Source organism: Phaenicophaeus curvirostris, chromosome 7 (genome assembly GCF_032191515.1).
Source record: "Phaenicophaeus curvirostris isolate KB17595 chromosome 7, BPBGC_Pcur_1.0, whole genome shotgun sequence".
NCBI lineage: Eukaryota > Metazoa > Chordata > Aves > Cuculiformes > Cuculidae > Phaenicophaeus > Phaenicophaeus curvirostris.
In genome coordinates this window covers 30,338,692-30,812,703 of record NC_091398.1, presented here as the reverse complement: position 1 = coordinate 30,812,703, position 474,012 = coordinate 30,338,692, and the positions used below count along the sequence as shown (strand labels likewise).

At 41.9% G+C, this 474,012-nt stretch overlaps 3 protein-coding genes across 5 annotated transcripts; 1 reads left to right on the top strand and 2 right to left on the bottom strand.

Annotated features, from left to right (window-relative positions):
* Positions 1 to 9,872: 9,872 nt before the first annotated feature.
* On the top strand, positions 9,873 to 223,344 carry ADCY5 (adenylate cyclase 5). Its single transcript, XM_069861431.1, has 21 exons — positions 9,873 to 10,906; positions 132,251 to 132,400; positions 137,449 to 137,570; positions 164,678 to 164,789; positions 164,960 to 165,087; positions 168,676 to 168,834; positions 169,839 to 169,980; positions 179,508 to 179,648; positions 192,215 to 192,237; positions 196,606 to 196,750; positions 198,342 to 198,439; positions 201,147 to 201,234; positions 207,648 to 207,764; positions 209,046 to 209,210; positions 211,299 to 211,474; positions 215,370 to 215,396; positions 216,231 to 216,363; positions 218,190 to 218,453; positions 218,774 to 218,978; positions 219,984 to 220,108; positions 221,563 to 223,344. Exons 1-21 carry the CDS (start codon positions 9,908 to 9,910, stop codon positions 221,689 to 221,691), a joined length of 3,648 nt encoding a protein of 1,215 aa, XP_069717532.1. The 5' UTR covers positions 9,873 to 9,907; the 3' UTR covers positions 221,692 to 223,344.
* Positions 223,345 to 230,398: 7,054 nt separating this feature from the next.
* Positions 230,399 to 251,328, bottom strand: SEC22A (SEC22 homolog A, vesicle trafficking protein). Its single transcript, XM_069861428.1, has 8 exons — positions 251,295 to 251,328; positions 247,861 to 248,088; positions 245,504 to 245,707; positions 243,304 to 243,467; positions 241,845 to 242,039; positions 237,569 to 237,687; positions 234,770 to 234,835; positions 230,399 to 231,588 (listed from the first exon to the last, which is right to left on the bottom strand). The coding sequence occupies exons 3-8, from the start codon at positions 245,683 to 245,685 to the stop codon at positions 231,388 to 231,390; spliced, it is 927 nt and encodes a 308-aa protein (XP_069717529.1). The 5' UTR covers positions 245,686 to 245,707; positions 247,861 to 248,088; positions 251,295 to 251,328; the 3' UTR covers positions 230,399 to 231,387.
* A 17,677-nt stretch (positions 251,329 to 269,005) lies between these two features.
* Positions 269,006 to 371,538, bottom strand: PDIA5 (protein disulfide isomerase family A member 5). 3 transcript variants are annotated; one of them, XM_069861425.1, is made up of 17 exons: positions 371,518 to 371,538; positions 358,812 to 358,938; positions 354,979 to 355,066; positions 341,440 to 341,523; positions 340,656 to 340,701; positions 334,593 to 334,685; positions 333,216 to 333,276; positions 329,407 to 329,474; positions 324,446 to 324,537; positions 324,270 to 324,341; positions 319,704 to 319,840; positions 302,760 to 302,830; positions 301,533 to 301,696; positions 298,832 to 298,962; positions 282,186 to 282,256; positions 273,252 to 273,386; positions 269,006 to 270,243 (listed from the first exon to the last, which is right to left on the bottom strand). In XM_069861425.1, exons 1-17 carry the CDS (start codon positions 371,521 to 371,523, stop codon positions 270,163 to 270,165), a joined length of 1,527 nt encoding a protein of 508 aa, XP_069717526.1. In that variant the 5' UTR covers positions 371,524 to 371,538; the 3' UTR covers positions 269,006 to 270,162. The 3 variants fall into 3 exon arrangements, with proteins under 3 accessions (XP_069717526.1, XP_069717527.1, XP_069717528.1); XM_069861426.1 differs by lacking the exon at positions 371,518 to 371,538 and adding an exon at positions 363,248 to 363,289; XM_069861427.1 differs by lacking the exon at positions 371,518 to 371,538 and adding an exon at positions 359,323 to 359,355.
* Between the last annotated feature and the right edge of the window lie 102,474 nt (positions 371,539 to 474,012).

The following is a 474,012-nucleotide window of genomic DNA, read 5'->3' as shown; positions in this document are numbered from 1 at the left end:
CAACTTAGAGCTTCCTGAAGGATCCTCAGTAGAATGCGAGCTCTTTGTTCTCCTGTTATCTGTACTCTAGATGGTGATGGTTTTCTATGAAAACAAAATTGAGTAGTGTAAATATAGTGGAATGTTTAACTAACATAAGAGAATACTTCATTTACTAAATATAATTTGTCTGCTACCATGGCGATGTTCTTAGCATTTTTAACACTTCCTGAGAGAGAGATTTAAGTACTGTGTCTAGATGCCATTATACTCATAAATAACAAGTTGCAATCCTCCAACAGGAACTGAGGAGTAGTTGCAGAGTGAGTGCTATTATTCTAGGCATGTGCTCGTCATAAGATTGCATAACTACAGTGAATTTTTTGTTTGATTGCAGAAGGGATAAAATAACGTCATGCCCAGCATCAGCACATGTCCTACGCCTGATAGCTGTGACTTGGCATGACTGTGTAATTAAAAACTTCTCTTTGAAATGTTACACCGAAAAGAGTGGTGCTGAACTCCATATGTGCCTTAGAATAACTATTACTGGACGTTTGTGTTTCCTTTTTTACATATGGAAAACAGTGGAAGAAATTTTAGTTACCTAGGGTAACATCAAAAAGCCTGAAAAGCCTAAGGATTCTGTAATTCTGGATTGCTTGTAAGCAAATTCATTTCATGATAGTATTTAAGGGTCATCTTAAATACAGCATGTGCAGTTCTTGATATAAGACTTGAAGGAATTATATGTGCTGGTATGCTGAGTGTAAAATAAAAAAGTGTGAATATCTGTGTGATTCGGTTTTATTTGGTGTGGACTGACCATTTCTGGAGTTGGGATTGATTGATTCAAGCCACCCAATATTAAGTGGCTTTTAAACTCCGGTTCCTGTCTCCTAAACAAATACTCTTCCACACTTTTCGGAAGACTTCTAATATTGTAGTGAGAGAATAAGATTCTTTAGTGGTTTCTGAAGGCTGCCTCAAAGCCGCTGGAATATTAAATGTGGAGGAAAGATTAAAAATCTTTTGAAAATGTTGACTGCTGATTTCCAAAATAATACTTGCCTTGCAGATGTGAACGATCCTAAAGCCCTTTCTTCACCAATTACCTAGGCATTAGTATTGTCAGATGTGCTTTGATGTGCTGGCATTGATAATGTGCTAATACTAGAGAAAGAGATGCTACTGTCAATATTATGTCTTGGTATTTTTAGTGTTTTAAGTACTTGCATATTATTTCAGTCTTCCACTACAAAAGCATAATTCAGTGTTTAGAAACACTTTCAGATCTGGTTATATTTACAAAAACTGTGTGTCACAGTAAACTGTCTCTTTATACATCAAATTCACTCCTCATAGTTTGTATGTAGAAATTTTACGTTACCTGGTGCTACATGAGGATGATGTTATTGGGAAATTCATTAGTGAAAGTTTTTTTTTTTTTGCAGAGCTTATTCAGCTGAAATGTGAACACTGAATTGCATTTTGTCCTGTCTTTTTTACTCCTCCTTCAGACAGTCTGCACAGTCTTCTGCAAACCATCTGTACCTATCATTTAGGCACTGTTAAATTTTATAGTCACCCTACATAAATATCAGTTAGAAGTAGTGTACATTAAAAACTTTAATACTGACATTTTCTAGGGTGGACATTTGAAGCCGCAGTATCAAATTGCCGTCCTCGTTAGTATAGTGGTGACTATCCCCACCTGTCACGTGGGAGACCGGGCTCAGTTCCCTGACTGGGAGGTTCTATATGTTGGAGGTTGTAAAGAGGAGAGAGCTGGCCTCTTCTCCCAAGTGACACGGGACAGGACGAGAGGGAATGGCCTCAAGCTCCCACAGGAGAGGTTCAGGCTGGACATCAGAAAAAAATTTTTCACAGAAAGGGTCATTGGGCACTGGCAGAGGCTGCTCAAGGAGGTGGTTGAGTCACCTTCCCTGGAGGTGTTTAAAAGACGGGTGGATGAGGTGCTGAGGGGCATGGTTTAGTGGTTGATAGGAATGGTTTGGCTCGATGATCCTGGGGGTCTTTTCCAACCTAGTGATTCTGTATTTGCTGTGTAATCTGCATTCAGCCACTTGGGCACTACAGTGGGTTACTCTCACTCTAAACTGAGTGGGTGATAATATGAAGAATATATGTGTATGTAGGCATTTCGGGTATCTCTTTTAAAATCAGTTTTAAGTTGATGTCTGTATAAAGGTCGCTCTTTTGCATCTGGAATATTTAAGCTTTGGAGAGGGATATGGGAAGTGGAGGGCCTTCCAGTCAGCGTAACACTAGGTTGCTTTTATGAAATCCACTTGCCTTTTAGTTAAAGGTTTCTTCAGGTAAAATACAACCTTCTTCACTTACTGGATAAGAAAAAGGATACTGAGTGCTGGTCTTCTGTATTAAATGACAGTCAATGAAAAGATGAGATGAATACATCTGAAGGATACAGGGCTACCATTGTGCTTCCCAATGAACGTTTGATAAAATGTGAAACTTCCTTTTTCCCTTTGGTATCCAGTAATTGTTTGGGGTAGAAAGAATGTGTGATTGGTTGGGTTTTGGTTTTGGTTTTTTTGGTGGTGGTGGTGGTTGGTTTTGGGGAGGGGGGAGGTGTTTTGTGGGTTGGTGTTGTTTTTTAAGGCAGAATAAAAGCGCTTAATGGAAATGTTGCAATGTTCTGTCTGGTGTGCTGATGACATGAAGCCCTTTTCATTCTCCACTAGATGCTTGCATGGTTAAGGGGGACTGGATGCACTGGCTTAGGTGCTCTGTTTTAGTTCTCTGTTCCTGTGTATAAACGATTTCTGGGAAGGTTACTGGTTTGAGTCTTAACTGTGTTTCCTTACTCAGCTTTTTGGTGGAACTTAAGTAAACAAAGCACTTTTAACGATTACAAAGTTAGCAAACTGGAACAGTAGAAAAAGTTTTCTTGCATCAGCAAGAAAATAGATGCAAAACTGAAAGTAAGGTACTGCTGGTTAGTTTACTTAGTGAGACTGGAAATTAATGGTTAATGTTCTCAAAGTCCTGCCAGAAGTAAACTGCTCTCTGAAGGCAATTGAATTATTCTTCAAAAAGTATTGTAAGATCGAGGGATGTGCAGAAACCTGCTCAGGTGCATACAAACATGGGACAGACATAAGTATTCATGGGCCAGTGTGCTCCAGGATCCCCGTGGTTACATGGCTGCAGGTCAGACCATAGCTTGCCAGATGTTGAAGAAATAAATAATTGGTGGAAAGATCATATGATTTAGTTATGCTCACCTACATGTTTTAAACTCATACTTGTTTGCATAATAAACTATCACTGAAGTTCTATTATGAATTCCTAAGAATAAGTGCACTGTACAATGTATTGTTGCCTGTCCATTGAAGTTGTGTAACTCAATAACTTTTCAATTAAAAAAAAATGTCTGTTTTTGTATACTTTTATTCAAGCCTGGCTTTCTCATGAAAACATGGTAGGAAATATCTTTTTTTCCTGGTCTGTTTTCCTTGTTCCTGACTGGGGCTACAAGAACTAAAAAGCCAGACTTGAAAGAGGGCTAGGAAGTCGCTGAGAAATTCCTACAACTTGTCTGTGCTTTGCTTCTGAGCGTCTATGGCATGTGTTAATCTCATGTCAGTGTAAATAAGGAGGGTGATGGACATAGAAAATAAGATGTAAACATTTGAGACTAGATTTTGCCAGTCTTAGGTACAGAATAACACTTTTCCACAGACCCACTGTGGTTCCTTACATAATTATGACAGTATCGGTCTGGTTTTTTCAGCGTAAATTTGATGGTCAAAACCACCTAACCTGGCCTAGTTCTCAGGTTTCCTGGTAGTGGAAGTTGATTTGGTGCTGGAATGACAAGGCTTATCGCACATTGCTATTCTAGGCACGTGTGACCTTAGCTATCAGTGCCCCTTCATTATTTGTGCCTGTACTGCAGGTAAGTAAAGTCCTTTGGTAAGTGCAACTGAAGATTGAGCCTCACTACAGCTTGGGTAAAGGTATTTGATAAGCTACCTTGGAACTGTATAGCTTATGTGCCGAAAGCATAATTGTTCTGCTCTGAGCTTCACAAAAACTGCAGGAGTCCGCTCAGGACAAATGTTACAGTCATGCTAACGAAGCTTTGATGTTATCCATAGGTGAGCTAGCAAGGCTGAATACTGAGTGGGTTACCGTTAGCTAATGAGCTGCTGTGTTCCCAGGCTCTGTAAAGAGCTGGAATCCTTGGTTCTTTTTTCTTTAATGTCAGGATTATGTGAAATCCCTGTAAATGACTGCATGAATTATTTACATTATGGTGATTTTCAATGCAATCTTCTTGTATTCCATATGTTCATGTGTTGCATATCTGCACCCAAGCTCTAGCTTGTCCTGAACAGCATAGGAATGGAAATATTTTTAGTTTTCCCTTTGGGATGTAACATTGTGGATGCTGCTATGAAAAAGCTGATAAACCTAATTCAATAAGCACCTTGTCTTGTTAGGCTTCTGTGTACCCCAGACAAAATCTACGAGTCAGTGATGAGTCGTGTTGGGTTGGGGTTTTTTCTGTATTTTTTTTAAGTGGCTGTGGTTTTGTGTTTTCACAGTTTTCTACTCACTTTTGATTCTATTCCTTGTGAATCATCATGTGGGGGGTGGGAAGGTGGGGAGGAGAATATTTAAAAGTATGTTCAGTTGCAGCATTTCATGCCCCCAAGTTGGATTCTCTTATTAGCTCTGGGTTTTAGAGGTCTGCTTTGGACTATGTAAAGGTAGCTGACAAAAGGACAAAGAACTTGTTTCATAAATGCTTCTCTAAGTTAGGGAGCACAGATATTTTAGTGTTTGGGAAGTAATGCTTGCATGAATCTTGTAGTGCCTGAAGGCCATGAATAGTGAAATGTGTGATGTGTTCTGAGGTCACTATCTAGATGTTATTCCCCAATTTAAGTAAATAATGCAAAGAAACAATGCTAATGTTTGTTTACTGCACCTGTTGTAATAGTAAAGTGAAAATGTTTTGATATAGATTTATGAGGCTACATCTGAAATCATAATTTGTGTGAACTGTTTGTGTTGAAGAACTTTAGATCTGTGCTTCACTTAGCTCACTGACCATACTCGTTTGTTTTCTCTTGGCTTCCTGAAGGATCTGGTGCAGTTGGTATTATTCTGTAATTCTGTGCTAGTGTTCTCTAAATCTTCCATGTCTCCTTCCATTCAGGTAGTATTTTAACTAGAGAAACACACTTTGAAGAAGAGGCAGGGTACCTAGTGGAAGTTGGAATTTCCAGAAAGAAGGAATAGCTTCTATAATTTGGTGAATAGAATTTGAGAAGGCAAGGTCAGGATGGGAAGTGGAAGATTCACCTTTCTAGATAAGGAATAGTAAATATCTCTGTTTGGCATTACATAGTCATGTGATAACTTGTGTTTGTTGATCTCTGTGAGCAGAGCAAATACCTATTCTCATTTTATAGATTAGAATGTAAAGAGTCCTTCTGTTGACTAAGGTCTTACTTTGTAAATAGCCAAGTTGGGACTTGGCTCCTCACTTCTATAGTCATTCTTCAGAAACTGACTGGACTAAGTAATTAGAGGAGGAGGTAACTATTACCTTATTAACAGAGAATAACTGCCTGAATGTTCTTATAATAAATGTTGAACATTTTTAAATTACTTTACAGCCACCCAGGATATGTTGATTTGCTGTGGCACTCAGGTCTTTAGGGTGAGACATACATAGTTCCTTATTTGCAGTTTATAATCAGGTTCCTGAGTTAAAAACAAGAAGCAAGTGCTTGAAGAAACTGCATGTTAGAAAGCAAGCTGTATGTGAGTATTATAATCTATATCCTTAATATTACAATATCCTACTGGTTACCTTTCTTCTGCAGTTCTGAGATATGAGATCCAGTAATATGACTGCCTAATATCCACGTGGAATATTGCTTCATCTTCGTCATAGCCCGGTATGTCCTTATTGCGTGAAGTGCCTGATTACTTGGCGTTGCTCTTAGCTTCTAAGCCGGCATCCTTATTGTTTTCACAAGTTACAGATTTCTTGAAAAATCCCTTCTAATTGCTCCTTTACTTTCTTTAAACTGGCCACCTCATATTTATATACCTGTTTCTAAAGTTACAGACTTTTGGTTGAAGACTTTTTTTTTTTTCCTCTTTAGCAAGGACCAAGCGCTTTTTCCCCTCTGGCCAAGGAAATTTTTTTTAAAAAAGCAACTTTGATATATTCAGCTCTAGCATCAATTATTGTAACACTAGGAAAAAAGCAAAACTATGCATAGGTCAAAAAAAAATGACAGTGAAACATGAATGATGCTGTAGAACTGAAACTACCAATTTCTGGTACCTGTAAGTGTAACCTTTCTGGAGAAGGGGCTATAGCTTAATGGACAGTGGAATCCTGCTTTGAATTCAGGCTTCCAGAGCCTATTATGATGCAAAAGGTAAATAATCCCTGACTTAGTCCCATTGGTGAAACACAGGAACCTTAGAATTATTTGTCCCATTGACTGAGCAATTCTTTGTTGTTATCCAGAACTGAATGTAGTAAGATGTTGATGTTGGATCTGGAACGCGCCTGGTTTTTACACACATCTACTTAGTCATTTTCTGTCAAGTGGAATTAATTTTAAATACTGAGTTGTTGTGGGTCATCTTTCTCCCTTTACTTGGTTTTGCAGTTGCACGTTTTTGTGAAAAACAGGGATCTTTTTTCTGCTGGCTTTGAGAGAAGAACTCCAAAATGGGACTTTGTGTACAAAACAAAAAGACCAATCCAAATTTAGGACTTGCTGAGGAATCATTTCACTGTCTTTTTATCCCTGGAGTTCAGGCACTGTGCAGCTAGAGTAACCAACCACAGAAGTCTTGGGTTTTGTTCTACTCTAGTGTATGGACAGTGACATTGGTGTGTAATATCCCAAGAAAACATAAAATCCACCTGAGATACAGTAGTGTATATAAATAAAAATGTGTCGTCATGGAAAAGGAACTGTGAAGCCAGTCTTGATCAGCTGCAGTCTGTAGCATCTGGCAGGAAGATGCCGCATAAATGAGCACTACAGTAATAGTTGTGTGCAATTTTTTTCATAGTGAAAACCTTTAACTGTGTGTTCCTGGTAAGTAAAGATGCGCTGTGGAAGCAGCTGCTGCAAATGCAGCATATGATTTTACAGCCCTTCACTGAAATGCAGAAAGGCCTAAACTGCTGTAATTTGTAGGGTTAACTTGCAGGTGCAAAGGATCTGTGAAGGGCTTGTGGCTGGAAGGTTGTCAGTTGTTTTTCCAGCTGTATTCACCAGTGGTACCTCTACAAACCTTGCCTGACTGCTGTTCCTGGATACCCACAGCTTCAGAGCCCCTACTGCTAAGGGGTACTTGTGAGCAGGGACTGTGGTCAGCTCTGGAGTCCTCAGCACAGGAAGGCCATGGATCTGTTGGAGCATGTCCAGAAGAGAGCCATGAACATGATCTGAGGGCTGGAGCACCTTCCATGTGAGGACAGGCTGAGAGAGTTGGGATTGCTCAGCCTAGAGAAGAGAAGGCTCCAGGGAGACCTTATGGAGACCTTCCAGTACCTGAAGGAGGATACAGGGGAGATGGGGAGGGGCTTTTTATCAGTGAGTGCAATGACAGAATGAGGGGTGATAGTTTTAAGCTGAAAGAGAGTAGATTTAGATGAGATATTAGGGAGAATTTTTTTTTCCTGTGAGAGTGGTGAAGCACTGGCACGGGTTGCCCAGAGAAGTTGTGAATGCTCCATCGCTGGAGGTGTTCACGGCCAGGTTGGACAAGGCTTTGAGCAGCCTTATCCAGTGGAAGGTGTCCCTGCCCATGGCTGAGGGGTTGTAACTGGATAATCTTCAGGGTCACTTTGAACCCAAATGAGGATTCTATGATTTTCTATGTTTGGACAAACAACTGGACAATTATCAGTTTCAGCTGCTTAGGCCAAGCAGTTAGCTAATTTGAGAGTTTGTTTTTAATAAGACGTGATATAGAATATCGAGCGATAATAGCGTTCTGTGTACTTACAGTGCTTACCTTCAAAACACCATAAATCATTAACTGGCTAAGTTGCATCTGCAGGAGCGTGGAGCATCTAAGAAAACACTGGAGAAGAGTCTGGGGTTTGGAACACGGTGGGAACCGGTATCGTCCCCGTGCCCTGTGACCCGCTGGAGAATAATATACCCTCTAGTGAGACCGAGTCGGATGGAACCGCGGGCTGGGCTTGAGGCGGTGGGAGCTGCCGGGAGCGACACCAGTGAAGAAGGGCGATGGGACACAGCAAAGACACTCCCTCCTCCCTGCAGGCTGGCGAAGGGACCGAAGCCGAAAGAGCCGCTATTTGTATTTCAGCCTTAAATCGCTGCGTTAGCAACAGATCCAGCGAGGGGGGTGGGAGCGGATTCCCCGGGGCTTCGCTCTCCCCCGCTCTACGACGTGTGGGTGCTGGGTGTCGATGCTCCCGTCACCCCGCGCAGGAGGCAGCTCCCCTCCTCCCTCTCCCGGGACAGAGGGGAAGCCTCGCCGGGGAGGCACGACTCGCCCTCCACGGCGAAGGGGAAGAAATGGGGAAGGTGGGCTGGGGGGCAGCGGGGGCGCCCCGCGCCGCGGCGCCGAAGGAGTTAAAGCTTCGCCCCGCGGGGCCCGCCCCCCGCGCGCGCTGACTGGCCGGCGCGCGGCCCCGGCGGCCAATGGGGGCGCGCGGCGGCGGGGGCCGCGCCAATGGGGGCCGGCGGGGGCCGGCGCGGCCGGCGCCCGGTTGAATGGGGAGTACAAAGAGGCGCGGGGCCGGCGCCGCTCCGCTCCCCGGCAGCGCGGGGGAGGCAGCGCCCGCCGCGGCTCTGGGTCTCCTCCTCCTTCTCCTCCTCCCCCCGCGCCGGTCCCCTCCAGACCCGCTCGGTCCTCCCTTCCCCCGGCGGGGCGCTCCCGCGGGAGCGGCGCGGCGCGGGCAGCCCGGGGATGCTGCTCCCGTCCCGGCGCGCCTGAGCCTCGGCGGGCGCGGGGCCGGCGATGCGGGGCCCCCCGCGGCTCGGCTGAGGGCGCTGCCCCGCGGGCCCGGGGCGATGCCCCCCGCGCTGCCCTAGGGACCCGGGGCTCGGCGGGTTTTCCTCCCTGGTTGGGTTTTTTTTTTTTTCCTCCTTTTTTTTTTTCCCCTCTTTTTTCCCCCCTTCTTTTTTCCTCCTTTTTGGTTTTTTTCCTTCTTTTTTTCCCCTTTCCCCCCCTTCTCCTCTTTTTTTATTCCCTTCTCCTCCTCTTTTTTTCATTCCCTTCTCCTCTTTTTTTCATTCCCTTCTCCTCCTCTTTTTTCATTCCCTTCTCCTCCTCTTTTTTTATTCCCTTCTCCTTCTCTTTTTTTATTCCCTTCTCCTTCTCTTTTTTTTATTCCCTTCTCCTTCTCTTTTTTTTATTCCCTTCTCTTTTTTTTAATTCCCTTCTCTTTTTTTATTCCCTTCTCTTTTTTTTATTCCCTTCTCTTTTTTTTATTCCCTTCTCTTTTTTTTATTCCCTTCTCTTTTTTTATTCCCTTCTCTTTTTTTTATTCCCTTCTCTTTTTTTTATTCCCTTCTCTTTTTTTTATTCCCTTCTCTTTTTTTTATTCCCTTCTCCTTTTTTTTCTCCCTCTCCTCCTTTTTTTCTCCCTCTCCTCCTTTTTTCTTTCCTCCTCTTCTTTTTTCTTTTCCCCTCTCCCTTTTCCCTCCCCCTCCTCCTTTTTTTTTCTTCCCCCTCTCCTCCTTTTTTTTCTTCCCCCTCTCCTCCTTTTTTTTTCTTCCCCCTCTCCTCCTTTTTTTTTCTTCCCCCTCTCCTCCTTTTTTTTTCTTCCCCCTCTCCTCCTTTTTTTTTTCCTTCCCCCCCCTCCTCCTTCCCCCCCTCCTCCTTTCCCCCCCCCCTCCGCGCTGCCCCCCCGCAGGGCATGTCCCGCTCCAACAGCGTGAGCCCTCCGGGGTTCGGCGGCCCCGCGCCCTGGGCGGCCCCCGACCCGCACCGCTCGGCGTGGGGCGAGGCGGAGGCGCGGGCCAATGGCTACTCCTACCCGCCGCCCCCCGGCGGCTCCTCGGCCAAGAAGGGCTCCCGCATGTCGGGCAGGTGGAGGAGCAGCGAGGACGACTACGAGCCGCGGCGCCGCGGGGAGAGCGGCTGCAGGATGATGCTGAGCTCGAGGTCCAAAGCCGCTTGGCAGGAGCGCGGTGACGACGCTCGACGTCACCGGTCCCGCCACCCCCGAGGCGGCGATTGCCCCGCTGCCCCCAATAATGCCAGCCCCGGGGAGCGAGGGGAGGTTCGGCCCCGCTCCGTGGAGCTGGGGCTGGAGGACAAGCGTGTCGAAGCCAAGATCGAGGAGCTGGAGGACGAGGACGAGGACGAGGGGGACTCCGAAGCCGCCTTCTCCATGGGTGGCTGTTGCAACAGCGTGCTGCAAATCTTCAGGTCCAAGAAGTTCCAGTCGGAGAAACTGGAGCGCCTCTACCAGCGCTACTTCTTCCGACTCAACCAGAGCAGCCTCACCATGCTCATGGCCGTGCTGGTCTTGGTCTGCGTGGTCATGCTCATCTTCCATGCCGTGCACGGCCGCTACGAGGTATCCTACGTCGCGGTGCTCTCCCTGGCCATCCTGCTGATGGTCGTGCTGTGCATGGTGTGCAACCGCAACGACTTCCACCAGGACCACATGTGGTTGGCGTGCTACTCCGTCATCCTGGTGATCCTGGCGGTGCAAGTGGTAGGGGTTCTGCTGGTGTGGCCCAGGAGCGCGTCGGAGGGCATCTGGTGGACCATCTTCTTTATCTACAGCATCTACACGCTGCTGCCGGTGCGGATGAGGGCCGCGGTCATCAGCGGGGTGGTGCTCTCTGCCATCCACCTGGCGGTCTCCCTCAAGATCAACGCGGAGGATAAGTTCCTCCTGAAGCAGGTAGGTGAACCCCAAGAGGTTTGGGTGTGCGCTTGGCAGCCCTCACCTGCTCGCTGCGTCGAAGGACGAGGGAAGCGGGCTTGTCCGACTTCCAGCCTGGTGCTGGAGAGCTGACGGGGCTTTCTGTTGAACCCCTAGGTTACCTGTTATGGTGAGGTGCTGTACAATGTGGTAGGTAGCCTGTAATCTTGCTTTTTTTTTTTTTTTTTGTAGCTGTGGTGTTTCCTCATTGCTGCTTGCTGTTAGGACTCTAAACACCTAAGAAATGTGCCTTACTGGTTTCCCAGTGATTGCTGCTCCAGCGCTGTTGGCCAGCGCAGCTAATGCCCTTCAGTTGTATTTAATGTAAACAGCTCTGCACTAGGCGCACCTGTGGAATGGGGTCCACGTGTGCTGCTGCGTTACTGAGAAATGCGTGGAAAGTCTTGCTGTTTTCATCACCTGGAGGTTATCCTTGTGTGTCACTTCTGAGGCTGGGATTGGTGTCAGCGTGATGCTTCCTTAGGCGTTGGAGAGCGTCCTCCACGGGAATGTGTGGGGTATGCTTTTGGTTTAGCACGAAGGTGTTTGGCTCAAAATGTGCTGGAAATGTTTACAGTGAGGAAGCCCAGAGTTCATACGCAGCCAGAAAAAAAAAGGTTTTAAAAAAGTATAAATGGGGATTATTATTTAGCTGTGATATCGCCTTTAACTGGAGCAGTTCAGTTCACGGGAACAATAAGACTATTATTGAATACATTACAGTGCAATTTTAAATTACCATATCTGTATAAACAGTGGCAATAAAAGGCATCACTCTTCTTTTCAAGTGAAGCAAGCAGCCTTGGGGCTCGTGTTTTAATAAGCTTACCAGACACCTTGGCAGTGGGGAAACCGTTGACTTAAAACCTTGTAGCTATGTGGTAATCACCATCCTTCCCGTGAGCAGGACTCAGAGCAAGGATAAGCCTGTCACAGAGTCAGCCCTGAAGCTTCTATGTAACCAGGGATTGTTTATTAAAATCAGGTGTTTGGTTATTGTCACATAATAAAAAATAAAGCCTTGGGCTTACAGTGCCTGCCTTGAGTCTTACTTCTAAATTGTTTTGAGTTCCACCTATTACAGTGTCAGGAAAAGTCATTGGGCTTAAATAAAACTTCAGTAGAATGGGGCTGTTCATGTTCTGCTCTACAAAGTAGCCCATGAAATTACTATTTCTTCCCTCTCTATTCTTTCCCTCCTGTCCAGTTAAGCCTGCTTGTACAGTTTCTGGCTTTGTTCTTGGTTTGTTGCAGATATTTTTATAAACTGTACATGGCATATTTTTGTTACGTTTTATATAAATGGCTTTTTGTGCATTTCCAGCACAGCATGCGCTGTTAGCAGGACAGTTGCTGTTTTTCTGCTCGACTTGGAAAAGTTAGCTAGTGGCCTCAGGTCGTCCTTGCTGGTCCTACAAAGCCTCCTGCATGCTCTTGACTTTATAAAACTGAGACTTGTTCTGTATTCGGTATGTTTGGAGACCGTAATCTTGCATATGAAGGCAAAGCTCATCATGGTTCTGGCCAGAAGACTTAGTAGTCTGTTAACAAGTGAAGCTGAGTATGGAGGATTTTAACAAGTGTATAAAATATCCCTGTGCTGAAAAGTGTTGGTAACTGTTTTAATGGGAAGGAGCCCAAATCACAAAGACCCAAATGCCTGATGCCTTCAGCAGACAGTTTGGGATAATGACAGCTCTCTCCCTTTCCAAACGCAGCGGGGTTGTTTGTAAGAGGTTGGGCTTGTGTATAAATGGGCCCTCGTCAAAGGTAAAAGCGTGGGCAGTGGGTGATGGCAGAGTATGCAGGAATCTGTGCATCACGCAGTTGCTTTCCCTTTCATACTAGTGCTGGGTTATCCTGCAGTTTGCCTATAATTGTGCAGTTAACGAGGAATATCTCAGGAGTACTCTTACTTTGTTTTCAAAGGCAGCGTCACTCCATACTGCGTATTTATTTTTCCTCCTATCACCAAATGCTGGTCTCTATCTTGCTGTGCTCTAAGTTGGTGTAGCTCTGGCTAAATTCAGTGGGGTTGTACAAGGCCAAGAACCAGATTCCTTGCCCGTTTGCGTATGAACATGAGCTGCTATCTCTGGCTGGCTGACAGAAAGATCTGTTCCTGCCGAGCACATCGCCTCACAGCTATTAACAGGCCTTCCTCGCTGGGGCTGTATCTCGTTGCCATGGAAATCCGTTGTGTTCAGCTCTGCCCCACTGATGCGTGCAAGCCCTGTTTTCCCCCTTCAAGCTAACACGGGGCGAAGGTAGATGACGACTAGATACGTTGAGAAGAGGGGGTTAAGTTGTTTTCAGTGGCTTCACGCTGGCAGTCGCATCAGCCCGGGTTTTGTGGAGCTGGAGTGGATGTGAATGCATTTGTGACAACGTGACCAGATGGTTCTTTATCCACGGCAGTCACAGAAGGAAGGCCAGTTAGGATGAATATCCCTTTTCCTCTCATTTTAAACCATCATACTTAAGCAAGTTCTTCTTTGTGGGGGCTTTTTTCTTTTAATCTTCTCCCAGTTGCTTCCAAACCAGGAAAAATCAAACATTCTTGTCATGATCCACTAGCATTCAAAGCTGGGTGACTCTTGTGTAGACTCATGAGCACTTTTATGAGGAAGCTATTAAAAACTTTGCTGCTCCTCTCTCTCAAGAGAGTGACGTTCTTGGCTGCAGGTCCCTTTTGGGAGAAAGGCAACTTGTTGGATTCCATTGCTGAGGATGCAAAATTTTATTGTCAGAATTACCTTTTCTGAGCAGTACAAGTTTTCTCTGTCACTAAACTCTCTGGTCTGAGGCTCTGCTAGTCAAGCTTCATGAAAGTGTTAGGGCAGTCTGCTATTTCTGAATCAGTAAGGTGACAGGAGTTGTGACTGTTCAGTCTTAACTGAGCTGCTTTTTCAGTAATTCTTCTGGGGTTACTGGACTCTGAAAGTAGTCTCTGACTTCTTTTTATTACCTGGAGGAGTGTGGGGTCTGTCTGTCAGAAGGGCACCCTGAGCATCCCTAGCACAAACAGCAGGTACGCTTGGTACCTCTCACTGGGTAGATGCAATCATCTTGGATTCTTGAATTGATATTTGATTGGAACAAAAAAATGCTAATTAGTAGAAATTATTGTGTTATATACAGAAGTTACTCAGTGCTGAGGGAGGGGAGAAACGTGTGTTTGAGAATTTACTTGCATGTGAAGACTAGTGCTGGAAGCAGAGCACATTAAATGTATGGCGCTCCGCCAGCCACAAATCTTGGTTGCTTAACTTTTGGTTTTGTGTTTTTTTTTGTCTACCTATGATCAATTAATTCTAGAGGCACTGCTTTGGGATTTATTGGGGAGAGAATAACTGCATTTTTCTTCTTGTTTGTGTCTTTGTTTCCTGTCGTAGGACAGTTTGGATTATAAATGTGTTTCAATGTGCCTAAGGCTACCTTCCTCTCCATATATGTTGTATCTCTTTTTTTTAGATCAGCCTTTTCCATGCATTGGTTATGATGCAGTTTTGGGCTCTGAAAACACACTCGACTCCAGGATTAGAGAAGTACTTTACATGCAAATGAGACTATGTAATGCTTAACTGAGAAGGAAATATACTATTTATCAATAAACTGTCTTGCATTCACAACAAGGATGATGTTGAGATTTATTCTGTGTTCCAGTAGAAACAAACTACCTAGCTGAACCACAGACTTGTGCAGACACATGGGAAGAACTTAGAGTGTACGGGTTGCAGATGCTTAACTGAAGTCATGTGAGTCGCCCAGCTGCCCTCAGTGCAGATAGTCTTGAGTAAGCACTGGCATTTTTGTAAGACTAGGGGCTAAGGGACAGGGAGTTTCACAACAGAGCTTATTGTGCTCTGAATCAGACTTAAAAAGGGGTGGGGATTTGTGCAGGAGTGGGTGTGGGATCAGGGGTAAGGGATAAGAATGCCATACACAAACATCAAACAAACCTGTGGACTGAGGTTAGATGTACTCCAGCTTTCCCATCCAAACCTGCTTTATTGTAACTTTCTGAGGTTCCTGGTTCGAGGATACAGTTAAGCCTTTGTAGTTTATTAACTCAGTGTTAGTGGGGGACTGCTAAGGTACCATAAAAACAGAAGGTTGGGAAAGATAAATACTTTTTTGGTTTGCTTTTTTTGTCTTATGTCAGTAACCTCATTGAAAGAGAAACTGAAATGCTGTGATCTCTTTCCTTACCAGATACTATGGCAAACCTTCTGTGAAGGATCTCTGATAGCATGGCTCTGAACAGCTGCCCCAGCACATGGCTCTTGTTTATGGTGCGCTGATTCAAGGCTCCTGATGTTCAGCTCCTTCCTGCTCAGCCTCTTTCCACATGCCTCCATGACAGCAACATTACACTAGTCCTCCTCATCCTTCACTTCTGAGAATCCTGCACGTATTGGCCTTTCTTTCTGTCAGTCTGTGTTAATGGTTCATGATTGATCCACAGCCGCATGGTGCCTCTCTTGAAAGTGTAGCATCCCAGTTTAACCATATCTTGGAAGATGTTGGGATGAAAACATCTACAGTCTTCCTTTTTCCTTTCCTTAAATAAGCTGTCACTTCAGCTGTAATAGGATATCAGCTTAAGTGTTGTGGTTATCTTCTAGCATCTTGTAAAGATGCTTTTTAGATGCAGTTTAAATGGCATTCGATGAGAGGCTAGTCACATACCTGAAAAATAGTACTTTGTTCCTCCTTAACTTCAGTGTGCTTAAGATATGTAGGTGATGACTGATTTTGAGACTAACAGATTCTCAGAAGTGTGCTACTCAAATCACTGCATTGCACGTCCATTGTCTTTGAGTGGCCTTTATTCATAAAGAAGGAGTGATGAGCTACCTGAAACACAGATAGATCTGTGAGCCACATTTCTTATGGTTGTTTGCTGCCTGTTTTACTTTAGTCCACCTGAAAAATAAATTTGAATAACTTATTTAGGGTGTGATTTTCAGGGCACTCAACCACGTGTAGCCAGATACCACGTGCCTCACACAGCACTAAGTGTCCTGTTCTGCATAAACACTGATATCAGTAGAGCTGCTCATATGGTTAAGTGTGCCCCAGTACCACTAACAACTGAAGAACCAGCCTGAGTAGCAGTTTGACTGAAGTTAGTGAAAACTGGTGATTTACAGTCTTTTGTTCAGGGAAAAAATGGCAACTCTAAATATTCCATAACTGTTACACTGACAGGTGACTTCCATAGTGTAATTCTGTAACAGAGGTAATTAATTAAATCCCTGAGGTATTATATATCAATTACTCCTTATTAGGAATATTGTTTGTATCTCTCGGGAGTGCATGTGTTGCTTGGGTTTACAAAGGCCAATCTGTTTTTCTTATCTCCTACATTACCCTATGATCCTGCCACCTCTTAATCTTCCCCTTCCTTACTTTTTCCTCCTTCCCACCACCTTGCATTTGTTTGATGTTTCACTGTAACATTCACTAGTACCAATAACAGTGTAATAGTGTGCGAGTGCTGCGTGTCTAATTTCTTCTTGTTCCTGGGTTCTTAACAGGTTCCTTGTCTCAGTAAACTGAGCTGGTTGACTCATTTCTTCCAGCCTTGCGGTAGCAATTGCAGGCTTATAGCTGGCTTGGATTTCAGTGGATTGAAGATGAAACCTGGTGGGGATGACTTAGATGTGTTGCTCTGCCAGATGCACTGATTCTAGCAAAAGGCTTGTCCTTCTAGGCATTTTTAGGACACGCTTGAAAAAGTGGGGTGTGATAGTTAGGTTTATTTCTGAAGAGGTGAAGCTATTTTGATGAAATGTTTGGATTCATCGAGATGCATAAGGCAGAGGGATAGCTTTCCATGCCCTAATCTTATAAAGCAGTCATTGACTTGTCTTTCAGTGTCCTGGGCTTGATGGCTTGGTCCTACGCCAATGTGAGCCCTGTACTCTGTCAGAGACCTGTCTGAGGCAGGACGTCTTATTTACATTTTTTTTTGTGATTAACTGCATTCAGACAACTTATAAACCTGAATGTCAGTAGAAACAAAATGATGATTATCATGATGCTAAAGGCTTGCTAGAACTGTTTGTGCCCTTTCAGAGTCTGAATCAGCTCCAGTGCTTCGTAAATTCACTTCTGCTCTGAGTTTTCTGTGCTTGGGCAGCACTGCTGAGGTCTAGAGTGGAAGAGTAATGGGACTCTGCCCAACTGGAATGTGAACTTTGGGCACCAGACTGTTCTCAAAATGCATTCAATTTGTGTTTGATTAGCTAATCTTTCAGTCATTCACCATAGTTCTCTGTCTTTTAAGAAAATTGGAACAATTGCTAACTTTTTTGGCCATTGCAGCAGTTGGAATAGTTACAGTCTTTTGGGAATAGCTGGTTTTGTCTTCGTATTTTGATATTCTCATCTTCTAATTGATCTGAAAGAACCTTCCTTCTGTCCTTATAGAAGTTGCAAAGAAAAATCTCCAGCAGCAGCTGAAACATTAAAAGATAAAAATTGAAATTATTTTGACAGCAGCTTCCATGCGTGTGGTAAAGTGGTCCACCCTGTAGCTGGCAGTGGCTTCTGAGAACCTGTGCTTTTAAAAGTTCCTGTCCTCCTCTTCTTTGTCTTTTTTTTTGTTTCCTTCCCTGTACAGGTAGGTGCAGTTCAGAGGAAATACCTGCTTTTGTTTGGGGAGGTAGAAGACAGGACTCTGAGTTTTGCTAGCCTTGGGCAAGCTGTATCTTCTGGACTGCTTTATATTGCTGGATTACATGGCAGTTTGCACATACGTAGTGTGGGGAAAGCCAAAGTGCGGAGTCTCCTCTGAGCCTTCCAGCTGCTAGGTGATTTCGTGATGTTTGGTTTTTTTCACAGCCCAGAGGACAGTGACAATGTGTATGTAAGGAATGTGAAGATTCACAGCTTCTGGGAAGTGGGTGGGGTTTCTGTATAACTGCTGTGTGACTTTTTTCATCTCCTGTGAGTTCTCCTGTGTTTTGATGTGGGATGTACTTGGTATTAGTTCCTTCCCGCCTTCTGAAGTCTAACCTAGCGATCTGAACTTGTGATATCTTGCATCCAAGGGATGCTCTTTCTTCTTTTTGTTTTGGGTTTGATTATACCTTTTTCTTTGTCTTTGCCTGAGATGTGTCCTGCTGCTGCCAGAAGTTTAATTTGACTCATTATTATGAAGTCCTCGAGCTAGGTAAAAACCCAAGGGGAAATCTCATGTGAATGAAAAAACACAACCCCAAAGTTATTAAAAAAGATAATCTAGTTGTGAGGGGGTGTGAGAAACAGACAAGAATTTTAACATTTGTCTCCTGAACTCCAAAATGTTCTCATCTTACCGTAGGAAAGCTTGAAGCTTCTAGCACTTAATAAGATCATACATAAAATGTTTGTCAGGCCAAGACAGGAGTCAAAATGTTTTTTAGCACCTGCAGCTGGACCAGTCCCAAGGAAAACTGTGCTTGATGTTTTACAGTAGTGGTAAGTCTTGCCAGCCTCATCACTGGCAGGTACAGGAATGGCATAATTGAATAGATCTGCAGTAGAACTTAGCATGAGATAGTCTTGTTCTGTCACTCAGAAACGGGCTGAACACAATTTAAAGCTCTGCCTTTAACTTCTGCTCTCAACCTTGCATTTGAACATTTGGGAAGCCCTTCTCCCGTCGGAAGCCTGGCACTTAGGCAAGCTTGTGAATTGCTTCAGCCAGGTACTGTCAGTTTTGTACCACAAAGGTAAAGTATTTACAAGTGGAAGAGACCCCACAGTTGAAGAATTCATGTACAGGGTTGACATGACCAACAGGATTGCTTCTAGTGCCAGGCTGTCCTCAGTGATGCTGAGTAGGATTTTTGCTGCAGTATTCACTATAGAAGGTTTCATTGTATTGTCAAGCTTTGTTCTGCAAATAAAATATCTTTATATACTTTTTTTTTCATGTTTATGAGTCCCTAATGCAGTTGTGATTTTCCTTACTCTCTTCCCCAGACATCAAGAACACAAATCATGTTTATGTGCTTAAGATGTTATCTGGACTGTCTGTAGTAATAGCATCAAGCTGACAGTGTGCACTGTATGGTCATCATTTGTGGCTTCTCCTACTTCATAGCAGCAGAAGTACCAGAAAGGAAGTATATTTCAAAGCATCCTCAATCCTGTCCCAATTTTTTTTTAATCCCTCTAGCTAAAGTGCTGCTTTTGCAGCTTGAGGGATAAGTTTTCAAATGAAATATTAAACTTCCTTTTCTTTTCATTAGAAGTTTTGCACATCCATGCAACACCCATAAAAAGTTTACTGTGAATTGGGCATTTGTGGTACTGCAGTGCTTGGCTATCATCCTCACTTTTCCTGGGAAACTTTGCTTTTGGGAGGTTGAGTTGGAGATTAAAGCTGCTCTGCAAATTTAACACGCACGTTCCACTAGTATCAGCGTGAATCTTAGCAGACAGGAAGCAAAGGACTCTTCTAATGCAACAGAGGGAGAATGTAAATGAAGAAGGGTTTGCTTTCTTTTTTTCTTTCCCCCCCAGACATTAGAAAATGATCCTCAAACCAGCAACTTACGCAGACTGTTTATTCCTTAAACATGTTTGCAGTTTGTATAAGACATTCTGTCTCACTTTGTAGTCAAAAGAAAAGGCTATGACACTGCAAGAATCTGTCATAAAACATTGCTAGTGCAGACAGTTCCCTGGCTGCATTTTCCCCTCCAGAAAAGGCCATGGCTCCTTCTCTTTTGTCCTTGCTGTAGACTAAGTGTTTGAAGCACTAATCTCTGCATCCGTCAGACTCTGAAAACTGAGTTCTTAGAGCTAGCAATGTGGTAAGGGAGTACTCAAATCAGTATTTCTAAAAACAGTAGTTTGCTCGTCAGCCCACAGATGACAGCTACTCAGACATGCTCGACGAGTGATGAACTCTTTCCGTTTGCTGGGAGCTACCCAACAGCAGCTTTGTGAGTATCCTTGCTTAATGTCTGGGTGTTTGTGCACAAATGGGTGGACCAAGGGCTACGTTACTCATGAAGATGTTTCCAGCTGAATGGGATATTTTTTTTCAGGCGGGTGGTTACTAGTAATCTCGGAAAGGAAAGGAAGTAATGCTCTGTGGTACCTAGGAAAGAAAGATATTCTGTGGTGGGAGACTCTGTAATTAAAATGTCAGTCTCACTCATTCTAAAAGCTTACTGCAGTCTTTAAAACTGTTAAACATGAAGTAGGTTACTAGTGTGGGAACTGCTGTTGTGTGGTGAACTCTGGATTTTACGGCCAGGAAGGACTATTGGACTTGTTTAAAGCTGCTCACTGAAGAATTCTTCTTTTACACGTTATGATTTCTTCAGTTTGGATAGTTTGGAGGGGAAAAAAAGGAGTTTAAATGCTGAATTGCATGGTATTTTTCAGTTGAAAAAGCAATCTGCAGTGTTCTCTGAACTGAAGGTGAACTCAACCAGTACTTTTTTTACCTCTTTTCTCTAAGACAGGATTAAAACACCCCGTGGTGGAACTATTGGGGTATTTCCCTGCTTAGGGTGGCATCTTCTACTTAAAACATAACACAGATGGTCACGTTAGTTTGTGAAGGAGCTCTGACATCATGGCCAGATTTCATACTGGGTGATTATGTTCTTGCCTTCTTAACTGAAGTTGAATATGGCATTTTTCTTTGCTCCATTTCTGTTCCGGGCTCTTTAGCAGTACACCACCAAATAGCTGCTGTGAATAGGTGGTTTTTACTATGGTATCTCAGAAATCTGCAAAGCTGACAGGCCAGAAAAATGAGGGAATAGAGCTCAGGCTTGTATTTTAGTCATGATCGTGTGCTGCAGCACGCATTGTTCCCCTGGTACGACAGATGCACTGATAACTTTTGAAAGCTATAAAACCAGAGATTGTATGATTGAAGGATGCTTCCAGAGCTCAGCTATGCCATCACACTGCACCAAGACACGAGCAAGTCAGCCTAAACTGTTTGTGGCAGGTACTAATCACACGTCCATCTGAAAAAAACCCTCCTTTGTATATGTGCTTTTTGGAGTCACAAAAGTACAGATGTGCTTTCTAGTTGGTTTGTTTTGTTGGGTGTTTTTGAAGCAAATAAGCAAGGACAGCCCTGGGTGGAAGCAGATAGTAAAGAAGAAATGTCCGTGACTGGAGCTCTCTGGCTGCTCTTAGCTGAAACTGGCTCTTAAATTCATTGTTTCACCTGTATTTAGTTCCCACCTCACCTGAAGCCTGAGGTCCTCCGTCACAAACAGTACATTTGTATGACATCTTGCACAGCTGGGGCTCAGTCCTGAATGAGGCCTTCTTGAAAGAACTGCAGTACAAGCAATAAGCTTGAAGGTTAAGTGTCCTTTCACAAGTGACTTCCCTTTCAGTGCCTAGTCCTCAGCTGCTAGGATGGGTGCCTGGTGAACTTGGTAGCACTCCAGGGCTGCTTCAGGGGCTTTTAAAGGTAGATGCATTTTGCAGCCACGGTCAAATTGACTGTGAACAAATACTTAAGGAAGCATTTCCTGAAAATATTTTCATCTCTCATCAGAGAAAGTTAGGAGACTACGGATTTTTTTTGTTAGTTTTCCTTCTTCCTTAGTGTAGGTAATGAGTTATCTGGCTGTAGTCATGACACTAAAGGTTTGTCCAAGTAATGATGCCTAGGAAAGGTAACCCCAGGGTGGATTAGTTAAGCTGCAATATATAGCCCACTACACAGAGGCTGTAGACCACTGCTGAAATCACCTTACTCTTCTTTTAGATGCAAATGGACCTAGTTAATTTAATTCACCTCTAGAGGGAATTCAAACTAAATAAGTCGTACTTGTTAAAAGGAGTATTCACACAGGTTTAAATAATTTTCTTCAATTTATTTTGATGAACTATTCTGAACATACCAATCTTTACTGTAATATCTCCAGGGTAAGACCATAGCACATATAAGTAAGAAGTACTTTATATTATTAACTTAATGCATTGCCCATACATGTAGTTTTCTGTTAGATGAGATGATGTCACCCTCTGTGCTACATGCTTACCCCCTTGGCAAGGGCTGGGGCAGGTTGTGATAGTGACAAAGTCAGGAGGGGAGCTGATGTGTCACATTTAGCCAGCCCTTAGCCCTGTTACCAAAGCCTCATCACAAATGTCTCCTCCATACGACTGCTTCTCTGCTAGGGGCTGCTATGACTGCGCATGACTCATCCTTCACAGCGAAACGATCTGCTTTCAGAGCTCGGCCTCTTGCTTTCGGCTGAGAGCAAACCTTTGCACTGCCAATTCCTTAGCAGCTATGACCAGAACAACATACTGTAATAAGGTATAGGTAGAATCACAGGAGCATTTATGTTGTAAAACACCTTTAAAATCATCAAGTCCAGCACTTAACCTAGAATTGCCGGTCTAGGATCCCAGGTCATTAAATGCTGCAGTGGCAGGTGACGTTATTGTATGTCTTTGCCAGGAGAAGCTCCTTTGGTTTCCATCAGCTCTTTCTCTGTTTAAACCATTTGCTTAAGCCACGTGCTGTTCAGCCAGTGCCTTGCTGCAATGTGAGCAAATCCACTGCAGGTAAAACTTCATGGAGAGAAATGCTGACAGCTCCCTGCCTGCCAAGCCTTCTGCTGGAGATTACTGGAGAATGTTGTGCTCCGTTCAAATGGGTGGCACTGTAACATTGGCTTGCAGATGGAAACTTAGTGTTTGGGTTTGGGCAGAGTGGGAGAAAGTGTTGATTTCCTTTCTGTAATAAAAGACCAGAAAAGTGTCTTCTGCACAACCAGTGGCCTTAGGCAGGGCTGCAATTTTCTGGACTGAGTTAAACAACTTCTGAATCGTAATAGCCAGGGTAACTCCTTCTCCCTCTGCTATTCTGTGTCCCAAGCAGATCTAATGAGAATCTTGCCTCTGTTCAAACCATACCCTAAATCCTTATTGCCTAGTCTACATTTTATTTAGCACCACGAGAAATGAGTTGGAATCTAAATGTGTTCTGCCTATCACCAAAAATACCTTTTTCCCTCTGGCTGCTTGCGAAGTGCCTCCAACTCTCCTGAGGCTTTTCTGTATGAAGGGACATCTGGTGTAGAACAATACTGACTGATTTACATTGATCAATCCTCACATTACACAAGGCATCTGCCTTGTGCTAGCCACGCTGCAGTGCACATTTTTCAGAGAGACGCTGGTAGAAGATGTGTCTGTGGTGTCTTCTGTCTCTCTCCTCTGTAGGTCAACCACATTGGCCAGTTCCCTCAGGGCTCTGGGATGCATCTCATCAGGTCCCATGGACTTATATATATTCAGGTTCCTCAGGTGATCACGAACCTGATCCTCCTCTACAGTGGGAGGGGGTACACCCCCCCGGTCACTACCTTGTTGTCCCATGACCCAGGAAGGGTGAGGACTGCAGCTGTCAGTGAAGACTGAGGCAAAAAAGTTAAGTACCTCAGCCTTCTCCTCATCTGCTGATACAAGGTCACCATTTTCAACCATCAGTGGGGGTACATTCTCTCTAACCTTCCTCTTCTGATTGACGTACCTGTAGAATCCCTTCTTGCTGGTCTTTACTTCCCTTGCCAAGTTCAGCTCCAGCTGCACTTTGGTCTTCCTGACCTCATCCTTACACAACCAGGCAGCGAACTTACACTCTTCCCAGGTTCCCTGTCCCTGCTTGCGCTGCCTGTGCAGTTCCCTCTTGTTCTTGAATTTGACCAGCGAGACTCAACGCGGCCATGCTGGTTTCTTCCCTTTCCTGCCTGATTTCCTGTGTTTCTTGAATGTTTCTTGAATGTGACTGAAAGTTTTCTCTTTGGTCTCTGAATAAACTGCAGTGGATAACTTTATTACAAAAGGACTCTGCCGCAGTTCCTTCCATTTTGCTTTGGTAAGAGTGGGGGGTGTGGTGAGAGCGTGATCCAACAAGCATTACTGTGGAAGCCTCATCTACTGCATGGGATTAAGGTGCCCGCTCTCCTGCACTTCATGTGAGGGCAATTAGAGCACGTGCATGGCAATTAGTGCTGCAAATGAAGTCTACATGGTTGTATTCTGCTTCTTTAATGGCTTGCTTTCCTCTTCTGCCAAGAGAGCAACCAAGCAGTCTCAAAGGAACCTGCTGCCTTCTGATAGTTAATTTGCTTCAGGCTGACTTTGGCGTTCTGCCTCTTTCTTCTGCTGCCCAGCCTGGCCCACCTGCCTGTTCCTGCTACCAGCACTGCAGAGGAAACAATACCTATTTCTAGCAAATCAGGTCATGACTTGCCCAATGTGTTGCTGTTGGGCCTCGCAGACTTCCAGCACCATTTCTCCCTGACGTGTTTTGTCACTCTCAATTTCTGACCTCTTTTCAGCAAAACATTGGGCTGGTTTCTGATGAACTGCACTGCAAGTGGCATCGCGTGGCAAAGGAGCGTGCTGGTGGGATATGGCAGAGCAATTCTTCCATTAACCATCTTCCAGATTTAGGTACTGCATTAACAGGCATCTTAAAATATCCATGATAGCCAGTGTTTATTTCTGACCAACGGTGACTCTCTGGAGCATGTATATGCTGGAGTATAGATGGCATGTGTATAAACTCCATAGATGTGGATTTATATGATGTGATTCTTAACCAGAATATGAGCTGTTCCAATAGAGCTTTAAAATGAGACTGGATAGGAAAGATCTGATAAAACAAACTTGCAGTTCAATATTCAGTAATTATAGGAAAAGTACGGAGTTACAATACTAGAAGAGACCTTACAAGTAACTGCCAGTAAGAGAAGGACATGGAAGTGTAGGTGGGTCATGTTAATTTGATCATGAAGTTTTCATGCAGGCCCCCTTGTGTGGCCTCCCTGTTGCAGCAGAGCACCTTGCTCTATGGACCATCCATCTAGGTTTGGTTTTAAACACCTGACACATCGTATTTTTACAGTGTCTCCTAATAGGTCTCTTAATAGGAAGCTTATAGTTGAAATACATTTTTTTAGGTGGATGCTTGTTTTTTCATGGGGCAGGACTGCTCCGGACAGGTAGCTGCCTTCAAAGCCAGCTCCAAAATTCATAAAAAGCAGCTGTCACAGAGATGCTTGGCAAATTTTGGGAGAAGCAAGGACAGACAGACAGTATCTGTGTGTATATGGGGCTGTTTATCCCTGCTCAGGAAGCAATGAACATATGGAACAGACCATCGCTTTGGAAGTCTTGGAGAGTGGGATATTAACTGTCGTGAAAACAGCCCCAGAGGAGTACATGCATCCATGTTGGCACTTTGCACGTGTGTCATCATGGAATTTCCAAAGAGGACCCTAAACAAAAGAGCCTTATGGAAGAACAAAACAGCATTGTCAGCAGTGGCTGAGGACACTGCGCCAGCACCTCTTTCTATAACCATGCTCTGAACTGCTTCTTGTTCACAGAACAGCTATATGTTAGCATCTGCCTTGAAGGAATTTATGAAACTGTGGTATAGCAAATGGTGTCTGGGCTTCGTTTGAACTTAGCAACTTTTTCTAAAACCAACATTTTTTTTCATACCAGAATAACTTGTCCTAAGGGAAAAGCATGGAACGGTGAGATTTTTTGTGTTCATAAGTGTTCTCTTGCTTTGAGTCTGGAAGACTGTATTCTAGTTCTCTGCAGTGATCATGTTTCTTACCCAAGGTTTTGTTCTTTTGATCAGTCCCTTGAGCTGGCAGAAACCCCCTCCATGCCAGGGTGTTGATGAGCAACGTGAGGAGAACAGCAATTTGATCCTCCTGCATGAGTGTGCACAAAGAGTGTCTGTCTTGATCATGGTGGGAACGTGGTGCTGCACAAATGTGGGTTTTGGTTCGTTGTGGGGCATCCAATACTCGTCACAGTGAACCTATGGGGCAGCCCATCTGACTCATCTACCTTGTGGCACAAGGGGAGTGTATGTGGCTTCTGGAGGTCCTTGGCTTTCTAGCCACAACAACAAGGGAGGTGAGGTCAGAGGAACGCATAAAACCTTCCTTTTTCATCATCTTAGGTTGGTTAACCTGTAAAACAAAGTTTTCAAAGCCACCCTTCCCTGTAGTGCCTAGGCACTCAACATGGGATGCCTCAGGCATCTAAAAGCTCCCAAGTGGGTCTTTGAATTTAGGCATTTAAAATCTTCCTAAAGAGCATTTTTCATTGACTAAACAGTGTGACTGCCTCCTCTTGCCTCTAGTCACTTCACAGAATAAATAATAAGCTTGTGGGCTTCTGTATTTCCTACTGTTCAGTCAAGCTTCTGGATGTAGCTGCACTTGAATAGGCATGAGCTGCCTGACCAATCTTGCGTGTGGCAGCGTGCTGATTACTTCTGTGATCAGCAGTGGAAATTGGTGCAGTAGAGCAGAAAAGAGTCTCACAGCACCTAAACCTAAACTCTGAACAGCAGACTTCTGCTAGAAACGCAAGAAAATACAGTAGACTCTGAGGCTAGGTGTCTGTTGGATTTTCATTAAAACATATTCAGTTGGAATACAGCTTTGAACACTGGGAGAGCAAAAAGGGACAGGTTGCTGTTGAAAGTGGTCCACGTGTGGCCTGAAGGGGCAAGTACTTGAGGATGCTAATGGTTGGGCATCCTTGGTGAATTCTCTGCTTGCAGTCCTATCTTCCTGTTCTGTTCTCCACCCCCTTCTGTGCCATCCATGGCAAGAGAAGGTAGTGGCAGCTCACTGTTAAGTGGGGTGCTATGTGGGATGGTGGAGTTAGGTCTGTGGGACCCTGGGGAGGGTCAAACTGAAAATAGGCTGTGAAGTAGAGAGCGTGTGTGAGGAGATGGAGGAGGCTTGTGGGCCTGCATGGAGGTGGTGGGGCAGCAGACTGGAAGAGAAACCAGGAAGATCAGTAGGATGGTGCATGGAGCTGAGGAGAGGCAGCTGTGAGACAACATTTGGGGTTGTTATTTTTCAGAGTAAACTTGTTTCTGTATTTTGAAAGCAAAGATTGCTTTAGATCTGGACCAGTATTATAATATAGACCATATCAACAAATTTAATTTTCTTCTCTCCCTTGAACAGAGCAAAACATTACAAAGAAGTTGCAATTAAAATGAATTGTGAAGTGTTATCTGCTGCCTGCTGAGCAAAATGTCATGAGCTAGCTGAATTAGCAATCTGATAGTGTGCTGTGTAGGATGCAGTGAAGCACAGAGCCTTGGCTGTGGCAAAGAGATGGGACAGTAAGTATTCCTGAACCCTGCTGCTGCTTTGGAAGGAAACAGTGGATATGCAGCAACAGGCTGAGTGGGTAATGATTGCTCAAAATTGTCTGAAGGGGGCTTCAAAGAAGAGAGTGTTGGGAGGAGAGAACAAGTGGCTGGGAGGAGCGAAGGCAGACTGATACTCTGAAAATGAGATCCAGAATGGATCTTATGTTGGGAATAACACTTCTTTAAGTTTCCTGCCATACACGTATTTGTCCTCTCTTTCATGTGTGACTTCTGCATAGCAAACGTGTTTCAGCTGGGACTGACAATGGAAAAATTGTAGGAAACTTTCACCAAACAACTCAGAGGTAGGGCTACCTCCTGTTTTGTTCTGGAGCTTTTCTGTTTTAAAGGAACCATCTGCTGTGTAACTGTAAACACAGCAGACCGCTAGCAAGTTTTATCATCCAAGCGTCAGCATCCCTCTAATGCAAACTGCCGGCAGGCTCCTGTGCCCTGTCTTTGTGTTCCTGCCACCACCTCTTCTTCCAGGCTCTGACCCTCTGGAATTGGGCAGAGTTAACTTTGCAGATCACAAGCTTGGTAACGGTGCCCTCCTGCACATGCAAAATTGCTGGAAGCAGACAGGCCATGAACATACAGAGCTGGTGTGTCACTTCAGCTGCACCCACGCTGGATGTTAGTGTGGCTCTGCAAGCAAGTCAGGCTCACAGCTGCGCGGATGCCTTTCAGTTTCTCTTTGCAGGATGTTGGAGCTCTGAGGGGGTTTGTTGGAGGAAGCGCTGATAGGGGATGTGCTATACCAGGTGCAATTTCTTCTCAGCGGTAGAAAAATCTCTGGCCTGATTTAATACATGCTACAAACCTGCACAGCCTGGCCAAGCCACCAAAAGAAGTGTTTGCTGTGGTAGCTCAGGTATTTTTGTGGCACGTGGAGACCCAAATCTGGGAACTGGCTGGAGCTGAAATTACCTGGGGTAGGGGGAGGAGAACAGTTGTAGATGGTCTAGGGGAAGACGCATAACATGCTTGTCAGCGCTTGCATGGGTAGAATTGTGTACAGGTTCAGTATGGGTGAAACTGGCCAGAACACAGCTTTTGAGGTGGTTATTTCTGGTTTAATGTATCTAACAACTGGGCTCTGACCTGAACCGCATCAGAATAGAAGAGGAGAAAGCATGTAACGCTTCCACTTTTAACAGGCAGGCCAGATCATAGGGCCTAAGTCCTGATGCATGTCTTTAAATTAATCTCTGGTCTCCGACAACTCATTTTTATTTATCAGTCTCATCTACGTTAAACTGATGAGGAAATGAATGAATGTTTATAGAGACCACACCACAAGTGATATGAGGAGCAACTAGTTAATGTTTAGCAAAGTTCTGAAGATGAAGATTGGTATACAAGTGTAGTTCTGACAGTATCAAGATTAGTCTTGAAAGAAAAATGCTATTTGAAAGAATATTTTTGTCCCCTTAGTCATTGCCCTTGCAATTGAGCTTAAAATATAGCCATACATTCAGCCATTGCCCAGCGAATGGCATACATAATTACAAAAGCAGAAGCGTATATCCCTGCAATTTAGAGAGAGATGTATGTCAAGTGCATGAAGCCAGGAGAAAGCCGAACTAAAAAGCACGCAGAGCAAAGTGACTCAGATGGCAGAATGCCCCAAAGGAAACTTTCAACAAGGGTGATTCATTAGTAGTCAAACAGTCCATTTTCTTTTCCTGCCCTGCTATATTTACATTTTGAAATGTGTGCACATCTCATGGAAATGACCTTCCTAGCTTAAGTATTCTTATCAATGGGAGAACGAAAGATTTTGTGCTTTGTGTTTGATAGGCTGTGAGGTTTGGACTAGAAATAAAACTTCTTTTAGTGAACAACTTTGCCTGTAAGGTGTTGCTAAAATCTTGTACTGAGTATCCCGGTGGTTTGGGCTGTGATTTTGGCCCACCTAAGGAGATATCCAAATGCCAGGCCTGGATCAGTACTAAAAGGAGAGACCTTAAATTTGTCAGGTAATCCACACACATCCTGGCTTTTTCAGAGTGTGCTGAAGCATCATTACACCTGCGAATCCTTTTGCATCCAGAAATCCCACTGAAACCAAGGGAAATGTCCGACCAAGGGGATATGCAGAGTTGTCTGAGCCACGTGAACTACTGAGATCTGTGCTCTGGTCCTGGAAAGAATGGCTGTCCAGTAGCATCAAAAGCGAATCTCCGATTTCTGTGTGGTGCTGCCAGCAGTCTGCTGTGTCATGCTTGCAAGGCTCATGCTTTTAATGTGCAGATACAATAAGGTTTCACATATCAGTGTTGTGCTAGCAACAGCCACCAGCTCCTGATTCAGTGAGATCCAGGCATGATGAGGGCAGCCTGGAAGCTGTGATTTACAGGGCTCTGTTGGAATAGAAAGCCTGTTGTCTATCAACACATTGTCCAAGCAGCACAATAGGGCAAGGTAAGCACTGGAAAAGCAAGGTCAAAGAGCTGACAATACCATATTGTATTGTGTGACCCTGGATGAGTGGTTTACATGCCTTGCTTCTGCTATTCTGAGTGCAACCAGAATAGTGCTTGCCTTTAGAAAAAGTGCTTTATAGGCTGTGGTTGGAAAGCATTTGTCTGAGTGTGAAGTATTTCTGTTGTAGAAGGAATTAGCCTCACTTGCCATAATTTCCCATTCCCAGACCTGGATTTTGGGGAGATCAGATGCACTGGTGCCTTTTGAAGATGGGAATCTCTTCGTAGGTGATCTGTATTTCATTCATCGCAATCCATCTGGAAATGCCTCTTGGAACAATCCATTTTGTTTGTGGCTTTGGCTGGATTTGCATTCTCCAAATAGCAGAGTGTGGTTTGGGCTTTATAATGGGATATACGGCCTCTTTGGTTTGGTTCCAGCACAGGTTGGGAAGGACTGAAAGGAATTCTCCTTAGGCCTCTAAGGCACTAGCAAAACACTAGTTATCTAGTAGCAGGAGCTGGACTGAGTACTTAGTTACAAGCAGCCTGTGTGGTATAATTTGGTGGTCTCAAACAGCAGGCAAAACAGATTCAGATGGCTCCTTAGAAGTGGTCTCTCCTGCTCAGTTCTGGTACAGTGGATTGACACCTTTCATGGCATCATTTTCTTGCTCTTGCTAGTCCATGACCTTTCCCCAAATTAAGAAGCTGTTGCCGAGTCTGCCAGTCTGTATGGAAACAGCATGTGTACCTGCCAGGTGAGCCGGCACCTTCTCTTTCTAGGCAACGTGGTGCCTAGAGGAATTGCAAGAATTTAAGCCTGTTAAGCCACAAACTACCTTAGAAGTTTTTTTTTTGCTCTACAGTGGGACAGGACCAGATATTATAATTAACCTCTCCCCGTACCTCCCAGCTAGCTTTCTGTTGAGCGTCTGCATTTTTAGATTCCGTCTGTCTGCGGTCCAGCCAGAAGATAGTTAAATTTAATAAATAAATAATGATAAAAATAGTCTCTGAGGACTTGGCAGGCAGCAGGCCAGGGAATCTGGGCAAGTTGCCAGCAGCTCTTCCACTTGAAATCTAAAGTTTACTCAGGCTGTGGTGCTCACATTGGTCTGTTCAGATTCTTTCGCTGAAAAGTGCCTTTCCCTTCCCCACCTCAGCTGGTAGCCTGTGCCTGCTATCCTTAGGCATGGGCTCCACGACTTCGGTGTGAACGCAAGGACTCTAACCCCGGGAATAGAGGGGAGCACCTGGTCAGAGGCAAAAGGCTGTGGTCTCGATGCTCCCCTGAACAAAGGCTAGGGCATCAACTCAGGCAAGACATTTGTAAGTACCAAAACCACGGAAACGCTTCAGCTGTAGCAAGTGGGTCCACCGCAAGACACAAGGGTGGAGGAAACAAACCTCTGTGAGTTTTGGCATTTGCAGTGCTGACGTCTCAGTCTGTTCAGCCTGCTCTGATTTTTTTTTACTGATGCTACATGGGCTCTGTTTTAATCCCCAGAGTGACTTGATCATTGTGTGATGTCCCGTTCCAGTCTCCAAGTTATATCGCAGAAACTGTCACACTGTATGCCTCTATATTCCTGTTTCCTTGCTAGGAAACATATATATATATATATTGCCATATATTCACAGCATATGGTTCCAGGAGCTGAAAGAAATCCATCTGAATCCTAGGTGGGCGGTTACCACTATCAAGAATATCTGGGAAATGATGTGTTCAAGAAAATTCACGTCCTCTGGTTAGAAACAGCCTGCCAGCAGGTGGGAAGGTTTCGAGTAAAAGTTGAGATTTCCCCTTTAAGGAGAAGCGACAGACCCAGAAGAGTGAAGCTGCCTGGACTTATCTGCACACAAGGATCAGCAGGGCTCCTGCAGCACTGCACCTACAACAGAGGAGTGGAAAGTGGAGACGCAAAGCTGTGCCTTCTCACCCAGCCTTGCCAGAAACACTCCCCAAACAAGGCCTGCTTCACTCAAGCTGGTTGGTAGCTATTTTAAACCTTCCAAAAAGTTCAGACTTGCTCTTCTCTAGACGTGTATCTGAAAGAGTGTTCACAGTAGGAACTGCTGGAAACAGAGTTTAACTGTAGCTCCCACGGGCTTTAAAAATCCATAGTGTGGGATAATCAAACATCCCCAGACTGCCAGACACCTGCTGCACTGGTACAGGCATGGAAATTCCAGTAAAAGCTAGTTTGGGGCATGATATCTTTGTTTCCCTGGCAAGGCTGGGCATGGTATCTTTTTTTTCTTTCCTTAGCTTTATAATCTGTGTTAATAATGTGTGGCCCAGAGGACTGGCAACGTAGCAAAGATAAATGATACTTCTCAGATTTTCTGTTGTGCAAGCCAGTCCCTGGGGATACGTCTGCAGTCTCACCTGGAGTTGGGAGTGTAAAATAAGCTGTTCACAATAGAGGGGAAGCTGGCCAGCAGGCTGATGAATAGCAGGTACCTAAAGTACTTCTGGCCCCAGCACCAGGGACAGTCTCAGGTGATACGGGGTAACTAGGGAGAGGAAATCGCTTTGCAAGCTTTGTCCACTCCTTTTTGGGCCATCTGGGTTGCACATTTTTTTCTGAAGGAGGCAGGGTGGTGAATTGGGGAGCTGCTGCCACACCAACCCACCTGTTCAGGTCTCTGGCTGCAGGACGGGTGGACGAGGTGCTAAGGGGCATGGTTTAGTGTTTGATAGGCGCGGTTGGACTCGATGATCCGGTGGGTCTCTTCCAACCTGGTTATTCTATGATTCTATGATTCTATGAATTCACATTTTAGGCTTTCACGGCTATGTTGGACCAAAGGACCATTGGAGGAGCAGCACTGAGAAAATCCAAGGAAGATCTGTGATTCAGCATGGACCAGAATTATGGTTTTCTTTATTTGTAGCTTGCCCCCCCCCCTAGCCAAGCATTTAGAAGCCCACCATGCCAACTCTCATTGATCTGTCCACTGTTTTCATAAAAGCCTGTCAATCCATGGAGGAACATAAGCAAACTCTGGGTGAAACTTTGGTGCTTGACCTTTCCAAGGCAAAGTACTTAAACTAAAGCAGCCTTAAAAATCAACAGTCTAAGATGTTTGTTGGGCGAGGCTGATAAGCAAAGGGCTTGCGAGGTAGCCATGTTGTCAGCTACCAAATTTAGGAAGGGAATTTAGTCTGGCAGGAGCAAACCAGCAACACAAATAGGGAGAAAATCAGTGGCTTTAGTTGCATCCTTGGAGTACTTGGTAATTCCATACCCCTTTGTGGGGTGACAAAAAACAAGTGTTAATTTTGAACACTTTGTAAATGCTCTTCGAGAGGGGACAGCCCTTGGTTTCCATTACAAAGCCTAAGTGGCAGCACAGGACACTCTCTTTTGCCTTGGCAACAGATGCACATACATCAGTGGAAAAGTGAGACCTCCTTCAGAACTTCAGTGTAGTATTGATGGGGTGAGTAAATGGCAAAGGCTGCTTCCTAGCTGGAACTAGTCCATGTACAGAAGGCTCCAAGTGGGTCTCATCTCAGGGAGAGTCTTTGTTCTCCTTGGCCTGTAGCATTGGACTGATTTGTCACGGAAATACGTTAAGTTGTGTAACTCTGGTCACAACTCATGACCCCACATAACCTGGAAGGTGATGAGTTCCTTCGGTTCAGCAGCCATTGTAGGTATTTAAATACAAATTCTCGGAAGACTAAAGTACTTTTTTGTAAGAGGTTCTTACTTTCTGTGCTGCACCAGCTCACCTGGTATTAATGTGTACATAGGGCAACCCTTCATTCCTTTCAGTTAGTTAATAGTTGAGGACTTGGGTCCTGCTGCAGTGACTGCTTAACCTGCTAGTTTGTTGACTTCATAAGGTCTGAGATAACACTGACAATATGTACTTACAGCTTCTGTTCCCTGCATGGCTGGAAAGAAATCTTTTGTGCAGGTGTGGGAAGGAGGGCTGGGTAGACTTTTATACCCAAATATAAGGCACTTACAGAAGTAGGAATCATAGGAGTAGTTTTGCTGATTCAGTGAAGTCTGTCTAGACTATAAGGGCTTTAAATAAAAATACCCCTATGCCAGGAAAGGATGGAGAGGAGCTCCTGCCAGGTCAGTATGCAGGATGGTAGCTGCGAGATCAGCAGGCTGTCAAGCAGGAGACAAAACAGGCAAACTAATTACATCTTGGCAGAAAAGTGTAATTAGGAAAGAAAGGCTGTTGCTTAGCTGGCTGAGCACCCTTCCCCCTGCCCTGTGTCCTAGCCCTCTTGGATGGTGCTCCTTGGAGATTCCCACAGAGCAGGCCCCGCTTGAGTTATCTTTTTACTAGGAAGTTTGCAAGTAGAAAGAAAGGGAACAGCTTGTTCTGCCTTCAGCTCCTCATGCCTGAGGGAGGCACTGCCCGCAGCTCACTACAGTGATGAATGGCTGGTTAATCCCTGGGAAAACCCCATCAAAATCAGTGCCACTTTGTGGGATGTCTTGCTGCCATCTTCACCAAGCTGGGTCATCACTGCAAAGAAACAAACTTTGTAGCCTTTGGCAAAGGCTTTTCAACTGAAACCAAGAAGGACTGTTTGCATGTCTACTGACAGATTCTGTGTTGCTTTCTTGATGGGATTGCCACCACTTCCAGCTGATTTAGTTACCTTTTTGTCTTATCTCTCTGCTTTTTTTACCACCTCTCCATCTAAGAGACTGGTCGGTTCTTTCAGCTTCTCTTTCTTTGCCAACCTATTCCCGCATACAGGGAGAAGTGAGTGTTTTTGCTGTGTCCCATCACCATTTTTCATTATTGTTTTTGCTTCCAGTAGCTCTGACTCCTTCCCTAGAACCAAATGTTTTTGTTTAGTGGCCATGACCTCCTCTACTTTCATTGTCAATTTTCCCTAGTTCTGCCCCTCCTGTTCTGGTTTGTCTTCCTGATACCTCTAGCCACCATCTTTTTTGCATAATTGGATTTGCCTTTCTTGACAATTAGAAGGTAGGTAGAGTCCATAGGAGTAGGGTAGACACTGGAGGTTTTATTTAAATAGTTGCAGTTTACAGATCTGGAAGAAAAAACTGTGGCTTGCAGTGGACGGGGACGTGGGATGATACCGTGGCGCTTGTGCTGACGGTCTCTGAGTCACTGATTTACATTGAGTGCATCCTTGTTCAGGGAACACTATCTATAAAATGAAGAAATTCATAAAACCTTTTTCCTACTAATACTGAGTACTGCTGTGCTTGGGAAGAGTCCATTTTATCTTAGGTATGCTGGCAGTGATGGCAATGGTCCCATTCAGCTTAGAAAAGGATGAACTTTGAAGGATTTCAAACATTTGCATCTTGTAAAAGGCAGCTAGGCTGCTGCAGCAGCTGATGTTAGATACTATCACACCTATTCTTCAGTTAATGGCATTGTTACTAGTGAAATAAAATCGCAGTCGATGAAAGTCTCTGAACATGTGCTTGAAAACTGCAATTAAAGCTGTTTATCTTTCATTAACTTGTTTAGCTTTTACAAATCATGTGAAACATGAAAGCGTGTGTCTGGAGAGCAGTACTTTTAATATGGACTGATATTTGAATGTTTAAAAAATAAAATAGCTTTTAAAAATATATATGTTGAGGGAAATAAAAAGTGTTCTTGTAATCTGTTGCTGCTTTCTGTGTGTCAATTTTGCTTTTGTTTTTCCTTTGACCTGGCTACTTTTACTCCCAAATTTTTTTTCATTTTGGCACTCTGTTAAATATTTCCTCTTTCAATTTGTCTTCCCTTTGTGAAAGAAATTGTGAAGTCCACTTTTGGAAGGAGCATGCTGTACAATGTTACCATCTCAAGCCAGTGCTCTTAATTTTATATTGAGGTAGTGTCGACTAAATTTTTGTTGGTGGCATTTCACCACTGTCAGCCTATTGCCTGTGTCAAAAATGAAATTTTGAATTGTATTTATTAGCATTGTTGTGTGGCTCAGTGATCTTTGTTATAGGAAATACATAAAGACTAAGTCTGATCAGCCACAAAAAAAAAATTTGATGGGAATCCCTGGTACTAGTATAGTTTCTGGTATATTGAATAGAAGGGTTAGACCCCAGAAGAAATCTCTTCTATGTGTATGAAGTCTTATCTGAATATCTTTGTACAGGGAGTAGGCAGATGCAAGCCTACTTATTGAAGTTATTTGAAACTGGTAAATTTTCAGAAAGCCATCCACAGACAAGGCAGGTGCAGATGCCGAGCATCAGCTTTCGCTCTCTTAAGCTGGTGTGCATTTTGCATGGGCTGAGGAAGTAAACATCCGTGGAGTTATTTCAGACTTACATGGATGCATTATGCAAATGTGATCTAGTTCCCTCTCGAAACCATTAAGAATCTTTCCATTGCCTTTGTAGGAAGTTGGACTAGCCTGCAAAGCAGAATAGTTCCTGTTGACAGTTCCCACCCTTTACTATTTCTGAGGTTCATTAGTTTTCCCAAAGGAGTGATGCCCTGGAATGGAGATGGAAATTTGGAACTCTGCTGAGTATACCATAGGTGCCATTTCCCAATTTAGAGCTCCTGGTTTTCACTCTGTCTCTTGATGGTTACACGTGGCTATGAGTCTACCTTAACTTTCTATAATAGTCTCTGCCGAAGTAAGTTGACCTTTGGGACCTTAATCTAAAACTACCTGTTCAATAAGGGCTTTTTCAGAAGAATGGAGTAACCTCTATCAGGAGCAAAGGACTGTCTATATGACTGAATTTACGGGCTTTGGATAGTGTCTAGTGTATTTTATTGCCTTCATGGTATAACTGACAAATGCTGTTGTTGTGGATTGTGACGTTTTAATTACTAAAGTTCCTAGGACCATGAATAGGAATATTTTAAACCCAGAGTATATAAAAGTAATGAGGAAATATTGGAATAATAAAAGTACTCTTTATGGAACTATCTCAATTTAACATCAGAATCTGTCTTAAGAGCAAGGTATTTTAATATAGTTGCATTCTTTCAGGAAAAAGAATGATGCAAAGGTGAAACTTTTGATGCCTGAAAATCTGATGCCTCAAGATTAAATTGGATGAAAGTTTTGGGCACTTACGTGTTTGCTTCCCAAAATGGAAACAGAAGCTACATGTCAGCATCACGGGCTCCTTGTACAAGAAAAGTTGCAGGATTATGCAAATGATCAATAACATGCTGACAAGAAGGCTTGTTCTATTTAAGTACTTAATTTAAGGCACTTGCCCCAGAGCACAGAAACCTTCCTGAATCAGATACATATATGCACTCTAATGCAGAGTCAGGAAGGAGGTAATAATTTAATATTGTGGGGCAGTAGCCATCCATTTATTTTTCCAGGGCTTGGGGAAAAGTTCTTGCTTCCAAGGGAACTGCAGAGGGTTTTAAGCCTACTCACAGTAGGCTTGCGTTTCCTACTTGTGTTTTCCATAGCTCATCAAGGCAAGGCTGTCTAAGACCCAGAGCAACATCAGATTCCTTACAATACCAAAGTCTCCTTTTCAATGACTTTTTGCAAGTCTTTCAAAATACCTTCTTGTTTGTGTAAATGGTTTTGTACTAGGCACTTTCCCTCAAACTTCAGTTGTTCGTTTAGGTATCTCTAGTTACCAGGGAAACCAGATAGGTTGCTGTCAACCTAGGGTGTTTCAGATGAGCACAAGATAATTCATGTACAAAACAGTTCATATTTTCATTTTCTCCTAATTCTACCCCCTAGGACAAACTCCCAAATGGATGTACAGGACTTCATGAACTCTTTCAGATAAATATTTTCAAACTTCCTCTGCTGGAGGAGGAGGAGTTCCTAAATATTATAGTTGGCAAATTGCTGTTTTTTTGACAGCAAGATTAGGTGTGAATTTTCATCAAGTACCTCCCTGCAATCAGTTTGAAAAGTTTTACTTTGTTCTTTTATAGATATGAAATTGGACACAGAACTTATATATCCATTTTAAATGGAAGTGTTAAGTGTCACAGTTTAAGAAAAAGCAATCCACCTAAACAAATAATTTAAATGTTGCTTTTGACTGTGAGGCATGTTAGGGTTGGCTTAGAACTGGGATTTCTATCAGCCAAGTATTTATTTTAAAGTATGATCATGGCTTATATCAACATGGCTTTTAGCTTGTATTCAGTTGTGTGACAGCATGCAGTACCTTTTACAGAGGCTTGTGGTTTTGTACATAAATAAAATGTTTTAAGTGTACTCCTAATAACGTAGTTCCATCCACACTAGGGAAGTTGCGCTGCTTTTCTTAACAGTGGTAGAGCTGGATGCACCACTTCAGGATGTTCATAAGGCTTTTATTCGAGGCTATTGGATTTTCAGAGATTTTGTTTCAGGAGCAAGTACATAGCCCTGTGTTACATTAAAACCTTTGGTGACCCTCTCATGTGGTGGGAGAAGAGATGATGAAACTGGCAGAACACTGTCATGCCCTCGGGTTGACAACCTGTGCACCAGGCATCGGAGCGTGGTTGCTCCTCTCAGTCTCAGGAGTCATTTTCTTAGAAGTCCCATTTGCTGTCAGGAAAAGGCCTGCTAGGACACTCAGGGAAATGGCTGAAACCCCCTCGTTACTGTACTGGTTATATTTGAGAGGTTGTTGAGGTAATGAAGAATGGAAAGTCTCACACATAATGCCTGCCTTTAAAAAGGGGAGGCAGGGAGAAGTGTTGGGGAACTGTAGATCCATCAAGCTTCACTTCAGTTCCTGGAAAAATCTGAAAGAAATAATAGCACAGTGTGCAAACAGCTGGTACATAACACAGAGATGAATAACAGCCCAAGTGGCTTTGCTGAGAACAAAGAGCATCCAACCAGTCACATTTCCTTCTGCAACCTCAGTAAGAAAAATTATAATAACAGTAATAATAATAACAACATCCTGCATCTTATATGTTGGCTTTTGACTCTGTCTCGTACAACAATCTCAGAAGCAAATGGCATCCAGAGTGTGTTTTCCTAATATGGGGTCAAGCTGGAGAGGCAAAGATGATTGTAAATCCTAGTGCAGCTGTAAAGGGTTTGCTGTCAGATGAAGGATGCATAGAGTGAGATTTTGTAAGTATGTTTTTTCCCTGGGTCTACTTCTATTCCGTGTTCAGCAGAGGAGAGGTATCTATCACATGTGTAGATGACAAAACCCCAGGAAGAACTGTGAGCCTGTCAGTACCAATGCTGATACAGCAAGCCTCTCCTTGAACCTGAGCTGTCGCAGGAATGAACGTTTCCTCTGGCTTCTATCTGTAAGGCTAAAAATAAAATACTAACTGTTTGCAGTCACTGGCAGATATCTGTTGATCTTGTCTCAGACTACGAGTAGAGATTCAAAGTTGAGGTTAGCAAGACCTGCTTTCCTTTGGGAAGTGAGGTGACCTGGAGGTTACAGAGCCCTTCAGTTACCCTGTTCATTCCCCATGTCACCCCACCAGGCGAATGTCTCACTGACCCAGCAGACTTTGCATCTCCTAAGAGAGGACACATCAAACCAGCTGTCCCAATAGACAGAGAAATAAAACTGTAATAAACACTTCAGGCACAGATTTGGTCCGTAGCTGTTGGATTTTTTTTTTTTTTTAAAGTTCTAAGTTGTTTGGTTTTATTAAACAGTTGGGGGTTTTCTTTCAGTGCACAGCTGGTCTGGACACCAGGCCTTAGTTAAAGTGATAAAAGCATCATCACATGGGCTGTTGGAAGCAATCACAATTTACAGTCAGTGACAGTAACCCTTTCTGACAGTTTGATCCTTAAAGCCATAAATTCAGTAGGGAGAAGAGAAACCAGTCAAATACCATATATTTCTTCACACCTTATATGACAGGCTAGAAATAGCTCCTTGAAATGCTGACTTCGTACTTGTCAATTTTGTTCAGCATTTCGAGAAAGCTTGAACAACAAATATAGATGGGGAAATTAATTTTATTCTAATTGCTTCCTCTCTAATTAGCATATTTGAAAGAAGATGCTGAAAGAAATGTGACCCAACATGGATTTCTAGGGCATTTTTAAAGGATGCTCTTGGGATTCAGGAGACCAGCTTACAGAGCTGGCGGTGCACTAAAGTGTAAAATGTTAGTATGAATAGTTTTGTACTACTTTTGGCCTAGTGCCAAAGAAAATCAGGCTCAAACAATATTTTACTCTTCCGTCCTTCCTCACCATAAGTTTCAAATGTGTTATTTTCAACCAAATATGAGAGATACAGTATCAATTTCAGATACAGTCTCATGAGCTTAGGCAGGTAGAGGACAAGATGCCTCATACATCAGTACCCATTCAGACAGATGATGACACTGAAAGGCTGACCTCTGCCATTTCTGGAGAACCCCGAGAGAAGATGGAGGTGTTATAAATACCCCAATTGCAAAAAAATCGTGAATCGACAACTTCATTAAATCTCAGAGAATTAAACCATAAATCTATAGGAAACCACATTTACTTTCAATCTTCATAGAGCAGCTGATTAATTTCTATCAAGAGCTGACATGTACCGAGGCTCCCCTTTCAGCATCTGCAGGGCTGGTACCTGAGAACCAGAAACTGGAGCAGCTCTGCGCGTGTGACCGAGCTCCTGGCAGGCCATTTCCTGGCTTCAGAGGATTTGCATAAAACCATTGTCTGAAATGTGTTTTAGCACCTGGTATTGCCCCTTTTTAGCTGAATGGAAGAAAAGAGCAGGAAAGCAAACTCCATCTGCGATGCTGAACTGTGTGTTCAGTTGTTTTGAACTTTTGTGCTGTCCCCAGTGAAGAATGCTTAAACAATAGTTAAATTTCTCAGTGGTTCTAGTCATGCATCGGTTGTTTCTCCTGGATTTAGTGGTGAAAATTCAGCAGGTCAGGAGCAGCTCAACTTCTGTGTTAAAAATTATATTTAGTCTCATTTCTTTGTGTCTCAAATAGTGTCCAGTATGGTACCTCCATAAACTCCGTGTAGGCTCCCAGTCTTGCTGTTAGCTTGCATTGGTGTCTCTAGAGACACTGTCTGTTAATAAGGTCTATGCTTTAGTGATAAAGTTACTTTTGAAAAAGCTTCTATGAAGATATTGGAGGGATTTCTGTGCGGATCACTTGTTCCCCCAGTGCGGGTAGCTGTTGTTTTTTTTGGTCCAGAGTATAAAAATTTGAGGACAAGCTGCTGTAGGTAATTTAAAGGTATTTCTTGGAGCTCTTAACGTACAATACAATGCTGTTGTGTTAAAATCGTTACCATTTTTTCTTTTTGTAAAAGGGAAATGTGGTATTCCTTCTGTCCTATAGCTTCGTCTGCACCTCAAAAATGAGTTATATTGGAAACACCTGTAATACATTTAAGTAGGACACTGCTAATCAGTATTGAGTGCCAGTGTAAACTGTTTCAGCTTGGCAGAAGTAGGCTACAGCTGACAGCAATTAAACCTAATATAACGTACCTTTGCTGCTTCTGCTAGGCTGACCCTCACTGAGCTTAAAGTGGCTCTTCAAGTAGCCTAAAGGTACCCAGCAGTTGCCAACAAAGCCAAGAACTTTGTGTCTGTGTTCACCCAGGTCAAAGTCTGGCACAGGTCACATCTTGGAGCATGAGTCTTAGGTTTTCTGTGCTGGGGGTCTCTGTTTCAAAACCCATGAAGCTTTCCTGCCTGAGCTGGAAGATTTGGTTTGCCTGGTTTTACCACTGGACAGGGGCAGAAGGACACAGCAGGTATGCAATATCTCTTCTTCTTCCTTGGTAGCTGGCCAAAGGAACTTCTACAATTTATTTTGCTTGTGCACCATAATTGCAAGCTGTCTTCCCTTCTCACAGAGAAAGGCTGGGGTGAACTCTGTGAAGGAGGAAAGGAACCGGTATTAGGAGATTTTGCCTTTCTTTACTCTGTGCAATTTTAGGTGATTGAATGTGTTGCAATTACCTAGAAATAAGCTTTCAACTTTGCCATCCATAGTTAGCTGCAGCTGGAAGTTTCATTTTCTCTAATGGCTGCTTGTGGGTTTATACAACTTATTAGCAGAAAATAATTCATACTATTGGTGGTAATGAAGCTAAATTGCTGATACTGAGATCCATTGCTCATATTGAGGTCCTAAAAGCTGTGGACCATGACTTTAAGAGACAGAGGGAGAAAGCAGAGCATTGGTGAAGTGTGTGGAAGAACATACTAGGATGGTGACTGAAACAGAGGTGAGTTTGAAACAAAGCTGTGTTTGTATATTAGGAAGGTGGTGACTGAGTGAGGTAGAGAAGAAAATTAATTTTATCCCTATTCCCCCAAATTTTGCTATATTGTTTCCTTAGCTATTTAAAGTAGTATTTTGGGATATGTTTCATTTGAACATAACTAGATATTTGCAGGGGCTTGAATATGAATTTTCTTTTAATCCTGGGTGTGGTGAATTCATGCACCAACTTGGTAATGCAAACTGAGACAATGCATGTTGTAAAATATAAATTCTCTTTATGAGGCGGGGAAAAACTGATGCTGCTTTCTGGGGACAAGTAGGAAGATGGGCTAGTGTTGTTCCTACTAATCTACAAAGAGTTTTTGCGTGTGTATTATAGCAGGAAAAATGGATAACATGTATTGATGCTGTCTTAGTGATGCTGCTTTGGCACTCGGACTTATTCATGCTTCCAGTCAGTGGCAGAGCTGGAATAGTACATCATTTCTGGATTCAGTTGTGTATTGCAGCTATTAGTGGCTGCTAGCTCCTCTTATTAAGATTTCTAAAATACATTGGCTTAGTGGCATCTGGATAAAGCATCCCTGAGTTCTAGCCACAGCAGGTAAGCTAGAGATTTTTTTTCTATTTACTTGAACGTGTTTTTCTGAATGTTTCTCTCTTCATCTGAAATCACCAAGACACCCTCTTTTGCAGGCAAATTTGGGCTACTCAAAGAGAGTGTAAGGTTACTCTGCTAGACAAGCAGCCAGGCTTTAATAGAGGATGAGTTTCCATTGCTTAGAATTTTACTTTGGAAATTAATTTAGTCAACAAATGTTGCTTCTTTCAGGACTCTGGATTCCCACTTGCATTTCAGTCTTACTTTTCTCTGGATTGGGAACCAGGACCTTTTTATAGGGATCCCTTAAACAACTTTGATAGAAATAAGGATTCAGCCTTCATGTCTGAGGGGGTCACAATTAAGGTTCAGGTCCGTGTAAAACTTTTGTGAAGCAGAAGCTTTGTTCCTTTAGCAGGAGATGGCTTTCCGCTGGGAGTGTAAATCCCACCTGGTGAAAAGGGCTGTTTCTGGATGATAACTCAGTGCCAGGGTTGAATTTCTTTAGGTGTGTCGGTGAGACCCCTGTCTTTAAAGGACACATGTGCTTTGTTTTTGAGGGTTCATTTACTGGGAAATTCATTATTTCTCCCTGTCTTGCATCCAAAATTAAGTAATGTGAGGGGGAAACAATGTAGCTGAAAATACCTTAATGAGGACCTATATCCCCTCACTTTTCAGGGTATGAACAGCAGGGAAATAGCACTTTGCTAAACAGTACTGATTCTGACTAATCTTATCCAAGGCATTTTGACTTGCAAAACTGAGGCTGTTGAAGAATGCATGAGTTAGGCAAGCTGGAAAAAAAAAACAGCCTTCACTTTTGAAATAGGTCTGATCATAAGATTTAATTAGAGCAGGTCATTTCTTTGGCTTTCTTAATTTCAGTGTATGATTGGATTTTATTTCCTAATAATCTGTCATTTTGTAAGGATGAGAAATGCAACAGATGGAACCTCTGAGCTGCCAGCTTAGACAAAAGACCTTTTTCCATGCTGTGGTATGGCTCTCACATGCACAGGTACTTAGACTTCCCTTTGAAATCCAGAAAAAGCACCAGCTCCAGTCCTTGCTGCAAGGTCAATGAGAGCATAAGTGATGAATGTTGTTATCCTTAAGTACACCCGGCTTTTCCATTTGTTTTTAACTTTGGTGGTAGCTTCAGCAGACTCTGCCTATATAATGACTCTTGTTGTATAAGCAGATGAAGGATGTGTCTGGCACTCTTATGTGCCAGACAATTGCTGCAATAGTGGCAGTCTTCAAGTTATAAGCCACACAAATGCATATAGGGTTTGATGTTTTGTTCTTTTGCAGACTGAAGTGTCACTGTAATTTGCACTCGCTTTGGTTGAAATTTGTAGAATTAGATTTGTAACACGACACTTCAGCCCAAGGCCCTTCCTTGCTCTTTTTTGGATTATCAGTTATTATGCTTATTCTTAGGAATTCCTTGCTGTACTTCGAGAATTAAGAGTTCCACCGAACACTTCAGATGAGGACAGAACAATCTCCACCAGCCAGCTAAGCTGCGCTATTTTTCCAAGGTCCCTTCTAATATCCTCCTGATAAGAGCACTTTCTCTTTGTGAGGAAAAGGTCACAGTGGTGCAAACAGTGTGTGTTTGTTCTCTTGTTTCTAAGCTGTGCTATTCTTTCCTTGTTTTTGCTTGACAAGATGGTTGCCAAGCCACTTTGTCATCACTCCTGCATCTTGACAGTACACAGGAGCTGTCCCAGATAACAGGAGAGTGTGTCCTTCCAGCAAAACCTGAGTGACTTTATCCAATCCTGGATTTAAACAGACCTGACGTGTTCTGGCCCTGTTTACAACCAGGATACTTCAACAGGACTCTGCCACAGAAACAGCTGAGCTTCCCTTGCTAGAAAACAGATGTTTCATTTTGGAAAAAACAGAGCTCAATGCTGATGGCATAATCGGTAATGAATCTTTGTAATGAGCCCATGCTGTTTATCGCTATCTGTCTTAAGCCTCTGATATTGCATTGTGTTGCATGTTGAAAGACAACATGCTAAACAGAAACTGTCTGCTGGGACTAGTAGACTAAATTCAGTCGATATAATTTTGCATTGCATTATGTGTATAGTTGCTCTAATTGCAGGAGTAGAAAGAAGAACAATATGTGAATAAAACAAACTACTGCCATCATTATCTTCTGTCCACGTCCCTGTGCTACAGCCAACTACATTAATGCAAATGGTAGAGGCCTTCTTTGATGCTCTTATCAGTCTGCCTGCAGCTCCTATGCCCTCACAACTCCCAGCAGTCCATCGAAAGGCACACTGCGTGCGTAGCTTATCATTTGGTGAAGTCACGATATCCTTTGCAGTTTCCTTCCTTCATGCGCATGCATTAGTAAAATATATCCTTTTAACTTACATGTGGATTCTGGGATTTGTCTGCTTGGGTTTGGGTAACTTAATGCTCAGTGAAAATGGCATTTCATAAAATTCCCTTCTCAACCGGGGTAACACAACTGAGATGCTGCTTCCATGCTAAACAGTCACACAGCACTATTGATGCTCTACCAGATGCTGTAGATGATTTTGTGGTTTTTTTAATCTCTCAACCATGCTGCTTATGTACAGGTGCCAGTCTCAGAGCTATAAGATGCTTTTAATGCCACACTTGGTCTTAGAGATTCATTTCACCAGCAACTATGGCAAGATGTGGTACAAATCTCAGTATTGCTTATCATGTGATACAAAACATAAGGCTTACACCAAGCCTTATTTGTCCTTTTGCTTCTGCTTCTGCTAACAAAAGAGCAGCTGTCTCTTGACATAAGACAGACGTGCTAAAAAATCTGGGTTGCGTTCTACGGACCAGATCTTCGTATCATAGAGTGGTTTGGGTTGGAAGGGAGCTTAAAGATCATCAATTCCAACCCCCCTGCCATGGACTGGGATGCCTGCTCAAGGCCCCATCCAACCTGGCCTTCATAGCCCTCCTCTGGACTTGCTCGAACAGGTCTGTGTCCTTCTTATGTTGGGGACTCCAGAGCTGGATGCAGGACTCTGGGTAGGTTGTCGCAGTAGCACGACAAAGGAGGATAATCACCTTTGTTGACCTGCTGGTCACGCTTCTTTTATTGCAGCCCAAGATGCAGTTGGCTTTCTGGGCTGTAAGTGCACATATTCAAAATCAGAGTATTTGAGACAACCATTGTGGATCGCTTGTTAAGCATAACTCTTTCTCTCAAAAGCTTGTCAAAATTCAACATCCAGTTGACTCAGGTTTCTAAAATTGCTTCAGAAGGTTTTAGAGAGATTATCAAATAAGAAGATTTGCACTGGCAAAATGATGAGACAAATATAAATTTAAGCAGGGGTGAGAGGAGAAAATAGTATTCAGTAATGCTTTTGGAGTGTTTTTCATCTTGGCATCTCGTTAAAGTAATGTAAAGATCCATAGAACTACAGAAGTGTGCAGAGAGCTGATTTAAAATATGAAGACTCATCACATGCTGCTTTATTGCCATCATTCATCGGAATTGCATGCTTCAGTCCTGATCTTCCAGCAGCCTGTGCTTTTACAATAACCACATCCCTAGAGAGGAGAGCTGGGTGAACCGAAATGTAGTTCCAGGCACTTCAGATGTTTTCTATTTCTAGGAATGAGACCTCACACCTAGGTCTCCTGCCTTCATGAGAGTGTTTTAACCACGGGACTGTGGTGTCATGTTCTCCTGCTCCCATGGTGTTTGCTTTTCAACTACACTTCGAGAGTGCCTTTGTCCACATTAGTCTGATAGTGCATTCTTTAAAGGAGTAGGGTAGCTTTCATTTTCCTGGCTGAACTCTAAACTGTTAATTAAACCTGAGCAGGGACAGCATGACCTCTTCCTCTATTGACACACACCCCAAGGAAGTCTTGAGGGTGAACCCTGCTCAGTCAGGCATCTCTTTGACTAGGGCCTCATGTTTTATGTCCAGCTAACATGAAGATATCCAATGGTCAGCACCCATTCCAACACCTGTATGCTAGAGAGAAGTGGAGACTTAGAGATGTTCATGTACAAAACTCCTTCTGTTAGTGGGATGTAGGTGGATTCCTGTTATGGCATGGGAGTCTAGAGTGCCCCTGTTCTGAGATATCTGATTCCCCTGAGTGACTGTGCCAGGAACCTGAACGTTTGGTTCTCTTTTCTGAGTAGCCTGAGTTGGTGCTAAAGGCTTATGAAATAAACCGGTTTCCTTTAATGTCAAAGAACAGATAAAAGAAATCCTAGCTGGTGATTACTTACTTGACTTCGTTGCTTCACAGAGGCCTCTTGAGGGAATTGGAAGTGGTCTGAAATAATCTAGTGCTTGACATTACATGGGGAGGATCAGAAGCAGCAAAGGCTGATGTAGCATTTGGGGAAGTTTGGGCTTCCAGGTGTGACTTTGTGTGTAAGCAAAAGCAGGTGGACGGTGAGCACTCCTGAGCAGACTGGCAGCATGCAGCCTGAATGGAGGTTTTGTCAATTCTCTCCTTCTGAATGTTTTAGCCCCTTGGCTTACTTGCACCTGTGCTTGGGGAAAACCTGCTCCCTGGCTGAGCTAAGAGTCCTCTCTAGCAGTGACAGGTAGGGTGAACTAGTGAGCAAGTGTCACCATGGAAAGAAGAAACCTTCCTGTTGGATGACATGAAAACTCAGGTTTCGTGTTTCAGAATGGGCTCTAGCTATGGACCTTTTTTGTCTCAAAATCACCCAGGGGAAAAGGAGGCTACATTTGTTACAATAAATGTAGTTTAGAATGGACGCTTGCTTTTCTTTTACATCCAGATATTTTAAATGGACAACTACTCTACTCTTCTCCTGGGATCTCCTCACTCTGAATTATCAGTTCTTAGTGGCTGTGATGAAGAGATTGGCTTTGGCCTACAGATGATTTGGCTGTTACCAGATGAGTTAGTGGCTTGCTCTTAAAACCTGTGTTATGCTAGGCAGAGAAATGAGGTTTATGCAGGTCTTTGTTTTGTCTGACTAGATAGAAACTTACTGGCTGAAAAAGCTACACAACTCCTTGATAAAATTATAGGATAATTTAGGAATAGCCTAAGGTCTGTGCATTTGATAATGTGACTGGCTGAGAAAAAGCTTAATCTTTAGATAGAATTGGGTGAATAAGTGAACTACTATTTCTATTGGAAAATAACACCATGTGTAGTTAATTGGCAGTTTTTATGTGTCAGAATGGTGTCCTTTAATTTTCCAAGGGGGATAATGAGACAGTATCTTCAATAACTATTGATTGGTGGGTAGGTAGGTATCTCTCTCTGGCATACAGCATAATCTCTAATGAGAAAGAATCTGAAATTGCAAACAAGAAACAATAAGAAACGTTTCTTTTGGCCAGTGACTGGAAGATTGGTGACTGCTTGCTCATGAAGTCCTTAATGAAGAGGTAGGAGTAATTTTAGAAATGTGATGGCAGACTTGACTGTAGGGAAGTGTCACAATGGTTTGCAGTGGAAAATGTTACGCTTGCAACTCAATGGTGTTTGGTGAAGCTTGGAGGACAGAAAGACGATGTGGCATTGCCTAGTAGCTGGCTGAATGGAAGTTATGGTTTCCTTCCCAGCATTGCCAAAGAACATGCTTTCTTTTCATATGCTGGGAATTGTGTGCTGAGAACCAATACTGCATGATCCTCTTTCAGAGGATGTTACAACCCTGTTGGAGCACTGAAAGGCTGTTGCTCTTGGACAAGATTTCCTTGCGACAAAGCAATTCCACACCAGCTGAAGGTGTTTTTAGCTCTCTAGTGGCAGGTCCCAGCGTCCAGTCTCTGCTAGTGTAAAGAAGCCACCAGCAAAGCTGTCTTGTGTTTGACCCCAGGGAAATGGGCAGTAGGGAGCAGTCTTTATCCTGAGTAGGTGAGCAGGGAAATAGTAGATCTGCAAAAGGCAGTTGCTGAGCTGGTGAGTAACTTGAGTATAAGTAGACTGAGGGTCTTCTAAATACTTTCTGTCTTCTGCTGTTGATTTCACCTGACAGAGGGGTTTTTTTTTAACTAGCGTACAAGATGATGCTTGAGCTTTTGGTGTTTCGCTTAGCTGTCTGCCTGGTGAAGTTACTGTCTTTCTGCATGTGGGTAATGTGGATGGCTTCTTGTGGGTGCCGAAGAAGTGAAATTAAGTTATTCTGCAAAGCTGCCTTCCTAAAAGTAACTTATGTGTATTGGATGATTCAGAGCTTTACATGACACTTAAGAGCAAGTGACTCAGGAGGCGCTTGGAAAGCAATTCCTTTCTTCTGGGTTAGAATGTGTCCAGCTGACTAAAAATGATACTGGTTCATCTTGACACTAAAAGAGGTATCACTCTGCAGGGAAGAGAGTTGATGTTTAGAAATGCGAAGGCATTTTGAACCTTTCCTGTTTTTCAGTAGTTTCAAGAACTGTACATGAAAGCAAATGGCAACACTTGGCCAGCTTAAATATACAGAACTCAATATAGTTTCTTCTCACTCTCTCTTTTTTTGTACTATGCATTATTTATATATGGCAACCACATCAGTGAAGAGCAAGCTGTATGACTTCTCTGTATAACAATAAAAATATCTAGACCATCCAGTTAGACATCGTTAATTTATCTGGCTCTTTAGCTGCAATTCAGTGTTGGGATATCTCTATGCTATTGGTCTGTTCAAAATCTACTGACATCTGCTCATCCTCCTTTCTCCTGTCCCCATTGCACTGCCATAAAGCAATACAACAAGAAAAAGGGATCAGTGCAGTTGTTGAAGGAGACACACTTTCTGCTGCTTGAGGTTTCTTTGTCATCTTATGCTCTGAAACAGAACTGGCACTAGACTGAGTGTTCATTTTGTAATGTGTTGGGTTTAGCCTTGTTTCCATAGGAAACAAGCATACGAGATGAAGCTGGTTCTGCATATATATGCCTTCATTCTTTTTTTTCCCCCCCTCCCTTTTTTAACCCATTGACCAATCGCAGCCTAATCTTAGACAGGTACGAATCTCAAGGGTAATTATATTGCTACAGATGAGCTTCTTCCTAGGGAAACCAGAGCATCTACCCAGGGCAGAGCCCTGCAACACTGTCCTGGCTGTGGGAAAAGCTTGTGGTGTGAGATGTCACTGAGCCCGAGATGCAGATTGGCAGGGAATCACTTCCTTAATTCCAGTACTTGGAGGATTACATGTTTTTTTATTGATAGGTAGCAATGTGCTTCTAGCTGTGCCTCGCATTGGGATATTTATATGCAGTACTCCATAGGGAGGGGGGTCTACTGTTGGAGGCTAGACTGGAAGCCACTTAACCCCAAGGCTGGGGTCTCAGAAGAACCTCTGGGACTGTTTGTGCTGTCTCTGTCTTACTCAAGCAAACAAATAAATCCTCCTTCAGTTGTTCTAACTGTTGACAATCTCTAATTCTTGTTGTGACATCTTTATTCTTTGGAAACAAGAAATACAGCTGAATGATTTTTCAGCGCAGAAACAATACTGGTTACACTCTTGGGCTTTACAGTCCCATCTCCATGATGCATAGTCCCCAAATGATGTTTTTTGGTCTGTTTCTCCCCCACCTCTCTTTTGGCATTTTAAATAGTTCTGTGATAGTGCAATTATCAGCCAGCTTCATTGCCTTCAATTGCAAGGCATTTGCCTGAAAAAGCAAACCTTGCAGTTAAAGTAGAAAAAAGCTGTAGGATATTCTCTTTGGCTTTTTCATGTAGTTTGTCTACTGAATTATAAGTGCTTGGAGAGATGTTTTCACTGTACTGTGCTTCTGGCTTAAAATGCTAAATAAAACTAAGACTGTGAGAAAAAAAAATGGTTTCAGTTAGTGTTGGGTGAGGTTTCCATTTTAACAGCATTGATAACTCACTGGGATGCTGGCATGAGCAGATCTGTAAGCCAGTGTTTAGTGTCTACCAAATACAGTGGAGTGGGGGCTTTAACTAAAGGTGCTGTTCGTATTTACTACAACTCAACTTTATTTCTTTAGCCTTCCTTCCTTGTGTTTGTTTTGCTGTCATCACTGTGACAACTGAAATTCATACAGATCTAAGCCTATCCTAGAGTGGATCACCGACCACCTGAAAAAGTCATCGCTTCTGAACTTGTAAGGAGAAAGCAGCATCTTCCTTCAGTTCATGAACTTTCCATTCTCCTCTTAGATTTTGATCTCCACTTACAGTTGCTTCATCCTCAGTCCCCGTCCAGCATTTTCAGCTGTTTTTCCATACTGACCACAGTTTCCTTGTGTACCAGTTATGTGACCCATATGGCTGCCTTGGGATGCTCTGGCTGTGACAGGATTAAACAGTCTCTGTAAGAATGTTCCTTGGTAATAGGAATATAAATTTTTAAAGAAAAAAATAGGGTATCAGAATTGTCTTAAATTTGAGGCTAGCAAAAGTCTGGCATGTACTGGGATTGCTCAGCAGGGAGGTTATTCATAGCCTGCTGCACTGTTGCTAAGACGCACCCTTAATTTTTACCTTCCCTATCAAGAGAAGGAAGGTTAAGAAAAGCTCTCAGAATATCAGTGACAATTGGTTTAATGCTTTGTTTCTGTTGATTTATCTCCCTCCCCAGCCTTGATAACTGTATTGAAGACAGGCAATTAATTCCCTCATTAGTTTAATTGAGATGAAACATCATTTTGTTACTCAGCTCAAGATAGGTGAAATTCCCTGAGCCTCACATTTTAAGAAGTCATCCCTGCACAGCGGTGAATGGGAGACCAGATTCTGCATAACCTAAACAGCCTTCCTTCTTCTCTCTGCATCAGTGCTGTCAGCCCTGAACAGCCTTATCCACAGCTTCCTCTATTTTGTAAGATTGTGCTGATCTTCGCTGATGTGGAATCACAGAGTTTCAGATGAGTCATGTGGTGATGCTTTGGTCTTAGTCATAAGAGAAGGACAGATGGATTTCTCCCTTTGGCCTTCCTAGTAAGCTTCCCAACAAAATTCAGTCTCACTTTCTTTCTGTCCACTGGTTATATTCTGAAATAACAGAGAAAGAACTGTTGTTTCTGCCCAAGCACGTATGTTGTAACTGTGCTTGCACACTTTCAACAAGCTGCCTAAGTTGCTATTCCTTGCATGACCGGCCCAAGCACGTGTCATTTCTGTTCCACAAGAGAAAAAAGGTTCTTGAGGTGCTTTTTACTCTCACTTCCATTTGCAAGAAGTTGGGGCTTGGAGAAATTCTGTGACTTATTTGTGGTTTTGTTACTGAACAGCAGCAGAAGAAAGGCTATGACTTCTTACGCACAGTTTCTCTGTTTGTTTGTTTAGAGGTGAGTTTTGCTGCATGTTGTTAAGTTTCATGCCCTCAATGGAAGTTTCATCTTGATAACGCCTAGAGAACAGCCCTGTATTAGGACCTACATGCGATAGTCTGTCACACCCACTGACTGCCTGTCTGCTTCTTCCTAACCTCTATCCTCTCCTAGTTTACATGGAGACATTTATTTGCTCTATGGCTCTGTGTCATTCTTCAGCTGTTACAAGCATACGCCTCAGAAAACAGTGCATAGTGTAGTGAGGGGGAACCCATGCTTTTCTACTAAGCATGAAAAATATTCTAATGCAATGTTCTTGTACTGAATGAGCTGGATGGTTTTTTTTTCTCAAAAGTTTTTAATGACTATATCTCTTGAAGTTTTAATGGGCGGCCTCTTCTATATAACAATTATATTGAAGTTTTGAGAGAGAGAGGTCATGGTTTACTTAAAATGTCAAAATCTAAAATACGCTGACATTTTGCTTTAGTTTTTGATGAGTTATCACTCTGTGTTTCAGCTTTCAGGGATCTTTTAATTTCAGTGTCACTGTGGCTGGCTGTCAGCCAGCTTTTGCAATTTGAAAGGAGTTAAGAGCATCATGAAGATAATAAAATTTGAAATATACCACATTAGTATTAATTTATTTGAAGCTTTTGTTGCCGAAAATTTGAGTAGTGCATTATTTGCCAGCAGCAAAGTCACTTTAGTGTGCCATATTCTGAATATCTGCTAATCAAACTGTAGCTTATAGCTACAGTTTATCCAGTATTTAGAAGTTAGCATCTTTTAGTGATGCTACATTTTTTGTCATCACTTCTTGAGCAAGCTAGATTGCCCTAGTTCTATCTTCTTGCTATAAGAAATCAGCTGTACAACATAAGCAAAAATACAAATCTTGTTCTAAAGCCCAAAAGACTTAAAATCTGGGCTTTCTGTTGATATGAAGCCGACATATACTATTTTTGCATCCAGGTGTAAATTTTATACATTGTTCTGACTACCAGTTGTTGAGAGTATAGAGGCTGTAGACTTCATCTTCAAAAGCAAGAGACCTCTCTATTTGACCTTCTTACTAGATGCAATCGCCACACTTAGTCAGTGATTTTTTTAATCTATAAAATGGGGAATGTCTAGAAACCCCCATTACTTTGCGTTAATATAATCAAGTTGAGTGTTTATGGGTGCTACTGAAGGGAAAGAGAACTGTGTGTTGCTGTGGGGATGGTACTGAAGGAGAAATAAGACCTCTGTGTGAGAGGAACTGTGAGTCCAGTTCCACCACCTCACCTCATCTCAAGGCAGTATGAGCAGGTTTCCCTGCATGTGCCAGAATCCAGCCTGGCTCAGCAGCCATCCCTTCCACAACGAAGGGAATGCCCCTGAGGATGAGAATAGCTTTTCTGCATATCCATACGAAGTTACTTGAATTGATTTGCTTCATACTCCCAGCTGGAAAAGCCCTACAAAGATTAATTCATAATTTGTTATTGTTATGTTCAGGCTTATGGATTTATCTCAGATGTGACACGTTGTGTGACGAATTCTTGCTTTAAGCTGGGCCGTGTACTGATGACTTACAGGATCTTAATGAAAAATATTCAGTCTTGATTAAAGTGGGTACTAAATGACAGTTAATTACTGTTGTTCTCTGTAAGCCATCACAATAAGGAATTACCTGTGTGGTAAAAAGGTGCCTTTTGTTTCCAGCCTGAATACCTTGTTTCTCAAATTCTGATCACTGGAATCTTTCAATGGAAAACATTCTGATTGTGTTCTGCCTTTATCTGCATGACTAAGACCTCTGTGGCATCAGTTCTCTTTTCTGCATATGAATAATTGCATCCCCATATTGCTTTTGTTAAGCTGAGTAAATGAGCTCCTATGAACTATTCTCAAGATCAGATCATTCTAGTGACTTTTCCTTGAAACTATTTCAGATTTTCAGTCTGTTTTTGTGCAGGCCAGGCTTTAGAGTAGGATGGGGTCTACTAGTATAAAAGGCATGCCAGGACTGTCCTTCCAGGATGGCAAGGCAGCCAGGGGTCATTGGGCTGGTCACAAGACCTAGATTAACCCCAAATTTAGAGTTCATTACATAATGCCCATAGGACACTCATCATCGGTGCAAAGCGGGGAATGCTGCATTTCCAGGAAAGTCCAGATGCGTTTGTGTGATGTTCATTTTTTTAAAAAATAAGTTTTATTGCACCTTTTGCACACCACTTGGGGAAGGTGTCATTTGCCTTATCAATAGGCAATTATAGGAATGGTTGAACATGATGATCTGGTGGTTTTTTTCCAGCCTGGTGATTCTATGATTCTATGGTTTTCAGACTGTACACATTTCTCAGTATGATAAAAAATTGACCCTGTGAACTGTTGCAGTTTGGAGAAGATGCTTGATTTACTAAGCAGCATTATCTCCACATCTTTTTCATGCAAAGTGTTGACTCACAGATCAAAATCTTGCTTTATACAGCTCTTAAAAGACAACACTGATCTTGGTGAATTTGTGGAACTGTTTCATAGTAGGTCTATGTGAATTTATGAGCCTTACTTGAGAGGCAAGAGAAAAATTCTTATGAAAAACCTACATGTCCATATACCAGAAGGTTTATTGAGAAATAAAAAGCAGTTTAATGTTGGTTTCAAGCATATTGTCACAATTATACAGTTTAGAAAAAGCTATGTTAGATTTTTTTATTCTGTATATTTTACCTCACTGCTGGCAGGTGGTCATTTGCCCTTTGGTCTTTATCAAGTATGGAAATGTGTGGGTGACTACATTTTCAAATGGATTCAGAAGAGAACTTCCACCCACTCAGCAATGACAATCAAATAGTTTTATTAGCCTTTGAGTTGTATGAACTTTCAACCTTCGTGGCTTAGAGAATTGCTCTTTGAAACATAAGAAAAGGCATTAGGATATTTGACTAACTAAGTGATTTGAGCAATTGAAGGTGTTTTTGTGCTTCTCCTCCCCCTCTCCATCCTGTCCTTAAATAAAGGCGCTACTTATCCCACAACTATATTCTAGGCTTTTAAAAAATCTCTGTGGGGTAATAAGAGCCAGTGCTGCCTTTATGTGTGAAAATAACGCAGCAAACAATTGATTCTAAATTAAAGTTTAGAAGAATGAGTCAAATCCCTGTAGAAAAATAACATGTAGCTGAAAATGCTTCTTTTGTAACAAGGTGATGTCAGAATTCAGAGTCAAGGAAATAGTCATCAAGTCAACAAAAAAGTGCCAGACAATTGTGTAGCTTTACTGCTTTCTTGCTTTGATTTCATTGGAGATACATTTTTCAAAGCAAAGTATCACCTCTCTCCCTGATGCCTGTATTTCTCCTAAATTAAGTTTATATTCCATTCCAAGCAACTTGCCAGGCCAGCTAATTGGAATTAATTTCCTAAATTGATAATATAATTTTTAAAGATGATAATTTTTAGAGGCAGGAAAAATCTTTGCCAACTCTTGCAACTCTGCTGCTTATTCAGAGAACTAGGAGAAAGGTGTTTTATGTCAAGACAAGGTAAGTAAGATGTTGAACAGATGGTAAATGGCAATTTTTTTTTAACAGTTCTGCAAAGGAAAGCAGCGACTCAGGCTTGTGATGTGCTGAAGACAAGTAAAACCTTTCATTTGCAACGCTTTTGTAAAGCAGTTCCTTCCAGGTTGAGTGCTCACCTTAGGGCAGTGGGAAGGATGTGCAAACTGCATATTGTTTCATGCCTTGGTATTTATGATATTGTACAAATCAATGCCAGTCCCTGCATTTTGACTGCACACAAAATACAAGCAGTCATGGTAGTATACAGGTAGCTCCTGGTGCATTTCTCTCCCGCCCGTTATGCTGTTCCTTCAGATGAAAATGTGACACTGAAAAAGGGACCAGTGACTTGAAGTGCAGACAGCTCTATGGGAGAAAGCAGGTGCAGGATTGGACCTTAATATGAGGCTTACAGAGATGTCAAGGACACTCTAATGCCCTTTCGTGAGTTTATTAAAGTATTTGCTTTTCCAAAGTTCAAGCAGCTGAAATAAAAACAAATTGTATGAAAGGAGTAGGCTGTATCCTGATGAATAATAAAAGTGTTCTTCTACATCTGTTTTCTTTGAATTAAGTATTCCACTGCTTGCAATGGCTAACTAGCAAAGTTATTCCAAATTACAATGGGAAGGACAGCAATAAAGATAAAATTATTGGCTGTGTTTGTGCAACACATCACTGCTTCTTTGTGATTATATTTGGTGTTCATTTCTCTCAGGTGATGGCAGGACTTAAATTATGCAAATAACTAGTATCCTTAAGCTATAAAGCATGTGTTGCTGGTAATTCTGCTTATCAGCAGAGGACAGTTATGACTTGATTTATTACTTCAGCTCAAGTTGTTTGGCAGCAATGCTAAAAGATACTGTACACACTTGACAAGGCCCCCTAAATTATGGGTATCATAAAAACAAATCTTTTCAGTTACTGAGACAAATAATTGGGAAGTGAAAAGGTCAGATTTTTGGTATGAAAAACTGTGAATGTATTTTAACAGTTTTCGTGTGCTTTGGCGAACAAGCCATTGTGGTATTTGCTCATAAGCCATAAAACAGGTCTGGTCCTGCTTGGGAAATAATTTACTGCAGTCATTTTGAGAGTTGCTGGTGTATCTCAGACTTCTTATATGGTAAAGCTTTAAAAATATCCAGTGTTGGTTATGGTACTGGGAACATATGTTTCACTGTAATTGGGAATATAGAGATGGCAGAAGGATGGGTAGGGAGAAAAAACACCCTCTGTTATCAGTGAATATGGAATTACGTGTCTGATTCTCTAGGTTTTGCCAGAACATGTATATCTTGGTTAGGAGTTGTGTTGTCTCATCACGCGCTGCTCTCTTCTACGAATTCTGCAGTGTGGCCTTAGAAAGGAATAGCTTGTAAAGAACAAATCTGCTAAGGTGCAGTTAGCTCCTATTGCTTCTTTTCAAAAGATTACAAATACTGGATGCTTTTGCAAGAAAGCCTAGATGGTACTGCATTGGTTGTGATCCAAGGCTGTGAAATGGAATTTCTGGCATACAGTAGAGGAGTTATTTCCACAGGATGACTCCCAGGTGAGTGGAGCAGTACTGCTGACTTTCCTGTGCTGACCAGGAACATATTCTACTGGAAGTTTTACTTTTTAGGAAAGAGGCTTAGAAGATCAAACCTTTAACTGCAGTGGCAGAGAGGGTGTCTGAGTGCTCCTCTTACCAGTGATGTTGAAGTCAAAGTCAAGTGGACTGGCTTGAAAGTGACTTAAGATTCAGTTGCTATTGTACAGACCATCAACAGCCTCAAAATGCCAGCTATTCTTGTTACTGACCCAATGCTGTAGATAATGTATCAATTGTTTTGGTTTGGTAAACTGTAGTTGTGGACCATTGGGAGTGTGTGTGCATGCAGCAGTACAGTGATACAATTAGGAAACGTGATGCGGAGAACTGTCACACACACTCTGTGAAGATCTCTGGTTCATTCTGCTACTTGTTTTGTATGTTATTTTTCCATGTATTTTCCCATCTCCATCAGGTTTATCACTGTTGAAGGCTGTTTCTAGAGAAGTGAGGCAAAATGCATGTGTTCTTTGTCATCTCTCTTTCAGTAAAGGCACCATCTTCTGTGCATGGTCAGTCTTAGCTGTTAACTTCTTTTAGGAACAAAACAAGCCAGTTGGATGGAAGGGACTGATGTGATGAAGAGTAGAAGGGAGTAATTTTTTATCTTAGCTGCTCTTTTACCTGAAAAAGCAGATAACTAGCTCCTATGACTGTCTTAATGATGCTTGAGGCGTTGAGTTTCATATTAATCTCCTCTCCATATGGCTGTAAGCTTGAACGTGTGTGTGTTCCAAGTGCTGACAGAGAATCTGAAAGGACTGAATAACTCCTAAGAGCCTCCTTGGACCAGTTAGTCACTATGTGTAAACAAATGCCAGCATGTAAAGTTGTATTGGGCTATTTTTATCACAGTGGGACAGGGAACTTGTTATCAGAGAGATCAGAACATTTAATGATTAAACTTTGGCAGGTGAAGATGCAAAGGAATACACTGCTCCACGAGACAGATTGTTTGTACTTGGTGGCCTTTATGTTGCTATGATAGAGACACATGCCTAGCATCTGCATGATAAGAGATAGAAATAGATTTACATGTCTTGTTCCATTTAAATACGTAAGATGTAAGATTCGGAAGATCAAGAATAAGTGTTCAGCTTTCTCTGCTGGTATTTTTTTCAATTCACCTCATCTAGAGAAGTCAGAGTAATGTACTGATACACAAAAAGTGGACTCCTCTGTCTCACTTGACGATTTAATCAATGCAGCAAGATTTTATTTTTTTTTTTAGTCCCTATTTTGTCTTAGGGTTTTGGGTTTTTTTCCCAATGTCTCACTGGGTTTATATCAGCCACTTTTTACCTGAGGAAACTTTCTCAAAAGCCATTTCTAACACCATGTTTACAAAGGCTCCCTTGGAGGCACAAGAATGTTGGCAGCGGAAAACAAGCCAGAAACACGGCTGTATCTGGAAACGCACTAAACCTGAGAGTCTGCCAGCACACAAACCCACTGGATTTATTGCTTGAGAAAGGAATATCCTGAACAAGAACAAGCATCTGAGGAATGGACTGGCACGTTGTTGCAGGGGAAGGCACAACATCTCTTGGGTATAAATTCAGTAGATTTATGTTCTTAACTGCAGTACTGGGCTTGATGATTAAATTCTGTCCTCTTTTGCAACTCTATCCTTTGAAGACTTTGGATGGAAAGAACTGTGTCCCTGTAAACTTATTTTCTTGCTGCCATTTCTTCATTGGGAGCCTGTCTTGTTTGCACCACCAAAGAAGCTGAGTGGATTTTTTTCTTGTTTACTTCCTTGTGCGGTGTTATCTCTGCCCATACTTTTGGGAGTGTAGCTGAGCTTAATTGAGCCTGCGTGGGTGAAACAGAGCATCGAAGAATCCTATTCAGAGCTGTCATCTATATAAATAGTCCTGGCTGCCCCAGCTTGAAGTCTTTATACCTTGCGGGGAGTGTCTGTGTAGAGAAGAGTGGGTTCCACAAGCTTTTCTCAGATTGCTTTTCTGCCTCGGTGCCCAAACTCCTTTCTGAAACAAGCTTTCCTAGTTTTCACCAGGAAAAAGTGTGAAGTTGTTAATGTTTTTATCAGTGCAGAGAGTATGAAGATGCTGATGGAGGTAGAACAGAGCAGGGCTGAGTACGGTTCTCCAGGGCTGGAGAAATCAGTGATAGTAGTTCTGCCATGGATGCTTTCTTCTATTTTGGACAATTTGCTTGAAAATCTTTAGGTTTTTTTGCTTTTGCTAATTAGATAGTGAATTCCCTAGATGACTCATTTTGCTGATACATTAGACAGGAAAAGTTCCTGATGTTGGTTCTGTCTCTTGGTGCAAACATAGGATCGATCCACAGGTGACTGCAAGAGAGTGACATTAAAGAGGCCAGGTCTGTGTTCATGGAAATGTTTTTCAGAAATGCTCGTTTTTGACTCTGCTTTGCTCCCACTTGAAGCCAATTGGAGCTTTGCCTTTTACCTAAGTAGGAACAGGATTGTGCTCAACGGGAGTGAATTTTCAAATATTGCCTTCTGCAAGATAGAAAGAGTCCTGATGGTTCACCTTGTGCCTGCAAGACACCTCTGTAGTGATCTACTGATGTGATGGCATCCTTTCTATCCACCCCTTAATTTATATCTTTTTATGCCTCACTCATCTAACTTGAACTTGGAGGAATATTCACTAGGTAACTAAAAATGTGGTTTTACAGAAGAAGCACTTGACAATGCTAATTACACCCCTCCCCAAATAGTAGTTGCATTAAGAATATAACTTCTACAAAAAGCATCTCTCCTGTCAGTTTTAAATGTTCTTGTACTGGTGGCAAGCAATAGACTGCTTAAATTTATTCATTTGATTGCAATATCTAGTTATAATCTTTATCTTTTATGTTGAAAACTTATTATCTTATTTATGGTAGATGGAAGTACAAGTACAGTACGTCGCAGCATGCATCTTGTGTCTGGTGGGTGTGATACAAGAACAGAAAATCCTTGGTATTCCTGAATGTGTGTGTATGTTTAAATATGACAGAGATTATTAGGAAGAAGTATGTGTTTCTTTGGAAACTGCAATTTCTTCACACTGTTAAAAATGAGGTGGAACGGGATACTTCTTTTGGGGTGTGTGTGATAATCTAGTTTCTGATACAGTTTTGACAGCATTGCACAATTATCAGCTACAGCTATGCAAAGCTTTTTCCAGTACTTGGCAGCTGTGACTGTAATTTATATTAATGACTTTTTCCTAATCTTTGTGACATGTAGTGGACCGACCCCTCCGGCAAGTGAAGTGTAACTCTATTTACACAGCATGAACAGTGCAGACAGGAACAAAGGGACCGTCTCCAGGTGCCTGTGACACAATGTGCGCTCACCTTGACCTGGAATGACGAGCCCTGCAGCTTCAATTTCCACACCCACACGCACCTTGGCCAGCCTTACTAGTAAGAATGCCAGGGAGAAATAGGCCAGCAGACCAGTGTCAGAGATCAGCTGTCTGAGCTGTCCTGCAGCTTGTCTGTGCACAGGAATTGCACTAGGCAATTGTGCTGAATGAGGCAGCCCTAAATCACTTGCTGGGATCCGGTATCCTTTTTCCATGTCATCTTTTTCATAGGAAAACATCGGATAAACAAACTTGAAGGGAAGTGTGAGACATTGTTTGTGTTAAGTGCGTTGCCAGCAGTAATACAAGCCTATCCATTTCTCTTGACAAAGTGCAGTCACACATGAATTTAGTGCATTTGAAGAACATATTGTGCTGTGCTTCACTGTATTAAAGGTTTCCATGGAAATATCAAAATGCAAAAGACATTTGCTACTTTTTAAAAAGCTTTCTTGATGACCTTTGGCTATGAAATTTCAAGATTTCAAGGGAAAAATGCTAGAATCTGAGAATATAGGAGCTCCTGTAGCTCTGAGTTGTTGATTTGCAAGTGTGTGCTGGAAATAACTGTTCACAACATTCAACCATTTACTTATTTAATAGAGCTCTGCTCGTGTCAGTAGAGTTCAGCCAAACTCATCCTTTGTATGTTTTTTGTTAATCTCTGCTAAAAGCATCCTTTTCTGTGGCCTGCACTGAGGCTGTCAGCCAGTGCCCTGCTGTGCTATTTCGTCCACTACTTGAATGAGTTATTGATCCACGAAAAGGTGTTATGTGCTGTAATTGTCCTCAGCAACTTGACTCAGCCATTATAATATGAACTGGTCACCCAATGTTAAGAGCATGGGAAGCCCCAGCGTAGTCTCAGAAATGCTGATTCAAATCTAGTACGCAAAAGGTACCCAGCTATTAATAGCAGGTAGGCTGGACTTCACATGAAGCTTTTAGGCTGCTGTGACGAGCTGGGAAACACACAGTGAGGCTGGTCTCTGCAGAATTCATCCTTTGCTTCCCCGCATTTCTCTGCCTTCACTGTCCTTCATGTCCTTCATTCACCTGGCAAATACTTCACTGAAACTTCATTCCTGTACGGTGTTAGGATGGTGCAGGGTGGCGACAGTGAGGTGGGATGGGGAGACAGCTCGTAGGACCCGCATCCAAGGCGAGCAAGCTCTCTGCGCTTTGCCGCGTGAATCTTCAAAATGCAGTACTTTGAAATTAGAAACAATCTAGTGAGCTTTAACTTTAGCAAGCACTGAAGCATCCTGTCATTACTTTGTTCCTTCTTGCCCTCTTACTTCTCGTCTGTTAGTCGTATAGCCATATATTAAGCTACAAATTACTCCAGTAGATATTGCTGTTATTTTATCATCCTGCAACATACGGTAAGATCCTGGCCTGGCTGATGGCTTCACTGCAAAACATTGATTCACATTTCACTTGTGTGTGGTATTAAGGATCCTTGAAAATAGGAATGGTTGGACTCGATGATCCTGTGGATCTCTTCCAACCTGGTTATTCTATAATTCTATGATTCAGATATGGTCTAGCATATTATAAGACCTATCTCTTACTCTCTTAGCCTAACTTATGTCTGGATGCTTTATCATCTAATTTTTGCAGAAGTGTTTCTAATGGAAAGTTTGTGTGGGCTGTGTGATGGGTAGATCTCTGCTGACGGCAGGAGGGAAGGCAATCAAATGTATTGCAGATTGCGCAGTAACAGCAGATGATAATACGCCCATCGTAAAAACTGACCAGCTGTTTGCATCAGCAGTGGCATAACACCACCTCAGGAAGATAAAGCGTGGGAACAAACAGTCCACTGCCATGAAAAATGCCGGAGGGATGAGGAGTAATTATTGCTGGGTTTCATCTGTGGGGCAGTGGAAATGAATATGGTGACAAAGCAGATAGTTCTGCCTGGGAAGCTACCAACGTAGCGAACCCAGCAGGAGCAGGAGAAGTTCAGCCTTGCTGTACAGATGTTTCATGTGCCATGTGATAAAGAAACCGCACAAAACGGGGACGGTGCTTTGTCAGAAGAAACGAACACTAGGTCTGCTTCGAACTGATGAGCTATTGCAAACTTCTTTAGCAGAGACTCTTTTCTGAGTGCATGTTTAACCTCACACAAGAGAGCTACCAGGAAATACATTTACAGGCAGGAAAAAATGCTCCTCACAATAACGCTTTACTATTTTTACCCAATGATGAGTTCCAGAAAATGCTTAGGGAAAAATGAACTTTGTCAAGCTTAAGGAGCCCAGCGTAGAACGATTAGCCTCAAAGAATGATAGGAGCTTAACCCAGCCTTGTTCATAGCCACCTTTAAGAGTGATGCTTAGTGGTTAACTGTGACTATTACAATTTTAAAGTGAGGATGGTGAAAGTGGAGGTAAAACACATTACTATTCCATCCTTGCCAAGACAGTTGATTAGAATCTATTCGCAACATTTTACATTGCCCACTGTCCAAAACACCATCCATATAGTAATATATTGATATTGTGGTTTTCAGCTCCTGCAAGGTTCTCAGGTTGTAGCAGCTGTTCAGTCAGCTGTGCTTCTGAAGCCATGAAGAGATCTTATGCACTGGTACTGCTGGCTCAGGAAGGTGAAAAAATAAGAGGAGGAGGTTATAGGGAATAGGGAACCAATTGATAAAGGACGTTTGAAGATGGTGTAATCAGAAAGTAAGCTCAGTGCAGAGAAATAGGGAAACTAGGGCAAAAAGTAATCTGAGCACCAGGTGAAGAGAAGGATCTTACTACTGGGTGTAGCTAGTACAAATCTTGAATCGTGCTGTTCTTTATTCAAATTCATAAAACAGAGTAGTGCCTTTTAAGATTCTTTTTTGGTGCATTCAGGAAAGTATTTCCTAAATAAATAAAAGAATAATTGACACATCTCCTTTAAAACCTCAAACCAGCAAACAGGACTTCAACACTGCAGTTCCCATTTTACCAAAAGATACACACTGCATGAAAATGAACAGACCAGTCCAAGTTTCACAGCTCTTTAGAAAGCCTACCATGTATTTCAGCACAGATTAACCTTAACTTTGATCTCTAATAGCTTGATGCCATTTTTTACCTCTACAAAAACAATACCAATCCTATTTTGGTGGCCTACAGATTTGGCTGGAATGAGACCTCTAAAGGAATGAATATATTTTAGGTTTGCATTGCTTGTTGTATTGAGTTGCATCATTTATTTAGGGAGAACTACTTAACAGTGATTTTCTGGCGAGTTAATTTTTTAGATACCGAAACAACTTGGATGTCATGAGTTTGGAAAACTTTCAAGTTCTCAAAAATAAATGTTGTTCAGAAAAATTTATTGAAGCCTTATTGCTTTTATACCTTGGTCAGTTTGCACATTGGTTCATATCTTGAAACATTCAGATATTAGGAATATTGTAGCTGCTTATCAGCTCAAATGAGGATGCAAACTTACCACCTTCTGGATGTCTAATAGAAAAGACCCACAGCTGAAAATTCTTAGTTTTTCATGGTCCAATGTTTTTAAAAGGGACCTTCAAAATGCTTTCATTTTCAGATTGATCCACACTGCTAAGGTCAAGAATAATCGATAAGTTTCAATATCAAAAGAACTTTTGAACACTTAAACTCCTTTATCTCTCATAAATGTCTGTTTTTCTCTCTCCAGTGATGTTTGTGACTTTTAGAGATGAAAGATATGTTTAGAAAATGCTGTTTGATATCTTTGAGAAATTTGTATGACTTTCAACAAGTAGCTGCTCTAGTAATGTACTTAACCATATTGATACGAGACCGTGGGAAAAAACACTTATTATATGTTGCATGCAAATGAATGTTTTTCCTTTAGCTAGAGAAGTGAAATTGTTTGACAATCAAGTAAAACTGGCATTTGAAGTTTTAATAAATAAATTTTGGGTTGACTATATGACCTGTACATAAGAAAAACTAATGTTAAAAATAATCTATTTCATTTAGAAAAGATTTAACCACATTTGGATTAGAGTCTGGGATATTTTCTAATCTGAATTAAATCCTTAATGCCAAACTCCTTAATCTTGAGCCATTCAGCTGGTTAAGGTAACAAAGATTCATTGATAACAGTCTGTTGTGTATATGAAGCTTGCATATATGTTGTCAGATTTGCCTAGGCAGGTGTGACTTTATTCCCTGATGCAGAGTTATAATATTTTTTAATTGCAAATTCATGTTGTTCTTCGAGTGGCAGACTGAATGAACCTGAGTATTTTGCAATGTGTTTAAGTGCCATTTTGCTGGCTCTCTTGGATGGAATCCTTGCCCTTTGACACTCCTCCAATCTCAAACTGCTGCTGAGAGCTGTAAATGCCCTAATTCCTTTTGTGGTTGCAGCAGTATTCCTCCAGCATAAAAGCTTCAGAGAGCAGTGTTTTGTAGGCATGGCTGATGTGGTTAGGCACATCTACAACCATAATGCAGTAGGGAGTCTATACAGTGGTGTGGCCCATAGGACATCCTCACAAAATTACCAGAATTTGGAAGGACCTGAAGGTTGAAGCAGCCAAATGAGAGCACAAGCAGGAGTGCCAACAGGTGACTCAAAATCCCTTTTAGTCCTGTTCTTAGGCTCTGAAGACTAACTGCTCCTTTTTATGGATGGGAAGTGAAATCTTGCTCTTATTTCATTCCCAGGATAATGCGTAACACTAAAAAAATTACATAAATTTTCTGTCAAAAACTGTTGCAAAAGCCTTATCTGTGAGAGCAGCTAGAGAGCACAAATTTAAAAAATTTGTCCTGTGCACAGAAAAGGCAAAGCTCATCTTGTTTTATGAGTTTTAAAAAGACTTGTATGACTTCTTACTATTTAATTAATTTAGTATTTATGTGCATGTGAGAAATCAAATTTTCTCTGACACAGGGTTTTTTTTTTCTTCTCTTAAGAGCTGAAATATTATTGATGTGATAAGCTGTAACAAATCTGTAATGAGAAAGATGAATATAGACCAGTTCATTAGTTTCCTTTAAAAGCACTGATGCTGTAGATATTTGTTAATTTAGACTGAGAAATGATTCTTGAGCTGAGACTGAGTCTTGTGCCTTTGTGTAGGGCATTCCTTTCAAAAGCAGCAGAGCGCAGGATCCAGCTATTTTGTGTCCAAAGCTGTATTTTTCCTTTTTCTCAGGTGTCAGTTGCACCTCCTGGAAGCGTCTGTGTTCAGTGCACGTGCTGAATGTACACTGTGCTGCTTCTCAAAAAAGCCATTATAGTTTTTAATGAAAACAATCCTTTCACGTGCAACCGGTGATCACATTGGGTATCGGGGACAAGTTAAAAGCCTGCATTCTGTAAGACTTCAAATCTAAACAATAAATTGGGAATCTTGGAAGGTTTTTTCCGCCCGTGCAAGGCTGTGACAATGCCATTCAGTAATAATTAAAGGATAATGTTAGAGACCCATAGATAATCTTGATAAGATGGTATTATTTTATTTCACGCTCTGTGAGCAATTTGAATGCCATTCCTTTCTCCTCATCATAAATTATTTTTATTAACATTTTCAAAATATACATTATAGGAGACTGTAAACATTACAGGATACTGATCTAGCTGTGATTTGATATAAACTAAAATTACCATCATCAGCAGTAAGTAGAGAGACCTTAAAAGGGAAATGAAGCAGTGCTGCATATTTGTGTAGGGGCAAGGGCAAACGGGAGAGTGTCCCAGCCTCTCTGCTGAGGAGGAGGAGGTGACTGAAAGAGTTGAGGCACTGGGATTTCATCAGGCTCCGGTGAATGTTTGGAGGGAAATAAAATTTAAAAAGGCAAACTCCTAGCTCTGTTTAGAAGGAAACATAATGCAGGTGGGACAACGAGTTGGTGTGTTATGTCAGGAAAGGTAAACTGATTGGTAAAGGGGGCAGCATGACTTAATATACAGGGGAAAGGGCTGTGGGAAGCAGAAAAACTTTGCCCTGGGTCATGTTTGTTTTTGCATTCAGTGGCTTGATAACCTGGGCAGGCCTTTTAGTGCCGCTTCGTATGGTGGGATGCGGGCAGTGTGCTTGTGGTGAGAAGTAGCTTGGGTTAACACCCAACGGCACTGCCTGTGCCCGTATTGCTGCAGCAGCCTGGGAAGGGCTGGAGTGCATTGACAGCATGTGCCTGCCCATGCGGTTCGTCTGCTTTGGGACTAGGGACCGCATCATCAGCAAAGGCACAGCTCAAACCCCTGAATCTCTCAAGAGTGGGAAGTTAGCGGTCCTCAAGCTGACCTATGTATGCTGCTAGTCACATACAAGCTGTTTAAAGGCAATATGCAGGACTTTTCCAGCCCATGTGCTGTGCCACTTTGCTGCATAGGGTATGGAGGACACCTGTGTGGGCTTTGTGTCCCTCTGTGCAAGGGAAAAGGGGGTGCCTGCTGCTACTGTGTTGCTCCCACAGGCTTTTCTCTGATACCTAGGAAGCGACAAGTGGCGGTGGATGGTGACACTTCTCATTGCAACAAGCAGATTCTAAAAGTTGATGCCTCTCCATAGCCGAAGGTTTGACACACTTAAATTTGTGCTAGGGTTTAAAGAATTCTGTTCTGGTTTGGGACGGGGGAGATGCTTTCTTTCATCTTGTTCTTTCCTGTAGAACCACAGCATTTTTTTTCTGCAAGGAGAAGCCGACCCAAGTAGTTGTTGCAAAAGAAACTACTTTGCAAGAGTAATTTTGTTATTTTGTATTCTGAAATGGGTATTGCACTTTGAAACTATGCTTCATTCCAGAATAAAGGCTTTCTATAGATAAACCTTCTGAGGGAGAATAACCCTGGAAATACTCAAATTGCAGTTACCAGAAAGGACACGAGGGAAAGCTGGGAAAGCAAATGAAACAGACAGAGACAACCTTCCCTGGCAAGAGAAGCCTAATGCATGGTGGACTGTATTCTACTGTTTGTGGTCATACTGGTTTGTACTACAGAGCCTCTCAAGCACCTTGTAATCTGAAGATGAGAGAGAACCATAACAGTCAATAATGTGATTATGTCTCAGCCTGTGATAGGTAACTCATCTTATACTGCAATTTCATCTTTGTGAACAGATGTGCTCACAGATCGCGCTACATTGAGCCCTGTGGGTGTAATACCAATGCCATCTCTTGGATTTCCACTCTGTTTATTTGCTCACTGGATAGCCTAATGGTCTTGGGATACTGGGTTTAACCTTGTCTTTTTCTGAATATAGGATAAGAAAAATGTTGACAGAGGTGTATGTAAAATGGAACACAAGGGATGTTTCCAGGTCATCTGTTTACAGCTGATTGATTGCCACTGCTCTTGAGAAACAGGTCTACCTGAAAACCTTTTTTATTTATGGACAACCTCATCACTGCTTAGTTTGTGGCTTTATTTTACTGCACCTGTCACCCATCCACCCACACCTCCTCCCCCATGCAATCATAGATACAAAATGGTCCTGTTACACAGACCCAGATTGCATTGCAACCAGATACACTAAAATTACAGTTCAGCATGGTGCAGAGGCTGTGTAGCTAGAGTGCTGTGGTCTATCATTTCAAGGTACTGTAAGTGTGTGTGGCTGGACGGGATTTTAATTAGGGAGCAGTTAGGCACCTCTTTACTGCCAGTGGTGCTGTGTGCATGCTGAGGTCTGTAACCCAAAGGAAGGATGGTCCTGGACTCCAGATGCCTGCTCTCATGACTTTCTAGCATCACAGCCAGAGCGTGAGTGAGCAAATTGGTACCCAAGCAATTACACATGAACATAACTCACCTTTTAGAGTCAGAACCCCATTGCCAGTCCCCACAAACATTGTTGCTTATCTGCAGTGGAGAGCCACGGATGCTAGGAAATAGGTTGGAAAATGCACAGCAGCCAATCTGGTTTTGTGTGGCGTGTTCAGGTGGGAGAATCGAATACAAAGATTCATTACAGAGAGATTAGAGGCTGAGCTTTCCACTCACACAGGTCTTCCATGTTCCTGATGGGTTTCCAAGGTCAACAGATTAACAACATATTTTCCCAAGACCTGGAAGAAATTACGTGTTTAAAATGTGTTCACTGTCAGTTGCAAGGTTGAGCTAGCCTAGAAGAGACTTTAAAACTGTCACTGCTAGTGATGGACAAGGGAACTTTATTTTGTAGAGCTGTCAGGATCTTAATGTTAATTTGTTCTATCACACACAATGCCAACAAAAGATAGGAAGCAGAACTTTGAGAATATTTTAAAATATATGCATATTCAGGGGCCTGGGGAAGGTGGTTGTTGATTCAGTCTGTTTTTTTCAATTGTTTCAATTGTTTTTCTAGGTTAAATCTGGTTCTTCTGTGCTTGAGTTCTGTGCTATAGTAATAACATACTAACTCTACTGACAGTGAAGACAGGTGATTGATGCTGCCAACTTCTGTTGGATGTCTTGTAGAGATCTGCACAAGGCTCGTGTCGTTGATGGTTTGCTAATGTGAATAGATTTTCTTTAAACACTGTAAAACCTTCTAATTAGCTTGTAAATAGAGCACTACAATTTGAATAAGGGAAACATTAAATAAACCATAATATTTAAAGCAGATTTTATTTCTGGCAATTACCCAGACTCCAAAGATAAATTCTCTTTTATTAAATTACTGTGAGGGCCTATTGTTGCCAGCTTTTGTGTAAACGTCTATATAGCTATAGTCAAAGAAAGATGGGCATGAGAGAACAAGAGAAGGGTGAGGTGACATGTTGAAGGAGACAGGGCAGATAGGGGACTGTTCTGAAAGAGAAGAGTTTCACTTCAATTACCGTAGTCCTTGAAGGCTGTTTGCACTGCTGCTTTGCACTGAATTGACTGCACGTTATCAGTCAGCTTTTGGAAGAATTAATTCCCTTTCTCTGTAGATGAAAGTGGCTTTGGAAACAGAATAGCTCAGATAATCCTAATTCTTCCAGACCAGTCTGGCAGCTGCAGTGCGTTGGCTCCAGGTTTGTATCTGCTTCTCTCTCAAAGGAAGCTGGTGCGCAACCAGGATTTCTAATAGAGAGATGGTGGTACCTCTGCTCCCTACAAATCCATGTAGAGCCTGGCTGTACTGAAAATATTGGATTGTTAAATGCAAAAGATGGGATAAGATGTAAACTATATAGGTGGCCCCACTGCATGCTTGGAATACCTCTGTTCTCTACTGTGGAGGAAGACTCTTCTCTTAGCAGTCAGAAATACTTGAATTAGGAAAAGAAATCTAAGCGCATATGGCAGAGACACTTTGGAGAAGATCTTCATTTCCTCCCTAAAGAAGATGAACTGTAAGAATTTAAGGGACATGGAATTTTTTACAGTCGTATCACATACAAAGCGTCAAGTGGAGTTAAGAAAGGAAAGCCTTTGTGCAATAGTGTCATTCTCCTTTTGCAGTTCTGATTTCTGAGAAGCAAGGTCCTGTCCTGCCTCTCCATGCTTGTGCAGACCCATGTAGGTGCACACGTCTGGAGGTGTAAGTGTGGGGAAGAGGACCTGGCACTTTTCAGGCTCATTAGAATCTAAATAATGCCTTTAGAAGAACCTGTAGTTTCATCAGAGGTTTTGAGGAAGAAAAGGTTGCCCTTGAAAGTAATTTCCAAACATCTTTCAAAGACATTGTATATCTGGAGGTAGCATTGTTACCTGCTTTGTGTAGACTTACGTCATCTCAGTTCATTGCATTTAAAAATAGTCTAGCCCTTAAATATACCATGAACAGCAAGATAAAGTACTAGAAGGACTGAATAGGGCAGCTGCGAGAAAAACATAAATAAAATCTTTCTCTGTTAGAAAGTTGTGTTTTAGAACTGGGTGACTATGGGAGAAAAAAAATATTTATTTATTTCTTGTATCGTGGAACTTTCACTGAAATCAATTAAAAAGTTGATTTAAAGTTGCCTTGTCAGAAATGCAGACTAGCTGACTTTACCAGTGTTTCTGCAACTAGAAAACGACTACTTCCCTCCCTCATTTCTTCCACAAAGAAATGTAAAATTTGGAGAGGTTTGGGTTTTCCTTCATGGACAGTCTAGTGACTATGAAGTGACCAGCAGCATGGATGCTGAGACTGAGATTTGATGAGATGAAAGATCTTTTTCCCTGTAAACTACCCAACCGTTATCCTGCAGAGTGATAAAGGCTGGAGTTTCTTCATACTATCCATCATTTTCTATTACATATGTGGAAGTACCTGCCAACTACTCCACGACTAGTTTTCGTTTAAATAAATTAATTTAAAGAGGATGTAGCAAAGCGTGTACTTATGTGGGCTGAGCCAATGCTTTTTCAGCTGAGCAAAATCTAGCACATTCACAGCTCAGCACTTCTCACTCTTGTAGGTAACACTTGACACAGACTTATGTGTCTAAACAGATGCCTAGTTTTCCAGTGGAGTAAATACAAACTTAATCTCTGTTTCAGACAGCTCTTGCTTACTGTAATACCGAATAATTTAGGGTTAATATTGCTTGCTTGATTTGAAAATGAAACAGTTGTTCAAGTTAGGGTGAAATAATTCATTTTTCAGAGTTCTTCTAAAGGATGGATGTTAATATTGTGAAGCTGCAGCTGATGTTACAAAAGCCGTTCATGTTAAGAGAACTAATTGCTACTTGGCATGCTGAAAAATTAACCCAGTTTACAGCATGGATGAAGATGAACTCTCTCTGGTGAAAGCTATATTTAAACCACCAATGAGATAATTGTATCTTGGCCTTCCAACACATCCTTATGTAGCACAGATGTGACTGCTTTTGCTTCCTAAATGAATACAGCTCTAAGAACTTATAAAAAAATTATTTGTGCTTGGTTTTCTAGATTTGATAAATTTCTGTCTGGAAATTTTAAAAATAAATAAGATGTGCATACGTAATATGTAATGCAAGGATTTGATCACAAGACAGGCAAAGCAAAGCCAGTGCATGCTGTTTATACCTGAATAAAACTTTGGGAGAATTAGTGCGAGTCCTGTTTCCAAGCAGCACAAGTATCTGCTATGGGTGCAGCTGCTTATGAACGGTTAGTGACTGTGCAAATTAATCTAAAGGGTAGCCTCATCTTTTAATTTTCCTTATGTTACATGGAAAAATCAGGTAGTTGCTCAGGCAAACTACAGTAACTTCTCTGTGATGTTAAAAACAAGGCATATGATCTTTTTGTCTTGACTGATATAATTTTGATTGTGGTTTTTTATATGTATCTGTTTAAACCAGCTGCGGGACCTCACAGCAATCGCTACTGGTGCAACTGAGCTGAGCTTTTCTGAGCAAATTGTCCACCAAAACAATGTCTTTGTGTTTCTAATAGAACTGGAACAAACACATCTCTTTTGTTCCCTTGTTTGTTCATGATCTGTGTAAAAGATGACAGTGCAGAGCTGGAATGGCTTTCATCTACTAAAGTCCCTCCATCCACCAGGCTACAGGAAGGTCCCAGAAGCGTCCACCACCCTGCATATCATTTTGGCTCCCTGCTGCCCTGCCTTTCTCTAGGTAGGACAGTTCAAGTTTGGTGTCTTGTGCCAGGTGAGAGCAGCAGGAATGCATTTGGACCCCATGACATGGTGTCACCAGGGTAGAGCTGTCCTGCGCAACTCAGCTGAGCTGTCGCTGATGGTGACAGGATGAAAAAAGAGCGAGGAGGAACAGGGCAGAGTGGGGCATCCCCAAGGGAACTGGCATTTTCTTACTGTCATGGGTTTTCCTTCACTATTCTTTCCTCAGCTCTCTGGTCTCAGCTGTTCTTCTATGGGTGTTGGTAAGCTTGATGGCTTCCAGAACCTCCTGAGCTGCTGTTTTTCACCAAGAAGGGCTGTTATGTCTGTATAAAGATTGTGTTCAAGCCTTGCCCCTTTATGAGACTTCCCTCTTTGGCAGAAACTCACTGGTATTTAGACCATAGATTTATACACTTATGAAGGAGAAAATATGTTATAATACATGCTCACTTGCAGAATTTAAGCAAGTTAAATAAGCGTATTATCTTCCCATGTGAAGTATAGCGTTATTGGCTTAAGGAACATGGGATGAAATTGCAAAGAAGAAAAAAGATGCTCTATTCTTATAAGACTATCCAGTCCTCCCTCCAACTGTCAAAGAGCACATTCTGTATACCTGCAAATGTGCCTGAGATCCTGTTGTTTAGAGTGTGCTTGCAGGCGGTGTTTGTGGAAGGGATTTTGTGGCACATCATGTATTTGTACGTCTAAGGACTTTTGGAAAAGCTTTGGGTAGCTGTGGTGCATTAAGATATTCTTAAGCTCCACATGGTGCAACTATATAGTAGCTCTTAAGCCACATGCACCTAATTAAATGCTGATTTGTTTTCTATGTGAGTAGATGGGTAAAATTGGGCAGAAACTTTTAGTGAACTTAAGCTCAAAAGGATGATGAAAATGCAGCTTTTGAATTGGAGCTGTTGGACTCATCCAAAGACTTATTGAGGTTGTTGAAAAACAGCGTGAGAGAAGATGTAAATTGCATTTTCTGTTTTGTTTTGAAGTGGTGTCTTTTACCTCTAAATTGATCTGAATCTTAAAAAGGAATATGGATTTCTGAAACTAATCATAATAATAATAATGAGCAGTCACTTTCTGAACCTCAAGAAAATAACAAAAAAAAAAAAAAGAATATCTTTGGGTGATGTTTTTGGTTGTTTGATTACAGATTTTTAAAAAAAACCCAAAAAAATAAGTCTTTGATTCATGCTGCTGCGTATATAACTGAGTGGCTCAGGAATCTCCCAAACTGAAAAGCAAAGGAGGCTGAATTTGGAAAAAGAGTTGTTCTCTCAATTTTTATTAAAGGAGGAACAAACACAAGGGCAAAGCATTATATGAAAGGTTGTGCTACAAGTTGGTGACACAACTGAAAATGTCATATATTTAAGTGTCTTGATCTCTGGTCGCTCTTGCCTCTGCATGAAGGGAAACACCTGTCTGTAGCTAATAGACTGAGCTGAACTTGTCTTTGTATCTATGCCACGCTTTAGGAGAAGGGTTGTATTAAGGCTCATTTCTCATGCTATGGTTACTCCCTCACCTCCTCTCAGCCATGGTGCATTGGAAGTCATTTGGGCAAAACAGTTTTGTAGCAGCGTTGGCTGCTTATAGTCTTTTAATGCTATTTAGTGGCTGTGGATTAGGAAGTGAATGAAAATGCTGTGGCTATCTGTATGGTGTTAGGTGTTCTCCATTAAATGATGATATTGACTGCAGTTGTGGGAAAATAAAATTTCTAAGGCTTCAAATGCTAGTTCTGAGACTTGCCATTCAGTGGAGTATCGGTGTAGATTTACACTATGGTGAATGCTTTGCAGTTCCCAGCCATCTACCAGTGGGAAATACCAGATCCTCTAAACTTGTCAGATGGTCCACCCAAGCATGGATAATGGAGTGAGTTGCTGAACAGATCTGGTGTCTGGGTACCGGAACCCTTCTGTAACCTTGAGAATCCCATTTAACTGCTCTGTGCCCATGAAGTAAGTGTAATTGTTCTGTGTCCATAAAATGGGTATCAGAGCTATATCACAAGGCTAACGGTAAAGTGCTGTGAGGCCCAGAGATATAAAGAGCCATAGACTATTGGTGCTAAATACTGATATCTGTTTATTGATAAAGTAATTTCCCTCAGTCATTGTACTCCTGTCTTACTGGCTAGGATCAGGCTGTTTCTTGCTTAATAATTTGTGGGTTTGGAGAGAGATAGCTCATCAGCTATATATCACTACAATTAACGATATTGAATAATCATTTTCTGTAAGAATTCCCTGAAACTGCTTATTTTTCAGTTTTAATTATCCATGTGCTTAATTGTAATTTGGCACAATGAGCAAGTTTCAATGTGATGAACAATTGGAAAGATGGGCCAGATGGGCCATCTCTTGTCATCAACTGGTTTAGTCAAATGTGTGATGTAAAGTCTTAAATGATCTGGACTCAGTGTGTGATGGATAACCACTCCCTCCCACCCCTAACATTCCAAGCTTCCAGGTGAACCATGCTTCTTTCCAAATAGGATTTGGTGTGTGTTTAAAGCAGAAGGTTGTATGGATTTAAACACCTCACTGACTCTTGGGCTAATAGGTGATGATCTGAGGGCAGCTGCTATTCCCAAACTATGTAAATATGCTCTAGTTGTCTAGAGATTCAAAAAATGATTCATATTCTTAGGATGATGGTCAGCTGGGAAAGGTTCAGGCTCCTTTGCAAGAATAAGGCTGAAATGTGCAAAAAGGCCTATCAAGCTGCATTTCCTTAACTAGCATTTTAACCTCCTTGATCTCCTTTGGAGAAGTTGTGGTTGTGGTGTCCTTAAGCTGAAGTCAGATGGTTAAAATGGAAACCATTTTCTCCGATCTTTTCCCTTGCTTGGTCTGTAGCTCTGGCTCTGTTGTACTTGTGCATCCTGGCCAGCAGCAGCAGCAATCTGGTAGTCCAATGTGCTGCTCATTTTCCATGGCTGTCTTCATCAGCGCTGTCAGGTCTCTGTGTGCATCATTCCTGGCTCTCTGCCCATGCTGCTTTGGGGGGAGGCCCTCGGGCTCAGGATCTGGAGACAGATGTGTCAGTGGTGCCAAAACAAGCAAAAAAAACGTAGGTCCCCAAAACCCACAAACCCCAAATGTTGCGGTAATTTATGTATCAGGATGATGGGCTCTGGCAGCTTTTATGTGTGGCCAGGAGATGCAATGCTTCCTTCCATCTCCCTTGGAAGGAAAAATCACTGGGTTTGTGTTCTGCACAGCTGATTCTGAAGTGACTCACCTGAAAGGAAGCATCAGGCAAAATAAGGATTCAGCCTCAGCTATTCCAAAGATCAGCTCGGGATCAAACTAATAAAAATCCTTGTTCTATCTTCATCAGTCAAAAATCTGAGAAAGATTCAAGCCTGAGAAAGCTGAAGTGGAAGAAGGAAGCCGTTTACGCACCCCTGGCTTAGGGGAGAAGCAGGAGAGTCAGTCTGTTCTCAGCCTGTGCCGGTGAGGGCATTCAAGCTTCTGTGTGCCCTTTCCAGGAGGAGAGGGTGACTGTTCAAAGCAGTCGTTGTTTCAAGATGTTGAATGCATTTATCATGGTAGCTGAGAGATTATGGTACTGTGGGAAGGTGTGTTCCCATGGTAACTGAAAGCTGGTTCACCCAGAGCCAGAGTGGAAGCTGAAGGTGTATGTACCTTTCCTATGGTCCCTCACTACAACCTTTTCATCCAACATTAAGGGCTCATTATGGTTGAATCACATTGATCTGTCTGCAGGGATTTTTCAACATGAAGAGGAGGAGGAAGGGTAGCCTGGTTGCTCTTAGCTTTGAAGGTGCTGATGGAAACCACATGATGCTTTATAGAACTTGTGAATTTTAGCAAGAGAACTGTATTTACAGTGCAGCTATGGGGCACACACCTTATGTGTTTCTGATCATTTGCTTAGAATATGAAGCAACAACTCAACCAATGTCTTGTTTGAGCTTGAGAGGTTTGCACCATGACCTTTATCTACTTTAGCACTGTGTTTTCGATATTTTCCCAAGTAAAGTAATCAGTGATGCTGGCCAACAGTTGCCATAATTTTTTTGGCAGCATGTGCACCTAGTGTTTCAGAACATCAGTCTGCAGAGGAATTAAGACTTAGATACAAAGCTTCCAGTCTCCCCTGCATGTAACTTTGGGAAGTAAGGCCCCTGAGAATGGGCTCTACGCCATTGTCATTCTGAGTATGGGACATGTGCCTCTTACCTGAAGGGAAGCTGTGGCTAGTGTTGTGTCTGAGTTCCTCTGGATGTTTGGAACTGGGTGCCTGCACACTCCTCCTTCCATCCAAGGTCTGAAGCTTAGAGTCCTCTTGAAGGAGTGGTGTGTGCAACATCTCTTCATACACCTTAAACTCAAGGTGGAAGAATCAGAGAAGGTGGAGTTGGGCTTAAGTAGCACCTTTTATTTCAAGAACCTACCAACAGAGCAATTAGTTAAGTTGCATGAAGTGGCTTTCTCAGCCACAGTGGAGTTGAAGTTGTCTTTAAGCAGGAAACAAGGTGTTAAGAAATGCATTTCTGGTGGAGCATGTCACTTTGCAGAAAAGAGAATGAGATAAGGAGTGAGCAAAGGAGAGTTATTCTTTCTTGAAATGTTGAGGGGACTCACCTGGCCTAAGAAAACATGGGATTCTCAACCTTTTTGTTAGGATTGTTTTCAGTTAACATGGCTGTTCATTTCTAGCACATGCTTATCATCCTCCCTCTCACTGGAGGCAACATGCTGATTACACACCCCAAAATCATTTCTTTCCCAACACCAAACCCCTGGGCTGTGTATGGTGGGATCTGTCAGTTACTTAGGAGTACTACACTGCATTTTGCTGTGCAGTAATTTAGGATGGGGAATAAAGATTAATACCCTCTCTGGTTAAAGCTGTAGGAGGATGGAATGAGGTCAATGAGAAGAGAATGCCTGGAATGCAACCTCAGTCAAGAACACCTGCTTTACAAGGACTCCTCTGGCATCTTAGCCAATGAAGATGTTATATGTTCATTATAGCATCCGTTTCCTTCCTACCCTCATCTCCATCACTTTGCTGTGAGACCACCTAAATGTTCTGAGAACTTTCAGTGTTGAATTGGTCAAGATGAATTTTAATTAAGCTGTCTCATCTGTTACAGCTCATTTTAGGGACTTGCTTCAGAAACCAAGTATGTTAATTCTTTTGAACATGAATCCTGAATTTAAGAGCAATACTTTCCCAGTGATGTTGCAGTTTGTTTGTATGTATTTTTTCCTCACAACTGCTTTGTGGAATACATCAGAACAGAGCTCTCTTCAACCTCTCTTGGAAGGGGTGTCTGAAAGAAGTGGAGTGGATGCTTTTCGAAAACTGAAAACTCTTAAAAAGTTGTAAAACGTTTAGTGCAAAATGCTCTTGTTTCAAATCTGTCCACCTACCTGAATCTCATCTTTCTTGTTTTTTGAAAACGCAGAGGAGTAACAGATCTCACTTTGATGAAATTGCTTCATCTTGTTCCTTAACCAGCTGAATAACTCATTATGCTAAAACTATAGTAAGGAAATATTAAAGCAGAAACAGAAGAACTCACATTGACAGTGATTTGCGCAGCCTCGTGCATATGCTTTTCTGCATAGCCTTGAATTATTGATTAGTTATTATTTCAGTAATTTATTTTTCTGCAACTGCCCTTAGAGAAACCTGCAAGAATGAAAATGTTAATTTGTATTGTTGAAAGAATCTAGTATGGCTTTAATGGCTTTTATGAAGTGATCCTGCCCTTCTATGGCACTGCTGATCTGTGGAAATGCAGTGCAGTTGATTTAGTTTATGCTGATATATGTGAGGGAAGATGGGGCTTTTCATTGCTTTTATACACTTATTTCCCTCCAAGCAACAACCGTTGTGCATTTAACAAGATATTTTTCCATGTGCCTTTAAATGCAGAAGCCTTATGGTAGTGTCATGTAAATCTTTTGTCATGGACACAAAATCCAGCAGCAGTAGGTTTGGCTGAGCGGCTTTTAAGTCATGTAGCAATTCCCACATTAAAGTCAGCCCAAAAGTATCAAGTATAGGTAATTACATTACTTTATATAATTGCTTTTTTGTAATATTTCTGGTAATTTCTGGTCACCCTTTCTTATTATAAGGGTGGAATTAGAGTTGGATGTTAATAAGCATCAGATTCTCAAAGACAGATTAGTCCATTTTAGAAGAGCATCAGAACAGCTATACTGGGCCAGAGAAAAGACCAAACCAATCCAACATCCTGACTCAGACCATAGCTCAGTCCTGCAGTCTCTTTTCCCAAAGCATCTGCTATTGGCTGGTGTAGAGCAGCAACAGCCGTATTCCTTCCTGGCTTCTGGCAGTCAGCCGTTTGGTTACTACTTGAGCCAGAGGTTGTATCTGCATCATTGTATTTAATAGCCCATGATGGACCTTTCTGCCATGAATTTCTCTAATTGCTTTTCTTTTAATCCACTTATGCTTTTGGCTTTCAAAACATCCTGTGGCAATAAGTTCCACAACTTAATTAGGTAGTATATAATAAAAAAAAATAAAATTGCCCCCCTCCCTCCCCATTTTAAGGTAACTGTCTGATCATTTCATTTGGTGCCCTCTATTTCTTGAATCATAAGAACAGGTGTTCCCACTCACTATCTCTATGCTATTCATGATATTTAAACCATAATCATATTCTTCTCCACAATCATCTCTCTGAAGTCCTCCTCTGGATAATCTTTTATTGTTAAGAAGCTGTTTTGTACTGAAGCTGCTATTTATGTCTGCCTTCTCCTAGTCTTTTTCTAATTATCCCAAGTCCATTTTAGAACTGTGCGTAGTATTGAAGATGTGGGCAAAACTTCAGTTTATATGCAGAGAAATGATCTGTTTCTTTTGTAATCATCCCTGATGTTGTTTTTCCCTTTTACCAAACCCGAACATTCGACTTTATGCTTTCAGAGAGCTCTGTATTATGACTCCAAGATCTCTTTCCTGAGTAAAAATGGATAATTTGGATCATGTACCTGTGTATGCACAAATTCAGTGGGTTTTATCTATGTGCAGCCTGTTGCATTTACTGACACTGCGTTGCCCAGCATCCCAAATCAGCTTTCTCCCTTTTGGCTGTTTATAACATTTATCCTTGCATAATGAGGGGAACTGAGCAAGCAATTGCTCTGAAGGATTTTTGCCTTAGTTGTTGCCTGCTTCAAGTAAATCACAATTCCTTCGAATTCAGGTTTTGCTGTACAAAGTAATGCCAAATGGAAGGATAGTGAGACATTTGCTCAAGCTCACAAGCACACTGATCTATTTGTACTTTTACTGGTATGTAAGCTAGCTCAGGACTTCTTACAAAGCCCTGCACTGTGCTAGCACATCTGTACCTGTACAGAAACGAGTCAGAGAGGAAAACTCTTAGAAACACTTGCCCACTTCAGTGATAAAGATTACAGTAAGAAATAGATTTTAAAAAAGAATAATTGAAGCTTATGTAGCACACACAGGGTCATAGTATGGCGATGTAAATTCCTTAAATAAACAGATGAAAAGTGGATGGATGTTTCGTTGTGCTGTCCCTCACAAAAGCAAAGCAGGAAATGCCACCAGGGCAAGACAAGCTGAGTGTAAGCAGGACAAAGGGTGCAGCAAGGGACCCTTCTTTCCTTCAGCTTCTTCCTTATCTCCGGGTGTGCAGGCAGGATCCTGCTCTGCGTTGTTCTTCACTCTCTTTCCCTCTCCAGTTTCTATGTCAGTGCTAAACCAATGCAAAACTAAATGTGAAGGTGAAAATCTATTTTACTGGCATGCGAAGTGCTGAAAGCATGGTATTTCTGAAAATGGAAAACTTGTGTGCTGTGACTGAGTGTTTGATGGAAAATGTAAAGGCTGAGTAGCTGGGTAAGAAATCCAAATAATCCATTTTCTCTAAAGCTCTGGATTTTTTAGTAGTAAAGCAGTAACCAAATTTGGTTCCTCAGAGGCTTGCATGGCCATTAGCTATTTAGTATTGAGTAAATATTAGCTTTCATGGTCTGGTGGATTTGTGGTACTGTGATTATCATTTTTTATTAAGAGGTATCTTTAAACATCTGTGTGATAAATAACTGCAGTGTTACGTCAACTTGTATCTGTCATGTGAGCTCAGACACAATCAGAAGGCAATCTTTCTTCCATGGCAATCGCACATGGTTTTGATGTTTCTTTCTTCCCCAGAGAAACAAGCAGACTCTTGTGCTCTGCAGCTCTCTGTTTATTGTCCTTCAGTTTCTTTACACTAGGGGATGAAAGTGGAGGGAGTGTTGCTGCAAATTATTGTTGCTGTCTGTTAATTTATTTTTTCACCTGCCTCCATTATTATCCACAAATAAAAGTTATGACTTCTTGGGTAGGAGTAGAGGGTACAAGAGAGCCATTAAATGCTGTTGATATGAGGCGACAGCGACTGCAGCTGGGCTTGCTCTGTAACCAAACTTTAAACCGATGAATGCATAACTAAACCTGAGACAAGCCACCAAGGAAAGCAGGGAAAAAGTCAGTTAATAAATATAGAAGAGGAAATATCCGGCAGAGAGCCGTCCTTTTTACCTACCCATCATTGTTCCCAGAGCATCTGCTGAAGATAAATTTAGAATCTCTGAATCTATTTATTGTATGATTTGTGTGTGTGTGAAAGTTGATATTGGGAAAAAATAGGAATGCTTTCACTTCCAGATTTTGGATTGTGAAAGGAGGAAAGGAAGGGCATGCTTAGGCATAACTGCACGTGAGAACCAGAACAGTTTGCTGAACTCAAGAGCCTTTCAGTAGCCTGTGAGCCAGCTAATCCCTTGTGGATATAACTTGTATTGATCTCGGTAATGGACCTTTAACAATGCAACTTCCTAGATGCAAATGGTTTAGAGACAAGTGGAGAATACACAGAAGAGGTTTACCTTGCTGACTGTATTCCATTATATTCTGATTTATTACTATATAGATGAATTTTTTAAAATCCTGTAACTCTTGAACAACTAAATGAGACTTGTCAAACTGATACAGGAAATTATTTGTCTAGGAATGCTCTTGTAAGATTATTTCTGAATCATGAAAATTTTACTGTAAAGATAAGGAACTTTTAAAGTCTACGTTTGTGAGGGATGGCACAGTTGACTTGTATTTCAGTTTGATAAATATTCAACATACCCTTTCAGAATCATAATAATGTAAAATGGAAAAGTTGAGAACAACTGCAAGGGAAAAATCAGCATCATTTTGTACTTCAACAGGTCTATATATATAAGATGAATCATTTCACCCACTTGTGAAAGAGAATGTGGCCACTTACTAGAAACATATTGCAGCACTGTGCAATAGTTCAGGGCAGGTAATGATATGTATATTCCAGGCCACAGCTACAAATCACTGTCAAAGAGGAGTCCTCCTGGTCCGTGCCTGCTCTCACAAAGAAAGTTTGCCCTCTGCAAACAGAGCATTAGCTGCAAATGTCATGCAGAGGTTTCCTTTCCATTGCACTGCAAGATCAAAAGCTTCCCAATCTAAAACTCGGAGTAGACAGGCATTTCTTAAAACAAAAAAACAGAAGATGAAAGAAATTCTTCAACTTTTCTTGACTGCTTTGTCTCTGATTGCTAAGCCAAGGTTTAGTTTTGCATGCTGTGCTGGCCGTCACGAATTTCCTCTGGATCAAAGTAAGTTAGAAAGTAGAGAAAAATGCTACTCTTGCAAAACGCAAGATTAAATATGCACCTGGTCTTGCTAATGGAAGCACTGAACATGCTTTAATATGTGTGCTTTTCTAGTTTAGGAGAGATTCGCAACTCTTCATCATTTTCCTCACATTAGGAAGAAGACTCTGATAACATCAGAGTTAAGAAGTGGATTTGCTCCCTTGAATATGGTACAGGAGAGGGTCCTTAAAAGAGGCTTCAGAAAATCCTTCAGCTGTGAAGGAGGTTGCATTGGATCCAAAGATGATTAGCTGCTGCTCTGGGTATGCCTACTTACACGTGTTCCTGTGTATTAATGTAACTCAATGCATAGAAAAGTGTCACCAGGGCAGGACTGTTGGGCACTGCAGGTGGAAGTTAATGGGATGAAATCTGACTGCGTTACAGTGTGAGAGTGAGTAACGGTTGATTACTTCAATGCTAGCCACAAATTTGTAGGGAAGATTTCTGCCCCAGTGAATTAAGTGAAATTATTCACAAAGCTGACAGTTATTAGTAGCAAACCTAATTGGAACATCATGGGAAGATTAGACATTTTTTGCAAAAGAGGCTGAGTGGTTTTGTCAGTTGTATGCCAATAAAACACTTACAGTTCAGGGATCGGAGATTCAATACACTTAAACAGCAAATGAGGCCCTGCTAGCATAGCTGTATTTGTGTAAATAGTCTGTGAATCCTTGGAGCTTCACCCTGTGTTACTTTTGAGGCTTCTTTAGTACATTTGCGTACTCTCAGAAACAAATCACCGTTGTGCCTTGAACATAGTCCTGTCTGGAGCACGGGTGCAGCCGGTGCTGGTGGTTGGGTCTCACCTTCTTCTTACCTTTTTCTGCCAAGAGTGGACACGTGGGAGGAGGATGCAGCCCTGCAGTGGGTAACCTTGGAGGGCTGGGAACAGCGAAACTGAAAAGCCCCTCTGCTCCTGCTGGATCTGAGGAACTACTGGGTTGTATTGTGAATTTTTTACTTTTGCAAAAGTGAAGGAAAATGTTTTGGTTTTTTTTCTATACGGAGGCAAAAAACAACCCAGACACATTGTATTTTGGGTGATTCTGAAGAAATGTAAGTGGTTTTGCACCACACGGGGTGACTGGTCTGCTCACTTTGTCTAATGTGCAGAGTCTCCTCTGGGACTCAGTCCCCTCTGTTTTGGGGCCAGCCAAGTGGGGCACATCCCCTGTGTTGCTGGTGCGGGGGAGATGCGCTCACATGTGGGACAGGGGGAGGAACCAGGGCAGCTCCTGGAGCTCCTCCTCGCACCCCACGCTCTCCTTGAAGTAGATCTTAGAAACCAGCAAAAACTTTAACAAGCACCTCTATTTATATTCAGGATTTTCAGCTTGGTTTTCCAAGGAAATGAGGCTGTGTGATTGCACTGTCTGTGGATGCACCCTGTTCCCTCACCAGGATAGATTTAAACTGGCTCACTGGTTTTCTACCGCATTTGAGAACAGAATTTGAGAATTTGAAGAATTGGAGGTCTTAAAGGTTATGAGGCTCCAAGAAGTTGTGTAAAACAGCATCTGGGGTAGAGGAAGGTGACCCAAATCATTCTCTGCTGAGGGGAAGGTAGATAAACCTTGAATAGAAGCAGGAGTTGGCTGCCCAGTCTGAAGGCGGGTGGTGGTCCAGTGGCCATTGCTGTAAGCCAGGTCTAGCATGTCCTCCCTTTCCAGCAGGCAGGGGAATGGGGATGACAGAGTAAAAGAAGGAGGCAGGGATTATGTGTAAGTGCATAAATCAACCTCTCCTTGTGTACAGAAGTTGGTTCTTTCCCTTCCCTCTTCAGATGCCACGGTAAGTGTCTGTGCTCATGTTTGCTTTGCTTTTAAAGTCCTGAGTTTACTGAAAATCGGGCTTTAGTGCTTACTTCACATGAGGAATGGCCTTTTGAGGGAAGGAGATAGTGAGAAGCAGGATTTGGGGTCCTGCTCAGCCACCTCAGAATCTCCCACTGAGCACCACTCCAGCTGCAGTTTAATTCACGTAGCCAGAGCCTTTGAGGCAGGAAATGCCTTACAGTGATCAAAAATACCACAATCTCAGCCAGCCTCTAACCAACCCCTGTGTTCACAAGATAAAAATCCTGGCTGGTGCAATGAGGTCCCTGTGTCCCCTCGCTACCTAGTTACTTGCTGGCAATTGGGTGAGGGTATCGCAGTAACCCAGGTACACGAGGCTTCTTTGCAGCTAACGGTCTGCTGATCATTGGAATAACACCGTGGACTCCTTACTTTTAACCTGTTCCCATGACATTTGCTAGAAGGTAAAGTATTTTTTTCCTGGGACATGAGACAGTCACATTAAAGCTCTGTGTCCAGCACAATTTGCAGCAGAGCAATCATGAACCTTCCCTCACCCATTCCTGGAAAGCTGAAAGCAAAGTTATCATTTGTTGTGCTGCCTGTGGCTCCCTTGGTACTGTGAGAGTTTGTCCCTGTTGTTCTACATGCAGATGCATCCTCTCAGGGAAAGGCAGATGTGTCCTGAATATGCCGTGGTGGCACAGAAGCAGGATAAGGTTATGAGGTGGGACTGCAGTTTTACCCCAGGGCTGTAAGTGGCTTGCTCTGAGTATTGCAAAGCTGCTTTGATGCAGCTCTTTCTCCAGCAGTAATTCTCCCTTGTTCTGCATGAGGGACTTCTCAGCCAAGTGGCATCATGGGGCAACACCCTGCTAGCCTGAGGAGGGGTGGTGTAGCTTCCAGAAGAAGTTGCAATAGGGGGAAGCCAAGTTTGTAGAAGGTTTTTTTTCTAACTGCCCATTTCAGAAACATTTTGCAGCTCTTTTCCACCAACTTCTCTCCAAATTGCGAAGACCTGGCAATTGTCTGATACCAAAGTGATGAAAGGTCATCTGTGAACAGCGTTGGTGGGGAAATCAACTTTTTTAAACTTAAGGGAAGAGAATACTCTGCTAATGCATTGCCGTGTACTGCATTAGCAAGAAGAAGGTCTCTTCTTCATCTTACTTAGGTTTTTTTGCAAAAATGTGTCTTGTGAGTGAAGCACGTATCTTCATCTAGACTTTGTTTGCAGTATTACTGCTAATTTTTTTCCTCATCTCGGGGAATGCATGAAAGCTTTCAGAAAAAAATCATTTATTCTGGAAGCACAAAGTTAAACAACTATTACCACTGAAGCTTTACAACTAGTGAGCATCCGTATCTCCCAGTGGCATGACTAGAAATGTTAAATTACCACACTAAAAGCTGAATTATTTGGACGAACGATGTTGAATTCTTCACTGGGGTAAGCTTTTATATAGAGAGCTGTAAATAGGTATTATATTGACCTAAACTTTTTAGGATTTCTTTGAGCTTAGATGTGTGTAAACTTCTTGCAAGTAATTTGATGACAGAAAGGATTTATGAAAGTTTTGTTATAAATTCAACTTTTTCAGATTGGGATTGATTCTGGAGTAAATCTTGCTTTAAGTCACCTGGTACGTGTATGCTCTAGTATCAAAACCAGCACGGGCAATGCTGATACTGTGTATGCGCTGTGTGCTGCCTGTTGAAGGAAAGAGGATGTGGACTCATTTTGTACTGGCAACCTTTCTGTATTAACTATTGGTGGATGGCCTCTGTGGATCCTTCAATGACTTTTATGGAGCTCTAGCCTAAGGTGTAGGAAAGCATTTATCAACTTCTCCTGAGGGATATTTAGCACAGATTTGAGAATATGAAGGAGCCTGAAGGTGTTACTTGCAGGGATCATTCCTCAGCGAATTGAATTACATTTCACAAGCAGGGCTTCTTTCCTTAATGCCTTCTGTCCCCCCAGAATATCTGCAGTTGGGTTTTGTCCATTGTGTGAAAATCTGCTTGTTCAAGAAACTATCGTGTGAACTCAATTCTCAGTAGGCACTTATTCAAAATAATACAATAGTACAGATAAAATAGTGGCATGGGTGGGTAGGAGCCTCTGTAATGCCTATTGTGGGAACTGAGTTCCTTGCAGGGTTTTGGTTCTCTGCTTTGACAGAGATACTGAGTTTGCTGTGTGGATTAGTTTAACGTTTCTGTTACCCTGTTTTGTAAGGTATGTGCTTATAATTCCCATTTTTCCTTTTAGCCAAACGCATACTGGGGAGCTTCCTCAGGAAGCTTTTCCAAGCGTTTGTGTTTCAGTACAACTATAAGAATATGCAGAGCCACTGATGGTAGTAGAAGCGTACTAGGCATCTGTTGTATTTGTAAAAGCTGTAGAGTAGCATAGTAAAAACCCAGGGATGCAGCTTAAGTGCTCCAAAATGAGTTAGAGATCTCAAGTCAGTCTATAATTCATTTTTTCTTTCAATTCACTGCGCTTCACAATAAGAATAGTTAGAAGTGGAACACAAAGCAGATTTACTTGATGTTGTATCTGCATACAAACCAAACATGTTAAAGTTGGCACATGGTTTGTATTCACTACACTGTGTAGGCTTCATAGAAGAGTATTTACAATACATGCTTAGCATTAAATTTACCAAAGCCTCAGTCATCTGGAATGTGTTCTTCTTTCCACATTAACAGTCCTGAAGTTAAATTTCCCATAAGATTTTTGTTTCTATGCCTTATTAATTTAATGAGCAGCAAACTAGCTATTGGGGGACTGCTTTCAATTGCTCACTCAAAAATACCTTTTTATCAGCCTCGCAATCTTGCAGCAATACTTGCTGAGCCAGTTTTACTGTATCACTAGATCAGTTTCTCCAGCATTTAAAAGTATATAACTAGTATAAACATCATAGCAGCCAAAGACTTTCTATTATTAGAAACGTTTACTAGTCCTGGGCCGGGCAAAGATGACCTCTGACTCCAGCTGGTGGTGCGAGTAGGAGCTGATGGTGTAAGCAGCATTGCTCTTTACTCAGATACAAGAAACCTTACTTGTTGCGGATAATTTTAGTGTAACAGGATAAGGTACAATTTTTTGCATAGATGTGCCTCCTCCTGTTACAGGAACCTGCCTTGCGAAAACATTTGTCTTTATTTATTATACAAAAAGCAAGAGAAAAATATTTCTTCACTGTGGTGATGTTCTTTTTTTGGGGAAGGGGGAAAAATACAAGGTTCACTGCAGAGTCCATCCCCCAAAGAGTATGTCAGTAAATTCTGCTGTCCAGCTGATAATAATAAGCAGCACATCTCTGTCCAGATAGCTTTTCCTGTTTCGTTGAATCATCTGCCTCCTCTGGGAATGTCATATTGCTAAAAGGACATTAGTTCCTCAACAATATTCCTACTAAATTTTAAGAGCGGAATTTAAGTATAGGATTTTCTGATTTCCTAGCTGTATTTCTGTAGGCGGGTGCAAGTTTACCTCAAGGCAAGGGTATAGTGACAGGCCTGTAGAAACTCCAGATAACATGACAAGCAAGCTTATGGATACCTATGTACAGTACATTATTCCTGCAGGTTAAGTTGTTGCATGCAGACACTGTAGCTGTTTGTCTTGAGTTCTATCTCACTTGTCCCTAGTTATATCCAAACAAGCGAAGTGTCCATGTTCCTCTCTTCCTTTTTAATAAAAATCTCTATCAATTGAGTCATTTTGTGGCAAGTCACTGTGTTTTAGCACTGCACTTCACAATCTGCATGGTTAATTTTGCCTGTCTCTGCCCTTACGGTGCAACTATTACAAGACAGTCCTTGCTTCCATGGCTATCAACTACAAGAGTGGTTCTGCAAGTGGACGGTGGACTATGAGAATCCTTGATAGACAAGGCATGCAGTGAATGCTCAAAGGCTATCTTGGAGTATATTTTGTAAGCCATTCCTCTTGGTGGCAAAATGAGTTTCTGTTCGGTTTTTCTGAAGGCCACCCTGGCTGTGGCACAGAAGCTGCTGGTAGCAATCGCTGTGCAGTTTTTCTTCTTCACACCAGTGTGTGTTGCTTCAGTGATGCTCAGGCAAATGAAACCTTTCCCCAGCTCCAGTAGTTGATTAAATGCAAGGGTCTGTAAGCAGCTGACAGCTTAGAGAAAGAGAACTGGTTTCCTGATGCAGTCTATGACTCATATGGGTCAAATATATTATCCTGCATTGCAAGCAGGATTTTTCTTGTTTTTCAAGTGAAGTAGTTAACATTGTTCTAAAATGTGTCCTTGTTATCAAGAGCCTAGTATTCAGGAGGGTTGACTTAGCTGTGAAGGCTGTTTTCTCAGCCTAATGAGCCAAGTGGGAGGCTTTTCTGGGGGCAATTCAGAGCACCTACAGCGCAGCTTCAGAGTTGAATCACTGTCCAAAAAAAGCACATTCTTCTGAATCCTTTTGCAAAGTCATTTCAGCTTTTCTGAAAGAACCAGAAGTTGAGAGACTAGCAGCAGCCTGGAGGCGGGCTTTGCTTTTTGCTAGTTTATTCCTTATTTTTATTTCCACAATTCACGTTATCACCTCGGGTTTTTTCCTGAAGCTGTAGAAATGTAATGTGCCGCTGAAAGGGGCTTCAAGAAATTACATAGCTTCATCTCCCATGGCTCCTTCCTTTTCTTTGTGGCACAACTGAATATCCCAAGGCATTCCCGATAGATATTTTCTTATTCCACAAGTGTCCCTGAGATATGTTCCCATCCATTACTGTCCATACTGATGGAAAAATTCCCTAGGATCTGACCTAAATAAACCTCCTCTTCTGCAAATGCAGCTAACTACTTGTCTTTTACTCTGCAAATGTGACAAACATTTAATTGCTGTCTTCTTTAAATACCTCTCACATATATTGAGAGCTAATACACTTCACTAATTTTCCTTTTGCCTAAGCTAAACTAATGCAGATCTTTCACTCTCTACTTCTAGTAATGATTACCCAGTGCCTTCCTTTTCTAGAGAGAATTGCAACATTTTACTTTCCCACTTTGCTGAGCCTTTAGTGTTCACAGAAGATTCTTGAAGATGATTGGCAGTAGTTCAAAGGTTTGTGTTTTTTTGATTGAATTCAGTACTGAATTTCACCAGAACTGTGTGCGTGACTACATTTAACCTGTCTTGCATTTTTTAGCTGCTTCTTTCCTTATTCTAGTGTGAGGTTTTGACTCATTTTTAGAACAGTAGTGCTAACCCTTCCTGCGAAGACATGGAGCAATGAATGCGTGGATTACTTTAGTCTCTTCTCAGTCATGAATTACTTTCTTTCCTTCCTTATTAAGCAATAGGGCTGTACCTTCCTTCTGGTATATTTATAGAATATTCTCTTTTCGTCTTTTATGTCCCTCAGTACTTGCAATGCTCTTCTGGTGACGTAGGTTCCGATTTTGTCGCAGAAGAGCTTTGCTGTTATTTTACATTTATTCTTAGACATAAGAAGTTGTTTCTGTGTTGGATTTTCAAAACTTCTGGTTTTTAAACCTTCTTATGTACTGCTCTACTTCCAATCTTTCTCTCTGATAGCATTTCAGTGTTGACACACTGAATTTTCTGTTGTAGGAGCCCAGCCAGCTGGTTCCTTGAACTTACAGGAGCCTTTTTAAGTCTGTCTTTCTCATTCTGTTGCTTTTATTCTCCCTCCCAACTCAGAGGATAGCATTAGTATCATCACCTTCCCCTCCTGAACTCTCAGAGGGTTCTTCTCTGTAAATCAGAATTACATCTTAAAACAGTCACCGCTATTGTAATTTCCTGCAGTTTTGAAACTAAAGTAAATCCCACTGTAAGCGAGTTTAAGATTAATTTTATTTAAATGTAGATAGTGAAAACTGTAGCTACATAGAGTCTTGAGCAAAGCTTCTCTGTGATCATCTAGTAAATGGGAAGAAACAGGTACTAGTAGAGCAATTCATCTTCTTAATAGAGGAAGAAATTTTGCTTGAGGTGGGATGGTCCAAAGACAGAGAGAGGTGAAGAATAACAGTTTGTGTGTATGAGAGCTGCTTTTTCTGTTATGTCAGATTAATAAAATATATTAATTCAATTTACAAGCCTTGCTTTGTCTTAGAGGATGGATTCATTTCATCCCACCTCTGTAGCAGCCTATATCGTTGCTTCTGGGTAGGTGATGGGGTCGGAGATGGCATGGATGTGCCCACTGACATTGTAGAGTAACCCTGCAACACGCAAGGAGAAAATTCCTCATGCACACTGTAACCTATTCCATTTGAGGAATTTTTAAAAGCAAAATAGCTGTTCATATCAACTACCAGTGTAAAAATCAGGACAAAACAGCTGCTTCTGCCACTGTCCAGACTAGGAAACTAGCCAGTGTGTACCAACTGCTTTAGCTAAAGTAGGTGCTAAGTGGTGTTTAAAACATTCACTAACACCTTTCCTAAACATGCCTCATCTGGTTTGTTTAGACAAGACTGGCCAATATCTCCTTTCATTGGAAATTACTAGTCACAACCCAGAATAACTTCTCTTAGGTCTGAGAGCATAGAGATGCAAACCTCAGCCCCAGGAAGGGATAGATGGTTCTTACAGTTACCCTCTTCAGCTTGCCATGCTAGTTGTGTGGGTTTTGCTTAAATAGAGAGTGTGTTTTCTCACCGCTGGTCTGCCTGCACCTTGATCTTATTTCAGGGCCTTTCACTGTGCATTTTAACTATTAAAGAATCTTTTCAGAAGCAACTTAAGTGTTGAGACATCTGATAGCAGGCTCAGAAAATTTTCAAGCAAGTAGGCTTCTTCATTACCTTCTACATAGCTTATGGAGAGAGTTTAGTCTTTGCCAAAGGTTTGGTTGTTTTATTTACATTTATATTACTCCATGGGCTGGAATACAGGAAAAATGAAATAAGAGGTGTTGAAACAGTGCAGAACATGGACAGACCACAGGTGCATGCAGAGACACCTGTCCCAGAGCCTCATACTTAAAAAATGCTCAGCTAAAAGTTTGGAGTTTTTCAGAATTGTTCATGCAATTAATATTTTTTTCTGAGTTGTAAACAAAGAGATAAAACTGTCTTAAAAACAATCAGGCATGAGAGCAGTGCTGTTTTTTTAATATTTCCTGATTATTTTTATGAGGTTTTGACATTTTTTGGTGTGAGAACCTAGTGACTGTCATGCACAAGGATTTGGTTTGGCTTTTTCTCAATCGGGTTTGGCACTAGCCTTTTTATAACAAGAATAATTTACTCACTTCCACTTTATCTCTGAAAAATTGGCGGTGTGACCTTGGCTGCTCACTTGAGATTTTTGTCCCCTAAGTATACAATCTCTCTATGTTGTTTGTCTTTAATTAAGCTTTAAAAATAAAAATATCATTATATCTTCTGTAAAACTGACCTGGTTTGTAAGTTGTATTATATTCCCAGACTTTTAACTAAACATTTGTCAAACGTTGGGCAGAAATGTATGTTATCAGGCAGAGTGGGCTGGATGCCTCCCTGCAGCTTTGTGCTGAAACTTTTCGTTTGGAGTAAATCAGAAACGTGGAGATGAAATTCTGGTGCAACTGTGAAGCATTGCATAGGTTGTACCCTGGTGAGTAGAGGACTAGACTGTGTAGATTTTGTGTCTGATTTTGCTGTTGGCCTGCTGTGTCACTGCAGGCAACTCTCTTCTCTGATACTCCCCCAAAATGAGCTGGAAGTGGAAACTTCATGAAGAGTGAAGTGCTCAGAAGCCTTACTTTGGGCAGGCACCCTATAAAAAAACCTCAGTTGTTTACAATGATGTTTATTTCAGTGCTGCTATCAGAAGCTGATGGTTTGTCAATTCAAAGTTTTCATGGAATGAAGAGCCTACCGTTTATCAGTGAACTCTTGCAAGACTTAAATTTCTGGTTGACAACAACAGAAATGTAAATTTTAGGACGAGCAGGGGAAGTCAAAATGTTGTTTGCCAGGCACCTACTTTTCCAGCGTACATGGATGTGTTTGTGCATCGCTGATGAGAGTGTTTTAACGATTTGATGAACATTTCAAGTCGTGCCAGGTCTGAATGCCTCTCTTTAATTTTTCCCTGCACCTGCCTCAGTGGGATTATGCTTTCTTTTCATGCATCTTTCAGCAAGTGTATTGTGCAAGAGTATGTAAATATCTGTACAGAGAGGGTAGCACAAACTGCACACATGGTACTGTTTAGGCAACTCAGACAGATGGTGGGAGTGTAGTTACAATGAAAACAATTCCTTAAACATGGGTGGGGAAACTCTTCATGTCTCTTTGCTTGTGTGGAAGCTCCAGCAGGATCTAGGCCTCTGTTCAGAGTAATCCCTCAGTTTCAGGCTCTTGCTGGCAGAAAACTGCATTATACCATTCCAGGTAATTTAAGTCCTATAAAATTTCTCACCTCAGCCTTCCTGCTTGCACTGGTGAGGTGGTTGGTGAAAACAGAAAAGTAACTAAGAAGCTTTTTTGGAAACAAGAACTGGCAGTGAAGCTCCTCAAGTCAGACTCCCCACATGCAGTGAAATGAATTGTGTTCCATCCATCCCTGCATCCATCCATCCATCCCTGCATCCATCCATCCCTGCCTTATCCCCTTGCACTGGTTTGTTGCTTCATCTTTTGGCTAAGTCACTTTTAAAATGGGGGCTTGGCAATGTGGGAACAACTGGGGCAAGAGGAAAATCAGAGAGGGCACACGCATAGCAGTAACTGCAGTACATCTGTGCTCAGCCTTTTACTTGACAACTCTCCTCGCTGTCTGTCTTCCTCTGGCAGGGTTCCTTTGCTGCTGAACGCTGCTCTGCAGATGCTCCCCCCAGCACTCCTCCAGCTTCTCTCCTCGCCTTCCTGTCTTGGCTGTGCAGGAGCACCATTTACCCAGTCCTCCCAGCTGCTTTCTTGCTGGAGCTCTTGGATGACTGCTATGCAGAAATATGCACGACAGACAAGACCTTGCTCAGTCTAGCAGCTGTTGCTAGGGAAGGATGTGACATTTGGTGCTAGTGCAGGGGGTCAATTAGATAAGAGTTCTAGGGATATTTTCTGTAATAGGAGGTTTTGCGATTTGAAGTGGGGGAGAGAGCAATAAGAATTAAGCAGCTACTACTAATCTGATCATGTTGTTGGGGTTTTTTTTAACCTTCCCTCAGAGAGCGCATGTTTTCAACCAGACAGATGTTACCACCTTCAGATATTAAAGACATGCTTAATCTCTATGGAGACATTAGCTTCACCTAATGAAATGAGCTGTAGCAATCAGTTTTATTCTGCGCCTATTGATCATGTCTGTTTTAGGGAGACAAATGCAAGACAACGTTAATTAAGAGCATCTCTCTCTCCCTTTAGCAGTGCTTTCCAGCAAGAAGCTTTCACATCTCATATTATACTTTTTGATAGAAAATCTCTCTCCTATTTGAACCTTGATTAAATTGAAATTAAAAGCTTGCATTACTATCCCCTGTGCTGATTTTAAAGGAACAAAGTGGTCTGGATTTTTAAAGTACCTAATTCAATTTACTTAGATTTATCGTCCCATGGGAATTAGAAAATCAATAACTTCAGCTCCCAGGTGCATTGTTTATTTATATATACTTTTAAGGCTGTGAATGTGGGTGGTATCTGTATTTTCTGAATCAAGTGGCTTCACTGTAAGTAAATAAAAAGCATAGGATAATTCTTTCTTTAGCATTTATCTTGAGAATATTTTCCCTTAGTTTCTTTCCTTCTCTTCCTGGCCATATCCCACATTCAGATTAGTTTGCCTTTAGCGTAGTCCTCAAAGAGTGGAGGCACAGGAAATCAAGTGGATATCATGAATGTTGGTTGAGGGGGGTCGAACTCATTCCATGTGTTAAATGAGATACTGCTGTCACTGTTGTAGAACGTGCTCCTTTTGTGTCTGACCTCTAAACGTCCATTAAAATATTGCTGAGACAGTAGGTGCCAGATACGTGTTCTAGAATGCATTTGCAGGCAAATCTTTAAATTGTTTGTGGCTGGTGCCTGGCAGTGATGCACGACGTATGGTGAGGAGCTGGCTTGTTCAGCTGACACTTTGAGCAGCTTCCACTTTTTGAAGAAAAGGGGGAAAAGATGGTAGAGTATGATGGTAGAGCAGGAATAGTGCTCTGCATCATTTCCCTGCCAAAGCGAAGCGTTCTGGAGCAGACAAATATTTTCTTTGCTCACAAGACAGCTGTGGAAAAAACACATTTAAGGAAGTATTTGCTTTTGTGAAGGCAGAAACATGAAAATAGTTAACCAATGGCATTAGATTGGTCATGATAACTAATCACAGTAGTGCATCTTAGTACTGAGCAATGAATGTACCAAAGACCCTGTCAGCAGGGGTGATTGTAGAGAGGTTTGCTAATAGCACTTACCACGTGCTGTGTTTCTCACCATCTCGAAGCATGAGATGAGGATTATTCTGTTGCATAGCATGATAAACTCACACACAGTGAAGTGTCCAAGCTGAGCATACAGCAAAATTGGAAAGAATACAAGAGGAACCTGGTCCTTCATCCTCTGCAACTCCAAGTGTGAAATAAGGAGCACTTTATAGTTTTGTCTGATAGCTTAGGATTAATAGGGCTTTCTGCTTGCCTTGTTTCAAACTGGTTGGACTGGGCATGGAAATCTGGATCTCCTCTTGCACACGGGTACAGAATATCAGTAAGGTTAATCAGTCCTGACTTTGTTAGAGGTGCTGAAGCTGCAGCAAATCCCGTTGCTCTGTGTGTTGGAATCTCTTGGATGTGGTAAGGCTCTGCGTGGGTGGTGTTAGTCCCAGAGAAGATTTGTGAGAGCAACATTTTTACCTGAGTGCTCTTAGTTGAAAACTTCTCTTCTTTGTGTCTCAGCCTGCCATACTGAGGTCCTATCATTGAGACAACATTAGGTCTCATCCTGAAATTTGCTTAGCATCTTCCACTCTTTCAGAGCTTTGCTGCAGGTACTTCCAACGTCAGGGTTGAATAGATCTTTTTTACTTCTGAGCTTGAGTTAGTAGTTTCCTTTTATGGGAAAGCTATGTCTGGCAGCTAGGGGATAACGGGAGTTTAGCTCATGGCTCTAAACAGAAGGAATAATTTAATTCTCCGTCTTTTAATCCCCACCTTTGTAATGCTGATACATCTGTTTTTAGAGAATAGTATTTGAGTGTATATATATAGAAAGCGTCTACTCAAAGCAGCAATTCAAGTGTTTTTACTTCACCGATTCTGAGAATTTTTTGTGAACAATGATATACTTGTGTAAGCTTATCTTTATTTACACAAAGTTCAATAAAATAAGCAATTTCAATCTATTGATATTTTCCTCCTCCTCCTTTCTAGGACGTAAACTTGACTTCATTTGACTTTCTTAGACATTTTTTGCCCCTATAAGGAAGTTAAGCATCTCACAGCAGTATGCTTTGCTTTGTTTTAGTTCTCAGCTGGGTCTCTGGGTGAAATTTCATGTCCTTTAGATGCTGCTCAAGATTTCAACACACCAATCTGTTTACTCATAGAAAAAGAGTTGTTGCTGGACATTTGCTGTTTGTGGTGTTTTATGCTGAAGTTAGTACTGTTGCACTTCTCACCCTGAATTAGTAATAAATACAGTTTGACCTACGTGACTTTGAGAGATGGGACCTCTCCAGGGCCTTACTGAGCGTGGTATGAAACATTATATGAAGATCTGCATTGGAGTTCTGACTCCTGCGATGATCGATATTGTGCGGCCGGCATGAGACCACTGCATTTCAGGGCTCTTACCATTCTCACTGTTATTTTTCCATTCAGACACTTCATGTTTCTCATGAAAAACAGACTTCAGTGATTCATTAATGTAATGATTCAGCCAGCCCCCATTGGTTCAGTTTAGGCTGTATAGATTAAAGTAAATCCCATTCAGTTGGTCTTGACAGACAGGCTGCAAAGAACTGAGCTCTCCAGGATTATTAGCTTGAGGGAAGGGAACTCTTTGGGGCTTTTCTAATGAACTGGGAACTCTTTTAGGGGCCTCCTGGAGTCTGTAAGGTAGAATTTTTCATCCCAAGTAACTTTTTTCCAGCCTTCATAGTGGGTAGGGTTTCTTTGTCTTAGAGTCCATTGAAATATGAGACCAATGTATTCCATAACTGACTGAAAAACGTGAGTTCCGGTGCATGTGGAATAGTCAAAGTATACTTATTTGTAAAATGGTATAATGGGAAATAGAAGACCTGGTTAAGTACCAGAGTGCATTTAACCTACCTAAATTTCCACTGGAACTTCCCTTGGGGACGATGCTGTTTGGTTCCTTCTCTCTGCTGTCCTGTGTGTGTGGTTGAGCTGCCTTTACCAACAGGTTCATGTAATGGCAGCAGGTCAAGTGTACGTGTACTGCATTTCAGAGAGCAGTAATCCCTGTACTGGTATCTCTTCAAAGCCTTTGGGATAAAGGCACTCTGCTGTTGTGAAATGTTGTCCTGGTTTTATTACTGCAGTGATAACATCTTGCATTGCTTTTTTGGTGGCAGTATTGCAGCAAGACGGCAAAGGGTTCATGCATTAGGATTATTACTAATTCACGCTATTCTTCCCTTTCTCTTTAAAGTAAGGAAATAGCATCCCTCTTTGATAAACAGATTAATTTGAGGCAGAATTAAGATATCTTTTGAAGGACAGAAAAGCTATTGCAGTAATGATTTAAGGACTCAGTCCAAAAGGTGGTCTGTCACTGTATCTGTACATTCCATCATACAAACCCCTCTTTTTAAATTAATGATGATAATTACCATAATATTTCACCTATACACAGCCTTAGGTATCAAGGGCTCACTGCTAAGTCCAGTGAGATAATGTTTACTTGTTGCGTGGAGACAACAACTTTGCCTTTCATAGACCCTTTCCATCTTGAAGTGAAGGAATCTGCTGTATGGTAGCAAGAGAGGAAAATGTCTTTTTCTCCTTCCTAGTAGAAAACAAAATCTCTCTGCAGTTCACTTGCATTACACAACACGAATCAATTTGAAATTCATGGAAGGAGTGTGTTTTGAATGCAGCTGAGTATCCCACACTGAAATAAGTGGTGAGAGTTTAATAATTTTGAGGTTAGTGGCCAAACGTGTTAGAACACCACTTCGTATGCAGTAACAAAGTAGAGTGGACTAAGTCATTTGACATGTGAGCTCTGCTTACAATGGAGATGTTTTTACAAATTCAGCTTCTTAACTTTCTGTTTAATGGTTAAATAATATGAGTAACATTTTATTATTGTAAGGTTGCATTGTTTTTAAACCACAGGTTTACTGAAAAGGTAATGATGTAATTTTCAGCCTTTTTTTTTTTTTTTTTTTTTTTTTTTAGCAGAAAGACTTTCTTCTTTGAGATGAAATACAAGTAAGTGGGCATTGTTGGGGCAACTCCATGGCACTGTTTCAGGAAACAAACCATAGGAAGCAGCACATGGTATTACATCTGCAGACTGTTTTGACAGTAGCCAGTCCCAGGTACTTCAGAGGTCATTTTACAGAATCCAGAAGCAAGCAGTTCATCTGCCCAAGGAAGTTGCTCATCTTAAAGTCAATAGCTTGGAGGTTATCGTAAACTCTGGTGTTGGACGTAACTCCTCCACAACTCACCCTTACTAAACCATTTCTAGACAGCTGTCTAAACTTCTTTTTGAGCAACTGTCCAGAGATTGGTCCAATTTTTCCTTGAATAGTGTTCAGACTTTGGCTTCAGTACCATCAGTAGCATTTTGCAGTTATGCAAGTTTTACTAAAGATCTGCTTAACTTTTGAACAACTTGTGGAACTTAATTTATGAGAGAGAATAGAAGATTCTGATATCCATTCTGTAGGTTATTTGTGACAGTTCATCTGTCAATCACCTTCTTATTTCAGGTAAGCAGTTCCAGTCTTTCCAGTCTTTTCCATGTCATATTTTGAGAAACCCTTCTCCTCCCATGCCCTTGATCATTGTCATCTGTTTTTGAATCCTTTTCAGTTCTTCAGTGTCTTTTAATGGAGGGAGTACTTTGACATGCAGCCCCCTAGATGAGGCTGAACCACTGATTTATAGAAATCTTTGCTACAACTTTATGGAAAGGGAGCATTTATCAGTTGGAAGGTACATGTTTTTCCTTATATAGCTCTGTCCTTAAACCCTGCTGCTATAAAATTCTCATTTTAGATGTCCTGTGATTAAATACGAAGATCTCGGTGAAGCAGAGTTCTATCAGAACCCAAATTGCAGGACTGAGATTGCTTTAAGCAGATAAATGACTTATGGCCTTTCAAGGCTTCAGTGTGTGAAGAGATTACATTTTAGCAGTGAACAAAAACAGTGTAGTTAGGAAGACGAGCATGTTTTTCACTGTAATGTGAAATCTGGCACATGAAAAACAGCCTGAACATTTAAACTGGTAGAGTCGTTCTTATTTTGGGTGTGTGTCTCACTGCTTCACATCCTTTATGTTTGTGTAATTGACTTTTGTAGTAACTCCATAATACAAGCAAGTTATCACCAATAAAGCAGATGGAATTAAATTCCTTTTGAATAATGTAATTAAGAAAATAAGCATATCGTAGGAAGGAGCTAGTACGTTACTCTCTCTCACAGAGCGGGAACTCATCCTTGCCAATCTGTTGGCAAAGCATGAGGATGCTTTTTCTCTTCTTAAGCAAGTGAATGTACTGTTTGTTTTCCTTTTGGTTTTGTTTCAAAGAGCCTTATATCAATGATGATCTTCATAATTACTGCTATCTCAATGAAATTGGTAAGAGTTTTAGCCTTTTGGGGAACACTGTTGAATCCCATAGTTACACAAGCAAGAGTGTATTTTCCTCTTAATTAGGAAAGAAGTGTTTCTAATAAATAAAATAATTTGAGCATTTATTCAGTCTGTCTCATTCTCCTAGCATAAACTAACTGAAATGTGTAATCCTAAGACATGTTAATTGACACAGTGTATTTATAAGAAGCTGTGTTATTTAAAAAGTCATGCTCATAAGATAATAATTAAAAAATCAAGATGGAAGGATTAAGTATTTGCTTATGTAATTTTTGACCTGTCTAAATTATTATGTCAAATCTATGGATTTTGAGATTTCCCAGCTTTCCTAGGCAGTCTATTTCATTGCTTAATTATCTTCACCTTTAGAAAGTTGTGTTTGTTCCTTAAAAAAAAGGCAAAAAACCCCCTAATGATGATGATGCTCTGCTTTTTTTGTTTTGTAATGAATTCCTTGTGCTGGCCAACAATGCCATGAAAACGAGATGATTTTCCTCACATCTTTGCACTGGCCTTTCAAATATATTGAAGACTAAATTCCTATTGTGTAATTCTTGCTTCCCTTTCCTAAATCAAGCAAGTGTAGTACTTCTTATGGGATGTGTTTTCCATTCCTGTAATCATTCTTGTTGTTCTTCTGTTGGAGCAGTGATAGAACGACAGCATTGCTGTATGTGTCATGCAGACTATATTTTGGGTTATATACCTGTATCAGTTTCTGTTGGTTTATTAATATTTGAATTCAATTCGTCTCCTTTAATGTGATGAAACAAGCGTCACCTATGTCATGTTGTTGTGCTTAAAAAAAAACGAGATTGAGATATTTGGCTTGGGTATATAAAGGGCGAATGAATATTTTCCTAATTTAAATGCTATTTCTAACATTACAATTCTGCTGTAGTTCTTATGGGGAACATTGGTAAATATTGACCTTTTCTTATTCAAATGATAGTTACTTGTGGCCTCTGACATAAATTAAAGAAACTGCTCATAACTTTGCAGATGGCTGATTTATCTTGTTGTCTTCCTTAAAAAAGCCTTTATGTGAAATATAAGGTTTAGCCAGTCTCATTCAAAGTAAATCAAATGAGGCTGGATGTAGAGTGAGAACAATGAAGCAATAAAGAGCTGGAATAGGGGAAAGCTAGTAAAAAATTTAGTAACGATGTTGTTTGTCATTTGTGCTGTGCTTTATTACTTCTGAATTTATTAATATTAATAATTATAAATGATTGTCTTACAGGGTCAGAGCATCAGATTTTTGTGATGTCCTTTAGTATTATGGCATCTCAGTATTTCTCATGTTCTTGAGATGAGTTAAACTGAAATATATAAACCCAGAAGGCGCCACAGCTTGAGCTGATTGTCTTCATTGACTTGGAGACTGACAGAAACTTAAGCTTAAGACTTTTTGCTCTTGAAGAGAGATCAACAGTAAAACTGCCTGTCAGTGCTGCCACTGAAGGCGTGAGGAAATGTCACATCTATCCTTCTGACTACTTGCATCTCTATTTGTGGCCATCTTCTGGCATTCAGCACATTCCAGTCCACAGCTAATTTAAGCAATCGTTTTCATTTTGCAGCAAGTTACAAACTGTTGGATGCTCTGTCATATGCCACTGTTCAAGCAGGAGATGTAGAAGACCTTACAGTTTGTTTCTGTTGAACAGCAGGGTGGTGGTAGTTGGAGGAACTGTCATATAGGCAAATGGTTTATTCCTTGATATAGTCTTGGGAGTTATGTAGTTGAGTTCAGGTGATGTTTAAAGGATCCAGACTTCAGAAAGGATGAGTTAATTGCTTACCATTGAGCATGTGTTCAGAGTAACTGAAAGGCCTTAAGGTAAGTTATTTTTATAACATGCCTAAGGAATATATATGGCAGTTATAGGCCTGATCTTTTTATGGTTTTATAGGTAAAGATGCTGAAGATAATTATTGGGCATCACCATTTTTGTGATGAGATTTGTTAATTCTAAATAATGGAGAAGAAAAGTCACATGGTTTGTGCAGAAAACAGGACTACAGCTGGTATGTTCTCTGCGTGTGTGGTGCCAACAAAGAGAAGAATTCCATGCCATAGCCATAAAAAGCTGAAAAATATAGAAATGTAAAGATTAACTGTTGCATGTTCTTCTAGTAAGCTATTTATGTGTCTCCACATTTTTTAAAGTGATGGTAGATGTCAGGAAGTCAGTAGGGACCAGATTTTAAGTGATACAATAGTGGTCTTCTTTCTTGGTCCTTTGGCCATGGAAGTTGAAGGAAGAGCCCCACATAGCTTTATTTCCTCATCTGTGTCTCACTATTCTGGCCCAAAGGGTATCAGCATGGAAAAGCTGAAAAATGCTGCTTTGATAGAACAATTGGACTGGTCATCAATAGATGGTTTTTTCCCTTCCTCAGGTATTGATGAGCCTTGTAACCTTGAGGAGATGCTTTCTTTCTCCACCTAACCAGTTTTTGGCTCTTAGTACAAGATGCTGTGATTCCTAATAAGAAATACATGGAAATTAGTAGAGGCTAGGAAATTATTCATCCCCCAGATTTTTCTAGCTGAAACCCAAGGCAAGAGGCATCAACTGGGCACAGGTGGGATGAGGTGTATTTGAAAAGTACAACAAATAATGAGGTGAGGGAGTGGATGAGTTGAGTGTAGATAAGGCAAGCTTGTGCGGATAGGACAGGAGAAGTCTGATATAGAAGAGAAGCTGAGGGGTTTTGTGTGCAATGTGGTGAATATGATCATTTTGCTCCATAAGTAGTAAGGGCAATTGGCTGATCTGTAGTGGTTCTCAAGCCATCAGAGAGCCCAAAATGCAATTGCTTAGCCTGACGTGAGATGAAGCTGCAAGTCCCAGGCAGTTTAGCTACATAGGTGGAACTGTTAATAACAGCCTTTACAAACACACCCAAGCATGCTCTGTCTCAACTGACCTTTCAACCTAAAGTATTAACGAACTTAGTGCAAAGAGACTTGAGCTGGCTGGTTGCAGTTGGGTTGAATGTCACTGACTAATGAACTCATTAGAATTAGCAGTAGTGCTACCTAATAAACTCACCGTATCTCAGTCTAGAGTTATTAAGACTTACGTGGCTTTGAACAATGCCGTGCCAGATGTGTTGTCTTAGCAAGCAATAACTCAGGTATTTCTGCAGTGTTGTGTTGTCACGTGAACTTGTCCACTGCCTCACAGATGTCTTAAAATGATCAACTTAGGGTTTCTATGTACTGCCATAACTAGAATAAAACTCCCATAAATGTTCTTTAAATGGCATGTCTAAAGGAGATAAATGACTGCTAGAAAGCTGTAATAAAGGAGCTCTTGGGAGAGTTTGGCAGAATTGATAATCTAATGCAATCTCCAACCTGTGACACACACTGTCTTCAGGTCACATCCATGTGCTAAGTACATTTCTGTATAGAGTATTTGCATGATTAGCACTCCGTTCTTTCACAGTTACTTATTACTCAGTTAATTATCTTCATTTGTGACTTCCTAAGCATATTCACTCTGAAAGGTGTCACACCCACAACAGTTCAGTTTCAGGTAGAAAAATTTCATAGAAAAATAGATTAAGAATAAAACAGAAAAACAAACTATAGACTTCAGATTAATAAGGCTCATGCCTCTTATCTTAACAATATTTGCAAAAACTCTTTCTGTATTAGATGTCACTGAAAATTTACCATATGCAAATCTCTCTGTTAATTCTAAAAAATGCAAGAGAAGGAAAACACAGGTAACTTTAAATGATTAATTTTTTAAATAGAGCAGACTTCAAATTTCCCATTGAGATATTCCTTTACAATTTTATTAATTCTTGTCCTATAAGAAATGCCTCTGCATGAAACTACTTTGCCTTCCCTTTTCCCTTGCCTTTCCTTTTCCCTTCTTGAAACAGGATAGATTATATGGTTATAATAGATTAATTATTAATTATAGATTTATAGCATAATTTGAACAGAATTGGACATATGTTCAAGCTTCATAGAACTGCTTAGTTTCAGAGTTATATCCAAATTATCTGTATACTGGTAAAACAGTCAAAGAAAAGGGTATTCAGATCATCTTTCATCTGAGACCAAAACACTTCTCAAGAAGAACTGATGCTCACAAAAAACAGCTGCAGGAGTGAAGGCTGTCTTGGTTTCTTAGGAGATGTAAAGCTCTGGGAATGTGTGCAGAACACACTGTGGTTAAGAGCCAGGCTCAGAAGCCAAAGTCATGTATCGTACTGTCATTTTGTAAGGAAAAGGCTTTTAGAACCCAGCAATCCAGTGTAATTTGAACTGTGTTACCACTTAAGCAGCAAAGCAAAAGCAGACAGGCACCCGCAGTCCTTATTGTTCAACCCAGCTCTGAAATGAAAATCTTCAGAATATAACTGAAGATTTATTGAGGGGGGGGAAATAATCTACTGACATGTGTGAGTTTAAAAAAGATGAGAGAAATAACATGGCTAAAAGATTTCTCATCCTCAGGAGGAATAACAGCTGTCATTCCTACTGCAATGAGAATTGTAAGGAGATATTCAGTTTCATCTCTGCTGCTCTTTAGTGGTGGTATGTGCCAAAAAAAAGTGACCAGGAGATGACTGGGTACAAATAGTGCTGCTTGCACCCACAGCCAATGTGTTAGAATGAAGGGGTAAAAGGAGTAGTCTGTGCTTCACATGTTGTCATGAAATAGCATGTAGGAAATTGTGGGTTCCCTGGTTGGGGAAACAAAGGGAAAGCTGCTCTTCAACCTATCCTAAGTTTTTGTTCCCAAGTCAGCTTAACCCCTGAGGTCAATCTCTGACAGAATTGTTGTGGAAAGTTCAACATAATTTATTTTTAAGAAATACTGCTGTGTATTTTAGGCACTCATGTAGAATCTAACCTAGTTTAGCCCCACACCAAATATATATCCACCTTAGCACCCCACTCATTGCCAACACCACCTATAGGATGGGCTTTGTCAGGGAAAAGAGGAGATCAAAGACCTATGTTTCCATTATGTTTTGGGTATCTCCAACTACCGAGAAGCTGAGAGAAGTTTTCATCACCTAATCAGCCCTGATGCCAGAGGGCTCAAAGTTTCCTTAAGTATTGGAATGCAAACATATTTATCTGAAACGAATAACTGTATAACGTGTGGGGAGTACAATGGGTCAGAAAATGCTTGTAAAATTACTACCATCACGATCCTCTTCTCTGAGTTGCTGCTGTTCCAAATAGTAGGATTACTTTGACCACCTTGCCAAGAAACAATAGTTGAAGAATACTGACTTTTGTACGAAGTAAGTGAATGGGTGGGAATTCAGTACAGTATTTCAGTTGTGATCCATAGATGCTACACGTATAACTGAGAGAAAAGGGATGACAGAGAGGTCTACAGGGAATTCTACAGGGAATTGTAGAGGCTGTAAGATTAAGGAAGACTAGGCCTAAATGAGGTGAATGGACACGATGGCACATGAAATGCATTTTTGTCACAAGCTAGGCACAGAACAAAGAGTAAAAAGACTGATTTGTCTGTATTGCAGGATTTTAAATTAACAACCATTGTTTGTGGGTGGAAAATATTTTTGGGAATAAAAATATTTATTCCCACAGCTTCCACTGTGGGAAGCTGAATGAACATATCTACTCAGTATGTCGTGGTGATCTAACAGAACATATGTCAGAATCATAAGGAAGAGGATAGTAAGTACTACTTCCCTTTATTATTAGTAGCATTTTCGGTCACTGATCCTATTATACTACTGCTGCAATGCCTAGTAGACAAGTGATGAGAAGTGAACAAAACCATCATAGAATCATAGAATGGTTTAGGTTGACCTTGAAGAGGTCATCCAGTTCCACGCCCTCATGATGGGCAGGCACACCTTCCACTGGATCAGGTTGTTCAAAGCCTCATCCAACCTGGCCTTGAACACCTCCAGGGGTGGTGCAGCCATGACTTCTCTGGACAACCTGTTCCAGTGCCTCAGCATCTTCACAGTAAAAAATTTCTTCCTAATATCTAATCTAAATCTCCCTTCTTTCATCTTAAATCCTTTACCCCTCATCCTGTCACTGCATTCCTTGATAAAGAGCTCTTCTGCATCTTTCCTGTAGCCCCCCTTAAGCACTAGAAAGCTGCTGTAAGGTCTCCTCAGAGCCTTCTCTTCTCCAGTGTGAACAATTCCACCTCTCTCAGTCTGTCCTTGTAGGGGAGATGCTCCAGCCATCTGATCATCATGGCCTCCTCTGGACTTGCTCCAGCAGATCCATGTCCTTCATGTGCTGAGGACTCCAGAACTGAACACAGTACTCTAGGTGAGGTCTCAGGAGAGCAGAGTGGAGGGACAGGATCACTTTCCTCGACTTGCTACTCACACTTATTTTGATACAGCCCAGGATACAGTTGGCCTTCTGGGCTGCAAGTGCACATTGCAAGCTCTCATTAAGTTTCTCACCCACCAGCATCCACAAGTCTTTCCTCTCAGAGCTATCCTCAATCCATTCTCCCCCAGCCTGTAATTGTGCTGGGGATTGCCCCAGTCAAGGTGTAGGACCTCACACTTGGCCTTGTTGAACTTCATGAGGTTAGCGCAGGCACACCTGTCAAGCTGGTCAAGGTCCCTCTGGATGGCAATGCCTACCCAAGGTTTGAAAAATGTTCACTGGTAGATTCCCCCTTTTGTCTTTATAGAGAAAAACTTATGTGCTTCAGACCATAAATTATGGTGAGTGGTGGAAGTTAGGAAAATGCTTCCTTCTGTACAGTTAGTCACCTAATATTACTCCAAAGAGTTTCTTGTACCTTCTGCACCTGTTGCCACCCATGGTCAGACTTGGATTGATTTTTGTTTTGGTTATATATGCTTCTATTACAAGTATTTTCATATCTGATACAACACAAAATTGAACTGCCTTTTATTGGTGATCAGTTCTGTACAGGCTTTAGCTCCCATTCTGGACAAACTTGAATACTAACGAGCACATTAAACAATGAAAAAATAAAAAATGAATGCTATTCTGCAGTCTTTCTATTCTGTATTCTATTGTATTCAGTTTTTCTATTCTATAGTCTTTAAGCAAGAGTGAAAAAAACCACATGAGGTTTGTATTCAGTGCTGCAGACTCTTTGTGGCAGTTAATGACATGTTTACATCAATGCAAATATTGAAAACTGTAACAATTTTAGAGAGAGAATCTGGGAACAAGGTCAGAATTCAATTAAAATAACTTGGTAATGACAAGACAATGTTTTTTAGAGGATTTTTTTATAGATAAATTGAAAATGTAACAGCAGAGAATGACCAGAAGAGTAGCTGATGTTGTGAAACAATCTTATCCCCACAAAATGTCAGTTTGTCTGTTAGGTGGGGACTGAGATAGCTACTAACTAGTTTCTTACATAGCTTATTTTTCTGTTACATTGTATGTGTTCAGTTAGGACCTTAATGTAGTGTGTACTGTGCAAACTCCTACCAAAAGGTCTTATCTAGCCCGTAGGAAGTTCAGAGATGATTAGTAAGCAGTGTTAATGCTTTGTTTGTTCTCATATTCTGAACGTGCCTTTGAGAGCCACTGAATTCACCTTAGTGTCAGATTTTAAGGATTTTTGTGGGAACTCACAGAACTGAGAAAAGCGCTTTCAAATGCGGAGTATGGATTACTTCCATAAAAAGTTAGCTATAAAAATAGCAACTGGCTCATGAACCTTTCAGGTTCATTTCATATCATACCACATTATACAGATTGGAACTTGGGTAAAGAGGTAAAGACTTTAGCTTTTACCCTTTTGTTTGTGCAGTGTTTAATTTAAGATCTGGGTTACCTGAAATTCCCATGGACTGCAGCTTTCCAGCAGGAACAAAACTGCCCAAGATGATTTCACATGGAAAAATAAGATTAGGTAAAAATAACATGGAGTTCCTTCCTGACATTTGTTTGCAAACTTCACTTGCTAACTCCCACTGAAATCCATCCAAGCCTGCATTGCGCAGGACAGAGCAGAACCTCTCAGAAAAGGTACTAAATCATGCAGAAATCAGCTCCATTTTTTTCCCCAGCAGTGTTAGTAGACATGGTTGCTCAAGGAAAGATGAAAAGTGGAGTCACTTAATGATCTTCGTCTGTTAGTAAAGACTTCTACCTGCCCTTTGGTCTAAAGTAACCCCTTTCTAGATGCATTTTTCCTTGAGGAGTGGTAGTTAAAAGCATGTCCAGTTTCCATTTTTATGGAAATATAGTTCGTCTTGTCATGATACTTGGCCATCTAGTTTTAATTTTTTATCCTCCGAAAGCAAGACGTTTACTTACATGCTATTAGAGCTGCTTTTCTTATATTGGCAGTAGTTTTTCTTCTTGTTCTGTGAGTTTGCACTGCACCTTTCTCTCCTGACTCTAAGGGCAATCTGCTGTCCTTTCTCCTAGGTCTTGAAGTATTCCATAACCAATGAAAGTTTTCATTTCACGTGCCTCACTGCTTGTGAAGCAACCCACTTTATTTGGGACAATTCTTTCTCTTTGATCCTCAGCTTTTTTTAATCTTCATCCATGAATTATTCGTGTTTGATTCAAATATTTGCTTCTACCTTTTTCCCAGCCTGCCTCAGTCCTGATATTTCATTAAGTTGTTGCTTCAGTTTTGGGGGATGGATTTATGTGGAATAAATATTGACAACATTTCGACAGGTTGGCATATATTTCTTGTGTAAACATGATTATAATTATCTGTGGCCTGTTTTAAACCTGTGTTTGGAGCTCAAGTCCTCTAAATGAAAGTGAGTCATGGTGGTCTATTGTATGTAAACATAATAGGAGTTTGATTGATTTCCAGGATCAGTTAGCATTACTTGATTGGAAAGAGTTGCTACAGGAGAAGGAAGGTGAAAACAAAACTGAGCAGCTTGTTTTAGAGTATGAAGGTAATCACAAGCTCTCATCACACATAGAGGAAAATCTTCAACAGGGTGTTTTTAAACCTTACCTTAATCATGCAATAATGTAAACATTTGCTGGAGTTCTGCCTCAGTGGAGCAAGAAGCAGTATTTGCTAGAGAAAAAGGAGCAAGGGGCAGGGTCAAATCAGCTGTTCCTTGGCACACCACAGCCGAGATGGCTGTCTGATGTTCCTCCCAGCTTACCAGTCCACTCCTGGTTTTCCTTTCAGATGAATGAGCTCCCAGGCAGCTAGGTTTCTGTGATCTCTCAGTGGGGCATAAGTGGCATTCACAGAATCACAGAATCACAGAATAACCAGGTTGGAAGAGACCCACCGGATCACTGAGTCCAACCGTTCCTACCAAACACTAAACCATATCCCTCAGCACCTCGTCCACCCGTGCCTTAAACACCTCCAGGGAAGGTGACTCAACCACCTCCCTGGGCAGCCTGTTCCAGTGCCCAATGACCCTTTCTGTAAAGAATTTTTTCCTAACGTCTAGCCTAAACCTCCCCTGTCGGAGCTTGAGGCCATTCCCTCTTGTCCTGTCCCCTGTCACTTGGGAGAAGAGGCCAGCACCCTCCTCTCTACAACGTCCTTTCAGGTAGTTGTAGAGAGCAATGAGGTCACCCCTCAGCCTCCTCTTCTCCAGGCTAAACAACCCCAGCTCTCTCAGCCGCTCCTCATAAGGCCTGTTCTCCAGCCCTTTCACCAGCTTAGTTGCTCTTCTCTGTACTCTCTCCAGAGCCTCAACATCCTTCTTGTGGTGAGGGGCCCAGAACTGAACACAGTATTCGAGGAGCGGTCTCACCAGTGCCGAGTACAGAGGGAGGATAACCTCCCTGGACCTGCTGGTCACGCCGTTTCTGATACAAGCCAAGATGCCATTGGCCTTCTTGGCCACCTGGGCACACTGCTGGCTCATATTCAGTCGGCTGTCAACCAACACCCCCAGGTCCCTCTCCTCCAGGCAGCTTTCTAGACAGACTTCTCCCAGTCTGTAGCACTGCATAGGGTTGTTGTGCCCCAAGTGCAGGACCCGGCATTTGGCCTTGTTAAACCTCATGCCATTGGACTCTGCCCAGCGGTCCAGCCTGTTCAGATCCCTTTGCAGAGCCTCCCGACCCTCCAGCAGATCGACACTTCCACCCAGCTTAGTGTCGTCCGCAAACTTGCTAAGGGTGCATTCGATGCCTTCATCCAGGTCATTGATAAAGACATTGAACAGGGCTGGACCCAGCACTGAGCCCTGGGGAATGTGTGAGGCTTTATGCATGCTTTGGAAAAGGCTGGCTTCACATGCTTTCTTTCTCGTTTTGTCTAAGTCCTTAGAATAGAAATGTGTGCAGTAAATATTTAATTCCAGAGACACTGCCAAAAGATTCCATGCTCTGTGATTGCTTCAAGGTTCATTAGCATGAATCAGTTATTATTATTTCTGAGATCTGACCTTACAGAAGCAGAAAAAAATGGGTCTGAGCAATCATCAGAAACACAAGGTGAACTGCCAACCAGTAATTTCTAACTGCACACAATACAAGCCCTCTACTTGTAACCTGTTATTTCCTAGAAATTATGCCATGCTTGTAGCAGATCTGTGAGCAATACCTCAACTACCTCTGGCTTAGCATTTCTGCCTCTTGGTTCTATTCTGTGCTGGGTTACAAAAGATGAGGCTCTGAAGTGTTACAAACTTTGACTTTCTTCATCACGCCGTGTCATTTAACTACTCACCTAATTGCAGCAATTCTATTCTTATTTTGCCTGCCTGAACGTATTTACAGAGATAAAAATAGAGCAAGTAAAGAACAGTATCTGCCAAGGCTGGGTTTGAGTTAAAGACCACCTAGGAATGGATTAAAGGTGAATAACTGTTTTGCCTCGGGACAATACTGCTGAACAGTAGGGGAGAGGGAGAAGGGGAGAAAAGATGAAAGAAGGATTGCTAAGAGATATGGAGAAGTGATGATGCTATTGCCATATCTAAATGTAAGCAAGTTTTAAGCATGCTTAAATGGAGGGAGGGGTGAAAATGAGCAAAGGAATCCTAAAACCAGCAAACAGCGGTACATTAAATAGTAAGGAGCTTAAATGAATGCATCATAGTGGAGGGGATGCCATAGATCTGAAGAAAAACAAATACAGGTGGATATTTGGAAAGCAAATTAATCTAAGTGAACTGTCAGGATGGTTTCCTGGGTGATTTCAGTTGTGATGTTGGTTGACAAACAGAAACCTCAGGCTTAAATCTTGTCTTGTAGTTGTCTACTCTTTCTTCTTAGAGGTAGTCTTACCAGATGATAACTGCTAAATCATGTTAGATTTAATTTCAGCTCTGCACTTAGCCTTCGTCAGTTGGAAATAATAGAAAAGGAGAAAGACAGAGTATGAGTCAGTCCAAGAATGACTAAGCTGCTGTAGTGATGGTGCCATGAAAGACAAGTACAATCCTGGGTTGCATTCAGTGAAGTGCTACCAATACAAGAGGGGATTAGTAGCTCTGTCGTACGGTGAGTGAGACCTTGCAGAGTACTGCATGCAGGTCTGGTTAGCCAGGCTTGGAAATTAATTACCTGAAGCAAGATGTTCAAGAAGTGCATCTGGGGTTAGTAAAGGAAAGGAGAGTCTCTCTCACATTGGAAAATCAAAAGAAAGTAGCTTCTCTTTATTTACAAAAAAATTGGCACTGAATATTTTAAAATATAGTTGTTTACCCTGTTTCATATATAAATGAGACAAATGAGAGAGGGAGCAGACTGTCTTAAACCAGAGAGCAGTGTTCAAACTAAAAAAACCTGTCTGTGAATAAAGTCGAGGTAAAGATTAGAGAATTGTTTCAACTTCTTCAAACAATGTTATTTTAGGATAGTCTGTGCTGGCCGTTTCCCAAATATCTGCCCTTCAGCTGCATTTGCCTGGTCTATTAGTCACAAACACAAATTTATACCAAAGTCGTCACTCAGTGGCACCCAGCTGGCCAGCAGTTAGTTGGAGGAAAATCGTCAGATATTAGATTTGTATAGAGCACACGTTATAATATGTTTCCAGCTGCTTCTTACTTGTATGCATTTGCTACACAAACAAATTCATCATCTGTCAGCATCCTGACAGGATGCTTGGCTGCACGCATACTCAGTGTATTTAGGAGTACTGCAGCTTTGGGGCTATCTTTTCAATTAGTGCAGGCAACTAATTCCAAATCTACCTTGGGACTATTTGAATATAAAGCCTTTATTCCTGTTTGCCTGTCAACATGAGCATTACACCAGCTAGTACAGGCTAGCTGTTTCTGTGCTAGTTTGACGCATAGTATTTTATGATCAGTGAGAGATCTGTGTAGTAAAGATGAAAAAAGATAATTAGATTCGAGAGTCACCTACATAAATCTGTGAAAGATTGCCTGCGACACCATGGTCCTAGTTTCTCACCATCTATTTTACATTCTTGCAATGCTTGAGTAGCAGGATGGTTGTAGCACAAGCTTATCGAGCCACTCTTAAAGGGAACACATGCTCTGTGAAAACAGTAGTATTGCATTGCCTATTGGCAGCAATTCTCTTTCCTCCTACCCATTTCCTTCAGTTATCTTCATTCTGATTTGATACGTTGATGTTCTTTTTTTTTAAAAAAAAAAACCCTCTTAGTCAATTCAAACCTAAGATGTACTGTCAGAGCAACAGCTTTTTTCTTTTTTTTTTTCCCCAGCTTTGTCTTTTTAGTGCTGTTTTAGGTCAAGTTCTGTCATTTACACCTGTCCAACCTTGTGAAAGGTCTCACTGGGGTTGTATGAGGACAAGCGTGGGTGGAACTCGGCGTTCAAAACCTTGTGTGGCTGTTGACAATGTGTGAGAAGGGAAGAACCCTCTACTTCCCAGACCCCAAATTAAGCCTGCAGGGCTGACAGCAAAGCAGTTCTTGAAATGGTACATGGAGCTTATTTGTTATGAAATCAGAGAACCAATAAATTTGGAAAAACCCTCAACCCTCATTCCAAGTTTAGAGTAGTCTAGAGGGAAATTACACTGTAAGCTCCATACTGTACTGCTGCTAACATGCTGCTTTCTAGACTTGGACAATGATAGAATATGGTAGGTTCATCCCTTTATGTTTTCCCTTCCCTGATCTGAGGAAATGCAGATTCCTCTACTACAGCTTAAAACCAAATGAATTTTTGTGGTTTGTTTCACACTGGGTTCTTGGGTGTGCTGTTCATTCACAATCTAGAGCTGCTGGTGAAGGTGAAATTGCTGTGATTTTTGAAGAAGGGAAGGCTCAGCTGGTCAGACCTTGATACTTCATGGTCCAGCTGCTCTAGATGTCCTGCTCAGGGCTAGCTGTTAACCCATAATAGTGGAAGAGCTCTCTGGCCTCCAGAGAGAACTAGGCATCTGCAAGATGTTTTGCAGGCAAGTGAGAGTCCATCCAGGCCAGCTAGCATTCATGTGGCTGCATTAACAGGTTCCTGAGCTCCATTTGAGAGGGTCACTACTATTGTTAGAGCACCCGCATAGCTTCCTATCCATCTGCTTCGTCCTTGGCACTCACTTGTTCTGCCTGTAAATACCTTGTACGTGCATTCAGCTCAGGGAGAATAGGCTATATGGGTGTCTAACTCTAAACAAAATCAGCCTCTCGTTTTGCAGGCAAAGGGTAGCGAGGAAAATTTGAGACCGCTGGTTGGGTTCAGGGCAGTAAAGGTTTTGTGTGATTTCTAAATAGTACGTACTTGCAATATTAAGGCATCTCTTATGCCAAGGTTTTTCTGTACAGGCACCAGCCAGGAAGTTCTGGTCAAATGCAGGATTTCTCCGTCTACTATTCATCAAGGCGCATGATCTTATTCAGCGCTATCATTGTTTCTGAATTCATGAGCAGAAAGAAACAGAGCTCCTGCAGATAGTGTAGGCTATGGGAAACTGCAAGTCTGCTGAGATAACATAGTTAGTACCAGTACGTCCTGCTCTCATGCTTTCCGAATTGCTTTTTTTAAAAATAAACAAATAAAACAAGAAAACTCTGCTGGCCTGGAAACCCTTAGGCATGCTTTCCTATTTTATGTTGGAAAGATTTAAAGAAAAAGGCATTGTCTGTTAGTTATTTTCAACGCTTCTTTTTTACAAATTGCTTTAAAACAAAACAGGCTTTATTCATTGTCATAGGTTAATACGTCTCTGGAGAACACAAGGCTGGCCTAGAAGGGAGAAACACTACTTCAGGTTGCTGTTTGAAGGTAGCCTTCATGGCTGCATATTGCAACTCAGCAAGTTGGTTGGAGTTTGGTGGGGTAGAGTGGATTTAACAACTTGAGGTCTTAGGTGATAAGAAACAACTGTTCTTTATGCTGCTGCAAGTGCATTGATTTATTTTCTTAAAATTGAAGGGTTTACTCTGAACAAAGTTCCACTGAAGACACTAAGGTAGCCTTTGCCGAGACAAAGGACTGCAGGGTTAAATCATGAAGAGCAATTGTGCTGTGTTTGCTATGCCTTCCACCAGCCTTTCCGTGCTGCCACTGGTGGGACATTGTGTTTGTAATAAATCATTATTAAGCTATTTTCCCCAGGGCCAGCACTGGAGCTGCATAGTAACAAACTGTAAACTGTTCTTGGAGTGGCCTGATTAAATACGAAAAGGGATATGAAACCAAAATAATCCACACCAAGCTCTGGCACATGATGATATTAAGAAAGTAGCTGTAGGTTGTGTAGTAGGTCTGCTGCAGGGGTGGAAACTGGGCTGAAAACTTCTCTGTTGTCATTATGTACTCCCCTCAAAAAAAAAAAAATTCTGTTCTTTATTATTTTTGTTCTCATTTAACTGCTCCAATGTATTCCATCAGCTCCTGTCCAAAAAATTGTGTAGATGCATGTGCAAGCATGGCTGGATTACAGCCTTGTCCGTCAAGATTGTTTGCTCTCAATCCTCTACTATCCCTATTGCCACAACTGAAAGATTTCAAGATGTGTGGATATTGTACTACCAGGAGTGGGAAGTGTCCTTGAATGTGTTTCTTTTGAAGCTAAGCTTTTTGTGATTAGCCTTTGCATTTATTTACTTTTGTATACAGACTCGTATTTGTTCTGGTTTGACCTAAAGAATAGTTTCTTGGTCATTTTAAATGGACACTTTGAAGGCATGAGTCAGCTCAACCATTTGTTCCTTGGTTTCTTTCCTCTCCCTCTGTTCCCGCCTGTTTGACAGAGAACTGGAAAGGAGGGAGTGGCTGTTGTCTGGATTGATCCATCTCTCCACAGACCCGGCAGTAGCCAAGGAGGTACAGTGTGTGGCTGCATTGTTTTTAAGTACGCAGGGACAAGAAAGCTGGAAAAGTAACTTCTGTGTTTGTCCTTCTTGTGAACACCATAATAAACTAAAGGCTCAGGAATGCCTTGTTCATGTGCAGTCTGTACCAGAACATCATCAGCATAAGCAAGGAATCAATCTTTCATCCAAGTATGTGGTAGCCACGGGGCTCAATCCCTTTTTTGGTGCGATTTTTTCCTCCCTTCCCTGTTCCCTCTAACTCTTAGTTTTCTGTAGTTGAGCGTGGGGAGCTCTTGTCATACATGTGGGCATTCAGACAGCTGTGTTGGTTTAAATCTTGAAGGTAAAGAATCAAAACAGAATTTGGGACCTCAAAATCTCTGTGACTGCAGGAGCCGTGTCTTAACGGCGGCTTTGCCTCTAGTCCTGGCACTGAGTTACTTCTGAAGCCTTTGAAGTCAGAAGGGCTGGAAGGAGAAAGTGTTGTGTTGTTTCTTTAAAAAGAAACATACTTCAGTTATATTTGCAGCTGGGGGTTTAATGGCTGAAAACTAAAGCATGTTTTATTTGGCCTTTGTTTTTAGTGCACTTTACTCCCCTTAGGGGGACTCAAACTCAAGCACAGCTTGAGATATAGTGGGCTGCAGCATGCTGAAGTAACCATTGTCAACCTCATCTGATGTTTCTCTGCAGAGCTCAGCACTCACAGTTTGTGTCCCACATGATACAAGCCTCCCGATCTTCCCGGTTTACTCACCTGGCATCTCTTTGCATGTGCGGCATCTCCGCTCACACAGCAACAAGTAGTTTGTGGCTGGCTTTGTGGCTTGGAGTGAACTGAAGTAAACTTTACGTGTTGGCCCTGGAGACCTTCATTTCTAATCAGCTCCTATTAAATTACGATGAATCTGATAAAGGGAAAGAAGCTCGGCTTAAAAAGGTGCAGATAGGCACTTAATGTGATTTAATGTATGTCTAAATAGTTTAGCAGCTTATCTGCACATCTGGCCTAAATACTTGTGCAAATCTGACCTGTACTTTTTTTCTTAACCATATTGGCATTGGAAGGAGAGGAGATAGATTGTGTAGCTAATAGGTTACAGCCTGTTCCTCCACTGAACCTAGGAGCATCAGCCTTCCTGTTGGTAGTGCTGAGTACAACAAAAGGTGCTTGGACAGCAGTGGCTAAAGGGAAGCGTGCTATGCTGCAGGTTTTTTCTGGAAGGATTTAATACCCTACCCAGCTGTGTTTCTGCAGGAAGCACTGCTTACACTAGTACAAGCATCCTGGGTAAATGTTTTGAATCAGCCTTTTTTGCTCGTCCTAACTCATGTTGAAAACTTCTGTTGCACCTGTGTCCTGTTAGGAGAGGTTTGAGAGTGCTCTGACATAAGAAAATGGAGCCGTCTTTCCAGCCATATATCCAGTAGACCCTGCGTGGTGGAGCAAACCACCTCAAACAGGTGGCACAGGCACCAACAAATACTAAGCAGCACCTTTTTTGTCCTTGTTTTGTCCTCCCTGCCTGATTATTGGTGTTGCTACATTTTGTGATTAGCAAGCCACATCAGCTGCCTCACTCAACTTGCTCAAGCAACAAGAAGAGAAAGGCTAAAATTTATTTATTTATTTATTTACTTGCGTAGGTGATAGAAAGCAGTATTTTGCAGTGAGAACTTTATGAAGTAGAAAAAGAGGGAACATAATTTTATTACTAGGGCAGATGTCCTAATAGATTTGTGCTTGTTTGGCAGATAAAGCTGACAAACATCCCAGCTCAGACTGTCTTTCTGAAGACTATTTTCAGCATTCTTTGAAAAATTAACAGAATTATACTATGTTACATGGAACACTAAATTTCCATTATTACCATACTGATCATTCTTATCCATAGGCCTTTGGATACTGACAACAAACTTCTTTATGTTTTCATTGAGGCCACAAAAAAAGAGACAGTGAGATTCTTATATGCCCCCCCTCATAATTGCAGATGGAAAACTTTATCTCATGCAGAACAGAAATGATTGTCAGTTTGGTTTTTTTTACAAAGTTGTTGTTTAGATAACAGTGGCTGAATTTCTCATTCTCTGAGACTTTTACAGCTGTCAAGTGTTTCCAGCCCTTCGTAAGTTATGGACTTGGAATCACTTTCCCTTCTCAAAGTTCATAAAGTACAGCATATGATTAGGGCAAGTTCTCTAACATTATTGACTTCATGTGACATAGCAAGAATATTTTGCTTGGTTTTTCCTGCATAGCTGTTCTCGTAGAGGCTGAGACAGAAAAGAAGCTGGTGAATGCTTTTGTTAAAGTTTTGGGCAATCTGGTGCTCGAGAAATCTGTATGCGAATCCTGGCTTTGCCTTTGTTTTCTTCTGTGACCTTGGACAAATTCTTTGCTCGATCCATATATATGAGACATGAGCGTAAAATCTTTCTCATTTTCAAGAGTGGTATAAGTATGGACCTGTAAGTACTTTAGGGGTCATGGACTCAGGAAATGTCATCAACCAAACTTAAGCCGTTTTACACTTCTATAGAGAAAGAAGCTGAAACCCAAAATATTTTTCTTATTTCTCCTGAAATTCTGATAGCTCATTATTCCTCAGCTGCTCAATACAGCACCACCATCAGCCTTCTTGTACTGGGTACCTGACTGGGATGGTGCCCTTTGGGTGGATGGGTTTAGTTTTGGTTTTGCTGGGTGTTTTAGTTATAAAGACACAGATGGGGAAACTTGCACCATTCCTTTTGTCTGAAAGTTGCCTTCTGCAACTGAACTGAACCATGCCTTCTGCATGTGTTCAGACTTTTTAGGTTTTTTTTCCTGTCTGTCATTTTTCCCTCCAAATGAGAGCAGTAGGGAGTAGTAGTACATTTCTGTTTTATAAGGTATTTCCCCTCCCTCCCCTTGCTTTCTGTGTCTGGGAAGATAGTGGCCTGCAGCAGATTCTCTTCTGTATCTGCATTATTGCATACACGTGCTCGTGACACTATAATAGTAGCTGTCAGATAACATTAATGTATTGCTGCTACAAGTATATCAAGGAGGGCTACGGGTGAAGAAGTGAGTGAATGAGAAAGGACAGTCTCGTCCGTCGCTATCAGACAAGACCACCATAAGTATTGTCTGCTCACTTGACAAGTGAAATTGTTGGCCGTATAAGGATGTGCTTCGTGGGGATGCTCAGTTCACAAACAGAAGCCCTCCTTTCCATGAATACCCAAAGGGCTTAGTTTATCAGTTATTCAGAATGGAGAGGAAGGAGGAAGCCTTCTGTGATATCCTTGAAGACCCTCTCTTTTTAAATCCTGATGACTGACCTCTTTTTGTGATGTCTAGGGTGGCATGATCTCTTGAGAAAGACACACAGTCTTTGGCATACTGAAAATATCATTGCCACGGCTGGGTCTCAAACCTCACAGTTTCTATCGGATCATTCAGTGTGATCACTGCACTAAATCCTGTGGCAGCAGAGGATATTGGTAAAAAACTCTGCAGATTATGTTGAATGGGCACGGAGTGCCCGTTCAGATGAATAGTCAGGTAGACCCTGAAACACCTGGCTGGCCTCCTGGCCCACTTTCTAGGAAAACTACAGCTGGTAGAGCTGGTCACCAAAAGAAGGAAGGAAAACCAGTTACACTGAAATTCCTACCACTTAAGGGTCTCTGTTCTGTGGCTCTCTTTACACTTCGGAGAAGTTAATTAACTTGGTAGTGTTTATATAAGGTTCTTTATCTGATTGCACAGATATTTCCAAGCTCAGGAGTGCAAACTGTGCCTGGAATACTGTCCTCCTACTGAATGTGGAGATCCTGGAATTATCTATTGCACTTGAACGCTGTATTAGAAGATGGGCCAGCAGTAGCTGCTAACAGCAGTAGCTTTCTAACAGATTAGATTGCAATACACTCTGCAGGCTCTGCAGATGCACTGAGAGTAGAAGTTTGGCATTTGAGAGCTGGCATAATGTGGCTGGAAAATTACTGTGCGAGTTCTCCCTCCTTAATGCTGGTTGGCATAGCTTTATTAGATTGTGATAGACTACAAGGAAATATAGATTATAAACTTAATGTATATCAGACCATTTCCTGTTTCCTGAAAAGCATTAAAATGTCACTTCCAGTGACTCTGTGATTCAGATGAGTTCTTTGTGAGACTGAAGGCTCAGAAAGTTTCGAGAATTAAAAAAAAGAAAAAAAACTTCTTGCAGAAGCAGTTGCTTTTACTGTGTGAAGGTGGAAAATTATTTCTTGCAGATCCAGCTGTAAAAAGTAGTATCAGTACTTTTTTTAACTTACACATGATTGTCGTGTTCTTAAAATTCTCTCCATGACAAGTCTTTTGTATTTCCTTAAACTGGTGAAGGGTTTATTATGTTGAATTTGACAGGTTAATGATCAAGTAGAAAATCATATAACACTTGCTAGTGCAGTTTCTGATGATACAAAATTAACTCTATCCTTTCTACCGCTAAAATCAGAAACTAAATCTAGAGTTTGGAGGTAGGGAAGAATTTGTAGCAGGTAAAAAACAAGATAACTGCCTAAGATCAGTGCTGTCTCCTCCCTTACTTACATGTTGCATTTCGGATAGCAAAACAAACGTTAACATTCATGCCAAAGAGTCAATACCAAGGTAATGGATTTTGGATTAATACTGTGTGGATTGTTCTAGTGATCTATTGGTCAAATGCAGGATTTCTCTGGAGTATCAGGATTGGAGTTTTGCCGTTCTAGTGGAGTTAGGAATATGCAATGGTTTGCATGCTGGTTTGACAGACAGCCTATTTGAAGTGGACTGCCACCCTTTATTTATTCAGTCATTAACTTCCTTACTGGAACCACTATGAAGGCTTTGTTTGAACGGGAACATCTGTGATATGGGCAGTCTCTGATAATATCCTGACGTGCCACTGCTAACAATAATAATACTAAAAAGCAGTAACACAGCAAGAAAAATAAAAGGCAGTCACTTTGAGCAGGACTAGTCTGGATTTGTGTTTGTAATTTTTAGAGCAAAAGACTCGCAGCTTGTTTTCAATCCTTGTGCCCTGTGTATGTATTTTAATACCTTATGATTTTCCTGTTTGAACAGGGTGAAGCCTGGAGAACAAGCTGTTCTCCTGGAATCCTGTAGTTCATTTATTCCCAGTAGATTCCAGTGGGAAATAAAATCAGCAGCCACTTCACTGCGGCACAGTGACCCTCACTGTGTTTGCTAATACTTCTCAGTCTCTGTCTCCATTGAAACTCAGCACATAATCGCTAAGCTAGAACATGCAAGGGAACAAGAGCTAAGGTTTTCTGAAAGTTAAAAAAGTACATGCATTACATATCTTTTTAGGAGCCTGAAGACTTTGCTTTGCTGTAAGAGCAGCTCATTTACTTAAACTGCTTTTAAAAATGAAACTTTTCATACAGATAGAGTTTCAGCTTCTAAAACCACATCATCAAAGCATCTTAATGAACTGATGACAGCTATACACCTGGAAATCTTTGAGTGTGTGGGCACAAATGCCAAAAATTGATTTCCCTCTGGGGCCAGGAGAAAAAAGCCATTTTTTAATCTCAAGGTTAAATATGCATTTGACTTTCCTATCACTTCTTGCTACTTAAATGGATTAGTGACTGAGTCCTGAGCACAGGACCTGGGGAATATTTCCAATATGCATACCTTGAACATGCACAAAATGGTTTTAAATCAGGGATCGCAGGGCAATTAAAAATGGGTTCTGTAATACATACGGTGAGAAAGGGAAATAATAGCCAAGTGACAGAAGGGAAGAGCCAATTTACCAAAATAAAAATGGAATGGAACCTAGTCTAATCTGGTGAATAGAAGGTACCCTAGAAGTGCTAGAATCTTCTGAATCGTAATCCCAGACTGGACTGTAACTCAGTTTTCTATATGCCAAATTGAGAAAGGCTAGAATTTTGCTCAGGTGAGCAGAAAACAGTGTAATTGGGGCCTACAGGTCAAAGCAGGCTGTGGTAGAAAGGGAAATACATGAAAAAAAAGTTATTTTCAGTAAAATAATAGTTTCTTTAAAAGATCAAAACCCCCATGATAGCTGTAAAAATAAATGGAGATAGCTTCAGTGATTAAATAAATTCTGTGCTGTGCAAATAAAATACTTGCTATGGTGTCAATATTTTATGAGTCTCACCACAAACTGCTTGACTACATGAGGAAAAAGGTAGAGAGATAATTAATAAAATATTTTTCGTTTCTCTGAAAACCCATATAGCAATCATACTGTGGGGAAAATGATAGCACATACTGGCAACACAGCTGTAAATTATGAGCTAATCAGTTGTGGAGGTTCTTCTGCTCTGTTTGGAGAAAGCCTGACATAGCAGTCATATGGTCCTGACCAGTGTCTTGAACAAGAACAGTAGGTGTCAATATCTAAATATAATAGCTACACACCCTTGCTGTCCATGCTTGAGTTGTGTAGATGCAATAAGAGCAGAATTTGGCCTTTCTCAAAAACGGTGGGGCCTTAGGATGTAATTCATGATCTGCAACAAGTCTGTTCTTGGTTCAGCAGGGGGTTCTGCAAATCGGAGCTGATCTCCGTGGGAGGAAGGGAATCCAGCCTCCCTTAGCTAAGCACTTGCAAGGATTCAAGCTTGGAGCTGGAGAATTCAGCCTTCTTCCTTGGAAAAGGAGAAAGGACTTTCCTTTAAGTTCTTCGAAGTGCCCCTTCTGGGGTAAGGAAGTTGCAACAGAGGAGCTCTGGCAAAGCCTTGCATCCTTGGGATCCCAGCCTTGCTTCAAGCAGAGACTCGAGGCAGCATTAGGTCCTTGATCAGTGGTGATGTAACCACACTGAGAAAGTTTCTGTTGCAGGTGTCAAAAAATATTATGGATGTGCCCATAGTATATATTAAGGACAGAGGTTGCCTGGGACCGCTGTCTACTTGCCTAAAATCTTTCTCATGAATAGGGTAAGTTCCCATGTTGTCCATCTTCTTGCTATGCTTCAGGTATTGTGTCCTCTATCCGTTCTTCTGAAGTTGGGCATGGTGAAACTGGAACTAGTTTAAAGGGACCAAAGTTATTTAATCACCTAACGCTTGTTGGTGATGGAGTATTGTATAAGCTGCCAAGGATCGCTGGATTACAGGAACTTACATACTTAGATGAATAGAGATGTAGACTACCTGTCATTTTAATCATCAGCCAGCATGAAGAGATGTGTGTTGGCTATTTGATACAGCTGTTACAGGGTCACTAAAAAGGGGGTTGATTTAACACCTGCTGGGTGAAATGTAACTGTAGTTACACTGAGGCAATTCTGCAGAGCTGGGGAAAAACTGAGATGCTGTGGCATAGGGTTATTCACCTCCCCTGAGGGAACTGCACCTGCTGTTAATAAGGCAATTTTCGATGTCAGGGATCTCTGCTTCCACACACTTTAGGAATCAGTTTACTTGAGCACATATTCCACCTGCATTCAGACCAAGGGCCAGCCTTTTTCTGCCTGAAGTGGAAGCTGTTACTGTCAGGTGCATCTTTTGTTCCTTTGCTGCTAGAGCTGGTGTTAGTCACTCAAAATGGGAAGCGGGAGCAGGGCTGAGAAGGCATCCTTGCAAAGAGGTATTTCATGATCAAGCAAATTTTACTTTTCAGTGTCAGCTACTTTGACGTCCACTTCTAGTAGCCTTTATAATTCTATATAGATGGTGGACACTCTGCACCAGATGATGTAGTTATCACTGCTATCTATTAAGGACCACCTGCTTTGCCTTTGAAGGGACATCTCATAATTGCTTGTGTCTGATTATCATAAAGCACTAAGAAGTGTTTGATGAGATAAGATCTTAGAGGTATAATTAATCATTTTCTCTAATTCTATCTGTCTTGAGTTGATAGAGCTAAATTGATAAGAACAGAGAACTGAATCCAATATCGTTATCCTATCAAAAACTACTTAGGAGCTCCCTATTGGATTTAGACTAACAAATGCTATCATGCTAGAGTAGCATGGCAAAGAACCAGTCTATGATTTCAAACCACAATCACAGAACTGATCACATAGTGAAAAATTTTATACTACTTTATACCATTTTGTATTATTATTCTCTCGATAATTCTTTATTTGTTTTTCTGTGGCTCTTATTTCCCAGCCATAAAGGCAAGAAGTGTACCTGGTTTTCAACAGATAGCAGAACCTCTCTCAGCTATGCTTTTCCTCTTTAAGCAGTTATTTATCAAGTTATCCTCCACGTTTGAAGTATTTTTCATAAACTCCTTTTGTTTTGAAGTATACTAATAAATTGCTACATAATACACGTTCTGATTTGTGACAGGCTTACTGGGCAAGGCCAAGTGCACAGGTACGGTATTCTTGGAAATGAAAAATCCAATGCCATGACTAAATAGTTGAGCTGCAATGCAACAGATGATGATGGCAGGGAAAGTAGCCTGAGAGCTAATTTGTTTGTGATCAATACTGCCCACTCCAGGAAAAGTAAGTGTCTCTTTGGGGCATATTAAGAGAAATACTGCGTACAATATAATAAAAGCAAGTACTGCTGTTCAGTGTCCTTTAAGCTTCAAGAAAACTGTTGTGTCAATTTTTGGATACAACAGTTTTTTAAGAGGCAAGTGGGCAATGAACTTCCATAATCTATGAGGTCTCTTAGGTCCTTTTCTGTCTTGTTGTCCTATTACAAAAAATGCCGAAAATAAGTACTCCCTCAGATTAGGTTACTTTAAATATTCATTATTCCCTCTTTTTCAAAGTCCAGTTCTGTGATGTACAGTATCCTCTTGGGGAGGTTACTATGATATTAGGTCTATTTTAAGTTCACCTCAGAAAACCTGTTCAGCTGCATAATCTCTGGTAACAATCTTTGGGAGAATAGAAGTACATGCTCAATTAGAGCATCAAAATTTTCCACTAGCTACAGAAATCTGGATTTATTTTCTCTATATCCTGCCTAATTCTCAGCAGACCCAGCTTATTTCAGTTGTCACAATTCAAAGACTCTTCTAAACTGTGTATCTCCAGTGAAGTGAGGTTGATTTGTTTGTTTCTGTTAAACATTTGAATTTTTTACAGTATTGTAATACCAATATTTTCAGTATATTCATCTTCTACATTTGACAGCAAGAAAAAGCATGTTTAAGATCCTAGCAAAAATAACCTTCGGCTATGGCATATCTTGATTCAAGAATCCAGCTTGCTTCCTGCCATTTCATAATGCTTACAGAAATTAATGATGCAGTCTTGTGGTATGGAACTTTGATAATTTCAATAAATATGCCTCAAAGGTATACCTTGAAATGTTTCCCTTCAGATACTGCAAAGCAATTAAAGCTGTGCCCTATAACATAGGCTAGGAAAAGCTGTGTAGCAGTGAAGTGACTAAATCACTGGAGCTCTTAGAAACAAATGAAATTCAGCATGGCTAAATTAAAAATATTCATTTAGCTTGATCCTGGGATTGTGAGACTGCGCATTTGTGTGGGAAAGTGGGAAAGGCAGGACTGGGGAGCTGAGAAGAAAGTCCAGGGTGGATAAAAAGTAGTTACCGTATAAAGACAGTGGAACGAAAGACACATGAAGAGTAAAGCAGTGCAGCTCCAAAGGCAGAGGGAAATGGATTGTATGTAATGGAATAAAGGCAGGCTAAATCGCGTCGTGTCATTCGTATTATAAACAGAGCTCATCGTAACCATTGTTGTTATTGTCTTACACTTGCCTATATAAAAGCAATTCTGAAGACTCTTTTATAGCTTCTCTATAAAATCTTTATTGTATTAGTGTAGACCTTTGAAATTCAGTATGACGAAGCGGAAGGCCAAGGAATATGCCTTCAAGCTGTCTGTTGTGCTCCGTTAAAATTTGGTTGGGAATTTGCCTACTGATAGTTTTTGTGTTGTTGAAACCAAATCCATTTAGAGCTTGGTGTGCTCAGCTGCTTGTGATACCATAAGATACGATAATGAATCTTGTACTTCTACAGAACATTTCTCATTCAGAAGGAAGCTTAGGTTGCTGTAATAGATGGCAAAATCACACATTCAGCTTTTAAAGGAGAGTATTTAGTTGTGAACCAGTCAGAAACCTCATAGATTGAGCTGTATATTAGTAGTGGCTGTGCACAGTCTTTGCTGTCTGCTATGAACACTGATCCCTCACCCCATCTGGTACGGGGCAGTGCTTCAGTTCAAGAATTCAAACTTAGCTGGTGGTGCTTGGTAACTTTTGTTTATTAAAATTATGTGTTGGGATAGAGATGTTAATAGGAAGGAGCATAGCTTGTGGGCAAGCTGCCCCAGCTTGATCACCAACGGAAGAAGGTCATCAAAACCAAAAAAAAAAATCAATCTGTATTCTCTTTTGTATCCGATATTACATTTCTTCCCACACAAACAAACAAAACCAACCTGAATCATAGAATCACCAGGTTGGAAGAGACCCACCGGATTATCGAGTCCAACCATTCCCACCAATCTCTAAACCACGCCCCTCACCACCTCCAAAAAGCACACATTTCAAGTGGTTGGAAAATAATGATTTTTGCATCTTACAGATGTTATTTAGGGCAATCATTTCTGCCTGCTGAGCAATTGGAGAGTGTTCTTTTTTCCTAGATAAATAAGGCTTTCATATAACTAGATAAATATTTTTGGTTTCCCGGTGACCTGGAGGTGATGTCTGTGCTTAAATGACTATGGTGGATAAGGGGTGATGTGTCTGAGTCCAGGGCTCCCAAAAAAATATTCCCAGAAACACTAAGGACCAGGGCGCATGGTGATGGGGAGGAAGCAGAAGATTGTTGATCTTCATGCTTTTGCTTATTTAGCACAGATATTTTTCCCATAGCCGTTGAAGACAGTCATGGACCTTGGAAACGTATTTCTGTGTGAAATGTGTTTGCTGGCAGTGTGTAGGCTGTTGTGAAAGGCAGAACACCCCTTGCCAGGAGGATGGAGAGGGTAGGTAGTGGCAGCCATGGAGGTGACTGTGAAGAACTACGATCCTGCTAGACGGGCTGCAGAGTTCTGTTCTGCAGAAATCACGTAGGTAAACACTGGCTGCCACACAACTTGATCCAAGCCAACATAAAAATGCAGAAAAGCAAAGTAAACAAAACCCTACTCCCATCATGGGTCAAATCACAATACGTATTTGCTTGTTGAGTTAGTTAGCATATATTAAATGGAGTTTCATGTGTGTTTCAGTGTAGTGAACTAATTTTAATAGAGCCTGATAGAAAACCTAAGCACTTGGCTTCCTTCCTTTGCATCCCTTCCACTGAATAGGGAAGGAAATAGGATATAAAAGATGAATCGAGCACATTTCTTGACCTTTCTCCTCATTTTAACAGCTTCCTTTAGCTTCAGAGGCATTGTGGAGAGCCTTTAAAGCATAACCAGACTTCTTAATCCAAGTTCTATTCAATTACAATGTTTTCTATTAACACCTTTTAAATTAACACTTATTGTATCTTCTTTTTTGAACAGCTCCTCCCGCCTTGGGAGCACAGAGGGAGGTGAGACTGGCATGAGGACAACGCGGCCTCAGATATGCTTGCAATCCTTTGCAGAACAACTGATTTTGCTTTAATATCACAGCTTTAATTTTCTTAACTAATATCATTGTCTAAATTGCTTAAGCCATCATACATCTGGGCAAATTTTATACAGTTGTTGAAATTATCTTGACATACCTTGTGTGTGAATATTTTTAGCCAATAACTGTGAGTCATGCACAGAAAGACTAGGAGCTTTCATCCACTTTCATGACCTCAAAAAGATGGACCTCATGTTTGAAGTCCTATTTGAAGAGCTTTTATTTCGGTAAGATTGTATTTGGCTGCTGAAGCCTTTGACACAAAGATACCTCTATGGATCAGAAGTAAACACACTTCCAGTGGAATGCGTTCACCCACAGTACAAATGCATTTTCACTAGAATCAGGTTAAGTGAGCTGGAGTGTTAAGCCTGTTCCATCTAACCCACTGTGCAGTACTGCTCGTGAGGGCTGTGGCGATCCCAGCTCTCCGTTTCTAGCTCCACGTAGCTCCCTCGGGAGGCTGCCACAGCAGATTTGAAACCGGCCAAACTTGCAGTTTCTGCTAAGCTCTCTGTGCTGCTGCCTACATGATAACGAGAGGCACATGGCTGGTGTGCCATCTCGTAAGATAAGAAGCCATTAGATTTGAAGGAGACAGGCTGACTGCAAAGACTTAAAAGATGGTTATTAAAATAATAAAGCAGGAGTTGAATTGTTAACAGGGGAAGGGAAAGGACAAATGTCCCTGTTTCACTGGAAAAAGCCTTCCCTTGAGTTGTTTCAGGGTCTCACTCTTGCATCTAAGAGCCCCTGGGTGTTTCCCGGCGAGTGGCAGCTTCCCACACGGCTGTCTCGCCCACTTAGCCACGAGCTGTCAGCTTGATTAATCCAACTCACCATGAAGGATCCTCGCATGAGAACCAGTGCTGATTTATAGCTCGTAAAGTATGCTAAGTGTGAAGATGCACAGAAACTTGGTTGCCACAGAGATTCAGTGAGGATAGGTGGTAGGACCCAGGAATCTCCTCCCCACCAGGCTGTGTGCCACCGTGCAGGATATCTTTTCAGGGGTCATGGCAGAGTTACGGGAAAATTTAGACACAGAAATACTTCTAGCTGGTGTTACACCAAGGTTTGACAAGGACAGTATATTCTGCTCTCCTTAGCCTTGTTGTTCAGTGACCAAAGAAAGTCAGATCTCACTGTAATCCCAGCAGAAACATTAAATAATAAAACAGTGATGGAAAAGTAGAATTTATCAGTTTAAAGTAGGGATGTTTCATCTTGAGATGCTTACTAAAAGTACGTCTGTATTGGTAATGTTTGTTCTTTAACAAAATGGGGGTTTAAAGCTTTTAGTTGTTAAAACGCACAAATAATAAATGCCATATTTTGTATGACAATAAGAATATCATGCATGGAAATAATGCATGGGAGATTTGAAATTACAGTCATCAGAAATTAATTAAAATGCTCTATAGAAAAAGGTGCAAGGCAGTAAAAGCATCATTAGATGTTTTGATGTCCCCTGAATCAAATGGAAGAATTAAAAAATATTAAAATTTTATTTTTTGCTCTGGATGGGGGATGTTGTGTATTATATCTCTACTTGCAACTACGTATTTAAAAGTTAAATTAGATAATATTTTTTTATTCAAACGAAAAATGAACTTCTGTGGGACAAAATACTTGTTTCGTTTTCCTTTTGGAAAACAGCGTTACATCAAAAAGATCAGCATATACCATGACTGGAAAGGTGAGGTGGTCACTGAAAGACACAGAATAAGCAGTTTCATGTCATGTTTTTACTGGCTGTAATTGTTGAATAGAGACATCCACAAGTGGCATTGGTGTTCTTTTAACATCTTTAGCCAAAATACCACTGCTTTGCTCTCAGCAAGAAACTTTATCCTGAATACAGAACCTAGTTGAAAGATTAAAGTAGATAGCTTTTGCTCCTTGTAGGCTTCCCAAATAAAAGGAATAAAAAGTTTCAGAAGTATTTCTGCATGGAGTTTTTTTGTTCTCAATGTCAGCTGAAGAGATTTACTGCGTATCAGGAGCATCAGTTTAACAATTTCTGGAACTTTGGGATCCTTAAGTTATACCGTGACTTAGGGAAACATTTAGATTTTCAGAGCTGTTTTCAGTAGCAACACTTGTGTGCATAGAGTGGTCTTAGAGAAGTCTGTGGAAGACTGTCTGTAGCCAGGTTTCTGTTCTGCTCAAGATCCGAGTAAGTAGGTGCTGCACAGAGGCAGCAGAACAAAGAGGGAAAACACCAAAGAGCCACTTCAGAAGATTTGTTCTTAGACTCTGGGGTATTGATGTAATCTGTTATTGTTGCAGTCATTTCAAGTATTCAGTAAAAGCACTTGTCACGTTTAAAATTAAAAAAAAAACCACCTCCCTGTAGTTTCTTCACTAGATCCTGTTCTTTACTGGTCAAACACTGGGAGAAGACCATGGGACTTTCACTGTTTGATTATCTTTCTAGCATGATCTACAAGTTTTCACTATCTTAGTACTGTACTGCAGCTCTGGGATATGAAAGATGTTGTATATACAGCACAAATACATGAGCAATTTGATCTTGGAGCCAGCTGATGTTGTCTTTCGTTTTAATTTTCATTATGCCTTTGGCTCTGTAGCTGCTCCAACTTTTTTTATTAGATAGTGTATAAAGAAACAATAGAGGGTTAGCGGCTGTTCAGGGAGAGCATCTAGAAAACAGCACCAGCTATAACTTACAACAACATTTTTTCATAATATTTGTGCTTTTTATGTTTAGAATTTATCCAGACTTCCAATTCAGGATTGTACACGTAAGTGCTGTGGAAATATCTTGGATAGTTAGAGCTTTTGTAGTCTATCATATTTTTGTTCTTACATTGTTTCAGGTAAGTATGAAGATTTCTATAATAAGTTTTCCTTATTAAGAAAAGGATCTCTCAAAAGTAAGGCTAATGTCAATGTTTGCTCAATTTGTCAATTCACTATACGACCACTATGAAATGTAGTCTAGAAACTCAGTTATGTGCTTTTATCCTAGCCATTGCACTGATAATTGATTTAACCCAAAAAAAGTTGTTAATAGATGAGTATCATGAGATCTGGAAAGCAGAAGCAGTGCAGTTATCACCCTCTGGAAAGAAGGGTTACCTGCTTTGTTTTTTGCTCTAGATTGTTTTGCATGAATCTTAATCTCCATATATATGTTTTCCTTCTCCATGCAATAATTTTACTGCCCTGCAGTAAAAGCTTAAAATATAGTTGTTTTCAAAATGGGACTTTATGAAAATATCAAGACAATGTGTTGATTTAAATGAAAAATACTTAGATAAACAAAATACTGCTTAATGTTGTTGGAAACTAATGGGAATACTCTAGTGCTATGATCTCAGAATAGAAATAACCTTGAAACTCTGCAAGAGAAGCAGACTAAGGCAGAGTAACTGAGCAAAAACTGGGAGCTGTGATTTTTATAATAAGCCATGATACTCCAAGGAATATGGCCCACCTTCTCATGACAGTGCCAGCCTTATTTGCTCTGGCAGAGGTAGGCAACTACCAAAAATTATCTCGACACTATCCCTTTTAAGTATGTTGTTGTCTCTTAATTACATATTGACTAGCATCTGGTGTTTGAAGAATAATGGAATAGAAACACAGCAGGGAGAAGCGTGACAGTACTGACACAAGCTGATACTTTTGGTGCTTATGGTGGTCTGGAGGCTGTGCCCTGGTCACTGAGCCATCCCAGTTCTTCCTTGTCCTGGCCTGAGACACCCAAAACATCAATTTTGTAACAATAATGTCAGGCTAAATTTAGCCCTCGATTTTGATTTTGTAATACCCGCTTTTCATAACTCCTAGAACACATGGAACTAAACTGTTTTGTATTTTTTTTCCTTCAGTCAACAAGGGAAAAAAGTATTGAAAAGAGTTTCCTGTGAGAGATTGAACAAAAGCATTGCAGTGCTCTGTTTGTGCAATGAAATCAAAGTGACTTGAAACTGTCTGGTCTGTTTTGTTGTCTGAGATTGAGTGGTCTATTATTTCAATGGAACTAGGAAATCATGGTGGTTTTTGAAAGCACCTCATAGTACTTAGCTTTTCCTTAGGTACTGAATTACCAATAAAGAACTCTGCTTCAGTAACGTCAGGATAATAGCATTTTTTCGGTGACGTGAAGAAGCTGTAAGAGTAAAATGTATTAAGTTATGAAATGCTCAAATATGGCAATACTGCAGGCAGGTTTAATAGCTTTTCTAGGAGTTATATGTAAGTAAAGTAGTATTTTATAAACTATTAGTTTCCAAAACCAGAAGGGTAGGAGTCGTCTTAGTCTAAATCTCCAGCTAGGCAGGGGAAGGAATTCAACTACAAAATAGGCAGCAGTATTTTCCTGTTGCCTTGAACAGCTCTTCAAGCACAGATTGTCTGGAATATTTGCCATAATATGTTTTTACTTTTCAGGCAATGAAGCTTAAGGAATCTTTTTTTTTTTAATATCTACATCATCTCTTTCCTCCTGGGACTGAAGCTGGTTACCATAGCAAAATGGCAAGGAAGCTGATAAGCAAGTAGTACCATTTGGCAACCAGGATATAAATTTATTTTATTAAGACAGAGGACTGTGAAAAAAATTAATGAGATTAGAAAGCATTTTTTCTTTTCTTTAATATATTTTAAAGCACCTATGAAGAAAATGACTGAGAATAGATATTGAACAAAGTGCTCTTGCTCATATAACAAGTGTTGCTGCGAATAGTAGTTTTAAATCTCTGCAGACCTTTGATACTTTCAGCATGTCACTGTAATTTCTCCCCTTATGTTTCAAGGTGTTGTAAAGATGCCATACTGTGAATTAAATTAGCTTCTACTTAACAGAATAAATACAGATGTCTGTCCCTTACTACTTAAAAACTACACTGCAATATAGTATTTATTCCGACTTGATGAAGCACGGTCGTCTGAGTCTGTCTTGTAAATCAGCCTGTCAAGTCCCTTGGGTTTCTGTAAAATGATGTCAGTGAGTGCTGAGAAGTTAAACTGCTTTGTGTTCTACAAAAGTTATCAATAACGTCAAGTTTGATGGTGGTTTTTTACTCCCCTTTGACAATGTTGGTCTTGATGCATCATGTGAGTTGCGTGCCTTGAGCTCTTCAGCTTGGCTTTTTAAGGCATCGTCGTGAAAAAAATATTTTCATGGGTAGCCTGGTGGGGGACTTCTTGTTGTCATTGAGATATACCTAAAAAGGTATATCTTGTTTTCAGGACTGTGGTGTTCCTCTTTTCTGCTCAGTTAACTCCTGATACATTGCCTGCCACCTAAATCATGTTATGTCCTGTACAAGAGTTGAGTCACCTTTTTGGGGAGTTTTTGGGAGGGGGTTGCAGTATTGACTGTAAGTGAAATAAGCCTCAAATTCTTGGGATTAAGAAAGTAAATTGTATATTTCTTTCAGATCTTTTGTGCTCTTAGTTTTATCTGTTTCAGATATATGATGAATGCTTACTCTGTTCTATATGCCCTGGCAAATTTTCTGCTTACTGCACAAGCAAACAGCTCCAACAGAGAGGATTTGGGAATCTCGCTGTAATCCAGCCATGCAGAAGATGCTGTTTAGTGTTAACCTTTTTGAGCCCTTTGTAACCCTGTGGAACTTCACAGGCTGTGAGTCACCACCAGCGGATCCATGGAACAGAAATCAGAGTAACTCCTAGGAAAACTCTATTCCTGTTCCCTTTTTAAGCTGTCTCTTCATTGTAATTAGCACTAGTGGGGTTTTTTTATACACTATGAGGGGATTTTTCATCCCTAAAAATTATCATTATGAGCAAAAATACTCCATCAAATGCCCACTGGATGCAGCACTGGATTAGGGTAACTGGGCAGGATCTTGGTGGAAGTTGGCTTGTGGCTGATCACCTTGTGGAAGAGATAGAGAACCTTGGATATGGCAGGATCCTGCCTGCCTTAAAAAGAGCTAAGTGAGAATATAATTGCAAAGGGAATGTGTGAGTTTAGGATCAGGGCTTGTCTCATGTTCATTTTTGACGACCTGCACCTTCGATAGCCCTGTGTCTGTGCAGTGTAGACGCTTTGATGGAGGGAGCAATCTGTAGGGGATGAGAATAGTTTCCCCCTTGGAAAACAGTTAGCACAAATATGAATAGAATCATAGAATAACCGGGTTGGAAGAGACCCACCGGATCATCGAGTCCAACCATTGGATACCTATAACCTGCAGGTTATTGCATTTGCAGTATGATACCTAAGTGTGGGAACTTGCTGCAGGGACATAGCCCAAAATGCGGCACTTTGATGGAGGAGTTTAGGAAGTTGGATTGTTGCCATCTACTGGCAGCCGTCCACAGAGAAGTCCCTCAGCTGCCTGTAGCTTAAGGTGTTCCTTTTTTTGAGGTGAAAGAGGAGACTTTTCTGCCGTTATCCTGTTTTAAGGCAGAGTTGTTAATAAAATAATTGTTGTTGCCCTTAACACATGCGTGTAATCAAAGAGTTAGGGCAATCCCAGTGGAATTTCTTGGGGCGATTGTTACTCTTTGAGATGTCGGTCTATGTTTGACATGGGGTTGGCTACTCTCCTTCACAGTGACCAAATTGATTTGGGGAATCCTGGGCACCCTCTCTCAACATAGGGCTTGAGGGGTGTCCTGCATCCCTCCTGCGCTTCATAGCCTGGCCCTGTATTTTCAGGTAATGGGCTAGTCTGGAAATTACTTCTTTTATTCTGCAGTAAAAAAAAATAATAAAGGCGAAGGCTATGTTTGGACTCTTTAGGGAATAGACCAAAGATCCTGGCTTTTAAAAATCTTGCAGGTCTGACAGTGTTTCCCCCTAGAAGAGATGAGAGGAGTTTCATGTAAGTCTGCCCTCAAAGGGAGAGCCAGCACAGCTTGTGCAACTCAGAAAGTTGTACTGTGACTGACCTCTGTCAAGGGAAATGTTGGCATGATACCAACAGAAGTGGTTTTGAACATTTTGCGTGCAGCAAATACCACCAATGGGTGTGGATTTTTTCCTTTTTTATTAAAAGATGGTTGGGAAATAAAAGATTGCAATACTGGTTTTCAGCAAAAATTATGTGACAGCTTCCTTACAAAACATGAACCATGTGGAAACAGAAGAGTGATGTAGCTTTTCCTTTTTGCTTGTCCAGTCCAAATACGCTCCAGACTTAACAACTCTTTCTGTAGTCATGTTCACAAAATGTAAAAAACTTATGTTCTTAATCTAGTAACATAAAATTTTGAGTCAGAACTAGATTAAAAAACATTTCAGTTGCTTTTAAATCTTGTGAATAGCAAAATTTTCCCTTCGGTATGTTTGACAATAATGTGTATTTAGATGGATTTATTTTTTTCCCCACAGTATTTCCAAGGTGTGGGTTACCAAAAGCAGGATTACAGTATTAATTTTACCACCTGCTACTGGAATTGTACTCTTTACTGGTGAGGTAATACACAGTATTAAGAACATTTATTTGAGTACATATATGGAAGTTTTATATGTTAAAGACTAGAGAGGTTTAAGCGTGGCTTAGATGAGGGAGTTGTAGAAGCGACGGCAGGTTTCCAAAGTATAACCAAGTATCTTTCTTTCTTTTTTTTTTTTCTTTTGTTGCAGCTGGTCTCCAATGTTCTCATCTTCTCCTGTACAAACATTGTAGGCGTGTGTACCCACTACCCAGCAGAGGTGTCCCAAAGACAGGCTTTCCAGGAGACCAGGGAATGCATACAAGCCAGGCTGCATTCTCAAAGGGAAAACCAGCAGCAGGTAAGAACAACAGTGGGAAATAAAAAATGAAGTTGCTGAAGCAGAATTTGTATGCAAATGGTTCCTGTAGGATGGGATTTGCAGGCCTCATGCTTCTTGACTAATCCAAGTGAAAATAGGCTGACAGTAGAGAGCAGGGCTTTTAAAGGTTTGAAAGAGAGCCTGGGGGAATATTTCCTCCCCAATACCCCAATGGACTTCTCCACAGACATCAACAAATCCTGTGGTCTATGCTCTGTGGATTAAAATTATCCAGTACACAACAAGTCTGTATAATTTTTTTGCGCCTATTATTCAAGACAAGTGTTGAATCCGGAGGCAACACACAAGCTTCAGATTGACCCTCTTTGTAAGGTCAAAGCGTGGTGTGTTTGTAGCAAAGCCAACACCAACAGGTAGCTGTGAGGGAGATTTCACAAGTGAAAGGTAAATATTGGCCCATAGAACACGTTGTCCCCTTGTGCCTCCAAAGAAGGTTTTCTTCCTGCTTTTCCCAAAAGTTCCTACCTGCTTGCAGACCTCTATACGCCTTACAGGCCTCAAGTGAATTGTATTTGTTCAAAAAGCAAGATCCATCACCAGCTTCGATGTTTTTTTTTTTTTAGATGAAAAGATCCATTGCTGCCAGCATACAGCCTTGTCACCAAGGGTACCGAATGTATCCACTCCCCTAATTCAGTTGTGCGCTCTCTTGCAACGAATCTTTTGTCTCCTCAGAATTAGATACAAAAGACCTTTCGGGAAACTTGAGTGTTCCCTTGGTAATACAAATCTCTACCCTGATGTACATCTCATGGTGATCTGTCCAGTCCAGTTGGAAATGAATCATGAAATGAAGCTTCAGTTCTTCCCTAGGGAGAATCTCAGAGCTTGGTTATTGGTTTGGGGAAGAGGTCAGGGGAATTAATCAACTGGAGTGTCTTTGAATTTCTGCGGCATCACAGCTTTATTTTCCTTCATGTCTCAGCACATCCACAGCTATGAATTTGTCTTTTGGCAACGTTTCATGAGGTACTTCTGTCTGACATACTCGGTGTTCAACCCTTACTGTGAAATTATGTGTACATATGCTTTATTTTGTTAGTTTATGTATGAAAACAAGGTTCCTGCTCACAGCTCCTTTTTCCTTTGTAACAAATGTAATCCTGGAAAGATGAAATGAGCAGCCGCTCCTCCTTCCACACCTTGAAATGGAGGAAAGGACTGAGCCAAGAGAGTACCGCATTTTACTTATTGATTACAGCTCTCTCCTCCCTGCTGAGAAACAGCCTTAGTGACATGGCTCAAAAGCTTGTGCTGTTCTGGATTTAGGAGCTTCTGTATCAGAAGTAGCTAATGAAAAAAGCCCTGACAAATGCCCTAGCTTTGTGCCTTTTCGTTCTCCCGCTTCCCAGAAAGTACTGTACCACGCAGAAGAAAGCCAGGACATATTAAAACATGGGTCAAAGCCAATCACTTACAAGTACCCTCCAGTACTTCCAGCAGTAACTGTGAGTCCTGACAGCTGAGGACTCCTCATAAAATCATTTGCTGCTACAGCCTGCACTGTCTCCAGGTTCAGTTCAGATGCACCCCTATGCATAATAAATCAGAGGTGACAGCAGACACAAGTAAGGGCGTCTCAGCCCGCATCTGGGAGACTCAGTCTCCAAACAGGGGTGGAGGGAAAGATGAATGCATAGCCCAACACCGTTATCGTTGTTTGCATGTTTCTGGACCTCCGATGGTGCTCCTGTGTGCTCTTCTTTATCAAAAGCAAGCAGATTATCTCTGGCAAAGGAATGTGTATTTTCCTTAAATAAAGCATCTACCAGCATCCAAAATTAAATAAAAATTAATAAAAATAAATAAATTAAAAAATAAATAAAAATCAAGAATGTCCATTGCAGAAGAGAGGCTTTTTGTGACGGCATTGTTTGAGATAGCATAGGGCAAAGCCATAAAAGGAATCACTTTTGCTCGCCCAGAATAACATACTCTTGGATGAAAAAATACATTTTCTGCACAATCTGTAGCAAGCAAATACTTACATTTGAGTAATTGAATTATTGGGACTGCAGTTTTACTTTTGGCACTACTTGTGTTTTGTCTCCAAAAAGTTGTTCTTGCCTTCTCTTTTTCATCTCCTCACCACTTAACTTGTGGTGAGTGAAAAATAAGTGTTATTAAATATGAGGACAAATGGATAGTCATAAGACATTAAATATTTGTAGTGCTTTGAGGTCATCTTGAGAGAGTATGACATAAATAGTTAAAATTTCTATGTTGCACAGAGTTTTCGTAGGGATATATGTGCCCACAGATATATATGTACATATGTGAACAGACTAGATCTATATTGTACTCTTTCATCTGTGCCTATTCTAGAGACTATCACTCCTCGGGATGCGTTTCTTTAATGTATAATTCAGTGGAACTATACTTGCATCTTATTTTGAAGTGAGAATTATATATGAGTTTTGCTCTTGTTTTTTTTATCAGGTCAGAATGGTGCCTTGTTATACTTGTAAAACAGCAGTCCCAGTCACCTTGCTGGTGCATAATGAGTGATTTTCCAGCGAGGGCTGCAGTACTTCCTAGTCATTATAGCAAAATGAAAATTGTACGCTATTGGAGACTTTAATTTCTGTGCTCCATTTGAAATAAAATGTAGGGATTTTGTTGTTTTGAAGGTTTTTTAACGTTGCTTATGCTTTACAAAGACACTTGTTACAATCTCCTATTAGCTTCTGAAGTTATTTTCAATGATCATGATGCTCCCAACAAACAGAATAAAGATAATGCCCAGCTCTATAACGTGGCTCAACTTCCTAATTAGTTGCTGCATGAAGGGATATTGTGCTACATGCATTCGTTTCACTTGATAAGCTTGTCTTATTCCTCATTGGTGATAGTTCAAAGTGGTGTTAGTTTATCTCCTGGGTTTCTCAAGTGCCTTGAAAATATTGGTGATTCAATCTGTCAAGTGCCTACAGTGTCAGGAAGTGTAGGAGTGGGGGCTCTCAAGCAAAAGCTACCCAGACATGTATGTGAAAATCTTTTGGAGTACTGGTAGAAACTTGGTCCCCTGAATGTGTCCTTATTTTGTAAGCAAGTGACAAAAACTCCTCCCTCCGCACTTGTGCGCCTACAGGGAATGTTCCAAACCTGTGGGTGCCCCTGAGCCTCCATTAAGCTCCGAGTTATTTAGAGGATGTGTAAAATCACATGTAAAATAGTAGCTTTCACACATTCGAGGATGCCTATTATAATATGCAAACGACAGCAGTGTGTACACCAGTTACTCTGGAAAGCATACAAACGTGTTGTGCTCTTGCACTCAAGGAGTACACTAATAAGCAAGAGAAGCCTGAGGACACATGTATGATTCAGGATCTTTTTTGACCAAAGGCACCTGCAGATTGCTATTGAAGGTGAGAGTACTTTAAAAAAGAGGTACCTTGTTAGGGCTGCTGTGGTTTTGAGCAGAAGAGATTGAAATCCCTCCAACACATCTTCTTCTGTGTTTTTACTGCCTCTTCAGAGACTGCAGGCAAGAATCAATCTCTTTAAGGCACACATTGAAGGGGAAAGAAAAGGAAATACTGGGCAGTGCCGCAGACTATGAAGTGTCTCAGTGTGCGCTGAACATGTTCCCAGTGAATTTACCAGCTCTGGTTTCCCCCAAAGCACCTTTCTCTCCTTAGAGGAAAAAATAAGTGAGGAACTTTCAGTTAAAACTAGGAATTAGAAACCAGAAATGTGTCTGTAACTGTAGTATGGGCAAGAGGTTTGGTGACATGAGTAATTAGTGCAGGACTGCTGACCCTTCTGAGTCAGGACTGCATTCGAGCCCTACTGTTCCCTGTGTTGCTGAGTATTAATGAGCTGTTAGATAAGGTTAGGGACCTATGTTTGTGCTGCATTGTGTCTGTGTCATCAGAAAAGAAGGTCCTTTACTTCCCTCTGCTCACTGCAAATAAAAAAAAAAAAAAATGAAGACAAGAGCAGCACAAGCTTTTGAGATTCTTCAGCTATTCCAGAGCCTACAGCTTGGACCACAGTAGAGCTGATCCCAAAGGAGATGCTCTCCACCTTCTTCAACCGTAGCATAAACTTCTTTTGAACTGTTATGGATGTGAGTGGGAATAAAACAAGGATCTGTGTAGAATTTCTCAGGTGTGATTCCTGAAATACACAAATGCATCCATGGGTGCATATAACGTGCAGATGTAACTTCTATAGCTTCTGCATGAACTCGCCACCAAATTTAGAAATAATAAGAAGCACAGGCTTTTGTGTGAGTTTTTAGGAAAATTAGCAGAAAGTCATCATTTTGTCATGTAACTGGTTTCTGCCAAGCATGCAAAACTATATACAGAACTGCTTACAAAATAGTGTTATGAAAGTCATGCTAAAGCTATTATCAGTAAATAAAAGTGCCAAGTGAATTGTTGATGACAGAGGTGGTTATTGAAAATACGCTTATAGGGGAGTGGGTGGGTTTACAAGTCTTCATGCATTTCTAAGTATCATACTGCATTGTATTGTTGGGCTAACTTTTCATGTTAGTTTTATTAAGGCTATTGACTTTTTAGCTACTAAGAACAGGTTTGTGCCTCTTGGGGGAAAGTGCTTAGATGGTTAGATAGGAAGGGAAGGAATTTTAAATGGTGCCCAAGGGTGTTGGGGTATCAGTCCTCTGGTGTTAGGTGAGGGAGGTCTTCATCGTGGTGTGGGGAGGCTGTGTGGGAGGTCGGACTGTATCACTTATCGTAGTCATTCTAAGAATAGTGCATGGGCACTTTTTGGGTTGCATGGCTCCTTCATTTGCAAGAATTGGCAACCATGAATCACAAAACCAGTACAGCTGGTATGAAAAATCATAATTTTGGGACAGAATTGCATATGACTTCTTACGGGATCAGCTGCTGGGTTTATGGGGACTGTTTTGCTTGGTTGTACTCATCTCCCACCAAACTGATGAGTCATTTCACCCCAGTAAGGAACAGTGTGTTTGTTAACTGGGCAGCAGGTGTTTTAATTGGTTCATCTGTCTGACTCCACAGGAGCGTCTCCTGCTCTCTGTACTTCCTCGACATGTTGCCATGGAGATGAAAGCTGACATTAATGCCAAACAGGAAGATATGATGTTTCATAAGATCTACATCCAGAAGCATGACAACGTCAGGTAAGCACAATAGCCCATCTCCCAGCTGCTGGGGAGGGGGGACCCTTCCAGTACTTGGCACTTAACACCCAGGGGCAAAGATGGCAGCGACACATAATCTAGAATAAAAGTAGAGACTCTAAAGTTTCATCAATTGACTTTGAAAGCTCATTTATAGAATAGGAAGGAGGATTTCCACATTCCTGCAACATCTTCCTTTGAGAAGCAGTTTTAACCAATCTCTTTCCTTAGATTTTTTTCCCCTTCCTTTACTGGGGAGAGTCTTGGTGGTTTTAAGAAGGTGGTATATTTGAGCTTAGTTATTTTTTGACAGTTACAAGCACCCTTCTGTTAAGCCATGATGAGATGCAAGTTAAAGACTGGCAACACTTTTCATAGGTTAAATTGCAGAGCCCTGCTGAAGGTAAGACCACTTGGAGTGGTCTCTGCCGGTCTGGAATTACAAGCATGTCCATTAGTGACAGCCCTTGGCACCTGCTAAGTCACCCAGCGTTGTGTTGCTCCTTGTCTGTCTGGATGAGCAGAAGAAATTGATGTCCAATCTCTGGCAAGTCAGGTCACGCAAAATCAAAACCAGTCTGTGTGCTTGGATAGTTCAGCCCTATGAGCTTCTGAACATCACCAGGTTCCCACTGTCTGCTTCCCAGGGAAGAGGCTATTAAGTGGTACTTACTTGCTTGATATCTTTATGGGCTGCAGTTACAAAGTTAAGTTTAATTTAACCTTGAAATGTTTTACCTCTGCTGTTGTACCTGACCTCTTTGGGGAGCATTTATGTCTCTGCTAAGCCAGATCCCAGAACAGTGTAACAGCTCTGTCTGTAAATGTTTCTACTGAGACAAGGGGGACTGGGGCAGAGAGCTTCCCTGCTTTCATTCCATCTCCCCTTCCAGCAAGAGGTTTCCTATGAACTACTTGTGTAGCCCTCTCTCTTACATAGCTTTAAGTATGTTGGTGAATTATATTTTCTGATACTTAGCGCTCAACAAATATAAGTGGATTTCTTATATCTCTAATATACTGAACCCTGTATAATCTGCAATAGGTGATGTGGTGAAATTCACATGACATTCTGATGCCTTTGAAGACATTCCCTGAGCATTGAGGGTAGTGGGGAGAGGTAAAGTGCAAGCAGAAAACTGAGAGGAGGTTGCTCACTGTTGAATGTAGAGTCTGATGTAAAACTCATTGAAATCAGGGCAAGTCTGTGTGTTGGCTTGGGCAGACTTCAGTTCAGCCTTTCACGTTTTTGGTTGTGACTCTGTCAGTAAACAGATACAGATCTACTGGCAATACTGAAGACAAAAACATTATCAGATATAAAAAATAATAATGGTTCACTGATGAAAAATAAACAATATATATGGTGATGAAGGTGAGGGGAAGAGGCCATTCAGAGTGCCCTCAGCAGAGTATGTGCTGCAGTGGATTAGATTAGGGTTTGTGTCTTTATATTACTTTTTCCTTAGTGGCACTGATTTTTTTCAAGGTGTATGAATTTCTTGTGATAGATCCTATCTGTGAATTGTCTTAATAGAGAAACTACTTTTTTTTTCTGGCACTGAAAGGTCAAGTTGGTATTCAAAGGGAATGGAATTCATTAGATATGACATGAGAGTAGTCAGTATGATATTATCATTTTTCCCACTGATTTCTGTATGTCATTATTTGCAGCTTTGGAAGTGTTCAGCAGTCAATTCTTAGTAAAGGTGATTATCTCTTTAGGATGATACTTATTTGAAATTTTACCCATGTAATTAAAAAACCAAAAACTAATGAGGCAATAATAAACTGTATTTACAAATGAACAATCTTTAAAAGAGAAGGGTCCAGGGTAGAGCCACTAAAAGCATCAAGGGCCTGGAAGACCTCCCTTTTGAAGAGAGGCTGAGAGAGTTGGGGTTGTTCAGCTTGGAGAAGAGAAGACTCAAGACCTAATTGCAGCTTTTCAGTACTTACATGGGGCTTATAAGAAAGATGAGAAAAAACTTTTTAGTGGGGCTTGTAGCCGTAGGACAAGGGTTAATAGTTTTAAACTAAAAGAGGAGAAGTTTAGACTAGATATTAGGAAGAATTTTTTTTACTTAGGGTAGTGAAGCACTGGAACCGATTGTCCAGAGACGTCGTTGATGCCCCATCCCTGGAAACATTCAAGGCCAGGTGAGGTGGGGCTCTGAGCAACCTGATCAAGTTGAAGATGTCCCTGCTTACGGCAAGGGTTTGGACTAGATTACCTTCATAGTACCTTCCAATCCAAACCATTCTATGATCTGACAGAATTATTATGAGTGGAAAAAAGGGCTCCAAGATAATGGTATGGAGACATGGAAATCTTGAAAGATACGCCAAAGCATGACAAATGCTGCAGAGTATAGAAAGAGAAAAGAGTTTGCTATGCTTTTCAGTTATGGCTATGAAGTAACATGAAAGGTGAACCACATAGACATAAATTGTGTATGCACCGATCCATTTCTTGACCTGTCCTGGTGGGCAGCTAACAGGAAGCTTGTGAACCTCTAATTTTCACATCTTGCATATTTATTGAATAATATGAATATTTCCATAATAGATTATCTTTTACAGCCTAAAAGTAATTTTAATGTTGTTCTCATGGTAATGAGTGTTTAAGAATCAAGCCCTTGCAGGTGCTGACTGTCTCCAGTGAAAAGGGAGGCTGAGGTCTCAAAAGATCTTGCAGGGAGGAAACAAATTATATCTTCTTCAAAGTATGGACTTTGTGGTCTGTGCCGACAAGGTCCTAAATCAAAGACCACTGAGGTCATGGGGAAGGCTGGAGAGGGAGATAAGAAATCAGAATAGAATAATATATATACTGAAAGCAAATAAAAGGTAACTTAGGAACATCTCATCTTCGTGTACTTTAGGGAAATGAATAACTAAGTATGAATATTGAAAAAAAGGAAACATGATTTGGAACAAATGACTCATTTCACTCTAGGAGTTCAGCGTGGAGCCTTTGCTTTTGCCTGGGTGCACTGAAACCACCCCTAGCGGGAATGACTGCAGATGATTTTGAAGCATTTATGTGCACACAGAAACACACTCGAGGGCAGGTAGCCTCTCGATGATGTGGATTAATGAACTGGCTGTATAAAAGTAAGCCTGCTCTTTACTTTTCATGGGAAGTGCTCAAGAGGAGGCTTTTGAGATGGGAATGCCCCAAGCAGTTTTGGTTTTGTCACTACTCAAAAATATCATAAGATCTAAGTTTTTATGAGCTAAAGGTTATTGTGTCAAGGCAATTGAGAAGTATGTGAAGTCGGTGCAAGAGTGCTGTGCCCAGCCATTGAATCGAGCTTCCTGTTGATGATTTATGAGCAGGAGCATTTCCTCTGCAGTTTGTAGCAGTGGGAAGGGCTGTGTGTCTGCAGAGATGTGGGTTTCCCTCCTCCATCGCTGTATCCAGCGATTCTCTTTTCCCACTCTCCCAGCTTAGATAGAAAGGTAGATTATAAATGTAAGTGTAATCGGTGGGAATTTTTGTTGGCTATTGATTTAAAAGTTTGTCATCATAACGCCTGGAGCCTGAGATCTTAATTTTTACTGAGTCTTCAGGGTGAGGTTGCTCACCAATTTCAAAGTCAATATAGAAATAATGAGACTTACTGACACTGGAGGTTTCCATCCAGCTGGGTTTAACTTTGGCCCTTTGAACCTGGGAGGTGCAGGACTAGAGCCACGAGCACTTAGCCTGGTTTGACACTTTGTGTGGATGAAGAGATTTACTAAATTCTGTTGCAGGCAAGATTAATTTTTTTTAATTTTCAGGAATGATTTGGTCTGGGCTTTTGGGGCCACCTCTACCACCTCTAATTTTAATTAAAAAACAAACCCAAACCACTCTGCCAGCAGAAAATATTATTCTAAAATTATGCAAAATTACTGGAGGGGGGGAGGAGTGTCCGTTTTAAAACGGGAGTCTTTTTTGTCTTTTTAAAAAGTTTGCACACTTGCTTTCTGGTTTGGGTGGGTTTTTCTTAAGAAAAAAAGAAGTAAATTTTAAACTTATGTGGAAAAGACATCTTCCTTATGTGCCAGTAACAGGTCTGCAAAACACAGTCGTGATCCTTTAATAAGGAGCACTTCTGCTTACTGTGTTACATTTCTTTTCCAGGGTGGGCTATCTCTCTGTTCAGGGGAAAGATGATGCATTTATGCAACATACAGTGGTCTTTCTGGCCTGAACGGGTAAAAGCAAATCTTTGTAGAGCCTTATCAGGACTTCCTGTGAATGAATTCATAATCTGCTAATTGTTATGGAAAGTAAAGTTCAGAGACTAATTTATCCACAATGAAAATGTAATTTCCTGACATTTTTTGGCAGCAAAATTTGCTGCAGTATTATGCTCTTCTTGAGAATTTAGGGTGATGGCAGAACTAAGATCAAGGGGTATGGGGTTAATACACTCTTTTTTTGATGCAAATGAACAGAACCTTTTAACAGAGGAAAAAAATGTTTCCCATCCTGCTATATTGAATGAGAATTAACTTCGACAAATTCAGAACCTGAGAGTGTGATTTGACCTTTCCCACATGTATGTGTGCTAAATATAAAGTCTATTGTCAAATGCAATCAGGAAAGGAGTTTCCAAGACTATGCAAGTAATTTTGTGTAAACAACAAGGTGAATTATATAACTAAATCGGTTCACATTATCATGAATGAGATTGTGTCTGATAGACAAATCCTAAAATACACATAGATAATATTGTTTATCTGTCATGTTTCCCAGGCAGAATTTTGAATGTATTACATTACTATTGCTATTTATAGTATCACACTGAGTGATAATGGCTTTAATGTTATCTAGGTTTGGCCAAATATAGTAATCTGTGCTATAATGGGAGGTTTGAAGTCCTCTGTGAAAGGATAAAGGTTGGCTTTGTCATTGAAATTCCTTTGATGAACCGTTTCAAGAAGCTTATTTTAGGGCTGACATCCAAGCATGCTGAAAGTGACAGTTTCCTCTCTTCTCTGCTTCACACAATTCTTATGAATCATTTACTCAACAACATTAACCTGGTCTCAGAGTTTTTTAAACATCTTGACAACTTGAACTAAACCATTTGCAGAACTGAAACAGTCCATTTGCTTTCAGCTTTGTAAACAGAAAGTGTTTTTAACTAGTTTTACAGGCGTTGTGATGCTTAATTAGTTGCTTATGAAGTGTGTTAAATTCTTAAATTGCAAGGTGCTGTGTGATTGTGTGCTATGAAATTTGTGACAATTTCAACTAAGTAAACATCCTTTTCCTCCCTCCTCCTACTGCCCTTGCACACAGGATATCTAGTCTTAATGTTTCTTGGCGTTAAATAACTTATCGGTATAAATAGTGATACAAAGCTGAGCTCTGACCGTGACTTATAGAAGGGTTCCTGCAAGGCTCACCAAAGCAATGTGCTCCTCAGTGGTATATTCTTCTTGGTGAATATAGGCATGAGGCTGGGTTTTTTTTCTGGCTTGCTAACAGTGTCTTTTGAAATGCTAAATGGGTTTCTAATGAGAGGTATCCTACCAAGCCTGGGTCAGACAGCAAGTTGCCTTTGGAGGTAGTTGTCCCAATGGTTTTGTTCAGGAGCTCGTCCTAGTTCTGTTGTCATGGTTTTTCATGACAGGTTATTGAAGCTAAGCAGAAAACAGTTTGATTTTACCATCTTTAATAAATAAACAGTTTTTCCATGGATGTTTTCAAAGATTCCCAAAATCTCTTGACTTAGCCAAAGTTTATGTAGCTTCAATTTCTATGGAAGGCCTCATTGCCAGGAAAGGGCAGGAGCAGTAACTGGTTTTAATATTTTCTCTATAGTCCATCTCCCTCCTTTTCTTCTTCCGTTTTTGGGGGAAAGCAGAATGAAAATTGGTGGTTTATGTTTAAGTATGAGGAAGAGCAGCATTAAACAGGAGGAAACCCAAGAGCAGGTTTTGCTTCCTGATGCTACTTTCTCTTCCAGTCCATGACCTTTAGTCTCCTCCTAAAATGTGTTTATGGGTTGGTTGCCTGTTTTTCAGCATCAAGTCTTAGAAAGAGCTCTACCTCCTTTTTTGGTTCAAGGCATGTGCCCACGAGCAGTAGAACCTTAGTTTTGCAGATAGGTTGGGGGAAACTGTGTGGGTTTTGTGTGCGTTTCATGTGGGTTGAGGGCCCCCTGAGTTTAATTGCCCTAACTTATGGTTGAGGCTGTAGGCTGAGAAAAGTGAGCAGGAGGGAAATGATTAGCCTTCCCACACCTTTCCCCAGATAACACCAGTGAATTTTACCTGTACAGGAACTCTTCTGTTTCTCTGTTAAGAGCCAGCTCTTGGGAACTTCACATGTGTCTGCATGGAGTGAATCTTGGAGTTTTAATTTTCCAGAAAATTTAGTGACATTTCTTTTAAGTTTAGCCATAATTTTAGGACGTGTAGACATAAGTCTCGCCCATGGGTGAAGGTAGATTACTCTGCTCTTACTGCCACTAATCACTTGACTCTTCCCTAGCCATTTTGGTGTTTTTCAAAGGAAAGATCAATGTTTTTTGGAGAAAGACATTCAAACTAAAATCTGTGTGCAAAGAAATGTGCTTATTTTGCAGCAATTGATATGCCTGAACTTGACATCAAAACTGTGCAGTAAGTCTGGCTATTAATTTTAAAGGCAATGTTTCAGTCCAGGATCGCTCCCTCTTTTCAATACATGGTGTTGATTGTTCAGTCTTGAAAGCTTTTAAGTTAAAGAATAGATTAAGTTTATATATTTTATCAAATCTACCTCTTTATGCATATGCAAGGCACCTTAAGAACAACAAAATACATGTTAACTTGTTTAAGCATTCATCTGACTGTCTGCAGGTCTTTCTCTTTGAACTGGGAATACATTGTGATCTCAGTCCCTGGTGGGAACTCCTGGTGTCTTCAGGGGTGTGAGAGAGCCCTGTGCTCTCTAAAGAACAAAACAGATAAATAAATGGCTGCAAGGCACCCTGCTGGATGCATTAAACACATGTGTTATAAAGAAGATAAGATCCCAAAAGTGCAGTGTGCCAGGTGACTGCAGATCAGCTGCCACTAGCAAGCCACCAGCAATTAGTGAAAGGCCTGTGATATATAATTCACACCCTGCTATTCTGAGTTTACTCAAGGGTCTGTGAAGTTCACGGGGTGATGGGTTGAAGTGTGGTGGATGTTTTAATGATGAAATACTGTGAATAGTAGTTTGGGGAGAATAACAAAGGTGCCTGCAGAAGTTTACAGAGCAGTATTTTAAGTCATCAAGGTTATGTGGATTCTCTTTTTTCTTCAATATTACTAAAAATGAATTAATTTTTTGTATATCTAAATCTGACTGCTGATTGGCCTGATAGTAAAAGCAAAATTATAGTAAAAGAAAATGTCAAATTATGTTTATTAAACTGATCCACCCCTAATCTTCTCTATTCTGCAGTAACTTTGGCAAGAAAAATTGAGTCTTCTCTGACCAAAATGTTACTTTTATAAAGAGTTGCTTGTACAGACTTGCTTTCATTTTGTAAAGACTTTGTTAGATCTCAGTTAATGAACCACTTTGTGATATAGTTAACATGCAAAGTGGTTTTAAGAACATTGAGTTTATATAACACTTTAAGAGGTTCTTGTTAAAATAATCCTAGCTTTTTTCTTCCTTCTTGGACAATAATGACTGAAAACCAAAAATCAGTTAAACTTTTTATTCTGTAATGCACTGAACTTTCCAGAACTATTTAAAGCTCTCTTACAGAAGCTGTAAAACAGGCACAGTTTTGGATGGGGATGGATTAGCTTCTCCTGTCTTAGACTATATTTTTATCCCTCAACAATTGTTGCTAATTTGTACATCTGTTCTTACTGGTTTCTATATAATTTCAACACTCCATACATGATGAGGAAGAGACAAAAGCTGAAGCCAATTAGTGGAGGAGAGCTCTCAAGTGGTCTGGTATCCTGTGGCTCAAGTTAGTGCATTCCTGACTTGAGTCTATGTCATCCAGTAGCTGAAAGTCATAGTATATTTTCTAAACTTCCACTTTTTTATTAATTGTGCTTGATACTAAGTGGTTAAAAAGTTAGAGAGAGGCTGTTACTGGCTGTGCAGAGGGAAATGGTGTTTGTTTAAGAAACCAAGCTAAGAACAGGTCCCTTCAGAAACAGAAGGAGCAGAAATGAGATGCAACAGAGAACTGCTTAAAACAGCAAAGAAGTCAAAAGACCAAAGAGATTATATTAATTTCAGTACACACACAAACTGTTGGCAAGGCACTGACCTTGCGGAGCAACAGAGGTGCTCTCTTTTTAGAAAACAGATTTTTCTGTGTTAATTTGTGTTTCTGTTAAGAAGCCCTAGAAAGATGCCCACACATTTAAATGGTGGGAATAAGGATTTCTAAGACCGTGTAAATTCTGAGGACTTGGAAGTTTGCAATGTTTTTCAGAAACTGGAAAGAAGTGCATGTGTGATACACTTTAAAAAGCAAACAAAATACAAGACTACAGGTATTATCTTCCCTGATACCATGGGCAGCAAGGATCTTTGTCTGTAGTTGCTCTCTGTGTGTTTGGCAAATACCAGACACTCTCAAAGGCACTGAGAAATTCTAAGGATGTTCTTGAACAGTAACCATGTCTGCATTTTAGTCACACTCCTAAACAACTCCCTTAAATATACAGAAGGATGATTGGGGGTTGAAATCAGCTCCTTCACCTGCAGTTCTACAGAGCTGGCCCCCAAGCCCAAAAACCTAGCGCAGTACCCACTTGTGAAATTTGGCTTTATGTGACTGTTAGCAAAATATCTTCTCCCGTTGCAGAGATCTCTCCAGTAAGTGGCATGCAGAAGGCTAAATGACCATGGCTTTGTTCAATTGTAATATCATCCATAAATGCCTGTTTGTCTCCATCAGGAGCTGTGAAGAGGAAGGCTGAATTTGTGAGGCAGTGGGGAATTTTTCCAGCAGTTATAGCTGTGGCAGTTTGTTCAACCACCATGTCAGCTCATTTGTTTGGCTTTTTTGTTGCTGGTGGTTTTGGTGGGTTTTTTTAAAAACTTTAAGTAAGATTGTTTGCAGAGTCTGATAATACACTGGCTCCATTTCCTACTTGTTGTGGGGAAGGTGTTGCTAGGACAACCCTCCTTCGTCTAGCAATTACTTAATTTCTGTTATCTCCGAGGTCTGTTAGACCCACACCTCAGTGCTGAATGCAGTAGCAATTTGGAGAGGTGCTTTATAACATCCTGGACCATAAAGGAGATATCACACCAGTGCCACAAAACTGATAGGATATTAGCGTGATAGGGATGAAGGCAAAAAAAAAGATGGAAAAGGCCAAAATAAATTGGGAAGCAAGAAGTAGAATTGGCCATTGTTAGTAATGACTAGAGGAGAGCTGGTGAGAGAGTAAAAATTAGTCATACAGTTTTAGACAGTGATGCGCCATAGGAGTTCTGGTGGACAGCCTCCTGTCTTGGGAGCATGCACACCAATACAGTGCAGCTTTCCACTGTGGCTGTTTCCAAAGAATGAGCTAATAAGAATAAATTTGTAGAAAAAGGCAAGCAAAACTTTGGCTTTTGCTTGGGAACTTGAGATGTTCTAGCTACGGATCAGGCTTCAACAGAAGCCAAATGCTGATCTATAAAAGTATAATTATTCTGTTTCATTTGGAACCTTTTGTTCTGGATTGCATTCAAAACCACTGTAAGCCCCACTGTAAGATTCTTTTTCTTTCCAGGCAGGAGAAAAAGAGGCCTTTTGATTTAATAATTCTACTTTGTTTCAATTAAAAATGAGGAAAGACCCATGTTGCCTTTCCCTTTCTTCCTTAAGAATCTTTCCTTCTGCAGAACCACGGTTTAGGATGATGTGTCTAATGTAGAGACGAACTTGTGTTACAGAATATAAATGCTAAGTGACTTTCTGTTTTTAAGATGCATTTGTAATTTTTTAGCTGCAAACCAAAACAATTTTGATATCGAAATTTAAAGTGATTACAGATTTCTTGCAAAGGCCAGAAACCTTGAAACTGCAGATCTGACTGGCCTGCTGAGCTTTTCCTGGAAGTGTGTAATGGAAGGTGTAAATTTAAAATGGCATCTTCTCTGAAAGCTTAAAAACAACTGAAAAAAAAGAGATAAAATAGTATTGGAGAGCAACTGTACAAAAGGGGGATGAGGAAAAGGCTGAGGTACTTAATGCCTTCTTTGCCTCAGTCTTTAATTGTAAAGAAACTTGTTCCGTCTGTGTACAAACCCAGGAGCTAGAGGAGCAAAATGAGGCTCCCATGATCCAAGAGGAGGTGGTCAGAGCCTTGCTAGCCCGACTAGACACCCACAAGTCTATGGGGCCGGATGGGATTCACCCTAGGGTACTGAAGGAGCTGGCGGATGTGCTGGCCAAACCCCTTTCCATCATCTTCCAACAGTCCTGGAAGACTGGGGAAGTCCCACTGGACTGGAGGCTGGCTGATGTTGTGCCCATCTACAAGAAGGGTCGCAGGGAGGACCCAGGAAACTACAGGCCTGTCAGTCTGACCTCAGTGCCAGGGAAAGTCATGGAGCAGGTGATCTTGAGTGCTATCATGAAGCACATGCAAGAGAACCGGGTGATCAGGCCCAGTCAACATGGGTTCATAAAAGGCAGGTCTTGCCAAACCAACCTGATCGCCTTCTATGACAAAGTGACTCGGCTGCTGGATGAGGGAAAGGCTGTGGATGTGTCTTCCTGGACTTTAGTAAAGCCTTTGACACAGTTTCTCACAGCATTCTGCTTGAGAAGCTGTCAGCCTCTGGGCTGGACAGGCGCACACTCTCCTGGGTGGAAAGCTGGTTGGCTGGCCGGGCCCAGGGAGTGGTGGTAAATGGTGTGAAATCCAGCTGGAGGCTAGTGACAAGTGGGGTTCCCCAGGGCTCAGTGCTGGGTCCAGCCCTGTTCAATGTCTTCATCAATGACCTGGATGAAGGCATTGAGTGCACCCTTAGCAAGTTTGCAGATGACACTAAGCTGGGTGGAAGTGTCGATCTGCTGGAGGGTAGAGAAGCTCTGCAAAGGGATCTGGACAGGCTGGACCGCTGGGCTGAGTCCAATGGCATGAGGTTTAACAAGGCCAAATGCCGGGTCCTGCACTTGGGGCACAACAACCCTATGCAGTGCTACAGACTGGGAGAAGTCTGTCTAGAAAGCTGCCTGGAGGAGAGGGACCTGGGGGTGTTGGTTGACAGCGACTGAACATGAGGCAGCAGTGGCCCAGGTGGCCAAGAAGGCCAATGGCATCTTGGCTTGTATCAGAAACGGCGTGACCAGCAGGTCCAGGGAGGTTATCCTCCCTCTGTACTCGGCACTGGTGAGACCGCTCCTCGAATCCTGTGTTCAGTTCTGGGCCCCTCACCACAAGAAGGATGTTGAGGCTCTGGAGCGAGTCCAGAGAAGAGCAACAAAGCTGGTGAAGGGGCTGGAGAACAGGCCTTATGAGGAGCGGCTGAGAGAGCTGGGGTTGTTTAGCCTGGGGAAGAGGAGGCTGAGGGGAGACCTCATTGCTCTCTACAACTACCTGAAAGGAGGTTGTAGAGAGAAGGGTGCTGGGCTCTTCTCCCAAGTGACAGGGGACAGGACCAGAGGGAATGGCCTCAAGCTCCGCCAGGGGAGATTTAGGCTGGACATTAAGAAAAAATTTTTCACAGAAAGGGTCATTGGGCACTGGCAGAGGATGCCCAGGAAGGTGGTTGATTCACCTTCCCTGGAGGTGTTTAAGGCACGGGTGGACGAGGTGCTGAGGGGCATGGTTTAGTGTTTGATAGGAATGGTTGGACTCGATGCTCCGGTGGGTCTCTTCCAACCTGGTTATTCTATGATTCTAAGATTCTATGAAAATTAAAATGGTATTTAAATACCTTTTGTGTGTTCTTCTTAGGTTATTTTTCTTGTATTTTCAAGGATCATTTCTAGTAGAGGATCTTAAACACTGTATTTTGTTGGTCTGTCATGTCCCGCAGCTTTTTATTTTTCCATTAGGTTTATCTGACATGACATTTATTATATTACTAATAACTGAACAAATTGTAAGTCATCTTGCAGAGTAATGGGCAGTGCCTAGAAACACTTCCTTGCATTTTAGTAACTTACACTCACAAACTCTTGTGTAAATATCCATTGCTATCAGTTAACAACACAGGGGAGGTTAAGGCAGGGGAATGGAGAGGCCAAGATCGGCAGTGATTTCTTTAATTTGACTTGGTAGCGAGGCCGATTAGAGCTCAGAAATGCCTGGCTCCCATTACAGAAATGTCCTAATGGCCAGGCCATGGAGGCTTCGCCCTGCCTGTGCTGCAGAGGAATTGTGCAGAAGAAACAAGCAGGGAGTTTGGACAAACACACGCTCTTTGTGCTGGGGACTTCTCGTGACTGCCGGCTGTATCTCCAGGGGGAATTAGTGCTCCATTTCGGCTGCACTGCCTCACCAAACGGGTGTCTTTCTTCTGTTCCTTACTAAAATGAAAACCCAGGGAAATGAATTAATTCAGTTGATATTCCAGGTAACAGAAACGCAGGAGTGGTGAAGATCTGAAAAGACATGAGTGATGAGACATTCCATACTCATCCAGGAGCATAGAGGCGTGACCCACATGCTAGTGTAGGTTACCCAGGTTCGATTTTCCCGTGTGCCAGGGGACATTTGAGGCCACATCTCCTAGGCGAAGCCCTGACCAAAGAAGGCACCCTCGTTCTCTCTTGTTAACTCTATTTCATTTTTTTATATAAAAGAATCAAACCCCAGAGCAGTGGCTTGAATCCCACTGTCCCGTGTCACAGAACACGCCTTAATCAGCAGGGCGGAGCGGGGAGCTTGCTGTCTGTGCACCTCATTATTCTGAATATTTTATACACAATGAGCAGCTTCAGCACGGGGTCCTGAGGGCACCCCTATTCCCTGTCCAAAATAGCCTATTGTCCAGTTCAGGCTGGATTCAATCAGAGGAAAAATCATATCCACATTTTCTCCCTTCTCAGGCAGAGGGTCTTAAGACAGTTTTCGTTGCTTGCATTTTCATTCAGTTTACTTATATAAAGCAGGCATTTGCAGAATGCTAAGGAGTGAAGGATGCAAATTTCTGTATACATTTCTGTTCCTTAAAGATGTTCCAGTCTGTTGTGATGGTCCAGTGATATTTTAGCTGGCAGAAATACAGGCGCCCAGCAAAGAATTGGGTACAGTCATGTAGCAGGCAGCATGGATGTGGTAGGGATGTTGGGTACATATCCTTTTTTCTTGCAGCTGCTTACTTAGTCTGAGCCCTGTCTGTATTTTTAAATTAAAACCAAACCAAAACAGTTAAAAATCCCAATGAAGTATTCCTGTAAGATGCTATCATGAGGCTCAAATTGAAGTGAACATTTATCTGCTGGGTTTTCTAGCCTCAGTGATCCTTGATTACCAACAACCTGCAGGATCCTGGGGATGATTTGCTTTTGCTGTTAACTTGCTGTTTACTTTTTTTTCTGTTTCTATAAGGATCCTGGTGACTGGCTGTTGTCAGCAGGACTTTTTTTCAATTGTGTAAGGACTGAGAAAACAGTATCTGTCTGACTCTTCCACAGTGAATGGCTTTCAAGTTAAGCCATGGCTGCAGTTATTGTGCTCTAGCTGTGACACTATAAATAAAGTTATTAACAGCAATATGTAAATGGGTTTCTATTTCTGTTCCCTGTATTGTTTGCAAAATCTAGGGCAGTTATTCAGTAAGAATCATCTGCTGTTTAGCAGAGAGCCTAGCAGCATTTGATGCTGTGTGGGCTGCTGCTTCCCCCCACCCCCCTTTCTTTCTTTCTTTCTTTCTCTCTTTGCACTGGCTTTTAGAATCCAGCTCCTTTGCAAGTTTGTTTATTGTGGTATATAAGAAATAGAGTAGCTGTGCTAAGCGTTTTCAGGCTTCCGGAGAGTGGCTTGGTACTTAAGAACAGAGAATCATTGCTTGGTATCTGAACTATAGGAGCATTAAAAACAGCTACACAAACATCAAATGCCACAGCTGCTAGTTGCCTTAGTGCACATCTTGCAAACTCCAGTTTCTTCAAAGATCTTTATGGTTTGTGTTTTGTTTGCGTGCTCCGTTTCCTTCCGTTCTCCTCTCCACCGCTCCGGATCTGCCTGACAGCCTCAGGCCCTGTTCATGTTGGAAACTTGTCCTGCCTTAATTCATGCAGTTACAGTGCAGCCCCCCAAGGGAGAGCACGGATATGTTGGTTTAGAAACACTTTACTACAGTCATGGCTACGCCTATCTGGAAGAGCAAATTGCTCTAATCCAAGGCATCTGTTTAGAAACCTGAATGCTTCTGTACTAGGGACAGGAGCTGTGTTGCTGTTAAAATACATATTCTATAAGACAGTTTGCTCAACCTTCTTCCTGCTCTGCAAGTGAATTTAGCTCTGGCTTCCCCAAATCCCCCACAGGGAAAGTCCTGAGCTGCTTGTCCTGTGACTCATTAGGCACAATTTTATTGCCAGCTGTGTTAGCCTTCGGATGGGCATGTGTCCTTCCATGGCACTTTAATTCCATTTCATGCGGATTGCAAAAGGCCTCTGTAACGCTGGGACGCCAACAAGCTGCGTCTCCAGTTCCGCTCCTCGCTTGAAGTAGTGGTTAGTTTTACAGAATATGTTACAGATGAATATACAGAAGCATTTGGAAGTTGTGATGCCCCCTTTTCTTATCTGAATCAAATTTATCCTTCCAAATGCCAGGCTCCTTATTCCATTTTTGTTTTGGTTTTAATCTTCAAGCCAGAAATACTGCTACTGTAGTGGCATAGAAAGTAAGCAGCAATGAGTTAGGCTGGCTTTGTATAGCTGTACAAAGGTCTGACACAGTAACTTTCCTCTCATTTTTATAATCTAAGGCACTTTACCATAATATATATTTTCAGAAGTCCCCAAGGTGTCTTACCATGCCATAGAAAAGATCTGTTCAGACTCTACTGATTTTATTGGTATTAGTTCAGTTGTAAACTAATAACTGTTTACAGGAACTTCATTTAGAGATGATATTTTGCGAGTATCAAGAGTAGCAAGCAAATGGCTTAGTGAAATATCTTAATGCATTAACACAGAAATTCAATTTTCAAATGGAAAATGCAAGAGAAAAGCCATTCCTTTATATGCAGATCTGTTAGTCTGGTGGTGGGAATTACAGTAATTCTCTTGAAATCAAGTTAAAATTATATGCCTGCTTCATTACAAGCAGAAACCACTGATTGCAAAAATCAGGGGAGATTCAGTGGAAAGTTAAAAAGACATATGCAGTGAGCAGACCTTCCTGGCTACAGTCCCTGCTCCAGCATCTCAGAAGCAGATTTTGTGTGGATGTTCCCTGGATTCATGAGGCCAGGATTCATATTCCTGCTTTGCTGTTGTTTTCCCACATGACCTAGAGCCCCTTGCTATATGGTCTTTATATGCAATGCTGTTCTCTCTGCAAAAGAGTTTGGTGTTGCTTTTCAAGCACCAGTGACATTTCAACAATTGCTTAATGCCAGTTTGAAGACTTCATAGGCTTAAGAAGTTAGGGGTGCAATGGCTCGTTTTATTTTATAAAGAAATAAATTTGGGAAGAGCCAGCTAAGTAAATGGTAACTAAGTCAAATGATGGGCTATCAAAGACTCAATGTGTCTTAATAACTAGTATCTTGACTGGTATAATAAAACAAAAGTGTATTTTTTTTCTGATAATACAGTGTATAATCTGAATGCCATAAAGTAGATTTAACACTGTTTGCTGTCTCTGAAGTAATGGGCATATGCAAAGTATATGGAATATGAGGTATATATACGGGCTGAAGAGGTGTGTAGAATTCAACATTCCCTGTTCAATGATGGTCTCTGCATGGAAATACTTATTTAGTGAGCTCATGTGTGCTGCCTTTTAAGAGGGAGTGGTTTTGCTGCTGATATTGATTGTACAAAATTTCATTATATTTACATTGTTTCTCCATGGCAGCTGGAATTTTCTGTGTCACTAAAGGGAACCAAAGATCGATATCAGCTCAAGTGCCATTGATCAATTGTGATGTGATATCACATCTTAAAAAGGGGGGAAAACCCCTTAATGTCAAATTGTAGCCCTCATAAAGCTGGGAGTACTTTACTTGTAAGCTGAGGGTATTTATTCATTACTGGTTCTTATCAGATAAGGAATATTAATGTACTGTACAATAACCAGATAACGAGTTCAATTTCCTGCAGGATTTTGTTCCTTTTCATTTACTTCTGAAATTACAGCCAATCTTCCTTCTCACTGAAAACATCATGTGTTTTATTATTAAATTTATTATCAGGTTTGTTAATTAATTAATAACAAGTTAATTCCTCGGTTAGTGAGCTGTACCATTTTCTTTGGCCAGCCATTTTACCTGTCAGAATAACTAACAAAGGATTATATCTTCGTTTTAAAGTGCTTCTCGGAAAAGTGGTCATTAGAATGTGTGTACAGTTAAGTTTTTCTGCATGCTTTGGGTTCGTTTCTCTTTACAGTTTCATCAGTATCATTTTAAAAACACAACTGCTCGATGACATTTAAAAGTATAGAAATGAGGAGGCATCGAGTTGAGTCATGTTGACGGTTCCAGAAAGGGCAGTAAGACCCATGTTCCTGTTCTTCAACAATAAGTTTTCCCATCAAATGGCTACTCCAGCATTATTCATCTCATAAGATCCCAAACCTGAATGTTACTTGTCTATACAGAACATCACATGACTTGTTCATTCTCAGCTTTTCCATGGAACAGTCTGCCGGTTTTTGTACCTGTTCTCCTTGGGAAAATGAGATAACTTATAGGAAGGGCAGAGTTGCCCCTTAATGTTTTAGATCATGACATTTGTAGACCCATGTAATTTTTTCATTATGTAGTGGCTTTGCAGAGGAAAAACCCTGACTTCCCCGAATTGCAAATAAATCACAAAGGGGCAGGACGCTAGGCAAGCTGGTGGAGAGAGTGAGGAAGAAGTAACATTAGGTCAAAATGATTACTGTAGTTTTTTTGGGGTATGGAGTAGGAAAGCATCATTCTTTCACTGAATATCCATGATACTAGGGAAGAATGCTATTTGCACAGCTATGAAGAGCTCATTCTTTCACTATCAAGGACAGACCTGACCAATATATAACAAAAAGCATCCCAAATTTGATTAGATAGAACTTACTTGATCTCTGTCCCATGTGCCCGACCCAGGATATAAATGTGGAGCTGTTAACTGTGTGTGCTGAAGTTTATTACTCTGTTGCCTTCTCTGACAACTGATTGATGACTGGTACTCAGCCATTATGCAACAAGTTTTGTTTCAATACCTACGTTTTTAGTTGCTTCTTCCCTATTGCACTGCTTCTGAGACTTCAGTCACTTCTGCAAGCCATTCCCTTGAAGGAGAGCAGGGAGAAATAGTGCCAGACTCCTGTAGCTGTGGTGGTAACAGATAGTCCATTCTTAGAGAGTACTTGTAGCTCTGTCATCCTTCTTCTTGGTTTTTGGCAGGATTTTGACATAGAGATTGCTCTAATGACGGAAAACAGACTGCAAGAATATTCATAGCAAAAAGCATGTCTGAAGTTTGAAAAACAGAAAATAACATAGCTTTTCCTTTTTGTTCTATATGTGGTGCTGGATTTCAAACTGTCTCGTTGGACAGGTGAATCCGAAATTTATTTTGATGTGCGCTAATGCAGCTCCAGTTTGGACAGACTTGCCAACTCTTTTGCCCTGGTCAGGCAGACCCAGGTGAGTCTGGGTTTGCTCAAAGTCAAAGCAAAGGCACACGGTCAGAGTCAGCAGTGTGTATGGTTCTTTTGCATATATCTGCAAAAGGCCGTGTATATCCTTCAAGTTTGCCTTCCTAAAATTTTTTGGTGTTGGAACGGATTTGGCATCTTTCTCACTTACATAGTTTTTCCCCGGACCAGAATGACTGGAAAAAAGTTCAAATTCCCATCATTTTTTTCTTAGATACACAAAAAAGCTCCAGAGTCCTTTATTCTTAATAACCAAAAATCTCATTCAGGCCTGTTGGATTTCTTTTTTATGTTTGACAGACAGTGGCACCTAATTTGGCTTGTGATGACGGAGTAATAAAATTCCTTCCATTCACCTCAAAGACATCTATAACATTCTCCACCTATAGTTTGGCTGGTAGCCACTGCATATCTATCTTTGTTTTGCCTTCCTCAAATAGTGTGTCTTCCCAAAAGGCTATTTATTCTTCCTATTTCCAATGGAGAATCATTCTAGTTAAATATAGTCTGCTGAAATAGGAAAATCTTTTAACTCAAGATGTTTAGAGGGAGAGGGTACTAAGTTTTGCATGTTTAAAATAAAGAATGAGTACTGATGCTGCTTAGCTATAACCAACTTCCAATAACTGTGGTTGCTACTCGTTCTTGTAAGCTGCAAACCTTGGAAGGTCATGGAAAAACTATTCCCTGTATGACTGGTGTGGTCTTCTCCTTCTGGTTGGTGATCTCAGGATCTTAAAGCCTTTTCATTTCCTGCATTGACAGAGAAGGGCAGACCGCAGACATAGAGAATCACTAACCATGATGGAAAGTACGGTGCCGTTTTTCTCAGCAGCCCTTGAGTGCCAGCAGGGTCAGACACTCTCAGTGGGGCATTCCCAGGAGCACATTGCTAACGCAACAGCAAATGCTGCGAGTTTGTGCTGGATATATGCATCTCCCATCTGCGTCCCTCAGACAGTTCTAACCTCTGGTGACATTCATTTGAGAGAAAACATGGGAAAATCAAGTAAAGACAGGGTTCTGCAGTTTATGTCCTTACAATGAGCCCTGTACTTGTCATGCAGTGGCTCTGTGGATGGCAGTCTGCACGCTGCCACCAGGGTCTCAGAGAGCCATCTGGTCTCTTGCTCCTTTGTCAGTTTTTACTTCGTCACCGGTTTCAGTTGGTATGATCTTGCAGAGGGTACAACTTTTCAAATACAGGTTTTGGGTTTGGTTTACATTTTTGGCTGCTTTGAAAGATGGACAGGAGGCTTGCTGCTTTTTGCTGTGAAGAAAAAGGTGAACAGGCTCACAGTTTTCTGGGATTTTAGTTTTGTGTGAATTTCCACCTATTTTGTGTTATTCTCTCTCTAAAGTATTCCTTTGCTTGTCACAGCATTTGTGTACAGATGTGCCTTCTCATCCACTTAAGCAAGTGGGAGCCAGCATGACTGACTTTAAGATTGAACACTGTCACAGTGCACAACGGAGTCTCGCTTCCCAAGGGGGAGCTGTGCCAGCTGATGTGTTTCACAAGTGCAAGGGCTCTTTTGAAACAACAGGTAATTTCCACAAGTAAATGGATCTTCTCAGAAATTACCATATAAGTTTAGGAAAGAGAGTGTATCTTTTTACTGCTGGAACTTTTTTTTTTCCCATGACTGTAGGAAAAGGAAATATTTTAGTGTCTGGTCTGTCTGATGTCCTGCTGTTCTGGAGAACATTTTTTGTATCACTGAGGCTAAGACCTTCGCCTGTTGCACAGACGTCCCTAGAGAGCAAGGCTGACGTGCTGTTGAGTCCTGAATTTGTCTGGAAGTAGCCTGTGGCCTTTGCTGGACCAGTCACTGGGCTGTCACTCAGCATGATGATCTGTGTGGGCCACTTCACCCTTCTTAGGTGTCTTTGCTACCCTTGCTCATGTTTGTGCTGTTTTACCTTCATGTGCTGCCTAACCATGGTCGCTGTGTCACTGCTATGTACTTATCCTCAGCTTCTTTTAGTTTAACCTTTTTGTTGTTGCTGCCATTGAATTCAGGAGGGGAAAAAGCGTTGGGATATGTTCTCACTCAGTGTTTCTGGAAGCTGAAATCAGTTTTGTGCATAGGGTGGATAGAATAGAGAACTCACAGAGGACCTCCTTGTCATTTCATCCCCAGATGGCTAGGAAAGAGACTCTGGGTATATCTTGATGCCATGTCTGTTCTAGGAATTTCTAGACGAATTTAAGACTATGTTTGTTTCTGGAGCTATGTTTCTGGAAGATAATTTCAGGGCTTACAGTGCTGGTGAGGAACTGGCTTTTAAACAGATGTCTGGGTGCAAAAATTGGCTCATTTACCAAATTGCTCAAGAGCTGCTCCCACCTTGGAGATACTCAAAAGACATCTGAATATAGTCTTGGTAACCAGCTCTAGAGGGCCCTGCATGACCAGGGTGGTTGAACAAGATGACCTCCAGAGGTTCCTTCCAACCTCAACCATTCTGTGATTCTGTTAAAACCTAGTTTGATGTTTAGCACTCAACTGAGAGTTTAGTTCATCCCAATCCATGCTTCTTTCATTTTCCTTGTTCACAGCATGACTTAATGGCATGCAACACCAATAGCAGTGGATGGTGCTGTAAAATAGCAATAACACCCTGAGACACTGTCTTCACCAGTTAGCCTAGTGATTTCACTGACAAGGGCAGACTACGTCTACAGCAAATGGCTTTCTCCTGCTACACCTTTGCCCATGAATTCAAATTAATGAACTTGTATTTAGTGAACAAGTATTATTTTATTATGGTACATTAACTTTTTCTTCTCTTGTAGGTAGCGTTTGTCACAGTAAAATACCATGGCTTTGATTCACGTGCAGTCAGATGCACTTTGCTGTTTTTATAAGTCATTAAAGCTCACCGAGTCTGGGGTTTTGTTCTGTTTCCCATGCAGTGCCTGTGCTGTTCGGTTTCCAGTAACACATGGTGTTTATATTCATGACTGGCATTACCGTTGTGATGGTGATAGGGTTTGTGTTTCTTGCCTTGCTTGATTTATGTTGTGGCTGGCGTGCATGGCACGCACGTGTCTTAAAATAGAACACGACTGTTTTTTTGTTTTTACGTTAGAAGCACTGATGATTTAATTTAGAGTTTTGAACAATCCTGTATTTGCAGGGAAACCTGGCTGTGTCATGTCCCTCTTTTGTTAACTCTATTAACTTCAGACATCTAAGGCTGCACTTAAAAATCATTCTCTGTAGGTGTGTGTGGTTTTAAAATGTCTCATGGGTTTCCTTCTTCCCACCTTGTCCTTCCTACTCCTTATGTCATTCTTTGCCTTCTGCAAAGATCTCTTCCTTTCCCTGCACTCCTGCTAAGAATCTTCTGCTTTGCCATCCGAAAGATCCTGTGATACCTCTTCCTCAGTGTATGTTACCAGTGCAGTCACAGCAAAGATCACCTACATTACAGGAGCTGTTTTTAAATGTCCAGCAGTGTCAGGACCCAGCAAGCAGTGAGATGGACCTGGGCACAGAAAGCAGCCCAAGCAGAGCAAGCTCACACTGCCTATCTCTTGTGATGCTGCACTGAGGTTCCTGCTGGTGCCTGAGCTGACTGTGTATCTTAACTATTCTGTGAATGCCAAAAAATGGGAAAGCTGAACTCAGCACTTGGGGAATTTTCTCCTTTGGGCTTTGCATCTTAGCTGTTCCTCTCTGTTTTTCACCTCACTCTGCCCTTGCAGCTATGGGAAGCATTCTGCAAAAAGCACCTAGATACCTTGCTTATGAGGACTCATGGTCCACAGTGGTGGTGGTGGTTTTGGTATGGGCCAAGCATTCCAGTGCTGCCCATCAGCCCTGGGCCCTTCAGATCAGCAGGAGCCAGAGCACAGGGATGCTCCAGCCCGTGCATCCACCTTTCCTGCTCCCCTGCCTGGGGCTTGGGCAAGAGCAGGCAGGTATCAGGCTGGTCCCTAAGTAGAGGGGAGGCTGGCAAGATCTGGAAGCTACCTAAGCTCTTTTTCATCTTTCTTCCCTGTCAGCATCATGAGCCACATAAAGCAACTGGCACAAAACTGAGCTTTCCTTGTACAGCTATGAAATCTTGAGCCAGTCTTTGCTGGAAATAGGAGCTGAAATAGGAGATTAGGAAAGTATTCACCTCTACCCTATAACACAGTTTGTGGTACTTTTCAACCAAAGTGAAACAGAAAGAATTAAAAAAAAAATATCCTTATAAAATGAATTATAACTCCCCTTATTCTTGTCTGTCTTTCCCAGAAATAAACCATTTGTTTGTCTTTTTTTGAGGTCGTACCCTGGTTACTGCTGGACAAAACCCAATCAGATGGTAAATCTGAAGGCAGTGATGGAGTGGAAAATATATCAAGAGCTCTGAAGCCGTTACAACATTTTAATTACATGCTAAACCGGTTTTTCCACAAAGCAGTATCATTCCAGATGAGGAACTGGGACCCAGGGCTGATAATAGTTGCCGATGCCCAGGCTGCAGATTGTGTGGTCAATCCCTTCCAGTCAGCTTCAGCTAATATTACTTCTAAACCACTGCCTTACTTATCTCATGATATTTTATAGCTATAATTATTATTTCATTTGACCTTTTGTTGACCACTGTCATTTACCCCACATTTTGGCACAAGGAAGGGCTATTACTGGCATTGTGCTCCCACCAGCAAGGAAATGCTGTGCCCTCTGAAGACTGATATATAGTTGGCTTGAGTTGTGCCCTTCATCACAATCACCCATTACCATCATCCTTTAATAAAATCTTTTCATTGCTAAGGGTAATCTGACATAAAAGACTGAAGTGTGGAATGAGGACCTAAGGGTAGGGGGAAAGCTGTGTGTTTAAGGCTTCGGCTCAGGATAAGATGCACTGGCAGGACTGGGGGATGCTCCTGTAACCTTACAGTATGTGTTGTGTGTGTAAGAAGATATAACAAGCTTTGTTGTTAAAGAAAAGCTAAGATTAAAGACAGAATGAGGGTCACATGATGTTCCCTAATGGCTATTGTAAGAGAAATCTGCTTTTTTCATAGTTGCTTCTGGGCTGTTGGGTATTTTACAGGGAAAAAGCTGAATTTAAGGTTTACTGGGAATAATAACAAAAGGAACAGAAGTAGCATGGCACAGCACCACATACACGGTGCCCCATTCGTCCCTTGCAGGTCATTAACAGGGTTGGGACCAATAAACATTTTTGTTGTCTCTGCTGCTGGAGCTGTAGTGCTATCAGGAGTATGTGGAAGGAACAGGTTACACAGGAGGAGTAAAGTGTGATTTAGTAGCTTTCAGAGCTCTCTTTTGAGAGTAGAGGACAGAGGCACTTCAAGCTGGATTCCTGTTTGCAAAGGCTGTTTTCTCTGGCAGTCATATGCTGTTCTTTCTCCAGTCTTCCGCCACAAATGTGTCTTTCCCCTCTGTGTCTTCAGTTCCCAGGTCACTGTCCTGTTGTCCACCATCTCCCACATGGTCCTTCCCATACCCTGATGAGATTTACCATTTCTTGCAGCCATGTGTCCCAAGCATTGTCTTCTGAGAGTTCGGTGGCAAAGCTGTTTGATTGCAGAGCAGGTCACACAGCTGTCTTAAGGATGTAATGGAATATGCTGAGGTGCTACAAGAGGTACCTATGTTACTTGGCTAGTTGACATGGAAGAAGGGCAAGAGGATGGACCGTGAAGTTAGATGCCTTTAGTTAGTCAGAAAGTATGTCATAACTGACTCATGCAAAAGACTTAACATGTAACCAATTCTGAGTAAGCTTTCCTATAAAGAGGGAAAGGCCAAGTGAAGCTTGACCCCGTATTGCCAAGAATTGTGTCTGTGTTTAAGAGTGAGAAGAGACTTGAAGCATCTAAAAAATACTTGCAATTCATTCATTTGCTTTAGATAAAATCAAACGTTTTTTTTCATTGACTTCCCTCTCAAAAATTATCTAACTGGCTTTGTTGAAATTGTTTCATGCATCTCTCCTCAAACAAGACACTAATTCCAAGAAGCATCTCATGTAGTAAATGTTGGCTTCCTAGCAGAGGCATCAGAGAATGTTAACTTCCCAATATTGCTATTGGCTTTTGTGCAGAATGCATTTCTGATTCCCATCATGCAAGCTCTCATAATAAACCCTTTTGTAGTGCTTATAATTGTAGTTTTCTAGAACTCAGCCAGAACACTGCATATGGAGCCACAAGCATGCTGTCCTTGGAAGTGCAGGACAGGGATCAAAATAAAGGAGATAGCTGCTGAATATGAACTAAGAGCAACTTGCTGGCCACCTGTAGAAAGTCACGGCTTTGAGAAAAATGTTGTAACCAAGTAGTTTCAATTTGAAAAGGTATAAATCTGTGCACAAGTTGGCTCAATGGGTTTCAGCTGATTGCTTTACCTGGTTGAAAATTTTGCCACTATTTAACTTCTGGGAACATCTGATCCATTTGTCTGGCATAATAGTAGAGGGGAATGGAGGGCACAGTCTTCAACCATTTATCCCTATTTATTAGGACACTATGTTAGCACTGATTTTTCTGAATCAGGCATGAGGACAAGGCTCAGGGCATCCCTGTATAGTATTTTCAGATATGTTCCTTGCTATCTGAATGTCAGAGCAAGAATTGCTTTGTATTCCTCCTGTTCTAAGACACAGTTGTTACAACATGAACATGGGCTATTCTCCCTCTGTATTCTGCACTGATGAGACCGCTCCTCAAATACTGTGTTCAGTTCTGGGCCCCTCACCACAAGAAGGATGTTGAGGCTCTGGAGCGAGTCCAGAGAAGAGCAACAAAGCTGGTGAAGGGGCTGGAGAACAGGCCTTATGAGGAGCGGCTGAGAGAGCTGGGGTTGTTTAGCCTGGAGAAGAGGAGGCTGAGGGGAGACCTCATTGCTCTTTACAACTACCTGAAAGGAGGTTGTAGAGAGGAGGGTGCTGGGCTCTTCTCCCAAGTGACAGGGGACAGGACCAGAGGGAATGGCCTCAAGCTCCGCCAGGAGATCTTTAGGCTGGACATTAGGAAAACATTTTTCACGGAAAGGGTCATTGGGCACTGGAACAGGCTGCCGAGGGAGGTGGTTGATTCACCTTCCCTGGAGGTGTTTAAGGCATGGGTGGACAAGGTGCTAAGGGGCATGGTTTAGTGTTTGATAGGAATGGTTGGACTCGATGCTCCGGTGGGTCTCTTCCAACCTGGTTATTCTATGATTCTATGGGCAAAGAGTGTGAACGTTTCCACAAGTGAAGAATTTGCAATTTGCCTCATGCTGGAAGAGGAGCATTCTCACAACAAGATACGTTTTGTTACTGCGACAAGAACTGGAGGTATTTCCTATTTCTACACACTTCAGTTGCTTAACAAGCAATAGAGGCATTGGTAAAATTTCAGTTGATTTCAAGTATATTTTTTTGGAAGGTTTACTTCTATATGTAAACATGTGAAATCTTGATTTATTTATTGTATATTTTCTCAAGTGTTTAGAAAATGGCAAATTGTATTTTGATTCAGACATCCCTGCAATCCTGGTTTGCTTTTTTCTTGCACATTTTAGCTTCAGTCTGACTAACAAAGAAATAGTCAATGCAATACATTTGGTTGATGATTTATTGGAGTAGAAATGTAGAAAGAAAATATGAAAATCATGCCAGAATTGGAATGTGTTTCAGAGTTTTTGCAAAAAACACTCGTGAAAATGTTTTTGTTGTCTTTGCTTTCTGTCTGAAGGCACTGCAGGGAATTACGACCGAAAACATACCCTCTGCAATTTGCCTAAAACATGTTGGAGGTTTAGTTTACAAAGAAAAAACAATTTCAAAGTGCTTGTTTTTAGGCTTTTAATTTCTCTTCCTAAAATTATTGATACAATATTCAACTTCAGAAAGAAATCCATCGCTTGATAAATGTTCTAATATACAAGTATAGTCTATGTATTTTATATTGTTTATGCTTACGGTTATATTTATATAAATATATGTGCACTTATACATTGTATCTTAGATCTCAATACATATAGTCTGGGCCCTCTTTTATTGAACAGTATTAAATTCAGCATTACAGCTCTGTTTTATTGCAAATCAATATTTTCAGTGCTGTAATTATCAATGCGACAGAATCCTTTTCCAGTTTTAAAAAAAAAAAATCTTTGCAGCACAACATTAAAATTGATTCATTGAAATAAAAGAATCATCATTAATACTTGTGATTCAAATAAGTGGGCTTTCAAAACAGTCCATGCTGCTTTCAGAGGGCTTTCCCAGCGCTGTTCGGTTTCCCTGTTGCATTAGCAGAGGTTTGCCTCACTTGGCAAGTGCTCTGCTTGTCGTTTGATAGAAAGTTGGGCGCCGCCTGCTTGCATCCTTACTGAGAGGAGCTCCTGAGTGCTGTAGGTGTATATTTTTATAGTGTTTCAGGGGCTAAGCCATCTGGAAGGTATGATACAGTGGGGAGGTTTCATTTCTGTAGTTATTTAGAAGCTGAGCAAAAAAAAAAATATAAGCAGTGAGTGAGAAGCATGTGCTCCTGGGAGAGGAATAGAGTAAATCAGAGAATGAAGATCATAAAAGCCTCACGGTAAGTCTTCACCGGGACAGCCAAGTGTGTTAGGGCATGGCCAGCCAGCCCTGCTGCGCCTGAGCCTTCGCCCCGGCAACACACGGTGTCATCGCACTCGGCTTTGTGCATTTATAACACTGCAAGAGTATCTCTCAGGCACACGATACAGGGCAGGGAGCTGCCAGCCATGGGGCGAGGGGTGGAAGCAGAGCACCAAAGTGGGGGTGAAAGCTGTGGTAGGCAGGTCAAGGCTGTTCCCTAGGGAGGGACTTTATTTTGTGGCTGTGCTTTGATGGTGGGGGATGCGAACGGAGGTGTGGAAGTTTTCTGCAGCAGAGTTAAGACACATGCAATGTTATTGAGCTAAGAGGTTAGGGAATGTGGATAAAATGGGTAAGTGTTGATTTTATAGCTGAACTAATCTTGCCATTCTATAGGAATGCCTTGTCGTTAGTGATGGCTGATACCATCGCCAGCTCTCAGCATACTGTAAATTTTCTGGACATGGGGCTGGTAGGGGGAGGGTGCTGGTGGTTATGAAAGGCCTTTCTAATCTCTAGAGGTAATGAGGCTGTGCCCCTCAGGACTTTACATGTGATAGAGGCTGTATCGTAAAGTGACTAATTTAAAGCTGCTCATCTCCTTGTTGCTATAGGGCTGGGATACCTCCACATGCCTCCCTATTCCTGGAGTTCTACCCCAGAACTTCAGAATTTACACAAATATCAGCAAGATATTTTGTGTCACTTCAATTTATTTTTTTTTCTCTTTTTTTTTTCCCAAGCATCCTGTTTGCAGACATTGAGGGTTTCACAAGTCTTGCCTCCCAGTGCACTGCTCAGGAGCTGGTCATGACGCTGAATGAGCTCTTTGCCAGATTTGATAAGCTAGCAGCTGTAAGTTTTCTATTATAATTCTGATATTTTTTTTCCTGTTGCAAGAATGCCATACTGTGCTTGTTCGCTAGATTTCTGTAAATATTCGCTACCCTAAAAGGCAAACTATTGCAAGCATGAACATAAGCTGAATGCTTCTCTACCCTTTATTATTGTTATTATTTTTTTAGGAGAACCACTGTTTGCGTATCAAGATCCTGGGCGACTGCTATTACTGTGTATCTGGGTTGCCAGAAGCAAGAGCTGACCATGCACATTGCTGTGTTGAAATGGGAATGGATATGATAGAGGCCATCTCGTAAGTACCGTTTTCCCCATGGAGAATTTCAGAACAAATAGCAAGTAGATTCTATTTCCTGTTAGGTCTGCCTTACATTAGTAGCAAGGTAGCCAAACCAGGGAACTGATGCCAGCAAAAAGGGAGAACAGCTGGAACAAGAAAACAAAATGCAGTAAAGGGTTGACAGCAGAGAGCTGGATGCTTGAGTCTGTTTCAGACGTGTGGAAATCAGAACTCGGTCTTCTGATGATAAAGGCAAAGCTGAGTAATTACTGGAAGTCTCATTTCCAAAGGAGGATTCCAGGGAATTACAGAAATGTGAAATCCAAGGATTGATAATAACTATATTAAATTCCAGTCACTCTTCACTTATCTATCTTTAAACTAGCTTTTTACTCACCTCACAATTCCTTTGCTAAGATCTGTCTTATCCAGTTTAACTAATCCTTCTCCATGTGCTTCTATGCCAAAAAAGGTCAAATTGAGAACTTCCTTACTTTAGTGAATTATTGAAGAAAACCATGTAGTTGGTCTAGCACAGACAAAGAGAGATCCATGTGCTTTTTCCTTTACTTCTGTTTACTTCCCCATCTTTATTTTCTTTTTTTTTAAATCTCTGAAGCTTTACCCACCCCTCAGGCCAGACTAGCAATCCTGTGTTTATCCAGACCATTCCTGTCTTTAGAGAGTAACTAATATGAGACCCATACCTAGTTATATTACTTGAAGGATTGCAGATAATGTTGAATATTGTTTGCATCAGACATGAGCTTTCCCAGGTCAATTCTTTCAGGATTCAGAGAGGAAAGATTTATTTAGTCATCCTGATTGTATGCAAGTTTAGGCATGAAGTTCAGTTAGTTTGGGATGGTAACTGAGCTGGCCTTGCTATTTAGAACCTTCCTGCTGCACAGAGACTTTGCTTCTTTTTCCATTCCCTTCTAGTTTTTTCTTTTGTGAAAGCATCTTCTAACTTATCAGTGCAACCAACAGAGAAGCAAAAGATCTCTTTGCAGTTCTCCTCTCGTTCTGTTCAGTAAATTGATGGAGTTTCCACTTTATCTTGATAAAAACTAGAGCTACTTATTTGTTTATCTTGATACGGTACATCCTTATGATTTTAATTTCTACAAGGACATGAATACACACCCACGCTTTTCAGTCGTATTTTCAGAACGCAGGCGTATAGTTTGAAAAGCAGTGTTTTCAACAAGGAGATGACATCCAGAAAGCAGTACCCAGCAGCATTCCCTGGCTATGTTTACACTGTCAGGACTTCCTACCATTACTTTCCTGCTTTTAAACTCTGTTGCTTTGCACCAGTCTCCTTTTAGCGTTTGTATGCAAAATGCAAAATAAAAGGAGTTGCAAGTAACTAATTTTCATTAGCCCTTGAAAGAATGCTATTTATTCCTCAAAAAGTACAATTAAGTGGTAGGTTACAAACTACCTCATCAAACGTGAGAAGCAGCAGTTCTTAGCCAGCAGCCCTACAAAGATACTGTGTACATTGCCCAGAAAAGTCTCGCTTTCTGCAGTCGCTGGCCAGAGACCTTGATAGGTTGCCGTGTTATCCCCCACAAGGCTAAGTAACACCAGGATGTCTAGACTTCATTGATTAACTGCAACCCACCTTACTTTGAAATAAACACGGAGCTGAAGTGCACTCAATGTTTGTTTACAAATAGCTCTTCAGCAGCCTTTAAAACTTGTTTTCCACTTGATGTGCGATGAATGCATTTAACAATCTCAGCTCTTAATAAGTCTGGAAGGTGATTCTGTTCTCACTACCCCTGCTTCCCCCTCACTTTCTCCTCCCTCAAGGATCAAGATAAGAGGTTTCACAATTAAGGTAACCAATAGCTACTGAATATTTGATTGCAAGTAACAAATAACTACAAGCATTTGATTGCAGACTTCACCAACACTGGGCCCAGCCTGTAGGCTGATTTCATCTGTGCAAAATAACAGCAGGGAGTCTTACCCCAGATCAGAAAGATAGAATTATGTTCACAGTGCTGCTGGTATAAATGAACTAAAAAATAAAGGAAGATAACAAAGAATATTTCATTTGTCTGTAAAGGATAACCAAACTCTCTTTCTGCAAAGTCTGGAGAAAGTCACCTTCTCATCGCTGACTCCAGTGGCAGGAGTTCCCTGGTTTTGTGTCAGCAACATGGCTTGGCAGAGGATGCAGTAGCACTCATCCAGCGCGTTCTTCCTCCCTCCTCAGTGTTGTACAACTGCAGCTGCTGTTGTCCTTGGTTATGGCTGCAGCTGTATTTTTATTACCCAAGTTCCTGTTGCTTTCCCAAGTGCTGTGGTTGGAACTCTTTCAGTTCATAAACCTATGGCACCTTAACCATACACAGCTTCTCTTCCCTGCTAGAGAATCTCTACTGCCTGCTCATAAAAATGATGAATGTCAGATAGGGATTGGAAAGAAAGGAACTGCTAGAGAGGAGCTATTTCATCAAGAAGTCATCCAAAACAGTCTTTTAAGGGGCATGTTACTCTGTGAGAATGAACTTCAGTCCAGAATTGGTCTATCTTTAATTACTCATTTTCATTAATAACTAAAGCATAAATATTAGATCTGTGTTGATGTTAGGAAGTTGGGAGGGCTTAGCTGTCCAGAGGATGTTATTATCTAGAAAAGACTAGATGAACCTAAAAACCAATGAGACTGAAATCTGATAGGTATGAAGCACCACTTCATGCTGCCTAACAACTCAAAGGAAAGGAGTGTTATATGTGATGTAGGTGAATTTGCCTGTGAAACATGAACATACTTGGAATTAGAAAAGTAGAGTTGTTCTTATGGCCTCATCAAGACTTTTCCCCTACCCACATTCCTAAATATGTTTTCCATGTGAACAGCTCTTGAAGCTAACTCTTGCCCTAAAAGGGCAAAACCCACAAAGTATTCTAGCTGTCATTTTTGGTAGTAAGCAGAGCATCCAAAACCTCATTAACATCAGAGATGAATATTTGTAGCTGCCTATTCAGTATGACTGCAATAGATGTGGTTCTCTGGTTTTGCTGCTCTGACTCCAACTGTAAGCCCCGTTCAAGCTTTCCATCTGCAGTGGGGTATTTCACACACATATCATATTTCATCTGTGGAAGAGCTGGTGGGGTTGGACTAGATGATCTCCAGAAGTCCCTTCCAACTTCTGCCATTCTGTGATTCTGTGCTTGGTGCCACACAGACAAATTACAATATCTGAAATAACTATTACTCTTAATAAGGCTGAGTGTGGCAGGTTGTATCCAACTTTGGTATGGAAATCAGAGACCAGCACTTTTTTCCTTTTAGTGCCCCAAAGATTTTTTGTTTCAATGACTTCTCAACTTGGCCATCTGTTCAGAGTACATGGATTTAGTCTTTCCAATTAGTATTCTGCTTGGCCAGCAAGGCCATCCAAGAGCAGTACAGCTAGTCTGGTCTTGTTTTGTTGCCCTGTTGATGTGGATGAGCAGCACTGCGTGAGTTTATGAATAATTTATAGGTCATTATGGATATTCCTGTTCTGGGTGCAAGTTTTTGCCACCAACTACAACCACGCGGTTCTTATGTCTTTTTTCCCCCGTATCTCTTTTCAGACTAGTCCGGGAGGTCACAGGAGTAAATGTCAACATGAGAGTTGGAATCCATAGTGGGAGAGTTCACTGCGGGGTCTTGGGCCTTAGGAAGTGGCAGTTTGATGTTTGGTCCAATGACGTTACGTTAGCCAACCACATGGAAGCAGGGGGAAAAGCTGGGTGAGTTGTTTCATCAAAGCTGTTGTGTTAATCCATGTGTTGTTTTGTGTCTGACCTGTCACAGTGAGGTGGGGAAATGGGGGACAGAAGTTCAGAGAGTCTGTATGTCTGCTGTAAAATGAACTGCAGGTATAGTGTTTTAAGCATGTACAGATGTTAGTAAGGTTATTCTGTTCCACATCTACATGCCTTTGGTTACAGAAAGTCTGCAAAATCCCAAGATAGGCATATCCTTCTGTGGTAAGAACTGAATTCCTTCTCTATGAACCAAAACTGATAGGTACAGCAGAAATGAGCATGTCTGTGTGAACACTAGCAGAACTGGTCGTGGTTACAGAGACATGTGACTGTATGTTAATATATTTGATGGACAGCATCCCAGCTATCAATGGACATTGTATGAAGCATAGTTTCAGACCAGCCTTTTGTTTTGAAACATTCCGATGAGAGAGAATAATCTGATGTTTCACCGCTGTATGGACCACCTGAAAACTGCTGCCAAGTAGACTTCATGTGACAGTTTTTCTACATGCCTTTCCATCTTTTCTCTACTCTGTAAGAAAGCAGAAGACTATGCTTGGGGACTTGATAGGAAACCTCTACAAGGCGCTCTTGTACAACAGTGATTAATGTGATATAACAAAAAGTATACATGATACAGCATACCTGTGTCTGCTCAGTAGATGTCCTTGTGAAGGACTTGTGTTTTAGAGCAAAGTGAATAAAAGAATGAGTGCTTTATATCTAAGGAGGTATTTATTAATGGATGCATGCGATGCTTGACGGGAACACCTCTCTTTTTAAGAAGATGTTTCCTCACCTGCTTCCTTTAAAACAGATGAAACTCCCATACAACATCTGTGAGAGTAGTGGCATGACTAAACAAATTGGGTTTTATTGCTTGTTTGTTCTGGTACGTGGAACCTGTCACTGGCAGGAACTGGCTTTTTAGGTGATAATTTTTCAGAGCATACAAAACTGGCTTTTGTTTTGTCTCATTCAAGGCGCATCCACATAACAAAAGCAACATTGAACTATCTCAATGGAGACTATGAGGTGGAGCTGGGCTTTGGAGGGGAACGCAACGCCTATCTGAAAGAGCACAGTATTGAGACCTTCTTGATTGTACGGTGCAGCCAGAAACGGGTAAGACCAAACAAATTAATGTAAGTGTATATATATTTTTAAGAACTCAGTAGTGGCCAGCACGCCAAAGTAAAATGAACACCTGTCTTTATAGAAGCATGAGTTGGCTACCTGACCTTCAGTGACAAAAATTCCTGTTTCTCTCTCCTCCTCCTGAACTTTTATGTCTGTAGCCACCTTCTGCATGAGGTTTCTGCACCAAGTTCTTTATAGTTCTGTCAAAGAAACTTCCCTATATAATATCGCAAAATTATTTTGAAGAATGTTGTTAATATAGATATGTATTTTTTCAATTAAATTTGATACTTGTACAAGTTCTTAAAGCAATATTTTAAACCACAAAGATGTTTTCTCTGTCAGATTACAGACAGAGGTGGTTTTGTCCACCTCCTCATCATGTTGCTATGAACATAAAGGTTGGAGCAGTACTTACCATTACGTTTTAGCCTCTGTTTCTGAAAATGGGAATATCTGTCCCCCCTGTAATGATGGATGTGGCACTGTGGGATGAGGTCATACCTACTGCTATGACACAGGTCAGGCTGCACAACATAAGGCTATTAGGGCATTGCTGACTCAAACTGGAGTCAAGTCAAATTCAAGTGGACTTCAACCAATATATCTTCTTTTTGTGACACTGCCAATAACAGAAAACAGGTTTATGTTATCTCTAGTTTGTAGACTAAATAGCGGTAAACTGTAATATGAGAAAATCATCTAGTTGAGCCTAGATGATAATATTTCTCTAAGTAATTTCTGCACTGTAGACACTACTTTGCTATTCAGAGTTTGAGCAAGCATATAAAGATTGGCCTGAACTGAAAACCATTTCAAGTATTTCTGTATCTGAGAGCAAATTAACCTTCCCACAGCTGTAAATATGACTACCATGAGATTAAATGAATTAGTGTTTGTGACATGTTCCAATAGCATGGTTGATTTGAATAAGTATAACACTTACACAGAAATACTTTGCTACTATTGCCTCGTTTCCAGAGAGAATGGAAGCCTCAAATCTCCTTAATGCATATTGTGTAAAAAATCTCCAAGAAAATCCCTTATCATCTGCTAAAGAGAGAAGCCAATGTTTTGGTTTCTATCTGCTCATAAGATAAATCTCATTAACAATTGTCAATCTTGAAAAGAGGATTAGAGCTTGCAGTGCAAGATTATTGTTTCCTGAGCATCGCTGCCTGTCAGTGGGCCAGCTGATGTTTATACCTAAACCACTTCGTATTTGCAAGGTAGATTTAAGAATATAAACCAAAACACCCTTATGGTCAGGCCTCATCTCCTGAGGTGGAGACTTATTAAATCATGGGCTCACCAAGTTGTCTGCATGTTCTTGTGGAGAACTGAAAGTTTCTCTGGAGAGAACAACAACATCTAAAATGAGAATTCTGCTCCTTGTTGGTGTAGACAAAAAACTCAAAACTACAGAGCATTTGGGACTTGACTTCATTTTTGAATGCAGGACTGTCTTTTGACTAAGAGACTGGACAGAGACTCACTAGTGTCAGAGACTCAGGACAGATGTGGATTCCATTTCCAGACTAGATTTTGAGGAACTTGTATCTTTGTAGCTTGGTTTTCTATGATAAAATAAAATGGGTTCCCTCCCTTCATTCTGTCACTGCTTTGTATGTATTTACTGCAGCTCTGTTACACAGTTTAGCCTTAACTGAAATCTCTAGGCACTACTATAAAGCTACTGTAATGTTCTGCATCCCAAAGTAGCTAAGAAATGGGACAGGCAGATGCCCTACGTAATTATTGTGCTGAATTGAAACATAAAGAAGCTGCTACCTAAGGTCATAGGCATTAGTGTTTAGAGTTTAAGGGTCTTCTGGTTTATCCATACTGCTGCAACTTTCTTGTTCCTATAACCATTTTCTGTCCCTTTATGAACAGCTTGAAGTTCTCTCCCTCTTTAAAAACTCATTCTTGTGTAATGTGAAGATCAGAAATGAGAAAAGCTTTCTCCCATAGTCAGTTCAGTCACTCTTGAATATTTTGCCTGATGCTAGGCAAAGTTCTGGTACTTAATTTTTTCTTCCATTTCTGCTTGATTTCCATGACTTCTGATGTATTGAGCAAGGTTTTCAGTTCAGTCTATTCCAGTAATGGTCATAAAATGTTCACCTGAACCTATTACCTTAGTAATAGGTTCCTGTGAGTTGAATCTGAGTTCCTGCTATCCTCACACACAAGGCACAGGATTTGCACTGACCTGAGAGCAGATACCTAGTTGACCCAGGTAACTGTTTGCCTGAGCTATTCCTCAGTTCACATAGGCAAACTTAAATTATTTGAATACCTGATGCATCAGTCCCACAGCCATTGAAACCCAACAAAACCAGGAGTTACGAAGAATGTATAAAGTGTAATGGGATATGCTCTATATCCTTTCTGCTTACTGTTGCCATGGAGAGCCATAACTTTGAATTTTCTGTCTTTTTTTGTTTATTTGACTTTTTCATCATGTTAATGCCATTTCTTTGGCCCAGAGTAAATGGGAGGAACTTTTATCTATTATTTTTGTTCCAGGAACTCAAACTAACTCCTTTTTTGAAAACAGGTTTTTTTCCCCTCTTAAGGATGCTTTTAACTGGAACAATTTAGTTGAGTTTCAGGGGAAAAAAGGCTAGATTCTGATCACTCAGTCTTTATATAACATCCCTAGAGCTGAAAATATAGTCCTTGTTTTCTATCCGGTACACAGAAGAGTTACTTTCAATTGGAAAATAATAAGCTGCAAATTTTTAAAATCCATTCTATTTAGATTTTTCATTCCTCATCTTTACTTCCAGGTTCATCTTCACCTTTCTGTTTGCCCTGTCCTGTGATGCTGCTGCTCTTGTGATTGAGCACTTGCCTGTGAAGGTGGCAGTGCTCAGATGCACCACAGCAGTGCAGGACTGGCTTTATTATTGCGGGGCTATGTTCCCCTAGATAAAAATTTTCATGTTTTTTATTTTAAAAGCATAGATTCAAAGTTCCAAATCTCTTTTCCTTGTGTTTAATTTCAATTCCTTAAGCTGGGAGTTTGACCATTACAATAGAAAATAGTCTTAAATGTGTGAGATACAAAGAGTGCCATGCAGTCATTGTAATGCGAACCTTTATATATACACATATACATATATATATAAAAGCGTGTGTGTAAATACATATATATACACACACACATACGTCAAAAAAGTAATTATTGTCACAAAATTAGCAGGCTCCACCATAAAGCTCCATTGAGGTTTTTTTGAGGTTTATTTGCTCCCATTAGTGCTGACAGTGGTCTGCTTTAAAACCTGTTTGCTCTGGTGCCTGGTTGCTCTGGTTGTCTGATGTCAGACAGTGATTGTATCCCCTCTTTCCCTCTCAGTCTTTTTTCTCCTAAGACAAATTCTTCTAAGGTCTTCTCACAATGAAGAAGAGACAAGCACAAGCTCTCACAGCAATCTCTCAATTCTTGTGATCATCAAAGGAAACCATTCTTTTGTGTAGTTACGTTATATTGGTGTTTGATACTTATTCTGTGATGAACTAATGTGATTCCTAATAATGAAGTAAAGTTTCTGACTGTAATCTCTAAGTGAATGAGCATACATTTTGTACTCTCAAATGTCTCAGGTCACATTTCTACTATGTCAGTCCTCAAATGTCAGCTGCTAATACTTATTTTTTCTTGTCTATCAAATACCGCCTCTGCTGCTCTCATTAGCAAAGTCTGTCATTGCTACACTGGGTGCAATATGCCATAAGAAAAATAATGTGCACCAAAACAAATCATTAGGAACCCTACCAGGAACTTTCATCCAGCCTAATACTTCCTCATTCAAAACCATCTCTTGCCTTTGCACTGGAAACTCTTCGCCCAGCTTCATATTCCCAATCTGTCTCAGCCCTTAGTCTCCAACACAACATGCTGTCAAGTGATCTATGAAAAAAACAGTGAGAGTTACTGTGTTTTTTCTATTTAGAAAAACTTGGATGCTTTCAAGACTGTTAATCCAAGCCTAGCCCTGTTGCTCTACAAGTTTTGTGTCATGATCCCTGACTAAGTAATTAAAAGTATCTGTTACCAGAACTAAAATTGCAGTTGGCAGTTTTGCACAGATCTGGGATGGAGGTTGTCCTCCAAACTTCAGCACATCACACTTGAGTTTTACTTCCAATTTAGTCATATTTTACATTTCTTACCCTATGCTTATGATTCATCTTTCCTTTTGACTCTACTGTGGCAGTAGTGATTATCTGAGGAGAAATAATCTGTCCCTTCAGTTCTTGAGTAATGTGGATTTTTAAGTTTTTGTTATCTTCACATGATATAAGGTGACTTACACAGGGTGATTTCTGTCCTTATTCAGTATTTTTCTCATTTATTTGGATATATGTTTCCAATGGATTTAATACCTTAACATGAAAGAAACACAGGACTTCTCCAAGGAGATCTTCACCTTTCCTCCATTACCGTCTTTGCAGCTTTATTCTTTTTCTGAAAAGTCTATTTCCAGATAAACAGCAAATTACCATCTAGAATTACTAATAGTATTACCCAGATCTTTACCAATTCCCAAAGTTAACCCCAAAGCAATGTAGTGAACTATGCAGCATTACTCAGTATGATATGTTTTTCCTTCTAGAGAGTACTTTTGTTTTATTCTTGCTATCCCTTTTTTTTTAAGTTTGCCTTACAGACTGTAGGGTTCCTAACACACGGCTCTGTAACTCCATCTCCGCTACTTTTTTATCTGTCCTTCTGCATTTTAGTCAAAACATCTGTCCTAGTCATTACTGCTATCCTATCACATCCCTGTTATTCTTACAGTACTCAGTGTAATAATTGTTGTGGTGTCCATTAGTCCCAGTTCTTGTGCCACCCAAGTTTCTGGAGTTTGTACAGGAGCATGTCGCTTGTTGGCAACTTTCTCCTCTTTGTTGAAATCAGGTGCAGAACTATCGCAAGTACTCTTCTTATCACTTCTAATCATTGATGAAAGGTGGAAAAGCATGTGTTTGGAGGAGTGGGAAATGGACCTTAAGGTGAATGGGATTTTAAAAGCACATTAAGTTTACAACTAGTTTCATTGTCCTCAACACTGTCAAAAAGTCTGGGGAAGCGCTTCGCTTTGAACACAGGTGGAAACAAAATGTGTCTGTTAACAGATGAGCAACGCTGGTGACTGAACACGCTGTGCTGAGTGCACAAAGTCGGCAAACTGAAAAAATGTTTATTTTTTTCTAATGTCTTTCAATTGCAGTAAACATGGGTGTTTCTTATAACAATACTAGGTACACAAGAGTTTCAGAAAGGACTGTTGGTGGCGGCCTTAAAACAGCTCAACAAAACTTTGGCAGTGACTCCTAGAAAAACAATTCTCATTCTTTTCTAAATAATGTCCTGGAACTCCATCCAGCTGAAGAAACAAAGTAGTCCTTTAAATGTTGTGCATGTGACTCTCCTAAAACATAATCAATCTAATGTGATGATCCCTCAATTTAACAAATTTAATCACAGCTCAACAGGGTTCCACTCATGTAGATTTATGAAGGCAACGGCTCGGAGCATGTAGCACTGTAAGAAATATCATTCACATGTCAATAGACAATTTAAAGAATAATAAGTAGCTGAACCTGGACTGACTGATCCATGCTCAGTTTTCACTGCTTTTTTGTGTTGATAGTGATCAATCTGCTGGAAAATCTTGTCACATACTAAAGAAGTAACAGGTGTTCTTGATGCAATTGATAAGAAAATCCCAGCTATTTCTGCAGCTGTGCTATAGCATTATTGTATCTCTCAGTGTGTGGGAACTGGTGATGGAAACACAATAAGACCTCTGGGAATAAGATTTATAGTCTCTTTGCGTGTGTAGATTTGAAAAGTTCCCACAACAGCTTTCTGGAGTTCAGCCACTTTAAATCAGAAAAACTTACTGCTATCAGAAACTTTTGTGCTTGCTCCTTTTGTTAGTGGTACCTGTAACGACTAGGACTGAAAGATATCATCTCTTCCTTTTCTTTAGTCTACTTTCCAGTCTTATTATGTACTAGGTAGCCCCATGTGGAAGTTGTCCTCATGCTGTCACTTAGCCAAGAAGAAAGAGAGGAGGGATCCCCATAATTTTCTTCAAAGGAGCGGTAATCCTTCTAATTCTTCATTTTTAGAGTTTGTTATTATCATCACCCGCTGAACAAGTGATTTTTCAGAAAATAAATTAACTCAACTTTTAAACATTTCAGGTTTAAAAAAATGTTTTTGAATAATTATTGTTGTTAACAACAAAGTCCTATTGTTCAAGATAACATAATAGCACAGTATGTAACATACAATGATTTGGGTTGGAAAGGACCTTAAAGATCATCCAGTTCCAACCCTCGCCATGGGCAGGGACACCTCCCACCGGATCAGGTTGCTCAAAGCCTCATCCAACCTGGCCTTGAACACCTTCAGGGATGAGGCAACCGATACTTCTCTGGGCTACTTGTTCCAGTGCCTCACCACCCTCTCAGTCAAAAATTTCTTCCTAATATCCAATCTAAATCTCCCCTCTTTCAGCTTAAAATCATTTCCCCTTGTCCTGTCCCTGCACTTCTTGATAAAGACCCCCTCCCCATCTTTCCTGTAGACAAATTTTCAGGAAAACAAAACAACAAGCATTTCACACAAAAGTGAAACAATGTGTGAAACCAAAAATTCACTATGCTTGTACATATGTGTTTTAGTCTGATCGGAAATATTGCTGAAACATAGTTCACAATCCAGTGGAAAACCTCTACAGCGGGTGGGGGGAAATACTGCCAGAGTTCATTTAGCCATGGGAAATTTATGGTGCTTAACCTCATGGTTAGAAACAATCTCAGAAGTATATATTTAGCCATTTGTCCTGCCCTTACCTCAACCCAGATGTGTCAGTGAACATATATTAGGTCTTTTATTCACTTCAAATTAATCAAGGGATGCTTCAGAGTCACTAGCACTAGCAGGAGGTAGAAGGATCACTCATCAGATAAAAGGGATTAGTACGTCTGCTTAGATTTTTGGTATTGAGGCTTCTCTCAAATTCTAACCAAATTTACTAGCTAATGGGATAAAACCCACTGTATACATCGTTTGTCATCTGTTGATGTAAAGGCATTTGTAATGTAACTGAATAGGTTCACCTTTATAGGTCCCCAGACTAGTTTCAGCATCTGGATTTTTTGGTATCTATTGCCCTTCACTAAGGTGTAATAAAATGGATTGACAGTGTCACTTCTGTTATTGAAAATAATATATATTTATTTGAAGATAATGAAACTGTATTTCCTACCAATTTTCTGGCATCGCATCATAGAAGAAAAAAGCATAGCTATGAAAAAGATTGCATAACTGAACAAACACAAGGAAGTGCTACAAATGGCAGACACTATAGAGCAGTAACTTTTAAAAACCAAAACCTCAGACCAACTCTAATCTGGACGCCAGCATTGCATCACATTAGTGTATTTTTAGAAACATTTAAAACACAACTCTCCTGGAGGTTATCCAGTGGCTCTGTCACGATTGCTCATGTGAAATTCAGCTGGTGCCAAGGGACGGCATTTTCAGCTCTTGCAGGTGAAATAGTGGTGGGTTCAATGTGGGGAAGATGTGACATGGGAGGCACTTGTTGTCCTGGGGGTTTGCAACGTGGGAGCATATATGGTTCTCCACAGCAGACGTTCCAGGGGCCTGACAGCTCCCTTAGGTTTGTGCCCACAGAATTTCCTTGAGATCCTACCCCTGTCATCCTGGCCGGGTGGAAAAAGATACTTGCTGGTAGCCTGGGGCTGTGGTGACCTCTGCTCTTTACTGTCACAGGGCCAGTTGGGTGTCCAGCACAGGGCTCCTGTCACAAATGGCACCATGTTCCCAGCTAGCTTAGCCATGAAGCCTTCAAGGACTACATTCCTGGGAATGTTTGGTGCCTGCATGGTCTCTTGGGAAATGTTGTCATCATAGCTGTCTCTTCTTTGCAAGAAAAGAGATGATGATTTCCCAGGCTTGTCAATGAGGCAGCTTTCGCCAGCACTGAATTTTAGCAGGCTTTTTTAAATTCCATAAAAAAAAATAATTTAAGATAGCATAACTCTTGACATTTAACTCTCTGGTTGCCATGGAAATAACATCAGGTATTTTGCAACTCTTGACAGATACAAGTTAAAGTGAATAGTGGAGAATCAAAATAAATAGGTAGGGAAAGTACTCTCCAGGCAAAAAAAAGCTGCGGATCTACCTCTGTTTTCATACAACACTCAAACAAGAATTCTGGAGTTTAAAAAAACTGATACTTTCTTTTTAAATTATTCAGTTGTCTGAACACTTTCCGAGACCTGAAAATTAACTGTTATGTTTTTCCAGTAATCTCATGGAAGCAGCAATTCTCTTGAAAAAGTTTAATCTCTCAAGTAATAAAGAGCCATGCTGTAGCTGTCTGAATTTTCAAGATCTCCAGAATTTGTCTCTTTTAAGCAAGGATGTAACAATTGCCACCCATCTGCCTTCTGAGTCAGTATGGGAAATTGCACTGAGCAGGTCCCCAGTGCAGTCCTTGCTAGAGAAGATCAAGGAATTTGATCTTGTGCTATAAACTCCCATCTTCCTACAGAACACATTCCATGTAGAAACTTGCCTGTCTTTTTAGCTAGAGAATATATTCAGAATAAGGAACTAACCAGCCTGTTGTTGTCTGTGCTCTTGTCACCGGCACTGAGCTCGAATGAAACCTTTCCAACAGATCCTGTGCAAACTTTGCAGAAAGCTCCACTTTACAACTAAGATTCAAAACCAGCACTAATACAAAACCAATAACTTTGCCCAAACATCAGGAAAGTTAGTGTCAATGATAAAATCTGCAGCTAGCAGTAGGGTAGAAGACACCATTTTGTCCCACTCTGCAACACCATTACCCTTAACAGATGCACGGTTAAGTTGTTTGTGAGATTTACATGTTCTCCTTAGCATGTCTAGGAAGATGCTTTTGTCTTGCGAGTGTGGAAAATGAGTTGCTTGTATGTGCAGAGAAAGTTGTCCTCTATTCCTATAGCTTCAAGGCTCCTGTTCTTCAACCAGATCACTCTGTGTGGCGTTTCCCTTGCACACATCACAGACATTTTTTCTTTAGGGATCCTCCACACAGTGCCTCAGCTGGGAACTGTGATTTCCTATCTGAAATTATTCATTTTGATTCAGTTTATTAAAAAAAGAAAACAGATATATCCATTTGGGAATTTTCCCTGTGTTATGGTGATTATTCAAAATGGACAAAGGAGTAAATTGTGGGCATCGCTTAAGTGCAAGTGTTCTAAGAGTTTTCACTGTTGATGTGAACAGGGGGAGAAAAATTGTGGAGTGGGACTGCACCTGATCAAAAGCCGCTTCATGAAGTTCAACACACAAAGTTTTCGTCTGGAGTGAGAGATCAGAAGTGAAAGATGCTTGGACAGTAACTGCCATGTAAATGTTTAAAATTTATTCTGCGTTTGTCTCTCATTTGTGTTTCATCCAGAAAGATGAGAAAGCCACAATTGCCAAGATGAACCGTCAGCGCGCTAATTCCATCAGCCATAACCCGCCACACTGGGGTGTCGACCGTCCCTTTTATAACCATCTTGGAGCTCACCAGGTCTCTAAGGAGATGAAGAGAATGGTAATGCCTTGCTTTATGGATATTAATTTCTTGTCTTAATAGAGCATTATATATTTCTCCCTGCTTTGTCTAAAGGTTTTTGGAACCCGGAGGGCATTTTCCAAATGAGGGTGGTAAATTCTACTTCGACTCCAGAAATAATAATAATTGGTACATCTGGAGGTGAGTGAGTGTGAGATGAGGTTCAAGGTTGTTTGAGAGGAGAAGGGAGGCTGAATGGCACAAAGAAAGCACTTTTGGCTGACATGCATTCTGAAAACTCATCCAGGCTATGGATGCTCAGTGCTCAAGCATTCAAACAGCAGCTACATACATTTGTACAAGATCATTACAGACTTCAGCACCTGCAAAGGTTTCTTGCGTGCATCATGACAGCCGGATGCCAGCCACCTACTATAAGCTGCAAGCCATGTCTACCCATGAGTCCCCAGGAATCATGCCACTGTGTTTAACTCTCAAGAATACATCCCTGAGTACATGGGTTAATTGGCCTAAAGTAGCAGACATCTTCATTTCTAGCTTACACGTTTTAGTCCTTCTCAATTTAAATGAACAAAGCTAGTTACCAGTGCAATTGGATTGAGAGCACTTTTGTGGCTTATTTTACATAAAGTTGTAGATGATATCTTTGTTTCCTGCAGTAAAGATGGTGAAAAGATAGTTTCTACTATAATGGCTATTTGTAATAATAATAAAAATATTTAGAACCTTTATAATTTCGTGCATAATCATATTGCTTATTAATGCTGTTTTGACCCTTCATGCATAGTAAAAAGTGTGCATTTTTGCCCCTATTGTTGTCCATAGGCAAAGTCCTGCTCCAGGTCACCAAAGCATTCAAGGAATTTTTTGACCAGAGATTCACTCCCACAGCTTAAAAATTTTGACATAGCTATAAGCAACCGCATGCGGTGTCTTCTAATGGGAAATGCTGGCGCATATATTAATAGTTGGTGCTAATGTTATTAAGTCATAATATTATTTTACAGTGCTAAACTGAATTTCTTAATCTCCATAGTAATCTTTCTTTCATTTCTCAGAAGTCCAAATGTGAGCTTCTGACATAAGCGCACAGATCAGTAGAACTGTGCATTTTTATGTGGGCTTTTCAATAGGGTACACTCAATAGGCATGACATTATTAGAAGAGTCTAATCACACTAACACATAATTATAATTATAAGTTTCTTTGAATAGCTTTTAAGGGGTTCTTGCAGCCTCCTGTTCAGAATCGAGGTGTAAGCATGCCAACTGGTATTATGCTTCTTGGTGTTAATTACAGTTTGCCATGTCTAGCTGGTTGTTCAGTTGGAAAAACACAATTATTTATTGAAATACCAAACTAAGTCCTAAAATCTTCACTGCCCCTTGCAGTAGGAGGAAAAGGCTTTGGGTTTTTTTTTTCCTTATCTTGAACCTTTCCTTGTAATGGTATTTACCTTCCTATAAATTCAGCGGCTCTGAATCTTTTCCACTCAGTCTGGTTCTGTACTGCCTTGTATTAAGCTCTTTTTTGGGAGGCTGATGCTGTCTTCCTTGCATGCTTCAGGCTATTTTTTTTTGAAAATCAATTTAAGCCTGATTCGGATGTATTATTTTCAGCTAGACTTTTTGTTGTTCTTGGGAATATTTTTTTAAAATCTGTTATTTACAGTATTTCCCATGGCTTTATGTTGGTGATGCATTAGTCAAAATGGAAACGTGTTGCTCTCTGTGGTCTAGAAACCATTTTAATATCTCTAGATGGACATTTTATTGATTAGATCATAGGAACAATTTCTCCATCTTATGTCTCAACTTTCTCTCTTTCTGTTAACTTCTACTTTAAATGCACATTTCTTTGTACTAGTACTGATTGCACAGTCCTAATTCGTCTCTAATTTCCAATATTGTGTTACATAGATGTTGTGAGTGCTTAAATGCATGTACAGTGCATGCTCTCTGCACACGTATGCGCACAGTCTGCAAACTGCCTGCTTAGAAATACAAAGTACAGTCAGACAGAAGGAGAGCAGAACTACAAAGGCTTTTTTTCAGTGCTCCTCTGGGATGACATGTCATTGATCTTGGTAAGCTGCATGAGCTTTCAAAGCTCCAGAAAATATGTTCTTTGTTCCACATCACCCACCTTTCCCCCAGCCATCTTGCATGTAATTATATGTAGCCTTTTTTCTTGGAGCCTGTGAACGAGCAAAGTTGGATTAGTCAAAGTCATATGCTGAAAGCAGGCAGTGCACCAGTGCCATTTTCTTTAAAACCTGGAGCTCCTTAGCCCTGTAGTTTCAAAACAGGAGTTTATTAGGGTAACTGGGATTGGCCCTTGAGCAGGGGACAGGTAATGTTGCAGTAACATGCAGTTATGTGATATTTATATGTAGACATGAATATGGTTGTGTGTAGGGAGTAATATAGATGGTTATTAAGAACACAGTTTTCTGTCACAAAATTAGAACATTTTGCATTATGAAAACTGTATTTCCAGAAGGAAAAAAAAAAGAGACTTTTTTTTGTGGTGCTACTTACAATTCCCCAAAAGAGAATAATGAAGTTCTTTGAACTGCCTTTTTTTGGGAGGAAACTGTTATATTTAATAGAAAACAGAATTATTTTGGCTAGTTTTCTTTACTTTGAATGCTGTCTCTGGTGGCTGGCTGGGTTCATAGGACATATTAGCAGTAGTCTTGGATGAGATGGATTAGTATCAAAGTTAGACATATAGTCCATTTTCCTCCGCCCCCCCTTTCTTTTGTTGTGGCATTTCAACACTCTGCAGTGTCTGGGCACAGTGGCAGCGCATCTGGCAGGGTTTGTGTGGGAGGGCAGTCAGGCCAGTGGCACAGGGAGGTCTCTGGTGTCTGCTCCTCTGCATGTTGTGGCTTGGAGCATCCCTGGGTCCACCTGACCTGTCACAATGTTTCTAGGCAAAGTTATTCCCCTGGGATACAGTTTATTCATGCACTTGCATACACATATGGATAAGATAAAATATCCTACATGTGTCCATGCAGCAGAAATCTAAAAAGTCCTGGAAAACTGGAGCTATTTTCCTCATCCTACCCTAGCTAGATGGGGCCTGAGTCAGCTGGAACTGCAACTGGTTTATCCTGTCCTGCCCAATGGCTCCTCTCTCTCCCCCATGCAATGATCTGCTTTCCAGATCATCCTTAATCCTTCTTTTTACTCTCCCATTGCTTAGTGATGGGTTTTCTTGCTGTGCAGAGCCTCCAGAGAGGCAAAAAGCAGGAGACATTGAGGTTGCCTATTGCTGACCCTGACGCCCGTTAGCCTGTGGAGCCTCTGCCTGCAGAAAGCTGGTCCTGGGGACTGTGCTGAGTTGGACCACACGAAAAAACTGATAAATTCGCAGCAGAGGAAGATCAGGTACGAATGGTGTGGGGTGGCAAGAGTCTTGCTCTGAGCTGGCAGCCTCTGCCTAAGCCTTGGCACTGGGAGCTCATGTTGTTGGACAGGGTGATGCTGCTGGCACGGAGCAAGTTGGAGGCTGCCTCAGTCACCCTGGGGAGGCAGAGAAGGCTGGACAGAATCAGCTTTGTGGATGTATACAGAATATGAAAAGAGCCAGAACGCAGCAGAAGTGCAGCACAGCTGCTTTCTATTTTTATTGCTTTTTACAGCATGTTTCCTAAACAAGAGCAGTCAGTCCAGGACCAGTGACTCTATCTCTCTGGAAATGCAAGCTTTTGTACTGCTTGTGATGTACACAGCTTTCCCCCAAGTCTCTGCACACCAGCCTTGTCTTCCCCACTGTCTCTCTGGTCCAGTTTTTAATTGCAAAAAGGTCAAAAATAAACAGACTTAAAAGCATTTGAGAGTAAAGGTATATTTATAGCTATAACAATATTTATACACCACTAAGAAATACTTTGCTTTTCCCATTATAGGTTTCAAGAGTGCTTTTATAAATATTGATGGACTTTTAGACTTCTGGAAATAATACTTATGTCTCAGTTTTCATCAACAAAGCAAAACTACTAAGAAAAAAAAATATTTGGAGGTGGTAGTTGACTGTAAACCAAAAGAGGTTTGTTGTAAACAGTGATAAAAAGGCAAATGTTGATACCTTCCAAAATCACAGAGCTGTTCTAGATGACAAATGATTGTCTTGTATCTTTTATCTGGCTCAGCATTAATGAGGTCGTAGCTGGAAAACCACGTCTAGTGTGGGATTACAATCCTTTAGGATAATATGGATGAATAGGAGGTAGCCCAGTGGAGAAGATAACAAATTAGGAGAGTTTCAGCAGTGTGACCTTTGAAGAAGTGTTGAAGTATTGGATTTGCTTAGTCTAGAAGGGAGAAGACTGATTGGAAACACAAATCTTCAAATACATGAAGGTTTGTAAGTTCAGAAAATTAAGATAAACCATTCTCCATGGCTGCAAAGGGCAAGATTAAAAATAATCATCTTAATTTGCTGCAAGGAAGATACAAGTTAAGAAAAAGCTTAGATGCAAGGAATAGACTGTCTAAGGAGCTTGTGGAATTCCTAATTTTTTCTGAAAACATTTTATTTATTTTATTCAATGCTTTTCATTCTGGAGAGGCATCACAAAATCCTTTGCAAATATAGAAAAATAACATAAAATATTCTCTATTAGGAGATTTTATATGGAATAAAGAATATAAGAATCATATGAGATAGATATAAAGATTTTATGAAGTTTCCAATCTACGCTGCATAAAACTTCAAGGCATCAATCTCCCCCCTCACAGAGGAGCCAGCTATACCCGCAACATTTCTGACAGATATTTGTCTAGCCCTTGTTTAAAGACCTCAAAGGATGGAAATCCCACAATCCTGCTGGGCATGTTCCTTTTCAACAGTTCTTTTCACTTCAATTTTACAACACAGTGCTGCGCGAGCACAGCACAGCAGATAGAGGACAGTTTAATTTTCTCCCCTTTACAGTTATCTTCTCTGTATTTGAAGACTATTACTCTGTCTCTGCTCAGTTCCAATTCCCTCATCGAGTCTGTTTCTAGCTGGTCTTCCCAAGCCCCATGGTTGTCCTTGTTCCCCTCTGAGCACTTGCTGTTTCATCGATAAAAGGCAGCACCCGCACTGAACCCATCACTCCTACTGAGGTTTTATTAGTGCTGTCCAGAGGATGTTGGTCATTTTTGAGGTCTTAAAACCAGACTTGACAGCGTAATGCTGTCTGATTTCCACAAGAGAAAAAGCATTAGTTGTGTCATGAGATCTACTCAGCTGTAGGAAGTCCTGCTGTTGGATCTTAAGGCTGCCATAAGCTATTATATTTATTTTGCAGTGGCTAGAATGACTGTGCAGCTTAGCTTGTTCCACTGATACATGCTATGGGGACAGTTTGCTTCAGAAACAGGTACCTCTGAGTCCTTATAATCAAATATGAGCAGAGTGGCTAACATGATTACTGAGCCCAGTTGCGGATGCCTGGCAGTTTTTCTTATCTTTTTTTCAGCTGCTGGAAAGGTTTAACGTTAGGAAGTTTAGGAACAAAAAGAGGAAACCCTGAAGATCCACAATACCGATTTCAGTTTGACCACACTTCTGTCATCAGTCTGAGTACAACTAACAAAGCATCTAGTCACAATGAAATTGTGTATGATGTGGAATTTAGTTACAAAGTAAAAACAAAATTAAAATCTGAGAGGGATTATACACGTGTAGGAAATACAACTGTATCCAGCTCTTCTTTCAGGTAGGCACTGCCTAATTCCTTGCAGCACTCCTCAGAGCTTTACACAGTCATCTGCATGGCATTTGTTCACTTTCTAATGAAACAACACTCATCTACAAGCCTGGTCATTCAACCAGAAAATATAAATCTTTGTCCTATTGACCCTGTCCTACATAAATCAGTTCTTTGCACGTTGCATCACAAATATAGACCATTTTCTCCCCGTATGTCTCCAAGTTGCCCTTACAATAGATTTTCTTGTTACTCAGAAATCACACTTGGGAAACAGGTGCTTCAGAGGAACAGACAGTATGGCTTGTCCTGTGCCAACTTTGCCATTTAAACATCAGAAATGATTAAAAAAAATAAAATAAAATGGTAGGGCAAGTTTTCCTTTGTCAGTAGTGCAGCCCCATCAAAGAGAAGTGGATTTGAGTCTATGAATGAGGCACTGAGGGCTCACCCTCTGTCTAGAAGTTTAATTTACCTGCAGGTCACCATTATCCTCTTTTCCAGCAACCATCTAATAAATCTGGTAATAGCAACATTGATGTCAGTGGAGCTGGACAGGGGCACCCAATGGATAAGAATTTTGAACCACTATTTTTTCGTTCCTGTTGTAGTAAGTGGAATCCCCTGAATAAAAGTCAGGAAATTGGCTGGGCTGGAGCTAAACTGTGACAGTCTGCAAACCTGACTTTTATTCTAGTTGATTAGGGCTTGCAATCATCCTTAATTAGATTCTTTAAAAGTGGGATAAAAGTCAGTGAGATGCAACAGCTGATCTGCAGCTGCTTTTGTGAAACTTAGGTACCTGAGTTTAATATTTGCTTGGAAGCCTCGCACCAATAATTTTTCCACCATTCAATACCCTTTTCTTAACTAAATCCTACTCATATAGGAAAAGGTGGCTTGGATGGTGAGGTGGTGGAGACACTACTAAAAAGTGAGACTAAATTAAGCCTACTGAAATAAAGATACCAGCTTCCCTTTATTCACAGAAACATTTCCTCTGATGTTCATGGCAGCATAACCATCAAAGGTGGAGTTATGGCAATCCATCCAGAGGTGTAGTTGAGGTGCTTACCAGAATGATTTCTAAAGCTTCCTAAAGTGGACAGTAAGCTTTAAGGACAAAACAATGCAGGTCAGCAGGTTTGGGTCTGGTCTTCAAAGAGGGTGAGCGGCTCCCACCAGTGCCAGTGGGCGATTTCAATTAAGCCTGGTTAGGCTTGGATTCAAGCTGTCTGCATCTGATTAGAAGGCTATTTGACAGTAGTTTCTGTAGAAGTTTGTTGTATTTATCATCATTTGGAATGTAGAGATGAAAGGACAGAGATTAGCGAGCCAGGAACAGATTCAGAGCACTTCTAGGGCTACCTGTTTTTATGTCTTTTTCTGTTTTGCAAGTTCTGGTAACTGTTCACAAGTGAGGTGCAGCACGTACCATTTCCTTTGAAAATGTGACATTTGAAACGAAGAAATTTGGATTCAGAGTTCGGAGAAAACTAGGAAGTGTGAGCAACTTCCCAGAGGTGTGAGTTCAGAGCCAGAAGTTAATTAAAAGTATGAGAGGAAAACCTATTTCAAAAGCAACGACTTATTTTCTGTATGTATGAATCTGATGGGCCAAATGAGTTCATGGGTTTGGCCAGGTCTGGTCTGCCAGCTGAGGGCTGTGTACAAAATTATTTTTGAGTAGAACAAAGTAAAGGGTTTCACCTTCTATGAGCAGTGCAGAGGAATGGAAGCCTATTTATCAAGTGGGGTGGGCTGCAGAAAGGGAACACTTCAGCTTTTCTTTTTGGAGCTCATTAGTCTGTGTTCCAGCTATAGCAGACACACTCATCATATAATCTGTTTCATAAACTGGTTTTCTGCCAGTTTGTTGTTCTGCACTTAGATGCTTGTTAAATATCCTTTCTACCAGGCTTAGTATTTTCTGTGCCAGTTCTTTCTGGACTCTGGTATAGAAATTGTGTTATTTCTGACTTGAGTGCTTTGAAGTCCTTCGGTTTTGTTTCTGCTTTTACACCTGACAGCATCTATCTGTAGCCGTGCCTTGTTGACCACAGGGACAAAGGCAGAATGTATAATACTGCTGAAAACAGATGTGAATAATTAGTTTTGCAGTAAGGCCATACAAGGTTTGTTTTTAACTTCATCCACTCACAGCCTGTCACTCTCCTTTTCTGTTTCCTGTGGTCACTGTCTCTGTGAAGCACCTTTGCTTTGCAAGTTGGCCTTGCCTTTTGCAAAGCTCATTTTGTTCCTGGTCTTCTTGGCTGTAAATCTAAAAGTCTTTTGATTTCCACTTTAACAACATGTAAGTCACATTTCGGCTTTGTCCTAGAGATGAAAAAAGGGTAAGAAAAACTAGTTTCTCTGTCATTTTTTGCTCTTACAATCTTTGCTGGAGTTGCCAGTTAAGTTTTTAAGGCAGAATCCATGCTTCTCTGCCACGTTACCATAAAGAAAGTTACAGAGCTCATCAGTACCTCTATTATCTTATTTTTGAGCTAAATGAAAAGTTAAAAGAAAGTAAAGTCTTTTCCACTTTTCTTTGCATACTTCCAGTATGTTAATAATTGCAGCTAATGTTCTCAAAGTTAGAATTATTATTTCTAATGGTTCTTGACTTGAAGCATTACGGTATAGCAGTCAGCTTGTCATGGCTTTGACAAACACTTTATCATTCTATTTAAGGAATCGGTTTTAATCTTCAAAGAAAAGGGCTTAGCTAATTTAGAAGTCAAGCAGAGAGATGGCAGTCATATGAGCTTTTAACACAATAGATATTCATAAAATATAACCATAAAATAGTAAGCCGTAGGGACAGCTGCAGTAATTTAACATTCTCTTTTTTTCCTCCTGCACATGTCTACTCCCACTGAGAATGGTCATTAAAAGTAAGTGCTTGTTAATTCAGAGCCACCTGACCTGCCATAAAAAATTCGGGGTTTTTTTAAAGATCTCATGTAGAAAAGAAGGAAGAGCAGGACTATTCTTTAGTAAGTATTATTGCCTTTAAGGGAGCTGATTCATCTAAGTTTGGGTTAATATTCCTGAAGTCAGAGAGTAAACTGTCTTGGTCTCAGAGCAATTATTAAATGCTATTACCTTTACATTTGCAATCTGATGGGAGAATAATGCAGCCTCCTGGGGGAAGGGGAAAAACTCCAGTATCAGGGATATTTAAAATGAGACTGAATAAAAATTGCATGTGGTCCTGTATGCAGCAGTCCATTAGTACTGCACTGTGATAAGACCTATCTCATGCCTTAAATGTTCTCTTCTAGAGTTAAGGGACTTTGCCCTTAACAAGGCTACTTCATCCTATCTTGAACTCCTATCTGTCTAATTCTTGTAGCCATCACTACTTTTGCCATTTTCATCCCTGCTGACAATTCCCAGCCTTTTCTTCATAGCACCCTGGAAAGCCATCAGCACTGCTTCAGTCTGCTGGGCACAAATCCATAAGCAGTCAAGAATGGATTTATATACTTAACTCCGGGAACTGGCCGATTCTCTTTCTATCCCCTTACTCCCCTTCTCCTGAATGATAGGCACCTCATTTTTGTGGCCTATATTTCCTGGGCATTCAGATTTCTATATATATGTGTGCAGAAATGCTAGTTTTGGTACACTCTGAGTAGCTCAAAGCCTGCTCTGTACCCGAACAGGCTGGGTACCACCCCAGTCCAGCTACCCAGCCTCCAGCAGCAAGCAGAGACAAGTGAAATCAGGACTGCAGGAAAGGGGCTTCAAAGACACGCGTGCAAGCAGCAGCACCTGCTATTTCACTTTCCTGCTAGAGCTTGGAAATTTGTCTCCTAGATCACAAGTGTATTAGTCCTTTAGGAATGAAGGCAAACACACATAGACCTTATTTCTGTGGGATTGATTGTGCTGAATGTTTATCCTGTGTGCAATTCATGCAAGCAGCCGTCTGCTGAGCCAAAATGCTTTAATTGGAGCAAAGCATCTGAGTCCTCAAGAAACGTAACTATTCGCCGGCTGCAGAGAACAAAGACGAACACGTTGTTAGAGCCCAAGCCTTGTGCACCGAGCGTTCCCACAGAGCAGGAGGAGGTGAAAACACATGAACCAAAACCCAGGGGAAATTTCCCACCCAACCCAAAAGCAGCATGACCCTGTGTGTGCGATGATCTGCTCCGCTTTAAAGACTTCTTGGGGTGTGGTTGAGACATGCAATATTTAGTGGATAGGGAATAAAATCTCTGGTCACAGACAGATGCTACAGGTATATTTGCTCTGTATCCTGGCAAAGTCTTTCAGTGCAAATAAGAAAGATCTCCTGTAATGAACAACTAGTTTTTAAGAAGCTGTGTTTGAGGTATTTTTCCTAAAATAATCCTGCAGACCTTTCTCCATAACAATTCCATTTTTGGTAATTCTGCTTGAAGAATCTTTCGTATGAAATGGGAACATTTGAAGTGAATCATTTAATTTGCTTAGCTTAAAGAGGTTCCTATTACATTTGATTTTAAGCTGATTCTCTCTAATTAAAGTTCAAGTCACTCTTAAATATTTAGCCTTATTAAATGAAGATTCAGGAAAGAAAATCTTTGCCTATTTTTGCTTTACCTGAAATATGCCTTTTTTGAGGTTTTAATTTTGAAATGCTGATTTAATTTGAGCCACCAGCATGGGTAATTCCCAGGGTTTAAAGCACAATTTAGTATTTTTAATTGAAAAGGTAGATCAATCAATTCTGTATTCTTTTAGAGACTTTCCTTATAACAGTTTTGTTGGGGGAGAGAAGCAGGGAAGAATCAAATTCCATGTAGATCAAGTGATCGCCTATATAAATGACCAGTTATACTGAAATATTGGGGAATTTTTCAAGGATATGATTGCTGAGGTGTTTTGCTAACTTGACCTGGTTGGCTTGTATCCTCAAACTTGTGCACCTAGAAGGCAGGAGCATGTGATCTGCATTTAGTTTCAGATTTTCAGTCAGATGAATGATTACACAGCTCTCTGTGAAAATCAGACCATTTTAGGGGACTCTTTCACCGCAGTCAGCCATCCAGTTCCCATGTGAACTAAGCTTGAAAATGTGAACTTGATGTCTATCTAATAAGCAAGTACTGACTGTTTTCTTATCGGTTCCCTCCCCTTATTTCTTGGCTGGTAGCTATTCATGTTCAGCTGAGTTTCTTTTTTTTGTTATTTTCCTTCAGCCTAACTGACTATGACACCAGACAAATGAGCGAGCATTTTGTCTCCATGATTAATCAGTGAGCTTTCAGTTTTGGCACTGTGTTTTAGCATTGCTTAGAGGATAAATAAATAAATCAATCAGATATTCCTGACGACTCTACAATGATTAAGCAAAGGAAAAAAAGAAAAAGTCACATAACAGAAAAGTTGACTTATCACTTCATCACTCTTTAATGTGAAATTCATGGGGTTTTTGGCTTAGCTAACTGGACACGGTATCTTTGAATCACCAATACTGTTTCTTTCTTCCTGCTGGATCTGCTGGTGGTTGTTGCATGGGATTGTGATACTTCTTTTATCTGAATTTCTGATGGGATAAATTGGAGTTGCAGTTTCTATTTTGAAGTGTGGTTTTAGTCTGAAACGTGGCATGTAAAGATGGAAATAGCACTCTCAGTCCTGGCTGTTGACCTGAATGACAAAACCCACTTTTTCTCTCTTGCAAAGCTCATGCTATTGAGGGAAACTGAATTGGCTTTACTTTTACCTCTCGCTGCGTCGCCACATTGCTAACTAGTTGAGAGGGCAAAATCTGTTCTTGTTTACTACCTGGTCAATGTTCTGTTCCTGATGGTGTTGAACAAGGTGGCTGTGGGAAGACTTTTGCCCAGAGATTTTAGCTTTTTACAGTCAGGATGGTTCTCAGTTTGCAGCCCCTAGCCTGGTAGCGGCTGCAGGTCCAGCAGCTGGAATATCCTCACATGCTCTGAGCAGTTTTTGTCTGAGGCCTCTGAGAGGAGAAAAAAAAAGCAATTCTTCCAATCTCCCAGCCACCTTTGCTTTATGTTTTGAAAAACAGGATACAAACTCTGTGCCTGAGTATTTGACCGTACTTGTCAAATATACAACTTTCCTTGACTTCACTTAAATTTAAGCCAAGATGTCAGAGGGTAGGTTTTGTCTCAGCTCATGCAAAATGACCGTTTTGATGTAATTTGTTCTATTAGATATTCTAATACTAAACACATAAAATTATGCCTCCATACGTGTTTTTCTCTGAGGCCTTCTAGCCAATTAAACTATAGATGACCCCAAAAAACATACACTTACTCAGTTCAGGTGGCCCTGGAGGAATTGTGAACATTTTGGCTGTTAGAAATATTATAAATAATTCCTGAAATCTTTTTCAAGAAAGCTTATTTTGTGTGTACATGCAGTGAGGGGAGAAGAAATGAGACCCCTTGAGGTTCCTCCTGAAGAGATGAAAACTGAAATACGTCCAGCTCCGAGCCCCAATAAAAAGAGTTGCAACCTTGTTGTACACAATTGTTGACCTATGTTAGCATTCTGAGTTTTGTTTCAAGTAGAATACATCCTCAGTTATAGTATCAGCAAGATTTCCATTGTGTCATTTGTGATGGTGACTGCAAAAAAAAAGAAAACACCTAAAATAAAACAAGCCAGCAGTCAGCTGAAGCATTTAACTTCACTTACATAAATTTATATCTGAAGGCATGTGTTTTTCTATAACTGCTCTGTCTGCTTGATGGTGTGACAGCACAAAATACTGCTATGGGTGGGTAAGGCCCTAACAAATGAATGCCCTGAAAACTCCTCTGTGAAATGCTGTTCTCAGGACACTTTGTGTTCTCAAAGTAAACCTATTTCCTAACCCTTGTGTCCTTTTCCTTTCTTTCAGGGTTTTGAGGACCCCAAGGACAAGTAAGCAAATTTACTTCTGTCTTCACTGTTATGTTTACACATTTGGGGTTTTTAAGACAAAAATTAATGCCCAGCAGCCAAGAATAATGTCTGAACTCCCAAGAGGTTTCTCCTGTAGGGACAGCCAGCTGAGGGCATGGGATTGCCTGTTGTGCATTCAGACCTGTCTCAAAACATTTATTCACTTGCGTGGTTCTAAGTCGCTTTTTATAATTAAAATGCTTTCACTGCTCTTCCCCTTGCCTCCAATATTCTTTGCTATGTGCTGCATTGAAAATAGCCCAAGAAAATGTTCCTGTAAAGTATGTCTTGAATGTCTCCAATGGGAAAAAATCGTGTACGTATTAGAATATATATAGTTTCTGAGTTTATTTGTAAATACTTTGTATTACTACCTGTTATATATTTCTTATTTCTGTATATAAAAATGAACTCAGAAATGGCAGTTTATTTGACAAAGTCAGTTCAAACTTTGATGCTCTAAAGTACAGCCAAATTAAAGCAGCATTTTCTTTTTTTTTTCATATAGAACTTTTAAAAAATGGTTAAAATAACAATTCAACAAGAATGCTATTCTGAAAATTTGCTTTTGCAGGGAAAAAAAACCCACAAACTTGTTCACTTTTTGACTTCTACAGCTGGACATAACAAAAGCATTTCCTTTATTGAAGGTGTTTGACATAATTTCCCATTCAGTCCTATGGAATAGCATTAATTGTAAGCTCCCTCAGAGCGAGATAGGTAACAGTAGAGGAGGCTGATGCCTATATATGTTGCTGTTGCTCCTTATCATGTTTCTCAGGCTGCCAGTCAGGACTAAGCAGAGCATTGTGGGCTATAGGGTGTCTAGGAGGTAGTCACTGGGGTTTCTTATTGCATCTGTGGTTGCTGGGAACTCGGTGTTAGAAATACATTGGACAGAAAAGAGCTAACAGTTTACAACAAAACCATTCTTAGGAATTCAGAAATTTTAAATATCTCTCATGAAATAGCATCTCTTCTCCTAGTTTGTGCAAGAAAATATAAATTCTGCTGCCTCAGTGTTGGTCCACAACACAGTCACCCAGCTGGTGAGGAACAGCATCTCCACTGTTGCTCCAAGAACCATAACGTCTCTTTTTCATCTTGTAGTTTGAAAAGGTTACTTAAGCTGCTACAGCTCAGAGCTGTGTATTCACAATGCTGATTCAGTGTGATGCCTTCGTGTTATACAGATTGCAGGATTTTTGCATTTCTACTCAGCACCAAAAGAAGCTACTACTCGACTCAGATTCTCTTGATCCAGAAATCTGTTTAACTCAGTAACAGTGAATTGGCCAAGAAATATCTCCAGCAGAAAATGTTACTGCTGATATTGGTTAAAATCAGATACCTAAACCACATTGAGCACTCAACCCAGTCCCTTCGTGTGCAGTAACACTGAACATCAATAATTTGATGTGTGCCAAGGAAGCCGTAGGCATCACGCATCTCTGAAAACAGGACCCAACACTTACGTGCCTAAATGCAGATTTAGTTTTTGAATTGAGGCATGAAGCATTTAGAATTATGGAATACGTGTAGTTTTGGCAGTGGGCACACTCTTCATTTGCAGAAAGTAATTTAATCAGCAGAACATTTTTTAATTTCTCTGAAGCCAGCATCTCCGGGTTAATTGCTAGTTTTCACATTTGCAAACAGAGTGCAAAAGTTTCTCCAAGCTCTGTTTGCGCTGTTCCCCTTGCAACAAACTTCTCTTGGCTGCATTTGGAGAAATCTGAGGAGAGCTTTTTAGAGTTATTTCTGGAAGTTTCATGATGGCCTGAAATCTGTAGTTTCACCGCCACCATGCTATCAATATATCAATAAATATTTCTGCATACGAATTTCATTAGTCTGTGGCAGCTCTGACTTACAGACACTGCCTCCAGGACACACCTTAGCATGAAGATGTTTTTTTATTTCAATTTAAAATTACATTTATGTAAAGGTACCCATACTTGCTGTACAGCACTTTAGTTTGGGTACAACTGGCTGCAGAAGTCACCTGGGCAGCAAGGTACGTGCAAGGTGACTAAGCTTTCCTGCAGTCTACATGAACGCAGCTGACTCACTGCAAATACCCCAGCAAGGCAAATAAAAACCTGCAGGGGTATTTCTACACAAACTGCAACCACAGAAGTTATTGTAGTATTAGAGATGCCCTTAGCAGTATTATGACCTATTACAAAGCTGGATGCATCTGAGGCCAGAGCCCAAGCAGGCAATTTCTTCTTTTCTTTGTGTCTTCCTGAGTGACACTTTTAGACTGGAACTTGAACTTGAAATTTAACTGAGGTTCACCGAGATGCTGAACCATTTCTTTTGCTCTAGGGGAAAATGTATTGCTTCTCTTGTACGTGGTATGAAATGACTAAACGTGAATGACCCAAATGTGTAAATAACTCGCAGGATCTTGGAAGACATTCTGTAAATACAAAGCCTAATGATTTCCGTGCTCATTTTTATGAGTCCAGAGGACATTGTGGGGACTGAATGAAAATAAGCAGCATCGTCTTGAATACTCAAGCAAATGTGCTTCCTCCAAGGAAGCATCTAGAAGTAAATTCAATTTCCTGTCCTTCTAGGGACAAAACCACTTTTAATTTCAATGTCAAAGATATGAAGTTCAAGGAATGACAAAGTCAAATGACAAAGCCCTAAAATAAAAAACTCTCTTCCCAAACCCCACTGAAATATTAAGATTGCCTAAAATTGAGGTAAGATCTTGAGACAAACTAGGTTTTCAATTGCCATATGGTCATCAAATGGATGCCAGTGGTGTGTTGTCTTGACCCAGTTGAGGCTTAGACACATTCAACTTGCTGGCTGGGGTAGAGGGAGTTGGAATGGAAATGAGTTAATGGACCTGATTTATTTTTCTGTTGGCAAGAGGCATGTGGTAGAGTTGGGGTACAGAAAGCTTCTTGAAATCTGGTCCAGCTTGGCAGAAAGATTTTGCAGAGCCCTTCTTTTGGAAAGAGACCTTTAAATTTTAAAACAGAGTCACGTTCTGGTTTATAAGCTGCTTTGAGCAGTCTCTGGTCTACAGCACAGTTGTGCCAGTAGTGGCCCACTGGCTGCAACAGTGTGTGTGCATTATGCACTGTTATGCAGTACAAACACAACTGAGAAAATAAAGCAGTCTGGCTTTTCATCGTGCTTGTCAGACCTTGAGTTTTTTTCTCCAGAGTGCCTAAGGTGAAGCTCACACAACATGAGCTGTAAGTTGCTGTGTCATCATGGGGTTTGCATACAGAAAAAATTACCCACTGGGATATGCCCCAGTGTGAGTAGGGGTTGTATTCCAGTAGATAACTATTACCATATCCCATGAATAACCTTGGGAATCATGCAAGCAGAGCAGAAAAACAGCACTTCAGGATTAGCTTTTAATTTCTGCCTATAGCTAGATTTGAGGCAGACCATTAAAGTGACAGCATCAAGTCATTAAAATCCTGTTAGATTTCAAAAACAACTAGAGAGTCTGGGGAGGTGCTTCACATTTCCTCATCCTCAATGCAAAATGCCTCAGGGCGATTAAGTTTTCAGTGTTGTTTTTTTCAACAATTTTGGAAAATCAGCCTCATTTTTCTGAAGCTGTAGCTAAGCATCAGAAGCAACACTGATGCTAAAGACTGTAAGCAATTTAGAAGTCTCATTTTGCATATTTAGAAAGCAGGGTCTATTTTTTTTCCCCCTTTTGCTACCTTTTTCTTTTGCAACCTTTCCTTCAGTTAAGTAAATACCTCGTGAACAGAAAATTTTGTCTGCTTTATGCTTTACACTCATAAATAACTGCCTGAAGGGGATGCAGTGAGGTGTCAGACCACATTTTTTTCCCCATGTGGCCATTCTATGAACATTTTTTTCTTAAAAATGGAGAATTGATAAACCTCAGAAATTGTCACAGAAATATTTACAGAAAATGTTATTGGGAAGCAAGAAATATGACAGGCTACATAAATCATTTTGCCAGTTCAGGCACTGGCAGCTATGACAGCCCAGCAGTGCAGGGAGGAACAAGCCTGAGGACTGTTGGAAGGAGACTACTGACCAGCTTTTGAGAAGGAAAAGACAGTAAAGAGACTGCAAGGAAAGAAAACAGATGGATGTAGTATAGAAAAATGGTAGGTAAATCAAATTTTTTTGTTGGTGGAATCAGGACAGCAATGAGCTCTAGAGCCGATATCATTTTTCTCTTAACTCATTATCAGTTTCCCAACTTGAAGCTGTCATAAAAAAAAAAAGTCACTAACCTTCAGCTTGTTATACAGTGACATGATAACGTATGATGAAGAGGGGGAAATTATCTTGTCCTCTTACGCTCCCTTTTCATGACATCTTCAGGAATACGCAGGAAAGTATGAACCCAGAAGATGAAGTGGATGAGTTTCTGGGCCGTGCCATTGATGCCAGAAGTATTGATCGGTTACGCTCTGAGCACGTGCGGAAGTTCCTCTTAACATTCAGGGAGCCTGACTTGGAGAAAAAGGTAACATTATCTAAAAATCATTTCAACTTTTCAGTCAAGCTTGTGACTTTTAGTACTCCTCCATGAAGTCAAGCTTTTGGATCTATAGGTAAAGCCTAGGTTTTAGGTGTTGGAGATGGGATTGTGATCTTAAAAAATATGTACTTCTTCATGCAAACCTTAGTATCTGTGTCCCTAGAAAGCTGCAGTCATCTGAAGGGAGCACTCGGCAGGAAAACCAAGCTGTCTCTGTCAGACACAGGAATATGCAATGAGGAGCTGTAAAGGGAATCCAGGATAAATCAGACTTTTTCATCATCTCGGACATTGAAGCATCCTAACTGAGATTGCAATCACCCTTTATTTCCATCAAATAGCTAGAGAAACCTGTTTTAGCCTGCTTGAGCTCTGAATGACCTCTGGAGGGGCTTTATTCTGCCCTCTAGGAAGCCACAGGTGCTACTAAGGTTCATTGGGATGCAATTTATACTCTGGTCATTTTGGGGAACACATTTTAAGGAACGAATATGAGAAAGAGGAGTAACAGACCTAGGGCTCCTCAATAGCTAGTTGCTTCCTGATTTCGTTCCAGATATCATTGTTGTGAGGCAAAGATAATTTCAATTTCTCTATCTGTATAAAAGAGCCAACATCAGCTATAGGTGGCTGCAAAGTTAAATTCAATTAAGTCCAGAAGAACCCAGTTGCTGTTATTAAGGATATTATATAAACTGCTATTTTTTATTGCCTGAAGAAAGTTAAAGTTATCTCTTTTCTTTTTTATAAAAGCACACATTCTTGGGATACTTGAGTGGTCTTTAGTTAAACTGACCTGGAAGAAGCTTCAGTAATTAGTTTGCATTAACTATTTCAGCATTTAATTTAAAACCACTCTTTGACAGCAGTTACAAGCTATTGCAAAAAGCTTTGGAGGATTTACAGCTCTTCAATGAATCAGTATAGGACTGGGTAAAAGCCCAAGCATGTAATTTGCCCCCACACCTCCCCTTCAATTTTATAGCTGAAAACTGCTAGGGGGATTACAGGTTTACCTGTTCTGAGCACCTTTTTTCTTGTGGTTCAAACTTTGAAACCGCCTGTACTGAAAATCATGCTTCGAGCTAAATAAAGCATCTTTGGGAATCGGATGCAACTCCCATGTGACCAGTATGTTGACAAGTAGTTGGAAAGAGTGACTGTGTGAAAACCACAGCATCCTTGCAGTATCATAAGAAAGAGCGAAGCCGTCTGCACAAAATAGAAGGTTTTCTCATTAGGCACATTCATCCCTGCTAGAGGAAACTTCCCATGGAAAAAGTTAAGGTCTGATGACAGTGACCTAGAGTCTTGGTCCTAGTTAATCCATATCTGTTCCTCTCATGCAAGGGGCAGATGGTAAATCCTTTCTCCACCCAGATGTGTGAAATTTTTTTCTGGCCCTTGGGTCTGTTCATGCCCTTACAGCTTGCCCAGGGAAAAGGGGAGTTTGTAATGTTAGTTGTTTCCTACCAGTACTGCTTTCCAAGGACCTAAATGGAAGCCAAGTTTTTGTGGGGAGAAGGCAGCCAGCCAAATTTCCCACTGACATAACCCTGTTTGCGTTTTTTTGCAGTACTCCAAGCAGGTGGATGACAGGTTCGGAGCCTACGTGGCTTGTGCCTCCCTTGTCTTCCTCTTCATCTGCTTTGTTCAAATCATAATCGTGCCACAGTGAGTATCTTTTCATCTCTTTGCTCCCATCTGCTCCCCTCCTTTATTCTGGCCTACTTCTCTTTGTTTTTATTCTTGAGAATTCAGAGCACCAAGAGGAAGAGAAAAATCCTTAAATAATTCATGCTCAAGTGATGTGTGGTGCTTATTGTTTTCTCTCATTTGTAGTGCAGATTAAAACCTCCTCACTAGCATGTGAGGATTTCTATTTTCCCAGCATGATTTCTCTTACCATTTGCCTCCATCTTAGGAAATTCAGTTCAGCACATTTATAAGCCTGTGGAAAATACATATCACTAAGTAGGAAGGGTTGCCTATTGAGGCATGGTACGTATTTGTAACATGAGGCTGGGCTGTCTCTTCTCTGAACGCAGTGGGACAGGGAGATGAAAAACCCATCATGGCCTCATTGCTAAGAGCACTGAGGTCTCGTTGTCTGCTTCACAGATGAGGCATAACCTCTCATGCATTTATTCTTCTGGACTCAAAATAGCAGTGCAAGAAGAAAGGTACAGAAGGAGTTGAGCTACACACACCTATGCTTTGGGTAATTCATTCCTGGTTTAGGGGTTGCAATAATTTCTTTCCCCAGACATGAATGTCATAAGCTCTTGAGGGGTATGGGACACAGTGCTCTTGGACCACTGCAGTGAAATGCTTTGTCTGAAAGGCACAGTGCAACCCACTGGATCTTCTCCAGCATGAGCTCTGCAGACATGGTATTTCTTCTCAAAGAGTTCATAAAAAAATCCCTTAAAATTGAAGCATATCGGTATTTCCTGTGCTCTGGTTTAGTAACAATAATATATCATCCACTGAGCACTGCTGTGTTGTAAATAAACTTGGAGTTAGTCATTTTTAATCTGAAGAACAAGTTTACAGAAGCTCTGAAAGTGCTCCAAATTCATCCTCATTACAGGAAGACAAAAAATTGTTTCAAGAGAGCTCCAATACTATTATATACCATTACAACTACTTTCTACTTCTTGTCACCCCACAGGTTTTTTTAGAGTACAGATTGGTTTGTACCGTTCCGATCAGATATTCAGAAAGTCACAGAAACAGTGCATAGTTTGATGTTTGAGGTCATTCACTCTCCCAGGCAAGAGGACATTCCCTTCTTCTCATAGAAAGATTGAATCAGCAAAATAACATTAGTACTGTGTAAACAGATGGATCCTCTTTGGGAAACTGGAAGTGAAGCTGAAAGAGGCTCAAAATTGAAAGTAGATCAATCCTAGCAATTCATGTCCAAAAATGATCTTTGAGAGTAAGGGCTTACACTTGGGATCTCTGGATATTACTGCTGGGACTTCACACTTGCAGAGGCCCTCTATTAGCCTTTGTGTTGCTCTTCAAACTCCCTAAGCAGCCACTGATCTGTCTCCATAAAACCCAGTTTAACATTTAAATGACAACTTGACAATTTCTGATTTGTGACAACCATATGGCTGACTCCTTTGTATTCCATGGGAGCCAATACCTTATGGCAGCATGGTGTAAATGTCATGCTGCTCAGTTTCCTTCCACTCCACCTATAAGGGTGATAGTTAAGTGTTTGGTAAGTTCTGAAGTGTCCTTAGGCAGCCTGGCCTGTCTGAAAGATGATTTGATTCAAGAGTAGATAAAATTTCATGTTTTCACTGCAGGTCGGCTATACTTTCCTCCACCTTTTGATTTACTTTTATTTATATTTCATTTCATATTTAGTCTTTCATTGAAGGTAACAGTTAAGCAGGAACTGAAACCACAGGTGTATATGTGTCACCATCAGAGCTTCATGAAGGACAGAACATAGAGTTTGAATCTGAAACTAGAGACAAAATGGCAGTGTAATTTATGATGATAAAGAGGAATAACTTTAATGAATTTCACAAAGGCTCAAACAGTGATTTAGCAAGTACAATTATCTTAGTCATGAGAGAACACAGAGACAAGCTGGCTTTGGTGTGGTTGGCCTCAATGTCACGTCACAAGAATAATTCATTTAAATTATGAACAAGGATAACTCCTGGGAGGAGGCCTGTCCTGTCACACTGAGACCAATCACTGGGAAATTGTTGATGAATATCTTCACGATCAAAACACATGAAAATGAGTAGTACAAAGTTCGCCCAAGGGCCCTGCTTGTACTTCAAAGTTGGGAGGAAGAGGGACCCATGAAGCTGACCAAGCTGAAGCTTTTACTATTCAGTTTTCCCTGACTGTCCTCACGCCTTGGTTGTTCCCTTCCCATGCACAAAACAAAGCTGAGAGGATGGTGCAGCACAGATGTTCCCTGTGCACAGCAAGGACAGCTAGTTATTCCTACGAGGAGTATTCCCCCTCGGCCACACTGCAGCGCTCAGCACTCTTTTCTTCCCAGGGGTCTCCTGCCCAGAGCTAGCTGGGGGCCGACCCACCGTAACAAATTGTTCTATCAGCTCATGCAGTGCATGAAATATCTCTCAGTCCCTCTGCTGTCGCCCTGGCAGGAAGGTGATTGCTATAAAACATGCAGTATTCTCTGCTCTGCAGCCTGCATGAGTAATTCAAAATAGAACAGGGTATCTGTTGGTATTCAAGGCACTTTGTATCTCCTACTGCTAGCTTAATTGGAAAGCCCATGGAGTGTGTTGTAGCTTGTACAAATGTCATGTTCTGGAGAGTGGATCTGTAGCTATTCTATATGGTGTGCATTTAAAAACAAAAATCTCGTTGATTTCAGCTCTACATTTATGCTGGGTTTTTACCTGACCTGTTTCCTGATCCTGACCACAGTGGTGTTTGTTTCAGTCATTTACTCCTGTGTAAAGGTGAGTATTGTGGTTTCTTTATAGAGTCTTTTGCCTAAGACAAATGAATCAGCAATCCGTTTCTTCAGCTAACAGAGCATGTTTTGTTGGCCACCCTTTCCACACTATGTGATAAGGGTTATAGAAAAAGCCTTTGATAAGACAGAATGAACTGCAAACAGATGTGCAGGTTGGCATCTCTCTAGCTCAGCAAGAAGTAATCACTCTGTGGATCTACACGTCTATTAAGATCCCTGCAGGCACTCTCATATTGATATAAGAACACATTTTCCAATGTGGAACAAAATGCTGACCATTCGTTTCCTCCCTGTAAACCTCCCGCAGAGTCGCCTGTATACTGGCCCCTGCTGCATATGCATGTTTGGGTAGGCAGATAATCAGAAGCAGAAGATTATCAAGGAAAAACGGCCTGGGGGGAAGTAAGAGCCATAAACATATAGTCGTTTATCAGCCTTTTTCGGATCAGTGTACAGAGCTTCCAACATTTGGTGGGCTCTTTCTTGTAGCTGGTTTTGATCAGCAAATAAATACATTGCATGAAATCTGAAAAACATATTAATTCTTCTTGTCAGTCCACAGTAAATGGACAGTCAGCACTTTGGGAAGGGTGGTGGGCTCATCTTATTTGCTCAAAGTTGTTCCTCTTAAAATGTTGATTTTAGTTGTTTGTGTTTGCAGTTTGGGGAATCCTTCCAGTATAGCAGTGTCTGAACATGGAAAAAATTCAGATTCAGTCTCCTTAGCCCAAGCTCAGCTTTGCTCCTCAGGGCCTGGAATAAAATAGCTCAGTACCATTATGTTTCCTGCAGAAGGAACAGTGGGGTAATGGATTATGTCAGGCAAATGATTTGCCTCACTTTAGTTATCTTCTCTGTGCCATTTTCAACACCTGAATGTGGGTGCTCTTGACAGACTTGCATCTTTCATATCTTTTTGATTTCTGAAAGTTAGATTTGGAGGATTAAGCTTTGCCTTCTCATTTAGTAAGAGCTACAGACTGTTCCCAGTGGCAGAGGCTTCAGGTTATATTTGAACTTAGCAACTCACTCATGGGGCTTCCCTTGGGCTTATGACGATATTAAAGGGAGCCTAGTTCATAAGCACAGCATCCCGTTGGTCGTGCTTGCTTACCAGCAATGAGAATTACAAGTCAGAAATAACACTGCTAATAGGAAGGCTTGGGTCCCTTGAGCTGGGAAACGGTACCCAAAGATGCCTGGTTATACTTGGTGTGTTCATTGTACATGACAATGCTATTGAGTGCCTTTACTTTGCAAACTGGTATCGGCGGTTAATGTGATGAGCAGTTAATTAACAAGCAATGTGGAAAGCTTTTGGTCACAGCCACAAAGGACTTAGGAACTGGGAGCAGAGTTGTGCTGGAGCCTACTTATGCTGCAGTGCTACAGGCAGGAACATCCCCGTGCACTGCCAGCCACGCAGAGCTGCACCAACACAGCAGCAATCCTGATGCTGTGCAAATATTGGAGCAAGAGATGTGGCAGGCCCAGGTCTTGGAAGTATTCGAGCTGGCTGACTTGCAACCAGATGGATTTCAAGGTGCACAGTTATTTGTCACCCACGGGCTTTATGGGCTTAGGTTGCTTCTAAATATTGACAGCAGCACTCATTTGTTCAAAGCACACATTTTGTCAAAGCTTTTGATTTGGGCTTTTTTGTTTAATATTATTACTGAACTTAATTAACAATTAGTTTAAAAGGCGCACAGGATTTTTCAGTCCCCATAACCCTAGGCAGTTGTTCAGTCTTGCTTTCTTTGCCTTGATCTTCCAAATTCCTGTAGAAGAGCTCTGTTCAGCACTGCCTGCAACTTCTTTTAGGCTGGCTTTGCCTCAGTGCACAGGCACTGCAAACGCAAAGTATCAGAGGAAATTCAAACTAACATCAGAATTTAATGGGATTTTATGAAGCTCCTGGTGTTTCCAGAAGTGAGTTTTCATCATGTTGCCCAAGACCCACAAGGTGGTTCTGTATGACATTCAGTATGGCCAGTGCCTCCTGTGCAGATGGCAGGTATTGAAATTTTTCACCTTCTAGCTCCAGCACCTTTTTAATTACCCCTTTTTCAGTGCTTCAAATTAGCCTCTGCTGACAACGTGTGATTATGAGATAGCTTGTTTAAGGGATGGGTACTTCTAGCTTGCCAGCTACCTATTTGATGGCAGCTGCTCCCAGTAGCTGCAGCCCACTTCTGTCATTAAAGATTTCGGTGTTTCAGGTGAGAGTTTTTAAGCAATGGGTTTACTCGGCCCTTGGTTAAGGGATATTATTTTATTTCTGTACTCCACATTGCTCCAGGAAGCATTTTAATACTTCTGCACAAGGAAGGTGCTTTGACAGGTCCTTGAGATGAAATTTTAAGACACAGGGATGTCAGCATTGTTTGTTTTATTTCACACTGGGGTGTGGGATAGGAGACCATGTGGTTGACATACAAGTGGTTCATTCCACGCAAGGCTGGAAGGCAGGTGTCCACCCCAGGATATCAGCATAAGCATAACTTTTGCCTGTTTACAGTGCTGTCACATGATAACTGCTTTTTTTTTCTTCCGCTTTCTTGTGAGATTTTCCTTCTCTGTTTTGGCCTCTCTATCTCTGGCTTTGACAGTGACCAGCAGACTCTGGACAGCTTGTTCATGTTTTGTTTTCTTTTGCTGTCATTATTATCTTCCACTATAAAATTCTCTATGGACTAGAATTTGACCCTGGAACTACCAATGTAGCCAGCTTGACTTTCCAAGTTTCTTCGGCTGTAATAAACAAGAGAGTTCTAGTTCTTCACTTTGATGCTCCATGAAGACTTGGCCACTGTGAGATGGTGTTCCTTCCCAACAGAGTCTAAGGTCATGGGAACCAAGGTCCCTTCACAAATAGTCCACTGACAGACATCTGTTTTGCTACTAACTTATCAAGTTTGTGTTTCATCTTAAAATCTTTAACTTCTGGTATCTACACTGCTGTGTGGAATTCAGCTTCTTGGATGTTCCTAGGAGTGTTTGTGAAAGAAATTTCATGTTATCCTTTATGGGAAAATAAGGTTTTCTGTGGCTTTACATAGGTGCAGCTTGCCTACCTCTTTCTTTACCTCCTAAAGCTGGTGTAACACTCCTAAGGTGCTTTTGTTATTCTTCTCAAGGAGGGGAAAAAATACCTCTGACAACTGTACTTTTTTAATAGACTAATAAATCACTGAGAAATGAGTTACATAAATGGACTTGGAACATCAAGTTGCCTAGAGAAGTTGTCTTTTACTCCAGAAGCATCTTTATGTACTTCAAAATGACTCAAAGGCTTGTATTATAAATTGGAAAAAAGAGAACTTAAAGACCTCATAGTCTTTTTTTTCTCACAACACAACAGCAATTATCTAAGCAGTTCTCCATGTCCACAGTATATGTTAAAAAGACAAAAAGGAGACTATTCCTCTTGTGTCTATTATTACAAAGTACAGTTTTTATTTAATGTATTTTTGTCATACAAATGACTGACAATTGTGGATTATCTTCAGTGTAATACTAGTACTTGTTGGATTGCTTTTAAAACTCAGACTTTCTCCTGTAGAACAATGTCCTACCTTCTCCTTCTATGTTCGTTGGTGCCTGCAAGCTTTCAGAACCTCTCTCTTCTGGGGGACAATGTCTTCCAGCAACATTTTTGCATTTCAGTTCATAATGAACTGGAATCAATGAGAGAATCCAATCTCTTGTTCCCCACTGTGGTTATAGTTCTTTACACTGGGATTTTTAAGCAGGCTGGTGAGTGACCTCACACTTGTCGGGCAGCCCAAGCATGAATCTCATCTGCTCAAATGGATCACATTCTTTCTTTCAGCCCCTTTTCTCAGTAATGCATGTGAGGGCTTAGAATTGCTGTTTCATCAGACCTTCCCTTGTCCTGTTCTTTGCTCAGACAACATTTGAGTCTTACTAGGAGGAGTAAATGGTGTCATACGACACAAAGCAATGGGCTGACCAGCAGCAGTGCATGGATTTTTCACTGTGCTATAATGTCCCCATCTGCTTCTTTTACTAGGACAGAAGGGATTTTTATTTTATTGGGGAATGAGATGGGAAGTAATCTTGTCTTTTTTTCTTCTTTTCTATTATACTGCTGACTGGTGGATATTTTTATGGAGGAAACATTGCTAGAGTGGAGCTGAATTGGTAGAGCTGAGACATGTCCCCCATTTCTATCACAGAAGTCCTCCAAGCTGCAAGTATTCCTGGTCTTTCCATCTGCCTCTGTGAAATGGGGAGGGCATTACTGATGTTATAGAGCCTCCGTGAATGTTGTTCACAAAGCAGAGGTTCCTCAGATGTACAGCCTGGCTGTGCTGCAGCACTCTCTATTGCAATCCTGACCTCCTACGGTTTCTGGCATTTGTTTCATCTTCTGGACTTCTTCCAGTTGCACTTGTTTACTGACTTAAAATTTTCCCTAGTTTGAAAAGTAATGAGAACCAAGATTAAGACAAAGAAAATATGTTTTCATTAGAGTTTAAGTGTCTTCCACTGATAGCTTTGCTTGGTATCTCAGGCTCAGTTCAAAGTTGGGCTTTTTTTTGGGATTGTTGGTAGCAGAGGCTTGAGCCAAGATCCACAACAAAGCACTCCCAAGTTTTATTTAGGTGCCTGATTTCCCAGAGATTTCAGAAGGAGGTTATGTCCATGCATACCTTTGTTGGAGCTTGACCTTAAGGCCTAAACAAAGGTGTGGCAGGAGAACCTGTCCTGCTCTAATCTAAAGAGAAACTTTTTTAAATGCAGCACAAGTCCTTCTGTCTCCAACTCCTGTAAAGGTTAGAGTGGATGAAAGCCCCATGGTATTTCCCACATCCCTGCACTGGTAGGGATCTGCTAGCTGGTGTCTACACGGAAGTGGCTGGACATGGTAGGGCAAGGAGGTATTTTGGTTCTTAGCTCATCAACAGAACTGAAGATTTCTGTATCAGCAAGGTTTATTCTGGGAGGTGTTTTGCTTTGTTTTACAGTGGCTGCATGAGCCTGAAGGTTTGCATAAACTTTCAGTGAATTTCAATCAATCCTCATTCTGTGCAAATAAATCATAACTTTTATTTCCCCTTTCCTCCTGTCCCCCATAGAGCCTTACCTTCTCCTCTTGCCTAGATTTAGCTGGGTTTTTGTGCACATGTATGTGCTGGAAGCAGGTGAAATCAGCTCTTTCAAAACTCTTGCTGCAACCCTCTCTTTCCCTCTGTAAAAGTCACCAGCTCATCAGTGCTTTCGCCGTTCGCATTCTTCATAATTACGTTGTAGGACTGCTGTGTGGGAAGCTATGCACTGACAAAATGTTGCATCTCTGAAGATGTAAGAGTGAAGGATAAAAGGGAAAAGCAAGACTTTTAATAGAAACATTAGTCATAGTTAAATTGCAGCGCAGTGTCACTGCTTTGCTAGCTTCTTTATGTCTCTAAAAATATGCTCTGGTGGCTTGGTTATTCAGGCAGTGTGCTGGTAGGGAAAGGAGAATTGCGTTCTGGAATAAACTTTGTCAGTCTTTATCAGAGCCCTTCTGCCCTGGCACGATGGCGTGGAGGAGAAGGGCACCGTGGGGCCGGTGCTCTCCAGCTGGAGGATATCGGTGCACAAGGATTTCCTGGCATCAATCTGGTGTTGCTCCATCCCTGACACTGGTGGCAGGTGAAGAGAAAGTGTTGGTTTCAGTGTCTTCTGGGCTTCTCTTATAGGTCATACAATGCAAGGAGGCCTCACGCGATGCTGAGGAGTGACCCTTGCTGCACAGAGTGCCTGCTTAGTCTCCACTTCAACAGAGAGACAGAATATAATGCACCACCCAAAGCCAAGCACACTGGTGGCCTGCAGTCAGAACACAATTAGAGGAAAGCTTCTAGCTCTGATAGTTGCAAATCACTGGGACAGGCTGTCTAGGGCAGCTCTGTGATTGCCCACACCAGCGGTTTATTTTTAGCGCTGTGCGTCTGTGGTGCTTGGTGCCACAGACCAGACGAGGCCAGCTGATTTCTCAAGCCTTTCATGGAGGGTCTGACAGATCACAAGACTAGCCTGGGCTTTTTAGCCGTCTGTTTCTGAAACGGCTTGTGGTTTGCTTCTCACAACATGGATGAGCACAGCCCTGCGAGCCATGCTATCTTGGCTCAGGAGCCATCATTCCCATCAGGAAGAACTAAATAGATTTGGTGAGCCAGCTTGGCCTGCTGCCGTGAGGCAGTCACGTTCCTGCTCGCCCCTGTCCTGGAGCTGCCATCCCCCATCACCGTTCTCTAACCCTTGTGCAGCATCTGCACAGACGCTGTGCTAGAAGGATGTGGGCAGCTCAAATGCAATCTGTAAGACCAACAATGATTTTACACGTTTATTTAATCTTTTTTTTTCTCTTTTTCTCACATGCAGCTTTTCCCAGCTCCACTCCAGACTCTTTCTAAGAAGATTGTACAGTCCAGGACCAATAGTACCTTAGTTGGAGTCTTTGCCATTATCCTGGTTTTTCTATCTGCCTTTGTCAACATGGTATGTCCATGATTTCCTTTTGACTGACTCGGTTCTGCGTGGTTTCCATATTAGTGCTCTGCAGCATCATAACCCTTATAACCGCTGGGTTTAATGCAATCTTGCCTAATGCTTACAGTGTATGAGCTCAGTTCCTTTTTGCTTTTCAGACACAGATAGGAAACGGGAGCCCAATAGCTGCATCCCTATAGCCCATTATATGCCTGGAAACGATGTGTGCCTGTGTTCTTTCCTGATTCTTTAAATTCTTCTGCTCCAAGTACATAAGCCAAGCCTGAACTGTACCCCCGTGAAGGGCCAGCACAGGGCCAATGCACCATTTAACTCCCACAATACTGAGTGGGACTTAAGTGTTGTGTAGGCTTTGTGCCGGTCTTCTGCCTGGTGCTGCATCCTGCTCCAAGTGCAGTAATTGCCTAACAGGGACTGTGAAGGCAGAGTTGCACTTTTGGGTCCAGGGTGGTCGAGCTTTGCATTTAAATGCTGCTGGGATGGAGAGGCTTAAAAACCTAAAAATCAGACCACTGCTTGCACTCGCCTCAGCTTCCCTACACATATAGTGGAGATTTAGGAGGAATTTTATGCTCCGTTGAGGTACCTTAGTGGGAGACGCTAGCTTAGTGGCATCGACACCCCACCGCTTTCCCCACAGTCACCCGCAAAGAGCTGGGATGGGCTGCTGAGCACCACACAGAAATCAGAGCTTTGTTTGTCTGTGTAGTGTGTGACTCTTCACATTCATGAACTGCTTAGCGCAAAAATTAGCAAGATGAACAAGTGGAAACAATCCAAATGGGTCTCTACTGCTTCCTCAGCACAACATAGCCCATCAGACTTCAAGCCTTGTGGCTAATTTTTTCCCTGTAGAAGGACCCACAGCAGAAGCTTTAGAGGTGGCAGGGGAGAGTTATCTGCTCAGAAATTCCCATCAGCAGAAATTGAGCAACTTCAGGACCTTATCACAGACAGCAAGATATATTTGTATGTGTAATATCTACAGCCTCACTGCCTGTGAACCTTCAGACATAGAGTTGTACATGAAGTTGAGCACGAAACTAGAGTGCATTTTATTAATTAATTTGGATTTTATTAATTAATATTTTGGAGGAGAAAAACCATAGCCATTGCAGATGCAGTAAAACAGAAGCCGGTGATTTCATTTTGTGTATTTTGCACATTGCTACAGCCATTTCTAAGGGGTATTTTAATTGATGCAAGCTATTTCTTTTTCTTCTACTTGTCTGTGCTGTTGAGTTGAATTTTTTTTTTTTTTTTTCTCAGTTCATGTGCAGCACTGTGGATCTTGCTAGCTGCATGGCTGCAGAATACAACATCACTCCCGACCGGGTGGACATATGCCTTATCAGCAACCTGACTTCCAACTACAGCCTGGGCACCTTGCAGGGATTCTGTGACAGCCCTTTGCCCAACTGCAACTTTCCAGAGGTATTGCTTGAAAAAAATGGGTTGCAGAGCTTGATCTGAGAAGAGGCTATGAAACCTTTGTGATAAATCTCAGTGATTCAGGGGAATGCAAAGTTGATCCTGACTGATGCTGTGGTACTGACACAGGCTAGCTATTATGCAAAACCTTAAGTGTCTGAAGTTATTATTATGAGTCCATATTAATGTTTAAGTTCCTTTGGGGCCGAATAATCAGTAGACTTTTGTAATTGTTGGATCCTGCCTGTAGCAGGAGAAATGGCCTTTCTCCATGAAGTCCTTAATGGCATGCAGAACTGCAAATAATTTCAAAGTAGTATGTGGGTGCTCAGTATGACTAGAAAATCAGTGTCTACTTACAGATTGAACCCTTCCCTCCATTGTCTTATATACTGATGAAAAGCTTTGCTTATATATTCTTTCAGTAGGCGAAGTAGGTTCTGGCCTCAGACAGGTTAGCAGCCCTGATAGTGGGCTGCTCCAATCTGCAGATGCCAATCTTACCTCTTCACCTTGTTCACATGTTTTAAAAGAAATAAAAATGCTTCTAATGGCAGAAAAAAAACCCCAAAATATATTTTTACACACCGATAGAATACTTCACCAAAAAATTATCTTTTTAGCTATTCAAGACCTTCCCCTGAGTTTTTAGGTCATGGCCATTATGATTGTTATCTACTGGAAATTGAAAAGGAAAAAAAAAATCTGTCTAGGATGGGGGTAGAATTTATGTCAAGGTCATCTGGGTTTATGGGGACCTGACAGATTTATGGCTGATCTGTTATCATCCAGATATCCAGGGTGCTACTGAAAGCCCAAGTATCGCACTGAACCTGTTTCCATTTAACCCAACAGGAATGTGGTCTCGAACTGATTCAGTGAGGTTTCTGAGACCACCATTACTGTGACTTTCAAACCTGCACAGGCTCTTAGTATGTCTGCAGAAAGACCCAGGAGCAAAATCTGGATACGATGGAGAACTAGAAACAGTCTGTGCCCATCATGAAGCTGTCAGAAATGCTAGTTCAGGACAGAGAGAGATCTTAGTCAATGAGAAACAACCATTTTGCATGCAGAGAATGCCGTGCCAGCATTGAGCCAGGCCATGCTGGTCAGTGAGTTAAGAGTCCCTCCCCTGCATTCTGCAGGGCAGATGTTGGATCCAGTGCAGGCATAATCCGTTGCTCTCAGTGTGCTCTCGGGAGATGGTGGGATCCTACCCCTCAGTCACATACACCCATTGCCCCAGGCAGCTGATACAGGGGTTTTTTTGCTAGAAATACACTTGTCTGGATAGAATGGAAGCTTAAATCTTCACAGATTTTATAGCAGGAAGGTGATGAGTGAGATAACATGCCATGGATTTTATATCTATACTAGCTTCCTTGGGAGCTATAAATGGTGCCTGCAGTCTGCACATTTGAAGGCACTGGGATGCTGAACATTCAGCTTTCAGGTTGGCAGAAGTTGCTACCCCACCACCAAGGTGTTGCAGAGGGCTCTGCTGCCACACATGCACACACTTCTGCAACTTCTGGCAGGAAAAAATATCATGGTGTTGGGCACTGGTACAAGTTTGTCCAGCCCATATCTTGCCAATGGATTCAGTCTGTCACATCATCAGGGGCAGCACTTTCCAACTGGCCTCCAGCGATATGAATTGCCAATCCCCTTTGTCCCGTGTTATGCAGATATGCGAATTTGAGAGTTTGCCCTTAAAGCACAAAGTATTCCAGCATAACTAAATGATATTTTCTGCTAATTTAGTAATTGCGTCCAGGGCAAACCTACAGAAAAACCTTGGGTATACAGCTGCGAGCCCTGTGCCTCTTGAGTGTAAAGCCAATAACACCTGATGAAGAATGCAAGAGTTTTCCTCTCCATCAGTTCAGTTCTAACATTTAAATCTCCTGTAGCATGGGAGCATCCCAAAGGCAGCCTCAGGTTTATGTGTTCAGTCAGCTCAACTATGTAACTCCCAGTCCCTTTCTATCCTTCTGTTTAGTTTCCTTTGTTTTCAGTTTTGATTTATCCAGCTGACATTCATCTCTTTTTTCTTTTTTTTTTTTTCCCCTTTTTGTCTTTATACAGTACTTTACCTACAGTGTCTTATTGAGTCTCCTGGCCTGCTCTGTGTTCCTTCAGATCAGCTGTATTGGAAAACTGATCCTTATGTTAATCATTGAGTTTATATATGTTCTCATTGTGGAAGTGCCAGGGGTCAACCTTTTTGACAATGCAGATCTCCTGGTTACAGCTAACACCTAGTAAGTGCCTTTCACTTCTGAAATCTTCACCTGATTTCTTTCACCCAATGATTTCAGTGTGGCATTAGGTGGATGAGAGCACTGAGGCTGTGGTGCAAGCAAAGGGAGTGCATGATACCAGAGAAGGCATGGCTGTAGACTGAAGGCTTTGTGAGTGCTATTCCCCACCTCTGAAGAGTAGAACACAGTTCCCTTTAAGATCTTTTTAATCTGGGACTTACCTAATGAACTATCTGTTAATAACAAAATGTAACTGGAATCAGAGTGGATCTATGTTTCTTTTTCTTCCAGAAATGGGGAGCTGTAGTTAGTCATTCTCATTTCTTCTAGTATTTCATTCCCAATATAGAAATGTCTTTTCTCAAAAAAGAAAGAAAAAACTCCAACAAACTTGAGCTGGCTCGGGGATGTGATGATGAACCACTGAGACGTTCAAACATCTGGTATGTCAAACCCAGATTTGGGTGGTAGAACAGTGGTGGTTGACATTTGACTAGTGATCTCCTGTCGATTGCTGTTGGACGCATGTCCACGTATGAAAAATCCAGCATCACAGCCTGTCTCAGCACAATTCCCACCACACTCGGCTAAGTGGAAGTAGACATTCCCTCTTTTGGTCACAAAGGTTTGTCATCACCAGGTCGCATATTAATCATGATAGCAACCTCCTTCCCCTGACATGGTTACCCCTCTCCTGAAGGTCACTTCAGGGAGGGAAACTTGGCATGTTCGCAAACCTGCCCTCCTCCACAAGTTTCACTTCTCACTGGGAATTGTGGTGTTGTGTTCACTACTTGTTTTGACAATTTCCCCTTGTAGACAACAGTTGTGCTTGCATCAAGTTGTACCTGAGCTGATAATATCATGGTGTTATCCAAAGGTGAACATGGTGCTAGGATGTATTATAAGGAGAGTTGCCTGCAAGACATGAGAAGTAGACCACTGGTCTACCCAGAAGTGGGACAGCCTAACCTGGAGTATGTTTTCCAGCTTGGGGCTAGAAAGCAGTTCAGAATAATGGAGAGTCCAGAGCAGCATAGAACAATCAGAAATCTAGAAATCACAAGTTTAGGTGAAATATTTGTCAATGATAAATGTGGTTGCTCCTGTCTCGGCCATGAGGGTGGTTGAGAAGATGCCCATGGTCCTTCCCAGTGCTATCTCGTATGTTATGAAATAGCTTGTTTAGTTGCCCTAATTGCAACTAAAATTTCTTGATGGCTATTAACCCCTTCAAGCTGGATGTGCCTGGTTACTTCTGTCCTTCACATAAATATTCCATGATTATAACATTCCTGTGTGCCCAGTAATAATTAGTGGAGATATGGCTTTTACTGCCATTGGCGGTAATGACTTAAACTATTTTGTTAACTTAGGCAAATGAAATTTTGTAGGAAACCCCACAGAGCTTTCTGTGGGGGTATAGGGAGAATGAGGTTTCCCTCCTGTTTTTGCAGATGTTTTGTATTCCAAAAGAGGAAGCTATTTAGCATTTTCTAATGCAATTAGAGAAATAAAAGCATTTTATATCCCGAACATAATTTCATTCTTGTAAGTCAAGTACTAAGTGAAATTACAGCACTTATAATTTACGTCACTTCACAATCAAAATGTCAGTAGTAAAGTGGAGAAGGTTAGCATGTTTTCCCAGAAATAGCTTTCTGTGATGCTGTATTATCTCTCACTAAATGATACTTGTTTCATCCAGAGAGCTCCATAGACAGCTATTTATTGTCCCAATGGCTGGTAGTTCATTTGTGTATTGTGAGAAATGGGAACTCAGCATGTAGCACACAGTTCAGAGTTACCTTATTGTCCAGCTGATATTAATAAAAAATCAGCCATGACCTCATACTACTTTAATTGCGTGCCCGTTGTAGCTGCATAATTACTGTCTGCTCTGCAGCCATTACGGTTCTCTGACTAATTAGAAGTGATGCAGATGTCACTTCACGCTTCTGTGTACATACCAACCCAGCATGCAAGCAACTGAAAGGCTGATTATAGCACGTTGGGAGTTGCTAGGCTTGACTGCAGTGACACACCAGTGTGGTTGCACATGAAGTGTAACTAGATGCACTATCATATTACCTTTCCTCCGTGTAAATGATAAAACTAATGCATTGGTTTTAAAGATCTGATGGGCCAATGTGATTTTCTAAGTAGTGTTCCTGCATGGTGGACTTCAAAGAGCTTTGCCCAGTGATTTGTTCGTCAAGCCCATCATTTCGTTTGAGCTGTGGTTTGTGAGCTAAGAGGACTGTCTATTCTTGGCATCATGGCTGTGAGAATAGGTGTGCTCCTGTCCTGTGGGAGCTGTCCCCGAAATCAACCACCTTTCCTTCTGAAAATGAGCAGGAGTGTGTTTAGCGAGCTTATTTCTGTGTTACCTTACAGTAATTAGACATCTGCTATGGGAAACGTCTGTCCCACAGGGAGCAACCTACCAATGCAACAGTGTTATTGCTTGCATTGGGTTTGCACAGTCTCTGCGAGGGTTTTAAGATGAGGGTAACACCCACAGTGAGCTGCAGCCCCAGTACAGAGGGTCAGATCTGCCTTGGTCCCATCATAAGACAGAGTGATAATGTGGGGCAGGCAGCTATCCTTGGCCTGGTATTGATTTTAGGGAGAAGGGGAATCATGCTGCATGTGAGAAGTGTCTGCAATTCCAACTAGATCTATCCTTTAGTGTGGGAGCTGTTGTCCCCGGGGTTCCCAAACTAGGTCCACATCCAAGCACATATATTCCATGCTGGTGCTGGCCAAGAGGTCTCACAATAGATTGTGTGCAAGACAATGGTTGTTTGCAAAATCCTTGTCAGAAGAAATTCCATGCTCAGAGCTGCAGAAAATACCTCAGAACAAGGTTAGTGAGCCACTATGCTTTTATTTTTCAATTTTATGTCCAGGAAGGCTCCCTCAGCTACTTCGATTTTGATGATCTGTGGCTCTGATTCTGTGGTGAGAGGTTCTCCTCAGGCGCAGAAAACTGAGGTTCAAAGCTCTCAGGACAGCTGTGAGATTCTCAGCATAAAAGATATATCATGTTAGTAGCCTGCAAAGCTGTAATTGCATCAATGACGCTACAGTAATTTTGCCACTGATCTCTTTCTTTTCATTTAAATAGCGTTTTAAGAGACACGTGTGCATAGTTCTCAGCCACCTAATACTCCACCCACGCTTGAGAAGGAACCCAGCAGCACTGAGCAATCAATCAGTCAGGAACTCAGCCAGCTACTATCTACTAGAAAGCTCCTTTCCATCCATTCGCTGTAAGAAAAGAACACCCTCCATCTTCAGCTCCACTTCGTACGAGTGCTTTGCAGCGTTGTGGATAGTAATAGCAATCCACATAAAGGTTTTCTTTAGTGCACTTGTGTGCAGTACCCACAGCTGGGCACAGCGCTGGAGATGACCAGCTTACAGAAGAAGGGAATAGTGCTAGAGTTAAAGGAATTAAATCCATCTCTGCATTACAATAAATTAGGAAGAGAGGAGCTATCCCTCATAAGATATTAACCAAAAGCTTCCTCCTTTAGATCCAATTTTTCATGCTGACCTAAGAAAGTAGTGATGGATGTGCAGGCATTTCCTAAATATCCCACACTGACTTTAAAATGCCAAATGATTCTCTTACTCTTAGTGCTTCTTAGATATTTTAACCACATTAACCATGTTGTGCCATCACTCTGGATTTTTGAGAGTAGTTCAGGTGACCTTTTTTCTCCTCCTCCCAATCTTTTTGTAGTTTTCTCCTTTAAAAGGGCTATAGCCCCACACTGTGTCAGAGGTGCCTCACTGCAGAGCTGCAGCTGAGTGATGCATAGAGGGACAGGTGCTGGAGGGAGCCAAACATTCTACTGACCTTCTGTTTGTGGTTTTTTATTTTCAGCGTGTCTGCAAATGCAACGTTACCATGGTGAGTCACTTTGTCATGAAATATTTTTATGGGTTTTGATAGTAGGCTTTTTCTGTTCACAAGGTGCAATATCAGCACGTCGACTCACCAATAGTGTCTGGTATTTGACTGTGCATTGTTGTGAGCTGGTGCAACACAGTGCAAATGCCCTAAGTGGATTGAACACTGTCCTTTTGCAGCTAGAGCTGCTCTCAGAGCATCCTCTTCCCTGTGGGACTTATGCCAACTTGCTTTATAGAGTGTCTGCTAATGCTTACTTATCATTACAATTCAAAGGTTTTATCAAAACAATATTTTTATACTGTGTAATCTGTAATTCAGATTTGCCTGCTTGTCAGAAGGAATGGGAATGTGTCTTAGTGTTCTTTTCAGCTTATAGAATGCTTACAAAATAAAGGCCATTAAGAAGCAACTAATTAAAGAAGTGTAGCACAGCTTCAGATATAGGAGGCTGGGGAAGCCAGTGCAGGAGACACAGAGAATACAGTCTGAAGAGCTGTGAGCAATTCAATTTTGCCAAGCATATTCGTGACTGAGCACGTGTGGCCATTCTCAAAAAAATGGCTTTTATACTGATGTTAACCCTTTTGAATAAGTTGGATTAAATTCCCAATTTTGAAGTTCTGCTTTAGAAAGCAGCACCTATGAGACAAAGTCCTCAGTTTTTTTGCAGGTATTGTTTTGCCCCTTTACCCACACGTGCTTTGAGAAAAAAGAAAAAAGCCTTCTCTTCAGAGGCTGGTTAGCTTTAAAGTGGGGACTGTGGAGCGTGGCTAAGCTGTGTTCCTCTGTGCTGAGACTAACCAGGGAATTCTGCTCTTTCACTGGCTGCAGCTCTGCAGCGATGACACGAGTCGCACTGAAGATTGTGACACCGGTCATCATTACTGTCTTTGTCCTGGCACTGTACTTGCATGCCCAGCAAGTGGAATCCACTGCAAGGCTTGATTTCCTCTGGAAACTCCAGGTTAGTAGATGTTTGCCGTGCTGGACAAATACATGTAGTCATCAGCATTAATGTAAAGCTACTGAGCTGTTCACCGTCAAATCCAGATTCAAATGTCCTGTTTCAGAATCATAGAATCACCAGGTTGGAAGAGACACACCGGATCATCTAGTCCAACCATTCCTATCAAACACTAAACCATGTCCCTCAGCACCTCGTCCACCCGTGCCTTAAACACGGTGAATCAACCACCTCCCTGGGCAGCCTGTTCCAGTGTCCAGTGACCCTTTCTGTGAAGAATTTTTTCCTAATGTCCAGCCTGAACCTCCCCTGGCGGAGCTTGAGGCCATTCCCTCTTGTCCTGTCCCCTGTCACTTGGGAGAAGAGGCCAGCACCCTCCTCTCCACAACCTCCTTTCAGGTAGTTGTAGAGAGCAATGAGGTCTCCCCTCAGCCTCCTCTTCTCCAGGCTAAACAACCCCAGCTCTCTCAACCAGCATCCACAAGCAAAGCTGTAAGTACTTTGCAATAATAACTTTGCCTTTACCAGCATGTGCTGAAGGGATGTGGGGCAGTTTTCCCTTCTCCCCTCATGAAGTGAAAGCTGGAGAGTACGGGTGAGCTGTGTCCATCCATGCCGAGGCCCAAATGTGCTAGGGAAGTCTTCCCCTTTTAAGGCTCCAGCTCTCCAGCAGTGACAAAAATTATTAAAGAGATTTGAAGCAGACCCGTTTCTAAAGGCCACACATTTTGCCTGGTGCCTGTGCAGAAGCGGAGGGTGCTGTGCCCAGGACAGTTCCTCAGGGCTCCCATAAGACAAACCACTCTGGGCGACCTCTGTCTCACCAGCACCTTCCCTAATTCTTGCCTGATCCTGGTTTTTCTTTGCTCAGAACTATTCAAAAAGGCAAAAAGTAAAACAAGGCAGGGAAATACTGCTGCTATCAGGTCATGGAGGAGAGATGATCACTACATGCCCTTCTTTACCTTTAGCTACAAATCAGAAACAACAAACTGAGGTAATGCTAGTACCGTGCAAGTCTGCAAAGAGAAATCAAATCTGGTTCTGAAATCTGATTAATCTACTGAACTCTAAATGCTTTTTTTTATCTTAGTCCCCTAGGCGTAGGTGCATCGTAGCTATGTCCCTCCTGAAGCTCTGGTTCCATCTGAACATAAACCCAAATCCACAGCCATTAGCACAGAAACAAGACAATCCATTGTCCTCCTGTTTCCCCAGTTCCACAGCAGACATGGGCTTTACAGGCTCTTGAAAAGTCCTCTCCAGAGTGTCGGACTGGCCTGTTTCAGGGGCTCTGTGGTAACTGTACTTCATGACCATCATTGCACCTCAGAAAACCTTGTTGAAAAGGAGGGTTCTTTCCTTTAGCTATGTGAGCGTTTGGGGGGAATGCAGGGAGAGGATTAAAATTCAGTGCCAGTCATGTAATCAGACTTCAGCAATGATGAGTGGTCTTTGTCCTCCTGAAACCCATTATGCTTGACTAAGAAAGCCAGATGTGTGGTTTTGTGGATGGTAGGACAGCAGTGGAGTTTCCCTTGTACAGGTTACCCAACTCAGGGCCTGGAAATATAACATTGGATTCTGGTGCTTTTCTGTGCCTGCTTTTACATACATATGTGCACACAAAGAGACAGACCATCTTCCACTGTAAAACACAAGTTCCTTCATCTCTCTGGTTCTGCTCTCTCTTTTGCAGTTCCCCCATTTCTTCTGTTTCTGTCCTCCCTGCCAGTTAATTTTACAACTTTTTTTTTTTTTTTTTTTTTTTTTACCTCCAGTTTGCAAAAGATTAAGTGCATCACTGTCTCTCCCTCCTAAACTAGGCCACTGAAGAGAAAGAAGAAATGGAGGAGCTTCAGGCCTATAACAGACGCCTCCTCCACAACATTTTGCCAAAGGATGTGGCAGCCCATTTCTTGGCTCAGGAGCGGCGAAATGATGAACTGTACTACCAGTCCTGTGAGTGCGTGGCTGTCATGTTTGCCTCCATAAGCAACTTCTCAGAGTTTTACGTGGAGCTGGAGGCCAACAACGAAGGGGTGGAATGTCTAAGGCTGCTCAACGAGATCATTGCCGATTTTGATGAAGTAAGTCACAGAAAATCAGGGCGGACAGAGTGAACTGAATCAATGAGTTTAGTTGCGCTTTGCTGAGCTCCCGAAGGAAGGTGGCTTATTGAATCCTTGTGCCATAATTAATTTCTGCTTGCTCTAGAAGTCTTTAATTATCTTTTTTTTTTCTTTTTTCCACGTTGAAATCCGTTCTACTCTCTCATCGCTCCTCCAAATACCTAATTTCCTTTCTTCCTATACTCTGAGCAGTGGAGGCTCTTGCCACGTGGCAAGGATGTTACCAGCATGTATGGGTTTGTCAAGGCTTATTTGCTTCTTTTGCCCTTGTGAAACAGATAATAAGTGAAGACCAGTTTCGGCAGCTGGAGAAGATCAAGACCATCGGCAGCACCTATATGGCTGCGTCAGGCCTCAACGATTCCACTTACGACAAGGAAGGGAAGACGCATATCAAAGCTCTGGCTGATTTTGCTATGAGGTTAATGGACCAAATGAAATACATTAATGAACATTCATTCAACAACTTCCAGATGAAGATAGGTAATGGCACTGTGCTTACAGGGTAATGTACAGAGTGGTCATTCTGAGCTGAGGATTTTATGGAGGGTAAAAAACCATAGATGGTACCTTAGTTGTACAGTGATGGTCATTGTCTTGTGCCTGGTGATCACTTTGGCCTCTCTGAAACATCAGAGCAGTTTTGTTAGGGTAGCAGCATTATTACTGAAGCTCCCTAGAGAATTAGGAGCAGTTGGACAACCAGCCTTGGCATAGAGCTCTTACCATGGCATGTGGTGGTTGTGGTAGTTGAGCTTAGGCTCATTTTGCCTGTGACATGCTCCTTCCCACCCTTCCTGTGGTCCTAGCTCCACCATTCTTGGACATTAAATTGTCTTTCAAGTCAGGGAATAAAAAGACAGAGAAGGAGAAGGACTGTGAGGATGTCAAGTGTGGTGTTTGTTCCGGAAGGCTGTCAGGCTGCTGCCTTGCGGGTGCTCAGCAGCTGTGTTCTTACTTCCAAGTAAGCAGTTTGCTTGGCAGCTGGATGGCAAATAATCCTTATCCTGTTACCTGGTACTAGAAAGTAGTTGTGAATTGAGCAGATCCAGCCTGTGCTGCCAGTCAGACAGTCATAATGGATCAAAGAAGCGAACTTTTCTTTAAAAGCTTCCTTCCTCACAGTTTGGCCATAGCTTTACATGTCAGTGTAAAGCACAGGTAAAGCCAATGAGCCTCAGGATGGTTTTTATTGTCTGAAAAATAGCTCACCTCAAAGCTTCATAGAATCATAGAATCACCAGGTTGGAAAAGACACATCGCATCATTGAGTCCAACCATTCCTATCAAACACTAAACCATGCCCCTCAGCACCTCGTCCACCCATCCCTTAAACACCTCCAGGGAAGGTGATTCAACCACCTCCCTGGGCAGCCTCTGCCAGTGCCCAATGACCCTTTCCATGTGGATTTTTTTTCCAATGTTCAGCCTTCACGTGATTCACCTGTAATGGATCTGAGTGTTGTAGGATTTCTCCTCTCTTTCCAGGCCTCAATATTGGTCCCGTCGTAGCTGGGGTGATAGGAGCACGCAAACCCCAGTATGACATATGGGGCAACACAGTGAATGTAGCCAGCAGAATGGACAGTACGGGAGTGCCTGACAGGATTCAGGTAAGGAAATCATTGGAGAACTTACAGTGCCAGCCCTGTGTCACAGGCTTTGAAATTTCATTAGAACTGGAATTTTGGTTTCATTTTATTTCATTTACTTACGCAGTATTGAAAGAAATTGCCCCAGCTGGGAGGTGCCATCAAGTTTCATATTTTAATGTTGACCAACTTTGCAACCTTTCGTAAAAAACTTGCAGTTGAGTTCTGGTGAGAAGTGTTGAGCTGAGTTTTCTTCCCTGAGTGCCTCTCTGGCACTATGAGCACAGTCCTGCTGTGATGCTTACTCACTTGTGCTGCCAGCTTTGCTGTTCAGCTCCATGCAACTGCAAGTGATTTTATTTTCCAAGGGCTTGATTCAGATATCTATTTCTGTGATTCACGTCTCTGTTCGCAACGCTGTGTATGCTGTGAGGCTAGCAAGGCATCAACAGGATGGGGATATATAACAAGAGAAAAGGGATGGTTCAAGGGGTTAATGGAAACTGTCATGTAATCAAACATCTCCTTGGCCTTCAGACAGTGCCCTTTCCAGTGATTCAATTCCACTGTCCTGCTTTCACTGAGCCAGTGTCCACAGTAACAGATTTCCATTCCTTAGGAAAGAACTGAAGGGAGGTAAAAATAGAGTAACTGATGTAAAACCCAAGAGGGGAAGCCATGCTGTTCCTAACAATTAAGCTGTCGGTTAACTGGATCAATACCTATCCAACACCCCTTAAATTTTCCTGCAAGTCAATCCATGAACAGCTCTTATTCTGGTTAAGCAAATCAGCAGAGCAATGTTACAGCCATCGGAAGGCAGAAGTGGCAATATTTAAAGCCACCTGAAAAAGGGTGAGAAAATACAGTGTAATAAATAAATAAATACCTTGGGAAATTTGGTATTTAAACTTGTTATTCTGCAGCACAAGTGATTATTTTTTAATGACATCGGCTCAAAGAATTTGGATGCTGGCTAAGGTTATTTTGTTTGTTCAGTCTTTCTCATTTCCATATTACCTTCTCTTCCATAAAACCAAATGAATGGCCAAATGACACCTTTTAAATTAAACATCCACTACAGTTTTTAAGCCATTATTTTTAGGACTTAGCATATTTTTACCCTCTTTTCCTACTACCACACCAGTGATACAGTGAATGCATCTAAGTATCTTGAACTGCCAAGTGTGTATGTCAAACTGACTCATTTCTTTTTATCCTGTGACCTCCTTTAAAGATGTGGTTCTCCTCAACTTGTGCAACTTCTGTGACATCTGTAGTGTTTCAGTTTATAAAGGTTGTGTTTGCTCTGCAAGTTGTGCCCGCCTTTTTAGTGATTGAAACGCAGAAGTTAGTTAACTTGCTTAGAAACAAAATAGTTGGGTCTACTTTAATTTTGCCTGTGGATTACTCCAAAATCAAACAACTGTGTGGAATGCATGAGAAGCATCCGCTTACTCTTGTTTATTCTGCAGGTAACTACAGACATGTACCAGGTTTTAGCAGCCAACAACTATCAGCTGGAATATCGAGGGGTCATTAAGGTCAAAGGCAAAGGAGAAATGACCACCTACTTTCTAAACGAAGGGCCTCCAATGAGTTAGCACTGATTGCAGCGTCACTCAAAGACGGAATTTGTATTGCCGAAGATTGTGAATCGGAGAAGAATCACTTTTTGGCAGTGAAGCTGAAAACGCGGTGCAGCTGGAATTTCACACCGTGACTCTAGTGCTGGTATCAGCAAACTCTTTGGCCACCGTCACGAAAGGCAATCGATAGAAACCACCTTGGAGTTGTTCCTGGCTGAGTGCTAAATCGACCAAAGATGTGTACTACAGAGTTCACAGATAAGACATGAATTTGGAATTTTTAAAAAAGGCTGCTACCACAGGATGATATAAGAAGCTATTTAAATATTTATTGACGCAACACAACACTTAATTGGTTGAAGGAATGTATGATTCACTACAAAGCATTATTTTGGAATGGATTTGCACTCCCATAATGTTTCCATCCCATACTGCCAGCTATTTGAGGTGTACCACTGTGCTTTTCTTAGCTGTTTTGAATGGGCTTTCAAAATTGACACACAGTTGCAGCACACAAAAAGGCCTTTTAGAAGGGCACTGGTAATCTTTTAGTGTGAACGGACATTACAGCCCTCGCCCCCTCTTTTCTCTTCTTCTACATGGCTAAATGACTGCTCTGCTGAGTGGGGCTGGCACATCTGATGAAGGGGAAGATTGAGATAAAGAAAGATGGCTCTACAACCATATTTATTAAAAAGTCTTCTGTGCTCTTCTTTGGTATCTATCGGTTTACATGGGAAAGACTAGATGTAAACAAGAGACACTTTGTGGGGAGAACTCCCCTGAAATTTGTTGTGGGTTTTTTTTGTATTTTTTATTTTGTAATATTGAAAACATGGAGATCTAACAGATATACCAAATTCTATATTTTGTAAATTATATATAAATTACAAGGCAGGCTGTCCACACCAAGGTGTGGTGGGAGGTGTACATAACCTGTAGACTTTTGTGTAACATTTTTTTTGTGCTCTAATACTCTAATCACAGACTTGGCAGTTTTCAGATTCTCATTATACAATCAACCAACAACAAACAGGTGAGTTTCCAAGCATTTAAAAATGAAAACCCAGAAAAATATACAACCCCAAAGAAGAGGAAAAACCAAAAGGCGGTAGTCACACAGTATGCAGCATTCAAGCAGAGGGTGGCATCTTAACAAACGGAAACAGGACCTTTGAGTTTTAGCTACTGAGACGGTATCAGTCAAACGTGTTGAAATGAGCTCTAAGCAAATCTTCTAACTAACTGTGACAGGAGCTCTTAGAAGAAGAGGAAAAAATAATCTCATTTGAACTTTTCTTTTAAAAAAATTGTTTTTCATACATGGTCTTACTAGAATCCTGCTGATATGAGAGTTGTCTTGATATTGCAACTGCTGTTTGACATTACAAGGAACTATGTACTGCAGCATCGAGTTGACTTTCCTGTAGTTGGCATTTATTTAAACTGAGTCACAGATTTTCAGTTGTCAGGAATTAGGTGATCTTCACAAAAAGGTCATGATGGCAGATGTGTATGTCAAGTGGTCGACCTATAAAATATAGTGCCATTGATATTGTGTGGGACATCTTTATCACTACTGGGGGCTATGAATAGTTCACTGTTACCATTTATGTACCTTTTTTAACTATTACAGAAAAATCCCTTGATATTTTATTAAAAGAATAATTTTAAAAAAAGCTATATTTTTTATATTCTATGAGGAGAGAGTTTTGATATTGAATTTGGCTAGCACTAAAAATTACTCCAATCTTTTGACATTTAATAAAGTTCTTTTCCAGTCTTCTCAGGGCAGAATTATTGTAGTACTAACAGCTTAATGATTGCACTATGGTGGTGGTGATTTTTTTTCTCCTACTCGACAACAAGAGTAAGTGATAATCCATGGGCCTGTCTTTAATTAATTTGCCATATTGCTAAGCATAACCCCAGCATTAAGCCATTTAAACGTGAGCTTAAATGGCATTGCCCCTTTCCTTCCCTCTTCCACTAGGAAACATCTCCAAAAAGTATAGTATATTGACTTCTGTAAAACTGCCAAGTCTGCCCTTGTACTATACTTTTGCTCCTTTACATCTTCCTGGTTTGCAAAATACTTAAGTTGCACCACAAAATACTTAAGTTGCTGTTATGCCTTTCCACCCCCTTCTCCATTCCTTTCACCCCCCTCACTGAGTTTCATTACCTTCACGCCCTCCATCCACTCGGTTTTTTGGGTTTGCTTTCTGCTTTATGAAAGCCTGCAGTCTTCTTAACTTCGATTCATCTTATGAAATTGTGTTGTCAATGAAATTTCAAGTCCCCAGTATCTCTAGCTGTGATTGTTGACAGTGAGTCATGATCATTTCAAGGGGTATTCACACACTCTTTACTCTGGATCTTGCAAAAATGGATACAGTTATGATTTCCCATGGAAATTGAAATCTATTTAAGTAATTTAACTCTATTAAACACTGTTTCACTGGTAAAGCGTCTCTGTTTTATTTTAGCTGCATCTGGCTAGTGAAGAGATCAGGCATAAGCTGTGTAGGAGAGGAGACTGATTTTGCACACAGGACCATCCCATTCTGACTAGTGACAGATGGGTGGCTGTTCGGAACACACTGGAACTGCACAACACCCCGTCACAGAGCCTTGGGCCACAGCAAACTCCCCTGGGTCCCTCTTATGCACCCACTTGCCTGGAGACATTACTCTCAAAGCCTTGTACGTTGGTGTAACTGAAGAGCTTAACAAAGTATAAGTTTTTGCTTTCCTCTTTAAGGAAAAAAAAGTTTGTATTTTAAAAAAAATACCTTTTTTTTTGCCAAAGAATTCCCAAAGTGTCTCAGTACTTGTTCTCTCAAGGACACCTGGAAGGAGGCAGCAGAGCTGGCCAATACAACATGTTCAGTCCTTATAGATAAAACTAAATGCTATGCACAACACCACCTACTTAGCCTGAAGTACACCTGAGAAACAACGACTCCTTTAGCACAGGAATCATTACACAGGCAACAAAAAACATTAATTACTTACAATCTGTAATTTGCTAGCTTGTCTGAGGCTTGTTTAGCCTAGAAAAGAGAAGGCACCAGAGAGACCTTATAGCAGCCTTCCAGTACTGAAAGGGGCTCCAGGAAAGCCGAGGAGGGGCTCTTCATCAGGGATTGCAGAGACAGGATAAGGGGGAATGGTTTTAAGCTGAAAGAGAGGAGATTTAGATGAGACATTAGGAAGAAATGTTTTCCTGTGAGGCTGATGAGGCACTGGCATAGGTTACCTAGAGAAATTGTGGCTGCTTCATCCCTGGAGGTGTTCAAGGCCAGGTTAAATGTGGCCTTGAGCAACCCAATCCAGTGGGAGGTGTCCCCACCCATGGCAGGTGTGACTTGGAACTGGGTGATCTTTAAGGTCCTTTCCAACACAAACCCTTCTATGATCAGGAGGGATTTATACATGTACTGAGACCATAGCTGTATTAAGAAAAATCCATTAAGTACTTTAAGTATCAGTCTTTAAGTGAGATAGTGAAGAACTATTCAGTGCTTTAAATGTTCTCCTACATAATCATACAAACAGCAACTCAGAACATTATCTGATGCAGGCAGATTTTGAAACTATCTGGAGAAGCCTATTCTCAAGGGGAGGAAACCCAGTAACCCCCGTGCTGTGCCTTCTCATTTAAACTGCCGTACACACTGACTGACTGAATTATTTTCCTAAATACACCTTTTTTTCCCCATCCAGAAAGCATTTTGATGAATTTTAAGGTGCTTTGCCACTTCCTCCCAACACAAAGCTGGCTACCTCAAGTACCTGCCTGCCCATACAATGATAGATTTGGGATGTGCCACTTTTCTTACTCATGCGTCCTGCGCTCCCAGTATACTTTGCTTGCTCGTCATGTGTTACACAATGTACATGGACAAACATCAGCCCAAAACCTATGCCCAGAGGCAAATATTTTGATCCTGCTAACCTTCCCAACTGCTCCTCAGGTCACCATCACTTCTAGTTTGACATTTGGTGAGGCTGATGGGAAGAGATAGCTCAGGATGCAACCTGAAAAAAGGGAATTTCAGCTGGTTTAAGCTGAAAAAACTCAATTTCTGTTCTCTTGCCCCTCTTCTGTCACAGGCTTTTCTATTGAAGAAGCCAGAACAACTTGGGCAAGACACTTGAGAACACTGAATTTCAGGCAGAGCTGGGGATGGCAGCAGTAACATTTTTCTGCTTGCTGTAAAAAGCAGGGTTATATATTTTATATAGGAATTGTAGCAGCATGATGAGAGCCCAGCACTGACAAGCTCAGCAGCAATGCTGGTGCAGCACAAAGCACCATTTGAATCAAAAGCCCCACAGAACAGCTACAGAGTGAGCTGCCCCTGCAAGCAGCAGAGATCTTTTCTTTAAACATGAGTTTCAGATGCAAATAAGTGTTGCCCTCTACTGGAAACAGACCTGCGTAGCTTTAGCCAGGCACTGTCACCACGGCTTCCCGAGGACCACACAGGATCGGGCTGGAAGAGATGTCAACACCTGCACAAAACCCCTCCCATCACAGGGAGGGGAGCACTTCACACCTGCAGGGCAGCCACCCCTTCCGAAGTCACTGATCATACACAAACTATCAAATGTGATTTAGAGATAAGAAAAATATAACCATTGCAGGTCTGTGTTATCAGCTGACACCCCCTGTCTCTGACAGCATAGCAGGCAGTGGTGAAGCAAAACAAGACCCTGCTGTACACGCTGCTGCTCCTCAGTATGAAAGCACCCTTGAAAGTCTCCAGTGAGGCCACCCCACCCCTAATGGCAAACTACTTCTTGCCTGGTCCAGCTCAAGTTCCAGAAAGAGCCATAAAATACCTGTTCTGTGACAGCCAAATCATGTAATGATGTTCCTTTGAGTCCCATCAAACCCAGGACAAAGCTGTTACCAGCAACCCTGCTCTGCCATCATGACCACAGTTTCAATCCTTCCTTTAGTGAGTGGCTAAGAGCCATGAACTTCTTGCTCCCATCATCCAGGTATGCTTGATGCTCTCCTGTCCTTCAAGTGACTGCTGCCATTTGGTCTGAAATGAAATACAGGTTAATGGACATCCTACTTCTCCTTCTCACCTGATCAGCAAGGAGTGCACTATAGCCTCCCAGCATGGGGAAAGAATAAAATAAAGGGATCCAGAGTGCCATCTTAATGACACACATCTCTTGCTGGGAAATGGGGCTCACCATAAGATGCCTGAAGAATGGATTGTGTCCTGAAAAGAGCAGGCAGAAGATATAGTATAGCTGACTCTGCCCTTTGGAATTATTTCACATCACAGTATTTAAGGTCATGTTGAAAGCAGGCATCAGGCCTCCTAAGTAAGTGCAGGAACACCCAGCTGATAATGTCCTTTTCTCTTGTCCTCCCTTCTCGTAGCACTCCTGCAGCAGAGTGAGCATGAGAGTGAGAGCACATTCTCATTTGCTTTCACGCTTTGCATGGAGCTTGACAATGAGGCCACAATCTTAAGCTCTGCTCAGTATATGGATTAGCAGACTAACCTTACACTGTCACCCCCACACCCAGGTCAGACAGAGAGAGCTCTGCACGCTGTACCAGGTACCTGTAAAGTGCCCATGCAGCTCTCATTGAGCATACCTCAAACTTTCTGAACATGTACTTATCATCTACCTGTCTCAGGAAGCTTTACCTCTGAGGAAGAAACATTACCCAGGAAAACAAAACTCCATAAATGTTCCAAGAGGACTGAACAACTTCTGGACAGCTCTGTCAAGCCAGGACAGCAAATCAAAGTCTACCGGTTAGAGAGAAGTGCTTCGTAAAGTTCATTGGCAAACAATTTGATCAATAAAACTGATGAATCACTATTATGTTAAGCAAAAGAAATGGGTACAGACACTGGGAGATCACTTGGCTTTACCAAAGTAAAAGGGTACCTAGAATATTCGACCAGCTGATTGGAACAGCACACCCAGCCGGATGCTCCAGGGTTCCTCAGACTCTTGATGAGAGATCAGCTGGACTCTTTGTCAACACAGAGCTACAACTGACATTGAAGCAGGCTCCCTGCTGCTACCCTTCTCATCAACTACCTCCAATCAGGAAAAAAATCAAGCAAGGCATCCCTTTATATTAACACCATTCAGAAAGCACAGAGTTTTGCAAGCCGAACACCTATCTAGAATGCTCTTTATTCTTACAGAAAGCTGATCCAAATAGCATGTGTTTAGTGTTTGCAAATTAAAGGGCTACTTTTTATCCAACACAAATCATGAGAGCAAAACCAATCTTATCACTGTACTTGCAGTGGAAATGGGGAATGAAAGGCAGAAGGCTGAAAAGTAATATCCTTAAACAGATGTTCCTTAGTCCTTTGCTAAAGAGACCATCAATCTACTAAAGAATCCACAATGAATTAAGCAATCATGGTGTCTGCAAGGAAACCAGTTTCCATCACCTTCTAATTCTCTGCTAGCTTTGATATAGCTAAAAATCAATCCAAGTAACACACGCAAAGACTCCATTGTTAAAGGCTGCATTCTTTGCTACACCTCTCCCCCTCTACATATATTCTTATGTATTTCATACACATGTATGTGTGTCAGACTTCCATGAAGCAGTGTGAAAGAAGAGGTGTACAATTTTTCCATGGTCTGAAAAGTTATTTCCTAGCAAAATTTGAAGATTCACAAATGAGAAGAGTTCTTACTCCAGCTATCAGCCCAGACACTGAATGAAAGAGAGCAGACCACTCTGAAAAGCCTCAGATATTAAAGAACATGCAAGGAAGAATGCATTTAATGCATCTCTAAAAGCACAAATAGGAGGCTCTGAGGTAATCAAACCTGATAGAGCATTGTATGTACACCTTGTGGAAGTGAGTCATGCTTTTGGCCACCCCTTCCTGAAAGTGAATGTAAATAGTGACACTTTATTAACAGAAAAATGTGGTATTGGGGTTGTTGGATGGACCCATTCCAACCTTAAAGAAAGCTTGCTTTATAAATACAGCATGAAGTGCACTCTGCTTCTGCTAAATCCCGCAGAAAAATCAAGTGACTATGAATGGCCTTGTGCAATTCAAACTAAAATAACACGCGCTGTTGAAGAGCGTAGTCATCTTTCCTCAGTTCATCTTCCAAAGTCTAATAAACTCAAGTATCTGGTAAAACCTGCAGGGAAGCACTTTCTGTTTCTCTGAATGCTGTGTTTGTATAAGCAAAATGGGAAATCCTGGTAATTTTCACTACATTTTCACTTCCAGCTTAGCCTGATGCATTTTGCTTCTCATCTCACACAAAATTTCAGCAAGTTCTAATACCATAGTTAAACTACACTAATATGTTTAAAACCCAGGCTTTTAGCACCTACTAATATCAAGTAATGAAGAGCAGTCACGCTCATTAACTTTTCATTGTGAAATGGGATTTTTATCAGTCCCATAAAAAAAAGCAAACAAAACCCCAACTGTCTTCTATTACACTGGTAGTTGCATTTGTTCATTATACCTGCTAATCGGCAATTAGTTTAACGCCAGCATAACAGGAATGGAATAATCACTCCAGATGCTATGACAAAGGAAGTTTTCATTCCTTAAAAATGCATATTCAGGAATAGCATGATGGGAAAGAGTCTCAGAGAAAACAAGACTCTCTGCCAACAAAAACTGAAGAAATGATGCAATAGAAAATTCTTCATGTACACAACTGCTTGAGTTAAAAACTAAGCAGTACTTCAGGCATTCATAATAGTTCCCTTACCTATCAATGGAGCTGAAGTGAAAAGACAGGTATAAGGACTCTCAAGACTTTACAGTCAAGATTAAACCTGTTTTATACTTAAAACATAAATAGCTGTATTTTTCAGTCATTGACTTGAAATGGTAAAGGACTGTTTTTCACTTTTTCTGGTGCCCAGAGTTCAGAAAAGTGCACTGAATGCTAATACAAGCTAAGTTCTCAGTGCTAAACAAAGGCTGTTTTCTGTTTTTATGGATTTGTAAAATATTTGTAGGGTAAACATTTCTTGTACACTTTAATCCAATCTTTCTCTTTATCTTTTCCCCATCTCCTGGATTCCCAAAACAAAAGCAAGCCATATTCAATAATCTCTTCTTCTCTGTCTTGAAGTGGGGAGGGAAGAGAATTAACTCTTAAAATTAAGGTCTTTATCTCAGACATCAGTCTGGGAAACACATTATGAAAACAGAATACATATTGTTCCTGTTCCCTTCAGATTACAATTTTATTCTCTAAGTTTTCTTGATTGTATTACGCATAATTTTCTTGACTAGCACCACATAAAAGAAAACACCTAGCTCCTTTCTACTTGGTCATAATCTGATACTGAATAACCTACTGAAACACGTAACATTTTGGTATGAAGTGTCCAAATAAATTTGCCTCGGGCAACACACACAAAGCAAAAGCAAAGCTCTGTCAATCCCCAAATCCAACACAGCAAGCAGCACCACAGACTCCCTGCCATTAGAGCTTGCTTTCTCCCTCCCTCACCCCCCAGCATTTCAGCAAACCCTTACATCATTCCAGGTCACATATAAAAATCTACCTATATCTATCTATTTGTACAATACGAATCATCATAAATAACTGTCATATAATTGTAAAATAACACAGTGTAACTGACAGTTACTATATGGCTGCTATTCTAGGTGTTTGGGGTTAGTTGATTCACAAACTTCAGGAGTATATAACAGTTCTCTCAAACACAGATCGAGATCAAAGAGGTTCTATACCTGCACCCACAAAGTTAGGAGAATAAACAAAATCCCTGGTCCTCTCTTGTTTCAGCTAATCAGTCTAATATATTATTTTCCAGTCACCAGTTGTTTATCTCAGGCTTGAGCTAATTACTCATCCATTTCTAAAATTATATAAAAAGAAGAACAACAGTCCAACAAGTACGAGTCACTTCATTTACTCACCAGTCCATTTTCTTTCAACCTCTGCAGAGTTTAAACAGAGGAATCGTGCAAAAATCCTGGGTTAAGCAGCAGAACTTCCTTAATAATTTCTAAAAAGAAACCCTGCCCACATAGGTTACTTTCAAAGATAATTAAAATGAAAACATAAATGAAAAAACATCAAAGTTTTTCTAGTACTAGACAGGGGTCCCAAGTGCCATAGAGTTGATCCCTAGAAACAGCGTTTCCAGGTTACATTTTAATTAAGAAAACATTCACATATGTCAACGTGAAACAAACATTCCAAATTTTAATCTTACATATCGCAAATCTAGTTTGCTAATATGCAATAGCATTATTATTACTAATATTAATAATTATTTATTTAGCCTATCCCTACTGCCTCACAAAGGCAAAATCAATTTTGGAAGTGAAAAGTTTGCATGATATGCAGAACACATACTCTTGTACATTCCTTCCATTAACATACTTTCAAATGAAGCTTTTTTATGCCACCAGTCAAATTCCCAAATCTTGGTGTCCCTACATACATTTCACTGCATGGATAGGATTCATCTTCCTCCTCCAGTCCCCTATTCTTTTGTTTCCTCCTTCTTCTTCAAAAGTTTAACTATCAAGTGAAAAATGTCCATAGACTTCTCAATATTTTATTTAAAAAAACAACCAACCAACCAGCCCCATCCAGACAGCTTCTTCCTTTGGAGAACAGCTTTACATTCCTGAGAGTGAACAACTGTTGGAACAAGACTGCCTCTAACTGTTCCACGATTTATCAGACATTGTAATCAGGGGACTTTCCCTGTGGGTGTCGCAGTCGAATTTGTAAGGTAGAAAATGCTCCCACAGTCACATGAAAGAAGAGCTGCCATAAGTTGCGCAGTTCATACAAATACATGTTACATAGGCAAATTAACCCAAAAGTCAGGAAGGATTTAGCATTCCTCCATCCCGTGTAGTAGACAAACAGGTAACACTGTCAGGAAGAAAAAAAAATAAAAAAAACCAGATTAAGATGCGGAAAGTAACTTCCACTGAAGAAACATTACCTGGTCATTGAGAAATTAAAAACCTGAAACAAGTACAACTCTAAATCAAAAACGTAAGAAAAGTGTCGGTTTAAAGCGCATTTCCACTGTAACTGTGGCTCAGACTAACATAACTACATATGATTTCTGGATATCTACATATCTTCAGAGATGTAAGTACTGGCAATATCAGTAAGATTTGTACATCCTCTCTCTAAAGCAGAGTAAAACTAGAGAAAAGTAACTTGTGTGTTTCAGAATCCAGATGGAATTCCTCTGAACCTACTTGGCCACTTTGAGCAGGGCAACTGCAGCCTACTTGGGCTGACAGTTTCACAAATCACACCTAAAACAGCAATTAGTTGGTACAAGTATCTCAGCAATAAGAAGTCAGATAATTTCCTAGAGTCGTCGCATCCACTGACAACGTATGAAGAAACGTAACTGCTTCCAAGACTAAAATAAAGAGACAGGATGTGCTTCATCAAAATGATTAATAAACATGAAGAGTTTAAAAACTAGTAACACTACAGGAGTTTAAAAATGCCACTGCAATCTGGTGTTAAATGACTATGAATTTTACTGAAGATTTGTTTTTAAGTGAATTCTGGGGTTTACTATTTCATTAGTCTAGGTCTGAGATGCTAGAAGGCACTTAGGAAACAGTGCACCAGTCAAAAGGCCACAATACTGTTTCTAACACCTTACTGTAACAACTGCTGCTATGAAATTCCTGAGGGCTTTTTTTCTTCTACTGAAGGGAAGTGTTAGCACAGCAATTACTGAGCAAACTTTTATGTAGACGACTCCTCTGCTACTTCAGAGAAGATTTTTAATTTTATTTCTTTAATAAATATTAAGAAATTACTGAAAGCTCTGCTCCTGACACTGCAGTTTGGGTACAAGTGAGACAGTTCCTACTTCTGCACATTTTCTTCTTCAGTAGAGACCAGAAACCATGGAGGAACAGTAGGCAACATCAGCTGTAGACAAACTGAAACAGGCACAGCTTGACTTCTTGGACATATCAGAGCTCCTAATCTTAGTTATGTTACCCTGTGAACATTATAGCATTGCTATTTCATCAGCATTGCAATACTCACAATTTTATAAACAAAATAGACCACAAACCAGAAATGGAATAACTTAAATAGTTTCCTTGAAAATGGCACATTCAAATGCACAAAAAAAAATTCACCCCAAACATAAAAAACCCCAAACCTTTAGTAACTAGAAGTCATAGGTCATATTTTAATGCTGCTAAAAGTGCCCTAAAGCTTTACATTTGATTTTAATATAGAAGTGAGCGTAAACACTATTATTATTTCAGTTTGATGCATACATATATGTGCCCGCAGCCTTAACTGGCCACTCAATACATCCCACGTACTACTACAAAACTTCCAAAAGTACCAGAGGATTTTCTTGGTGCTGTCTACTCTCACTTGCATCCTTGGTATTTAGAGCTAGACTGTGAAGATGCTCATCCTGGTCCAAAGAGCTTCATTTCAAATAGAAAAAGAGCTGGCATACAAACTCTTCAGTTTGTGCATTTGCTGGCTCCCAATGATGACGACCAAATTACATTCTTTATTGTTGCACACTGAATATAAATGAGCCTAAAACATCCTGTTCCATTTAAGTCCCGCTTTTTGCCTCATGTCTATTTTATAGATGTCTTCTTGGAAACTAGAAAGAGAAACACACTGCTATGTTGTTACTAACTGAACAAGAGAACACAAGATTGAGGAAACCTTATGGGTGAATGTGCTACCATGCAACACACAGAATTGACCTACCAGACTCCAAAAGTGGCAAAAGAACATCAGGACATGCCACAGAACTGCCAGCCCTTATAGTTCTGACAAATGACCAGTTACATACTGTATGAATCACACTAGAGGGTGTGGAACCAGAGTCTTGACAGATACAGTCTGAGTATTAAGAAAAAGACCACGTTCCAAAATGCATGGATTCTCTCTTTAAAATATATCTATTCAAGTCAGACAGTGGGGGAAAGACATGACCTTATGTTTCAGCACACAGACATGAATACTTTATAAAGAATAAGGTTTCTAACTTGGCAGAGGATGGAAGAATTATGTGTACTTCGTGTATTTTCACAAAAAAAAAAAAAGGCAGGGGGAATGAAGGAGCTCCACCTTATCTGATACAGGACAGATTGCTGGCATGGAAAATTAACACCAATACGAAGAATTACTTAAGGCAGAAGCTGATGAAAAGTCAAGAAGTGGTGAATAACGCAAGTTGTACTGTGACAATTTGCTAGAGATAGAAAGAATGTAGATTACAAAAGGCTGACTGATAGAAAGGCTGGTATAAAAGGAAAATCCTGAGACATCATTTTTACAGCCCAACTTTGTACTAAACATTGGCACATGGAAACAAGTAGAAACTGCATACTCCATGTGCAGAAGATTAAAAGTAAAAAGAATTGTAATAAGGACCATTGAGCACAGCAGAAATTATAGTCAAAAGCTACACATAACAGAAGCGTCACTGAACAACGAATGCCAACGGGCACCAGAACTACTTGCTACAAATTACATGGGAAAGTCAAATTCAGATACAGAAATGGAAAACCTACAAATCTGAAATATAATATGAAACATCAGTCAGGAGAAGGAAAATACAGTGGGAAGTGGCTGAAAGCTTTTAGAAAGAAGGAGATGTACAATTACGTACAAAGTGAGGAAAATTCTGGGGGACAGGGCCTAGTTATTACTGTACTTACTTCAAATCTTCCCAAAGGAAAGAAGTGGAAAGGCATTTCTTCAGTTGTTTAGGTTTATTTGAACTATGAAACTATCACATTAAGGAAATTATATAAACTCCACATGACTTTAAGAGATAAATTCTAAGCTCTAGACAGAAAAGTATACCAAACCTATTAGTCAACTAACTGAAGGAAAATGCCAGCAAACAGAAGCTCTTTGTTATCAATCTACTGCATGATTGTTTATGACTAATAAAATAAAACAGAACAAAAATTATTTTTATAATTGCCCTATTCAAGCATCTGTGACATTTAAGAAAACATGATGACATTTATGCATGACTGGGTGATGTTTCTAAACTCTAGTGAATTATGCAGGCAGAAGAACACACCTGGTACAAACAGGCTGCTGTTCCAAGGAAAAACGCAATAACATAGCTGAAATCTTCGCCTTCATTCTGTGAAAATAAAAACAAAAAGGCATGTTTTACAATGCCTCAGTGAAATATCAGATGTTTACAGTAGGAAAATTATTCATTATTGAATGTCACAATAGTCTCACACAAAAATCTGTAATAATTCCTATACAATGCTAAACCAAAGGAGTTAGCACTAATTATCACTTACTTGCAGGTTTACAAAAAAGATCCACTGTGATCTGATATCTGACCAAAATGTTTATTCACAACCAACAACTAATGCTGAGAGATTTTCCAAAGCATGAAAGGCAGTCCAGCCCTAGAACTGGACACTTACTTTCTCCAGATACCTTTGAAAATTCAAGTCTAGTTCTCTTTATACACTGGTAAAAACCTTTAATACCAACGTTGTGGAACCGTGTTTTGCAAAACAGAAACTACATTGAAGGAATAGACTCAACCTGGCCACTAGGGTGTGGTAAAATTCCACACAAAGAATAACGCAGGCAGCTCTACCTTCAGTGCACTGGGAACAAACAAAAACACATGAATTTATCAGAGAGACCACTGGAAAATTAAGTTTTCTTGAAGGAAACTATGGAAAAAATCTACTTTAAGTGATAGATATTTCTCCTATGTGCTCAAAACCTAAAGCAAAAAAAAAAAAAATCCTTCTAACTTATTGAAACGGGTTGTTAACAGTTTCCATAGTGCTGAGCAGCAAAATTACATGCACAGTGATTATTCTATCTGCATTTCCAACAGACATCTGCGACAATCAAACTTTCCCAGAAGAACAATGGGTACTCATGCAAATATTCTTCCTTGAAATCGAATTTCATCTTGAGGAGAACGTGGTCCATTCGCAACCACCACTTGTTCCTGTCCAGAGTATGTTTAGCGTGAAGCATCTGCATCTACAGTGCTGACTAAGGAGAAATTTGTATGTCTGCAAATAAAACTTGCCTAAACAATGCCAAGCCCCAAACCGTATGTAAATCTTTGCCTCAGTGACACTGCATATTTGCTGGAGTGCAGCTACAGATTGTAACGAAGTTTTGCTAACATCAAATAAAAACACTGTTTATAAAGGAAACACTAATTCAAAGAGAAGCTACTGAATGACTTCTCAGAAGTTCCAATAATCACATTTTGGATTATTTCTCCCTAATTCTTGTGGATTTTTCCATAACAGAGTAAACTAAGGGAAAATTTAATGGATTTTGAGTGTGCCTCCTTTGTCAGGCACACGAAAAATATAAATCTCAATATATCTCAATAAAAATACATCTCCCATCTTTACAGCCACCAACTACCTCCAGCTGTAATAACATACAGAATAAAATTAACTGGCTGCCCTATCATCAGTTAAATAGGTTAACTGAACATTGGCACTCCTTAAAAATGAGCTGTGGAAATGTAATGAAACAAGTTCCAGAAACATTACACTAAGTGGCAGAAATCTGTTCAGTGCTATTTGTACTACGGCGTACTTTAAATTCATTCCTACTTATAAACTTAGAGAATTGTACATAACACAGAAAAATCTAACTAGGGATAAAGTAGAGACATACGTTCAATATTTCATACTTGTTTTTTCTTTAAAAAACAAAGTAAAGGCAACTCAAAAGAAGGACCTGGTATGGAATGCTTTCATTAACACTGTTCACCTATTCATTACTCTTCAGGAAACGCTGAGACCTCAAACAATAAAGCTTTATTAAATCTTTACATATATCAATAATTAAGACAGACAACTGGAATACAAGTCATCTTTACCTTACTTCCCTAGAAGATCCATTAGGTTTAATTAAAATATTCAAAGGCATTGCAGTTATAGAGTCCAGACATACGTTTAAATAAGAACATTATCTATTAGCCAAGCAGCAGGATTCCACTGATTTTTTACTCTCTACCTCCATCACCACCACAGCAGAGTCATTTAATGTTATACAAAGCTTTTTTCTTGTGGTAACACACATGAACCTTCTGTCCATGCTTGCAAGCACTGCCAGCATTTTCCCTTAAATTGCCTGAAATCATTAACCACTATTCTTTTCATTGTGGCAATAACAGCGCACCTAGCACAAGAAATGGAATAGAAAGAATCTGGAGGGCTACAGGGAGGGTGAGAGCAGAGAGTTCAGGGGAACAAACGTTTGCTGGGCAGGCTGTTTGGTGAGCGGGTTGGTGTTGTTTGGGAGGGATGTTAGAAGAAATCACTTTACAGTTTCACTTACACTGAACCTTTCAGCACGTAAAGAGAAATAAGCATCCTACTTAAGAAAGTTTAGTAATAACAAACAAACAACAACTAAAAAAGGATTCTAAAAGGCAGTTTTACAATACTGTTTAAAGATTCCTGCTCTGTGGACCTTTCAAAAAAAATTGGCCAGATTTCCAAAGCTGTTCATCATTTCTCTCAAGTATTTTTAAATCACATCTATTAACATTACATGTCTCATATCCTGGCATAAATATAGAAAACAGAACATTATGTTCACATACTCACTGCTACCAAGGTACCTAGGGAAGGAGTCGGCCACCCACCTACTGCTTTTGAAACTCACAGCCTCAATGCCTGATGTATCACACTCAAGAGGGATGCACACATCACAAACAATACGGGTTTCAGAAACAGAGGTCTGACCTCATAAACAGTATTTCTGAAAATAAAACTGGCAAGACTTAGTTCATCCAACAAGCACCTTCTGAGGTGATATTGTGATTGCTTTGATGCATAACTCTTAAATTCATAAACATGTACAATACCTGGAGAAGACTTTCTATGGCGTGAAAGCCACGAATTAAATTCAAAGCCCCACATAGCAGACTAAGTACAAATGAGACAATCCCTGGCAGAGTCACAGGTTCCAGACGCTGATGAGGAGCTGCAAAGCAGAAGATCAAAAACAGTTATCAAAGGTCAAAGCAATGTCTTTAGAAATTCACTAAAATAATAATCTCATTTTTCTGTGGCTTCTAGCTGAAGAAGGGATCACTGAAGCAAACCACAAAACGTCAATCTTTTTTTCTAAAAAGAAGAAACATTTTAAGTATTTCAACAAAGTTTAACCAAAAGCATACTTTCCTTCAAACCAGAACTGTTTTATTGTAGTTAGTCTTTAATGCAATGCATTCAGTTTATTCAGTATGGTACTGAAAGCTGCTCAAAAATGGCAGGAAAGCGATGGCAAATGATGTGTTTGCTAGTGAAATTTGCCTACAATTAGTAGCCAACTAGTAAGTCACGTACTTAAGAGCTCCTCTCACAACTTCCACTGTTTTTTTATCACTAATGCATTAGCAGAGCTACTGAGACTGCTTTGGTTTGGTTGCTGAATGGAACACTATGAGGCAAAGCTATTACTGTCCCTACCTTAAATAATACAGCTAGTGAGTGCTACTGAAGAGAGAAATGAAAAGACAGCTCTGAAACTAAGCTAGTATCTGTATTACAACCTTATACAGACCTTCCAGATAGCACTTAGAAGTCTCTTACAAAACGTATCAAAATTAAAACATATTTTGTTTTCATGCAGACCCTCTCTTTTGAGCTTAGCTAGGGTCACAAGTATGTAACATTTGTGTATGTTCCTCATTATCCTCCCTTTCCACAATTAATAACAGAAAGCAAATATGAAAAAACAATGCAAAACTCTTAACAGTCTAGGCAACACTGGGAAAACAATAGGACTGCTGAGCCATGCTTAAATCATCCCGTCCAAATCAACGAAGCGTAAAGATGTGAACAATGAGGTTAATGAACTGTAACATTAATATAGAGGGGTGTCAATCCTGGTTGTTTGCATTTTACAAATTCAGGAAAAAGGATTTCCAAACAATTTAAGGAGTTACAGAACCTAAGGAAGAAATGACAAAAGCTGTTTTGATAAGCAGACAGGGCTGTCTAATTATGAGTGTGTGATAACTTAAAAATAGAACACAAAATTGGTTTGGTTAACTCATCTGTGCTGAATTTAATAGTGTAACTGTATTTTTAAACAAAGGCATAACCCATGTTTAACTTTCAGAGCTCATTGCTTTTCTAACCATAGTGCATATCAGAGGAACATGACCAGCAATCACTCGGTTAAGGTTATATATGGTATTTGCACACCAAAACATTACTTTTCAGTGTAGCTGGTTGCTTTGTTTTGCTGGTTTGATTTTTTTTTTTAAACCATCTCATCCAAATATTGTCAAAAAGCTGAAGGTGTATGTGACTGTGTAGCCAAAAGTCATTGCATTTCATTAACTGGTGGATAAAGTTACTTCACTGCTCTCCATGCTGACCTCTCCAATCAATCTCATTTTCCCCATGTATCAGGAGAACTTTAAAACATCATCTGTTAACAGTATCTAAAACAGCTCTTTAAGAAACATGAGGGGAAGCTAAAGCACCTTGTCAGCTAAATGAAGAACGTTGCTTAAAGATGACAAAATACTAGGTTTTCTCTCTTATTAAAATATGACAACAAACTCAAAAATTTTAAAGGACATTTCATACTGCTACTGATGTCAATAAGCTCTCCAGGACTTAATAAATGTTAGTGTTACAATGTAAGCAACAAAAGTCACCTAATTAGAAAAAAAAAAAAAAAAAGGCCAAAACCACAGAAAACAAGGAGTGTCAGAGAAGGCAGGGTACAGGAAAGCAGAGTGGGTACATCCATAAACCTTAAGAGAAAGCATAACTGCCATATCAAAATCTGTCTAACACAAGACAACAATCAAATAAAGCACAAATTCTGAATTAAAATGCTGAAATTTACATAAATAATCAGGAAATCTGCACAATGTGAGAAACTGCACTACTTGTAATGATATTTATTTAAAAGTAAAAAGTTTTTTAAAAAAATTAGTCCATCACCAAGCAAAAAGTAACTTTGAGAACTGACCTTTCATTGAAAAAAAAGGTCACAAAACAGTAAATTTATCCTAACCAAATAATTACCTACACCACCACACATAAGCATGCTGTCACCCTGTTTCTAATGCCTGCCAACACCTACTTTCCTCTTTGAAGCAAAATTCTATCCAAAATCTTTCTGCTTCACGCATTAATAATCACCCCCACTCCTCACAGAGCACAACTTTCACTAAAGGAAAACAATTGCTATTTTTAACTCCTTCAGCAATACAAGAGGCCTGGACTTTGGATACACATCCAACTACCACTACAAGCAAGTGACAGACAATGCTTCAGCAGCAAAGCCAAAACTAATGCATCACAAAATAGAATACTTTGGGTTGGAACAGACATTCTGCTGTCCTCTGTAACAAAACAAGATTTGCATCCACCTGACTTCCTACCTCTGCATGTGATCCAACTTGACTTAACATACTTAATTCACTTACAGCGAGCCACATTATTTAATGTTCAGGAAATCACACTAGGCAAACCACATGTTTTTGTGAGAATTTGTCCTTAGAATAAAGGAGAAACTTCAAAGACTGGTAAACTGAGTTGGCAGCAAACATCCAGCGAAAGTTCTTTTCAAGGGTAGAGAGAAGTGATGGATGTGAAGAATTACAGAACTATTAGCAGATGTGCTAAAAAAGACCCTTACTTAATAGCACCTAAAATTTGAAGAGCTGAAGAAGGAGCAAAGTGCAAACCTCTCAAAATGTACAGCTCTTTGATGGTGAGTATCTACAGCAACTCTAGGAAGGAAGCTGATAACTGAACAGGGATCTCTATGGAAGTCAGAGGAAGAAGAGAATTAAAAGTTACTGAAAGAGGGGAAACACAGAAGCAGTTGACATGAACAGAAAAGAGGACAACAGAACAGCTTCTGTAAGACAAGTTGTGGAGAGGCAGGTGAAAAAATCCTAGATCATCTGCCAATTATTTAGTTTTATTTCATAGTAAAACAGGAAATAGTCCTGACATTTTAATTTAGACCCATAGGATCTTCCAACATTTTACTCAGAAAAGTGACAAAAACCTAACCTCCCGCAACATAGATAACTTTAAAAATACAGCTAATTATCACACAGGCTGAATCTAGACAATTTTCAGAGGTAACCAATTGCCACTTCTGCCACCATAACCCTTTCCACAAGCCAGGATTACATGGAACATTAAGAGTTAACAAGGATGTAAAGTAGCAAAAGAATGATATAACAGCATTACTTACAAACAGCCCATACAAGCAGTACATGATTAAACGTATGTACAGGGCTGTGTAGGAGATTCCACTCTTCCAAACAATTTAAGCATCTTCACGCTTCTCCTTTATTATTTTTCCAGAATCTATCTCTAATACTGTTAGATTAGATTGCAAATACAGAGGTTGTAAACTATTTCTACACCGTCTTACAGTACCTACAGCTCTCAGGATCAGGGCCCCAGAAGTACCAACAGGGGCCCCCAGTGATTTTGTTTGGTTTTAATTTTCAGTAGAAAGTTCTTGTCATTCTAGAGGAATGCTTATAAGTGAAGTAATTAGGATGATAGACTGGAAAAGAGAACATATTAATATACATAAAGACTACCTAAAGGAAGTCCACAAGAAAGCTGAGGATGGACTCTTTACAAGGGTACGTAACAACAGGAGAAGGGGTAATGGCTTCAAACTGAAAGAAGAAATTTAGATTAGATATTAGGAAGAAACATTTTACTGTGAGGCTGGTGAGGCACTGGAATAGGCTGCTCAGAGCAGCTGAGGATGCTTCTCCCTCCAGCTGCTCTAGTTAGGTCATCCTTGGATCTTACTGGGCAGAAATAATAATAATTTACTCATAAATTTAAAAGGTAAAAAAAGAAAGAAAGAAAATCATCTTGTTAAGCACACATCTTCACTTGCTTATTTTCATGCAGTCCACTGAATAGACCCTTTGCTCTCCCTGAGTGCCTTGGGAAGATATGGACTTTGAGAAGTGGAAAAAACAAGTACCTAAGCTAAAATACACTTAAGGTCCTGGCACCCTTATGCTTTAAGAACATCATGGCAACAGCTTTATTTAAAGAAAAAAAAAATCAAAGATTAATTCTACTACCCTGCATCTGCCTCACTTAAGGACACAAAACACAAAAACTCACCTGCAGATATTTTACCAGTACCCCTATATTCCACCACAGATAAGTGCGCGAACCCATTAGTTGAACCAAGCTCTGACACGGAAATTTGATAAGGTGGTCTCAGTTTAATTTCTGTCTGCATGTCAGCAAGATTCATCTTTGTCGTCAAAGAACGTGTGTTGTTATATCTCTGTTTGGTCCTCTGAATGAAATTATCTGTATAAAATGTAAACAAATAAAAAAAGCATAACTTTATGGACTTTTATTCATTAAATAATCCAAGACCATGCAGCTTTACATACTACGGACTTCACAAGTTGAAAGATATTGTTTGCAATGCTTGTATTTATCTTGGAGTTTTTAATACTATTTCCATTTTTGTGACTAATATATCCTGGGCTATTTACTCTGCAGTAAAAAAAAAATTAAGCTCCAGAAATCTAATTACTTAATAACTGTGAATAAACTAATGACTTTTAACTGCACGGGACTGAATTAATTACAACGAATTTACTGCACTTATTCTGGCTTTTCTTTTAGTAAATATCCTTATGAAAAAATTAACTCCTGCATTCAAGTATAAACTTAGTTGAGTATGAGATGTGCTTGCAAAATACTCAGGTCGAGTAAATTAATACCATATTATACAGATGTACAGACTGTAATAGATGTACATTTTAATTTAACAACTAGCAGAACAAAGAAGGCATTGGGGGGAAAAATGAGTTTTCATAGAAATCGTCATAAGGAAGACAACAATGATATACGGAAATCGTTAAAAACTGCCTGACTGAATTACAGACAGGAATTAATCAACTGGAAAATCTTCCCCCATATTACTAAAAATGCAGTTCTTTTTTGCTCTGGAGTGTTTTATAAGAATATTTAAAATAAATGCCTAACATAGAGTATTAAAGCGACGGATATTAATGGAAAACCTAACAGCTCTTATCTGGTATATATGAGATTAGTTGTATTTGGAGCTAGCATGACAGAAGATTAAATGCCTCACTATATCATAAGGTAAATAAAAAAACTCTCCTTTCATGTACCGAAAAAAAATTATAGCACAGCTAAGAGCAAACATAAAATTGCAACCTTTTACTTGAGAAATGTATGAAGACCAATGCATTTACAGGTTAAGTATTTAAACAGGTATGATGTCAAACTACTCCAAGCATTATTAACTAGGAGAAGATGAACTCCAGATTTGGTCACACAAGACTTAAACCAAAACCTACTGGAATGAACAGAAAGATTATAAACAAGTTTGGATAAAACTCTAGAAGCCTATTTTAATGCTCACAGAAGTATTTCTTCATTGATTCTAACAGGAGTTAAATCAGATTCTAAATCCACCCGAGATACAGCTATAAACTACCTCAGACATTTTTGTTTTATGTGCATTAAGTTGCACATCTATTTAGATACTCATTTGTCTTAGTGTGAGAATCAAAGAAAAACAAAGTCAGCTCCTTACCAAACTCTATAAAACAGTATGGCCTGACAGCAGTATTTGTCTTCATCATGTTGTAGGTAGTGATGAATTCTTTCTGAAGCTCATCCAGGAAGCAGAACGCCAGAACACTGGGATAATTTTCAGTGCACAACATCATATAGCTTACTCCCAGAGAACTTATAAAGCTATAATTGAGACAACAAATTCAAAATTTCAAACCTGGGGTAGCAAAGGAATTAAGGTTTACTGAAAACTATAACACTATTCTAGAATTAAAAAAACCCCTACTTCTAGGCAATGTTTTACTTTAACACCTTATTGTACAATCATACAACGAGCTGTGTCACACGTACCTGTGTACGCATCTATATACACGTGTGCGTGCACGTATACATACGTACACACTCTCACATGCATGGAATGGAAAATAACAGCTTTGGGATACAGAAACACAGCAAATCTGTCCATAATAGCTTTTCATCCATCTCAAATGCAGATTACAAAATACAAATACAAAAAAATACAAAATAAAAATACAAAAACTTCTCTTCAGAGAGGTAAACAAAAAAACCAACAAAAAAAAATCTTATCTTCAGGGGTGTTGGGGAGGGCAGATGGTTCTTTCTAAAATATGTGAGGAAATAAAACTGTTCCATAGAATAAGAGATTCACCATTCTCCAAAGATAGTCGTAAGGATGACCAGAGAGGGCAAATATGAAATTAGAAAGAGACTGTTTTCAGTATACACATCCCTATCACAGTTACCCAATTCATTAAACAGAGTACGTGTTTTCAAGACGTAAATTTCTTCTAAATCTTACACTATTAAAAGCAATGAAAGACAAAATAAAACAAAAAAAAACCACCACAAAACACCCTGACTAACCCTTATGTCTCATTCTTAGAAGCTTCTCCTAAAACCTGTTCAATTTACAAGTCAACTACTGTTGAGGCTTTAAAAAAACATCAGCTGGAAAACTGAGTCCATGCTGGCTCTAATCCTGAGAAATGCTGAAAACACACATATACCAATGGGAGATGGAAAAGGCCGAGCACTTTCTAGGACCATTGAGATGCTACAGCTTCCACAACTGTAACTTCTACACATTTGCTAAGGGTTAGGATGAAATTACTCACCTCATTTAAAATCGCATATCTAAATTAGAATCAGAATTTGGCTCAACTGAAGTGCAGCTGCATTACCAACTATACACAGGTGCATCTGGTTACCAATACTAAGGACAACGATCACAAACAAAGCAGAATTCTGAGTAAACAATAGATTCAAATAATTATTTCATAACAATCCAAGCTTCATGCTGCAAACAAGGGAAGAAAGAGCACCTCCTGAATGATTACTTAATCAGTGCTGTCATGCAGGTACGCTACACCAGCACATTGACTATCTCAAAAAATAGGGAATAGCTATTTAAAAAAAGTCAGATTATAAAAGCATGGAGAGAAAACAAAAAGCCTTGTTGAGAAAGTTCTGGATGGAGCATTAGGACAGGCAGGCTCCATTCAGCCATTCAAGGCTTCACTACACACTGCCTTCACACTATAAAAATCACTTTGTGTGCCATATGAAATAATTATTGAGTTATGCTCGGGTTTTAGAGCATTTTTTTCTCTGAAGTCAACAGAACTCCTGAAGGTACAATAAAAAGGCCTAATTCCATAATATCCTAACCACATGTGTTCAGAAATAACTCGGTTATTAAAGAATTTGGGTATTTTTTTAAACTTGTGCAGACTAAAAAGAGAAAACAAATTAATACCAGCTGAACTAGCACTAAAAAGAACAAGTCTGGTCATTTTCATGTAAGAAATAACCTTGAAATTTAAAGAAATACTTCCAGTAGGCCAAGGGCTTTGACCTTTATAAAAATACTGTCTATTTCAAATTCCAACTTTGACCAAACTTTAGAGTAGGCTTCAAATCTGGTTTAGTTGTGAGCTTGGCAGTGTCACATCTATGGCTGGACCTGATGATCTTAAAGGTCTTTTCCAATCTAAACAATTCTATGATTGTACAATTCTGTAATTTCTATAATTCTCACCTTTCTTCAATTCCTCAGTTTTACCTTTCTATTACATATATACTGACAAGAATGAATCTTAGTTCAATTGATCACTTCTAATGTGAGCCATTAACTTTTTAATAAACACAACCCAACAAACACAACCCAAGATGTTGCAAATACAGAAGAGAAGTCTTACTTTATGTTATACTGTCCAGTTTTCAGAGTACATCTATCAGGAAGCTGAGAAAGTTTCTTTGAGAGCATTTTAAAATATTTTCTAAATTCTTGCGTTCCTGTGCTCTGTTCATAATCCGTAGATGCAGACAGCGGGAGTCCATCCCTCACACGGACCACAGAGGCAGATAAAATCATAGACATTGCCAACAGAGTTAACTACAACCTACAACAAAACACAAATTGGGACGAATGACAATGATGGTAAAGGCAGAAGAAGCAGAGTCAAATGTGATTAATTAAACTTCCCAAGCTATCTACCGGGCTGAGGCTCAAAACAGGACACAGGGAAGATTTTCAACTGTAATTCAGATTAGAGTCCTAACTGAATAGGACCTTTTGGTCTACACAAACCACATAGCACAGCACATTTGACACCAATGTCACATTTACAAATATTTTTATTTGAAATGCCATAAATCCTCACCTAGAGATACCTGTGTAGACTGAAACACTATTATTTAGCCTTAGCGGTACTGTTGCACTTGCAACCTTCAAGGTTTGGAGTTTAGTGAAACAACTATAGACTGAACAATAAGAAAAACAGCTGGAAAGGAAAATCATCTACTGTAAAGATATGGTGGATGGAAAAGTGATCCAGGTCTTGATCAGGCAATATGAATGTGGTTTCATGGAACTGTGTTATTGAGTATGTGCTGAAGTACCATGATGGAAACTTACACAACTTATGTATCGTCAAACAGGAAACCAAGGATCGGGACAGCAAGGAACGTAACCCAGCTCTCCCAACTCACAACAGAATTTTTAAATTTAAAAACCTTGTTTTCTTATCTGGGTCTCCATTTTCTTTAAATCTGTAAAATGCGTCTATCAGTATTACACAAATACTTGCACAGGCTGAAATGGTGCCTATAAAGCCTACGTGCTTTTACAGTACTTAATTTTCAAAGCATAATAATTAATGTTTTGTGGAATATAGACACTTAAAGTAGAAAAACTTGGGCATTTAAACATTTCTTGATCAGAAGGAGAAAATTTATAGCAGGCATTTAACGGTACAACCACGTAGCCTGCAGACAGCCTTTCAAGACTGAAGACTCATTTTTAAAACCTTCAAGTTCTTCAAACCCTACGTTAAATCACAACATACAAAAGTTCAGCAAGACAAGCATTAAAAGAAGGATTACTTATCTGCTAAGCGTCAGTACACAACTTTGTCCTCTGACAAGTGGGCGAACTGCTAGAATTTATATGAAGCCAAAAGCAAACACTTCCTCAACTCTTAACACCACCCTGCAGACTCCTACCACATACTACACCCATCATTTAAAGAGATTATGAAAAAAACCAGATTTTTGCCTCCCTCAGATGATGCTACTCAAGCTCCATACATTCACGAACTGCAAAAGAAAACAGATTTCTGAATACAGCTGAAATATGCTTTCGTGTGCAATACTGACATGTTTACAGCACCCTTCGAACTATGACACTAAGGGTGCTTACAAGCCCTGGCAACTGAAGGACTGTATTCTGAAAAGTTAGGAATCCAATATTTCCCAAAATATCTATGTCCTCTCTTTTATGAAGAGGCAGTGCTATTTTTTGCCCGGAAATCTCACCTTCCCTATTTCCCACTACCAAAATAAGGATACTTATTGAATAATAATCAATATTCAGAGGCATAACGTAATGAAAGCACTGAAAATGTGTGGTAATTTTCCATTTGAAAAATTCAGCTTCATCAGCACTCAAACTTCAACCTGCTTTGAGATGCACCACGTTAGCTAAACAAATTCCAAACTAGTACCCTTGTATCTTATTTCCGTAGCACACCAGACTTTCACCAAAATCATAACAGCCACAGAAGCCACTGTTGCCTGTAGCCTGCTGAATACCTCTGGGGTTTCTCAGGTATGCTTGTTATTTCAGCACCTCACTACAGAATTTCCTACTGTACAAAGTGCTTGGGTAGCTGGACACAGAAACAGAAAGCAAAACAACTTCAAGACTTGCTCTAGATTAGCCTGCTGGAGCAAAGCATTCTAGAAATTAAATCTGAAGTTCTAGGAATTTTTACCTATCTCTATCTGAGTTCATGCACATCCTCCCAGAAGAATAATTCACATGGAATGCACATGGTGATCATTATCTTAACTATGCTGCTAAACATATAACCACAGCAGCAACTCAAAAGCGTGACAAAACTGCAGAGGAGCTTTAAACTGTAATGGTTCTCCGACAATAACTACCTCTACCACTTGGAATTCAATCCTGAAAAGGGCTTCCAGAAGCTATATCAACATAAACATAAAAATAATGATACAACAGCAAAGTTTAAAATACCTTTCATTAACTTACTTGCACAAAATGTAATTTCATGGATCTGCATTTCCTCTGATGAAGCAAATAACTCCATTAGCACCTAACATGAAGAAACGAACATAGCTCCATGTCCTGTTTTAAGAAAAGGTAGTGAACAGGACAGCACTGTAGGAGAAACTCGTAATCCTGTAGCCAGGTCTCAGAAGGAAAAATACTGTTCTGTTCACTTTTTAAATGATCTTGACAGTTAAAGTTCATGTTGAGCTGTGCGATGAGATAAGAACAAACAGAAAAAGTTAATAAATGTATTTACTGGCTAACAACATTCTTCAGCTCTTTTTGTAAGGGCAAGCTCATTGGAAAGGCCTGAACACATCCCAGGGAGATTACTCAGAAGGTGCTCCAGTAATCGGGAGACTAACAGAACTACTAGAATGTTTCTATGTTCTTTAAGTGAAGTTGAGGAAGTTTCATCACTTCAGACACTTAAAATATGAAAACACAATATCTGTCTGAATAGTACACAAAGTAACTCAGGAGAAAGGCAACCTTTGACTCTGAATACCATCATCCACCTCATACACCAAGTCTAGTGATATTTACATTCTTTGTCCTTAGTGGTAGACATAGAGCAACTATTGTTAGAGTGAATATTTAAAATCTTAATGCTTTGGAAATACAGCTGTGGTTGTGTTGTGTTCTTGAAGTGTTCAGGGTTCTGATCAGAAGAAATTATACAGTAAACATCACTAACAACAGTACGCATGGACAACAGATGAAGCAAAGGTTAAAACCCCTTTTGGAGGTATTTTTTCGATGCTTATGTCTGCTCTACATGTGAATAAATATTTATATAAATCTACAACAAAACCAATTACTTTATTCAAGACTCCTATTTATATTTAGAGAAATCAGGTTTTTTAACAGCAGATAAGCCTCCATTAAAACCTGTCAATTCTCTTAATGCGCTATGAAATCACACAAGCTAAAAACTGTGTTTAGATGAACAGTCTTAAGATCTCCAGTCAGTCAGATTTTGCTACCATCACTTTTAAAACACACTCAGTGAAAATATGTATTTTTTCCTCAGCTTCCCAACAACGGGATCAGAAAGCTACCTGAAAAAAATGAAGCTAATAAAAGAAAAACACTTTGACTGCATCATCACACATGTAGAGGCACGCAATACACATACTGTAACAGAATGTTCAGCCTTACTTGAAAATGTGTTCATATAAGAAAAAAGTTTACTAAATCTTCAAAATGGAAGAGCTACTTGACTCAGTTCTCAAAACAATAACACTCTTCAGAAGGAGCCAAGTGGTAAATTTGATGAAGACTTATAAAGGTAGAAATTGAAGAAAGAACACTACAGACACAGTAGAGTTTTTACAACTATCTTTAAATGTCTTTTTTAAACTTCTATTCAGAACTGCACAAAGTAATTCACCACACCATTACAAATTTCATGGGCTTTCCTCCAAAAATTCCTTATCCATCAAACACCTGAAGATGACAAAAGACTATGCTTCCACTACAAACGGTCTATAAATCCATTACAGATGCAAACAGGGGAATAGCGTTCGGGTTCACTATCTCATTCTACGACAAACTGGGGAGTATCAAATCCAACCAGGAGTGTTAGGATCACAGGCACCGCAGATGGTTCTCACTAAACATGCAGTTAGTGAGTGGAATTGCTTGTCACAGGATGTCGCCAATTCTAAAATGTTAGGTGAATTCAAGAGGCAACTGGAAAAGTTCACGGAAAAACTACAAGGTTTACCACAACTAAAATACTACCCTTTGCTTGGGTAGATTCTGACCCCAGACAGATGACCAACAGGGAGAGCACACCATGGAAGCATAATTCTGTGCTTGCACTATTCTCACACTTTCCTATGTGCATCTATTATACTTGTGGCCCATCTTTACTGATTTCTCCTCACACTGACACTACACAGACCTCCCTGCAAATGGGGGCTGGGAGAATTCATAGAAAAGAACAGAGAAAGCTGGCCACAGGCACTTAAGAGTCTACTGAAACAGTCATTACTTTGTTGCTCCACCCTGCCTGAAGCATACCAGTCTGAACTGCTTTCCAAACAGAAATTATCACATCTGGCTTCAGTTTAATTTCCTCCCATGAGCGGGAAATCTTAGATGATGGAAACCAGAGCCTGGTGTTCTGTAGTTTTTTTTGAAGACAGATTCAATTACCATCTCATTTATTTTTGTGTTAGGATGGTAGGTGACCCTGAAGCAGCATCTAGAAAAGTCCAAGGAAACAGTATATATTCCAGTTTTTTGTTATGAATTGGCCTTCCAAATTGTGACCTGACAGCTATTGTTTTATACCTACTTGACATTTTCTCATAGTTTTGTTTACAAGCAAGCGTCTGAAAGTGACCTGTGAATAGGACTTGCTCAGGATACTTCCACTTTTTAAAAGATGCCTGGCTTTACAAACACTGAATGATTCTAAAGAGATCTAATGCACAGCTGGCCTGCCCTCCTGCACCAACTTAATCAAGGCTTTGCTTGCCAGGGTGTCCACATCCCATGATAATCTTCCATAAAATATAAAGCTGGGAAGTGGGTGCAAGTTGCACACCTGTATGATGCAGAATGAACGTGCACTTTCTGTGCTTGCTTCAAGTGTACATAACAGTGTCGGACAATTTATTGTCTCCATTTTCAAGGGTTGTGACAGCTGCATCAGTTTTCCCAGCCTACAGCATGCTTCAGAAATCTGTATTATGAACTACAACACTACAGAAGGACACAACAAATAAAGCCACTTTGACATCATCAGGCTTGATCAGACGCGGAAATAATCCTCAACCACTCGCCCATGTAATCCTTCCCATAAAGCAGAGACCTCGTAAAGAGAATCAAGGCTCTCAAAAACGAAGGGAAGATAGTAAGCTGCATCCCAAGGTTTGGGAATTTCACCCTTCTGTCGATCACATTCTGACACAGCAGCTTTGGCCGGATCGTCAGTGTGTGGCAGCCAGAGCGGTGATGCCGGTTCTGCCTTACGCGGGCTCGCAGGGCCTCACACCGCAAACCGCCACACAAGCCCGTGGGTGCCCAGGAGAAGGGCACATCCCGCTGCTGCGAGGGGGGAGGCCCTGCCACGGGCTACCCCGAGCCTCGAGCTGTTCCAGGCCAGGCTGGATGGGGCTTTGATCAATCTGGTCCAGCGCGATGCGTCCCTGCCCGTGGCAGAGGGGCGGAACTGGACGGGCTCCGAGGCCCCTTCCACGGATTGAGGAGGCGGCCCGGCCCGCCCGCCCGCGGTGACAGCGCCGGGACCGCCCGCTGCCGGCTCCCCCGCGCCCTCCCCGGAGCCCCGATGCGCCCGCCGCGGCTCCACCCGCGCCCCCCGGCCCCGGAGCCGAGGGAAGAAGGCAGGGGGCGGCCGAAGCCCCGCGGCGGCCCCGTCGCGTCCCGCCCCGCCCCGTTACCTGGCTCCGCTCCGGCCCCGGCCCCGGCCGCGCCCCCGCCGCCGGGCATTGTGGGTACCGGACACGTCCACGCGCCGCCGGCCGCGCAGCACGTGACGCGCGCGCGCGCGCGGCTGCTCGGCGAAAGGGGCCTGCCCTGCCCCGCCCCGCGGGAACGCGGTGAGGAGGGGTGGGGGGGTGGGGGGGTGGCAGGGCCCTGAGGGGGCGGGGCTAGGGCGGGGCCATAGCGCTGAGGGGGCGGGGTCTGCCCAGGGCGGCTGCTATGGGGCTGCAATAGAGCTGCAGTGGGGTGCAATAGGGGTGCAATGGGGCTGCAGTGGGGCTGCAATAGAGCTGCAGTGGGGTGCAATAGGGGTGCGATGGGGATGCAATAGAGCTGCAGTGGGGTGCAATAGGGGTGCGATGTTGCTGCAATGGGGCTGCAATAGAGCTGCAGTGGGGTGCAATAGGGGTGCGATGGGGCTGCAATGGGGCTGCAATAGAGCTGCAGTGGGGTGCAATAGGGGTGCGATGGGGCTGCAATGGGGCTGCAATAGAGCTGCAGTGGGGTGCAATAGGGGTGCGATAGGGCTGCAGTGGGGCTGCAATAGGGGTGCGATGGGGCTGCAATGGGGCTGCAGTGGGGTGCAATAGGGGTGCGATGTTGCTGCAATGGGGCTGCAATAGAGCTGCAGTGGGGTGCAATAGGGTTGCAATGGGGCTGCAATGGGGCTGGGATGAGCTGCAATGGGGTGCAATAGAGCTGCAATGGGGCTGCAATAGAGCTGCAGTGGGGTGCAATAGGGGTGCAATGGGGCTGCAGTGGGGCTGCAATAGAGCTGCAGTGGGGTGCAATAGGCGTGCGATGGGGCTGCAGTGGGGCTGCAATAGAGCTGCAATGGGGTGCAATAGGGTTGCGATGGGGCTGCAATGGGGCTGCAATAGAGCTGCAGTGGGGTGCAATAGGGGTGCGATGGGGCTGCAATGGGGCTGCAATAGAGCTGCAGTGGGGTGCAATAGGGGTGCGATGGGGCTGCAATGGGGCTGCAATAGAGCTGCAGTGGGGTGCGATGGGGCTGCAATGGGGCTGCAGTAGAGCTGCAGTGGGGTGCAATAGGGGTGCGATGGGGCTGCAATAGAGCTGCAGTGGGGTGCAATAGGGTTGCGATGGGGCTGCAATGGGGCTGCAATAGAGCTGCAGTGGGGTGCAATAGGGGTGCGATGGGGCTGCAATGGGGCTGCAATAGAGCTGCAGTGGGGTGCAATAGGGGTGCGATGGGGCTGCAATGGGGCTGCAATAGAGCTGCAGTGGGGTGCAATAGGGGTGCGATAGGGCTGCAGTGGGGCTGCAATAGGGGTGCGATGGGGCTGCAATGGGGCTGCAGTGGGGTGCAATAGGGGTGCGATGTTGCTGCAATGGGGCTGCAATAGAGCTGCAGTGGGGTGCAATAGGGTTGCAATGGGGCTGCAATGGGGCTGGGATGAGCTGCAATGGGGTGCAATAGAGCTGCAATGGGGCTGCAATAGAGCTGCAGTGGGGTGCATTAGGGGTGCGATGTTGCTGCAATGGGGCTGCAATAGAGCTGCAGTGGGGTGCAATAGGGGTGCAATGGGGCTGCAGTGGGGCTGCAATAGAGCTGCAGTGGGGTGCAATAGGGGTGCGATGGGGATGCAATAGAGCTGCAGTGGGGTGCAATAGGGGTGCGATGGGGCTGCAATAGAGCTGCAGTGGGGTGCAATAGGGGTGCGATGGGGCTGCAATAGAGCTGCAGTGGGGTGCAGCAGAGCAGCAATAGGGTTGCAATGGAGCTGCAGTGGGATTGTTCCTCCAGCCACTCTCAAGGCTGCAGGGCAGGACCAGGGCTTTCCTTGCACAGGGCTTCCCAGTTGCCCTTCAGTACCTCGTTGAACCCTGTCTCTCTGTTAAACTCTGCTGGGCGCTGGGTTGGGCCTGGGACACAAGCAGTTTCCACCAGGCGTGCTGTGGGCACTCAGAGCCTGGTGTGTGCTGAACACCATGTAAATAAGAAGATGCGCTGCGTAAATAAGATGCACGTCGTGTGTTTTCTGATGGGGCAGCAGATGTGTCTGCTGGCAGGGAGGACAGACAGTGGTGATGGCGTTGTCATCAGCAAAAGTGCCATGGCAGCACAGCAGGGTCTGCCCTGTCCTGAGAGACAGTGATGGGGCTGCTTCTCCAGCAGCCCTGGAGGCTGCAGAGTGAGCCCAGGGCTTCTCTCAGGGCTTTCCTCACACAGGGCTGCCCAGTTGCCCTTTAGCATCTCGTTAAACCCTGTTCCTGCAGCCCAAAGCATCAGCTGCCAGGTGCTGGGACCCAACCATTGGTGCACACAGAGCCTGGCGTATAAGATCAGCAATGAAAATATCAGGTGGAGATGAACGAGCCTCGGAATAGGAGTTATCCACTCTTAAAACCAGACCTTGCAACTGGAGTAAAAGAGGATTTACAAACTGGACCAAGCTGTTGTCCTAAAGGCATGTTATTGTCAGATTTGAGAATGATAAAATTAGTAATAGTTGGGTTACATCTTAGAGGGGCATCCCTCACGGGAAGCAGCTCTACAATTACAAATTAATATACCTGTTGAGAGGTAGGCAAGAAACCCAAATAAGATCATGGAGACACCGCCAGGGCAAGAGTGAAAATTGTGCACACGTAATAGGATACTGTCCAGCGGTACAAGATGCTAGAATTAAGCAGCATAATCAGATTTGTGAAATTCTAATAAATGAGGCAAAAAAGAAAGACTGGATAATACTTGAAGAACCACCATTAAGAGGTCATAATACCGAACTGTATAAACCGGATTTGATATTTGCTAAGGCAGACGCTGTAGTTGTAATAGATGTAACTAGAAAGTATAAAAGTAAATTAACATCTCTCTAAAAGATGCTGTAATTGAAAAAGTCAAAAAATATGAACATGTTAAAGAGCAAATCTTTGAATTAATGAATGCTTCATCAATTAAATTTATTAGTTTCCCCCTTGATGCACATGACAAATGGTATATAGGCAATTTTGAGTTACTTTTGGAAATGGGACACTTGGTTCTGACAAGAGAAGATCGCATGATGTTTGTTGAATAAAGCATTGTTTACATCAGTTGATAATTACACACATCTTTGTCAGTCAGACGGGATCAAATGTTGAGCTTTAATTGGTAAGTAAATAAGATTTTGTATTCTATTGTATTTGGAATTTGTTTAATAAAGTTAATTAATTTGGCTTCTAATTGGACAAATATGACAGGTGGGACTCATGATGATTACTAAACATGACGTGATCGCACTGGACTTGGCAACAGGGAACAGACTGCCTTTGTTTAACCCTAAAAGGAACACATGCCTCATATGTTTTCTATGAATAACAACATACATGTTAGGTGTTTTCTGATGGGGCAGCAGACGTGGCTGCCGGCAGGGAAGATGGATGGTGGTGACAGCGGCAGCACCAAAACAAGTGTGCTGAGATGACGCTGGCTGCCAGACTGATTTTACTCATTTCCAGACAAATCAACTGGGCATGTTGGGACAATAAATGACAATACAAAAATGAAAGTTTGCAAATCTAATCCCAAAGTGAGGTTCTTATTTTAGAATGACTTTCTCTACCCATACAAGAATAATTTTCTCCCTGTATTGCTCTTCAACTTCACTGTTTTCCTACCACATCACAGTTTCAGTCTGTTGGCTCAAATCTCAAATGAAAGCAGCTTATTTTCTCGCTAACGCCTTTTAATTTCTCCTTCCATCTGTTACTACTTCACTATCCAAGTGCTTGTAGCATTGCAAAGATTATTGGGGTAGAGGTGAAATACCTTGCACTCTGGACTTTCAGGCTTTACTTAGCTTCACTCAGGAGGAAGGTAATCAAGAGGACGGCACTGAAGCGTGTTCACACTCTCCAACCTGAAGTCTGCCTTCTCTAAGCAGCAGAAACTATTTTCAGTGGACACCTACAGCAACCCTAGATACTGCTGGTATGCTACCACCTCACTTCCCAACCTGGCAGTCGTGTCTGGGAATGCCAGTGATCCACATGTGGTAAAATGATCTCTTGGATCTTACAACCAGGTGTAAGTTGCTGTTGCTGGAGATTATTTTCACTCCTTCATGAGCTCCTCTGTGCTCAGCCAAGCTGAGGAATTGAGCTTGTTATGTCAAATGGGACTGCAGGAAGGGATGCAAGGCTAACTGTTGGCCATGGAGTTGAGTAACAGAGGGGGAGGGAAGACTGGCAGAAAAATTGTTTTCAGAGGAGGCTGAAGGCAGGCGCAGGTGAGCAGAGGGGCCACTGCAGGACAGGTCACCCACAGGTGCCTGGTGAGGTTGTTTTTCTCTGAACATAATAGTGGAAGGAAAAAGTGATAGCCTGGAAACCACAGGAGAAGACCCTTTTCTGGGCATCCTTCTTACAATGAAAGCTGGTTGCTGGGAGGAACTGCCAAAGACGTGCACCATCACAGAATCACTGAATCACCAGGTTGGAAAAGACCCACTGGATCATCGAGTCCAACCATTCCCATCAAACACTAAACCATGCCCCTCAGCACCTCGTCCACCCGTCTTTTAAACACCTCCAGGGAAGGTGACTCAACCACCTCCCTGGGCAGCCTCTGCCAGTGCCCAATGACCCTTTCCGTGAAAATTTTTTTTCTGATATCAAACCTGAACCTCCCTTGGCGGAGCCTGAGGCCATTCCTTCTCATCCTGTCCCTTGTCACCTGGGAGAAGAGCCCAGCACCCTCCTCTCCACAACCTCCTTCCAGGTAGTTGTAGAGAGCAATGAGGTCACCCCTCAGCCTCCTCTTCTCCAGGCTAAACACCCCCAGCTCTCTCAGCCGTTCCTCATAAAGCCTGTTCTCCAGCCCCCTCACCAGCTTCGTTGCTCTTCTCTGGACTCGCTCCAGAACCTCAACATCCTTCTTGTGGTGAGGGGCCCAGAACTGAACACAGGATTCGAGGTGCGGTCTCATGAACAAGTCTTGCTTAAGCCTTGCAAAGGATGGAGTGTCTGCATGTTTGAATAAGCACCTTCGCATCTCCAAGTCAGTACCTTGGCCTGTCAGGAAGAGGCTCTGTTCTCTGACAGGTGTTTGTAGAGCTAAGCATGGGAACATCTCAATCCTGCCTGACTAGGCACAACTGCAGCATGTGTTTGGAAGATGACACATTAATCTGAATGATTTCCAGAGAGTCCTTATCCTGTATAAACAGAGTGCACAGCATTACAAGCTGCTACACAGTTTAACACCTTATTGATAGCATCTACTATAATGCTGGGAAGTAGCGATTACTTAATTAGAGGCTGCCTAAAGGTTTGTGATAAGTGCGTATGTGTGTAATTTTAATTTTCCTAGTTCTTCTGAACTGTTTATCTTTCAACCCTAAAATTCTCATGACCTTTTGTAAATGTTTTGAAGGAAAAAAAAGATAAGTATTTTGCATTCCCATAAACAGGAATTAAAAAAAATATATACAAACCTATTAGTTAAGACTTAGACATTCCCAGAGGGGGAAAAATAAAAAAAGGTAATATTCTTCATTTTCTGGTGAACATGGCCTCAAGAGGCTAAATAAATTGCACAAGGTCACCAAGGGAGGTAGTGGCAGAGTCAGAAGTGGGATTATAGCTCCAGCTCTCTCAGCTCTCACGGTGAAAATCATGCCTGTTATTCAAGAATTTGCACGACTAACAAGCCAGTTACACTTAAAACTGCTTTTTTTTTCTTGTGCCATTGACTCCCCTAAGACATGAAAGCCATAGAACATTGTTAGATGGGCATCTTGCAGTGAATAAATCAGTGAAAGCTGCAGCCAGAGATAAAATTAAGATTAGTAAGAAGTAAATCCAGTCAATGTGAAGGGAAACCAAAGTGAAAGAATGTAGGTGTTTCAAAAGGAGGAGGAGAGAGAGATTAAGAGGGATACAAGACATGGTATGGACAGCTTCAGAGATTACAGAGAGAGACGCATGGGAAGGACTGGAGCCAGAGAAGTCACTGTGGCTTTAAACCCCTGGGAGATGGCAGCGAGGTGCCTCTTCACAAGCACAGCAAAATAATGAAGCCATGTACTTACTCAATGTTTCATCAGGCAGCTGAAGGCAAAGCTCAACAGTGAACGCTCAGAGAGAGGTTAGGACGGGATTTATCTCACCAAACCTGGGAACTGCCCGCTGTGCAGAAGCTCTTCGTTGCTGTTCCTCCTCAGTCACTGCAAGGGGAGCAGACAGGTCTGGCCACATTTGTGCACCTTGGACTTAGATGACTAAAGGTAAGGATGACAAACCTTTAGGCTCTGCCCACTGGATTTAAATACAACTTTTAAATCAAGTTTCCCCCAGGGAAAGCCTGAAGAGTTGAAGTAGTTGTGCTTGTAGGTGATGGAGTCACAGGAGAAGGACAAGGGCAAAGGTCTGAAAGGGCCCTTAGGAGGTCATTCAGAAAATTCAGCTTCAGTTTTCTTTGCAGCAAATTAAACTGTGGAATATATCAGATTGCTGATCCACTTTGTAACTCAGCCTTCTCTTATTTACAGAAATGAAACCCAAAGCCTTTCATTTTTATTCTTTTTTTAAACACCCTTCTGTTTATAATGCTGTTGCTCCTTTCTCTGGACCTTCTTTTCTTACGTTTCAAAGTTTGGTGCTTGAAGCTGAAGGTATTATTCAAAGCTGGGGCCTTGGCTATAAACCAGACTAATAACCCATTAGTGTGCTTCCCATTTCTTGGATGGTAATACCCATCCCATGAAAAAAGCAGAGGTTTTGAATCAGTGAATTTATATCAAGTGCAGCCCAGCTTCATCACGAGTGCTTAAAACTTTGAATCAGGCTCCTGAAATCATGGCAATGTCTAAGAACCCGTGACTTTCTAACAATTCTGCACGCTAAAAAAAAAAAAAATTGCATCTGATTTTAGAGGCTTTAGAGAAACTTATGTCCATGATCACAAGAGCTACGATTATATTCATTGGAATGAACTGTTCTTCCTAACACACTATCAGCAGAAGTGTGACCAAGGTCATTAAAATCAGCAGTAGAAGACCCAGTTTATTTCCTTGCTTCTCTGTTAAAAGCCTTCTCTGCTGATTCAGTCATAAGGGCCTGTGCTGGGCAGAAGAGTTTCTTTCATGGAACAATAGCAGTTAATTCTGAAGGGCTTTATAAGTCTGAAGCCACCTTGTAACTTTACATAAAGAATCTCACTGGTAACAAATGCAGATGTTGGAACAAAATACAGCGTTATCCCAATGGCTCTTGCTGCAGCAGGGCCCAGCGTGATCTCCTGCATAAAGAACATCATATTTTGGAAAAGTAATCTTCACGCTGCATCCTAATTAGTTTGAAAAGCAACATGTTGTTAATGCATTTTTATTTACAGGGCCATCAGCATCGTGGGCTTGTGGAAATAACACAAGTGAGATTTTCTGATGATCATCTCCCAAGCCATTCCAACAGTAAGCATCTCTCTTTGGGGCTTTTCCGCTTACTTTATTCCCTTTCTGGTAGAAGCAGCTGATCTGGAAAGCCACATGAATATACTCCTAGTACACATAATCCCTTTAGTTCCCTGCATGATTGTAATTGAACACATTGGCAGACTTTGTTTGTATTTAAATATTTTCATAGAAGGGAAAGTCATTCCAAGCTGATCACTTCACAAGGCCAGAAATTGCATTAGAAGCCATTTAAACAATTTCAATAAACACAAAAATCATAATTTGCTAGTACAGTTGTGCCATAAACACTATAATTTATATTCAAGGAACTATTGGTCCCTAAACAAATTTGTCTTTATTTAGGATAATAGCCTCAACAAACTTACTTGAGTAAGAAAAAAACACATATGGCTTTGTAATCCACAGTCAGGCTGTTCTGTTGAAAATTTAATTCAGAACTATAGAAAGGTTTCTTAGGACTGAAGGGATTATTAGGTAATGGAATATCTAATAAGATTATAAGATGGAGATCGTAGCTCACTGTAACAGAAACCTGCTAAGACATAGGAGTACACCGAGACAGAAGACCAGCAGGACTTTCTGGGTTATCAAACCCACTCCCCTGGTACTGCTGGCAACCGGATCACATAATCCATTTAATATTGTTTGTGAGCTTCACGTCAGATGTGGTTTTGTCTCTGTAATTTCAACTCAGCAGGTTGATAAAGAACATCTGATTGATAACCTAAATTATTCATGGCCAATTTCTATGCACTTATTCATACGTCTGGATTGCCTACCTTTAATATTTCTTTTACCTGATGTATTTATAAAGAACAGTCAAACCACATGTCAGCCTTTAGCTGCTAGGCAAAATGAGCTGTGTAAGCACACTTGCCTTTCATGAGAGGTTCCCTCATCCCCTCATCATATTAGCAGCCCTTTTACTGCATCTGTTGCATTAAGAATCGAGCTTCCTTTAATTATGATTGATCAGAATCACACATTTTATTCCAAACAAAAATCTTAGTGGAGTTTTATACAAGGACGTTCATGCTTACCTTGCTTTTTCGGAAACATCTCTGCCATTGCATTTTAGAATTTCAGCTGCCTTTTCCATGCCCATGCTGCACTGGGGCAAATGGTTAGAAATATTCTGTGCCATTGCCGATTTCATGCAGAATTGTTTCTGCTTTTAGCTCTCTTACTGCTTCTGTGGTCTCACTCTTCAAGGACATTCAGTCCTTGGTGTGGGAGATTCTGAACTTTCTCTACACCAATGATAGCTCCTAGTTGTTTGACTTCAAGATGTTTTAATGATCAGACACCTCTGTTTTCCACATGGGTCATTAATGAAAATAATCAGTCTTAAGACTCTGAAGAATTCCTTTTCAACACAGCTCAGCCTCTGTTCTTCTAACACTGTGTATGCCTTTCAGTTCCTCTGAAAATCTCAGGTTTCTCCAGGTAAGAGATACAGTTTTACACTTGGCTCCTCATCAGCTTCTTTATTGAAGTCCAGACAGCCAGATTACCCTTCTTTGTCTAGGTAATTAATTACTGTATCAAAGAAAGCTATTGAATTAGTCTGGTATTATCTAGCCTTAGTAAATGCCAAATCCATTTTATTCTGTTTTCCAGTGACTTTCATGACTTCCATAATTCTCTTCTCCTGCATTCATTCCTAAAGCCGGGCATAAAACATTGATGTACACAAAGCAAAATACTTTGTGCCTTTTGAGTGAAATCCATGTTTCAATTGTCTTTGGTATAGATTAGGTATTTACTTCATTACGTATTTTTGGCTAGCAGGTAGGGTTGAGTAGCAATTGTAAATATATTTTGTGCCTTGCTATATTCACTAGCAAAAATGCATATGCATCCTTTTTACTGTATTAACTATTGCTAGAATCAGCTTAAAAAGGACTGGAATACAAATTCAGCAGGCGGCTCCAACTGGGACATGGCCTCAGATGGAACAGTATCTTTCCCCAAGCAGGTCTGTAGTCCAACTCAAACATGATATCTGTTGCAGAAAATATAATGACAACAGAATCACAGAATCACTAAGCTTGGAAAAGACGTCTAGGATCATGAAGTCCAACCATCAGCCCAACACCACTGTGCCAACTAAACCATGTCCCAAAGTGCCACGTCTACATATTTTTTGAACACCTCCAGGGACGGAGACTTGCCCACTTCCCTGTGCAGCATCTGCCAATGCTTCACCACTCTTTCAGTGAAGAATTTTTTCCTTACACCCAGTCTAAACTTCCCCTGATGCAACTTGAGGACATTTCCTCTCATCTTATAATTTGTTGCTTGAGAGAACAGACCAACAGCCACCTCACTACAACTTCCTTTCAGGTAGTTGTAGAAAGCAATAAGGTCTCCCCTCACCCTCCTTTTCTCCAGACAACAGTTCCCTCAGCTGCTCCTCATAAGACTTTTGCTCCAGACCCTTCTCCAGCTTCATTGTCCTCTGGACACAGTCAGAAGCTCAATGTCCTTCTTGTAGTGAGGGGCCCAAAACTGAACATTGGCCTCGTCAATGCTGAGTACAGGGGAAGGATCACTCTTCTGGTCCTGCTGGCCACACTGTTTCTGATACAAGCCAGGATGCTCTTGGCCTTCTTGGCCACCTGGGCACACTGCTGGCTCACATTCAGCCAGCTGTGAACCAACACCCCCAGGTCCTTTCCTGCTGGGCAGCTTTCCAGCCACTCTTCCCCAAGCCTGTAGTGTCGCATGGAGTTGTTTTGGCCAAAGTGCAGAACCTGGCACGTAGCCTTGTTAAACCTCATCCAACTGACCTCAGCCCCTGGATCCAGCCTGTCCAAATCCCTCTGCAGTGCCCTCCTGCCACTCCATCCAACTCCCATCCAACACATCCAACACTCCCATCCAACTCGATGTCATCTGCAAACTTACTGAGGGAGCACTAGATCCCCTCATCCAGATCATTGATAAAGATATTAAACAGAACTGGCCCCAACACCAAGCGCTGGGGAATGCTGCCTGTGACCAGGCACCAACTGGATTTAGCTCTAATCACCACAAATCTCTGGGCTTGGCCGTCCAGCCAGTTTTTTACCCAGCGAAGTGTACACCTGTCTCAGTCATGAGCCGCCAGCTTCTCTGGGAGAACGCTATGGGAAAGTGTCAAAGCTTTACTGAAATCCAGAGATAGAACATCCACGGCCTTCCCACATCCACTAGACAGGTCACATGGTTATAGGAGGAGATCAAATTGGTCAAGCAGGACCTGCCTTTCATGAACCTGTCCTGTCTGGGCCTGATCCCTTGGTTGTCCTGCACTTGCCTGGTGAGTGCACGCAAGGTGAAACACTCCATCATCTTTCCCAGTACCGACGTCAGGCTCACAAGCTTGTAGTTCCCCAGATCCTCCTTCTGACCCTTCTTGTAAATGGGTGTCACGCTGGCAAGCCTCCCCTCCTCTCTGGACCCTCTGCTGTTAACCAGGACTGCTGGTAAATAATGACGAGCAGCTGGGCAAGCTCCTCCACCAACTCCCTCGTACCCTCATCTGCATCCCATCAGGTCCCATAGACTTGTGGGTGTCCAGGTGTCATAGCAGGTCATTAACTGCTTCTTCCCGGATTATGAGGGGTTTATTCTGCTCTCTGACCCTGTGTTCCAGCTCAGGAGCTGAATACCCTGGGAATAACTGGTCTGACTATTAAGTCATTAAGCACCCCAGCCTTTACCTCATCCTTGGTGGCAATCCTTTCTCCCCACATCCAATAAAGGATGGAGGTTTTCCTTGGCTCTCTTTTTGTTGCCAATATATTTATAAAAATATTTTTTGCTATCTCTAACGACACTGGCCAGATTGAGTTTGAGCCGGGCTTTGACCTTTCTGATTTTCTCCCTGCGTTACCTAACGAGATCCCTGTACTCTTCTTGAGTTGCCTGTCCTTTCTTCAAAAAAAACATTAGACTATTTTTTTCTCCTGAGCCTCAGCAAAAGCTCCCCTGTTCAGCCAGGTGGTTGTCTTCACCTCCAGTTTGTCTTATAGCACTTGGGGACAGCCTGTTCCTGCAAGTTTAGGATCCTTTCTGGAACCTTCTGCCCTTCAGGACTATTTCCCAAGGGACTCTCTTAGCCTGAAGAGGCCAAAGGTACCCTCTGGAAGTCCATGGCAGTGGTTTTGCTGACCCTGCTCCTTACTTCACCAAGAATCAAGAACTCTATCATTTCATGGTTACTAAACCCAAGATGTCCATTAACTTGATATGTAAAGTGACCACAGGCATTGGGCATGGAAGAAATACAGGTTTGAAGAAATAGGAAAGAGTTGGGGAGGATTTAGCTGAGAGGTGCTGCATGATTGTTCCAGACAGAGATAAATTACACATGGTATTGTTGTATTTGTGCTTAATTTTTAATTATGTTGTGGACAGCACACAGATTGAAAGAAGAGCTGGGAAGAAACTAAATCGAGACTTGAATTCCAAGTCCACCTCTGACCAACAGACTATCAAGTGTCCTTGGGCAAAATGCTTTCTCATTTTTTTCCTTCTCACTGCCTCATCTGTAATACAGAGATAATACTACTTCTTTTTTTCCTCAACCTGACTATTTACATAATAAAAGCCTTTCCATGCATGACAGTCTCTTATATATTTGTACAGCATCAAGCATAATGAAGACCTGGATCTTGGGACTACAATACAAACAATACACAACAATTTAGATTATTCATCCATCCAAAGTATACCTAATGCACCTTAAGACGTACCTTGACAGAGAAACATGACTTCAGTCCACGGTGAACTCTGCTTCTGTGACTTCTGTAGCCCCTCCTCTTGTTCTGCTTTTGCCTGAGGAAGAGTTTGCCCTCACCCTCTCAGTAAGCAAATCCTGCACTCTTAGAGAGGTCTCCGTATGTTCTGGGGATGTGGTAGGAAACCCTGGAGCTGAACACCCTGTTCCGCACTCACAGGGTGGAATGAAGGAACAAGCAATGCGGAGACTACAGGATGGGAGCTTCATTATTACACTGCACATTTTCCTAGGAAATGTTATCTCAAGAGTTTACGCTCGGCTAGGAGAAAGACAGCTTCCCCCACCAGAATTCCTGGGAAGCGGGAAGCTCTTTCCCCATAACCTGTATGGCCAGGACATAATGCCAAAATATCGCTCTCTTTGGAGATCAGGCTGGGTCTGTGCTGCAACTTCTCTGCACGCTGATAGAAAGGAAAACGCAGGGCGCTTGTCTTGCCTGGGCTGGTGAGTCCAGGCCTTGAGGCTGGGTTGGCTCTGCAGCCACTTGGCATGAAGAGGAGCAAAAGCATGCATAAATTAGAAGGTCTTAAAGCCAATTTTCCTTGTTTTGTCCCAGAGAAACTGACTGAGGGCACGGAATATTTGTCGCAGCAGACCAGCCCCTCCCCATAGCAGTGACATTTTTAGTGTTTCCCTTGTGCTAGCAGAGACACTACTATATTAATTTAATTGTGCAACACTGTCCTGGATAAAAAATATAGACATTTAAACAAAACTAATTTCATTCCCCCCATACTCTTTCTCTTCACAAGTTTTTTTCACAAGCAAAAAAAGAACAAGAAAAGTGATGGTAACTGGATTATTAATAACACAGTTAGTAACTGGTTAATTTAGTTTGACCTACTGTGCAAGGACAATTGCATTGCACCGCGGCTATTGTTGTTTTATGGGAACTGAGACGAGATATCAGGTGTCTGTTACAAATGTTAGGCACCAAATTAAACACCCACACATACTGAAAGGGCCATCAACACGACAGGAAGAGTTATTCATTTTGCAAGCAGAAAAAAGACAAAGCAGAGGAGTGATGAATGCTCTAGATAAATCCAGAGCTCCAATTTAATGCATGGGATAAGGACCCTTTCTTTTCCCCCAAGTAAAGACTCCCAACTCTTACAGCGTTTCTTACTTCTCCGTAATTTAGCTGTGCACATATTTGGCATTTAGAGTGTGATGGATTTACACATTTGCTACCAAATGAGCTGCAAGAGCTAATCAGCTCGTGCAGAATCGCACATATTAATGAAGAAGGCTCTTCTGCATGCCTGCAATGTAGACACCCACTTAACTGGGGCACCAGAGACTAATTTGAAAAGATTTTGTTCAGTAGAAGCTTTCTTTTCCCTATGATGAATGCTTGCAGGGAATCGTGTTGTAGAGAGGGAGGGAGCAAGCAGTATCTGCAAAATCTAACTAAATGGTTCTCATTACTGTGTGATAGCAGAGGAAAAGGAAAGATAATTTATTAGTGGCTCAAAGATAATGAGAATAATTAGCACTATGATGCTTTCTAAGCAAACACAGAATAACTGTTCCTTAAGGAGCACTGTCATCCTGCAAAAGAGGGAGTGCTCTGGGCAGGAGGACACAGGACTTCGAGGGGCAGGAACCTTAAAAAGGGCCAGTTCCTGCAGCTGGGTGGAAACACCCAGACATCCTCTTGGCTTTAATTATAGGCCAACATTGGAGCTGTGATTCCCTAAAATTTGGGCTAATAGACCATATTTTTTCTGACCTCAAAACCAGCTACAGAAGGCTGATGAATACAGAGAGTTTACAGTTCAGCTTAACTCCTCAGCAACCATAGTCTGGAAATTGCTGCCTTAGATACCGAGATTTTTTGCAACATTGCATCATACGCTGCCTGCCAAAACCTTAGCAAAAGCCCAGGCAGTCAAGGGCGCTTCACAGGGAGTGTTTCAGCAGTGCTGGTCAGTCAGACACTCCAGAATTCCCAGTTGCCAGCAGATAAAATGGCATTTGGAGGCTTTTCCTTTGTAGAAACACTGGGTACCCTCCTTCCTTATTCAGTAAATAAAAGCAGGATGCACAGAGAAAGCATAGCATCTTCTCACACCCAGCCAAAGAAAATAACAGGAGAAATGCTGGTTTCAAATCAGTTCCAGCACAGAGCACTTATGTACACAACTGGATTTGCCAAAGGGCTGCACACCCGCAATTCCAGCGGAGCCATGGAACGCTCAGGGCTGCTGGGCTGCCAAAGGCAAGAAATGCCAGCATTTGGCCCTGACACCCAGCACCTGCTGATAAAAGCTAATTCCACCCCCTCCTCTCTTTCCAGAATTTACTTCTGCGATCCCAGTGTACCGTTACAGACCCAATCGCACCGAAGCAGGACCGTTAAACTGAAATGAGGTGCACGTGGACAACAGCCCCAGCTCCCCTGTGCCGTTTTCAGCAAATGGCTTGTTTCATAGTTTGTAAAATGCAGTTGGCTGGAGTTTAGTATTATTCTAGGATATCCATATAAGCAAAATTTCATTCTCATAATACAGCAAGAATATGGACAGTGATTTTGCTTTTTATTTTTTAAAAGTCAAACAGACTAAGAACACACCTGTAGACTAAGTTGCCAGGTCTTTTCTTCTGAAAAGCAGTTGGTCTCTAAAATCACAATCTCTCATGAAGCAATTCCATCTGAAATGAGACTCTGCCTGAAGCATTCCCTTAGAGCTTACTCATGATGGGAGTTGCATCTGCTTTTTCACTCCCAAATTAAATGCTGTGAGAACATAAACCGTACCCCTCTAATCTTTTCTCACCATTAATATCAGTCCATCTTTGTGGATTACTATGGAGAGAATTTTAAGTCAGCAAAATTTAGGGACCTAATTTGGTCTGGGTGGGAGTTCAGCAAAATTCCAAAGGCTGTTTCACTCATCTACAGCTATTTGGGGGGCAAGGGGGATCTTGGAGGCCAACAGGTCTATCAGATCCAGAATGATTTTAAAGAGGGAGGAGGGGAAATGGAGATTTCCTAGGTTGCTTTTCTCGATTCATATTGGAAGCAAGTCTTTTCCAGTCTCCTCTGTAGGAGCTGCTCTACTTTCAACAAATAAGGACGTAGTTATTGGGCCAGAGATAGATGGGTAATGCCTTTACAACAGAAGCCAAATTATCCTCTTGGGCTGCAGGGGACTGGGATATAAGCCTACGCTCATCTTGGGACTCCAGACTAGGTCTTCCATATCCCAGAGTACACACTCTCCTGGGATCTTGTCCAGGTTCCCTCTTCCCTCATTTTGGTTGATGAAACAAATCCAGCATCTGAGGCTCTTTCAGTAGAAGGGAAAACCATTCCCTATCCAGCTTCTACTACTCTGCACTAAAAACTTGGTTCTGCTCCCCTTCATCTCATGGTCTGACTACACGATGGGACTCAGAGCTGTGGGCTATTTATATCTCGTTAAGGCCAACACCGAGGAACAAAGTCATACACAATCCTTGCTCGGCCTCTCTGCTGTGTACACACTTTACCCTTCCTCAGCAAGATTTAATTGGCTTAGAGTTAACTGTGTAGTAGATGTCCAAGACCTCTAAATCACACCCTGAAAGGGCTGAAAGACCAAACTTGTATTTGCAAAAGCAGAATCTCTGTTTCACTGCAAACCATTTGGTATCAGCAATTAAGTTTCTTGATAAAAAATGATTCATGATTTGAGAGCCCAGATTACTCACTTTTATCCATGGCAGAAATTCCTATGTGGCTATGAATGCCTCGGCTATGCATCTGCAACGACGGGCTGGAAAGTCTGAAAGGCTGAAATGCCCAGCTGTTTAAATACACAAAGTAAGAGCTCCTACCTATACGATACTTTTCATTCACAGTCTGCAGAAAAAGCTGTAAAAGCATTTCATTTTCAACGTGACTGATGCAAATACAAACATAAACTGACTTCACTAGCAAATACAAACACCAACTTCTGCTTTAGTGGAAGCAACAGAGTTAGAACAGTGTAACTGAGATCCAGGACTTGCCTATTGATTAAAAGCACTTGGAAGCAAAGCTCCTAACTCGTGGTGCACTCCAGTTCACAGTAACTAAGGCTTTTGTCAGCCATTGATGTAATCATTTACTGTGTTCAGTCAGAACTGTATTTTTCAAAGACAATCCAGGCTATAAACCAGATGAGTCATGACCCTATAACAGAAGGTAAATTATTCTCAAATATTTTATATTTGTGCATTAACACATGATTAGCCAAGAAAAAAAAAAAAGAATGCCCAAGTCCAAGAAGTAAATGACAAAAGACTGAAGGGAAAAATGAGAATCCTTAATTTCAATTTTATTATGGTGTAACCAGCTGTAAGGAATTACTGGTCTGAAGCACAGTGTGCAATTGTCCTATCTTAAACATTTACTAAAGCCTATAATTCAGAATGATCCTGACCAGTGATGTCACCATTGGCAAGCTATGATTTTTTTCTTTCTCTTCTTTTTTTTTGAAGAAGTCTACATTTCTCAGCATTCAGCGCAAACACAGGCACAGTCTGTGCATGGAAATGCTCAAGCATTTCTGGAGAATGTATTTCTTCAATGCCAGCTGCTTTTACTCTCAAATTAAAGAAAAAAATGCACTAAGTTCTGGACTGATCATACTTGATTGATCACTGGTAAGAAAAAACATTCCTGTTTGAAATAAAATGGCATCAATACCTATTAATTACTAAATGCTGGGCAGAATCCTTGCTACAAATGTGACAATAACTTGAAAGAAACAATTACCATGATCTTACATAAAGGTACCAAGCACAACATAAAGTAACTGTGCTAACAGAAAAGAAAAAAACAAACAGTAGAGACTTAACAAATTAAACTACTTTCATGCTAGAATACTATGTACTACCAGACAGCTGATTTTTTGAGTGAAGAGACTCATCAGGTGCCTAATAAGAGAAGATTCCTGGCACAGCTCCATCACCGTTCAAACTGATGTCATGGCTAACAAGCTGGCTACCATACAAGGCCAATCAGGCTACCAGTACCCTAGATTACTCACTAATGACTTCAGGAGCTTAACAAGCACCAAATGTACATTGCCATTAATTGGGCAAGAGAGAAGAGGGAAAAAATATTGAGAAAGGAGCTAAGATGCCATTCACCCTCTGAGCAGCGCAGCAGCAAGTTGCCTATTAGCACAGCATTCACCAAGGAACTAAACTAGCAAAAGAAAATGAGACAGGCAGGCTGAAGAGCAAGAGGAAGATTATAGACCCAAGGCACAGTTCCTCGCTTTAAAAAGCTGTTTCCTCTACCTGCTGAGTGCCAAGGCAGATGGAGGCCAACCCTCACACCAATAAACGCTTCACTGCACCACCCAGCCCGCCCGGACACGGGGCACCCAGTCTGTGTGCACTGGTTCTTCCTACGCCACCACTGACTACAGCTGCTCAATCTGTGGTGAAGAAGCTGAACAAGGCTGATTAATGATAAAGATACTTGTCTTTTTTAAAATTTATTTTTAGTTCAAAGTGAATCACAACTTCCTGCCCCTCCCTCTCCCCTCCTGTGAAGACACAAGTACCTCCAGATCAACATAATTTTTTTTCAAGCATCAAGAGTGTAACAGACTTCAATGGTTGCTAACACAGGGTTTACAGTGATGGTTGTTTCAGAGAGAGATTGTTTCTGCAACTCCTTAAACAGCATAAAAGGAAAAATCCCACTTACAAATGCTTCTGGCATGTAAACACATAATATATATAATTACCGCATTATCAAAAGTATTATGCATTTATCAAAAAAGTTGAACATAACATTTTCCAACACATATTCGATCATAATTTGAAGGGAGACTATATACCCTATAAGGGCAACTGCGTACCCCTATATGGCAATCACTCCTGACTTACTTACAAGGCATTTGATGATATTAACACACACAAAAAAAGGAGAGTTTTGTTTAATTTTACCCATGCTCTGCTGATTTTTGATACTTGGCTTAATTAACTCAATACAACCTCTATAAAGGTATGTAAACAGTCCTGATTTAAAGACCAGAGAGATTTAAATGAAATCAATAGATCTGGACTGGTCAATGTTAATGTCTTCATAAACTCAGATACCATATTTATCCCTGAGCACCTTAAAGTTGTTCCCCCAAATCTCACTGAAGAACATGTAACTATTTCACAAGAATGTAAAACTGCATTTGGATAAATCTGTGTCTTACAAGCCTCACTTTCCTTCACTAGTTTAAAAAACAAACCAAAATAAAAAAAAAAACAAACGTGTCCCCCTCCCTTTTGTTCTGGACATGTACTGCAATACCTTTAAAAAAAATTTCACCCAATCAAACAACATCACCTACAGACACACTACAGACTACAAAAATATTGCATAGGAGTGTCGGTGGGCATAGTCTCACAACATGAGAGAAAATGCTAAGTTTTCTTTAAAACATTATGGCAACATTCTAATTTATTTTCCTTTTAAAAATCAAGTGGTTTCACTTTATTTCAAAATTGTACAAAATGGCCATGGCTGTTTATAAAAAAAAGTCTCTGTCTTGAGAATATGTGAAGTCTCAGGTACGTTAACAAAAGACCTGGAACCATTCACAGTGCAGCGGAAAGCTTCTTCTGAGGCAGAAACTACAATTCATCCTTCTTCTTTCCTACTCTTTCATGGTCTCTTTCTCTCAGGGTTCGCATGAAAGTGGTGAATCCAGACTCCTGGTTTTGAAGAAAGAAAAATATGGGTCATATTTTTACAAACAAACCAAAACAATGTGTCAAGATCACTTTAAGCTTCTGTATCCCACTGCAGAATACAAACCAAGGAACAGGTATTGCTTCTGTGTTGCCTCATTGGGCAGTGCTCTAGTCCTGTGCTGCTCTGCTGCAATGCAAGGGGAAAATATCCACACAGATGCCACAAGTCAAACTTTGAAGAGATGGGGCACAGTGGAAAAGGCCCTAAAGCTCACAGGACAATATAAAATCTGTCCCTAGAAATACCATTGATGCTTATTTGTCACAAGTGCTCAAAGATGTTTTCATGCCACATTTGTATGCTACTTGTGTCATTCTGACAGCAGTTAGTGGATCATTTGTTGGCTGTACAAACATTTGCCACTGTTCCTCATCCCTTAACAGTTTTGATAATGATCTTCCTCCTTTTCCACACAGTCAGAAGAGAATTACATTTTATCAAGTTACTATCAAAATTATTGTCAAACAATTTCAGTCTAGACACTGACCTCTTACGACTGCTGATTTCTAAAGCTGTTGGATTTTCTAAAGCTTGGAGTTTCCTTCTCCAAGGAAAGCTCTGGGCACAGAACACAGCTGGCAGGCTTTTCATAAGGTTCAAACACACAGAAGTGTAAGCAGCTGTGTTTGAACGCACTGTCCACTGGCACACAAACACTATAGTTGCCTGGGCAAGTAATGCTTTATTGTTAAGCAATCCCAAACCACGCCAATCAAAACCGGTGACAAGGACAGAAAGCTCAAAGAGGCAGAGAATAACAAACAGAAGTCAAAGGTTGACTTAAAAAATACCCAAAACAACGAAAAAATCAAAATATAAAAAGCCCAGAGCTGAAAAGCTTTTGAGAAGGTTGAACAACAAACCACTTCTAAAACTATTCACAAATCTTACATTAAACAAAGAAAAGTGACACGTTTTGGGCATATGTCATATGAAGCCATCTAGCAATCACGAGCTCCCATGGGAAGACCTCAGTTTTCAAAGTCATTTAAAGTACACTTGGGTCAGAGGGTGCTTTCTTCCCTTCCTTTCTCAAAGGTTTCTTCCTTTCTCAAAGTTCTTGGGGTGAAATGCCCTAAAATCTCTCATCTGGAACTGTAGTTCCCATGGAGGTGTTGAGGTCCACATACAACTACTGCTGTGGGTCACGCTCTTCCGCATAGCCAAAGCTCCAGTGTGGGGCAGCAAGGAGCTGAGAGCTCCTGCTCTCCTGGCCACGGCTCCTGCTGCAGCAGGTCATGCTGCTCCCACAGTGGTTTGACATGACCTCTCTTCTTCCCTGCCCACATAAAATGATGATACACAAGCTGGACCACACTGAACTAAATGCTCATTGACATCTACTGATTTAATGCCAGAATCAGGAATAGAAAACAGGTCCCCTGGCTCCCGCTGGCCTCGTGAGATTTCTTTTGCAAGGTGTGAGGTGGTTGGCCAAGGTGGGTCAAAAGGTGTTGTCATGCCAACAAGAAGTCCTTTAGCAGCGCAATCCCTTGTTACTGAAACAGAAGTGTGAACAGACCTGGAAACTCCATGGAAGGCACTACGCTATGCACCGCCTCCAGCGTTACCATGATAGGAGACAACAAAACCTAAATTGATGCTGCACAAGCGGAAAATCACATGTCCCAGGAGAGGTGGAGCACAGCTGGCAGCAGCAGAGAGACTGCGACAGCCCTGTTGGGTAATTTCATTCTACCCAAGAAAGGGTTGGCTGCATGCAAGAATTAGTCAGTCCACTTTCCAGCATAGGGATAATCATCTCCCAACTGCTCTGGCCCCAGAGCATTCCTGTCTTGCTAAGTTCTTTTCATCAGCCACCAGATTCCTCCTTTCATAAATCATTTCTATAAGTATGGGTTAGAAATACAAAGATTGTGGCTGAAATATTACTTAATCGTAAGGACACATCTTTACTTTTAAGAAAAGATCCACAATCGGACCTGAACACACTAACCATAATGACCTCTGGATCAGCACCATAGAATAGTAATTAGTGGGGTCCTAATAGTGGAGAAAACTAGGAGGTGAAGCTCCATAAAGACTTCCCTAAGATCCTGACTGACAAAGGACCTCAGAATTTGGCTTTATTCTTCATGCTCCTCTGTAATTTGGTGAGCTGTAATAGCAGTAGTAACTTTCAGGCAGGCTCTTCTATCAAAATGACTGGATGGCTTCAAGACCCCAAGTTTTTATTGCATACCCTAGCTTCTCCAGGCAATCAATTACTGCTGAGAACTAACGTCCCTCTAGGAGGTTATGACAAAGAACACACACAAATAATTGGATTGTTCCCTTATTTTCAGACACTTTACAACCATGGAAGGCATTATGCCATTTCTGCCCTTTGTACTCATAGCATATAATTAGCTGGCCACAGCAGGATGGAAGAACGAAACTTCAGCCCATGGGCTAGATGGCACAATTGCTCTTTCCATCCCAAGTTCCAGGAGTGAATCTGATTCAGGGAGAATGAGATATTCAGTGTCCCTGAGTCTCCAAAGGACAGCTTTGTCCCTGCTATAAAACCAATGGTCTGTCACGCTTTGGCAGCCTGGTGGTTCTGTAACACGTCTGCAGTATATGCACAATCCAGATCCAGAACTGACAGGAGCAAGTTCTGTATTTTCTGGCATTTCTGCACCTAGCAGCAGCCTATGCAATAAACCTTGCACTTCCACTTGGTCCAAATTCACTTGCAGACTTCAGCCTAAAAAATAAAATATATAACAAAGCACTACCAAATCTACTCCTTTTCCCTCATCTCACGTTCCTAAAATAGACCAACTATGCTTCTAATGCAGGGATGTACAGGGGTGTGCAAACAATGATTCATCCATGTAAATTGGTAACGGAAGCTGTTAAACATCCTTCCAGCTTTGTAAAAATTGACTCTGCATTTCAAGGCAGTACAGGCCGGGGGGGACCTTTCTCCCTGTACCAGATGATGACTGTTGCTTTCACTTACCCCTCTTTCTCCCGTATATTTTTCCACAAATTTCCCATAATTGTAGTAGTTGAAGGTGGGGTAGCCATCAACGCCCTCCTGCTTGCACAGGTCATGATTCTGTTCTTTGGCACAGTCCACTGCAGCGTAGGCGATCTGAAATGCAAGAGATCAGCGTGAGGCAGAAAAAGACAAAGCAAGACTCCACTTCATGGTTACGCTGTTGCAGCTTAGACTTAGCACTAGGAGAGACCGACATCTCTCTTCTGCCAAAACCACAACAAGCTTTCTAAAGGCTGTGGAGGAAGATCTGAGGGTGGTCAGGAGGTCAAGCCACACAAATGGAAGAGCAGAAGGTTGCTTCCTCTGCACTGCTCACACAGCACCTGGCCTATGCAGCTGCGAGGCATGTTCAACTTGCAGAGCAGACAATCATCTTCCTAGCCTTCTTGTTGAGCACTGCCTTAGGCTCCAAACGGGAAATCCAGAGGCTGTGCTAGTAAAACCAAACCCAAGCACGATAGTCACAGCTTTGTCACGCTGCAATATTTTTCCGGCACTTTGGTTTTAAGTGATGGGTGACTGATAATGGTAATAATCCACGCAACCCAACCTCCTCCCTGTGGCATGGCTAATACTTGGAAAAGTTAACTTTCCTGTTCTTGGACAAACATGGGCGGTCACTTATGTAGCATATTAATAGATTAGTAATTTCTAACAGATTAATGATTTCTAACTCAAAATGCTTTTTGGGAGCTCCATTCAGTTCTCCCAAGTTCACAAGGGGACGGGTGAGGCCAGCACATGGTCTACTGAGTAGTGCAAATGAAGCAGTAAGTTGCTTTCCTGCGCTCTCAGCATGGTTTTGATTTCTTTCCTGTCTTTTTCCAGTCTATCTTTTAAGGTAGGGACTGTCAGTAGGTTTGCCATTAGCAAAGTGGGCTTTAATTCCTTTTGAAACCTCTAGATGCTACTGTCACACAAACAAACCCGGAGTAGGAGAGAGGCTGCTGCACTCAGCCCTTTGGGAGCAGAGCAACACCCTCCGGCCCTGCCTGCTTCGGCTCAGGCAGAGCGAGGAGGCGCAGCATCAGGTCAGCTAACCCTAGTTTAGAGCATTTGACATTTGAAGCCTGAACCTGTGAAGCATTGAGGAAGGCTGCACTTCACATTTCTGATGTTTAAACAAAATGCAATTTATAGGCTTCTACTAAAAGCAGCCAAGCCCTCTGCTGTGATTTCACACTCACTGTTCCCGCGAGCGGCAATTCTGGCTCTGAACGTACACTGCTGCTTATGCAGCCTTCCCTTCACAGCCCTGTTACATGCTCTGCTGAAAAGCAAACAAGTTTAAGTACAAGCTACATAAAAAACCTAAACAAATTAGAGGAAGGATTTTTTTCAATTGGGGGTTGCAATGTATCAAATGCTAATTACATATCAGGCACATCTTAACTTGAAATGTCTGTTCCAGGGACCTCCTTCAAACAATCTGATCAAAATACCTTTCACTTGCATGACTTTAAGGATGCAGTTGAACTGTTCTTCCATAATGAAAAGATCATTTAATATTCCACAATGCCCTCCAGTTTCATGGTGACACTGTCAAAATGAGAAAGCCTGATCTCACTATCCTAGCAGTAATTAAAGAGATTGGCAAAGCCAACTTTAGTTAATTTGCTTGTTTTGCTTTGGCTCTGAAAGCCTGACAAGACAACACTCAGTGAGATGTCACTTGGGTCTATCTGCAGATGGAAAGCACCATATAAAGTGAGCAGTGATCTCACCTTAAGTATTTGGTTTCTGTTTTCCCATTCCAAACATTAATAAGGGTATTACAGTAACAGGACTTTCAAGTGCTGTTAAAAACACATGTGATCACACTCTTCTTTTTTCCCTTTTTGTAAACAGAAAGGCTCCTACTCATTCAAGGCCAGTTAAAACGAAAGGTTAGGAATAATACACTGTGAAAGAGCTTCACCTAAGTATTTATGCCTTCTTGACCTTCGCAGCCAGCCAAAATTTAGAGCCCTGTTGGCTACTTCTGTGTAAAGGAAAGCTTACAATGGAGACAAACATTTATTTTATGTGACAGTATTGATGCAGAAAGAATACTGGAAGTTGTGGTTCCCTGAAAACAGGAATAATAAATAAAACTGGATTTTTTTTCTCACCGGCCTAAATATCACACAGGGAGACAGATTACAGCCAGAAAAAGTATATGTGCATTCATCCAGATCTTAGTAGATGGTCTGAGGCCTGAAACTGTAGTGACTGATGATTCATCTGTTCTTAGATAGTCTCTTGGAGATTAAGAAAATTAGTTTTTAATACAGTGGAAGGAGAAGACCTTTTTATCTGTACCTCTCTGGAAACTATCTAGACTGGCTTTGGTTGGAGCAAAGAGTCCATTTCATTTAGAAAAGGCTTTTGTGAGTATTGCCCCCAGCAAGGAGAGGGTGCAGTGGAGGAATGCAGTGCTATAAGCCACTGTTAACCTTGTTCAGCACATCTATACTTGCTGCCTCAAAACAGATGACTGATGGGCTATAAGGAGGTAGCTTCACGGATGTTTTAGGCAGACACTTTAGCAGTCTGAGACACAGGTCTCCTCTACAGCACAAGAAAAACTAAGCTGGTCCATCTGTGCATTTGTTGTGCAGTGAAATAATGCACAAGGATCCCAGTCTAAGTCTGGCTGCAACAGTCAAATTAGCCTAATGCTATGTCTAATTAAACAGGTCTAATGGCGAGGGACGCTTACATCTGGAGCAACATTTGGAGGATGCGTCCATAGTCTGTGCCTCTCCTGAAATGCTCCCACACAGCCCCATGGACCCACCACTGCTCCCGCAAACGTAATTTTGAACCCAGCTCTTCAGAATATACACTCCTGTTTTGTTATTTTTAGTGACAGCGACAGAAAAGAAACAGCAAGTTTTAAAAGCTTTGTAACTCATACAGACCTAAGCAAAATTTCATAAAGAAACAGCTAATTCCCAAGACTGCATCGGAGGCTGTATTTCAAATGCCTGCTGCCAACTGTAGCTGAGTAAGAGTACTTAGGAGAGCTTGAGTGATTACTTTAGAGTGGAAATGTTAAGGCAACCTAAATATAGAGGTTGCTACCATCTCTGTGCAGTCATTACCATAGCATCACAGTCCTAATTGTCTTGCCTGTCTCACAGCGGAAGAACAAATATAGTGCACTGCAAGAAAAGAAAACTAATGTGGAAAAACACTTGTAGCAAAAGCACTTCTGGACTGAGGACCAATTCCAATCTCAATTCTATCAACTTCAGACAGCTGAGCTCTGAACCATATGAGAATTCCAGCAAACAGCACTGATGCCCCTCCTTCATTCCATTTGTGTTTCCATGGGCTGTGAATATTAAACTCCATTTCTAGAAGAGAAGTGTCCTACAGCAGGTTTCAGTTAGGGTGAATTTCTTCATGACTATACTAAAAGGCTGCACATAAAAAGATGCAGCCCGCAAAAAGAAAGGATTCGCTTGGGTCCTGCCTCAAGTGAGCAGTGATATATTGCAGGGATGCTTTCCTCTCATTCTTAACCTTCTTAGCAACAATTGTTTTTTTCTGCATCGCTAAAGAAGGAAACTGAGTCAGGAAAAATAACAGTCCAGAAAACCCCTACCAAAATGTGGCTGAAGACTTCTGAAGAATATTAGTCTCAGAATTGATCTTCATATTCAACTACCAGCAACTTACGTGGAAGTTCACTGGAAAGCATAGGTTAGGAAGACCTATATTCTTTGCCTTGTAAGAAACCTAACTGTATTCAACCAGAAATCCCATACAGATTAAACTAAGACACCACTGATATGTATCCAGGAGCCAAGACCCTTGCCATCGCCTCTCATGAATTCTCTCTTACCAAAAGGGAAAAAAACCTTCTAAAAATCAGTGGCAGAAAGAAACTCTCGTAACAGTGGTGTAAGACTTATATGTGTCTGTATCTATATGAGTGTGCAAGTGCCTATATATATATATAACCGTTGTGGAAGCCCCCTGTGTAACAGCTTTCAGAAGACAAGACTGATTTTATGGAGGTTTTTAATGTTAGGGCTAAAATCTAGTTTCTTGAGCTTTCCTAACTTTCCTCTAAATGGAGGGAAAAAGCCACTGAAAAAAACATTTCAGGAAGGAAAACCCTAAGTGTTGTATCTGCAGAATGCACAAAACTTCTCCATACCCCAAAGCTGCACTACTTTAATATTGACAATACATCATTATATACAAGTTCTCTCTCCAGAGGCAATGCTGTTCAGGTTTATCATCATCCTGTTCAGTAGCTGTAGCAGGAATAGAATAGTTATCAAATGAAAAGATAGTCAGAGACTGGACCCCAGAGGAAGTTTCTTGGAGTACATCCAGCTTTCTTAACATTATTGGTAGTTCCTCACTACTGGTATGCAGCTTATAATAATTAATATCAGGTTAGTATGCATAATAATAATATGAAAGTTAAAAAATAATACCAATTAGTATGCATTTCACCTTTATTCCTCAGTCAGCACAGTTTGACATGACTCTAGCAATGTTTGGAACTAGCAAATATCTTTATCCAAAAAGGGAAATCCCACAGCAACATTTCATGGTTTTACCAAAGAAGTGGGAGCTTAGCGACAGAGCTGCAAACTTCACCCCACATGGCATTAGAAGGTGGGCAATGTATAACCAGCTCTGAAGAGCTCTTAAAAAGGGAAACAGAGCATGGCGTATCATTCAGATGAAGCGGTCTGATCACGAACGCTGAGCTGTTGCAAAAATCAGAACTTTTTATTTAGGTGCTTAAATAGAAGCAGAGCTATGCTGAAAACGTGACCACTGATCTACGTGTCCCTCAGCTGTAACAGAAGGAAGATGCCTTCTTTTTTTTTTTTTACTGTATATTATAAGGAAAAATAAGTACTTGCAGTATCATCTAATCATATAGCAGGAATCACAGTTCCCTTCCAACGGAATTACAAAGCAACTTTATGCTCTAGAGGGATCTTGCAGGTAAGGAACACAATTACATCCAGTGGTTCAAACAGGCGTAGAAAATTGAAAGTGGGATCCCTTGACCTTGCAGGTAACTCCTCCTTCCTATTCTTACACCTCTTTCTCTCACTTTAACCATTTGTCTCCCAGTCACCATATGACCGTATAGTAAAAGTACCCCCTGCAATCCTAGTTGCCCACCTGTTAAAATATGTACTGCCACACACTGGTCTATTGATTCAAGGAGATAAATCGCTGCTGGAGCTAATATTGACTCATGTTATGAAAATGGAAGTGAATAACTAACTGAATATTGATTTCAGGGATAAACTTAAAAAAAATTAAAATAAAAGTAAAATTGCAGCATGGAAAAGAATGCTTCCAAGCAACATTTTTTAAAGTATAGTCAATTCCAGAGGACAATTATCTGATTATTAGAAAAAAAAAAAAAAAAGTCTGCTGGTGCCTAATGTCTTAAAAGCACCTATGAATAAGATAGATGTGCATTCTTCTCTATGTTTACTCCCTAGGTTTCTATTTATCTGTTATTGATCCTAATGGCAGTTATGAGCTGGCCTGCTAAAGCCTATGGCAAGTCGACTACTGTTCTCAATGTGAGAGACCTTGCAAATGGAAGATTCATTATTTGCTGCCCTGATGTGTCATAGCAGCATCACTATAGCTGCAGTTCATCAGCTGTTCTCAAAGGTCTATTTGCAAAAGGAAGATCCATTAGTAGTCACCATGATGCACAGTGCTAACATCACCATGAGCCTAATTAAACCAAAATTCAAGACACCCTTTTTAAGCAGAAAGAGATCAATTTTGTAGCCAAACTCAAACAGTAACTGCTTTGGGTAATTACACAATGATTTGGTTGTTATCATGATTTTAAACCCTGGTTGAAGCCTAGAAACATGGCTGCAAAGCCAAAGCACAATACACACTGGGGACGCACCAGTTTGCAGCCCCTCAGTGAGCAACCCAAACGATCCCATGAGCTGCACCCTTTCCAGCAACCTCTGCCACAGCTGGTTCTGCGCAAACCCACTAGAAGCCAGCTGCAGTGCTATGGTTTAGGTCAGTGCATTTGTACAGCAACAATCTTGTGTGAAAATAGAGAAGACTGGTCAAACAGCAGACCCTTTGAGGGAGATTTGTTAACTTGGAGGCCTTGAGGAGTCAAGCACTTTCCTTCAGCAAATCCAAGCATCACAAATCAGTTCCTCCAAGCTGGACTTTAGGACCAGCCAAACTGCAGAATACAGACTTTTTTTAAGGTTTAGCTGGTGCCCTTTCAAGAATCTCTGGCACAGTCAGTGACATGTCTTCCTGCTCTTCAATCTGTTCAGCAAAGTGACAATCTTCACATTTGCATTTTTTGACATACACAGGTCATTGCCAAAACTCAAGCTGCAGAGCAGAGGCCAAAGGCTTTCCCCCAACTCCACAGCTGTATCCAAAGATCACCACGCCCCAAGACAAAAACGCTTGAGCTGGCTTTTCTTCTTTTTTTCCTTTTCATTTTGTTTTGTTTTCCTTTTTAAACAACTGGAAGGAATATGCTGACCGTTTCACTAGAGGAGCCTCACCACTGATCTGGTCTTACTGGCACTGAGTTTCTCCAGGTAGATGGAAAGATGTGGCTCTGCTTTGTGGGTCACGCCCAGAGCTGTGTTTTGCAATAGCCACACCACTGCCTCAGGCAAGCACGCAGGCTTGGGATTTCTGCTAAAACCACCAGCAGTGATGTGGCCAACAAGAACTGACATTCGGGGCCAATGCTCTGAGCATTGCATTTTTAAACTCCGACTCCAGCAGTGCAGATGATTAAAAAGTACACAGCATTACACACAACCCCAGGAGGGAGCTCCTGCGCCAAACCCACCCCCTTGCAGCAGATCTGCAGGAACAGAGACACGTATTTAGCAGCTTCAAGCTCTGCTCATCTTCAAAATTCCAATGTAAAGACTCAAAGTCTCCCACAGGATACCTTTTAAGATACCATTTATAACCAATTCAAGGCTGGAAAGTTTTTGATTGTTCTTTGGTTTCTGCAGAATTAAACATTTAATTAAAGGACCATTCCTATTGAAAAGAAGACGCAGTTTAAATGCTACTATGCTCTGTTAAAGTGAAAATAAAGCTTTCTCTGGGGGAAAAAAAAGATACTACTACAGACTAAAAAAGAAAATTAGTAACTCTCTCTGTTTTTTAAAGAACTACTTCTTCCTTCTTAAGTAGTGATTTTACAGAAGCTTGAAGCCCTTGAGAAGTAGAAATTAGCCAAAGTTTGAGGGTTCAGCATAGTTTGAACCATGGGAATAAGCCCAGTGCCGCTTCTGGGAACAGCCATGTGCCCTTCTGAAGTCTTAAACAGGTTTATTTTCTTTTCCACAAGGGCACAAACTGGCAGCAAGAAGCACCTTGGCAGGTTATGGTTGTGCACAATTAAATAGGGCTCCCCAGACAATCAATCCCTGGCACTTTCATAAGTCACTGGGGTGGAATAACATAGTTTTCCCCAAATGCACACACCTCTTTTAAACTGTACTAGCCTGAATATTCCCTACTGGCTCTCCTGTTCCAACTCATTACATTTTATACCTCCCCACTTCAGCCTTAAACTGAAGTCAAGAGTTGTAATCGTCAATCACTGCCCTGCTCTTTCATAACCTGCAGCCAAAACTGAAAGTTTCACAAGCCTGCGTTTACCACCACCACGTTCAATAAACTGTGCCATGATTCAGATTGCTTGTTAATACATCCTGGGGCTCTAATAAGCAAGTTTCACATTGTTTGGTACATTTGCTTCATCTCCTCTGAATGAAATTTTAATGACTTTAGAAAAGAGAGGCTTCACTGGGAACTACCAGAAAAGTGGGAAAACGAGGACACTTTCTCAGAGATCTTGGAAACAAGTGAGTAACCAAAAGGCATCTGAGCACACAAATTTGCAGCCGTAAGAGAAATGAAAGCTGCACGCCTCTAAAGCTTCTGTGTGCCAGAGGGCATATGTGATGAACTTCTAATTTTATGCAACCAGTGATATAAGAATGATTTGCTTCTTGTCAATCTGATGCATCTGTGAGTTACAGAAAAGATGAGAGGAGAAGAAAAAGGAACGCCACAGAAATTCTCCCGTTACAGTAGCATGCAGATTAACAAAGCTGTAACTGTTTCAAAATCACCTCTTTGTTTCCATATTAAATTGCCAAATTTCCATACTACACCTAAACACAAAACAATAGTGAAAACTGGAACAAATTCAGAGATCAGAATGAAATACAGTTCACTGAAAGACAGATAATAAGAAGGTTTCTAAGTGGTTATCGGGTGAAATCCAGTGGCTCAGGTATGTTTGTGGGTTTTTTTTAAATCCCAGATATGCAAGCACTGAGTCAAAATGGTTCAGCCAATGCAAGGAAATTAACTGGTGTGCTTCAGTCATCAGATGTATTTTCAAGGAAGAAGCAGAAGGGTGCTAGAAGGGCCTGACATCCTGAACTCAAGTCAGCCAATTTACAGAAATACATTATATTTATGCTATGCAAGCAAAGATTATTTTTATGATTGAGGCCTTCAGGACTGTCACACAACTTGCGGTTTCTCCGCATGCACTCCACATATGGCTGACAAAAGTTGAAGGGGAATGGAGATGATGTAAATTATCTTTTATTAATCTTTCAATAAGAAAGAATGTGTTTTACTTTATAGAAAAGCACTCTTCCCCAAAGAATTAAACAAAAAAAGACAACAAATAAATGAGAATTAAAACAGAGCAACTCAATTTGACCAAAAAGATACAACTCCTAAGATGCAAATATATTTCTGTTAGTGTAACAGCAATGTTAGATACAGGACTAACACCTGATCAATAAACAAAGCCTGTAAAGTATAAATGGTGGAAGACACTCCTGAATATCTTCAAAATTATTAACAGCACGTTACCTTTCGATCTTCTTTAAAGACTTCAGCAGCAGTTGTAAAATGTGGAATGGCATTTTTACAGTGTGGGCACCCTGTTTGACATGGGAAGGAAAAAACAGCATAAATGTTAGGTGTAAGTAAGATACTAGGACAAACTTAATGACACAAAGTGAATTAATGGAAAATTCTTATCAAAAATAATTCTGAACAAGTGTTCTCCAGTTCTGCAAAGATCATGTGTCAGCTACATGAACTTAAAATCTCTCTCACTTCAGGCAGTTCAAGTGTACATTTTCAGTTAAGCAACATCCCATCTAAGAAGTGTGGTGCACCGGGCTTTTCTCTATCATCTGTCCCTTAAGAGTACTTAAAGATCATAGTATTGTAGAATGGTTTGGGTTGGAAGGGACCTTTAGAGGTCATTTACTCCACTGCCCCTGCAGTGAGCAGGGACATCTTCAACTCCATCAGGTTGCTCAGAGCCCCAACCAGCCTGACCATCCCTGTTTCTAGGGATGGGGCATCTGCTACTTCTATGGGCAACCTGTGCCACCCTCATTGTAAAACAATTCTTCCTTACATCCAGTCTAAACCAACCCTCCTTTAGTTTAAAACCATTACCCCTTGTCCCTTTGCAACACGCCCTGCTAACAAAAACAACAAAATGTTTCCCTGCTGGTGCACCTCCTCATGGAAGTGCCACAGGTACAAGCTACATTTGGACGTAGTTGTGAACAGAAGGAGATTGGGATTTAGAAAGGAAGCCACTGGAAGAAAAACTCAATATTGAAGACCAAGAGAAACATTTAGATGTGTTTGGGAACTGTCTGTGTTAGGGCCAAGCCATCAGGACCACAAGGAAGGGAAGAGGAGCAAGTCCAACAAGCCACACATCTTTCACGTATGGAGAGCATATGTCTAGTTCCAGGTTAGGCTATTGCTGCTACCCTCCTTTGAGACCTTCCTCCTGTTCACCACAAAACTCCAGAAGAGTTTTACAGACACAGCACACAAGAACACTGTGTGGGAGATGAGCTGACACTTGTTTGTACCACTGCAGCATTGAACAAAAGGCCAGTTCACCCATTGCTTAAACACACATTAAATTTACTCAGACATTTCAGAAGAAGCCACAGAAGGGGAATAAGAACTGCTGTCTTAATTCAAGATTCAGATGCAAGCGCTTTTAATTAAGAAGCAACATTTATTATCTATTATTAAATCTAAATTTCTCAGGAAGTATCAATACTAAGTAAGCTTTGAAAAGGAATGTACCTGACTGTGTGTGACAAATTACTTTTTTCCAACAGAGCATAAAGAGGCTTTTCCCAAGCAAAGACTCAGGACACTATTTTTTGCTTAGATGCAGGGAAAAAACGGAATGGATACACTTCTGTTAAGCCTATAAAACGCCAGCAAGTGCAAAAGAGTCCATTCTGCCATTATTTCTGGACAGGAGCAGAGCAGAGCACCAATGATTTGTTCACAAGCTCTAATTACAGCTTATGCTGCTGTTGTTCATCATTGTAAAACACCGGTAAACAATCGGCTGCGTTACTTTCAAGTCAGTACTGAACAAATACCCTCTTAGGAGGCTCACGGCCACCCTCTCATAAACTGTACTCACTCTTTTACTGACAAGAAAAACAGTATCTGTGCATTAACACTGCACACTCTTTTTCACAAAGGAAAGGCTGCACCTCCCTTTTATCTTCACCAAAGGCAATTTCATTACTTATGTGCACTCCTTTGAATTTTAGAGTATGTTTTTCTTCAGAATGGCATTTTAAAAGCATTGCAGTGACACACACGTGTATAAATACAAGGGGAGTCTATGCAGTAACTGAGAACATCAAAAAATCAAGAGGGTGTTCCCCAGGAAAGTGAGGCAGTACTGTAAATCCATCTTAGTGGGTTCAAACTCTTTATACAACATAGCGGCAGCCTATCCTGATGGCAGCTGTTTCACTGGGAAGTAGTGCTGGTTGTCTACTGTTAACTATTGAGCAGTTCGGTATTTGCCTGGGAGAAAATGGTCAAGAAAAGGAGGAGGTAGTGGTAGAGACTACGGCTCCAGGCTGCTCCTGCTCCCACATACGTCAGCCCACTTTGGTGACCCATGTTCCTTCTCACCACATGCCTGTCCTGTCTGCCCGATACTGAAAAGCCTTTAGGTCAGGCCTGTATCTTGACACATCCTGGATAACGTCTTATACTGTGGAGTGACTGCCTCGGTTGACTGCTCTACACAAACAAATCAGAACTGGTGATAATATATAATATATTGGTGTGTGTGTATATATATATATAAAATATATAATATATACTGGTGATAATATATTCCAGAGACAAGAAAACGAGAAAAATCAGGCACCCCTAAAACAAGAACACTTGTTCTACCCTACATGCTTACATGCTGTAGTTTACTGGAAAGCACGTCCAACTGTTACACTAAAACATAAAAGCTCCTAAAAACTTAAACCTTTAAGGTTCCCCTTTCTGCATATGAGCTTGAAACTTGAGCTTGAAACTCAAGTTTCACCAAGCAGCAACTTTCCAACTCTCAATAAAAGATATTTCAAGAGACACATAAGACTTCACGTCTTCTTATTCCCCTTGAACATCTTTATGATCCATGAGTTAGTGTGTTTCCCTTCTCACAGGTGCTGGATCTGCAATTATATTGAGAGGCATTTGGTAAAGACTCTCTCTAAGTCCCCCACTAAAGCTGCAGCAGGTAAGAGCTCTCCATGAGCCACATTCTTCAGGAAAAGCAGAATATGATTCAATAAATAACAAGCATGCTCCCTCAGACACAGGGAAGTCCAATAGCTATTAGAAATGCAAGCTGCTAACAGACAGCTAGTAAGAAAACAGCCCAAGTGGCCATTTAGCTGGTCACTGCTCAGAGAAGCATCAGCAGCTCCTCAATGTCCCTTCTACCTTAGCAAATCACCACTGCAGATGCTGCCGCATGGTGTGCAATAAATGGCATTGAGGAAAGTTTTGAGTGTGGTTCTCAGCAAAGATGCACATCTTGTAAAGCCAAAAGGAAGCATCTGATCATCTGGAATGTTATGGCACCACACCACCACATAGAGGAGAGGGGCACCATGTAGTTCAACTGATAAAGGAACCTGTGCCCACAGCTTTTGTTTTCTCTGGGATCTTCTCATCCTCCCACTCTAGCATCAAGTGACAAAAGGTTACCTTCATTTACTGATCTGGAGCTCCATCCCTCCTCCCCTTATTTCTCTTTCGGCCAATGTTACTTTCTTTACTGCACGGTACTTGCAAAACTAAAACACTAAAACCATGGCTTTTGGCAGAGCTGACTCCAGGTCCAGTAGGCATTTTGTTAGCCTTGGACATCCATCGACAGAACAGATGTGAACACTATGCTGAATTCCCAAGGAGTTTCAAGGAGTCACTGAGAAAGGGGGAAGAAGCACATCATATGGAATAGCAGAACTTCATCTGTTACAACTTAGGAAGATTGCCAAACGCAGCAAACACTTGGAAGTCACCCAACCCAGTCATTCTATTTAAAGCACAGATGCCAAAAAAATAAAAGCAGAGGTTGATGTCTTCATTTTGACAGACTGAAAACTTGTTCTCCCCATTCCCTCTTCACACCCACTATCGCACGTTTATTTTAAGTGTTAACACTATCTTCCAGACTTGAAAGTGCAAAGAAAGGAAATGTACTGAGTGGTGTACTTGAGGATAGGAAGCGTGCAGGCTCCTTACAAAGGATTTTCCAGATGGGCTGCAACAGAGAGAGATTAAACTGGTGGCATCTGAAGGTGTGGGTAAGGTGTTTAGAATCAAAAGGTCTAGACCCTTTCTCAGTAGTATTTATAGGACAATAAGTCACTGTGGACTAAAGAAGTGGGAAGATTAACTCCATTTCATTTTAGTTGAACAATTCGGGTGCTATGGTAGACGCGCAGGCCTCCTACAATGCCAAGAGGTGGACTTTCAACTGAGCAGCACTGGGAGTAGCACTTCTCTGAAAGGAGGCAGAGAATTCTAATGTAGGTAGCAGAGATTTGCTTTATCAATTTTGTTTCTTCGGTTTTACATAATTGTCAGATTTGATCTCAACAGGGTTAACAGCAGATGGGAACTGAATAGTAATTTCCTGTGCCTGACTTGAGAAATCTGAAAGAAATCTGCTCCTGGAACATCCACCCTTTCCACAGGATCCCAGCACTGCTGCTCAAAACCTCTAATCACTTCTGCAAATCTCGAGCTAACTTCATTTCCTAATGCAGGAACACACTTGCATCACCTGGCAGGAAAGCAAGAGAGCTTGACGTCTAACGCACATGTGGCAGCATGTGTCAAGGCCATTCTCTGTTCCCAATCAGCAAACGATACAGTCTCATTATAGCTCTGGCTGGACCTTCTCACCTCTCTGTGCTCAAAATTTTGCACTCTGGAGGCCCCCTGCTGCAGCCCGTGGCAGTTTCTGCCCTGCCTGACCACTAAATCCTACTTGGAGGATCATAGATGCCTGCTTAAACCACAGATCTTCACATCCATATGAGAACAACTGCAACAGAGGGGCTCTAGGTTCCCTTTGCACTACAGTTTTAAAACTCCAGATGAACAAATTATTTTCTTTGTTGTTTTTTTTTTTTCTCCACCATCCATTCTGTAAAGCTGGCAAGGGCTGGGAAGGCACACGGCAGTACAGTCATGGCAGGCACTGTCATATTCCTCACCTTGAAAAGTGAGTAGTTCTCCACTGATCTGGTACATGAAAAATACAGTTTCTGCGGGTAAAAATTCAAGAGGAATGGCTGATGAACAGCAGACAAGGGAAATCAAGCAAGCAAGCAGGCTTCATTCAGACCCATTATCACAGAGGGGCTGGAGAGGGAGTTAGATTAAATCTCTAATTAGAGAGGCATTTAAAGGAAAGCTAGTGGGTCTTTTGGGAGATGAAGTGATGGAAAATATATAGCCCAGCTAATCTTCCATGGTCTGAATTTTCTGATAGCTGGAATAATCACATGACAGAGCATCTTGTCTGGTTCTTTCCTCAAAGACACCCAATGAGCCAGTGTTGGTTTGGGCACAGAAAGGTGTTGGAGAGGCTGGCATAGAAGTTAGCTGCGTCCTCAGAGAAACACTGGCTTTAGGACTTGGAAGAAACAAAGAACTGCAGGGCTGAACTGGATATGGTAGCCAACATGATGCCACAAAACATTTGTATACATGATGTAAGACAAAGGTATTGCATAGGGAGAGAGAAAAACTTACGAAGCACTCATATCACCTTGAAAACTTTTTTTTTCAAAAAACAAAAAGCAGACTGAGGAAAAAACAATAAACACCCATTTGTCAGGAAAGGTAAGAAAGACATAAAACTGATATTAAAAAACAAGAGCACATTGCCCCACACATAAGAGCAATCAAGCATATGTTATGGAAGCAATTCAATACATCCACGGAGATAATATCCTGTATTCAGAATTGTAAGCATTTCCTATAATTGTGGAGTCCTATGGGATGCACAAAGAGAATTTCAGAGCAATGGAACAATCAGGTGAATAACCTACATATCTTTATTACATTCAAATGGAGAATTTTTCATTTGATGTGGTTTCTTTTTTTAACCAAGCGAATTGTTTAGAGGTGATAGGGAGTGAAAAGGAAAACTTGAAGACTCTTAAAACTTAAATGTACAAAAGTATTAGGACCGGATAGCAATTATAAAGAAACCTCCAGAGTAGTGCATGAAACAGATTCACCCTGTTGTACAATAGTCACGTTACTAGATTTAAAATAAAATTGTGTGAAATTTTCAGAATTGCCTAAAGGAATCAAACTCTCTTTACAAAAGGCACAGGTTTCTACTTGCTTAAATATGAAAACGTCCTTTAAGTTACTTCATGCTTTGTTTAATTTGAAAGCACAAAGCCTGGTGATATAATACAACCTCTCTACAGCTGAGCAGTACAAGGTTAATTCAGTTTCCTTAGAAGAATGGAAGCTGTATTAGCATAGCATATAGAAGAAAGGTGAAGCTGTTTTTAATGAATATAAATCAAAAGCTAACAATTTGTACAAAACAGATAAAGGAAGCAAATGGGCATCAAAGCAGTATCTACAGTCAGTAGAGGTAACAATGACGTTTTAAGTATATAAGGGGCTTTAAATGCATTAGAAGCAAAAGAAATCCAAACAATACTAGCAATATAGCTTTGAAAGAAAATTATGAAGTTGTCAGAAGGAACTTTACTGAACATATAAATGAAAATACTAAGTAGGTGTGGAGAGGGCCCCTGTGCCTAGCTCCTCCAAAGTGTTGTTTGCCGTTCTGCGTCCATAAATGAAGAATTGAGTTCAAACTGGGAGGGGAATCTGAAGACCTACAAGAAAAATATCAGGACTGAAAGGCGTGTTTCATGGCAAAGGGAGTCAGGAAGCTCAGTGTGTCAATAGCTTAAATGCAAAGATTAAAAAGTGATAGAAATCAAGAAGAATCAGTCTAGTTTTCATTATAACTCTTCAAGCTGGGTGCCAAAGGCTAAGCAACCTCCAGAGCTGGCTGCAAGCTGAAGTCGGTCAAATTCAGACAGGAAATTCACATTCCCCATTACCAGGGGATTTTTAGTCTGAAAGGAAATGGTTTTCCAGAACAGAATGCTTTCACACAGTGGTTCTCCACGTGATCAGATAGCAGCCTGTCCTTGACTCACATCACCAAGCTAAAACTGCTACAGAGGTGATACGGTTTTGCTGTCCCTCGCATCAGCTTCCTGAGCTGCCGCAGGCTGCAGCGTGACAACCCCACAGGTCAGGCAAGTCCAACAGCCCCTGTTGACCCCAACCTGAACATCCCAACCAAAGCAGCTCTACCAGCGCACATCAGGCGTTCTGACTTCAGAAAGCATTACCGTATACTTTCTACCCACTGATGTATAACCCCATCTATATTGTTTCTGTATGTGCTTTCATACATAACAAAATCTGATAAGTAAAGTAACAAAATGGTGCACATATATTTCACATGAGATTTTTCAAAGACAAAGTTTAAACAGGCAGACATTGTAACGTTGTAGACAGTTTCCATATCAAATATAGCAACTTAAACTGTCAGTATTTTCACAGCTAAGTCCTGGCCAACTCCTTAGAGGAGACCTGAAAGCCCAGTGATTTGTGAGACCGTGGCATTTGTGCTGTCTGTGCTCTATCCTCAGCATGAGAAAGAGCTCTGCTCCTCCTTCAGCCCCCAGCTTCCTTTAGTACCTCTCAACGGGTGATCTCAAATGCTTTAACTAATATCAATTAATTACGCTTCAAACTGCCCCTAAGAGAGCCAGACGTGATTATCCCCCTCTGTCATTACACCCAAGGTTAAATGGAGTCAGGAAGAGGTTAAGTGACTCCCAGGGTTCACAATCCTGCTTGAAGGGGAGCAGGGCTGCGAGGTGCTGACTTCCATTCATTCAACTGCAAAACCATCAGGACCTCAGAGGGCTCAGCACGTGGCAGGATGCAGTCCTCAGTGTGCAAAGTGCAGAGCAGTGAATGACTTTCTGATTCCCCATCTCTGCTTGAAATCATCACCGTCGAAATAACAGGGGTAGATACTTCTCTCCGTTATTGGTTTTTAAATGACTGCAATTCTAAGCAAGTGAAAGCAGCACACTGCACAGCTATCAAAGCAAACCCGGGAGCTTGTAGACCACAGAGTAAAGCAAAGTCTTTTTCCACTTCAAGAGTTCCAAGCTATTAACTAGAATTAAAACAAGAATATTACTTGGTCAATCAGGGAAAGACAGGCCACAGACAGTAATTGCAGCAGATAGGAGCTGGAAATGGGTATAACTGCTTAAACCAACACAGTTCATGTAGTTACAGAAGTTACTGAATCCACAGACAGATCTGAGAAAGGCACTTGGAGATGTTACTGAAAGGTTAATTCGCTTTTGTTCTACCAGTAGAGAACTGCAGGGCCTTTTAATTGAATATCTGGAACCAAAGCTAATTTTATGACATGACCTGACACAAAGCATAATCATATTTCCAAGATGGGAGATATTAGTAATTGAAAGGAGGGAGACTCATCCTTTAATTTGAAAAAGGTCATAACATTTTCAGTTAAGCATCAGGTCAACCAGGGTTTCCTCTGCTACTCTTAACAACAACAGGCACCCTACCACCAATTTCACAGCTTGCTGGTGGGTCTTGTTACTTTTTTTACAGGCTATCTGAACTCCTATTTTGTAGCGCTCTGGGGGTATAGAGAGGAGATAAGTGATACATAAACCCACATCTTTGGAAACCACAGCCTCAGACACAAACAATTGCAGTAGCAGCGGTCATTACAACAGGCCAAACTGCAAAGGCGAGAAGACTCAGTACAAACCTCCTAGACCGTTTCATCCACTACAGATGTCAAGCATATGACTGATGGCAATGAACTACAAATAACATGACAGCACTTGGCATCTGGCAACAAGCAATCCTTTAAGACTGAAAGCAAGCCACCTCTGGACAGAAAGGGTTAAAGAGCAATGGCTACAAACAGGACAAAACTGAAGTGTCAGTTCCAGCAGACCTGGATTTCCCTGTGTCACCAGCCCATGAGCACAAAGCTGGTAACAGCAATTAACCAAGTCAGCACCAGTCTTGGTTAACTGCAAAAAGAGTTAAGAACAAACAAAATCATCTTGCCAATTAACGTGCCAGTGGATGCAACAGATGATCAGAAGACAAACTGCTCTGAGTTCACAGCAGTCCAGCGGAATGCTGGAGGAGGCACCATGGAATCAGATCTGTACTAAATGAGGCTCAAAAGCAGCTCCTGCTGCATGACCAGAAACAGCATCCATCTCGCTGGAAATGAGTTTGATGACAACGCATTAAGGAGAGGTGGCATATTCATAGCTAAATGTCTCCTAATGTGTCTAATAGCTAAATGTCTCCTAATAGACTTTACACGGCATTGCACCAACATCGAGCTGTGTGTCTGTGCGGAGAGAATTTCACAGGGCAAGAACATGCACTTCCCTTCTCTTGCCCTTTCTCACATGCCTGAGCTCTCTCTATACAGGTAACGTTCTTCACACCGACTCAAGCAGCTGTGATGTTTTAGGGTTACAACAGATTTAAAGCATGAGCGTTCTACAAAACAAGGGGAGCTGGATCACCTTGCAAAGCTAAGCTTAATGCCACGGCTCCACAACAGCCACCTCTGAGCACTTCCATCACGGCTACGCACAACCCTGTGAAGTGCCCCAACTTCTGAGTTGAGAGCAGTTAAAAATGTTCTCTCAGTGCCAATTATAATAATATCCTCGACACAAACAGCAGGGCTAAGAGCAGTTCTGAGAGCCTGATTGCAGAGAACACTATAAATTTACCCTTTATCAAAACCAGCCTGTTAATGGGGTCTGTGGCATCAGCACTATTTACACCGAAAGGAGTGCACTTCGCTAACATGAGCCTGTAGCAAGAGCACCACTAATGCACAAGAGAAACCAGTTAGTGGCAGAGCTAAAATATCAAAATTCTGCAGTGCCAGCCCACGCAGGATTTAAAGCCTCATTATCAGAGGGTCCAGACCTCGTTTGTGCCTCAGTCAACAACCAGAAAATCCTTCCTGCAAGGGTTTTTGCCTTGAAATGGATTCTTTCTGTTCAGCATGTTTTTAATAATTTTTTGATAGCTTAAGCTTCATTTACAAAAATGCACATTTTGTTCGGGCTCTTTGATGCTGCTTCCTAATAAAAACTTAACAAGGTGTGCTTGCAAGTGATGGGGAAAACCTCTTGGTGAGAGCCAATCCAAGGCCACCACTGGACACCAAATTAATCTGTGCTGTTGTTTCACTCTGTGCACCTGGACCCATTAACTCAACTGCTGAGTATTTTAGCCCCCTCTGTGCATCCTCCATACAGAACTATGCAACCCAGGCCTGCTCAGCATTTAGACCCAGACTGGTCATCTCAAGCCCAGCAGCCACAGGCTTAAGCCTCACATTCAGTGAAAACTCTTGCGTTTGTTACAGCAGTCTGGTTTAGCCAGAACACAGCATTATCTCACCAAAGCTTGCTGTGCAAAGGCTGAGATACAGCGCAACCAGCTTTGTCCCAGCATACTTCAAAAAATGGGATGGATGAAAAGGAAACATTACTATTTTCTTAAGAGCAGAAGTCCCACAAGCAAACTAGCAGGAGGATTCTCAGCAAAGTGCTTTTTCGTTGTTGTGTATTCCTCAATGCATAACATGGACAGAAGGAAACAGACAGTTTTTATTGTGAAAAGACAGAGAAGGTGCATACGAGGATAAAGAATAATTAATATTTTGAACAAAGCCTGTGGGTAAAATTAATGCAAGTTTGCTTTAGCGCTCAGCATCTTATGCACTGCTGCTGGAAGTCAAAGGGATGGTCAGGACTGATTTAGTCATAAAATATGCGTTCCTTATCTGATTTCTTACTGCTGAAGAAATTTCTATTTGATTCCTTACTTCTTACTGATGGCTAACATGACCAAACAGATGATGTTAAGACTCCTGCTTGACTTGGAAGCCAAAAAGCTTTTTTTTGTTTTACATCAGAAGAATACCCAGGCACTATCTCCCACTAACAGCTTAGAACAACATCCAGCCTTTTAATGGCTCAAACACCATCCCCAAGTGTTCTTCAATTTTATCAGGTGCAACACAGATTATGCAACCTCATTCACTTCTTTCAGATCTGAAAAAAACCCATAAATTTTTAAGTAAACAGCCAAGGAGTCTGATGTCTTAATTGCACATCCTCTTGTCACAGCACAGCCCTTAATACAATAATGCTTCATTAAAATCATCCTCAGTACGGTTTATTTCTGGGTGTTTTTGGGTAACCCCTGTGGGTCAGACTTCACCAGAAAATAACCTTCTCCAGCTGACAAAAATAATTTCCAGTGAACAAAGAACCGGAAATCAGCTCCCAGAAACGTATTTATTAAAAATACCCATTCTGTGAATCATGTTGAGTCCCACAAATTGAGGCCATTTGGTAAGATAACATCGGAAGCATTTTCCCCTCTTATTTCTCATTGCTGCTGAAAGTCTTTATTTTTAAGAATGCTTATCTTGTGTTTAGAAATGAATTAACGTGGTCAGCGCTAAGACCTTCCACTAAAAGTGAATGATCTGAAAAATAAGTGCCAGTCCCAATCCCATCTAGACCTGTTAATGACTCGTCTATTATATTGCTCTTTCTGACACAGTTGATTCATTAGTAGTCTTTTTGGAGGCAGCAATCTTGGCCAAAAAATGATATTAATGTGTTTTTTTTGTGTTATTTTCTCATCTTATGAGCCACACCTGTTTGTACACAAGAATTAGTAAGGGGTGCTGTTAAGCCTTCCCTATTTAGAGTAAACCTTTCTCAATGAGAAAGGTAAAAGAACCAAACAAAAATTATACAACAAAAAAACCCAAACCAAACAGAACAAAACCAAACCCCAAAACAGAACAAAAAAAACCACTTTGTATTTCGAACACCAGTGCTACTATTCCTAGAAACACAGCATTGCTGCGGTTGGAAGTCACTTCAGGAGATCATCTAGTCCAACTCCCCTGCTCAAAAAAGGGGCAGCCCAGCACTGTGTCCAGTTAGGTTTTGAATATCTCCAAGGATGGAGATTCCACACTCTCTCCAGTAAACCTGTCCAAGTGTTCAACCATCCGCACAGTGAAAAAAAACCCAACAAACAAAACCAACAAACCAACCACTTCTTCTTATGTTTAAGCAAAATTTCCCACATTTTGATTTGTGCCTATTGCCTCCTGTCCTGTCTCCTGGGGGCACTGAAGACATGAGAACAGTCTGCCTTCCTTACCTCCCATATTAGGCACTTAGGCATCCTGGCAAGATCCTCCTGAGACTCCTCTTCTCTAGACTGAACCACACCAGCTCTCTCAGCTTCTCTTCATATGTCAGATGTTCCAGACCCTTAATCGCTATCATGACCCTTCACTGGATTCACTCCAGTATACCAATGTCCTTTCTGTACTGGGGAGCCCAGAATTGGACACAGCAATCCAACTGCATCTCACCGGTGCTGAGCAGAGGGGGAAGATCAGCTCGCTTTACCTGCTGGTGATGCTCTGCCTAATGCAATTGAGGATGCCCATGCCTGGATTCTGTCCCCAGCTCTGAATTGTTTCTATAAGAGCACAAAAGACATATAATATCAAAAAGTCATATTAAATCCCAGGGATGAGCAAGGTGGAAGAGAACCATGTAAGTTTTAGTTAGAGAACGTGACGGTCATTAGTTTGGTACGGGTCTTGGCACTGGCTCAACAGAAAAGCTCACGTAAAACTCCAAGGCTTCCCCAGACAGAAGTCTGGGTTAAAAGCACAGTACACTCCCTCAGAACTATTTGCACCTCCCTATTGAATTGAAAAATACTCCACTAGCGTCAATGACAATTTTTTTTCCCCTTAATTCAGTTTGAGTAATGCAGCAAAACGATCTTCAACTGAGATGTTATTTACCAGAACTTTGTCAACTTTTGTGATTCTGACAACTAATCACAACCAGATGCTTCTATTTTGCACATTTTCAGGGCTACAGTAGGAGGAGGTTAAAATTTAATGCACTGGCAAAGTCAAATCTCAATTATCTGGGATAATGGAGTGGAGAGAGCACATAAAAGTAAAAATGCAGATAAAACACATTCGGATAAGCTATATTAACAAACATTGAGGACATAAGAGAAAGGAGAAAGAAGAAAGAGAAGTCAGGGCACTGATCCCAGAAGATGGGCTGATGAAAACTGGTCAGTCCAGGCTGCGAGGCATTTAATGTTGTGAGTCTTGAAACAAACTCTGGATGTAGACCACACATGTGCATCTAGTGTATTTCTGGCCACAGCTGGGTAAGCACTGCAGTCTAACTGGGCTAGGCTGGATCTATTCTTGTCCATTTGGTTCACATCTCAATTTGATCCACAGCTGCACAAATCCTGATCATCCTCATACAAGGCTGTATGTGTACGCTAAAGCATACTCAGACCTCTTGTTTCTCTCCCCATTTCTGGATGAAGAGACATGGTTACAAAAGGAAACTTGGAGCAGCTGATGGCATCCAGTACTCCAAGGATTAGCCAATGGAGATAAAACAAACACAGATCCCATAAACCATCCCCAAACGACTCACAAACGCCTACCGCTTTCAAATGCTCCTCAAACCCTTTGTGGCAGTCCCCAGGACACAAGAAACATCTGTGACATCATGCTTCACTTCATAGAACCATAGAATCACCAGGTTGGAAAAGACCCATCAGATCATCGAGTCCAACCATTCCTATCAATCACTAAACCACGCCCCTCAGCACCTCGTCCACCCGTCCCTTAAACACCTCCAGGGAAGGTGACTCAACTACCTCCCTGGGCAGCCTGTTCCAGTGCCCAATGACCCTTTCCGTGAAAAATTTTTTCCTAATCTTCAGCCTGAACCTCCCCTGGTGGAGCTTGAGGCCATTCCCTCTTGTCCTGTCCCCTGTCACTTGGGAGGTCTACTTCAGCAGACCGTATCATTGTCCTCCTCTTTTCAGGCATTTGAACTCAGAGATAAGGAAGCAAGATGATAATTACATCTTAGGACAAGAGCTGCAGAAAAGAGCCAGGCCAGGCACTGTGCAGGCCACCGTCAACATCCGGCTCCAAGCCCCAGCCCTGAGAAGCACTGAGAAGTGTCAGCCAGCGTGATAAGCCTGTTTGTCACGGTGACCACAGAGGACACAGACCTGCCTAGTGGACACTCTGATGAAGATTAGGTCTGTGGCAGTTACTGGCACAAGCAGCATTCGCTTTTCTGCAGCTGGCAATTTTGTCCCAAGTCAGTACTCGGGACCTGCCCCCACTGCTGCCTCCTGCCCCAAAATCAGTCATGACAGTGTACACAGATGCCACCACAGAGGGCTGGAAATGTGAAGCAAGAACATCACTCTCTGTGGGTGTCAAGTCCACAGAGGTGGATTTTTTTTTTTTACCCAGTAATTTCAAGACTTTTGATTCTGATCCTCAGTCCTTAAAATATTCCACAGGCACCAGGAATAACCTTTACGCTTCACCCACATTCAGGGTGATTGAGTAATGAGTTTCCCATCTTTTCCATGTGGAGTCTTCTCTTCTGGAGCTAAATCACTGTGAAGCGCTGTTCAGTACCATTAAAGCACCACCCTGCTCAGTCTAGAGTTATTGGCATAGCAGGAGATGGATGGCTCTCCTGTAAATATTAAGTAATTTGGACTGGAGGCTCCCACAGAAAAGCCAGATCTCATTTTAATTTGCATGTAAGATATATATCTGTGGCCTTTGCCTAGAGGTTTGTCACTCTAGCTGAAATCTTTACAAAGGTCAGAACACTCAACTTTGTGCTTTAAATTCTAATGACAGATGAGAGATACATTTCTTAGCATAAATATTTATATATAAACATACTTTCTATATGCATGTGTACATACACCCCGCAATCTTAAAATATCCCAGCATATGTGTAAATGTAACCAATACTGTCATAGAGTCACAAGTGAATGGAATAACACGCTGTGAGTCTGCGCTGACCTAAGATGTGGATCTGAATAGAAAAAGAAAATTATTTGAGATAATGGGTCATGGCAATTTTAGCAGTGTTCTTTCTGTACTAAAATAAGTAAGTTAAGACTAATTGGCAATGTAAGCTCTAAGAGGTCTCAAGATGGAGAAAATGGTAAACAAAAGCTCATCTATCAAATTTAGCAGGAGGCACATTATCACTGCAGAAAAGCAGGAAAATAGAATGATTTGTACCGTTCCGTTGCATTAATGATTATTTCACAGAAATCAGAGATTTAAAATATTCATCTGCTACTTTCCCCTGCACCCAACAAATGACAGGCTTATTCCATTCCCCTTGCGTGCCTGCTTTTTGCTTTGCACTCAGACACTTCCACATTTAGAGAGAACAAATCTAACAAATTGGAAGCTGTGCATGACCCACATACTGGCAACGCAACAGCAACGCAGACTGTCTTAGGAGTCACGGGAAGGCTAGAAACGGTTCCACTTAACACCTCTCTGTCCTGTATATAGGTGGTCTCATCCAGCACAGTATCCAGAACAGCACAAGAACATGTCTGAAGGGCATGCCTTGAAGGACCCCACAGTCTTATATCATGTAAGCCTTGTTTTTCTAGCCCATTCACACAGACAGGGCCAGACTGATCTTTATTCACTCCTCTTGGTGTAAGGGTAGAAGTCAACCTGCAAACAACACTACCATAATTAGCCCATCAGGCAAGATGCCTTGCTTTTTCAACCCTGAGAGCTACATACTCATTGCACGTAGTGTCTCTGCTTTAAACTTGGCCTTAAATAAGAACAATTTAGGTCCCCCCCTCAAAAAAGCACCTAAAAACCTAAAGGGAAATTAATCTTTCTTCCACAGAAAGTCATTCACCACGTAAAGAGAACTCGAGAGATGGAAAACGCCTCAATATTACCATTTTGTGCACAATCATTTGATTTTACAGTTAAAGCTTGCTCTTAACCAGTTAAGGTCCATGAAACAGAAATTTCTGGCACAAGGGCAATTTTTAGTCAATAGGTGGTGGGAACTGGAGTTGACAAGGGATTAAGTGCCCTTCCCTTTTCTTTTACAACCTTCCAGAAATCTCCCCTCTGAAATGCAACCCTCCCTTCTCCCACATCCAGCAAAGCTTCACAGGAGCCCAAAAGCACTCATGTTTAATTCTCTAACAGAAAAGCAAAATAAGGGGCTGCCTGATTAAACATTAAGGATCTGAGCTCTTTCCCTCTTTCTGGAAAAATATCCTCAGTTTAATGGGAACAAGTTAGTAACTTGTTATCTGAAGGTTATCCATGAACTGCAGAGCTGGCCATGTGATAAGGAAGATTTTTTTCTTGCATCTGCGGGGCTGAGTCATGATGCTATCAAAGTAAGTCGATACTATCTAATATTGAGTGCCAGGATTATCTTGTCCCTTTGACAGACCCCTCAAACATTAAGAACCCGTACCAAGTCTGCCTGTCTTGTGACAACAACGGAAAACAGGAGAGGTCTCTCCCATTTACCTGCCTGATTCAAAATTTCTCTAGAAATATTCTCAGGAGCTTCAAGAAGAAAGCGTGCATCTGAAGCACACAAAACAATCAGGGAGGAGGATGCTATGCCCATATTCCCAGTGGAGATTTAAATGCAGATTTATTACAGACAAAATTTATTCCATCAAAATTTGTTCTCAGCCTCTAGGGACAGATTCCTCCTACACTACTATATCGATTTCACTGCTGAAGTGCTGCACTAATGAGCCAGGCTCTCCATGTCCATTGTGCTACTTATAAAGGATCACATTTTGCTATATGGACCATAAAATGCAGCAGAGGAAAATAAATCTGTTTTGATTTTGTACCCCTGCCTGCTTTGCTGTCTGCATTAATGTAATAGCTCTTTAAATAAACACAGTATATTGATTTGTTTCCGTTTATAAACATACAAATGATGGTGCCAACGATGGCCCCATGCAGTTGGATTCAAAATCAGTTTTTCATACTTAAAAGTTTGCGGACAACAAGAGAATTAATTTAGGATTTCATAAACTGTAGGATTTATAAAACCAATCCATGTACAGACGTATTTACTCACAAGGTGCATAGAACATGACAAGAGTGTGCTTCTTCTTCTTCAAGGACTCCCTGAAGTCTTCTCCAGCCAGGTGGATAACGCTAGTGTGTTTTTCTTCCCATGCAGGCTCAGGTGGAGGTGGTGCTTCAGGACTAAACATGAAAGTAAACTGGATTAATTTGAAAATATTTCTGGAAGCAGGTCAAGGGGCATCACGTCCTGGTTGTAATTACCATGAGGGAACTGAGGTCAGACAATCTTTCAGGGTGCCTGTGTAGCAGAAAAACAGGCTCAATACTGCCAACACCAGATAACAACACAAAAGATGCAAGTTAATTTATGTAACTCAACGAAAATATAATTTAAGTGATTGTATTCAGGCACAGGAGTAAGAATGCAGAATAAAGATTTCCTACGTTGCATCCAACATCTAGGTGGAAAGAGCATTGCTCCTGTACGACTGTGTCACCCACAGGCATGAATTGAGAAGAAAAGCAAGCAGGTGGAATCAAAAGGCAACCAATATAGAACAGCATCTTCCATTCAAACATCCTTTTTATACTCTTTATCGCTATCATGCAAACTTCTATAAAGAACTTCATGACCTTCTCTTGAATTCAGATATTAAAGCCAGGATGCAATAATCAGCATCGTTCCACTTGGAAGACTGGGGGTGACTGAACTGGAATATTTTACCTTGATAAAGAGAACATCAGGTTTCAATTATGACTGCACACACTGACGAGATCAGAGCAATCCTGTACATCTAGAATGCCTCTAACAAAACTTCTGCTATTCACCAGCTCAGAGACTTCTTTGACTCATTAAATTCATTCCTGCTGTATCTTAAATAGTGATTACTTATATAAAATCATTACAATAGTGCCACAGTATAAAGACCTTCATATGTCGCCCTGGTAATAAATTAGCTTTTCAGACTTTCCTGTCACTTTGAATGTCACCATTTTAGCTTGTTTCAGGTACATAAAAACCAAGTGGAGAAAACTTCAATTTTTAAAATCCTACTCAAGGTCACTTGGCAGACATCCATCATATTTCCACCAATGTTGATCTGCCAGTTGTTAGCAAAAAAATTAGGGCAGCTGGTCTGAGTTTTCACACAAACACAATTGGTGTGAGCTAGCATTGATAACAGTTACAGTCAGAGGTGTGACTGCCTCTTACACAGACCTTCCTATGCTGACCTGAAATAAGTTACCCAGATACTGGTAACAACCTAGTGTGGCAGCACCAACCAGAGTCAATACAGAGGAACCAGAGCTGAAACTCGCACGGCTGTGACTAGACCACTCATTGGGTTAGGTTGACACAAGCTGTACTTCATCTCCAGCCTGCATCCCAGATGCATCCCTGTTTCCATCAGCTTCAGTACAGCTGTGATAATTCTATCCCTGGTCAGCAAACAAGGATCTTAACTCTACTGTGTCTCTAGTTGGCAGAACATCCAGCAGTCAAGAGCACAAGACAAGTTGTCTGGGATTCCCGTGTTGCTGACCACCTGAGGCTTCAGACAGAAGTTTTCCAGAGGCATAGCAGGATCCAGAAGAAATTGCCACCCCTTCTCTCTTCCTCACTGCTTATTCACCAATATGCACAGGCAACATCAACCTGTTTAACTCAATATAAATTACGTAGTGCTCAAAATACTCCAGCAAACTGGTAAAACTAGGACAGTGACTTAACATCCAGAATTGACACAGCAGCCTGGAACCCAACTATGCAGGGAGGCCAAGGGAGTATTATATCTAAACGTAAAACATAGATAAAACTTCCTAATGTGCTATGAAGATGCTGCAGATCATATCTATTACCTGATCTGAGGTACTCAGATGCAATTTAAAAAGAAAACAAAAAAAAACCCCACAAGTCACATGCTTTTTAGATGATCTTTAAGGTCCGTTCCAACTCAAACCATTCTATGCATCCAGTCCCCCTCCTCACACCAAACACAAGTGGAAAAATTAAGATTACATTCCTCATGCCAACTGCACTCAACAGTTAAATGATTTAAAAACTTCACAAAATACTGTAATTTTTTTTTCATTGAATAATGCAGAAAATACATTAGGCTTACAGTACCTAAAGGAAATGCATATTTTATTCCAGAATACTTAAAGAGAGAATTGTAACAGCAATTTACTTCTTTGAAATGAATTTATTTTCATTGTACGTCAAACTCAATTCTGCATATTTTAGCACACCAGCCAAGAAAAGTTGGGAAGTGCAGACAAAGGTGCTGGTTTTGCTGGTCTTGCTGGCTTTCCCTCAGCCCCACATAACTGGTATTCTAAGCACTGGCTCTGAAATGCTGGAAAGAAAAGTACAACTGCAGAAATTCAGTTACGAACAGCGAAATCTACTGCTTATTATGAAGAGGAAACAACAAATGTTCTGTTTATTTTTCAGAGCCATTGCTATTCCTTCTCCAGTGAGAGGCTTAGGGTATATTTGAAAAATATTTATTTTGGGAAAGAATTACCGGGACAACTATGAAAACCCCCACAGCAAATAAAGGATTTTGCGTATTAGAGACCATAATTAACATACATGTTTGTATGGCTTTGAATACTGGAATTCAATTTGCTTTTATTAGCAAGGGATTTAGGCGGTTGATTAAGCTAGGTTTAAAGATTTACTTCCTCACCAAAGCAGTCTTCAGGAGCCAGTAACCTGAATATTATCTCAGACCCTCAAAACTTACTTTAGCAACCAGTCAATGATCTTCTTCTTTGTTCTGAGGTGTGGTAGAGTGTATTTCTCCTCTCCATCCTTAAAATACTTCAAAGTAGGAAACCCTGAGATGTGGTATCTTTCTGCCAGCGCCTTGTTGACGGTAGCGTCGACTGCTGCAAGGACACCTGGACTCTAAAACACAGAGACCACTAACTATAAATCCCAGCAACACACACACACATGCCTTTGGGAAGAAACAGTGGACGTGGGGGCAATCACTCATTATTTAGGTGCCTTTGCCTTCTCATGTGCGCAGCACAGATACACAGAGAGACACAGAGGACTGATGCAAAACCAGGAAGGGACATCTTACGGACTAAATGCAAGTAGAGTGTTACCTATTCTCCTCCCATTTCTGACAGGGCTCTCTGAATATAATTTACTTCATAATGCTCTAAGAACTGTTCCCAGGAATGGCATTTCCTCTCATGAATCCCTCTAGCATCATGCAAGACATTTATTTCAAGCCAAATTCACCTTTCCCTACCTTGTGGGCATCTTTACGTGGACCACCTTTAGAGTCACAGGAGCACAGACACTTGTGAAGTGTGATTCATCTGACCTTTGTTTTCCTCATCATTCTTCTCTAACAAGTACAAAGGGACTCTAGATGACTCTACTCAAGACACTTTCATGTGGGGAAGACTTAACCTACTTCTCTTCTTGCATGGTGTACACATTGTGAGAATTAACCAATAACACTAATACTTATATTACTGGATCTCTCTTCTGCAGCCATGCTGATGGAGCACTTAAGATGAAGCTAATGGAGTACTTAGGATGAAGCTAATGGAGTGATGCAAACATAAAACCAGGGTATTTGAAAAAAGGATCAACTCCCTTTGGTTTTTTTTCCAAACCTAATTAATAAATAAAAGCCTATGTTTCTTCAAATTTGATGCCTTTAAGTAAGGGAAAAAAAATCCATTTTGGATTTGATCATATTATGTATAAGGCCTACAGCAGAATACATAAACATTTTTCGATTTTGTTTTCGTTCAAGACAGAATGTTCTTTCTAAGACTTTGGCAGGGCTCATGCATTAGCGATGAGACTGTACTTTGGAAGCACATTTTGAAGGGTCCTGTGGGAGGATGAGAACAGCTGAATTTGTTGTAGGGAGAAAAGTCACTTTTATTACTCCAGTTATTTATTACTGATTATTTGAAGGATATAATAAAGGAAATTAGCTTACATCACTGGCTACATGGAGAAACTCAGCAGCCTTCTCATATTCTGGCTTCATTTTCTTACAATGCCCGCACCCTGCCAAAAAAAAAAAAAATCCAATTAAGTTGTACATGCCATAGTTATTCATTGACCCATACAGCCATTATCAAAATCCAAAACCACGTGGTAGAGATTTACTAGCATTTACTATGCATTTTACTTAATTTATTTGTGAAGCCTCAGTATGATTTAGGATCTTTTCCAAAGAGGTCACTATTGTTTAAACAAAGAATTTAATCTATTAAAAACTAATAATAAACTCCAAATTCGCACCCACACCTCTTCCCTCCTAGAAAGTACTATAACACAGCACTCATCAAGCTCATTACTTCTAGCATGCTCTTGGGTGAGGCACAATCTCACCCATTTCAGTTTCCAAAACTTTATCTGCTTTAAAAAGAAACAACACAGTTCCTCACGTGACTTTCTGACTTTAAGTGGAGGCTTATACTAGCACAGCTTAATTGAGTAATGTAATCTGAATTAAACCGCACTGATAATAAGCCCCGCTTTACAGTGGTGCAGCATGCTCCTCTAGCAAGGATTTGCACTGATTTAATCACATCGGTGTAATTACACCACCACATATGTTCTCAACATAAGCAGGGCCTGTAAAACGGAGATAATGGTGTTTTTTGCTTGTGCGAAGTTCTCCAGAGATCTGCCATTACTTCACTGCTAAGTGCTGACATTACAATAAAGTAAAATGAATGCATGAGTGAGAAAAGTGCATTTAAAATAAATTATTTGGGTGTAAATTAAACTGCTTTCAGCTGATGCAATTGCTTCCAGGCAAGCTGAACTTTCAGGACCAGGTGAGGTTCCTGCCACGACGTGAAGTTACACTTCAGCACCTACAGCGGGATGCTGAACGTCCTCGTCATTGCCGTTGCCAGCAGGGGACCAGCACGGGACCAGCACAACTGCAGACCCCACAGGGCCAGAGCAGAGGGTCAGAGAGGCAAAGATCCACACCTGGGAACGGCAAGGGCTGGCTTCTGCACCCAGAGCGGAGACACACAGAGCGGTAATAAGGTGCATGGCACAACGCCGTCACTCTGCACTCGCCTGCCCCAGCGCAATGTAGTCTCGATACAATCCTCTTGTTTGCAGCAGCAGCCAGCTTATCTTTTGTCAGCTGTTATTGTTGGAATGGGTACTTGAAAGCCCAGACTTTGCTAAGCTCTTGGAAGTCATATCAGAAAATATGGCTAGAAATCTGCCTCAATGCAGCTGCAGCAAAGGCCATTTCTGAGGTGTACGGGCAACTGGGCTGGGGCTATTTTTACACCATCTAAAAGAAAATAAACCAAAGACTCTGAATCTTAGTGCTGCTTTCATTCCCCCTAATGGGATGACTGCCAAAGCCAGCAGATGCAAACCTATGCCTGAACTCAACCAGACAACCCTGTTTCATATAGTCACATAGACAAGTCAAAGAGTGTTCACAGCCAAGAAGCAATAGGACATCCAGGTGTAACTTCACCACACCAAGCATGGTCTTCAGCAGAGCTCCAACCAGTGCAGCACACCATGAAATGCTTTCAGGACATGTTTATAGCACCAGGTGGATACATTTGAATAAACACTGCAAATCCGACCTGAGAATTACAGCAAATACCCAAATGGTTGATCCCAGACCAAACTCCAGCTCAAACACTAGCTAAGGTCCACGTTGCCTAGTGATCTGCATAATGATCGCAGCATTAAAAAGCTCCACGTCCCTTTTTTGAGCAAAATCACTGCTTTAATGTGGTAATAGCAGAACAACAACGGGATCTCAGCAGGAGAAAGCTTTGCTTTGGTTTTACGTGGTGTTGGTGGGAGCATGTGTGACCAAGCTGGGAGCTTAATGTGACAGCTTCAGAGGTGAATTCAGGAATAGGCTGGAAAACGCTGAAGAAGAGTTACTGTCTCAGCATTGCTTTTCTCGGTGAAAAGCACGAAAGAGGGTGGCAAAATGATTTACTTGCCACTCACAGAAAACTTGCAGAAATATGGCTTTGTGGAAGGGGCTGACAGTTCCCTTTGACATCTGCTCGAGTTGATTTATTTCTCTTTTTAGAGGCCAGGAACTTTATTCATTTTGTGCTCTTCCTCACTACTTAACAAAGGGCATCTTGAGTCCCAGCTCTGATACCCGGGAACCTCTCTGAATTAGCTTGTTCAAATTTGTACAAAAAAAATACTGTTTTGCAAGGGTAACTTCACCTTAGTGGGCTTTACACACTGCGTTTTCCAGCTTGAGCAAACCTCACAGCGCGCTCTAGATACAACATCCAAACAATCTATGTTATATTCCACAATCATTAATATTAAATCTGATCAACCAAAAGCATCAGACAACCTGATGATTTTCAGAAACCTACATGGACAGAAAAAAAAAAATCCAACCCAAATAAGGTAAGCATACTTTGCCCAGGAAATAGAAAAAACAATACAAAGCATCTGAAATTCATGTTAAGTAATATCTTGGAGAAAGATATCCAGACTACAAAATGTCACTGCTCTGGGATCTTCCATGAACATCACACAGACACAGCACTACTGATTGCCATGAAGCTAACTCATTCAAGTTTAAATACAGGGAAAGCCACATCAGGTCTTTAAAGGCACTTAAAAGCAAACTGAAGCCCTCAAATCTTTGTCATGCAATGCTTATTCTACCCCTGGCAGAGGACAGCACACATGCCAGTCTGAAGAAAAACCACCTCGCTGAACTGAATCTGTAAGAGGGACAGTGAATCTCAAGAGCTTCTCCCACAATAAAAGATGCTTCTCTGGCCATCTTTACGAGAGTTTCACTACTGCATGCTACAGTCTGCTTCCACCTACCACTGCAGAAAACAGGAGAAATGAATTGCAAGTCAGACCTACGTACTGCAAATCAATTCATCTCTCCTATGATTATTATTCCTAGCTTTCAATAATCCTGTGAGGACTGCCATTAAATTCTCAAGACCAATGAAAAAGTCACTTAAATGAATTCCAAGGTCACTGCCTCTCCTTTGATTGCTACATTAGGTTCCTCAGCAGCAGCTGTATCCCTCTGCAATAATGTCCTCTCTTTTTAAACATACTCTGTTCATAAAATGAATAGGAAAATAACAACCACCCTACAGGTCCTTAGCCCAGATGCTCCAATGTGCTGCATAAGGTCTGCTGGGATGGTGGAAGGAAGCCCACAGGTCTGTAGTGGGTATCTGCAACAGATGTGCTCTTAGAAGATGCACTGTCATGTCAAGTGCATGCTGATGTTAAAATTAAAAGACTAATCAAGGAAAGCAAATCATTCTATCGCAGGCGAGAAGAGAAAGGTCAAAGTCAAGACAAGGATGCCGTGCAGCGAACTCCAACCACTGACATCCTCTGAGATTCTCTTGGGAAACACCCAAGTGACTTATAGGTGTCTACAGAAGAGGACTGACACAGCTTTGGTCTTTTCCCGCAGAAGACAAGTTGCTCCCCTGGAGGTGCAAGTCAGAGTTACTCTCCATCCAGCAGCAAAAATTAGTCAGGGTTCAGTGCCTGTGTCTGCTGAACAGCTCTGGACAACTCCTGTGACCTCTCAATACCTCATCTTGCTTCCCTTGCACAAAAGAAGCACCGGTGTGCAAGGGCCAAGGCTCCCACAGAAAAGAGCACGCAGAGTAAGTGTAAAGGAAAAGCATTACAAGATGGGAAAAAGAAGTCAAAGCTTACATAAATCAGTGCTAGGACATCTGGTACAAGACAGGCCCTTGCTAACATTTTTAAAACAGATGTCTAAATGAAGCAAGAATTCTGTTTTCCCAGTTTATTTATAATCAGTATTCTCATTTGCACTGTGCAGGCAGGCAGATAAACAGCTCTTTCCTTCAGTACAGTCACTGTCACACAGCTCAGCTGCACCCCCAGAATGACAGTGATCAAAGGTCTCCACATCACCCCAGTGCAGACAAGTGATTTCCCCCCAGACTCCCACTTAGCACTTTGCCTTCCCTTCCCAGAGTGTGACCCTATACAAGTGCAGAGGCAAAGGCCAAGTGGAATACTAACATGCAAAGGCAGGCAGCACACAGACAAAGGGGAGGTTAACAAATGTACCAAGCAACCTTTTTTTCCAAGTAAATATCTATAGCTGTTCACGGCAGCCTGTTTGGCACCATGGCAAAGACTCATAATACAGAGCACAGTTGCTCCAAACATTTCAGAAGCGAACTAACAAACAATTCTTCTGTTTAAATCAAGTTTTGCCTGCAGAAGACAGGCAGAAAACCAGTCAAGCAGTTCCAGCTAAGCTCCTGCGTACATTTTCTTAGTACGTTTTCTCAGCACTGTTACCACATACCAGCTATTTACTCTACCGTGCCAGCTCCAGATCCATCTATGGCTGCATAACAAAAATACCTGCATTAGCCTGATGAGAAAACAAATTTGAAGCACAAAGCATTATCCTGCTTTCAGCAAGTAAGTCACTGGCAGTTCAGACCCCACTCACGGAATATTTTCAGACAACTTCAGGAAAAGAAAAAGATCTCTCAAAAAAATCAGACGCACCTTTACTAAACATTTAACACCTGAGGATACACCTTTGGGTTCTCCTTTCCTAATCCCAGAGGAGCAGTGACCTCTCAACACAGAATAGTCAGTCCTTATCTATGTCCTATCATTAACTTCGAGCAGCCACCTGTATATGTAAAAGTACGTACCTAGCAAGGAGACACCATCCTTGGAGCGAGGGCAAGGACACGCACAAGCCCCAGCCCTCTTATGACCTATGCAAGAACACAAATGTATTCTCTCTGTCATGGAAGTCTTTAACGAGCAAAGATTTCTTGTGCATCATGTAAAAGTCCAGCTCTAAGGTCTGACATGAAGCACATTACAGTTCTTTCACTGGTGCAGGAGAGCACAAACTACAACAGCTGCAGATTCCCTTGCATAATTTAGCCGTCTGCATTGCAGACATCTGAGGGGGAACCATGCACAAATCTGGGAGGGAGGCTGGATGACAAAAATGGCTCTTTTTCCTTGTAATCACAGGTACCAATTTGCAACTGTGTTGGTTGCATATTCACTTAATAGTCATAATAGTCACAGATACTGAGCCATGCACAGACCTCCAGGTTTCTGCTTTAAAAAACAGAAATAATAACAAAAAAAATCACCTTATGAAGGATCAGGAGCTCAAGAAACTTTATGAATTCTTTTTCCCTCCGAGTACTTTGCCCACCAAACTGTCCATCTCCTCACCAACAGCACTCCCCATCTTGGTAAAGTGTCAGATACTTAAAGATCTTTCAAGGCTTGATGCTTTCTTATAAGATCAGGAGGAGCAGTTTCAGCATTTGCAACGTGACACTGAATTCGGATTTTCAACAGCTAGAAACGTGTGCATACAAATTCGGACGTGTTCCTCTCCCCTTCACTACTGTACTTCTAAAGGCAGGTTTGATTCGACCAAGTACCACGTTGTTTAGGGATCAGTAACAAGCAAACAGCTTTATGGCTTTACAAAAGACGGTCTGTGAAAGGTCAGCCTGGAAAAGACTCTGAGGAACTAGAAATATAGAATTAAAAGGAAAATACTGCAGCAATTTAGATTATTGCCGTCATGCTCCATTTATGCAGTTGCAGCCTAACGCCTCAGCTGCGTGGGTTGCACAGTTCATCCCAGTGACAGAAGAGCAGTACAGCATCTCGTCCCCACCGTTATCACCATCTCACTGGCATTGCCACGAACTCACAGTTCAGTCAATCTGTGTGTGCAACGATCTGTGCAAATCCAGTCTCAGCATGTGCACACAGAAGAAAGTCCCTGCCTGCTTCCAGCAGCTCTTCAGTCTGCAACTGGGGCACAAAAGGACTACAAATCGGTCACCCCGTCTCCTACACATATGACTTGCTGATGGGACACGACCCCAGTCACTGTGGCTCTTGGAAGCACCTCATGCATGTGCTGGTGAAAAGCCTCAGAGCACTAAGAAGCAGGGCTTGGGTCACTACCACACGATTCAGATGGACATCAACAAACTCCTGATCAGACCGTGGGAGCAGGTCAACACCACATGGACCACCTGATACCTGCCTGGTACACAGTGACGCATGCTGAGTGAGCCAAGCCTCACCTCCTTACTTGATCACATTGGTTGTACACGTGAAAGCATTCGAAGCAGAATTCCTTACCATCTTTTCTACACCGCCATAACTGTCCCCCCTTACCAGCATCACTGAAACTGCTCAGCAGCAGAAGATTCATAACAGCTTTAGATAATTACAGTACAAATTTGGATTATTTATTTACTTTTTAAAAAGACAGTCCGATCATTGAAATACACAATATAAATCAGATCAAACTGAGAAAAGAGCTTAACCAAACAGATCCTCTGGGAACCCTGTCTGCATCTGTACCATGTTCACAGCTCCAGCAGAAGGGGTACTACCTTCAGTCAGCAACAGACCTCAGCAGCAGAAGGCTCAGCACAGCAGGGGAGAAATACTGAATGGGTCCTGCAGACTGCTTCCATGGGATTTAAAAGACAACAGCTCTGATGAACTGCATTAACACATGCTCCTGCCCTCATTTCTGGTCATGCTGGAGCATATCTTCTTTTAACGTAAAGGCTCAGAGGAAAGTGAGAATATTCTCCATGGCTAACCTCAGCTACAGGCTGCTGCCCCCAGGGATTCCCAAGAGTTAAGCAAAGAGGGAGTTCTGCTCTATCTTGCTCTCAGACTGTGCTCTCTCTGCTTTTAAACCTCACAGGGAGCCTTGGCTGAGCCAGGCTCCTGAAACTAGCCTTTGAAAAATATACTCCCATCTGCAATAGCACAGACTCCAGCAAGCCTCCAGAAGCAATCTTCAAGCTAATCATACTCTTTATTTAAAATACACTAACAAAAATCACATGATTCCTTGTTTCCATTCCAAATCTGGCTTCAGCTTCCAGCTACTGGAGATTACACTGCATGTATATACACTTGTAGTTAAAACTATACGGTGCAACTGGTAGAAATCAGTGTTGGGAGATGAAGGTACCTCCTACCATTTCTCTTGGGTGGGAAAAGAAGCGAAGGAAGGTGGATGTGCTGGCATCGGGAGATTCGAATTACACTTCCTACACCAGCTTTGAGGAACATGGCCCTGAGTAGGTGTTGAAAATTAATCTTCCCCTATTGAAATGTGAGAGAGACAACAGCATGGCTGCCTTAAGGTAAAACTGCTGAGAGTTTATGAAAAATACCACCAGAAGGTTTCCTTCCCAATTAAACCATAATTACCACACATGCAAAAGAGACACCCCTCTGTCTTCTCCATTGCCAGATCATCAACAAAATTTTGCCTTGGGGAGGAAAGTTGCACTGCTTTCCCTCATTCTCTTACCCCACTATACTTCAGATTTAGCAATGAAAATACCAGAGAACAGAGGTTAGATGAAACAGCTTTGAATGTCCAGCTCAGGAAAACAGCACAGCAAGTAAATAATATCCTAGGACGCAACTTGTACAAAACATCAGCAAAATGGATGTAATACAAGGAGACCTTCCTAAGAAAGGTACATCTATAAGCTTATTCGGTAGGGGTGTTAAAGACGATGGCAACATCGGCTATTACTGTGAAGATACCTGTAAAAGTGAAGTAACAGGATAGGATACTATGCAGATTGCATACTTTTGTCCAAAATCAGAGGATAAGGTTACCAGCTGAGATGTATTCACCTACTTAAAAGTAGTATGCTGGGATGCTTGCTAATCACAAGCAGTCAGGACCCTAGAAGAGACACCTCCACCATCAGCACAATACCTCAGTATAAAAGCGATAGATTCACTTATTAATAACTCAGAAAGACAGCATCACTTGCCAACTACCATCTGAAAGGACACAAGGAGCACACAGGCAGGCAAGCAATCTTTCACTGTAGGTTTCCATGTTCATTATTTGCCCTTTAAAGTAAGTTCTCCACACTATCTTCCACAGGATAATAAAAATTGCAGCCATAAAGTATTTAGGAAGATAAACTTGATAATGAAAACTCTGCTGGTAATGATTCAAGTAGCAGAGATACTGTAAGGCACTTTCCAAATGACAGCCCTGCACTGTATATTAAGCTTATCCAGGCAAGGAAATTAATTTATTTCAGAAGAAATAAACCTGGTGCCTAATTCTTAAAGCTAATTCCTATTGTTAACCCATCATTAGAGACGAGTGAAGTAAACCTATAAAAATAGGTTATGCTTCACTCCTACCAGAACTTACCATGAGAGCATTAAGGGCTTATACGCACACCAGGGTGAAGCTTGCAGGACGCTCACCCACTCTGCACACCAAGATGAGGACTTTCACTGGACAAGAAAGGTCAGTTAAAATTACAGAAGTCCTTTGAAAGACCACTCTGAATAGCAAAATAATCTATAGGAGAGATCCAGAGAAGGGTAGACTACAGGGAGTCTCCCTTCAGCTGTCACCTCACAGCTGTCCCTTGGCTCTCTGGCAGCCACAGTGACTCCTTTGCAGCAGTTTCAGTTAGTTGGAAGGACTTCTTAACAGAGAGGGAAGGCAATAGCAATGCAAGAAATGAGGCAGCAAACCCCCAAGAAACTAATGTTCCCTTCACACCACCTGCCACACACTCACAGGAAGATTTTTTCCCTGACTGGAACAGCCTTTGCAAATGTCTTCTTTAATAGAGAAACTAATTGCTCCCTATTGGAGGCAAGCACACAGTGATGCATTTTGAACAAACACCCCACATTTTGCAAAACCAATCTATCTACAGTTCAGATTCTTTCTTTCCTCCTTTATTACTGCCCTGCATACTGCTTTCAATATACATAACTGCTAGCAACTAAGTTATTCAAAATACACACAGTGTCCCCTGAACAGCACCATGGCACAGAGCAAGTTGAGTTCCAGCCTGAAAGGCAGAGCAGCCACAAACACCCCAAAAGTCTGGTTTTGCTACTCTTTCTGTTATGAAGTTGAACCAGGCAGCCCAGTATGGGCAGGTTGCAAGTCATCAGCTCTACCTGCGACAGCACTGTTTGATTTGTGCACTCTCACAGTCACAGACTCTGTTTCCTAAACCTGGGGGCCAAAAACCCAATTATCAGCCACAAGTCAAGGATTGCTGAAGGCAGAGTCCTACATCCTTCATGTTAATCAAGTCTTTGCAATGTTCATATGCCTCCTGTACCAAAACGCTTGCCACACTGGAGCATCTTGCAGTCTGGATGTGCCTCACTAGATAAAACTCCTATGCAAGGTGAAATGTTATCTCCCCTTCACAGACTGGAAACCAAGACATTATTTAGCAACTTGGGTCATGACTGTACAAATCAAAGCAAGGCAAGGAACTAAACTATTACACCCTCAGGCCATGCCTATTGCTTTTATCATCCCTTTTTTCATAACTTTACTCACCTCAAAGAGCACAAACTGCTTCAAAACTACAATAATCTTATACAAACTGTGTGCTCCAGTATGAAAAGACTGATATAAAAGAGACAATGGACTCTGTCGTTACTGTCTTCACCCTTTTCATTAGGAATCCTATCAAATTTTACTGCACAAGCTAGTTATTAGGATTTATACACTCTCCATGTTCCTATTTATATTAAGTACCACTAAAAACCCGTATTGATTTTTATTTTTAAACCCTCAAGAAACATAAATGGGATGGTCATTAAAGGGAAAATCCATGTCAGGTTCTTCATTTCCCTGGTTTGCTGTGTTCAAGAACTACTGTTTTCATGTGTGATTAAATCTCCACCGAAAATCACTGCTGTAATTAGTTTAATGAGGCAGGTCATTGCACTGAACTGTTTACACTTCCTGAGATTTTTTGGTGATATTCAAATACATATAATACCAAGCAACATCCTGCTGTAGATTTACGTGCCTTTAAATATAGATGAACCTAGACGTCCCAGTCCTCTTCCCTCTGAAATCAACAGTCAGAACTTGCTCACTTCAGTGGAAGCAGATTTGGGAGCCAAGAACGTACCTGTTTCTAACTGGTTTATATGAAGAATATATCTGTTCCAGGAGCCTGCCAGTAACGTACACACAAGAAGTACATACATACAACGAACAGAAAGTTGGCACAAATTAAACTTGTCCAGGGAAGCTCTTTATTATACATTCCATTAAAAATGCATTAAGGCTACATTAAAATTAGGCACCTAAGGGATGCAATGAATCAGGAAATGTGATGCTGAAACAAAGGCAGATCTCTTCACCTATCCATCCAGACTCTTAAAACAGCAACATTCATCATCCAAGTGCCCCCACAACAATTCAACCTTACGGTGATTAGGGCATCGCCACAGCCCATCCTGACATGTGCAGTTCTTCACCAAGAAACCCAACAGACCTAGATACTGCCTATGACTTACACAACAGTCCAGAACATTTGCCTTAGCCAAATCTTGCTCCAACTATTCTAAAAGCAAGCAAAGCTTTCCACTAGCTCTAACAGGAACAGGACTGAGCCTACCAGCTCGCACCTTGATACACGCACGTCTCCTTGTGTACTGAGCCATGGACAAGTAGGCGCAGAGACATTATGCCTAAATGCACCTCCTGCCTTACATACTACAAACTTCCAGTAACCCTTGCAGGTCGCAGTCAATGCAGGACAGAAATGCTTGCCTTAATTTTCTCCTCTAACAACAGTATCACCGAATAACAGGCACAACTGTTTTTATAGTACTGCCCGTATGGAAAGTTCAACTCAAAAAGCAGAGTTCATTTGTCCGGTTGGATTGTCAAAGCTTAAACAGACCATTCAGGAAACCCTAAACAAACCCCTGACCAAGGGCTACATCTTGCCAAGTTTTCAGCTTTTAACTCCCTGCCATTTTGCACAGCTAGTGCACATTTTGAAATCATGGCTCTTCTCTTCAACTTCTGCCACTCCATAAACTCTTCTCACACACATTTTTATTCATCCAAGGACTGATCAACATTATACAACTGGAAACAACAGCAGCAAGTGCAGAAATGGAAGGACACTGGAGTAGCTACTATTATTGCTGCGGCTACTGCTCCTCCTGGGAAGCTACTTGAGAACCCTCCCTGCAGACACCAGGCAGATGCATGGCTTTTCTCCAAAACACCCAATTTGGCTGATGCCAAAGCTGAGGTCAGAAGGTAGACTTTTGGTCATGAATGAGCATTTTCCATTCAAACTAAACTCATGTAATCAATAGAGACAGGCTGAAGCTTCTTATGAAGAGCTAACACTAGAAGATGTCAAATAAATTAAAAGGTCTCCTAGCACAGGTATAGCAAGGACAGCTTCTCAGCTACGTACTGTTTGCTTTCACCCTAGAGGCTGTACATCTGAAGGCAGATGTCAAAAGCTCTCTATCCAGCCACCAAACACAGCCAATGTTTTACTTCAAAAATCACCAGTGTCAGCTATGACAAGGACAAATAAAAATTAAAGGATATTTCCATCCATTCCATATTCAGTGTTGCTTGCTTGGGTAACCCACAAGCCTTTAACTTCCAGTTAACTGGTGCAACTGCTTTGGTTTACATTTCAAAAAAAATCATTGACTGAATCATGAATTAGTATGGAAAATATTTATCACAAGCTGCAAATGTTAAGCTGCTGCTGACCTGTGCTGGGAAAGGCTATTTTTTCAGGCTGTACAGTAAATTAATTCTTCAGCCTTTTCAACTTGTGGCCTTTCTGTTGAGGCTGCCAGCCGACGTACCAATTAGCGCTCACTGGAATGGTAGCTTGCTTTCATAAGGAGCTTTCACAAGGAACCAGTGGGGGTCTGAAAAGGAAACTTATTTATTTATAGTCATAAAACCCAGTTTAAAAAAAAAAAAGAAAAAAAAAAACAAACAAAAAACCCAGATTTGATTTTGTGCGCACATTTTGCATTTGCTTTACTTTAAACATGAAGTGAGAATGGATTCCTGCATTCTAATCTCACCACATGCAGCAGTAAGAAACAAAAACAAGACCACTGAAACCAATGATGCTACCCTGGCAGGGAGAGATCCAAGTCTGCTGCCCGGTTATAAGCTGAAGGCCTTCAACTTGTATTGGGCTAACTGGTTGGCATTCTCAATAATGACTCTACAAAGTGGCCTAAAACCTTGGGGTTTAATACACCAGAGGAAGGAAGGAAGGGTGTGAAAACCTGTTTTCAAAGCTATAACTGATAAAACAGCTCCCTGCGCAATTAAAAACATGCAAGGCTGAATAGCTGTCTTTGGAAAGCACCAACTGCATAATTTATTGGGCTGGTTTATGAAGGGAGAGAAAAATATCTGAGGACAGGAAAGGAATTTCACAAACATTTCAACAATACATGAAAACTACAGAGCATTTTATCATCTCAAGATTTATTTTTGCCCTCCCTTCCATTAGGAGGGAGCAAAAAATCGTGTAGCAGGGCTGTATAACCATAGCCACTTCCAATAACAAATTAAGAAGAGAAAAAAAAAAAAAAAAGAAAGGTGGCTGCATTTTCCCTGCATTCCCTCCTTATCAAGGGAGGAAAACCGTGATGGCTCCAATATCCCACTAAGAGTACTGACATTTTTTCTAACCTAAAGTTCTGTAATTATAGCTTATCTGAAGTCTCTGAAGAAGTCCTGTGGAGAGGGCTGGGAAGAAGACAGGTTTAACATGATCTTAAGCTCATGCACAAGGAAGAAATGTTGCCAGAAACACATCTTTAGAGTCTAATCCTTTAAAAAGCAAATGTCCACTCACTCTAACAGTGCAGTCATAGGATCTTTCCCCCCGTCTTTAATACACTTTAAAACATTAGCAATGTCATTTGTTGTAACAAACCATCCTGAAAAGTAACTCCTGTGCATGAAAAGCAGACACCTTTAGAACCCATTTCTGAATGACTTTCATTTCAATCCTAGACTTTAAATGCCCTTCAGTAGCATTTGACTTGACTTATTAGTGAACTGGTTAAGATTCTTTTGCGCAAGATTGCGCTTTGGAGAAAAAATGCTGGGAAAAATGTAGAAAGGGAAATTTGTGGGGTTTTTATTCCTTCGATAAAACCAAGTCTGAAAGACTGCAAGCTGCACTAATTTGAGAAATTATTTCTACAGAATTATTTCTAAAATGGCACTTGACTCAGCAAACAGTTTGATGGGGACAACCAAAACACAAACGGGGCGTTTTTGTGCTCATGTGATTCAGAAGCATTTTAAATCCTAACAAGTCCCTGTGCCACTGAAGCATTTAACAACACTTGACTGGCAGTATAGCCCAAATTTAGAGACATTCAGAACCCAGATGTCATCTTGGGCATCTAAATAAATTGATCAGCAGTGGGCTTAGATACCAAGCAGCAGATATAGACCTGGAGTCTTTGTTCCCATTGCTAACAGAAGACTATCATAAGCTGCATAGGTGCCTTTATTTGTTACATTACAGAAATAGCTTTGCTAATATGATACATCCCCTGTACATGCCCAGAAATAGGCTCACTAACGTAATTGTGCTATCTCAAGTTAGCAAATATGATCAATCCAAGCAAAAACTCCAAGCCTTTTTGGGGAAAGGGGCATTTATATTTTCTTTTACATAGTGCAAGAGATCTCGGTTCATAACTGAAGGTTTTGGGTACATCAACACACTGAAAAAATATTTCACATGTCTGCAAGATTCCAAGTCTGGATATATCCAGGATAACACTATGCTTACCACCAGCAATTATGAAATTTCAACAAAACGCTTGAACAAGAAGCACAACGCTGCAAACCCTTTGCAGGTGGCTGGGAAGGGAGAACACCTGCTGCCTCCCGGCTGTCTGTGTCACTGTTTACCTATGCTAAATATTTGAATTTATTGAACATCCTCTTAAGGGCTTTACAAAGGACTTCCAGAAGGTTAAAAATCCTGCTTTGTGTCCCCAGCGACCTGCAAAGTGAAAGCAGGATGAACTCATCCTGCCCACCTACGTTTCACAGGGCCAGCAAAACAAGTTGAAGCAGCACAACATGCGCCTTATGGTTGTGCTAAACTATTGCAGAAAAAGGTATCACGTGTCTCATAGCAAGAGGTGCAAGTTGCATGCTACAGTCCTTCCTAATGTGTTTAAATCACATATAGCTGCTCTAGTTGAACATAGTTATGCTAGGCTGCACATAACACAAAATGCTCTAAGCCTTTAACTGGGCCAGTAAGTGCAGCAGATTGTAAATAATGATAGTGTGGTCCTCAAGGAACATCATTAGCAGCCACAGGCATGGAGACTTAGTTGGCCACATTCATCGCAGCACCTACTTCCCTACTACCAAGGATGCATGTGGTTCAGCTGTATCTTCAGCACATATACAGGGGAGCGAGAAGGATAAAAACCCTTTCAGTTCCCCATACATCTACATTATTAATGCATTGGCCATCTGACTATGCAATTAAAGCATCACTGAAATAATCTTCTCCCTAGCAGAACAACTTCTCAGGAACACAAGATTGACAGTACGCTAGAAAAACTCCAAGTTACATGTATGCTGCATGGTGACACAGTTTAAGTACTTGCTAATTCCAAGCCAGTGCTGAAATCCCCTCTCTTATTCCTGGTTACACAGAAGTATATCCTGAGTTCTGGGCCTATATTGCACATCTATTTCAGTATTTTTTTTATATTAATACATAATTTTTAGAAGAAATCTTTTAATCCTATGTTACCAAGGTTAAAACAAGTAAGTTGTCCTCTGATTTTACTGCTTCTTTTACTGGAGAAATTTATCTCCTAATATTCATAAGACGATTCCATTAGCACATTTAAGAAGTGTTTGGAGAAGATCTTTTAATCACAGAGATAACTGTTTATGATAGTTGTCTGTCGTTAATTAGCTTGCAAGCCTTACACTCTCTGCTGAGGATGCCCAGAGAGGATTCTTACAAACACAGATCTCTTACATATGTACAAACTGGATTCTGCGCATAAGCATAGCACTACTATGTGAATGTAAATAAAGTGCCCCAAATATTCAAGTTGCATTTAAAATGGAGTTGTAATGGTAAGGAATATTCTTTATTCCAACTCTGAGCACCTGGAACACGTTATCAGGAGATTGTGACAGCCCGATTCAGGCATTCAATTTACTATCCAAACAGCACTTGCTAAAGTACTGCTGTACCTTAGCACAGAACACCCCTTAGTACAAAACATACCTAGCTGAAAGCACTCCTCCTCTGCAAATGGGTCACAACAATATTGTTACTGCTAAAATTATGTTATTTGTGGTTTAGAATTTATAAAAAACACTTAAAACTGAACAGAGCCCTGTTCAGATTTATAACTTGAATTTCCAACAGAATTAGATGGTAGTTGTGTGTGTATATACCTATATCAGACTTCCTAAAAGAAAGGTTTGCAGGGCTAACTGTGGATTTCTTCCCTTTTATCTTGTCCCAAATACATGACCAGACTCCTTTGCCCATTTACAAACTCAAAAAACAGCAAGTCTCTTAATTATGAGTAAATCTCTAAATATACAGAAAGCTAGGGCTAGAGAGAGAGAGGACACTTATCATACGACATTGTGTGCAGAGGGAAAGAAGGGAAATTCAGCAGTTGCATTTCTGTTTGGCAGCAGTCATTCAGCCAAGCCAGCAAGAGTACAGCTCCGGAGGAGCAGCAGCCCATGCACCGCTTGCACACTGGGGTGCATGGAAATCTAGGAGAGGAAGGATTTGTATAACAAAGGATAACTCCTGAGCAAACCAGGCTTCATCAGTTCTGCTACTTGTGTTTAGGTTTTCAGACCAGGCGTTAATCTCCGGTCCCACTTTCATTAGTACAAATAATCCAGTGAACACAGTGACAAAACAGCAGCCAGTCACCTGCTTCAGTGGATCAAAGCAAAAGAAATTAATTATGCTGTTTTTCAGATAAGTCTTATGAGCAGACCTTAAAAAAAAGGCATTTTGGAGCTAACTCCTGCTGGCTTAAAAGGAAGCAGGATTTCAGCCTCTGTGCCAAGACCCTCTGTTGTTCAGCTGTGAGCACACAGCCTGCCTCCAGAGTCCTAACCTTCAAATCTATGCCCATGAAAACGAACATCTCGGCCAAATGCAACTGCCAGCACAGCAGCAAGAAGAGACAGAAGCTCCTGGTGCATCACCCAGCACAGCAGATTTGAGCCTGAACCTTCTATTGCAGGCACAAAGAATGGGTAGAATCACCTATGTAGCTTAAATAACTTGCATCCTAAATGAACAAAGTGGTTACCACACTCATACCCAACAGCATATAGGAGGACAACGTGGCTGGAACAGCTTTTTGAGGGCAACCTACTGCATTTTATTGCTCAAGCTAAAATTATGATATAAAAATATTACATCAGCCCAACGCACTCTCAAGCCAAACAGTAAGTAGAATCACTACCAGCACTGCATTAGTTTTCAAATGTCCTGGGGACTTTCTATTTTAGATCAAGTTTTAGCATACTTCAGCACAATCCGTAATGCCCGTCACCTCTTACGTTGTCAGAGCACAGACTAAGGCAGAGGAGTGAAAACGCTCAAAATGATACATCAGCAGCCATGAACAAGGACTTAGGAGCTCATGGTTCTCAAGCTGAGCTGCTCAATCAGCCAGAGCTCTGCTTTGAAAGCAAACAACACAAAAGACAAGCTGAAAATGGGAAGTCATGCTGTAAATTGTTGAGTCCTCAGACTATTTAAGCATCACTACTGTCTTCAGCTATGTTTTGACTCAGCCTACGAAGTGTTCCTTCCAGCGGCACATCTCCATCCTAAAACCTGGAGTCAGTAACTTCACAAACATTTAATGCCTTGTGTATTTAACAAAAAGAAAAGCCTGGACTTTTGAGTTCATGGCTCTGTGAAACCTCCACTGAAAATCATCATTGCTATTGTTAGCAAGAGTTTGGTTCATGGTACAGAATAGAAAAAAACAAACTCACATGGTGCATGGAACATCACTAGCACAGATGGATGATCTTTTATAAACTTATCGAAGTCCTCATCAGTCAGGTGATAAACTACATTTTCTTCATCTGCCCAGGGAGTCTCTGGAGCCTGTGGCTGAGGTGCCTGTGGGCTACAAGACAAATAGATACAGCTGAAAAGCAGCTCTCTGGTCCTAAGCAGTCATTTTAACAATTCAGAATGAAAAGAACAACTTTGTACAGATGTCTGTACACTTATGACACACTAGCCCAACTGAACTGCTACCCTAAGTGTACCCACCTAGAACTCATAAGCATTGAAACTCATAAAACTGGGGGAGGAATAAAATCATCCACAAGAAGCTCATGAGGACAGATCAGCAATGGAAGGAGATGGAGCAAGGAGATTATCAGACTGCTTGGTCACTGTTACGTATTATAGAAATGACATGCATTTTCTGTTACTTTCACCCTCCTCAGCAGGATGCTTCCCTTCTCACAGCAGCCGCACTTTGTAGTTCACATGAGCCATTGCAAATGAAAGAAAAAAGTAGGGAATAGAAACAGCCAATCTAACCAGTCACCTTGAATACTGAAAGCATGATTAGGTCTGACAGAGGAAGGAGGTGCATTGTTGGGACCATGAGCTAACTACGCAGACTGTTTCCCCAGGAATGTATGGTTTTACCCTGAACAATCCTGTGACCTGGGGAAGCATTGTTATCTCCTCACTGAGCAGTGGGCTTGTAGGTCTAACTCAGCAAAGCTCCTCAACTGCATGCTTAACCTAAAAGATAAGTGACATGTTCTACCAACTTCACTATGATCACACATGAGTTTAACCATCTTTGACGGATCAGAGCCAGAGAGACTCCCCAAAGACATGGTCGCAGATCTGGAAACTGAACTCAAGCTACTCTGGACCAGTTTAATGCTCATCATCCTGCTAAACAATTGTTCTCAGCTTTTACTAATGTACATTAAAAAGAGAATTTGGCAGATGTGAACTAAACTATGCTAATTGACATCTTATTTATTAAAGCAGTGTTCACATAAAGGACACCCAAACATACGAGCATTTGGAGCCAGACTTAGAAGCTATTTTACCCTTGCCAGTTGTGGTAATGAGTTCCAAATACCCCCCGAAATTCCCCAAATTCTTTGGCAAAGTAAAAGTTTGGATGTGACCCCATATCTGCTGAAAGCAGATTTACCATTTTTGATTAAAATGTATTACTGTGTCAGCTGCCTGGAACAAGGAATGGCAAATGGATGATAACTCATTTATCCTGCCTTGCTCATTTCTAGGCTGAAAGCCTAGTTTGATAAAAAAGCAGTAGAGATACACAGATTCAGATAGCAAATTATGTTGATGTAAGCAACGGGTATGATCCAAGAATATTAAGCAATCCATGCAAAACTGTGATGCACACCTGTGCTGCTGCTTATATGACAAATGAATGAAGAAAAACATCAAAGCAAATATCGGAGCTGCACTCGGCCAAGCAGCTGAGAGAGAAAGAGGCAGATTCCCATCCACAAGAGTTTACTCTCTAAAAGCTTAGTAGACCATCAGTTCCCTTGTTGCCAAGCCTGTGAGGGAGCAATAATCTCCAGGTATCCTGGCAAAGTGAAGGCTTTCCAGAAAAACCCATAACACAATGAATTTGGAAGGGGAATTGGATTGAATAGACAAAGCATGATCAACATGGACACGGGTGCTACAAAGCACTGGGAAAACACTGTGTTTAGTAGGGCCTGGCACGACCTGTTTTAGCAAGGAATTAGTAAAGCAGGGCACAGGATGTTTATTCAAATAGCCCAATTTAAAACGCTGTGCATGCTAATAAGCCTACATAGGAGTTGGTAAGAAGCACCGCGAGGCTTGGAGGTAGCAAAAATCAGAATTTAAAACGTCATTTAAAGCTGAAACAAGGCTCATCCAACTCCTGAAGGCCAAAAATAGGATGACAGAAATCTGGAAGAGTTGGAGAGCTAATTCATTTAAGAACAGAGAACAAATTCTAGTTTTAACTGAGTAGCTGGTGCTGAGGAAGGGCCCGAGAGGCATCCATTAAACTGGGCAAAACAAACTAAGCAGCTACTGAAGGCTGCAAGAAGCTGTCCAGCTTGCCTACCATGCAGGCTGATGCAGTGAACTGTGCGATTTAAAAATACAGAAAAAGAATTATGGTATGTACAAGATAGCATCTTTCATGTTAATAATGCTGCGTGTTGGAATAAGGCTGTATGATGGATTCTCTCTATCGCCTCATAAAAATATCTGAAACTCCATAAGATAGTAGCCAGTGCCTATTAGGGAGATAAGAGAGGTTAAGTATCTGTACAACTGATGCATTAGCACACTTCAGCATAAAAAAGAAGCACCTTCAATAAGTAGTAGAAGAAAAAGCGTTAGAGCCCTCAAAACTAGCAGCTCTTTTTCTGAGAGGAAAGAACATGGAAAATATCTGTTCAATAATTTAAATAATACTAACCTTCACTAAGTTATACCATGCCCTCCCCTAAAACTGGTATAGATCAATCACTTTACCAGTAACATTTAGAGGGAAAAAAATGGAGAGGAGGGGAAAGAAAGAGGAGGGGGAAAAGAAGACAGTTGCTTTTCTACACTGTATATCTACTGTCCACAAAAAATAGGTCATTTCAAACAGCACAATGTCTGCTGGCTTCTTTTTCGAGAATCTACAATGACAGCACATGCATACACAGTATAAAAACGTGTTGGCTTTCCTCGCCATGGGCTGCCATGTACACTCCAGCACTGCTGTTTCCCTGCTCCACAGAGCAACATCCACGTCAGAGCAACTTCTTGACAGGATTTTAATATTATACTATTCTGAAAAATAGTCTATGCACCCTGCAGCTTACCTAATCACACTCTGGTTTTACTAAAATCCTTGCCATACTATTTGACTACTAGTACTGCAGACTTCTTGGAGTAATACAATATTAGGCACGTAGCAGATTTATCCAATATATGATTTTAATTGCAACATCAATTACTGGCAAAATTCAAGTATGCATAATTTCTCAACGTGGTTTCCTTAAAAGTTGTACTTTTACAAAACAGGGGCAAGAAGACTACTGCTCAGATCATCTTTTGGAAAACTAATAAGCATGCACTAACACTAAGTGAGGACAAATAGCTGTCTTTAGCTCTGGACTGCTGAAATATCAGCCAAAACCCACAGTGGCTTGTTAGCTGAGATTATCATTGGGAAGAGCTTGCAGCTGTTGTGCTTTGCCTCCAGTAGCTGTGTTCACTTGCTGTCACAGCACTGATATAAAGGCACTGCATATTACAGGGATTATCTGGATATTATGTGGGCAGACAGGGGAAAAAAAAAACCCACCCCAAAGATCTAATGTTTCACATGTGGTAGCCAAGAGATAACCACATCCTTGGAAAACTGAAAAGCATAATACAGTGCAGGTGATGAAGTCATATCCTTGCTCCAAGGGCTGATCATCTCCCTCAGCACTGCCAGAGTTGCCAACTTGATCATTCATATTTGAAGGCTTAATGGACTAAATGAGGCTTAAAGACTATGGCTAAATTCCTCTTTGATCCATCACGCAGTACTTGCCTGCAGTGTTTGTACCTCCTGATGCTAACAGGAACGCTGTTGTTACCTCATTCATGGGTTCCAAATCTTGGAACACCTAGGCTGCCACTGCTGTAGACCCTGGGTTGCCTGCAACCGTATGCGTGCCCCCAGTGTGGCCCCACGGGTCCAGTAAAACACATTTATTTTGAGCCAGTTTTGCTAAGTCATATAACCACAGTAGTTTGCAACTGTCCATTCCTCCCCGTGTGTTTCTCTCCTTTTATTAGCTTCACTTCAAGACTATTTCTGGGGCTGCAGCAAACAAGGGAGGGTTACAAAGATGACATAATGCCCAAGAGCCAGGGCTAACTGCTGACAGCATTTCTCCATCATCAGACTGAAAAGCAACTACACATCACCCCCCTTTTCTCTCTCTCCCTCAACTAGTCCCCTAGGCTCATTCAGTCCCCAAAATATTGATGACTGCAAATAGCTCTCTTTAGGTACAACAAGATACTTTCACCATCTTTATGTTATGACAGGAGACAGATTTCGTAAAAATGACTAACAATCCGGGATGCCTTGATCTCCAGTTTGTCTCTGCCAGACTCTTTAGAGCTCCAGCTAAAGGCTTGAGAACCGTACACTCACCATACACGTTTTTATTAGAACAATAAAGTCAGACCTTTTGCAAGGTATTAAGTTCAGACACCCAAGATCACTTGAAATTAAAGTTGGTGTTTTAATGAAGCTGAGCTCTGTATATCTGCATTTATTTTAGTCCACAGAGTCTCCTGTTACAGATGAAATGCAACTGCAAAATGCAAGGCATATACGCTAAAAAACAAACATTAGGCAATTGCTCTCTATTAGTTCAGCCAATCTCAGTGGGGTAGTTCTGTTTGCTCTTCTGAGTGGAGGGAATGAGGGAGAGGTGGCTGTTCTTAAACCATTACATTCTGTAAATAATGAAAAGTATATAAAAGGTGGAGTGCATGAAGTGCCTTACTTTTTGAGCCACTCCGCTATATCTGCCGCGGTAGCACCATAGTTCTCAAAGTGGAACAGGAACTTTCCTTTCCTGTTAAAGCAACAAAACAAGGTTTAGTCCTTGCCCTGGGAGATAAAAACACACAATTATAGTTGAGTGTATGATTTCTAAAGTAGTAGCAAAACATAACTGACTCAAAATAGCAGATTGTAGGATATCCTCGGACATTGTACTCTTCCTTAATCCTTTCAAATTCAGCAGAGTAAACATTCATCCCCGCAAGAACCTGAAAAAACAGAGCATAATTGTACAGATTCTTACAATACAGCAGAAACATTACAACCTTTTTTGAAAAGTAAAAAACAACTAGGCTCTGGGCAGATTGTCATTTCATTCATATTGCGGTAAAGCAAGAGGAGCTCTGCAAAAGCCAGTGAAGTTCTGATCTTCTTCAAGGGGGAACAGAACAACATTCGAGTTTAGCCTGCAGAAAGCACACAGCAATCAGCTTGTCTACTCCTCCTTGCTCTGGAAGTGTCTCTGTTTCTTGTTATTCACACACATACCTAAAAGAGTTTTCTCTCAATCAAAGCACTTGCGCTCTCCTTGCATATTTGGATTTTAAGCTGCAAGCCTATGTACTTTTTTCTTCTTCTACAAGTATTTTACATGGTTTAATTCAGATCCAAACACTAGCTAGGACACAAGTAGTTCCTCATCTCTCTGGTTTCCACCCCAGCTACAAATTTACAATCTCAGCTAACATCCAGAAGCTCTAACTGATCAAGCACGGACATTATCCTAGTTAAAAAAAGTGCTTACTGAACAGAAAGGGGAAGTCAGCATTATGTTGAAGTGAAAGTAAAAAGCACCTGTTTTCATGAGGCCAGGAAATATTTCATGGCATTTATACGCTTTAAAAACATTAAATTACCTGACTGGTAGGGTATAATGAGAGTTAAGAATTAACCTTGTCCCACAGATACAAAGATGGACACAGAAGCATAGGAACTTCTTTGACTAGCATATGGGAAAAAAAAGCCCCTCCTTCCCCTTCCTTACCTTTATCCTAACTCACCCTCCACCTAAAAAGCCCTTCACACCGAGCTTCACACTCAGGGCTCCTACAACTTATTTGTGCCCTGACCAATTGTATTCCAAACATTTCTGACCTGAAAATTTGAGTATGGGACCAATTCTGAGTTTCTGCATGTTTGGGATTCACACAGAGGTAGTTCTGCTGTCAAACCTTCAGCCAGCAAGTTCCTGAGATACCACTTCATGATTAACTTTGTCTAATGGCATTGACAGCTTGCACAATTTCAGCAGCAGGGTCTTAACTCAAACCCCTCCTCCTTCCCCCATCAAAACCAGGATTTTTTCTTTCCAGCTGGAATACTACACCAGAATTTAATAACAAGTTACTGACTGCAGCAAACTGCTCAGACCAACCAAATGTGCTCAGAGCCAGCATGAAATGAATCTTAAAGCAGAAAATCCTCATTTGAAGGTCAACCTTTTCTAAGAAGGTGCGGGAAAATCACAAAAAGATACTTTGTTTATCCTGAAAAAGGGGAAAAGAAAGCTAACTTGAGTATAGAAATAGGGTTTATACTGGTTGGCCAAGACTCCCATTTTGAATTTTCCTTGTAGTTCCAATGACCAGATTGACTTAACTCATATGAGATTATCTAGAGCAAATTCTCCCCTTCCCTTATCTTCTATGCCCCTAGTCAAGGTTAAGTAAATGCAATTGGATCAAGACATGGCTGTTGTTTCATAAAGCGAGAAACAGGTTCACTAACTCTCTCAAACACCAGTCTACCAGATCTCATATTTGCCATGAGCATTCAGAGGTCTTCCTAGGTTTTAAATACGTGTTCCCAGCCATTTCAGATCATAGATTCATAGAATGGTTTGGATTGGAAGGGACCTTACAGGTCATCTAGTTCCAACCCCCTTGTGAAAGGCATGGACATCCCACTAGATCAGGCTGCCCCAGGCCCCATCCAACCTGGCCTTGAACACCTCCAGGGATGGGGCAGCCACAGCTTCCCTGAGCAACCTGTTCCAGTGTCTCACCACTCTCATGGTGAAGAAATTCTTCCTTACATTAAGCCTAAACCTGCCCCTGTCCAGTTTATACCCATTCCCCCTCGTCCTATCACCACAAGTCTTTACGAATAGTCCCTCTCCAGCTTACTTGTATTCTGCTACAATTTTAGTGTGTCCACCCAGACTACGGTTATTGATAGAAGTCAGTAAATTGGATTCATGCTGGTGCTCATGTATCATTTGAAGCGTAATTAGCAAAAAGCCTATTCAAATGTGATTAATTTTTAATGACAAAAGAAACAACTTTTGCCAGCCTATAATCACAGAATTATATAATATTGGGCTGCCAGAGACCATCAAAATACACCTACTACCCAAAGCCAAGATCTTACATCTATACCCGAGCTGCCGCTTCCAGATGTTTAGCCAATTTGCTTTTAGCAAGTGACTGAATGACCCTGGCTTCAATTTAAGTCCATTACCTCTTGTAATAGTCACATCAGAAATGAAGATCAGTTTATTCCTTTAACCTCTGCAGTGATGTTCGACATATTTCAACACTTACCTGCTCTCCACCATGCTACCTATAACCTAAACCGACTCTGAACCCTTCCTAGCCAGCCACATCTTCATGGCTTCTAAACACTCTCGTTCAACTAAGACCCCTACCTGGCTTCATAGTTTTCTTGATGGAATTTCTCCAAAACTGGTACCTCCCACCACTACACAAAGCCTGCCTAGAGCCAAGTTTAATGCACAGATTGAACAAAGACTTCCTTAATTTGATATCTGAAATAAGCATAGGAACTTTGTTTCTAAAATTTTTACAAAAATAAAGACCACTACCAAAGGAGGAAAGCACTTCAGCTTATGCTTAAGCTAGTCTTTACTGAGTAAAGCACTCCAGCACATTCATGAAATCCATAGGCACTAAGAAGATGCTGACACGCTTTGCTGACCACCAGTTCCTCCAGGCACTGGGGCCATGGCACGTTGGTGACAGTCACTTGCCAGAGCCCACACTACTCAAACCATGGGAATTTTTTCACACCAAGGACAAAATAAGCCATCTTCTTCCTATTTGAAGCCCCCCTTTTTCCCCTCTGCACGGGGTGTGATGGAGTTGCAAGACCTAAATCAAACGTAATGCTCAAAATGCCACCCTGCTTTCCTCTCAGTAACGGTACTGGGAGAAGAGACAACCAGTCCCAAGAGAGCACAGAAACCAACGACAGGTACAGTTCACCTTTTCATTTTTACGATCTATTAGATAGGCAATACTGTACTTCATTTTCCTGCTATATAATAGCAGTAATCGTTTTTGAGCCTGGCACATTCTGACAGCTAATGACAGGTCAGATTAAGAGGCCAAACCTTCAGCTCATCCAAATCAACCATAAACTTTCCAGCAAAGCGTGATTTGGAGGTCAACATCGCTCTAAGGTACCCCACGGATAATTTATGATGGGTTCAGTGTGGTTAACTTTAGAAATGCCAAACCACATACACATCCCACTCAGGAAGCTAATTAGGTCACATTTAGAAGAACAGACTGATTTTTTCGTGAAAGACACAGGTGGCAGTGGCATAACTGGACTTTCCTCTGAACTGATCCTGCACTAAAAACACTCCAGTGCAAAAAACACCTCTGACCTGTGCTGCACTAAGGAGATGCACTCTAGCCTCAGTGCTGTGCCATAGCCTTGACACTTGGCTACACAGGATTAGCCCAGATCTACAGAAACCATGTCCAAGCGAGGAAGGAAATAATCAAAAGTAGAATAGACCTGGAGCTTAAATTCCCTGGTCTGAATTTAATAAAACAAGCTGCACACGTACAAGGAAGGGATAATTGCAGAACACGGCGCTATGCAGCAGGATTTCTCTCCGGCACTACCTCTGTAGGTGATTCTTCACATTCCTAATTCCTGCTTAGCCCACGCCTTGCCACACATCCTCCGTGCAAAATGGGAGTACCTTCCCAAAGATGCTTAAGCAAGGGGAGACAGCATTAGAGTGCTGCCTGGCCAGACGAAAACACTCTTGAAAATATCTTCAAGGGCTGTACCGTGTCCTAAATAACAACTCCCACTCATTTAAGCCCTAAGCAAACAAGGATTTAGAGAAGACGCTTCTGAAAACAACTAGTTGGGAAAGCGTGGGGGTTTCTGACAGCACTTGGTGCTTATTTGGAGCACTGGCCAGAGCTGCCCTAGTGATGATCTGCAGGTGCTTCATCTTTTCCTTATCACATGCCACATCTCCCAAGGAAATCAGTAAACTTGACAAGTGAACAATCCAACAGGTAGGATCAGATCAAATCCAGCTAAAGCCATGAAACAACAACTCTATTTCTTTGTCACTCTTGTATTATTGGTATCACATAAATGATACACTAAGCCTTGACTTAAAAAGAGCCTTCAGCTTGCTTAGAGAGATCAATAAGACTTAACAGCACAAACAGTTAACTAAATTATTGTGACTGTTGTAGACAAATTTTACTATGGTCAAAAATTATCTTCATTTCAATCTGGTATGAATACTAACTTTGTTAACAGAGTTATAGTAAAACTACATGACCTTGTTAATGTTTATGCTTAGTGGCTAGGAGAACAGTAGCTCATGTAGGGAAATCTCCCTCTCATAATGCTGTGATTCTACACCAAAAAGGTAGATAAATTATCACTTTAAAGGCATACACTCTGGATCCCTCAACGAAATATCAGGCCAAAAAGCTGATCAAACCCATTAGAGCAAACATTTCTCTACCTTTACCAACATAAGCTCAAACAGGAGTACAAACTCACAAATTAGAAGCTGAACATAAAGCTACGTAATGTCAAAGCCTGTTTTTCCACGGCAAGAACTACACTGAATCTAAACAGCAAGTGAGTTAACATCTCATTCTTAAAAGTTTTAAAAGGAATAAAACAAAGAGAGAATCCTGAAGAGATATGCAACACAGTCATTAACTTCTGTTTTGTTCTGACCTGCTTAAAAATTCCCCACTTCAATAAGTATTTGTGGTTTTAAACACTCAAAAAATAAAAGAGTTAAAAGGATTTTATGAATTTTGTATAAATCTTATCTTCTCACTTACATATTTACCCTTCAGCTCTGTGGCTGCTTGCTGGTAAGACGGCATCATTCTCTTACAAACACCACACCCTGATAAAAAAAGAAATTGTTTAAGTAATATGCCAACAATTCTATTCCATTTTTTCTACAGGATGTGTGTTACAAAGCATATGAAATTACATTTTTTTTTAATACAAAAAAAATTTAAAACTGAATTCCTTATCTATTTCAATTAATAATTATTAGTTTCTGAAGAGGTTACTTCTTGTTACATGCAGCCGGTTTTGCATGTTTTTCAAGCTTTTCATTTTCACGCTCATTTCTCATCCCAGTTTGGGAAAGAGTAGCAACACCACCTTGTATTTCTCAGACTATAAGTTGAGCCTAGAGGGGAATTTAAGATGAAACTCACATTTCAAAAGTCAATGGAAGATGTCATGTTTGTGAACTCAAACAAAAAGCTTTGTGTGTTTTTGGTCTTTAAAGGGGGAAGGGAGGGAGGTGCTTCAGATTCATCCCAGCTTAACAAATCTTTGAAATTAGAGACATTTCCTGAACACATTAAACAGAAATCAAAAGTTCAACAGTACTTTGTTAATTGAAAAGACATCACTCAGAAGAAGCAACAGCCCTTGCAAGATACAATAACTTTACGGGCTGAGTAAAATACAAATGGGAAGTGAGGAAGACAAACAATGTGTAGCTGGAGTATGCTAAGAGCTCTTTGATGATGCTCTGGAGTGCTAAGCAGATTAACACTAAATCACCTTGTAAGCACCAGGTTTCACCTCTGCCAAGTAAAACACACACAAGCACATGGGCAGGGGCAGGAGGGCAGAAAGCATGAAAGCAAGCGGCAGCCAAGCACTTCAGACACTTTTTGAGGAGAATCCTGGGACCACCATGGGACAGTAGTCAACATTTTTATCCTGGTGAAACGAGAAGAATTCCAAAAACATCTTCCAGAAAAGAAGAACAGATTTCGTAGCCACTGGTTTAGGATCACATCAGCATGCCTGGGAAGAACATCTTTTAATCAGAGGAAAGAGAGCTCATTTCTGCAGTCCCTCCATCTTTGATCTCACTGTTGTTGAATTAGTACTGTTCAAAATGACAATTTTTTTTGGTGGACACAACTTATTTGAAGTACACTGAGGTCTTGCAGCTTCATTCAAACCACTGGACAGACATCAAAAGGCACAAGTTGTTAACACCATCTTGTGTTTCTTCTCTCTTCAGTAGCTTCACGCCCCAAACTCTCCAGACTATTGATTTCCCTCTGTTCCCCTTTTCAAACTTACTGCTCCCTGTACTCCCTTCTGGAGCACAGGCACTTAACAGCCTCCTCCACTCAGCCATCATCCCTATAGTCCTTCCGTTCCCAGCTTTGCTGCTGCCAAACCCACTTCAGTACAACCTCTTCTACCCACACATTTCCAGGTTATACTGTTCAAGACACTGTAAAGCCATACAACATATACAGAAAAGGGTAACTCTGAAAAATTAATTTTCTTCTGTTCTTCCTTGTATTTTGTCTCAATATGAGGGGCGGGAGACTTAATTAAACACACATGTTTTCCCACTTTTTTTTTAAGCTCTGTTTTCAATGATGTTATAAGCAGCTTTTTTGTGGATTCACCTTCTCTTGCAGGAGACTTCTCTGACCGAGTTAACTACAAATTAATCTGAATGCCTGTAAGTATACCTAACTTTTCATATTTAGTACTGTCTGACTTTATATTATAGATCTAAAGGTACAGTGAAAGGTCTCCAAATGGCAGGTAATATCTTCTAAGGAGAGCACGCCTTTGCTCTGAGTAGTTTTACCCAGTCTAAGCACTGTCGAAATATTAAAGAAACTACATTTAAGTTTGCGGCTGCTTTCATCTCCCTCTGCACTGGTACATAATGAAAGAGCCCATTTCCTATGAATCTGCCACAATGAATTTAAAGCATCTTCCTTCAACAAAGTAGAGAAATAATGCAACCGTCTTCCTCCTACCTTCCCAGACAAGGCCTCTGATGTCTTCTTGTGCCAAAGACCTCCCAAAGTCACCCCTTACAAGTCAAGAAAAGCAGAGTTTCTTTTACTGCCCAACTCTGATTTGCTGCTCCCAGTTATGAAAGGTAACGCCTGTGTGTAACCAGTAACTTCAGCTGCTCAAAGCCAGTATTTTAACGCAACTGCTGGACATATTCTGCCCTCAATAATAGGAGTAAGAAAAGAAAAATTGGACAAGAACCAAGATAGAAGGTCTCATGTGTTAAATAAAAGATGAGGGAGTTAAGAACTACAAAATCAGAGGGGAGAAAAAAAACTTACAAGTAGGCTTCCTTCACAGCAGTTTAGAAAGCAGCAAAAGTATTACAGCCCCGAAGACTAGCAGGTGTTTTGCCACTTCAAAAGAAGAGAAACTGGAAGGAGGAGAGTTTCTGGGGGAATGGTTCAAAAAGAACGAAGGGTTAGATAAGGCACATTTCAGGAAGAGACTCAGTTGTGGAAAACAATTATTCATGATACAGGTAAACTGTGAAAGTACTCTGCAGGTGAACTCTTCCTGAGGGGCAATTTACAGGCAGAGCAGGCATATCATTTTCTGCTGAGGCTGAGGCAGCAGCAGCGACTGGCAAAGACCACGCACCCTATCAGGCCACGCAGGACCATCCTGCTACAGAGTCTGAAGACACAGAGCTGCAACTGATTTAATTAAAGGAAAAAAACATTCTCTTAGTGATGTATCAAACTAAGTCTTGGGCAATTCTGGCCATTTTGGCAGCAGTCAGATGGTAGAATGGCATTTCCAGCAGTAATTACAAGTGAAAATACACTGAGAAACACCAGATAATGCTGCCATGGGACACAGTCTTAAAGAGAATCAGCCAGCAAATTGCTAGGGGTGCCTAAAATCAATTTCTCTATCAGGGCAGTGCTGGGAGGCTTTTCTAGCTTAGGTCACACGTTTATTCCTTTCTCATGGCTCCTGCTTTCCAACCAAGCAACAACTCCAGTGCCACATTATCTTGTTTTGAAGAACTAGAAAGCTCCTACATACCAGGCACCAGGAAACAAATAAAAAAGCAGTTGTGAATCTGCAAAATTAAGAAACAAGCAGCAAATGCAATGACAAGATAGCAACAATACAAGGTCAAGGTAACAAATGAAATGCAGTGACTCCAATGGGTTCTTCTCTTTCCTTCATGTCCCCCTATGTCCCATGAAATCCCACTTATATTCAAGTTCCTCCTGCCAATATAGGTAGGAACACCCAGGGTACCTCCTGGATGAAGTAAGAAAGAAATTAAGAAATTCCTGCTCCTGACCACTCTACTGTTCCCTTTGCCTGCAGTTAGGAAGAACAGTTGTTGTTTTCAAACCTATGGTCTTCTCCAGAGATCTTCTGCTTATTTGGAACCAGCTTGTCTTATGCTATGCCCCAAACTGCAGAAGTCAAAAGTGTGTGCAATATCCATTCACACTTACAGCTCCACACAGGCCAGAGGGCTAGGAACTCTCAAACACTTATGCGCTCAGCATACAGTGTTTCTGTCTTTTACAAATCTAGAAAGGACAATGGGTAAAGAAATCACAGAAAGCAGTTGTTTAAAAGAAGAATGAGCAAAAGTCAGCAACAAAAGAGAAAGAGTAAAAATTAGGATACAAACAATGGACAACTCAGGGAAAATGGGACAAAAAGGTAGAATAACACAAAGAGTTGAATGACAAAGATGATACAAAATGGTATTAGTGAAGGACAGATAAGACTTCTACTCAGACTTGGACATTTCTCAGTGGAGAACTGAGAAGGTGACAGGACATGCTGAGTTACTTACATGGAGCATAGAACATCATCAGAAGGGGTTTGTCTTCCTTCTTCAGAAGCTTTCTCAGTTCCTAGTGAATGAACAAAAGAAAATAAAATCAGACCTACAACCAAGAACACCTCTTATTATCTGTGTTACAACTTTAAAAAGTTAATATATGCATTCATATTCCCCTACTTATCTGAGGAAAGAGAGATCCTCTTTTCTAACAGACAAGACTTGAGTTTCCTCTCCTTGCTCAATTTTAACTTGAAAAATCATGGCAAATTTTATTATAGGTTCAAATATCTGCTAAAATCCTAGACCAGTATCTTCACTGTTGAGGTGTGGATGTTGCATGGCTTGGTTTATTTTCACAGAAGAACCTGTGACTGGAAAGCTGTTCTTCCCCAACTCATCCAAAAAACATACTCTAATTCAAAAAGTCAGACTCGATAATAAACAAACCAAGTTCAGTTTTCCCACTATGAAACTCTGTAAGAGATATAAGAAGCCATGAGAATACATTTTTCAGTACCAGCATGACAGAGAAAACATATGAAGTTCTCAAATTGAATTCAACCCTTGGAAGGCTCATAATAGAGTACAGAGGGTGAACATTAAAAATTAATCTTCCTACAGAAAGTTTCTAATATTAAAAATGAAAGCTAGAAAATTGAAAAGACCCTTTAGAAAATACCAGCTAGAGTCCAATCAATTAAAGTTTTAAAAATCTATAGACTAGAAAACTAATACAGAAGACCAAGCTGATTATATTAGAGAGAAAACAATGGGTAGCTCTGCAGTGGCGCTGGCTTGTTAAGGTAGTTGAACCATAATGGTTGGACTCGATGATCCGGTGGGTCTCTTCCAACCTGGTAATTCTATGATTCTATATTTACTGCTTTGCCACTAACACCAAGAGGACAGTTCCTGTACAAAGTTACACTACTCAAAATCTGGATCCTCTTATTTCCTGCTCCAGACTTCCTGAGACGACCTCAGGCACATGAGGCAACTCAAGGTTGAACAACAACCTGCACCTGTAAGAGTAATATTTTACCTCCTACTTATATCCTGCAGTGATCGCATCTTGCAAGATGTAACACTTTGCTGAGACAAACAGTTCTCTTCCACCACATCATCCATATCCTACTCGCTGCGTAGCTGGCACACTAATATCACAGCCACATGTAGGGGAGAGGAAGGTGGGAAGCAGGAGACTTTATTCGATAGTTATCAGAACCCACAAAATCTATTAAGTTACTTAAAACAGTTTGGGTGCTTCAAATATCCTTTCCAAAGAAAGGAAATAACGGTGCTTCATTAAGAGTTAACACAAACATGCACACTTCTTTTACCCCATATATTTATAAAACATACAGAACATCTATGCAGCTAAAGTACCTTTTCACTGTCAACATGCACAACATCTTTGGCTTCAGGATCCTCCTCCCACAGTGGAGCACCTTCTGGATCCTTGAGGAAAGCCACCATAGACTGTAATAAAGGAGGCGGGGGGGGAAAACCCAAAATGTTTAAAGCAAAATGAATGTAAAACACAAGACATCCAATCTCAAATCCATGCTGCCATGTAAACCCCATTCAATTAGTGCCTTTGCTTTTCTGCTCATATAGTCATCTGCTCTAATGCAGACAAACACAAATCTCCTCTTGCAGAATCAAGTCATACACTGGTGTGTATGTCCCTCGCAACTGATATCCCAACTTATCAGTTTCCGTTTCCAGTATAAAGCCAGCGAAAACAATGTGGAAGTAGACCAGCACACAGACAGTAGCTTCAAGGATCCTTCAGCAAGCTCTGTCAATGGTACTAGATCTGCAACACCTCCACAGCTGCTCCCTGGCAGGAAAGATTTCTCTTTACATAGAGGTCAGGTTCCCACGCGCTTCACCACATCTCAGTAAACTTTGAATCCAAAAGGACTAGTTGGAGGGCACACTGATACTCACTGTGAGGAAAAGCAATGACCCCTGCACTTAAAGATCAAACTGCTTATTCAGTCAAAGGGAGAATAATCCACGAATGGTTCCCCCTATAACCTATTGACCTACAAACTGCAGTCAATTGATTTTTAAGTAGGAGAGTAAAAAGCAAATGCGACAGGAGAACTGGGAAATACAAAATCCTGTGATTCTGCAGCTCCCACATTCAACAAGCTGAGTGCACATGCATGCATACTTTATAGCTGTTTTGCCCAACTGACACACAACCGATGGTCCTTTTCAGCAGACCACAGTGCATAGTCTTCTATCATAAGAAAATACTCTCTGCTGGTTATTAATTCAGCCTAAGCCTCCAGCCCCCTAAAGCCAATAAGACACTCTCCTTGGATTCCAGCAGTCGCACTGCCCCTCCCATTTCACAGAAGCACAGGCTTGATCACTGTTATCCTTGGATGTCTGTGCTCTAGGAAAATAATACTTGGGTTTCTGTGTTCATTCACCACTCAGGCTGGCCCTGTTTCTTTCTCTGTGTCATTGCTTGTAGATACATGTCCACTCCCCAACAGAATCTTTGCCACACCTTGATGCACCCAGCACAGTACTGGCCGCCTTTGAGGCTGCAAACTGTTTGCTCACGTTGAGTCTGTTGTTCACCAAGACCGCATGCCCATCTCCACAGAGCTGCTCTCCAGCCAGGTGGAACCCAGTCTGAGCTGCACACCAGGGTTACGTATTCCCAGGTGCGAGACCTTACACACCTCCATTGAACATCATAAGGTTCCTGCTAGCCCACTCTGCCAGCCTGTCCAGGTCTTCTTGGAGGGTAGTTCCTCCCTCTGGAGCTTCAACATCCCCACACAACTTAGTGTCATCTGCAAACTTCATCAGGGTGCTGATGATCCCAACATCCAGGTCACTTATGATGATATTAAACAGCGTCAGGCCCAGTATCAATCCCTGGGGGACCTACTTGCAACTGGTTGCCAGTTTGAGAAAGAACTATTTACCACCACCCTCTGAGTACAGCCTGTCAGCCAGCTCCTCACTCACTGCACAGACCACTTGTCTAGGTCCCTGAGGAGCTTCCTTCATTGTAAGATTGAGTGGATGATGGCACGACAGCACTAAGTGAACTTAGCAAAGAAAAGTTTTATTAAAGCTTTTTTTAGCCCATCGGATATTTTGCCAAAGCAATTGACTGACTGAAGAGCAGAGCTAAGTGTATACTAACACACATCAAAAGTATCCATCTAAAAGCCCAGGTTTGTACTCCAGCTCCTCAAGAGCAGGTTAGCCTGGTGACACATGCTGCTGAAACAGTGTGAGAGATACTTGTGCCACCTGTTTGCCTTTGGTAGGGCTGCTCTGGTACAACGCCCCAACAGCTTATCAACAGATAGCAGAGTTTGGCTCCTTTTCCTCCATCTCAGTTGCTACTGCAAGGCTCGGGAGGATTCAGAGCTTACGGCAGGATCCATTTATTGCATTTGTGTTTCTGTCTACTTGCACAGCTGATATTGAAGAGATTTGTCTTATCACAAGAGGCAGTGTATATTAGTCACTAGACGGCAAGCAAAGCATTTAATGTACCTAGTAAGAAGGCCTAAGGGGTAAGGTAGTAGTGTTGGGTCCAAGCACACTTCAAGAAGAAGAAATTTGTTTTACTACAGCATTAGCAGAGAAAGAAGCTAACTAGGAGAAAAAAAAATACATATATATAATGCAATTATAGTTGTAAAAAGCTCTAAAACTAGAGGCGTTAAAATCCCAAATGCTGCCGCAAGAAAACTTAATAATATATGGGGAAAGGGGAGAAGACAAAACAGGGGAGATAGTCTACATTTAAGAAAGCTACATTAGGTTCTTGTTCTGTCTGTACAGACCTCAACTATACACTAGAAGGGAGGAGAGAGGGATCAACATTTTAAATGGCTAATGAGTGTGATTGACTCCGCTAGTTTAAAGAATTCCTGCATGCCAAGTTCAGTCATGTAGAAACACATGTGGCCAGAGGATGGGGGATTAAAGAGATTTAATTCATCCAGTCTCTCTCTCTCAGCCAAGAAAGAAAAAAATTAGATGTGTAACATCTTCTGGCAGGAGCAGGCAGTACGTTGCCTTGCACTCATTACTCCGCACGGTGAAGACAGCTTTCTGTGTGACTTTAAATGAGAAAAAACTCCCCCCAGCAAACCACAGCACATTCTAATCACAGAAAAGCAGTGGTCCCCAGGTTGCCGCATTAGAGACCAGAGCGAGGGGCAACCACAGCAACCCCTACACTGAAGAACCAGTTACGTTCCTGTCCTGCCATGATGTGGTCAGCACTCACTTTGAGCCCATAGCACTGGCAGAGCCACGCTGGGCTGTAGCTCACTGCATGAACCCCTGCAATAGCTTTGAACTTTCAATGTAGATTCTGCAAAACACAGGACATGGATTCATCTAACCTATGCTGCTAAAAGCAAGCAAGTTTTAAAAGCACATTACTGGGCTACCATACATGGACCTAGGTTTTACCATGAACAAAATATCTGTATCTTTCTCTAGGTATACATACAGCAATAGATCCTTATACTTCTCACTCCTTTCAAGTATAATGCAGTAGTGATGCTAATAAGACGTTCCTTGATTTTGTGCACACACTCATTACAACGGCAAACTTGAAAAGGATTCAGAGTTGAGAGTAGGACCAATTTACTGGGTTAGTCTATTCCCTTTGCTAGTACTGAGGAGATCTGTACTTTAATGAGTTTTCTTCATTTTAGAAAGAGAGTTAAAACTCTCCCTCTACTTTAACCTCCAGAAGAGTCTTCATCACCTAATAAACACAGCCTGGATACTGGGCTTATGGCACTATTGAGGATTAAGACATGTCGTGGCTAAAGGAACACACAAACAGATGTACCAGTTAAGATCAAAGACCGTTCTAAGCTTCAGTCTCCAACAGCAGCTGACTAGAGATACTTGGGGAAAAACTATACTATTACCACTCTTACCCAGCATACAGTGCTACATGCTCTCAGTTTCTGGCCAAAAGTAATTAAGTTTATGGACTCTGCACCAGCTGCTATATCTGGACCTCTGTGCCTGCTAACTATCAATGGATGTATACATTACAACTATCTAAAACTGGCTTTAAGATTCCTAAATTCTTGGCTTCCACAACATGTAGCTACAAGTTCCATGTCTAATTTTTTTAAGCACTGCAGTTATTTGGTTCAAATCAGCCATCCCTAAATGCCACTGTTTGCATCCAAATAGGTAGTAATTCCTTTTTCTAGGCTACTCAGATATACAAATATCTATTGTGATCTCCTCCAGTTGTCCTTTTTATCCAAACCCAACCATCTTCGCATACATATTCAAGCCATTTGTGTTTCTGATTGTCCTCACTGCTCTCTGCAGTGGTTCTATGCCTTTCACTTGCTGGGGTAACCAGAATCCCACAAGACGCAGGAACCCAATGTGCCCAGATGGTAGAGTAACATTTCCTCTTCCATTCTCTGTTCCTTTCCTAACAATTTGATTTTTAAATACTGTTAAGCACAGGGCCAATATTTCCAAGCCAACAGCTGTCCTGACTGGACCTTCATGGGTTGCAGGGGCACAGCTTGCCTTGCCAATGCATGGTCTTCTCCACAGGCTGCAGGGGAATCACTGGCTCTGGCACCTGGAGCACCTCCTCCTCCTCCTTTTTCATCAACCTTGGTGTCTGCAGAGTTGTTGCGCTCACATATACTCACTTCTCTCTCCAGCTTCAGTTGCACAGTATTTTTTCTCCCCTCTTAAATTTGTTATCTCAAAGGTGCTACCACCATCGCTGATGGGCCCTGTCTTTGCTAGCAATGGGTCTGTCTTTGGAACCAGCCTACATTGGCTCTGTCAGACAAAGGGGGAGCTCCTAGCAGCTTCTTACAGAAGTCACCCCTGTAGCCCCCTACAACCAAACCAGCTCAGATCCTAACACAAGTCTCAGCAGCAGGAAGTTCTGACTGCCAACTCACCCCCACTGTAAACACTGAGCTATCCTTTATTCCTCTATTTTTTCTTTTTAACTGTAAACTCACAAGGGCATCTCTGCTAATTACATTAGGATTTACTTACTTAAGGAAATTAAAGCTTTTCTTAAAAAACTGTGTGTACTATCAGCTGGATCAGACACATCCATAAAATTGCCCATTACTTCAGAAGAATCCTTTTGCAGTTCTCTAGAGCCGTGCCCATCGTTCTCCAAGATGTCATACATGTATTAATATGTCTACAGGATGCCTGGAAAGATCTGAGTTTTATTGCCAGAAGCTTGCTGAATGATGTGAAGCAAATCCTTTAATCTCTCTATTCTTCAGTATGTCCACCTGTCCATAAAATAGGTATGATACCCTGCATTATCACGTTGCTCTGCTGCTCTCTGTTTCTAATGCACTGGGAGATTCCTGACAAACATAGCTGAGAGAAAGGTAGGTTACGGCCTCAACAGAAGAAAGCAGGGAGAAGAAGTGGTACGTGGCTACAAATAGAGAAAATATTCAGGCAGCTATGAGCAACAGAACAAATGAACACTCGGATGACTTCTTTGACTAGTGCACAGCTCTGATGCACTGTCCAACCTGTAAATCACTAGCAGCTGGCTTCACCGGAGCACTTTCTTAAATTAAGAAAGACTAGAGCTCTTAGAGGGAGGAAGCTTCAAAACCACTCTTCCACCCATACCAGAACTGCACATCCCTCTCCTCAGATGCTGCTTCCTTCTCCCCAGCAGATAGAGCCAGGTTTGCTAGAGAAGAGAGAGAAAGAGGAACTGAGCATCAGAGCCGGACAGAAGTAATTACTGGAAGCCAAGTCATTGCAGGACTGCAGCCTCACATGAGGATACTCCCAGGGCTTCAAAGAGGAGGGCTGCACGCTTTTGGCCTGCTTACTGTGCTTTTAGTCCACCACTTCCACAATTGTCAAGATCTACACATTCATTGTCCTCACCGAATGTTGTTTTCTGTTGCTTTTTTTGTCAAGGTTTGCAGGCAAAGGAAGATAGTTTTATCCTTCCTGCATTTGGGGCATATCCATAGGAACTGTGGTTCCATAATCCAATACAAGACAAGACCACGCCACTCTTTTTAAAGTTTATAAACACACAACCTAAAAACCTTAGAGAACTCCTTATCAAAATGCAGTATAAGCTAATACTTTTAATTATACTGAAATTAACAGCGCCTTGTAATCAAAACAAGAAAAATCCTATTTGTTTCTAGCCTGCAAGTTAACTCATAATTTACCTTACAGTTCAACATGGGTTCAATCTTTTTCATAATAAACAATTTTCCTGAATCTGTAGTTGGCAGATGTTTACGCACACAAACAGGTCTTTGACAGCTGTTTATGAAGATTAACCCCCACCTTTTCATGCCCTCAGCATGAATTAGTACAAACACCTGTTTTTAATCCACAAATATATCCCCCATATCTAGCAAAACCAGAAGAATAATAAATATTTAAATTTACCTTCAATGTGACCGCTCTGTTATATTCAGTATGAAATGCACCGTCTCTGTTGAACAAGGAGTGGGGAATAGTGTTAACTTATGTAACGTTGCTGGAAATCATACAGCTTTCTTTCCCTCAATTCTCACTAACCAGAACAACATTATACTGCTGAAGTCACTGAACTAAGTAGAATTTACAGTACAGTAATTTAAGGGGGAAAAAGAGTAACGAAAAAGGGAGGGCGCAAAACAGAGCATAAAGCAAACAGGTTTCTAGTAGGTAATTTCCTCCCTGGCACTTCAACAAGAATATTTACTAAGGCATGATCTTTAGAGTGGAGATGCAGCTGATTGGTGTCTCTTACACTTAATAATACTCCCACTCTTACCATTTCCAGGAAGGAAATCTCTTGCTGTCTCACTACACTTGCTTTCTCCACTTTACGAAGTATTATCTCAAGTCAGAAAAGGAAGCACAAAGAGGTGCTTGCAGGCACATGACAAAGAAAGTAAGAGAACTCATCTCAGCCCCATGCACTGGGTAGTTTTAATTCATTGTGAATCTCTTCCAGGCTCCACTTGTACTTTTAGTGTACTCTATTCAATAGCAGAATAAATTTATCTCAACTTCTATCACAACACATGCTTGCAAGTTGAAGAAACAGAAATTAATTTCACATGTCAAAGAATAAAAAAAAAAAAGAAGTCTTCATGCTGCAGCAGTGTGGAGCTGCAAGGAGAACGAATGGTCCTAACAGAGGGCATCAACAATGAGGAACTACAAATCCCAGCCCAGCACTCACTTATAATGGAGTAATTCCACTCCCTTCTCCTTTGAATTAGGATCTACTTTCATCTTCTTGCATAATTTTCGGCTTTCAGTATCACTGCAAAAAACACATATTGGAAGAAAAATGGTTACAAGAAAGGAAATCAAATGCATTAAGCTCTGAAAACTCATTGCTGTGCTTCCTCATCAGCAACTAGTTGCAGGTAATAGTGATTTGGAAGCTGTTCAGCAAAGTTTGTGTGGAAAGCATTGTGGAAAGCTGCATTAGCCAATTTATTTCTGTTTGCTTGGTCAGGACACAGTGAACTGTGTTAAAACCACATTCCAAAGCCAGGTCCTAACCAGTAGAAAGGCAGCCCATTCTGGCACGTCCAAGTATCTCAGGAGACTCTCTTTTCCATAGGATTAACATAAAATTTACAAAGAAGACCATGCTATTGTTAGGGTGGTGGTCAAAGATCACTGTGAAAAGATGTGATGAGAAAAAGCAGGTCAGCTTTTATATCTGGCAGAAGATAAGTCGAAACCGAAAAGGCAATCTTCATGGTATCTGCAGGCCCAGGTCACAAGTGGCTAGCCTTAAAAAGGTCCTGCAAAAACAAAAGCCAATTCAAATTCTGGAGCCCCAAGCCCAGTAACTCCATTCACTCTAGGTATTAAGGATGCGTCCTGGAGCAAGCAGAGGTAAAGACTATCTGCCACAGCTCCTGAAGAAGGAGGCAAGTAACTGCAGACAGACCTGCTGGATGTGGTTTTGAAACTAAATGTGTGAACTGCTTCCAGCAGCAGATTAGGCTAAACCAAAGAAGAGAAGGATCATGGGAGAAAACTGCATATAAATTTGCTTAGGTGGGCAAGTAAAGGGTCTTCATGGTTTAACTGATATCCTAAACAATGCACAAGCAAAACTGTAAGGATACTTCGAGCTAAAGCGAATATGAAGTCAGTCAAAGGCCCGGGGAGATGACTGAAACAGTGCAACTACGAAGAAGAGATGATGATTCACATTGACAAGACTATTCTTTACATTGACAAACAGAAAGATTAAAAAGCTCGGAAGCTTGTTCCCAGAAGAGGACAACTTGTATCTTTTACACAGATAAATCAATTTAGAAAATTAAAACAATGAAAACCCATCAAGTTTAAACTGATTAGAGACACATTAGAGACACCAAGATGCAAGAGTTGCAAAAGCCCCACCAAATTAAGTGCTGCTGCCAGCACCAGTGCTAATTCTCCCTACATTCTCCAGCTGCCTTTCTACAAATGTAAGGAACAACAAACAGTAAGTCTGCAATGTGCTGCAGAGGACAGTGTGCCTGCTACCAGAATATTATGCTGAAGATTGAAATGAGCATTTTAAGGAACTAACAAAGCATGCAACTACCTCATCAGAAAGGAGCACTTGTAATCCCAATCTGAAGAGTATTACTGAATTGTTGATTCTTCATTTTCAGATCACAGCCAAAGCTACTCACTGTAACCCATAAACATATTCTTTGTTTCTCCAGGAGGCTGAAGATACCAGACCGAGAAGACAGTTATTTTCCCGTCAAATGCTGCATCTGTGTGTATCCCAGAACGCAGTGGAAGGTGGAGCTAAAATATGTCATCTGTTCATTGAACAACATGAACACCTCTCCCTGTAACAGAACTAGAATACAAAAAAAAGATAGCCTGGATCTGGAGTTTTGCTGAGAAGCTGGTTTGCCATGTGGAGTTTGTACGAGAAAGGCTACAGCAACATCAAACCCAGGAGCCAGCAACATCGCGTCTCCTCTCACCTGTAGTCCTCCAACAGTCCCATGGGCTAAACCTAAGTAACTCAAAGGTTGGGAAATCTCTGGAGAACGCACTGGTTTCAGAACATCCTCCCATCTTACCCCAGACAAATTAGAGGTACAGAGAAAACCCTGTAGCCCTGCTGGAGCTGACTGCCAGACAGTTAAGGAAAGCCACCCTATGTCACAGTCAACATCTGTAAATGTTCTTTTAGACAATCTCATGTTATCAGGATACACATATATTTGCAGCCACTTCAGCATTCCCAAGGCAAATTTTAGGTGGTCGAGGTGAACAAATGTAATGCTGAAACCCACCTCCAGCAACAGGGTCTTGTCAAACCCCGAGATGTACAGACAGTTGTTCTGGCATCAATAGGGGACCAAAATGAGTATCAAGATGCATCTTAATTCTGTTGCTGCTTCTACCACAAATTTGGTGTAACTGGTCCTTAAGTGTGATGTAAAGATACAGGCAACCATCTGAGAAAAGTTGTGTAAAGTTTATAGTTGAAAAAGGCTACAAAGTATTACTACTGAGATATACCCGTGAGCAAGCAGCTAGTGACTCCTACCACTCCAAGTCCAACCGATTCATTTGCTGTTTGCATGAGTTTTATTAAAAAGAAGACGGATAAGAACAGCTGTTTCATTGGAAGGAAACTGGCTCTTAGTCTGCCCTGCTTTCAGGGCTGCTCCATTTGTAGCGATTCATGTATCTGCTTGAACGCACATCCATTATCACAGGAAAGAAAGCAGCAGTTTTCTCCAGTATGTCTCCTACCATTTAGTGGGCAGATTCTCTGCACTGCTGCATTGGGAGTTTAGTCCGTTTATGCAAGCAATCTGCACTGATGCAAGGGATGAAAGAGGAGCAAATTCCCAGAATAGCAAGTGTCTAAATATGTATCAGTAATTTTTTCATGCATCAGTGCACATTTTTCCACATGCCAGACCCACCAATTCAGATGCTATACTAATGATTCTTTGGAAAGAGCTGAAAAGGAGACGTACAGAAATGGCAGAGATGGACCCATTCAGCTTTTCCTTCTGCTTTCACTTACAGCCAGACAAAAATAACCTGCAAAGAGCAACCTGCTCTGATAACACTTGGTAATGACCATTACCCTTAATAAAAGTAAATATCAACACAGATGCAGTCTCTGGTCTGAGATTTGTCTCTTTTGGATCTCAGCCAATAGCTTCTCTCTAAAGATGAGCTCCTCAACTCTCACATAGGAGAGAGTAATTAGGACTCCAGTTCTTGCAATTTAATTACACCACTTGAAGAGGCAGCATAAGAGCTTGTTATAAAGACTAGAAAAAAAAAAATTAAAAAAAAATAAACAACAACTTAAAAAATGAGAAATTGCCTCCAAGCTCAGCACTCTGCCACCCAGACCAAGATACTCCAGACATAGCACCAGGTTCAGGAAATACTGTTTTGAGGATGCTTGAGGATGAGGTCAGTAATGTGCCCCAGCGACCACCCTTGGCTGCCTCATGGCATTTCTGTCCAGAGAAATTTGAACCCTTGCATGTCCCTGCTGAGCTACTCCTGAAGGGACCCCTGCATTGCCTGCTGCCAGTCCTACAGATTATCCAGCTTTATCTCCGTTTTGGATGATTTTCCCCATCAACCTACTTGAAATACCACAAAGGACCTAACCAGCAGCTGTCTACGCGGTAACAAAGTTAGACTTTAAGTGGCACCATGGCACGGCTGCCTTCCACACCCCACACGCACATTCCCCATGTTCCCCTTCCAACTAAACCAAACTGGGGCTCCAAAATGCTCCTTTGCTGGAGAAGCAAAGACACATGGTGGTTCGGTAAAAAGAACAAGAAAAATAAAGATCCATGCTGACCTAACTAAGCAGGAAATCTAAGTAACAACAAAGACAGTGTGCGTTGCAGGAATACTTCACCCCTTTCATTCACATCCCCATCTTCTCTACTGTGAGATACTTCTGTCACCTGGAGTTATAACAGAGCTAGCAGGAAGCCTGAGTGGTGTGCTCCCTGTAAACCTCTGGGGTCCGCTGTCACTGTTAGCACGCACAAATACCCACTTTGCACAGGCAGCCAGCTGTTACCCGGGGCAGGAGGAGAGCAAGGGGCTTGAGAAGGAGATCCAGCCTCCTCTGGCTCACCACCAGGATGCTCTGCCTGTGCAGGGCTGCCCAGAGGCCTGGGAGCTCATGGCCAAAAGGACAGAGAAGCAGTGAGAGATACTGACGGCAGTCCCAGAGAAAGGCTTTTGCAGCAATGTGGCCAGGTAACTTGGAGAGAGAAAGACCAGGGGACAAAGCTAGACAGGAGGAACACAAAATAAGATCCAGGGCTTTGGCTGCAGTAAGCTCACATTGGTTTCTAAAACCAAAACAAGTCCAAGCTGTATGGATCCTGAACAAGAGATGGTGTTTGGAGGTGCACTGCAACACACCCTCCTTGGGGTGAATTCAAATACTGTCCCGGCAGGTCCTGAAGGCAGCAGGATAAGACCGAGCGCCCTCAGCACCATCCTCTCTTATGAGCAGAAATAAGCATCTGCAGCTCTAATTATTCCTCTTATCACATAATGCTGCTCATCAGCTTCTCATCAAGAAGGGAAAAGAACCCTACAACCACATCGGCCCCTGGGGATGAAGGATCCAGAATGCCTGTCAAATCCCCTCTTAGGAAAAGACAAAAATGCTATCCAAAAGAAGTTTGTATCTCCAGTTGCCAAAATAACAGCAGTGTGTGTATGGGCTGTGTGGCCACGCCACTTCAACACCTCGATGCTGGCATTTACTAACACTTTGCAATACAGACTGCACCCAGCCTTCTTTTTCATCCCTATCGATAGTGTTTCCAGGCACAAGAGAAGTGATTAACAAACACACTGACAGCACCAATTTAAGTAAACAGGTCAATAAATCTGCCTGCACTATCTGGCTCCTCTACCAGCATACCACGTAACCACATGTGAACCACAGACCTCACAATATGTAAACAGAGTTTATCTGTTTTATCTGTACATCTCTCTATCTGAAATGGGGCTCAAAACCCCATATGAATGATGCTTTGGCAGTCCCTTATATCACACTTGCACTTGTAGACCCCAAGGCAATGAAGGCTCTGTGGCATCAAGGGCTGTACAGACAAACACTGTCACATTCACAGCTGGAGGACAGGAGATTGAGCAGGTAAGGCAAAGGCAGAGGAACAGGCTCTGAAAGCAGGGAGGTACGGCAGAGCAGAAACAGGGCTGCCAAAAAAACAAGCCTCCCAACACTGGAAAAAGCTTTCAAAGGTATCAGTCAAAGCCGTCATCTTGTTATCAGCATGCTCACTCATTATTGTCTCTGTTGTTTAATTGCTTTCACTTATGTTATGGTGAAAACCACTGGACAGATAACAACTCTGGTTATAACTCCAGGGAAGTGCAACTGCAATTTCAGACCAGCCCTCAGAAGTGAATTATCAGAGTTTCTCAGCCCAACGTGCAGCCTCTACAAAGCCCTCTGGCTACCTTCCAGAGAACACCCTCTCTAGACAACAGACCGATGAACATCCTGAGAAACATGAAGTTGAGATCCTGCCAAACAGCTAATTGAGCTTGTGAGTGCCAATGCCAGAAATTTCCTTAAGCCACCTAAAAATAAAACCCACATTTGCTTGCAAACCTAACCTGAAAGAGGAAGTCATCAACAGTCAGTTGTAGTTAGATGTGCTCCTATGAGGTTTCAAAATCAAAAATGCAATTCATTAGCCGTTGGTGGGGATAATAACGGATTTTGACTACGCTCCTTCCAGTCATCAATCCTGCCCTCCAACAAGGACTGTGTGATCCATTTATGCTACAGCAGCTTGTGTACATAGCTGACTAAATGAAGGCAGACCAACTCTTGCAAAACTCTCCTCCTCTCAGACTGTGGGCACTGTCTCCTCATCGTCCCCCTATCTCACTCCCAGCATGGGACGGCAGCTGCTGACGGTATGTCACATTTGTAAGCCTCCTCATGTTCCCTACTGATTCCAGACCACTTTCTATCACCCTCTTGAGACAGATCTGGAATCAGAGCTGGGGGGGAAATCGCTTCTCAAGCCGTAAGCTTAGCTTGCAAGAGCACATCTCCAAAGAGCTGTGCTAAGTAGCCACTGGATGGTTATGGCACACATCTACTCAAACACAAAGCCCATGTGCAGCTCTCTGTGCAGACAGGCACTTTGATACTACGCTCCTGAGTGAGGTTGAAGAACCTATAGACACTAAAATAGGAACAGGACCCAGGAGAGATGCAAAAGTAATCAGCACAGGGAGCTTAAAACACAAGATTTATCTTTGAAAACAAAGCAACATTTAGCCACCGTTTTAAGTTCCTGACAGAAATGGTCTTGAACAAAAAGAGTAACAATAGCAACAGGTTTCCATAGCACAGAACAAATGAGCCACTCAAACAAAACAGCAGACAGAAAGCTTGAATCTTTCAAGGGATGGGGGAGCATAAAAACAAAAACCAGAAAACAAGCTGCTGGAAAGAATTAAAGATTAGGATTAGCGAACCGACAGGACAGAGTCTCATTGAATTTAGGGCCTGTTTTTTTCCCCTAGAACACAGCAAAAAGCCTCCCTGTGACCCACAAGGCAATCACAGCCTTCTGCTCCAAACGCTTCCCTAGAATGTGCCAGGAATGCAAAGAGAATAATCCAGGTGCTGTGAAGACCCAGCACCACTCATCACCCAATACAAACGACTCCCTGTACCCATTAGTCAATTAGAGAGGCCAGGAATCTATAGGAATGAGATTAAAAAGAAGTATTTTCAGAAAATTAAAACCCATGAGATTAATTCTTACTGCAAGGAAGAGTGAGCCAAAAAGTAGAAAGAAACCCAAGACAAAAAGGTAACAGGTATTGTCAAGGAAAAACAATTAAGGGAAAAAATTATGAGCTCCAGCCCTACAGAAAGGTTATAATGAATGGTACTTTCCGTAGAAGTATAAATTAGTAAGAGGCACACAGCAGCCCACATACCTGCACAGAAATAAAGCAGAAACATTCACAGGAGCTTCCAAAGGCTTTGCAGGAACTTCTATAAATTCAGAACAGTCAAATTCTTTGCAAAGTGTCATCTTTCCTCATCAGACCCATCAAGACCTCCTGTAACCCACACAGCCTGGTACATGGGTACACTGCCCTGACCTGGGGCACAACACGGCTACCTCTCTTATTTAAATTCACACCAAGATCCCTAAGAAGGCAGGTTTTGAATGTATCATCCATGGGCACAAAGACACTGCCGCACACTGTACCATTCCCTTGGTGCCTGTTTTATCACCTTAAGCTCTGCTATGGGCCTGGGGAGGATGCCAGAGGATAGTTTAAATGAAGTATTAAATGCAGGAAAATGAGGGTAACTTCACATTAAATATTAACAAACTTACACTTCATTTTAGTCTCAGAAGCAGCCATGTTGAAGATTCACAGGTTATGAGCAATTCTAGGCAAAACCCATGTAATACTCATGGTTAGGATGAACTGAGACATGAGCCCAGGCTTGTAGACCCAAGCACTACAGTGAATTTTAGTTAAACACCCTGCATTTCAGCATTAATGCAATACGAAAGACTAAATGGGTTTATGTCAAGAACTGAGAGCTTGCTTAAAAGAGGAAATTTTTGTTTTCGGACTGGCAGAGCACTTCCTGCATGGTCACTCTTACAGTAACATAAAAGGGCCTTAATGTGAAATAGCATTAACCAGGCAGACAGGTTATGATAAAGACAGGAGAAAGGTATTGAAAATCTATGCTGCAAATGCACAGTTTGCCCATATAAATAGCACTCAAACAAGGATCACGTTGCCAGTATACCTACGCTTGCAAAGTGCTCCTGATGGATACCTGGCTTATCTCCCCTGGACCAGCTGCAGACAGAGCCCCTGCCAATTCCCCCAGGCTGGCACCTAACATTATGTGCCACCCATCCCTGAGCTGCCGCTGCCCTTTGCCTTCAAGTCCACTGCAGAAAAAGGCAGAAATCCCAGACACAGCAAATCTACTTGGATGGAAGAGGCAGCATCAGTGAAAGAGCAGCACTCCTTTCTTCATCCTTTTTTTCCTCTCCTCATTAGATCTGGTCATTTTTATTTGCAATTTCAAAGCTTTTCATCGGCTTTAAAATTCAGCTACAAGGAAGGATGATGAGTAGACTTATTCTCTTAAATAAATCCTACTGCTGATTTGCTTTATAGGAATGCAGGTAGAAACTAAAGAGCAAAATGACACTTAATGCCATCTGTACCAGTAGCCTTATTTCTGAAATTCCTGCCTGCTATTTCAAGGCATTAAGCAAATTTATTTACGATTGTGTATATGGGCAAAGCCTTTCTGTATGAAAGCACAAGGGAATTAGAAATTTGAGAAGGAAGACTTCAGAGAGGCAGACAAACACAAGAATTGGGGGAAATCCCAGAAAAGACAGCTATTCATTAGATTTGGTTCTCTCCTGAACCAGCAGATATTTAGATACAGAGCCTTGAAAGGGCTGCTCTACCAACCCAATTATGGTCTTACCTCTATGCTAAGTTTCATGGAATTACAACAACAAGTAATTATTGGGGATAGAGACTACTAGAATGATACACAGGACACACAAAAAGGACTACAAGGGATATATACAAAAGCAGAAAAAGGTGGATTAAAACCAACCAAAAATTAGTCAGACATTTTAACCAGATGGCATTTCCTCTTCCTAGCAGTCTGATGTGCTAAAGCCAAGCACATGCGCTATGACAGCAGATTGAAATCACACAGCTTTGTTTATGTTTGGGACCTACAGTAAAGAGAACCATGCAAGTGGTAGCTGAGAACAAATACCCTTAGCCAAAGAAATGAATGCTTTTTTTGAAAGAATCAATCCATAGCTGGGCACTTCTGTCTCAACAAAAAAAAAGACAACTCAGTAACAGGAAAACTTAGGAGCGTTCACTAAATCACATTTAGGATGGAAAGAGCCGGTTTCAACCTCTTTTGCTACCTCCTCAAAGCTGCACCTAACCAAAATACATTTTGTAATCTGCCAAACAGATTTTCTTCTCTTCGAGAAAGCCATCTCACTTTCTTTGCCCTTCCGCTTCCAAACTGTTTACAATCTTTCAAGTAACACTAGTCCCTGGCCACTCCATGATCTACCAAAAAACCTACTTAAGAAGGCTAGATAATAACTTCATATTGATTTCTCTTCAAAACCAGACCTTGGGGCATCAACAAACTAGGATTGGAGCTTTGTTTGCTTTGAAGACAAGCAACAAAAATTTTGTCTCCACTGAAGCAATAATTTCATCTTGCTGTGTTCCCAGGTGCATTACTTTGTACCTTTTACTTGCCACAATAAGGATTTGGCAGGAGTTTCTATGAGGGAACATGCAGAGGCCGCAGCACTCGCACGGACCATCCACCCGCCTATGCATCACACGCCAGCTCTGCTGCACTCCATGCTGCTATTACAGTTAGCAGCATTCAAACACCAAGATCACACAAAGGACAAGACACGCTTTTTTGCAGGCATCTTAAGCTTTCAGCTCCCTATGAAGCCCTTCCATTTTCAAAATTTCTATCAGCCTCCTACTAAAAAATTCAATAATAGTCCTCCGCTTGCTCACATGCCCATCCCAGTTGCATCTAACCTCATCTGTGCTGCTGTAGCATTTTCTCTTTCAAAGTTCCACAAGCACTTATAAACGTCAACTAATGAATTGGGCAGTACTTACTCAGTTGCCTGGAAAACTTTTTAACAGCACAAAGTAATAAGTGAGTCATCCACAGAGCCAGGAACAGAAGCTAGGGCTCTCAGCTCCTACTAACATGGCATCTCCCCAAACCCAGGTCTCAAGACACTTGCTCATAAGACAGCTGATCCATCTCTGGGACATTCCGAAGTTGTGCCAATCTGCAATGTCGTGCTCTATCCCTGCTACAGGTTAGCCTCAACTCAGAAACAACGCACCAGGTGTTACAGCAGGGAAATAAATAAAAGGTTGCAGAAAGTGTTGTGTTCAAACTGATGGCAACTAATTAAGATTAACCAACTTCCTAATTAAGACACAGGAAGGTTAGAATAAAACATTTTTCGTCACATCGTTTGTGGGTCTTTTATTGACAACCGAAATAGTTTCATGTTTAATTGCGTACAGAGCCACAAATGCTATCTCAGCACACAGGAGCAAACAGTGACCACTTCAACACCACAAGCCGTTCCCGTGCTGCCCCTTCATCTCTAGCAGGAGGCACCTATCTGCCTGCGCAAACTGATTGAAATCTCCTGTGAATGAGGGCTTTATCTGCAATACTGCATACAGAGGCATCGCTGGGTGTGTTGCAATCAGCGTGGCTCTGCTCCAGCGTGCCACTTAACATAAGTGAGCCTAACTTCACAGGAAAGGCAGGTACCTGGCATTTCCCTACGCCTTCTAAGCCCAGGCACTCTGGGGATCTCTGCTATCCTGCCGCAAAGCGACAAATTAAGTGGCAACCTCCTCTACTCCGCACTAACCACCTCGGCAAGAAACCAAGTATTTCCCCACACTAGGCTGAAAAACTTACCTCTTTGGTTTCCCTGAGAGCACTCAAACTGGAACTGAAAGCTCAAGTCTAACCTCCATCTCACACCACAGACCTAACAAAAGCCAAGGCCAAGGAGGGCGGTTTCCCTGTAAGCCAGCAATTCAGGCAGCCTGTCTCCAGCCACAAACCTGTGCACTCCCTTCCACTGTACAAAATACAGAACACACTGCTGAGACTTAGCAATCCATAATGACTTCCGTCAGCGGAGCAGTCTGTTCTTGCTTACTCCTGAAAATTAGGGGAAGAAGGAGAATGACAAGAAAAAAAAGCACTGCCAATAAAGAAAAAGGAAAGAAAAAGACTGCTATCGTCACCACAGGGAAGCAGAGATACAAACCACAACTCTGCGTGTATGCCAGCCTTGCCAATGCTTGGATCTGAAGGCAAAGAAGTCCGCTACAGCGGGATGCGAAGAGCAAAGCCAAAATTCCCTGCTAAATATTGCTGCCAAACAAGCTATTTCTTGTCAATATTTGTAAAACAAATTGAGCTTGTGCTGTAAATATCCCTGCATCTGTGTGCTGTTTGTTTCAGTATGAAGACTTGCAAATAAGCTTCACAGCATACTTGCAGTGGGAGAATAGCTTGGGCAGCGCTGGCAGGACTCAGCTGTTCAGGCCCTACAACTGGCCCTTTGTGACTGGCGAGGCAGCACTACTGCAGCCCCTCTTGTATTATCATGGCAATAAGGTGGGCAGCATTTTGAAGCCTCCTGTACTCAAAAAAAAACAAAAGCAGTAAGCAAGGGGGGAAAGAAAAAAAAAATCTTTCAAGGAAAAAAAAATTGTTGATAAGTTACCTCAACACTAAGAGATTAATTTCAGAATGCTTTAAAGATTTAAGAACCACAAAACTTGGTTCAGGCTCAAACTACATATTTGTGGGCTTAATTTTTGCCTGCATCAAGACCTCCTTTGCCATGAGCCAGTCTTCCAACTCAACTTTGCTCCATGAGGCAAGTTCAAAAAAGAAACCTGTTATGACATCCCTCTGCAGAAGGGAGGGATAGAAGAGTCACCTCTGACAAACACCCAGCTACAGTTGGACAGATTACCTATTTTTTCCCAGTTCTTCCCAAACAAGTGATCTGAAAGGAAATGCTGCTCTACCCTGGAAGAGAGAATTACAGCTATTGCCACGTTACAGCACCCAGTCCACTGCCTGTCACTCGGCAAGTGGCAATGTGACTATGATATTACTGCCATCAAAGCAAATTTTGGGAACCTACAGATTTGTTCCCAGGAATCCCAGCCTCTTATAGCATGACCTTCACTAGGCTGCTTCACTCTCTGGGAATAACTCACCCTTCATTACAAACAGGAAGCTTAAGTTAAATATTTCCCCACTGTGGTCATAGGAAAGGCACTGCAAGTACCAAGCTTCCTATGAAACGTGTTAAAGCACTACCTGGTAGAGACTTTAAAATAAATTTCTGACAAGTAACTTCCATAACAAAGTCTGGTTTAGATTATAACATTTGGAAAGGGATAGCATATTAGGGTATGATCAATTTAAGTTTGCTTTACAGCAAAACCAACGATTTCCCTCACCATCACTTACAAACTCAGGATCAAAGACTGACCCGCTGAACTAAGTGCCAAAAGGCCCCTGGATTTCAAACAGAAGTCCTAAATGCTTAATCTTTCCCTCTCCAACCCAAAACCAAAATAAATCCTGAAGATGCTTATTGCTTGGTTGTGTTATTTTTGAAGGGCCAGATAAACAGCATCATCGTTCCAGCAGCTGAACACATGCACAGTGTAAGCAGTAAGTCCCTCAACACAGAGGGAGCCTAAACAATAGGGAATTGGAAGGCATAAAAAGGCAGTGACCACTCCAGCCAAAAACGGGGCAGATTAGAAACTAACGGCAAGAGGCTAGCCCTATTCGCTAGCCATCATTACTGACAATCAAAACCTGTTTATCAGTGCTTTTGTTAGAAAAGGGAGACTGGATTTCAGGGGTATGTCAGATCTCCACGTAACCTTCTTCTTGTCAGGGTCAATACAATTTATTTGCTGGCTTTTCAGCAGGTGGGAAGTGGTACAGGCTTCACTGATCTAAGGAACAGCCCTGCTCTCTGCCAGCTGATGACTTGGAACACTGTCCCCATTAGTTGGGTAGAGATGAAAGTTTCTGTGCATTTGGACAAGCCCAGCAGAACGCAAAGAGAAGGCAGAGGACTCCACGGGAGAGATACCTGTCTAGTGGCAGGGGGAGAGCAAGACAGGTTAACCAACAAAAGCACATTAACTTTGTTTTAGCGATGATTTATTTTGTGTTACTGCTTGATGGACGGAGGTTGGTTTTGAAAGTATAAATTTAAGGGAGCTACATGGTTTTCAGAGCTGACTTTGATTTGCACATGGCAATTTGTTCATTCCATGGCAATCCCCCCAAACACACAGGTAGGCAGCAAGCTGCTCCTCTGCAGCACAGGAAGGGGAATTTGCCACCTGCAGGCAAAGCTCTCAAAGCTGCAGAGGCAGAGAGCTGCTATGATACACAAGCTAAAACCACAGGCAGCGTGTTACCGAACAGAACCACAGTGGAGGGTTTTACATCTGCAAACCAGAAAGTATACACGTGTTCATTCCTCCCCGCAAAGGCACAAACCTACAAAACAAGTTTCCCTGCCTCCATATTAAAATTGCCATGAACCTACAAGCACAAAGGGTGTTCTTTAAAAGAATGCACACTTTATTCAGAAACACAAAAGGGTAGACACATCAAAACCAAGCAAACAGCCCTATTGCTTATGCAACTTTTGCTGTTGAAGCACAACTGCATCGCCCGTCAGCTGAGACATAACATGTAGGATTCTCCTCCCTCAGACTGTGGGAAAGCTGGTGCACTTAGCGGGTCCATGCTACATGCTCCCCATGAAAGGCCGTGCTAGCTGGCGTCTCCAGCTTCAGGCTGAAGAGCACACTGTCAGAGAAGTGCAAACAGCTGTAAGGAAATAACGATTCCCCACTGCTGGTCAGAAGGAGGAGAGGATGGTGAGATGTAGGCTCCCTATAGCTATTAAGAAACTGCATAGAATGATGGGGGTTCAGTTACAGGCAAAAAGTTTCAGAGCCATCAAAAAAAGCTAAGTCAGCAACAAGCGCCAAAAGGGGAGAGGCGGGGGGAAGAGAAAAACAGCGTGACACATACCCACAGTCTATCCAGCCTATAGTACCTCGTCCTTTCACCTCCTGGGCCACGTTGGACAGTAACCTGAGTGAGCTCTCTGCAGTAGCAGCTGGAAAACAAAATAAAATAATAATAAAAGTAAATCAACAACAGCACTATTACTCCACATAGAAAAACACAATGGCGCATTCCTTTGTTCTGAAGCACTGCAAGAACATTCTAACTTGATGAAACCAGTATCAGAGGGATCAGGAAAATCTTCTGTAAACTAGAAGGAATGCTGGCTGCAGCTGAAATTGGGTGTCTTCTTCCCTCCACCCCGCCCCCTTAAACAACACGCTGAAATTCATACCTCCAGGCACACTCCCTGACCTACATTTATGAAGCTATACTGTATGCTCTCCTGCAAACCAGCTTCAGTCCCAACACTGCCTTTTTCCCCATGGCTGGGCATCAACCATTTGTACCACTGCCTGCTAATTACAGCAGCTTCATTCGGGACCTTCATCAGCTGTAAGGGCAAGTCATTCAGCATCCCCACCTGACTCAATTCCACCCCTGTCACATCCAGAAAACAACACACTGTTATTCTCATAATAACCCTGGGAGCTACCCAAACCAACAGTGGTGAGGAGCTCTAAACTAATAGTAGAAAGCACCCAGAAAAGGTCCTTCCAAGAACTGGCCATATTATAAATAACCAACCGAGATTTTTGTAATGCCATGGCACATGTGCAGATTTTGCAAAACACTTCCATTCCAAAACAGTCTCATAAATGGTATTAAAAATAAACAGAAAAGCGAGTTGGACTATTCACTCAACCCCTGCTCAGACATTGGCAAACCCAGCCCGCGCTAAGGCCTGATGTGTGCTGGGAGCAACATCATGAGGTCAAAGCCAGAGCACCAGGCAGGACAGGCAGCCAGGAAGAGTGGAAGGGCCCATATACAACCATGGTCACCTGAAAACTGCTGTCTCCCACAGCCATTACCTTTTGTCTGGTAGTTTCCTTGGAAACCACTAACTTATGGAAATGGTACAGACTCAACCACCAAGCTGGTGGGTATAAAACATCACCTTACCCAAAAAGCTTCTGAAGAGGATCCAGCAGCAGCTGGGCTGCTGAGACTTTCCTGCTATCTGGCGTGCACTGGGCTGGAGGAGGAAGGATCAGCACACTCACAGTCAACTAGGTCACTAATTCTTTTCTTTCACTCATAGGTGTGCAATTTTAAAACTTACAGGTTATAAGTTATGAAATCTTTTGACCTGAATGGTGAAAAAGTGAATTAAGGTGACAGACCAGTCTGGGGGGAAAGGGGATTGAGTCCCTGCTTGTCATGTTTGTTTATTGTATTTCCTAATGATCTCATGAAATAGAGTTCAAGTCACAGAGTAAGTTGTCCTGTAAATTCAAGAGATCTGAACAGACCTGGACAAATGGAACAAGAGTTTGGGGGAGAAAAATACAGAGGTTCAAACAAGTATCAATTCCCCAACAGAAACTGCTTCCTGCCTTGACAAACAGAAACCCAGATCCTCTTCCAGACCTATTTAAACTGCTACCGCTCCACAACTACTTCAGCTAATTGAATATAAGAAGGGCTGTATTGGATCAGACCAAATGCCTCTATAGACCAATACCTTGTCTCCAGCATTAGAAAAAATGAAGGCCTATAAAGGTCAGAGTAGGCAAGCAGAGCCAGGAGTGATAGCCCTCTCAAGTAATCTCTAAACATCCACAATTTTTATCTCAACAACCTCCTGAGCCACAAACGGCTCTTTACATTCAAGAGCCTTTGCTTGGGCCTGATGCCATCAGACATCAGCCCACACATTAGCTCTGAAGAAACTGTCCTACCCTCAATACTGATAACACGCAACTGCCACCTCTCTCCAACACAGGGACATAGACACGTGGGGGAATTCCTCACACGTACTTGGAGAGGGATGGTTTGACAAAGCCTTTAAAAATATGCATTCAGGATAGGACAAGACTTGTTCCAGAAGGCTTACTAGTTGAGCAACCTTGGCAGGACACCCAGCCAGTAGTGTGAATTAAACATCTCCTGTAAATGAGGACATCTCCTGAAACCAATGAATTTTCCGCATGAGATAGAAATACTCATCCAGTTCTGCACAGCTGAGACACGAAGTCTTTGTTCCAGCAGTACAAACGGCTGGCCAACATCTCATCGCAGCTGGGGGATGCATATCTGGTATTAGAATTCCACCTTCCAATTCCTATCTCTTTTTCCCCTCCTCTCTTTCTGGGTGACAGGCAAGAGATTGCTAATTGTGCAAGGATCACTATTCTAAGAAGAAACATTAATCCCACAGTCAGCTCTGCATGCAAAGCTTCAGACCGCTAAAACCAACCAATTAAATAACAAAAACAGAAAAAAGAAATCTCCGCAACATGGCTTTTGAACAATGCCCACAGGGCAACATTTATTTGATGAGTGTCAGAGCTGAAGTGTTCTGGTTCTGCTTCTAAAAATGAAAGCAACCAACACTTAAAATATTAAGCGTAAAAAGAAAATTTCCCATTTAAAGAGCTGAATAATACAGATGTCTTTTTTATCTAAAGTGTTCCTTTCAAAATCAAAAAGCGTTAGAAATTCTTTTATGACTTTCACTTTGAATCTGTTAATACAAAACCATTTGGCCAAGTCTGAGGCCTCAAAGTTCCCCACTATGGCAAAACACAAATATTTTAGCAAAAATTAAGTCACATATTTCATTTCAACTGCTTCAGAATAAGCTTATGTTTAGGAAACAAAGTTAATTATCCTAACACCTGCACATTTTTGTCTGCAAAATTCTCTGATACTGGGGGGAAGGAGGATATTGCCACGCTATAGACCCAGAGCAACTCTACCAGCATCATCATGTTTAACTGTGCTAAGAACTTTTTGACAGGTCAGGACAGGAGGACCCAACCCTCAAACAAAGCATTACCTTGCATTGTTTTCCTGCGGGAAGAAAAAGGAAGCAAAAACAATACAACACTAAGGAAAATCATCTTAGTGACTTCCATGTCCCCACCAGCATTCTGTACTTGCATATGGAGCTTTATTAAAGATTATTTTTTTCATTTTACATGATGTTACACAAAACAACACCACACAAAAAAAAAAACCAACAAGGCAACAAAGGAGAAAAGGTACAGCAGGAGCAGAAAATCAAAAAGCAGACAGACAGGTAAGAGTAAGAGTGAACAGCCAGTAAAGGAGCACCTGAATGACAGACAGCAATGAGATTCAAGGGGACAGGTGGCGTGATGTGAAATGAGCCATTTATCCCTCTTACACAAGCAGTTAATTTTTTATTTTTATATTTTATTAATTAAAGTTGAAATACAACCATGGGACATCCAAAGCTGTCAGAAGCAAAGGTGGATTGACTTCAGTACGACCGCTACTCATTAAGCCTTTCAGTGTCACCAGGAAATCGAAACTTGCAAACCACTGTGAGAAACACACCAGAAAGCCGTGACTGATAGCTACTATAAACAGCCAGATTTGGAGACAAAGCCAGAATCAAGTACATTTTTGCCAATGCAACAGAGCAATCAGAAGATCAAATTAAAGATGACTCCAGTCCTGAAACGTCAGGAGTCTCCGAGTTAGAACAAAGGACAGTGGTCCTGAAGAAGCCCTTGTAGTCACTTAGAAACACCTTGAGGTCACATAAGGCAATGCTGAACAGAAAGCAAGTAAGGGAGAAGAGCTTATTCATCTGAGCCTGAACACAGATAACTGAACATGCACACGGATGTTCAAATGCACACACCTTGCTGGGCACAAAGAACTGTGACATCAAAAAAAAAAGGTGGGGGGGAGGAACTTACCAGATTTGGAATACAGCACTAGTACGTTATTCCGTGTCCTGAGAAGCTTCTTAAAATCCTTGTGGTCACTTATTTTTTCTATGAGTGGAGACACCTTCAACGAGTAAGCAAATGCTGGCAAGAATGCCTGCAGAAACACAGACAGAAGCATTAATAACAGCTTCCATGCTGAGAAACAAAATAGAAAGACAAACTGCTTCTGAAATTGCCTTGACCTTTTTCCATAATCTTGAGACATACTCCCTTAAATAAACTATCACACCAATTTTATCAGCAAAGGCAAAACAAAAAGCCATACACGACTTACTCAAAGTGGATGTTTGAATAACTGGACTGATACCACTCCTAGCAAATACCCTTAAGTGGAAAGATGGGACGTATAAATACAACACCAAGAAATATGGTTTTAGTTAAGAAGCCATCCCCTTCAGAAGTTTGTTCCCTGTCAGATAATAAGATAATAATTCTTATGTAAATTTAATACACTGTAACAAAAGAAATATCAAATTACTGCTTTGAGAGCACTCATGTCCCTAAATCTGAGAATACACTGCAATCTTCATTGAGTGCTTTGATAGCCCACAGAAGACAGTGAGAGCCGTGAAGTTGAAACAACTAACCCACACTGACCCAGAGCATATGAAGGAAATTAAAACAGAATTTGTAAGTAACCCAGCATATGCATTAGACACTAACCACAACCCTCTCCCATTCACCCTTCCAATGCAGAACAGGGCTTCTGTTTCCCACTTGCTGTACTGTACATCACACACACCAGTGATTCTGCTGCAAGATCAAGCTTGGCTTCCACTGGCCGTATAGAAGGCACAACATTTAATCTCTCCACATCTCAGTTCTGTATCTATACAAAGAAATAATTTTTTTGATTGTTTCTTTTGGCCTTCTTAAATCATTACCACTCCAGAGCAAAGCCTGTCTTTTATCCTACCACGAAGTAAAATTCTTATCAAAATACAACCATAACCTCAGCTGCTAAGCCACTGCTTATTTGTACTACAATAATCTTCAATAACAACAATAAACTTATGCATCATGCTATGCCCCCACCTCCCTCCTGCACTGTATTGAATTCACACTAATGGAATGATTATGGGAACCTTAGTTGGAGAAATTATCTAGTTTACATTCACCTTGCACTAAAATTGTAACATTTAATTGCTTGGCTAAGAGCTTTTGCCTAACACACACAAGAAGTTCAATGTTTTCTTAATTACAGAACTAATTTTGATCATGTCTTATTCCTGGAAAACGTGTCCAGGGTGGATGTGAAGTAGTAAAAGGCTGTTCTTGCATCCCATGTATTACAGATTGCAGCACTCAAAACAAGGCATTAAGCCAATCAAAGTCACAACACACGGCCCCAGGCACTACATTTCATTACAAATTCAGTTATTTACAAACACCACATCACTAAGGCACAGGAACAAAACCTGCACTTACCAAACATTTTATAAATGTCAGAAGATTTTACACATGGAAAGGGGAGTTTGGAGATGTACAGGATAGAGGCTTAGCTGAAATGAGGGTCATCTTCAAACCAACCTCAAGACACGTTTGGGAATTTAAACATACTAAATACAAACCTTTAACATAAAATATAAAAGTACGACAGGCCGCGTGGACTTTGAACAAGTTATCGTCCTCCGCAGGCAGAGCTCCCACCACAGAGCCCTGATGACCACATGGTCCATGAGAAGGGAAAAGACATACTTGCAAGCCAGCCCCTACCTTCAGCATAAATGTCCTTGATGCTTTAATTCAGTTGACAGACTTGTATTCTTCTAAACCCAGATGTCCAAAGCTCAGCCTTCCTACTTCAGGCTGGTGCATGTGAATCATTTGTGCAATTTCTGAGATAAATACATAGTGTTGCCAATCAAAGCAGACAAATATAGTCGTACTTAGTGGGGTGACAGAGACATGCAAATTATTGCACATAACTCATCACAATCAGAGGCTGTACAGGATGGATTAATCTAACCTTGCCTTATGAGCAGATCTCTAACCCTAAGTATTTTTTTTTTTAAAAAACTTTTCCCTTCACTTCAGGTTTTTTTTGTTAAATATCCAAGTGTCTTAAAGTTTTACTTGTATTATAAAAGGCTGAATATAAACTTCACTGAAACTAAGGCTGAACACAGTGGGAATAAGTGAAACTACAAGGCAGCTTCTTTTAGAAGCTTTCCTCTTCTAGAAAACTGGAATCAAATAAGAATATTTGTCTATGAACATGATATCATTATATGATATTTGAGTCTACGAACTCACTGCCAAAAATAAAAGATTGGACTAAAAAAGCCACAAAGGCGACTTTCAACATGACAGCAAATGATATCATGAACTTTGTTTACAGCATCTGTACAGTTTTAACCATAGCTTGGAAGCAGGTGTATTTCACGTCTTTTCCAGATGGAAAAGCTGTTTAGCCAATTTCCATGATTTCCACCCTTCCCTCCTGGCCAATAAAGGCAGAGCTATAAACCTCTTCAAAAACTGGATTCCAGAAACAGTGAGCACCATACCTACTGCCTTGTCACCGTTGCCACTAACTGAAAACTCACTGTGCTGATAGAACAGCAGATGCTTGGAGGGAGAAGCACATCACATTGCATACATCCACTGCTTCTTCGCCCAATTCCTCCCCAGGTATCAAATCAATTCATGCTATTCATTTTCCTGCAGTTTTACTACAGTAGCTCTCTCCAATCCTATGATTTAGACCAAAACCCACTGGGAAAGGCATTGTGCATACAAGCCCAACCGTCAGCCCCGTCATATAAATCATCATCACCCTTTAATTAAGATTAATGTTGCAGACTTTCACGGTTATAAAACACTAAAAGTCCAAGTTGAAGGCATCAAGTTGGATTGAAATACCCTGCCTACACATCGAAGGTAGCCACAGCAGTACTGGGAGGTTATTGGTTGAGCAGAAAAGTTCACCACCTCCCAGTAAGCATTTGTACTACATTGTGTTTGCAGACTGATAAGCAGTTCCACACTTTCCAGCTTTCTCCTGCTGAAATTAGTGAATACCCCATCCAGCAATAACCAAGAGGCTAGGTTTTGTAAAACCTCCCAAAGAACCCATCTTCACTAGCAGCTCTGGTGCCCATAAGCGATGCTAAGCAGCCATTCTCACCCCCAGCTGCCGTGCTGCACTCCAGAGCCAACGCTGCGATGACCGTACCAGCAACTACAATCTCACCAGGGCTAGAGCCTCTTGTACCGGCAACAGCATGAAATTAAGAGGATAGAAAAAGAGAATTCTATGAAAGAGAACACTAAGAAACACCTGGGGGTGTTGGTTGACAGCGACTGAACATGAGCCAGCAGTGGCCCAGGTGGCCAAGAAGGCCAATGGCATCTTGGCTTGTATCAGAAACGGCGTGACCAGCAGGTCCAGGGAGGTTATTCTGCCTCTGTACTCGGCACTGGTGAGACCGCTCCTCGAATCCTGTGTTCAGTTCTGGGCCCCTCACCACAAGAAGGATGTTGAGGCTCTGGAGAGAGTCCAGAGAAGAGCAACAAAGCTGGTGAGGGGGCTGGAGAACAGGCCTTATGAGGAACGGCTGAGAGAGCTGGGGTTGTTTAGCCTGGAGAAGAGTAGGCTGAGGGGAGACCTCATCGCTCTCTACAACTACCTGAAAGGAGGTTGTGGAGAGGAGGGTGCTGGCCTCTTCTCCCAAGTGACAGGGGACAGGACAACAGGGAATGGCCTCAAGCTCCGCCAGGGGAGGTTCAGGCTGGACATTAGGAAAAAATTTTTCACGGAAAGGGTCATTGGGCACTGGCAGAGGCTGCCCAGGGAGGGGGTTGAGTCACCTTCCCTGGAGGTTTTTAAGGGACGGGTGGACGAGGTGCTGAGGGGCATGGTTTAGTGTCTGATAGGAATGGTTGGACTCAATGATCCGATGGGTCTTTTCCAACCTGGTGATTCTATGATTCTATGAAAGCAGTTTCAGCCTCCTCCTCTTCGCAGAAAACCAGGCTCATATTCCTGCACAGCCTACAGGGAAAGCAGCAGCAAAGATGAGGCTTGTTTGCACGTACTGGGCTCTATGACTTTAATTGTGAGCTATGACTCAGGTAGATTTACTCCACACGTTTTGCAGGAAAGCTCATCAGCCAGATGCTGTCCGATCAAGCACGCTGCTTCTTGTTTAAATCCAGGGCACAAGAGATGAGCTCATATTAAAGAAAGAAGAGGTCAAGAAAGGTGACAGTCCCTCCTGGGCAGGAAATCTCTTTTCATATGCATCAGGAAGCGCTACTTTCACATGCAGGGAACTTTACAAATAAGAAACAAGCTGAAATTGCTTGTCATTTGAGCATCCTAAAGCTTTAAGATCTATTCACAACCACCACTGAAAAACTAAAAAACACTTCAAACATTTCCTCAAGAAGTTGCTTACCTTGGTACCTGTTAAAATAGAAGGCATATCAGGACCAACATGCGCGACATCTGTCAACAACCCCCCTCCTCTTGACAGTTATGCTGACAAGAAACCGCAATGAAACTGGGGAGAGGTCTATTTTATTTCATGTCGTGTTTGCACGCTGCCTAGTGTAACAGGTCCTCATTCATGGCTGGCTCAGCGAGCTGCAACCCACACAACAGTCACCTAATGTCCTCGGATGCAGAAAACTTCAGTGGAGACCTTCAGAAAAAGGCAGACTATATGTGGCAGACTATGAAATGCAAATCTGGTAGCACTTCTATCTCGTCTGCAGATTTTCCCCAGCTCAAGATCTCAATCTGCATTTATTTTCACAGCATTTTTTATGGCGTAGGTCGCACATCAGTCATGTGACTCAGTGTCTGATCTAAGATGCATGAAGGATTCTCAAGTAAAACATAAGTGAACCCAAACCCCCAAGACAGCCAATTCAAAACTGTTGAGAAACACTGCTCTTCAAATGCAAGGTACAAAACTACACGCGCTCTAGCTCTGCCTCTGCTCTTCAAATCAAAGCATGTATATAAATATATAATCTTGCAAGCTAGGTGGAAGAAGTCCGATCAGTCTGAAAGGTTTAATTTTCCTTCACACACCCCAACTCTCCAGTAATTCCTTGCAGAGCTGCCAAACACGTGCAAGTTAAAGAGCAGCAAAAGACTCCACAACCCCATTCCCTTAGAACTGGAACCCAAGAAAAATCTAAGCTTTCAGAAACCCAGAGGCAAAGAAAGTTATATTCAAACAACTATTTGCTAATTACACTTCCAGGACTGACACTACTGGAAAACGTGGTCATCCCTCAGGCCGTGTTTTCTCAAAATCATCAAGGATCTGAGAAAACAGAGTTTATTTCACCAGTTTTTTATTTTTGTCTGAATCTCATTTCAGTATGAAAAAAAAGGGAATATCTTTCAAGCAGCACAAATATGAACGTATTTTCATATTTTACATTTATTATTCAAACGAAATGTGATAAATGCGTCACTGCCGGTCCCACAGAACCCAGTTCAATTTACGAGCTGCTCCCCACAAAAGCTTCATGACAGCATGGTCTTTTGCTAAGGATAAGCAGTGTGTCTGGAGAATAATTTATTTATTTTAAATCAAAGGCAATGAAAACATATGGGCTTAAAAACAAGAAAACACAAACCAAAATTAAGTAAGGTGGAACTGTCAGAGGAGTATTCTTGTACGCTGGACAGAAAAACTACTTCCTATTTCCAGCTCAAGAGCAGGAAAAAATATTTCCCTGGACACAAATTATGCATAAAAGGATATATGGATGGGTGGCTGAAACAGTGCTTAACTGCCTGAATCTATATGTCAACATACAATTTTTATGTGCACGCTAACACGTATAATTAGGTAGACAATTTGCACACTATTCATCAAGAATAACTGGGGCTGACACAAACGACGCTGATTCTAGCACAACTGCTGCTTGACAGGGATGCAGTCATACACGCGACCACAATTTCAAAAAACCATTTTTCAGCAAGACATTGACTTTGATTTCTGTCTTAGCTTAACCGCCCACTGATGTCGCTCTCATTTTAGGACAACAGCACTCAACCCACTGTAAATATGATCAATGGGCAACCCTGTACGTATGAAACAGATTGCGTCTGACAAGGCATTTTATGGGAATCTAGCTGAAGAGCAATCCTGCCTCAAAATTCCAAGCAGTAACAGAGATGACTGAATTTAACTGCACAATTAATTTCATCAGGAGGGGAGCAGCTCACATTCTAAAGTCCCCCCTGCTACATTAAAATGGAGGTGGGAGGCGAGGGGAAACAGGCAAGAAATGCCAAAAGCAAGACTGGATCTCATCTTCCCTTCCCTACAGTTCCAAAAATGAACCCTGTGGCACAGTACAAGCTTAACTTGAGAAGGTGGATTTGAAAGACTATCTCTGTACTGCAGTGACGGAGGTTCGTAAACCCGCAGATCTGTGTGTGGTGCGGCCAGGTCCTGGTGTGCAGGCAGCGTGCATGTACTGAAAATACCAGGTCTAAGTCACCTCCAGGCAAGTGCAAAAGAGGAAAAGATCTCTGGCTCCCTTCCCCCCAAATTTGTTCTCGCCTAAAAGTACAAAACGTTCAAATCCAAAGCCCCCTTGTTTACAAGAATCACAGTTTGACTGCAGATGTTTTATCTTTGTTCATCATACAAACCACTCTTGACCTTGTGCAATAATTGCTTGCTTTTCACTCACAAGCCCTCCTTCTGCTGCTATTTACATTCAGGGTTGTGCTGCTTTGATCACTGAGCCATTTGTAACAAATGCCTTCCAAGATGGATAGTGATAAGTAGGACAGTCTCCTGTTTTCATTCATGATTAATATCCAAAATAGCTGTAGAAACATTTTAATCAAATCGGATGAGGGGAGACAGGTTATCTCTGTTACTCGAAGGTACCTCAAGGAAGCCTGCTAAGAATTTATTATTTGAATGAGGGAGGGGAAGAGAAATCGTAGGACGTGGGTCTCAGATGCGAGGGTTCACATCTGAAGTACTCCCAGGTCCCCGCCAGGACTGCAACACCATCTTCTCTCAACCACATCGGCAGGGGTTCTTAAACTGCAACCTGCTGAGGACCCCAGCACAGAGGCTGCAGCAAGTTATCTGCAAGTGATGTGAAAAGCCATCTCGGAGCCCGGTGGGGAGAGGTGGCTCCAGCACGTGCAGCAGCATGGGATGGCCAGGTGAGAAGCGCTACAGCAGACAGAGCAGAAGATCGACAACTTCTGCATTGAAAGACTGATTGAAAAACTGTGTTCTTGCCTGACAGATTTACATTTGCAGACACTCCCACTGGACACTTCTTGGCTTTTGTTCATTTCCCATGAGCTCCACTGAAGAATGCATTCTGACCCTGTATATAATCAAGATCAATTAACTCTCACCTCAAGCCATTCAAGGAATAAAAAAGCCCAAGCACTGATGACACTTTATTGTGGTGGGTCATATCTGCAAGAGGCAAGTGTCATATCTTCTTTTATTCGCAAAGGCAGGCGAATTAAAATCTTGACACAGAGTCATGCTATTCTTTAACTTAGGCTGAAGAATGCTACAAATAAGGCATTTCACTTAACGTGGTCCTTGCTCTGTTCACTTTCCAAATATAGAAGATAGCAAAAAATACCATGGAGACGTCAAGATTTGACTAAACTCTACCGTTCATACCATTCTTAAACACTGTGCTTTAAGGAACATAAGCTATAGGCATAATAGTCTATACTAAAGGTTATTCTTAAGGACTCTGTTGCTAATTAATTGTATGGTTTATCACTGGTTTTCAAATGCTTAGTGAAGGAAAACCTGTGCAACTATTTACTAATTAACTACTGACTGTAATAGGGTCAATTACTAATGCTGACAAAGAACTTTCTCCTTACTATGCATGTGAAGCTTTTTCTCTCTGCAAGCCAGGCATTGGTGTAATATATATTAAACAAGCTGCTGATGAAATAATGTTTCGGGTACCACTCCTGTGTGAGCACATTTGGATGACTTCAGAAGCTAAGGACACAAGCAAAGCTTAATCCCCTACTAAAAACTGGGTTTTGAAGAAGTTTAAAGAAGTATCACCTACTCCAGAAGCACATAGGAGCTGCTATAAAAAGAAGACAAAACCACTATTAATGGGACTTATAAAGAAGTGAGAGCAAAAAAATGACACCTGAAAATCCTTAGCACTTTCTATGGCACTTGTTATCTTCAAAGCGTTGCAAAAATATTAACTAATTAATCCTAACATTTTTCCCACCAGGTGATAAGAGATGAAGCTTAATTTAAATATCTGGAGTAAGATTCACACAAGAAGGAAGCAATCTGCAAGAGGCAAAAGGGAGGCAACATCAGAGCAGGTTGGGATGCATTTAATCCCAGAGCAGCACATAACCACACATGCGTGGTGTGCCATCTCCTGAAAAGTGAGGAGGGGAGAAAAAGAGTCTATCTGCAGTCACCCAGCAAATAAGCCTTATGACTATAAAGCCAAAGACTACAGTCAGGACACCATTAAGGCAGCCACAAGTGAGGTTAGGTTTGTTATCTCTGTTCTGCAAGCGCACAAATCGCAGTGTCCTCCACCAATGCTACCAGCTGCACTCAGCTACCAAAGCACCAAAACTTACGACCTGCTTTGCTATCACATTTTTTTTGCCATTCACAAGCAGGAAAAGGTGGCAGAATCAAAGTAAACCATAACTTAGTTCCAGAGTGAACCTGTTTGCATGAGGAAATTCAAGGCAATGCTAGTTTCTCATTCTGGTTGCAAATTGCATTGAGTTTTTCCATTCACAGACCTCCAAACACAACACTGAAGCAAGCAGAGACTCATTACCCCCATTTTAATGAAATGAAAGAACTCAAACTGTCACCAAAACCCAAAAGAAATGGTCAACAACACAAGCCCCTCTTCCACCACGGATTGCTCACAGTGTGAACAGACCTCTGAGCAGAAACACCACTTCTGATGACCACACCATACTTGTGGCAACACCCCAGACCTTCTGAAGTTAATGGGAGTTTTGGCACCAAAGCCAATGGATTCAAAACAGGACTCCATAGGGTATGGAACTAAGTAAGTAAACCAGTCCTGAAAGCCAAGACATGATTTCTGAAGGTCATCTGAGGAGACAGAGCACAGCCCACGTCACAAGTTCTACGAATACGTATGTTGAAGAGGGAACAGAGACAAAGAAGGAATGGAGCAGGGGAACAGCTAGGGATCTGCTTCTGCAATACCCTCTCTCCGAGTGTGGCAAAACACTTCCCAAAGCAGTTCCTATAATACAAACTAAGTGGAAGGGAAGAGGCACTCCTGAATTCAAGCGCAAATGCCACGACAGGAAACAGCACCTGAGCACTGCAGAGGAGAAGCAGCATTCACACCACACCTGCAAACTCACCAGAGGCAATGTCATCACTGCCACACTGCAGGGCTACCTGCAACACACAGAGCAAGCCACATCCAAGCCCTCACCACAGGCTTGGATTCACAAATTCATATCGGTGCTCACTGGTGCACTGTCATAACATTGTGAGGACCTGAGGAGCTGGAAGCCCAAAGCGTTTCTTTCAAGCCTTTCTTTGAAGGCACTCTGAAGGGTTTGAATGGGACCAGGTCAAGAATCCTGCTTCACGAAGGCTGCAAGTCAGTCAGAATCTGTTGACTGTTTCTCAGTCATTACATTAGGACTCAGAAGATGAACTGACCTTTGCAATGTTGGCCTGAGATAACATTCATCAGTGTTTGCAAAGCAAACAGATCCCAGATGCATAATCCTGTTGGAAGCAGTGGCTGGTCTCCGCTAGGGAAAGTACAGTACTGGATACATCAGAGGAAATGTAAATCCACCTCCATGTGAAACTCCTTCCCTATGCCTCCAACAGTAAACTCAGTCCTTTGAGTGTGAAATATAGTCAACCACTCGACATACCAAATAAGGAATCTAAAGTTAAACCTCAACTTCCCTATGACTCCCCGATTCATTCAAGAAATAAAACTTTTCAGCAGGTGGAGATCACTGCAGTATCTTCCTCACATGTTCACAGTAATGCAGAAGATAACAACATCTTCCATTAGAAGATCCTGAAGTGTTTTCTTCATTCAGCTTTGTAGTTTTCCTTTTACAAATGCAGGAAGCCTTACAGAGATAAGGATTTCAATCCTCGGAAGCTACCTCCAATTTTTGGTTCTACTTTAGAAACAAGCCCTGTTTTTCAGGAGTGATAGCATCCATGACTCTAGCTGCTGTCCCAGGCGCACTGCAAGCACTCACCACTTCCAGGAAAGAAAAAAAAAAACAAACCAGAGGAAAACAAAAAATCACAGCTGGGTACATAAAAAAAAAAGGACAGACTGGAAGGAAAGATAATGTTCTCATTAACCTCTGTCCTACCAAGCAGCTGGTGTTACCTTGGCTTTAACTTTACACACTGAGAATGTCCCGATTTAACAGCCTCACTGACTTTGCAAACATTGACTCAAGAAAAAATTTAAAAGCAGGTTTTGCAATGTCACAGCTGTAGGCTAGTTTTTTAATCCTGCCATACAGCAAGTTACATATTTCAAGATGAAAAATCACACCTTCCAGTGCAAGATAATGCAAATTGGAAGAAATAATTTAAACTACTTGTACACAGCAAAGGAGAAAGAATTAGCTGAATCAACAGCTCAATGAAGACATCTGCACAGCATGCAGCATCACAGAGCAAGTAAAATGCTGGGGCAAATTAAGAAGGGGAAGAGAGAATAATGTGGCTGAATTATAATAGCCTTGTATAATTTCATTGACAATGGCAGGCCCACTCCGCTCATTGCAAAGACACCAGCTATGTAACGTCCAAAGAAGGGCAACTGCAATAGCTGGGAATATGAAATTAATGTGAAAAAAGCTGGGGGAGGGGGGATCTTTTAATCTACAAAAAGAAAACACAGCAAAATACTTGTTAAAATAAAACAAATGTTACAGTAAGATAAGGTCTGACAGTTGCAGTGATATAGAAGGAAATACCACAAATAGCTCCACATGTTCAGTTATTTTAAATGAAGGGAAAATTTAGTCCACTTGTTACTCCACTAGGTCCACAGAATATACTTAATCTGAGAAATACACTGCCACAAGTGCCATTGAGAAAAGTACTGTGTCTATGAAAGATGAGCCATGGGGAAAAAACAGCCACACTAAGACGCCTCCAACATTTTAGGAAGAGTTCAGCCTGACCTCAGTTTCACTTGAAATCAATAAATAAACTGCAAATAGCAGAGGGCTGTGCTTCCTGACCAAGCTTAGAACAAACCAAAAATTGTGCAGCATGCAGACCATTTCTTTTCCCTCCTCCTGAATGAGCTGACAGCCAGGCCCCGGCCAGGGGCTAATGTCTCCATAAGGCAACGCTGATGCTTTCTGTCCCACAACGGCAATTCTAATATTAGTGCAGAATAAGCATAGGGCAATAAGCAATGCCGCACTTGATTTGTATGAATTAGATGAGCACTCCTGGGTTATGCATTTCCAAATACATTTCAGATCACATGCCTATAAAAAAAAAATCAATATAATGTTTTGTTAATTATTTACTCCATTTGTCCAGGCAGAAGGAAGAACCTTGGTTCATGCCAATAAAGTAAATACAAGAGTGCTTTAAAGCATGCCTTTGCCAGCCATTTGAGCTAATTATGCTAAATTCTGTGAACGAAAAAAAGAAAAATCAGACTTTAAAATATTCCCGTAAGTCTAGGAGTCTCCCTGAGGTAAGGCGCGTTCTACTTAGCGTAATATCAATGAAGCATTCTTGGATCCCCCAGTATGCATGGGGATGGAGAGTGTTACATCTGAGGAAGACTCAGGGAGGGCACAGGGAGATGGGTAAGGGAGGGTGTAAGGAGGGCACAAGGGAGGTGGGTGCAACAGGGTGGGTGCAGCAGGGTGCAAGGAGGGCGCAAGGGAGGGTGGAAGGAGGCAGGCACAGGGAGCGGGGTGCAAGGGAAGGAGGTGCAAGAGGGGTGTAATGGAAGGAGGTGGGCACAGGGATGGGGGTGCAAGGGAAGGAGGTGCAAGGGGGTGTAATGGAAGGAGGCGGGCGCAGGGAGAGGGGTGTAAGGGAAGGAGGCAGGCGCAGGGAGAGGGGTGTAAGGGAAGGAGGCAGGCGCAGGGAGAGGGGTGCAAGGGAGGGTGGAAGGAGGGTGGGTGCAGGGAGAGGGGTGAGGGAGGGTCAAGGGAAGGTGCAGGAGGGTGGAAGGAGGTGGGCACAGGGAGAGGGGTGCAAGGGAGGTGGTACAAGAGGGGTGTAAGGGAAGGAGGCGGGCACAGGGAGAGGGGTGCAAGGGAAGGAGGCGGGTGCAGGGAGACGGGTGTAAGGGAAGGAGGCGGGTGCAGGGAGACGGGTAAGGGAGGGTCAAGGGAGGGTGCAGCAGGGTGGGTGGAAGGTGGGTGCAGCGGGGTGGGTGAGGGAGGGTCAAGGGAGGGCGCAGCGAGGCGGGCGCAGGGAAGGTGCAACGAAGGCTGCACGGAAGGCGCACGGGGAGGACGAGGCAGGGCGCTGGAGCAGCCGCGGGGCCCGCGGGGGTCGCTCCGCCGGGACGAGCGTCCGAGCGGCGCCCAGCCCAGCCCCGCCGCCAGCCCGTCCCGCGCCCAACTTTGCCCAACTCCGCCCCGGGGACGCGGACTCGCCCCCCGCAGCCACCCCCCGGCAGCCCCGCCACTCACCGCCATCCCGAGCAGCGTGAGCAGCATCAGCGGCGGCGGCGGGAGGCGCCGCGCAGCCCCCGCGCCCAGCCCCGGCTCAGCCATCGCCGCGCGGAGCCGCCGCCACCGCGGGAGCCGCTGCCACGTCTGGCGGCGCAGGCGCGCCCCGCCCCCCCCCGCCCCCCGCGGCACCACGGGGGCTGTAGGCCGGACCGCCGCCCGCCGCGGGAGGGAGGAGAGCGCTGAGGGCAGCGGCCGCGGAGCTTAAACACCGCGCGGGTCGCCGCACAGCCCGCCGGCAGCGGTTAATGCCCGAGCCGCTGTTTCGATGATTATAGAATCATAGAGCGGTTTGGGTTGGGAGGGACCGCAAAGATCATCCAGTTGCGACCCCCCCGCGAAGGGCAGGGACACCTCCCACCGGATCAGGGCACTCACAGCCCATCCAACCTGGCCTCGAACACCTCCGGGGATGGGGCAGCCACACCTTCCCTGGGCAACCTGGGCCAGGGCCTCCCCACTCTCCTCGTGAAGAACTCCTTCCTAATGTCTAATCTAAACCTGCCCCTCTCCAGTTTATACCCATTCCCCCTTGTCCTATCACCACAAGCCTTTATGAACAGTTCCTCTCCAGCTTTCTTGTAGCCCCTTTCGGGTACTGGAAGGTCGCTATAAGATCTCCTCAGAGCCTTCTCCAGGCTGAACAATGCCAACTCTCTCAGCCTGTCCTCATAGGGAAGGTGCTCCAGCCCTCAGATCATACTTGTAGCCTCCTCTGGACCTGTTCTAACACCTCCATCTCCTTCCTACGTTGAGGATTCCAGAACTGGTCACAACACTCCAGATGAGGTCTCACAAGAGAGGAACAGAGGGGCAGAGTCACTTCCCTCGCCCTGCTGGCCGCGCTTCTTTCGATGCAGCCCAGGACACGTTTGCCCTTCTGGGCTGCGAGCGCACGTTGCCGGCTCATGTCCAGCTTCCCATCAATCAGCACCCCAAAGTCCTCTGCAGGGCAGCTCTCAATCACGTCATCACCCATCAGACACTGAAAACAGGGGTTGCCCCAACTCAGGTGTAGGATCTTGCACTTGACCTTGTTGAACTTTATGAGGTTATGTAGAGCATCTAAAGCACTGAACAGTTCCTCACCATCTCTCTTAAGAGTATTAGTCCTTTAAGGACTTTTAAGTTCTTATCAAGGCTTTTCCTTGATAGAATCATAGAATCATAGAATGGTTTGGGTTGGAAAAGACCTCAAGGCCCACCCAGTTCCAACCCCCTAGACATGGGCAGGAACACCTCCCACTGGATCACGTTGCTTCAAAGTCTTGAAAACCTCTAAGGATGGAGCAGCTATGACTTTTCTGAGAAACCTGTGCCAGTGTCTCACCACCCTCACAGGAAAATATTTCTTCTTAATATCTCATCTAAATCTCACCTCTTTCTGCCTAAAACAATTCCGCTCATCCTGTCGCTGTGATCCCTGATAAAGAGCCCCTCCTCGTGTCCTCATCTTTCCTGTAGACCCCTTTCTGTACTGGAAGGCTGCTATAAGGTCTCCTTGGAGCCTTCTTTTCTCCAGGCTGAACAACCCCAACTCTTTTCTCACGTCCCACTGCACGCCCCCACCCCCCCACCCCACCTCCTTCCCGATGCTTTTTTGTCAGTCTCTTTCAAACCCGCTTGTCTTAGGTCTGGGGCAAGAGCTGAAAAGGGAACAGAAAATAAGGAGAAGGGAGAGCAAGTTAACTGGAAGAGAGGCTTAGAAACTAGGATCTGTTCTCCTTGTAAGTTGCTCCCACTCGTTTTCATTAAATCCTAAAGGAGAACCCTGCTTTATCCTCACATGTCAGCAATGATGCCGAAGTGCAAGCAAATAAGTACAGTGAGGCTGACCAGGATCGATTTGTGCAGCCTCCATTATAATCACCCTATGTGAATGATTGCTGCATCCAGACAAACAAATCGTGCCCCTGGTTAGGCACAGTCAGTGAGCCAGCTCTGCCTCACAAGGACATGCCAGTTGTCCTGCCAGTAATCTTAAGGTCAGAGCGGGTCATCTGGGTTATAATTGGCTTTCCACAAACAGAAGGGATCTTCACCTACCGCCCAGCGGCTGTGTGAAATTTTTCCTTGGCTGAGCAACATCAAAGGAAAATCAAAGGCATCTTTTCGAGTCTGATCCTTGCAGCTGGCTGTCGCCTGAGCATTAGACTAAGAGGCTGGCTGCAAGGGGGCAATTTGTAGATCCATACAGCTGGCTGATCACTTCGAGCAGTGATCATGAAAAGGGAATGCCATTGACATTAGCAGGTCCCCTCATGAAGTTGTAATTTTGCAAAGCAGAAACACAAAGTTATGGCTATTAACACTTACACTTTTGTGGCATCTTTTTGCAGCAGAACCAGAACACACTTTTCTCAGTCACAGCTGGATAACCTACAGCAAATCATTTCACAGTGCCATGCCTTGCTTCCCATTTGCAGAAGGCCTTGGTTAGCCTGACTTCAGATGGGGTTTGCAATTCTTCGCTCACTCTATAATGCCAGTGACTGTATACAAGGCACAGCCCAGGATGAAGCAGATTGGGATAAGGAAGGACAGAACGGCTGGAGAGACACTTGGGGAAGGAAAAGATGGGAATCTTTTCACTGTACAGTGAAAGAACCCCAAACAAAACATCCTTTTTGTCAAATATCTGTACCTCTACAGTATATGCTGTTTGCACTGCCACTTCTCACTTGGAGTCTTTACTGACTTGGATGGATGGAGCGGAGCGCTGTACTAGTCGTCACCACCACCACTGGTGCCAGCTTCCCAGTCTGTAAAAGTCAGCCTGCTAGCAAAAGGCTCTGGGTCCCCAGCTAAAGGCCATTTCAAATAAGCTATCAAAATTTCCAGGAACAGGTAAACTCTTCCAGATGCTGTTCACCTTCAGATCCCCAACCTAGAGCTGAAAGCATTCTGCACACAACTACCCTGACTCATCCAGACCTCTAATCTCAGCTGGATATCCAGGTCCTCAAAAACTGTTTGAATCCTTCCGTGACTCTTGTGTGTAGAAAACTGTTATATGACCTGACACTTTGCATTGCAGTTATCAGTATCAGGCCATGCAAAAGTAACTTCAATGTGGTGGAATTTCTGTGCTGTGTCATTACCATACAGGATGTGCTGCCATTGTGGTAGGAAAGGATGAAATAATGGAACATGATTGTTTTGTCACATTCTCAGGAAGGAAGGAAAAAAGGAAGAAAGAAAAAAATAAGACAGGCTATTTCAAACTGCTTCTGAAAGGTTATATAAAAAATCCAGTTTGGAAAGCTGCAGTCTTTCTATGCAGAAGAATATAAAAAGGATAACCATGTGGCAACTACAGCTTCTTTCTTTCAGTTTGCCTTGATAAGTTGTATTGACATGACAAGCATTGCCAAAACTTAAGAGACAAGAGATTTGAGCATCTGTCTCAGGTTCAAAATAACATATCAAGTATCAGCTCGAGACAAGTCCTTACACAGTGGCAACTACTTAATCAACCCAGTTGTGCATTACTAATGAACTCACTACAGCTCTATCTGAATGCACTGCTATACAGCATCACCAGTTTTACCCTGTATCTGTTTGGCATTAATATCATATGCTGATTGCTTCTCTGTAATTGTAGTGTTTGTATATGGCACTACAAAACACTCTGGAAGTATTCATTAATTCACCACTGAGAAGCAAGGAAGAATTACTGCCCTTGGATTATAGGTCAGAAAACAGTAGCAAAGAGATTATATGATTTGCCCAGGGCTATAAAACCAGACAGTTTCAGATCATGTACATTTCCAAAGTCTGCACTGGGTCTGCTAATCCTTACTTGTCTATCTACATTCAAACCACTCTTTTACCAAGAATAAAACACGAAAATGGACGAACAGTAAGTATGTCTGTAAGGAATTACGCTTTCCACATGCCCCATATGTTGCTGCTTTATTTGACAAGCTTTATTCTTTGTTCTCTTCTAAACCTGAACAAGTCTCTGGTGGCCTGTCACAAAAAGTAAAATGAGTCACCTTTACTACAAAAAATGACAGCAGAGAAGATGGAAAAAGATACAAGCACTTTGCCACCCATACTGAATCCAGGGACAATGTGGTCTACACTGGGATCCCAAACTACATAGCATTTGCTCAAAATGGAAGCAAGATTTGCTCACTGCCTTGACTATGTCAAGTTCTCCTCATTCTTTCCAGCAACATCTCTTCCTTCTTTAGTCCAGCTTCAGCCAACTCGTTTTGATCTGTGGGCTTATCTCCTGTAAGTTTTGTGACATCTGTGTCAAGGCGCTGATTGCATCAGCTGAAAAAAGGCATATGAGCTGGTTGCCATCAACAGATGGATGGTATTGTAGCCCTCGGCTCCTCATGACCTTTCCTACAGCTCTTCAGCACATGATGAAAAGGAAAAGAGACAGGACCAGCCCCTGTAGGATTTACATGGGAGTGGTCTCAGAGAAGAGGCGCAGCTGTACGTTGCTTTTCTCCAGCTGATGTCTGTCAGAGGGGGCAGCCTGAAGGCGGCTTTCCACTCTTGCCGCCTCCTCAGCACCTGGTAGCAGGGCTGCAGATGCAGCATATCCATACACATCAGCTAACAAGTTCCATGGAGGATCATTAGCACACCAAGATAAGGGAGATGAACGGAAGTGCATCTGTTACATAAAGTATTGTTTCTTAGGTGAAACATTCCAGCTTCATACTTTTGCATGAACTCTTTTTTACATTATTTTGTTAATGGCAGGAATACATCATGAGTCTCAAGGGACTGCCCTCTGCTATTCAGCTGTGACTTATCTGTGCTTTTCACCTGGTCCAGTCACTACAGTTAACAGGAATGGCATGGAGGCAAGTCAGGCTGGAGTTTGGTCTGAATGCTTTTATCTCCACGCTCTGCAAGGATGCTGTACTCAGCCGTGTAACTCAGTGCTTCCATTTTCTGCATCACACCCCTTTACATTTCTGAGGTCTAGGACAACTGTGGACTCTTTGTACAGACCTTGCACAGCACAAAGAAGAAATACACGCATGCTGTGTGCTTTCATGGGAATTTTACTTTTGTACTTTATTGTTGTTGTTTCCTTCATTCTAGAATCAAAGTACTTTTGGACCACAGGCAGACAGATGCTCTTTATATATGAGAGGAAAAAAACAGTAGGTACTGCAGGAGTCAGTTAAAAGTTGAGTAGAGATATTTTCCAAATATTTCCTCCTACAAATTTTCCATTACAGTTTTTATTGCTTACTTTAAGTCTGAGGTCTGCATGCCCTTTTACATTTAAGTGGCCCTGCTGTTAAGAATACTGTCGTTTCTTTCACTGAATCTCCAAAGCTGGATATAATGTGTTCCTGAGTAACATAAAAACCTTCTGCAGCACAGGCACCTTGCTGGCAGGTAGTAGATAATTTATGTCTCTCAGTTACCTGCTGAGAGAATAGTTTAAACAAGATTAAAACAACCATTGGAGTCTGGCTCTTGTGCACTGACTGCAGCACTACTGCATGCTTCCGAAGTACAGTGGTCAAAACAGTTTTCCAGTGATTTGCAGAAGCTTTATAAAATATTTGCAGGGTCTTTTACCTTTACGACATCGTCTGAGAAGCATCAAACAATGAGCTTCTGAAAAGGGCTGAGATCTGAATCTGAATTGAATGCATAACCCAACCACAGGTTTCCTGCATGAGGATTTACATGATCTAATGGGGGCTGATGTCTCCACCTGTAAATCAGAAACAGCTGCATTAACAGAGTTTAGCTAACACGCCTTGGATTGTGATGGTGCCTATATACCCTACTAACAGGGGTCTAGATGGTTATTTTAGAACAATATAAGACTCTACTCTGCTGGCAAAATGTTCAACTTTAATATGCAAATTCACATACTCAATCTGATTCTGCCGTGCTGTTTAGAGGTAGCCTCACGCTAACAGTTGGCAACAGAGAAGTAGATGGAGCTCCGCTTGGGTGTAGACTTACTATGCCTCTGGTCTGGGTACACAAAGTATTCATCTATAAACTGAATATAAAAATAGGACTATAAATATACAATCAAAATACCATTCAGTGTAAAACTGTGTCTGCGCTACTGACCCCAGTCTTTAATGGAGCTGTATCCATCCACAGTACCTAAGCACCTGTCTCTGTATTATGTCAAAAAATGTAATAGCATTCAACCATCAGCATGTATCTACTGCAGACAATGTTCTACTAGAATATTTTTCACACATGCCTATGAGAATATATCTGATACATCCAAGAGACATTTTCAGTGCTGTTCCCTCTCCATATGTGTAGACAGATAATTTTAATCTACTTTTTTACACAGGTATACACACATATGCGCGCAAATATGCATGGAATATGTTAAACAGGTGATTTGTGTGGATTTATATGATTTTATATAATACTAGTAAATATCCAGTCAATATGGTATTTTTTCTCTATATTTCAGTTTTCCTGGAATTAGTTTGCATGATTAAGTACTGCCTGTTGGAGCTCAAGACCAGCAGCCACAATTAAGTCTACGACTCTGTAGTCAGTAGCTACTACATGCAATAAGGCAAAGTTTAATGAGAGGGATTATCTCCCAGAAAGACCTTGTCTTTGCAAGGACCACTACTCACAGCCATCTGAAAAAAGCTGCGCTGTGATGAAGCTCACATTAAAAAAACCCAGCCTTAAGATCAATTCCCTTGGTTTTCTGCAGTTGTGCAGTCAGAGTAGCAATTTAGCCATTCAGTAAGGAATTTACTAGGTCATTAAGATTTGCTCTCTCTAAGCCTCCTTACTACCTGGCATATTGCAGTAACCCATCTTTTACTGAGGAAACACCACAGAGAATGCTGCCTGAGAAAAGTGATTGCAGAAGAAGCAGGGAAGCAAGTGGGAATAAGACCTTGATCCCGCTCTTTGAAGGTAATGGGCTGACTTCAGCAGGCTTTGGTTCAATCCTTAGCTGTCAGGGAGAGAAGTCAGTAAAGGAAGGAGGAAAAGCAGCTGAGAAACAACAGGGAAACAAAGGAGGCAGAAAGAAGATGAAAGGAAGAAATCAGAAAGAGTAAAGGTAGAGTGCCAAGGGAAGACAGACAGGGGTGACCAGAAGTGAACACTACTAAAACATCAATAGACAAGAGTGAGAAAAACCCAACAGTGACAAATCCACAAAATTGATTGTATGGGAAACTGATTTACTTTTGGGTTTTAATCTGGCTGTCTTCATAGCACAATCTCGACATTGCCAGTGGCTGATGCTGCAATTACATTTACCTTTTGATGTGCTTTATGGCATGTCCTGTGTCCCAGCTTCTCTGGTCAGCCAGAGCTTCTCCAGAGAATGCCGTGGCTCCCAGCTGCTGTGTGCCTCTAGATTTCCTCTATAGGGAGGAGGCTGATATGCATCTGGGTCTCACCTTGAGTATGGAGTTGAGTACCTGTAGAAGTCAATGGGAATGAAGGGAGTTCAGAGTCAGAAAATAGGTAGTTTTGCTTCTTGTCTTCACTGCAGCAATGAATAGATCATTTATAGTGGCTCTTACAGGCACATGATGGCCTTTCGGGCCACAAACAGGAGTTAGGAGACCTAAATTAAGCCCTGTCACGAGGCTTTGGCACTACTGTTAACTCTATAGTATTATTTTTTCATTTTCTCTTCTTGAAATAAGCATAAGCCTGGTGACACATGGCAACTCAGCTGCTGTTTGCAAAACAAAGCTTCCACTGTGAAATCCTCTAGTACAGTCTGTGTTCAGAATGGACCATCATAGTAGGATCTGGTTGTTCTCCCAGATCTTCCTTTAAGAACACATTCAATTTTTAGAGATACTTAGCAGTACCTCTGCATGGTTCTAGGCACCATAACACAGTAAAATAATCCTTGCAGGCTATAACAACACTGGGAGAGAACTCAGACAGCGGGATGAATTCCTGTCTATATCTTCATTATTGAGGTTATCCTCACGCCTGCCTTCTCAAAAAAACCTGATCCAACAGACATTTGATGAAGCTGAAAAATATTTCTCTCCTCCTAAGATTCAGCCTGAGTCTCTGGAATTGCAGCATTGCCCCAGGAGGACCAGACAACAATTCTTTAGGATACAGAAGAGTGATGAGGAGCTCCAGACAGCCTCTTTCTTCCCCTCACCTCCCTGTCCCTATGGGAAAATGCTGAGCAGAAGAGCAAGCCCAAGACTCCAGCCACATGCAGCCAAGGCCACTATCTCTGTATCTGCGAGTAGCAGTTTGGATTTTGGAAGGTAGCATCTTTATTCTGTCTTCTTTTGTGGCCCTCTTTGAGCACTTAGGCTGAGAAGTACTCCCAGGATCAGATGAATATGTGGGAGACCACGATGAGACCAGTGTGAAGGACAGACCGAAGAGAGTCTGTGTAGAGATACAGCTAGAGATAGTGGGGAAAACTCTCAGGTAGATGAAGAATCTGCAATTGCATGAGGACGTTGGAGACAGGCTATAGGACTGCATGATGGATTGAATGAGGAAAACTCAACTGAACTTTCAAAATCGGTGGAGGAAGCTTAAGGTAACAAGGCAGGAGCTAGAAGGACAGAAGAAGCTGTAGACATGCTCTCCCCCAGAGGCACTAGTTTCCCAGATTTTCGCTCTCAGTATATGCCTTAACACACTGATCTAGAGATGCAAATTTAGTGTTTCTGTGAGCTAACTCTGATGTCTCAACTACCAGGATGGGAATGTTGAATTTTACTGACATCAAAAATATAACCTGCCAAGGGGAAAACTTTTCCAGTTTGATTGCTTTAAAAAAAAACTAGGAAATCACATATACACAAAATCTGTTTGGAGGGAACAAAGTCACTCACTTAAAAGTTAGGAGATGCTAGATTAAGAATGCTTGAAAAACTGTAGTATCCTCCTTAAACATGGTTGGCAAGATGCAGCTTGTAACTGTGTAATTATTTCCACCCCCCCCCAACTGATTGCCTAACCTGTTTGTTGCAGTAGTTGGGAGATGTGCAATTAAAGGCAGGAGATAACTGGAAGGAAAAAGATGGTCTTATCATCAATGCAATTTGACCTATATAACATTGGGCAAACTGCTTAACTGAAATTTTTACCACATTATCTCTAAATGTTCATATCTGTTTCTGAGCATCCAGCTTGGTATCTGATCAGGTTTGCAAAAATGCTGAGCACTCATAAGAGGGACTGAAATCAATCGAAGCAGTGCGGTGAGTACTTCACACTCTGGATAGCTGACTGTTCTGAAATAGCAGGTCTTAGACAGTTAGACTGTACATTCAGAACAGGAGATTCAACCTTACATTTCCTGTCTATGAAGTGTAAGGGCATCCTCTTTTGTCTTACTATATACTGGAAAGACAAACGTATCAACAGGCATGAAGCACTCAGGCACTTTAACGATAAATAACATACAAAAGACCCTGTGCTAAAGAATTTAACTCACATTAAAAGAAAGTCTTGAGTATAATACAGTAAGGAAGCAAGGGGCATCTATGGGTCATGGAGCTTAAAGCAAAATGTGAAGAGCTGCGTGTGTACTGAGCACCATCTATCCTGTGCAGTGAAAGAGGAATGGGATTGTGGGAAGAAAAAAAATATGGTCAAATACTAACAGATGCCTGTTTATCTAAGAAAACTGTTTCGGAGGAAACGAGCAGTGACAGGAGAAGAATGTGTTTCAAAAGGCATTCTGTCAAGCACATGCAAAAATGTGTTAAGGACCTATAAAATGGAGATAATGATACTTCTCCTTGCTAGTGAATTGCTTTGAGAACTGCTGGTGAAATCTGCTACAAGACTTAATGCATTTTTCTTTTCACAGGAACTATAAGTTCTTACCGAGTGACTCCAGGATAGCTCAAAGGATGGAGCTGAAGACAATTGCAGTCAGTGGGAAGTTAGATAGTTTCAGGGGGTTTTGGAGCAAAATCCATGAGCCATCAAACCCAGTTCAATTTTATGAAGTGACTTGATGTCATGAGCGGTAGACCCTAGAGACAAAACCATGAAGTTGAGGTTATTGGGGTGACATGAGCTGGGATCTGGGTTTCGTTTATTTTTTAAACAAGTTGCGTGTTGGCAGCAACCCAGAAAAAGCAATATATATATAAAAGTAAGAGAAAGGATAACATGGTAATAAAACGGCTACTGAAACTAGATCTGTACAGACAGAGAAGTCTATGAAATAGAAGAAGGGGACATCTCTGAGACACTAATAAGGCATTGTCCAGCTGAACTAGTAAAAAGCAACAGAATGAGGTTTAGCAGAGGCTGATGGGGTCACCTCAAGCTCACTTTCCCACGTGCTCTGCACAAGGAATATAGGTGAAATGCCTGCTTTTTCGCCCGCTTCTGTCAGTTATACAGCAGAAAAACTGAGCACCTGCTGAAGGCGCTTGGCAATGACAAGCAGCAAATGGTAGCACTAAAAGGGCAAGTCAATGCAGCAAATGTGGCCTAAGAAATACAGACTGACAGTGAAAAATGCTGCAGATTTCAAGTGCACCATAGCCCTCTGAGTTTATGAAAGCAGTACATCTGGGCAGCTAGCATGGGAAACAATGACAGGGCATGTGTCTGAGACATTACTATGGAAAGACAGGAAGTGCAAGGTCCTAAGCATCATTAAGAAATGGAGTTTTACCACTACAGTGAAAAAAAGATAACCAGATTCCCCATTTTTAGCCTCTTGTTGCCAAATTCCCAGACCCTGTTCTAAGTCTTCAGCTGGACACACTGTTCCCAGAACTGTCAAAACACTCCTTAAGAGGCCATGGAGCCAGAAGGTTCTGTCTCCCACATGCACAAGATCTGCTCCACTGTGAGTTCCCGTGTGTATGCTTTTATCTCACTTTGCACACAGTTTATATGAGCCCCACACATGCTGTGGAAGGAGGCTGCATGTACATTAGTGCCGTAAGTAAGATCGAGTTCCTGTTACCGCAGCTGGGCTGCAGCTCCTCTCTGTAGGTGAGTATTTGATAGACCAGGTGTGCAGGACTTCCAGAAGCAAAGTAACCCCACATATTTTCTTGAGTTGTTTTTTAATCCTAATCTGAGGGGAATATGAGCAGTCCTGGATTCAGCGAGTTTGTCATAATGAAGAATTACCAAATACTTACGTTCTTCCAGTAAACTTCCCAAGGCAAGAGCTCTAAGCTAGTTGATCTTTTATTCTACTGTCATCTCTTTGGAAGAGGAAACCCCTTTTCATTAGATATCATCTAGCACTATGGTGTTCCAATCTGATTAGAAGTACTTCATGCTACTGTATTGCAATGTCGTTATATTAATAGTGATGTGTATTTTCCATTTCTTCCTGATTAAGTCTTGAGATGATTAGGAGAGACAGAAATGGAAATGTTTAGCTATGTGTGATCTATGGATTCTTCCTTACCACAGATTTCTTGGGTTTGTGCTTTTCCCTGTCACATTAATATCCAGTCGGTTTTGTATTCATAAATGCCAAACATTTAAGTGGGAATGAACTTGTTTTAATATTGTCTTCTTACCTGAAGAGTTTAAGGGCAAAGACCTTTTCTTTAATTGGCAGATAGACCTAATTTCTTTGTAATGAACATGGATATATTTGGGTTACATAAATCAAAACACTCAGCTGTCTGTACCACAAGAGGGATGACTTTATGCAAGGGAAAATCATAATTTCCAAATCTGCTGGAATTACAAAACCACAACTTTAATCAAAATCTCTTTGCTATATGCTGTGTTAATACTTAAATACTACAATACATGCAAGATTACATAATGAGACTCAGCAAAATAAGTTAAATTTTCTGCAATGTCGACTCATGTTCCTTGCTTAAAGCATGTTGTGTGGAAAAAGCACAGCTGACTTCTGGTATGGTTTTGCTGTTGAAATTGTGTTTGCATACTGTACTAAAAAGCCCTTTTAAATGTCCTTCATTTTAAAGCTCTTCATTTGTTTTTTTTTATTTTGGGGACAATGCTATCACAAGGCCTGTTTGATTTATATTTGCATTTTGGCAGATGAATTTGTTAACATAAGTATCAGATTTATTTGCCCACATTGCTAGTAAGGTATTTAAAATAATTTAAAAATCCATTTGACCTTTCACTTCTGATGTGTTGCTGAGTTCTGAGTTTCCTCATACACTTCATCAAGTGTATGAGTAAACCAGCTTCCTTCCTTTGGAGTATTTTTATGTATTGTATAATAAGCAATGCAGAGAATATAAATGTTCTTTGTTTACAAACAACAGAGTCCTATTCAAGTGTTAAACAACTGTTATTATTAATTATTTACATTGTGATAGCTCTGCAGAGACACCATCCTGGAGCATGGCTCTATTATGTTAGCTGCTATACAAACACAGATGAAAAAGATGATTGTTACTGTTCCTTATGGCCAATATGCTGAGTTGCCCAAGGTAACAAAGATTTGTTTATAAAAAGCAGCAAAAGGGCCTCAATTAATCCAAACAAAAAAGCCTAATTGTACTACTAAAATAATTTGTGGTAAGGAAGAAGGAAACAAAACTAGAAAAGAATGTGGTAAATTAACCTGACATCTGTCTACTGTTGAAATAATACAGGGATCAGCTATTCAACTCTTCAGAAGGGCCATTAAAAATAAGACTGAAGGGGAATGAAGATGGTCATGAAAGGAAATATGCTAAAGGGAGTGAGACACTTTAATGGCTGCTTCCTACATCACCTTCTGTGCTGAAATACACCAGTGCACTATTGCAGCATCGAAGTCAGAACAGACCAGGCTCTGACTGTAGAGGAAGACCTAAATGACTCATAACTCTTGCCAGTTTTGGTTAAAACCTGAACAAGAACTGAGTACCTGTTGTTGCTCTTTCTTCTGACTCTTTTTTTCTTTCTGATGTATTTCTTCTATATCTTTCTCTTTTTAGCTTTTATTTAGTAAGAGTTTTGCTTAGCTGGCTAAGATCTCAAGCCTTGTTGCTTTGACATTAAATAGTCTGAGATCCCTGCATTCAAAATCCTGAACCCTGTTTAACTTCTTAGGACTGGTCATGAACACACTTTTGATTCACTCATCCCATCAAATTTAATATAAGTGATGCAAGGAGCTTATGATATAGAAGTATTACACTAAACTAAACTCATAAAAAGACTACTATACATTGACATTTTGGACCCAGAACTATTAGAAAGTGTATCTTATTAATAAAACCAACATCAGTAGGTGTTAGAACCCTTAGAAGACCTAGATTTAGAGACATGATGCAGGAAGGCGTATTATGACATTGAATTCTGTAAAACTATAGGCTAGCATTCTAACTACTGGGTTACCTTTACTTTCTCCTATCACATTGCTGTTTCCAGCAGATTTAATTCACTATCGTTGCTTCATTTTCAGTATTATTCCAGTTTCCTGGGCAGCCAACACAATATACTGAGTTCCTCTGAATTCTCCAGAAGCAACAGCCTCCCACAAAACCCCACTCCCTTCAGAGTGCCTATTTAAGCGTGGTTTTGTATGACAGGAAAGCATTCAGGCATGCTTTTTTTCTGTGTGCTTGCTAAATGATACTTAACCTACTGTGTCAGAATCTTGAGAAGACCTCTAGATTTCTAGTTTTCTCCTCTAGACTTTTTCTGAGAAAAAAAACTGTTTCTTTTCTCTCCAAGAGGACCTTTTCCATAAAGCTTTTGGGGAAGCAATCTCTGATAGAAGCCATGATCATGACCATAAACGGTTCTCAGCGGTGTAATTAATGTTTAAGAATTAGAGAGAGAAATCCCTGTCATTTAACCTGAGAAAGAAGCAGGCAGAAGTAGTGTTTGCTCAATTTATCAACAGCAAATCTGACAAAAAAAAAAAATTGCAGTTCTAGTCTGGTTTTGGTGGAGAGCTGAACTTTTGACAGAACTATTTTAATTAAAGATATTCTTGATCAATGGTACTTCTTTTCTGCAGAAAATGGCAGCAGAAGCACTGATCATTACCCGAGCTATTATGATTTTGTAGCATTGTTGAAGTATTTCATATACACTTTGATTGTCTTAGATTCTTCATTTTAGGCTGTATTATCCCTTGGCATGTTGTGGCCATGTGACTGCTGTGATGCACCATTTCCCTGCACAAATAAAGTGAAAGAGAAGGGTCTGTTGATCTACTTATTTTTGACAGGGAACCCAACCTACAATGAAGAATACTGGACTACAGTTCCCAGGAGGCAGTGCAGCTACGTTTAGGAATCAAAATATTTTTCATTTTCACTGTTATTTCAGACTATTCTATCTAAAAAAGGTCTCCTTAACTGCTCCTTTTTTCCAAGAAGCTCTTACCAAGAATCCTTAACAAGACAACAGAGGAAACAGCAGGAGAAAGACCTTTTATGGGAGAAAAAAAGAAACCTAAATTTCCAATTTTTAGGTGCTGTTGTCTTCTAATGAGTTTATTTTCTATTATGTGAGTTACTTAGGCTGATTCTTCAGAAAAATTGGAAGTTAATAATGATCAATCTACATTTACTGTGCTCATAACCATAGAGGTTATGATGCATGGAATAATTGCAGTGTACTGACTGTTTCTCTTTTATGTCTGGCTGCAGAGACTGCAATAGCCTGTTCCTCATTTCTAGGTGAAAGAGGTCCTCCTTTGTTCTAGGTGGCCGGAATTTGTGCTTCTGCTGCTGAGATTTTCCAACGTGGTCCTGACTGGCAGGAGTCGATGGCTACATTTAATTATCATACAAAAGTCAGTGTTTTGTCATTTTCCTTTCAAAATGACTCCAGTGCCTGTGACATCAATACTGTATCAAACAAATCAAAGAAGCTCTTGGAAAGGAAAGAGTTTTCCTGAATGCTCTTTGTTACAGGGAAGAATTTATCACATGCTTTAAGTGTTCTGGGTTTTTTTTGTATCATTTCTCTTTCTCTCAAAGATGATAAAGAAATGGAGAAGACCTAAGGTTACATCTGGCATAATTCCAATACCAGCCTGTCTCTTATTCACCAATGAATTATTGATCTATTTTCCTGAGAAAGACAATTAACATGCAAACAAAATCAGGATGTATTATGTGTATTTACATATAATAGTGAAACACAACAAAGAAAAAAGAAAGAATTGTAAATTGTCTTGAAGATAAGACACCAAGGATAAAGTGAAAATTCATGAATGTATTCGAGTACATTGGCCCAAATCCACACTGGCTCTTAATCCATAGCTCACAGATGAATTTGTTTCAATGTTATTTAAAAACAGAACAAAACCTGATTCCAGAGCAGTTACAATGGACTGACAACCTCAGTTTGCACAATGTACTGGATTAGACTAGAGAAAACACGTTTAGCTAGATAACTGCCACCAAAGAGAAAGGATGAGCTTGTAGCTACGGCTTTAGCGCACAACTGAGAAGAGCTGGATTGACTTTTTGTGAAAATTATCTCCTCTCTGTGGGTCTGTTTCCTGAGTAAAACAAATCTGTTTTTACTTTTCTGCTTTGTGAAAACCTTTGGTGAAGACATGCTGTGTCACCATATGAGACGAAACCCAAGCTTCGTAGAGCAAAAACCATGTACCTTTCTTGCTTGAAGAACGAGCCTCATGGATCCCAGAACCACTCACATTTACCGACTGACAGCTCTGGCCATTTCAGACAAACTGTGGCTGAATTTTGAAGGGAAGAATGTGTTGATACTGTTATCTGTGCTGACAGACAAATAGGATGAGCAAAATTCACTAGAGGTGCCCTGCATGAGGGTGTGCCTGAGCTGGCAGAGCTGCCCAGCCCTGTCAAGGAGCTACTGGACAGGGAAAGCCATGAGGCACCTGCCCTGAGGTGGAGCCCAGCCTGGCACGGCTGCATGTGTGATAATGTATTTTCTGCCAAAAACTATGAGCTGGAGGATTTTCCCTCAGCCTGCCCAGCACCCCCTTTCCCTCAGGACATGGCATGGTGCCCTGACAGCGCTGAGCAGTGGTGAAGGGAGGGCGAGGCCAGCAGAGCTGGATCCTGCTGCTGTGTCAGGAGCTCCTTGGTGGCGGTCACCCAAGAAGAGGTAACACCTGGAGGCATGGGCTTCAGTCATCTTTGCGATGGTGGGGAGATCACGGTGTTCAGAGCTCCACACAGAATCATAGAATCACCAGGTTGGAAAACACCTCTTGGATCATTGAGTCCAACTATTCCTATCTGCCACTAAACCATGTCCCTCAGCACCTCATCCACCCACCTTTTAAACATCTCCAGGGATGGTGACTCAACCACCTCCCTGGGCAGCCTGTTCCAGGGCCCAATGACCCTTTCCATGAAAAATTTCTTCCTGGTATCCAGTCTGAACCTCCCTTGGCGGAGCTTGAGGCCATTCCCTCTTGTCCTGTCCCTTGTCACTTGGGAGAAGAGGCCAGCTTCCTCCTCTCTACAACCTCCTTTCAGGTAGTTGTAGAGAGCAATGAGGTCTCCCCTCAGCCTCCTCTTCAAAGGACCTACAAAAGTTTTTCCTAGGGCTTTAGGGGTAAACTTGAGACTATCCCTTCCGAGTGTTTCAGGAGCTCTCTGGGTGGGCAATGGGTCCCTGTCGCCGCTCACCTGGATCAGAGGTGGTTTTATCAGTTCTGAAGGGACACAAAGATATCGGAGCACTGCTGGAGAGCCCAAAGGAGACAGCACTGAATACAGTCCCTGGAGGCTGCCAGCCGGGGCTGGGGAGATGGCAGGGGCAGTCACTCATAGGTTTCTGTGTGGACTTCGTAAAAAAAGATTTGGAGAAGGGAAGAAAAAGCCAGTTTTGTGGTGCTGCTTCACAAGGCATGGGTGCCAGGTAGCCATATGAGCTGTTTACCCCTGGAGACTGGCAGGTGCTGCCAGGGTGGCAGGACACAGCCTCCCTGCAAAGAAGCAGGGAATCACAGAATCATAGAATTGCTAGGTTGGAAAAGACCTTTGAGATCATCACGTCCCACTGCACCTGTCCACTACTAAATCATATCCCTGAGCGAGGGGCAGCAGGGCTGCTCCAGCCCCAGACATCAGGAACATCCCTGTGGACAGGAACCCAACTTGATGGGACCCATGGATGGAGCTGTGGGGAGCTGGAGGGCAGTGCTGCTGCGATATCACTGGTGCAGGAACTAAGGACCATGGGCTGGGCTGGAGTGTGGTCCTGGGCTGGGCAGGTGGAGGAGGTCCAGGAGGCTGCTCAAAGCATTCAGACCTGAAAGTGCAGCCAGTGCCCAGGCAGCGGGCGGTGTGCTGCTGCCATAACTGGGCAGGAAATGAAAATAAATATCACAGAGTTCCATAAAATGAAGAATCTGATAAAAATAAGCATTTTTATTGAGTATGTACTTTAGCTGTGGAACATATTGTCACAGGAAGCCACTATGGCCAAGACCTTAAAGAAATTGAAGGGGGTTTGGTCAGCAATGTTATAGCAAGATTGCCCAAATTGGGCATAATTTATGTCAGATTTCAGAGAGATTTTAAAGCCTGTGCTCCAGGGAAGAGTTGAGTCTCTCAAGAGATTAATTTGAGATTTAAAGCAGAGAAAAAAGAATATGTATCAGATTTTGGCACTGCCCTCTTAAACTACTATTAGAGAGGATACTGATCTGAACAGATTGCCAAGTTGATAACATATGACAATTCCTATACTTTAGGCAGAGTGCAGCCATGAAAAACAACAGTGTGTGTAAAGGGCATGTGATTTTAGATTTTACACAGGCTATACCAGCTCAGCTGCTGACAAATGAAAACATACCTGACCTGAACATCTTTCAATCAGAGAGGTTCCATCCTTCAAGAAAGAGGAATAACTGACAAAAATGTTATTGCTTCCACAAATTAATTCAGGTTTCCTGCTCTTTTATCTGGTACATAGCCTTTTGTTCTGCCCCTCTCCTGCCCTCCCTTTTTAGCTTTGCATGCAAAGGAGACAGGAATCCTTCATCACTTAGGTAGCTGCTTGTAGTTACAAAGCCAATGCGGTGTTATAACATGACTGATGACATGTGAAAAATCACCTCTGGATGTGCCAGTGTATTAGCACAGCAAACAATAAGCAGGGCATGGAATCATAGAATCATAGAATCATAGAATAACCAGGTTGGAAGAGACCCACTGGATCATCGAGTCCAACCATTCAAATCCTGTGGCAACTCATTTATGAGTTCAGACAAAATCCACATAGAAGGTACAGTATGTGAACATGGAAAGAAAACTGCTATCCGTACCAACTGGCCTGCTGACAGTTTGAGCAGCAAAACATGGTTCTGCAAAGTTGACAGACTACAATTTGTGACCTTAAAGAATTCATGGCTGAGCCTTAAAGATTGCATTAGTTGTATCATGCCTTGCCCATAAAGCACATCTGTGTAAAAGGTAATAAGTCAGGAACATATTTCTTTATGTACTTTTAACTCCTTTCTACCCAGCAAAATGCCCAAGCACTTCAGGAGTCATTGTGATCCCTTTCCCTACCATGGAAGTGCAGTAATTTCTAGGCTTAAAGCCAGCAGCTGCTGCATGATCCGCTGTCGAACTGTTTGAACATTGAATGAAGAATACTCACTCTTGCTCAAACCGCATGGCATGTATAACCAGTAACTCATAATTTTTGAACACTGCAATGCCACAGCCTGTGCCTCAAATCTTTCATGGATTCTGTTTTTCCTGACAGTGTTGCAGTCCTTTTCTCACTGTTTTTCCAACATGCACTAAGAAACAATGTGAAAACAAGCTTCCTTCAGCAAGTGTGCATCTGCTTTGCTGCACCCTATCATGCAGCATTCTCTTGCCAGAAGTTTTGGGATTTTACACCTGTTATTGTGGACTCTTCTTTTATTGCACACAAGCATTTAGTTTTCTCCCCAGGTCACTCCGCATGCTGATTCTCTCTTCTCACTTGTTTGTTGCCCTTTTGTTTTCAGCATCAGCTGAAAATTTGCTCATAGCTGGATTTTCATCAGAGATACCCGTCAACAAAAGACATCGAAGAAGTGTGCTTAATTTGGAGGCTAGCTGGTAAAAAAAAAAAAAAAAAAGAATTAATCTTGACCTGAGCTCCAAGCAGCAGCAAGACATCACGTCTCTGAGACTGACAGATGCTTCACCACTATGGCAGCAGCAATTTAGTAGATTATAGTTTGAGGACTGCTGCGTTTGCTAAGTCAGCAACACTGACTGCCTGGAAACTGAACTGCTAATTGTTGAATACCTGTTTCTAAGATCTTGCCCAGCTTCCTCCTGCTGTTCAGAGGAAGAATTAGGGCTGAGTTACAGGTGAAAACCTGGATTAAAGTGAACCTGAACTTTAATAAAATGAAGGCCTTCAGCTGCTCCTCACAGCTGGATGTGATCTATCAGAGGATGTGATTATTCAGACCTACCTGGCTTTCAAACTAGCAGACAAACCTAGCTCCCAAACTTTGGGAGATGAATCCAAATTCTAACATTGCTATTTGGGCTCATCAGCTGAGCACCTTTGAGTAACTCTGAGTTGGTATAATTCAAGACATGCAGTAAGTTAGAGGATGTGTGTTTTGGTGCCCATCACCAAACTTCACCATTACCATCACCACCACCAACTCCAGGAACCCTCAGCACTGTCATTTGTAGCAATGTGGCACCAAACTCAAAAGCTTGTTTTGAACTGTGCAGTGAAAAATTATTAGTACTTAGGCTGCATAATCTTTTCCCTTGTTATGTCAGGAGCAAATGACAGTTTGAAGCGAGTACTGCTGCCTCAGCTCAGCATCTGATATGTTTGCTTACCTGATACAGTGTTCTTAGGTGGTGATTAATGAAAGCTCTTGAGTCAGAGCCTGTAATCATGATGAGCATTAACAGGTAAACCTACAAACAGTAAAAGATAAAGCTCCTGAGAGCTGGAAAGGCACTGACTGGTATCTCAGTCTAGCTTCTTCTGTTATTGGTGCCAATCAGGTTGTTCAGAGGTTGTTACATTTCAACCCAAGCCTCTTAAATGTCCAAATAAATTTATTAATGAGAATTAGTGTTTATAGTCCAATCTGACCCTACAGAAACTGGTGGATAAATTCTCTGATTTCATCAGACCCAAGGAGACAATTCATATTAGAAATCTCATTTTCTTCTGTGGCAAAATCAAAACTGTCAGCGTATGCTTCTGTGCAGAAACAAGGAGATGCAGAAATGCCTGTAATATTAACAAACTTGGTCGTAGCTCCCTGTTTGTTAGACAGAGGTGTACAAGTGAAAAAAAGAGGTATACAAGTAAAAACACCACAGGTCATCAATGCATTTAAGCACATGCCTATTGTTAAGCAAGTGCTTGGATATCACTGTCATTCCTTGAACTTTAATAGGACTTTGGGCCACTGTTCAAGGATAAATTGATATTTATGTTGCCTGAACACATGAAATGGACTTGCTTATGACTTTTTGCTTTGCTGGATCAGCGTTTATAACCCTACAAGTTGATTTCTATCCTAGTCTGCCTAAATATTTCAAGCACATATACAAGAATAAACCTAATCTTCAGCCAATATTCCACCTCTCTGGTCTCATGACATCCAGGACACAAACCACTGATCTTTCCAAGGATCTGACTTACAAATCTAGTTTTATAAGGTGCCAGCAGCTAATCACTCCTGCAGTTGGAATACCTACATTACTTCATCTCCGTTGCATGTGACTAGCTTGGAAAATGAAGTTAAACTTGTACAATAGAAGTAATTTAATACATGATTTAGAACTTGAAACACCTTACCACAAATTAATTTTCATGCCGGCAAACCTTTACTTGTATAGTAACCCTATGTGTTTTGATGAGGGAAGAATATTAGTGAGATTTGCCCTGCTCACTGTAGAAATGATTGTATCATAGACAAGTGATAATATTTACATGTAATATAGCAGTTCCATTCATTGTTCAGAGGAAAACACAGTTTTTCTGTCTTTTTTCCTTCCTTATCACTGTTGAATCTCACATTTTTGAAGAAAGGAAGAGGAGAACTCAGCCTCGTATATCTCAGCCTGTTATGACAACCTGAATATAATATACAGGCAATCAAATAATTGATCGCACTTAACATGATTACCTCCCGAATGAAATCATAGCTGAGATTTAGATCAGTCACTGCTCTAATAAGCCAATTCTGTTGACCCCTGACCAAGCTCCAAGCACCTTTACAGCTGACAGAAAGGATACTTGGTATCTTGCAGAACTGGATTTTACATTTGTAGATTCATAGAAAAATTTAAGTTGGAAGGGACATCCAGAGGTCTGCAGTCCAGGGCTACCTTCAAAATCAGATCAGGTTGCTCCAAGCCTTGCCAAGTTCTGAAAATTTCCAGTGGTGGAGATGGAAGAGCCCCACTGGCCCCCTGTCTTGGTGATGCACTAGTCCCACTGAGATGATTTTTGTCTGTATTTCCAATCAGTATTTCCCTTGTTGCAGCTTGTGACTTACTTTTTGTTCTTTTGCTGTGCACCTCTGAGAAAAGCCTGGGTCTGTCTTCTCCAATGTATTAAGGTAGTAGAAGACTTCAACTGTGTCCCCTCTTGACCTTCTCATCTCCAGTTGTCTCAGCCTCTTCTTGTACATGAGGTGTTCAAGTTCCTTATCTATCTTAGCAGCCTGGAGTCTCTCCAGTTGTAGCAGCTGCTGTTCTGCAAGCCCCAAACTCTACCTGTGGGGCTGTTGGCTCAGCCCTTAGCCTGGTCTGGTGCACAGGAAACTTCTGACCCCAACGTATGACTTGTCGTTTGCCTTTGTTGAACTTCATGACATTCCTGCTAGTTTCTTCCTCCACTTTGTTGAGGTTCTACTGAATAAAAAACCTCCTCTCCAGCATATCAACCACTCCTCCAGTTTGGGCATCACTTGAGGAAGTTGTGTTGTGTCTCGGCATCCAAGGCCATATGGCATAGCAGCAGAGTAACATATTGGCTTAGTCAGCAAGTGTTAATTTTCAGCTTATCTGGCAGGAATAGAGTTCTTGATAATTGTTGACCAGAATTCATGGAATATTTTTGGCTGCCAGACTAGACTGAATATACAATATATCTTGCAGCATATATTATACTAGTTATATATATAGTAATTGTATTTTGATTATACATATCTAAATATGTTTTTATCTAGTAAAGGTATTTCTGATGAACAGCTTCATGTGGAAAAGAAATACAAAGTAGATAATAAATAATATATAATTATATACATATAAATTTGAAGTGGTTGGAATTACCTGAGTAGAAAGAGCACACTGCTCCATAGCTGTGACTCTGTACCTGACTCTGTCTGCTCTGACCCCCCTATCTGCACTGCATGCCATCACTATGAAGCTCTTGCTTGCTTTGCTGTTGCACCTTATATTTGAGATACCACCACTATATCTTCTGATGGCCAAGCTGAAGGAAGGATGTGATGTTTTGGAAAAGCTATGGGGGTGGCTAATTGCTGAAAATGTGAAGCAGAAAGCTTCTCTCTTAGTGCAGTAGCCCACTCTGCCGTGATCATTTTTCTTTATTGACGCTCCTGGCTGTGCCAGTGAAGGGAAGCAGACACTCCCCATTAGGAAGCAATGCAGCGTACACTTTAATGCAACAGTGTTCTTCACTTTCTGTTACTGCAATGTTTGTGGTATCCCATGATCTCTTTGCTGAGGTACTGCAAGGAAAATGGTGCTTGTCTCTTCCAACTTTTTTCTTTACCAAAACCAGGCCATACACTGCAGTAACATCCAGCCCAACCTCTTCCTGGTGTTTAGGTTTACCAATGATAAAATAGCAATGAATACTCATATTCCACATACTACTAGCTCATCATAAGACAGCTCAACCTCAGCCCAAGATTGCTTTTCATCACAGAACTGCTTCCATCAGCCTTCTTTTCGTGTGGGAGAGAAGAAGGCACCTTGCTTCAATGAATCAGGCAGTGAAGAGGGCAGAGTGAGCTCTCTGTGGGAGACCTCCACCTCTCCATTCTTCAGAAGCAGGTTTCCCTAATGCGTGGCCTTCTGTTGCATTCTGCAATGTGCAGATCTAAGCTACGTTATCCTAAAGCAGCAGGCAGAGCTGTTGGGTTCAGGGTTACGTTTCAGCTTTATTGTTGAGAAATGTTTCAACCTGTGAAATTGTACCTACCCTGCCCAGGAAACCGAAACCACTGAAGATCACGAATCTGTCTGCATCAGTTCTAGTTCTAGCCTATTTCTTAAGAGAGGAAAGACTTTGTCACTCAGTCACAACCGTCATAGGAGGAGAAACTGCAATAGAGCTGCTTCTCTGGGCCCTTACTGTCAATACCTGTGTGCAAATCTGCAAAACAGAGGGTTGAAATTTAAACTAAATGGCCCCTGGCTAAAGATGAAAACATGCTTTTAAAAGCCATTCACATTTTGACTGAGAAGACTAAGAAGAGTTTCATTTTTAAAAACGGTTTTTTTCTCCTGACCTGTTAGTTTAAACAGCCCTGCAGCCAAAGTGGGTGAGATTTGAAACTCGGTTGGCTTCGATCTGAATTCTAAGCATCTGAATACCTCACATTGAGTAGGTGCAGTAGTTTTTAGTTAGGTTCATTAAAAACACGCAGGTATGAAAGGACACTGTATTAACTGAGTGTTATGAACTTCTTAAGTACTCAAAATGGCTTTCCAGGTGTCCTGAGTTCCAAATACTACAGGAGAATTGCGATCTACTGAACAGATATTCAGTTTTACCAGCATGTTCCACGTTCCCAGTACAATAAGAACTGCATTTTCCAAATCAGACACTGCAAGTTGCATTATCAAGACATTGGTCATCATGTAAGGGGGTGGAAGAAGGAATGCTAATACTTTCAAAACCTGCTCACATTTAGACACAGACTTTTCAGCACATCTCACGGGATATAATAGTTTGTTCTATAAGTGGGCCCCTGTAAAACTCTTTAATGGAGCTTTTTAAAGGAAAATTAGAATAGGGCAAGATACTGCAACAGCTGTAATGTGAACTTGCAGTGTTGAGCTCATCTTTCAGCTGAATTGCCTAAGGTTGGGTATGAAGTCAGTAGATAAGCTGTCAACAGTCCTGAATTCACTTTCCATTCAAATCAAATCTTGTACAGAATATTCAGCAAGGCGTGTTATGTGCCAAACAACATGTCTTTAATTTAAAGCTTAAGTCTAATTGTAAAGGTACTTATACTCCCCGGGGAAAAAAAATCCTACTTGTATTTACTAAGGAATTTTATATATTTTGCATAATATATATCTAGGAGTACCACAAAGGTGTCCAGTGCTAGGTTTTACACTTCCAGTCTCAAGGCAGAAGTAATTTCAAATAAACACAGCCTCTAGGCTTTAGAACTTGAGTTAGAAGAGGAGAAAAGCAGTTTCTAATGTGGTATAAAACCCCTTAATGGCATTGTTAAAAACTAATTTTTCACTGCTCCTTTTATTTGCCAACAAGTTGGTGACTTCTAAGTGCTGTACATCTTACCTCAGCGGGGGTGCTCACTGGGCAATGACAATGTCTCAGGTTAACATTCCCTCCCAGTACACCATGTAGTTAACTCAACTTTTATGTGTCATGAGTCTTTGTCTGCAGACAGGGAACTTTTTACTTCTGTGAGACTCAGTGGGAACACTCAGGCCTGCCTCTCTTAAGTATGATGACATTTGCTGACTTTGTCATGTCGAGTGACATATGAAAATTGGCAATTAATAGTACCTGGCTTCAGGGGGAGAAACAATTGTATATCACTTCTCTGTAGGCAGCAGAGGCTTTAGATGTAATTCTCTGAAAATAAAGCAGTTGTCCCAATTTAAGCTCATTTCATTTCTTTCCAAAGAAGTGAAATACAGTCGCTCCGGTGATAGTGTCAAGTCATCCCATTGTATTATTCTATTTGTTCCATCACAGCCTCTTCTCTCCAGGGAGCTCATTTGTATTCTCTTGCTTTCAGATCATATGACTTGTAGTTCATGTCATGGATTTAACTTTGCCTCCTCTTTAGTATAAATTAAAATGTTACTGTCCCCACCAGACTGAGCCCGGAAACCACAGCTGTGACTATTTAACAACCTATTTTAAATTCAAGAAAAAAGCCATGCACCTAAATATGTTATGGCTAATGGCCATTTGGCTTCAGATCTAGATCTCAGGATTCAGGATAATGCTTACTAGCACTATTGCTGCATGCCATTGCATTTGAGAATTTGCTGATACTGTATTTAAAAATGTGCTTTTTCCCCCTTTTGAGAAAACACTGCACCATCCAGAAGGGCAGTTGGGCTCCACTTGGGTCAGTTGCTTGCATCAGCATAAAGATGTTCTGTTGTGTGTATTTCAACTGTTTTCCTCACGGCAACCCTGCTTTCCCTCCTGCCATGTTATGAGAAAATAAAAACTTGTAGTAGGCTAGCAAGGTGACTGCTGAACATATGTGCCCAGCTGTAAATTTAAGCATTATTTTTTTTGCCACTGACACGTGCACTTTCCCCTTCCCTTAGTCCTTATGAAACAGCCTGACCACCTACAGCAAAATTACTTCTCTAATGAGACTGTCACTACTGTGGAATTGTGGTCCAGAGATCAAGAGCGGGTGAATGTTGTTGCCTGGCCTCCAGACAATGAGGCCAGAGTCAAGATCTTCCTCTGGATCTCACCTTAAAACATGTACCGGTCAAAGTTATCTGATGCCCAGAACAGCTTGAGTTCAAGCAGGTCCATGCAGCGAGTTCAGTCATAAACTGCCTGGTGTTCTGTGTGCAGATGCCGAGTGACACAGCCGCTCTGGTTCAGCTGCCAAACGCGATGCTGGCCACGATTCAGGGTACTGCCTGTGGATGCCCTGACTCACAACGAGCTTAGGTCTGATCTCTCCTTAACCCCACAGGCCTCTGTTCTACACTTGCAGGTCCTTGTCCCCACCAGTACCCAGGAGTACACCTGTTACCCTGCCCCAAGTCCTCCCATCCCTCTGAGCCTTGTTCCTCCACCCCTGCTCCACCTCCATCCCTGCTCTGTTGAACTCCTCTGTCCTTCTCAGTGCATTTGCAGGCAGTGGGAGTGATGGGTTTGACCCCTTGCTCCCCACAGACTTCTCTTCCCCAGCCACCTCCGGGGGATGCGGTGACAGACCCACTGCTGGCCCCACAAGCAGCTCACACACGTGCTGCACAGGCACACACAGACACACAGACACACACACCCCATGCACAGGGTCACACATGGCTGTGAGCCCATGGAGTGCACCCCGTGGGTGCCTCTGCAGGGATGCGGGGGATGCAGGGATGCGGGGGATGCAGGGAGGCAGGGAATGCAGGGATGCAGGGATGTGGGGGATGCAGTGATACAGGGATACAGGGGATGTGAGGATGCAGGATGCGGCAATGCAGGGATGCAGGGGGTGCGAGGGATGCAGGGGATGCAGCAGTGCAGGGATGCAGCAAATGCAGGGATGCAGGGGATACGGTGGATGCGGTGATATAGGCATGCGGGGGATGTGGTGATACAGGGATGCAGGGGATGTGGGGATGCGGGATGCGGGGGATGTGGGGATACAGGGGATGTGGGAGATGCAGGGATGCAGCAGATGCAGGGGATGTGAGGGATGAGGTGATGCAGGTATGTGGGGGATGCAGCGATACAGGGATGTGGGGATGCGGGATGCAGGGTTGCAGGGGATGCAGGGGATGTGGTGATGCAGGGATGCAGGGGATATGGCGATGCGGGGATGCAGGGATGGGGGATGTGGGGATGCAGTGATGCGGGGATGCAGGGAAGCAGGGGATGTGGGGATGCGAGATGCGGGGGATGAGGGATGCAGGGATGGCGGGCTGGGCTGGCGCTTCGGGAGCCGCTAGCAGCACCTAGTGGTAAAGGCCGGCCCGGGCAGGGCTCGGGCTCCGCCAAACTCCCCTGTTCTTGGTGAAACTGCGCTTTGCTCTGGCTGGAAGTGACCCCAGGAACATCGCGTCTCTGCCCCGTGCGGATCTGGGGGGATGAGCCACGAGAAAGCAGAGCGAAGGGTGTTTCTCCAACACGGGTGGCTCCGGACAGAGGTGCCGTTCAAAACCTCTGCAAACAACTGTGATGAGTCTTGCCAAGAGCTGAGTTTCTGCCGAGACCAGAATAGGAACCCCGTATATCCTCTCACAAATGACACTTAGGATTTGGAGATTGAAAACAAATTGTTCGATGCAGATCGCTTCACATGGCATACTCTGACTTCTCCCATGGAATTTCTCTTTTTCAGAGAATCAGAACTGTACCACTTTGCATCACAAGCCCTTTTCTAAATAGATTTGAATAGTTTCCCTGTCTGGCCAGTGATTTTGGGGAGGTCATGCTGTGTAATGACATTAAAGTGCCTGGACCTGAGGGTCCAGGGAAACATTACAGGACTTTAATTTATATACATTTATGATCCAGTGGGTCTCTTCCAACCTGGTGATTCTATAATTCTATGATATGGGTCTCTGAGCAATGCATGCACGCACAGGACCTACAGAAGTACTGCCAGCTTGGGGGAAAACAGCAAAGCAGTAGTGGGAAAACACAAAAATTTAGGGCAATCTTTTCTCTAATAGAAAGTGTTATCCATTAGATATTTAAATGTTGACAGATAGTGAATAAAAACTCCTTAGTTTATATGGTCTCATGCTACTCACTGGTCAATGCTCAGTGATTCACCTGCAAGTCTTAGGAGGAAGAAAGGTTGGGCTGGGTCTTCCAGAAATTACATGTGTAGTTATGACATTTGGTGAAGTACTTTATCCCTGAGTCTTATATAACTGAACCACCTGCCCCAGCACAGCAGCACAGCCCCACACCGCGCTCAGCTTCCAACACCCAGGCTGCTGCGCATCATTATTTGAAATTTAATTTAATAAATTGGAAAATATCGTGCTGCATATTAGGGTAATGGAGGAGCCTGACAGTTAATTACTATTCACGTGTAAGTTAAGACAGTACACTAAGAAGATGCTATTACAACAAATCACTAGAGTTTTTTTTCTATAGGTCTCCAGAACAGACAGGAATGGAAAAAGAAGGGCAGATGTGGCACCACTGTGTGCGAGGTGGTCTGCTCAGCACCTTCCAGGCGATGCCTGACTCTAGGTTTATGCCAGAGTAAAGTCTTTGAGCAGACTGCACGGCCTCATCACAATTATTCCGTACCCATTTCCTGTCCTCAACTCTCCAGTGCGAGTTTTAAAATGGAAATCAGACTGAAAATACTATACATATAAATAATGTATGGACAGTTTCATACAAGCTGTATCCAGAAATGTGTTACTGCATGAGCAGATGTAGTGATACAGTTACGTGGTTAAGGAAGGACTGAGAAATTAAGAACAGGCAAATAATTACATATTGTATAATGATCATCTCAGTGGGTCTATGCTGTTACTTCTCCAAGACATGAATTGGGAGAACACCCACTGCCACCAGAACTGGCCGTCGTGGCAGTGATGAGCCATCATACAATTACACTGGTTTGATATCGCTGGAACACGCTGTCAACACGAGTGACTGGATCAGTTTATGGGAGAAAAAAAAACATCCCAGCCTCATTCTATACGTACACAGGCAGCGGCATCACTGCCGGCCATTCTGTCTGGGGATTCGGCTGATAAAATAACCGAGGCTCTTATCTTGCGATTTGTAAATGTCGCCGAAACCAGCTCAGGTGCATTTTAACCCTTTCCCTGCCTGTCCCTCGGCACAGACCATCCCCGCCGCTTTCCGCGGGTGCTGCTCGGGGTGCAGAGCTCTGTGCATCACCGGGGGACACCCCGGCACAGCAGGCGCTGCAAAGACAAGTTGGACGCGACAGTCCCTCCTCTCTGCCCCGCAGCGACTCCCCCGAGCGGCCCCAGCCCGCAGCTGCCGCATCCGCGGATTTTCCGCCGCCGTCTCCCTTCGGAGTGAGAAAACTTTGCCTCTTCCCTCCCCAGGTTCATCTTCGCCCTCGTTGAGCACAGCGACGAGGAGAGGCAGCCCCGAGCCCCGCACCCCTGCATCTCCCAGCCCGCATCCCCAAGACAACTCCAAGCCCCGCATCCCCCAGCACCGCATACCGAGCTCCGCATTCCCCAGCTCGCATGCCCAAGCCAAGAACTCCAAGCCCCGCATTCCTGAGCTCTACATCCCCCAGCCTCTCATCCCGTAGCCCTGCATTCCCCAGGCCTGCATCCCCCAGGCCCGCATCCCCAAGCCCACAACTCCGAGCCCCGCATCCCCGAGCCCCGCATCCCTGAGCTCTGCATCCCCAAGCCCCACATCCCCCAGCCCCGCATTCCCCAGTCCCGAGCCCCGCATCCCTGAGCCCTGCATCCTCCAGCCCCGCATCCCTGAGCCCCGCATCCCCCAGCACCATATCCCGAGCCTCGCATCCTTGAGCCCCGTATCCCCAAGCCGCATCCCCAAGTCCCGTATCCCCAAGCCCCGCATCCCCAAGCCTCGCATCCCCCAAGCCCCCCAGCCCCACAATCCCTAAGCCCCGCATCTCCCAGCCCCGCATCCCCCAGCCCCGCATCCCTAAGCCCTGCATCCCCTAAGCCCCGCATCTCCCAGCCCCGCATCCCTAAGCCCCGCATCCCTAAGCCCCGCAACCCCTAAGCCCCGCATCCCCTAAGCCCCACATCTCCCAGCCCCACATCCCCTAAGCCCCGCATCTCCCAGCCCCGCATCCCAGCCCCGCATCCCGGCCCCTGCCGGGGGGCGACTCCCAGCGCAGCGTCTCTCCTGCGCTTCGCTCCCCTCGCCAGCATCGCCGCCGCCCCTGCCCCTTCCAGCGGGGAGGGAAGGGGGCGGATTTATAACTACAAGCCCCGCTCCGCCGCTGGCTCCTCTGGCGCCTCTGCCCCCTCCATCCTCCCCCTCCCCGTTCCGGCCGCGTCCGAACCTGCCCGCCCCCCGCCCCCCCCGCGGGGTCCCGGCGAGGAAAAGCCCCGCTGAACTTGGAATATATTAGTTGACATCAGTGAGGGAGTTGGGGCTGCCAGCCCCTAGCTCCCTCCTCCTTCCCTCCTCCTCCGCCTCCTCCTCCCCCTCCCCTCCCCGGTCTCCGATGGAAAGAGTTGGAGCCGCGCTGCTCGGAGCCGCCGGGAGGAGCCGGCGGAGCGCGGGGCAGGACTCGGCTCCCAACTCCGGCCGCGAGGCGGGGGCGCTGCCCGCAGCCGCTCGCATGGCCCGGGGCGGCTCTCGCTGAGCCCCCCCTGCCCGCCCGGACCAGCCGAGCCCAGCCCAGCCCCGCTCCTGCGGCCGCCGGAGCGCGATGCGGCGCTGAGCCCCGCGCCGGGAGCCCCGCACCCCGTAAGCGCAGCGCGGGCCGGGAGGGGGGCGAGGGGGGCGCGCAAACTTCCCAGCCGGGCCGGGATGGGGGGTCCCGGGATGCTGCGGGGGATGCAGCGGCCCCTCCGTCCTCCCCACAGCCCCGCGGGGTTCTGCGCCCTCCGCTTATCCCCCGCGGGTCGTGGGGGCGAAAGGGCCTTTTTCTTTCTATTTTTTTTTTTTTTTGTCGCTGTTTTTGCAGTTCCATAGCGAGGAGGTGGCAGCGAGGTGTTTTCTCTCCCTCCCACCTTCCCGGCTCGTCCTAAACCCTCTGAGTCGGGGCTGTGGCGAAAGGGAAGGGGGTGGAAGCCCGGACGAAGGGATATTAATGATTTTGTTTTCCTTCAGCTGGTAATTTGTCTTTGTGGTAGGGGTGGCCCATTAAATTTCAGCTCACGTCCTGATGGAGATCAAAAGCGAAGGGGAGAGGGAGGCGGAGAGCCTGGTGCGGCTCCTCAGCTCCGCGTATTGTTAGAAACTTATGCGGGGGGGTGATTCCCAGAAACAATCTTCGCCGATCCAGCTCCAACACCCACACCAAAAGTTGGAGGTGCGTGTTTTCCAGCGCTCCCCTCTGCTCCCCGGTGCAGCCCAGGGGCGAGCTGGCTGTTCCGCCTCAGAGGAAACAAACAAAAGGTGCGTTTGCCAAGGCTGAACCTGCCCCTTCACGGGCTTCTAGGTGGAGCACAAGCATCGCAGGGTATCTGACTCCTAAAGCTTCGCTCTTGGCTCTTAGATAATTTTCTGTCCTTAAAAAAAGGTCTCTGAACGTGGTAGATGGCAGGTCCTGGGGGTTTGTGGTTTTATTTTATTATTTTTTTATTGGGTTTTTACTTATGTATGGCCATATCAATTTGGGATCGTAGTAAAGTTTCATTTTTTGTTGTACAAATGTTCCCTCTCATTACAGAAAGTACTTTTCCTAAATTACAGTCTAAGTGGCGAGAGGATCTTTGCCTCTGGGTGGGTTTGGTGGCAGCCTGAGACCCCAAGCTGACTGGCTCTATGGACAAAATAGAAACCAGCTAAGCTAGAAGTTGTAACTTTGATTCTTACTGCTGTTTGAGATCAGTAGAGATCCCGGGTAAGTGAAGGCAAGGAGGAGGAGTGAGAGCAGCTGGAACAAGCTACTCATACAGAAAAGTGCTCTCTTCATTATTTGTGTGATTTGTGAGCACCTAAGGGAGAAAGCTGATCATAAACTGCAGAGAAGGCGGCAATGGGAAAAAGAAAAATCCTTCTGATATTTAACCAGATTTTTTTAATAGAGGCTTTATTTTTAAACAGCTACTTGAATCATCCATATATTTTTAAATTTTTTTCTCCCTTTTGGACTAAAACTTTTCTGTTCAGATTGGGTTGGATAATAAGTAGACTAGGCAGGCTGGAGTAAGGGATCTCTGCATTTTGTGTTATGCCTTTTGTGTTTTCAGTGTTTTTCTCTCTATCTTGCTTTCTTTCCTTAGAGAGATTAAGTTTTTGTCCTCTCCTGTCAGGGACATGTTAATACTGAAGTCATGATGGGGAGAGAGGTCCTGCCATTCAGAATTTAGATATTTGCTTTGTTCATCCCCCTAGCCTGTTAGGCTGATGGAATTGGCAGTGGCTGCCCTCGATGACCTCCCTCCCTTCCTGCAAAGTGCTGGGGCAACCGGGGAGGAGAAAATGTGCAAACTCTAGTGAGTGAAAAAGCACAACCCCAGAATACAAAAGGCTTGAACAGAGAGATGCAAGGGGTGAAGAAATGACTTCTAACAAGGTGGCCCTGCTCAGTTCATATAGGCTGAAAAAGGTGGCATGGGGATGGGTTTAGCAGGAATTTGTGTAGCCTGATAGAAACTTGATACAGGTGATGCCATGGGACTTTAGTTGCTTTGCAGTAAGATGAATTTAGTGCCCTAATAAAATGGCTTTGGTTCTCCAGAACGATTGCCCTTTATTCTTCAGGCAGACAGCTGACTTAGGGGAACATACGCCCAGACTTTATAGTTTTTGCTTCCTACCTTGGACTCAGTTGTAAAAGCCCTGCTTGACTGAGGCTGAGACATGATGGGTCCTTGTCAGAGAATATTTTCCTGGAGAGCAATCTCACTGTGATATCACACACGGCTGGAACAAGGGGCTTCTCTTTTAGCCAGGATTCATCAGGTGAGCAGTCATGGTAGGGTTAAATAAGACCATCTGCATGAATATGTTTTCCTGAAAACAAATACATGACACGAAAAGTTTCTCTGCCAAGTCTAGGCTGTTGCCTTGCTGTTTGGCAAAAGGGGGCAGTATCAAACAATACCACAAAGCAATCCGCTTCTCGGCTGCCTTTCTGTCGGGAGTACTGATCTGTGCTGTTATCTGCTGCGATCTGGGAATTTAGGGTGTTATCCTGTAACCCGTATTCAGGTAACTACTTGTAAAGGCATCAGTGATGTTAATTGACTGCGTAAAAGATGCAGGATCAAAGCTGTCATTATTTTACTTCGTGGTTGCATCTCTTCCGTATACTGGTTTGACCAGTGAAAGCTTGGAAGTTAAAGACAATGCTGTATGATTGCTAAGCTACTTTTGTTCACGTTAAATAGGCTGAAAGCAGTAACCTTAACCTGTTCTTACTCCACTGATTTTAGGGGTAGTATGATGAAGCCCTAGCTTTGGGTTGTTGTTCTTATAAATGCCCTCAAGGAATTGTCATCACTCTTTTCTGTAGTAAGAAACCCAAACATTTTCTTCTCTAAATTTAACTTTCTTTTGGAATTAATTTGTTTCCAGCCTAGAGAAATATATTGATCTGTTCTGTAAAATATTTGTTTTAAAATGCATTTTAAAACCTTTTCACCTTCTATCTGTCTATATGCCTGGCATCATTAGACTATAATTTCTTAGCTCTTTTTTTACTGAGAGCTGAGGGTCTGTCATCGGAAAGCTATACACCAGACACCAGCTTTGTCAGGTTTCCTCAGTGTTGCTCGCTGCCTTCAAGAGCTACAGTGGCAAGTGCAGATCTGACCCTGAGAGAGGGGAGGCAGTGAGGAATAAGGAGTCCGTTACAGTAATGCGAAGAGGTTGCACTGCCAGGGCAGTGCCAACATCCAGAGTTTAGGTGCAGTCCGGTGTGAAGTTTGCAACTGGATTTTAACTCGCATCAGATCAAGCCCAACCATATGGTTTCTGGTGTAAAACTGAGAAAGGGAAATCTAATCATCTGCCAGTAGTGGTGGAGGCGATTCAGAAGGGTTCTGTAGGGGTGAAATTACTTTGTGTGGGTTTTGCAGCGGAGACGTAGTATCGAGTAATGCTGAGATTGCAAAGTCAGTCTTAAGTGATAGACTTCCCTTTTACAGACTAAATACTATAAAGGTGAACTGCTGCTGTTTTAGGTGAAATACTTGTGACTGAGTGCAGGAGACAAACTATGGAGTATTACAGCACTAGCCTTTCTGTGCCTTGAGACGAGCTATATCTGAATATGAGTGTTGTTGACTTTGAGGATCAAGTCAACAGTTCTTTGTTATTGTTCTGTTGCCTTTTTTTGTTTCTTTCTAAGGAGGAAAACCCCAACTCATTGAAAGGAGAATGTCAGCTGGTCTTACTGCAGGGATTTTTCTCTTCCTTTTATGCCGTGGGCTGCTGACTCTTCCACCATGCCCAGTACCAGGACTCATCCCATCTCTGTCCATGGTGGCAGTTTTCCTTAGTTTCAGTGGGAGCTGCCTGAATGTAAGATACAAACTTTGACAGTATTTGTGACTGCAACTTGTATGGACAGTGCTTTGCTTGCCGGAGTTTATTCTTTAAGCACAGTTAGCCTCAGTATTTGTTTCACCTCTGTTCTCATTGTTATATATAAAAAAAAAATGCTGCGTGACAGCAGTTACTCCTTACCCCAGGCTAAAACCATGCGAGCAAAGTGCAGCAGAGCTTCGACAGCACAACTGTGACTTTAGGTATGCAGGTTCTCTTTAACTACAGTGCTGGGCGTTCCAAAGTTACCTCTGCTTCAGCACTCCTATGAAGCACACATTTTTAGGGTCCATACAAAATCACTCAAAGTGGTTTTCTGATGATAAGTGGATGAATAGTGACACTCTAGAAGCATGACTGTTATCAAGTATGTATCTACAGACCAAAGGGGTTTGTTTTGTTTTGAAATGTAATAAGTCTGGGAGGTAATTTACATGTGAAGGATGTTACCAAGTTACAGAGTGTGAGACTGACAGGGCTATTCTTGTGCTTACAATTAAGGATATACCAATGCGCTGTGCTGGTTCAGGATTGGTGTGTCTTTATTAAATTCTAAGTGATCTTTAAATGAGATCATAAGTAAACATGCTGATCACTAGTCCTAGTGCCCAAGTGAATTGTGAACACCTGGGGAGTTTACAAACCACCTGTATAATTTCATTGTTTTTCAGTAAGGGGTCATTTGTGGAGAGGGCACAGGATGTTTTCTTCCAAGAAGCAGCTGTGAAGGAGCTTGGTCTTACAAGGTGCTACATGTTCTTCATTCTTGTTAACTGGGAAACAGCACCCTACATGATCAGATCGTGATAAACACAAACTGTAGCAGCGTCTGACCTCTACAGGTCACCTGCTTTGTTGAGCAGGCTAAATGCTTAGGGGGTTGCTAGTCTCAATATATAGCATCCTCCTTGTGAGGCCGTTGCTGGAAGCCAAATAAATTGCAGAGTGCCAGTTTCAGAGGTTCGACTTTGTCCGTTGTGCAGCAACATGTGACCAGCTGGGATGTAGCAACCTGCGCAGGAGGACCATAGTCATTGGTTTTATCTCTGCCAGATATTGTGCTGCACGCGAAAGCTTAATCATGACTTCAAACTCACGAGGCAGCCTCTGTAACTGGGAATCATACATGAGGATCTGATGATGCCATGTGGATCCTCCAGTGGCCTTGAAACCTCTGCATGGAGGACACACTCTGGTGCTGGGTATTCTCTGAAGTTAAGCAGAGATGCTGTCTGTGGATGATCTATATGATCCTGTGTGGATGATCTATAAGCCATTTGCAGTTTAAGGGTTTGTAGCTTCTGAAGTGTGTCTATTTTGCAGATTGCTTGCGCCATGGTCTTCAAAAGCTGTTAGCTTTTAAGACAAGCAGATGGCTTTAACAAAATATATTTGTTGGCACCTGGAACAGGTGGATCTGGAATCAATTTATGCAGTGTAATTTTTCCACACCCCTTTTGGAATTATTTTATACCCTGGAGCGACCTAAGATGCTTATTATGTAGCCGATAGGGAACAGCTTCTGTCTGACTGCAAACAGTTTTACACACCTTTTATAGCTAATGCCTAGATTGAAATGCAAAATTTAGTGCATGTGAATTTGTGAAACTCCCTGGAGAAAATGTGGGTGCATGTATCAGTGAATGAATTATGCTCCCCCATAGACAGAGAGGGCTTTTTTTTAGTGGTCCTGTGCTCAGTGTTTGTTATTTTAAAAGTAGAATTTTTCATTTCAAGTGCAAACCTTGTGCAGGTTATTGATGTAGAGTAAGAATGAAAAAACAGCTTTAACTGTATTTGGAAGGATAACAGAATGAAAACTTCTTATGTGGTATGAAAATGTCCTGATTCAGAGATCAAATTGATGTTTCTAAAATATGGCTGTGACAGTTAGGACTAGCTGTATGAGAAAGGAGAAGATCCTGCATGTCTTCTTGAGGGGCAGGAAACAAGCTCCAATGAGACCTTGGCCATATCCTCATTCTTACAAACAGAATTGGGGCCAACGAGCTTATCTGGCTGTGTAGTTTCATAGTAACTTCAAAGAGGTTTTGAGTGGGTGTTAGGACCATCTGCACAAGTCAGAGGCAGGATTACGAACTGAATCTGGGAACAGTTTGGGGCCAGCCTCGTAAGGGCTGCTGACTATGGGTGGCCTGTTGGGCAGGTAATTGCTTTGCTGTGTTGCCTGGCCATATGCAGGTTGTTTAGCCTGCTGTTTCACCTAAAGGTTGCTTATTTATCTCCTGTGATGCTGATTTACAATAGATCAAAGATTAGAGGGGAAAAAAAAAAGAAGACAAGAAAGGAGAGGGTAGGAAGTTTAGTCTGAATAGTTCAGTTTGACAGGATAATGTAGTAATTTCAAGAACGCAGAAAGAGATGCTTTGGGATATATATAGGGAATATATAGGGATATATATAGGGATATATATAATACAGGGAAGAAAAAACTGGCTAGATCTCAGAAGTTTGTTAGAGTGATTACAGATCCCCCTGCCTCATGTTCCTTTCTCTGCTCTCTATTCCTGATTGAAGATGGTTGTCTGCCAGAAAGAGTTTTTCTAGCACATGGTTTGGACAGGACCATCAGTCTATATTTATAAAACACTTAATATTTCAGTCCCGGACCTTTTTGAGGTCTGCTCCACATGTGAAGGGCATTTTCATTAAAAATACAAAGCCGAGACTCTGTTTCTGCCTGTGTCCAAGGTGCTCCTGCAGTCTAAGACAGCTTAGCTTTTTGTTGTAGTTGCAGGTAGTAACCACCTACCTGAAATAAAAAGCTCAGGGGAAGAATATCAGTAGTGACTTGTGGTAGGATAAAGACACATACTTCATTCAACATGAGCAAAGCAGTGCTATGCACTGTAACTATGCACCGTTTCAGTACTGATGAAGGATGATGTTAAGTAATACATAATACAGATTATGAAGAATTCCACAGTTCTTGTTTTGTGAGAATAATGAAGTGATATAACAGCACAACTTGCCCTTATTTCCATTTTGACAACCATGCTCAGCAGTCAGAAGTAATGATCATCAGGGAGAGAAACTGAGGCATAAAAGGACTACTGCCTGGAGAGGGTTGTGCTGTTAAAGATATCATGAGATATAATGATGCAGTTAGGTGCCAAGTAGGATTGCCAGTGACTGAAATCTGTACAAATTAGACATTGAGGTGTGTGAAAAGTCTGGTCTTATGTGACTTGCTCAAGGTTATAGAGTGTATTAGTGGCAGAGGCAAGGTTACAACCTCTGAAAACACTTATACTTAATGCTAAATATGATGCTAAATCCTATGAACTAAATTTTTCATCTCGTTGCTCTCTTGCACCAGAGCCCTAGACTTGTGCCTGACAAGTCTGCATGTATCTCTTTGCTAAACATTGCCAGTAAGTAACTTTATTGCACAAGTCCTTTAAACACCTAAGCAGTTTGGTTCAAGTTAGGGTGGCTGCCGTTAGAGGAAAAAGTACCCTGACTGCATATGCACACTTGGTCCCAGCATTTTGAAGATGAGCTGTGTTTTGTATTTTCATATACACACTGGACATACATCTGTCTAGATTGAATTAAAACAGAAGCAAGTGATTAACATCTTTAAAATTTAACATTTTCTCTCCTTTACCAACAGAAATTGTTCCCAGGAGAGTAATTTACTAGATACAAACTGTATTTGTCTAGTACTGTACATCAAGAATGCAAACCATCATATTGCTAATGCTCTGTGTTCCCTCTAATGGGTCTTTGAAATATTAAACCAACTTATATTTGGAATGAGTTTTGCACACCTCCTTGTCTGTGGTTGCTTTGCAAATCCAGGCTTCACTGCTTTGCCTTGGAGAATTATGAGTTTATTATACTCCGTGAATGCTAATAGCACTTCGTTTTTCCCCTAAATTTCTTCTTCATATTTATTTATTGATTCTTCATTTGAGCACAGTTGCTCAGATAATGATGGTACTACTGAGAATTGCTGGTGTGAGTTAATTTTAAGAAGGCTGAAGTTACAGTGCCATCCCTCTTCGCCAAGAATATCTCTGTACTGTTCATAAACTCAGGCATCCAAAATGCTAAATTAGTTAAGATGACTGGATAAGATAACTCCCAATGTTACATTTCGTTCCTAGTTTCATAAAGACAAGTGTATCAAGGTTGACAAGTGTAAATTTAATTTTTCATTGAAGACTCATCGGCGGATTTGCAGATGACGTACTTTAGGGATGCAGTCACTTCTATGGTCACTCGGTCTTTACTCAAACAAAGAACTGTGACCTGTGAAAAACCACATGTGAATTGGGTTTCTAGCATTTCCCTGTTTGGTTTATATTTTACTTTTGATTCCTGCGATTCTTCCCTGTCTAATCCCTTCTCCCACAGTGATGGATGGTAACTCCAGAAGGGCGCTTTCAGTCATTTTATCTGTCTTCCCTGAAGGCATGGAACTTCCCTGAGCTGATTCATGTTCAAGCTTGTCAGCTATTCTAAGCAAGTACCCAATTTTGATTTAAGTATTTCTGAAGGAAGACAACATCCTGCAATTCTTGGTTAAGCATTTGAAATTCAGTAGCCCTTATGGTTATGTTGCCTCTTAGTTTCTCCATTGCTAGGTTCTTGGTCCTGTTTTGCTGTCATCTGTAGAGCAGAGCACTAAATTTTCTTGCTGTGGAGGTGACTGCAATCAAGCCATCTCTTAATGTCTCTATGATATTTCAGTATAATACTGGATTATTCTGTGTTTTTTTCAATTCTTATTGCCTGATGGCTCTTCTCAGAACACCTACCAAAGATGCTACTGGCCAAAGAGGACAGTAGTGCTGACAGCTGCAAAGGTTTTGGAGAACTGAAACAGCAGAGATTGCAGAGCAGAGCTGAGCAGATACCTGGCAGGAGTTAAGGACTATAAAGTTGGAAGGCAGAAGGTAGGGATAGTGGTAGAGAAAGCTCAGGGCGTGAGGAGCCTAGTGTGAAGAACTGGGGTAGCTGTGGTGGCAAAAGGCAAGACTGGTTGTTTTTACCGGCAGAGGAGGATGGCTGGGAGGTGGGTAGGGACTGCAGCAGCAACGCTGCGTGTAAACCAGAGCAGCATTATATCAGAGGAGCTCTCTGCAGGGAAATGTCAAAACATCTGTCTGCAGTTTCCTTGGGCATAACCAGACTCTCATGCAGGAGCACTCCAACCTAGGCAAAGAGAAAAGAGACACTTTAACTGAGAGCAGAGTTCAGGTTGAATTTCTGGATAGGAAGCCATTCAGTTCTTGCAAGTGTAGGATCTGAGCCTGCAGAATAAAACTCACTTTTGCAATCTGTACAAATGTATGAAGTGTTTTTCATTTCAGTGAAATGACCTGTGGATGAGAATTTAATGGCCTGACTTCTTGATTGCTAACAGAAGGCAAACATTTATGGCTGGGCCGCACTAACCTTAACTGTGATCCTTGTGGTCTGGGAGGACTAGAACCTTCCCATAAGTAATACAATTTCTGTTTTTAGTTTGGAAAGATGTTATCATTTAATGAAAACTTTGTTTTCTGGCAGCCTACTCTGGTATTCATTTAAAAAGTTCTTAAAGGACCTGGACATCTATGAAAAGTGCAAGAGCCCAATTCTACTCAAAGTTACACCAGTGCAGCCTCCCTGAAGAACTGTGGCTGTGCTTGACTGAGGACTAGTAGTAGGAGTCCAAAAACTCAAAGAGAACTTTGTAGTAATGGGGAAGGATTCCATAGGGACAGCGTCAGTCCAGAGGCACTCTCCGAAATTAGGTCTGCAAAACCCAGCACCAAGAGAAGCATTTCCAGTTTTAATTAAAAGAAAACCCAAAGCAAGATCTCTGTTTCTGTTGAATTTCAAGCTTCCCAAATGTTTGAGCATGAGATGCAGAAGTAATTGATTTGAAACTGATTCAACTGAGGAAATAGAAAAAAAAAACAACGCTGGAGTTTTTACTTAGTGGAGTAGGACTTTTCTCCACAAAGAGGCCAAATGAACTGCTGAAGTGCTTCAGTGAAGTAATCAGAAGGACTTGAGACAGTAAGAATATTTACATGGCAGACTTCTAGCTGGTAGAGTTAGGGGTTTAAATTAATAGTATAAGGAATTGGAAATAATATGATGCATGCAGTCTAATGGTCTAAAATATTTACAGAAGAGATAAGGAGCTGATCCTGCATCAAGGGACATCAGTAGCGAGAATTCCATGTATGTATGTTAAAACTGGATTTCTCATTTAAAAAAAAAACCCAAAGTTCACATCTTGTAGTTCTTATTCAAGGAAGATTTGCTTTTAAAATTGGCGTACTACCTGAGGCAGGGCTGCATTAGTTGGTCCCGGGTTTTCAGCCTGACACTACCTCGTTAAAATGCAGCAGTATAATTTAGGCATCTCTTATTTGTTTTGAACAGCAGAGCCAACATGTTTGTCAGTTACAACGACTTGATAGACATGATTAAAAGGCAGGAGATCAGGAAAAATGCGTGCTTATCCCAGCCAACCCTCCTCAATGGAAAAGTAAGTGGCTCAGTGGCATATTTGCAATTGAGGTGTAACTGAAAGCATTTTTAGAAACGTGCTTTGTAGACTGCTTTGAAATGGTGTTTTCTATTATGACCAGTTTCTGGAACAGATTATCATGATTGTAGGAAGCACTTCAAAGCAGATTGATGTAGGAAGATCTTTCCCAAAAACTTTGGCCTCTCTGTAAGACAGAAAGCTACAAATGTGTCTGCAATCTGTGTTGTTTCAGCTACAACAGCATTTATTTGATAAAAATGGGCTGCTGTTTATTTCCAAAATGCTGTAAAGCTCTTTGTATTTTGCTGGCCCCGCTTGTTTCACAGAGAGTTTCAAAGGTTGTTTTTCTTTTCGCCCATATCCCTCTAAATTTCTAGTTTGTATTTTTGAAGGGCAAGATTTCAACATTGTAATGAAATATTGAGCTGCATCTGATAAACAGTCAGACAGTAATTTAATATATTGGTGGCCAGACTTTCATAGAACAGATCTTGACATGCCATCTACTCCATTTCCCGACCTCAGACAGCATCAACTATACCTCCACCATTCAGCTGAACACAGGCTCGGCTGAACTCAGCAGTAGCTGAACCGTGGTCGGAACTAGAAATGTACTTAAAATACATTTGTCTCTGAATTTTCACTCACAAGATGAGCTATATTCTATTTCAGCAAGACTCCTAAAAACTTCGTATGTCAGCTAAAGTGTGTGTCTTTGAGAATTGAAGTCTTCTTTGGAAACGTGGAAAGCCAACTTGCTGGTTTGTATGAAACCAGGTGGTAACAGCACATCGAAGGGTGGTGGGATGCCTGTAAATTCTTCTTGTTTTTCAAGAATATTGAAAGAAAGTGAAAGGCAGAAATAAGAAGAAAGACAAGAATTAACTGGAACTGTCTTGCTCTGCTATGCTTAGTCGCACATGTAGAGGACAGGAAGAATAATTTACAAAAAAGTTGTGCCTTATCCAGCTGTAATGTAACAAACCCATTGTGTTCTTTGTGATTCCTAAGTGAAGAATTTCCTTTTTACTAGGAAGAAAGCTGAAGCAAAGAGAACTTGAGTCACTTGTCTAAGCTCGTTGAGGGAGGCCGTGAATGAGTGCCCTGCAGTCACAGTCTCTTCCTTCTAGTTTGACAGCAGAAATATGACAATTTTTTTATGTTAAAGCAGGAGGGCCTTCAAATAGTTCCTGTCCTTTCTGGGAAATTATCTTTCTCCTATGAAGCAAGGCCAAATGCTGTTGATGGATACCTTACGAATACTTAGGGTAACTGTTAAAAAATACATTTTTTTTTAATCCACCGTGTCATCAAATGAACAATTCTAACAAATCTGTTTGATATCAAAATATTGTGTTGTTTTTCTCTATCAGCTCTTTCAATAACTGTAGTGATACACTCTGCATGCTATAATTTATAGATTCAATTCAACGTTGCCATCTTGCTGATTGAAGCCCCACCAAGACCTTCCCTATACCTTTCTTCTCAAGTGTTTGCCACCTCCTGGAGGCTGGGAGTCTGTCTTATTTATTAAAGAAAATAACTGTTGGCAGAAAGCCTCTTCCACATAACTCATGTTATAGGTTGTGTCTTGCTTTCCTATAGCCACGCCGCGTCTCATGTTCACTACAGAACGTGGGAATGGAAGGTCTCAATATGCTGCAAGTTCATGGATCATCAAACACCCTTCAGCACTGGCCCGCTTTTAGCCTTAGCCTCTTTAAGGATTCTCTTTAAAACTATGCTATGTGGCACTTTAACCTGTTCGTCCTCACTCACGCATCATGTCATCATTCAAAAACTCAAGTCATCAGTCCTTGCTCAAGATGCTTCGCTTTGTTCTTGCTCTGTCGCTTAATTCCATAAAATTTATTCTTTTAGTCTAGAACATAATTTATTTATAGAACGTGGTGAGTAAATGAAGCTATCTTATGCAAAGGACTTTTTCTGGTTCTTTCTGAAAAAAAACCCAAAAAGCAGATCACTTTTAAATAATCTTTTAAAGCAGACAGCTCCGTGAACCCTTTCTTACCCTTTCTTTTCTCCAACATAGAAAATTAATAGCCAAGCACCAATTTTGCCTGTATTTTTAGTGAGCATAAATTAATCTACTTAATATGTAGTATGCTTCTTGCATCTACACATAATTAAATCATATTTGTTCTTAGAAACTATTCATCTAGTGTAAACCTGCTTCCCGAGTAAATATTCCTTTAATTAGTAGAACAAATAGATTGCGGGATTTGGAGTTGATTATCACAGCATTCCTTTCCCTGATGTCTGCTTCAGAACTGCACAGCGGAGAGGTCTGCTAAATACAGCCAGGGAAAGCAGCAGCAAGCTGTTTTGCAGTTTGAAAATAAATACATCTTATGAATACTTCACACCTACGGAACCCTTCATTTGGGGATTACAAAGTGCTTTGCCATGCTGTGTGGATATTATTTATTTCCATTTTAGAGGAGGATAAAGTGAAACAGAGAGAGATTAGGGCCAATACGCAACACCCCCATGTTGTATTAATAGGCATCGCTGTACTAACATCTATATGGCTGTACACGACTCGTGTAGAACAGCAGAGGACAAGGCTTTTCATATAGGCTAATGAGGTACAGTCTCCATTTCTGGATGCCTGGTTTTGCATGTCTGGTCACAGGGCTCCAGAAAGCTCCAAGCAGATGGAAGTTTTGGAGAGTTAAAGACACTGGGGATCTCAGAGCAAGCCTCTCCAGCAAGGGACCTCATTTTCAGATTTGGCTGCTAGTGTTTAGTGGCTTAAGACAGGGGTGTGCAGTCAGTGGCAGGGCTGAGAGAGGAGCGCAGGTGTCCTGCTGCCCAGCCTTGCTGTGCCAAAGCAGAACAATTTAGACACAGATGCATATCCATGTCTTCATTGCACAACTCATCTAGGAGGCTGGAAGCTCCATCTGAGCAAGTACAATAGCAAAACTATGTCCAAGCTCCGCCAGGGGAGGTTCAGGCTGAACATTAGGAAAAAATTTTTCATGGAAAGGGTCATTGGGCACTGGAACAGGCTGCCCAGGGAGGTGTTTGAGTCACCTTCCCTGGAGGTGTTTAAGGGATGGGTGGATGAGGTGCTGAGGGGCATGGTTTAGTGATTGATAGGAATGGTTGGACTCGATGATCCAATGGGTCTTTTCCAACCTGGTGATTCTATGATTCTATGATTGCACAACTCATCTAGGAGGCTGGAAGCTCCATTTGTGCAAGTACAATAGCAAAGCTATGTCCATGTCCTTAACGTTTCTGTACTTGACTCTGGGAAGGTGTGTGTAGGTGGGTGTCACTGCTTCCCAGGAGTTTTTACGCTGAAACAATATAGGAGTAATTCTCAGAAGTTATAGGAGAAATACATTTCCTGTGGGAGGAGTGTTTAGGAGCTGTCAGCAGCTTCATGTTTCCTAACTGCACAGTAAGGAGTTTCTGATAGGGGAGAATGGATTTTGAGCTCTGACTTTCTCCTGCTGAGTTAATTAGCCGGAGTTTAAAGCACTTCCTCTCCTGAGCTGGAGTTTCTTATGTGAGAAAGAGGTAAGAGGCCATAGCCAAATGAGAGCTCCAATTAAGGATGCAGGTGAACAACGCTTGTAAATGGCTGTCTTGAGTCTGAGCAGAAGACCGTGTCTGCCAGTGAAATACTATTTGGACAGGTCCTTAATGAAAAGAAAAGCTTTACAGTGGAATTCGCAGCCAAAACATCCTCTTTGCTGTTAAAAGTGCAGCCTGCCACTAACAGGCTTCCTCCTGGCTTTGCTTCAGGCTTGTGGGCAACGGAGGTGGCATTTGAAGGAGACTTGGGAATGTCAAAGCTGAGAGGGGCAACTGGATGCTGGATACCACGTTAATAGGTTGCACCTGCTTGTCTTTGAAAGGGTTAAATTCATAAACCCGTCCCCAGTCACACACATACTGACTTAGAAAAATCCTCTCTTACAGTTGCTGTTTTCTTTGTTTCCTCACTGGAGCTATTAGCTGATGTAGCTGAACCTGATCATATAATGAACTGTGAAGGAATGAATATGTTGCTTAAACAAAAGCATCTTTAGCTGCTAACAGGTTGAGTTTTATTTCCTACACATTTTAGGTCTGATAGCTCAAGGGCTGTTCCTTTATGGCTCTGAGGGCTTTGTTTTAAAAGCAAAGGCATCAACTGCCAAGTAAATACCTAGGGTGTTGGTAGTACTGATATAGCCTGTGCCCTGTCAGCTAGCACAGGTGTGCCTACCTGTGCAGGGGCTGCATCTCTGGCCTGTGGTGGGATGATAACTGAAGAGTGCCTTTATGTGCTTTAGTGGAATCCTCTTAACCACAAGAAGATGTTCTGACTGTGTAATACAGTGTCCGGTCAGGGAGTTAGCAGGAAATACCTATTGCAATTTAGACTTACATCCTGGATTACTGGGCAATAATTTCACTTTTGTAGGAAGTTCTAACTCATGCAGAGGTCAGATGGTGCAGGGACGGGAAGTTTAAACCAGCTCCAAGAGGATGTCTGATGAGCGCTCTCTGCCTCACCTTTCCACTCTGAGTACGAGAGTATGTGTAATCTGTTTTGTTAATTGAGATCAAAAGTTCTTTTGGGATAAGAAGTTACTCCATGGACAGCAACTTGTGCCATGCCACTCATGTGGAACCTCTACCTGTCTCTGTAACACAAACAGTAGTGGGAATCCATCTGAAATCCACGTGCCTTGTGGTTTAAATTCTTTATCCTTGTTTCCAGATAACAATCTGTTTAGCTCTTTGAGGCATTTAATGAAAATTGTTTTAGCATGGCTGCAGGATCTTTGAGAGCATTGTGTATGTTTTTGTGTAGTTAGGACTTGAAACTATACAGTACAGCTGGAGCCTTAGTGTTGTACTGTGCTGTGACAGGTAGCATCGATTTTACAGTTAGGTGAGACTGATTTCAAATGTTCCCTTATTGAGTTTATTGGCACATACAACTAACAGTGTTAAAAGGTTAAATGGTATGCACGTTACGCTGCACAGAGCCCAAAAATTTGTTTAGAGAACCAAAACAATAGTCTCTTTTGGCTGGTCCCTTCACCCTACAAAATTTCTGTGTGTAGATGTCTAGCCTTGCTAAGGTTGTTCAAACCACTGGACAGGGTCTTCTCACATCTTTCTTGTACCTGTTGTGGAGAATATTTCTGATTGAAAATGGAATGGAAAGTAGTGCAGAACGAGCTCTTATGCTGAACATAGGTTGAAGACTTTGAGCATTACTGGAACATCTGGAAGTGGCCTGGCATCTGTGGCTAGTGTCAAGTCCTGTTACAGGCTTACTGTATGAATATTAGCATTCTATAATCGTTACTCAGCCCCCTTACGAAGCAAATACCACTTCACAGAGATGCTGTGAGGCTTTGGTCACTGGGATTTGTAAAGCTCTGGGAACAATTAGTCTGGGGCAGCTATAAAATTGCAAGTATTAATATTGCTTGGAGTCATCATAGAATCATAGAATGGTTTGGGTTGGAAGGAACCTTAAAGATCAACCAGTTCCAACCCCTTGGCATGGGCAGGGACACCTCCCACCAGATCAGGCTGCTCCAAGCCCCATCCAACCTGCCCTTGAACACCTCCAGGGATGGGACAGCCACAGCTTCCCTGGGCAACCTGTGCCAGTGCCTCACCACCCTCATCGTGAAGAATTTCTTCCTAATGTCTAATCTAAATCTACCCCCTTCCAATTTATAGCCGTTCCTCCTTGTCCTATCACTATAAGCCTTTGTAAACAGTCCCTCCCCAGCTTTCTTGTAGGCCCTTCAGGTATGGAAGGTCGCTATGTGATCTCCCCAGAGCCTTCTCTTCTCCAGGCTGAACAACCCCAACTCTCTCAGCCTGTCCTCATAGCCGTGGCGCTTCAGCCCTCTGATCGTAATCCTGTATGAATGTCACCTGCTTTGGACTGTGTTAACACTTAGAAAGGGACATGAATTGACTGAGAAAAAGAGACGTGTGCTGTGATAACTTAAATACAAACCTGGGAATTGGTAAGTTTTAACTTCTCAACTCATCCCTTCCAGCAGCTCACTCATTGCCTTGGGCAAACGATGGGAAGTCAATACTAAGCTTCTGTTGAAGTAATAATGCATAAGAAAAAAACCAGAGAAGGCAGACAACGTTTTCTAGAGTTGTGAGAATTAATAAGAGATGTTTTTAAAGGGTTGCCTGTAAAATGCTATATATTTTAAATAGTTTCCTATCTCTGTGTATTAGTTGTTTGCATAAAAAAAAATCAGTCAGAAGCGCAACTCCCATTTAGTGATTTCTGTTTGAAATGACCCTTTCTTTCATCAAAACAACAGAAAGGACAGATGTGTGCTATTACAAACAAGATGTTCTTGTTCAAACTGGCAGCTTTATCTCTGAAATCCACCCTGCTGGAGCAGCACTTGCAGAAAAACTAGACTCCCACCAGTTAGCTGCTGCTTACTCTTCCACTTCATTCCCCAAATTACTTGCAGAACATCTGGCATTAGCCACCCTTACTTCCTTTGATGCAAGAAGTTTGCATTCCCCGATCTTAGATTCCTCCACACCTGTGCTCCCAGCACCAAGCAGTGCACAGTGGTGAGTCACTACACACTGTGTGTCTCGTGTTAGCTTTGCTGCTAGTGACATGTGTCAGCCTGGGTGGAAAAAAAGAAATTAAAAAACATAGACCCCAAAGGCATGGTAAGTTGAATTATTTCCCTTCACCCCTTCCCAGAGTGGAAACACAGCTTGCATATGGACTGGAAATAAGCTGCTGACTCTGCGGCTGCCATTGGCTACGATCCTCCAAACCTCAGCATTCGAATTGAAAGCCAGACCTCTCCAATGCATGAAGACTCATACACTACCTTTAATTGTTGAGCTTTGTTTCAGGACTAAGAGATTACAAGAGTTGCCAGGGCTGTCTTGTCAGTGGTCTGTGTTCCCATGATACCCTAGCTAACTTGAAGTTGAAGTGGGCTGCAAATTAAGATGCTCTCCATTCTTTCCTCTACAAGTGCACATCTCAACAGTCCAGCTCCCACTGAAGTTCTCGTCAGCTTGATTTGTTGGCATCGGTTTTGATGTGCACTGAAATGCTGAGAGCAAATTGTCTTTTTAGAACTACCCTCTAAAAGTTGCTGAAGAAGTTACTCTATTTGTTCCTCCTGAATTTAAAGCCTATGAAAGGCTACGAGCCTCCTGCCATGGACTTGATCCAAAGGTCACTGAAATAAAAGCAGGAAGGTGTCTTGAAATTCTTCCATCAGCTTTGGACCAGGCTGTCTTTTGAAGATACTTGTCCTCTCTTCTAATCCAGATCAAGTATTCTTGGGCACTGTGAGTATCATTTCTGTTTCAGAAGTTTTTGCATTTTTCTCCTACTGGCATGCCCAGTTTAGAGTTCCTCTCCGTTAGCATGACTTGTGGTCTGTAGGACCATGTTGCTTTTCATTACTGCATCGGACATGGATAGCTACCAAGGCTTTATTTTAACAGAAGGCTGAATACATCATTGTTGTACAACTGCAGTTAGAGCCAATAGCATATTTTACTTTTAAACTAGTGGGACTACTGAAGACAGTATTTTTTTAAGCTGAACAGGGATTGTACATCTGTTGTAGTACAGCTGGAATACATGTCGTTCAGGGCAGGGTGTCCTCTCCAGGGGCTGGGTGTAGCACTTTGTATGCTGTCCACCTGCAATGGACTGTTTTCACTTGGCTGGTCTGAGCTGTGCTCATGGTTGAAAATAAGCAGATTTGTTATTTAATACCTTTGGCAGTCTGACAGGGAGTTATAGTAAAAAATCTAGAGCACACTTGGTTGGCATCCTGTTCCCGTCAGGAAGGACTCATGTAGCAACAGATCCCTGTGCTTGTTTTCTGCTAAGGGTGTTATACCTGCTGGAGAGAAAAGGACTTCTAGGGTGTTGCTGTTTATTGACACATCTCTGCGGAGGATAATCAGTACTATCGTTTCTTGGAAAGGGCCTTTTCATAGAATCACCAGGTTGGAAAAGACCTATCAGATCATTGAGTCCAACCATTTCTATCAAACACTAAACCATGTCCGTCAGCACCTAGTCCACTCGTCCCTTAAACACCTCCAGGGAAGGTGACTCAACCATCTCCCTGGGCAGCCTCTGCCAGTGCCCAATGACCCTTCTGGCCTTGGCTGCCCTCATTGGTGAAGGCAGTTTTGTAGCCTGGAATTCATGGCTTCGTGATGCAAGGAAGTGCTCCTATATTAGGTTGTCCTTAGAGGTCATGGATCTGCTCTGCTGAATGCAGGAGGGCACGTCTCTTCTCTTTCTCTGTCAGAAAGCCCCCCAAAAGCAGGAGTGAACTTCACTGAAATCTCTTCTCTTACAGGCTGGTAAATCATGTGGCTTTTTTGGATGGAAATGGGCAGAGTTCCAGCCTTTCTCATGCTGCTTTCTCTGTAACCTCTGTTCATTTCTTGATTCCCATTCTCACTGTGAGAAATAGGCAAGCTCCCATCTGCTGCTTGCCGGGCTGATGCCCTCCCAGCGAGGCAGGGAGAGGCAGGGCTCTCTCTGGCCCCGCACCTGATGCTGGCAGTTCCCTTTCGTCTCTCTGCCCAGTCCCCGCAAACCACAGTGCTTTGATGTTGTCCTTTGCTTTCATTCTCATAACTGTACCTAATTCAGTGATTACAGCTGTTTGAGTTTCACCAGAAGACCTTCACATCTGTCTGATGGGCTGGTTGGAGCGGTGAGGGAATCAGAAGTTTTCAGCCACTCCAACCTTGGGCTGAAACACAAAGACTTTTAAATGACATTTGCAACTGAACACTAACAGTAGCTGTTTATGAAGCCAAGAATATGTCTCTTCATGCCACTCAGACACTTAACTGAGGGTGAGGGCACAATTAGTCATTCAGCAGGCAAACATCTGGTGCTTTCGCATGCCCTGCAGCTCTTCCTAGTTAGTTGGCCTCACCTAGCCTGGCTAACCTAGGAATGAATGTCTTAGCACAGACATTTTGGTCAATGCTTTTCACCACCACCATAAATGGGCAGGGGGTAAAACTTGATTGCTCCTGTGGTCTTTTCCAGTTCTCTGTCCTTATATTTCTAGATCCCAGCTCATACTGGACAACAATTTATCTCTCTAGGGATGTGTGAGAGATAAAAGAAATAGGATTTCTGGAGGACTTCTAACTCGTTAACTCTGTCCTCTCAGGCAGAAATGGAGTCAGAAAACCAGGGACAATAAATATGCTGTTAATGCAGTCTGTGCTCCTTTCCTCCCCATGCTTGGCTTCTCTTCTGAACCCCAGAGTAACCCTTTGAACATGGGCAATTCCTAGCTGATAGTTCAATCCTTTAAAATCTTCTTTCTCTTGTTCCTTTTCCCTGCCCTTGTTTCCTCCATCTCAGGCAACCCACCTAGGTTTGTAATACTAGAATGAGAGCAAGTTTTTTTGTTTTCCACAACTGGGGAAATGCCCTTTCACAAATGCTTGTCCTTGTAGCCCACCACAGCCTTCTTTCAACTCTTCCAACTCTTTAACACTTCTTTTGTCCTGTCTGAACATAAAACTGCTCACTTTGTCTTTTCTTTGTCCTATATCTTCTTCCACAGCAGTATGAGATGTGCCATGGTCTTCTATTCTACCTAGTCTATGGCTGATGCAAGGTGTCTTGAAGTTTGGAGCCTGAGCTGAAAGTGCATTACAGCCGCTGGGAATGCAAACAGTGTTTGTAGACAGAGCCCTGAGTTGCTCCAGGTATCTCAGTAGGTCTTAATGACAGCCTGTTTTCTTATCCGGGCATAGCTTCCAGGCACACTCAGTCTTAGAGAAGCACTATGCAACTTCTCTGTTGTTTTGTGGAAGCACAAGAGAAGTTCTAGTTAAAGTAAACCTCACCATTGTTTAGAAAGTAGAATCTCTGTGGTGAGAAGGCTTTACTGCACAATATTTCAGTAACGGCAAGGTGATGGGTACAGCATATTGTACAGGGAGAACTTGTGCTCTATGTCTGTTGTGTAACGAATAGAGAAGTAAGCAGGATGATGGGGGCATTTTGACCTTTTGACACAAAGAAGAACTATTAGTAAATCATAAGCTAATTACAACTGGAAAAGGGCTAACAGCATATACAGTTGATCCCTTGCTAATGTGGGATTGTTCCCTACAATGCATTTCCTCCTGTTGGCTTTAAATGACTAAGCATCTATTGCTTCCCTTGGGAAAGTGTACCATTCACCATTTGTGAACTCTGTCTAAAGCCAGACTAAACTTTCCTTAATTTCCTTCCCCTTCTCCCTACTAACTCTTTTTAGACTTTACACTTTTCCAATGTTTATAGATGGATCCGTTGTTACCATTTGTTGTATTGGTCATCAACGATCTGTGTAATCTTCATCCTTATAAGTTTGTGCTGTTTCAAGTTCCGCTCTGGAGATGTACATCTTCCAGTGCCACTAATTCATGCTCAGCTCTAACTGTAGCATGTCGTTTGGTAAAGCCACTTGTGCATCTTATGTACTCTGATTAAAACTGTAGTTTTGCAGACCTTTGAAAATCACAGAATCACAGAATAACCAGGTTGGAAGAGACCCACCGGATCACCGAGTCCAACCGTTCCTATCAATGTGGCGCCACAGTCTTGGAGCAAGACGAGTCCATGCAGTGGGAAGCCACTAACCCCCTTTTTCAATGTGAATGTTAGTGCCTGTTCATGTGGTAGCTCTAGGAAAGTTATTTTACTTGTCAGATCTGAATCTGGACATAGAGCAAAAGGGTTTCAGAAGAAAATACTCCTTTTAGACTATCCTTGCCATCATTGACTTTGATTATTTGGCTACCATTTTCTTTTATTTCAGCTCAATGAGCAAGCAGCAACCTGGAATTATACATCAACTCCTGTTTCATATATTTTATGATTCACTATAAATTAAAAAGATCCTTTTTTGGAAGCCTGAAGTTTTACCAGTGCCCAAAGATCCAGAGAATCCATTTAGAGGAAGAATACTAGTAAAAGTAAGAGAGGATAAAAAGCATCGCTGGCTGCGTCTTTTGGTGTAAATCACATTCATTTCATAAAAGTCTTGAACACATCCCTTAAACTTTAATACCTGAATTTCAAGCCCAGCAGTCAGTGGAGTTTTTAGCACCAGCCAGAGAGTACTCATAGTTGGCAGGCAGATGGTCCCTTTCCCTCTTTTACATTCTTTTAACGCACTAACACTGCCAGTTGGGCATTTGAAAGCCTCATTAATTTTCCTCGCTGTTTGGCCATAAGACCTTGCTTGTTACTTGCTGTCTTCCATTACTGAAACCTGTGCAGTTTTCAGATTGCTTCTGCTCCTTGCTTTGATGTGGGGCTGGGTTATTTGCCTTGCTCAGGAACCAAATGGTGGAGGTGTTGAGCGATGTAGAAACACACCAACCTGTGATGCCAAAAGTACAGGTGGTTAGAGTGTGGAAAGGAGAAATTTGGTGTGTGGGTGCAAGGAGGGAATTAGAAATGAGACAGAAAGGGTCATGTCAAGACGATATTGATGTTAGATCCAGCAAACTCAGAGGAGGCTGTAGCTTCCTCCACTTATATTATCTGTGTTTTGATGTTGTGGAGTTACCAGTGATGTTCCTCTATACTTTCTGGAGAAGTCGTGGGTTTCTGTGGAGTATGTGATGCCTCTAGAACTACTGGATTTGCATAACTTCCCCCTCCTCCAAAAAAAAAGAGTAATGCTTTACAATGTAGCACTCCTTAATAAAGTGAATCTGCAGAAATGGCAGCACTGAGCTGCATATTGAGTGGTTTTGAATGGCTCCATATCTCATTATCCAAGTTACAGGATGGATTTTTGGACTGCCTGCCCTGCAAAATCATTTTGAGACAGGTGTGTTAAAAATGCATGTGTCCTTGGTTACCTGGAGAGAGCAGAGGTGCTTTGTAGCTCTCAGTTTAGTTAAATGAATAGAGCCTGTATTATTCATCAAGACAAAATCATTTTCTGAATCTGAAAAAAAAAAACTGTCTCATCTTTGAAAATCATTTATCTGGCCTTGATTTTCCTGAGGGCAGCAAGTGGAAGTCAAGTTTAAAACAGAGACTAAAACTCTTTTTCTGTGGGATCAAGGAAAGTAAATTGCCAGCAGAATCACTTTTGATCAGATGAGTGTCTGCAGCAGGAATTGACTGAGCTGCCTGAGCAGCACAATGCTACGGTGTTCGTCTGCTCTCCAGTCAGTTAGCTCTGCTTTGTGCTCTTCCTCATGGTGTGCCTGGCAAATTGAGAAAGATGGATGTGTAAAAGGTTTTGTCTTTCTCCTGTGGACTTCTCGAAGGTGAAGAGCTTCACCGATAGATCGACAGTAGTTGCATCTGTTGGCATGTGTACAGAGAAACCACTGGTGCCAGGAATTCATGGTAACCGCACCTTTGCTGATGGCGTGGGAAAGCATTCCTTGTTATGTCACGGCTTAAAGAGCATGTGAACAGCATTCTGCAGGTCTTGACGTGGGACATGATGGCCTGTGTTCTCACAAGCTAAAAGTCAGATACGACCAGATCTTCAGTGCAGAACTGAGGGTGGTAATCGCGATTCACGTGCTGACCATTCTGTGATTCTGTGATTCTATTGATATGGGGCTAGTCCCTAGTTTCTGCAAGTCCCTGTGAGTTCCTCTGCCAGAGGGTAGGATGTTGCTCGAGTCGTTATCTTTAAGGTAAGAACTAATTCTGATATCCAAACTGTCTTACCACGATCAGTATCCATCTGTTTCGTACCTCAGCATTCTGCTTTTGAGCGCTTGAGTCTTGAACGCATTGCAAATTGGAGCAATTTCTATTCTTGCTGCCATGGTTAGTTACAGAGGAAAATAAATCTCTGGAGAAAGGTCTGTCGGACTTGTGTGTGAGCAGGCATGAAGCAACGTCATCAAGAGGACCAAGGCAGCCACAGCTGGGGTGCATGCGTGTATTACTAATAACAGAAGTAATGTATTGATTGATTTTCCTGAGCTGTAACACTCGGAGAGGCTCTATGGAGAAATTTTTCTGTACAAAGAACTAGGATTGATGAGTGTGGAAAACATGGATCCATATTCGCTTTTGGCCTATAAGCCAACTACTGTCTTCTAAATTACCCTCCTCTGACTTGTAACAAGTAAGGTCACCAACCAGCCAGTAAGACACAGCAGAAAATAGTGTATATTTTATTTGCTCTAAAAATTCAGTTGATCTTTTAAGCCTTGATGTCACTGGTGGTGATAGAATTTTTTCACTGATTCTCTTCTATGATAGTGATAGGTAGTAAGGTAAACCCCAAATAAGATATGAGGAATATTTAGCCTCTTCTCCAGGAGGAAGAGTTCCAGGTGTTCTCTATGCGAGGAATATTGAAGATATCCTTTATTTGTGTCTGCGTGTAATTCTCCATAGTATTTCAATTGGTTACAGTATTCCTTACCTTCCCTCTTAAAATATTTGTGCACCTGTATGATATATCATTAAACAGGTACTGTTTTCCACTCCAGACCTGACTGTATTGCTGGACAGGGTGGAATGTCTCCTAAGGATAGTTCACAAAATACTTCAGCACCAGAATGTGAGATAATTCTACTAGGAATAGTACATACCTTGCCTCCTTAATAAATCTTGGACTTATTTTCTTTAGAAGGTTTAAAGGTTTAAAGAAAATCTACCTTTCTTCTTACTCTTTTGTAAATGTTATTAGTTGTCACCCAGATTCTTGCAGTAGGATTTTGTCTGGCTATTTTCTCCTCTTTGTTATACAGCAGAACTTAATTGAACTGAATGAACTATACATGAATCTGAAGTGGTGATTACTCAGCCCTGCTTGAGTTAATTCACAAATGTAATTTAACAATTTTAAAAAAATCTTAAATTCACTCAGTAGTTTTAGGGCATCGATCACAAAATTAATTAGATCTTTCTAACTATGCCATGCAAATTATGCATTATACCCCCAAATATACATACCATATAAAATTTATAAGTGTTGGGGAAGGCTTATTGCTGGAGCTGCCTGCAGTATGTGTTGTGACTATGTACATAGTGGGACACAGTGTGATGAGTTACTCTTTGGTGGCTGATTCTCTGTGCAGCGGAGGCTGCCATCAGATGTGGTGTTGTAGCTGGAGCTGAGCTGGAGTAAGATGTTACCACTCCAGCTGCTAACCTCCAAACTATTTATAGAGGTTGTTTTATTTAAGCTAACATGCTTCACTTCTCATTTGCAATGGGCTAGGAGCACTCATAGACTTAATTTTTATGTTTATCTGACAAATGGTAACCATGCTACCACAAGTTCTACTGTTGTTTTTTTATTGTCTGCGCAAAGCTATTGCTTAGATTGTAGTTGTATGTTTTTATTTGCCCTGTATTAACATTCCATTTTTGAAGTGTTTCCTTCTTCATCCGCCACTCCCCTCCAACCCTTCTCTCCTCAAATCTTGTAGTCTTGACTTAAATTTTGGCCAGACTGGTTTATTAATTTTTAAGTAAAATATCCTTTGAATCCATCAGTTAAGACAAAAATTAGAAAAACTGCAGTACAATGACAGTCCATCATTTTGTGATAAGCCCATGTATGGTGCCAAGCACATGAGACCCTGGTTCTGCACAAGTGTGGTGGAGTCTGAAGAATCCCACAGAGAGGCAGGACTGGCATGACATCTCCAGACAATTGACTGTGCTCGCTACTCTTGAAAGATGATATATTGTGCAATCCTTAATACATCTAGCAATACCCATTTTTAAAGCACATAGGTGTCTTGTCCCCGCTATTCTCACTGGAAAACGATTAAAGAAATTCAGTCCTTTGATGGTCAGAAAGGTGTATGCTAATTCTGTTCAGAGACAACTTATATCATTTATTTTCTGGTATGAACAGTTTCTTTTAACATAAGTAGCTCTTTTATACCTGATATATTTACAGGCAGTAATCATCTCCCTTCTCAGCTTTTGTTTTATGAGGCTAAACAGCCTAAGCTCATGAGATTCATAAAGTATCTGATAGCATGAGTAGCTTTTCTCTGGACCTACTCAAGTCTGAATTCCTCTTAGTTGGGTACAGGATAGAACTGTACTGCACAGGTCCATTAATGATTTCTCACCTCTGCTAAAAGAAATGTGTTTTAATACAATCATGTGGTTTCATTTGTCTTTTTAACAACTGTGCACTGTTAATGGCTCAGGTGCTTGTGAATGAAGGTACAAATCCAGGAGTTCATCTTCCCCTTCCTAGCCAGTGATATCCAAAATATTCTTGCTGGTTTTTAAATACATGATCTTGCCCTTTGCATTATTAGATTTCTTGCTTTATGCCTGTTATGCCATGTATATCACTGTTCTCTTCTGCCAGCAGTCTCTTTGAATTGTGAATCAGCATCACCTTTCATTAGAACATACTAACAAATTAAAAGCGTGTGAACTGTAGAACTTGGGCTGCAAGTAGCTTACTGAGTGTCTGCACCATCTGCAAGGACTCAGGCTGCAATGAAGCTACAGAAGTTTCAGTCGGAAAGTTTTCACCTTTCAGCTCATGGTAGCAGACCACATATTTAACTCTGCCTTCAGTTAAATCCCTAACATACCTGTCACATTGGTTTCCACAGCGCTGCAAGATCATGTGCTGTGCTAAACTGTTTCAGTGTGTGCATACTTCAAGGCACTCAGTGTTTGCTAAGATAAAGCTGCTTTGCTCAGGACAGCTTCTCAACAAATGTTTCAGAAGATATGTTTCTAGATGCGCCCATGCAGAATTCTTTGCAGGGCTGTAGCCTAAATCACTTTCAGTTTGATTATGATACTGATGCAGTCTGTGTCAGGCTGTGTATGGGTATTTACACTTCCCTGTGTGTGTAGGATTCAGACGTTGCCTGCTGTGCCACTGTCATTCCATTAATGAAATTGGAGCAAGCATGGTTTACTTCAAAGCAGTGAGACTCCATATGGATAAAATGCCTATGTGGAGCTCTTCTCCAGACCAGAATTTTATGCAATATTACTGAATCTACTAATATAGATGTAGATTGGAAATTCCACTTATTGGCACAACCTGAAGCTGGTCAAATTCCACATTAAAACCGTTTGTTGCAGGATCCCACTGACCTACTCAGTTATTCAAGTGAGGTTACACCAGAGGATGAGTCTGGCCAGTTAATTTACCCTTGATGACAGCAGTTGTGCTGCTGATCTACACAATCGGATTGTGTTTTGGCATCGGAAGGACTCTGGGGAGTCTCACGTGATCTGCACTGTGAAATTAATTTGATAATGCACCATTGTTTTCCCTAAGCTTGATCATTCATTCCCTGCTGAAGCTAAAGGCCCTCAGGATTGGATTCATCACATTTAGAAACCAGCTACGACTTTCCATTTACAGGATGTCAAAATCCCTGTGTGGTCTTTCTCCTAAAACAAAAACAAAGCACGGCACTGTGTGCAAAAGGAGGCTTGATGGAGGTTTCTGCTGGTGAGGGAGACATTATCATCCCTCAAGCTCTACAGTTTACTAGGAGCACGGCAATCCAGAATCGCTGCCCCGTGAAAAGCTGGCACCGAGTTTCGTTAGAGCTGATCATGAGTGAATTTGCAGGTGCTCATTCTTGAAGGAACTAATGCAATCCCTTCTGATGGACACGAATGCCAACAGGTTCAGGGGGAAGCGTCCAGTCCCCGCAGGCTGATGTCTTTCTGTGTCATGCCTGCAGGTTTCAGCTGTGCCAGCTAGAGGCACTGGGCCAACTCTAGCCTTGGTGTAAGTCCGTTAACATCAATAGAGTTGCCTGCACCTACACAAGGCTAACTTTGGCCCACTGTGGTTAAACTTCTGTCATTGTTTCCACTAAGTCCTTTTCTTTATTCATGGTTTTAGAAGCTGGCTGTAAAAATGTGCTCCATGCTGACATTTGGCATACAGCATCTCCTTATCCTGGGAGCACAGATTTTCTTCCTCTGTAAAACAAAACAAGATAAGTAGAACACCCAAACCCCATTGAGGAATTCTAGTCTGATTTCCTGGATTAGAAATAAGTAGGAGTTTGTTTCAGATTGTTTTTTATTCACCTGTGTCTCTGGGGTGGATTTGTGTCAAAGATTACCATATGCATCTGTACATACTACAGAGAATCTGTTCTTATGTGTGATGTCAGCTCATATTGCCTGCTTTGGTAGTCAGGGCAAGATGGCTCTTTTAGGAAATTTAATGTATTGCTTAGGCCACTGCGTCCATAAATCAGTGGCTTGTGCTGAGCTGGTAGCTGCTTTGTGGGTCTGTATCCCCTGTCTAAATCACAGCAACTACTTTGAGCAAATATATCTCTGTTTTTGTCTTCACACAAGGATTTGAGTTACTTAAAGTAAGCGTTCTCATAGGCTTTTATGTAGGCAAATTTCAGTCTTAGAGTTGCTTGAGAGTAATTCATTGCAGTTTTGCACGACTGTCATCTGTCGGTGGCCGATGGTGCAGTGTAAGCAAGTCACATGTGAGTCTGTCGATGGTCTGAGTGAATAACACAGGTATTTCATAGAATCATAGAATAACCAGGTTGGAAGAGACCCACTGGATCATCGAGTCCAAACATTTGATGAACAAGGGGGGCTTGACAGCCCATTGTGCAGACGCTCGTGCCAAAGCATATTTACATGAGCATTCATGAAACTGCTAGAACTTCCTCTGAGATATTTCTTTGCCTAAGTTTTCTTTTTGCAAATGCTGTTACTTTATGGACAACACTAAAATCAACCTCACAGCTGATTGTAGACAAATATGTATATGCAGTGTTTGTCAAGAGAAACTTGCTGGAGGGAGTCCAGATAAAAAGGAACCTGCCTAGAATTACTGCCCACACCTGGGGCAGCTGAGAAGGGGATGCAGTAAGGGGAGACTCTTGTTTCTGCCCTCGGGTCTGTTCTGGATTCCATATGGCTACAGCAGACCACACAAGGGTAGATAGGAAATCTAGGTGTGGGAGGGGCATATCTATTAGCACACGCATATTTATCTATTTCACAAGGATATAGCAAATTTTGAAAGATAGTCATGCCTGTGCTTTTTAAACAGCTGTACTGATTTAGGTTGTTACTGTCTCTCAGCTGTTCATTATCTGCTGCTCAGTTGACTGATCATGTAAGTATTCCTAATTTGTTTCAGTACAAAGTGAAACAGTTCATTTAATGAAGCTTTTAATTAAGCTGATAGCAAGAAGGGATGGCCAGATCTTGAAGTGCTGTTGTGTTCAGCAATGAAGATAGGGTGGTGGCTTTAATATTTGTGAAAGCCTATGGAGGTACAGAGTTAGAAGTGATGGTTCATTTTACATCTTCAAGGTATGTCTTGCTTTAAATGTATAGGATCTACTGTTTCAAAAATACTTTATAGGCTGCTTTCTTTCTTCTGTATCAAAATACAAAGGCCTGGGGAAAAAAGCCAAAGAAAACTGGAAAAAAATTATGTTCTTGTAAAGTGCAGGCTTATGGGAAATTAAATCCAGGCATCACAGATTCAGACTTAACTGTACTTGCATTCCTTATCGCAGCAGCGTTTGTATGGCCAGTGATGGAAAAATCCCAGTGTTCACAGCTCCTCATGTAGACTAAAACACCTTCCCAGGTTTATCCAGTGCATTGCCTTTTTTAGCTCATAAAGCAGCATTCCTGGGGAAGCATATGTTCGTGGACCTGTGAGCAGTAAGACCTTGTCTGGTTCTTCGTAATGAAAATATCACAGCCCATCTGCTTTTCCGATTGTAGAGCTGTCCTGGTTGCTGTCTCACTGGCAGGCCAGCTGGAGGGAGCACTAGATGGATACATATTTAGTATTAATTTAATGTACACTATACAATCTAGTACATTTTCACACACTCCTTTGCTTTTGTTTTTAGTGCTTCTGGGGATGGGGGGAAAAATCAGGCCCTGAGGGCGTTTTGGCTCTGCTTTTGAAGGCTCTGAGCTTCAGAAGAAGCTAATGGAAACTGTGGGTGCTCAGGAGCTCTTTAAGCTACACCACAGGTTGTGCTGCATTTGCTCACACAAAATTAGTACCTCAGGTGCAAACAGTTCTCCTTGCTTCAAAGCAATCATGAATCTAAGAAGGCGCTTTGCAGCAGGAGTGAGCCTTAGGGCCAGATGACTGGAGTCATTAGAATAAAGGATTGTGAGTCTCCTAGGGCTGCCCTAGCTGTTTTTGAAAGGGAGAGTCCTAGGGTGTCTTGGATCCTGATGGGGCTGACATTTCTACATGCTGTTGACCAAACTGATGAATATACTTTGCTGTGTGAAAACCCGTTGTTTGCAAAACAGAAGGTAAAACCCAATCTTGGCATTTTGTTTTCAATATATTTTTAGGTTCAGACCAAAAACTCAAAACAAGTTTTGCTTTTATCTGAAATCAGTTCCCCTTTCTAGCTCTGAGTTTTCTTCATGATTGTCTTTGCTCTGCAATCCTGGAGTGATTTTTAAATATCCACACCAAAATTAAAAAAAAACAAACCAGTGAGTGGAACTGTTTGTAGGAGTCTTCCTTGTAAAGAAAAGCTTGATATTGTTGTAAATGTTGGACAAATAACAGGCTTATACTTTAACTTTGAAAGTACTTTGTGATTCTTACTATGTCATAGAACATGTATTTGTTAAAATGGTGTAGCATTTTTCATGGCCTCTGGTTTTTACTGCTCTACCCTCTGTATGTCCTTTACTCAGTCTCTGTTCACTTTAGTACCTGAGCATAATTGGGGTTTGATGCATTAAAGTATTTTGGATTTGTTTCTCTGCTGCCTATTACTATATGACCTAGTTCAACCTGGAATTAGGGCCAAAACGCAGGAATTACAGGTGATATTCTGTAGCAAGGGTAATTCAGGAAGTCATAACGGCCCAATCTGGCTGTAAAATACAATAATTTAATTACACCTTTTCAAGTACCACAAAATATTCTAAACAGAGTGAAGAGCTATCATTAGAAAGGAAACAGAAATAGCCTGGCTTGCTTAGCCCAGCAAAGCTGAGGTGGAAAGGGGATGTGAGTGTCCATGAATACGTCACAGGTGTTAATATCAGGGAAGGAAAAGAATTGTTGAAGCTACAGGACTAGGATGGCACAGGATTAGATTTGTATGCGTTGGTTCTGAGTAAGTTCAGAGTGGAAACTGTAATGTTCTGGCTGCTAGAGAAGTGAGGGACAGGCTTCTGTCACGGCTTTTGTAAGGATAAATATATTTAATATGGGTCGTGGTCGTTTATGAAAGGGATCAGTGATGTGGTTGTGTGTGAAGGCAAGAGGTTGGATGACCCAGCAGAGTTCAATAAAAGAGCACAAACAGCCAAAATTTTGTTATATGCATTTAAGGGTCCAACTCAAAATCGTGGTCGAAAACCCCAGCGATGTTACAGTTCAAATCGTCCTTAGTCTGTCTACCCCACTGCACATACTTCCGTGACTTTGTAGCAGGTGAGATCTGGATATTATTCATAAGCTCTTACCTTGCATAAAGTAAAACTTGACATTCTCATGATGGCCAGCAGAATGCACGGTTGGAAAAGAAGTATGTGTTCGCCTGCTTGTCACTACTCTATTTAGACATGACTGGGTATAATAAATTTCTTGAGTTATCTTCCACATGCAGTATTCTCTATCTTATGAATCCCTTGAGTGAAGTTTAATGAGAAAGCAAGGTCACAGAACAATACAGGAAAATTGCCGTGTTCCAGCTACGAAGACAAAAAGATTGATCCAGTCAATAGCCATTCAAGTCAGGGGAAACCTTTACATTGATTTCAATGGAAACTGGATCAGCGCCTTAGTGAGTAAATTACTGTCTGGTCTCAACACTGTGTCTGTCTAGTATCGTGATACAACACAATTATATCTGTGAAGACATTTTACTCTGTGTCTGTGCTATAAGGCATAAGAAATAAATAAAAAAAAAAGTGATCCCAGCCAGAGCATTCTCCGTACTGCAAAGGTCATTAATTTTTATCTGGAGCTGTGAAATATAATTCGGAATTCTATAGAAAATGCACATTGGCATTTGTGATCTCTTCTTTAGGAACAGTCATTTCCCCTCTCAAAAAAAAAGAGCAGATAATCACTTTTCTTTGATCAGTAAGCTGAGCTCTGTGCATAACTGGTTTCAATCAAAAGCTAAATTTCTTCCTTGGATGGATCCAAGCTGAAATGTTGAATCCTAAACCTAAGACTCTGGGACAGGTTTCTAGATTTACTTCTGGGGGTAGCTGTCTCAGCTGGCATGTTTTTCTTGTTAGTCTAGCAAGAAAAAGTTGAATCCAGAGCAAAAGCCACAGAGTGGTACTGTAGTAGTTGCCCTAAATTATCAGTACCCTCTACAACAAGCTGCAGCTCATGCACCAGTCATGTAGTGGAATGTCTACTCTGAAATCCAGTTTTGAGCTCTGTTTTCAAGATGATGACCTGGGGCTTGGAGGCTGAAGGACTGAGCAAGTATCCCTGGCAAAGCCAGTATTGAACCTGGATTGTCTGTGTTGTCTTGTTTAATCATAGAGACCATCCTTCAGGTGAGTGAGCTGCATTTTAAATTTTCAGCTTGCTATAACCTCAAAGAGGTCCCATGTCTTCTGAGTTACATGTGCAGAGAAAACAGCGTTTTTTAGAAAAGCTTTCTTTCCCCTCATTATGCTCTCAACATTTTTAGAATATGGTGTAAGCTGGGGGCTACTGATGGAAATTTCTTTTTCACCTCCTGTATTGTCAGACAACAGAACAAAGCCAAGCAAAGGAAAAAAGCATGGAAAACCACATGGCAAGTGAAACCATATTGCAATTCTGAACATTTTAGGTATGCCATCGTATTTTCCAATTATGCAGACAAGACTGTCCCTGTTTCTTCTGCTATATAAATTGAACTACCAGGTCTTCAGGGATGGGACCCTCTCATTAAAACACTGTTTGGTGTGTTAGCATTTTTGTTTCAGAGACGTCCACAGAGAATAATTGAATCTGACTGTTGTGTTTGTCTGTGCAAATAGACACCTCGTGCATTCTCTTTGGTAGCACTGCAGAGCCTCCGCTTAGTATGCACACGCTGGAATGGTAGCTTAGCCTGCTCTGCCCTCCGTGGAATATGTGTGTATACTGGATGTATTTGCATGTGCTTATATCAGACGATGCTGGCAGTTTTTTATTTTGCAGTATTGCTTTGGGCATTCCAGGCCAAGAGAGATGGCTGTGTAGATGAGGGAAAGCTGATATTCTTTCTGCTTCAGAGCAGGTGCTTAGGCGTAAGTGTTTAACCATTGCAAAGTTGGAGATGGAAAAATTTGAGGTGCTGTGTGAGAAAACACTTGGACCAGCAAGGAGTGTGGGCTATATTGGTCACATCTATACTGGGTGGGCATCTATGCACAGCTCCCTTAATCCCCGAGAGCCGTCCTCCATCCACTTGCTGTGGAGTGCTGAAACCTGGATTCCATCGGTGAGGCCATGTTCAAGGTGTATCTTGTCAGTGGCTCCTTCAGCTTGCCCAGGAGCCGTGCTGTGAGCACGGGGTCAGCGCAGTGCTGCACCCCAGCATGGGTGTGTGCTTCCCATAGGGCTCCAGAGCTTTTTCCTGCCATGTCATCCAGTATGTCAGGCATATCGCCCGTGTTAACTGCTGGAGCAAAGGAAACGAGAAGTCTGCAAGTGCCAAAGTTAGAAGCACGTTCTCCTCTATTACTCATTAATGTAGAGGACATTCCCACGGTGCTGCTGCTTCCCATCTTCCACCTTCCTGAGACATTTCAGAAAACACAAAGCTGTCTTCACCATTTTTACTATGTTCTTTCCAGCTTGTAAATATCAAATCTGTGTTCCCATGTTCTGTTTGGGCTCTAGCTGAGTTGGGGTTACCGCTCTCTTAGGTCAACTGCTCATCAAATGGTGCGAATCCTTCCTGCTGTTTTAGTGCAGATGAACTGGGTTAGGGCATATACTGTTTCAACTTAAGCTGAATGACCTTTATGCCTCAGCTCTCCGTTTGTTGATGCTGTATGTCTTTGCTGGTCCCATTGCACTGGGACCTCATGTTGAGTTCCTTGTTTGCTCTGACCCCCTAATTCGTGTCCTGGAAAGGGGTGGCTCTGCAAGTAGTTCTTAGGCCATCAGGGATGGACTGACTGCATTCTTGTCTCTAGATGAATGATCCCCCTCCCATGGCTAAATTAACTGTGTTTTTTTCAAGTGGAAGCAACAAATGAAGTGTGGAGCACACTGTACGCTTGCCTGGACTGTGGAGACCAATCAAATACCTCCCTTCTCAAAGGCAGCTCTTAACTTTCTTCGTATTCCTTATCTGGGTTCCTTTTTTTTTTTTGTTTTGGTCCTCTAGAACTAAGAAGATGATCAAATTCAAACTAAGTGTTTGCTATTGCAGGTAAGGGCCCTGCTCCATGTTCCAGGGTGCTCTTTGGCATATCTTAGCTCTACAGATGTTTTCTCTGTCACTCTCCGTCTGATGTCATTTGTCACCCTGAGCAGCTCTGGGTTGTTGGGGTCAGACAGCTCTCATGCTGTGAGGACTGCAGAGCTCAAATGCTGCAGTGGTCAAAAGTGCATCTTTGAGATGGGCTAAATTAAAACTGCTAGGGAAAAGAGCTGATGAGTGTGCAGATTTGAGAGGTGTCTGTGTCCCCTCTTCATATTGTCAAGTTTGGCTCTTGTATGTAGCCTGTATGTGTCTCTGGCATTTTCCACAGTGTCACAACAGCACTGGTAGGGTAGGAGCTTCTTTATGAGTTAGAGCTGAATGGTTTTGCTTTCTCTAAACTGGCATTGAGCGTATGCAGCACAGATAACTCACAGGAGCCTCACTATTAACGTGACCAGAACTGGAACAGATAGGACATATTTGCGAATCAATTCCTGACTCCCCATGCATATCTTTGTCCTCTGCCATTTCAGCCCTGTGATGGAAGCAGATAGTATCCCAAAGCTTTTTTTTCTTTTCTCTGTAGCATAAAACATACAGGATATTATAGACATCAAATCAGAAGTGCATACTAGTGTATTTTACACACGTACTAGCTTGCTCTCTTTCCCTGCGTAGGAGATATTTTAAATAAACCCGGTGCATTCAGAATCACTAATGTAGCAGTTAAAGGGAGTTGACCATAGCAGCTTCCCGGAAGACAAGTGTAGCCTAATAAATTTGGAACTGGTCTGAGATTGGAGGGGTAAGGTACTATTTCTGGCTCTGCTATCAGTTTTTCCTGTATACAGTTTCCCTGTTTGTAAAGATAGACCCTTATCTCCTTCCGAAGAGCTTTACAACTGGTTGAGAAAAGTCATGGGAGAGCTGTGGGAATGGAGAACCTGCTTGGCACTGAAAAAATCTGTGATTTTTGATTTTTGTACTAATATTTAAGCAGGCTCCTGTTCTGCCTTGGCTGAGAAGCCTCTTTTGGGAGTGGGGCTTTAGCATATGGGATGCTTTTCAAACACGCAATGTAAGTCAGAACCAGCCCCAAGCAGATGGCAAAGTGCTCCTCACAACTAGACCTCATGCCCCACTGCAGTGAATGGGACACTGCTGCTATAAACAGCCTATGGGATGAATAGCTAATTAAAGAGAAGATGCAACAAGTGACTGTTGCAGTAGTGGGGAAGTAGGGAGGAAATTGGAATAAGTGGGAGTGGTTGAGCAGTCTAGATTGGACACAACTGGATTCCAGATTCTGGTTTCACTTAGTTAGAAAAATTCAGTTTTCTATGCCTGCACTGCTGCTTCCATTTAAATCTAAAACTATTTTCCAAACCTCTGTTTATCTTCAGAAACCTGTTTCTGCCTGTTTTCATTTAGTTTTTTAAAATTACTAGTTTAACCCAGTAAGACTTACCATGGATTTTCTTGAGAGGAAGAAATGGATTCTGCAATTTCAAGCCAATAATGATCTGTCCGTGTACAACATAAAAGAAAGAAATCGAAGGAATTTTTTGACAAGGAACAGACATCTCTGTAAACTAATCTTCTCTAAGCGAACTGTGGAGAGGTTTAGCTTTCTGGTGTTTCCCAGCAAAGCATACGTAACTCAATGCTGTTCAGCAGTTTCAAGTCACTGGATGGGATGTAATTAGCATTCTGTAATGAGCTGGTGAGCCCAGTGATGGTCTTGCCAGGAAAATGTTTAGGAGTCTGCAGAATGTACTTTGTACATCACATGGAATTGTTTGATCATTTCTCCTCAGCTCACAAGGTGCATTTGATGCTTGTGTATGCATGTGGTGCTAATATGGGGTATGATGCTGCAGCTTCGAAGAATGTGATGGTATCAAAATCAGAGGTGCAGCGACAATGCTGATTTTGTGAGCTGCAAGTACTGCTCCCATCAATTGCGTAGAAAGGACAAGCTGACTGTGTAGGATGGGGAGGAGAGAACCTGGTGTATAGAGGAGCTCCGTGTGTGTGAGGAGGACATAAAGCCTGAGATAAGTGATATAAAACCCCACCGTGAGTACACAGGGAATACCTGATTCCTGCTCATCATTAGAAGGAGATGCTCTGTGGGAGAGCAGATGTCATCTTCAGAGCTAGTCGCTGGAGTCTGGAAAGGCTCTCAGGGAAATCTGCTTTAGACTCAGAGAGCAGAATATAGCACATGTTTTCTGAAATACTTTCTAACTGTGCGTGTTCAGCACTAGCAATAATTTAGGCCCCAATCCAATACCCGCAGAAGCTAATGGGTGTATTTCTGTTAACTTCTTTTTAATAGACCAGCCCCATAAAGAGAAGACAAGCGTGTTTTTAAGAGCCTGCTAATCTGTGGAGCATGTGTTACTTTGAGTGAAATCCCTGTGTGAATGGAACATTTTAACAAAAAAATAAAAATATCTATTTGTGGAAGCTAAGAAACTGTAACAGCTGAGAAAGGAAAGGCCAGCTGCATGCCAGGCTAAAGAGTGAGCATCTTCATGATTATGAATGTGCTTTTTCCGTTTGTGGGAGTTTTAAGATACCTTAATATTATAGGGTAGAAATTAACATTAACAAGAAATTCATGTAAACAAAGCCCAAACATCTTGGTTTGCCTCAAAATAAATTTGATGAGTGTAAGGAACAAGGGAGGCAACTTCCTTATAGACAAAAGGAAGAAAGGTTTTACCTGCTGTTTCGTAATCAACGCAGCTTTTGTTATAAAAACACATTCTAAATGCCAAAAAATAATTTGATAAGTGGCATTATTGCATTGCATGCTTGTCTAACCATTTCATATTTCTTGTATACCTCTCTTTCATTTTTATTTTTAAAACCAGAATAGTCTATGAACATCTTGCCTCATTTTCTGTTAAATTACAGAACATGGAATTTCACCTGCTAATTCCAGCATTAAATCCAATAATATATGACTGTGCTAGGATATACCTATAGTAGAAAGCAATTCAAACTCAGAGCATTCAAGAAATGTCTCCGACATCCCAGGTTGAGGGGCTGAGTAAAGAGTAAAAAGTCTGCTTTTTCCAGTTTGTTTGTCTAATTTCACCTTCTAGCGCTTTCATCTGCCAGATTAAAGAACTGCCTAGGATCAGATACCAGATATTGTGTAGGTTCTTACAGTCTGTGATCAAATCTCCTCGTAACCTGCTCTTTGATAAGCTAACAAGATTGAATTCTCTAAATCTCCCACAGAAAAGCGTGTTTTCCAGACCATGAATCATTCTTGGCTATTTGTTTGATACTGTTGCACCAGTGTGAAATTGGAGGTGTCCAGTGGAGAATCAAACTCAGTTGCTTTATTTATCTGGTAGAGGCTTTTATTATTTGAAAAATATTAGGCTTTAAATACCTTCCAAAATGTGACCAGCTCTGTATTTCTGCCAAGGAAAAACAGACAGTAGTCTAGAAGCATCTCCCCTTCTTGTGTAAACTCACAATTATAAGTATTTGCATACTGGTAAATGTTTCTTTAGCACTTCAGAGAGGCAGTGATGGTGAAGTAATGCTCACTGAGCCCCAGATGGTGCTTGAAAAGCTTCTGAAAGAACCAGGAAATGTTATGGTTGGGACCAATGTGATAGCAATGCCAGTAGCATGTTATTATCAGCTGAGTGACTGAGTCATCTTGTCTTCGTGCTCCTGTTGCTACTTAAATCAGCAGGGAGTCCTCCACAGACTCCTGTAGAAGCAAGAGGGTACCTAAACACCATCATCTCCTTGGAGGTTGTACCTGTTTGATCCAGTCACCTCCTTTCTGTGGCCACTGCATTTCATGGGAAAGCTGAGCATTACAGTAATACTGTGCTATAAGTTAGTAGTGACTTTCAGCTGAGGTCTGGCTGCAGATTTTGCTAGCTGAGACAGAAGGGCAGCTCACATGTTTGTTCAGTGTGCTAGTGAAGAAGGAAAGTTGGCTACAGTGACACAGGGTCAAAACTGACAGCCATCAAAGGCTTCAGAGTTTAGGAGAAGTTCTCCTCTGTCATTCACAAGACATATCGCACTTGAAGTCCTGTTTCTCCTGGTGTCTGCCTTTGACAGCAGGCGGTCACTGATGCTTATGGCAGAACCTGTGCATAGACAGTGCATCAGTATGTAGAGAATTCATCCCTAGAAATCTCCCCCTGCATTCAGGGCTTGTAACTTCTTTAATGTTCCTAACTTAGGTGGTTTTAACCTATGTCATTTGATCTCATTTTCACTAGAAGATAAATCCAAATTTCCTATCTCATGCCAATGTTAGATTTAGGAATAACAGGACTGTCCGACCCACCTGTTGAGAAATTGGTTAAAATTTTAACTCCTTTTTGCCTAAACTCAGTGCCATTTGGCATGTGGCTTGGAAGCTTATGTATTCTGAATGGACAGAAGAATTAATGGCTTATGGTTGAACAAAAAGCCTGTAGCATGTGTGGTCCCAAACATGTTAGATGGAAAGTAGCTTGTGAAAGGAAACTCACGCCCATTAGCTGACTCAAATAAGGTCCAAGTACAGCGTACAAGATTGTGGATATGATTTCCTGGTTGTAAAAGGGAATAATTAGCTGATGTCAGGGAAGTTTTACCTGGTTGATAACCAAATAAATGACAGCAAAAGCTCACAGTGAGCTTCTCCTATTCCCCAGAGGCTGTTCTTGAAGAGCTTCTAGGGACTACAAGAACTCAGTGAGAGCTGAAGGTAGTCGGGGTGTTAAAGCTTCTGTTACATGAGCATGAGAAGTTTGGCCAAGTTAAGATGGGGTATAATTATCTGTGCTAAAAGAAGTTTCAATTCTCCCCTGTAGGCAGAAACCCGTGTCATATAACACGTGCATGAACGTTGTCAAAATCCAGCTATTACAATTAGTACAGCTATAGTGGAAGTTGTATTGATCCTCAGTTAAGAATAACTGTTTATGGCTGGCAGAGGCAGCTTGTCTGCAGGATTCACTGGAGTTGGCACATTAAGCACTGTTCAACCTCAGCGCGTGAACTTCAGCCTCTTTTACTCCGCTTAGGTCTGCTTATATTTCAGATAAACCACCAGCAGTTTGATGTTTATAGTGGAATGCAATCTGAAAATCAATGTTCCCTTGTCTGCTTTCGCCATTGTGCTCCATTGCTCTTTGTGGTCTTATGTTATTAAAATTACATCAGGTGTGTAGCTGTATTGTATGATTTGGTAGTTGGAACGCAGATAACACTTGGATTATTGGGTCAGACGTATTTATTATCCATTCAGAGAGGGTGGATATCTGATGTGAATTTCTGGAAGTGTCTGAGTCGATTTTGTAAGCTGAGAACAGTTTCCCCATCATTGGCTGCTGTGTGCAGACAGTCCTCTGGCTGCTGCTTACCTTTGCTTTATCGTATGCTCCACTGGAGCGTAATGAGCATGTATATTGGAAATTGCTTGTTGTGTGCGTGGTGAGAGGAAAAAGCCAGTAGATGGAATCCAGCACCTGCTGATTCCCTGGCAAAAGAGGAGTGGAATGGGTGTTTCTCGATCCCTTGTACCTGCTTTGCAGGGTTAGCACTTGGCTTGACACTTCTCTACTGCTGGCACTTATTTGAGGGTCGAAGGCCAGGGAGAGGCATGTGTGGACAGAGGAAAATAGCTCAAATGAGCGAGAGAGTCATCAGCACTGAGCAACTGGGTGTGTTATAATGACCTCCTTATCCAACTGACTTACTGTTATCTTTTTGCCATTTCTGAATTGTACTCACTCAATGTCTCTCGATGTTGCCCGTCTCCTCTCTGGTGTGTGTATGGGGGTGGGTGGCATAGCACGTACATCCCTGCCTGGGCTTCAGGGAGGAGTTTCCAGCTGTGGACAGCAGCAGGTGGCACCTACCGTATGCAGATGATGTGGTGCAGAGCAGCATTTCTCGGAAATGCCCAGGTGAGCCCCAATCCAGAGCCAAGTGATGACACTTAATGTGATGTCTTTTGGGGTTAATTAGTCTTCCTTGGAAGCACGTTGCATTTGCTTGGCAGAATGGTTACATTGCTCCCAAGTGCCAAAGGAAAAGTTGTTGTCTTGCTCTCAAAGCTCAGCCTGGCTTGTTGAGAGCTGCATTGGGTGTCTGCCCAGCAGTGCACTCCAGACACCTACTCTTGCGGGTGGAGGCAGGTTTAAACAGACTGGTCTTTGCGTGGTGAAGAGAAGAGAATCATCCACAGCACATGGCTGGACTTGTGCAAAGAAGGAGTCAAAGCCAGGATGAACAATCTGGCTGGCCTCACTTGGAAGCTGAGTAATAGAGAAGTACATCTGCATGTGGTGGCCCAGAGCATAGCAGCCAGCACACGAAAAATCCCCAGCCTCTTCCCTCCTTGCAGTCCTCAGTTCACTGGCAGAACCTTGCAGGTTTGGTTCAGAGAGACTGTAAGTGAATGAATTCCCCTGCAAATTCATATTCAATTACCTTCCCCTCACCAAGAGCCAGCCACGACTCAGCCTTTTCTTGTAGAAAGATGCAGGGTTGCCCTGCACCTCAGCTTCTTCACTCAGGTGCGTGCAAGCTGAAGAGAGGAGGTGCCGTGCCTTCCAAGCGAGGAGACGTGCTCAGCCAGCAGCTGCTGACCTTCCCTATCAGGAGCTGAAACTCATAGACATAAAACATAGAACCCAGGTTCATCTGAAGTCTTGAGAATGTTTTACAAAGCTCTATGTATATTATTCAATAAAACAGATTGCACCTGGCCAGCCCTTGGAGCTGTACATCAAAGGATTGCACACACGGAGGAGGGGAGAGAGGGAGGGAGCTAGGGAGAGATTTCTCGTTCGATTGTTATCTTGGAGATGATGCTTGGCTCAGCAAGCCTGTTGCTTCCAAGGTTATAGTTCAGAGGGGGTTTTTTTTGCTGCCACCATAAATAGCTTCTGGCTCCTGAGTCTGACTTGTCAGATCTCCCTAGGATCAGGTATGGTCTTTGTCATACACTTATCTGGATATTCTCTGGCAAGGTCCAATTTGCAGAGCAGCTCTTTCTATCCCAGTCAGTTCATCAGGAGGGACTTCGCGTGCTAAGAGTCTAGTTTGTAGAGAGCTGTCTAAACAAACTGGGCTCAATCCATATTTTGGTGTCTAGTCTGCCTGGGACTTTGTGGTCCTCCACATGCTTCCTTCAAGATTTTGTTTCTTTTCTAGTCAATCCCACCCTTCAGCCTGCATACAAATTGTTAGAGATCCTTTCCTTCTCTGGTAGTTTTGTTGAGTTCTGAAACATACTTTGGTGAAAACACCAGGCTGTTGGTGCCCTGTGGTGTTAGCACTCTTCTCTGGTCAGCTGCAGAACTGTCTGCCCTTGAGAACACTCCGTATCGAGGAAGAAGCTCAGGCTGCTGTATCCCTGTCTGCAGGCACCAATGGTACTGAAAAAAGGAGGCTCAGACATGCCTGTGTAGAGTCCAGATGTTGCAGAGGGGGTAAGGGGCAATTTCATCCCAGGGTCTGTTGGTGTGCCATACAGGTCAGCAGATACCTAAACAGCAGTGCCTAAATTTATTTTGATCTAGCTTGGTTCTGGATTAAGCTTTTGCAGAATTCCAGTTTTCTTCTTTCTTTGATTCTGAATTTCCGAAACAAAGGGAACACCTGGAGTGCAAGATAGTACAGATGTCAGAGATTTAGGCTATAAAATTATAGGATATCTTATTTTTCTCAGTATGACCTTCATCAGTGGCTACACATCCAGTTTTATTTTAAACTATTAACACATAACATGGATTTGCAGCTCTATTTTCAGTACAAATATTTTATAAAACACTGAAATTTAACATGGCTCTATATTCCTTATTACAGAATAGTTAAACCTGTAATGGCAGTTTCTTTCTTTATCAAATCCTGAAGAATCCTATTAGCTGTTGAGCTATAAAATCCAATTGGCCTTTTTCCCGTAAGATCAGCTGAGAAGATGTGATATAAATTCAAAATATTAGCACAGACTTTAGCCTAGGGCAAACACTGTTCTCTGCAAGGATACAGGGTCTTCACTGTACTTACACTAATATTTGTGACATACCCTTTACCCTGAGCTTGAGACTTTGCTTTCCCAATCAACAAACCTGTCTGCTTGAGACTTATTTGATGAGGCAGTTGATGCATCCTGCTGTGAAAGTAAGCACAGCATTCAAGGGTCATTTGAAGTCCAGCCTGCCCAAGTCCTTTCTTTAAGACTACTTGAAGGGGAGGGGGAGAATTGGAAGAAAGTTCTCTGACGAGGAACTTTGCACCGAATGAGCAGGGTGAAGCAGTGGGAAGAGATGACCACACAAGGTTAATCACATCTGCCAAGTGTTTCCAGATTTAAAGAAAGAAAATTGTTAAAACCTACCCATTTTCTTTTTCTTTTCTGGCAAGTCCATGACCAAATCTCTTACACTAGCATGTAGCTCTGTGGATTCTTTCAGTCTGTAAGTGTGTCACAGGCACGTAGTGTGGCCCGTGAGACACTTGTGTTTCCTGCAGGAAATGGAAGGACTTGTGCTGTAAGCACCATGCTGATCGTGGGGTCAGCGATGGCTCTGGCACAGGTGGAACCTGTAACCGTGCCTGGGCTGGGTCCAAACCTGAAGAGCGCTTGGAGATCTCTGTGGCTGCAGCCTCCGTGGCCTCAGGTTCCACAGGGCTTTGCTCACGTGCAGTGAATGCACAAGACCAGCATGGAGACTGAGCACTTCAGCTTAGCAGAATGAGAGCTGGGGGGTTGGCTCCAATCAGCCAAGGCTTTACAGCTTTGGCTGAGAGCCGGCCATGCTGGATCTGTGCTGACCTCACAGTAGCGAGGTGTCTCTTTACTATTTTCATTATCTTTTGTTTGTTTGTTTGTTTTCTTTTACCTGGGATATTCCAGCTTCTCGTTACTTTGGATAGCAAGGCATAGATGGAATACGTAATCATTTTTCTTTTTTTTCACTTAACTAGAACATGAGATTTTAACACACACCTTGTAATTGGCATCCGTTACACCAATAAAAACAGCAATTAACCTGTTACCCTTCTTCGAGATTGACAAAACAAGGAAGAAAGTTGTATACAAATTAAAGTTGTTGTCCAGTAAAATGGGATCTTTTTCTGTCTCTCAGAAATAGGAAAGTTTCAAAGGCAGTTCACTGAGATCAAAAGAAAAATTAACCATCCAGGGGGCTTGCGCTAAGTACCTTGAAAACACATGGATTGCTTTATTGCTAAAAATTTGCTCTTTTTACTACATTAAGATGTAGACTACATATGTAAAATCAGGCTTGAATTGCTAAACTTCTTGCTCACTGAGTTGAGTAGCATAAACATGTGTCTCGGTACCTCATGCTGTAGGTGAGGGTTGGGAGTCCTCTCGCTGCACGCACTTCATGAGAAGTAACCTGAGGATCAGAGCTGGTTCATGTAGGAGATTATTATTTCTTTGTCAGGACGTGAGTCAGTAACAGGTAATGTCTACAAAGATATGACTGGAGGGGTGAGTAGGGCCATTTTGGGTTACCAGTAGGACGGAAAGCGTCACCTATCAGAAACATGTAGTCATAGCCTCGGGCGTGTTGTGCTCTTGCCAGAACTTGTATGGGTAATAATGTTTGAGCAGGTCTGGTCCTAAAGGAAGACTCAGCGTTGGCAGATGATGACTTAAAAGAGAGTTGTTCCAGCTGATTCAGTCAGGCATGGTGTCACTAGTCCTCCAGGAAAGAAATTAAATGACGTTTCTGACATTTGAAATCATTAATTATCACTTGGCAGTTTTCGAAAGTGAAGAGGTGCCAGTTCCATTTTGCATGGTTATTTCTTGGCAGATTTAATAGAATAAGAAGTCATGTAGGATTTTCTTCTCCGTACCATTAAGCAGCAACTATGTGCATTAAGCAGTGGCCCTGATGACCTGTAGCCCAAATCCTCCTGAAATCCATCCTCTTATTCATATATGAAGCCTGAATAAATTCAGTGGAGAATTGTGGCCATGGTGTGTAAGACACCATTATATCTTCCCCAAGAAGAAAAGTGCTGTAAAAATTCAAGATCCGTATTTTAAAACACCTCTCAAGTCTGGACTCGTGCCTTAAACTCTATCTGAAAGTAAGCAGAAGTGCCAGATACTGCCTGTTTTGCCCTGCCGCTGGCCCCTTCCTTCAGAGCACATTAGGAACAAATGTGGAACCAGCGGCTCGCTTAAGCACTCCAATGAATTTAAAAGCAAACATGGTGATAAAAAAATCAACAGCCTTTTCATGGAGTTTTAACTCTGACTCTTTAGTAACAGTGGAGGTGTATTACATAAAATGGAAGTGTAATTTATAATAATTTCTTCATCCTATTATTAAAATTCTTTGTGGTGTCTCTTTGTAGTTAATAAAAGACCAATGGTGTAATTGAGGGGCGCTATTCACATATTGTTGGAGGAGGTGAACAAACTTTTCTCTTCATTGCTATTTCCTCCAGTGAGAAAAAACACATTCCTTCTCTGATGATGTTGTGACTTTTGTCACGCTCTGCTTCTGAGTGTGTTTCTTAATTGGCACCTCTCAGATGAGCCTGTCTGTCAAAATCACATGTGGCACCTGGATGCATAATGTAATAAAATATTCTCAATATTTGAAAGGAATTCAGATTTAATATCATATTCTATAAATAAAGTCTCCTTGTTGATATGAGATTGATGTGATATGCCTTTAACAGTAAAAATGAAAAGTCTTCTGTGCATTTGCTTTCTAATGTTGAAGCTTTAAGATCCCAAATCAAGACATAACATAGGCCTGTGGATAAGTGCCACTGAAGCTGATGGCCCCTGGGTTTATGGTTAATTTTAAGCCTGTGCTTCTTAAATGCTGCCCATAGTAAAGCCCTACTTTTCTTAAAACTAATGAGATTTTCTTTTCAGACTTTATTGATGTTCTTTATTTCTGTGAATTTGGGAATGTCACTAAGAATGGGGATAGACTGTTTGGTTTTCATAATATTGCTTTGGCCACAGTCCTGCAGCCACATCCAGAAGAGTGCAGATTATTATCATAGGAATGGAGGTTTCCTATATGCTATGAAAATTTATAACCCCCTTTCTTTACTTGTAAAAAGCTAAACTTATGTCCAAGAACAAATGATCATGCAACCGAGTTCATGGAAAACATCATTGGAGTTCAAGGATGGGATTTGTATTAGCATGTTGAGTTTCCCAAATGAATTACATTGTCTCTTCGCATGTGCTGTGTTCCACATCAGTGGCTTTGTGAGTTGCAAGGTATGCTCAAGCCTCTTCTTTGGTAATAATGACTGTAAGTAATTGAACACAGAGAACCTCAGCTGAAGTCCCCTGGAGTCAGTGAAAAGGTCCTCACTGTCTGGTTTTGATCATGCCCTTGTTTTCTGTTCAGATCAAACGCCTCCTGAAGTAGGAGCTAGGTTTAAGAAAAAATGCCCAGTACTTCAAGCTGAACGTAGGTGTAGGTTTGGAGTCCTTTTCCTGGGAGGTGGCGATGTATGCATTTTGGAAAGAGAAGTATGCCACATTCTTACAGTCGCATACACAATGTGGGAAGGCTGGAGAAGCACGTGGCTGAGCATAAAAATGAAGGATAAAGTGCTTTCCTTGCCCTGGTGAGAGTGTGCACACACAGACAGAGAAACGCACACAGACAGAATGAGCCCTTTCATGCAGGGTTTCATGATTTACTGATGCGCTGACTGCATACCAAGTGCAGCCGTAGAGCCGGGCTCTGCCCCTCGGGAGGCTGGGGGGCTGACACCCAAACACCTTGAATCCTGTTTTCTTCTTTAGACTGATTATTGTTCCACTGACTGCATGAATTTACTGCTGACCTACACCAGTACGTGCGTTAAGATATAAGCTCCTTCTTGTTTTCCCTTCCCTCTATTTCCAAACCAGTGTGATATCAGCAGTTTGCATAGGGAGTGCTGGGCTGTCAGCATAATGTGCTTTGCTCAGGTGTGAATGACTCTGGTGGCCGAGATATGGGCCTATTTCCTTTAGTACTGATGATCACTTACATTGCTATTGCCCCCACTGGGTCCCATTCTGCTGGTTATTGCTGCGACGCTGAGGAAGAGGCAATCCCTTTGCCTGATCAAGGGCCTGACTCTGATTTCATGTCCTCTGTGGCAGAGTAAATGGGTTGAAGTCAATGGAGCTGTGCCAGGCTGAGAGGAGAACGGAGCACCAAGGGTGATGGATCTGCCTGCTTAAGGAGTTTTTATGGCTCCCAGGGCTGTGATGTTTGAATGCCTCACAAACTTTAAGACCACTCCTGTGGCACAGGGAAGCACTGTCATCCCTGCTTAACAGCTGGGGAGCTGAGATACAGTAAGATGAAATACCTTGGCCAAGGTCGCTCTGGAAGCCTGTGACAGAGCAGTGTCTGCCAAATTAAACCTTGTCAGATCTCAAGCTGGTTTGTGGATGGCTGGGCCAGCTTTCCCCCTAGCATGGGGCAAACAGGCTGGCATCACCTTCTGTGCCCCTCTGCCCTCGTCTTCCTCCCTTTCTTGTATTGGAGTGGTGGGAGCCGCTTACCTGAAGGCATTGAAAAGGATCAGGCAAAGCCCAGCCTCTGGGATGCTCTCCCTGGCACAGACTGGCTGTGGTCTCTGGGGGTGCAGGTGAGGGACAGATGCTCATCTCCCAGGAGTGTGAGAATCCAGGGTCAACACACCAATGGACTGTTCATTACCAGGGTCTGAACTGTAGCACCTTCGTCTCTCACATTTGTATTATTTAGGGTGACTAATCATAATAACAAATTGATTAAGGTTAACTGGATAAAGTCATCTAAGTCATATTTACTGCTAAACTAACTGCCCAGGGAGGTGAATTAATGATCTTTACAGAAACCTTTTATGGTTATTTGGCCACAAGGTGCGATCTGGTTTGATCTTTTATGCAACATAAATCAGTTTAATGGTTAAATCTGTGCAGCTAGCTGTTGAATTTAAATGAGGGCTTTTTAAATGAAGTATGATGCTTTTCCACACACAGAGGGACATTGAGCAGGTGTATATTGCAATTAAATGGGAAAACTTACAATTAGATAATGTTAAGTTTGTGACACTGGCTGACAGAAGCCTAGAGATTCATGGTGAAGGTCCACGATCAATCATTAATTCATGCCACTTCAGAAGGAGTAAAAATGCAAATGGCCTCAGTTGAGGTCAAAGCAGTGTGGGAGAGCGATGCAGGTCGTGCAGCGGATGGCTGATACCAGCCATTCATTTCAATAGCCTTGGGTTCAATACTCTGAGTCACAGATGGAAATTATTTAGGCTCAGCAGGTGGCTTGTGGCCTTTTTAGCGTTTGTGCTTCATTCAGCAATACCCCAGAAGGTCCTGCAGACATCAGGGACCTGTTGTAAGAGGCAGGCTACGAGCGTGTCCTGGGAGATGGCTTCAGACAGTTGTATATTTTCCAGGATGGGAGAAAGCTAAAAAGGCATTAGCAGCTCTCCTAGCCTCCCTGCACTTTAGCACTGTGCTCCCAGGCTGCTGATGCTGTCACAGCTGCTTCTGCCCCATTTTGACAGCGGTGGTATCTCTCCCAACAAATAACTGGTTAAATGCTGAATGACTTCTGGGAAGTGGGAGCAGGCAGACCTGTGATAATGCATCCTGAGTCAACAAACTAGATCTGAAAATGAAACCAGTGCTTCTGATCCTCACAGCCTTTTGTCCAAGCCACAAGACCACACTGCCTGCTGGGTCTTCCGTGAATCCTGTCTTCACCCAAGGATGGAAAAAAGGGACCAACGCTTAGACAGGTCAGCTTAGCCATGAGCTGTTTCCCAGGGGATTTGCTGAACTTGAAACACACCTGTTTGCTCAGGTGCTTCCTGAAGAAAGGGAGGAGTGTTTGGGATGTTAACTGTGCACTGAGGAAAAGTTGTTTGTAGTTGGGACGACTTGGAGAGGAGTGAATGGTTGCTGTTTGATTGACTTCTATTCTGAGTGCTCCTATGTTAATGTTTTACTGGTAATAGTAAAGAAAAGGCAAAGAGACTTGGGGCAGGCGGTGAGCTGGGGGCAGGTGAAAGTCAGGGATGGATTGGCTCAGGCACCCTGAGACATGTTTACCCATTCAAGTTAAAGTTGTTGATGGGCATGGTCCTCCTAGTCTTGTCTCCTTATTGACCAGAAGACGGTTGGCTTTTTTTTCTGTGGGGCTTGTACCTGTTGAATGGTGGAGCTCAAATGCTCAGTGATTCATCATGTTGGAACTCCTTGGTGTTACGTGGGTGAGGCAGCGTAGCTACATGCTTATAGTCTTGAGCTGGAACTGGGGTCATCCAGTTGCAGCCCCAGCTCTTTTACCTGGATGACTATGTGCTTTCTGCATGTTTCCCATCTATCTTCCATCATGGAAAACAGATGTAATAATGCAGAGCTCTAGGTAAATATTGCTTGTAAATGTGAGCATGAAAATAGCTGTATAAGAGTTAAGCCTGCTTACTGTAGATGTGCATCAAGTTTACTGCTGGAAGTAATACAGTCTCTGTAGAAGGTGCATCTGTGTGCAGGATCAGGGCATATCATGGGCACTTCTGGGGTTATGGCTTTTCAGAACTACTAGCCAGTTTGTTTTGTTTCTCCCTGGTGGATCACCTGTCCCAGCAAAGTCAGTAAATCATGTTTTAACATGTACAATAATCATTTATATCTTCAAAGCTCTTTGCCGACAAGGGGTAATTGATAAATCATCATCAATCGTGAAACCAGTTTAATCGTTTTGATTTTTAACTTACTATGTTACAAAAAACACATGAATGTTGTAATAAATGCTGGTCATAGAGCAAGGAAAGGAAAATGTCATGGATTTCCTTCTCTCTTCTTTTACTGGTCAAAGCTGTGATCGATGAAGTTTTAATTACATTTTTTTTTTTTTAATAACTGGAATGAATTGCAAAAGAATGGGGCTTGGGGGAGGGGGAGGAATACCAACCTTCATTCCAGCCTGCTTCTGCTGTGAATTTGCAGTATTGGAAACTGGAGCTGTTTGGATTCTAATGCTTTTACCTCTTGGAAATTACCTTCTTGGACAGAACAAAATAGAGAGAAAATCACAAAAATATGTGCTTTTTAGAGCCTTAAAAACTGAACAGGGAGGTTCAAGAAAGTGCCTGAAACTACTTCAGACAACATCTTTTTCTGTATCAAATTAAAATGCAAGTCGGTGCATTAAGACTCGCATCGCTGTGGTGGGGTAAATAAATATTATGATCCTATTTAACATATGCCTTACCTCTTGTTTATTACCTTTCTGCGCAGAACAAAATAGAGAGAACATCACAAAAATATGTGTTTTTTAGAGCCTTAAAAAACGAACAAGGAGGTTCAAGATAATGCCTGAAACTACTTCAGACAATATCTTTCTGTATCACATTAAAATGCAAGTCAGTGCATTAACATTCCCACCACTTTGGTGAGGTAAGTAAATATTATGATCCTATTTAACATATGCCTCAAGCCATATAAAAAGCCAAATAGAGACTTGGTATACTTAGATATAAATCATTAAAACTGCAGCTCCTTAAATTAAGATTGAATTCAGTCCAAAGAGGAAGAGTTAAAACTGGAATTATACCTGGTCCTCAACCCATCTCGTGTACACCAAACTGTGATTTAATGACATAGTGACATACGAAAAATGATACTGATGACTCCGATGGCATTTCAGGTTTTCACTGTCATGATCGTTTCCCTGTTTTTAAATCAAAGCTTGTTCTTTCTGCTGTGCTTGGACTTGCATAAAGGGTGATAACCAGTCTTAGATCTGGCTGGCTTACACTTGGAGCGGTTGTTGCACAGAACCTTGGTATTCTATGAAGCTGGTATCTCAAAACAAACTTTGAAAACTTGCTTGGTTTCCAGCTCAATCTATATGAGTGCATATGGAGGCTTGGACTTGTGCAGAATTTTTTTAAAGCACAGAACAGGGCTGTTGTGGCAGGCTTGGAAAGTGGTTTTCTTTGGAAACAGTCTGTTTTCTGTAGAAAAACAGTTTGAGGCTGGGTGCAGGATGCAGGACGCCAATTTCTTTGTTTCTTTAGTCACGTATTGTTCTTTAGCACTTCATAGAGAAATTGGTTTATTTATTATCAGGAATTTTGGGATTCTGAAAATGGACATTATGATCATGCTGTGCTGAGCCTGTACTGGTGTCTCAGTAACTTTTATCCGTGTGTCAGGCTGGAAATCAAAACTGAAATCATAGAAGCTTTGTTTCATTTCCAGACTATTAGATTAGGGTTGCTCATGTGGTTCTAATGTGGGGTTTACATTTGAGAAACACTGAGAAGTGACAGCTTAATTTTGTCAGCAGAGAGAGTGATAACCTGAAATATCTGGCTCTGACAAAAGTTATTCTGGGATACTTAAGTCAGTCTCTGTTCTGATTTTATGACTTGGTTGTCTTGATTTGATATTTCAAGGCTGATTTTAAGAATAAGGTTTGTCCATTCTGCTGGAGGACAGGTGTATTCACAAATCATCGTAGCCTCTTGATTTAGGAAGGTCAAATGCATCTTCTTTTGTTGCACTGCTCAAGGAGGAAACTGAGAAGAAAGGATTGCATGGGGAATCTCTCTCAAAACGCATGCAGAGTCTCAGCAGTTACTTGCTTTGGTTGTGCTTTCAGATTTGCCCTGGCAGAGTTGTCCAATTAGGAATAAAAAATAGTTTTGGAGCCTGACTGTGGTACCCAAAGAAAGAGCTGGTTGCTGAGCATTCAGCATTGCTCCCAATTAAAGCTGCTGTAAAACACGAAGCTGATGTTCTGTGGTGATGCAGGAACTGGTGAGAAGCAAAGCAAGTGAAGGTAAATTAGCTCTGCTAGCCCAGGTGTCCACCTCTCCATAATTCTGCCAGATACACTGTAGGAAGGAGTGTGGAAGTGGTCCGAACAGTTCAGGAGCTGCAAGCAGCTCACAACAGGGGGAAAGGAAGTCTCTGGCTGTACCACATCTTCATTAATTGCCAAAAAAGATTACCCACTTGACACTGCCACTCCATGTGCTCTGTCTTCAGTCCCACCTGGCTGTGCTGTAACTCTCATTTTCTGCTTGTGCTGCATGAAGGAAACAAATAGCTTTGCCGTTGTCCCTGCTTTGTCCTTGAAAGGTGAAGACGCTTCTTCGCAGGCGAAGAAGAAAGGCCTGGAGTAAAGGCACTTGCATGGGACTTGGAGGATTTTGGTTTAATTCTTGCTTCTGCTGTAGCCTGCTTGTGTAACCCTGAGCAAGCTGGTTAATCTCCATGTCCTTTGAGTTCTGCAGTTGTAGGATAATCCTCCCTCAGCCTTCTCCTTTCTTGTTCAGTATATGTGCTGTTAAGGGCAATTGTGGCCTCCTTTTGTTTTGTGTAAAGCAGTAACTAGACAGAGGGACTCTATGGGCTGAAGGAAAAATAAAAAAGTAACCCAGGCCACCCTGAGCTGATTCAGGACTGAGGCAAATGAAATCAGAAAGTGGAAGGGTAGTGCTTGCCAGATTTGGGAGTGGGGCTTTGCCTCATGGACACCTACAGGAGCAAGGCACTCGTATGTCTTGGGAGAGCTCTCATAGCTGCGCTAAGTATTTCTGTGCTGATGTGGAGACAAGGACTCTGGACAGTGATGTTGCAGTGCTGCGTCAGCCAGGAGGGATAATGAGGTGCTCTGCTGATAGGAGAAAGTATGCATGTGCTGTGCAAATTCCTGCGAGTCCAGATACCAGAGTAATTCCAAAGCAATAAAATTCCATTTGTAGTTCTTGTTTCATTTCCCAGGCCTGGGACTTGCTTTATTTACCTGAGGTTCACAGCCCCTCTGTTAAAGTTCAGAAGAACCTAGAGGCTAAGATGGGATTTCCAACTCTGTAGGACAGTCACCATTTGCATTCAACCTCATACTGGACACCACACCAAGAGGCTGTGGGTTCTTAAGGTGACAAGTCACCCCCAAGACGGAACCTGAAATGATTTGTCACAAATCCCTGTGTCTGGCTGTGTCAATTCGAAGTGGTCCAGTGGTGCTAGGTCAGCCTTACATGTTATTTGACCTGTTATGACATTGTGGGGCTGTCAGTAATTTGCTACTAAACACTTCTGCAACAGAAGAGAGCTCTGCAGGGTGGCTGCTCCCCAGCAAGATAGAGCAGAACACAAAGGGTAGAAGACAAATGACAATACAGAGCGATGGCCAGTGGCCAGGTTTGATGATACAATTTTTAGGAAATTGTGAGTGTGTAGGGACAATTTTTTGTTTTCCCTGACACCCTATTGATTCTTGTGGCTCTAAGGCATCCTGAGAACCGCTATTCAATTCTGCGGGAATAAATGGAAACCTTGTACTGCTGTGTGACAGCCCCAGTCCTTCTCCTGCAGGGGAACTGCCACGTCTGAGTAACAAACCAGAAGCGGCCCAAACATGTGCTGTGAGCGGTTGGACCCAGCCCTGCTGAAAGCCCTTGAGCACATTCTGAGGAACCTCAGAAGGGTTTGCGTGTGTGATTCAGATCTGGCGTTACTTCTGTCGCAGCCTCGACCAGCGATGTCCCTGCAGCGACTGTGGCCAGAGCAGCGTGATTTACAAGGGAAGTTACTGTGTTAAATAAAAGTTACATGAGGAATAATTTACCCCCAGCGGCGCACAATAATGCTGCTGTAATTCCATCAAGCAGCTCTGCTGACATCAGAAATGGCCTGCGTGAAGTTTCAGTGTCTTGTTAATCTCCCCGGGCTTCTCGCAGGGGCTCGCAGCCACAGCTCGTGCTCCTCCATCGCCCGCTCTCCTCTTGCCAGCAGCCGCAGCGCTGGAGGCGCGGGCGCGCAGCCCTTCCAGTGCAAAGCCCCGTGCCTCCCCACCACCAGTCATCCCCCACGCAGCCTGTGCGGTTTGGTGGAGGGAATTACACCCATCCCTCCACGCTCCTGGCTGGCTGGGTGCAAGTCAACTCCAGCCCGGAGGCTGTAACCGGAGCCTTGGCATGGCGCGGAGCTCCGTGGGCTTATTAACCAACTCCTCTTTGATGCTCTCTGCAAAAAGGAAAAACAACAACCAAACCAGTTCTGTGGCTCCTGGTTTGCATCCAGCGAAATTGGAGCAGGGGTAGATGTGGTAGGAGCGTGCACACCTAGGCTGCAGGCATGGCCGGCAGCGCGCCAGAGCAACGGCCTCGCGAGCCCGGAGAGCGGCTCTGCCGCTGGGCTTGCCAGATCCCGACATCTGGCTGCAAATCCCACAAAGGGCTGGGAGCGTGAGCTGGGAGAGCGACTACCCCGTGTGTAGAGACAGGCGGGAGCTGCTGAGCCCAGAGCAATTTACACCAGGGCCTCACGATGTTTCCTTGCTCGGGCCCCTTGGACTGTTTGAGTGTTCGTGACCCCCCGGACCCTCTCCGGTGGGACTGTGAGCTAGAGCGTTTCAAGAGAGAGAAGGATGACAGGGGGATAAAGAGGAATGAGGGAAAGGCACCTAATACGATTTCAGAGATCCCTCTGGCAGTCCGTCCGTGGGAGGCTGCCATGTATAATAAGGAAACGATTTGTCTAGGAATGATTCAGCGTGTAAAACTCTCCCTCCCTGACCTCTTCCTAAGTCCCCAGCACGGGATTGCGGGAGGTTTCCAGCAGAGGAGAGCCGATAAGGCGCGATAGTTTTCGTATGCTTGGAGGAGAGGTCGAAGTGTCGGGTGCTGAGGCAGCATTCTGGCTGCCATGTGGGGCTGCGTGGAGCCACGTTTCACCTTTACCCCGTGGAGGGAGGTGAATTTTGCCCTGCTTGGAGACAGATTAACCATCAGGGAACTTTCCTTTTCTCCCAAGCCGGCTTGCGCTTCCCACGGTCTTTCACCTGCCCCGGGGAGCGTGGCTAGCTAGACCCCACCAGCAGCTGCAGAGCTCCTTCCCCACCAAGTTTCATGGGGCTGGGGCTGGCTCCGTGCTCTGAGCTGGCCCACTGGTATTTCCCTGAGGTTTCCACCCTTTTGTGGGTGACCATAGGGACAGCTGGAGGCTGGAGCAGCTGCCCTGAGGGAGTCTGGTGATGGGGGCTGGTGTTCAGCAGGGAAAATTTGTGTGAATTTTCTGGAGCTCACTCTAGACATGAGGGTTGGATCTTTTTTTTGCTTCTCTGGTGCTCTGGGGATTCCTCCCATCCAGCACTGTAAGCCTCTACCTGACTTGCACAAATGATTACAAACCCATTGTTTCTTGGGAATTGAACTGGTTTTATAGGTTGTCAGGCTCTCCCAGCAAGTGCGGTGCATATTTCCCATTCAGCATTCACTGTGTGCAAAGGGGAAGAGGAGAGACAGCAACAAAATAAGCTCAGTGGTGTTGAGCTTGCAAATGCTGACTTCTAAAACGCTATCCATCTGTGTGTCCTTCCCTGTCCCCTCATACACACCCTGACATTTTTTTTTTCAGTGTTTGGAAAGCCGTATTATCTCTTGGTGTGGAATCCTCTTTTGCTGCTTGCTTTTTTCATTTAGTTATGCAATACCAGTGCAAAAAGGTTATGAGGTGTGAGTGGATCAAAACAGTCAGGGATCTGTGGGCGTCCCAAGGGGGCTGCAGGTCCCTGCCTGCCGCCACTGTCACGTGAGGAAGGAGCAGCTGCTCTTCCGTGCAGTTCCCTTCCAGAGCAGCGCAGCTGTCTCCATATCCAGCATTGCTCCTTTCCTTTTCATTAGCTGAATGTAGAGATGGCCAAGATTCCTGACCCTACACGTTCTGGGCAGTCCAAACTCCATGTGGCTGGAGGCCATGAAATTCATACAACATCCCTTGAGGAGCTGAAGGGGGAACTGAGCTTAATTCAGAGATGGGAGAAGAGACAAGCTCTGCGGAGGAGCAACTGTTGTGCGGCAAGTTGAGGCTGGACTGGGCATGCAATGGGGTTTCAGGGTGAGGAGTTAATGACCTTCATCAGCTCACTTCCCCTACAGCAGTGGTTTAGGCTTATAGCTGCTGCACTGCTGATAGTGTAACTAGCTCAGTATGGGGGCTGCTTTTGAACTAGTTATGAGTTTGCAGGTCAAAACCTGCTAGTGGGCACCACAGGCTTGGTGAATTCACAGGGTGCGTACCCAAGGTGAACGAGGCACCTGGTGTTAGCCAGCAGCGAGTCTGATACTCAGCAGTAAAGGTGTTAGAAGTTCAGACTAGTGCTTAGAGTCTGTGAATTTGCCTTATGGATGCATTGCTCTCCAGGTCTTTCAGAAATATCAACATGGACTGTAAGTGAAATAATTCCTTTCCTTGTTATTAGGCGATAGCTATTAGCAGACAGCTCATTTTCTGTTCTGTTCCTGATGGGGACATTTTGGCCAGAAGCAGTTTCCAATCTGGCAAGCACAATGAAAGTGTTACAGGAAGGGAGAGAAGTCGAGATCCATAGAGGAAACGTTTTTTGTTCTCTTTTTCTCAGTGCTTTGAAAATAGCCCCTAAGCAGGACATGTCAGCCAGGAACTGAATTGTCTCAAGTTGCCTGTTTGTATGTATCAACTAGAAACAAGTCCACTCTGTACTTAAGTCTCTTTTCTGATTTTGGTGGGAATTTTTGGGGAAAAGCAGCTTGGACTGCATTCCAGGGGGCTGAGTATCTGCTGGGTCTGTCAGTGCCCGAAACCTGCTGCTGTGTGGGGTCTCTGTATGCAATAAGTTGTCCTTTGTGAATGTCTTGTCCTAGCTCCTAACATCCAGACTGGCTCCAAAACATGTTGTATTTTGCCTCCCAGCAGTTACAGTTTGCTATTGCAATGCTGGATACCAACATGAATGCCCTGTCCCAACTTTGTGTGTTGTACTTTCTCCCCGTAGGTGCCAGTAGGAGAGCACTGCAGAGTTCCAAAACCAATAGTGGAGGAAAAAAGGGGAGCATGGAGGAAAGTCAATGGTTAACTGTTTGTCAGTCGTTATCTTCCTTGCTCTGCTGTTCACTTTTGCTCTGTAGAACAAATCATGTAACCTTTCTGTGTCTCAGTTCCTTCCCATATATAATGAGGACAAATATTAATTTGTCTCCTAGTGACAGAGAGCAGTTGTGTTCATACTTACAAAGTGCTTTGGTAATCACAGGTATTCTGTCACAGAATCACTAGATTGGAAAAGACCCACAGGATCATCGAGTCCAACCATTCCTATCTGCTACTAAACCACGCCCCTCAGCACCTCATCCACACGTCCTTTAAATACGTCCAGGGATGGTGGCTCCATCACCTCCCTGGGCAGCCTGTACCAGTGCCCAATGACCCTTTCCATGAAAAATTTTTTTCTGATGTCCAGTCTGAACCTCCCTTGGCGGAGCTTGAGGCCATTCCCTCTCGTCCTGTCCCCTGTGACCTGGGAGAAGAGGCCCGCTCCCTCCTCTCTACAACCTCCTTTCAGGTAGTTGTAGAGAGCAATATACATCAGTGCCAGATATGGCTGTTCTGCCATCTGAATGATCAGTGTTTTCTGATGTCTGACTGTCTGGAGCTTTGTCTTTGGGGTGCTGCATGGACATCTTCCTGCTATGCCCACATGCTGAACGTGAGACAGCCAAGAAACCGTGGGTCTGTGTCACAGGTGCTGGGCATGACTCCCAGATCGGCACTGTTAGTATTTAGCCTGTTGCATTGGTGGCACATGGAGCTGTATGGCAATTACAGAGTATAGCTCCATGGGGAGAAGAGCTCTGGAGCCTCATCACCTCCTCTGAGCAGATTGTACCCCCTTCTTTCTCTCCCCATCACCCAGCCCGAGAGCCTTTTTCACCACCTGCCATGTGAGCCCCCTGAATTTTCTGCTTTCCGTGCATGACTTGTGATGGGACTGTCAACAAACCCATCTGCTCAAGCTCTGTGGTCCTGCACCTTGGCATGGTGGGGACTAACTCTGTGGTAATTAGCAATATGTACTTCATTAGCACTTCTGGCATGACTTTTCTGAGCAGTCTGTAAATACCACACCAGCCTTTTCTTCATTACCTTTTCTTCTCTTCACTGTTGAATTAATTCTTTCAGTCCTCATCCCCGAGGAGCTGCTGCTCACTCACTGATATGTAAGCACTTCTTATCCCTTGACTTTCTCTGGTTTTCATACCTGGAATATTATTTCCCCTCTTGCCCTGCCCTGCCTACACACTTAACACTTTACGTTTCATTTATAGGCCCTGTCTGATATTTTCTCTCAGCATTTTGTCTTCTCAGTATTTTTTTTTTCTGCTTTCCCAGTCTCACTTTTTTTATACAGGAAAATTGAGTTTGGAGTCTTTCTAAATCGTCCTGTAAAACCGAGCAGAGCACAAGCTCCCAGTAGCAGCATTCAAGGTGCTGGCAAAAAAAAATTGTTCCCAGAAGTCTTTTATTCTTCTTTTTCTTTTTAAATACCTGTTTCAGCTCCCTTCTGTAGAAATTGGTTGCAGTGCTGCAGAAGCTGTTGGTTGCATTTCTGTTGAGAAGCTCAGGACTCTTCCATAAGGACAGCTGTGCAACCGCAAGGGAAATCAGTTATTTTTCTTCTCCTAAGAGCCTTACAGAAGCTAATCTTGACAAGAGCCCCTGGGAGCTGGAGCCTCGCACAGACAGGAAAGCTGGCACACAGTCTCTTAACCAGGGTCACTAGAGGAAATCAAAAGCAGAACTGGGATTGGCATTTTTTCGATGAGTCTTCTGCTGCCGCTGTAGGAGCTCACCACTTACCCTCTACCACACGCAATGGAAATTGCCACCAGGCATGGACAGCTAACAGACTTTGATGTAGGAAGAATAGAATGGCAGCATGGCTTTGGGGGAAGCATGGATTTATTACGATACATGACAAATAAGATGCATTTTGTGAAACAGCCCTTTTAGTTGACTAAAAAGATCAATTACTTGCATTCAAGATTCCTGCTTGAAAGGCTTTCTGTTTGCAAACAGCCCAGCAGCATAAAAGTTAATTGTTCTAACTAGTCAGCAAACCATTTGCCCTCTCACACAAGTGTTGAAATGAAGCGCCGTGGCTTTGCATGGGGTGGGAAATCCACATGGGTCTTCTTAGGACATCTTTGTCAGGATGCGTGCAAATCCATCTCTATGTCCCCAGCTGGCTGGGTGACAAGGAATGACAGCTTTCCTGGGCTTTACCTCTCTGGAAACCCCATCACAGTGCACCAGCAAATCAGGACTACCTCTACGCTCAGCGCCAGGCAGCTCGTTAGGATCCCTCCCCTACACAGGCTTGCCTCCTTTTGCTGTGTAGGGTATGTTGGGGGCATCTCAGTGCCGTGGCTGAGCTAGAGTTCCTCCTTGTTCCTGAAAGACCTGGGACCTGTGTGAGGCTATTTTAGGTCACTTTGAGTATTTCTCATCTTCAATGCAGTCTGCTGCTCTGACCTGTCTGTGCAGCAGTGATCCCAAGCTTCTGGTTTGTAGGCAAGAAGTGGGGGCATTGCTGCTGTATATTGTCCTTTAAATATTGCTGCTGAGGGGTGTCTGCACCCTGGGAGGGATGCTGCTTTGGTTTGGGAGCGATCCAGAGCATAGATTCTCTGATGAAATGTCATGCAGATTGTTTCTTTTTACGCGTAAGTGAAACAAAGCATGAAAACTGAGATGTGATGTAGAGCACGAACATCCAGCAAGTCTGGATGTTCCCCTTCCACAGCTCAAGCGGGTTTCTGCAGAACATAAAGGGCTAGCTATTTTAGCAGTAGCGTGATTAGGTGCTAGGAACACTAATGATCCAAAAAGCTCAGTTTTAGCTTACCTGAGAATTCAATTCAATGTTTTCATGCCTGTTAACTTTGCAGACAGCAGGTTTCCTAGAGGAGCCAGAGATCCAGGCAACTACATGAAAAGTTACTGCAAGTGCACGTAGCGTCTGACTAGAGCTGTGGTCCTGGGAAGTTAGACAAGGTGAGACTGTAAAAGGCCAGTAATTGTACACAGGAGATGGCTGTGATTGCTTTGAATGTGGAGCCATTGTCAGGAGCACAGAGGGAAAAGCATAGACTATTTGAGCGCTCTTATCTCAAACTTGTGGCTAAGTGAAGTCAGGAAATTATTGGGGGCTGCTGTTGTCGTCTGAGTGTTTTAACCTCTGAGATTTGTAGAAACTTGGGATTTTGTGCTGCCTTTGGCATGGCTTTGCTACCCTTTGCCAAGTTTCATTAATCAGCAGCCAAGGGTTATGTGAAGGGTATGGTGTCTGCCCGATGGGAATTCAAGGACCAAAAGAAGAGGTTTCAATAACGTTTGTTTAAAGGCACTTCAAGTCTTTTTTTATTTTGGCTCCTGAAACATAACTGCCATCCTTTAACTATTATCAATGGCATTAGAGCTTTACGTAGTAACAGCACGCTGGGATCCATGAGAGAGTGTCAGACTGGCTTGCTGCTACATGAAAAATGTCAAATCTTGCAGCATCCCAGCTCTTGATTTTTTTCTGGGTTTTAGCACTTTGGAATTTGATGCTGTCATCTTATCAAAGGGAAAAATGTCTCAAATTAGAGCTTGCTTTAAACAGATGCTTTGCAGTCTCAAATAAGTACAATTTGTAGACATAACTCAGAGATAAATTTAAATGCTGAAGGCAGCTACATTCACCAAATTGCTGGAATCCAGCTAAATGGATGAATTTTCACACCAGATTCCCATCACCCTCGAACAGACCTTTTCCTTCTGAGGCATTTCTCTCAATTTGCTCTTGTCCCTGAAACTCTGGTCTATCTTCCATGCTCAACAGTGCTGCTGTCCCTTTGTCTTTGTGTCTCTTATGCATCACCATTCCTGGTTGTGTGCCGGTGTTGTGCTCCATATGCCTCTGCGTGTGTACAAAAAGCCCTAATTATGGCATGTTAAACGAAACAGTATGTAGAGCGTGGGCTAAGCTCTGGGATATTTTTAGTCTTTTTTTTGGCCTTGTCATGGCCCTCACTGTATTTCTCTGGGAAACAGTTGCTGAGTAGCATCATTTAGCTTGTCCCACATAATTCCAGGCTCTTGGAAAGCTGGAGTTTCCTGCCAGCCTTGGGACTTCTGGGGCAGCTGTTTTCCCACCGGGAATGTGCCCATTTTAGCATATAAGACCTCATGCCTTATTAATTTTGCAGAGCATTTGGGGTGGAAAAGTAATCTCAGGACTAGATGTTAAGTATTGTATTTGGCAGAGGGTAAACTCCAAAGGTCATGAGTTTAAACTGCCGCTGGATTATGTGTGGTTACAAGGGGATAGACTGGCATCCCCTTGCTCCCTTTGCCCAGCAACTGGGGACACACTGCATTATTGCTTTCGAGGGTTCCTGATTCACAGATATCCCCATGAAAAGGGACAAACAGCATTACTGCCAGTGGCAAATGAAGGTGCTATGGATGGGTGGAGGACAAAGCCAAATCAATGTCTCCATGGAGAAGCATTCACCTGAGGCCAGCAGTGGCTGAGTGCTGGGAGGACAGGGCAGCGTGGTGGACGTGCAGCATTCAGCTCAGCAAACATCTGGTTTCTGGGGAGGGATATGGGGAAAGAGGGTGTGGGGAAGAGTTTGTGTTGTGGGTTGTCAGGAGATTTAGAAAATGGGTATTGGAAAGCCAGGGTGGGATTACGGGGTGGGGGGGAAGGAATGGGGGTTATTGGGGTGGCCAGGTGGGGATGGACACCCGACATGGCACAGCATTAGCATTGCAACTTCCGAAACAGCTTGCTTGAAATATGCTAGGTTCCAAAATGAGGGTTAATGAGCCTGAGGCCAGAGACATGGCCCCAGAGGTCTGCCCTACCCCATTTGTCAGGACCCCTGTTTCACAGGAGCATAGGCAGACGGACAGGTTACTCTGTGCTGCCTCTGGTTCCTACGGAAAACGCACCTTTTAGCTGAAATCAGTGAGGTGATGGGCAAGAACTGAGCTCTCTGGCTGTAAACTATTGTGTTTAAGTACAGACTTATGTTCTACTCTGCCTATTGCTTCAAGCAGTGGTAACCTCTGGCAAATGGTTGAAGCAGACATCTGGGGATGGGGATGTCTTAAGCTGCTGTAACGTGATTATCTAGGGCTCATCTGGTTTTTGAACCAATAGTATTCACCTTTGCAATCTCCTCTTTCCTACCCTGACCACTAAAAGCTTTTTTTTTTTTTTTTTATGTAATGAGAATTTCATATAACAACATGGCTTCAGCAACTGTGGCTTTATAAAGAAGAGAAAGTTAAGAGAGACTGTATAAAATCACCATGCTCTATTGTTTTACATAAAAATTAAACAATACTATACTTCAGAGACAGAGAGAAGTGCTTTTATTAGCTGAAAAAACACACATGAAATTCAAGTTTTAAATGCAACAGCACAAAAGGTGGGTAGCAGGGTTAGGGGCAGAACTGACTTCTTCCATGTCTTAGCACAGAGAGGGGGAAAAGGGGCAGCTGAAGAGCCTGAGTGTGGAATTCTTCCTCTGCTGGGCAAAGACCTTAGAATAATATGTTTTCTGCAGTCATTATACTTGCTCAGAAAAGGAAGACCTTTATATATTTTTGTTTAAAACCAATTGTTCACTTTAAAAACTGCTAAGAATCTGAGGAGTGACATTAAGAATTACATTTTTTGGGAAAATGCTGCTGGTCCCAAACTGAACTAAGACTTAGATTAATCACAGTCTTTCGTGCAATAGAAGGCATTTGAGAATCCATCAGGTTCATGGGAAAGTGATCTTGGACAAGCAACAAATAAATACTGTGACCTTTTGACTCTGCTAGCCTTGGAGCTGTGGTAAGTTTGCAGTCAGGCACTTGGTTCCAGACAGGAATTTTCATTGCTGCAGTGAAGTAAATCACCATGAGGAGGAGGCCTCGCTGGCTCTGTCTGCATGGAGATATTTTCAGAGCTTTAATTCCCTGTGGGTGCCCCCACCATCAGTGACAGTGTCAATGGGAGCCAAATGATAGATGTGCTCAGGAAGCCTAAAATACCAGCATCTCAAATGATGTTAGTTAAAGCAGTACCAGGAATGCCAGCCGTATCAGCGTTGTGGTCTGCAGTTGTGGTTCTGGCTGAATCCCAGCAGTATGGGATGGATTTTTCCCTCTACAACAGTACCATCTTGATGTGGTTCATGTGGAACACGTGAGGTCCACCATTCCTATCCACATCTCTTCAGCAATTCAAAGAAGCTGAATTAATGATGGGCAGTAAAATAGCTTTTGGAAAAAGAACTGGTCTTCATGATTATTCATTTAACGATCCTTAGAAACAAATGCATTTTAAACCTTATGTTAAGGGAGGGGAGTTTCTCTGTAATTAAATTGGCTGATCTGTTTTTTTTGGCTTGGCTTTCAGTAGCCTAGGCAGAGCTGTGTCTACTCTGGTTTGGACTTTTAAGTGTCATGTTTTAATTACAGTTAAGCTTCAGTCATTGAACCAAGCGTCATATTGCCAGAGTGATTTTCAGACCTTGTGAGATCAGGCCTGGAGAGAATTGATTTGTCTTATAGAGCCTGAAAACTGAAAAAGTGACTAGAGGTCCTTTTTGTTTTGCTTCATATATTTTATGGGGATAGAGATGAATCTTTTCTTGTTCAGATTTTCAGTCTTCTCTCTCCATCCTTAGTTGCAAATGAGTACTGGAAGAAGTTAAGGATGTAGATTTGTGTCTTGTGGTTGGTTGTGAACCCTGATGAATGTAGTTACATCTCATATATAAGACTTAGGTGGTTTAGTTCAATAAGACCCAAGTTCATATTTCAGCCTTTCCTGGAGCTGCTAGACTTATGACCTTTCCAGAGCTTATGTTTGTGAAGTTTGTAAGAATTTAAACTTTCCCCAGAAGCCTCCACTTTTCTCTGTTCTGGATTGAAACTAGTCTATGGGTTCCCAAGTTATTAGAAAGAGGACACATTCAGACTGCACGTTGGGTCTCATTTCCTTAGGAACTGGAACAGCATTGATTTTTGTGTAACTATAGGAACTAGCACTTCAAATAAATGACCAGCCAGTGTAAAACTTGGGATAAAAGCAGGAGCTGAAAATTATGGTTTCTCCTGATTGGTCATCATGCACAAGGGAATAAAAGGCCTGATTACCACTGAGTCTGCTTGGGGAAACAATACAACCAGGCTGGATGTTGTTCTGTTCAGCTTGATTGCTGCCTTCTCTGTGTGAGTTCAACATGGCACGTCCAGGGTGTTGTGTGAGGAGAGTAAGAGGAGTTTGAGCTCTGTGCAGTCATTATAAGATTGTTCCTGGAGAATATAGCTAATACTGTGCTTCTCATCATCATAGATCCTGGTGGGTAGTCTTCTGCACCAACAGACTCCTCGCAGTTGTTCACTGATAAAGCTACATGACTTATCCCTTGTGGGATGGGAAAAGACTGGTCAGTGTGGTAATGTGTGAATGACTAATTCTTGACTGAGGGCCGATTATTCACTTATTTAGGCAAAGACAAGAATGTGCTCCCTGCCTTCCTTCCACAGATCGCCCTCACCTGCTGTACCCTCCATTGTTACCTCTTTGTGAGCAGTGATTCATGGGCTCAACAAGAACATAGCAGCTGCAGAGCATCCTGGTTCCAGACATGGTGACGACTACCGTGATGCTCCTCCACCATCAGCTGAGAGATGCTCCCATAACTAGCCAGAGCAATCACTTGGTGCACGGAGAGATCTTTTGGTTGAGAGATGTGCCAGGGACTTTCTTGTACTGTACATAAAAAAGCCAAACTAGAAGAGCTGGGTTGGCCTGACCTGTCCCTGTGCAAGAGGGAATAAAGTCTAGTCCCCCACTATGCCCTATGCAGTATTTTCTCCTACACTGACTCATTTCACCATGACAGAGAAAAGGGAAGCAACAAACTTGGTTCTGCCCCTGGGTTTCTCTATAGGGTGGCTGCACACATCCTGATGTTTAATTTTCTTGCAGTGGAGTGGATACAGCTTTTCTCTGGCAGGATTGAAGGGACTGGAGCTGTCTGAGTCAAAATTTGTTCCCTGTGCCCTGTTCACAGGGAGAGCTTCACTCAGGGCAGATGATGTCTTACAATCAAGATGAAAGTGATAGCAACACTGGGTGTTTTTCCCAAGTAAAAATGGCTTTCCAGTAATGTAAAATTTTTCATCCCTGATCATACTGTGATGGCTGTGTGGTAGTTCCTCTACTCCTGCAGCTAATCATCCTTTTTGACAGACAAAGGTTCATTGATTCATTTATTTGCCATTTTTTCTCCCTTTTAAAAACTCCTTAAATTTCTATTACTGAGAAAACATTTAACTGCTTTAAGACCTCCGCATGGGTTTGAGTCTGATTTGTCAAGGCTTTGAGGCCAGACAACTTCATTAATGACAGTGAGTTCCTTTTCACATAAATCCTCCTTTCTCAGAGAGCACCTTTCCTAAAGAGTTTCACAGCTGATTATGGACACAAATAACTCATCAGGAAAAGTTAGTGATACTCAGTGCTTGGTAAGCCCTGAGTTATTATCCAGTTAATGCTGCGGCACTGTGCATTTCCAGCTGCGTTGCAGCGGCACGCAGACCTCAGCAGCTGTTGCGGATCTCATCAAGTAGCTGTTGAGCACCATCCCTGATTTGTCATAAACCTAAAGGTTCCTCTGGGGAAAGAATGTTATCGCCTGCCACAGCCTGGCTACACTACAGCGGTGCTCCAACACTGCCGTTATCATGGGGATGTTTCTTGTTTGAATTCCTCCCCTTTGCCTTTATTATCTTTCCTTTTTATTTTTTCTTTGTGGGGGGGCAGGGAGGGAACAGTTGTGCTCAGCTTATTTGTAGCCGTGTGCTTGTGAGTGACTTGACTGGAAATGCAGATTGGTGTACGCTTTAGGGTTGCCTGGCTTCATGTCTTGCTCACCAGCTGAGTTTACCTTTCAAATTATTTAGATTCCTAACAATACCAAGAGGCAGAGAAGACTTTTTTTTTTTTTGTGAAATACTTAGGTATATTGTCCCTGTAGAGAGGAATGGAGTTTCAGGTGTGAGTTTTGGGATACACAAAAGCTGTGTTTTATGTAGAATTTTAGTATTGGCACTTACTCTGAATATGAACAAACCCAGAAAACTTCAAAACTCGTAAGAAAGTTCTAAGGGGGAAAAAAGATTTGTTTGGGGTTCACAGGAAAGCTTTGTTTTAAAAAACGTTTATCTTCTGGTGCATAATACAGAAAATGCTGAAGCAAAATCTTATTTCAAAATATTTTCTGCTTCTGAAAGTTTTCCATGTCCGATTTTCCAATTTTCAGAATTTTTCCCATTTTCCTCCTTTTTTCCCTTTCAGACTCAGCTTCAGCAGAATTGAAAACTTCATTTTTAGTGACCATTTCCCAAGTTGTTTTGGTTCAAGCAAAAAAGCTCCCAAAGATTTTCTGACCACCTCACTCTTCGTGCTGCTGAAAACCCTATTTCAGTATTCACGTATTTCCCAGACACTTGAAATATCCAGCCCATGGTCTGGATTTTTGCAAATGCAAGAGATCACAGTTATGTTTCTGATCCTAGTGCCTAGATCACTTAATCTCTCTGCTTCACATATTTCTTGATATTAGGTGAACAACAATAAATTTGTTTTTAAGTTCTAAGATTGTCTAGGCAGGATCTGAGTTATTGCAGTCCCTGATTTCAGAGTCCAGCTTTTTAACTCAGCCAACACCCCTTCAGGCATTTAGTTTGGAAACACCTTGTTCAAGTCACTGTTAAGTGGCCCTTATATTTGTATGGAAACATTATCAAAAGAGACATGGAAGTCACTCCTGGTCAAATACCCATCTGTCTGTCTCTGAGAAACACTTTGACAATGGTATTTGCCTTCCCTAAGTTGCACTGTCGTCCCAAGAGACCTGCAATGAACAGTTCCAGGGACACCCAAGTACTAGTGACAGGTGAAAGTATTTGTGTGTTTTCACAAAGAATTTCTTCTTTCGTTACTGGGCTTCTTGCACAACTTGCCAAGTCACCACGATTGGGCTGCGAATGTCCCAGTGACTCTGCTCTATAAATATCCTGGATGGATAGAGACAGTGCAAAACACAAACAGAGCACTTAAGTGGTAAGGACTATTCTGCTGGGCATGCTGGGTTTATGCAGGTTGTCATTGTGACTGTGTGTCACAAATAGGCTGCAAAAAATATTTTCAGCTGCTTGAGATAAAATGGACAGAGGTGGAGGCTTTGTGTTGGCTCGAAACAGTGAGATGCTGTCAGGCCAGAAACGTTCTTTATGCTGCCAGCTCCCTGAAGATTTTTTTGGCCTGAAGGCTCCTGTGTAACAGCTTATATATTAGTTCAATAAAAGATACAGTTCAATAAAAGATACACATGATCTACCTTGTCTCACTATCAGTCCATCACCTAAAATGTTGCTGCAGCTAATGGTGGCTTATATTTGATTTGTAACCAGTGTATTCTTAGGCTGCAAAACCATCCAGACAGCATAGATGTCTGTTTCTGCTGTCCTCTGCCTATTATTATGTATGTTTGTGTTAATGGTGAGCTATCATGTAGCGTTAGTCGATTTAAATATTGAAAACAAATGTTCACCCATTTCTCTGCCTTGGGGATAGGAGTGATTATTTCTGCCTCTTCACTGTATATGAATCTGCATCTGTTAGAGATCTCTATTCTGCAGTGAGTGCAACATGTGAACTCAGTTTGCAAATTCATCTGAGAAATGCTAAAGCTGGCACCTACTTCTGCAAGTACCTATACCAATAATCTATCCAGTAGTCCAAATACCACATTGCTACAGAATTGCAGTTTTTTTAGACTTTGCCACTTGGGTCAATGTCCTTCTGTCTCTTTTTTGTTTACATCTTGATGTTTCAGTGTCACCAGGATACATTATTATGACCCTGGGATGCAAACAGCCCATCGCTGAGGGTTTTTTTTAGTAACTTGGCAACGTTATCTGAAGCAACCCACACTCTTGAAATTGGGACATACTGCAATACACAGGGACAATGAAAAGTATTTGTGGCACAGAGTATTTCTTGCACGTTTGAAATCTGTGTTATATCAGTCTTAATCAGAAGAGGAGCAGCTGAATCAAAAAGCGATTTTTTTGCTGTTTAATGTTTCTGATAAAATTAGTGTTTGCAAAAAATACACTTGGAAATGGTATGAGAATTTCACACAATAACTGTAACAATGTTTATAGTGCTGTTTATAAATATGTGTTTAGGGAGAAATAAACTTGTAGATCATTGACCTGATAAGCCATAGTATCATTTTCATAGCTATTTAGGTGTGTCGACTGATTGAAAGTTTAGAATCGGTGCAGCACATGCAGTAAATATTTGCATGAAAACCATATCGATTTCAGTTACATAGGAAGCATTTTAATGTAGAATAGATGGGCTGCTGGATTTATCTGTATTCTAAGCTGGAAGCAGGCAGAACTTGCCCAAAGGACCTTTTGTAGTCCTAGCATGAGATGGCATAAGGCAGTGGGAGGCATTGAGTACAGGATGTAATGAAAGATTGTGAGCTGCAGCTCCTGGGTTCAGCTCCTGGGTCTGTCCCCTGTACCCTAAAGAGGCAATCTATGATGGATTTTATCCAATGCCTTCGTTTCTCGCCCTTGACCTGAGGGAGAGCTGCTCCCATGACTGTAAGCACAGAGACAGGAGTAGATTCTACTCTTCATGCCTCTCTTGACATGAGTCTAGTGATGAGACCCCAGCTCTTTTTTGCTGCTGCATGCTGATCTTGGCATTTGGCAGCTGCAGAGTTGGGATGCCATTAGCAACAGAAGGCTCAGACCCTCTCCAGCAGTGGGTCAAGGGAGAGCCTGCATCCCTAGTGAGTAGAGAGTGGAGGAGGCAAGAAGAAAACAAGAAAGCTTAGGACAAATTGCTGTGAGTTGCAGTAAAATAACAGGAATTTTGCAAAACTGGTACTCAATTGGTGATGTGCCATTCATGATAATGTGTCTCAGTGTATCCAGATAATTTTGGACATCTTGTTTCTTCAAGCCAATGTCAAGACTTTTTTGTATCCTGCAGTCTGGAGCTCATTAAGTGCATGACGCATGGAAAACTCTGTTTGCCTCTTAATAACGTAATACTGGGGAAAACAAGCTTTTAACCCCATTTTGTTGGACACTTTCTGCATTCCAAATTCAATCGTTTTAAATATGTGCACTTAAACATTTTGTATTTATGTCTTGCTGTGTCTGAGTGTGGATTTGAGCCACGCTCTGTGCAAAGATCTCCCCTAATCAGCAATCCTTGGTTGAAGGCAGAAGAACAAAGTACATAAAGTGCAGTGCGTCATCCACCCGTCGTGGTCTGAGAGATGGAAATGCCCCCTCACTGCCCGTGTTACAAATGGGTATTTCTCCAGAGGGAGATATTGAAGGATGCAGAGCATTTAGGAGTTTGTTGTTGTCTGCTTCAAAGTGAGAAGAGAATCAATAATTTGTTAGGCTGTGGGCTGACGCCTTGTCTGAGTGCCAGCTCCACTGCCCTCCAGGATAAGCTGCCAAAGTGACTGAGGGAGCAAAGCGGGATGTAAATTCCACAAGTCATTTTCCTGAAGCTCTTATATGGGAAACCTTTAGAAGCCTCTCGCTAAGGACAAAATCCTTCAAGGCTTAATTCTTGTTGGAGCAAAATTCCTTCTGAGGTCAGTAGACCTAATCCCCAAGCCTTATCACTTGTTTACCTCGATGGGATTTGATTGTGCGTGTGTGGAGAACAGAGCGGGGCAGGCGGACAGGGTGTGCTGGAAATGGTTTCCTGGGATGCTGGAAGAAGCCTGGCAGGTTTAGGCTCTCCAGAAATGGGTGCACTTGTGAAAAGAAGGGTTGATTGTGATAAAACCAAACCTGCTTCTTGCTTTCTTAGCAGTAGTAGAGAAAGATTGGGTGAGGATTCCTGTTTCCTGCAGAGGTTTTTTGGTGCCTGGTGGTGACCCAGCCCCGTTTCTCAGGGACATTACAGCTCGTGCGCTCACGTATGTGCTTAAGAGGTGGTTGCATCTTAGACTTTCCTTCTTTCACATCCTGGAGGGAAAGAAGGCCCTCCCAAGCCAGCAACCTCCTCCTATCTTTTCACTTGCAGTGGGGATGCTGTGTGGGTCTAGGAAAAGAATCTTTCCAGGGGGCTTTGAAGCAAGTCCTGGCTCTGCCTTCCCCATGTGCTGTCATAGCAGAACCCCATAGAAGGCCCCTTGTCCCTGCTTTGCAAAATAGGGCATGTCAACAGTGCCCTCAGCAGAGATTTCTCCTGCCCATCTTTTTCCTCCCCTTTCTCCTTGCAAGTTGAAATGTATCTCCTTTATAACAGACTCAGCCTTTATTAGCCAAAGATCACGCCTCTCTATTAGCCATCCAATAAGGCTGCATCAGCTGAGTGAAACACCGTTCAGCAGGGCATACGGTATCGTAAAACTCACTGCTGGTGTCATACAGCTGTGTACAGTGCAGGACATGGAGTTGCTGCTTTTTGCTTTTTGTTTGGCTTGAGGCTTTTTTGGGTTTTAGTAGAGAGATGGAAATTGTTCCTTTCTTCTGCTTTCTGGTGAGTGACTTATAGATATCCTGTGTAAAATTGGCTCTAGAAAATGTAATCAGAAAATATATACAGGCTGTTGCATTGTTTTTATGGATCCCAGGTCATGATACAGGGGAGGTTCAGTGGTAAAGTTTCATTAAAAGTAAAGGAGGAACACTAAAAGCTCTGCTGCTGATACAGGGAAAGCAAAACTTCATCAAGCCAAGTAACACTGGGCCGTCTTGTACTTTATTCCCTGCTGTTTATCTAAAGCACATTTCTTACATTCAATAGATTTATACTTCTGGCATTTTATATCTCCATGAGTTTAAGAGCTTTTGACTAATTAAGAGCAGAGAGGTTTACACCACGCTGCCACAGACCCACTGAAAGAAGAATTTTGTAGTGTTTTGCTCTCTGGGGGCATATGAGGCTAAAATGACAAATAAATAATTCTTTGTGTACGTACATATATTTAGGTGTTCAGACTATATTTAAATCCATACGCATATTTGATTTAAAAAATGAGCATCTTCAGAGAGAAGAATGCATACTGTAAGACAGCCTTCTAGGTGGGTCTCCAGTCGTGTTATAAGCTATTGTGGAAGAAATTGAAGAGGTTTGATCCTAAAGGTGAAGAGACGTATGTGTTCATGTGAGTGCATGCGTGTGCACGCAGGCAGCGACTGTGAGGGATGCCTGTGCTTAAACTGCTCAGACAAGTTTTATTACTTCTGTCCATCGCTGCTGTTTTGAAATATAGCAGGCTGATACTATTAAGGCAGCTCAGAAATGCCTTTCCAAAATGGCTTTTGGGCCCCAGATCCCACACTCATTTACTTCCCTGATTCACTTCAAAATCTGCTCTCCTCAGCATTTGCTGTTTGCTCACACAATGAAAAATGGATTGTTACCAGCGGGTTTCTGTAACAAAAGGTGGGGTTGGGTCCAGATCCAGAGAAAGACAGGAATAGATCCCAACTGAGGAAATGACTGTTGTGAATTGCAAGTGAAAAGTGAGACCGTAGTACGCGTATGAAGGAATACAACTGAGTTAAAAAGATACACCAATGAAGGGAGAGGCAATTCAATTAAAACTCACAGCTCCATTAATCTTACTAGTGTCGGACTGTGCCTCCCTCCACAGAACATTCCATACACCAAAATTTAAGGTTCAAATTCAGGAAAACATAGGAGTTCTTAACTTCATCCCTGTTTGGCAGCGTGATCCAGTGCTTTTGATGTGACGGTGAGTCTGGTTGTCACCTCTCATGAGGCTTGGGGCAGCACTGAGACCCCATGGATTTTTGATGACAGATAGTTCCATGTCTAGGTGCTTGTGGTGCCACAAGGGGAGAGTCTGGTCTGAACCAGAGCCTTCAGCAAATGCATCTCAGGTATGAGTGATGCAGAATGGAAGCAGTCAGCGTAAGAAAGACTTTTTTGATGGAAGTTAACAAAACACCTCTCATTTTAGTGTGATGTGTTTGACAAGAACAAAATAACCCTTAAGGCCTGAAGGTTGAAAATCGGCTTTGTCTGGCTAAGAGCATTTATCAATGTGTTATGATGCTGCTGCTAAGATCATACCTGTAGTGTCATGCTCTTAACTTCAGAAACCAGTCTCCAAAGGAAGACCTCAACACTAAAGGGGATACGAAAGTGGGAATGAATTTAGCCAATTTCATCTAAAGAAATGGTTAATGGTAGGATGATCACCTTAAGGGTCATTTAATACTAAGAAAAGGAAATGGCACATAACACAAGTCATAACACAAAAAACAATGAATTCAGTTTTACAAAGGGCAAATTCAAATTGGAAATGAGGCTAAACTTTTAGAAGCTTTAGGGCAGGCAGAACGGGAAGTAATTTGCTTAATGAGGTAGTTATGACAAACCAGGTAGAAATATTCTGATTTCCAAATTCAGCAGCTATAAAGTTGAATCTTTCCTGCCTGATACAGTGGGTTTGATCAGGGAGCCCAGTGCTTTTTTTTTCAGCCTTGTCCATCATGACCATTAGTTGCATTAAAAATCCATACTTGAATAAAGGCACTACAGTGGCATTGATTCATGTTGAGAATACTTCTTTCACCTCTAACAGTGAAGAAAGAAATTAGGGGTTTTTTTTTGTAACTTCACAATATGAAGCAAAATGTTAAATGTGCAGCGGTTGTGTGAGGTGAGATTTATAGACTGCATGGAGTTTTACAGCCTCTCAGCATTTCTGTCTGGTCAGAATCGTGTTCTAGAAAGGCTGGTGGGGATTTTTCTTAGGGTTTCATGGGACTTGGGTACTTCACTCTTCACTGTGTTATGGAGACAACTGGACACTCCAGAGGTATCTGTTAAAAATCCTAATCCTTTATTCCACTTCCACTGTTTCCTTAAAGCAGAGCTGCCCTGATGGCTGTTGGTAATGCAGAGGTTGATCTTAATTAACCACCTACAGGTCTCCCTGTTCCAAATGGGCTCTTGTCTCCTGCCTGCTGCAGCACTTTTTAGGAGTATGTCTGAAAACAGCTTCGTATCTGTTGCCAAGAAAGCTTTAGGAAAAAAAAAATACGAATTTGTACTGCCAGAACCTAACATCTGAGTAAAAGTTGACTAAATGTATTTCCAGTGTAAACTTACTGGCAGTAGTGAACAATGCTAGAACTGGTATTTAAGTAAATTATTCTAATATGATGAAGATAAGTGATTTTAAAAAATGTTTATCTCTTCATGGCACAGATACATAGTTTATATTTCTTGCTTTGTTTTAAATATATTGCCAGGCACAAAGTACCTAATTAATGAGGTTTTGTAGTGATCCCAGTTAACAGCTAATTATCATGAACAGGTGGGTTTTGCAATGTCTGGAAATGAAATGAAATGATAGCATTCAGTTCATGGAAATGGCTCATATTGTCCAACACAGCTGATGACTGCTGTGTTTAAGTAATAGAATTCTCCTAAGGATTTGAGCTCTTCAAAAATTATTGCTATTTTTCCAGGACCTTGATAATGATCAGGAAGTGAATGCAAAACTGTGATCTCATGTCATTTGGAAAGTTAATGGAATAATCTGATGGGCAGAGCTTGCTAGGGGTCTAA

Coding starts and splice junctions, on each gene's coding strand:
- SEC22A (XM_069861428.1), bottom strand. CDS start 245,685: ATGTCTATGATTTTATCTGCCTCTGTGGTCCGTGTGAGGGATGGACTC. Junction 243,468..245,503: donor ACTGGACAGTATAACATAAA/GTAAGACTTCTC, acceptor TCTCAATTATAG/CTTTATAAGTTCTCTGGGAG. Junction 242,040..243,303: donor ATACTGTTTTATAGAGTTTG/GTAAGGAGCTGA, acceptor CATTTTATACAG/ATAATTTCATTCAGAGGACC.
- PDIA5 (XM_069861426.1), bottom strand. CDS start 363,274: ATGCCTTCTATTTTAACAGGTACCAAG. Junction 301,697..302,759: donor TTCTCCATGTAGCCAGTGAT/GTAAGCTAATTT, acceptor TCTGTGTTTTAG/AGTCCAGGTGTCCTTGCAGC. Junction 282,257..298,831: donor TGTCATGTTCTATGCACCTT/GTGAGTAAATAC, acceptor CATGTCAAACAG/GGTGCCCACACTGTAAAAAT.
- ADCY5 (XM_069861431.1), top strand. CDS start 9,908: ATGTCCCGCTCCAACAGCGTGAGCCCTCCGGGGTTCGGCGGCCCCGCG. Junction 168,835..169,838: donor GAAGCAGGGGGAAAAGCTGG/GTGAGTTGTTTC, acceptor GTCTCATTCAAG/GCGCATCCACATAACAAAAG. Junction 207,765..209,045: donor TATCTGCCTTTGTCAACATG/GTATGTCCATGA, acceptor TTTTTTTCTCAG/TTCATGTGCAGCACTGTGGA.